The sequence below is a fragment of the Gavia stellata genome, chromosome 6, assembly GCF_030936135.1.
Source record: "Gavia stellata isolate bGavSte3 chromosome 6, bGavSte3.hap2, whole genome shotgun sequence".
In the NCBI taxonomy this organism is placed as follows: Eukaryota; Metazoa; Chordata; class Aves; order Gaviiformes; family Gaviidae; genus Gavia; species Gavia stellata.
In genome coordinates this window covers 42,860,212-43,436,927 of record NC_082599.1, presented here as the reverse complement: position 1 = coordinate 43,436,927, position 576,716 = coordinate 42,860,212, and the positions used below count along the sequence as shown (strand labels likewise).

The window sequence follows — 576,716 nt, the reverse complement described above, 5'->3', positions numbered from 1 at the left end:
CACTGCAGTAGCCCAATGACCACATCTTAGTTTTGTGAAACACTTTTGCAAAGCCTGAAGCCAGCAGTCAGCTGGTTTGAACATCACAGAATTGTCACAACAGAACTGCCTTCCTGAAACACATTATTCAACTCCCATAGGATAGACAGGGATGCTTTGTGATAGCAGTCAGCTCTTTGGAAAGCCTAAAAGACCTAAGACCTAAGTTCTGTCTTGAGTTATGTATTTTCATAAAAACTGCAGTCAAAAGAAGAAAAAATGACTGAATGTGAAAAAGATGGGGTTTTGTCAAGTAGAAATTTCCACAAGAAAATGCTCGGTTTTGAGAATTTAAAAATAAACATAAATCATGAAGCGATCATTCTGAATATATTTATCAAAGCAGAAGCATTAACAGTTTTAAGCCAAACACTTTTGGTTAGCAGTTTTTAAATCAAAACATTCATGTTTTTTGATAAAAACCATTTACTCATTGTTAAAGGGCATTCATCATGAGTAAAAGAAGAATGAGAAACAGTATCAACTATATATGTAAAGTAGAAAAAGAGAATTTGTTCCTGGTGATCCCCTTCCTTCTTGGCTTCCCTGCCTACTTCTCCCCACTCCCCAGTCGAGAGCATAGTGACTGCACAGGCACATTTCCCACCACAGAGGCTGTGTAAAAGAAACTGGTTGATATTTAATAATATCTCCAGACCATAAGATTCTGAAAGAAACATCTTGAGGTTCTTGCCAACTTCTTGTCGGTTTAGATCCATGATTTTTAAAAAATATTTTCTATTATTTATTGGTCTCAGTTCTTAGGAAAAAAGGAGCAAGACGTTTACCACCTCAAATGTGCAATATTCTGATGTAATTCCTACAGATGTAAAGCAATGACCAGGAGGGATCCCTGGGTTTTCCAGCATTCTTGTCATGAACACCTCTTCTCATGCACATATTTAGGACCAAGATCGAGTCAAAATCTGTTTGCAGGCAGTATCCAATATCTATTATTTTGATTCTTTGTGTGAGCAAGGGGAGCTAGCAGGTTTGGTCCAGATATTTCTATCTGTGTTGTGGAGGAACCGAACACTACTAAACACATACAGAAAAGTTTGGAAGAGACTATTTTGTTTGGGGTTTAATAACAGTATACAGTTTTCTAAAGCCTTTCATCTTCATGCAGTTTGATAAACATTGCCTAATTAATCATAGAGATTGCCCTACCTTGTTATCTGGGAGATGAGCTGACAGGGCTGGGGTTAAAGCACTTTGATGAAAAATTATGATCGTTCCGCGTCTACCACCATGATTGTTCCATGGATGCAGGCAAGAGCTGAGTTTGCAATTCAAATACTATATTCACTTTAAAATGGTTTATAAAAGACAGTATGAAAGGCAGCTATCACTACCTATTAATTTTTTTATGAGCTTATGAATTTTAAAAGGCATTTCATGGAAGAAAAAAAATCCACAACAATCATTTATGTGAGATTAAGGCTGAGAAATAAATCAGAAAATCAGAAAATAAAAGTTAGTTTAAAAGCACAGCCCTTTTTCTTGTGCTCATATACTTATTGCTAAAATGGGGGTCTATCAGTATAAACTATTAGTGAGTTGATACAGCACATAATGCAAATTGGATGTGAGTACTGTGCAGAAAACGGCAAATGGAACTGTCTGCAATTTACATGTTTACACAATGATTCACATTTCCTATTTATCTTCCATTTCACATTTAGAGTGCAAAATAACCTAAAAAAAGAAACAAGATTTTGCCCTTTATGAAGGAAACATTTTAACTTATTCTGAAAACACATAGCAGCCACTTAATGGGTTTTATAGAAGCAATTGCCCCAATCCATCAGACATATAATGAAAGCAGCATTAGAAGCCAATATAAGAAAACCAAGACAAAATACAACATTTTTCTATCTTGTGCTGTCTGCATTTTCAGGGTTTTCCAGACCGAGGAGTGCCACAGACGGGACGGCACTGCACCAGTCAGTGTTGGTGCTCAGCAGTGCCCCCTGAGCACCTCTGCTCTCACCCCCTCTGCTCCTCCCTTGGTCGTCATTATCCAGCTGGCCAAGCCACTAGCCCTGGAGTTTGAGGTTCACATTTCCTTAGACAGAAGAGGGGTCCCTCATGACCCAAGCAAATGTGCAAACCACTGTTTACTTTACTAAAAACTAGCTGGTTAATTGGAGCCAAGGATATAGACAGTTTCAAGTCAAGTAAAATTGCATTTTTTGGTGGCAAAATTATACACACAAAGAAAATTTGTCTTGCCCTGTTTTAAGAAGCTAATTTACAGAGACACTGACCATCATCTCCTGCATTTTAGATGCTGTGATCCTTTCATACTCAAAAGCCCATCATCTGAAGTTGAACAATAAAATTAAGATGCACAAAAGTAGAGATCAGTTTCAAAAAAGCAGCCATATCTAAGCTCACAGAGCATAAGAACCAAAATTAGCATAAGATTTTCCCAGTAAAAGCTAATGATGCTATAAATTGGCAATGAGGACAATACTTAAACATGTGTTATCACTTTTGCAAGTGATTAGTGAAGAAACAACAGTAACCAGCAATTTCTTGAAGTTGTCTTTTATTCTATTGTGCATAATTACATGGTCATTATAGGTCTGGACAGCATAGAGTTTTCTTGATCAAATTAAATCATGTAAATCAGACAGAAAGTCTATGACTTTTTTGTGTTAATATTGCAACTAATGATAAGGAAATAGCTTTATGCCTTCTGAGCGATGCCTTAGGTCGGCGCCTGAGATATTCAAGCCACTTAGAAATACATGATAACAAACCTTCATCGTTTCATATTCTTAAGATGGGAAAGTCACCGTGACGATTGAGAACGCAACAACAGGCATGGATAGTACCATCCAAAATAAGAGTGGAAGACCTGAATATAAAGCAATGTTAGAACACTACTGTACTGAGCAACTTAATTTTAAATAATTCAGTCAAAACCACAAGAGGAATGACTAACTCATCAAGAAGGAGTTCTGTTCACCATGCCAATAAAAAGGATGAATAAAATGGATTTATAAAATCAATTATTAAATCATCCAACAGAACAAGTAGGTCCATCTGGATGTATCAGTTACTTGTGGTGGTTTTAAACTAAAGATTAATCTCATTTTTTAAATGACAAAAGGCCCTTTATTATGCATAGATAATACACCTATACTAGGTGAGCTGGCATTCACAAAACTGGATTTAGTTTATGTTCATTCACAATTGACAATAAGCTTGGAAAATGGTGCGTTGCTCCCAGTGAAAACCCATAAGGAATGATTCAGTTCAATAGACTGCCCTCAGGAACAGCACAAATTCCTGCTGTTTGGTAAAGTGCTACAAGGAAAACATAACAGGAAACCAGCGTTATTTGGATACAAATTTCCAAGTAAAAAAGTGATGCAGAGCAGCAAAATCTTTTAAATGAGATACCCTGAAGTCCTTATACTGTTGTGTACCTGAGAAGATGGGAAACGGCCATTACCACAGGGTCACATATACCAGCAAGCTTTAGAGAGAGGTGGGAGGCTTTTAACTGACATTGTTCATGCTTAATGACCCTCCCTTTCCTTGCAAGTGGCTGCAGAAGCAGGCTTGTCAAACATTTTCTCTTGCAGCTTTTGAATACCAAATCTGTTTTCAGTCACTAGAACACAGGTATGTTTCTCAGTATTCACTGGTTTTTCATTTTTGCTCTTATTCTTTCTGTAACATCTTGCAAAGTGGTGCAACTATCCACAAGACAGGAATTTTTTTGCTTGACCTTGGGACTACAGATAGCTGCAGAGGAAAAGACCCTGTCATTTATAAGAAATACCATCATCAAAACAGCAACTTATTGGTAATGGGTATGCCTAGGCCATTGAAATGGCCCCTATGTTCCCAGGACGCAGCATTCCTTCCAGTGCCCCCACCTTGGGGAAATTATTTTTCATTTCTCAGCTAGATACATATCTATGGACAGCAGTGTCTCTGATGACAGAGTTTTTGTGAATATGATCCTGAGCCCGTTCGAGTCAGCACATTGTTTAGTTTTCTACCAGTGTACCCAGCTGCAAAGATGAAGCCCAAAAAGATCTTTGAAATTTTCTGTTACTGAGGCACAATATGATTTCTGTTTTGCCAGCAATAAGTGAGACAATAGTTTTATCTCCAGCCCTTGTCTGCAGTTATTTAATACTTCATTACCATCTGTATATACAGCAAGAGCACTTTTTTTTATCAAGAATCCAGGCCCCACTGTGATAAATGCTGTATAGATGTGGTCAGGAGAAACATAATTTTCACAAGTATTAGGCTTTAATGGGAGCATCTCTTTTTTTTTAATATCAAGGTATTTAAAGAGGTGCCTAAATATGGGTTTAAAAGCCAGACTTCAAGCTTGATAGATAATTTCCTAATAGCTTTCAGCAAAGCTTCAATGTGCCAAATAAAGGCACGTGCGCACACCCGTGCGCACACGCACACACACACTGCACTGTTCCCCCTCTCTTCAAATTAAACTGCCTCTGCAACAAAATTTGGTTTCACTGCCCTGGCCCGGTTTTGCCTACATTGCTAAAAAGCCCTAAGCACAGCCTTCCAAAGGCTCATTGCCATTCTTGCAGCCTCCTTCAGATTTTTCTTGAAAGGACCAGAGATGCAAACTTACACAAACCATCTAAGACACCTAAATACAGACAAACACAGCTTGCAACTTTACCCGCAGAGGCACTAGCAGGGCAGACCTGTTACCCATTTTGGCCTGGAGGGCAAAACCTTTTCCATGCTTAGGCCAGCCGTGTGTTCACAGTCTGTGGGATATTGGCTTGCCCCTGCTGCAGTGTCTAATATCCTGCAAGGATATACAGAAGGAACAGACGTCAAGAAAAAGACATCTCTCTGACAGCTTGGACACAGAACAGAACTGAAATACAAAATCTAATTAAAGGGGTTTCTGCCCACATTTTTCTGCTTATTTTCCCAGTTTTGGTCTTTGGGGGTTTTTTAATGGATTCATCCCCTGATGCTGCCTTTCCAGCTATCTCTTAGCAGGAGCACAGAGATTGCAACGTCCTTATCTCCGCAAGGTGAGGGAGAAGGTGCTCAGCAGGCTCTGTCTATTGAAAGAATTAAAACAAGGTCCCTGAAAGAAGAAGCAAAAGTAAATGAAATATCGAAGTGATGGAAAAGAAATTGAGGGAAAGGCTCTGAACATTTTCAAGAAGCAGTAAAGAACTGGTTTTTCCCCCAAAAGGCTTTTCTGTCTGCTTCATATGTTGCTCAAGGTGTTAAGGAGAACTGAAGACTTGTGCTACCCTCATACCTGATGCACGGGAGTGAATGCGTTTGTCTTTTTCTGCCCTATTTGTCCTTTTCTGCCCTCTTCATGTTCTTGCATGTGTCTTCCTTATAGTTCATATACAGAAAAGTAACTTTAAAAGAAGACTTAGGTGTAAAATCAAGCACTGCAAAGTTAGGATATGCCAGGATTATTGATGCACAAGCAGTCTTAATTCAGGGCATTTTGTGTATACATTGGGATGTGATTTTTAATTGCAAGCTCATGTACTATTTCTTCCACAGGGTGTCTGCCCTGTTCAGTGAAGACTTCCTTTTATCCACAACACTCAGTGTGTGGACTGCAGGTCTTATTTAAATTGCACATCCAAACCCTGTACTGAATACAAAATTATGTCATTTGTTTCTAGTGCTCCACAAAATTTGAATACGTGTATCTTCATGGCAACCATCCAAGGAAACCTGATAGCATCCCCCTTACAGGAGGAGAATTAGAGCATCAAGATTAAGGCCACTGCTTTCTAAGCCTCGCCATTGCCATGCAGTTTCTTGACCACTGTAATTTTATTTTTCTACAGACACCACTTCTCTTTACCTGCATAATTTGAGCAAGAAGGTAGATGTAGAAACGTAGAAAGATGGAGATATCTGTTGTGAAAAAAAGTAGAGGCACAGCTACTGACACAGGCTAGTGCCTGCCCTGCTTGGTTTTCCCCTCCACCAAGCTTTCCAGGTCTCCCACCCTAGCTATGGCATTGCACCCCTGCCACTGCCTCCCAGTTTCCTCTTCCCACACTGCTCTTAGTAGTTTCCAATTTCAAACTCAGTGAAGCATTAGAGTTTCTCATACAATTTTTGTTTTAACATTACAGAACGGCACATCTTCCCCCGAACTCCGTCTCGGAATCAGGCAAACCATTTTGGCTGAAACTTGTCAGACAGGGGAAACATACCAATTCTCTGAGGGACAGAGAAGAGACTTCAGCTGGAACTGTTAGTCTGGCAAAGTTACTACTGATAGACAAGGTAGTCCATAACTACATCATATAAAATAATGTTAAGGGGCCACTGCTGTGGCTGTAAAACCAAATATTCAGAAGTTAGGAAATGCCGGAGTGCAGGAGTTGTGTACAACCTTAAATCAGCCCCAAGGCAAATCTGCTTGGAAAAGCCTTTTTAGCTGCCATAATACTTTCCTCTACCGGGATGTTATAGCTACACGTGCATGAGCAACTAAGCCATTTTGCCTACTGCAGTACAGCAGATTACATGAAGGTTCTCACTTTAAAACAAAGTACTGGGATTTTATCATCATTTACTGCCTGCGCCCGGTTTTAGCTGCCCCTTCGGTGATTCCTACAGGAAGCTGCACTTGCACAGTCTCCTGTGCTTCGCTAATGGGGGAAGCCAGCGGGGAAAGCCACCCCTGGCCTGCCAGGATTCAAGGTCTCTCCACAGCTCAGCAGCCGACTAGGCAGCAGGGAGGTGAAAATGAAATCTAAATGGTTTGTCCCTTTCACATGCTGTAAAAGCATCTTGAAGAGCTTTTCCAGCTCTGCCAAGTTCGAAATGAAATGTTTCATTTTTCAAGCATTGTAAGTATTATCTTTAAAAATAAACACTGGAGGAACTGCAGTAGATTGCCTGCTGTTATTGATTCTGGAAGGACTGCTGACTGAAGCGCTACACACCAACAGAGCAATAGCGATTTAATGTTCATTAGTGTTTAGAGCAGTTTCTCAGGGAGATGATTAAGAGGTCAGGAAATCCACTGAATTTCTTTTCTTTGTTTGAGATTCAAGGTAAGAAAATGCACACAGCATTTTCCTGTTCACATTCTTGAGGAGGTTTGCCCATGGTGGGAGATAAGACGTCCCCTTCAGGACTCACAAATTCTTTTAAAGGACAATTTAAAAATAAGATATTGGGCTGCGAGGGTGAATCTTGATAACACAGCCTTACAGTATCCCTCAGAGCAAACAAAAGGAAAGGTGCAATGCTGCTACAGCTCAGAAATTGCTTTATTATCTGACTCGCACTTGGAGCAGAGCAGTTTCCACTCCTGGCATCTATCACAAAGCATCAGAAGAACAGCACTGAGTTACAATTTTAAAATTACAATGGAAAGAGGCTATTATTTCCACTTTGTAGGACTATGCTAGAAGCCAGTTCTCTGCTATCTAGAACAGCTATTTTCCCCTCAGTTTCAGAATGTGTCTGTTTGGGGCTCATTAGAGCATAATTTCTTTTTGTCCAAATATTTTTGCCTCCTAGAGTCGCAAAGAACAGGCCTGAAAGAAATTCAGAAACTTTTTTTCTGTTGGTTTCCCTACTGATATATTTGCTAATACAATAATTAAAAGCAAATTACACTCCTCTATAGCTACAGAAGTAATTATGGGCCATGTCTAATAACGGTTGCCAAAACAACTAACAACTCTCAAACTATCTCACAGAGCACTTTCTCCCCTGTGGGTCTCTAACAAGCTCAGCAGCTTCTTTCCCAGCCAACCTCTCTCAGCACTAAATGTAAAAATCCAAATACTATCCTCAAAACAGAGCTGGTATCAAATCTTAGCTGATGGCAGAAGGTGAGATGCCCCAGAGCACAGGGACAGGCCTGAATGACAAAGCAGAAGAGTAAAGCCTTGAACTCCATGGCAAACCGCTTTCTCACTGTATTTATCCAGCTCCACGGCTTCACACTCCTGATCTTCTGTAAGTATTGCCTCTCTTTAAAAAGTCCGTCCTCCCACACTACCCCTTGCTTCCCTTGCGTAGTTTTTGAGCATTAACCAGGCAGGCCAACCAGTGCACAGATCTCCATTCTTGAAGAGTTCAGGTGTCTCAAATAATAGCCACATTTGGTAGGAGACACCAAACTGGTAAAAGGGCTATACCGTGATGTTACTGCAATCCTGCTCTATAACAGTAGTGAGGGACAAGAGAGCACCTTCCTAAGCTTCCTCATTCTTTTCCAAGGAAGGCACCATTCTTGTTGGGTCACTTCTAGATTTCTGCTCCTGCAGAGCAAGTGCTGCACGTAGCTACCAGGGAGGATTGCTGCACCTGCAGAGAAGCAAGAGTCATTTGTGGTTATAAGATACGAGCGTGGCCCAGCACATCCACAAACTAAAGGGACTAGCTCACCTCCTGGGATGGGAACACCCTCTCTGGAACAATGGAGATCCTACTTTCTGTTTCTCACGCTCATGACATAAAAACCTGCTTTTATGTTTTCCTTAGTGACTTTTAGCCTAAGCACTAAAGATTATGGTCATTTATTTCCTTATAGCAGACACAAGGTGTTACCCAACACATGCAATAAGAATGTGTCAAAGAGGGAAGCTGTAAAATATTTCTGGTGCTGTACTAACACTGAGAAAAACAAGACAGTAAAAAGCAGACTGAAAGACAAGTACTATAAATTTATTTAATTGGATTTCTGGCTTTTTAAACCAGATTTACTAGATACAGTATCTTAACTTTCTTTTCGGTTGACAATTCAAGAGAAGAAAAAGTTGCATTTGGGCAAGCTCACAGTCTCTTTTTAGTTCCAGCTTGTACCATCTTTCATCTCACATCTGATTAAGCCACTTAATTCAAAGAAGATCAGCTGTTAGGTCACATTTAGTGTCAGTGAAATGTGTCTGAATAACAGCCCCTGAAAGGGATCTAACCCTCTGCACATCCAACCTGCTAAGAGGCCATGCCTCCGGATGAAAGAATTACTAGCTCAGTGCAATGCACTCAGTTTCTGGCTGCTCTCATAGGATATGCTACAAGGCTCTTCACTTGGATGGCAATGGGTGCCAAGAAAGGGCCTGAGTGCTGCGCAGCTCTTGCTAAAGAAAGGACCTCAGGTCTCTCTTCAAATCCCTGCCACACACAGGCATTGTAGGACTGAAGTATTTCCCATTTCTCAAATGAAAATGTTTCTACTTTTGATGCAACCCCATCTATTGGGAAGTAGCCCAAGAATGCTGAGGAAAATTATTAGAAAAAGAAAAGCATTTTTGCATTACTCTTCTGCTATTTTTTAAGAAAAATTGTGTTGAAAAACATCTGCCTGTGTTGTTGGTTGGATTTCCTCTGTAACAATGAGCTGCGCAGACCCATTCTGGTTTGGCTTTTCTCCAACAATGCACTACTTCATTCTAAAGCAGGAAAAATAAAGTTATTTCGCTGCAATATGCCTGGAGTGACACAAAACTGAATCAAATCATCACCTGGGATTTTTATTCTTTTATGGATTAGTTATGTTGGTATAGCTACTGTTACAACATTTGGGACAGTTCTTGTCTCACTGAAGTTCAGGGAACTTTGCCATTGATTGCACGAAAAGGAAGAAATGTTCTTACTCTACCTGTATCGCCATTTTTCTAATTAATATCAACACATACGGTTAAGTACATCTAATATTTCTGCCAAGGGAGCAGAGGTATGTATCTATATGAGGCAGTATGTGTAGTAATTTTCAGACTTGGCTTAGGCTCTACAGTTGGTAACAAGCTTCCTCTGTTCATAAGGATTTCATTTATTTTACATTTTACACTCTGAGTATGCATTATTTGTTGCAGTGGCTTGTTTCATGATCCATCTTCCCTCTTTAGTACAATTTAGTACAAATCCCCAGTTCATTTGCCTCCAGAGTCAAATTTATGTCATCTGTTTTTCCAGACAGCAAATGCACAGTCTCATGCAGGCATTTAAATCAATCAGATCGTAAGATCTTGGTCCTGGGGAGTCACCCTATTAAAAATAATTCATTACCAAAATACAAAAATATGTATCTGTGGAAATAAATCTGTAACTGCAGTACATATATCAGCAAAGGCAGGCAGATCAGGTAGCAATAGTACAGTGTGAACAATTGTTTTGAATTAATGTTTATGCTATCTGAATTAGATTTTACAGCACTTCTGAAAAAAGAATCCAACAAATTCTTCTTAATACTCACCATTATATTTTTGCTTGTTTCCTTCTACCTTACTCTGACTGCAGTCCTCAGGGATATGATGCATCTGTAAGAACCCATCATTACATCCTACCCATGTTGTTTTTCAACCCTAACATTTTAAAAGCCATTAGAGATGGACTAAAAGACTTCTGTGACTCAGGAGTCTGCAAGTCTCACGATTCCCATCAATGACCTTGGTGCTTGTTGAAACTCTCCAAATGCACTCTTTTAAAAATCTACCCTGTCATTGTCAGCCCATCCTTAAATCCCAACACCAGCAGTGGAAGGACTGACATTCCCCTGCCCCAGGCAGAAGGCTCCAGCATCACCCTTGCTTGGGCCTGCAGGGGAGCAGGGAAGAGCCCCCCAGGGCAGACAAGGGCTGCCTTGCACACAGGGACTGAAATCACAGCAGGCAGTTTGGAAACCAGTTGCCCAATGGGCCTCCAACACTGGCACTTGGGATGCTCAAATGCAGATTCACCTAGCACATAATTTTCCGTTTAAGCATGCGTATAGGCTAAGCTCTAGACCACATTTGAGGGAGAATCCCAGCAACACCTAGAAACTTAGCATGACCATATGTTCTGGATGAGCTGAGCAAGAATGAGCACTCTGCCCAAATGCAGATATCCTGAGCTTATGCACAGCATAGTTGTTTTGAATCTAAGCAACTGTAGCGCTAACATCCAGAAATAACCAGCAGAAAAAGAGCTCAGCTTGCTAAAGCCTGTTCTCAAGCCATTCTTAACTTTGCAAGGTAGACAAGCACAATGATTATAGAACTGGACACTACTCGCTTTAATAAAGCTACACACATGAATAGCTGTTGGCAGCAGTATTACCTTTCACTTTGTCTCTCTCATAGCAATAAAAGACTCCACAGAAAACATAAAACTTGATCTGGAAGAGGTGCAGCAAAAAGCTATTAGGACCATTAGAAGATGCTAGAAGAACTTGGCATACATACCAGCAAGAGGCAGGCTGGGCAGGGATACAAGAGATGAATAAACATCAGCGATTATGCATCTAATGAACCTACAAGGCTATATTGGCCCAAGAACAAAAGGATATAAAACAAGCCTGACTAACCCAGGCTGCAAATTAGGAGAAGGTTTCAAACTCTCTCAGCAGTGTAGTTCTGGAAGGGCTTTTAAAAGGAAAAGTGCAAGCAACACACAACACTGGGACTGAGAAATGCTTCACCACCTGTGGCACATGGGGAATGTGGAAGTACTCACTACAGACTGCTCCATGCAGGGGTCTAACTGCTCACAACCGGGAACAGCTATCTGCTTTCCCGTGCCAAACCTGCTGACCAAAATATTGATGGTCAAGGACTGAAGTGATCTCAGTTGTTGATAAAGTCAGTAGCAGGAGCACAAAGGAGTCAAGGTGAAAGCTTTACTAAGAGTGTCTATATCAGGGTTCAATTTCTAGTTTATAACCCTTTTCTATTTTGGACTTACTTAAGACGCATAATTAGCATTCAGCCTGACAATGCGTGTGCCAGCTGAGTGATTTAGCTTCAAAACATAATGACTTTTCTTATACTGTTGAGGAACTAAAACAAGGAATAAATCTGGAACAGTATTTCATTAAAAGAAGGTATGTAACCTATAAAGATGCATTGTTACTGACATTGGACTCAATTCAGTCTTGGCATAAACCAGGAGTACAACCAGGGCTGGACTTGGCCAATTATGTCAACTGTTTAGTGTAATTGGTTTAACCTATGGCACTGAACATGGCAACAATAACACAACTGAATTATGTTTTAAACCTATGGGTTCAGGTCCAGCCTGACCAGATCATCGAGACAGGGAAACAGATGCTTAGTCATCATGTGTCATCTGATAGCAATGGTACATTACAGAAGAAAATTGTTCACCTCCTAACCAACCTCTCAGATCTCCAAACAAAAATTATGGTAGATGCAGAGCAACATGAACATTTTTAATTTTACTACACAATGACAAGGAGCTTTTCTGCTTTAAGCTACCCATCTTTCAGCTGCATACCTATGGATGAGAAACAATGGAGTCCTTCCAGGTTTACATCAGTGTAACTGAGAGCAGAACATGGACACTAAAGTAAGTGCATTCAGCATGTCAGAAATAATAAAGGCATGAGGGCGAAGATGTATTTGAGGCACTCCACAGAAGATGACTTTCTGAATGAAATGTATCTGGAAGAGAAAAGATTTGGATGGAAAAGGAGCAGAAAAAAAAAATTCAGGAAGAGAGTATAAAGCTGCAGTTCTGGGGGGAAAGGATTAAAAAAAAAAAAAGAAAAAAAGACTAGTACAAATGACAGATAAGTGCAGGGTGCAATGCAAAGGAAGAGAGACGGCACAGTAAATAAGGCCCAGAAATCACGGAGGGAGACTAGGACCTAGAAGAAAAAGCAGCCAGCTTAGGAAAGGTTTTGCTGGCATGAGCTCAGCAGAACAGGACTTGGAAGGAAATTGCAGAAGAAGAGGAAAGGGTGAACAGTCCGTGAGCAGAGGGAGATGACACCCTGCCCCAGCTGTGTGGCATTCTGATCTCTCTGTGGGTGAAGAACCGCATGTCAGGAGATACCCCTTCTCTAACCCGTCCCAGGAATTCAAAGTGCTGGACCATACCTCACAAGCAAGTGAGGTTTCCAGGATGCTGGTCACATATCTCACCCCACGCTCATGCCAGTGATTAAAGCAAAGAGGCAGAAACCCTGTCATTCTCTGACTTCAGGTACGGGATCTGATGTTGCAGGAGCTGACTTGGTGTCTGACCCTCTCACATAATCACCCTCATCCGGAGGAACCGGCAAGTGACATGGAAGATCTCAGTCCTTGAGATGGACCCACCAGAGCATGCCTGGGTTTGTGAAGCCTGGAGGTATCACATGGACCTCTTTCGCACTTTTGTGACAGACAGTAAATCATAGTCTCTCACAGTCAGAGCGATACCCAGGTCAAAGAGGAGATTAGATAGTACAGCCTGTTCCTTCGTGATTTATAGGTGATGTGCTCTGCGCCAGTACAGCGAGGAGGCAGCTTTGCACCATGCATTGTGATGCACCGGCATGAACTGGAGCAGAGATTGGTGAGGGGAAAGCAGAAAGCTATTATTTTTGAGATTGTACTGTTCTGGGACTGCAGCTACTCTGCAAATTGAATTCATATTGATAATATGTAGTAAGAAAACTATTTTTCAGAAAGAAAAAAAAAACTTCCAATCTGTTCCCAGCCATGTAGAGAACAGTACCATATCTCAGAACAAACAGTATTAATTTTCCTTCTCCACCCTTAGATTAAAATAGGATTTAATTCCATGACCAGAAAAAATACCATTAATAACTCTGGCTTATTCTTTGACACTGTACCTAATAAAAATATACTGGCTGATTTTTGTGTTTTCATTCTGTCTGTACCACAGGTACATTTGGGAAGCGGAGTTAAAACATCTTCTGACACTGATCAAATAAAGCTATGCTATTTTGCAGTTATTACATGCCATGGGGAAAAAAACCCAAAACCCAAACCTAAAGCTTTACTTGTCACCTGCCTTACCCCCAAGAATTGCATTTTCAAGGGCTGACTTAGGAAACCACTTTCCCAAGTCCCTGGAGACTTTCTGCTGGCCAGAGCAGGAAATTAATACAAAGGAAATTTGTAAAGAGAAGAAATGAAGGTTTTCCTTCCATAATAGGGTGATTGGTATGAATGCAAATATTGCCAGTGACTGTTGTTCCAGGGGCTGGAGGTTGCAAGCTAATGAAGGGCTTGAAACACAGCTCAAAACTACTGATTGTTTAAAAAAGAGAAAAAAGGGTAAAGTAATGACTCGCTATTATTTTATCACAGGTAAATGTTGCTGTAATGATTCTATCTGCTTAGCATTAGTCCCTTTGCGACCACAAACAGTGGCCACAAGCCAATTAAATTCTGCAGGAGATCTGTGACTTCAGGGCAGCAAAATGCAAGCTGGGCTAAATGATGTCCACTAAATCAGTGGAGAGAATTCACTTGGCCCAGAAAGAGGTGAGATTACAAAATGCTAGAAATTTAAATATAGTTTATATTTGTAGATATATACATACATGTTTTGTAAAGAACTCAAACATTATCAGAGTCAAGCTTCCAGGATCTTAATTGAAGCTGTGACATTACACTACATATCCAAGGCTGGATGCTCCAGTTGAACCTATGGCAGTGAAGAGTTGTACTGATAACAGAGCTCAAAAAAAGGTAAATCTGTTCTTTACAGGCACAGGCATTGGCATGTCTGTGGAGAATGAAACGCGTATGAAAAAATGGCCTTTACCTGCTAATTCATTCTTCTGCAAGTGGAAACTCCTACCACTTGTAAGTTTGAAACCATGTGACAAAAAAGAATCTCCCAAGAGTTAAAAAACCATGATTCTTAAGAATAATTACATCAGGTGACACCGAGATATTTAGAGATACTACTGCTCTACTTAGGGGTCATATAGGAGAAAAGGAGGAAGTGTTTTTTGGAACTGTAAACTTCAGTATTAGGAGATTTTAAAAGATCAGAAGCACAGCTTGATCCAATCAAGGACAGCTGTTCTTTTGAGAATTGGTGTCCCTGCTAAATCAGAAAGCAGAAACTGAAGAACTGGACAAAATAAACTTTGGTCCAATTGAACAAAACTTTTCATTACCATCATTTGTAATTATTTTATCTTCATTGTAAAAGGCTAAAATGTTTTGGCTTGGTTTTTTCACTCTGCATTACATTTAAACATAAGTAAAAAGTCATTTCAAGTTGAAAAAAAACTGAAAAAGTAACTTGCATTTAAAATATGACATTATATACTTTGATAATTTGCAAAAAAATACCTAGGACATATGCCAAAAACCAATCCTTTATCAAAACAAGCCTCATTTTGTATAAAATAAAAGACAAATTTAAAACTAAACTAAAATGTTTAGTTTTAATAAAAAATATTGTTTGTAAATATCCAGGTCAGTTTATTTTAAATGAAGAAGCTTTGTTAAAAAAAAAATTTCTTTATCTAAAGTAAACTTTTCCTAAAATTTGTTTTTGAAAGCATTCATATTTCACATTTGGTATACACTACATAGTTATAACTATCATTAGGCTTTTATCAAAAACTAAAGACTTTAAATTTCAGTTGAAAAATATCCCTAAACATTTACCATTATAATGGCAATTATGATTTTTAATTTGGAATACAAATTTTAAACCAAAGTCTTTAGAAATAAATTCTAAAATCTTAGTTATATAAAATGAAATCAGTCTTGAAATTATGAAATTTGTACATACAGTTTTAGTTCAACTGTAACCAAAATTCTTCCACTTAAACTTGCCTACGTAAGATTTCCATTAAACAGACTGGATTATATTTCTTTAACATTCCAAATATATGAAAAGAGTGCTGAACCAAGGATCTTAGACTAAAGATTTAAAGTTAGTAAATGCACATGTTATATTTTCAATCTTTATCTACGTACATCTTATTTTAAGTTTTATGCCAGGTAAATGATTCACCAAAACAAAACCAATTCCCATTTCATTGCCATATTGAAGAAGAAAGTAAATTTAACGTAAGATCATAATTAAAACTTTCATTCTAAAGGAAGAAGTCTTTTTTCAGCGATGCCCTTTTGTCTTAACTGGAATTTCAGGATGATAGCCTATAATCATGGAAGTGACACAGCACAGCAAAGCTGTGCAATTTCTTGTGTAGCTGTCATGTTTGGGTGCCTGAATTTTCACACCACAAAAATAACATGACCTTTTTTACAAAGCCATGGGTGAACATTATAAATGCTGTGGAAACTCACAGCTGGAGCCGTACCACGCCAGGTAGGTCAGATCTCCTGCACCGATGATAAATACATACCCCCGTGTTTCCCCAGCAGAAGGACACATTGTTATGACATTTCTCCCCTAAGGTTCAGGGAGGTTTCTGCATTTACGGCATCCTCTTCTCCTCTCAGATGTGAGGATCAGCAGTTACAGAGTGATTACAGCAGCAGCTGTTTTTTAGCAATATCAGGACAGCAGGCCAAGCTCCTCCTGGTGTAACTCCACTGCCCAGCCTTATTTTGCCTTTTATTTTAAACAGAATTGGCCCTGTCACCATGCTTTCCAAGAAATGCTGCTGCAAGTTCATGTGGAGACCAGAAAAGGATGAGATGACAAGCAAAAATAAGCCGTAAATATACATATCATTGACATGATCATCTCTAAATAAATCCAAGTTGATGAAACAGAAAGACGATGATGCCGAGGAAAGGACAAACGATGTCAGAGCAAGTCAAAAGGCATCCTGATGCTTTGTTTTTATTTCCTTTTGTACAGGGAAAGAATGCTAAATACTTTTGGGTACTCAAAGAATGTATTTTTTAAAAGGAAATTTCTTCTCAGGTGCCCATACAAACTACTAGATCTGCTTGAAAGTGATCCAAGCTAAAAGGGACAATGACTGGAAGGAGTCTTGGCTTTTCTCCTCCTAATCAATAGCCAACATAGTTAAGTAAGGATTTTATTTTTGGTCTCTACCCATATTGCCACAGTGCAATGGGGAACAGCTAATGCACAGTAAATCACGTTAGCTTAGCCACCAGTGAGACTGAAATGCAATGCTTGCCAGGATTACCCTGCCAGCAGGTTACAGGTAACACATGGTATCTGGGAACATGATTAAAGACACAACCAGTGCTGAAACTCATAGAAAAGACAGGGATAAGTACACTCCTGGCAATGTCTTGTCAAGCCTTGAGCCATTTGTGGTGCCATGGGTGGGCACTGTGCGCCTTCCAGCCACCCGGAGACGCAGGCTTGCACCCTGGCATGTGACTGAGTGCTTTACCTGCTCTCACTGTAACTGCAATAAGTAAGAGAATAAGCAGCACTTTCTTCAGAACAGTCAGGGATAAACTGCAAATTGAGTGCTCATTGCCAAAGATTTTTTTCAGGGGAAGGATGTATTCCCCTGAGATTTTCTACTTTTAGATTTCCTAATGCTTTACATTGCTGAAATTTCCTGCTGTTTAAAAGAATTCTTATTTTACCATGTAAAGAGGCATCTCTACATCCTTGTACTCCCTCGGAATTTGTAGGTTGGTTGCACACTCTCCTTTCACCTCTAGCAATCATCACTTAGCCAACAAACCTCTCAGCTCTGAGTTTTCCTCAAAAATCAATCCTGCCAAGCGTCACTCATCATTTTGCTATTCTTCTCTGAACTATCAGCTTCATTCTAGTCATCAGATTCCCCAAACCAAAAACCTGTATTTGACACATGGCCAGCAGCTAATGAGTGCTCCAGGATGTATTTTTTCCTCAATATTAAACAAGCCTTTAGTGAAGCTAGAGAGGGATGTGTGTTTTCTAAACAGAGTGCGTGCTTTCAGAGAAAGCTTGAGAACTAAACATCTGTTTAGAAATCCCGATGTAAAATGTTGCATCATGTCAAGTAAAATTTAGTTTGCAAAATATATAACTTACCTTCTGATCAGTGATAATTTGTGGGATCAGTGTTTAAACAGGTATTGTTTCTTCTGGCATTTCTGAAACCTACAAGGAGCTATCATAAACACCTGTTGTAATAGGAGAATTTTCTACTCATTTTGTGATTATCTTTCCTATTAGTCTGCCAGCTACGATCTACCAAACAAGTAGATCTGACAGAAAACAATGAAGAGGGCATACAGCTCTCTATCCAAGAGATGTGTGCTGATGACGGCACAGTAGTGGCTGACTTTATTAAGCACCTCCAAACAAGGGAGCAGGATGCAGAAAACACAATAGCCTAGAAGGAATGGCATTGCATAGTCCAGTCCACGACAGATGAGCATGGCGTGACACAGGAATGCATGACTCAGGAAGAAAATGATCTGCATTTTCTTACATGGAAACAGGAGAAATGAATCCTAAAGTTTGAGGAATACTCTGGGGAGGACATTCTTAGTCTTCAAAAGCATTAGCATTCTTCCAAAGCTGCTTTTCTTGCCATAGGAGTGGATTTCAAATCTCAGATTGCCCAGACTGTCCACTTCCAAAATGCAATCCCAAATACAGAATGTATGGAAAAAGTGGTAAAATCAGTCTCCAGTAAGAAAGAAAGGGGAAAAAAAATATTAGTCCAGTGTTTTGAATCATCTAAGTCATCTGAAGGAAAATCTCTGATTTTTGACAGATTTGCTCATAAATAGCTATTACAAAAATATATGCTAGATCCAATTTTCACCTATTGGTATGAACTCACTCACAGCAGAAGAGGCTCTGGAAGAGCAACTTTCAGAGCAGCCCTGAGCCCAGCATCTCTCCTTCTTTTCTCTCTCCTGAACACGGCTGCTTCATGGGCAGCTAACTCCGTGACTGAGGGCAGCATCTCCAGGAGTCCCCAGCGGTCCATTAACATGCTGGGAGTGCAAAGACCCCCAGGATTTTGTGAGCTCCATTGGGTATGCATTTGCTGTGATGGAAGCCATTATGTAAGAGTCACTCTGTAGCTGTGCCAGATTTTTAGAGTGGCCATTGAGGGTCTTCAGTAGTCACGTACATATGTCCTTAGAGTCATGCCTCTGTCCCACTACTGCTTATGAAAATGATTGAAAAATGCCTCACAAGTTAACACCGTAATGATATAATAAGTCTGCCTGAAAACTGGCTATGCCACTTTCCAAGAAAATGCCCTGCAAGAAGTTGTAATGAGAAATTTTAGGTGGGAGATACAATAGCCACACAAAACTCAGAGAAAAAAAAAACACTTAGGCTCACTGAAATATTTGTTTTGACAGTTTTTTTTCTGAACACTGTCAATTCAAAATGAAATATCATTTATCGCTAAAGCCCTGAAATGTTTCGTGCCACCTATGTCAACCTCTTCAATAAAATGTCTGTTGTCTTTCTACATGTCACTGAATCCATAATTTTTTTGAATAATTTTGCTTTTATAAAACCCAACATAACATGTTCCAGCTGAAATTTTCCAACCATTTTTTTTCTAGGAGAAGCTGAAAGAACATAATAAAGAAAATTTCAACAAGAAATCAGAGCACTCAGAGTGGAGTCCATACAGGGACTGCAGGCACGAGAAAATCACTGAATGCATGAGCTGGTATCTGCCACAGAGCACTAAATGCCCCTGTCTGGGAAAACAAGAGTTTAGGCACCCTGCAGTATTCATGCTTCTCCGTAGTACAATTAAGCACAAAAGCCATGACAGCCTTAATCAGAGCAAATCTAGGTATGGTCCCACTTAAGGGAAATCCTGTTAGGAATACTTTTTTAACAGAGAAAGATACTAAAGAGACTTGGGGTAATTATCCTTACTGAAATGACAAGAGTTCGCAGCTCAATACAATTGCCAAGCAAAATATCTATTTTGATCTGCCTGCACGACGGAGTCTCTTGTTGAACTGATGTATGCATTGCAATTGCAAGCTGCAGTTGCACTTGTGTTGATTTGGGGCTGGAATCCCGCTACATTCTCAGCTGTGGATGTTGCCCTTCCTTTCTGTACACAGCTTCCCACATCCCTGCTAGGGCATGGCATCAGTAATGCCACCCGAAAGCCCAGAAAAACAGCCCTGGAGCAGCTGCCTTCCTACCCACTGTTTGGAGCAGCATCAGAGCGGCCAGCTCAACTTCCCACTGGTCCCATGTCAGCAGAGCAGGATGTTCTGGCAGGAGAATTGTTTTTCTCCTGCTCAAGGAGAAATTTGGCAAGCCCAGACTCCAGATATTTCGAAGGCATAACCGATTGCTTGGTTTATTTACATAATGTCCTTACCCATTTTCTCTACCCAAAAGTTTCACTTCGTTATCACAGAATCACAGAATCATTAAGGTTGGAAAACACCTGTAAGATCATCAAGTCCAACCATCAACTAACACCACCATGCTCATTAAACCATGTCCCACAATGCCTCGTCCACACATTCCTTGAACACCTCCAGTGATGGTGACAGCACCAGTTCCCTGGGCAGCCTGTTCCAATGCTTCACCACTCTCTCAGTGAAGAATTTTTTCCTAATACCCAGCCTAAACCTCCCCTGGCGCAACTTGAGGCCATTTCCTCTTGTCCTGTTGCTAGTCACTTGGGAGAAGAGACCAACACCCACCTCTCTGCAACCCCCTTTCAGGTAGTTGTAGAGAGCAATGAGGTCTCCCCTCAGCCTCCTCTTCTCCAGACTGAACAACCCCAGTTCCCTCAGCCGCTCCTCATAAGACTTGTGCTCCAGACCCCTCACCAGCTTCATTGCCCTTCTCTGGACACGCTCCAGCACCTCAATGTCCTTCTTGTAGTGAGGGGCCCAAAACTGAACACAGGATTCGAGGTGCGGCCTCACCAGAGCCGAGTACAGGGACACGATCACCTCCCTACTCCTGCTGGCCACACCATTTCTGATACAGGCCAGGATGCCATTGGCCTTCTTGGCCACCTGGGCACACTGCTGGCTCATCTTCAGCCGGCTGTCGACCAACATCCCCAGGTCCTTTTCTGCAGGGCTGCTTTCCAGCCACTCTTCCCCAAGCCTGTAGCATTGCCTGGGGTTGTTGTGACCAAAGTGTAGGACTCAGCACTCAGCCTTGTTGAACCTCATACCATTGGCCTGGGCCCATCGATCCAGCCTGTCCAGACCCCTCTGCAGAGCCTTCCTACCCTTGAGCAGATCAACACTCCCACCCAACTTGGTGTCATCTGCAACCTTGCTGAGGGAGCACTCAATCCCCTCATCCAGATCATTGATAAAGATATTAAACAAGACCGGCCCCAAAACTGAGCCCTGGGGGACACCACTCGTGACCGGCCACCAACTGGATTTAACTCCATTCACCACAAGTCTCTGGGCTCGGCTGTCCAGCCAGTGGGGAAACAACACCAAACCACAGTGCCAGCCTAAGCAAAAGCTGCAGCTTTGCAAGTACATGACAGGAAAGATAATCTTGTCCTAATGTCGCTCACGTCGGTGGACCGTAGTATCCTCTTCTCTCCTGCTGGTTACCAGCTGTGTCCTCTGACAACCCTTTGTACTTCTGTGTTCTTATTAGGATTCAGATGGATGAGCTCAATGATCTCAGTGTATTTAGACATCACCTTTAGCTATAAGCATTTCTGATGGTAACCTCTTTAAAAAAAACCAAAACTTTTTAAAAAAGGGTTTTCAATGCTCCCCATTCCTTCCTACCAGTCACCTGTAGATTCAGAAAAATTTAATTGTTTGCCTCTGTAGCTCAGGCCAAGTTCTTTTTCTAAGTTTTAGATGAAACAGCAACACAACAAGATTAGGAAGGGAAGACAGACTCCCAATATCGATCCATTTTTCTGACGTTTAAGAACTGTGTGAGGACCTGGAAGAAACTTGACAAAGTGTCTGTATTACCAACAGTCTGTGGGTGGGAAATTACACATTTTCAAGCACTCCTTTGGGTGAAAAGTCTCTCACACTTAGATTGGGTACCTCAAACACTGGCGGTTATGCCAGTTGTGAATAAAAATAAACCATTCCTAGGGGAAGAGAAGTACCAGAGGTTGAAGCCAAATTTATCAGCACAGTAAAGTGCCTGGTAAGAGTGGATACAGAGCTGTACTTTCCTCCTGAGAAGAGCCCAGCCTCCTTAGCAAGCTGAATACCTGCACAGGGCAGAGGACAGGCAAGACCACTCTGGTCATGTTTGCTAGGGCAACCAGCATGTAGGAGAAGATGCAGCAAAGATCAAAGGTGGGGACAGCACAGTTTTCAAAGGACAGAACTGCAGTGTTAGCTGCATTTGGTAGGCAAACGGAGCAAGCAAGGGGGTGGGAAGCAGTCCGCAATGTAGAAGAGCATTGCCTGTCACGCAGGGCCACTTCCACCTCCCTACCCTACCCGAAGAGCTGCAGCTGCTGTGCCCAAGCAGCCGTGAGGAGACCAGCAAGCTGCAGAGCCAGATGGAGGAAGGCACAACATCAGGAGGCTGCAAATCCATCAGGCTTAAGGATCTTGCTGCGGGATTAGACATTGTGGCATTCAGGAGCTTAATCCTTCTAGCGGTGTCTAAATATCTTTGCCAACCAATGACAAAGACGCAGTAAAGAAGTTCCAGTACAAAGTTTTCGTTCCTCAGCAGAGACGGAAATATGGTTTAGGCTCAACAGCTGGTAGCAATCTTTACATATTTGTCAGCTACCTCTGTTGTCTCCTGGATTTTCAGTTGCAGCTGTTGTAACCAACAGTGCCATCTGCCTTAGAGAGCCTGGGCAAGAGCCCACTCGTTTTGTTGCCTTTTCGCTTGTAATTTTTTTTCCTCCCTGATTTTTCCCACCCGTTCATCTGGCACAGGCTTGCGGCTCTTCTTCCTCTTCACAATAAGAGCAGCTTCAGCAGCATCCACTCCTCAAGCAGGGACAGATTTGCTGCAGCCACCTGTCCTTTACAGCCTCCCATTTTACCTCCGAAACTAGGTTGTTCTTTCATCTGTCCTGCTTGCCTTCTGGTGACTGTCCCCGTGGCTCCCCTCCAGCACACAGCAACATCAGTTTGGAGGGATTCTGAATTTGCTTTCTTCCCATCTGAGCAGCTCATGCTGGTGAAGTCATTAGCCCAAACTAAAGAATCGCTGTCCCAAACCCACTGTAGGTTTCTGTAATCCCTTCTCTAGGGGGCACTGACCAGTCTCCGGGCAGGATAAAAAGACAAAGGAGTATGGTCTCATGTGGCTGCAACAAAGGTTTGAAAAAGAAGGTATTATCTCATTATTTCAACATGGAGGAAAGCACACAAGACCCTGACTGGGATAGCCGGGATTGCTGTGTAATGCTGTCATTAAATCCTCCCTTTAGAAATAAGGCTAGCTTTAGGCTACACAGATTAGTAGTCACTGTGGCATACACGTAATCACATTGATCCACCGAGTTGTGCAAGCATGAGTTTAACGCTTCTGAAAACCAAGTGTGACATTGCTCAGAACAAAATCATTTCTGCATCGGAGGCAGATATGTGCTGGACACTCAGTGCAAGGTAATCAGAGCTTTCACCCTGACCTCTTTACATCTACTGGGGGAGACAAAACCAGTCTGAGCTCCACACCACTGGAATGTCAGTCCTCATTACCTACAAGAGCTAAATCTCATGGCAGCATTTTTAAGAAAGTCATAAAGAAGTTGTTTATGATTTTACTGAGACATTCAGGTTGAGTTTCAAAACACTAAGAATTGATTTTTAGACACACCACTGGAAAAAAAATTAAAATGGGACCAAATCAACACTCAGGGGGAAAAAAAGTAAAAAAAATCAAACCTCATGAAATCATCTCAAACTCATGCCTCCAAAAATCAAGCATCATATGCAGTAGTCTATCATAAAAACCCCATCAGTGTTAGGAGCCTGGGGCTCCAGTTTTAGTTTCACAGTACTTAAGTAACCTCTGGCTAACCTGAAATGAACATTGCTGAGCACATTCCCAAATTATCAGCTGTGTGTTACGATAAAAGCTACAAGGAAAAATTCAGAATTGATCCTGATAGAGCAGTGGCTAGAGTTGTCAGCAAGCACGCACAACACTATGTTCATTTATCACTAAACAAGCTAATGGAAAAAAGCCTCAAGACCATATGTGGACATGCCTTATAGGAAAGCTAAATTACTAATTCATTCTGGTTAATTTTGATTATGATAGGATGTGTGCACAGTTGACATGCGCACTAAAAGTACTTCAACCTCCAAGACACAAGATGTAGTTCATAGCTTCCAAAGCAAAAGTCATCTACTCACAGCCATGTTCTGGGAGAGGAAGGCAAAGAGCCTCATCACTACCGGTAATACACCTAAAATGCTACAGAGCAAACATACACAGAGCCTTGTGGGACCTAGTGCCTGCACTTCTTTAAGAAGAAGAGGGCAGGTTGCTAATTAGTGACTGCCTTTTAACTTTCCAGCCAACAGGGAGGCAGGCAAGAGACACAGCATCTTCCCTGGAAACCTTTGCCCTGTCATGGTTGTGGGAAGGAATCGCCATTGCTTTGGATGGGGATTGCAAGGTTATTTTTCTCACTGCGTGTAAGATGGCATCTGCTGGAAGAGGGCTGTAGACCAAGAAGTACGTTGATGGGGTGGATTTGTAAAGAAAGACCAATAGGTATTTTGGGAATAATGTTGCTAAATTATATGAGCCTCAGAGACAAAAAAGCATGCAAGCTAAGGAAATCCTCCAGGGGAAGAGTACTGTAACCTTCAAGCCTAGTGTAACCCAGCTGAAGCTGGCAGAAACGCACCAGGGAGTAGTATAACCTGCTTATATAAAAATATAAAAACATAGATTTTTCCAATTACTCCCTTCTCAAGACAGCATTTATAAAATAGCTTATGGATTATTTGTTTTGAACCCTCACTAGAACAAGGCAAACAACTTATCCTACGCAGCTAGAACATCTTTTCTTTTCCAAGGCACTATCTGAATGAGGAAGATATAAAACTCTGGGACTTTATGCATTTTAAAGGTGTTTTTCCAGTTACTAAAAGGACTTGTTGCTGAGTGACACTGAGAATATTGGCTTTTATCTTTATATTCATCCATCCACATTGTGTTGTCACTGATGGTCAGTCAGTCTGCAAGCACAGCTTTCCTCATCACAGCCAGCATTTCATCCCTGCACCAGAAAGACAGTTTCACAGGGCTTGAAACAGATGAGCAAATAGTCCACTCCCCCCTTAAACTGCATGAAACTACATGAAGCTTCAGCCAGTTTGCGTTAGAAAGAAATAAAACCGACCACAATTTTTTCCCCTTTGATTTCCCAAATGGTCCCTTCTCAGCAAAAATCTGCAAGGTGGGAATGAGCAGGAGCTCTTCTGCACAGCTGCTGCTGGGGGGCCCTGGTGAGAGCAGGTATCCAGGCCACAACACAGGCATGGTCCTGCTCCTGCAGGCGCCGCACGCGTAGATCTGCCCTGCCTCACGGTGCTGATGCATGTAAAATGGAACTGAGATCTACGCCTCTGTCCTGCTTCCCCTGTACTTCTGTCCCGTTTCCACCAGTGTTTGGGCACACAATAGGAAAGGAGGTAACAGTGCTGAGGAGTTTTCTTCCACAACCATGAAACAAGGGCCTTGGCTTACAGCCTCACTTACAGATGTTGAATTTTATTCCCATCCCTAGACATAGAGTCATAGAATGGTTTGGGTTGGAAAAGACCTTTAAAGATCATCTAGTCCTACGCCCCTACCATGGGCAGGGACTTTTTTCCCTAGATCAGGTTGCTCAAAGCCTCATCCAACCTGGCTTTGAACATTTCCAGTGATGGTGTGGCACACACGACTTCTAGACATCTCATGTTAATGGTAACTGCAAGCCAATGCTTGCCTCTGCATAATGACTGCTTTAGAAATAGGGCTGCATAGAAGAAGGAAATATGGTTTCACAAAGTATTTTGATGTTTGGTTTCATTCCAAATTGCACTTGCAGTTGCACAGTGAGGAAGCATTTTTAAATTACAAGGAGAGCCCAGTCCCAAAGCAGGCCAGCTTGTCGGGTGCACTAGGGTCCCAAACCATGGGGTTTTCACACCCCCTAACCTCTGAGGCCATTGCCACGCAGCCTCTTCCAGAGTGCTGGATCTGGGAAGCCTGAGGCGGCCAAAAGCAAAACCAGACACAATCAAGCTGGCATAAAGTTAGGCAGGTTTTGCCACCATCCAACTTTGCTTCCCTTTGAATTTTACCCAAATAAAATTACTTCTCTGAAAGGCTTATTTCAACAGAGCAACAGCAGATCTCAGACAACATCTCCCAGGAACTCTTGTGCCCAGCTCCAGCCACGCTTGCTTATAGCCTCTCCCATGTCATAGCATCAAGTCACCAGCTCTCACATCTACTGCTCTCCTGTTAACACTGTCCTCTTCTCATGTAGGGCTGAAGTGGCATTTTCTTTCTGGATGGATCATTTCCACCTACCATATGACATAAAGATGTCAGCATAGAGTCAACTGAGAAAGGCCCTGGGGATTGCTGTTGATTCAGAAACCACAACCCTAAGAAAGTTTGTTTGTATGGGGAGAATCTGATTTATCTCTCTAATACTGTAAGACATCTGCACCTTTTACCATGATTTTACTGACTCAAATATTTTTAAAAGAAAATAAGTAATTAAATAAAAGCAACCTGCTATCAGGAATCAAGTAATAATTTATAAGCATTCACCAAAACTTGAACTGATTCTGACAGTTCTCTCAGATATTTACAGAAGAGAGAGAAATTCATATCAAATATGCTCTGAAATCTATTTACAAGGGCAAGCTGAGAGACAGAGAATTTAAAACAAAGAAACATTTTATGAAAACCCCAAGTGGGAATAAAACTATTTCCACTAATTTCCATCTTGCAGCATTTTACCAACAGTAAATACAATATACCATTTTTCTTAAACCAAGGCAGCTTAACATACATTTCTTCAAAACTAAACAGTGCATTCTTCTTCACTCATGTTCTATTTATATATATTTAGCCATGGACTCAAAATGAAACTCTGTCATAATAGGCAGACAGTTAAAAACTGGTATAGCTTCATTATAGGGGCAATAACGAATAAGACAATTACCTGAATTGCAAACAATTGATTTTTATATTGGACATTTTCTGATGAATTTTTGCTGTTAGTCAGTAATGTTGTAAGTCAGTTACTCTACAAAAGACTTGAATATTAGTTAAGAACTATGAATGACTGCCTAGAGGCAGCTAAGTCACCTTGTCAATTAGGCTTTTCTCTGTCATCCCTGATAATGTTTTAGAATAGTCTGTAAGTAGGACAGAGCACTTATCCAATAAATCCAGTTTTAAACAGAAATTATCCATTTCTAATAGTTAAACAAAAGGTTTTTATAATCCCTCACAAAGTAGGTTTTATAGCATAGTAGTTGTCTTGCTCCCCTTGCTCATGACTGCAAGCAAAAACTACCACTTGACTGCAAAATGTTTTATGTGTTTTATAAGTACACTAGTGTGCCTTATATGATATATATGCATAATGCATCTCAGAAACCTTAATTTATAATCATAAATTTCTTAATAAAAATCATAATAATCCATTGTCATTAATATTAAGGTATAAAAACATCATCTCCTATAATTAACATATGAAAACATAATCTATATTACAAATAACTAATTTTTACAATAAAATCTAGATATAATTCACATACTTAAATTTCATATTAAAAGCTGGTATAAAAAGCTTGTCAATCAGAGAAAGATTTAGCATAATGCCAGTTTTAGAAACCAACTACACAAACAAACAGCCAGGATCACAGCTTCAAAAGAGGAAATCCAAGACCCATATGAAATTACTGGACTTTATCTCCACATATAGCTGCAAGCTATCGCACATGAAAAGCAGGTAAAGACAAAAGAAATATAGAGTTTGGAGTGGTGTTTTTCAAAGGGACTCTTAAGAGTCCTGGCACACACTGGATGGTGTGGCAAACTGCAATGGCTGAGGCTCTCAGCACCCCAAACTTTTGCCTTCCTTCTGCCCCTACAGAGGACAACGCCCCCACAAGGACATCTAAACAGCACATTAGCCTGCTCCCAAACAGGCTCATGTCCCACCCCAGAAAATGTGGTCATCCTTCATCTAGACATTCTTCGTCTCTGCATCCCATTTTCTATGTTAATTCTTTATTATTTGGTTGATCTTTGATTTGCTATCATGGGCTGATCACAAGCAGGCAATGGTAACATCAATGGCCAACAGCAACCTACGTTGGCCTTCCAGAAGGTCTGCATCTCCACCACATCCCAGAAGCAGAACTGAGAAAACACACCTTCAATAGCCTGATTTATACCCATATGAATATTTGTCCTTCTTGTCACACAGGTTTGAGGTTACACAGCCCCTCTTGTGGTGCCTGCACCTCTGGCACACCTCCTCAGGGCAACCATTTGCTGGATTACCTGTTTTGCAGCCAGCTACCACCAGCTATCTCTGCACGTCGCTTTCTTACTGCTGCTTTCGTCCTATCTGGTTTGGTGTGTAGTTTCTGGTCTTCATCCTTTAAGTGTAGGCTGTTGCTCTAGCTTGGTAAAATGCTGCTTTCCATTTCTAGCAAGAGTACACACATTAGAGAAAAGCCCTTTGAGGAGCAGTGGTTAAATGCAAGTCTTTTCTATTTGATGTATTTGATATGATCCCCCTATTTTTAGACATTTCTACTCTCCATAAGACTTAGCTAATTCAAAGTTCAAATGTGCAAGAGAGCCCATAAAATTAAAAGCAATTTTCATGCATCAACAGAAGCAGGGGTTTTTTTATTTATTCTCTCTAACCTTTTGAGCTGAAATCAGCAATATGTAGCCGTATTTTTTAGAATGTAGGAGCCTGGTCAAACGGATGTTAAAAAATAGTCATGAAACCTCTGCTGAGGCGTGGAGAAAGATGAGAACAGAAAACCTCAAAGACTAATAAACAAAAGCTATCTGTGTAGCAGCAGCCATATCTTCCTTTCCTGAGGTCAAATGTCATCTCAGTAGAGTTAATGGAGAAATCAGCATCAACTTCAACGGAATCGGGATTTCTCCCCTCTTGACTTGGTGTACTGTGGGTGTGACATGATATCAAGAAATGATGAGTCTTTTAACACCAGCTCTTCCGTTGGCAGCCCTCAGCATTGCAGGTTGCTGCAGCTACAGGATTTTCAGCTTTTAGACTTTTAGAAATGCAAATGAGGTACAGTCCCACCTCAGAAATTCACATATATGGATTGCATTAGGTTTTGCCTTATTTAATCACCCGTTAGGTATAGTTTAGAAGGAGCTGGAAACCACTAGAAAGCTTTTAGCATACTAACATGGGTTCTCTTTGAAAGCTGACCATGGCGTTTTTCCATTTCACCACTCAACATCAAGATGGTGTCAGAGACTAAGTGTCTTAGGAAGTATTACAGAAGTACTATATTTATTCATGTTCGATCTCATTTTGTATCAGCATCTTTACCATGTAAGCTCTAAAGGAAAACAAATTTTCTAAGAGCCACCTGTGATATAAAACTACAGAAGAAATAATTAAGATTAGTAGCAGCCTCAGTTTCTGAATGAAGATATACAATGTATAACCCATGTTTATGAATCCACTTTATCCAAATAATTAGCAGCTCACTTTTTTTGTTGATGGAGTTTAGGGCGTGAAAAATCATGCTTGTGTGTTAACCATTTGATCAGCAACATGTACGACAAAAAAAAAAAAGAAAGTACTATTCAGTGCTCTGACTCAGACAAAGAATGAAGGCGTGCTATAAATTTCACAGGGTTGACCTCTCAAAATAAATACTTTTGAGAATTTTGACATGAATAATGGGCAGAGCTAAATCTTCACATTCATGCAGCTTATTTAAACCTTGTTCTCTGGAATCTCACAGAGTGTATTTAGCTTTTCATTTTCTTTTCAGAAATTTCATTTCAGAAGTACCTTAGGAATAGCTATTTTAAACCTGCACATATCATTGTGGGGATGCCAGTGCTAACCCACTGACAAAGCCACATAAGGATGCCCTGAAATCAAGTTCAGCAGTTGAGAAAGGCAGGACAGGCTTTCTATTAGATGCTCATCCTTCCGGAGATTTTTAAGCCTGTGCTTTCAGTGAGTGCTTTCAAACAGTTCATACTACCTCCCCCATGTCAAAAATCTTTTACTGTATACAATTTTCCATGTGTATTCAGCCACCTTCTAGTGTTTATCAGTATACTTTCCACATGGCAAGCTGCCAATGAAATTCAATAGATGAGACGGACTTTAAAAAGTGATTAGAGTCTGCAAGTATTTGCTCAAAGATCTCCTCCATTCTTTGAGAAGGTTCAGAAACGCGTTTGCCCTTCGTACGTCCTGTTATCGGACAATAACATCCTCCATAATTTTATGCTCCAAAAACTTTTGGCAGCAATATAGAACAAAGGACCTTGTAATTGGCTTTTAAGAATGATAGAATTACAGCATTGTTTTACATATGAAAAATGAAGGTTATTCTTCAAGGCCATGTATTTCATCTTACACTGTATTAACACACTATAATTAACATTGACACCCCAAAAATAATGGATCAAAATGTTCTTTTCTTGCATATGACAGCTCACTAGAATTTATCAAACATTATAAGCTACATGTGGTTTTCATGCTACTTAAGCTCAATTATTTAAACATCCCCAAATCTAACAGCCTACTAGGAGCCTGAAGCTCCTCATTCATATTTATATTCATTCATATTTAGAGGTGGGATGAAATAGAAATTGTTCAAACCCAGCAAACACATTCCAGAATAACTCCCCTATATTCAAATAATGTTCATCTGAAGGTAACACAAAACTTTCCCCTCCCTTTACTAGGTCTGTGCTTTTTCATAATTTACACTTGTAGCTTGAGTATCTAAAGGTTTTAATTCAGAGCTGCTACTTCTTAATATCAGTTAAGCCAAGAGGCAAAAAAGTTGATTCAGACTCTCTGTAGGCTGGCAGATACATAAATTAAGCTACATTTCAGCAGTTCTAGACTTTGGAAGGATCACCTGCCATGCGAATGAAGTACTGCTGAAAGGAACTTGATAAATCATCCGGCAAATATCTATGCCTAATGAATATGTAGCTTAAGAGAAATATCTAAACCTATAGCTTGGTAGCTAACAGGATTAGCCTGAAAAGCATCTCCTTCAATAAAATAAAATAAATCTTTATCACATCAATTTAAATATTCTGCTATGCCACCAATCAGTATTAGCAACAGAATCTTAAAAAAAAAAAAAAAAGGAATTACAGATTCAGTGGTGCATTTTCTCAGTGAGATCTTTTTTTCCTTATTTAGCAATATTCTAGTGTTCCCACCACCTATCCACTAATCAGTCTCTCTACAGTGGATTCATTTGGATGAATAATATTTGAGTAATGCTCTGAGTTCTCTTTTAGACACGCAGTGTGGTCCAAGTGAAAGTACCCCAGACTGGATCTCAGCAGATCATGGGTTTTACCACTGACCATGTTTATGTTCATTTTTCTCTTTGTATCCCCATTTTCCTCATTTCTGTGCATCTGCTCAGAAGGTCAGATCATTTGGGCAGAAGCTGTCTCATGTTCTGTGCCCTCCTCTCACTTGCACAACAGAATTCTAACATCTAGGCTGCAGTAATACCAATCTATGCAGCAAAGGCTTGTTATTTTCCCTGAATTACTAGTGCCTGAGTGAAACTTTGTGTTTCCAGGGAGCAGCCGATTCAGGATTAAGCTTTTAAGAATAAAATAGGGCTTTTTAGGTCACTGCTATGTCAAGTATGAACCATTGTACTCTACCAAGGTGTAAGTGCAGTACATGGGTTTTTTTTCTTATTTAATCTTTTTCACTCACTTCTAACATGCCCTTACCAACTACACCAAGTTTTATCTTTCGTGGTGTAACAGTTTACGGTTTCTTGCAAGCTAAGAGTTCTTGCCTCACACCTGCCCCAGTAGAGTATTTATACCTGGTTTTTCTAGGATGTATCATAGCACTCTTATTTTTAAATCAATCATCCAAGCTAGTTCTTGCAAAAAAGAAGACTTACTAGACAGAAAAATTCATTATGTGAAAATGCAGTTGCCCAACTCAAATGCAAAACCACTGTGTATTTACACTGAAGCCTGTGGCACCTCTAGGAAGTTTGTCCTCGGCATTAGTCATTCTCATGCTGATCCTTAGAGAAGATCCTCCTTAGGGCCAGCTAACCTGTGTTATCCTTTTTCCTTATCTCCCTGGAAACACGCAGATTGCAGATGAAGGGAAATATCCCAAATGCAGATGAAGGCAGGTTTGGATAATAACACTGCTTCAGTGTTTGTCTATCAACATGTAGCCTGTTTTGAGATACCGGATACCCAGAGCACTCCTTGATTGTGAGCAGAGCCCAGGTGCTCAATAGTTCTCAAGATCATTGCCAAAAATCAGATTTATCTAGCTGGAGCCTTGGAAAAGGTGAGGTATCCAAAAATACTTTTGAAAAGCAGACACTTTGTCTGTTTTAACATCACCTCTGTAAAATCTACGTGCAATCACACAGTGCAAACAAAAGGAGCCTATGTAAAATTTTTCTAGTCCAGGCCTTGTCAAAGTGGAGGCTCACCATTGTGATTGCTCAAGGTGTCATGCATGTCATGCAGCATTTCCAAAACAGCAAAAATCACTCCTGTGAAGTTATTTTCCCTGCTGCAACTTGGACTATATTTTGCACTCCTGTTATTTAAGAAGCAGTTAATGGTTGAATTTGTCTATTCAGTTCATTCACATCTACCTGTTCACTCCCCTTCTCTTAGAGTGTAAATGAAAGTGCGTTTGCCCCAAGTAGTGAAAAACCTACCATGCTCTCTGACGTAATGGCACTGACAAGAACCCCAATGAAAATCACAACTTGGAGCAGCACTTGGTGATTGATTGGTTTCGGATCTGGGATTGAACTCAGTTGTGCCAGTCCATCAACATGATAATTTGCATTTATTCCATCCCACCAATATAAGGTTAAGAGAAATTCAGCATTCATTCTTACAATGCCAGGAGATAGCACCAGATAATACAAATGCACTGAAGTCAAAAGGATTGTGCCTATGGCAGAAGGTCAGGGTTTGGCTTTGTTGAGTTGCATTTCCCATCTCCCCACGGTGTGAATCTGTATCTAGGAGACATGCTTACCCCTTTTTGCAGATCTGCTTCCTCCTTTCTTTTCACACTGGTCAACTGGTGGTTCTTCTTGTGCAACTGAATTTGGCAGGTGCAAGAACATTTGTTTATGCTGTGCACAAGCTGGGCAATGTTATTTTGACAGCTCATAGGTCTGCAGCATCCTTGGAGACTTTTAAAAGCATATTGAAAACGTCATTATTTACAAAGCTTTACAGCTGGGATGCACAAATCACCCATGGCTGATATGTCAAAGGAGTATTTGACCATATTTTTAGGTATCCCCCTTGTATAGGCTTTGCACAAACCTAGAAAGGGCTTTTGTCTCACCTTGCTATTCGTGTTCCTTCATTCTTCCTCTGTGCTTGATTTTCTTTTTTCATTGGGTGGTTTGGGTGTTTTTTTTTGTTTTGATTTGTTTTGTTTGGCCATTTCCCTGCTTTGGTCACTGCAGCAGTTACAAGATGAAATCTGGGTTTTCCTCAGCTCCACACAGCATCAAAAGACAGCCATAGAGTAGCTGTGATCCCCTGAATATGTCTAGGATGTTGTGTCATATTTCAGCCTTTCTTATGTTCGGTGCTTGCAAAACCACGATTTTCCCAAGACTTTAGCAGCGTGATTTGTATTACTTCTAATGTCTATTTCCCCTTGATCATTACCATTTCAGGCCATGCTGCTTCTTGCTCTTCTTCCTCCTCCCCCAGTCAAAAAACTTTTTATGTTCAGATACATGAAGTTGCTAATGTTTTCACTTTCCCTATATCTCCATTCCCCCTACCCCCCTTAGGAGAGGAGGACTGATTTTTGGGGAACACCCACAGTCCATATAGAAATGAGCAGGACCAGCAGGTGTTCAGCATCTCTGAACATCAGGCCCTATCTGCATATTTATGCCATGCTCATTGCCCGAGGAGCTGAACACCTGCACCAGGCTGGTGTTGCCAGCTCTTATAATTTTATTTCCAGCCCGAGGTTATGTGGTAGTCTTAATCAGTGCTTCTGGAATCATCCCATTACTTGGAAATCTCAGCATTCATCACAGAACTCTGGTCCTCATGATTCCAGAGAGAAGCACAAAAATGCCATCCAGGTGCCAAGGTAGGTCAAAAAAGTATTCTGAAATTCTTTGTTTTCTGAAGTATTAATTTAAGCCAATTCTTTGACCAAGGAGGACACAACTCAAGATGCTTAAGACTTCCAGTAGTGCAAAACTTCAAAGCAATTTATATTTTGTTCCCTATGCCAGGAAGTATACAAGGTCTCTACTATAGAGACTGGGAAAATACTCATACTGAGTGGTGACTTGTTTTATTTAATGTTCACTTAAAATAAGCTTACACTTATGTAATCAAAGGTTTCATAAATACTCTAGCAAGCTAAGACACTGACAGGAATGTTCACTGGCTTCTTCTGAAAGGTCTACAATTTATCATTCACATAAATCCTCCCCAAAAGCCTGACTCTCATCCAGCCAGGAAACTGAAGCATGCTGTTTGATGTACAGACCCAAAGAGAACATCTGAGCTCTTGAGTAAGGTATATTCATAACAAGCTGGGCGTGTACAGATATATACACATACACACAGTATAAACCTAATATTATTCATATAAATTACTTGGAAATGAATTTTGGGCAGAGAAGGTGTCAGGTTTGTAATCTGTTTGCAGACAACTTGTAAACAGGAAAAGGTTGGGTTCACCGGGTATTTATTTGCTCAGCTCAGTTTTGTCTTTAATAAATTACTGGATTTTCTTCTCTATAGGGTTCTTAGTGGATATAAACAGATTTCATAAGGCTGATCTAACTGCAAAATAAATAATGGGAGAATGAAGGACCTTCAGCAGTTTCCTTAACAACACGATAATGGCACAAACACAGCAGTGAAGTTTCTGGCACTTACTATTTTGAGAGGTTTACATCTCTGTTGAAACGAAGAACCCAGTGGGTAATAGTTAGGCAAAGGCTTCTTGTGGACAAACATCAGTGCTGCCAGTGGAGAGGAGCCTCACCGTGCCTCGGGTAGGTGTGCATCAGCCTCACGCACTTCACGTTTGCTGATCTGCCTTCCCCTGATCCTTCATTAGGTTTCTCCTGGGGCCACTGCTGCCAAAAGCAGCTACTGGGACTTGCCAAAGCAGTCAAAGCTCAGCCAGCTTTGCTCGCCTCTCATTACTGTGAGTGGGATTGCACTCAGGGAAAAGAAATGAAAGGACGAAGTGCATTATTGCGTCCATCTCCTTCACTGGGAAGGCATGAGATGTGGATAGCTGAGAAGGGCTGCTCTCTTCTGCTATGGCGCTGCAGGGTTGTGCTAAGACCTATCCTGTATCCAGTGTTTGGTTACATCTGTTGTGTTGGTGCCAGGAACAGCCTCGGCCAAATATATGAGATTTAAATGTTTAGACAATGGACCACAAGTCACATTACATGGAAACATTTTTTCCTGGACTTTTATTATTGCTGCTGATCAAAATGTAAAGATTGAGATGGTTTACAGGGGTTTGGGGTTACCTTGCTTTGTGGTACACAAGTCTGTTTTTCTCTAATTCTCTCTGAGCTGCAGATAATTGATTGTATGTAAGACTGTATATATTCTGTTTCAGTTGTGTTTTCCAAATCATATTTCATGTAAATAACAGTTCTTGTCCACATTTAAAAAAAAAAAAAAAGCTATTTTTCTAAAATGGTTTTTTTTTTTTTCAGAGCTTGTGTTTGATATACTTCCAGATGAAGTTCAAGCTATGGTTTTGTGAAACAAGGAACTTGCAAGTCTTTAAAAGCTATTATAAATTACGTAGAGTGCTTAAAGAAATACTTGAGTCCAGTACATTTCCTCACTGCGTCTCATGTAAGGAACAGTCCTGCAGACATAAATGCAGCTTGAGCGGGAGACAAATGTAATCATTTACCAACCATCCCACCGTGAAAGAAGAGTGACCAGGGAAGAGAAGTTATGTGTTAGCAAAAGGTAACATCTTTTTCTCCCCTCTTCTTCTTCCCATTTTTCTAAGTCAGACATATGTTATTCCCCACACATGAATAGTAAGACCAACTTGCCTGTTTCTCTCGGGATGGAGATTCTGCTTTGCAGCTCATCATGCACCTGTGTTATCTCCATCCCACCCACGCTTAGAGGACTCCAGAGCCGGGCAGGGCAGAATTGCAAACTCCTCATCCTGCCTCAGTAATCCTACTCCTTTCTGACTACTGTAAGTAAAGAATAAATAAAAATAAAGACTAAATAAAAGGCATTCCTATGCAAGAAGCAATTATTTTTTCAGTTGATTTTAGCTAAGAAGGACTTCATTGTCAAGACTCCTCCATTTCCATTTCAGTTGCTATTTCTTTTTGTATTGATTTTTTGTAAACATTGTGACTTGTAGCAATTAGTGATACTTGCCTGGCAGCAATGTACATTAAAACAGGTATTTTCTGAAATACAGTGGGTGGAGAGAAATGGTAAGTGTTTTCCATGAAGAACACAGCCTAGGTTTTAACTGAGTATGGAAAGCCTTCTGAAAGACTATAAATGAACTGAGTTTGATCATAGCAATTAATATTTTTTTTTTTCTAATTTCTGTCCCATGACATGAAACACATAAGCAGCCAAGGGCCTCATGGCAGGAAACATTCTCCTCAAGCAGCGTCTCGCCACGTCAGGTCCCCTGAGAGACACCTCTAGGTAAACCTTTCTGCAAACTGGCTGGATGTTGCACTGGGCTGGACATCAAGCTCTGTGGCCTTCAAAACAGGGAAAGGATCCTGGATATGGCTGTAGGAACACTTTTACAGAATCACAGAATCGGCTAAGGTTGGAAAAGACCTGCGAGATCATCATCAACCCGACACCACCATGCCCACTAAACCATGTCCCACAATGCCACGTCCACACATTCCTTGAACACCTCCAGTGATGGTGACTCCACCACTTCCCTGGGCAGCTTGTTCCAGTGCTTCACCACTCTCTCAGTAAAGAAATTTTTTCCTAATATCCAGCCTAAACCTCCCCTGGCGCAACTTGAGGCCATTGCCTCTTGTCCTATCACTTGTCACTTGGGAGAAGAGACAAACATCCCCCTCTCTGCAACCTCCTTTCAGGTAGAGAGTGATAAAGTCTTCCCCTCAGTCTCCTCTTCTCCAGACTGAACAACCCCAGTTCCCTCAGCCGCTCCTCATAAGACTTGTGCTCCAGACCCCTCACCAGCTTCGTCGCCCTTCTCTGGACATGCTCCAGCATGTCAACGTCCTTCTCGTAGTGAAGGGAGCAAAACTGAACACAGGATTTGAGGTGCGGCCTCACCAGCACCAAGTACAGGGGCATGATCACCTCCCTACTCCTGCTGGCCACACTATTTCTGATACAGGCCAGGATGCCGTTGGAGGTACAACAAACCTCATAAATACAACAGGGAGAAAATCCCCTGGAGGCCCAGTGACAAGTGAGCTGGATTTTTTTGAGACCTGGATTTAGAGGTCTACATGTGGCCAAATACCAGTTCAGACTTCTTAAACCATTTACTGGATCAGAATCCTGATTCACCTCCCTTAGCTCTCATCTCCTGAGAGGGACTAACGTTGAGTAGCCAACTCTGTGGAACAGGAGAATAAATTCACTTAATACACTTTAGAGAGCCACAAACGAAATCGACTGCCATGCAGGAGGTTTAGATAAAGTACCCCTTGAAGACATTTCTGGGAATGGATATGTTAATATTCAAGCACATCTTAGACTGTGATCACTTAAGGTATATGGAAAAGTTAGTTTATGCAGAAGAAAGAGGCTTCTGAAGGAAATGGAATATCCAATTGCGATGAGAGCTAGAGAGAGCAGTCTGCAGTGCAGCCAAATGCCACCCTGTGATGCAGTAAACTGTGACCTGATTAGAAAGGCAAGGTAGCCATCAGATGACTTTTGTTACAGTGTGCCAGTAATCGCAAAAGGGAGAACTCAAATAACAAATTGCCTCATGTTGTCATTGAGTACCTATTATTTGCTGTTAAGAGGGTTCGAGTATTATTGTATGCACTGAAAGAAGCGTAAAAACATTAGGTTGACCTGTGTACAGTGCTTTTTCTGCTGGATACGCTTCCCAAGATTTAGCTGTAACCCACCCAATGCGCAGCATTAGGAGACACACATGACCTTTCTGCCTGGCCAAGGTTGATGAAGAGAGATTTACAGATGGCTTACATCTTCTTTTATCACAGCCAAACAAATATGGCCCTTTTGACAAAATCACTCTTGAAATAGTCTCCTCCCTCATTTCCTTGAGGTAGCTATTCAGTGTTTATGATGGAAATTTTGATTCCAACGTAGGAAACCAGGCAGTTTCTTCAGGCTTGCCAGGTGAGGAACCTTTCCTCAACGTCCTGCTGGAGGACAGAGGTGAACTCAGGAGCTCCGTAGGACAGGAGAGCGCAGCAGGACACAGGAGAAGGCAGCAGCGATGCTTGGAGCTTGCAGATAGTGTGCCAGGACATGCTCTGGGCTAGCTTGAATGTTTGGTTGCCTTTCAGCAGCTAGGGTATATGTCTGAGTATACAAAGAAAGACGCAGAAGATCCTTCAGAGCACAGAGGTATAGATATACAGAGGAACTGGACTTTTTATGCTTTTTGGTGGCTTGCAACTATTTTGCAGACTGAAGTAGTTCCACTGAAAGCATTTGATGGTATCCTTTATCCCTAGTTAGGGGGTTTAGAGAAATTCTCAGACCAAAGTGCACCCAGTGATGTCTCTTAAGTCCCCCTAGCCCTAGAGCTTTTGCACTGTGCTCCTGCCCTGGAGACCACTAAACTCTCCAAGGTCAAAGCTTTCTTTCCTGCATCTCAGCTCCTCTCTCCTCATACCTCCCAGCTCCCTCTCCCACAGATTTCAGCTACGGACAGCAGTATAGACTGCTGCATGGGTTGCCATTTGTCAGCTGAGCTGTACTAACCATCCAACTGCTCACTCCTACCTTTGTGCAGAGCCACAAAACCTTGAGACTTAAACCATCCTCAGGGCCAGAACAGGTATCACTTAACATTGTGGTAGGTGAGGCTCAGCCAACAAGCAGTCAAAGCACTTGCAATTGTCTGTCCATACCCATTAGCTGGGTTACATTAGTACTGTCTTTTATTTTGAATGTCATCTTTCATATTATTTTCAAACTAGCAAATAAAAATGAGTAAGTTATAGGAGTGTCAAGGACGCAGGCTCACATGCTTTACAAGTAAGGTCCGGAAGCCCAGCAGAAAACCTCTGTCAGATCTGTCTTGGCAAGGTCAGTCCAGAAATTACTGCTCTGCATTTGACCTCACCTCTGGAGTGAGGGAGGCAGCTATTAGGCAGGTGAGGGTGGGAGGGAGGGTAAGTTCAGTCCAATGAAGTAAGGAATAATTGCCATTTTCACTGGTGCATTGGCTGGAAAAAAAAGGCTGGGAACCTTGTTTGGAGCCAGCTGCGCTTCCCCTGCAAGCACCACCACTCTGCTGTGCAAGAGTCACTGTGAGCCAGCTTTAAAGCATCTTCCACATCAGCAGTCTAATCCCTGAGGGTACAGAAAAACTGACTCAGCATACACATATCTTCCATGATCAGCCAGGAGAGGGAGTTCAGAGAAAAACTCTGGCTTTTAAAACTGTCTCTACAGCAAGTAATCCAAGACAGCTTTCTCAAAAGGATTCCCGGTCGGGAGCACAGAGCAGAAGCAGCAGTGAGTACAACAAAGCAGCAAAGCTGGTCCCTGGTGCTGCAGGTGTGGCGGATGCCTGAGGATGGCAATAATTCTGGGGCACCTGCCCAGTAAAGGTATGTTCTCCAGTGCTGCTCTTCAAGGATTGACAAAATTGCTGCGAAAAAGGAGAAAGAAAAAAAAAAGAAGTAATCTACCTCTAGAAAACACATGTGGTACAAACTGGGCTCATGACACTGGAAGGTGCTCTTTCAGATTAGAAAGATAGATAATAGGCCAATAGAAAACAAATACACACGTATTTCTGCTTGTGTTTGTAAATAAAACACACCATACATAGATGCGTAGACTGTAAATACTAGATAACAACATATTGTAAAGTGAGCCAAATCCTTTATTTCTTTCACTGATTTGTATTCACTAGACCCTATAAAATGGGACTTCAACCTTGCTTATGTGGACCCCTGCAAAACTTGCAGTAGAGCTGCCACCCCCAGAAAATTAGGTTAAGCCTTTCTGAAATAGGTTTGGTTTTCTTCCATACTTTCCATCACTCCCTTAGAAGCAGTTTTTGAACCATCAAAGGTCAGTGGACAACAGGTTAAAACACATTGCCTCAGAAACCCTGATCAAAATCTGAGGCCTGAGCGCTTCCAAACACCAGAGGTAATATCCTACCTCAAAGGCTTTGCAATAAATAGATGAGATGGAGAGAAGAGACACCCGGAGTGAGAAGCACTGAGAAGCAACTCCACTTGCCTGAAGCCATACAGGTCACTAGCAGAGCCTGGCCCCAGTTCGCTTTGATGGTGTGCAACTCTCCTTGGGGTAAAAAGAGCTGTTTCCCATCCTGGTGTGTGGCAGTAGCTGAATTGAAGGAAAGCCGGTGAGATTCAGCATGCAGGGGCAGCACCACGAGTTTCAGTGGACTTGCGTCCCCCTCTGCCTGACCCTGCCAGGTTTCACACACTCACCTCAGGCACTGACCACACCTGGCACATCCATTTAAAAGCACTGTCGCGTCTTCTGGGGGCTCCTGGCAATCGTTGTCACCTCAGCAACCCATCAGGAACAACATCAGGCAATGCGGTCTCCTAATTATTATCCTCTCCTAATATCATCACAGCACCTGCACAGCTGTAAGACATGCCCATGCTGCGGGGTCGCCCAGATGCAGAAAATGAGGTTTCTGCTGTTGTCAGGTCTCTGCTGTTAGACACTGCTAATAAAGGCACTCCAAGCAGCTAGGACCAACTGGACACACTGTCTTTTCTCCAGCCCAACAGCTTGGTGTGAGACAGGAACGCAATCTAGTAGTAACTGAAGTAGATTATGCCATGTCCTGCAGACTTGGCTTTGGGTCCCTTAATGCCACATTTCTGGTTTTAAAATGCTTTCTTTATCTGCCTCAGAATTATGGATATATGCAAGCTATGTAAACATATATACGAGTATTTACGTATGCACATATAAGGCCAAATTATGCACAAATTATGTACAGATGTCACTTGTGCAAATTTGTTTTGGACCACCCCAATGTGAAAAATGCACACACCATCATCAGCTGTGGAGGAGCCCTGTGGAGGGCGGCTTGCTGAGGGTCTGCAGAGTGGGGATCCAGTGGAGCTGCAGGAAGGGTTAGCTCAAGCAGCAAGAAAAAGTACCTGGCAGCAGGCTGTATTCAGGGATGGAGTGATCTTCCTGTGGACATGCGGGGAGGTAGCCATCACTTGAAACAAAATGAACACGAGAAATAAAATTTAGAAAGATTCCTGTAAATGGCAAGCAGAAGAACACAATGAAAGCCAGAAAAAACCTTTCCAATTTCCAGCAACAGGGAGTCAGTTCCCAGGGCTGGTAAAGGCTCGGTGCCATCCCGAGAGTACAGCAGGTGGATGCCCATGGAGCCACACTGCGTCCAAACAGAGAGTACGGGAGAGCCACTGCCTTTCCCCCTTCTCCCCTGTATTTCTCTGACTGCTGAGGAGAGTCAGCAAATGAAGCAAATGATGCCAGAGCAAGAATTTAATCATGGCCTCTGTTCAACCTTTTCTGGTTTTGTTATACAGTCAGAGCTCTTTTTGACTACGAGTCTCAGTACAGCTCAACCGCTCGTATGCTTCATGATATACTCAGTCATTCAGCAGTTACCTGACACAGCTCAGTTCTAGTGGAAATAAAACCGCAATGCATTTGTGTTGCATGATACATTTATTTCAGTGGGACAGGCTGATGCTAAGGACAACTTTCTTTTCTTTTATTTGATGTGTTTATGTATATATATAAATTTTTAAGGAGAGTTTGAAAAACTAGATTATGCTTTTGCAAGGTACTCACAGAAAAAAAATATTTTAGTTGTATTATAAAACATATAGATTCTTTTGTGCATGTTTAAACCTACAGCATTCAAATAATGGAGCAACTTTATTAAAACCTACATGTCAGAAGGAATTCTCCATCTCATTTTTGGTAATAAAATGCAGATTGCTTTAAGGACCTAGAGACTTAGACTTATTTACTGACAATCATGAGAGTTTTAGCAGTTACTTGTTAAGTTAAGCAGCCAAGTTTTAACAGTTACCTGTTTAGCGTGGGCTGTAGATTTCCAAAGATACTGTTTTCCATCTAGTTTTCCGGTGCTTTTCTTTGAATAAAATGTTGGAAACCATGCTTAATTTTATAAAACTAGAGTCACCATGAAAGACATAGTATTAGAGTGGCCCGCATTTTCTGTGTGAACACTAAAGAGTACATCTGACTGGAAATTAATTGTGGAATTACACACAAAATATGACAAAAGTACAAACTGAATGCATGTCAGCTGATGAAGAAGCAATTTGCCATACAATATCCACAAACAGAAACATAATATTTTACTGTAGGAACCCTATCAGAGAATCCACAACATAGTGGGAGTAGCTGAAGGAATCTTACAGGTAGATATCATGGTTATTTTTACAGTTCTTAGTAGTGTTTCACATGCTACTAATAACTCAAACAAAATAAAAATTGCTATAAATTATAAAATGTAATACTAGCTGATAAAGAACGGGAAAGCCTGTGGCAGAAATGTGTCAAATATCTTACAAATAAATGTTAAAGTAAATTAGAACACAGCTCACAGATTGTTATTAATGTAACATTTTGGCATAAGAAAGCAGTAAGAAGGGCTTTGCAGATTAGTTTGTACTGTAAACATATTCTGTTATTTTAGGACACTCCATGAAAAAAATGGTTTATTTTGTGGACTATAATACTGAATGGTCTCTGATTCTATAATTCCTGCATTCAGAAAGCAACTGCAGCCTAGCTGAATAACTGCACACAGCAAACCCAGCAGCACACCCATGTGAGACATCAAATCACAGGAAATCAGAGCATTGTCATGGAATCGTCTGAAGAAAAAGTATGTTGGAGACCTATTAAAGAACAGTTATAAACAAGTTTTCTACTGCAAAGAAATAGTTAAAACTGAAGATGTTGACCATCACATCCACGAGACTGTTTCTTGAATTACCTATGATAGTCAATGTACATGAGCAAAATTAAAAGCAGGTTAATATATCTATGTACCTAGCTTGTTAAATAACAAATACCCTAATAATTAAGCCAAATAAAGTCAGCTGCTCATGGGAATATATTGTCGATTTCTTTTGATCCTGCTATCCATTTTACTAACTCTCACATGTTAAGCTAAATAGATTGTAAGTCTATATATAGATCATTCACATATTATTCATTTTTTTTTTCCTTAGTTGAATTAGTAATCTGCTACCCTGGTAACACATAGAAAAATTGTGAAGTTTTGTCTTTGCATTCTTAAAATAAAAAAGGTGTATTCACACCTAAATGTGAGATAAAAACATTATTTATGTAAATATTCAGTCAGTGTTCGGATATGATAATACAAAAGTTTGCACCCTATACTTTACACAGTTTTAATTTCAAATATTGAATTTTAAATACCTACAGCGAATGGTTATTAGTATTTGATCAAATACTGAACCCCAACAGAAAGCATTCAAACATCAATATTTTTTCTTCTAAATCTGCATTTAAAATGAGAATAAAAAATTTTGCGTAGTCCTCTTGCACTTACATCCGTGCAGCCATATTAAAGATCATCCTCCTGCCTGGATTTTGGAGAATGATTTAATATGGCTATGATCACTGTGTATTACACAGTCAGAAGATATCTCTTTGAGCTCTACTCATATTTCTTTGTGGATACTTGTCTCTTATCCCGTATTTGGGTTTTATATACTTTGAGGCAGGCTTTAAGTCATGGCTAAACACACACACACAGATTAGATTAATTCTGTATTTATAAGTGCATTGTTATATTTAGCAATGTATTTTGATCTGCCTTTTGACCTTTGGACTCTATCCATCCCAGGCATGCATGAGAGACTGTTAGTGCTCGATATTTTCCAAAATTTCACAAAAAAGAGATTCCAAGTTGTTCCAGAATTTCTCACCTCTTCATCCATCTTCCCCATCTGGGACTGATGGTTTTCAACAGTTGCCCTGTGAGCTTCTGGTGTGCTCTTTTCTGTAGAATACAATGAGATTCCAGTCTATGGAATCTTCTGGATTATGTCTGTGCAAAATAATAGTTTAGGCAGAAAACTTAAAATATTACTATTATATTTTGACAGATAAACCAAATGGGAATCTGACTTGCAGCATTGTTTACAGGCAGCTTTGAAACAACTGAAAAGTTAAGATTATATAACTTTTGGTTCTTATAAAGCTAGAAAATACCCAGTCACCTCTGTGTATCATAATAACACGTAGCCAATACAGTTGCTTTAAACTACAAAGATGTTGCCCTGTAGGAAAACAGCAGCGGGCTCACTCAAAGGCAGACAACTGCTGGGATTTACCTCAGTTCCTTGCAGCCCATCCTTCATTTTAAAAATACATAAATTTTGTAGTAGGCAGCAGGAAGGGTCTCATGATACAAGGAAGAGAAGATAGCACTTTACATCTCAGTAATTTCTAGTACTTTCTTAATAAAATGAAAAATGCTGATATAAACATTATCACAGGGTAACTTTGATATGAGGGGTTTGTGGGCCAGATAAACTTCAAAGCCCAATGTATTTCATTGACAGTGGCTGAGAGAGGCTAAAGTCTACCTGAGAATGGAGATTGCCCAACTGACTAACAGGTCTACTTGCAAGGATGTGTCATGATTCAGCAAACAGTAAATTGGGTTTTAAAGCTGCCCATGCAAGATGAGAAGTACACCAGCCACATGAGGCAAAGCACAAATCCACTAAGGACACGTCCTCCAAGTTCAAATGCATTCAAAGACTTTCATGGGCTAAGTTGTTTTATAGGATGCTTTATGGCTGAGCGTGGCTCCAGCAGGCACTATGAGGCAGATATAAAATCCTTAAAGTCGGCACCAACTATCACGTAGCCTGGCTAATTCAAAAGAAATGCAGTCATGTGTCCGCAGTTGACTCAAATGTATCCTGCTGCATCCCAGACGCCAGAGCTGGTATTAATGATCGTGGAGCCTTGGTTTCAGAAGGACTGTACTTTGTAAGGTATGGTATGAAGCGAACATCACACAAATGAAGCACCAGGGTCCCAAAACTCACATTTTCTGTGAAAAGATGGGGAACTACAGACAGATCCCACAGTTACCGGCATGATACTTCTTGCTAGCAAGAGAATTTTTCCTGTAGTTTTAAGAAACTAATTTAGCAAGTAGCTAATAGGAGCAGGTGGTTTGTTAGTATTTCTAGAACTAATTCATTCCTGTGGTAATTTTAAGAAAATCTGTATGGTAAGTTATTAAAAGAGTATATACCAGAGGCATTGCATAATCACAATATTGTTTAAGAGTTGTTTTGTAACACAGTATTTATTTCAGGCATCAGTATTGCACTGAAATGAAGACTGAGAATTCCTGTCTGGTTTGGCTATTATACAGGAAAGTCATTTATGCTCTTTTATAGACAGCAACGTTCCTGACTTCAGCCAACAGACAAAGCAATTGAAGTGTATCACTGAACTTTTACTACAATGGTTGACTTGGCCATCATTGCACTTCTTCCCTGCAAAAAACAATCTTCTGGTAATTCAGAAGGAAAAAAAAAAAATAAAACCATGCAGGTCAGCTCTTCCTTTAAGCTAAAATGAAATTACAAGTTACGAAAGCAGAATGCAAGTGACATGTGAGCCAGATTATCATCTCTTTCCATTAGGGAAGAGAGTAGCATCTTTCTGATGGTACAGAAACTATATTCTAAATTTATTTGTGAATGTGCCTTATTCTCTTCTACTATTTACTTCAGATGGTGGGAATATTGTCACTAAGTTTATGTGATCTTTCTCAGCAGACTTGCAACTCTTAACGTAATATCCAAATACAGCATATTATATATCATATCTAACAATGATCAAAGCTACAGAAGACAAAAAGAAGTGAGCAACCATGAGTGAAAGTTACATCTCTCATTTTATATCTGGAGAACATAAGGAGGACTGAGTACCTGAGGAGTGTATTTCATATCCAATTTATACAGCATTTCAAGGATGATTTCTTGATCTCACCTTACACGACGCTTTTTTTCAGCATACATTCCTGCAAACCCATGTCACTAAGTGAAATCCCTAAGGATTCCCTAAGAGAATCCATGAAAGAAGGTCCAAGCTCTTTGAAATTCCTGGCTGGTAGAAGTCCAACCACTTCAGAACTGGGAGAGCTTCTACCGTTTTATATGCAAAGTTAGGTTGGCCTAGTCTCCAAAAATTGTTATTTCAAGACACCTTGATGAGTCATGATAGAATCCAAGTATAAATTTCTGTGTAACAGGAGGGAAAATTATTACATATCACAGTTCAGAATCAAACAGATACTTCTGCATTTGCTGTAAACTATGCAAACACTGCACTATTCCAAAATGCACGTTAAATTTAACACATTTTTCACTACCATGACATTCTCCCTTCCCACTTTCCAATGCCTGAAAAACTCAAGCCAAATTCCAGCAGTGACCTCTCTTGCTTTCACAGAGAACATAAACAGGTTTTAAATACTCATGGTAAGGACAAAAGGCTTAATGATCTCATCAAGAGTTCTATCAGATATTCTATCACTATTATTTCTCCTCCAGCTGGGAGAAAAAGTGACTTACAAAAAAAGGTGTCAGAACTCCACCAAAAGAGTAATATTCCTTCTAATCAGGGAGGAAGCTTCCTAGCAATAAGCATGGTTGTTCAAAAGCTGTGGCAAAGACAGATATAGAGAATATTGATAAAAAGATACATTAAGCATTTCAAACTCTACTTCTTACCGACCAGTGACCAAAAAACACAAACATGGCTTCAGCCCATACAACATTCAGAAACTGAATGTGTGCCCCACACCTTTGACCGTCGTTCATACATTCTGTTCAGCTCAGTAACTCACCCTCTCTTTTTGCATAAAGCTGAAGTTCCTTCATTTCACATCTACTTGGCATTATTTTTGCTCTCTAGACCTAATCAAAGTAGAGAGATAATCTGAGGCAAGAGTTTGAACTGGTTTCCATCTTACCCTGTTAATGTATTATTGAAATTATAGCACATCAGTTTGCACCTCATATTTTACACAGTTTTAGTCTTCATAATTGCAGAAAAAAAATCGAAAACCCGTGAAGTAAATGCACTTAATTGCGGTAGGCAAAGTGCAACATCCATGTCAGTGGGAAAAGGAATACCAGACAAACCAGTCTTGGTTGCTGCCTTCTACTAAAATGGATAAATGAGAATTTAAATCATCACTGATGGAGGAAGGATTTGGTACTGAGAGATCTGAGCTGCCTAACTAATGGGATATCAGATGAAATGAAGCATTTCCTTTTCAGAAGACCAATCTCTGCACCAAGGAATACTCAGGCTACATAAAGCGCACACACATTTGAAAAGCACTGGGGGCTGGGGGCTCTGCACAACAGTGCAGTTACTCAGTAGTGCTCAGCAGAGCATGAAAACTTGCTTAAAAGTCCTTTTCCTTGGCCATAGAGATTCAGCTAAATACAGGACTGTTTTAACTGCCAGTCACTACTTTGATGTTGGCTGCTACATAAGCAACGAGGTGGTTCCTTGCTCAGAGATTTTTGTTGTTGTGGTTGTCAGATCTGTACCTAGGATCCTGGTCATGGAGAGAACCCAGCTGTGCTGGGAGCTGAACATGATACAGTCCATTTCTCAAAGGGCTCACAGTCCCAGCAGATTTTGGCATCTTTACTTCAATATGTGGAAACTCCATGGAACTATCCTGTAACAATATGTCAATACCACCATAGCTGAGATTATAGGCAAGCTACAGGGTGAAAAAAAAGAAATTCTCTAGGAACCATCTCTTGAATTTGTAATTCACACATTTCTCTCTTTCTAAGCTTAAAATACAGGTCTACTGACTTCTCCAGAGCCCACCTCCTTCAGCAGCAAAGATGCCTTTGGGGAAGCTCAGCACATCTGGGGAAACCAAGGAACTGGCAGTTCTGTCATGTGTCCTTGTGGACTGCTTGTCTGAATCTGAGTGCCACTGCTAGGTTTGTTGCTGTGACTACACACTTTCTTTGCAGTTGATGGGAAAGGAGACTAAAATTGCAGATTAAGAGAAATTCCCTAGGAGTCTGAGTTTGTTCAGATCTGTCTAATGCATTTTTCACTTTAGCAGTTTTATATGTAAATAAAACCAGGGTGCTCTTTAAACACAAATTACGTTGGATTCCTTAAAGCTGATGTGCCAAACCAACATGAAAGTTGGAAATAGAAACTGAATGTCCCTGCTAAGTAGGATCCAAGGGGGGATCCAGCAACAAAGAAACACAGACTTACTTTTTATTTCAACACTGCAAAGGGTACTTTTCAATCCACTGACAGCTGGACCCAGCAGGACTTGGGGCCAGTTACAAAGAGAGTACAGTATTGTCTAGAAGCTCACTTTTGTATTCTTCCGGTACTGGAGACAGCGTAGGCAAACCTGTCTACATAAATTAGAGCAGGCTGCCTCATTCAGGCACTGCCTCACAGGACCAGAACAGCAGCTGGAAATCGATGTGCAGGAAGATTGTAGCAGCACAGGGAGCAAATTAAACTGGCTGTACCGTTTGCTTTTATGAAGACTGGGCACTTCAGTTTTATCTGCTTGTAAACAGGAAACAAATAATAGAAATAAGATACCTGAGATAAATGACTTCTGGAGACACATGTTAAAAAGGCTGGGCTGAGTGATGGGGAACTTCTATGTGCTAGGAGCCATGCAACGGTGCACCGCAAGGGATCAGATTGTCAAAGCCACGGAAATCACAAGCAGCCCAAAAGGATAAAAATAATACAGGAACTAGGAAAGGGAGTATTCTTCAGCTGGAAGAGGCTGGCCAAGATGCAGCAGGGATAAAAGAGCAGCAAACAGCTATCTCTCCCAGCCAAAGATGGCAATAACTCAGCTGAGAGGATATTACTGAGGCATACAATGAAAGACAGATTAAAGTGAGAGGATCTGTGGAGATGCTCCTTCAGGCCCAACCTACTTTTGCTCCATTTTAGCATCTACATCCTCCCATCTCTGCACACCAGGTACCTTTGAGTGAATAATGATTGCTTACTTCTGAAGAAGTCATTTTGATCTCTTTAATCAGCCGCTGTCAGAAACTCCCAGACCAAAGAGTTCGCAGGTGGCAAGCACAGCTGGGCCTGTCATGTTAATGTGATCGGTTTTGCATCTCTCTCTGGATGGAGCCACTTGATCTCCCCACTGCTGGATGATTTGAGCAGCAGCTCCCTAACCACAGTTGACATGGGTCAAAAGCATCCATTTTGTGTTTGAATCACAGCTCACCTTGTAATGGTGATAAATGAAGATGTTCCCTGTGCCAAGAGCAAGAGCTCTGACACAGTAGCATTTATAGTTCCCTTCTACCACTGGAGTCATCCCACTTGAGCAGGAGTCACCCTTCCAGCACCAATGCCTCTGGTTGGACAGCCAGAGCACATCCCCAGAGCAGTGCTCACTCCACACTGGTGATACTGATCCAAGGTCTTCCATGGATGTCTACATAAGAGGGACCTTGAGAGAGTTTCATATTATATCAAATTAAGTTAATATTACCTGCTGAATGCCCTTATACCCTAGCTAATGAGTGTCCTCATTGCAAGGCTTAATTCAGTTTTCACTGTACCTTTAGAGTTCAGCCTGAAAGCCTCTTTTATTAAATTCCTGCTCTGCTAGTTCAATAGCAAGCCAGTGAAACCATGGCAGTGTAAAGTTTTAAGTCAAATTGCATAGAGAGGGCAAGAATTGTTCTTCTGTAAATCCACATAATAAATTCTGGTGGAAACCCAGCATATTAGTCCTTGTCAGGGTAATGGCTGCTGAAGAAATGCTGTGCTGGTCATTTTAAATAGAAGATGAGAGATCTTAAGTAATGCCTCACCACCCCATGCTTCTCTAACATGTTGAGCTGCATTTATGTCCCACTGTTCCCACTCTTCCCTTTTTAAAATGGCATTCTTCAATGAAGTACTATATTCTATGTAAATATCAAAATCTATTTTTACTTCATTACACACAATGTTTCTCTAAAGCAGCAGGCATTTTATAGAAACTCACAAGAGACAAAAAACCAATTACCTTCCCCACAATGCCAGCTGCAATTGGATAGCAGATTTCCAGTGAAACTCAGCTAGCTCACCAGCTCTCAGATACAAACTCACAGCTTTAAGAAACAGGTCATCTTTCCAATTCAGTAACTGTGCTAAGTTCCCACAGGATGCTGAATATTCAGGGATGCCTGAGGTAGTCAGCCAGCTGAGAGCTGACCTTTCATCCTCAGGTGAAACCCTTGATCTGTAGTGGGGTTCTCACTAAGGGAACAAGGACCAAGCACATAAAGAAAAATATATGAGCCTCTGTTTATATACTTTTTTTTTACAGCACGGTTAAACTCTGCCACCATCCACAATAACTTCTCTACTGTTTAGCTCAGTAGAATATTATTTTATTCTCCACTGCATGAAAGGCTGTTTGAAGTCTGAATAGTTAATAAAACTTTTGGCCTTTATCAAGAAACACTAAGTTTTTCCCTCAGGTACATAACTACAGGCAAATATTCACATGTTTTAGGATTGAAATAAAGCTGTCAGGGTACTTACAGCTATCGGCACCCTCTCTTTATCCAGGTTATAGCAATGTGTATGTAGGACAGATAGCAAAATTAAACAGGGCTTAAATCTGCTTGCACCCTTATTTTTTTTACATCAGCAGAATTAAGCAATGGACATTAGTTTGCCGAAACCAAAGGTTAACATGAAAGGAGAGTTTAGATTTTGATCTGTACTCTTAAAGGTAATTTAAGGAAAGGCAGCACTCCATTTCTTGTCCTGCTCCTATTTACTGGCAAAAGGTTATTTATTTGGCCTCATTAGCAAAAACCACTGGTCTACTAGTTTCTCCTTATAGCTCTGGCATCACATAGGGAAAAAAACCAGTACCTTTTAAACCACAAAGATTTTAACTCTGTCAAGAAGTTTTGACTCTGGTATCGAACATCATTGTTTCATAAGAACCAGCACATAAAGATATTTTCACCCAAAGGTGGCTCATTTTCTTCATGGGAAAGACACAGTGTATGATACATAAACACTTTACTTAGGAGAAAGGCGGCCAGAAAGAATACAACTTGCATCCTTGGACATACTGATGTTTTCATCAGAGGGGCGGTGATAGCCTTGTGTGAAATGTGATAAAGAACATGAAGTATTAACTGGGACAGTAACTGAAGACATTCTGTTTCTATCATCTCCTCTGCTCACTGAGCACACCATGCCTCCCTCAAATGGCTAACTTCTGCACACTGAGCCTAAATATTGCCACCCCGTGGTCTGACAGCACTATCTGCCAGCCCTGCAAACAGGGATACAAAACATTTTTCTAGGCTGGGCACTGTATATTCCAGTCCCCACATGCTGTTTCTATTCTACATCCAGCTTTCTTTCACAGATCCCTGCCAGCAAAAGTAATGGTTCCCTGATGACCCCACTTCCCCCTTTGTACCTTTTGATTTTTTTTTCAGGTGCCACAGGCTGCCTCCTCCCTCCTGCAGTGCAGCACAAAGACAAACACATCAAGCACCAGGAGTCAGCAGCAAATACATGATGCTAATAAAACTTCCACTGCAAGATCACACAGCCTGTGCAAATTCCCTTTGGTGTGGATGGACAGCAGGAGCAGGGCAAATCCTTTAACCAAGCCAAGCCTTTTTCCCTGCCATACGAGCAGTATTTCCACTGGACTTTCTGTATAGAGCAGTTTCTACAGCAAACATGTTGAGCTACACCTTTGTTTCCCTGTGATGTAGGAGGGCAGAATTACCCGTAGGCTTAAAGCTCTACGTATCTGTTCTCTCTTTATGGATGAACAAGTAAAATAGCAAGTGCAGGGTGCCTGACCCTGCAAGGGCATGAAGGAAACCTCAGCTAGAGACCTTCCTCTTCCCAGTTTTAAAGTCTTCTGTGTCTGGCCAGCACCACAGGTCAGTGAAACCTGCTTCCTGGACAGAAGAAATTAAAGGGAACTCGGTAAGGTCGGATTTTCCGCCCACCTGAGTTTTACTGAGAAGTCAGAGAGTGAAAGCAGCAGACAGAGGTCCCAGACCTGGAAGGGACAACTGGGATTGCTTAGTCTACACTAAATAAATCAAGATGCTCAGTTAATGGCTGAGTGAATCAAAGTATCTTTTAAAGGGAAAAACTTCCAATCTCTACGCAAGGATGGAGAATCCACCATTTCACAAACTGCTCCAATGACTGGCTGCTGCCGCTTTTAGAGTGTTTTGCCTTTTCAATCTGACTGTGTCTGGCATCACCTCCCAGCTGATGGATTTTTTTTGTACCTCAGTCTGCTAGACTGGGGAGTATTGCCAAGCCTCCATTTCCCATATAGCTGCTTACAGACAGGTTAAGCCTCTTTGTAGCTCTCCCTTTTTTGGCTAAAGTCAGGTGTCCTCCCCAGGCTGGTTCCTATTCCCTCTCCTATCTCAAAGCAACGGGAAACCCTGGCAGAAGGCCCCAGCCAGGCTGCTCTGGCAGACACCATCGGAGCACAGCAGCGGCTGCCGCAAGGAGCCAAACCCGAGTTACCTCCAGAAAGTGCTACCGTGCCCCTTTCAGGGGCTGCTATTATGTGCTTCAAAGAGCGTGGGGTAATCTGCCCATTCTAACATGAGGTGATTTCCCAACCTCTAGTAGATTTTGGCTTAACCACTAAAGTCAAGTATCCTTCTGTATTGCTTGACAACCCCTCCAAAGTTACAGTTGTTATTACTGAAATCTCTAGATAGTCTTGATCTTTATACAGATATCTGACGTCTTCTCTTAAATTTGCTTATTCTTGGCAGTAACAGTATCCTGTGACAGACTAATGTGGCTGTTGTAAAACAATATTTTTTAGCACAGCGATGATATTGCCATATATGCGTATCTCCTAATGGACCATTATTTTTGTAGAGGGACTAGGCTGCACTAACAAAACAATAGTTGTGTTATCCAGAAGTGACATGTTAAAGGCTGCTGAGGAAGACCAGAGAAGGGAGCAGAGACCCCTAAGAGTACAAGATGACAGATGCTGAAGCTACAGGAGCCCCCAAGGGTGTGAACACAAATCACAAGTGGTCAGCTACTGGTCATTAAGCAAATGCACTTTTGAGAGCAGGGTAGAACGAGTTTTAGGACATAACTTGTCCTAAACGTACAGGCTTGTGTAACGACCTGTTGCAGTTGCCCAAGATCAGTAGCCTAGGCAGAGCTGTCTTCAGATTATCTATGACTCCAATGAAAGCAACAGGCTGTGCAGGATGAATCCTTCAGAACAGAGCTATCTGTTATGCTGTATTGATAGGGATGGATTACTTCTTAATTATTAAAGGGAAAATCACCCCTATCGCTTTTGTTTGGTATAGTATTTTACTGCTTGTGTTTGGTCTGGTACCCACCCCCTCCCCTTGATGCTTCATTGTAATTTGAATGGAATAAAACACAAAAAATTATTTTAAATTATTTTTTAACCTCCTCTCTCTAAATTTCAGTGGTTGCCCCTTTGGTGTCCTGATAGTGGGGAGAGAGAACAGATGTGCCCAGTCTTTCTCTTTACTGTGCATTATCATGGCGACCCTTCCCTTTCTTTTGAAAGGAGAAAAACTTTAAGCTCACAACCAGACACAGAGATGCCAGGACTATAAAGGACCATTGAGCTGAACTAAAATCAAAAGAACCTTTAAAATTCAAGCCGTTTGTTCCAAGCTCTGGATCTTTTCCTGAAAACACTGCACTTAAACATCCTGAGGAGGTAGAGTGGCAAAGTGCCATCCAGAACAACCTAGATCTGATCTGGATCTGATCCCTCCACTGATTCCTTTAAGAGCATGGGAATGCATCTTTATTGCTTCCTAAAGTTTTATTCATTGTACTGACACGCTGAGCTCTCGATAGAGATGTCTAGGTCCTTTCTGGGGTGACAGAGTTGATTTACAGCCCATTAAACTGTTTGATAAGGTGGAGTTTCACCACCCAGTGTTTATTCCTTCACCTCACAGGAGGAGCAGCAAAGGCTGAGGCAGGAGGGAAGGCAAGAGCTGAAGTCTGCCATCTTCCCAGTGAGAAGCAGGAAAGCCAAAGCTCAGGAAACAGAGCAGTTTTGACCCAGTATTTCTTGGAGTTACATTGAGCAGGGTGGCTCAAGGCACCTACTCACCATGGAAGAGAAATAGCAACCCAGAAAACAAATAGCAAAAGGACTGCTTCCAGAAAGTTCACTTGTATTCTCTCCAAGATTTCTTATGGATAAACAGCTTTTGAAAAGTCCTCAGGTGGCTGCTCATAAACAGAGCTCATGCTGAAAAGAAATATGGGCTCTTGCCAATTCTGTACTAATTAAGCCTGTTTATGTTCTGCCCGAATGGATGAGAGCATGTCTTCCTGGGAATCTAGCAAATCTGGGAAGGCACTGCAGGTATCTGAATTTTGTTTCAGCCCAGCTGTGCTAGTCTTGCTGCTTGGGTTAAAAGTCTAGTAATGTTGCTATAACCTTCACCTGAAGGATGATCACTCCTGTGGCCCTGTTGAAATTTGGCAGAAGCAGGGTGCATTTTTCAAGGTGGGAATGCACCAGAGTGGTTTCAGTAAGGATGTTCCTTGACAACCCAAACCAGGCCTTGGAGATTCAAAAGTATTTGACAAAATGTATCTGCCCCTTTGGGGAATCTTCTGCTGGAGCCATCAAAATGCAGTGAGGCACCCTGCAGAAATTGATGGGAAAAGCTCTTGACAGCCTTCCTTCCTGTGATTCCTAGCCCACATGTGCTCCCTCAGGAGACTGGGACTCCATAAACAGACATTTGACTTGCAGCTTCAAAGCACATCTCTTTATACATCTTATTATTTCTGTTTAAGAACAGTACAAACTGGAAAGAAAGAAGGTCTAATTTTGTGTTACTGCCTTATAAATACAAATCCTTCAGTTGTTTTTTTACAGTTGCACAAGCTAATCCCCTACTTGGATAGCTCTACAAACATTAACATAAATGTGGAGAGGTGGAGATTTTGAAAGGAGGCTTCCAGATGTTTTTTTGCCCAGGTCTCCAAAATCTAAAGCACCTTTCTGTTTGAACCTCTTAGCCAGATCACATGGATAACCATTCAATTAACCCTTAACCACTAATAGGAAACCTGTTCAGCTTTGCTCTGTTTTTTAAATGAGGGTCCAAATGAAACAGCTGAGCATACACAGACAGGAAAAACACGTCTCTGGGTTAAAACAAACAAACAAAAAAACCACAGAAAAAAGTTGGAGGGGGGAGAGATGAAAAAACTACTAACCCAAATCACCATTTCATACCAAAATGGCAGTGTCAGAGTGAGTGGATAACTAACCAGTCCGCCCATCCACGCACTCTCCATCATTCCCTTCCTTCCTTCTCTCTCCTCCACAGAGCCCAAATGTTGCACAATGTGTGGGTGTTCACGCAAATGACAAGGCTTTCAACCATGGGGAGTTAATATAGAACATATGCATGGCAAATTATGTTACCTGGTCTGGCAAAATCCTGGGTTATGTTACAGCCTGGCCTATACTTCACATGAGTATTCACTTTGGCTTAGCAGGTTTTGGTGCTGGCCTCACATCTTTTCCAATAAGACAGTCTGCAATGTCATAATTAATAGAGGATAAAACACAGAGTCTTAACTTTGAAAGTCCAAAAAACTTCCAGTCCCTGTGCTGCAAAATGAGACCCTCAGGAGTCCAGCTGGTGGTCCACGGGACAATTCCCTTCAACCACCCCCAGCCAAAACCTTCCCAATGCCATAAGCCTAAGATCTAAAGCCTAAATTAAATTGCTCCTGTAAGGAATTTTCAATGAGGAAAGCAAAAGGAGGATAGGGGTAGGAGACATTATTGTCTTCAAAGCCCACCACCTGCACAGGCTTCTGCAGTTAGCCCTGAAGGCATTGGCTTGGCATCACATAGCTGCTGAGAGCAGAGCTGTATGTGGCCTCAGGAGTGACCCAAACTGCCAGTGGCATTCAGCAGACTGGGTTACTCCAATCCAGCTTCAGTCACTGGGTAGGCTGCTTCTTGCCATGGGCAATAGTGCACAGCTGATGACCCAGCAGAGTACTTGAGCTGGGGTGGGACAGGGTGTGCTTTTGGCAAATACTCCTCCTCTCTACAACCTTTATGTCCCACGGTAAAACCTTGTGCACTGGCTTTCCAGTCCTGCAAAGTTTTTCCCAAGCCTTCTTTGCAAAACTAACTGAGGTCTAATGGAAAATGAATACATCTTAGTGTGGGCGGGTGGATCTCTCCCTGCACACAGTCATACCACCCTTATCACTATGGTATCCAAGCTGCAGTCCCAATCCTTTTTAAATTTTTGCACATAAGCCCAAAGCTTCAGATGCACATATTTAAAAATAAAACCAAATAAACAAGCCCCCTGGAAGGGAACAAAATAAATTCAAAATCTTCTGCCATTCAGATTAGCCTGCGATTTCACAGTTTAATTAGCCCAGCTTAAGGTGCTACTGAACCTGCTCTAAAAAACATTCCCAAGGGAATCCCCAGAGTTTAACACACAGGTTCAAATTAACAGCTAGTGCAAAATATTTGACTTGAGATAGCAAAGACAGAAATGAATTTGTGGACAACACATAAGTAAGCTTTCAAACACATTTAAAAATTGGAGGTGAACCTGCTTTAAGTGCCAAAAGACATGGGCAGTATGGTGTGGTCTCACCAGATCTTACTTCTGCAGTAGTCCATGAAGTCAATAAAATTATTTTAAACTAGTGATAGTACTTATTGCAATTCATGTTTTTGTGAAAAAGTACCCCAGGATGAAGATGATTGTTAACATTCATCTTGTGCCAACCCAACAATACTTCCAGACTCCGCTATTGTAAAACCAGAAGCCTGGGAGCTGAAACAGAATAAAGATGAGAGGCAAAATGTGTATTAAGGGCCCTTCAAGCTCATTTTATTTCTATGACTCACAGATGCTTGATTACTGCTTGGTTTCTCTGCCCAGGAGGCAGACAGTTTCACTCTATGTATGACTATACCATGTACGGAAAACTCAGAATGGTATCTTATACACCTGGATTTAAATTCAATAAAAAGATTCCTAAAATATACACTAGCTGGTTACAAACACAGAGCCAAATTCTTTCCATGGGTTCTCAGAAAGTGTCTGGTGCACATAATGAAGATTCTCATACATGTTACATGATTTATTAGAATGGCATCAAATCATGTTTTGTTCCTCCCTTATAAATATTATAATACAGAGTTTTACAAAGCTGCCTTATGACACATTGTTGCAAAAGAAAAGTAATTCTTGTCTTGTGAATTAAAAAACAAACACAGAAATATTACAGACAAAAGCCAGATGCTGCAGCATGAAGCCATGTCCTGGATAAATGGAGCCTCCATCCTCTCAGAAAGAAATTACTATTGCATTAAAAAAAATAAACAAAACTAAGCAATATTAGCCACAGATGAATGCTGCACCCTTTTTGCCAAGCAAAGGTCACAAGTCCAGCCCAGCAGCAGCACTTAACTTTAATGGATACTATTTGTCTCACGCAAGAGTGTGTCATTCCACTGAAGAATGAAACCCAGGCTGGGAAAGTCAGCCCCTGCAGCGGACTCCGCCTAAACCACTTCCATTTAAAAGCACATTGTACTAAGCAGGAGCCTGCTCAGCTGACTGCCCTTAACTGCAGTATCTCTGATGTGCAGAGCTGACATCCAGGATTGCCCCTAGAAGGTAGCTCAGGCAGTGGGATAGTCTCTGCAATGCAGCTGAAATCATTCTCCAACCCAATGGGAATAAAGTTTTCTTTCAGGTTTGTTCTGTTAGAGTGGTTTCTAAGCTACCCATGCCCCATACAAACATCTTTGATTACACTAAAATAACATGTAATATCAAATACTGACACCTCTCTCCAGCAGCCTGAAATACACATATCATACATGAACTTCTAACACTTTTCTGCCTCTCCATTTTTGAACATCAGGGAGCCTCAAGGGCTCAGTTAGCTATGTCTAAAGTAAAGCTTGCTCTTAAGTGTTTGTAGCTGTATGTTCATGCCTCCCACCACAACTCTTAAAAAGACTCACTGTACAGACATGCAAAAGAAAAAAATTAACATTACTTTTCATCATGATTGAAGAGATTGCATGTGGCAACCTATGATCCTGAGAGCTAAACACAGAAAGGATTTAGTTGTAAATATACTAAGCAGCAATATCAAGTAAAAGCTTCTGTCTGGCTTCCAGCAGAGCATTAGGATGAAGCCCTAAAAAAAGGCCTTTTCATCCAAGTTTTCATCAAAGAGAGAATTTTCTCTCTCAAGATTTTTTTTACTATTTCATTTTCACCTCAACAAATTATTTTTGACATGTTCTAGGATTAAATTCTCATCTATAGAACAAGAAAATCCAAGCACCTCTGTCCTAACGTCTTTTCCTTTCTTTCTTGTGATTTCACCTCCTGAGCACACCCACCAGTATCATCACTTAGGAAAAGCCAAACATATTTTGGGCAAATGTTTACTAATATTTTGTTCACAGTTTTTCATTAAAAATAAGTTTTCTAACCAACTCAATCCTTCATTTACATCCTTTCACACAGCTACAAAGAAAACGGCAACTGAAAAAACAGTAGCGACATTTCATCGTAGGGGTTAAAGAAATAGAGCTCCCTCCTGCTCTCTGGTGTATGCAAGCAAGCATTAACTTAGAGATCCAGTTGTGACTATATCACTTTGCACAGGTGCAGGAGCCAGCTGAATACATCTTGTGAGAGGATCATGGTCTTAGATGTTAAAATATCAATTCTGAAGGAAATAAGTTGAAGTTCTGGTGGCATTGTGTCCTGGCAACAGAATTTTGCGCAGCCAATGCAATGCAGTGAATGGGTTCATTTGCACAGGAGGTCTTAGGTCCAAGAGTTCCATTACTGCAAGATATAAAATGTTTTCCAAATAGCGCAGGTTCAACTGTACTCACTAATGAATTGGAATTACCATATATTCACACTGCTTTCAGAGTTGCAGTATCCAGGCTATTCTCAATTAGCTACAGTTCACTGCTTTTCTAATTTATGTTAACATATGTAGTCTTTCTGCAATTTTTTTTGTTTATAGTTTGCACATTTCCTGTTTACTACAGTGAAACTATGAAATGTCTGAGTACTCAGAAGTCCATACACTTCTAAAGCTCCCTGAGTTTGCTGTGTGACTGTAGTTCCTGGCTGTCACAGAGCATGTATGTTATTTTAACTTATAGCTCAGCTGTGGCTTCAAAAACAAAAGTCCATTCCTAACTGTATTTTGAAAGCCAGACAAAAAGAATTCAAGCTAGAATCCTCTAAACCAGAAGACCAAGAAACCACAGAAATAAGGAGTTTGATGCACACTATTCATCTTTGAAAAGTTCAGGACTATGAAGAAAGAAAAGTTCAGAATACAAAAAGAATAGTGTATAGAAAATCCAGCAAAGTGTATCAAAGCAATGTGAATGAATAAAGCATAACTTAAGGTGAGGAAAGTGAGAATGACTCATCTTTATACTGTGAGAGAAAGTTTAAAACACACATCCTTCTCAGGTCAGCCACAAAGAAAGACACTGAGACCTCAGGCACCCAGCCCAGAAGCTGCCTGCCCTTCCTTAGCAATTGCTCTCTACTGGAAGCAAAGGGAATCCCACCCAGCACGAGGGACTAGTCTGCACTGAGATCGAGCATTTTATGCCACAGCACCACACATGCCTCTCCAGAAGACGACTTCAGATACCCATTGTTGCCTGTATTCACTTCACAGAATAAAATACTCCATGCTGATAAAATTTTTTTCAAGAATCAACATGACATGTATATATATAATGCACAGCCCCCAGCGTGTATGTATAGATATATGTATATGAGCTGAAAAAGAACTCAGAAACTCATGTTTCTGTTTAGTGATCCTTTTTCTTTTGAGTGGGTTTGTTTTGAGGGATTTGTTTGATACAATTTAAGGTATCAGAGCAACAAAACTACTTTTCTCCCAGGCTCTTCATCTCACAACAGTAGAAAAGAAAAGGTGAGTTCGCAGATTTCTTTGGAGTTGTTCTGCAGCAGTAAAAGGTTCTCAGTTCTCTAAAAAACCTAGTAATATTTCATCTTTGTTGAAAATGAATTGAATTTAGTTAATTAACTGAATGAATCAATGACCATGCAAGGTCCCTTGTAAGAGGAATTCTGAAAAAATATCTCTTACTAGAAGATTTTTAAGCCATTTTTGCTTAGCCATGCAGAGTTAATGTGCTGCAGACCTGAAAAATATTACATCTAATTATACCAGCTGTACCACAGAAGCAATGGGGAACTTGAGAACATGACTGATAAGCAGCTACGTAGTAGGCTAATGGACACCCATAGATCATCAAAGGTCTAACAAGGGCTAAACAATGTAACTCTGCTACCACAGGATGAAAATAATCAGAGACAGCATTTAAAGTTGCATCGCATCTAAAGAACACCTAATGCTGCCAGCTGCAGGCGTCTGAGTTCATGCTCAGTGGATAAGTTAATTAACCAATTTAAAACATCATGATGGATGCATTAGGGAAAATAATCACTGAGAGGAGGCTGAGGTGACGGTGTCTAAGGGCCTGATCCAATATTTACAAAGAGGAGATGCAGGCTGGATCCCGTATGTCTGGGCTCCTGCCCGGTGAGGCCCAGGGTGGGCTGCTTGGTCCCAGGCTCACAGCTTTGCATCTCTGACCCAGCGCATCACCCAGGTTAGAAATGTTCTGCTGAGTCCCCGACCCCGAACAAGGCACAGTGGGGCTGATCCCAAAACCAGGGGGACTGGAAATAGGCAGGAGCTACCAGTGGAAGTCGTTGCATGAAGGAGATGCCTCAGTGTGGGGTGAGGTCCATGGGAGGCCACAGACCTGGAGCAGCCAGAAGCATCCCACGGAACAGGGTGCCCAGGCAGTTTGCAGGCTCTGCAAGGTGCCGTAAACAATCTGTGTCTGTAACAACCATGCAGAAAGCCCTTCAACACTATCTCCAGTACATCTTGTGAACTTTTTTATTGAACAAGAAAAAGCTACAAAAACTAGATATAAAGGTGGTGGAACAACAGCAAAAAACTCTCCTCTAGGACTCCATGGTTTCTCAGCCCTTACAACCATCATCTGATCCAGTTCAAACCAAATGAAAACCGAGATGCTGACTTGGCTGTAAGGAAAGAAACTAAAAGAGGTGACTGACTTGCAGTCGCTTGGAAACAACAGCTTGAATGCCAACTGAAAGAAGACAAAATAGGTAATGCTGCAAGTATTATTTTCAATACAGAAAATAATAAAGAAGCAGACAATAAGACATTAACGTAGCTAATTTTTTTAAGAAAGGAGAGTAAGAAGCTGCCAAAGGACAGTGGCAAAGGCTAGAATATTTTGAGGAGTTAGAAATTAGCACATTTATAAACATGCCCTATTGCAAAAAACAGATATTGCAGATGTCATGGCTTTTTTGAACCACAGTCAATCTTAAGCAGCATGTGTAAAGAAACTGCAGACATAAATATTCACACATTCACAGTGCCTGAATTTCTTTCTTATCAGGGAGTAACCCTGCCTTGAACTGCACACATTTAGCAGAGGCATATAATAACTGAACAGCACTGCAGATCAGTCAAGGATACAGACAAATCTTTCTTCCATGGTTCTGCAGTTTTAGAAAGAATTCAGAGTCTCCTGGGGTTGCTTAATAAAAAGGCTTTCCAAACTGTTAAGTCTCTGAGACAGAATAAGCTGTAGACTTAAATACGCTCCAGAAAAATAATTAACAGGGTTTTTTAAGATGATTTTGTTTTCTCCTTCCCAGCTTTTGCACCAGACTGTCTGCAGATTTCAAGATTTCTGGTCAAAAGGACAAAATCCCTTGCCAGCTGGAAGATTAAATATATCTTTAAATAGTCAATAACATTAAGCCTACTTCGGAAAAGCAGATATTCTTTCCAAAAAGCACACAACATTCTCTAACTTCATTCAAACAAGAACTCCGAATGGATTACAAAGAGAAAGTGAGTATTTTCCAGAAGAAGCCAGGCATCATCTCTCCTGGAATAGACTAAATATATTTTGATTAAAATCAGCAGGTTGTACAAGTTATTTCTCACTTGTGAGTAAGAGTCTTAACATCCTGCCAATGGAGTGGAATGACAGACCAAAAGAGTCGTGAAAACAAATTCCTGCTAGTGATGGAGAGAGAATTAAAACAATATCAAAACACTGAAATGCAAAAGAGGTATTTAATACTGGAAAACGATTTATTCAAAGCTGTAGCTGAAACTGAAAGTGTACTTACATACACACTGCAAGATCACAGTCACAGTCCACATCTTCTCTATTAACCTACACCGCTAAGCAGCTTGAACTGCTTCATGGTGTTGGTTTTTCTGATATTGATATTCCCCTGAAACAGGCAAAATATAGAAGACAGGGCCTGAGAGCTTTTCCATGTCATTTTTATCCATTTAAAATTCTTATTAAAAACCAAGAGATGTGTAAGGAAAGCTAGGGTCATTATGTCGTATCTGCCATCTCATGAGGAAAAGCCTTTCAAAATGCAAGCACGAAATGAAGCAAGCCCCTTCCAAACTATTAGTCTGTCCATAGCTGCAATTTGATTTGTGCAAAGCAAGCCTGTCTGAGGCCAGGGACGATGTAAGAGCTAAGAAAGTTAATGATGAGGTGTAAACCCTCCATGGAGCCCGGTCTTAAGCTATGTCCAAAATCAGCACTACTACTGGCAGAGAGCAGAGATCTCTCCCCGCACTGTTCAGCTTTTTCCCCTACTGAGAGCGAAGGCTCTGCTCTAAACCAGGCAAAAGTCTGGCCCTTCCTCAACAAGTTTTTCTCAGCTTTTGTTCTCCTTATCAAAAGTTGGAACAAAATGAAGTGAGAAGTAATATTTATTCAGTTCATCTACTGCAAATTGCAATAAAAAGGAACTCTTCTTCATCAGCCTACTCAGTGGCACCTTTCTACCCGTCCACACAGTTTTTGGAACAGAAGCCAGTTAGCAAAATAACAACAAAAAATATTTTTTTTAAATGTGAATATGAATATACATGAATCTGTAAATGTTCCTACTACTGGGATGTAACTGCTACTCTGATGCTTGTATTTCATAGTACATAAAAAGGATGGATGGGAATCAGTTAATAAGATCAAAACTAGCTTAAAATAGAGGCAGAAGGAATTCAAGCAGAAGGAATGCTTTCACCAGCTGCCAAATGTGGCCTGCATGAATCTGTTGTATCACCACATCACCAGTATAGTGCTTGTATTGCCTTCCATGCACTCTAGTTCATCTGAAACAGTATGTCTAAATCTTTCTACATACAGCTAAAATATCAAACTTAAAACCATTATAAACCTAGCAATGATATTATCCTGTGGCTTAGCCTATGAATCAAGGACTATCAAAGTAGATCTAGTCTTAGAGGATTTAAGGTCCACATTACTTACTGAAAGAAATCTGATTTTATTTCTTCGCATGAATGTTATTAAAATCAATAAAACTAAATTACCACCAAAAAAAAAAATCAAGAAAAAATAGGAAAATGCTACCATAGTTTAATTATTAACTTTAACCTAAATTAAGAATATACCAATGCTGCTGCCAAATTTAAAATCAAATCAAGGGTCTAATCTCAGCAAAGAATTAGGCATCAATTACAGAAAGAGTTAAATCAACAAAATTACTTCAACAAATAATCTGTCTAAATTCTAGAAAGTAACAACCAATTTTACTGAAACCCCAGCTGAAGCCAGAGTGATTTAAAGTGTATTCACTCAACAGTGAAACTGAATTATCTATTATCTGAACTGCAATCCCAGGCCAGTTAAGCTTCCTTCTGGGAAGGCTGCTCTTTGGTAGGCACAAGTTTACACCGTACGGTTCTAAGACTTCTAGAAGATCCGTTATAGACCCCAAATGTTAAGGTTTCTAAGGCTATGTTTTCAGAACTATTTTCATTTGGGAAACTTTTCTTTTTTATTCTTTTATCAATGGGTGTTTTATAGGAGCTCACAAAGATCCATATGCATGCAAATGCACTGACAACCTAAAATTAAAGCTGGGATGTCTCTCACCCTAATAAAACATAAGTGATAAACATGAAATTTAGCTGGAAAATTGTGTTTAAGATAATCAGGGATTCATAAATGCGTGGGTTCTTGAAGCCTTCTGGCCTCTCGTGCAGTAAACACTGGGACAGTGTCAGGGAGCCAAGCACTCACGGTGGCAGCACAGAGATGGGAGACCACAAGGTTGGTCACAAGCTGCAGTTGTCTGTTAGCATTTTTACTTTTCTTCTCTGAGATGGCTCGGTTAAGGATTTTAGGAAAACAAGACTGTTTGTTTTCCCACAAACTTCCCTTCCATCTAGTCTTTCCTTTTATATACTTTGAATTTTGTTTGTTGAGCCTTGCAAAGCTTCCCTCCCTTCCTTGCAAAGGTCTTTATACAAACAGGTCAGCTCACAAGCATGCACCATGGTCAAGTCCTATACAGATTATGCCATCAGCTCAATTACAGGGGAAAAAAACATCTGTGCATTTTTAAAGTTCATGTAATTTTACCAATCACAAAGACTGAAAGCTTACAGCTTTTAAAATTTTCTGAATTAGCTTTGGATATAATTCAGGATTGGCATAATTGCATGAATAAATGTTTTCAAGTGACTTTCTCCTACCAATATATGGAAAATGTAATTTATTTTTTTATAAAGACACCCTTAGCAACAAGTAATCAATCAACAAATTTCTAGCTCATGAAAAACACTAAAAGTAAACATGAAAGCTTGTGACAGCAGGAACATTCCTGGTTTAGAACAATATGAGTTTTCATTTGGAACAGGACTGTAGGTCAAGAAACTTATCACCTGAAGTTTCATCTTGAGAGATCAGTCCAAAATATTGTAAACTAAACCTCAGTAAGACTATGAAATCTTTTATTCTTTCCATTGCCCTAAGAAGGATCAGAGGACAATTGTACTTGCTGTTGTATGACACAGGAAAGCACTGTCTTTGCTTGAGACAATTGTCTGTTTCAAAACAAAAACAAGCCAGTGATTTTAGGCAAACTGCAGATATGAATTGTATAGACATGAGGATAACAGCCATAATGTACCATTACGAAAGTGAGTTACATGCTCAGGTTTATTGTTCCCCATCTTGTCAAAGCAATTTAAAAGCAAATCAATAATGATAAGTGATCCCCGACTGCCAATTAACTGCATTGTATATGTCTTTTAGGCACCACAATAAAGATGGTTCAGAGAACAAATTTTGAGAGTGGATAAGGTAGTAGCTCAAAAATCATTTACAGTTAGAAATCTACTTGGGAAGGGAGTTTCTGAAATATGATACAACTACCATGGAAAACTGCAGGTAAGGGAAACGTACATCATCTTAAAGGATTATGCCCAGAGCAGAGGGCAGCTGCTCCCTGCAAGGTATGAGTACATACCTGCCCTGGGCGGGTTCATTTAAAGCTGAGAATGCCTCTGCCTTGTCTGTGAAACCTCTTTGTCCCTCTGTCCTCGTGTCGCTGGGACAGGTGCAAGTCCTCCACAAATCCATGGGCCCCTGTAAAAATTTTATAAGAGAAAATAGAAGTATTTTATGGATCTCCTTTTGTAGGTGTGTAATAAAGAGAACTTTATCGGTCACTGCTGTCCAGCTGGAGAATAAAACTTGATTCTCAGAAAAAAGAGCATTTCTTTTTATTTTTTGTTGATCTGCTCGAGGGTAGGAAGGCTCTGCAGAGGGATCTGGACAGGCTGGATCGATGGGCAGAGGCCAATTGTATGAGGTTCAACAAGGCCAAGTGACAGGTCCTGCACTTGGGTCACAACAACCCCATGCAACGCTACAGGCTTGGGGAAGAGTGGCTGGAAAGCTGCCCTGCAGAAAAGGACCTGGGGGTGTTGATCGACAGCCGGCTGAAGATGAGCCAGCAGTGTGCCCAGGTGGCCAAGAAGGCCAACAGCATCCTGGCCTGTATCAGAAACAGTGTGGCCAGCAGGAGTAGGGAGGTGATAGTGCCTCTGTACTCGGCTCTGGTGAGGCCGCACCTCGAATCCTGTGTTCAGTTTTGGGCCCCTCACTACAAGAAGGACATTGAGGTGCTGGAGCGTGTCCAGAGAAGGGCAATGAAGCTGGTGAGGGGTCTGGAGCACAAGTCTTATGAGGAGCGGCTGAGGGAACTGGGGTTGTTCAGCCTGAAGAAGAGGAGCCTGAGGGGAGACCTCATCGCTCTCTACAATTCCCTGAAAGGGGGTTGCAGAGAGGTGGGTGTTGGTCTCTTCTCCCACGTGACAAGTGATAGGACAAGAGGAAATGGCCTCAAGTTGCGCCAGGGGAGGTTTAGAGTGGATATTAGGAAAAAACTTCTTCACTGAAAGGGTTGTCAAACATTGGAACAGGCTGCCCAGGGAGATGGTTGAGTCACCATCCCTGGAGGTATTTAAAAGACATGTGGATGAGGTGCTTAGGGACATGGTTTAGTGGTGGACTTAGCAGGGTTAGGTTTATGGTTGGACTTGATGATCTTAAAGGTCTCTTCCAACCTAAATGATTCTATGATTCTATTCTATGATTCTATGATTCTATTCTATGATTCTATGAAAAGTCTTCGTGGAAGGAATTGTCACAGAAAGCTCTTCCTTTCAAAAGAGCACTCTCTTTTTTAATAACTCAAGAATAACATCTTTGTAAATGCAGACCAGAAAAAGACGCATGCAGATTTATGATCTCCCAGTCAGGGTCGGGTGTTTTAGGGACTGATCCTGCCACTCCTCCCAGGCCCCCAGTGTTGTCAGGGAAGTGGGACAGAGAGGAAAACCTCTGGTGTTGGAGCTGGTGAACAGTGAGAAGCTCCGAGACGCAGCAGCGCAGGGCAAGTGAGGAGGCACTGACCTAGCTCTCCTCAGACACGGCAAAGCAAAAGAGCTGGACTGTGACTTGGCACCATCATCCAGCGCTATCAGGTTTAAAGCAGTTTTAAGAGGTCAACACATTGGGGCTTGGCTGAGCCTTTAAGTTTGACCACGATGAGCAGTTTAAATAAGGGCTTTGGATTCCCTTCAGAGCTCATTTGGCTATTTCCTGACATTTGGTACTCAAGCCATTTATTTCAAGAGACCAATAAGGGTTTCCCTTTTTTTTTTAATTAAAAACCCATAATTGACTCTAGTCTTCTTTTAAGTAACAGTTCAGCAATTAGAAGACTTCTGACCTAAGTTCAGCTCCAGCCCAGACCCATCCCTCTCCTTGGCCTGACCAGGATTCATCCCACTCTCCCAGGCCCTCCACAAGCACTCTGGGCTCCAAAGCATGGGCCTTGAGAGAAGCAGCCCTCTCCCTCCTCCTTGTTCCCACTGTTCCATTCTGCAGGGGCGGGGGGGAAAAAAAAAGGAAAAAAAAGAAAAAATATTAACTGTGCCAGAGAGAGAGGAAGAAGAAAGTGATCCACAGGATTGCTTTTACCATTGCTGCCATTCAGCGGAAGCAGCAGCTGCTGTGTCTCTGTGGGAATGATGCATCAGGCATCCAGAGAACAGGCATCCAAGGCTCCCGAGAGGAGAAACTCCTGGTTTCTGTAACTCAGTCTGGCTATGGCTTCAGCTGCTCTGAGGTGCCAAGACCAAAATGATGCTGGGCAGGGGGGCAAGAGCAGAACTTTGGCATGAAGAAGTTCATAAAATTTCACTGTGCAATTTTTTTGGGGAGGGGGAGGCTGGAGGGTGGGGATGCAGGGTGGATCTTTGTTCAGAGTGAGCACAGACTGCAGTGCAGGAAGAAAAAAGAACCACCTTTATACTCACATGCAGCAAGACATCATTGTTTTATCCATAAAATGAGTAAATTTTAATCTGAGCTAGAGAGAAAATAATATTATATGTTTATATTTACCACAATTGAATAAAGCCTCTAATATTACCCATTCTAAGTCTGCAGTGAACACTGCTGAGGGCCTTTAAGAAAAATCATATTATGCCATGGACAGCAGTACAATGATCATCTACGCAAGTTATTAGAATATGACCACTGGCTCTACATAATACTATAAATTAACTTTTCTATGTATATCTAATAGGCTTATTCTCAAGAATCTGACATTTCCACTCCTGATGATGTAAACTAGTATGTCATTCTCTCCTGCATGAGGCTAGCTAACAGTGATTTTTTTCCTGCATCATTCTAACATTATAGCATTTTAGATTTATGGAAAGGAGGGGAAAGAGGGTAAAAGAAAAGGACAGTGACTCCACTCAAAATTAATCTCAGCTAACATATGCCCCCAGCACTACTAAACTGTAATAAATTGGTTTACCTAAAACCAGCAGACATTGGTGACACTTTAGGCCAGGGAATTAGCTTTCAAAGTAGCCATGAGAGCATTTATTAAATTCATGAAATGTTAATCTCCTAATAGTAATATATAACCTAATTTCTTTTGTATGAATTAGCCATGAATCACAACAGTAATAGAACACTAAATCAGACAGAAGCTATGTTCTGTACTGCTGGGTAATTTCTCTATTATTTTTCTTGCTCTGGAGAAGTAGCTTAAAGATACAAATGAGATAACAGTCAAGTACTTGAATATCTTCCCTGTGCGCTATTGGTGAAGGAGCTCAAATAAGCCTTGCTTTAGGCTCCACAGCCATGAGAAAGGACAAAACTCAGACATGGAGAGATTACCTTTGAAACAAGATTACTTTCAGTTCAAATTGGTGTAATTTCTAAGTGTTTCAAGACTGTTTATGAATGTTTACCCAAGATGATAACGAAGTACCTTATTAAGCAAGCTCATGTTCCAATTTTGTCCCTGTGATGCATTCATAGACAAGGTAACAAGATGTTATAGAAAGTAAATACAAAACGCAGAAGTCTAAAAAAGTCAATGTTTCTAAACGTACCTTAAACAAGATATAATATGGTAAGAGGATAAGGTCTTGAGCATTGTGCTGAAATTAATGGGCACTGTGTAGCTAAAGCCCCATGGATCCCTTTGCAAATATGCCTATTATATTTTTTACACTAGCCTGCAAGAACACGAATTAGTTGCCAAGTCTTCAAACTAACTGGACCCAGAACGGAAACTTTATTGCTTAATGTAACAGGCTGTCAAAGCCAGCAATAACAGGCATGCCAAATTGTCTTTCCAGTACTGGGAAAAGCTCCATCCCTAATTAGCAAGTAATCCAGGCTGAGGGGTTGAACCTGAAGTGTGAGCTGGGAGCACCCCTCCAGCTGAGGGGACCACGCTGCTCCTGTGGCAGGGACAGGTTGAACAATGGTGGCTTCACAGGCTTATTGCCAAAAGGGGCTTTGTGAGTGTGGCCAGAACGAAGAGCGTGAGGGAATGAAAGAGGTTCTGTTGTCATTTTTGCAAGCCAGCTCCAAACCCTCCCTGCAGGCTACTGAAGAGCCTAGGAACATACTTAGAGAGGATTCAATGCTCAGCTTTGCATTTATAAAACGGGGCTTTTTACTTTATTAATACACCTGGTGCCCCAACTTCCTTCAGGAGTTTGGACAGTTGGCATGTTTTCAAATCAGATATTACATCTACCCCACATCAATTTTTTCTGGATATATCCAGTAGAGCATTCAGAAATATTCTTAGCCTTAAGCACAGGTGTAAAGTGCAATTGCTAAATCAGGAGTCCTGACATTATATGAATTTCCATATGAGCCTTCTGCAAATGTTAGTAAGCACAGGCTATTTTTGAAGGGTAGATTGTTAAGAAAATTACAGTTAAGGAAAATGAAGATAGCATTTATTTTTATGTTTACCTTACATACCCTTTTTTGCATAGAAACGCAAAATCATGAATTTTAACAAACAGCATTTAAGGATGTTTTTGATTCTTTGAGCTATTGACAAAAATGTTGACTGCTGCATCCTTCTAATGTGTCTTTTAGATAATATAGTTCTTAAGGCAGCATTTCAATAAACGGCTCGCTCTGTTATCAGATTCACTCAGTCCCTTCAAGGAAAGTAATCGATACCCCACCTGATTTAAGAAAGTTGCTATGGAATGCTTTTATATAATGGCAGCAATCCATTTAGCTTTGGCAATCCAGCACTGTCTCCTTTGGTGCCATGCACTGGCTGTTGAATTACCTGTCCCTCAGAAAAGGCAAAGAAGGGAGGGAGGAAGGAAGAAGGGAAGGGAGGAGTACAAGCCATACCTGACAGACCTACCTCTGAGTGGCCCTCTAAAAACCCACCAAACATTTCCGATGGAGGCAGCGGTTCTTGCCCCACTCCCTCCTAAGGGTACATCTGTAGGCAGTAGTCACTCACGTTCTCTGCCAATATTCAAAGCGACCACAGGCAGGTCCAGTTGGGAAGCGATGTAACCTCTTGCATGATCTGAGCACAAATGAACAAATCAGGCTGAATAATCACTAAAGTTGAGGATCAAAAAGCAGAAGCACCCAAATTAATTAGGCATTGAAGATTCTGGCCCTAGTCCTGAAGCAGGATATGGATCCTATTACTTGTTCAAATGGTGTCCCATACTAAAGAGCATTTGTTTGATTAGTTAATTTTGGAACTATCACCATGATTTGAGATCTAAAAAGAGCAGCAATAGCCACAATCAAGCAGTTTGTTAATCAAAGAGGGCACACCAGTGTAAACAATACTTCTCTGTAATTTTAGTAGAGAGAATACCATAGATCTGCAACATTGCGTAAATGCTAATCCCCTAAATGGACAGGCAGTAATGCTAAAGCAATCTGTGTACTGAAGTACAATATATTGTCTGAATTAATCCATATGAAGGAAAGGTGACTACATTTGAGTAGGCTAATGCTGGCAGGTTTTTTGGTTGGTGGTTTTTTGGTTTTTTTGTTTGTTTTTTTTTTTTTTTTACAGAAGTTATATGGCAAATGAAGTCTTGAAATCATTAAAATGCAAAATAATGTTAGTATCCAATACTCCATGGCTTTGAAGGAATTTTGAAAAAAAGAAGTCAAAGAGATGCCCTTTACTCAATGGTAATTACAGTGGTCATTTACATAAAGACCAAAATCCAGCCAAAAGTTCTGAATAGCATTACAAGGAAAACTGAAAAGCAAAAATAAGTGACCAGTGCAGTGCAGTTTTTCAAAACATTTTCAGGATTTTTCTTCATTCAGAAATTCATTTGAGAATCCATACAAGATTTAACCACAATATTTAGTGATCTTTGGGCTAAAACCCCAATTATGATATTCAGTAATATGTCAGCAGTAATGATATTAAAGACAACCAAAATATGAGAAATAGGTGCATCATCACTAGGCTGTGTATTATGATAATTGTACAGAGAACGTACAACAGACTGGTCAGTTCAGCACAGTTGCTGACTGAAAAGCCCAAACTGTTTTTTGCAGTGCCAGAGCTTGGCAGGGGAGGCAGTATCAGATAGAAATAGAGAGGTAGTAACTTCTTAAGCCATGCAAGTTCAGTCACAAAAGCACACTGGGTTATGCTCCGAAGTCTAAAACATTTAAGCATCTAAGGTACTATGTTGATTGGTGACCACTGTTTCAAAATCATTATAAAAAAAGGAGACCGATATAACACCGACAAAAGTAACTTATAAAGGAGCAAGATGGAGAGAGGGAAGGACACGTTACAGAAAAGAACTGTGAGAAAAATCAGAGAAGCAGCCGAGTTTGCCTATGGGGATGTCAGGGCAGAGCATGCCTATAGGGAGCTTCAAGAAGGAATGATACCACCCTGTGAGACACCTATAGGAATAAGAGGATTCTTCAAGGAAACATGCTACTATTTCTGCCTAATGATAGTTGGGCTACATGAACAAGTGCTGGTTTTTACCTAAAGTTCTTAAAAAGACAGATAATCCATATACAAAACTATTTGCTTGCGTTTTCTAGACAGAGTTCATCAGAGCAGAGTAGTGCAGAAATATATTCATCAATATTCCACCCACCAGTATATCCATTTCAACAACAATAACCTCCCTCCTTCAGGACATACAGCTCTACCCACTCTGAGAATGGCCAACATTTTCCTATAGCCCGTAAGTATCAACACACAGTATTTTGTCCTTCGATAATGCCTCCAGCATAGCCATTTATCTTCTAATATGATGACACACCACCACTGCTTCAATAACTAGTCCCTTTAGAAATTTCTATCTTTGCACCTGCTGATTGCCAATGTATGTAATTCTGCACTTATTTATTTCTGACAACAGTCAGCTTTTCTAAAGTAAAATTCCTAAAAAAGCATTAGTCTCTTTTCTGACCAGGAGATCTACAAGAATCTTCACCAAATGCACCTCTCAGAAGTCTCAGTTCCTTATCAGTAGTATTAGTTCCCATCATTCACAACCATAACTTGCCATAAAAAACAAAGCTTCCTATAAGTGCAGCCTGAATACATATCAAATTTTCACTCTTTTGCCAAACTTCTCTAATGGTGACGATGAATGGGTCACCCACTCCATGTCTTTTTCCAGTGTCTTTGGAAGAAACTTCTTTGATAAGGTTTATACAAGCCCAGATAAACTCATCTACTGTTTCTGAGGTTGATATTTAACTAAGATCTTCATATACATGTTATTCTTTTTGCAGATCTCCTTGTCAATTTGGAGGATGTTTAAATTCCTCACATGTTTTAAATGATCATAGTATACTTCACATGCAAATGGCAATCTTAGCCATTGTGTCAATATATATTGTGTTAATATACTGGTCCCAAGAATTTCCATGCTATCAAACCTTCCAGGACACTAACTGTATGGTGCTATAAGTAAACCAGTGCAAAAGAAAAAGAAAATATATTTTAAAAATATATTAAGAAATCCTTTCTGACTGGTTTTCTCCAGAGGCATGAATTCCCTTTGAACTTGATCCTAATATATCCCTCAGTGACCATATACCAAATATATATTTCTGTATTGTACAGGTGAGCACCCCCAGACTAATAAAAGTATTGCGGCCGTAATGGATCCATTTTTAATTTATCAGAGCAGCCTGCCCTGCCAGATTCTTCTACATAGCTGGATTCATAGGAATTCAGTTCAACAATAGGTCTTCTACTGTATTTTTCTCTGTTCAATAATATCAAAGTCACAAGAAATGTGCAATCATGATGTTCAGGCTCTAGACATTGTTCATATTGTAAGCACTACCTTAGACAAAAAGTCCATTGGTAGAATTCTGTTTGTCCCAAATCTGGCAGTTGGGATAAGATTTTCGTAATCCCAACACTAATCTGTTACACATAAAACACTGAAGTAAATTAGCGATTTGTTCCACCCATCCTATAGATTTGAACAGTTTCATGGAAAAGGGCAACAGAATTTACAAAGGTAAGGGAAAAGGCACCACTGTCTCACATCACTTTCTCCACAGTTCCCCATTTAAACATGTCCTGAAAAGTTTGGAATAAGCCAAAATCCAATTGTCCTCAAATACTGAATGTGATATACTCCTTTTCTGTCATCTGCATCACCAAACTTACTACATACCCATTTAGGCTCCTTTTGTAAAAGGATGAAACTGGTAATGAAGAAGGAGGGAAAGTGTTTATCCAAAGAATACAGGAGAAATTTTCCCTTTTTTTTTTTAAGCAGAAAACAGCAATGCCCTTCAAGATAGCTGTCCCTTAAGCAAGGTACTGCCTAATTCTCCACCCTCGGTGTCTTAACTACTCCAAAGGAACTAATATTGGCCACCAATCTTCTCTTGAACAGCAATTCCTTATATTATTTCTTTGTATTTTATTTGACAGCTACCATCCAACATAATGCCTATGTTTCTAAATCTAAAAATATCCGTTTTGTAATTTGGTGGAAGATATTTTCAAATACTATGCATTCAAATGTATATAAAATTATGATAAACTAAGCCAGCAGAATTAATGCATATTTAATGCCTGATTATCAGTTCATGTAAAATGGGCATGTAGTAGATCATGGAAAGAAAAATAATGAAAAAGAGTTCTGTCTCTTTACATAAGATAACAATGCTTATTGTTTCGGTTGATTTCCTGTGATAATTATCGAAGTCTTGCAGGCATGCAAACAAGTGACAACACAAATCAGCTGTGACTACGCCAGTCAGAAGTATGAATATCTGGAATGAATTTTGGTGGTGAAAGTGATCAATTTCTCCAAAAATTGTATTCAATTACATACAGACTCTGTCCAGACCTGTTGAGAGAGTGTAAAATTAATGTCTTCACCTCTCATCTTTAAATATACTGCACTTTTTGAAAGATTACTGGTCTTTGTCCTTTGCTTTCTGGTCCATTTTAACCATGACTAAATTCACCTGCCCATTTTATGAACTGTAAACCTCACTATATCTTCCAGAGGCAGGAACAGGTTACACTGCATCCTGGAGGAGGTAGGGACATTATGCCAGTCTGACCTTACTCAGTATCTTCTGTCCACAAGGGAGAAATTATGTGGATTATTATGTGAAGAGAAATGCAGGAGAAAGCAAGCAGCTTCACCAATCCATATCAAAAGTTTAAGTTCAGAGAAAAGTTAGGTGCAAAACTGATTCCTTTTGATGTCCTCCGTGATGGAATCAGCAGCCAGGTTTATACAACCTTATGATACAACACTTTGTAGCCCTTGCTAAGGATTGCTGCCATTATAAAAAAGATACAGGGAAAAAAGATCAATCTTTGTCTGAATTTCAAGACTACTGGGCCATCAGCAATATAGGCTTTCTAGGGATGCTATGAAGATAAACATTTTCACACATGCAGGCACACACAATAACACTTTTAAAGACCGATGATTAATTTTCAGTGTACATTTCTGAAGAAAATATCTGGCTTAGCAGACTTAAAATGAGTTCTTATGTATCATTAATAAGACTTGACCCATTTCCTGACAGTCAAAGGTTGTACAGGTCAATAAATAAATGTTTTTGATTTTTAGAAAGAGTCTTTGCAATCTCATCAAGTAAGATTAAAGATATTAATGATATTTGAATTGCAATGCAGGCATCTTTTTATCATGCAGTTTTTCAGACCTCTTCGCAATTCACAGGATCTCCAATAACGATAGTGCATAATGTTAAATAACACTTTAAAGAGGAAATTCCAAGCCTCAGAGGGTGTGGAAACATCACAGAAGATGTTTTGATCAAGACCAGTGTAATCTAATTACAGATATTCTGGGGACAATTTAGAATCACACATGGAAAATTGAAACCAGAAATTAATGAATGCAAGAAAAGTTCTCTGGATTATTTCAGGAACTTCTCATTCCCTCAAGCACAGTCTGAGACATTCTAAACTCATATCTTGGAAGCAAGAAAATACTTCCTTCATTTTGGAATTGCAAAATATATAATTTAAATAAAGCTAACAGCTGTATGCATCAAATACAAAACAGAGAGAACATTTCCTTCTATAAGAGGAAGGTCTCCCACATAACTTTGTCTTTTGCTTAGAATGACAAGTAGAATAGCATATTGAATGTCATTTTCAAGTATATACTCTACAATCTGTCCCAAAGGTAAAATCCTGACCTCAGCTAGAGTTCTCACAGGACCTTTTCACTGCAACCCAGTGCAACAATAATTTCATTTGGGGAACAAACATGCAGTCAGTGTTAAAACTCTTTACTATGATCATGAGTGCAGCTTTTTTTTTTACATCAAGTGGGAATTCTGAAGAAATGGTGCTATGTATGAGCACCATTTTAGCTTGCATTGTGTGCACTGGAAAACTCTTTTTACATTACAAAGAATTCTTAGTGAACAATCATTGTCACTGCAGGCACTGTCTGACATAACATTTGCCCAGTATTTCCTATTACAAGACCCTCTTTTTGTTGCTTATGGCTTCCACCACTCAGGATAAAGTTCTGCACAGTAACTATCTTCCTCAACATGAATGTTTTCAAGAAATTTTGGACCAGACTTAAAACTTCTTGGAGGAAGATGCCACTGGTTTTCAGCTTAAAGTTATTACTCTTTTCCACTGTGTGAAGCAGGGGCTCAAAGTGTCCCCAATCTCATTGAGAAGCTCACTGCATGTTGGAAAAGACTGCCCATGGTGGAAAGGAATACAGTTCAATCCCCTTATTACCTGTATCCATTAATATAAGTGATTTTAGCTTTCCTAAGTTAGCCAGAATGATCCGTAAGTCTGACAGCATCTTCTTGCTGAAGGAACTGCTTTCTAAGTGCCATGCCCCCCTTCCAGCATCTGCTTCAGGAATGTGTCTGAGTGCGCTCTGGAAAAAGCCAGAACATTAAGTCTCTGCAAAGTGGGTAACTTTTGAGAATACAGAATTTGCAAAATCTTACAGATAGGGGAGAAGGTCCAGTTGTGGCTGTGATTTTATTCTTTCTGAGCAAGAACCATATACTTGTGGAAATCATTCCCATCTAACTTAGTTTGACCCTCACAGGCTGACCAAAGTTGCAGAACAGTAAATCCCCCTAAACTGGCAAGGCAATTGCAGGGTGGCAGCTGAGTCATTCCCTTCACTTCTGTGCTTCAGGACTTCTGTGAGAGGTAGGAAAGTTCAGCATCTTGTGTGCTCCTAACTTTGTTATCAGTACTTAACTCTTTTGCTTACTACAATAATATCTTTTACCCTGAAGTTTGCTGATTAATGATAGAAAACCTGGACAAAATTGAGAAATAAGAGGTGCTATTACTCAGCTTTTCAGGGACATCAGCAACCTGGGCTGTATGAGTCAGGTTATTTCTCGCACCAAACTGCAAGGAACTGTTTCAGGGCTACTATCAGTGGCAGTTTTGAAGAAGTCTTCCCTGCCAAGCAGAGACCCTCTGAAAAGGAGGGGGAAACTAAGGTATGACTGTTTATCACCAGATTGTCATGGCTGGCTTTTTCTTACTTAGTTTGATCTAAAAAACCCCCCAAAATGGACAGTTATATAAGGTACATTATTGAAGTTGCAAAGTCAGATATTCAAAACCCAAGGAAACGCCAAAATAAAGGTTGCCTATAAAATGGGGTAATAGTATCTCCTTATCTCCCAAGGTGGCTATGAGAATAACTCATGTTTGTGAAGCACCCAGATAAAACACTGACAATTGCTGTGGAAAAGGTCAGAGGAAATGAATAATTCTGTCCTCAGAGCTGCGTTTGAGTAGGATGTTACCCAACATGGCAATAAAGACTAGCACTGCATACTGAACACTGAGGCAGCAAAACAACATTGAATAGCTGCCCATTAAAGGCAGGATCTATCTCACCCAAATTTAGCTGTGTAAAAGGCCCACTCTAATGTAGTCATGTAGACTCTTTTCTCACTGAAGAGATGCAGACACCTCCAGGGGCGATTCATCCCATCCCAAGATAGTCTTCTGAGATGAGCAGGAAGAATAACCGTCTGTAGCTCCTTCTATTACTCCTTTGACTTTGGAGGATAATTAGACATCTGGCTAATTGGTAGGCAGCTAAATTGAGGTGAAATGAATCTGTCCTAAACAAGCACCGTCTTTCCTGTGTCCTGAAGGATAGAAAAAGACAGTATGTGTCTTTGTAATTTAACATTATTTTATGATGTATGTGCAAAGGGCACTTCTAAAGCATGGTTTAATTCTGGAGATTTTCCAAATTTTCAAGACTGACTTTGCAGACCCTGCTGCAGGTCTTCTGATATAGTGTGCAAATGCATTTGCATGCTAATTAATTGGAAATATAAAAACAACCGAGTATTTTAAGCTATATAAATCCTGCAGTCAAGGCAAGACCCTGGGAATTACCTTCTAAAAGCCCATAAGTATTTCAGCTCAGCAGTCTAAATTAATGGTGGAAGATACGAAAAACAAGACATTACCAAAATTCAGGCTCATCATCTTCAGTTTATTTGCAAAGAAGCTCTCTAATAAAAATAAAATTAGAAGGAAGTCTCCAGAACATACTTTCAAATATTGATTCTATGCTTTTTGTGTGTTTCACCCACTATGATTCCCTCACACTTCCTACTTCTTGCATATTTTATTTTCTTTCCGACTTCTTCCATGCTACACTAAGATATTCATATTCTAGTGGCCAAATTCTATCGTGCTAAATATTGCACATTCACAGAAGCAAAACCCAGTACCTGATAGATCCTCACCATAGGCTCTGCTAGATGGAAACAGAAGTCATTCTTGCTTTTGCCCAAAGGGACATTCATTTGATTAATGCAAACTAGAACAGCCTCTGTAAGATGGGATGAGAATATTTCCTCACAATACTTTAGAATTGAGTTATAAAACAGGAGAGGGGAGATTCAAGTTCATGAAAGGCTCTGCTCTGAACAACCGTCTCTAACCACTGGGAGAAAGTGGAAAGCCAAATTAGCCCCTTCTCTTTAGCTTTCTGAATGTCTGCGTTTTCCTTAAGAAAGGAGATGTTAGTATCCTACACTAAATCATGTTTCTTCTCAGGCAAATAGGATGATTCATCCACCCTCAGATATTTCAGTTTGCCAGAGAAAACTAAAAGAAGTCATTCCACATAGTATCCAAAAAAAAGTAGATTTTGAGTCAGCAGTTTGGCTGGGAACATGATACTCCAGGTAGGGTTATGCTATACAGTGTCTCCTCTTAACTACAAAGAAATAATTGAGGCAAATCTCTAGACGAGGAGATGTCTCTATCACACTTCCGAGAAAGCATGGCTGCTTTGTAATACAGTGAAATAAATCAGTTTCAGCAGCACTTGAAGCACACAGACTCTGCATAAGAGGTACGGCTCCAGGGAGCAGACTCATACACAGCCGCCAGCATTTCAAACACAACTGCTGCTTTACTCGGTGGCCTACCCACACAGCAGAAACAAGTGGGGATACTCCAGGGGAAAAGGAGCTTGTCTGAAACACCCTATTCCTGTGTTGGTGTTTGTCCTGTATATGAAGTCTCAGCCTTAGCTTCCATCTGAGGTGCTGCTCTTAGCTTTACCCATCAGTGCCAAGGGGCAGCTGGAGGAGAGGAGCGGGTGGTTAACCACGCTCCCATCACCCTTGACCTGGAGCTTGGAGCGTGACTGCAAAGTCATCCCACTGCCCTCCATTTCTTCAAAACAAACCCCCCTAAACAGCAGAGTTATCAGCTGCCACCACTAAGCAGATACCAAAGCCTTCCTTTTAGGAACAGTGGGGAAGGAAGTTTCTCAGACCACCCCTTCTCAGCAGATCCCTACGCTTTCCTCTGGAGAAAAAGAGGGCAGGGGCTTCCCAAACTCATTTGCTTTCTCCCCTTCCCAAGGGATGGAAAGCAGAAGAAACACCAAAAGCAAGTGGAGTTTCCCATTCCCGGGAGGAAGTGTCAGTATATGCTGAGTGAGACTGCTTTTAGGAAAACCCTGCTAGTGCTCATTTCCGGAGAAGCTGCTCAAACTTCACTTTATCTGAGGTAGGGCTCCTGGTTAAATCCACATTTCCCTTCGTACTGCTCTGACTTGGTGTCATCCCACTTGTGGGGCCCTTCAAAGGCGCTCTAGGAGGCTAAGCAAAACATAATCAGACCTGGGCACAGAGTTTACCAGCCAGAAAACAGCTCAAACCCAGGCTCTGATCCAGGTTTAACACCCAGGGAAAGCTGACGTTGGGACAGGAGGAGTTACAAATGCTGCAGACAAAAATAAGTAATGTTAATAATGTTAAAGAAGTCAAAAATAGAGAATAAAATTTCGGTTATCCAATCTCAATTAATTCTTTATACTGAACACATCACTTCAGGGTTTCTGTGATATTGAAAAGGAATAGATTGTGACATTTAATCATCAGTTACCCAGAGAACAAGCAGATGCTTAAAAGCCTGGGATTATGGCACTCTGAGATGCTTCAGTTCCTACATAATCTGCAAATTTTTCTGTTTGGAAATGCTTTAACTGGAAATTACCAAACTTGTGAAAACAGTTGTGTCTACCTCGAGTGAAATGAGCATTAAGATGCAGTAAAGACCCCCACCATCTGAAAATCAAATCCTTAATCTCCAACTCCAGTGGTTCGCAAGACATTGCTACATTCCTATTGGAAATAAAACTAAACAGCGCAGCACAAAGTTGATAAAGCTGATGTGATGTACAAGTCTGATATTTCACAGCTTTCTAAAAATAGAAACAAATTGACAGAGGCAGTACATTTTCCAATCACTTCTCATGAGCCAAAAATTTTCAGTTGCTGGTTATTTAAGATTCACACAGGCATGTACTATATTTCTAGGATATACTCTGGAGAATAACTAACCTTTCCCTGAAAAAAAAACTGATGTACAGCAAAGTTCACCCATCAGATACCAACCGATGGATTTAATTCCATGTTTGTAAGACCACTGCCAAATACACTTCAGATCTACCTGCTGAATTTACACACATTCAAAATAATGCTGTTCAAGGCTAGTAGTTCATCTTTACATTCTGCATGAAAACAGGAGCATGAGAAGCACCCAGCTCCCCTTGCAGCACCTTTCAAGATTTACAAATGTATGTCTGTTCTGCCTGAGTCAAAACCAAACCTCTGAAATCATTTTTTAAAGCATCTGCATAAGTATGTTTTCAGACTGAACCTCAAAATTCATACCAAACTTGTCTGGATTAGGATGAGGAACTTTTGTGAGCATACTGCAGGTGAGGGTCATAGTCTGAGGTATAGGAGATCCAGTCAGGTTTCTGCACTCCCCACTTCAAAGCAGACTTTTGAGGAAGCGAGAGATTCATTCCAATTTAGAGCCGGGAGCTGAACAGCATCTCCAAATCTAAGTGCAATGCCACAAGCACCATACCTTCTAGAAAAATGGAAAATAAGTGACATTTGTTCCTCCACCATTCACCTCTACCCAAAAATACATTGCCAGAGTTGTTACAACTTCATGAAAATTTCCAGGTTCTTTAAAAAAAGCATATTCTTCACCCAGATCCTTAAAAACTCCAAACAGCTCTTTAAAAAGCCTGTAAAACATACCAGCCCATATCAAAGAAGTTAATCTAGCTGACCAAGAAAAGTATGAGTGTGCCAGTGGAGAGGCTGAACTGAAATATTCCATTTTTTCTCTGGAGAAGTGCAGGAAGGCTGCTCGTTTCACCCTAACATAACAGAAGCTAGAGGAATGAGGACAAACAACTAGCAAAGTGTCTGTAAGACTCATAGCTCAAAATTTTGAAAATGCCAGCAACACTAGACATGTAACAGGACCTGCAAGCACCCAGCCAGCACAGAACCATGGGAAATCTTTTATTAAAAATGTTCTGTCATGTTTATTTATGAACCAGAAGGAATATCTCGTAAAAGGACAGAGACCTAGCTAGTGAGTGTTGAGCAAAGTGTGATAAGAGGTTGCTAGGCAAGATAAGACTGAGTGGGATGGCAGTCATGCAACAAGGTCAAAGAAGCATCCATTGAGCAAGAGGTATCTAAAATCAGTTGCAGATATAATATGTTTTTAAGGAATGGCAATCCGAAAGGATGAGTGGACAGATTTTCTTCAATTCTTTGACCAATGCCTAGCCTCAAAAGGCACCACAGTAGTAACACAATGTTACATTCATTTGGCTCACATAAAACCTAACCAGGAATAAACAAATATCGATTCATTAGTATGGGGTACATTTTAGCTCAGACATTATGCCTTAGTTTTATTTCCAAAATAAAGTTATTTTGCTTGAGAACATTGTAAAATACTGACTTGATCAGAAACTGGAATTTCTCTTCCATTAGGAAATTCTGATCCATGAGCATTTGTTTCAATCTCAAGTCAGAATAAGATTTTGAAGTACTTCCAATTTTCTCCAGTTCTCCCCTCCCTCCCTCCAAATCTGGAGGTGTCAAAACATGTTGTCGGAGCTCAAGCCTAAAATGCTTCTATTGCACACAAAGCCTCCAGGGAGATGGAGCTGGCATCCCTCACAGCCTGGACCTTCCGACCCAACTGTATTTCCCATGACTGCTGTGGTCATGACACTCCCTTGATACATATAGCACCTGAACACAGGACAAAGCACTGCCTTGTTTCATACAGAGAAAAAGGCCAGACTATGGCAAAGAGGAGGGACATGCCTTTGCATACTGTACTACAGCACTCGAGGCAGACAGACTGACAAATGGATTAAAAATATTTTCTCAGTGCAAAATTGAGATGTTTCAGCCTACCAACATTTTCCTATTGAATATTTTAGTTTCATAGAAAACAAATGCCAGGCACCCAAATTTACAATCTTTCACCAATATTAGTATATACTTACTGTTTTTAATTAACCAAATGGTTCCAACTAATGCATAATACAGCAAGTGCAATATTATAGGTAACAGTGAGGTAATGCCAGCACATTTGAATGTAGTGCGAATTTTACCAGTTTTACCAGGATTTTATCCACAGTTTGAAAAAAAATCAGATAAAACCCATTAAAAAAATAAGAAGGGGAAAGGCACTACTGGAGATAGGGGTAACAATCCATCTGATTCTGTGTCATTTTTATAACCCCAGCTTTTGAGCTGCTGTGGCCTTATATTGATTTTCTCTGTCCTTTCTCTTCTTTTTAAGATATGGAAAGAGAACACATTTAATATAAAGCAGATTTTGCTTTATTTTTTCAGGTAAGCCTGTTAAAAGTAGAAAATACATCATCTACTGCATGCAGAAAAAGCATAACATTAAGTATTTGACATTAAATCCTGGTAGATAAATATCGTCTCTATTTAATTATCTGTTCAAAATTGATAGAAGGGTAGCATCAGCTTTTGAAAATCTCAGCAGCAAAACTCCCACTGATATCAGTGGGTCTAGGATCTTGCCCAAAAACTTTACAATTAATTTTTTTTTCTTTTTGAACAGGCAACATCTCTTTGTGCAATAATTGGCAGCTATTAGTGTCAGTTTGGCAGATACAAAGCTGCATGGGTCTGTGGGAAATTTATGCCTCCCAACATGCCATGCTAAATTTAAACATGTTGCATAATATGCAGATTCATTCTCATGCATGTAACGCAGCTAAAAATATCTGAAGTTCAAGGGAAGTTAATATGCATGCAGACTAAAAAGGAGGATTTAAATGCATTTTGGGCTTTACCACATGGAATAAAAAGCGTTGATGACTCCCTTTAGTAAAACTGTCCATTCTTGCAATCACTTCAGTGAATGTACATTTCACTCGCACACCACAGTGGTACAAAGCACCACTGACATTAAAAATAGGAAAACAGGAAAAGACAGACTTGCTTTTTGATTCTATTAATCCATCATTTCAGTCCTAGCTCTGGGGGCACACTGTTTTAAAGTGGTTCTGAGGAACTCTGAGTCCTGCTTTTTCCTCCAAAATTAAAAACTGGAAAACTTATCTTTTTTTCATGATACCTAGAAGAAAAGACCTCCTTTCCTGCTTGGTCTTGAAGAGTGTGGAAAACCTTTCATGTAATTTAGCATTTTTACTTCTGGTTTGAACCTCAATGCAAGAAAATACAGCACAGGTAGATATCATGTATATTATCTTCATCTTTTCAGAAACTTAAAATATCAGCTTAATCCTAGATGAGTATTCTAGCCAATTTTTATTGCTAATCATTATGAAGAATACAAATAAGAAGGTTTGGTGAAGTTCCATCTCTTTGGTCTTCATCTCTAGTGCATATTCTGAAGTGAAAACTTCTGGAAACCTTGGTAGATAAGAAAGGAGACTGGCCAAAGAACCATTGCCAGTGTTTGGGGTTTTCTTGGTTTGAGGGTATTTTGTTGGTTTGAGGGGTTTTTTTGTCATCTAACCATTATCAACAAAACATTTCTGCAGTAATTCCCTGGTCATGAGATAGTTCCTAACCTATAGCCTGATTCCCAGGTCATTGTTCTTGTTCCTTTTTCATCTTGAACTTGAGCCATCAAAATGCATTTAATATTAGCAGCCAAGACGTCCTTTTAATTCACACAAAAATATTCTAGGCCCCCCATCCACATATTATGCTTCACAAAAACCATTTTCCACAGAATACATACTTTAAAATTTAGCCTCACGATTTTCACTTTTGGACAAATATGTATTTCCTTTTGCTCTGTCGAGCCACCATATCCACAAGTCCTCTGTGCAGGTTATTTATTCTCACTTTTTATCAGGTATCCCAGCCCTATGGAAACACCTCACTGGAAAGCATCCGTAGTCTGATAATACAAAAGAGCCCCCAGTGATTATGTCAAAGCATTTATTAGCATCACCAGTGTGACATCATCTAAGAAGAGATGAGAAAATTCTTCCCATGCTCTGAACCATTGACCATGTTTCAGTGAAGTGTGATGCTGACGCAAGCCTATAAAGCCCTCTGAACTTCAGATCATATCAGTTTGGGATTATTGCTCTATTACTTGCCTTTTTGGTACTACCTGAGTCTGCCTGGATTAAACATGACACAGAATCACCAAGTAAAATGTTCAAGTTTAATTTTTTTTTTTTAAGGAAAAACAGAACCTGAAAACTTTGAAACAAAATGGATCAAAATAAGTTCAATATTTCAACAGCTGAAAATCAGAGATGAAATATGAGTATTTGGAAAAACATGAAAAAGCACTTTGAAACTTCTGGTGATTGTTCTTATTTGTTGCTGTTATTGTTAATTATTTCAAACCAGAGATAAGGTTGACAGGAAAACCTCAAAGAATTAAGTCAATGGTAACATAGGTGGTGATCAGATCGAGAAGATAAAAATAACCACAGAGGAAGAATAAAAGGCAATCTGAAATATTGTGGATAGTTCTAAGCAAGTACTTAGCACTGGGGGGGCATTTACCTGAAATGGCAGTGTTTGTTCAACATTAAAAATAATGAATAAACAAAAAAGATTAAAAAACATATAATACAAGATAAAATTATTTACTTTTCCTTCCTTAACAGAGAAGCAGTAGGGTTGTTGAAAAGCCTCCTTTTCTGATACTTTTTTCAAGGACAGAATGCTACTTTTAGAACAAATGCACTTGAACTTGCAGTGAAAAAGCCATATTAGAACCCTTGTCTAAAGATATGCTCTTGTTTTATTTTATACACATTACCCTTTCAAATAATTAAAAGCCAGATCTTACAGGCATGATAACAGTATTCCAAATTCCTCATAATTGAATGTCACATTTGTTTTATAATTGAGAACTGGGAGAAATTTGAAAGAAAACAGCAAAGACCCAATTGTATCTACCAAAAGTTTCAAATCATGCTGAAGTTTGAGATAAAGATTAACATATTTTTGAGGAAGTTTAAAATGTTAGCTTTTGAGTATATCTATTTTATAAATGTTTCTAGGCTTTATGTCTTGCATACCATTATCCCCTTGCCATGATTACTGCACCCGTACTACTGAACAAGATGTTCTGACCAAAGGCAATTTCTGCAAGCACATCACAACACGGTCTAGCCATGGGCTGAGTCAGATCCCAAGGAATCAACATCTCCTGCCAGCTGTTTGTGACACAGCTTTGCAGGAGAAGCAGGCAAACCAAGGTGCTTCAGCCCCTTGCTTAACTAATAAGCTGCCAAATGCTGCTTTGACCAACCTCAGAAATAGCTACGCTAGGAAACCTAGAGAAATGGGGCCATGGTCTCATGTAGATAAGACCTGAAAAGGACCACATAGCTGTAGTCTAGGTGTAGAAAATCCACTAAGGCACCCACTGAGGTGGATTAAGCCTAACGCGAGACGTCCAGAGGTGACTGATATACTGCCTACCTTTTTCATAAGAGTAAGGATTCCATAAGCTTCCTGGACAGAAGCAAAATACACTTTTTGCATTTTACAACGTATTTCAGTCCTTGCTTTCATGGCCTGACATGACTCATCATTCAAGTTATTCTCTGCTAATTTTGTTCTTTGCTAACTCCCCTTGCTTTGGCCAAGATACTCGACTTGCCTTTTGGTGTTCTTCCATCTGTCTGACCCACCTTTTAAATGGGTCAGTCAAGAAAAAAAAATCTCTTTCAACAAGTCCCTTGTTAAAACACACCTTCCAGAAGACAACAAAAACTCTGTTTCATGAAGCAAATGCTTATAAAAACAAAACCACAGCAAAATAGTGGAAATCATGTGACAAGACGCAAGTCAAGGAATTCTCTTACTTTGTCATCTGTTGTTCTTGCCTCTGAGTCCTGTCTCCGCTACTCTGCGGAATGAAATAGCTATTACCTCATGCCTACTGTTGAGCTGTATTAATATTACATTGAAACCAGATAACAATAGTGATAAAGTACAAGGGCTATGACCAGACATCAGGAGAGTAAACACTGTGCACTAATCACAGGCATTGAGGTTGGATTATTCTACTAAGTAACTACAGTCTGCTAGTATCTGGTAGATATTTTATATGCCTCTAATTCACTTAATGTTTTTTATAGCACTATCATTAGATAGTTCTACTAGCTTAGGTTCTCTTTCACATGAAATATTTGTGGCTATCACTGCTACAGGAAGAACTGCTCAGGAATACAAGGAAAAATCCTCAGATAAAAAGAGAAGAGCAGAAAGCATTAGCGCTACAGAGTAAGAGTTGTTGCACCAGAGACAGAGTGTGGAGTGCCTTTGTCACAACATACCATGCTCTGAAACAGTGAGTTTGGGCAGTAAACAGATCAGGGCAGGGATATTGCTGGGGATTAACAGCTATTTTGTATATGCTCCTCTTAAATTTGTCAATTTGCATGCACAAGATAACAGAAAACATTAATGCCCCATTGTAACTGATGTTGTTCTTTCCCTCCCTGACACATCCCATCAGAGTTCTTGGAAGTGCTCAACCAAACGAGACCTCCAAAGTTCTACCCCAGGAGAACGTGCTGCTTGGAAATCAACTTATTGGTACCAAATTCAGACAAACTGAGTCTGAGTGAGGCCAGAGACTCAGCGATTCATGTCAAATTTTTTAACCATTCAATATGTAATGTTATGAAGGAAAACATTCCAGGGGCAGGTGTAAAAGGTCTCACTCTTGACCAATATATGCCTCAATTTTCTATGGATTATGTGGCGATTCATCTATTGAAGTATTACTTTCCAAGTGTTGCTATTTTAAAGGAATGTGATTGTTCTGAGAGGAAGGATAAATACAAGAAGTAGCAGTACAGGTTTATACTAAATTAACTGTTGAATTTAGTAGAATTATTTCTTATTTGCACTTGGTAGAGCAGTTTTACAGTTACACTAGAGACAAATTTGGACAAATATGTTTTTAAAATGGGGTAGACCTGTCTGGCTGTTTCATTCTTTAGTTGATTCCATCTTTGTTCTGACTAGGAGTATTACGCCAAGAGATTAATTTTAAGCAAGTTTTAAAAAACACTATTCTGAAAGAGGAGAGAAAGAGCGTTATGTTGCAGTAGTCTCTTACATTCCCTGGAGGGTTGAATAGTATAGACTGGTAGACCCTTCAACACCAGCTTTTAAAGCCTCATTCTACCTGCATCCTTCTGTGATTGTCCCTGCAGCTTCCATCTAAGTTCAGTACCTGCTATTGTGTTTTCTCTCAATAACAGCCTAGCTATCACAAAGCACAGAAATATTTTACTTTAGGAAAATGTATCAAAGAAAAAACCTCATAAAAAAAGCAGCTTAAAGGAATTAAAAATTTCTCAGATCTTACTATTAGGATACTTGTTTAATTAGTACTTTGTTCTGGTCCATGCATCTCAATCTCAATCTCTTTCACCTTCTTATTTGCCTGGCCTCTTGAATCAGAGCAGACAAGTTAACACTGTTTCCTTCAGCAAGTATTTCTGACTTGCGTATCTGGCAAATAATTTATTTAACTGCTCACTAATAAGCAAAGAGAAGAGAATCTATCACTAAAATAATCTTGGAACCCTCCATCTGTTATAGATAGTATGTTTCTGTTCAAACAAATACTGGGAATGAACAATTTATTTTGCTGTTTACTTGCTATCCCAAGCCTTGCACATTTCATGATGATGGAAAAACCTATAGATGAGTAACTGTAATCCCAGAGACTCAATACAATATATACTTCCAAGCTGTCTATAAGTTTAGAGCCTAAGCACCAACAAACACCAAAGGATCAAATATTCTAAAGTGCTCTTGGTGAGGAGCATCCAGTATTTTAAATGTCACCCTAAGCCTTCAAGGTAGCATACAGAAAATTTGAAGGTCTTGCTGCTGTTGCCTTGCTAGGTTGGAAAGTTAATTACTTTGAAAAGAGTCAATAGCACAGTTAGGGTCATCTCTATCTAAGCTTTTGAATAGCTCCTTGATCAGTACAAATTGCTTAGATCTTGGAAAAAAGAATACATGTTCAGCACCTAGCACAGCAATCCTGACCTCATTCTGGGTCCTTTGGCACTACCCCAAAACAAATTACATTCTTAATGAAATGCAGAAACTGATACAACTGTTAACACTTTCCTTAAATGTGGACTACCCATCAAGAACTTGAAGAGAATAACTGAATACAGGTTAGGGCTAAGACCAGCTCTTCTCATATTTACCAGGATTTTTTGAAATTGCATTATTGCAATTGACCTTACCTACCTGTACAGTGAAGCCAACCTCTTCTTAGCCAGAATTTGCTTGTCTCCCTAATAACATCTGCCACTTTTTAGGATCAGCAACAGGTCCCATCAACCCTCTGGTGATCATCAGTCAAAGAACAAGCTGTACAAGATGTACAAACAGCATCTCAGGGAGAGCTGGGGACAGGCACCTACTTAAACCACATAGCTCAAGCCAGGTCTAGCTGCTGGGTCTGAGCTTAAATGGGCTCCTGGGCAGTGGGGAGAGGGTATGTGGGTGGGGGTCCCAGCTGGAGGCTCTCAGGACAATCACAGCCTACAGGTGCCCACAGGGCCCTGACACACACGTATGCATATGCATACATGTTGAAAGGGTTGGTTAGAGCTTAGAGTCAATAAAAAGCCATCCTTGTGTCCTGGATGTATTGTTTCTTGTATTAGCACATAGGGGAGTGGTTTGGGTTATGTGCTCCAGAAAACTGGGAGAAAAAACCTACTTTGCTCTCTCAGCTGATTTTTTTTTTTTCTCTGAGAAAGGCAAGTCATTGGACAAACACTTACACCTGCAGAAACAGGCGGGTTTCTGAGAGCCCTGGAGCTCTTCAGCAGACCAGCAGCCTTATGCACGCTGAAGGCAACAGTAGTTTTGCAATTTAGTGAAGGCAAGGTTTGAGCAAGGCAGTCAGGAAAGGGACTTCCTAGAAAGAAAGCCTTCCTAGGCTGACCTCCCTAACACGCTTAGCGTGCAGGTGTTGAGTGGCACTGGCTGTTCAAACGGCACCATCTTAGACAACTGCGAGGCAACCCAGGGGGTATTCACTCGCTTTGAGTATGCTCCCATGTGATGCATACTTCTTGAATGGGGACCGCCATCGTCTGTGGCCTCTCTGGCAGAAGGACCTCCCCACAGGGTGCTGCAGTGCTTCTGGAGGTGGCATCTCTGGGTCAGGCAATCCAGGCTCTCGTTCGAGAGGGTCTGGTTCAAGACCTGGGTCGAGACCACGGGGGCCATGGCCGGGCCCAGGCCTGGCTGCAACATGGTGGAGCTGCAGCTCTGGTGGGGCCAAGCACTATGACCTCAGCCAAAAGCAGCTCCCTTGGGCAGGGGTTGGTCCAGCCGCCTCTTCCCGCAGCGGGACAGGGCAACCCCCGCTACACCAGCTCTGAGCCAGCCCAGAGCCCCGCAGCTATGAGGGGGTTGCTCTCAGGGGCTGGCACTTGTGTGAAAGAAACTATGGAAGAAAGCGTCTCCCTCTGCCATCAGAGCACCTCTGGGATTCAGCCTCCAACATCTAAGGTATCTTTGGGCCCAAATTCCTGAATTCTTTGAGGTATATTTCACCTGGTCCATTAAAAGCAAGCATGAGGCAGGAGCAATGACTGCTTTTTCTTTTTTTTAAATCTTTCCTTCTCTTTCCTTTTTCCTCTAAACAAATATTATGCAATAAATGTTATAATTTGCCTGTGAATGCAATTTAGGAATGTCTTTCGAAACAGTTCCCAGGAGACTCTTCTTTTCTTTCAGCCTTATAGGCCACTTCACGCAGAATGGCAGTGCAAAGAGATGGAGCCAGAGGAGGAACGAAACAAGAGCAGAAACAAAAGCTGAGTCATATTCAATACCTGGTTAAGTAGAGGGATTCTTAAGTTGCCTCGGTTCCTTTGCAATTTACTGTAGGAAATAAGTAGTCCTAAGACACTTATGAAGAAGGTCCAAAACAGGAAAGCTGATTGACAACAAATATTGAGCTACCCCCCACCATATTTATGTCTTCCAACTTTTTGGTCCCTTCAGGGCTGCAGCCAACAGGGCCCTCCTGCCCTCTCTGTCTCAGCAATGACATCCAGGCACTAAAGCATCTTAACACAATTTTGTTTTCTTTAATCACGTGATTCCTTCCTTTCAGCAATTGTGTCTGGATATGCTGCTCAGGAAACATAGAATAATTTTCCCCCCTTGCTGCTTTGCCCGTGCTTCTCCTGCCTGATGCTGTAACATCATAGCTTTACAGAGCTACTGACCCCTCCGAAGTCTGTGCACTTCAGCAAGTCAGTCCAAACTCGGGTTTTGTTCACAAAAAGGCACTCCGATGAGCTTTATGAAGGTGAAATGAAGGCTCATGAAGGCTCATGAAGTGTGGTTAGAGTCTTTCCTCCCCTCCCTGCTCTGTAAGCAACGGCTGGGTGGTGGTTTGAAGAGGGAAGCGGTGACTATGGGTGGCACTGAGCTCAGACCGTGGGTGCCGCCGCTCCTCAGATAACTGAGATTTTGCTGCCACCGCGTGGTCGTCCTGATTTTGCCCACGATTTTCTCTGCTCGGGGGGAACACCAGGGAAAAGGGTCCCTCTACTGAGGCGGAGAAAAGAGGTCTTCATGCAAAACAACTCACATGGACGTGCCCTCGGTCAAACCCTAATCTTAACCCTAAGGCTAACTGGTCAAGCCCAACTGAGTCTGATGCACGTCTGGAGAGCAGGAGTGGCTCTTCAAGAGCATATACTAGTGGTGGAACGCCTCTGGAGTTTGTTATACTGAGTGTGGCCAGAAAACCAAGCACACGCTCTTTAAGTAAGGGATTTTTAAGGTTTCCTCTGGAGACCTTCTGGAGTTAAGTGGGAGAGACATTAAACTTCTTTCCAGAAATCCTAAAGCACACCTCTTCCTGAAGCTATCCTATAGCATCCCCCATGAGGCATAGACTGATTGGGCCCAGTGCAGGACTGGCATCCGTAACATGCCAGTACAGATCAGCATGCTGGCAAATGAACCTGGCCATCAGCGGGTAAAGCCTAGGCTAACAAATACGGTGTGAACCACAATGCTTTCTTTTTTAGCTGTTTCAGAAGAGGACAGTGTTATTCCACAGTGCCAGCAGACGGGGAACAAATCATTCAGTACAGAAATGACAATGCCTTGGTGACATGGTGACCAGGTATAAGTTCTTCCTAGGAGCCCTGTAAAATTTGTGGATATAAACGATAAATACAGCTAAGGTCTTCAATAAGCATGATTATTTCAGCCAAGGTGACCCATGGGAGTGAGATCTCTTTTGTCAGTCCATTTCCCAACAGATAGACACTCACATTCAAAACACAACCACTGCAATCAGCACCCTCATTGCCAGTCAGAGGAGGAACAAAGACTAATTAATTGAATAAAGGCCAAATTATCTGCTTCCATTATAAGCATGACATTGGAGAGAATCCCAAATGCATCCAGCGGTAACTTCACCTAGTTTGTTCGATATTATGGTTGCTCTGGGGGAGCATGTTCTGTTTATTTTCAAGGGCTTCCGCAATTGTCTTTCTGAACACTCTCTTCCACATGCATTCCAGCTGCCTAGCATGGAACAAAGATGTCCTCTACTCTCATTCCACCTTATATTGCTGAATTACAAAGAGAATGTCTCTAAACTAGATGTGAATAGAAAAACTACTACTCCTTGACTTCATTGCAGTGGTAAACTCCCTGTACAATTTGCTAACAGCCTCAGGAATCTGCTTCTGGCTTTTCAATCTTCTTTTTTTTTTTTTTTAACATCTTCTAAATTCATCTGAATCCTTCAAGTAAAGGTCATTTCCTCTCTCTCTGTTATTGAAAGAAATTCAGTGAGAGCTCTTTCTATAAACTCCATCCCCACGTACTCTGCTAAGAGGGTGTGTGTTATGAGTAATTTGCCCACATTAATATGGAAAAAGCTCTGACAAAAACTGACTTGCAACCATGACAAAGGTTCTCATTCTCCTTCTTTTCCAAATAGGGGGACAGAGGTGATTCCTTCATGTTCTGATACAAAAAGTGAAAACTGGTAACATCCCCCACATAGCAGTTAAATTAAAGTTATGCTTAGAATAAAAACTAAAAAAAAAAATTGAAGGTTGACTTATGGGATGTAGATCAGACTCAGTTTTATCCAAATTAAGAAACATATTGCATACCCTTATAAACCAGTTTCAACTTACAGGTAATGAGCTTCCGCCCAGGAAAACCAGTGGGACAGACAGTGAGATCTAATGGACAGCACATGAGCTAGAAAGCAATACTTCCAGAGTTATATGTCCAGCTCTGACAGATCTTTCAATCTCTTACTGATTCCCAAACCTTTTCTCCATACAATGGAGAGAATAATGTTAAGCTGGGATTGTGAGGAGAAAGCAATATGATTTTAATTCTTTGTTACTTACTAGAATACACCAAAAAAGCATGGAAATACTCCTATAGCTGGCAAACTTGCTGCTTCCAGACATCATCTTGTTCAGATAAACATGTGCTTCCTATCTTTCAATGTACTTTGCATTTAGGTAATAACCCCAGAACAAATTTTCTGATTACACTTGTTCAACTCCTTCTGTCTCTGGAGGTCCTTCCCTACTACAGATCCTCTGGGCTCCATCATCTATCCCTATACCTGATACTGAGTGTCTTTTCCTAGCCCTCTCCCTATCTTTCTGTCTGTGAGAGGCTTTAATGTGTCCCTTCATTCCTCTTCTCTCTCACATGAGGCAATGCTCCCATCTGCCCAAACTTGCTCTCACTTTCCTTTGCATCCCAGATAATCTGTGGGACCCATTTTTTTTGATTCCCTCTCCCACACCCCAACACAAGCTTGACCGTGTGACTACCATGCACTCAGCTGAGTGAAAGACCAGAGACTTCATGGTTACCCAGTGTCCTCCCAGTCCCAGCACAGCTATGGCTTTTTCTTTCCATCCAAAAGAGGAATCATTCTGTCTGTTGATATTTCAATAGTCACAGCTGACACAAGACCTATCATTGGGATGAGTTAATCGATGTAAGTGTCTAGGCATTTTTTAATGTGTAAGCAGCGCTGGGGCAAGCCTGGCTCCAGAGGCTGTTTTCGGTGTAGTGCTGCCTGCAGTATTTCTCTTTATACACTCTGGGCTTGGTGCAGATCAAGGTTTATTAGATCAGGACCAGGAAAGTGCAACCTCAGCTGATTTGGCCTGGCGTTCTGCTCACCTCCAAAGGCCTTAGGTTGGCCACCAAGCTTAGAGAAGTTGGCTGGCCCCTGATAAAAACAATTATGGAGGTGGTTGAACCTGCTGGTTCTGCTATCCAAATGACATTCAGTTTTCCCAAGAGCCAAGAGAATTCCCACCATTGGCTTAAGAAATTACCTGAGCATTCCTAGGTGATTCAAGACAGCATTCAAAAAATTTCACATTAAATACAGATAGATGATACCAAGTTGCATGCAAGCCTCCCTAGGGCAAAGTCACCATTCCTGGAAAAAAGTCCTCAGGAAAAAACAAATTATAATGCTCCTTTTAAAAAAATTTAAATAGCAGATAGAATTATTCTTTCCTGAAACTCTTTCAGAACTTATTGTCTACAAACATTCTGAATCAAGTCCAATGTCAGCAACCCATCTGCTTTTTTTCTTTCTTTCTTCCTTCTAGCAAACTCAAAACATTATGAGAATTAACTCCTAGGATAACTTTTATGTCTTGTTTCAGCCCAAAGCATGCTTGATGGCATTCTGAACTCCAGGAAATAGTCCATTAGTCATGAAACAACAACTGCTCACTGCTTATAGCAATAACATTTAACACCAAAATCCTGATGATGACAAAAAAGGAAAACTACAAAATTATATTAACTAACATATGTATATCCAGCTATTTAACATCTGATCCGCTTTATAGCACTCTAGGAGAACTACAAGACCCACATTAAAAAGTATTCTTCTCTTTTTCAATTATAGTTCCTATTTTGCATTTCTTGTACTCTTTAAGAACATAGGTCTTTTTTCAATCCTTCTTATTACTATTTTATTTCACTTCACTCCTATTAACATATTTTGCCATAGACCTTATGCTGCAATAGCCTTACATACTACCAGTTTGGTATTCCTGTATATTAGCTCTCATACTAAAATTATTGTGCCTCCTACACAGAGGTACTGACTATAAGCAATTGATACTGGCATATTTATTTACAGTTCAATAACTTGGGGTAGAAAAGTGGTTTTCTACCAAGTTAAAATTAACCATCATTGTTACAAAAGTTGGAGTGGTGTCTACCACCCAAGCAGAAACTATTACACATTTTGCTTAGGTTATAAAACTGCCTTCATCCTAGTTTTTTCTGTCACTAATGCTAGCTTTAGAAATCAAATGGGAGCCTGTCTTCTTCTCAAAAAAATGGGAACTAAAGGTATATTCCTAGAATGTGATATATACAGAATTATTTCTAATCTCAGATGAGCCAATCTATGCTGATTAAACTGAAGAGTCTATACGATCTTGATAGAAATAACCAGAAGGAAAGAATATTTTCACTATGGTCTTAGCTGTGGAAAATGCTAATTCCAGCTTCAATTTCCTATTTTGTGAAAACTAGCTAGTGAGTTTGGGCCAACATTACTATAGAATCTAAATCTTGAGGGTAGTTACTCTCCACACATCATAAGAGGTAGGGAGATTTGACTGTGTCCAGATAGTGAACAGAAGCCCTGGAAGACTTGTTCAAACTCCCAAAGGTACTTGAGGATCAAATGTCTTTTTGTTTCAGGTGAAATGTGATTTATATATCACAACCAAAGGAAGATAAGAATATTTATAAGTGCATATTTAAGAACTTGAACCTGAACCTCGGTAACTTGATTGAAGTCGCACAGAGAGCCTCCTACAGAAGGATGTAGTCTAGGTCTTTCAAGTACCATGCAAGCACATTAGTCCATTTTTAGCGCTACTGGAGAAGTTGAAGTTGTATATTTTCACAAGCCATTGAACAAAGACACTCCAGGAAAATCAGTGTGATTAGGACTTCTACATGCCCTTGAAAGTGCCTATTATTTCCATTCTGCAGTATTCTCCACTATTCCAGCTGCATTGGAAACACATAGGGTTTGGCTTCTCTTTAATATCTGCACTATTATAAAGCAAGGTTATATAAATTCCAAAGTTTGGTCTGTTTATTGCTTTAAAATGTTGCACGCCTTTGTGATTCAAACTAAGAATATATAGCCAAAGTTGGTTTTTTTTCTTTTTCAGATAGTAAAATCTAGTGGTAATGTATTATTTACACAAATTAGGAAAAGAGATGAAAGAGTGAAGATAAAAAAAAAAAGAGGGAGGAGAAAAACTTAGCAATTCAGTGTACATTCTTTTCATTCTCTGATACAGCAACATCTATTTTTCATTTCCGAATAAGACAAGCATATACTACTGAAGCACCAAAACCTACACTGTGCAAGAAAAAGGTCTTTGGGAACCTTTCCTCAGAAATTGTCAAAGCTAGAAATGCTCCATATAGTGCTCAAAAACAGGTAAAATGCCTCTTCTGCCAATTATATTCAGATATGGCCCTGGATTGTTTCTAATAGAAGACCAGCACATAGCTTCAAATATAAATATATTTAATTTTTTCCTGACATCAACAATCAATATAAAGCTTTACTAAGTAAAAAAGTCTGTGTTAAACAACAGATAGAAAAATTAATCTTTTTGCAAACTTATACCAGTCATTTTTCACGCTACCTGGAAAGTCATTCACTTCTAATATACTGCCCTGCTTTGCTTTCCAAAAATCCATTTCCTAGAACACTTCCAACCACGTTTTAAAATCAGTAAAGCTTCTTACATCTTTTATCACAACGATTTTTCTCTTTATTTCAATAAACATACTCCACCCTCCAACTGTCCTTCCAGTCTGCTTTTAACTTCATTAAAATGAAAACAGTCTTGAAGACACAAAAGGAAAGACAAATTAGGTGACAAAGAATTGGGCATGAACCTCCTGGAGCCTTTTGTACCAACTAATCTCCCATACCACATCTGGTCCCAAAACTCAAAAGGCTGGTCCCACAAAGATGCCACCCAAACCCTCTGTCAGAGCCAAGGGGTTGGCACAGACCCCAGCATGGCTGTCCCACCGACAGCCCCGGCTGTCAGGCATGGTGGGAAGGGTGACGGCACAAGGCTGATCACCAGCCACCCGTGGTTTTGTAATACACGCTTCACCACAGGCTCACTCATAGCTTGAGAAATACAACCCAAAGTACACTTAGACCTTCCATGCTAGAGAAAGGTAAACTATCATCAGCTGATAAGCAGGAAAACATGCTGACTTGTGACTAAATAGAGTCATTCCATTAGTTAGCTTTTTGCTCAAAAAGATGCTCTATATGCCTTGAAATATTTACAGTTTAGTATACACTTATTCTTAATTTTTATTATCATATTAGAAAACTATGAATCTTATTTTTACTGAAAAGAAAACCTTTTGCTCAGGACTTCTTTCAAGCTTTAACTGGATGTTAATCTGAAATAATTTAGGAACTGGCAAGACATTATTTTATAAATTCTTTAATTAGTAAAAAATGTGCTGTATGTCTATGAAAAAAGCTTATGCACACTGAGCTAAACTAACCTGAGTAAACTGAAATTGAGGAATATGTTCTCTCTACACTTGCAGAACAAGCTATAGAAGTCCAAAATGAGATGACGTTTATCATTTTAACAAACTGTTTCTAGAGACAGACAATAATTAACCCTGAGCAGTGGCTTGTTTTGCAAGATTTCAGCAAACATATACCACTTGCATTTTTTTATAACACAACTTTTTGTTACGTTCCTTTAAATAAATTAGTTCATTCAAGTTGTCATAATTCCGATTTTTGTTTCAAATGCATTTATTTCTAAAAAGATTAAATTAAGTAAAAATCTTTGATTCAAATCAAAACGGTATTTTAAATAATCTATTTTTACCTGGCTTCCACCTCACCAATGAGTAAATACCTGGGACTGAGAGATTTCTCAAACAACATTCACATTCTTAGTCTCAATGCATATTTCAACAAGGAAACCTGATGTGATTGTCAGTAGCAGCCAGGAATCACAGTCTGCATTTTGTTGAGGGGATATGTATATTCAGACAGATGTTTCTTTTAACATAAATTGGATTGCTAAAAAGCATCACAGTTTCAATGCTTTTGATACGGTCTCCCGTAACATCCTTACTAACAAACTGATTAAGTATGGACTAGGCAAGTAGATAGTGAAGTGGACTGAAAACTGACAGAACTGCTGGGCTGAAAGGGTTGTGATCAGTGGCAGCAAGTCCAGCTGGACGCCAGACACTAGTGGAGTACTCCAGAGATGTATTCTGGGACCAGTACTGTTTAACAACTTCATTAATGACCTAGATGATGGGATAGAGTCCTGAGCAAGTTGCCTGATGATACAAAACTGGAAGGAGCACACCAGGTGGGTGTGCTGCCGTCCAGAGGGACCTAGACAGGAGAAATGGGCTGACAGGTTCCTCATGGAGTTCAACAAAGGGAAATGCCAAGTCCTGCACCTAAAAAGGGATAACTCCATGCAGCATTCCCCCTCAGGCTAACCAGCTGGAAAGCAGCTTGGCAGAAAAAGATCTGGTGGTCCTGATGGACTGGCTGCCCTTGCAGCAAAGGCCAAAAGCATCGTGGGCTGCATTAGGAAAAGCATCAGCAGCAGGTCCTGGGAGATGATCCTTCCCCTCTACTCAGCACAGGTAAGACACACCTGCATTGCTGGGTTCAGTCTTGGGCTTCCCAGTACATAAGAAACACGGACATACTGGAGTAAGTCTGATGAAGGGCCACAAAGATGATGAAGGAACTGGAGCATCTGACATACGAGGAGAGGATGAAAGAGCTGGGACTGTTCAGCCTGGAGACGAGAAGGCTCCAGGGGGTCTTAACAATGTGTATAAATACCAGATGGCGAGAATGAAGAAGAGGGAGCCAGACTCTTCTCAGTAGTGTCCAGTGAAAGGATAAGAGGCAATGGGCACAAATTTAAATACAGGAAATTCCATTTAAATGTAAGAAACTTCTTACAGTAAGGGTGACCAAGCACTGGCACATGTTGCCCAGAGAGGTTGTGGAGTCTCCATCCTTGGAGATACTCAAAACCCAGCTGGACACGGCCCTGAGCAACCTGCTCTAGCTGGCCCTGCTTTCGTCAGGGGGGCTGGACTAGGCGATCTCCAGAGCTGCCTTCCAGCCTCAGCCACTCTGTCATCCTGCCTGGAGCATTTGGCTCTCACAAGCATGTTGCACCACTTCAGAAGTAGGCTTCAAAATAAACACTCAACCGGCATTTCCAGGCTTTGCTTATCAGCCTGTATGTAACTCCAAGCTTATGAGTCTAAATATTAAGCTTTTTTAATCCAAACTCTGGACCATTACATCTCTTGATTATTAAGAAGAAGGGAGCATTTTAAGGGAAAGCATTCTGTTTCAATATGTTGGTCAATTTGCCCACTTAACAGTTTAGCAACAGAGAGAGATCTATTTTTCTTTTACGTTTGCAGCTACCATAATAAAGCAGTAATTAGCAGTAAGTAGTCCCTGATCAGCTCAGTGGGGTATGTGATAAAAAGAGACAAACAAGTACATAAAAATGAAACCTATACAAACAGAATTCAAATAGACAGGGGTTAAACTTCAGCTCTATTCATTTTTTAAAAAATCTTAATTCCCTACAGGGCACACTATTTACTACTGCATCTAGGCCTCTTAAAATTATCCATAATCAAAACACCTAAAATAACTCTTGTCACAAAGCTTTCAATGGTTTAAAGGTTACCTGCAGCAGATTATTAAATTGCAATGAGCTGAAGTGAAGAGAAAGTTCTTTTAATCATTTCAGCATCTGTTTTATTTTTCTGTGTGACAGTACAATCTGTCTTTTCATGGTTGGTACGCAAGAGTCTGCATCCCACACTCCGGGGGCCACAATCTCTGGTATCAGAGGGAAAGGAAAGCGTATCTCTCTGTCACAGTATTAATTACAGGTCTGCAGCTATGTAACAAGATTGGGTGAGTTTAGTCAGACTGTACTTCAGGTCCACAATAATGCAGCACTATCCAGTCTTCCCTTATTCCACCCTGGATTACAGCTACCTGAAAAAATATTATCACCAGAAGAAACTTGCCGGAAGATTTCCTCCAAATTCAGAACCCTGCTTCTAGCTTTCTCCTGGAGGCGGAATTCTTTAAATGAATTCCTTTTTGCATATAATTTGCAGAGAGTAATGTTGAATTTTATATTCTGCCTTTTATATTACGTGCAATCCAGATCCTCATTCATTGTACTGCTACTATTAACTATCACAAGTGAAGAGGTTTGTAGGTATTTTTCCCAACAGCAGATTCCCATACTCCCTCTAGTTTGCATGCTCTTACATTTTCCCTTTGGTAATATATTATTTTACTTTCAGGCTTATTATTCATTAATCTATTTTGGACTGCATTGTTCTGTATGAGCTCAGCTTCTGAAGCAGTCTTAATCATTCTCCATTTTTCTCATCGTTCTCCAACTGCATTTTTCTCATCATTCTCTTTAATTTTCTATTAACTAAGACAGCAAATGCAAAAATTATGCTGTTCCATATCATCATTCAGACCATTTGTATAAATAATGAGGTTTTAGGGTACTGCTAAGCCTCATGATAGCCCATTAGTAATCTCTTTCCAGAATGAAATTTACTTATAGTAAGGCTACTTTATATGTCCTTTACTTTAAATTCAGTGAGCTACTTTGCCTCCACTTACACAGGTCAAAGGCTAAGACTGACATTTTCAGAAAGAAAACTGGTGAAAAGTCTTTTAACAAACTAACCCACCAACAGGGATGTCTGACTTCACTCACATCTGCGCTATCGATCGAGGCACTACTTGGCTAAGATGCTGACTGGTGCCAGAAGGAACAGCCAAAGTCCTTTACTTGTTCTTTGCAAGAGACAACCTAAACCACCATCAATATGTCAACTTCAGGTATAATTACATTTTCCTGTTCTCTTTCTTCTCCTTTCTCATCCTCATTACAACACCCAGATTTGTTTCTTGCATATGCTTTTTTTTTTTTTTTTTTTGCTAAAAGATTCCTTGTTTTTCCAAGTTTGGCTAGTTCTATTTTTCCATTTTGGCAGAACAGCCAGGGGTTTCAAGAGTCTTTTTCCTTTCTGTGTAACTATTTTTTAAATCCTCAATACCATACTTGAATATCTACCTTGCTATTCTTGTCTAAAATTTCAGAACAAAACAAGTTATCACCTACTAATTCCATTCCCATGCCACATATAAGATGTATAGGCCATGCTGCGTGCATACTTCACTGTTACCGCTCCACACCATGGCTAATGAAGTACCAAAATATATGGAAATGAATAAAGCTGAAAAGAAAATGAGCCAGTGTCAGAAATCTTACAAACTCCTACATTTTTGTCTCCTGAATGTCATCTTGTGGAAAAATGTGCATAAGTCTATGATATTTGAAATAACTTATGATGAGGAAAAAGGCGTAATTATAAATGGAACGGGTAACAAAGGGGAACTCAGTCATAAACCTTGTATCTTCACGCACTAAGTCATCAAGTCATGACTGTGGGGTCCTAACTTGTTAGCCAGCCTCCCTTTTGCATAAATGTTTCTGAGCAATTTCTGTGACACATGCATATGAAAAACCTATTCTAATGAAGTAAAAACACAGAATGATCAATGTCTCCTCGTCAAGAACAAAAACTTCTTCACCACACAAAGAATAGGTCTCTTATTTATTTTTATTAAAATGAGTACAAGAAGTTCCCTCTTTCTAAAAGAATTGCTGATGTAAATGTTAGGGTGAATAAAGTTCTTGCATATCAAATGAGCAATTCTCAAAGCTGAGAGAAGATCACAGTACACACCAAGGGTGGCAGTATAGAAAATCATGGTCAGTGCCATTTTTCACAACATGCACAGCGTAAGTTAAACACTTGCAAAGCACAAAGTTGCATTAGTACCACCAAAGCCAAATGAATTTGTGAGTGCTATACGCCGTTTTTCAGTTTTCCACTCCTGAGCCGTTAAAGGAACATAATTGAGATCAAACTCTGCCTCTGTTTTCTGTAAGTTTAGAGTAGGTGGTAAAATTCCGTGGTAACAGGACAGTGCAGTAAAAGCTGCTTCAATAGCTCCTGCAGCCCCCAAGAGATGTCCCGTTGCTCCTTTTGTTGAGGAAACTGCAATATTACATGAGTGATCTTTAAAAAGTCTCTTGATCGCTTGATTCTCAGCAGCATCTCCTAGAGGTGTAGAAGTTGCATGTGCATTGACATACGTTATGTCTTCAGGTTTGATCCCAGAATCTTTTATTGCTGCAGACATACATCTAAGGAAAAAAAAGAAGACAGAATGCTGAATTTCCCATTATACTTTTGTCATTAACACACATGTACAAACCAAAGGTATAAGGTGTTTTAAAATATTTCTCAAATATGAAAATCTGCATTTTCACATTTACCAGAGATGTAAATCACAAGAGATGGATTCATCTAACTAAACACAGTAGCATCTACATTTAGCCACCCGAGAAAGACAGTAGTGGTGAGGCCCACTATAAAATCAGACTTGCTGCTAAAAATTCCACAGTTGGGAAAAATTCAAAGAGAAAGAAGATACAACAATCTCTACAAACTACATTAATATATCAAAGACCCTTTTCAATGCAAAATTTCAAAATGTTTGAGAAAGAAATAACTACCTGAAATTATTACAAAAATCTAGGTTCCCTCCACTGAAGTTTCTCTAGTGTAGCAACCCATTAATGTAACATTCAGTACAATGGTCCAAGAAATACCCTTTCCATTGTAAGTAAAAAGAAGATTCCCTGTTTTTCACATTTTATTTCCCCTCCTATTTACAGTATTAGGGAATTAGGAAAAAAAATTGCTCTGTCAAACAAAAATATTGGGAAATGAAAGAAAAATTCTGCAGTCATCCTCCTCGTGAGCTTCTTTTGCATGCTTTCCAGAGGCTAGAAGATGTCAAGGAGATAGCACAAATTCCTATATATAAAATGAAGTTTACTGAAAGTCAGTCTTCTACCCTGACACAGTATGTTCCATTCCGACTGCCAATAACCTGTGGACTGTGACTGCCTCTGTAAAACAGGCTTTTTTATAAAAACCTCAGAAGGATCAATACAGTTCCATACTGTGATTTTCTCATAGATTTCCCACAAAAAGGAGGAGATTAATCTCTCCTTACACACACAGCTTAATGAAGTATCTCCGAGCAAAGGACCACTGACTCTTTTGAAATTTATGAAAAACAAGTAAATAAAAGGAAGCTCAAAAAAAAGATAGCACAGGCTGCTGGACAAATTTAAATGTCTCCAGTACAGCCTTCTTCCCTCAGAAGCATACAGCTTGAAGGCCACTGATGCTCACTATCACTAGACAGTGAGCCAACATTCAGGCAAAAAAGATTACTGATCTACCATGAGGGAAACAGATACATTAATTTAGTTCAATATGTCAGCTGCAAGGAACATAATCACTTAAGGAGATAACAAATTAATTCTGTAGAACACATTTATAGCCACACTTCTGAGTCTGGCTTTGCCTCTCCTTTCCTGTAGGTTTATTCCAACATCTGTATTAGTCTCCAACTGAAGCAGTTATTAGAAGATGGCAAAAAATATATTCCCCTGAAATTTTTTGATGTGGCAAATAAAATTCCTACAGAAAAGTAAGAGAAGCGTATACATTGCAGATTTAATCCATATACCACTGCAGTAGCAAAATATTGGTTTGAAGACTGTATTGAAATGTATTATCTCATCTCAAGGGTGGAAAGGCTCAACGTTTTGGAAAGGCCAAGATTAACTTTCAACTACTTCCCACTGTGAATTTAATTTATATGCTACCGCAATCACAAAATGTACAAAAATTCTGTTACAATATATTGCCATATCATCTCAAGGGTAAACAAGTCTGAAAATCTGAGAGAAGACACTCCTGATTACGCAACTCACACCTAAGTCTGCAGAACAATTAAGCATGAATCAAACAGCACAGAGAGAAACCTGGTATATTAAACTTCTTGAAAAATCTGTTAACCCAATAAAGATTCAAGCACAGCTTTACAATGCCATGCAGAAGTTTGATCTGTTTGTGCAGTGACGTATTGAATTTTGTTATTAAATATTCACTTACATTCAGAATAATGCAAACTAAATCTTTACTAAAGATTCCAGTGTCAGCAATAGTATTCAGCCTACACAAAGCTCACAAACTTACACATGTAATTTAACTGACAATGTAATTAGGCCAATGATAAAGATTAGATGAATATCATCTACTTGTGAACTGGTTTTGATGCGATTAACTATGATGAAGCTTTACCATCTCACTAAATAGTAATAAAGGGTACTCCTGCTATGCCCCTCCACCAACACTCTTAGCTGCATCAGAATGAAGCATTTCAACATGACTGTAGCACTGGCGTATGACCTAAATACTTTCCCCATGAAGAGCTGAAGTCTTTTCTAAACAAGAATAGCCACAATTAATGCTAATTACATGTACGGTAATTATTCTAACAAACTAGATCCTCCAAGTGCTCTTCAGCGTTCATCACTTGGGATTTCTTTAGGAACGCTATTCCCCTTTCAGACCACAACAAATGACGTGACCTGCTTTTGCAGTGGGGTCTCTCTTCTCTATGGACAAAGGGTGAAGGAGAACTTGAAAAGGTTCTATCGTACCACAAAAATCGTAAACAGAGGTTTCCTTTGAGACTTACTTGTGTGAACAGCTGTAGGCACCAAACGCAAAATATTTTTATACAGAGAAAAGTTCTTGTAATGCTATGCAAAAACGCTGATTCTAGCAAGAACTGGCCTTCACCTTGTTACTAAAGAAAGAAAATTGGGGCAAAACCTTACCAGAAGCTCTTTCACTTTTCAGATTAAGTTTTCAGGCTTTTGGAATATTAATTCAAGATTGAACAGCATTTCTCTAGGAAAAGCATACAATAACAGAAACAAATGTACCCACTATAATTATCATATGAAGTAGCCATTATAATCAACATATAGTTCTTACCTGAATGCACCATCTCCCTCTGGATTAGGTGCTGTTATGTGGCAAGCATCACCAGACAGTCCATAACCTAAAACTTCTGCATAGATCCTAGCACCTCTTTGTACAGCATGTTCATACTCTTCCAAGACCAGCACAGCAGCTCCCTCTCCCATTACAAACCCTTCTCTCTGAGAATCAAACGGTCGACAGGCCATTTTAGGGCTTGAGTTAAAACTTGTGCTGAGGGCACGAGCTCTTGCAAATCCAGCCAAGGACAAAGGACTAATGCAAGCCTCAGTCCCTCCAGCCAACATGACATCAGCATCACCAGCGGCAATAAATCTAAAGGAGTCTCCAACAGCATGCGCGCCCGTGGTACAAGCAGTTGACACAGCATGATTCGGCCCTTTCAGTTGGTATTTAATGCTGATCTGGCCTGCTGCCATATTGACTAAAATCTTTGGGACAAAGAATGGGCTGACCTTGTTATAACCCTTTGTTTTAAATAAAGCAGCTGTATCAGAAATCTCTTCCAGCGGAACCATTCCCATTCCAATTGCCACACCAGCACTTAAGCGATCCTGTTCAGACTGGGGAGACCAGCCAGAGTCCTTCATCGCTAGCTCTGCTGCGCCGATGGCCATGACAGTAGCAGAACTCATGGATTTAATCTCAGACTTTGACACAAAGCTTTCTTCACTGAACTGACCCTCCTCGTTTCCCCTTGGCACGCAAGCAGCCACTTTACACGGGACACCTGCATATTCTTCCCCATCTAGCGATGCAATCCCACTGTCTCCTTGGAGAAGGCGCTTCCACACAAACTGAGTCCCCACACCAAGAGGGGACACTAAGCCAATACCTGTAACAACTACTTTCCTTCGACATGCAGGCAGTGACTTGCTGAAAGCTCTTCTGTAGTTTCGTAAACGCAGATTTAAATTCAGACTCCGGAGACTAAGATTTGCAAATTTTAATAGATCCCGCGAGCACTGTGAGATCATGGTGGAAATCAATCACTTCAAGCACATTCCCATAACTGGGGGGGAAAAAAAAACCACACAAACAGAACAATAAAGCAGCCAATGTGAAAATTCTAAGTACGCTAATAACCCACTTTTTACATGAAAGCCTATTTTCAACCCTGCAGAAAGGAATGTAGTTTCTGTGTCTGTAATCAGGAATAGTATGTGCTATGGCAGACAGGGCATAGAGACACATTCACTTTGTGAATGCCTCTAGTGAGCTCTTCTAGCTTAAGCTGCTAATGAATATGACTTTGCAGCACTCTGGGCTGCAAGGCACTCTCTGGTTTTGCTGCAAAACTCCCCTGGGCCTTTAACCACCAGCTGGCTGGAAGCATCAACAATGAGCACTAACAGCTTCATTCTTCCAAGGGAGAAAGCCTGCATTCACCTGAAAGTATATGTCCTACCATTATCATGTTAAGGATGTCGTCATCTCCAGCTTTATGTCAGGCAGGTCTAGAAAACTCCAAACAGAAGGAGTTAAGAAACTCTTCCTGCTTCTGCCACCAAGGTAATTACGTATCTTGGACAAGACTCCACATCTTTCCACCTCCACCTACCCTTTATCAGCCTTGGGGTATTTAGACTGTCAGGGCACAGTACTTCAAGCGCGTTTGAGCGAGATGCACCACAACAGCACCTTCAAAGACTTGTAAAATGAACAAAAAAGCATTTCAGATTACAATTATTTCACACTTACAGGTAGACCAGCACTTACTATGATGTTTAATTTTGTAACCTAATAGAAATAACCACAAAAATAAATAATGTACTAAACAATTTTCTGACAGAAAATGCTTTTCCCAAAAAAGCGTCGTAGCATTTACACCACATCCTGAGATCTGGCTACAAACTGTTCCATTGTTGGCCAGAAGCCATGAAACACAGAGCCTGCAAATTTCTCAGCTCCCTTGAAGGTAACACTACCAGACCCCACGTATAGTGAGACTCATCAAGTGACGGCGGAAGGCCACTACTGAGCACAAGTACTTCAGGCGGGACGAGAGGACCATGCCAAGCAGTCATACTGCTTGCCTCACCTCGCCCCAGCAAACGCCAGGTCGGGAGCGGGTCTGATCGCACCCACCCTGCACGCTGGAGCTGGGCAGAGGCTGCAGCACAGCGCTGTCAACACTTATGATACAGGCTTCAACATGTCGCCTGCTTTTCACCTCGCAGAAAGGGCAACGTGGCATTGCCAGGTCTTTGGTAAAACACAGGGAGCTGTACGTGGACCATGTGGGGCCGGCAGGCTAACACACTCCTGCTAAAACGCACAGACCCGCTCTTTCCTGGGGCAGCACATGGACACAACAAGCGTTACCAAAAAATAAAAAGCTAAAAAGAGCACTTACTAATACAGATGGGTTTTTTAAAGGAGGCTGCTTTAAATCCTGACCCAAATTTGCCATTTTCATTTTTTAAGCCAGTTAGCCTCGATTTTATAAAGAGGCAATATATGTAATATAACTGCAGAGCTCTTTAAAGCAGTGCGTGCCTAACAGCCACGTACAGCTTTTCATAAAATGCCGTCAACTGGCGTAAAACAATTAGGAGGCCCAGCCTGGCCCAAGCAAGGCTACGTTACCCACTGTGCGTGCCGCAGAGAAGAACAACCGGAGGGTAACTTCTCCCCGGGAACAAGAGCTACCGGACGTCGCCGGGTGTTTAAAGGGCATTACCTACTTCTAATGTTTAAACCAGGAGTTAAACCCTGACGGCACGGGACTCCCCCGCCCCACCCCAGGTGTCAGCCGCGGCCGCCGGCACCGCCCCGCCCTGCCCGGCGCCGCCATTGCCGTCCCGCCCAGCTCCGCTAGGGGCAGCCTTTCCCGCGGCCCCGACGGCGCCAGCGCGGGGGAGCCCTCCCGCTCCCGGCAGGGGCCGGCGAGCCCCCGCCTGCCTCCGTCCTAGCCCTCAGCGGTACCTCCGCCGGCCCCGCGAGCCCCCGCTCCGAGGTGGTAGGCTCTGCCTCCCTCTCCCGTTCCGACGGCGCGCGGCCGTACCACCCGGGCCTGACGGGGGGGGGAGAGCACGCGACGGCTTCGTAGCCGATCCCCGATGTCAAGATTGGTGAGGAGCGGCGCGAGCTAATCGGTAACTCGGCGGTGGACTGCGCGGCCCGTCCTGCTCCCGGCGCGTGGAGGAGAGCGGCAGCGGCGCTGTGGGGAGGTGGCGGCGGCCTGGCCCGGCCCCGAGGTCGCCGGTGCAGGCCTAAGTAGTACTGAGAACTGAAAGAGGCAAGGAAATCGCTTCCTCCCCCAAACCACGCGTTTAAAACACGCAAAAGAAGATTTTAAAAAACCTCAAACAAACCCACGGTCTCAGCGGAATAATGTGCAAGAGGGTCACGCTACGGTCGCGAGGGAAACCTCGTCGTTTCCCATCGGTTTCCTTAATGCGGCATGGGTACAGCAACGCATTTCAGCACTGAGGGGGCAGGAGCTGTCAGAACTCCGGTGTGGTAAACAGCACATAACCACGTAACTCAAGGCCACCACACGCACATGCTGCAGGAGCTCTTCAGGACCTTACAGCCTCTTTCAGGCCCATTTTATAGTCCATCTTAACTAATTCTTCGGAAGAGTTTTGCTGCCTGCACGTTGTTCCCTTCCTGTAGTCCCAGTCCCCATCTGATCCCCGTTCTGCTCTCCGCACGCCTCAGATCTCCATCCTTCACCAGCTCCCAACTTTGCTGTCACATTCCTGGATTAAGTGTGCTCCTCCACATGGATGCTGAAATGCTGGTAAAGGAGACAGAGGTAAACAAAAACAAGTTGATCACTGACTTTACAGGAGTATCTTGAAAATACGTGTACAAATATGACAACAGCACCAATACACAGAAGTAAACTATTTGTTGTTGCTGCTTCCAGATGCGGAAACCCTAGTGCACGATCTGAACTGAGACCAAGCTGCTAGCTATGCTTGAGATGACATGTAGGAACAATTAAGTTTTCACTTGAGAAAGACAGTGGCAGTATTCTTAAAATACATGAAGTCCAGAAGCTATCACGGCAGAGCACAAAATGTGTGCCAAAGTCTCATCAACAAAGATTTGAAGCACCTACTGCAGGACAAAGGAAAAAAAAGGTGCCAAAAAGAAGGCAAATGCAATAATTAATAACTAAAAAAAACCTACTTGTGTGCAGTTTTTTTTAATGAATAGTCTGTATTTAATTTCCCTTTAGAAATAATGTTCCCTAGACACTTAAGATGTTAGTAATTTGATGGGAGTTGGCACTTGGTTTTCTAATTTTTTCACACCACTTTGCTACGAGCACTTCCAAAGCATTATTTACAAATGCTGTACTTATATGCATGATGGACTTACATTACACGTATAGCAATATAGTTAATCTTTAAATTTGAGAGGGCAGCCGATATGTAACAGTCATATGTCTATAAGAAAAGCATCAAAAGGAAGCAGGCTGCAGGACGCGTTCCCCGCTCTGGGCCTTTAAGCCCCGCCCCGCCCCGCCCCGCCCCGCCCCGCCCCGCCCCGCCCCGCGCCGGCCGTGGGAGCGGGGTCCGAGGGCAGTGACTGCGCTGCTGCGGCTGCGCATGCGTGCTGCGGCGCGCTCCTGGCGCAACGCGGGGTGCCGGCGGCGCTGCCCGGCTGGGGCGGGAGGCGCGTGCCTGGGCGGCGCGATGGCGGCCGCCGTGAGCCTCTCTTCCTCGCCGGGCTCCCCCGCCGTGAGCGAGCTTTGCCAGAACGGGCGGGAGATCTTCCTAGAGGCCTCGCGGCTGCTCCTCACCTACGCGGACAACATCCTCCGGTGAGCGGGGCGCGGCGGGAGGCGCCCTGGGTCGCCGCCCTGTCGCGGCCGGGCCGAGCTCGGTTCGCGGGCCAGCGGCTGCGCGGCGGGCCTTGCCCGGGGGTGACTGGCCGTCCCGGCCGCCCCCGGCCTCTGCGCGGCGGCTGTCAGGAGCCTGCCGCGTCAGCCTCCGTGGCGGCCGCCCTTCGCCTGCCCCTCTCGTGGGGAGCAGCTGGCAGGGCTTTTCGCCGCCGCCTCCCCAAAGCGGCCCCGAGGGCAGCGGCGGTGGGTGCCCCTCACCCGCCGCGGGCGGTGGGGTCGGGGTCCGAGCGGCTCGGCCGTGCGCCCAGCGCCCGCTTCGCGGCGGTGACTCGCTGGTCTCGGCTGTGCGTGGGTGCCGGAGGGGTCTGCGGGCACCGCGGGCGGAGGGCGGGCGGCAGCGGCGTGGCAAGTCCAGCGCTTTGACTGAGGCGGCTCTAAGAAAACAGAGTCCGCTTGTGAGCTTGGCAATTCCTGTGGGGTTACTAACGCAGCTTCAGAAGCAATTTGTCATAAAGTACTCGCACGCGGCACTTTATTTCTGGGCTTACAGACAGACTGTCTCAAAGATGAGCCATATGGTTCAATTTTGTTGCGTAATATCGAGGTTCAAAAACATCTCGCTTCTTTTTGTCATTATTTAAAAATAAGATTACTTTTCACATAAGTGTGTAGTGGCTTGGATTTTTATTTCTTTAGTTATTGCTGTTTGGTTTGTTTTGGGGGCTTGGTTTTTGTGTTGAACGTAAAAGCCTGCATTGGTCCTGATTCTGCAAGCGTTTAAGCACCTAAAAATTAGTGGATGCATAACAAGTAATGCTAAAATACCAACTTGATTCTGCTGTTGCCTTTCTCTTCTGACTCAGTAAGATTGGTATCAAGAGTTAATTATAGTTGAATTTTTGTGAGGTGGCTCTGTAGGGTATATATACACCAACATGTATGATTGACCTTGATGTCTTCGAGCAACTCAAGATGTACGAGCTGCCTCCCCTGTCTATATCTGGTTTGTCAACCACTTGCAAGAATTGTGCTGTGTGACAGAGAACAGGTCCTGGGCTGACTCCTTGTAAAGAAAGAGGTAAGGGAAGAAGATTTAGAAGAGTTGAAAGAGGAAAGGGGAACTGAGAGGTAGCCCTTCAAGAAGCAGTGACCACAGTAGTTCAACCCATGTACCAGGAAGTTCAGCATAGCATCCATAGTGGGCCTGAAACTATCCAGCATCGAGCTGAGGAGTTCAATTAGAATGCTACCAGGTGAAGGGGGACATGAAGTTTTCTTTAAGTGTCACTGCTGACTAAGCCCTGCTGGCTAGGACTACAAAACACGTATTTATGAACTTAAGTTGCAAGCTAAAATTTAGAACCAATTTTGTAACTTTCCAAGTCAAATGAAGAAGGACATGAATTAAGTCAAAGTTTTAGATAGGTCTAAAAAAAAAAAATTCTGCCAATGGTGTGAATGAAACTAAACTTTTAAAAAATCTATTATGAATGACTAATGCTGCTTAGTACAGTTACCCAGCTTTTAAGTGTTTACTTAATTTGCAAACATAATTAAAACTTTCAATTTCTCCAGGAATCCTTATGAAGAAAAATATAGATTAATTCGGATTGGAAATCCAGCATTTTCCACAAGGCTGTTGCCTGTCAGAGGAGCAGTTGAATGTTTGTTTGAGATGGGGTTTCAAGAGGTGAGTATAATTTAATCATTTCTGATGTCTTCATCAGTTTACACACTAAAATTTAAATTTTTTTTTTTTCTCCTTTCCCAGTTGCAAGGCACTAGATTTTAAGCTAATTGCTATTTTCTTAATTTTTTTTCCAGTCCTTGGTTGGAAATATCTGCAGTTAACCAACAGAAAATGTAGACAAGGCTACTTCAGAAATCTGGTGGAGCTAGGGCTAAGTTGATCTGTGATAAGATTGGTTTTCTGCTGTTCAGGCGCTCTACTAGTTCGCTTAATGGCCAGATATGTATCCGTGCTGGCACAAAAGAAATGGTGGGAAATGGGGTGATAACCCCTTTTCTTAGTAGCAGCTCACTATTAGGTGGACATCAGACTGCATCATCAGATGATAGTTTTCATATTGTAAATCTGTGTGTTGAAACCGTCATTTAGAAGGGGGGAAAAAAAAAGTCCTGTTCTTCTGCTGCTTGTTCCTACCATCCGTAGGGCTTGTGTGGCCCCATAGTGAGTTAGATAAGGGAAGCTGATGTGATTAAAAATAGATCTCCCAAAATGAAAAAAGAAATATTTATCAGCCAATTCACAGTGCAGCTGCAGAAGTACTAGTGTTGTCATGACAGCAGTAGAGGGCAACAGACTATTGAAGTAGTGGGAGAGTGGGACTTTTACCCATTTAAAACGGTTATGAAACTGTATCCTAAAATGGTCTTGAGTGAATCTTGATTCTGCTACAGTCAAAAAGATGTGTTTTGAAGATTGTTTTGTGTCCTGAAATGGTCCCTGTCTTGGTGGAACTTAAACTGCCAAAGCTTGTTAAGCTAGAAGCAGCCTTTGTAATTACAGGAGAGCTGGGGTGAAAACCCAACTCTTGTTTAATGATGCAAAGCTCTTGTTTTAGCTTTGCTTTAATTCGTCTGTTTGATGCCATGCTTCTGTATGGGTACATACATTATGTTATTTAGGTCCAGCTGTCGTGAGACCTCTGCCTTCTCGTTGGGTAAAGTTAATTAGTGTAATTGTCCTAATTGAAAAAAAAAAAAGTATGCTGAAAGAAATGAAATGGTGACTGCAGGGGGAGAAATGGTCTGTGGATTTATTCTCATGCTTGTGCTCAGGAGATGACTTTTAATGAAGTGTTTTAGCTAAAAGGTAGTCAGTACACTAGCTTCACTGCTAGTGAAGCACTCAAGCAGTAATAACATAGTAATTTTAAACGTGTTATACAGTGCTACTCCCGCTTCTGTCAGATCTTTACAAGAATGTTGGCTTGGTCTTGTGGTTATGGTGTCAATTGAGGCTGGAGCTCACAAACTTCTTTTCAACTGCAATAACTAAAATTGTTCCTTCTTTTGTCTCTGCTTGGTAAGCCACCTTTTTCAATTCAAAAATGAGGACTCTTCTGCTGGATTGATACATTCCATTTAGTTTTGTGGTGATTGTAGGTGCTAAAGTGAAGCACTGCATCTGCAATGATAGGTGACCTAAGGTAACTGTGGATAAAAAAACTACTCAGTTTAATAAATAGAAGTGCTGCAGTGGTAGAAACTGAAACTCTTCAAGTGCAAATGCTTCAGGATGTTCATATTTTTAGTAACCTATTTCTTCATGTTAGGTACACTGATATTTGCTTCTGTCATAATTACTAATCTTTTGTTATGCTACCAGTAATCATGTTACAATCAAAAATAGGAACCCAGAAACCAAGCTAGGTACAGGTCTCAATAAGAATAGTATTTCCTATCTGAAAACCTTTAAAATTTAAAAGATAGAGGTATAGAAGAGAATTCCCAGCAGCTGCCATTCTAGAGGCTTCTTCCCCCAACACTGGCTATCCTGTGTTGCCTAGTGTTTCATTGCTGTTCTGTGAGCACTGAGCATTTGTTGTTCGTTTCTATCATTGCTACTTTCTCTGCCAAAACGTGTTGTCCATGTGTGGCTCTGCAAAATAAGTTACTAACAAAACCATGTTGTTCTGAGCCCTTTTTCTCTAGACTCACCGTAGGTTCTTGATCTAATAGCTTCTGCTGTGAGGGACCTACAAGCTTCTTCTATAAGGGACCTAATCTGAAGGCTGAATCCTGCCAAGCCTTAGTGTACTAACTTCCAGTATGTTAGCTATAGATACAAACTGCTGACTGTCTTAGACCTGCATTAACTGCTGCATTAATTTGTCTAAATTTCAGGGAGAAACTCACCTCGTTTTCCCTAAGGAAGCTTCGATTGAGCAGCTACGTAAAATCAGGGACTTAATTGCTGGAGAGAGGAGTAGCAGACTGAATGAGTCAAATCAAATCCACAGATCAGGATGCTCTGAAACTGCGACCGGCACTCAGGCTGATGTGCAACTCTCTTCAAGACCTGCTGACACTGTTCTTGCCCCTGCCCGTCAGCAACCAGAAACATCACTTGTGCAATCTCTTGAAATGGTAATTATAACCTGAAAACTTTGTAGGCGCACTAATCTTGAATTTAAAGATTGAAGAAGAGTTACAGGTTGCTTGGAGAGGCTATGTAGTCTCCAAATACGGGCATTTTCAAGATCTGACTGGATAAAGCCCAGAGCAACTTGGTCTGACCTCATAGCTAACCCTGCTTTGAGCAGGAGGTTGGAGTACAGGAATTTCTTATTTTTCCAATGGTCTCTGAAGTTTTTGAGTGTTTTCTTTGGTCTCCATGCGACTTCAACATGAAACATGCCATAAATAGAATATTAGCAAGAGATTGTGTTGAAGATGTCCATAAATGTTTTATTGATCAGGGTGTCATGAAAAAAGCTGATTTGTATTGAAGGGAACAGCAAGGTGGGGGAACACAGGGAGGGGTGGGAAGCTATGACTAGGGCTGTATACTGTGTTTGGTATTTGAGAACCAGCAAAAGAACAAGAGAACAACCATAATGTTTATAACTGTTGGTGTCTCAGTTCACACATTATGACCTTTATGTGTAGCCTGTGAGGAGGGCTTTTTTTCGCATGTGACTGTTGTGAGAGACAGGAATTTAGCCAGACAAGGACAAATCTATAGTTGTTTAGGCTGTGTTTCCTTTGTCTGAGAGGTTGAGATGAAGTTCCCTATCAAGACAAAGAGACAGAGTCCTTTCGTCTGATGTTACCTGGCCTGATGGGAGAAAACTCTTAACACCTCCTACAACTTTGAAATATGAAGTTATGCCTTTTGATAGAATGTTTGAAGGTTGCTTTGGTTTAACTTTCTTAAGAGTTTTTCCCCCTAGAATCAGTGTCACTTCGGTCTTAAAGTTGTTGTAAGATGAACCCTTCCAAAAGCTCACTTCTCATACATCATTAAACAAAGTTTGTCTCTTAAATGATACTATCGGTATATTGTTGGATACTGAACTATGACATACTATTTCTTCCCAATACCTACCCAACATCAGTGGAAGAGAAATGGCAAAGCATAGACTGAAGTGGTGGCTTTTGGGGACAGAGAGCACTCAGTGACCCATCATCACCTATAACCTTCTTTGGGAAGGGAACTGTTGTAGGCAGTTGAGTATTGAGCCATTTAATCATAATTATGTTAGCATGCTAGTAGTTGCCTCTAAAATATACTGGCTGGATTTATTTGAATTTGTTTGGGGGTTTGGGGTGTCTTTTTTGGTCTGCTTCTTGGTTTTTACTGTTTCAGCCACTTCTGCAATGGTGGTTGGAAGTGATTATGAAACCTCTGGAGTGACTTGCTGCAGTACTGGTTAGTACAGGAAGCTTTAAAGCTGTAAAAGTTGTGTTGATCTTTCAATGAGAAAAACGTTGCAGATTTCAAGTTGACACAATGCATTCTGAGGTTAATCCTTCTCCTTTGTAGTTATTCTGCCCTGACTTACGCTAGCCATCAGAGTTGTGGATCCATTTCTCTGCAACTATTATTTTTCTATACTTCTTGAGAGTCTACATGGGTGGTGGGACCAAACTTATTACAATTTAGTGGTGTTGCTATTACAACGTTGGCGCTTTATTAGAATGCTGTATTCCAGCTGATCTCTTCAGGGAATTTTACCGATAGCTCTCTGAGCCATTGTATTTGGTCTGTATAGTCTGGGTTGATTGGAAGGAAGTCCATAAAATATCTTCTGGCTGTGACTTGGCCATTTTGCTTCCCCAGCAGTAGGTGTTTTGTTTTGCAGTGAGATACAGTTGTATTATTGTTGTATGCGCTCATGTCAGAGAGATTTGGAGTGGTTTTTGTAGTGCAAGCACTTTTATTTCTTGCCTATGCATTACACCTGTGATTCATGGGAGTCCTAGTAAGCATAGGGAAAAGTGGCTTACTTGAGACAGCACAGGGATATTCCTAAGTGGCACGGTTCTTGGGACCTAGTCCATCGTTATTTTGCCTCATCAGTGTCTCTTCTGCATTTCTTACCGTAAGGCGTTCTTGAGACTTGGAGAAAGGAAAGCTCTGGCTAGTCGTTATTCTGGTGGATGGATTCTGATCCCTTCCTTGATGACATAGTGATTATAGGAGGAAAGATGTATCCAAACTTAGATTTGCAGTGAGCTTCACCACACTTCTAGATGTTTGCATAAGACTTCTTTGGTATACAGTGGCTTCCATGAAACCAGTTAAGCACTACTGTGACAGTGATGGTGTTTGCCAGTGGGAAAATCTGAATTGTCATAGAATCTGGGAGACTTTCTGCTGTGCTGAGCAATACCTTTGAACACTTTTTCGGGAAGCTGACAGAAGTGAAGATCTATAAGCCACTGGCAGTCCTTAGCTTCCCTTATTTCTGTTCTTTCAACTTGCATTAAAGTGAATCTGAACACAATTGGCTTTATGATGTTAAAGCAGTTACCTACAGCTGATGAGCTCCAGGAAGAGCAAAACCAGTTCTGTTCTGTTTCGGCAGTTATGAAAAATAAGGACTGGTCCTCTAGTACAGTCCAGCATCAAAATAATCACTCTTAATTTAAATGCTCCTTTGAAAGATACCTTCTGAAGAGTTCTCATACCTGTGTATTATGTTGCATTTGCTACTAGCATCTCAGGAAAGTGTGGGATTTTTGATGAAACAAAGATGGTAGCTAACAAGGCTAAAGGCTGAAGCATGATCTAGCAGTAGAAAAAAGGTAATTTAGCAGTGCCACAGGCTTCCCCCCCAAAAATATGCCAGACTCTTAATTTTAAAATCCCATTTCACTTCCTGTGTGAAGTGAAATGGGATACCTTCCCCCTTTAAATGGGAATAAATAGTTTGTTCAGCTACTAACTCCAATATTATTAACTTTAGCTATTTATTTTAGTAGATGTGGGTGTACCTTGGGTGCAACATGTAGTTACCACTAAGCAACACTTAGGATAACTCACTGAAGAAGCCTATTTCTTACCTTCGATTTCTAGTGAAATACATTGTTCAGTATATGGTCACAGGACTATCTATTTAAATCTGTGTCAGAGTAGATCTGAGAGAGAAGAAGGTCGAAATAGATGATGAGCATTCATGGATAAGAAATAGAAAAGCAGCATTCATCAGTAATAGAGTTCTGCAACCTGGTGCAGCAGTGTCCAGGAAATGGAATGAATTACAGGTTCTTTCGTGGATTTTTCAGGTAAAAGGGTTCGAAAAGAAATGGCGGCGGGTGGGGAGGATAAGTCAAAACCTTTGCCATCAGAGGTGTCATTAAAAACAGTTTTCTCCCTGAATCAGTACACTTTTCACTCAGGACACCATTCAGAATGCTCAAAGATGGTAAGGCTGGCTTTACAGTTTGGGTGGTAGTGTCTGCAATTTTTATTGATATCTTTACAAATAAATATTTCACCTGTAAAGAAATACATAATGTAACTATGAATATAGAGTTATGACTGACTTAAACTAAAATAGGAGAGCTTGGTTATTCTGGCTTAAGGTGGAAGTTCATAAATCATCTTGTGACTGAAAATCCTTTTGCAGGCTGCAAATATCTTGAAAACACTTCAAACAAAATTTGAGCATCTTGTATTGATGTATGAGAATCCTTCTATTCAGCAGAAAGCACTAGCTTCCATTCCCCTCCAGCAATTGAAAGGGAAGGCTCAGAAAAAGCTAGCACAAGCGACAAGACTGGACAAAGGTAATGCATATATCTGCTATGCTTTAGGTGTGTGGATTTGGTCATATGTCTGCAGGTTCCAAGTGCTGTCTCTAAATTAGAATTACCGTCTTTCTAATTTCAAATTTTCTACTCTTCTCTCTCCTTACTTCTGTTATTTTTTTATTTCATTTTTGTCATCCATCCTTTACTGCTTTCATGTAGAAATTTTGAACTCTTAATTTCTGAATTAGTAGTAAACAATGTTGGGAAAACAAATGGGGTGAGCATGTACTGCTATATTCCTTGCATCTAGAGTGAAATAGCTACAAGAGGAGGGGAGCTTCTTGTTTGAGTAGTCATGGTTTTGAAATTGTCAGAGTGCAGTTTTCCTGTATGTACTACAATTCCAAATTCAGAATAAAATTTGAAAATACTGCTTCTGTTTTTAAAGTGATATTATTGGTGAGATTTTGCATAAGACCTTTCCAAGACACACCCTGATACAAAGAATCACCTTTCTTGCTAATGCTTAAATGAATAGGGTTGTTCACATGCCATCCTCTTGGATCTAGAAGTGAAAAATAGGCATAAATATTTGTGGTGTCAGTGGCTAAAATTTATATTTTCTTCATAAATGCAAATTTGTTTTGAATGTACAAAGTCTTTGTCAGTTAAAAATGACATATTTCTGTTTTCAGTGACAGTTTTAGATTTGTTTCGGCAATATAGTGAAATTTTACTTGTACAAGATAAATATTAAAAAAAAAAAATACAATTCCAAGACCGTATTTAAACCAAAAAAATCCTTTTCACCGTGAATCTTTGATAGAAGACTCTGAAGCAATTATCCTAACTTCGCAGGAGTGCTCTTGATTTGCAAACAAAAAATGAGCTCTTCTCATCTTTGTTATAAATGACTTTGATGCCTCATACAGTCACACACTAATATGTAATTGTGCCTTTGGCATTAGGAAACTTTTTGACAATGAATTTTCTCAGTAGTTTTTCTCTTTTTATAAAGCTATACTGGGAAGTAGGAAACCACATAAACAAGTACAAAGCATTGTCATTCAGCAGTGTAGGACAATGCAATGGGGAAAAGAGGCTTTGCAGTAATAAATAAAAACTATTTAAATTCCTTTAAAAAGGAAAATAAAGACAAGCCTACTTCTTAGACTCTGCTCTAATTCTGCTGTGCACATCATTAAAAAAGGGAAGGAAGGAGGAGAGTGGTGTTTCCAGGTGCTTCTTCCCAAGCCATCAAGTTGATCTATTCAAAATGGCTTCCAGACCTTAATTTAGATACAAATAAAGGGGAAGGGATGTTTTGGATTGTGACAGTTTGAAAGCATTTTTAAAGAGCTTTATAAAAACACCCCTTTGGGAATGGACTGTGTGTGAGATGTATCGGCAGTAGTTGGCCCTTTCAGCTTCTTCAGTTTATCTGTATTGCTGTAGTAAGACTGCCACCTGTGGGAATAACTGCTTAGTGCTGGGGGACACTTGTTTTTAGGACTTCCCTTACAACACATAATAGACATTTTTGGCTCATAAAGGCTAGGAAGGTTACGGTCATTTGAACAGAAGTAGAGACTTTTTTTAGTGTTTCTGTTTACCATTTTCCATTAGAAAGATGGATTGTGCAGCAAAAATAGCTGCACATCACAGCCAACTGTTTTCTGTTCAAATAAATGACATACGTCATTCTTCCCATGCAATGTTTTCATGAAGGATTTATTTCACAAACCAAAAGAAGAATATTCGTATGATAGCAGTCATATTTTCATAGATGGGTTCTAGTTTGTATGTTGCATCCAAGAAAAGAGAATATGGCCTGTGCTCAAAATCTTCTCATTCAGTTTTTAGCAGAAAGTTTGAATATGCAAGCATATCCATTTTGTAAGCAATAACTTCACGTATAATAAGTAAAAATGGAAATTTTACTACAATAATGTCAGGTTTTCTTGCTTTGCTTAACGGATGATCTTTTCTCATGTGTTTCATGGTCTTGGAAATGTGTGTTTAATAGAGTTAGGGCCCCCACAGCATCTTTTGTACCAAAGACAAGTTTAGCTTCAGAGAAGATGTGAATTGAGCTTAAATAAGTAAAACGCGTATCTTACCTAGTCTTTCTTCGCCATCCTGAAAAAGGAGCTAGCGCACAAATTTGGTGCAACTTCCTTCAACTTCCTATAAACAGCGTTTTTATAAATTATTTTTGTATCTTCGTATTCATTGGTCAGACCTGTCTGCAGTGTGACTACAAGCAAGCTGTAGTACATGAAATAACCAGGTGTTAATATCTATGATTGCAGTGTGGCCCAGATGATGGAGTTAACAGGAGGACTTATTTGGATGCTTATAAATCCGAGAAGAAGGAGTATCTCTCTGGGCATTGGAGCAGAACGTAGATTTAGAGTCTCTAAGGAGTTAGAAGGGATGGATCTCTTTTGGAAGACTGCATTTTTAAATTTTTTAATTAGGTAAAGTGGGGTTATATCCAGGTGGCAGAATAGTGACAGTGTGAGTAGATTCTAATGCCTGTTGTGAACACAGGAAAATGGGCCAGAAGAGTCTGGTGGTCTACTGTGGTGAAATCCGCAAAAGTAGAAAAATAAAGACATCCTGTGTCTAGCTTGGGTAAGCTGACAAAGGTGTTTATTTGCTGAATTTATAAACAAACTCAACTTTGCTCACATGGTATATGTACATGTTCTACAATAATTAAGCTGTGTTTGTAGAAGGTCTGTTCATATTACACCTGGTTGTCTAGATTGTGCCAGTGTCTGATTCTTTGGGATTATGAAATCAAAGCAATTGTTATTCCTAGTTCAATAGCTAAGAATAAGAAAAGAATATTTAGGAGCAGAAAAAGAATTAACATTCTCTTTTCTGAAGCCCTGGAAGAATATGAGGGGCATGAGGAACTTCATCAGGCTTCACTGTATACCTAACTTGTTTTTCTGAGCAATTTCTTATTCTGACTCTAGCTATAGTGTTTAGGAGTGCAGTGTTTTGTTCTTTAGATATACAGTTTGACATTATTCAGTCTTGAGAATCTAGATTTTCTTTCTTGTGCGTGCTTAAGTAACATATTAAGCTTTTTTTATAATGAGACTTCTAAAATGTAATACAGATGCAGAGATGGTGATTTATGTAGATACTGGAAAGTTCAACTAAATTATTTTTTCATTTGACCTAACTGTGTTGTATAAATTTTACAGGTGCACATGTGAATGAAGATGACTTCTTGTTGTTGGAGCTCTTGGACTGGTTTAAGAATGACTTTTTTCATTGGGTAAATAATCTGCCTTGCAGCAGGTGTGGTGGGCAGACAGAGCCTAAAAGTGACTACCTGTTGCCTACTGATGATGATCTAAGGTGGAACGTCAGTCGAGTGGAAAATCATTACTGCAACCAGTGTCAGTTCTGTAATAGATTCCCAAGGTGAGCATACAAAGATTTGCTTTGTCTTTTTTTCCTTGTCTTTACAGAAACAGATTTGCATTTGTGCATTTTGTGAACAAGTGATAAGTTGTTGGTTGGACAATTAAAGAAGCTGTTTTAAGCAACATGATAGGATGGTTGATGAACCAGCAATTGCTCTATAAGATTAGAGATTTTTTCAAAACAAAATATTGCTTTCTTTTACATGGCCTTGTTCTGAATACTTGTCTGATGTTCTTTTTTTTTTTTACTGTTAATTTGATAAAGTACAACTTCTAAATAAAATACATTAATATTGGCATAGCACATAGGTAGGGTTTTGTTATTTGAAGGAAAACTTACACTTCTATGGGAAGTCACAAAGGGTAATGCACATCTTTTGCTGAGTCTATAGCAAAAGAGCAAATATCCCATTTTTTTTTTATTTTTGCTAACTATCAAAAGGACCAGCATACAAAAATCATATTTTAAGAGGAAGTCTATGTCAGTTTTGAAAACTGAAAAATACAGATTCATTTCAGTGCTGTGATAAACATGTGATGGAGTCATGTCAGTCGAAGTAAAAGTCGCATTCTGCTTGTGCTTGTTTTATGCAGTACAGCAATCATTTCCATTGTCCTCTGTGGTCTGAATGGCACTGAAATTCCAATCATCACAAGGACAGGCATCATGTACAGATTTTGAAAGGTGAAATGTGTTTTCAGTTATTCTGGTTTTGTTTTGTTTTTCTCCTGTAGGTATAATAACCCCGAAAAACTTCTGGAAACCAGATGTGGTCGCTGTGGCGAGTGGGCTAACTGTTTTACACTGTTTTGCAGAGCTGTAGGGTTTGAAGCTAGATATGTCTGGGACTGTACAGGTATCAGTATTCTAGAATATCATAATGTTAATACAAACCTATGAAAAATGAGGTTATATATTTTATGGTTCTTAGATTATATTAGCCATCAGGCAGCATATAAAGTTATGCAGTTCAGCAAACAAAGGCAATGCAAATTCAATTTCCTGTCTCTCCGGATCAGATGAAATAGAGTTCTGCAAGTAAGGTTAGATGATTGACTTCAGAATAATACAATCTTTAGTTGAATCTAAGGGAACATGATCGTAAGATAGAAAGAGAAAGCCCTAGTAACTTTTCTGAATGTAGATGAACAGAAGACACATTCTTTCACCTGTTTCTTCATGTAATAAATCAGGAAAAGTTACAATATTCTGCAATATTAGAAGAGAGGATCTAGCCTTATAATTCATTGTTTATTCTTGGCCTTTGTGTAGATCATGTGTGGACTGAAGTATATTCTTCATCTCAGAAAAGATGGCTTCACTGTGATCCCTGTGAAAATGTCTGTGATAAGCCTCTTCTTTATGAAACTGGGTGGGGAAAGAAGCTCTCCTACATAATTGCATTCTCCAAAGATGAGGTAGGAGTAATGACGTTAATAAAAAACAAACTTGCCCTAAGGCAATTATGTGATGTATTCCATCTTGGTATGATTTCCAGAATTATTATAGAAAAAACATACTTTGAGCTAGCCTCTTTAAATGAAGCAAGATACATGGGAATTTTTGCTTGCTTTATTTTCTTCTTCAACTTGTGCTTGAGGTTGTTGATGTCACCTGGAGATACAGCTGTAAGCATGAAGAAGTACTCTCTAGAAGGACAGCACTCAGTGAAGCTACACTACGTGAAACAATTAATGCATTAAATAAAACGGTATGTAACTTTTCTTAAATGGATTTCTTTAAGTGAAACATAAGTGTCTTTCCAGAATGTGAAGTCCTTGAACAAAGGAATGCATTTGGTAACCTGATAGGAATGTCCATGCACTATGGAATGTAAAGTGCTGCTAACTATACAGACCCCATTTACACTGAACACATAAGAATCAGTCATGGTGCTGAACTTGGTTGAAATAAGATGAACAATGGTATGTAAAAGGATTATCATATTATCTCTCACATAGTCAAATGTGTGGGTATATACAGTGTGTATATATGGAATATATATTGTGTGTATATGTTTTCGTGATGGCTTTGGAGTAGACTTGTGCATCAACAGATGTTGGGGGTAAACAACTGCTTTGTAACTATGTGGACTCCTTGGCAGTGGCTGAGCATTTTCCACATCAATAATGCTATAACTTGAAAACAATAGTATTTATAGTTACAAGAAGTGTAGGCCTAATTTGTTTCCTGTGACTTTTTACAAGCTCTAGGAAGTGGGAGGAATGATTCACAGGCTGTTTTCAAGACTTTCAAGAAGTGTTAATACCATCAGTAGAGCTTTGGCTCAGAGCCGCATATACTGTTCATGCCTAACTTCCCCAAAACCTGTGGAGCCATTTGCACCTGCATGTCATAGTCACAGAACTTGAGTGCACTCGGCACTTCTCTGCTAAGCTTTTTCCACTCCCTGCTTGGGACAAGATGAACTTTTCTTGACTTGATATACTAGAATACCACAAAACCTGTAAGGTTCCATTTTGTACCCACTTTCTTCCAGGGCTAATTCCTGTGCATAAAACTTTAGTTCCTGTGATAGTGTATAGCTGATGGCTTAATAAACAGATTATGCCTTCTTAGAGGCCTGCTGGCTTGAGGGTTATAGCCACACACTAAGAATGTGAAGAATTGAGCTGGACTTATGATTTCAAGGTCTGGTCTCAAATGTTTTATCAGTAATGAAAAATCAGAGTCACATAGCAGAGTGGAGCACTGAGAAGGCTGACCACAGAGTAGCAAAATAAAAGGAGGTAAAGGATCAGAAATTCAAGTTGAGGAATGCATGCGCTTTATGCAGGGTTGCAGGAATTTAATGGTGTCCTCTCTGAGCACTGAACCCTTGCTAACTACAAAACTGATCTGAGGGGCCTTTCTTCTGATCTGGCAATAGAAACTAGTCACCAGACTCTTCTCCTCCACTAGCTGTCCATAGGGAGAGAGAACCTTGGAAATGAAGTGCTAGTAAGTTGAAAAATTACTCTGACAAGATTGATGGAATCAGGAAAGTATAGGCAACTGACTCAGGTCTGGCTTGCCTGACCTCCTTCTCACTTCAGTGATGCCACCATAAGGTCATACTCTGTTTCTCTGTCTAGAGAACTCCAGTAAAAAAGTACAACTTCTAAATAAAATACATTAATATTGGCATAGTATGTAGGTCTCCAACAGATAGCGCTGCACATTGGTTTATTGGCCTGTTTCTTTTTTTTTTCCACCTGCTTCATAGGACTGTGCAGTCATGAGCTGACATAAGCACTTTTCAGACAGAAACAACAGGCATTCTGGTCATGTTTTAAATGCAAATTTCATTAAAAACCGAGTACAGGGAAGAAAGTTATACATGCACTTCCAAGACACTCTTGTATTTCTCCTATCTTCCTTTCTCTACACGTGGAAAATCCCAGCCCTTTCTTCTCTATGCCGCACATTTTTCCTACTGCTTTCCAGTGTCATTGAAGCTGTCTTGTGATTCTGTTAGAACAGCTTTATCAGTCTTTTTGATGGTATCTTATTCTGAGGAACAACTTACTCTCCCTTTCTACAAGCTGAATGATAATTACACTCCCCTCCTCCCACACACACTTCCTTTTGCCCAGTAGCTGTTCAGAATGCTTAATTTAATTTATTAAATTGATAATAAATATAATCCCTGTAAGTAACTGCTCTTACTCCATTTTTCTTCTGTCTGTTATAGTTGGAATTGGATTTCAGGGACTTAGAGGCAGTGTGCCATCGGATTGCTAAAGGAACAGTTTCTTTCTTACATTTGTCCCAGTCAAAGGGCCTTTCCTACAATTCATATTAAGGTAACTATGTAGTGGGAATCAAGGGGCCATTAAGAAGTTGCTGTCTGAGTATCTCCATGCTGTATTCAGCAGCTTCTGCAGTCAGTAGAGGGGTAAGGCAGCTCATCCCTAGAACTTGCAAGACATTTTATAGCATGTTTCCATTACACTGCTCAGTCACAAGTCTCCATTTCAGCTAGTATGCTGTTTCCTTCACTGCAACCTATTCAGCAGATAACTGATGTAGGCAGAGGCCTCCACTAACTTTCCCTTTTCCCATCATCTCCTAGAGACTGGTTCCCCACTAGGTCAGATTATAGTCTTGGTCTCTTTTGATGCAGAGCTCCAACACCGCATCTTTCAAGCTCAATTCTTCTAAGTTACAACTAAAGAGAAGCACAGTATGCAGTATACGTTACGACCTAGACTGCAATGTTAGTAAAAATGGAATCTAAGAGCTCATTATTGTGCTTTCCTGCATAAAAAGCAATGGCTCTGGTCATTAATTCTCTGCGTGTCTGTCTGTTTAGTGGCCATGCAGAGACAACACAACAGTTCAAAGGATGTTGAGCAACTGTCACTGTTAAATGGAAAAGAGGCAAGGATAATTTACTCTGTTCAGTCCACTATTTTACTACTTAGAAATACTGTGTGTGTTTTATTTGGGTCAGACATTCCTAAATGGGTGTGTAGCCTGTGGATTACCAACCATTTGATGTTATTCTATAGTACCATATCACACCCTGACTATGATGTTTTTCTTCACCTACTTTGTATGAGCCCTGCCGTATTCCAGTCCCTTGTATGTTACCCCTATAGAAAGGGGGAGAGGACCCTGAACTTTCACCACCTTTGTTGAAAATTGGATAGTGGGGCAGGGAAGCAATTTATTTTTTATTTGCTCCAGGCCCCATTTTTGGTAACGATTGTGAGTGATTATAGCTACAGCCAGGTCAGCTCTTAAAAGGAAAACTAGTAACTTAAGTTGAATTGTGACCATCTCATGGTGATTGATGTGAGATGAACCAGTACTCCTTGTTTAAATGTTTGAAGTTCAATTTCTACCCTCAAAGCATCTGTTGCTTACCCAGCAGTGGGTCCACTTAAATCACAGGTTATCCATGTCCCAAAACACAGTCACAGAATCACTAAGGTTGGAAAAGACCTGTAAGATCATCAAGTCCAACCATTACAAAAAAAAACCAACCCCCAAAAAAACCCACACCACACACCACCATGCCCATCAAGCCACGTCCCACAATGCCATGTCCACACGCTCCTTCAACACTTCCAGGGAGGGTGACTCCACCACTTCCCTGGGCAGCCTGTTCCAGTGTTTCACCACTCTCTCAGTAAAGAAATTTTTCCTAATATCCAGCCTAAACCTCCCCTGGTGCAACTTGAGACTGTTTCCTCTTGTCCTGTCACTCATCACGTGGGAGAAGAGACCAGCACCCACCTCTCTGCAACCTCGTTTCAGGTAGTTGTAGAGAGCGATGAGGTCTCCCCTCAGCCTCCTCTTCTCCAGAATGACAACCCCAGTTCCCTCAGCTGCTCCTCATAAGACTTGTGCTCCAGACCCCTCACCAGCTTCATCGCCCTTCTCTGGACACGCTCCAGCACCTCAATGTCCTTCTTGTAGTGAGGGGCCCAAAACTGAACACAGGGTTCGAGGTGTGGCCTCACCAGTGCCACGTACAGGGGCACGATCACCTCCCTGCTCCTGCTGGCCACACTGTTTCTGATACAGGCCAGGATGCCATTGGCCTTCTTGGCCACCTGGGCACACTGCTGGCTCATCTTCAGCCGGCTGTCAGTCAACATCCCCAGGTCCTTTTCTGCGGGGGAGCTTTCCAGCCACTCGTCCCCAAGCCTGTAGCGTTGCATGGGGTTGTTGTGGCCAAAGTGCAGAACCCGGCACTTGGCCTTATTGAACTTCATCCAATTGGCCTGAGCCCATCGATCCAGCCTGTCCAGATCTCTCTGCAGAGCCTTCCTACCCTCAAGCAGATCAACACTCCCGCCCAACTTGGTGTCATCTGCAAACTTGCTGAGGGAGCACTCGATTCCCTCATCCAGATCATCGATAAAGATATTAAACAAGACCGGCCCCAAAGCTGAGCCCTGAGGGACTTCGCTTGTGACCGGTCACCAACTGGATTTTGCTCCATTCACCACAACTCTCTGGGCTCGGCCATCCAGCCAGTTTTTAATCCAGCGAAGAGTGCACCTGTCTAAGCCACGAGTCGCCAGCTTCTCCAGGAGAATACGATGGGAGACACTGTCGAAGGCTTTACTAAAGTCCAGGTAGACAGCGTCAACAGCCTTTCCCTCATCCACGAGGCAGGTCACCTGGTCATAGAAGGAGATCAGGTTGGTCAAGCAGGACCTGCCTTTCATGAACCCGTGCTGGCTGGGCCTGATCCCTTGGTTGTCCTGCACGTGCCCCGTGAGCGCCCTCAAGATGAACCTCTCCATAATCTTCCCTGGCACTGAGGTCAGGCTGACAGGCCTGTAGTTCCCCGGATCCTCCTTCCGGCCCTTCTTGTAGATGGGAATCACGTTGGCAAGCCTCCAGTCGTCCGGGACCTCCCCCGTTAACCAGGACTGTTGATAAATGATGGAGAGCAGCTTGGCAAGCTCCTCTGCCAGCTCCCTCAGCACCCTTGGGTGGATGCCTTCAGGCCCCATAGACTTGTGGGTATCCAGGTGGCATAGCAGGTCATTAACTGCTTCCTCCTGGATCATGGGGAGTTTATTCTGCTCTCCATCCTTGTCTTCCAGCTCAGGGAGCTGAATACCCTGAGGATACCTGGTATGGCTGTTAAAGACTGAGGCAAAGAAGACATTAAGTACCTCAGCCTTTTCCTCATCCTTGGTGACAATGTTCCCTCCCGCATCCAGTAAAGGATGGAGATTCTCCTTGTCTCTCTTTTTGTTGTTAATGTATTTATAGAAGCATTTTTTGTTATCCCTTATGACCGTGGCCAGGTTGAACTCTAGCTGGGCTTTTGCCTTTCTAATTCCCTCCCTGCATGACCTAATGAGGTCCTTGTACTCTTCTTCACTTGCCTGCCCCTTCTTCCAAAGGTGATAAATTCTTTTTTTCCCCTGAGTCTCAGCAAAAGCTCCTTGTTCAGCCAGGCCGGTTGTCTTCCCCGCCGCCTCTTCTTATGGCACATGGGGACTGCCTGCTCCTGCGCCTTCAAGATTTCCTTCTTGAAGAAGGCCCAGCCTTCCTGGGCCCCTTTGCCCTTCAGGACCGAATCCCAAGGGACCCTCTCAACCAGTGTCCTTCAGGAAGCATCAACAGCATAACTCGCATGTGATGCAGAACTGATTTTAAAGCTGCAGTTCACAACCCCGCTTCCTTCCTATTCCCTCTGTCTGCCAAAGAAAGGTGGGGCCTGAGCATGTATGTAGAGGGTGGTACCTTAAGAAAAAACAAAAGCAGGAAGTTTTAGCCATGACAGTTGATAATGGAGTTCTTAAAATCCATTTCAGTACATGAATGCTATTGATAACAATGACATTTGTAGAAAATGTAGTTACAGGTTTTCCCAGCACAGGCAGTGTTGGGCTCTGCAGAGTCTGAGCATTATGCATGTCTTACATGCTGCTAGCATTTATATGCAGGAGTCTAGTGGGGGGGTGGGGAGATGACAAGAATTAGCATACTTGTACTGTTTACAGTTGAGGAACTTACTAATTTCTTGTATCATACATAGAAGAGGCCTGTCTTCTGAAGCGCCCTTTTTGTGTTGAAGCACTGTTCTTTACGAGTTTTTTTTCAGATACTGTTGCAACAGCTGTAGAGCAAGGACAACCAATTCTCACTGTGGCATCACTAATTTCAGTGGTGATGACACCTGGCACTGGGTTTCCCTACATCAAAGTGGCTTGAAGAAAATTGTAAATTGGTATTGTTAACTTAGGGTAAGCCATATCAAACTTCCTCTGAGCTGGAGTGAGATCTGTAATACTGCATATGGATATCCAAAGTGCCCAGGCAAGTGTTAGATTCAGGAAGGCCAGTGTTTCATGAGGAGCTGCTTGGAGCCACTGCGTGTCATCCATCAGCACAAGCAGAGGTGTGTTTCCCTCTTGCTGTGTTAGAACTGGTATTTGGCAGCTGGAATTTGTTCAGCTGGAGTTGTTTCTCATCATTCCTTTGTATCTACTTTCCTTTATCCAGTTTCACATTGTTGTCTAGAATAAAAACCCTTCAAATGCCTCTTTTCTGATCCCTAATAGCAAAACTTTCTGGGGTCAGGACTGCTTTTGAGGTAATTGGAGTACTTACTGGCCTGAAGTTTCAGGTCCTAGTGGGCTGAGTGTGCATGCCTTGGGCGATCACCAAAGTAGGAAAAAAAAAAATATTATGTGTAATCATTTGCATACTCAACGTTGAACTTAATTTTCCAACCCTATTTGGGTGTATCCACAGTTAAGGAAAAAGGCTTCACATATCAGCTCTGTGTATTTGATGTGAAAATCATGGAGAAAAAAACCCAGCCTCTCAATGAAATTTTTTAAGTTCTATAACAAAAAAATGCCCATAGTTTTATTCATGTGGGCAAAGAATGCGCATTTTGTAATTCGTTCTCTTTTCCACTAATTTACCTGGAAGTGTAGGTGATACGTTTTTCTCAGTTTTCTGGTATCTGCAAAAATATTAATATCATAGTTTGTTTACGATAGAATCAGTCACTGTGAAATAACTCTTTTCAGAGACCAATTGAATCTTTTGTTTGTACTTAATCACAAAACCAAGACTGTTGGCAACTGAATCACTCCACCTTAGAGAAGAAAAGCTTGACCCGAAAATTATGCTTGCTTTCTCTTTTCCCCAAATAATATTAAGAACACCTATGGTGCAGAATACATATTAGTAGGTATAAAATATGCTATGGAAGTGTTTTATCATCCAAGCAAATGTATTATAGCGCAAACCTTATTTTAAAATAAATCCTCATAGTTAGTGCATGAAAGTTCACAGAAAAAGCACTGCTGTTGAATAACCATGCAGTCATGATTTATTTATATTTGCACATGTGGTATAAGATTAATGTTTCTAACAGTCAGTCTACACTTTAAATGTTAGTCTGGTTTTTTTCAATTCTTTTTTTCCCTGTTGGTGTCACTCTAGAGCGGAATTACAAATGCCATTGTTCTGAATTTTTCACTTTGTTTCTTAAATGTATTTTCAGAGACAACGATCTTTGTCAGAAAATAGAAAAAGAGAGCTCTTGGAAAGAACAATTGTGGAGCTTGTTGAATTTATTTCTCCTAAAACACCCAAACCTGGAGAATATGGTGGAAGGACATCAGGTTCAATGGCTTGGCGAGTAGCCAGAGGTGAAGTTGGTCCAGAGGTATTTAACTTTTGCACTGCTGACCATCTTAGAGGTAGCTAACTAGAGGTTCTATGATTATGGTCTGCAGAGGAATAGCACTTCGTGGTAGGTAGCCTACAGATTTAGTTCAAACAGTGAAACTTGCAAGAACATTAGGTGCAAGTTTGATGTGAATTCAGTAGAGGTCCACAAGTAATTTGTGAGGATTGATGGTGATCTGTTGATTCTAAAAATGTTTGGGAATCCTTGATCTAAAGTGTGTTTTGCTCTTACAGGTTAATAAAAAAATACTTCTTTTCCTTTTAGTTACAGTGTGACAGAACTAGAAGGTTTAAGGCAGTTGAAAGCAGTTGGGAAAACTTTAAAAAATGTTTATTTGTATCATTAGTTGCTATTGATTAAAGCCTGGAAGTAGGTTTTAACCAACTATTTTTGTTAATATGTGAGAGCAATTAGGATTGTGTAAATAGAACAATCTCTTGGATAATAAGCTTGATTGATTTTCATAGCAATGTTTTTGACTGTTTCCAAAAGCAAGATTTTATTTTTAGTTATTTTATGCTGAGATACAGTTTCCCAGAACCATAGCCATATTTAGCTTGAGCCAGCATGCAAAGGTGTGACTTACCCCATCAGTCGTTACATCAATTTTGTAGTGATCCTGTCATGTGGCATGACTGACAATCCTAAATAGAACCAGTTAGGTGAAATTAATGAGTTTCATAGGATTGTTTAAGTTTGAGAAGATAAGAGTTTATTTCAGTTCTCCATGGTTTAGAAGATATAATTTTTGCTTTGCTGAAACTCATAAGAACAATGACAAATTGTTAAAAAAAAAAGTAATACTGTGAAGTTACGAAGTTTGTACCCTAAGTTTTTATGAAGTTGATTTGTAAACTGTCCTGTACAAGCACCTGTATATGATAGTCACAGAATTACATTTCTATTCAAAATAACCATTTACTTATTGATTGTATGAGAAATATACTCAGCATATAAATTTTCTATTCCTAACATGTTAATCTCTTACTTAAATTTGCTAATTGCGTTTGTTTTGTTAATAATTTACTTCTAAAAGTAATTATATGAAAATTTTAAAACGAAAATTACTGCTCTCCTCTAGAAAAGGTACTGGTCTATTGTCAGAAACTGGTTTAAAACTTGTTTTGCAGAAATGCTTTTGTCCATGACCGACCTGTCTTAAAAATGACTTTTTTTTTTTTTCATTTGGAAGCAAAACTGAATTGGGAATTCATGGCATGCTGTTTAAAATTACACAGTCTTACTGAAATGTATTGGGGAATAAAGGTGCTTGTGTTTTTTGCATTTTTCAGAAAAGAAAAGGAGTAATTTTTATTCCCTCTGAAAAAGAGAAGACATCTAAACTCTTCCACCTCATCTACAATATAGCAGAAGATAGTTATACACGGATTTCCAATAATAATGAAAAAATAACTGGCTGGGAAACAGGTGTTTGGAAGGCAGAGTCTATTTGGAGAAAGCTTGAAACAGATTGGAAAATGGTAAGGATAACAATTATTAAAAGCGTAAAATCTACTGTAGAAGTATGATAACTCAAATAAAATAGAAAACCCTTGCCAGTGTTGGGCATCAAAACCTCTTTTGGTGCCCATAAAATTTAGCTGATGTTAGTAACTGTTACTGCTAAGCTTCAGGTAAGATTGCCAGATGATTTAAGAAATTGGAGATAAATTTAGCTTGTCTTTCAGAAAGGATGACCAAATTCTCTGCAGATAGGTAAAATCCTTGCTAAAGCATCAAATTTTGAAAAAATGGCTTGCTACTTATGCTTTTGGGCAAATGCACAATACTGTTCTATTGAAAAGCAGTACTTCTCAAAAAATTTTTTTGTTGTTGTTTTGGAGAATAGCTTCATAGTGTATCATATCTCTTTGATACAGAGCCAAAGGAAGAAATTGTTGTCCTAAATATTATAGTTCCATTTGCAAGAAGGCAAAAACCTGTCAGTTATCCAGATTATTGTATACCCTGCCCAGACTCCTTCTCATCTGTCAGGACACTGAGCAGCAGAAGAGTCATATGCTTTAAATCTAAGAAAAGAACCGATGCCTGTAAGATGGAAAGGGGTCATTTACTAGCAAACAGCTTTTCCTGCAACAGCTACCAGCTGTGGAACTGAGCATTCCTGTCAGGGACTATAGCATGTTATTGCTTTGTTCCCCTGTTATTTCACTAGTCTGAAAGGTCTCTGGCCAAGCGTTCTTCTATCTTAGGCAATGGTTTGCTTTATATTGATGAAAAATGGAGCTAAGCATATAACTGTCTTCTGAGGTTTTCTGTGCTGGGTCTATACAAAACTGACTTGCAAAATGCAGTGGGGGAATAGCTTGGAGAGGTTATTCTACATAAAAGAGAAGGAATAAAGGAAGAAACTGGAGAATAATATGCAAGATGTTACAACAGGGTAGGCTAATAGGAAAAGAGAAGTAACAAAAACTCAGAATGAGGGACTACTGTTCTCTGCTTCCCTAGGATCTGCTAAAAATCTGATAGCACATCTCCAATGATCAGAGCCTTTTGCAAGAAACATACTGTCTTTGCACTGAAACCGATTACGAGTCTGCTGTTCTGCTTGGCTCTACTGATCGGCTAAAACAGGGAGGGACCAGTCTATAAGACCAGGCATAAAGACTTTACCCTTGTATTCAACAGCACCTCATTTTTTCTAGATAAAGGATGAGAGGATGGCCTTGAGAAATTAGGAGCTACAGATCCAGGTATATCTCAGGCTTGTGGATAAGGCATGTTAGCTCTTACAGGAGTGGCATCCTGTAGAATGTCTGTGTATGAATCTAAAATGACTTTTCGTTGGGGGTTGTTTGTATTACGGGAGACAGCAGAGGGAAAGGTTTTTGGGATTTGCATGTTCTTTTTGTAGCGCTTCTAGCAGATCTGCAAGGTATGGATTTGGAGTTTGATTCAGCAGCTGTCCAAGAAACTTAGCAGCCAAAGGAGCCTTCTCAGAAATATTTTGTTTATTATTTAGTATGTGATGAATGGAAAGGAATTTAAATATAAAAGTCACAGTAAAGGTAACTATAGGTATTAGCCCAGGAGTAACAGAAAAGAACCCTCAGTTATGTATTCTGTCTTTACAGTGTTGTTGATCAAAATGATTCAGATAAATGATCATCTTGGCCAATCTGATAGTAGCCATTTCCATCATATTTGTGTATTTTCTTGCTATCCAGTATCACTTTATGGTACAAAACTGAAACAGGTACAAAACACAAATTTAATCAGATTACCCAGAGATAACTTGGCATCCAGGGCTCAAACAAGCAGACCACAGTAGGTGATAAGAAGAATGTAAGAACTTGTAGATCTGAAATCCATGAGTTTCTAAAAGCTTGTTTTCCAGAAGAATTCCTCCAGTGGAAGAGAATTTGAATGAGTCTTTTTTGTTTGTTTGCTTTTCCTGAATTCAGACTTTTTTCAAATAATACTGGAAAAGGAGTAGCCAGGTGTGAAAGTTAGGAGGACAGTCAAAAAGACACAAAAGGAAACTTAAACTTCTGTTTCTCTGATTAAATGCTTGGATATTCTAATGGAGGATGAGACAGGCTAATGTTTTAGGTTTTATCCCTAAAAGGCTATGTTTAGTGCACCTCAACCAAGTAGTAATGAATGGAGTGTTTTGGCTTCTTTACTCAAATATGGCAATGCAACAAGGATCTGATCAAGGGAAATCTCTTGCTAGAACTAGCTGAGGTACTAAAAAAAAAAATTGTGTGCAGATCGGCACTTCCGTGAACATTAAGATTATATTCACATGAAAGCAGGATAAATAGTTACATTTTCATAGGTAATCTTCAGTGTAACACCTCACACCTTTTTAGCTATCTTAAACATGAGTGTAACATTTTCATGCCTCGTGTAGTAGCACTAAAATTCTGTTTTATAGCCTGTCAATGACACTTCTGTATTAGGGTGGGATCTTTAGTAAAACATACTACTGTGTTTTATTATCATTTTATTCAGGCTTGTTCTTTCCAGGTTAAAAACTGAAGAGCTATCTAAGTCCATTCAGTATGACATTAATGAGAAGCCTGGACATGACAGAGTTTGTTCAGTTTTCTTAATGAAGGATTCTGAAGGGATCATGACAGTTTTGATTCTTTAATCTGTAATGTCCGTTATCTTGATTTGCTGGTAATAGATGTTAGGCTTGAAAGGATCATCAGATGTTTATTAAAAAATTCTTACGAGGTTTCATAGTAACTTTAATGAATATTAACATATGAGCTTGACTGTTCAGCCAGGTGAAGTTTAGAACAGCATTCGGACTACACTAAATTACGCAAATCTCTAACACCTCAAATAATGTGAATACAGAATTTATATATGGCTAACATGTATGATTTACTTTAACCAAGACATGTCAAGTCCTAGGAGAAACGGTGTGCAGCCAGCAGCCACATCTGAAGAATCCAGAATACTGATTACACAGTTTTCTGCATCAGCAATACTGCACAACCAAAAGGAAACCCTGTGTGGGCCTGTGCATTTATATGAAAAACAGAAGTCTGTTGTTTTTTTTTTTTAAGTAATAAACTTAGGTATTTTTCTGGCTTAATGTTTACTAAGCATGTTGAAATAGTGTCCCGTAGTGAAGGACTATGAACATGTACAATTGCCTAACTGTGGAATAGACTTAAGGATTCAGAATGGGATTATATATGAAATTGTACTGTGTACCGTTTTAAAGGTTCAGAGGCTTCACAAAGAATGAAAGTGTGTTATCTTAAGGTTTTATGTCCTTGTTACAGCGATTAATTAATGTGTGTTGATCATATCAGTTCTTGACACGCTGACTATGTCTTCTTTCCATTTAGGTTTATTTAGCCCGAAAGGAGGGGTCATCCTCTGCTTCCATCAGCTGGAAGTTTGAGTGTAAGTCAGTCGGTCTAAAAATAGATAACATTTCAGTTAGGACAAGCAGTCAGACATTTCAGAGTGGAAGAATAAAGTGGAGACTTTGCTCTCCAACAGCGGAAATAGCTCTAATAGGAGGTAAGTGTGGAATTTAAATAATGAATTATATCATGCTGCAAAGGTGTAACTGGAAATAAATAGCTTATATGGAGTGAGTGCTGTGCAAATACTAAAAATGAAGTGCAAAAGCATTTTGAATTTTCCAACTCAGTCTTTCTTACCAAGGTCAAGAAAATACTGTGCATTTAATCAAAACTGGTACAAAACCCAGTTTTATTAATATATACACGGCCCTATCTGCAACAGAGCAGGGTTAGCAAGAACACAGTGGACACAAGATATTTGTGTGTTTTGCTAGGAAGTATAGATACTTCTATGTGCAGTGGCTTCAGTCATGACTAGATCCTCTGAGCACGAGCACTAAACAAATAATAACTAAAAATTTGCAGCTGTTTTTTTCTGCCACTGATTGACAGATGCATTTGAGTACTTGCAACTGAGATCCTTAAACATTCGTTACAAGTTACCCTTTTTAACATGCATTCTAGCATTATATGCTGTCTGGAGCACTGACTTGCTGAATTGTTTATCTTTTCCTCCAACAGATAAAAATCTTTGCTCCTATTCAGATTTTTCTGGTGCAACAGAAGTTATGTTGGAAGCGATTCTAAATGGAGGAGATGGTGAAGCTGCATGGCAACACACACAGCTGTTTAGAGACAGCTTAACAGGATGTGGAGAAAATTGTTTGGAGATAATTATAAAACTCAGTGACCTCTGAGAACCTGAACTGAGGAGATGTTCTTTGGATTCCTTGAAGACATTATACCATGGATACAACACGAAGATTTGGTTGGCAGTTCCTGTTCATCCTGCTGGCAGCTTGTTTCCTGTTTCACTGCCTCTGTTTAGCCAACTTGAAACTGCACGTGTATTGAATAGGTAAACATCACAATGAAAACCTCTTCGCTTTAGAAACACAGGAAAATTAAGGGATTGAACCATTAAATACCCTTTTCTTAAACTTTGTGATGAAAAGGAAACAGTTTTTAGGAAGCAAAACATCATAAGAGCAGAGAGCAATTGTAATCAATTTTAATTTGGAGTTCTGGGGTTGGCTTGCTGGGGTTTTTTTTATAATCTGCTCCTTGGAAAAACAGTTTGAATTCCATTTTCCTATTACAACAGATGCTTGTGATGATTTTAAAATATTTTAAAGAATAATTGAAGGCTTAGACATTTCAAGATAAAAATATGATTTTATGTACTAACAAGAGCTGAAATTAAGTTAAATATTGAAGCCATCTTAAAATGATCTTGTTATATATCTAAGTATTAAATTTGCATTTAATACCTAGAAATGTTTTGAAATATGATGGTGTGCTAGGAAAATAAACTAATTTTGAAAGAAGTGTTCCTTATGTACCTAAAGTTGTCATGGCCTATGATATAAAATTGAGACTTAAAACTGAGTAAGAACATCAGATATTTTTTCTATTAAAAGTGTATTATCCACTATAAATACTTTTTAATTACGCAAATTCAAATTTGCTCACTTTTTAAAGGATTTATTAAGTGCATAGGTTGAAATGACTTTTTAAGCTATTGTCTTGAGTTGCTTTGAATGCTTTTGCCAGATTTGGTGTAAAAGTATATACAGCTTTTCTGTTCCTTAATGCCATGTTTAAATTTCTTTGCATTGAGTATAATAAAAACTGCCACCCAGGAGATGTCAGATGCAGCAGTGCTGTGAATAAAGTGAATGTTCAGATTAGATAGTCATTATCAGAGAATTTGAGGTGGGCTATGGCTGGATTGTACAAGAAATTTTCTGTTATAGGACTATAATGCAAAGTTTAAACTATAGTTTTATTTTAAAATAAGTGAAAATTAGGGGTGATGTTATCAAGTTCAGTGTTTTTAAAGGTTCTTGTTCCTTTTTCCTGACCCATTGTATTGATTTGAAATCATTTATTTCAATGTAAATTGTTTTTGACAATGTTTGACTTCTTAACAAATCTAAGCAAATATAAGACTATTCAGATTTTATTAGGAAACTGCATATGCTCAGTGAGCGTAGACATCAAAATTATACCACAGACATGTTAAAAAGCGGTAGATTATGGCAGCTCTGGAGTGACAGAATGATGTATGATGGATTATATACTTTGCTTCAGAATGTAAATTGACAGTTTATGAGGGGGATTAGAAAGAGATAGTCTCAATCCCTTAATACAGAACAACATAGTGACAGGGAACTGTATGGAAGGGTGTTCATCTACACTTGACTAATGCAAAGTGAATTTGCCAGTCTCCATTCAAAACTCCTCCTGTATTTAGTTTCAGCTAAATGCTAGTTCTGAGATTTTGAGTGGGAACCCAACAGAAAAGTATTTTAGATTAATCTGTGTACTATGTTGGAAGAAAATAGGCAAAAAAGACGACTTAGTGACACCAATCAACAAAAATGTTTCCGCTTCATAATTTTGATAGCTCAGAAAGTTTCTGTTTTAAAGCACTATCTATTTCTTACGTTGTGTTACTTAAAATAGAGGACTAGGAGGAACTGCAGAACAGCTTAACTGCATTTGATAATTTGAAAGCAGAAGGCAGAATAAGTGTAACACTAGTAAAATAAAAGTAATTTTCTCACAATTTTGGTCAGAATGTTTGGGGAGAAGAGTAGTAGCTGTAGATAACTTAATAAAATCATCCACTCAAACAGTAGAGTAGTTGAAGTCCATTACTAAAATGTTTGAATGAATTAAAAAGATTGAAAAATGCCTCACCAGTCTAATTAATCAAGAAGTACTTCTGTACTTGTAAGATGCAATGAATAAAAGTGCTTATTTTAGGAAAGAATTAATGAGTAAAAACCTCAGACTGAATAGAACTAATCTGAAAAAGGTAAATGGAACTCCTTCCGGTGTCTTTTGGAGTACCCTATAAACAGTGAACATTTTAAATCTCTTCATGCATAAACTGTTTTAAAGGCACTATTTTTCTCTGTTGAGCTCTATTTCAGTGCAACTCAAATCTTAATAAATTTTTAATTATTTTTTGAAACCAGAGGTAATTTCTCATCAATAGTTGTTTAATAATAACTTACAGTATCCTGCATTTGCAATATTACATGGTGGAAAGATCGGTGCTGCAATGTGCTCTAAAAGTATGGGTATTAAGGTTATGCTGGCCATTATTTGATACTGGTTGAGTTGTAAGAGATGTTGATCAGGGCCTATGCAGCTTAGTGCTTACTCAGCTTCTTAGAAATTTGAGGAGGGGGAGGTTAAATGGGGAAAGAAAAAATACTGTTGCCTAGAAATGTACAGCTTAATGTCAATACAGGTAAAACCAGCAATATTTTCTAGAATTCGGTTTAGTTTGGTGCATTTTAAAGAATTACTAGCTGTCCAGTGTGCCATGGGTGCCTTCCAAAGCTGCACTGAGATGTGACAGTGAAATCTTTTCGATCAAATTTTATATAAATACTACACTATCCACTTAATGCTTGCAAACTGATTTTGGAGTGTATGGTTTCCAACAGAACTGTGTGGGAGCCTGTGCACAGAATTCCTCCTTTCAGAATTCCTCCTTTCAGACAAATATTTGTTGTACTGCACTGTTGTCTCTCTACAGTTGATCATATAGCTGTTCATTTCTTGATATCCTATTTTGACTCTGAATGCTGCATGCAGAATAGCAACCACTAGTGGCAACAGACAAAATTGTAGTAGTAATTTCCTACACCCCAGGAAGTTGCTGGGAAAATGTATCTTCAAAATGTATGAAGGAAGCCCCTTGTAGGCAGTGTAGAGAGAAAGCACAGGTACGCAGGAATCAAGCAAACTTCAATATAAATTACATGCTTGCACTGAGAAGGAGGTAATAAAAATTATCTCATCTGATCCTGTGTGATAATCTGTTGTCTTTACTCATCAGTTGTCCACGGAAGATTTTTCATATATAATGGCTTAGACGTGAGATATAATCCCTATTGTATGCAACATCAGGAAATGTAGAAGACTAAAAATAAAGTATGTTTGTCTCCATAGCACAGTGGAATGAAAACAGATGGTAGGCAGCACATATGGCTGCCAGAAGCTGGGAACACCCATTTGCAGAGTTCTTGCAGCTCAAAACAAAACAAGCCAAAACAAAGGAACTCCAAGGGGGGCAGAGATTGTTCCAGGCAGATATCAGGGTATCTGTCCTCTTCTCCACGCCCACATTCCCCATCTCTTTACCTTTGGTTGCTTAAGGTAGAAATGGAAGTATACTACCAGTTAAGAATTTGATGTACCTTCTTAGTATTTGTCAAAACTTAGCATTTGTTAAGTACAGACATTATTTAAAATAAATCTCAAATTTCCACGATAGGCTCAAACCTCTGGTTTTAAGATTTTGGCAGTGTTCTGTAAGCAATTCAACAACTTAAAAAATGTGTCAGTGTTGAAGGGATTTCTGTTTCCTTGCTTCATATCATATGGAGGGTCAAGAAGCAAATTACAGACAGGTGACTTCCCTAAACACAGTTGGTGGAATAGACCTAGGTCCTATGTATACTTTGAATATTTTTTAAAAGATATTCAACATTATTGGCAGTAGTTCAGCTTACTTTGTGCTAGCTTTTAAGGTTCTTTTGTGGAGTACTGCCGTTGCCAGCAGTGCTTTATACCTTGCAGTTTATGGCTTCTCTAAACAATAATCAGTGATACTATGTTTACTGATTGTTGGTCACATAGTCTTGTCAATGTGGGTAGAATGAAAGAGTAATAGTACTAGTGTCTGGGATAAGATTATGTGCTTTATGCTGATCTTGAAGCATAAAGACAAGCAGAAGGACAGTAAAGAGTCAAAAAAAAAAAGTCTATAGTAGATTGATACAGTTTCTTCTTCCCTAAAGTTATTAATTTCAGTAGCAGAATTTTGAGACCTCCTCTCCTATAATGCAGCATTTAGGAATGGCCAAGTAACAAGCAAAGGTCAAACAGCCTCAAGTATCTGTATTTTAGGTGTATAGATATTGTGAAATATGTAGGGGTCTAAATGTGACTCTCTGCCTGTCTGAATAAGAGAACAAGTCTTTTTCCTTTGTTTAGATTTTTATGCTTATTCTTGGGCTTTGTTTTTTTTTATGGTAAGCTTTGTAATTAGGCTATTAGCTTCCTTTATGATTAGCCTGCTTCAGTTTCTGCAGCCTTATCTTTTTCTACATGTTTCCATCTAATTTAAAATACATTTTAATTTGCTTTTAATTTATATAGAGGATTGCAACTGTATGGTAAATATACTATGACAAAAATTAAGTTAGTTTCTTTACTTCTATTTGGTAAGAGGATACAAAAGGGATAGATTAAAAATATTCAAACGCAGCACAAAAAAAAAAAAAGCTATAGTAATTAAAACTGATGACATCGAGAAACCAACAAAAATACCAGGACTTAATAAAATGTAATGGGGAAAGAAAATGTAATGGACTACATAAGCGAGTGCTGGCAAAAGTAACTTCCATGATTGACCCTGTTGTTGAGATGTTTTTCTATGTGCTTATTTATGTTTCGGTCATTGAAAATTTTCAGTAGAAGAAAAACGCTCAGAATAGTGAACAGCTTTTTTGAAAAGCAGTCTAAGATTTAAGCAATATACATTTTTAAACATCTTTTATTTTTACTAGTCTAAGCTATAGAAATAATTTTAATCTTAAGAACAGGTTCCTACTGCTTGATATAGAGTCATTCCTTTCTTTGTTCCAGTGAATAATCTGGGTCTTTGATTTTGGAAAAAGTATGTGTAGTGACATATTGGAACCAAGAGTTTTAAGAGCCCACTATCTGTAATGATTATGAGATTTCAGCGTGGCATTGAGCACCTACAGAGACTTGAAGGACTGAGTCTAAGTACTGGCTTCTGTTAGAAGTCTTACAAATGGGGGGAAAAGATTATTTCACTATGTATTTTATTGTAATGTTGCAGTGTATGTTCTGTTAATTTGATCCTTATATTATATATTATGTGTTGTTTCATATCCTTGGAACTTCATTAATGTCTCCCATATCCTTGAAGTCCCAGGGGAACATATTTTCCTCCAAGAAAATCATCAGCTAGCAGCTTACCTCTGTCACAATCAGGAGGAAATGCTGGACTTATTTTAGATAAACACTTTGGATAACAATATACAGACTCCCTTGTGAAACAGTCGTAAGGAAACCAGATGACGCAAGAAAATGAAGACATCCAAGAGCAATGTTTAGGCAAACTCTTAGTAAAGTAGGTGGAACAGTTGATCATGCCTCTTAAAGCAGATGGGTACAGCAGCGAAGTACATAATGGAAAGAGGGAGACTTGCTTCTTCCCTCTGCATTACCACTGTGATGAGGATAGAAGGTAATGTAATAGATGCATGTCTGTGCTTGCATTATATCAAAAGTCAAAATAACGTAGTTAAGCTGCAGCAGTTTTTGCTTTTAGTCAAAGCGTAGGGAAATACATGGTATATTAAAAACAAAGTTCACCACTGGCAAAAAGATGTAAAACTTTATTGGCCAAACGGGAAGTGCCTGTTTGTGGACTGCATTAAGAATTCTGGAGCTGTTCTGGCTTGGTTTAGTAAGAAGCATGCCCCAAACTGGTTTTGATTTGGGTGTTTTCTTTTGTTCGGTGGTTCAGGTAGGAGTTTCTGCCTAAGTGTATTTACTGAATTCCATGCTGTTAGCAATGATGGTTTCAAAGAAAACAGGCCAAAAAAAAAGCAGATTGGAATTAAAAAAAAAAAACCAACCTCCACAATGAAGGTAGCAGCGCAAATAGGAAGTGTTAGAGGCTGCGGTTTAATTTTAACACTCGAGGATAGAAGGAAGTAAGGTCAGGTTAATGCTGATAAATGAATGTCAAATTTGCATCATTTGGGGGTTTGTTTAGCGAACTAAGCTAATTGTTCTGGTTTTTTATAAATCAAATGTTTTTTTGAAAGGAAATATTATCATCATGGAGCCTTACAAAGGCAAGCGGTGCCTTAAGCAAGTTCTTTCTCAAGTGTCAGTATGAGCTGCCTTTGTAAGAAGTCATCTCAGCCCCTGATGGTATTGTTAGTGGTATCAGTTATTTCTGTACTTCAAAGTCATTGTTTAATAATGATTTTTTTTTAAATATAAATCCATTTGGGTTTTTTACAAGGGTATGAAAACCCAGGGTTCACATTCAGTGCAACGGACATTGCACTTTTTCTTGACTATGCACTGTGACTAGCTATATTCTGCAACTTTATTTCATAGTTTTGTTTCATATTTTTAAGGCTTGCCAGTAATTCATATTTGTACACTAGTTTATTGCTGAAAAAGAATTAATGAAGGACAGGAAGAGATGAAGAAATGGGCATTCATCCAGTCCCAACATATGAATAACCTTTTGAAGACACAAGAAGATTTACCTCCATTTCTGGCCTGCAGAAACAAAATCCATCATAAGAAACAGACATTAAAGAGAAACAAGCACTTGCTAGAGTACATTTACCTTTTTTAAACTTTTTATTGCATTTACTTCACATACAGGACTGATTACTGGTCATGTGAGGAAATTCGGCCCTTTGCAAATACTCAGTGAAAAATACAAAGTCCATCTGTGAACAGAGTGTGGAGGCAACATGTATGCTAGTGAAAGGGTGGTTGGAAGATTGGGTATGTGGAAAAAGAGAAAAGGAAATAATATAATTAATTTTTAAAGAACAGGAGATTTACTGGTATGTGATAACAAATTCAGTGGAAATTAGCTAGAACCTATTATACTCCAAGAATCGAACATTAAATCCATAACAGGAACACTTTATTGAAAAAGTTGTATGGAAGAGGCACTCCAGTCATGTAGTATTACTTGTGAGTCAAGCAGGAGTCAGCACTAGCAGTACTGATCAGTGGATTTTGTATTTAATACATATTAGAATGAGAAAACCAGCACTGTAACATAGGATTAGTTATATTAGTAATAAGATTGGACGTATTCTACAGTACAGCATAATCAATGCTTTGGCCACCTTTTGGAAGATTCCCTTGATTAACATGGGATATCAGTTACCTCCTGGGATAACCCTCCCTGTTGTTTTCATTGTTAAAAGCCCTTCCAAATTTCCCTTCTTCTGAACTAGTGGTTTTCATCCTTTGAAGCAGTCTCTGCAGTGGAGATCAAGGCAACTTACAAGTGAGTCACAGGTAAGATATGGAGGCATCCACACCATCCCTGGATTCTGTCCTTTTTTTGCTTCCCCTGTGTATCGCAGGCTGATACCCCGGCCCCATACAGCCTCCATGTATTCCCCAGCTCATGATAGCTGCTGTTCCTCCTTCTCTGGTGGGCGGTGGAAAGCAAGCCGTGAGGATGACACTAGCATAGTCTGCTGGGCAAGTTCCTTGAATGTGTCCACTGAATCTGCCGCAGCCTTCATTGTTGGGAGATTTTGTCCACCTCCTTGTATCATTTTAGTTCCTACCTGCTTTTTGTCACCTCATACCCATGGTATACACACAGGACAACTGAATCCTCAGCCGGTATCATTCCAGTATTGCATCCCTCAGTAATCATCCCTCGCTGGTATCCTCCTATGTTCCCAGCATCATTGCAGTTCCCAGCAGGTCTACTGGCCATCAGCCGCAGCCTGCTGCAGGCCTGGGAGCATAGGCCTTTCCTCACATCTTTTTGAGACTCACTGTCATCCAGGAACCTGAGAAGTGAAGGAGGCGGTATAAGGGGTCCACAAAGCAGGGGAGAGAGAAGCAGCAGTCATTCTAAGGGAAGGACATTAGACCAACACTAGAACCTAATGTTTTTGTATGTTTATGCATGTAGTTCAAAAGGGCAAGGAGGCTCCCGACCAAATTAAATCAGCAGGTTTTACTTCTTGGGAAAATTGTTGCTCACACCTCATAGAAACATTACAGAGCAGCTTTAGAAATTGCACTGGAAATTCAAAGAACTGAATGAAGGATTATACATTATGTTTGCATGCTATGATACAGATACCTGCTGTAAGGAGATGAATGCTGTTAAACTTCCAGTTTAGCTCCTGAGGATGACCCAAAAAACTGCTGAATTGAGAAGAATATTTTTATTTCATGTCTTTTTGAAGGATTAACTATTGCTTTTGATAATCTGCAAGACGTGTAGGAGTAAAAATGCAAAGCACAGCATCCAACCCATTAACATGCTAATTCATTTAGAGGGAATTTAAAAAGTAGTTTCACCTACTATTTGCATCTTCATGCTACTCTGTTACAGAACCTGTTAAGCAAGCCATGTCCCTGGCGTAGTTAACAACCCTGAAGGGAGCACCAACGTTATGGATCATGGGATATCCCGTCATGAACAGCATGGGAGTAGCATAGATCAAGGGCAGGATGACAAGCGCTGCAATCCTCGTTCTGCTCATGAAATGCAGTATTTGATAACTGATCATAACCCAGCAGGGAAGATTTAAACATTAAACAGAAGCTGGAGAGAGGCTTGGGAGTGCTATGTTCCGCGTGTACGCTCCGTGGGACTATGTCTATTGTAATGGGCAGCTTGGGAGCACCGTGTGCTGCGCCGCACTGCAGAGATGTTTGGCTTTGTGGCTAAAAGCGGTCATGCTGGTTTGGCGAAGCAACTTAGAGCTGGAGCAGGTGCCTTGGGTTATGTTGGATTGTTGTAGCTTGTGCTGCGTTCCCAAGGGTTTGTTAATGTGCTTGACTATAAGACCTGTGGCTGTGCCCTGTCTTTATGATAATCTGAGAGTTGGCACAGCTCCTGCTTTGCTGTACTTTAACAACAGCTATCAGAAAAGAAAGGGTTGTTGTTTGCTTTGAGTTCAATTCTACAAGCAACTCAAAATTAGTAGCTTTCATTATTTGTGAGAACGGATGTTCTGATTAGAAAGGTGAGGAAAGCTTTACGTTTTATTCTGAGAATTAAATGTCACAGCAAACAATACATATGTAATTGATCTCTTAAAATTTAGGTGTTCTGTGACTTTAAGTAATTTCATTGTGTTTTCAGTCTTTATGCTAGTGTGCTCTTTCATCATCATTGCTCATGTCCCAGAGAACCGAATCCAGAACGTTTTGAGATAAATTCTAGAAAATAATGATCAACTGAAAAACAGGTTAGCAAACCTGAGGAATTCACATGCATGCCTTTGGAATGAACAGGTGCCTTTTCAATAAATTAAGGGTAAGATGTAAAGTAAAAAAGGAGCTTTCATGCTTCCCTATCATGAGTCACAAGAGAGAAGTTAACTCGGCAGGAAAATGTTGTGTTCAGTAGAGTGTCTGATATGTCTCAAATGGTGCGGGAACATAGAAGAACCTGTAAGAATATCTGTGCCTTTGGGTAAAGAGCTAACTTCACTGCTTTTTAGAACTTGTTACAAGGTAAATGGGATTCTGATACTTAGTGTCAAATAAAGTTTCCAAAAATAGAATAGAAAAGATCCTGATACATAAATTGCATTTTCTAAGAGGAAGTAAAATGTTGCATGGGACAGAGACTGATACTGTGTTGCAAATTTCTAGATAATATGTATTGCCTTTTCATTAAAACCTGGCAAATTCCTAGCACTTACGGCCTGGAAATAAAAGAATGCGAGCAGCAGCAACAGCCAAGGTAAAAGAAACCATGCTACTTCCAGATAAATTTAAAGAGCTACTCCCACTCTTCCAAGGCTTTCTGGTATAAAAGTTTCCAGCAGAAGAGCATATGTGGAATAACAAAGCTTGGTAAAAACCAACTAACCAAAAAAAGGTGAGTTGTAATAACGACAGTTAAACAGCAGAACAGTAACAACTTTGGCATGAGCTTACTATGAGACACAGTATAAGAAAATGTATTCTGTCTAGCTGTTACTTAAGAACACAGTGTATCACTAAGTTGTTCTTTGCGAAATTACTTTTAAAAGAATGTAGGGTATGATTATTGTATAACAGTTAATGGATTTGTTGCAAAAATAGATATGCTGGTTTTTCTCATACTTAGGTCTGTCAGTAAGCAGTACTGTGAAACATACAATGCCTTTTCTGAAGGTTCTTGGCTTCATAGTTTGCAAGGAATGTAGGAATATTCTAAAAACTGCATTGATGAAGAACTTCTTTACTATACTATAAGTTAAATGCACTGTAGATTTCAAAAAGAAATGTATAAAATAATGAGGGATACTGCTTCTATATTCTTTGGGTTAAAAAACCACAGGTGTGTATATATATATCAAACCAAGTTACTATTAACACATCATGTAGATGAAAAACTTTTTTGAGAATATTAAAATGAATTCACTAGGTATTAAAGCACATATATTCAAAGCCATTCAAGAGATTGTTTTCCTCCCTCACAGGTGACAGCCAGGAATCCTAAATCTAAGAAAGAAATGGTGTGATCAGGATTCAGCTTTCTGAGGTGCTCAGAAAAGGAGACATGCTCTTGGAAGCCATGTTGGACTGAAGATGACCTAGACTGAGATTCCCAAATTCTAATACACATGTGCTATAGCAAAGTGCTGCCTCAATAATTTCTGAATCGTCAAAGACATTGTCCTGGCCAACACTGAAAGCTGTTGCTACTGCAACTTCTGCTACCTCTACCAATGCCAGCTACAGTCACAGTGAGCAAGATGCATGTAAGAACCACTGATGTGGATGTTTTTACTTCAGCCAAAGACTAAGGTAATGTGTTCTTACTTTTCTTTAAGAAAAACAGGAGGGCACTAAGGAGCATGAAGAATCTACACAGGTAAATGGGAGCAATATAAACTAGGTAGTGGAAAGAGAAGATAAGCATTGTTAGTTGGGTAAAAATAGAACAGGAGACCATAACCTAAACATAAAAACATATTTAATTTGTTGCATTTGGTACTTTATTTACCCATTCTCCTAATAAATACAGCAAGAATAAAATGCTAAGCAGAAACACCACTATTGAAACAAATAATGGAGGACAGCTGCGTGACATCTTGGAAAGAAACACTCAAGACCCAGAAATACCAAAATGTTAAAGGATGTAAAGGGATAACAAAGGATTTTTAATGCATTTCTGATAATCTTTGCTTAATATTAATATCTAATGAAAATAGAAAAGTGCATGAAGCAGCTAGCAGTGACCATTTTTAAACACTGCTAGTCTAATTTTCCAAGCTGTTGAATTACATAACTCCTATTGAAATAAACAGGAACTGCTGCTCCTGAGCTCTGTTAGAAATTAGGCCACCTGAGAAATTGTTGGATAGCTGATCTGAAATAAGTAATTGTTAGGGAGTTGTAAGTTCAGACAATGGTTACATTTAAGACTAAGTAGGTGGCTGAGTTTTGTGTACATTTAACCTGTTCAGCTATACAACCCTCTTTCCTTTTTTTTGAATTTTTTTTTTTTAATTCAAGTATACAACTGATTTTTGTAATCACTTTCTCAAAGACTTCTGAAAAATTTATTCTCAAAAGTGTAAAAATTGTCTACTGACATAGGTAATCTGAAACAATGCATTTGAGCAAACAGAATTTTTTTAGTAAACAGGTTGCTGGAAAGATAAACAACTTAAGTCAGGTAGAAAAGAATATTCACAAATATAATATTATTGTATAAAGTTCCTCTTCTAAACTGCTCTGTAATTGTCAGAAGCACACAGTAAGCACATTCCCTGTGCTGTGGGCTATAAAACAGTAATTCAAATTTTAGGGCATCTAGTACCGAATCAAAAACATCATGGTCTAGTTGTTCAAAGTACTGAGCCAGTATAAACTCAAGCTGCTGGTACAAATTTGCTCAAAGGGGTTGTTCAGTAATTTGTTGGATAGGTAACTTCAAACTGCCTGACTTTCTATGGCTCTGCTATTCTGACTGGGCCCTTCATAGCTAGCCCAGACTTTTCTTTCTGGTAGTTCCTTCTTTTTGTCTTCCCCACATTCTGTGCCTAGGTGTTTTGTTCATTGATGTCCTCATGTGTGCCTGCCCCTAACCCTCTTTCAGCTGGATGTTCACGGGACATTCACTCCACTCTTTTTTTTTGATCTTTGACTCGGATCTTCAGTTATCCAAATATTCCAAAACTTGTGGTCTCCTTCTCTTTTTCCCTTTGACCTCAGCATAAGCTGTGTGGGTGCACTGGCCATGTCTTAATGACATGCTCTAAGTGGAGGCTGTACCATCTGCTTCTCTCAGGTCTTCCCTGAAACTTTCCTTTTCTTGGACTACCACAAAAACCACACAATGGAATTTTGAGAAAGGAAATGCAAACGCACCTCCTGACATAGTCATCATCAATTCCAGTCAAAACTGGTGGTAAAATGAAGTTATGCAGGAAAGCTTGCTCTTTCTATTTCCCCCCAGCAATTACTAATCATATATCAAAACAGAGATAATCTATGAGAGATGATTGAATTTTAGCTCAAGAGAGCAAAGTACAATGTCTTTAGACATTTCCCAGAATAGTGGGCTTCTCTGTTGGCTACATCAGTCATCACTTTTCTCCACAGATTCAACATGTGTACACATGCCTTGTATAGTCACAACTCCTTCACCTTCCTGTCATCCTAGGAATGAGTAGACATGACTTTCTGCTATTTGGAAGCAGTCTTGATACCCACTCTAGATCCATCATGGATTTCTGTCTGGAAGGCTGGAGAAATACAGTGGTAATGGAGACCTTCAATGAGCAAGAAGAGCCTTCCTGGTTAAAAATAAATCACCACTCACATTTTCTTGCCCAAAGAGTCTTGAGTGCACTGCTAGGAACAAAACAACATGGCTTAGCCAGAAAGATATTCCCCTTTGGAAGGAGAGAGCTCCTTTTCAGAGGAGCTGAGATAGAGGGACAGGAAGAAAGGGGATATGTGGTTGACACACAGAAAAGCTACGCCAGTGAGGAAAGCATAGCATGCTTCACTGTGTTCATCACCCTGAGCTCAAGGGAGGCAGGGACTTTCTGAACGGCATGCCATGTCCAAAACCTTGCTGGCTGTTTGCATTCTCCAAACCAATTAACAATTCCATAATGCTGTGGGCAATTTCCAGCCTCCAAATGATTGCAGCAATCTGCCTCTCAGCTCAGTATAACTGCTGATGGCCATTTCTATGCTATGTATGTTCAGCACCGATCTCCAAAAACATTGCCTCCTCTATTCTACGTTTCTTTTCATTGTCTTTACCCCCCGAGCATTTGCCGCTCTTCCCACTGCCACCAACTCTTTTGAAAAACTCAGATGTTAATAGCATGGATGTTCGTTTTATTCATATTGAGAATTCCTCCCAGCAGGGCCAGCTCAACCTCCTTTGCTTCATCTCTGCATGCACCTTCTCTTGCTGTATGCGGTTGCTGCACATGAAAGCTTTCTCCTAGTCAAGGAATTTCAATACAAATGTATCTCATTTCTATGACCAGCTCCTACCTTAGCAAAAACTCTGCTTATGCTGCTCAGCAAAAGTGTGTTTAAGACTGAGTTGACAGTGAGGAGACTAGATGGACTTGGATACTAAAGCACTTCTAGTCACAGGTAAATATTTACGTTAAAAAGTGACACGACTTCCCTGTTCTGCGGGAGAGACAGTGCAGCCCAGGAGAGAGGCCAAGTGAGTCAGTGTGACGTTCTCTAACACAACCGGCCTCTCCTGCAGTGGGGGAGATGGTGTGGTCAGGTGGTCAGTCCAGCAGTCCCAGCCACGCAGTGGGCAGTCCGGGCGTGGGGCCCTGGGGTCCCCACTGCTAACCCTGAGGCTTCTGCTGGACCTCTTCCCCAGCAGTGCCCCGTCAGCAGCACTCACAGCCTGCCCCGCGGGAAAGTTCTCCACACCTCAGCAATGACACAGCAATTAACGGGTTAGTTACAGGGGAGTAATTGGAAGGTAAATGGGGTTTAGCCAGTGCAAACCCTATGCCAAACTGTCACAAAGTGGCACGTTGTTTTTTGAGGATTAAGGTGGAAATGGCAACCTGAGAATGACCTGGTGTTTTTCAAGAGACTGACTGTGGAACAGTCTGACCCCAGGAACAACTACTGACAAACACGCCAAGGATACGTCAGGCAGATGCATAAGTCCTGGACACAGTTCAGATGAGAGTGTCAGGCAGTGCACTGACAGTGTACACCCACAGAGAATCGCTGGCGTGTGCCCTTGCTAGTTCAGCAAGGCTGTTTGAAATACAGTTGTGTAAGTATGCATGACCTGGCTAAATTTATGTTGTTAGATGATCCAGAAATGGGTAGACTTTTCCTAATAGCCTTGCAACTGTGGCCTGAAATTCATGCAGGATCAAGGCAGTACAGGTATGTTGATAACTGTCACATTGTACTACCATAATCCTACTCAATAATTTGATCAGTTATTTCACAATTATGTTAACGAATTATGGTGAAATTTTAAAGTGCAGTAAAATATGGAAATTGCTTTCTTGCAAATGTAAATATTTGATATTAAAATATGCAATGTTTGTTTATACCTTATTACAACTATATACAAAGTGGAATGTATAGTGTAATGGGTATCAACTTAGTTTCATAAATATTTTAGAACAAAATTGCAAATTACACTTTTTCCTGTGCAATTTGCAGAAAACTTAGAGCTGTGATAACTGATTTAGGTAAGTGATTGTATCTGAGTGTGTTCTCAGAGTAGATAAATGTACATAGTTTCACAAATAGGCAAGTTTTATGCCCTTTTAAGTCTGATTCCAGAAAAGCCACAGAGAAAGAGAAGGTTTTATTAAAGCAGCAGGTAAACTAGAATAGAACCAGCAAATAACCTACAATAGATGGGAAGTTTGTACATACTAAGTATAGAAATATTTAAAGATCATACATACAGCTGTATTACTGCTAAAATAATTAAACACAAAGTAACGTTACAGTAAATATTTTGCTTACTAAAACCAATTCAATACTGAAACCAACTGTGAAACTGATTTAAGCGGACAATTGTTTTGAAAATCTGTAGAGTACTTCTACTTATATTATGGTCTTCAATTATGAGAACAAGCAAGTCTCCAAGGAATTGAAATAGGAATTTTGTGTATATCATCTCCAAGGGATTATTAATTTAAAATGTCACACAATAAGTGTAAAGTATTTGACATAAACTGATAGTACATGATTGGGGCAGGTGGCATCCAGCAAAGAAATCCCACTCCTGTCAAGATCTTATGGTGCTTAAATTCGATTCATGCTTAAATCTAATTCTATGTTTGTTTCAGCAAGAATCATTTGAAACGTGATGAACAGTCTAGTTTCACATCCTCACCTATGAACTCCACAGAAGCAGCTGCTTGTGGTCTCATAAGAACTTTGTCATACAATCCTACATGGCTAGGAATGCAACCACTCAACACACATATATATGTATTAAGGATAAACCCAATACAAACAGTAAGCCAGTAACATGCCATGCGGGTACCGTGGTATATGATGAGAATTAAATGAAAAGCAACTTGGACAAAGTAATTTCAAAGAAGGCTAAAGAAAATGCTTGGAGGAATGTCAGCCTTTCCTCCTATATTTACTCCAGCATGACACATAGACTGAACATGTCTGACCATGCACATGCAAAGATCAGCCAAGAAGAAAGAAACTCCCTCTGTCTTTCTGTAATGTATATAGAATTGGCTGTCTTCAAGCTAGATCGCTATCTACTACTTGGCTCAGGATAAATGAGTGCAAAAGGCATACTTCCCACACTAAGAACAGCCTATTTACTAAACAGCTGGAGCTAATGAGAATGTAGTACACTAATGTTTGTGACTTGTTCTCTTTCTGCTGTATGCATTAATGGTTCTCTACCAATGCAAAAAGCTTTGAACAGATGCACTCACACTCTTTTCTCTGGTCCTCCCAATATTCATTGTAGGAGCCCTGGTTCACTATACATGATTCATTTTACAGGTCTTACATATAAATTTGGGAGTTGGAAAAAAACCCCCAAAACATTCTAATCAGCAAGCCCAAAACTCTGAAGCGCTAGGCAGAGCCCTGCAAGTGTTACCTTCTTGTTCTGCAAAAACCACTCTTTCTTATCTTGCTCAAAGTAGGAGAAAACACAGCCTTCAGCTCAGAGGTACATGCAGCTGCAAAAAAACCTGGGCTGGAACAGATAACTTACTGTCCCTTCTAGGCAGATGCCATTATTTTCCATAATCCCTGTGCAGCACTTAGATATTAGTTTAATAGGTTCCTTAGAAACTGGCAGAGTAAAATTATGCTAAATAAGCAATATTTACTAGAAATTCTTCTGATCCTTCCCTGAAGGCATAATTGAACATTACAACTGACTCCTCAAAGGCAGCTGCGCTGTTTCCAATCCCTTTACTTCTTAGGAAAAGCATTTTGCAAAAGGAAAAACCTTTAAATTATTACTATTAAGTTTAAATTATTCTGTTCAGATACCCATTTGTCCACCAACTCAGATGCAGTGCTCCTACTAATCCCTCCTTTTGTGACTTTACATTGGGAATAATTCAAGGGGTGGAACAGGCGGGACTAGGTAGGTCTTTTGCATTTCGCACAGCAAAATGAAAATTGCTAATTGAGAAGCTGCATGTTGTGAAACTGTTTTTTTAAGCATGTAAAAAATCTATGACCATGATATTTATGGTCATATATATTTTACTTGGGGGGGGGGAAAGTATCTTAAACTGTAAGTATTTTTCACGCTCGTACCTTAAATAACATTGTTTTTAGGCTTCATACACACACGATTTAGGCCCAGGAAGTAGATGCTAAGTTATGCCACAGGATTTTTTTCAAAACAGCAAATATTTTACAACGGGGTTGTGTACTGTGGACAGAACTGGGTGCCTTATTTCGTGACTCTAATAAGGCAACGTATCGCTGACCAAGAGAAGACTTAACACAGTGATGCTCAGAACAGTAGCAGAATAAAGTTGTGTGAGATCTCCGCGATGAAGAGCCGCTCGGGCCCATCACCACGGTCCGGAAGAGGGCAGTGGTTTATAAACACTCTCCTGCCCGGAGCACCAGGACTTTAATCCTGTCCAAACTCCTCCGGGTGCAGGGGCAGCAGTGGCGGCGGGGATCAGTTACGGAGCTGGTGGAACGGGGGTAGCCGAGCGCCGTACCCCCAAGCGCCTGTCCTACCTACTGCATCCCCTCTCCTCCGCCCGCATATGGCAGCAGCCGCCTTACGGATAGGGAGAGGGGACAGCCGCGCCCTGCCACCCCCGAGCGCGCCCCTTCCACAGCGTTTCCCTGTGGGGGCACGTTCCTCGCGGGAAGGCGCAGCCTCTCCTTCCCCGCGGGCGCCCAGGGGGAAGGTGGGCCCAGGGAGGGCGCAGTCCCTGCCCCACGGAGCCCGCACCGCGGGCGCTGAGCCGGCAGGTCGGTTATTCCTCCCTTTCGCTTCCTCCCACCGCCGCGGCGCTCCCCTCCCGCCGGGCTCCAACCGTTATGCCGTCCCCCGCGGCGCGCGGCAGCGCCCCCGCGCGGAGGCACGGCCCCCTCCCTGTTGCCACCCGCAGTGACGTCTCACGCGGCCGCAGCCGCTCCTTCCGCTTCTCCGATTGGCCGACGCCCCTTGTAGGCTGCCCGCCTCCGGCGCGTGATTGGCGGGTCGGCTCGGGGACAGGGCGCGGGGGGAGGGGAGGGCAGCGCGGGCCGGTTGCGTTCGGAGGCGGCAGCGACGTTGATGCCGGACGGGGGCAGCGCACGTCTTGTCTGAGCGCGGGGTCCCGGCGGTAGCGGTTCAGGGGGTGGGGAGGAGGTGGGGGAGCGGCGCCGGGCACCGGCACGGGGCGGAAAGAGGAGGGGAAGGAGGGCTGGGCCAGCTCCGGGCGTCGGCGGGCGGTGTGTGCGTGCGTGCGTGCGTGCGTGAGGGGAGTGAGGGGGGCGGGGGCTGCGCGGGCACTCGCGTGCGGGTGCGCGCGCGCGCGGGGAGGGAAGGCGCGGGCGGGGGAGGGGACGAGGGGGAGATTTTATTATTAATCTATTTTCCGGGCCTTTGTGGCTGCGGGGGGGAGGGCCCGGGGGTGAGGAGGAGAAGAAGAAGAAGATAGAAGGAGAAGAAGACGACGACGGCGAGAAGGAGGCGGAGGCGGCAGCGGCAGGCAGGCAGGCAGGCAGGCAGGCAGTGCTGCGGCGGCTGTTGTTGGCGCCGCCGCCGTGAGGTAAAGGGACCGGCAGTCCCTTTAAACTAGCGAGAGCCGCAGGCCCGGCTGGGCCCGCCCGCTCGCTGCCTCCTGGCCTCGAGTTTGAGCGCGGGCGGCGGAAAGGCGCTTTTGTGCGGGCGGCGCGGCCCTTGGCTGCCCTTCCTTCCTCGGCCCTTCTCTGCCGGGCGCTTTCCTTCCCTCGCGAGGCTGCGGGCGGCCACGGGAGCCCTCGCCGCCCCTCGCCCACCCGGGCGGATTATTTTCCTTCGCCTCAGCTGCGCTCCCCAGCATGAACTAGAAGCCGGGCGAAGGGGGTAGAGAGCTCTCGGTGTCGGGGTACCTGTGTGTGCGTGAGGGCGGGCGAGGGGCTGCGGGGGCTCCCGGGCCCGCGCGGCGCCTGAGGGGCCGGGGCGAAGCGCGAAGGGCGGGCGCGCCGTGCTGTGCTGCCAGGCTCGGTGTCGGTGCCGGCCCTCTCGGTTGCCTCCTTGCGCCCTCGCTTCGGCTGAAGAGAAACGGGCAGAAAATGGCAAAGTCTGGAGGAGGCGGCGGCGGCGGTGGCGGCGGCAGCGGGGGACTGACTTGGGTGGTAAGTTGTAGGGCTGTGTTTTGTTTGTGGGTTTTGCTTTTTTTTTTTTTTTAATTATTTCTTTTTGCGTCCCTTGTGTGTGTGTGGAAGGAGCGCGGGTTGGCTTTTAAACGGGGAAGAAACTGACGGCTGGCGTGAAAGGGGAAGCGCTGTAGAGCCCGCTCGGTTCAGGGGTCCGGGGCACAGGGAGAAGGATTAGACAGCCCGGGCTTGGGCTTGGGGCAGGCGTTAGTAAGAGGTGAGCTTGCATCCGTGGGGGGCTCGTCAGGGTGCTCGTGACTGTAGGGAAAAGGTTAGTCTGTGAGCAAACTGGCAGGAAGGAGCCTCCTACCTTGGGGGGAGTGGGTGGGTCAGTAGGGCTGTGTTGAAGTCCCTGTCCTCCAAAGTGAGATGTGGGCTGGCTGTCGTCCCATAGAAGTCTTACTTACTGTCTCTTGATGCTAGAGCAAAGTCTTTGCGGGCTACCAAAGGGGCTATGTGTTGATCCCAGCTTCTTTCCAAACTGTCTAAAAAGACAATACCTGAAGTTCATAAGTTTCAGAGATGGGTGACGAGGAGGCTTTCAGAGACATTCAGGGGGCCGGACCTGTGTGCTTTCTATAGCATCTTGAAATTAAACATCATTATCTTCCGAAAGTTATAACTCTGTAACAGGGCCAAGAAGGTTTTTTTTTTTTTTACTGCTTTTCATGGATTGCTCAGAAGTAGTAAGATTTGAGAGAGCGCAGGTGATAACTGACTCTAGAACTGTTGAATCATTTTGAGTCGTTTTAAAGTACTTTGCGAGCATTAGCCCTGACTCACAGTGCAGAGGGATGCTCTCCTCCTCTGTAGTAATAGTGGATGCTCTCTGGTTTTGGTAAGACCTGAGGAAGGAGGAGCAAAGATGAGCTGAAGGGGTCTGGTTCAGCCAATCAGTAACTTCCCTGCCTTTCTCTTCTTGCTCAGTGTAGGGTTCAAAAGAGGGTAATTTCTTTAATGTTTAAGCAGAAGACAGTATATCTTGACAGATAGATGGTGAGGTAGCCGCATCTTTAATCAGATGCATATGCTTTACAGAGTTAGGAACTTTTAAGAAGTTTTGTTAAAGAGAATAATAGCAAACTTGGTCTTCTGTTGTGTCTTTCTACATTTTTGAGCTGTTGGAAAAGAATGTGAATAGCATTATTGGGGTGAACAAATCCTCTGTATTCTGTGGCTCTAATTATTGCATTTTATGTTGGTAATTCTCTCTTTCATTTTAAGAAGCTGTCAGCATGGAAAGTTGTATAAAAAATGAGCACGTTTCTGGGTGTGCCACTTGAAATTAGACAGTTTAGATATGGGAACAGCCTAAGTAGAGAAGCTAAATTTATTCTCTTTCCTTTCCTGCAATACTGTGTGATCTCTATCAACTGTGGTCTTTGGATAGGTCTTCAGAATTAAGATTTTTACAGGCTAGGTTGGACCAAATAATTGAAAGTTTTACAGCTCGTATAGAAAACTGCAGAATGAAGCGTGAAAATCACTGAGTAGGCATTTTTAATGAAACGTTCTTAAATGTAATGGGGATGAAAGTATGGTCAGTCAACGGTTTCCTACAACTGGAAGTAATCAAACTTTTCCTTCTCTAAAAGCAGTAAAAATTAAAGTGTAGTTTCAGAGTAGTTGTAGGGAAATAATTAGAGTTTAGTTAAAATTGTGTTCACTACTGAAAACAGTAGGATGATGTTTCTTTCTCTCATGTGCATTTTAAATGCTGAAGGTAGGACTTCTGAGCCAGTTCCTAAAGCCAAACCTGTTCAGTGTCATCTGTAGAACACTGGCGTGCAAAAGAGCACCAAAATGGATGGGGCAGTGGCTAGCGAATGGTTTAGTGTGCCAGGCTGAAAAAAATGTTGGTTCAGGCGATGGTTCATGAGTAGATATCATATGCTGGCCTTGAGGATGAGAGGTACAGAGCTAGGGACAGTAATAGTTTCAGCTGTCTGGTTTTAATCTGCTTGCCATATATCTGCTGGATATGCAACTATTTGCTATTTGGTTGTAAATAGTTTTGAAACTACCTCGATTTTTTTAGACTTTTTACTAGTGTGTTGAAACCACTAGGATGCTTACTTTCCGAGTAATGTGTTTTGTATTGTTAGTGGTTTCTTAATAAGACCATGAGTTAAACAATTGAAGGGTAACAGAAGTAAGTCTAGCTCTAAAGATGAGGAAACATTTAAAACTTAGTGGGATGTTAATTTATGTTTCAAACTAGCAAATTCTATATACATAACCTGGTGCTCACATTTCACTAAAGGGTTAGGTGTATAACTTTAGCTTTGGTTGTGATTTAAACAGCAAGCTTGTTCATTGGTTTAACTAACTAGGAAAGAATTAGATGCAGTTATGAAAAAGGAAGGGTACTTCATGTGGTGGAGAAGTTACCTTAGAGTGAATTTCATAATGAGAACATCACACAAGCATAAGGTGATACCTACTTTTGCTTTTAAAAGAAAGATGAATTGTTTATGGAAACAAACAGCAAGTCATCTGTGTTTTCAGCTACCTGTAACTGAACTTAAATGTAACTAGCGATGGTTAGCTGGTAAGTAGGCACAATTGCCACTGATGGGGACACATGAGAGTAGATCAATTGAAAATGTTTATTGGGAAAATCATTTAGCGTATAGAACTGAAAATAAACCAAGATAACGTCTGATTTATCAAATGTACTAGTTATTTTTTGAGGAGCATTTGTTTTGTCTGGTTGCTGATTTTTTTTTTTTTAATCAACTTGCAGCTCCCCACTCTAATGGTTCCTAGAAGGTGGAGTTTTGACTAACAGATTGATATTAATTACTTTTGGTGGATGATTTTGAAGGGTCACCCACAAAAGCGTTAAGTGTATTAAGAGTTAGTTACAAAAGCATGGATTTCTAACTAGAGGGGTTTTCATTGGTGAAACATAATGGCATTTTCTAATACTAGAAAAAACTTACTTTGAAGGAAGGAAGTAATTCTTAAGCATTTCTGTGTTTTTAGGGACTACAGAAAATGAACTGTCATAATAGTACAGTAATAGTACTCTTTAAAAATAAATATGCCTTTTATAGTGAAAGAGAAGTCATTGCAAGTAACACTGTGAAGTGTGTTGGTTCTGATACAAAGGTAATGCCCACAAAGCTATGGAAAGAGTGTTTCAAGCAAGCAATACTTCATTGGTTACTTCTGTCAATGTGTTCAAGGCTTTCTCCTCAACCCAAAGAACTACACAAGCCTGATAAATGAAAGCTAAGACTCCTGATAATAATTTAAGACTTTGACCACCAGTTCCATTTTCCTGCCCTTTGTGAAAGGGATGGATTTCAGTTCTAGGAAATGCTGGCTTAAAGTGAATATATGATGAGTGTTAATGTGACTTTCTTTAAAAAAAAAAAAAAATTCAGATTGGTGTGCTCCTTGAATGGAGCAGAATGGAAATAATCTATATTATTACTAGATGGAAATAATGTATATATTTGGTTTATACTGGTTCATACTTGGTTTGAATAAATACTGTAGCTGTATATTGGTAAGTGAAAAGATACCAGCCTTTCAAATAATCTAAATTCAGCTATCAGCAGTTCTCAGTAGTTTCAAAGTTTACCTTGAAAATAACTTTTAACTTAATGTTCTCATTTTTTTAAATCAAAAAGAATATATATGTAATAGAGAAAATAGGACAGCAGACTCAAAAGAAAACTGAAACAAAAAAACCCCAAAATTAAAGCGCCCCCAATCCTTCTGTTAAAGGAACCTTGTCTTTCTTTTATCATTTTATTTGGAAATACTCTTAACTGTAAGAAAGGGACAGCCTTCAGTTTGATTTGGCTTTTAATAATTTGTTTCAAGAGGATTAAACCAAATCTTTATTTTGAATAAAGTCTGATAATTTCCAGTGATATGCCATAATTCGCTTGTTATAGGTTGTTTCCTAGGTGGTTTCTAACTTTATGGGTAAATGATTTGCATCTGAAATCTGAACTAGGTCTCTCCTGCACCAAGGATCTGCCCACTGTTGCTCTGATTTGGGAGCAGGGGCTTTTGGGCAGGAGCAAGACAGGAGTTCCCTTCTTCTGCCAGTATAGTGCTTGGAGGAGGAGTGTCGGGATATGACAGGGTGCCCAATAATTGTAGTATGGTACTGCACTATCATGAGTCTGTTTCTATAAGCTGGCAGGATTCTGCCTGCCTGAAGTACAAACAGTAAAGCAAATAGGACTAGTGACCAAATCCTAATTAAATCTTTATTTTTTAGAAAGAAGCATACTGTCCTAGGGGTGAACCAAGTGTAAATAGTTCTTTATACTTTTTGTTACTGTTTATTACCGCTTTATTAATTTCAGAAGCAGGAGTAGGTGGTTGAAGTTCCTATACCTGAATCCTCTAGACCTCTTTAGTTGCCTCTCTAGACCCAGGTTAAAAATCAGAATTAGCTTTCTGTTCTTTCCATTTCTTTATCTGGATCAGGCTTTCTGTTTCTTTGCTGGCTGAAGCTAGGCCTAGAATACAGTTGTCATATATGTAACAGTTGTTACATATACTGTTAGTTACTGTCTTATCTTTCCTCTGCTATATTGTGGAGTCTGCAGAGGGGAGGAAAAAAAGTCGTCTTACATTGTTGCCAAGTTTTGTTTCAGTGCTCCTCTCTTGCTTTTTATAAGCATCTATCTTTTCTTTTGCTATTATGTTGACCAGAGAACTGGGGTTTTTTGTGCCCTGTGTTCCCTGCCCCCCCCCCCCCCTTTTTTTTTTTCTGTTATACAATGGAAGGGAGGTCAGACCTGAAATAGGTGCCCTGATATGTTACTATTTACTTTTATTAAACATAATGCATTTTGTAGGCTTTGGAGCTATGTAGTGTATCAATAGTTGAGGGGAAACAGCATTCCCTCTTCCTCTTGTTGAATTCCTGATTCTGGTGCCCTTAAGGAAGCAGTGTTGCAAAGAGTTGTGATGACTTTTCTGAATATTCTAGCACTAGAGGGAAATGTTTGTGGCTCAATTTGGCGAGTCAGACGCAATAGTTCTGAAGAGGGATTTGTTAGATGTTATGGCTTGGCTGCCAAAAGAAGTTGTTACCTCTTATCCTCTATCCTCCACGCCACCATCCAGTGAAATACTTTTGTCGTCGTCTTACTGGTCCAATCGTCTCCTTGTTAGAGAGCTGAATAATGCAGGGTCAAAGTGGTAGAGGTTGTACCAGGTAGAGGCTTGGTGATGGAACAAGATCAATGCTACCTCTTTGACTGCAACTGAGCCAGTCTTGCAGCTTAATAACATGCATCTTCACCCTGTATATTCTGAGCTGGGAGGAAAACTTGTTCTAGTGTAGATGAAAGAATGCTGAATGCATAGAAGTGGGGAACTAACTTGTAATGTAATGAATTCTAGGAAGGAATGTATATCTTGGGGGTGGGGGGGCTAATTGATTTTAAAAAAATACATGGGGGATTACTTTAGGTGTTTGGTGGGGAAGGTGTACATTCAAGCACATATTCTCTGTTAATGTTCTATCTGTCTAAATTTGTGTGTGTATTAATTTCTGAGCTACACATATTGTATTAAAGAGTAAGTAAGGAATTACTTTATTTGGATAGATAAAGTAACCTTTCCAAATAAAAGAGCGTAAAGTAGTCTAAGGTAGGTAGTTTAGGTTTGAAAAAAAATTATCGTTTAGATCTAGTATTTTATTTTCATAACTTTTATTTTCCAGAAGTAGATTTTTACCTTGCATGTAAACTGTCTTGTGTGTTTACGTGCAAAACCAGTCTTCCAATGCATGTTTATATTTCAGTTAATTAAAAGCAGCACATGTGATTCATAGCTGATGGATATGAGTGATTCCATCCCTGGGAGTGGGTTTTATATGTATTATAGATTATATAGAGAGAACTTGGAAATGGAAACTGGTACAGAAAACCTAATTTTCCTCTTTTAAAATAGTAAATTTCTTGCGAGTCACCCACAAAGAAAATATTATTCTGCACTATATAGGTGGTTTGAAAGTTTTCAAAAGCAGATTGAGCAAAAATACGTAGTTGCAAATGTGGATAACTGTTTGAAGAAGCCTGTTTCAAAAATTGTGTGCTTGGAGACCTAGTGGTGTCCTCTCAAGTACATGTAGTGAAAACCAGGTGTTTTGGAAGAATGTATTTTAATGCTAATATCCCAAATTTACAGTGAATATTAAGTCAAGGCATGTAAAATATTTTTACAGAACTTTGAAAATAAATACTTAAAGTATAATTTAAGTTCTAGCAACCAATGAAGGTGTCAAGATTAAGCATACCAAATGTTTATTGTCTTTATAAACATAGGTGAAAAGTGTTCCTCAGAAGCAAAGTGATAGACCAGCACTTAGTAATAGTAATTTTTGTTCAGAAAATGTTTCCTTGCCATTTTCTTCAGGTAGTTCAGTAATGAGTACTCAAAAGGTTGATGTGAAAAGCAGGGGAAGATTCCTCCCTTCCCTGATAAGTGATGATTAGATCTGCTGGTTTTAAAACTTCAGTGTGATTGCAAATGCTTTTACTCTTATGAACTGAGTCCTTTTAAGTTATGTTTTGAAGTGTGTGTTGATAAACTTTTTCTATGATATCAGCTCATCTAGTTTCATTTAATAAAGCTATTTTAAAATGCTGTCTGCATCTTAATGCAATTCTAATTTACATATAAATACATTTTGCTACTGAAAGTAAATTAAAGCACTAGTTTTAATTTTTTTTATTTTGTTAAAATGATAAATCTGTTTATTTGTTACACTGTACACTTCTAAGCAATTCTGGTTTTTTCCTGCAAGTAAGAAAAAAGGGCATTAGCAAAGTTGGTCTAAAGGCTGCTTGAGTTAGAACATGTTTGAAAGGTTCAGATCTAAACATCAGATCTGTATTTTCCTTTGTTGGACATAATTTAAAAAGCTACGTTAAAGGAAAAAAAAAGGTGTAGAAGAATATTAAATTGCTTAATCTACTATGTGTGTTTTTCCTGATTTTTTGAGGTAGACTTTCAGTTGAGATATTAAGCAGTCCTCCTTTCATGGAAGCTGTGTGTCTTGAAGAGGTATTGATTTCTTTTACACTTTTTTTTTTTAGTGTATGAGTGGGCCTGGCTAGACTGAGCCTTCCTGTTCTTTCTTTAGGACATTGAACAGTTGCGAGAAGAACAGGTGTATGAAAAACTGGACAAATGTCTGCCTTAGGTGCCAAAAACTAACACACCAGCTTTCTCAATATGTGAAGGAATCTTCAAGGAGAGAGCAAGGAAACAATATTTTCTTGTCATGACAAAATCACAGGAGCTATAAAATAACATTGAAAAGTTATTTTCTTATAAATCAAAAGAAGACAAGATAAGGTAGGGAAAATAAAAAAAGCTCTTGGAACCAGATAACTTGATATGTAATGTTTCTATAAGAGCAGTTAGACTTCTGGGGTCATCCCCTGAGCAGAGCGTCTTTACCTATGAGAAATTGGTAGTATGAGCTTTACTGGAGATACTGGTAAACAGCTGTCCAATCTCTGGTAGCTCTGGGGTATTTCGACTTTTCAGGGAAGATAGTGTAGTAGTGTATGAACGTTTCAGTCTTGTGTTTATTCCCTTGGTAGTTTTGTACCATGATATAAAGATACAAGAACGGCAAGGTGTCTGGGGAAAAATAACACCATCTTAGACCAGCTGATATGGAGAGAGTTCTAGCACGTGCAGTCATTCAGGCTATTGCCTCCATGCATCAACACAGGGCTCTGTGTTGGCTGAGGTAGTGTTTTTCATCATATACTGTTTAGTGATCCTAACTTAAAATCTTTTCCACCACTGTTGTATTACAGTATTGTTATGAAACCTTTGAAGCATTATGTCACAATCTTGCAGTAAAATGGAGGCAAGTTGCTTGGAGGAGAGCAGTTGGAAGGAGTGAGGCAGTTATTCTATTTTGTTAGTAAGCAGACGTGGGAGAGGATTTTTCTTAAACTCACAAATAAGAGACTAAATAAGTATGTGTGGAATCAGCTGGGGGGGATGTTCCTTACCTGGGTTTGCTGGTGGAGAGGGAGGGAGGTAGTCTAGATACAACTTCAGGTTTGCTTTCTCTCAGGTATCATGTTAACCTGTCCTTCCTGATACTAGTTAAATCTTTCAGAATATGCTATGTAGGCTTTCTTCTTTGCCAGTTGAGTGATAAACATACATGTCAGGTAACAGAAAGATGATGAAAATGCCGAACAACTTAAAAATTAATCTCAAAATATATTTGAAATTATATGGTACCTTTTGTGGACGGGTGCATTCTTCTGCCTGCCAAGATGCAATTCTTAAATTGCAAGTTAAAGGGTAGAGTTTTGATGATCTTCAAGGTTGTCAGCATTTTTAGTGAGCAATCCCAAAAGGCTTTTCGTAATAACTTTTGTAGTAATTCTATTGTGGGAGGATGAATGGCTGAGGAAGGGGGAGTTTTGGAACAGTGCTCAGGCTTTTTTGACTTGTTGCTGCCTCTGTTTTCCTCCTTCTGAATTGCTGTAGATGTCTGGAACACCAAACCCGCGTTCCTTTCTCATGGAGTTCACTACAGCATTGAGACTAGAATATGTAGTATATTTATGAGACTTGTAAAACATTTTGAGATTTGTGAAATCTCCAGAGGAGCAGTAGATGTCGTATAGTAGGAGTTGAGCAATTAAACTCAAGCTACGTTTGTTTTTTTTTTTTTAAGGAGCACTGGATTCATATTTACTTTAACGTGGCAGAAAAGAATGGATTTTGAAAATACAGATTACCAGAAAATTTGTCTGTGTTAGCATAGGCGCTATTAATAATAAAAAAAGTAGATGCTTATGTTATTGTAGAGCAAACTGGTATTTGAGAAGAAGCAATGTGATCATTATTCATAAATTTTTAGAGTTTGTTTGATGTTTGGGACAGTTTTTAAACAGGAAAAAAAACTCATTAATTTCCATTTATGTGGTACCTTGTGTTAAGTAAATATGTTGCTATTGCTTTTCTGTTGAAGATTCTAGGGAGCAGAGTTCTAATGGTTACTACTAATCATACTGTGTTCCTTTTTAGGGCACCATATATGTTAGAAGTACAAAAACCTCAAGGATCACAGTCAAGGTGTTTTAGTATTTCAATGCAAGATAGACATGCAAATAACATGTGCCTGAAGGTTTTTCTACAGTTATCTTCTACAGTTTGTTTATTAATCTGAAGATAGTTCAGCAGCGTAAAAATACCTTGCCGTACAATATGGGTTCAGCTGGCTGTAGAACCCATAGGATCTGGAAGGAAGAATCACAGTGCTGTTCTAGGGATGCGATATTTGACATAAAGCCTGAATGGGTTTCAAAGATTTTGTTCATCTGAAGGTTCCATCAGGTTGTGTTGTTCCCTTTCAAAGCAATCTTTGCAATTGGGAAATGTAAGTGTGCTGAGAGCCCAGAATACTTTCACAGCACTCAAACTGGTGATGCAGTAAAGCATTAAAAAGGGCAAGGATATGGGAAACACTGAGTTATAAAGAGGTGCTGCCAGATGCTGATAACCTAAAGTTCTGATGTCAGTACCTCTAACTTTTTGATTTCTTGGCTAGTGGAGGGCTTGTGTATGAGTTGGGTGATGAAGCAGTGGACCAAACACATTTGGTCATTCAGTGACCAAACCATTTCATTCAGTGGTTCCAAGGACCACTGTTCTAAGAATCTGTAGGAAAACTGGCTTAAGTTGTCTTAAATTTTAACACTAATAAATTCCTTTTCCATGAGAGTAATTTTTTCCCCTTCCTTGTCTCTGAATTTTAGATGGAAAAACAGATTCTTAAAAGATTAATTTGTTACCAAAGCATCCATAGGTGTACTTTTTGATACTGGGTAAACAGTATCAAAATTTAGTATTGGAATATAACTTGTCAGTGGATAGAAAACTAAAAAATTTCAGACCCTTGAAAAATTAACAGTAAAATCAGTTAAACTGTCATCATGCATGGGCAGATGTTAGACATTTGCTTTTAAATAAAATAGTAAAGATTAGGATCTGATTGTACTGCTTATGGTATCCAAACCTGTGCCAAATAAAGCAAAACTGTTGCTGTAGTAACTTAATGTAAGTGTAAATGAATTAATATTTAAAACAATATACATAATTTTCTGGTCAGAAGTAATTATAGTAAGCATACATATTTGCACAAAAGTGGTATTCTTCACTTTTCAAAAAGTCTTGTGGAGAAAGCAGATTCCTAAATTTTCATTTAAATCTAGTGTGCTAGTATATTGTGCATTAATAATCCTAAAATAATAATGACGATGCTTTTGTTTAGCTATTTAATAGGAAGATGAAGCTATGTAATTCTAAGAATGTCATTTCATGGTGCAACTAAGCAATCTAATGATACTTGCTGAAAAGTATGGGGTTTTTTAACCCTATCCTCCTAGCTGTATGTTTCTGCTCTTTTTTGTTGCACCAGTACTTGTCTGATTGTCTAGCAAGTTTGTTCAGGAAAATGAGCCAATGGACAACGGATAGCTTCTAGTTGATGAAAAATGGGGGGAAGGCTCTGTTTGCTCCTTGAACTGGCTTATTGTGAGGTTGGTTTGATGCCACTAATGGAGCAGAGAAGTAGGGGAGGAGGGAAGAAAGAAGGAATTTTTCCCTTTTGGCAGCAATTAACTGTTGTATTTTTCTGTAACGGGGAAATCTGACCATCCTCAAGCTATTCTATAACTGAATCATCATAACAAAACTCTATGTAATGTGATGCTTTCAGAGTCCAGAGCAAATTGTCCAAACAGGAGATAAAAAATTTAGGAATTTAAAATAAATACATTAGTTTCACTGGAGTGAGACTAGTTCTGGGCGAGTTTACTGGAAACTTCTTCATATGATCAGCTTTGGGGAGGATACGATAGAGACATTTAGTTCGTGCCACTAATGGTATGCAGTGGTCTATGGAAATGTGCTGTGGTAACAGGGAACTGTTACTTTTGTGTGTTTTCATTTTGGCAGGAGAGCCAAACCATTTGTTAAACACAGCAGGAGAGTGATTTATTTTGAAACTCCCTCCAGTTTTGTTTTTTCTTTGGGAAAATTGCAAAATGTTTAGGTAACAATGTATTCATCATCTATTTTTCTAAGGCAAAAAGAGGCCATTATGATCCAATATGTAACACCATACTACAGTCAAGTGCATGTTATCCATAGAACTACCTAGCAATTACCATATTGCACCTATAAACTTTTTTGAGGTGTAGCATATCTTCTCCATAAGTGGCAGTTTTGTTTTGAACTGTAAGTGGTAGAAAATCTACCACATCCTGGATTTAATTACTTACTTAACCTCCCTAGGTTTTACAGCTTAATTACACTCAAAATTTACTGTCTTGTCCCACTAAATGTGCTTATCCTACACTTTATTTAAGGGAATGTAGGATTAAGTCTGTGTAAGTGGGAAGAAACATTAACATTTTTCAGGGTTTTTTAACTTCTTGCAACAGTGTGACATTCAGCTCCTTAAATAAAAGTAAAGCTTCTACTTAAAGTGAGGAGTCAAACTGAAAGATGTATATTCCAGTTATGGCAACATTGAAACTTACGATGAAACCTACATTATTCCTTGTAGGTTTACATTTTATTGTCTATTTAAATAGGAATAGCTTTTCTCTGGGGCTGCCAAACTGTCCAGATCAAATGTGTATTAAGATTTAGCATGTTGAAGTACATCTGTTTGCAGCGTAAGTAACCGAACTCAGCATGGTGACTCAACATGATTTTGAAACGCAAAGGAAGATGACTTGACCCAGTTTTCATTAAAAAAAAAAAAAGCCAATAAAAATCTCTGACATAATATGGATGTCACGCATGCTTTGTTATATGCAGAAATTTCAATGGAGGAGACTGTAAGAAGAAAAAAAAATAAAGCAAAATGTGAAGAAAGAAGATGCCAAAACCAAATATGTGAGTTCTTAGGTTGAAGGTAGACAGTAAAAGTCTTGTTGCCAAACTTTCATTTATTAAAGGCTACTTGGGTGTTCTGACTATTGAGATCGCAAAAGGGAAGAATGACTACAGCTTTCACACAGTACTAGATAAATTTATAGCAAAAACAACTCCTAAAGAAAAACTCTGTAGTCATTGCAGTTATACTGGAGAAAGCACTTAGCGTAATAAAACATGGTTGTGATAGCATGCACAATAGTCTTGATGTAGTAAACTGAGCAGCAACTGCCATCAACAGAGAATCAGTATGTTTTTTCCATACAGTTACCACTATGCTGGGTTTGTTAAGAGTGTCTAAGATGCTCATTACATCTGAGGTCACAGTATGAGGTGTAACTGCATGTCTGTAAAGAAGGATGCACAGTGCAATAATTACAGCATTCCAAACTACTTCAGGTTGGTCATCTTGTTGACTTACGTGTATATGGATGTGTATATTTGTCATCAGTCTGGAGGGTTAGAAAGTCTGAAAGACTATCAAGGATCTGTAAAGTCTTGAATGTCACAAGAATGTTAGGAAAGTCAAACACTGTCAAAAAAAAAATTAAAAATTGGCAACAGTAAGATTGCAAACCACACCCTGAAAATTGGGTAACCTGTTAACAAACAAACAGAAAGCAGACTTACTGTGAAACAGAAGACTTAAGCCCTTTGTGACTCTTCGTTAATTCTCTTTAGGGGTTTTCTCATGAAACAACAGCTGGTGCTGTTTTGAGGAGTGTTATTGGAGCTCTAACAATATGAAGATCTTTCATACAAGACAGAATACAAAAGGCATTCTTGAGACAATTCCAAAATATACAGAAGAGATTGTCAGTTTAACAACACTGCAGTTTCATGCTTGCTCAGTTTAAAAGAAAAAAAAAAGGGGGGGGGGGGGGGGGCGGACTTTCCTGCTATATTTACTTGCATTTTAAGTAGTAGAAACTCAGCAGATGAAAGCACTTTTAACTTTATATTTATTTTACGTTATCAAGGAAAACATAATGGAAAGCCTGTGGAGGATGTTTTTGTCCATAGATCTATGTCATGGATTTAGTGATGAAGATTTTCTTTTTTGGGATGAGTTCTAAACATCACTTGAACTCTAAAAAATCTCCACTCAAGACAGAGATGCAAGGATTCAGAGTTGTTCTTCTGTTTCAGAGTACAGCACAGCCCAAAAGGCTTTGTCTGGGAAACTGCAGTTCTGTGGACTTCGGATGCTTGCATGCCTGCATAATAGCATTAGTTTATGTAGTTGAATACTTTCTGACTTTTGTTTTTATGCTTGTGTTTCAATAGTGTGTAAGTTAAAGTTCTGAATGTTTATTACATGAGTATTTTTTGTGTACAGAAGATATACTATACTTGGAGGATTGTACAAATAAAATCTGTCCTGTTCTATGACAATGAAACTTAAACATTTAAGTAGAGCATATTGAAAAGGTGTTTGTGATGTCTTAGTAAAACCTGTAGAATTAAAGTTCTTTAAGACTACTTTTCTCCTTTTTTTTTTTTTTGTAATAATCACTGACCAGGAAGAAAAAATGTTATCCTGATCCTTTGTGTGTTTCCCCCCCCCGCCCTTAAATAATACATAATACTGTTTTAATTAGTGTGTTATAAAAGATAATAGACATAGCTGCCACAGGGAGTAGAGTAACAGAAGATCCTTACTACTGCTGAGTTAAAGCAAACTCACTGTTCCCCAAGAGGTGACACTTCTGCAGGACTAGCTCTTCTTAGGCAGCAAAGTTTGTCTAGGTGTAACCTCTAGTCTCTGTCAACGTGACAACAGTCTGGCAGCAGCATATCAACAGAAGTAGTTTTGATACTATATACGTTCCAACTTACCAGTAAGAAATGTATAGAAGCTTCTCCAAGTTGCCAGTAAGACTTTCACTGGAAAACAGAAATGCATTTCCTAGTGTTGTATTAAAGGCAATGGCTTGTAGGAATCCCTTCCCAATAAGTCTATTCTGTAGTAATTTTTTGTAATCTAGAGGTATGCATTCAGTCACAATAAAATGGACTTTTTCTAATCTACTGACTTCTGCAAACATGTTGTGGGACAACATGCATTGACACAGCTGCAGTTTAACCAGTCATAAGGACTGATTCAAACACTGATAAAAATCAACACACTGGTTGTTGGTTTCTTTTAAGCTGAGCTCTAGTAGAACTATTTGAGATAGGAAAATTGTAGCCTAAATTTATTAGGCTAAGATCTGAGTTCTTATTCTATGTTAACGTGTTACTGAGTTGTGATGCATGCTTAGACCCTAGTCCTCAGATGCTGTACAAGTAGAACTGTTTTAGAGAGCTGTCTCAGAACAATCATAAGAATACAATACTGATGTACATGACAGCTGTAAAATTGGCATGTGATAACTGCCCATCATGTACTTTGCCGACTGTAAAAACCTCTTGAAGCCTAAGAATTGGGAACAAATAGAAGAGAACAAGATTCTGGTGGTCTTTACACCTATAATTCTTTTGCTTTCTATATGAATTGCATTTCCTTTCTTCCCTTCTTTCAACACTTACTTCTACTTCATCTGAGAAACATTTTCTTTTCCTGCTAATCACTGGTCCCTTTAGAACAAGTGAACATAGTAAAACAGTGCTAATAGAACTATGGAACCAGTAAGTGAGCTAAGGGTGACTCCTGTGAGGTATAATGTCAAAGACAATCATAAAGTAAAGCCAGTAAGGTAAGAAAGATGTTAAAAAAAAAATATTTATATACACATGCAGTGAAGCTCATTGGAAGCCTGGACATCCTTCACAGAAATACTTCAATGAAATAAAATTTGTTGCAACTATTAGCAATGCTGCTTTAGTAACAATTCTCATTCCTTTTCTTCCATGTATCAGTTTAATGTATCTGTTTGCAAAGTCCTGTTTCTTTTCTGCTTGCTTAGCTGATCTATAGCTAATCTTTTTAGGGGGGTGGTGGTGGGGTTGTCGCAGTTTAAGACCAAATGACGGTGTGGCAACTAAATTAACTCAGATACCAAAACACTTTAATCACACATGCATGTGATTTTGCAACTTCCCTGTTTATTGGGAGATGTGACATTGTCCAGAAGAAAAGTCATGAGAGTTAGTGTTGTGGTTCCAACTCTGCTGCGTGTAATCCTGGTGCAGGATTGTGGGGTCCTCTGGGTTCTTTCCCCCTCTGTTTTGGATGCTGTCAGTTACAGGACTGCATAGTAGAGAATATTTGCTTCTCATTGGGCCTGTTCAGGTTTACTCAGCACCAAACAATTGGCTGTTGTCATCAATGGTGCACACATTCTGCTTGTCTCAAAGTTTCTCTAAGTATGTGTTTCATAGCATTTCCGTAAATAAACTAGAAAAATGTAATTTAAATGTAATTTAAAAAAAAATTTAAAATGTAATTTAAATCTCTGTCAGGTTTTGTTTATATCTTGAGAGTGACAGATTGGATGAATGAGGTTGATTGTTGTTGGGGTTTTTTTTAGACATTATTTGATAATCAGATCAATGCTTCAAAAAAGGAAGACTCAGAAAGCATTAATAAAAATGACACTTCAAAGAAGATGTCTGTTGAGAGAGTTTATCAGAAAAAGACTCAGCTTGAGCACATTCTCCTCCGTCCAGACACCTACATTGGGTCAGTTGAACCATTAACTCAGGTAAGTGTCACTAAGTTTACAGTCTTAATAGTTTTTGTTGTTTTAATGAGGAAATTACTATTCTGTTTAATAAATAGGCAAATCTCTACTTTTCTGAGTAGTCTGAATTATCATGCTAAAAACTGTGGTCATGTTTATGTATGCATGTGTAGGAAGGGGTCAAGGGAAGACTTTTTTTAAAGCAGTGCTTGGTTCACCTGAAAAAAACATGCTCAGAAAATGTTGAAGTTCAGTCAAAACATAAACACACACCTACGTGTGTAAACACGTAGTTATGTGTGTATATGTGTGTGTTTACAAACATGCCTGTATGCACAAAAATATAGATACGTATTTGTAAGTAGTATTTGCTCTACGTCCAAAAATGCTTTGGTCTGTTTAGGTAGAGAACAGAGAATTTAAGCCTCCTGCTGGTACTTTTTTCAGCTGTTTTTATGAAGTTGCAAATTGCTTTGAACTTCACTGTGTATACTGTTGGAGTTCCTCACCAAGCAGTAAATAATGGATTTTCATTATGGAAATCCTTGTGGGTACAGTTGTAATTTTTGCCAAACTTCTGCTTTTGTCTCATATGACAGCAGGAATCAGATTGGAAGAGTAAAGTTCCTGAAGTAAGTAGATCTTATAGAATCGTAGACTGGTTTACCAAGACAAGTAAATATTTTTATTTTATTTTGCTTACGTGTAGTCAATGTGGGTTTATGATGAAGATGTAGGAATGAATTGCAGAGAAGTTACCTTTGTTCCAGGCTTGTACAAGATCTTTGATGAAATCCTTGGTAAGTATTTTTAACAATAATACTGCTTTAACATTATGGAGTACACACTTTTCTGAGAACTCTCAAAGCACATTAATTTGTATCTAAGTTTAAATCACAGACTTAGAGTCCCACTAAAAGTGCACGAAAATTTTAGTGCATTCTGGCACTACGGAACAGTTTAAAGAGGGAAGAGTGTTTTCAGTTGAACTTGTAAGACAGTGCAAATATTTGTTACTGAATGTCTAAACTAGATCATTTTTTATGATCAATATTGTTACCAGATTTTTAATCTGCAAAGTTGATCAGGGCCACAGTTTTAAGTAACATTTGAAAGAAGATTATTCTTCTGAAAGAAGACAAGTAAAAGTTGTCTAAGTGTTAACTTGGATCATCATCTCATGAATCATTAAAGCTACCTCCTTCTGTACAGAACGATGGTGGCGATGGTGATTCTTACATGGATCGTTTCTAGACTTCAGACAGTTCTAAAATGAATAAGTATTATACTGCCATTTAAAAGCATGGTGACTGAGGCACAAACAAATTATTCTTAGAAAATTCTGTTGTAAGTCCCTGAGTCACTATGACTTACTAGTTTATGATACTCTTTTGGTGACAGGCACACATTGGAGACTAACCAGCAGTAGAGATGTGCAACATCTGAACAGTGTGCTGAACTGATATTTTGGGTTAATTGACAGGAATTCTTGGGCTAATCAGTTTTTATGAAGTTATGTTGTAAGGATTGGTGGGATTACGTGATAAACTAAATTATGGTCTATTGAAGTCAATGGAAATTTTTTCATGACCTTCATTGGGTTCAGCACTTACCCACACCTCTAAAACTGTGCTTTACAGCATTGCTGTCTTGGAGGCAATAAAGACGGTATCTTGGCCAAGTGGAAAAGAAGGATTTTTTATTTTTGTTTTTACTTAATTAATTACTTAATTTGAGAAATATAGGAATGAAAATCTTTTGTCACTTCTTTTTTGAGTGCTGCCTCATAGATGAAATTTACGGGCTTTTCACAGGAGGGAGTCACTTCCATCTTGTCTCATTCCAAAGCAAAATTGTTATCATATCATTATTGTAGTACTGTATGGCTTATTGCTTCTTCATGTAGCATTGAGAAGTGCTCCACAGAGTGTGGTTTGAGAGCTAGGGGGTCAGTGTAATAACATTATGAAAATTGGACATTGTAGCTGTGCATACTTTTTAATGAAACTGTACTTAATGAGTTTAGCAAAAGCACCTTGAAATATCTGATCATATATTGAGATCCTTAAAATCTATTGAGATATTTTAATTTTAATGGATTTATCTTCATGTCACAGAATCACTAGGGTTGGAAAAGACCTGTAAGATCATCAAGTCCAACCATCAACTAACACCACCATGCCCATTAAACCATGTCCCACAATGCCTCGTCCACACGTTCCTTGAACACTTCTAGTGATGGTGACTGCACCACCTCCCTGGGCAGCTTATTCCAGTGTCTCACCACTCTCTCAGTAAAGAAATTTTTCCTAATATCCAGCCTAAACCTCCCCTGGTGCAACTTGAGGCCATTTTCTCATGTCCTGGTGTTTTGGGGTTTTATTTTGATCTGTTTCATGGGTGATGAGACAAATACTGAAAATGATTGTAATGTGTTTTCATGGTTAATGGCCATAGTTGCATTTCTGATATCTGTTGTTTGTAGATAATATACATTGGAGTGCAGTTTAATTAAATTCTGATCAAATGTTAACTTCCAGTTATCCTTCTTTTGATCCTAAACTGTGTAAACTGTGTAGGAACTGGCTTACAACTGTTAGTTATAAGTCTCACAGGCTCTTTAGAGATAAATTTTGCTGCAATCAAAGCACTCCTTTATGGATGTGACTTTTTCAGGATTGGATTTCAGTGGCAAAAGGATGTGTAAACTGATCTGGTGATACATATAATTTCCTAGGGTTTTTAACGTACATAGTGTAATATGTGTAATATCCAAACAAGTGCAGCAACAGAAGAATGAAGTGTTCAGTATGTTAAGAAAAGTTATGAGAACAGGCTCACAAAATACACTTCTATATTTATTTCTAAGATAGTCTAACTGCTAGAAATAGAGTCAGTAATTATAAGAAGGTTGAAAAATATATTTTTGCAGATACTTGGTCATATTTATAGACTTCAGTAATAAGATACAGAATCACACAATGATAGGGGTTGGAAGGGACCTCTGGAGATCATCTAGTCTAACTCCGCACCAGAGCAGGGTCATCTAGAACAGATTGCACAGGAATGCATCCAGGCGAGTTTTGAATATCTCCAGAGAAGACTCCACAACCTCTCTGGGCAGCTTGTTCCAGTGCTCTGCCACCCTCAAAGTAAAGAAGTTCCTCCTCATGTTTAGATGGAACTTCCTATGACCAAGTTTGTGCCCGTTTCCTCTTGTCCTGTCACTGGGCACCACTGAAAAAAGACTGGCCCCATCCTCCTGGCACCCACCGCTTAAGATACCAGATTAAGAAATACCTGGACCATTGTAACTGGAATATGTATATAACCAGTTTTACAGATCAAGTAATTAATTATTTCTCCTAGAAAGTGTTAATTTGTGCTACTTTGTTTCATAGTAAATGCTGCTGACAATAAGCAGAGGGACAAGAATATGACTTGTATTAAAATATCCATTGATCCGTAAGTAAAAGCATGTTTTAATTTACTTTCCCTGCCAGTGCTATTGTAGTTCAGATTTGTACAAATTATTTTACTAAATTAAATTGTATTTTTTTAAAAACAAAATAATATTTTTGGAATTATTTCCATTAGCTTCATATTTTAAGATGAAAAGATGAATTAAAAGTAGTTAACAGTAAGTACTACCATTCTGAATTTATAGTAATTTGCTTTCCTAAATCACTTGTTAATGTTTGATTGAATGAAACTTAAACCCAGAAGATTATAAAATTCATGATTAGGTGAAAGCTTGGCAGTACATAACTATAACCAGCCAGGTTACTTATAAATCATAAATACGAACCTTGAGGTTTTGAAATGTAATTTTGCACCTCTTCAACTTCTGTGTTAACTCTTTTAGCATTAGGATAAGGTTGTGTTTTAATTAGTCAGCTGTATCGCACTGAAACTGCAGATTGCAAATATGTCATTATCACTGTTTTTCCAAATTGAATACTTAAAGAGATATTTCTTAATGAGAAGTACTGTAGTTAAATAGATGTTGATTGGGTTCCTTTAGTAGTACCTTTTCAGTGATGTTTAACTGAATAATAAATGTTTTAGAGACCTAATTTTTGCACCTAATCTTTATCAGTATCTGTAGACCAATGTGTTTTTATCATGGAGTGGGACGGAAATGGTAGTGTAAATCTGCCTGACCTCTCATGATTTTGAACTCTCTCATAGTCCGAAATGAAAATTCTATACGAGAGCTACAAGTATTAACGATACCACATGTTGATGGATTTCGGCATTGATGCATAAAGTAAATTACAAAGTTTATCATAACTGGGAAATAGCAAGTTTTAAGCAGATGATAACTTGGCTGTGTCTGGGTGGATTTCAATGAAACCTAAAAAGCTACGTCTCTGACTTAAGTATAATTCTGTTACTAAACTTCAGGATTCTGTTGCAGGTCATGTTGATAGTGAAAGCTCTTCAAGCAGATTTTTGGGGGTTATTTTTATGAGGCAAAATACTGACATGTATGGGCAATTATGCTCCTTCTTCTAAGACATCTAATAAGCACAAAGAAGTGGGTTTTTATAATTAAAATTGATAGTGCTGTGACTAAACTTGTTAAGAATATGGTCTTCTATTATATTTTTTGTGGTTATTTAAACAGTTAAAATGTATGCAGGAGTCTATTTTCAAGATTACATTAATTGGCTTAATGTCTTCGCTATTTTGTAGGGAATCAAACATTATCAGCATATGGAATAATGGAAAGGGTATACCAGTTGTGGAACACAAAGTAGAAAAAGTATACGTACCTGCTTTAATCTTTGGGCAGCTGCTAACATCCAGCAACTATGATGATGATGAGAAAAAAGTTACAGGCAAGACTACTTACACATTTTGTTTTATTCAATTAAGCCATTGTTTGCTTTTCAGTATGCTTTCTCTTATTACTCTTTCTCTTCCTATTCTGTTTCATAACAGATGATCACTTAGTCACCGTTACTGTAGCTCTGTTAGAGTAAAATGACTTAAAGAAAAAAAAAATCTTACTTTTTCTTTTTTAATATCATTGTTTACAGAAACTTTACATTTACATCTTTAATATCAGTACTCGTTATTCAGTAACAAACAACATATTTTAATTATAATGTATGCAAGCATTTAAACATTTATGCTCTTGAAATAAAAGGAAAAAATAAATTTAATAAATTAGGATATGACCTATTATCCTAAATGTGAAGTAACCCTAATTTAGATCATGAATGAAAGTTAGTTCTGTTCTATCCTACCCTATATATTTTGCCTGTATTATGACATATGGTTGCAGAGTGATTTGGATCTGATCGTGACCTAGTCTTCAGCTGATCAGGGTGTTGAGGTCACTTGCCTTTCAGCAAGCAACTGGTAGAGCAACATAAGGGAAGCAATGGGAGCATCCTGGCCTTGGGGGGAGGAGCAAACTGCTCATTTCTGAGGCAGAAGCAGTTGCACCCGTTTGGAGGTAGTGTGAAACTCCATCTCTGGCATCCTTTGATAGCTGTTGACACATGGCCCAACTTTTGTCTGATATAGGAACATTTTATTTCATTGGCATACTCTCTGCATAGCATAAATATGGTCCTGCTGTAGAAAACTTACTATACATTGTTTTTTCAGGTGGACGCAATGGCTATGGTGCAAAACTTTGTAACATATTTAGTACAAAGTTTACAGTTGAAACTGCTTGCAAGGAATACAAACACAGCTTCAAGCAGGTATAGAAGTGATCTGAACTTTTTTCTTTTCTTTGCTGTAATTATAAATTTAAAATTTAACATGTTTTCTATATTTCATGAAATGACTCATTTAACATTCAAATAGATGTGTAGAGTTTGCAGGCTAGGTAGTTCAGTCAGTAAAATCGGTAATTCTGTGTATTAGAATTTAGGTTTTTTTGGTTAAGTAGTATTTTTCTTGGGAGTGTTAAGTGACTAAAAATGAAAAACAAATTTCTTCTGTTAAAACTGAAGTGTATTCCTGTGCATGTGAAAAGCAATATATTTAAATGAAACATTTTGTAAATGCTGTTATATAATTTGTCAAAAAATCTTTCTACTTCGCTGTGCAATTATCTAGATTTTTTTATAGTCTTAAGAAAAAGATTTTTCAATGTTTATGTCGTGAATGTCATTAGCCTAGCTGGACTTTGGTGCAAACCCCCCTCCCTCCCCATTTGTATCCATTGCTCATTGTTATCATTGTTAGCACACAGGCCAAGGATTGAATGTAATCTGATCTACTGTGTACAGTTTTGAGATGGCCACCTTTCTAAAAGTTTGAAGAACTTTGTTAGAGTATTAACCAAAGTTCCTTGGCTTTGGAGTCAGTTGGTGGCTTCCTTCTCTTTTTCTGGGCAAGTAATTAATTTCTGGTTATGCTGTCATGTCACTACGTTAAAACCATTGAAACATATTTTTCCTATCTCTTTAAAAATGTAATATTTTCTGCTGACTGTCAAAAAGCAAATTAATATTGGTTTGAGTGTACTTTTTGAAAATGACATGCTTTATGACTTAGAAAAATTGCTATGTTTTCCAGTATTTTCAAAAATTGTGAAAATTTAATACAACTGAACTTTGATATATGCTGTGAGTAGGCGTTCTGCTTGGTCTTATAAATGTGCCTGTGTTCTTAAACAGGGAACAATACCAAGACTCCTGAGTCAAGGCTGAGCAAGTTGGTTTGTCAAGAAGCATGCTTTGGTACACTGCACAGCCACTAAGATGCTATCTCAGAGATGACCGAGTCTCTGCACAGGGACTAATAAGCTTCTTTATAGAAGTGTATATAGATTGAAAGCATTAAACTGATGGGCAATAAGGACTGTTTAGCTAGCTCACTTGTATCTAGTTTAGTCAGTTCTGTGGTGGGCTCTATTCGCATTAGAATACGTTCATCGACGTAATGATACCTGCATATTTACAGAAACCACAAACCTACTGTTGCTGATGCTTTTGCAAATCTTGGTAAAGCAATTAATTTTTTATGCATAGTGTTTTACCAGAGGAGGCTTCTAAAAGAAGTCTTTGAGCTTTTCATTGTGTAGCTGTTGCAATCCTAGCATAGCTGGAAAATGGAACAAAGGAAGAGGATAACATATGTTTTAAACTAACATCTAAAATGTTTTGTTTCCAAAGACTTGGATGAACAACATGATGAAGACCTCTGAACCCAAGGTTAAGCATTTTGATGGTGATGACTACACATGCATTACATTCCAGCCAGATCTATCTAAATTTAAAATGGAAAAACTTGATAAGGATATTGTGGCCCTCATGACAAGAAGAGCATATGATTTGGCTGGGTCATGCAAAGGAGTCAAAGTCATGTTGAATGGGAAGAAATTACCTGTAAGAGCCTCATTTAAAATATTTTAAGTGTACTGAGTATTTTATGCAAAGAATGGTAATTGTTATCTGTATCACTCATAGGTAAATGGATTTCGCAGTTATGTTGATCTTTATGTAAAAGACAAACTGGATGAAACTGGAGTTGCGCTCAAAGTTATTCATGAAGTCGTGAATGAACGATGGGACGTGTGCCTCACTTTAAGTGAAAAAGGGTTTCAGCAAATCAGCTTTGTAAATAGTATAGCTACCACAAAGGTGAGTAGTTATATTAAATGACAAAAAATGTAAATGATAAAAATGTGTGCTAAGGTTATGCCCAGTCAGATATTTGATAAAAAATACATCGGGGTTACTAAAAATAAATAGGTAAGATAATCCTTTGCATGAGAGGAGCTGGCAGAGCAATTGAATGCAATCAAAATACATTCATAGCAGTATTTCTGAATATGCACTAGTTTTTAAAACACTAGTAATCATTATCAGTGATACTGATGTCTTATGTGAGCATACATGGTATTGATAAAATATAAAATTAATGGAACTATTTTATTCCTTCCTTTTTAACACATTGTAATAAAATAATTCTGAAATTAAGTTAAAAAAATGTACAAACCCCTTTAAAGCTAGTAGTAGCAAGTTTTGGAGGGCAAAAATGGCTTTTGGTGTTCTTGAAAAATGGCTTTCCATTTATTGCTTTATGATGTATAAAACTGGCCTGAAATGTTGAGATTAATTTTCTTTGTGTTCCTATACAAGGGGATCTAGGTGTTCACTGTACTTATTAGCAACTATAGTAGTAGTGAAATGGTATCATAGCAAATCTTCAGTTATGATGAAGCAGCAATATGCTCAGAATACTAAAGTACAATCTTTGTGCTTTTCAAATTGCTGGTGTGGTCAGGCACCAAGGCAATCACCTGAAATCAACTAGTGTAACTCTCATTTATGCCAGTTTGGTGTGGCCCAGGTTTAGGGATCTGAGATCCACCATGGTGAATGAAAGTCTTTGTCATTTCTACTCTTCACAAATTGCACCAGATGAGTGATCTAACAACAGTTAAGCAATTCTAGTGATTGGTGAGGCTGGTTTTAGGGAATCTTAACGATGAGCTTTCCCAACAGATGAGAAAGATTAGAATATGTAATCAGCACTTAAAATACCCTCCTTGCTCAGATCTTTTAGAAAAGAGTCAAACAGAAGAAATTTCTCGTGGTAGTACAAGTTGTTCATAAGCACCAATGGTTACACTAAGTGGGGTCCCTAGTCTAGGCAGGTGCCCAGAAGTATCAGTGTTAATCTCAGTGGTAGATGATGTGTAGCCAGTGTTTTGGCAGTATATAATTTTTACTACATAACTTCTTCCAGAGTAATTTTCAGTGTAGCTGAACCAGCGTTCAGTGGTATGGGGGATAGTTTATTTCATTGTAGAATATTTACTTTCTAAGTGTGCATTTTAATTAAATGCTTATCTGATACTTGTCAAAACTATGGATAATGAATGTATCTGGTAGTTGAAAGGTTAAAACTTAGTTTTAATTCAGGCCTCTTTATGCAACATAAGGAAGAAAAATAGCATCACCTTAAAGATGTATACAATACCTTTATGAAGAAGCTGACAACGTAGAGAAACTTAGTAATGTTTGATAATCAGGTGAAGAATATGTATTTGAAAAAAATGAATACTTATTGACTGCCAAGTTAAATATATTGCGTACCCTTACTCAAAAGATTTTGAATTTGACTCCTTGGGATCAATTGTCACCCATCATGCAGTTACACATACATTGTTATCATATATTCTTTAAGAAAAGTCATAGAAAAAGTACTGTGTATTCTTCAAAGGTAAGTGTTGTAATTTCTAGTTTTTCCCACTCTCCCGATCCATGCCTTATGTGTGTGACTGGATGTGGAATGTTCGGGCCGGTGAACCACCTCACCAGCAATTGATGTGCAACTACCCACTGATGAGACATAATGGCTAGTAACTAACTGCGTCAACTGCCTGTCCCCTTATCTGCTAACAGGTGAGGAGCTCATTTCAGCTGTTTTTTGGTTATTTATCACTGTTTGCTGAAAGCTTTTCATTTCTGTTTCTGGATAAATTTCACCCAGTCATAACTTCCCTTCCACCTTTTTTAAACTTGCTTTAAATTCCAGACAAGTTTTTTTTAGGTCGATGCGTTTTTTTGAGGGGTGTGTAGAAGGTCAGGCAGTATGTTGAGGCACAACTCCCTTGTTTTGTTTTTGTAAATTTGTTACCTTGGTCAGGTCCCCATTTATTCACAATTTTTCCACAGTAGACCACCACAGAATTCGACTTCAGGCTCTGAGGCAGCATTTGAAAGAATGTTTGTAGCTATTACAGTTGTGCAGATAACCTTTTGGTGAGACTTGTATATAAACTGATTACACATGGTCTTCTCAAGTTCTCAATTTCAAATAGTAGCTGTAGTAGAAATTGTAGTAGAAACTTCAGTTCTTAACATAGCAATCTAATGATATTTTTAATATGGCAGCACTGCTAACTGTAATACCACTAATCATTTTAGCAGAAATGCTCAGCTAATATAGATGCAGTGCCAGATAATAGATGAGAGTGAAGGGAGCATCCCAACCTGTTAAAATTTGCTGGAGCTCAGCAAGAAATTCAGGACCATTCTAGAGCTTGATGTTTTCAGATTTATTCTAATAAAATAAACATAATAGAAAACAAATGCAAAAGAAAATAGGATTTTATTTGCATAGCTAATTCAATGAAAATTTCAAATTTATAATTAGCTTCTGGATTTTTTTGCGATGTGAACCATCTATCTGTCCATAGAATTTAAATATGGCTTACCTCGTAGTTAATTGAGGCTGTTGGCTGCTGCTGCTGATATGACTAGAATGTATATAGGAGCCAGTCTAAGCTTCATTTTTAAGATTTTAGTTGTTACCATTTTGTTAGACGTCTTTACATCCTGAAGTTTGCAAGACTGGGATTCAGTGATAATGGTTACCTTCTGGGAGAAGAAGGTTATGTAGTTTTAGTGCTCTTTCTCATAATATAATAGTCGTAATAATAATTGACAGCCCTCTAGATTTAGAGGGTAATTTTCTTTTTCTGTCTTGTATTAAAATGTACTGACAGTTGGGGCAGTTATAGGCTGTTATGCTTCTATAGTGGGTAAATGTGCCACCTACTGGTGAGATGGTTGAAAGGTTCCCAACTTTGAGCTCTGAACATCCCTCACTCAATGCTACACACTAAGAATGGACACAGGAATGGGGAACTGATATAGTAACTAATATCTTCTAAGAACAAGAATTACTGGTAAGTAGCTAATTTTTGATGTGTCAGTTTCACAAAATACTTGAAGTGCTAAAATTGCCAAAAAAATTTCTAAAGTTGTAAACACAGTAATATACCAAGATATTCCCGTAAGCATAAGTTTTCAGTAATGTGATGAGTAAAAGTAATGCACTTTCAAATTGCCATTCAAATGTAGAATGTTCTTTAAAACATGTTATTTGATATTTTTGTGTACTAGCTTTTCTTTACAGTTTGGAAATGGTTTTATTTTTCTTTAAAGTGTCAGTATGTTGATGTATCAACTTTCACTTGAACTCTGCTATGCTGAAACACTGTCATCCGTATGTGAATAAAAACTGTTGTGTTTTAATTTTGGTGGGTTTTCTTCTTTGTTTGATTGTTTTGTTGTTTTTCTTCAGAAGAAATTCCCTGAAAAAAATACTTGTATGCATGGTGCTTCTAAAACACACTAGTGGTTTGTGTTGCTGTTTAGTAGGTGACTCTAGAGACTGACAGAAACCATAGATGGTTTCTTTGAAGTGCAAGTACTTGTTTTGGTTATGACTAATAATATTTACCATCTTAAGCTATTTTTTTACCTCCTCTCTTTTTTTATTCATCTCTACTTTCTACATGAAGTTGAGAACACAGCTACTATCTCCCGTCAATTCACTCACTTTACATCATCTTCAGTCTTTTCAGATGCATACTCTGCCTTAAAATGTAGAATCCTAACTTTTGGTTTTTGCTTGCTAGTTCTTTTCCTCTGTCTTTTTGGCTGCTGTTTTCTCTTGGTTTTGTTGTTTTCCATTTCTTATTTCTTAGCTATCCTGTACTTCCTCATACCCATCAAAAGCTTTTTTTCCTCCTCAGTTTTGTTTTTAAAATAGCTTTAAAGAAGGAGCCTTTTTTTGTTTGCTACCTGATGATGAATGTCTCCATAAACATGTTTTCTTAATTTTTCTAATTTTCTAATTTTGTACCTTTTTGTCTATAAATTTAAAGGAAGGCATTTGAATAATCAAGAATGTAAACAGCTTTCAGATATCCAGGGCTTTAGGACTGTTTATATTTTTGACATCTTTCTGAAGAAAGCCTGCCATTTTACCTGTAAGGGAAGTTGTGTCACCTTGGACTTTTAAATATTTAAGCATATTTATAACCATTGGTTTAGGCAATTTCTGTACTCATTGTTCCATAGAATTAAAGACTACAGGATACATACCTTCAAATACTAGTTGTTCTTCCTAATCTGGAATGTTTTATCTATGATACAAGCTTCTGCTTTTTTAGTGTGTTCCCTCAAGCTTCTGTTCTAGGGCCAGTCCTGTTCAATATATTTATCAATGATCTGGATGCAGGAGTTGAAGGCACCATTAGCAGGTTTGCTGATGATACCAAACTGGGAGGTGTTATTGACTCTCTTGAGGGACAGGAGGCCTTGCAGAGCGATCTGGATAGATTGGAGCATTGGGCTATGATTAATGGGATGAAATCTAACAAGTCAAAATGCTGGATTCTGCACCTAGGACAGAGTAATGCTGGCCACAAGTATAAATTGGGAGAGGAGTGGCTGGAGAGCAGCCCTACAGAAAGCGATCTGGGGGCGCTGGTCGACAGCAGGCTCAATAGGAGCCAGCAGTGTGTCCTGGCAGCCAAGAGGGCAAACCGCATTTTGGCATGCATCACAGTATAACCAGCCGGTCAAAAGAGGTGATTATCTGGCTGTATACAGCCTTGGTGCAGCCTCACCTTGATTACTGTGTACAGTTCTGGGCCCCACAATTTCAGAAGGATGCCAAGGTCCTTGAGTGCATGCAGAGGAGAGCAACAAAGCTGGTGAAAGGGCTGGAAGGAGTGTCCTATGAGGAGCAGCTAAGGACTCTGGGTTTGTCTAGTTTGGAGAAAAGAAGGCTGAGGGAAGACCTCCTTGCTCTCTACAGCTTCCTGAGGAGGGGAAGTGGAGAGGGAGGTGCTGATCTCTTCTCCCTGGTATCCTGTGATAGAACTCATGAGAATGGTTCAAAGCTGTGCCAGGGGAGGTTTAAACTAGATATCAGGAAGCGTTTCTTTACCGAGAGGGTGGTCAAACACTGGAACAGCCTTCCTAGGGAAGTGGTCGATGCCCCAAGCCTGTCAGTGTTTAAGAGGCAGTTGGACAAATGCTTTAACTTTTGGTCAGCCCTGGAGTGATCAGGCAGTTGGACTAGATGATCGTTGTAGGTCCCTTCCAGCTGAAATATTCTAGTCTAGTCTAGTCTTTACTAGTGATTCTGATTCAGATTACTTCTGCATTGTAGAATATACCCAATAATTGTTAGGTTTCTTTTACATATGTAAATCAGTAGTCATTGTTAGGATGTAATAGATCTATAATAGACCTTTTGTTCCTGGAAAGCTTGTGTTAAAAGCTTTTATTTTCCAAGCAATTTAATCTCAAAATTACTTGTCTTCTAGCAGTATGTTTTGGGTTTTTTTTGTAGCTGGTTTAAAGTTTAAGTCCAAAAGAATTGCAGCTAGAGAAGGTGATAGCAGCTTTGGGGCTCCTTCTGAACGTGTTCAAATGCTTAGTGCTTCCCTATTTAGACTGGATTTCATCAATAGCAAAACCACTATTTAAACACTGAAAATAATATATGTTTTCATCACCCTGCTGCATTGCGAAGCATGAGTTATATATGGCTTCAAAAAGGTAACTTCTGACTTACTACTCCCAACGTTTAAGTACGTAAGTAAGTATTTCTTCCTCAGGGTCTGTTGTGCTAGGGATCGTAGTTAAGAAGTGTATACGTTGCCTCCACCAAAAGTTTTTGTGCAATAATGGCTTCACTTGAAATACCTAGTTGGAAAGGCCTTAAGCAAGGATAACGAGTACTCAGAGTCCCTCTTTTTTCTAGGGTGAAGGGAAGAACTGTGAAAGGCACTGTGAATGTTTCACTTTCAGCTGTTACGGTGCAATGGAGGAAGAAAATCCTATATATTCTTTCCTTTTTTTTTCTTCACTGTGATGATGCAAGAAATTGCTTATAAGCCTTTTTATTTTCTTCTGCATTTGGGCAGTAACTGTAAGGGAGTCCAGCTGACTGCTCTTGTTTGCTACAAGACAGGTGGCAACATGATTATGTAGCTACAAGTTATTGACCTAAGAGGTCAGTTTGCCAGCTTATGGTTAACTTTATGCTTTGTTATGTATCTCTTGTTGCTACATCAGGTATGAATTTGGAGCAGGTTTAGCCTCTGGTGAGTTTTAAGGAGAACTACTCATCTCCTTAAGGTTATCTTGCTCTGTTCTTTTGGAGTTTTCTGGATCTTGTGGTTGGCTATTTACAATTCGCTCTCCATTTGCCCTCGCATAAGCCCAAGGCTAGCAAAGAATGCTAATAGTGTTTATTCAAAGAGTTCTGTAAATACAGCTAAGAAAAGGTGAGATGACTTTTGGGAAGGAATAGGCACGGGTGCTGTATCTCTGAGGATTGCACTCTTGAACATTTTTTTTAATGAACCAAATGGGGAAATTTTAATTTGATGAACGAATGTGTGATGTTTTTAGTCCAAGGTTATTTATGTGCCTGTTAAAAAGATACTTCTTGACAGCTATGTGGTGTTGCAGGTACCATCCCAGTGCTACAGAGTAATTTTCAGATCTGCCATACTCTTAGGTGTAAACAGCTACATTTGAAGTCCACCACTGTACAGTGAATGAAAGGTCTCCTACTTCTGTTCCATGTAACATCCATCATCCTCACTTGTATGAAGACTGAATGACATGAAAGAGAAACTTTAAAACAAATTTTCTGTTATTATGTTGCAACTTAATGTGCATGGATTTTCAAATTTAAGTATGAGTACAAGAACTTTGTTAATACGGCTAAAAGCTATTAGGAAATTCAATGGTTTTGATCTTTTTTTTTTTTTTTTCTCTTCCCTTGTTAAGGGTGGTAGGCATGTTGATTATGTGGTGGATCAGGTTGTGGGAAAACTGATAGAAGTGGTGAAAAAGAAGAATAAAGCTGGAGTTTCAGTGAAACCATTTCAGGCAAGTAACTTTATACAAAAATATTGAAAAAGATGAATGTGGTAATTTTGTTGAGTAAATTGGTTTCTATGTTTTCAACAGGTGAAGAATCATATATGGGTTTTTGTTAATTGCTTGATTGAAAACCCATCATTTGATTCCCAGACAAAGGAAAACATGACATTGCAGCCTAAAAGTTTTGGGTCCAAGTGCCAGCTATCTGAGAAATTTTTTAAAGCGGTAAGTGAAGTATATTTCTTTTTTCCTGTCAAGCAGGAATTGACATAGTGGATCCAGTGTATGTATGTTATGCAGCAGAAGCATAATTAGTGCATTATGGTACTCCAGTGACACTAACATACTATGAAAATGGGATGGAGGAACTTCTGTTCATTCTCTGGCCTTAATAATGGAAGCAATGACTGTGTTTTGACAGTTGCCCTGGATTTAAAAGTGAGCTTCACCTGATCAGCTCATTTATTGGAGATTCTGGTATTTGGCGAAATCAATTTGAGTCTTAAAACCTAAACGTAGGCCTTGACCAATTTTTTGTGTTAAAATATTTTTCTGAAGTCGAGAGTATTGTTTACTTTATTTGATATCAGTATTATTCTCTTTTGCTGAAGTGAAAGGGAGGGAGGGAACATGTCACATTTAATTACTCTTCCAGTAATCAAGGAAATGCAAAATTGTGGCTGTAGTATTCAAAGTGATCATTATTCTCAGGCAACAAGTTTAGAAATTTTGGCTGTAGACAGGCTAAGAATTGCTACTCTAAATGAATGTATTAGTAGAAATACATGGTAGAGGTTTTTCCTCTACTACATTTTTATACAAGGAAGGAAAAGTAGAATTCTCATTATTCTAAGTCCTTTTTAGTGCCAGTAGCATAACTGGAACTCCAGTAGTAAGGAGAATGCTGCCACTGCTAATAATCTTGGCATCAAAACTTAACTTATTGTATAGTGTTTGATTCTTCTAATTTGGTGTTGCTGGTGACATTCTTATAGAACTTACAGGAAAAAATAACACAACACAATCTTGTATTCATTCTTCAGATTTTGTTATATTTGTTGTATTTCTATCAGTAGGTTTGATTTACAGTGTTTCTAATATTCCCAGAAATTAGCATTGATCTCCAGAGATGTTAAATGTGTAGCAGAATCTCTAACCAATGAGTGCTGTGTTATGGGGGATAATGAAAAGCCAAAGTTCACAGAATTTTGTTCCACCTGTATTTTCTTTTGATGCAAAACCAAACCTAAAGGAGTTTTAGTTTAGAAAATATGTTACACGTTATTTTTGCTGCAGATGTGGTTCTTAAAATATTACCAGTTTCTCAAACAGTTGATACAGAGCCTTATTCTTAAATGCTTTTGGTTGTCTTTCAGCCATTTTCAGTCATTTCCAAAGAAACTTTACATGGTCATAAATATCCAATAAGGTTACTCCTTGCTGTCGAAGTCCAGGAAGCATGTGCTTAGTACCTAAAATGTCTCAGCACATCAACCACACAACATAAGACAACCTCTTAATAGATCTCAGTCCTCTTTTCCTCCTTCCACCAATTATACAAGGGGTGGAAAAGAAGCTGTGTGAGTGTTGTATTTTGGTTTTGTGTGCATAAAATGCTAGACGGTAAGGTATGGGTTAATTCCTTGACCGTTTATATGTTGCAGTTTTTAAAATTTAGAGGGTTTTGAGAAGCAGTGTTAGATCAGTGACTTAAAATTGAGAGATAAGAATCTGCTGTTTGAAGCTTTATTTTTCTCATCCGCAATTCTGATCTGTTGCTTATAGGCTTCTAACTGTGGTATCATAGAGAGTATTTTGAATTGGGTCAAATTTAAGGCACAAACTCAGCTGAACAAAAAATGTTCATCGGTGAAGCACAGTAAAATCAAGGGCATTCCAAAACTGGATGATGCTAATGATGCTGGTAAGAGCACTTATATTTAATGTCTTTAATATTTCATAGATTTTTCACAGACATCATCATTTTAAACCTGACTTTATTTCTCATCCTTATGTATATTATTTAATAAAAATCTTTCTAGTTTTCTAAACTTTCTAGAGCTAGAATTAAAGCATGAGGTAAGATTGGTATTAGGAACACCATCCCCTCTAGGGTAGAGAATTAATAACACTGAGCGAAAGCAGCAGCCAAGTTCCATATTGAAAGAGCAATTTCTAATTGTGGTTTCCAGCTAAATAGTGTTACCAATATTCTATTTTGGAGGTGACTAGTCTTCTTGACCTTTCTAGTTTAAAAAGATCAGAATGTTTATAGGGTCACAAGCTATAGGAAGTAGATCACATACTGTGCAGACCTGAGGGAATGGTTCAAGAGACTTTTTTCATGAGATTTTAAATGCCATTAGATTCCTGTCTGGGGATATAGGGCAAACTGGCAATCTCTGCTGGCTTGCTTCCTAGCACATATAGGACTCAGGATCAGCTGGCAATCTTTGTGCCAATAGCAATGGGATGGGAATTGTCCTTGAATTGTTTGAGGGGCACATATGACTAAAGAGCATGAAATGTTGCCAGTCTGTGTTAATGTTAGTTGATTTTTAATACATCCTTACATTAAGCAAAGATAGAGAAATTGCAGTGAAGTAGGTGGAGCTCCACTGTTCAAGTCAAAGATGACCTGATGAGTTGATGAGTTCTGTTTAATTTTCCTCCCTTTCTTCTTGATTCCTTGGGCTCAGGTTATTAATTTTTTTTTATTGAGTTTTCTTCAGTATTTTATTATTTTTCCAGTTATTCAGATGTCATATATTGCCTCAAAAGTTGATAATCATGTTTCCTTTAACTAGTGTTTTGCTTGTGGAATTTGTATTCCTTAGTCAGATGCATGTTCCTGGTATTTTTCTTGCCTAGAAGATCATGTGCTTGGAGAAACGCTGTGTTTTTATGGGTATCAAGCCTAGTGCTCATCAATAACATCATGAATGATTTTGGATACACTTTCTTAATAGGTTTTTTTAGCTCTGCTTTGGAGACCAGGCTTCAAAATCACTTCTGAGTTTTTTTCACTGAGGGTGAGGGGAAGGAAGAACCTCTAACAGGGGAGCTAATAAAATATTACATTGCCTTTCACCCTGAAACTTCCTCAACTAAGAAGGCATGTAGAGACTCATTTGGGCTCAACACTGATGCTTAAAGTTTTTCATGGCTTGGATCCCTGTTACCCAGGTGTTTCTCTGCTGCCTAGTTATTCTTACATGGGGAGCAGGAACTCCGCATCTCCCAAGGAGGCTTACCCAGATACTGGTTTATTGAAGATCTGGAACATACTAGATTTCTCACATTGAAGGCATTGCACATTCGGGGCAGACACACAGGAAGGCAGAGAGGGATTCAGTTTCTGAATACAGCGTGTGTTGTCATAGTCACGCTAGGCCTGACTTTCTGAAGTGTTGTATATACCAGCAGAGATGTTTTAAATTGGAGGATCACAAGTAATACATTTAGTAAAAAGTTCTTTAGTCCCTTCTTTTTAAAGACTGAAGGTACCATGTGGATCATCTGTTTGCTCTTGAAAATCAATAGGAATTTTTTGTTCTTTTTGTGCAAGAACTAGACTAATACTATAATCAGGATCTCTGACCTCAATAAAAAGCTGCTTTCATTGAGAAAGGGAAGGCAGAAGATGATACAGAAGAGAGACTCCTTCAGTGTGGCTGAGTGTGTGTTGGTTGCTCTGCTCTTAAGAACTTGTCTCAATGAACTTTAGTTGGTGGCTGCATCTGACTGAAAGCTTGAGTTTTCTTAACATAAGGGGAAAAGGAAGTCCGGGTGCCATGGAAATTCTTTAATGAGTACACAGACAAAACACTGTAGAACTGTCAATCTTTCTTTCTGTCTTTTGGATCTTAATAGAAAGGATTGGGGATTCGCAGCGTCAGGTGAAGTAAGGACTGTATATGCTGTTTCTGTGCATGAGAGGTGATGATCACTTCTTCTAGGTCCAAAAAATTCAACTCTTTGCTGTATGAGTGTTTGCTATGAATGTGCAATGCTATGAGTGTGTGCTATGAATGGACTGAAGTAGTCCAGTGCAGCTGGGAGAGAGTAGTGTCTAGCCCTCTGGATTTAATTCTTCCTGTGATTTTTAGATTTTATTTTTACTTCAAGAATGAATTTGTAGCTGAGGTCCAGCATCCACAGGTTTCTTGGGTGCCAGGTACCAGCAAATTTTTGAATCAATACTGGTTAATACTTAGGAGACAGATATATCTGTACAGTGATGTACTTGCTGCAGATTTCCTCTCCCACTGAAAAGAATGAGGTATGCAGTCCTACACCTGGTCAGTCTTGCTTTCTTGAGATCTTGATGAGGTATACATAGTTCTATGGCTTGTTGGAGGAGAAGAGGTAGAAATGAAAGGAAAAATAAAGAACCCGGAAGAGGAACATAGGATTGTAAGGGATCAGCTAGATTACTAAATCTGGTGAAGCATAAAAACATTCTTTGAACCTGCCAGTTCATGTAGTTTTCTCTTTGAGTTCTTTAGAGCTGTGTTCAGGAAAATACCTGGCACATTGCATTTCCATGAAATTAATTGCTGATGATTGCATCCATTCCAGAGGAAAGCACACCTGGATGATATTCAGATGTGTTTTCTGCAGTTCATTTAGGGGAAAAAAAATTGTTCCTCATATATTCTAAAACAGCAGACTAGTATTTTTCTTGGTGTTTGGATTCCACTGTGCTGATAGCATTGACACCTTTTGATACAGTGTGAATAGCTGCCAAATTTAGTTAAGCCATATGTCAGATTCAGAAGGCCAAAGATGTTGAATGTAAGTTCTGTGTAATAGGAAGTGCAGCGCTGTTTTTACCTACCAGGTAAAGGCAAATCAAAGTACCTATTTTAAATGCCAATATATTCAAAATAGTCTTATTAACAATAGGTGAGACTCACCCAGCTTGAAGTTTTTTTGCAGTCTTTCCTACCACTTGGCCTTGATAAAATAGCAAAACTGCTTAATGAGCGTTTGCACCCATGGAAAAGGGTGGGTTCCTTTCTTGAGCCTGCTTATTATTTAGAACATCTATTCAACTATTGCAGTTGCAATAAACATCTCATACCAGTTTTGAGCACACTGGATACACGGGCACCAAAATGCAGTGTGTTTTGTAGAATCAAAATTACACTATTAGTAAAGATTTGTTTCTTCTGTTTGAGAAGTTTCTGAGACTGTATGATAACTGCAAATGTTCTGATCTTTTGAGCTTTTCTGTCAAGTTTTTCTTACAGTTGCCTGGCTTCAGCTGATGGACAATAAAAAAAGAAACCCCAAAAAATGTAATATAATAAATTACTTCTGAAAATATACTGTGAGGAGAGGGGAAATGCAGAATGGGAAATAACTCCTGTATATAACTCAGACATGCATAATGTATGTGTGTAAGAAATTTGCAGCTAGAAAAATGAAATGGTAAAGGTACAGAAGCAATCTGGTTTGGTTTTTTTTTTTTTGGTGGTTTTTTTTTTGTGCAGACGTGTGGGGACCATTACATAAGATGCGCCGTCATTGCATCCCATTTTGCTCCTTGTCCATAGCAATCCATAGTGTAGTTTTAGTGGTATGGAGGGCCACCCCTAAAAATAGAAATTCAGCCAATTTAAATTACCTGACATAGAGTTGGAAGAATATTCATGACTGATTCAATTGTATTTCTACTATTTGAGTTTAAAAGTTATGCTTTCTGGTTTTTTTGCCTTGCTTCTGCTTCTTCCTGGACTGCAGGTGGCAAACATTCCTTGGACTGCACGTTAATATTAACAGAAGGAGACTCTGCCAAATCTTTAGCTGTCTCTGGCTTAGGTGTTATCGGTAGAGACAGATATGGAGTATTCCCACTCAGGGGTAAAATTCTCAATGTTCGAGAAGCCTCTCACAAACAGGTAAGTAGTCTTTTCATCTTCTTTTAGCTGACAAATTGGATGTCTCCTGTTTATTTTTGATTTCTAGGGTTACATCTTCATATTTTAACTTTTATTTTTTCATTAAAATTTTGTGGTTGGGCTTTCATAAAGTACCAGCTACTTGAAAGCCTGGGATAAGCCTGGAAATATAAAGTGTAGTAGTACAGTACTGGGATGATAAAGTGAATTTCTTCACAAGTGCAAGGAAATTCTGCTATGACTCATATTAACATTTTACATGAATACTTAAAAACCTAAAATTTTATATTCTCTCCATTGTCATGTGATTTTGTTGACTCCCAGTGTGAGGCAGCAGAAGCAGCATTACGCCATTGCATTACTTCTGCTGCCCTCCATACTTAGTCTATAATAAAAGTTGTGTTGCAGATGCCCATAGAAATAGTGGAAAGAAAAGTCAGCTTTGTGAGATGACTTTTTGTTACATGCACTTTTCTCCCTGCCTTCTGGACCCAAAGTGCTCTGGCTGTAGAGGAGAAAGGGAGTGGTGCAGTCTTGAGAATCTGCAGGTACAGAAGAAATATTTACAAGTGTGAAGGCTGCAAAGGAGCTGGGGATAAAAAGGTTATGAAGTTGAGGTAGGGGTGCGTTGAAAAAGTAGCTATAAAGCCCACCTAAAAAGATTGGGATATTTCTGAATTTCTGCTATTTACACTGACTGCAAAGATAACTTTTTCATACAGATTATGGAAAATGCAGAAATCAACAACATCATCAAAATAGTTGGACTACAATACAAGAAAAGCTATGAAGATCCAGAATCTCTGAAAAGTTTGAGATATGGAAAAATTATGATCATGACAGATCAGGTTAGTCTGAAATTCACAGGTTTTAATATACAGAGCTTCTTAAAATGTGTTTTGCTGCAGTTTGGTAGGTTACATTTTTGTGCATTATAACTGGCCCCTGTGTTATGACAATATGGATGTATTTGGAGGGAATCACTAATGTATGAGGTTTCTTTATGGGAATAATTTATCTATATATTGTTTTGGTTACTCCAAATGAACAACTGAACTTTGCCGCACAGTAGCGGAGATGCCAAAGTAATAATAAAAACATGTATAAACAAGAATGCTTTTGATAACTCAAAAATACATTGAAAGGAAAAAAGGGAACAGTAGATGAGGTAGTAATGCTAGAAAGTCTGGGAGAGACAAGAGTGTAGGCAACTGGTTTTGGATAATGTCATGAAGTGTGTGTCTATTGTTGAGATTTTAGAAGTCTAGGAATCCTATGCTTTGGATATTTGTGCAGCTTTGTTATTTTTTCCCAGAGAGGTTGAACTATCAGGCATCTTAACACTAGTAAGAAGTGTGGGCCAGGCTTGGCTTTCTTCCACAAAGATTCAGATCCATGGTGTCTGGGAGAACTGTCTAGCTCTCAGAGAAAACATGGCACAGGCAAAGAAATCTTTGCGCTGCAACTGTGCACTTGGCTTGAAAGAGCTTATTACTAGCTCGGGGATAGTGTCCTTCACAGGTGGCTATTTTATACCCAGGTGCAGTTTAGAATCCAACTTAAAACTAACTGTTCGCTTCTATGTTTTCTGTCAACTGACATTGTTTTGGTGTACCCAGACCAGTGAGCGGGTTTTTTGGTGGTTTTGGGGGATCTGACGTTTTATAAGGTGGTCTCATGTTTTCATGTTCTGATTTAGGATCAGGATGGATCTCACATAAAAGGCTTGTTGATCAATTTTATTCATCACAATTGGCCGTCACTGTTGAAACATGGTTTTCTTGAAGAATTCATCACTCCTATTGTAAAGGTATGGGTTCTATTAATGAGATTTTATTTATTGCTTACAGTGCAACAGAAAAGCTGAATAGGTTTTTTTGGTTTTTGTTTTTTAAAGGCAAGCAAAAATAAGCAAGAACTTTCATTCTATAGTATTCCTGAATTTGATGAGTGGAAGAAACATATGGAGAATCATAAAGCATGGAAGATAAAATACTACAAAGGTTTGTTTAAAAACAAATAAGTGAACCTCATGGATCTAAAAATACATAATAAATGGGTGCTATGAAGTTTTGTTTGTGGCTGTTTTCATGATAGTATCTTCTGTAATGATTTTATAATATTCCCAGTAAAATAAAATGGGTAAAAATAATAAAACTTAAATTTCAAATATGGAGCAACTATTTATTTTTATTGTACAGGTTTGGGTACCAGCACTGCTAAAGAAGCAAAAGAATATTTTGCTGACATGGAAAGACATAGAATCTTATTTCGATACGCTGGTCCTGAAGATGATGCTGCCATTACACTGGTAAGAACTTTTAAAAGTGCTTCTATAAGATATGTTTTAGTGTCCATTGTTTAGTGAAATGGCACATGAGGAAGTCCTAACAGGGGTGGGGTTTTTTTTGGAGTAACTGAAAAATAAAATACTTTTGGGAGAGAAAAAAGCCTTTGGAAAAGATTTTAAATTTTGGAATAAGAGCTTTATCCATGCTACAAAATCAGCTCTATCTTCTGCTTAGCAGCTTTGATCAATTTTCTGTGGTGTGGATATCAAGAAACATTACATTCAGATTGCTTTTAAAGACAGAACATGCAAAAGAGTATTCTGAGTAAGGCAACAGAGTCCAAACAAATGATGTTTCACATCTACTTAGGGATCTGAATTTTGTTTCTGAGCAAATAAGATCAGATGAATTATTTTTTCATTGACGACATATCGGTGTGGCATATGTGTATTCATGTACGTGTTCTACATATTTGAATTTGAAATCTTTTAGATAGTTGTGTGCAGGAAATTACCTGTGTTTCAAAGAGAGCTTGTGGAAGGACAAAGGATGGAGTGTTTGGAACGAAGCTGTTCTCTCAAAAATGTTTCACCTTTTATGTACTTTAATTTGCTATTTTAATTGTAGGTGATATTAGAGAGAAAAAGGGGTAGGAGAGAAAAAATAAAAAGGGGAAAATACCCATCTTAGACCAAACAACTTTTTCCTTATATATTAACTTTTTCCTTACACTGTGGATCTAGTAAAATGGTGTGGTTCTAACAGAAAGGTATAGTAGATATCTGTTCTGTTGGAGAAAAACAGGCTGATGTGTCAGCAGTTATTTGTACAACTCATTTTACTTCTGCCCAAGATGCACTTAAATATAATCAATGGTTCCCCATCCCAGAAGTGTGTTCGTCTATATAGAAAAGAAGTCTGTATATTTGCATATACTTTAGACCAATTGGTGTAGAGACCCTGAACTCCCTGATTAAAATTCTGAGCTCTATTTCTGCAAATAGACTTCCATATGCAGGCTGATATCTGAGGCCATATAACCTGTTAGGGCTGATCCTCACTGTTGTCTAAAATGATATTCTGTCTATTCGGGGTGAAACTAGTCATCTCTTGTTATACCAGGAACAACTACGGACTAGTACTGAAGCTGTTAACAGAAGCTTCACTTACACTCCTACCCACATTTTCTCTGCTGTTAACTATAATCCCAGCCCCAAATTTACCTCTGGGCATAGGTGGTGTAAGATTATAGGCCCTACTAGGCCTCATGATAGTTGTAATCTAGGAAAAAAAAAATTATTTCACATAGCAAATTCTTCAGCATTCTGAACAACTCTTTTGCTAGTAAATGAAGTCTTAGAATAGCAGTTTTAAGTGGAGAAAGAAAAAAACCCTTTTTATTCTATTCAAGAATAAATATTTGAGAATAATTTTTATTCAGACTTTTTATTCTATTAATTCTATTTTTATTCTATTAAAATAATTTTTATGCTGATCCAGCTGTTGGTCATTTGTCACTTCAGTGGCATAGAAAAGTATAGATACACTGAAAGGAGCCAGAAGAAAATCGTAAGAATTTAGTCACGTTTTTACAAAAGACTAATCTTAAGTCGTCAGGTGTCTGACATTGTGAATTGTCAAGCTTTGTTCACAAAGGGAGTCAACCTGATGCAAAACAAGGTGATGGTGATAATCACTTAGTCCCTTTCTCAGAGAGTAAGTTACTAAGGTTTACTAGTTGTTATGTAATACCATGGTCTCCAAGGAAATGAAACTACTCATTGAGCTCTTTTGGAGTGCTCCAGTTAGAGTCCTTTAAAAAAGATAGTGCTGATGACTGTCGTCTTATGCAGGAGAGTGGTTTGAAATCAGGACATGATGGAGTCTCTATATGTTACTCCCTGAGAAAAAAAGGCAGTACTTCAACAACTCACAAAATTTTCCCAAAGTAGTTGAAATTTTGCTTAAACCACATATTCAGTTTTTATGTATTCTTGTCTTAGTCTTCTGGAGAAGGAACTCACTGGAGGGGAACTCTGTTTCTGTAACAGGACAAAGTCTTTCAGAACATTCTTGTGGTTTTTTTGTAGTGATAAGTGGTTGCTTTAAAGTGACAGCTTGTCATTGTGAAGACTAAGGCCCTCAGTCAGCTGGCCTAAATTCTGGCTTAGTCTTTTCATGAAGTGTCAATTTGTCAAGTTACCAATTTTCTTAAGAGGACTAGGACCAACCACTCAGGAACAGCTACAAATTATTGGCATCCTGTGACTGACGGAACAAACAGGGCTTGGAGAGGACGAGACGACGAGGGTATTTTTTCTAATACCTTCAGTTAATTTTCTTGGTGACAGTTCAGTCTAAATGATGAACCCAACCTTAAAATTATTTGGGGGGAAGGATCCCAACATCTTTAAATGTGTGTATCAAAGGATAACTCTGATGTGAAGAAAAGAATAAGAATGATAAGATTTCTCTAAATGTGTACAGATTTTGGGAAAGTAAGATAAATCTAAATTACGATCAGTGGGATATCTGTCACTTCGAAAAAACCTGTGCAGCAATGTCCGAAAGGTCATGTGCTTGTACTGCTGCTTAAACTTAAATGTTAGTTATATGGATTATCTTGTCCAAATAAGTATTATTGAATACTTGATCAGATAGCGCAGTACACTTAAAATTCTGACTAAAGTAACATACATTTACACAAACATATGTACACTGATAATTGAGTGTGCCTGGAATCTTTTCAGGCCTTCAGTAAGAAGAAGATTGATGACCGAAAAGAGTGGTTAACAAACTTCATGGAGGACAGGCGACAGCGTCGGCTACATGGCCTTCCCGAGGTGAGTCCTGAATGATAGTAATAAATCTGGTGGGTGAGATTTGAATGTAATGTAGTTTTTGTATTGAATGAATAATGTATGCGTGTTTTTCAGCAATTTTTATATGGTACAGCAACAAAACATTTGACTTACAATGACTTCATTAACAAGGAGTTGATCCTTTTCTCAAATTCGGACAACGAGAGATCTATTCCTTCCCTTGTTGACGGTAAGCTGAGAATTCATTATGATTTGTTGGAACATTCCTCTTTATTGTTGGTTTTATAAACCTGTGATTTATATTGGAAATCAATGCATTAAAGTACAGAATATAAGAACTTTTATATTTTTGTTTGTTATCATTCATATGCTAAGGAATTGCCATGTTTCTTCTGTGAGAAAGTTTAAGCTGTTGCTGTGCAGAGTTTTTACTTAACCAGACATATTCCCTAGACCATACAAGTGCTGTGTTTCTAGTCAAACCATCAGAGAAAACAAGTCTTAAGTGCTTATAATAATTAAAATTCAAGTCGGCAGCTGAGTGCAGATGAAGATGCAAATGTTTTCTCCCTTCAGTCTTATACCACAGGCAGTGTTTTAGTGGTTACTAACTTTTCCTGTAATCCTGCTAGGGTTCTGTCAATCAGGTTTGCTAACTGTCCCCTTGCAATAGCATGAACATTAAAAGAAGCAGCTTACTACATTACAGCTTCATTTGTAAAACTGTCTGCAGACAGCGTGAGCAGGAGTTTCTGCTTATATTATTGTCAGTATGCATATGCTTACTAAGATATGGAAAAAAGGCCTTTTGGATTCATAGGGGGAAAAAAAAAGCCCATTTATCTCTACTTTCCAGTACATTTTCTATAGTGGAGGTGGTCAGCCTTCTTGACACTACAGGCCCATACCAAAATAGTCATGCAGCAAGAGCTTTTTATATTTTAGATGAGAAAGCAGGATAGTTCACAAGTAGATAGGGTAGTGGCTTCCTGGTAGGGTGGATCTCCCACTCTGCTGCAGAATGAGGCTGGGTTAGGTATGTAGATACATGTCTAGGGAGTCAAAGAATGTCAATCTCTGTTTCAGCTTCTCCAGACTTACTTCCTCCCATAGTTGGGTACTTGGATTAACTGGTAGGCTCTACACAAGCATTTCATAGTTTTCTGCTCTGGAGGAAGATTCACTATAGAGCTGCTTGTTTCAAGAGGTCATTGTTCCTTGTAACATAGTCTACCCTGACTGCTTTCTCAGAAATAGCAGAATGATTTTGCTGAAACTTAAAATAAAGAATGAACTTGCAGTAGATAACTGTTCATTTGAATTTAAGTTCTCCAAGATTGTTTCTACAGAAGTGTAAGAAAATGAGAAGTGAACATATTTATTTATTGAGATGTGTGTGTTTATATAATATAATGTATTATATTTATATTATACATATTCTATATAATTGCTATCAGTGTTGCACAGATAATATTATGTATATCACTATACCTATATAGTATGTACAGTATTATACATATAATATTTTACATATTTTATATGTAATTACTATCAGTGTTTCTGCCAACTGTGCCTATAATTCTGCATTCTGGGCATGGATATGTGAACTGTTCAGCAGATAGTACTCTAGCAATGGTTTTTGTTTTTCAGTATCATCAGGTGATATATAACAGGCAAATCTCAGAAAAAAATGAAGAGAAAGAACATTCTGACTCTCTTCACAGTTACTAGTTACCACTCCTCCTCCTTGGTATTTCTCCTGTATAAAGGAAATCCTCTAAGTCTGTTACATTCAATAGATCTTTGGTAGGAAAACATGATGCAGGCCCACTGTAAAGAAAATTGGTTGATACATATTTAAATGAAATAGAGATTGGAGTCAGTGTCTTTTTTTTTCAATTTTTGTTCTTACGTTTGAGCCAGCTTAGTAATGGCAACACGTAGCAATAGTTTAGTGCATTTCAGAAATGTATGTGAATTAAAACACTGAATAGATCAATAAGCATGATCTAGAACTGATTATCAGTTCTAGATAACATGCAGAAAAAATGATGCAATTCCTTCCACACAGATGTTGTACTTAAAGGGTGCCTAAACAATGAAAATAAATCAGAAGATCAAAGAGACTGGCTTTTTTCTTAAAACTTTAAAAGATCTAAAAGGGAGACAAATAACATATCTTTTCGTTGAATTTTAGTGAGTCTAATTTTTAGAGTCCTTTAAAATACATGTAAGCTACAGTTACATTTGTCACTGCTGAATTTGTGTTGATATTCGGATATTAGGAAAAAGATTTAGTTGATTAGACTGGAAAGAAACAACTCTTGACCTGTGGAAGCTGTACATTTAAGATAAAGTTGCTATTTATTAGAGTGATGTATTTTTTATTATTTTAAGAAGTAATGAGATATTAATTTGTTATTTGGTTAATATTACAGTGTGAATTTGTTTCCATTTGATGTTTAGGCTTCTTCTGAGAGATTAGAAATTATAATAAGGCAAAACAAGTTTATTACTTAAAAACCTATGCTTGTCTATGTGTTGAAAATGGTATATTCTTCTTAATAGGTTTAAAGCCAGGGCAACGCAAAGTTTTATTCACTTGCTTTAAGAGAAATGATAAACGTGAAGTAAAGGTTGCTCAGCTGGCTGGTTCTGTTGCTGAAATGTCAGCTTATCATCATGGGGAGGTGAGTATGAAGGATGGTGAAGTAGTGAGGATTTTTAACCTATATAAAATATTAGGTAAATGTTTACTGTATTGAAATTGCAAACCTATTGACATAAGTCTACTAATCACAGATTTATTTTCAAAGAAAATGAACCAAACAGTATATAGTTTAATAAGACAGCGTATTTCCATTCTTTCCAAGTCTTTGTGCACAGTGGTATCCCAAACAGTTTGTGGGTTGTGGCAAAATAGTAGATAACTAATTACCTAGGTAACTTCTAGATTCTCAAATCATAGGAATATAGGAACTATGTACTAGGACAATTTTTGTCTTAAACAAGACATATAGTCTTTTAAGGTAAGAAGAAGAGATACTGTTCTTCAAAAACCTGATACAGTGTTAGAACAAAGATTATTTCTATCTCCTGTTTTGTTTGTATTTATATTTATCTGAAATATCAGCAAGAGTTGCCATATTAACAGTCTCTCTCTATCCCTTCTTCTCTCCCTTTAAAAGCAACGAGTAGTAGTTTGTGCAGTAGTAAGTGCAGTCAGTTTGTGCCCCTTTCATTCCTCCAGAGAAGTGCCTTAGAAAAAATGGAGAAGCCTGGGGGTTTTCATAAGCATAGAATGTAAGGACACTTAAATCAGGGAGGCAATGCGACTGTGGAAGAGGAAGCATTATGTTTTGCCAGCAGTTCTTGTAATAGGATTACAACATTCCTTTCTCAGGGAGACTACTTTTTTGAAATGGAATTCAGGTTAGTCACACAATTTTTGGGCATTAAAACTATATTTTATTGGCTGATTAGGAAAGACTATCTCTTCTTATACTTATTACTATGAACATTTATTTTCTTGCAGCAAGCATTAATGATGACTATTGTCAACTTGGCTCAGAACTTTGTTGGCAGTAACAATGTTAATCTGCTACAACCTATTGGTCAGTTTGGTACCAGGCTTCATGGTGGAAAGGATGCTGCCAGCCCTCGCTATATTTTCACCATGTTAAGGTAAACACAAATGAAAAGCCAAACCCATGCTTTTAAAAAGCCTTGTCAGACTAATCCTTTCACAACACTATAGGGTTTTTTTGTGGGAGAGGAATGGGGGAGGATTGGAATATTTTGATAGAAGCTCAAATTCTGCTTTACATCTATAAGTGTTTTTGCACATGGATTTTTTGCATGATTTTCCATGCATAGAAGTGTTGTGGGAATTGTAGCTTTTAAGGAATTGAACTTTGAATCGTAAGGCTGAAGACTGAAAATTTAGATCACTCAGATTAGTTACTGATCTTACATTGTGACTTCTTGCAGAAGTAGCTTTCAGTTTCCTTGTTCAGTGTGAAATCTATTCAGTTTCACAATAGAAAGTGTATTGCTACCTGGTGATAAGTCCTGCAACTCAGCATAGACCTGAAAGTTGAGATGGATTCTTTTCCTTTCAGATGAGCTTCTTCGTATCAAGCTAAATTGCACGTACATAATTAGTAATGAAGACCTAATTTAATGATGCTGACTTTTCACAGCTAATACCTTGAAATTCAATTTGGCATGCAGAGTGTTAGAATGTGTTCCTTCATGTAAATGATAGTATTTTTGTAAGTTATGTTGCTTCTTTTATTTCCTAATTTCAGTGTGATATTTTGCCTAAAATTCCTTGTAGTTTCTTCTTTTCCTCTAATTGTAAGCTTTTTACAAGCAGGTTTTATTCTCTTTCTCATAAATGTTCTTTCTGTAGCAACCTAGTTTTGTACATTGTCCTTTTTTGCATGAGGTGCTGGAAATCGTAGTCACCCAAGACAATACTCTAGATGAGCAAAAGGGGTCACCAATAAAACCTCTCTAGAATTTTCAGAGACTGCTAGGCCTACAATTAAGCAACGAAGTTTTGCAACTATTTATATGCTGTGTTGTTTTATTACTGGGTGACCTACCGTCACATTGAACTGTGTGTTCTGAATGCTTCAAAGAATTATATTTTTGTAGATGTTAAATGTCATCAATTACTAGTGTATCATGTACAAGTGTTATTGTGAAGGAAACAAGCATCATCTGTTATAAATACACTCTTCCATTGGGAAGAACTTCCTTTTCTCAGGAGGTATGTACATTGTACTTTCAGCTTCAGAATGGCAAAGAGAAAGGAAGACATAAGAAGTATCTACAAATAGATCGTATTTGGAGGCATGGACTGTTAAAGCATTATGTATTTTACTTACTGGACTCCAGATAAACAGTCGTCTTCTTTTTCTTTTTTAAAGCCCTTTAGCAAGGCTGCTTTTTCCATCAGTGGATGATAACTTGCTCAAATTCCTTTATGATGACAACCAACGTGTAGAGCCTGAATGGTATATTCCCATCATTCCTATGGTTTTAGTAAATGGAGCTGAAGGAATTGGTACCGGATGGGCTTGCAAACTTCCCAACTACGATACCCGAGAGATTGTAAACAATGTCAGACGAATGCTGGATGGCTTAGATCCCCACCCAATGGTAAAAATAATAGTGTATATACTGGTATTTTATATGTTAGCTAAACAAATCTTATTTTGTACTTAGAAAATTAATTCATATCACTCTAGAAATGCTTGATTATTGGAACATCTCAGTTGGATTATCCCAGTAATTTTGTGTAGAAGCTTTACTTGACTGTTGGGATGATGCTGGGGAAGTGCACCTTGAAGCAAAAACATTGCAATTTGTGTTTTTCCAATTATTTCAGTGGACTTTTTCTTCAGTCTGCTGACTGTAAGCCATCACAGTTGCAAGTCTTACAGGGTAGTTATAACATGACAATAGAGTAAAAAGTTGTACCATTCTTTCCTTTTTGAGGTACTACTACTTCTCTTCAGCCAAACTTAACATTTCCTCTGTCTTGTCTGAATTGTACTCTTTTATCTGTAAGCATAGGAGAAGATATTGTCACTGTTCAAGAAAATAAGCAGCTTCTGAACTGCATCTAGCTTCTGTTCCTTTATTTAAAATTTTACAAGAAGTCTCGGAAGTCATAGAAGCAGAAACATCTTTTCTTCTCTACTTAGATCACAGTTCACTGAGTGTGCAGTATCAGTTTTCATGACATAGTGAATTTCCTTTTGCAAATTCTTGGGAACAATGAATAGATTATTTACTTTTTTTAATTAATGCAATCCATTGCCCTTCCTTTAGGACTCCTAGGCCCTCTGTGTAGTCTCACAGTCAATTGAAGCTTCACTGTGGTTGAAAGAGGCAGTTCTGCCTCCATCTAGCTCCTTTCTGTATGCTGGTATGTGTTTGTGGCTGCATGGTAAGCTGGATAAGGGAATCAATTCAGTTAAAAAAAATCCCCACCCTGTTAGTTACTTTTTAAACTGGATGGGTTCCACTATCTTTGCCAAACAGCACAAGAATGACAAAATGGTTAGCACCACTTCTGTAAAGTTACTGTGAGACTGGGGTGTTAATCTGCTTTCTGTCATGCCTTATCTGTGCTTGCAGTTTTCTTTTTAAAAAAAAAAACACAAACAAACCACCCAACCCGACCCCCAAACAAAACAACCAAAAACCCCACCACTTCACTGTATTCAGATGGATCTACTTAATCATTTATCTACTCTGTAGACGTTAAGATACTTGCTCCTGTCACTTGCATGTGTGTATTCTGTTTTTTGTGTAGTATTTTTCCTATGACTTAAGATTTTCACAGGCATGAGAGGCTGGTTGATGGATTAGTGCAATGTAAAGTGATAGCTGTATGGTATATGGGAAACAAATATTTTTCCAACGTTTTATTGTAAAGATTATTACCACTTTGCTGTTTTTTGCAATTTCAGCTCCCAAACTACAAAAACTTCAAAGGAACCATTCAGGAACTTGGTCAAAACCAGTATGTAGTCAGTGGTGAAATATTTGTGGTGGACAGGAACACAGTAGAAATTACAGAGCTTCCTGTAAGGACATGGACCCAGGTAAGTAACAGTGACATACATTTACATAAAAACCAAAAACAACGAAGAGTTCCTTATTAAATTATTTAATCCTATATCCGGATGAACTTTAACACAAGTTCTGATGGTTATACACACATGGAGGGGAACATTGTTTCATTCTTCTGTGTGCCTTTTTTAGAAGATGGTTTTCTACTTGTGCCATCTACTGTCCATACTACAAAGAATACCTGCTTCTCCTGCTGAATGGGTTCTTTAATCCCCTTTTTCTTTTGAGTAGGCTTTTCTGTCCTTGTTAGATGCCTCTTATGTTTGTGCTAGTCTTGGCCTGCATTTTGCAGGTTATACTGGTTCTGTAAATTATAACTGGTACAGATGTAATGCACAGAGTTTGAAATCTTATGTTGTTCAGTTGGTTTAAAGAATTAGGGATTTTAAGAAGTGTTTCTGTTTTTCGTGACCCTATTTTTAATAGGTGTACAAAGAACAGGTTCTAGAACCTATGTTGAATGGGACTGAAAAAACTCCAGCATTAATTTCTGACTATAAGGAATACCACACTGATACGACTGTGAAATTTGTTGTGAAGATGACAGAAGAAAAACTTGCACAGGCAGAAGCTGCTGGACTGCACAAAGTCTTTAAGCTCCAGACAAGTCTTACTTGTAATTCTATGGTAACTTTTTCATGTTTGGCTATCAGAATTCTTACTTGTTGCTTGTTGTAAACTCCAATGTTTTTATAGTGTACTTTGGTACTTGGTATTGAACAGTGTATTGTGTATTTGAAATTGTTTGAATAGTAGAAAATGGTAGCGATGACAAATATTAAGTCAATATGGATCAGCAAATCCATTTTAGTTCTGATGAATCTTCCAAAACAAATTAGACAGGGCTTGGGGTGGTTAGTTTCCTGTAACTGAAAATTTCCTGTGCAGCTAACCAAAAATGGTTAAAGTAGATCATACAAATAACTTTCTGCCATATTATAATTGGATTTGAGTTTTAAACTTGAGATAAGTTACATTTTCAAAATTGCACTTTATGCAGGACTATTAGTCCTCTAACAGGAGTTAAATGATCCAATGTTTCCACCAACATAAATCCCATTTTAGGTTGTAAGGTATAGAAAACACTATCCTTAAGCAGCTGAAGATGTAATGGTGATGTAAATTACTCATACGGTTTATTCTGCTTGTAGCAAGATGGGAGTAAGAATATGACTAAACATATGTCTGTCTATTACAGGAGGTATTTGAATTGTAAGATGATTTCTGCCAGAATATTTCCAAACAACCTGTCTTTACAGAGACTGAAAAAATGGATTTGGTTTTGGTTTTTTTTCTGGCAGATACTACTTTCAGATATTATTACAAAGCAAAAATACCATTACTGTTGCTATTATAATATAAATCAAAAGCTATGTGAAAATAGGTTAAAAATAAATTAAAGACCATAGAATTCGAAGAGGAAAAAGGTCTTGCTCAACCCATTTTGTAGATTGTGCTTGAAAAGCGAATCTGTCAAATCAAGGAGATAGTATTTCTCACAGGTTTAAACCACCATATGAACTACTGTGAGAATCTGTCTTCAAATTAATGTTTATCAGAGTACAAAATGTTTTGCAGCTTAATCCTGCATTTTCTGCCTACTGAGATAAATAGTAAGCGCTGCTTTCTGTGTATGTGTAGGAATTAATCTGCCCTGGTGTAAGCATGTTTTTAAAAGTTACGTGAGCTAGTCATTGTTCACCCAACTCCCAAACAGATACTTCAGATAGATGAATTGCCTTCTAGAAGGGCTTACGTCTTTCAGTTGACTGTAGAGGGCACCTAGGGTGTCTAGTTCACCTGTAAATGTCTAAACTGGAGGTGTCAGAAGTCAGGCAGTATTGATTCCACCTATGATGTAAAAATGATTTCTTACTTTGTTTGTACTTGAACTTGAAGGATGGCAGTTTTCACAGCTGAAAAGTGGCAGATTTCACAGCTGAACTGAAAGATGCTTTTCAACTGTTATGTTAAATAGTTGTGAATCATTAGGTGCTACTGAACTTGTGCTTTAATGTTTAGATAAAATTAGTCATTCAAGTGAATTCAGGGATATTTCTCTATATAGTTGTCTTCCTATTTGAATGTGTTACCATAAATCTCATCTTAAATCTACTTGTGAATAAAAATAAAATCTATCCAGCTATGAGCTATGTAGTTCCATAGTAAGGTTTGAGTTCAGAGTCTTCAAAATACCGCTTTTTGTATGGTGCATGTATATGTGCAACAGAAATAAACTTGTACACAGGTTTACAAAAATTAACAAAGTTTGAGTTATGCAATCTCTCTCAAGCAGTATCTTATGTATTTTATAGGTGCTATTTGATCATATGGGATGTTTAAAGAAGTATGAAACTGTGCAAGACATCTTGAAGGAGTTCTTTGATTTGCGATTACATTATTATAGTTTACGCAAAGAATGGCTTGTGGGAATGTTGGGTGCAGAATCTACCAAGCTTAACAATCAAGCTCGTTTCATTCTAGAGAAGATACAAGGAAAAATTACCATAGGTGAGTAAATGTAAGTTAGAATTGGTAACAATGGGAGAAAATATGGAAATTATTTAAATATAGTAGAATGTACTTACATGCAAGACATTTATTTTCATGACATTGATTTTTTTTTTTTTTTCTTTTTCTTCCCCACCCTCACCCCCCACCCCTGGTTGTGTGTGTGTGTCTTGTAGAGAACAGATCAAAAAGAGATTTGATTCAGATGTTGGTCCAGAGAGGTTATGAATCTGATCCAGTAAAAGCCTGGAAAGAAGCACAGGAAAAGGTAATAATCTGAAATCTCTGGATATATTTGATGCTGTTATTGTTATAAATGTTATTAATTCATTCAGATGTTTGTTTTCTAGTAGTCTAACTTAATTTATAACACACGTAACACTTTAAAAAGATTATTCATTACTCCTTATTGGCTTCCATTTTTAAAAATACATTAAACTTGTACAAAAATATTGTCATATGATATTGGTATCATGTATGGATAATTCTTAGAAGAAGACTAGATAATACAAGTCTGAAAATGAGAATGCAGAGGATTGAGTTAATGTACCCAAATCAAAACTGTCAACTTGATTTCTGACTGGCTGGTACATAAAATGCTGCGTCAGTTACCCCATACATATAACTGATTTCCCCCTTACTATTTATTTGTTGTATGATTGCAAAATGTAATTGTTTATTTTCTGTAATGAAACATGAATATTATAAAGCTATGACTTTTGAACTTCAATAAATTTGACCTTGACCTATATTTATTTCTGCTTTTTTAAAACCCAAGAGGTTTTTTATTGTTCCAAGAGAGAGATGTGCCAAGTTTAATTTCATGCTTTACAATGGAAAGGTGAAACTAATGATTAAATAATCCAGCTATAGAAGGTCATAGGAACAGGTCCTTTTGGGAAGGTCCAGAAAAATGTTAAGGTTATTGAATCTATGAGGGCACACCTTACTACTCTATGATGGTGCTTTGGAGCAGTGTTACAGTTCATGCATAGAGCTAAGATTATTAATACTTGTAACTGTGAATATTTCACTTCAGGCAGCAGAAGAGGAGGACCCACAGAACCCAAATGATGATGCTTCCTCTGCTTCTGGCTCAACTTCTGGCCCTGACTTTAACTATATCTTAAACATGTCTCTGTGGTCACTCACAAAAGAGAAAGTAGAAGAGCTAATTAAGCAGAGAGATTCAAAGGTTGGTATACCATGGAAGGCTTGTTCTGAAATGATAATTACTGATGTGTCTAATTGTGAATGTTCAGTTTCGATAGTATTTACTTTAGTTCTAACTTAGTAACTTACATTCTATATACTACTTTCATGTTTTAGGAGAGAGAACTAAATGACCTTAAAAGGAAATCATCTTCAGATCTCTGGAAAGAAGATTTAGCGGCCTTTGTTGAAGAGCTTGAAGTATGTTTTATTTTACATATCTTTCTAAAATTATTAAAATTAATTTAATTAAAAGCATCAATTAATTAATTAAAAGTATTAAAATTTAAGCAAAAAATAATTTAAAACACCACATTTTGGATTAAAAGCAGATAGACCCCCAGATAAGTGGGAAACCAATATTGGGTATTTGTGTTCCTAGTTGTGTTCCTCAGGGATTGTCTCTTGTATCTATACAATTTAATGTTTTTTCCAAGTCAGTGATGATAAAAGAAAAATGACCAGGAGAAAATTTGTTTTCAGATGACACAAAAAAACTGGGAGTAGTAACTGGTAACAGTGATAATTACAGTACATGATCTAATTGGTTGTGAGGCAATAAGTATTGTCAAATGCAAAGCTGCAGATGTAGGAACTAAGTGTGTAGACCATAAGTACTGTATGCGGGGCTTTTACTTTGCCTCACCCGTAACTCTGGAAAAAGGTAAAATCCTATTGGTGGATAACTTGCTGAGCCTCAGCTTTCAATGTTGCCTGAAAAGGGCTGATGTAATCTTTTGAAGTGACACAGGATAGGAGAAATAAGACATTTGTTTTATTTCTCTGTGTGTTCGCGGTACAGCTGCAATTGGAAGTGTTCTGTTCAGATGTCTGTATTTCAGCTATATGTTCATACTGTGAAAAAAGCTCATTAAAGGACTGGAAAATGTGCCTTAAAAATTACTCTAGAAACTTGCAGCTTAAATTAAACACTGAAATACTGAAAAGTTACATCAGTACCCAGACACATATATGAAAAATAGAAACTTGATAAAAGATTTTCAGTCTAGCAGTGTCCAAAAGTTCGTATTTATTTAATCTTGAATAAAAGTGTAGTTTTTAACTGTACAGGGTAATGAGGAATTTACCAAGATTAAGTGGTTGCTTTTCCATTACTGGAAAGTGTGTTACAGTTCAAGTGAGAATTAAGGGAAGTCTTATGCTCCATGTTAAATGGAGATGAATGTTAAATAATCACCATGTCCCACTTTGTCCTCAATAAAAAAGAATGTGTTACCCCACCCTGCCCTGCTTGTTTGTTAGAAAGTAGAAGCACAGGAAAGAGAAGATGTTTTGGCTGGCATGGTTGGCAAACCAATAAAAGGCAAAGTTGGTAAACCCAAGATGAAGAAACTTCAGTTGGAAGAGACCATGCCATCACCATTTGGCAGAAGAATAGTTCCACAGATTACATCTGCCATGAAAGCTGATGCCAGTAGGAAATTGCTGAAAAAGAAAAAGGTAAATCAAAACTATTGCTATAGTTAGATTATTTCTTATTTAACTGCTCTGTTTTTCTACTCTGGTAGCATAAATCCAAACCGCTGGACCTCATTAATGCTCTATTTATACTGTTTTGCTGACCTAATGCATGAAGAAGTTAATACCGGATTCCTTTCACATTTGCAAGCCTCTTGTCACTACTTATTGTTCAGGTGTTTTTCTTGAGATTTCTTCTTTCCAAGACTGCTCAACAAATGTCAATACACTAGTCTACTTTCATTTATTATCTTCTACAAAACTATTTCAGTTCTATCTTGAAATATAAAGGTGTAATTTATTTTATTTTGCCCAACTTTTTTATATTTTTAGGGTGAAACTGATTCTCTAGCAATAAAAATGGAATTTGATGAAGAATTTGGTGGTGTGCCAGCTGAGGGTGGTGGGGATGACTCACTGAACGCATCAGCCACAGCAACTAAAATCCCTAAACCTAAGCGAGAGAAGAAGGAGCCTGGTAAGATCCTTACACAGTCATTGTTAACCTTAGTTGTGTGTACTAATTGGACATTAAAAATATTTTTAACGCATAGTGAGAAGGGAAATACACCACAGTAATCACTACTTCATCTGATTTTCTTCCCTAAAGAGATATGTGGAAACACCTGAAAGTACTCTGCTGAAATTTCTGTTATGAAAGCTGCTTTTCTGGGGGTGGTGGATCTTACATTTTCTACATTTTTTTCTTTTTTTGGGGTCTAATTCTTTGAATTTGCAAGTAGAAAAATAGATTATTTTTACATAATTAGACTAATTCTGTGCAAACTGAAATTTCTAAATTGCATGCTCTCAGACGTTGAAGGACATGGCACTCACCTTCAGTCTGAGTAATATAGATTGTAAAACTTGATTGAATAAATATATTTTCCTATTGATATATTCAGTCATACTGACTTGTAAAAAGTTATGCATGTTATAGCTTGGCAGACTAACCAATGTCTATGTTAACTTTCCTTTTTCCTCTGTTAGTAGGAATTTATTATTACTGTTTGAGAAATACATAGTAATGGGGGGCATGTGGTGGGTTGACCCTGGCTGGACACCACGTGCCTACCAAAGCCGCTATATCACTCCCCTTCCTGAGCTGGACAGGGAGAGAAAATACAATGAAAGGTTTGTGGGTCAAAATAAGGACAGGGAGAGATCATTCACCAATTACTGTCATGGGCAAAACAGACTCGACTTGGGGAAATTAGTTTGATTTATTACCAATCAAATCAGAGTAGGGCAATGAAAAATAAAACCTAAATCTTAAAACACCTTCCCCCCACCCTTCCCTTCTTCCCAGGCTTAACTTTACTCCCGAATTCTCTACCTCTTCTCCCCCAGCAGTGCAGGGGGACAGGGAAGGGGGGTTGCGGTCGGTTCATCACATGTTGTCTCTGTCGCGCCTTCCTCCTCAGGGGGAGGATTCCTCAGACTCTTCCCCCGCTCCAGCGTGGGGTCCCTCCCACAGGAGACAGCTCTCCATGAACTTCTTCAACGTGAGTCCTTCCCCCAGGCTGCAGTTCTTCATGAACTGCTCCAGTGTGGGTCCCTTCCATGGGGTGCAGTCCTCCAGGAACAGACTGCTCCAGCGTGGGCTCTTCTTTCCGTGGGTCCACAGGTCCTGCCAGGAACCTGCTCCAGCGTGGGCTTCCCACAGGGTCACAGCCTCCTTTTGGCATCCACCTGCTCCGGTGTGGGGTCCTCCATGGGCTGCAGGTGGATATCTGCTCCATCATGGACCTCCATGGTCTGCAGGGGGACAGCCTGCCACACCATGGTCTTCACCACGGGTTGCAGGGGAATCTCTGCTCTGGTGCCTGGAACACCTCTTCCCCCTCCTTCTTTGCTGACCTTGGTGTCTGCAGAGCTGTTTCTCTCACATTCTTACTCCTCTGTCTGGCTGCAGTTGCTGTTGTGCAGCAACTTTTCCCCCTTCTTAAATATGTTATCCCAGAGGCGCTACCACCATCACTGATGGGCTCAGCCTTGGCCAGCAGCGGGTCTGTCTTGGAGCTGGCTGGCATTGGCTCTATCAGACATAGGAGAAGCTTCTAGCAGCTTCTCACAGAAGGCACCCCTGTAGCCTCCCCGCTACCAAAACTTTGCCATGCAAACCCAATATAGGGCAGCAACAAAAAAGAAAGCTAAAGACAGAAGAGGAGGTTTGAGTATGAGGTTTTTTAAAAGAAAAAAGGAATAAAAAGTGGTTGCTCAAATACTTCTTCTGAGATAAGATCTGTTTTTAATTATTCAGGGAGTTACCCAACCTGAATAGATTAACTGAGTACAGTTATGACTGAGTTGTCTACATGCAGCTCAAATCTACCCTAGCCGATGTTGAGCCAGAGGCAATTAGCCCAGCTTGACCTGAGCTTGCCGTGCAATTGGCTGACTGCATTGTTACCACCCAATAGGGTATCCTCTGCTTCCCATGTTAATTGGATTTTTCCAGTAACTGTTCCTGATCATGTTCCCTGAAAACTGGAAAACTTTTTTCCTGGAAAACCCCAGAAACCTTTAAAAAAAATGGGAGCTTGACTGCAGAGGAGCTAAAACTTTGAATTAGAGACTTGTATGTTTTTCAGTCACAAAACAAATTTGTTTGGCAGCAGCAGGTCAGGTTCTGTGTGAAATCATTTCATCATGTTAAATTTTTCTTCAGGAAGGAGAAGAAAATTTACAAGGTTTAAAGAAAAACTTTTTAAGATAAAAATTTATGCTAAATTTATACATCAAAAATGATTAGAAAAGATGAAAATATATGTTACCCTGACTGTAGTAAATGCTTTAACTTGTGGCAGGTACTAGGGTAAGAAGAACACCATCATCTACGAAGTCCAGTGCAAAAAAAGTGAAGAAACGAAACCCATGGTCAGATGATGAATCCAAGTCTGAAAGTGATTTAGAAGAGAATGAGCCCGTGATTATTCCAAGAGACTCTTTGCTTAGGAGAGCTGCAGGTACCCAAGCTTTTGTGAATTGTGCATTGTGACTGAAAGTTTAAACTACAAACCTTTTCCTTTGACCATAGCCTTCCTTTAGGACTTTATCTCCTATAGATAGCTTGCATTATATTTTCTTCACTGTCCAGTCAGTGAAAAAACTCTTAATGTTGAGACCAGGAACTTAAGAGTTGATACAAAAGATTTTGTAACTTGGTCCAGAAATATTTTCCCTTATTCTAAAGACTAGAATAGAAATTACTCACAAAACTAGTGAATTATAGAAGAAATAGACAAGATAATACCATTACAAACAAAAAAATTACTCTAATGCAATTATTCTGTCAAATAAGAGCCAAAACCACAAATGGCTAGTAAAAATTTATCAAAAAGATTCTGAACAGTCCATGAAAAGCAAAAACATCAGAGACTGACAGTTTGGAAAATATATACATATTTGATAGTTTAAGAAAAACACACAGATTTTTCTGGAAAATTGTTGATCAATTTTTCAAGCGCTTGATTAGGAAGAATGTTCAAATGATAGATTCAAGAAAACCTCAATTGTAAGTGAAGGATCTCTCATTCCTTAAAAGTACTTACACAGTGATGTCTTTATAATGCCGTTAGCTGAAGGTGTCAGAGCAAGCCACAAGTGGTGTTAGATATTTGGTAACACTTTAAATTATGTCCCTTTATTCTTTTAGGCTCAAACAAGTTTCTTTTCCCCCAGTCTTTTTTCTTGTATACTCTGAGCAGGGATTGTTTAGTGACTTCTACTTTGATTTATTTATGTATTAACATAAACAACTATCTTGAAGTGTGTATATATGTGATTTTTTTTTTTTTTAGCTGAAAGGCCCAAGTATACTTTTGACTTCTCAGAAGAAGAAGATGATGCTGATGATGATGATGATGCCAACAATAATAATGATTTGGATGAGCTCAAAGTAAAAGCCTCTCCAGTTACAAATGACAGAGAGGATGAGTTTGTTCCCTCAGACAGTTTAGAAAAAGATGAATATGACTTCTCCCCAGCCAAATCAAAGCCGTCTCCAGAGTGAGTACTGTAACTCAGCAGTATTTCTTTATTAATAATTTTTTGAATGCAGAAGTGTCTGAACAAAACTGAGAAACATCAACCTGTTACTACTCTATATGTACCATGTAAAATAGAATTTATACATTTCTGGGGAGAAATTAAAGCATATGTTATCTCAGCTTTGCATTTGGCCTGTGCAGAGGTAAACACGACTTACCAAATTATGGTACACTGTCAGTAATACCATCTGTTAAGCTGCATTTTGTAAGATTCTCCGTTTTCCATCTTGTGCCAGTCTGGTATACAGAACTATTGAAAAAATGTAATTCTGTTAATCTTAAATGCCTGAAATTCATGACTGCATGGTGATTTTAGGGGTTGACTGCTGTAAGCATATACAAAAACGCTATAAATGCTTTGTAATGCTAAAACAGGAATTTAATCTCATATGGGTATTATAATGTCTACATACTTCAGTATGTAGTTAATGCAACTCATATAATTTCTTTTTCCTGTTTGGAAGTAGAAAAACGTCTCAAGAAAAGAAAAATCAAGATTTTGGGAACATCTTCTCTTTTCCATCTTACTCTCAGAAGACAGATGATGGTGAGCTTGTTTTCACTGATCTATTTAATCTTACAGCAACTGTTATGGTATATATTAGGGAGTTTATGTGCTATACACAAACTTCACATAGTAGTTATAGAAGAAGGATGTCCAGATTTATAAAGGGGAAAGGGAGAGGAGGTTCTGATCCTTAGAGGAACAAAAGCTTGTATCACAGATGAGAAAGTCACAGTACATCCATAGCCGCCTAGCTGTAGTATCAGAAGCACTTCTTTGAAATTGTTTGACTGTAATTAATACAATTTAAAATATGCAGTGAACAAATCTTATTCTAAACAAACTCTGTGATTGTAGATGCAACGAAATTGGACAGTGATGAAGAGGATTCTGCTCCTGTTTTCTCATCATCTTTTGCCCCAAAACAAACAGAGAAAATTCCAAGTAAAACAGTAGCTGCTAAAAAGGGTATGTATAGGATTGTCCTGTAAGCCAATCCATTTATTTAAAACTCATCCTTTCCGCCTTCACATTGTCTCTTCACATCTTCAAAGTGGGAACTGCATTTGTTTGTTTTGAACTCAGTGAAATTTAGCATAGGGTGTGAACTTCTTCCAGCTCCGTAGTGATATTAATTTATTTCTTTCCACTGGCTACTGTAGTGTCAAAACTTAATACTTTCCACATATGGAGTTGGTGTTCAGTCTTAGACTAGTTTAACTAATGGGAGGCTTTTACCCGTCCATGAAACATGATGACCTTGGGGTTGAAGATAGTCTTCTATAATGGATCTAACTTACTTACTTTAAAAGGAAGGAGAGCAAGTCAAAGGAGGAATCCCCAAGAAATATTTATGTCCTAAGTAGGCTATCACAGTAAGTTCCACTTGGCATAGTTGTTTTTCTTCTTGAAACAGAGGATGAAGGGGTCTCCTCAGACTTCAGAGGTATAAATTCTTTCAATTATTAGTCAGGCCTTGAGAACTGGCATTTTGCAGGATCTTACATTGCAGAATTCAGGACAATTCCAAGAAGACCGTGTTTATTATTTGGATTTGTTTCTGTGGTTGTGCTTGGATATTTGTAGGAATAAGGCTTTTTTTGCTTTGTCTACCTTGGAGAATATTGGTTTATCAGTTGTTAGTGCTACTTTTAAGAGAAAGACTTGCACTTCTTTCAAAATGTGTTTTAAAGATTATGCTAGACTCTTGCCATAATTAATGGTGAAAATTATGTTTTTTCTTGCATAATAGTAGTTTAAATAGATTATAAAATATGGTTCTTAGGACATGATAGACTGGGGATTTTGTTGCTTTCAGATCTTTGCCTTTCTTCCTGTATGTCTTTCAGCTAATTTCCTTTTTTCTTGCTGCTCAATCTTCTGTCCTCCAAAAGCATTTTTTTCTTGTGATACTGTGGCCTTTGTTTTTTAAAACTTCTTTTGACCTACTTGGAGCTGAACTTAATGTATTAATTCTTCCAAAAAAAGATACCTCAAGGAAATCTGCAAGAAAGCAGCTAGTTACAATAGTTAACTTACTCTCTTAAAAATGAGGAAAAAAAAAATCCTGTGTTATATATTAGGTACCAGTGAACTGCATCATCTTTTCATCCTCTCCCCCATTGCTTCACTATTTCTAATCTCTTTTCTTGCTGCATTGTGTCTAATCTAATTTGTAAACTGTTTGAATCAGTGAATGTCTGAATGCTTCTCAAACACTTTCAGCTAGTAAAGTTTTATAATACAATAAATTAAGATTGTTTACAGAAATAGCTGATCTCTAATAGAATAGTCTTTTATGTTAAACTTCTGTACTGCAGTAAATACAGGGGAGAACTGTATATGCAGTAGCTAGGCATGGGTGCAATTTAACACTCAATCTCTTTCTCCCTCTCTGTTTTTTGAAGGCCTGGATGTGATGAACCTAACTTGAAATCTTAAAATACAGCTGTCATCTGTTTCTGAGTTTCTAATTAACCTTTATGCTCACAAAATAAGTATAAACAGGCTCTCTTTAAAGCAAAAGTTAAATTTTTGCCTTCAGAGTAGCCTTAGGGACACAGTCTCCATCTCGGTGCATGACAATATGACAGGTTGCTTTCACCAGTTTTCGTCTCTTCTCCTTTGCCCAGAGTAGACATGACCACAGTTTCATGGTCACAGTTTGACAGTGCAGTGATGACCTAACATGCTTAGTTCATTGGTCATCTGGTATCCTGTTAGTAGTCTCCTTGATTCTAATCTTCATGCCCTGTATCAGCAGCCCCTTCAAAACCCATATTCTGGTATTATAATATTCCATCCGCTCACCCTCACACTGGGAATGCCTGTTGTGTGGCTGAAACAATTGTTCCAGAGTTGTCTGATTTTCTGTGACTTCAGAGCTTGGATTTGTAGAAAGCTGAAACTGAAGAGCCATTTGTTGTGCCTTGCTATCTGTACAGCCACATTCCCTTCTCAATGAGAAGAAATAAAGAAATAGGTATGAGTTCAGCTTCTTTTCAGACTTCAGTCAATTTGAGATGAGATCTCTTGACCTCTGGCGTTCACTACAGAGAATCCAGAGGCTGCTGAGCTTGCTTTCCATGCACTGTTTGAGATGTCTGTGGTTCTAGTGCTTTATAGTAAGCCTAAGCGAAATGTGAAAGCAGTCTTACTCCTTTATTATAAGCAGCTGCTCACCTTGAATAGCCCAGCCAGCTGTTGAGATTCTAGCAGTGAGACATATCCTTTGCATCAGCTGTAGGTCTGATACCATTCCTGAACTTTGTCAAAAACTTGGGCTTTTTGAGAGCCTGTGTACATTGACCCCACTGCAGACTTCCATTTCATGTCATGACACCTAGTGGAGAGCTTGGCTGAGCTGATTGCGGTCTAGTTGCTGTCAGAGATCCTTCCCACTTGTGCATAATCTTCCCACTTGTATATAATCTAAGGTAGCAGTTCAGAATCCCACTAGAATTAGTACAGAAGGAGATGCATGGACACTATATACTTTAGCCACTCGATAACAATTAAAAGGTTTGCTGTCCTTTGGACTTGGTGTTCTGCAGGCAGACTTCACAGGAGTTGACCGGTGATGACAGGCTCTGTTTCAAGGGAAGAGCAAGTCTAGCGTTTGTGGCAGTGTGTCATACCTCTCTTTCATTCCCCAGTTATTTCCTTCTCCCCAATTCCTTGTTTGTCAGTGAGAAGTCTGCCCCTTTTCTAACATTAGTCAACAAACTAACTCGAGGACTCGGGGCCAGCTGAAGATAGTTACATCTCATGGTATATGTGCTGGGCAGTACTTGTCAATGGAGCGTACTTGGCTTCTGTCTGGTATGCAGATTTCACATTAACAGCATGAGGAACTGTGCAAGGCACAATTACCTGGCCAAAACATACACAATGCTGTAGAAAGACATCTAAACCTCAGCTCCTGATGTTGAATGTCACCTAGATCTAAAATGGATCCCTTCTACTAAGATTCTCTTGGTCACAATTTCTGCTTGTCAAGTTGATGAAGCTTCTGAATCTTTCCCTTCCCTGCCCCCTAGTCTACGTTTCTTACGCTGGAAAAGCTATTATTTCCTTTATGAAGGACTTTGATGTCTTATGGGACCTAAAATCATGTACCTTCAGGTAACACTGCCCCCTCCTTTACTGATAACTAGCTACTTACTTTTGGTGATGCTTATAGAAAGTATTCCTTCTGCTTTCAGTTGCTGTGTACTTTTTCCGGGTTTACTGGTAGGTCTTCGTGGCTTACTTAGTTTTACTTTTTGCTAATACAGCTGGGTTTTCCCAGTTGAGATACCTAGAGAGACCTATTTCAAGTTGCTTTCAAATACGATTCCTGACTTCCATCCTAGGCATTGTTGCTTCCCTCCCCAAGCCTTGGCTGAAATGCTGCCACATCCAACACTATTTTTTTGCCATCCATGATGCCAAAGAAGGCTTTATTCTTCTGTGTTGTCAGGACCCAATACTTGGACTATCCAGTAGGTATTATCACAAAAAGCTGGAAAGGCATAACTGTCTTTGTGCAGTGACTCTCCAGTGGGTGGCAGTTTAAAGCATGATAGCCAAATAGTTTGTGGAGACACTCTTGTTGCCTGAACACTTCTCCTACCATAAATGAAAGCTTGAGTTCTCATAAATGTCCACATTCCTGGTAGCTGGAGTGTTTTTACATGTGTCCCATCATCTTTGAGGTATTTGTGGCTGATTGATTGATAAGCGTGTAGGTCAGTAGTGTATCTATCTGAGGGGTCTGCAAAAGACTGACTCGTCTGTAAGCATATAGAACACATTATCTGATGATCTTAAGGGTCTTTTCCAACCTAAATGATCCTGTGATTCTATCCCTTGTCATCCGTTATGTGAACATACCAATGAATGACTGTCTTTTAAAGATGGCAAGACCAGTTGTGTGGCAGTAATTAGAATTCTTTAAGAAATCCACAGATATGTTCCCTTCCTGCCCTTTCTGCATTTTTGGAAGTTCCTTTTCACCAAGAAAGATTGACATAAAACAATGTCACAGAGTCAGATGCACTGTCTCTCATACTCCTGCAGTAATCATGGGGAAGGTTGTCCTGCAGTTGTACCACTGTGAAGGCAAAAATGTCACAAGCAGCAAGCTGTATCTAAAACCTGTAATGGATACTTTAAATACATTTGGATACAACTTGGAGAACTTCTGTTGCTGCTTTAGTTACTGGTAACCTGTTTTGTGTGCAAACAAACAGATGAAAAAAAAGTATTTAATCAAAAACACTGGAACTTCCTGAATGCACTGATACATCTCAGAGTATGACAAAGAAAACCTCCTGTTTATTCCATGCATTTTTAGCATAAAAGCTGAAGTATGTGTTCCCCAAGCACAGAAGCTTCTCCTCGTGTTTTAATATCTGCCATTTATGCTGTAATTGGAGTATCTAATAAAATTTAATACTTCTAACCAATATGTGAATTTAACATATTTAGTATCTCTAACTTCCAACAGCAAAACTAGATATGCCCCCTAAACCTAAAAGAGCTCCCAAGGCCAAGAAGGTGGAAACTGTAAACTCTGACTCAGATTCAGAATTCGGCATTCCAAAGAAGACTGCAGCACCCAAAGGTAAGAGAGATTTTTGGTACTGTGCTGCTCAACAGTCACATCTGTGCTTTCTGCAACACAGGTTCACAATTATTTTTAGAAGGAAGCAGAACTACTGTCTAAAAATAGAACCACATTGATTTATTAGTAAATTAATCACTAGTAGATTACTCAGCCATGAGCCTTTTCTGTGACAAATATAGTGTACTGACTTTTCTTGACAAACAGTGCGTGAACTTTTTATCTGACCTGCACTGTTGGGAATGTATTTATTTAATACCTCCACCACCACCCCACACCACTTCTTTTTTTTTTTTTTTTGTTCATCTGTTCTACTGGATACTGCTTATTTTCTTTGATCTCAGCTTTTTACAAGTCTCTAAAGTTCTGGTAGTAATTCTAGTAAGTCAGTCATGTTTTCTGTTTTTTTTATACTAATTCTTTGGTATCCCTGTTCTCAGTTGTCAAGAGCCCTCACAACACAGCACACCAAGTGGCGTAATCAGAGGAGTCTGTAAAGGATGTGCCAGAGTTGATAGCTGAGGTTAACAGCAAATTAATAAATAGTAAAGGTGAATTAATGCTGTGTAATCAGTACAGAAGGTGACTGAGGACTTGTAGTACTTCAGAAGTCTAGAAGTCATTGATCTAATGAAGTTTGTCCCTGTCTTGAACCAACAGCTTGAACTGCTAGGGTGAATGGTAACTTTGGAAGAAGTAGTATAAACAAAGATTTAAAAATGAGACAAGAAAATATATTGTATTTTACTGCTGTTGTGAAAAAGCTTGAGTTGTAAACTAAATTTGAACTTTAACATGTAGACATACTAAAGTAATTTCACTAGGTTTTTTTTTCAGTTTGCTGAACTCTGGAGTTTTATTTAAAAAAAAAAAAAAAAGAAAAAACCAAAGCTAAACCATATTCTCTCACCTAGGAAAAGGTAGAGGGGCAAAGAAAAGGAAAGCATCCAGTTCAGAAAATGAAGGTGAATACAATCCTGGGAAGAAAACACCTAAGTCAACACCCAGCAAGGTCAGTTCCATCTATGCGCTTTTTGCCTTGTAAAAAGAACCTAATGGATTACTTTACAAAAAAGGTAGATGTTCTTACTATAGGTTGCTAATATGATAATGGGGTTTAGGTGTGTTTAGAAATTAGGTGTTAGAGAAGGCTTCCTTCAATTCTGAATATTAAAAGGGAAAACATACACAGCATCACAACTGATTTTTCTTTTCTTTTCTAAAGAAATCCAAGAAGGCTGCTTTTGACCAGGATTCTGATGTGGAAATCTTTCAGTCAGGCTTTGCCTCCGAAACTGCCCCAAAGCCACGGACAGGCCGGGCTAGAAAAGAAGTTAAATATTTTGCAGAGTCTGATGAAGATGATGATTTTGATATGTTTAATTAAGTGCCCAAAGAGCACACAAATGTTTTCCAACAAATACCTTGTGTTGTCCTTTTGTCCCTTCTGTCGCAAACTTTTGTACATTTGACTTATTTTATGTGATAATGTAATTGATGGTTTTTATTATTGTGTGTAGGCATTTTAACATTTTGTTCTTACACCTACAGTTTTATGCTCTTTTTTACTCATTGAAATGTCATGTATTTGTCTGACTGGCTTGTAGAGATGTTCTAGACAGCTGTGCTAAAGCACATTTTAATTGTCATGGTTGCAAACAGCAAACCTGCTTTTTGAAATGAAGTTTAAACATTAAAAAATGGAAAACTACCGTGTGTGTGTGTAAAATTTGGTCTAGAGGGACTACTTCTACACAGTTGTTTTTTTTAAAATAAATATATTTTATTCTTTGCCAGGAGACTCCATGGAAAAAGGTAAACAGTATATGAACATAGAAAGCATTGTTAAACAATCTCAATGTACAAACAGAGCCAGTGAAAGTACATCACAGACTTGCTAGAATATATAAAAAAAAAAAATCCACTAGTGCTTTAAATGAAACCTAAGAAACTGACACTTTAAATCTGTTAACCATTCTACCACAGTTTTCACTCTGCTTCATGGTGATTTAACAAGGCCAAGAAGGCAGATTCTCTCCTTGTGTTTCTGGAAGTCCTAGCTGTACTTCCCTAGCACCTGGAAGGCTGGATAACCCAGCTAATTCCTGGCAGTTGATTCTTAAGGAAATACCCTAGACTCACCGATTCAAAAGCTGTAAATGAGTCTGCTGGTTATCATCCCATGAAGTTTCCCTAATGGCTTGTGAACAAGTAAACAAAAACATGGTAACACTGAAAAGTGTTTCTGCCTTGGAGGCTATCATTACTGTAGAGATGTAGTTGGTTGATTGTGTAGCTAGGTCACCAGCCAGGTAAGAAAGAAACCATGTCTTTAAATTTTAAAGTGACATTAACAGTGGAACAAATGATGTCTGAAAAACTGATCTGGCAGTTAATGCTGATACGGATGTCTTTTCTGCTAGTGCAGTGAATTTTTGTATACTTTTTACAAGGAAGGAAATGCAAACTGAAGGCATCAAAGACAAGTTTTCATATTAAACTAAATCAGACGGTCCTTTAAACTTCCTTTTCTGGCTGTGTACAGTAGTCCATTTCATATGGTTGGTGTCTTGATCGGTTTAGGTATGAGAGACAAAAGGAAAGCACCAAACATCCAGTATAGAAAGTACAGCCATACATTTGTATGTACAAAGTCATCAGAAATGCAACCAGAATTTAAAGTTTGAGATCTGTCTTGTCACCATGCAATCTTGAATGTTCAGAGGAGAAAACAGAAGCTTAACTATTTTTTTTGCATGAAATGGCTGATTTAGAGTTTCAAAAGTTTGCATTTTCTAGTTTTAAGAGTTTAAACAGCAAGGAGTATATATCGATACATATGAAAATTTCTTGGTCCTTGTTGAGTTTTTATCTATATCTATATACATATATAGATATATATTAAGTCCAGAAACTAAGCAGCAGTAAAAATGTTTTTCTTGCTTTTCATCCCTGTACATAAGGTATTAGGAATGTCTGAAGTAGCTGGAAAGTGTCTTATTGCACCATAGGGGATTGACTGACATTGCTGTTATCCACTGAACTAGGTGAGATACTAGGACTGTGTTCTGCAGTATTTCCATTTGAGGTTGGTGTCAGTGGTTCATGTCCTTCAGAGTTCTCCAACATTTCCTGAATAAGAGGTGGCATGGATCCAGGAATTTCCATCTTCAATGTAATGACACGTTCTGCACCTATAAAAAGAAAACAAAAAGGCCTTTCCCTTAGTATGGTTTGTACAATTTCCTTTTTGTTAGCATCATCACTAGTAATTTCAGGGTACGTTATTTTAATGGATTTGGTGTCTTGTCCTATACTTCTTGCACACAAAATTACGTAAGTGAACTACTTCATTCGTTACCAGAAAAAGGAATTAGATGAGCCCTCCTTAACAAATTAATTTGAAATTATGACATAGCAACTGCTATTACAACACAGGTAAATTGGATGAACTGCTTCTTTTCATAGAAGGAACCAAAATGACATTAAATGATACCAAAAAAATAAATTCAACTGTGATCACAAAGATGTCTTTATAAATTGGAATATACTGGACAGTTTTTAATCTGTACTGGATCTCCAAAGACTACAGAATGACAAAAATTCTGGCTGATTTGTGTTAAATATGTGAGGCAAATCCTGTAAGAGAACTGCAGCAATGTAAGTCAGAACATTTCTTTCCCATGTAGAAGTGACATAAGAATCGGAATTTAACAAACCATTGTTTTATAAAAGAACAAATTCAGGCAAATGGATACTTCTTTTGTGAGGCTGCCTTCTGTAGTTTTCAGGCAACTTCTCTTGTGCTGATTATCCACAAAAGTACACAGAAACACTAATACTGTTTACATCTGACTTAACTGAAGCCAACTGTTCAGTGTTTCGCCTTGTCAAGCATAACAATGGGTATTTTTATACAGAGATGGCTTTTGCAGACTAGTGTGCATAAGATGATTAAACAAAATTACTGCATAAATCCTGACTACTCAGACTGTGAGCCAACAACTAATACTAGTTTAGGGGAAAAAAAACCAAACCGCAAAGCCACACAATCGTGCCTGGTGCTCCTAAGCTGTGTTAGTGTTAAGGCTGCTTGAACATGGCAGGCACGCAGGGAAGATTGTATGAACGAACAGGCAGACATCGCACAGTTCACTCCCAACTTGCACACGACAGCAGCTCCGTGCTCACAGGAAGCACTGTGCTTCCGTAGCATGCAGTGGTACAGCATGAGTGGAAGCCTGCATTTAAAAAATGGCAAAGACCCCGCCTGACACTGGGGGAACTGCTTAGGGATTAGTAAGTTACTACAAACATAGGAACCCTTAAAATGCTGGGTGCACAAAACTTCTCAGGGAAAAGAAAGGCTGTTAACTGGGAGAAGCCTGATCAGTAAAGCAGCAGGGTTCAGCTGCTGGAGTTCCTCTGCACTGCTGGTGCTTATCACGATAAGCAAGCCATGTTCAGAAAGCCCTAAGCCAGTCAGCAGTAACACTAATAGAGCTTAAGTAAGTAAGCACAACATTCTGTTGTAAACAAGCGATACAGCTGAAGGACTGAAAGTAAGTTAATAAACATTCAGCTACTGAGTGGCGAGGACCATAAAGAGACAGGAGTATTTTGGAATTACACCTCAAATAAAGTGAGGCTATACAGTGAAGATTCTGTTCCACACTGAGGCATGGATGCGCTTTACATATTTTGCTGCTGACGGGAAAAAGATTTTTCTTATCAGGATAAAGTCAGACAATTTATAGCCATAAACCTCCAAGTTCAAATATCTGGTCTAAAGTGTTGCATAGGATTCCTGATCATCTTAACATTTGAGTCTAACAGAATAGGAATCTGTGCTTTTTAAAAGTGAAGGAAGGCAAGAAGAGCCAACAAAACTGAAGAGAAAATAGCCTGGTTATTGAAGAAACATTCCAGAGGAGAGAACTTTTGGATATATTCTGCTTATCTGTGCCGCTGCGATGTCCATGCTGGCGAGAGCTCGCTGTCAGTCACAGTGGTAACCCCAGAGTGGAAGGGGGTGCTTATGTTCATGCCTTAACTGAGGAGCTTCAAAAATCATCTACGCAGGCAATGACCAACTTTGCAAGTGAATGCTGATTAAAAAGACTCTTAAATAACTGTTAGGAACAAAGGGGCAAGCACTATAATTGGAAAGAAATTAATGCAGAATTATTCTGAAAGTTCCTCTGAAAACCATCTGTAGTCAGAGCAGTGTTGAACTGAATTTGGCCACGTTAAATGTCTGCTTTCTGCTGTCACAGAGTAGGTCAGTTCAGTACCAAGTGTTTGTGTGGTTATTCCAGTGTAGAGCCACAGTATTTTTTCAGGTCGTGCAAACTTCCAATTTAACACTGGGATAAGAGAACTCAGAAGATGGTCTCTTGCTGCAGTCCTATGAACGCTTAACTCTTGTGTTACAATACTTCTAATGCCACAGAAGAACGTAGCGGTATCAGGAACTTTAGCATAAGGGGACATTCTCAGTCTTTTCAGTTCATGCTTACTTTGGTAATTGCTTTCAGGGATCATGTACCATCAAGAGTCATTATCCTCTAACATATATCTTTTCAAATGAAACTCAAGACACATCCACCCCTCCAGGACATCACCAGTCCTTTGGCATGATTTAGTTTTACTATAAAACATTAATGATATAATTAAATACTTATGTCAGAATGGAAAGAAGAATCCTTTCTTGTGCATTGAACATAAAGAGAGAGAGCAGTGTTCTTGAGGAGCTGGAGGGCTCTGGCAAAAAAGCAGGAAAGTGGAAATAGATTTCCCACAAGCAAGAACAGTAGAACGAAAGGCCTCCCCTAAATATTTTTATAGCTCAGTACTGCTGTAAGTTTATTTTGTAGCTGCAGTTGGATGGAGCATGCTTTACTTGAGGATAACTGGCAAGCTTTAGATAACCTGGTAAGTGGTTCCTTTTTAGGATACTTTTGCTTCCAGCTCTGGTGTTTCCCTTCTAAATTATTCTTTTGGTACTAATCAATTCAATTAAATTGCTCACTTCTTTTTATAAATATAGCTTAGTCTTTTTAACCTAGATATATATTGTTTAAAGTATAACAGTTCAGGTTTTAATGTAAAACAAGGGTATTTATTTGAGTGATTTAACTGCTGTTTTTTTTCCCTCAAGTCTTCTCAAAAACCATGTCAAATGAAATTGGTAATTTTTTCAAAAGCATAAATCCAATCTATAGCTACCTAGGTACCCATACATACAGGCTCATGTGCTTGCTTATCTATCGGGGCAGCAAATCTGTAGCTGAGTAAGCACAGTAAGAAAATGGAACTGCATGAACCACTGCAAAAAATAAGAATTGTAGCACTTTAGACTCTCTGTATGCAGGCTGGTACGTCTCCCATACAGCTCCCCAGAAGTCTGGAGGTGAACACATATGAAACAGCTGGACACGTCTGAAATTGGGTCTTGGGGAGATACAGGGGTATGCAAATGGAAGGAGTACAGTCCCCTTCAAAGCCAGAGCACAGGGCAGAACGGGCCTGCACAGAGGCTGCTACAGCGCTGACGGTCCCGGCGAGCTGGAGAACAGCCCCCCCGCTCCGGCTGTACACACCGAGGGACAAAGCACTAAACGGGGAACCTCTCTCACAAAATTACAGTATTCAACTATACCCCTGCGTTAGAGAATTTATGGGATGGCGCTTAGACTGTGTGTGTTTCACACGATCAATCAATCACATACACGACTACACAAAATGTTAAAATTGATCCCTGTGTAAGCATGGTTAGTTTGGATTAGAGGCGCTGAATCTCCAAAATCCTGGATCAAATCAGTTCTAAATCTTCACTACGTCAGACCACAGTTGAGGGGAATTTTGGATGCACAAGTGTGTTCTGCTGCCTGTAAACAGCCTTTGGTTTTTTTGAAAGCCATTAGTGATACAAAGTACATGTTGACCCGCACCCCCTTGTAAACATTAACAAAGGTTTAACTCAGGGTTTTATCTTGTCTTAAAATGACTAACAAAAAGTTCTTGCTAATGATTTGCTAACCCACTTATACCCAAGACATCCTTTTCACTGTAAGTTGCATGAAGAATGTAGCACCACGTATGTTTAAAGCAGAACCAATTTAAACATGGGAGTCACATAAAGAAGAAGGGAAGAGAAAGGTCACAAGGACCTTTCTTAGATATGTTAAAAAATAACAACCCAGGACTCTAGGCCAGTTTCCTCTGAAATGTAGCACTGACACTATTGCTGAATTATTGGCAGACACTGTACCTTTTGCACTGATGCTACGAAGATCTGTGATTTTCATTAAGATCTTTGGGAACATATGAGGCTTGTTGGGTCGTCTCTTTCGGATATAAATTTTCAGTGCTTCAAGCAATGGTTCCTGAAGCTTATCCACTTTCACTGGTTCTTCAAGGTCCTGGCGATCTGTAGAAAAGTATCATATCACTTGTATGATTTTAAATTATTTTTTTTTTAAACTCCAAATCACAGAAGCCTCCAGGAGCTTCCAAATCTCAGAAGCTCCCCCATGTTCTTGATTAGAACTCCATGAATTTCATCTTTCTCTCCACTTATGACCCACACTCTGTAGTGAGTATTCCACAGGAAGAGGATAAACCATGGTGTTCTGAAACTTAGATTCATTTTTCCTTGGTAACTGGAAAGGTTTGTCATTTGAATGGCCCAGAATTACCAGTTCGCATCACTGATAAGCTACCTACGTATACAAAGAGATTACAGCCAATTTATTTTTTGTATCAATACTGAACTAAAGTGAGTTACCATCAGGTATCAGCAGATGGCAGTGCTAGCTTGAGTGACAACAAACGTCACCCATAAACCAGGATGCACCAGTCACATACTAATGGCATCTCAGAACCCATCAATGCTTTTGATGGGTTATGGTTAGAGACACATAAAATCAGAACGGTTTTGAATTAAAGGGCCACTGTCAACACAGACTGACTCTAGTAGCATTCTCTAGTAGCACCCAGTTTGTATTTCAACAAAATGGCCCAACTAAACAAGGAGTGTTTCTATTGCTAGTCCAGATTTTGCCAAGGAGGAGAGAGACTAGGTGATTAAAATAACAAATTTACAGAGGATTTTGGAAATGATCTGAGACTTTTTTTTTTGTATTTTAAAACCACGATTTTACCTGATTTTACTTGACAATGTCCCTTTCAAGTTGTCATCAGCACCCTCCAAATCATGTCATCAGTGCCCCTATGTTAATGTTTTAGTATAATTTATTTTTTCTAAAGAAATTTATCACCAATGACTTCTGTATGAATGTAACTATATGCATACGCATGCAATTGTATTTATGAGTAAAAGCTGCGTAATGGGCATCTTGCCGTAACAAAGGTCATTCATACAGGAACCCATATACCACTTATAAAAACATGCAGCAGGATATACCCTTTAGTCCTTTATCAGGCAAATAATAGGACCAGTTGCTTGACAGAATGATTTGATTCATTTAAAAAGATATCAGTAGTAACACCAATAACTATCGCCAGTGGAAAACAAACCGTTAGTGTTAAGTGGTTTATAGAGCATATATAATAATATTACATATATATTTTTTTATATATTTTAGTACAGGAAAGCAAAACAAGTAAAACATAAATGAAGATCTTATCGTGTCTGTCCTTTTCAAATGCATCCGAGTTCATGATGTACGATACCTCCACAGATTAAGCAGATGGCACTAAGGAGACCTGTTTCTGTATCATCCATTTCCAAAGGCAGGAGCTGGTTGGCAAACGTGAACACGAGATCAGTCAGTGGGCCAAATCCGGCATTGTGCATCTGAGTTCGGTTTAGGGTAAGGCCATCTGAAAACGTCATGGTGTCTTGTTCTGGTGTATATCTTGTGCAAATTCTAAGGATCTGTGGAAGGACAAAAAAAAAAGAAATCTGAAGAATTCAATCCATGAAGAGGTTTGTTGCATTTTTGCGATGTGGCAAACGACCCACGGAGCTGTGGTACATGGTCATGTCAAAACAATCTGAAATCAAACTCCAGTTTGTTCAGTTCTAGTAGCACAAAAATTCTCTGGTACAACATAAATATACGCAATTGACTATGGGTATTTTTTATAACAGACATTGAAAAACAGAAATTTTCCCCCTAGTTAGGAAATAATCAAAACTGCTATGCAATTCTCACCACTTAGCTCACCAGCATTACCATAATATTCATGTAAACCACTCTTTAATTAGTATGCTACATGCACCCAACTATAAAACACCATTGCACTGCTGATCTGATCCAGCAAGATCATAAAAATACCTCGCCTCTTCGAACATACATGTATTTCATTGATTTTGGGGATCAGTTTTGCATGACAGTGCTTCTCTGCGTTGTGTCTTTGGTAGGGACAAAGTGTCTCTGCGTTACCTTGTGGGAGTGTGGACAGCTGTGAGTCGGTGAAAGAGGCAGAACGTAAGGTGTGCTTTAGGGTGCCGCCCTTCCTTCTGTGGCAGCAGATAGGAAAACGCCACTATGTGAGCACAACCCCGGTGTGAGCTCCCCAGAGAGCAGTGCAAAGCCCTCCATCTCCCGAGCAGTTACAGTCTCCATGGAGCGCTGCTTGCCTTGCCAGCCTCGGAGCTCACACCTCAGCGGATTATCAAACTTTGAACCTCCACACAGCAGTACGCGGGGCTGCCGGCAGCCCGGCCAGCAGCTGAGGAGTTGGCCCACCTTTTCTTCTTTTACGGTTGTTGCTACTTCCTTGGGCTGTAATGCCAAACCTCCTTGCCAGCTGGTTGCCCTCCAGACTTCCCTGAGGCTCTGGCGCTTCCCCCATCCCCGGCCCTGGGCAGTGCTGGTAGGGGTGCACACCCCGCCTGCCTGCTGCAAAGCATAACTTCCCGCTGCTGACGGTGTCACTCACTTCTTCGCAAGCCCAGGCAGTGTTGGTTTTGGCAAGTTAACTTGTGTGCAGGCAGCCACCCAGCACTGACCCCAGATGAAAGAGTGTTCGAGGGGAGGATGGGGATTCACACCTCTGGACACGGAGCAATTCAAGACGCGTGAATAAAACACTGAGGATGCTCTGCATTTTGTTAGTAACCGCCTCTGGGGTAACTGCAGCATCAAGAGTGCTGTCACAGCAGAGGTGCAGCGGCAGCCCGGCCGGAGAGACTGCATGCCTGAATGCTTTCGCGTCTCAGAGCAAACCCAGGATGTGTCCACGACAGGCTCCGTACGGCACAGGCTCATTTGTACAGCTGCTATTAACGAACACTGCCTTCAAACAAAAGCTCAAATAAAAGATATGTCCATCATGTTGACATATTTCTGTTATATGTATCAATGCTTAATGCTTAAAATAATCAGAGGTGGGAGAAGGCTTATCCCTAAACTAAACTAAAATAAAATCTCCCAGAAGTTCAGCTAATTAGCTGGGCTAAGACTACAGGCATATTTTTTCAGGGCTTGACTGTATTTATTTCCCATACAGCCATCCTACTTTGTTTTAAAGATTCAACAAAAAAGATTTACAGCAATGTAAGTGAGCACAGGGAGAATTTTAATTATTCCTATAGCTGCCGAAGCTCTGAGTCAGAGGCCCTAGCATTTGGCAGCTGACCAGTCTGGGCTTGGTTCTCCCACTTTCATCTTTCCCTGGCAACACTGCTCCAAATAAGCAGGGAGGAGAATGAGGAGGACATGGCATGTAAGAGACCTACAGGGAAGCTAGGGAAGCTTTTATTTCTCTTCCTAAATTCCTCAGTAAGAGACTTAATAGGGTGCATTTCTGCAGAAGGCTCTCCAACCATTTTCTATCTCACCAATAATCTTATCTCACATTGTGGTATACACTGAAGCACTGAGACTCTATGTGGTTGGACAGGCATGTTTCACATCGTACCCCTGTCCCTGAATTAGAAAAAGCTCTTGAAATCACTTGAATCAATGACCAAGAGAGGCACAAATACAAATGCACAGCACTCAAATTCTTCACTGACCACAAATTCCCCACTAATATAAGTGATCTTAAAAGGCTGCTTGTAACTCTAAAGGTTTTGTGTAATAGCCAAAGTGTATTTCAGGATTATTAGCAGAAATTAACATTATAAAGCATGGCACTGTCAATAAGAGACAGCATGTTTACCATATTCTGCACTGCCAGTAACCATTGGCAGTTCTCTCCCCTAAAGTTCGCTGTTGGTTATCCTTTTACATCATCAAAAGGATTGTACAGAAAGGAGAAGAAACATGCAGGGTTTGGTGTTTTCAAGAAAAGCAAGGTTTGAAAACTTTGCGTATTTATTGAGAAACCCAAGAGCTACTTGGTTCACTTCTCTCATGGCATGCAAGAGAAACAGGCAGTCCCTTTTATTCCGGTGCTATTTTAATTGCTAAGCCTTAGCAGTGAGAGCTCCCTCCTCCACACCCTCAGGACTCTCAGCCCAACAAATTAGCGGAGCAGGACTTGGAACTAATTTGGGCAACTCAGTGGTGACTCCCGAAGGCTGCCTGCAGCCTCCCCAGCAGCTGCCCAAGCAGGGCTGGCAGAAATGGTTCCTCTGTATCCTCCCTCCCAGGGCAAGTCTGGATATTGGCTGCCAGTGCCCCACCGCCCAGGGACTCCTGGCCCAGAGGGACTGGGGTGCCCCGGAGCGGTCCCCCCAAACAACCCGGAGGCTGAACGTGCACCTCCCGCCATACAACAGGCTGCTGGGCCCCTCGCTGCGAAGCTCCCTGTGCTCACCCCCCGGTGCCGAAAGCCCCACTCCATTTGGGGGTGTGTGCTGGGGGTGCTCAGCAAAGACCTACCAGATCACCGCCCCCCAGGGCTAACACAGAGGAAGACTTCCAGGCTGGATCCTCATCGGGAATGAATTTGGGGTTAGGTTACTTGGCCTAGAGCCCCTGTGGGCATGCACAGAAAAAGACTTCCAGGGGCCTTGCAAAATTTGTAATTAAAACATAAAGTTCCCGTGGAATTTAACTACTTCCAGGCTTAGGCAGCAAGCAGGATGGCTTTTTGCAAAAGGCAGACTTCAGGCTTCCATGCCTAAATGCTGCGCCAGCCGTCAGCTGAAGGAGCCTGCAGCAGCTCTGCTGGGCACTGGCACAGCTGAAGCTCAACTATGTGTTTTCTGCAATGCACTCAGCTTGACTGCAGTAATCGGGTCTCAGGTTCCTCCTGCATTCCTCTGACATTATCCCACAACACGCTGCTATTAAACGCCGAGACAGATAATTTGACATGTTTTTTTTTTTTAAATTTGTGTCCTTCATCAAGATCTGCGAAACGCCATGGATATTGCTAAACCTTTCTTGGGCAAACTTCCAGTGTCAAAGTGAAGCTGATTTCAAGCTCATAGTCACTGAAGAACATATGGGAAATGTCAGCACTTCAAAATAAGAAATCGTGGTATCTTTCTCCATTTTAAACTGAACTGCTGTCTAGAAGACATCCTCCTAATGTCCTCAATGTTGTTTAGATTTTGTAACCAAGCCAAGTATTTTAGTTGTCACTCTGATCTTAAATGCCACTTGCAGCCATAAATAAGGTTCTTGCCCATGATTAAAGGACCCTTTGTTTTAAGCAATATTTATATCTTAAAGTATCTGGGGTTCCTACGAGCCAGTTACAAATCGCAAAGCAAAAACCCTACGGGTCACACAAAACCATCCAGAAAGTCGCATTTACAAAATTGTTGCTACCATTGAATTGTTACTCATTTTAAACAGATTTGTTAAGGCAAGCTGGGCTTTTTTTAAGAAATGCTGTTGTTACACGCTAGCTGCCTTAGCTGGCTGGGACAGCTTCCCGAGAGGAGAAACCCAAGCAGGTGACTCTTAAACAATGAAAAAGCCTCCACGGCGCTGCCATACCCCACCAGCACGGGTTATTCCGCACACACCAAAGCCTTCCTAGCACTAACACGCAGGGTTTTACAACAGAAAGCAAAAATGACGTTATTAAGGATTAGTGTTCACGGACTTCTCAGGTTTTTATCCATCAGATTTAAGACAGGCTGGACTCTGGACTCTTTCCACCTTCATTTTGCTGAAGCTCGGCAAGTCTGGGGATGCTCGACCGCTGCCGGGCCAGAAGCGCTCGCTTTTACGAGGGTTACTGACTGAATTTTAGTAGTATTTATCCCTGAAACTTTTGGCACCAGAGCAGATATAAATTCCACCATCCTCAGTCGGCGCCTTCAGCTGCCTTGCGAGGCTTGATGTTACTTTCCTTCCAGTGATTTTGTTTGTTTGTATATAAAACAATTCTCTGGCCTATACACAGCGGAGTTTACCGAGTTCCTGGCACCATTTCCTTTGTCAGCCTGTTTAAGGGGGGTTTAAGCATCCACGGCCACAGGAACCAACTGAGCAGAGCCCTTAGCAGGGTCTAGAGATGCTTAAGACTCCCCACAGCCCAGAGACAGCGCTGTTGGGTGGGCAGTGAACTGGGGTCCTGCTGTGGGGGGAGCCTGGCCACCCTACCTGGCTGGGCTGGCAGCCCCATGCTGATCCTCCCGCGTGCCACAGCTCCGGCGACGCATCCAGGAGATCGCGCAGCAGCGGGATGGTGAGTGTGCACCGGCGAGGCTCACGCCCATGCCGGGCAGTGCTCACATAGCAGACCACAGGCAGGCACCGGCAGCGGGTGCTCATGCAGCAGGAGGGGGAACAGTGTTCACTCCGTGTCTCAATGCACAAAATAAAACATTCGAAACACACCTCATAATTAGGAGAATTAGCTTGCTGGGGGGGGAAATATGCACTATTAAAACACTCCTCCAAGTACTGAAATTCAGCTTAAATAAAGATACAGAGCTGCAATCGGCAATTCCGATTATGTGCAGGTGATGTTGGTTTAATGGATGTGGGCATTTCCCAGACAGCATGCACACTATGCATTACTGTGCTCATGCTAATTATCCCTTTTTCTTTTTAAGCAGCACATAAAATAGTCGCATAAAGCTTGTGTAAATGTCGCGCAGGAAAGTTAGGACTCTTCATGGCAACCATGTCTTATCTGCTCCTGATTTTTGAAAATCCTCAGCTCCTCCCTGCTATGGGTAGCTATGGCACTTGTTACACCCTGCTCGCTCACATGTGTCACCTTCTCCGGCTTCGTGAAAAATAAAAAAGACAATGCGCAGGCGGTCGGGAATGACAGGTCTCAATAAAGTTTGTAACTAGAGCTTGAAGGTTGCCACATGGCCACAAAGTAAAAGTGGTGAATTGTATTAAAGAATCAAGCCTTTCTATCTGTTAATTAGTTGAAATAAAGTCACAATTTACCACCTGCTTCATTATTCTTTTTCTCATCTGGCAACTAGGCTTTTATTTAGTCACTTTGATCAAAGGCTGTCAAGTGCCTTTATCTATGCACTTCAGATAAAACCCCTAGCAGAAAGGCTACCCCTAAATACCTGATATTGTCCAGCCAGTGTTGGCGATGCAAGCGGCGAGCAGAGCTCCCGGGGAGGCTCTGTGCCACAGGGGCTGTGCATGCTCCTGGGGTAAGCTGCCACTACCCACCCCAACAAAGAGCGCCAGGGGCTCACGGGATCCTGAGCGATTACAGAATTAGGGTATGTTTTTTTCCAGCAGCTATGGAGGTAGGGCACAGCAGCAACAAATAGCAGGTGGCAGCTTAAGGGCTGAAGTTTTAGGGGTAAAGAGTTTGGACGCACAGATTCTTGCTATATCCTGACTTGTCCCCACCATTTTTGAATAGTTTCTGTATTAACTATTTGTTACTGGTTACAACAGCAAAGCATAAAGCAGTTCCCATCCCATACCTCTGGCAGAATACACTTGAGGCAACGCCACAGTTTATCGATCGCTGTATGCCTTTTGGTGTAAGGGGAACGTAACTGTGTCTTATCAGGACAGAGCTGGTAACGACAGGCGTGCAATTGGTAATGAACAGCCCTGCCCCTCACAGGGACCATGCACAGTAATGATGAGGTGGCCAAGTCTGAATGAGTGCCTGGATGAAGGGGACGAGAGGTGAACCTTGAGCACAACAGGGTGACCTCAACCTTCCTTTTCTTTTTTTTACAAGCCGGAGAACGATATCCCTGCCCCTCTCCCACCCCTCTTCCTCCTTCATCAATCGCATCCTCTAGATGCGATTCTTCAAAATAGCTTTTGACAAAACAAGAGGAAAAGGTCACAGCAGTTAACGTCCTCCTCAATATGATCCTGTTTGAAGCAATGCACTTTTAGAAATTCCAAGATTAATTACTTCAAATTCCCTAGCTTAAACTCCTGTGTCATGCCAAAAAATATACCTACAGTAGCCATCCTACAACGGGCTTCTTGGCCATGCTAGGCTCAGTGAAGACCTGAGGTTTGTGCTCAGAAGAAAACATTTAAAATATGTTTAAAACATGTTGAAAACACTAACTGTTTTACTGAAAGTTACTGCTACGACCAAGAATAAGAAGCGCATTTGCAACTAAAAGCCTGAAGACCTCTAAGGTCTTGATAAAGAAATGCTGAGATCCCAGAGGGTTCCTCTGAAGGTCAGTGTGACAGAAACAACCAAAGACAAAGGGAGGGAAGACAGCTTGCCTTGACATAGTGGCAAGGTCTGGAGAAAAAACTCCAAGCCCATCTGCGCAGTTCCCTGCTGCAGGTTGTATGCTTGCCTATTTAAAATGAAATGACATTTAGCTAAAATCCGTACGGCGTCCACTACAGCATCCACTTCCAGAGGTGCCTGCAGCACTGGTGAAAGCAGGGGTTCTGCACGCCAGAGGCTTGCGCCTGCTGGGCTCCAGGCGCACCAGGTTCCCCTCCACAACCTGCAAAATCCTTGCTTTGAAGATTTGTGTCTTGTTCCTCAAATTACCTCATGACCACAGGAACAGCACGTTCCTAAAACATTACACAGCGGACTGTCTTTCTAGGTATCCTTTATACAGAGCGTTATGTTTTGGAGGGAGGAGGAAGGAGGAAGAAAAGAGAATCGGATCTCTCTTCAGTGTTAACAATAAGGAAATTTTTCCAAAGTTGCACGTATTTCAAGTTACTGCCACAATACCAAAATGTGCCCTTCTTGCAACTATACTGAAATCCACAAACTTTAACCACTTACTACATATTTTGAAAAGTATGCTAATCCCATATAACACGCGTCTGTAGACGTGCTAGACTCCACTCGTGACCATACTGGACTACCCGTTAAGTTCAATTTTGCAACCATAAGACCAGGGTAGTATTTGACCCCCTCTCCCTGTCAATTACAGTAAAAACAGCAATAGAAAATACATTACTAGTATAACAATATGTTAAAAATACATACCAGTATATCCAGGCAGGCTGCCTTAAGTAGAGTTATCTGGTCTGCAATGGTCAAACTTGTAAAGCCTGGCAATCGCTTTGCAAATTCCACTATTTTAATAATGCACTTTGTTGCAAGTTCACTGAATTTGTCCCAAAGCCCGAGATCCAGTCGAACCCGATGATCTGCGCTGGAGTTCTGGAAAGACAGACAGAAGGCACCATAAATCAACAACGTCCCTTTCAGTAAATGGTTTTCAAGGGAAAGAAACAATAACCGAGCATTCCTTCCAGAAGCACTTTCTATTAACATTCCAGGCATTTTCTGCAGCTTGCTGTTGGGATGATGCTGGTTTCAAACTTGGATTAATCGCCTGAAAATTCCTTGGATATTTCTCTGCTACTTATGATTGCAGAGGCCATCTGTACAAGGAATACAAATGAACTTAAACATTTCCAAATGCCACTATCATTATTCTTCCTTGCCATTATATAATAAGTGCATTGAGAGAGACAATTTACAGTTGTACCCCAGAAAATATAAATGAACAGTGGAACAAGAATATCGGGTCCTCTTCTGGAAAAAGCAGCACAATATTTGGAACATAGTTTCACATATTTAAGGTCTTAGCAAATTAGTTCTACTTAATTTATCTGCTCTGTGGCTCTGCAAGAGTTTTACAGCTTTCTCAAGCTACAGCCTCTCATGAATTAAAGAGCATTTCTTTACACGACGTTAGGAAAAACACCATGTACGCTGATGAATGCTATATGCCCATTTGACGATGCATCCAACATATACCCTACTGTTTGGAGTGTTACAAGGACATTCCAGCTGCATCTTTCAGAGGCTGTTTCCATATATTCATGTCTCTTAATCCAAAAGTCCGTAATTTGCTAGGATGCATAGCAAATCTCTGTTAAGTTTGTGAACAAACTCATGCTTTCATACACTCAGAAGAACCACTTAACCCTTGAAAAAGTTAAACACGTCACCCAAGAACCAGCTGACTCAAAAGTTACTGTGATCTATTTGATGCTAGTCCAACAAAAGATGGGGGCATGGGGAGACCTGGTGAGTTGTGTCCAACCCACCCGCGATTCCCACGGGGTGACAAGAAACAGATAACGATGGTGCTCTGAAATACCCAAGGACCCTCTCCTCCTTCCCCAGAATGCAGCATATTCCCATTTTGCCGGCATTTCATCCAATGCTGTTTGGGATGCAGCCAGCGCAATGGTCCCCGCCACTATCTCAAGAACCACCAGGTTGAGTGTGCATTGCAGCTGCCTTCAGCGTCTGGGGTATCCTCTTCATTGCAAGAGGAATTTTACCTGTAAAAATATGCTGGTAATGAATTTGCAAAAGGTGCTGAGCTGCAACCACAGAAAAACAAAGGCAGAGTTTCTCTCTTCCACGTCTCATCTGAGCTTGTTGACAAATCAAGAAAGAGAGAGGCATCTCCAAAAAAAAGCCCACCCACTCCAGATAAGTACTTAAGGCAGGTAAGAGAAAATCCCCTCAGATGGCAGCTTTCCCCCCAGCTGCAGAGGAAGCTGATGTGATTAGCTGCCTTAGTCTTAGCTGGTTGAAAATTTTAAATTAACTTTAAAATTGAAGTCAAATGAGAGGAGACTCAACCTAAAAGTCTAACAGACACGGCAGATAAATAGCCACCAAAAAGCATTCCGTTTACACAGATCACACTTTCTTGGAGGAAACATCTCTAGAGACCCTGCCACCATCGCTGCTGATGGTGAGGCCATCCACCTCCTTGGAAACCTTTGAAGCCATCAGGTTTCTTTGGTTCATGGGAAGGACACAGGGCCCGAAGAGGTTGATGAGGGGATGTGGCGCGAGCTCAGCCTGGCTGTGATGCTCTGTCACCCGCTCCCGGGGCTGCCTTAGCAGTCGCCACAATCACCGTCAGTCACAAAGGGGAAAGTCCTGACGGGTCCCAAGGGTGTCACCAGTCCGACACTCACTTGTGACAGGGTGGAGGTATGAGCTGGTAATATTTACATTAGGCCCTTATTGCAAAAAATAAATGCTAACCATGCTGAAGACTGAAGATGTACACATGCTCTGCCTTGCTCCCCCTCTTTTTAAGGGATAAGAAATTAACTTCAGCATTTCTATTTGAATTTTTATTCTGGGAACTTCCTCTATTTTGTTTTGGTTTTTTTTAAATGACAGAAGAAAAGATAGGAGAAAATGTCTTTATAATCCTCAGACCTATAGAATTGCCTTCAAAATGGTCCAAAACTAATGGGTTAACAGTCATTGTAATGCCCTTTGAAACATTTCTTTTGGCTACTGGTGTATGCATCCTTCAGATTTATTTTATTTCATCCTCAAGGACCTTGGTGAAATACAGTACATTGGAGGAAAAATAAGATCAAGATGTGCAGTCATTCAGGCTGTAATTAAATTTAATAGGCAGTTTATCCAGTTCATAGAAAGATGGCATAGTGGAGAGCTACACAAAGCAGAGCCTAAAGCAGGAAATCATTTCACAATAGGGTATCCATCTGGAAAAAAAGACGTTGCATGAAACCAGCAAGTGTGAACGAAATCTTCATCAGTATCATATGAGGTTACTTTATCATGCTGCAGTACTGGCAACGGGAAGTTTGACATGTCTTCTATTAAGAGTAATGCACGGCCGTCTTAACAAATGTAAATCTAACTCACTATTATGCAAACTGAAGAGAAGGGGCAGTTAATAAAATAAAAAATAACTGGGTGTTTTATTACACCGGGTGCCAGATTCCTCAGCGTTGGAGCTAATGTGGTTTACACATTATCTTTGAGATGCTACAAATGGAAAGACTTTTAACATTTTATTTGGTAATGAATGTAGTTGCAAGCGTCATGGAGAATAGCTAGATTTTTAGCAGCTTTTCTGAATATGTAAAACCAAAACTGACTCAATATCAATGTCTAGGTTGAACAGTAAAATATGGGGTTAATAAAATGCATGACAGAAACAGAAACTCTTCTGATTAAATTTGCCTGGGGATCTCCTCTAACCATGCTGTGAAAAAGATGCAGACACTATGACTTTTCCTGAATATTTTACTGAAGCAGTTTTTTGGGTGTCTTTTCCAAGAGCAGCCTTGCATGTTTTTCAGGCCTTTGCACCAGCGTACATATGGTGGAACAATACTGTAATACACCCTAGTGGCATCTTTATCAGTAGAAAAGCCCAACCTTGCTATGAAATCCAATTAAACAGCCATTTTTGCCACATAAATTGATCCCATTTTTTCCATCATTTTTGTTTTTTCATTGCAGGCTGCTCTATCTCCATATTAATGATACAGGATGAGGTACTCACAGAAACATACACAGTAGCAGAATCCCTACTGTCTTTAAAATCCACTTTACAAAGGAAACAAGGCTCACAGGGGCACTCTGCCCTAATCAGGAACACTTGCTATGCCTCTTTAGTAAAAGCAGCAATGCACTCCAGCTCCAGCGAGTACACCGAGGACCACAGCGCACTTCTCTGCTCAGTCCGAGCATCAGGAGATAGATATATACATACATACATACAGATAGATAGATAGATTCCTCTGCAATGGCACAAAACAATAGCTGTGTAACTTCTAAGCCCAGCACTTACAAAGGACAAAATGTCGCTGAGATGCAAAACCTCTTCGCTTCCAGCCAGCCAAGAGCAACCCAGGAGAACCCACAGCAAGGGTCTGCAGAGTCAAAACTATTTTCTGTTTTATCCTCCCTTTATCATGAGGCTGGATGTAACACAGCTGTAGACTTACAAATAACACCAGTCTCGAGGGACAAGCAGTATAGTTACACTCAATTATACCATAAAGTATGACATCTCCAGAGAAATTACTAAGGCACTCTCTCTTACCTGGATGACAGTAATAAAACAGATCTATTTATGATGGACTTTTGAAATCCATTACGTTTAAACAGCTTGCTGATTCTCATCATCGGCAGAACTATACTTGCCACTGCACACCAAATGTAACTGTTAAGTCAAATGACCCAGGGAATTTAATACGAGTGCTGTTCTCCCATTATTTTAAGTAGACTTTTATTAACTATGCAAAGTATGGTAATTATTACAGATAGGGACACTTTTTCTTTTTAAAGAGCAGATGGATATAAAAAAACATAATTGAAAATGCTTCTCCAAAACTGTTTTTGAACAGGTAAAAATGCACAATGGGGGAAAAAAAATCACCATGTAACCTCTCCCTCTGGGAAATGCGGGCTGCAGTGCTTGAGAGCTAGAGGAGGCAGATATGCAAGCCAAATGTCTGAACATGTTTTTTTATGACCGTATCTCTGCAAGGTCTTTTTTACTCCACTCTCTTACACTTAAAATTCTTTGCTCTTTTTAGCAACAAACAAAATCATGTTTAAAATCAGTCTGAACAATCACGTAACCGAAGGCGAACAGGGGCTATGCTTGCAGAACGGTTTCTTCCATCCACCATCTCTATCAGTACGCAAGTGCAAAGCTCATGAAAGTCAAGTGAATCCACATCGATTCAATGCATTCACTTCTCACCTCCCGCTTAAAGAATTAAATAAAAAACTCGAAGGTTACAAAAGCAATCTGTATGCTCTGCAGTGTGAGCGCACCATGCTTCACTGACTGCTAGCCTGCAGAACCGGGCATAAAAGCAGGACTGGTGGCAATCTTCTATCTGTACTAGCTTGTTACTACCAAGAAAAGTAGAGCGGCCTAGGCTTCTAGCTCTGCTTGGATCCAGAATTTAGAAAAAGGGCTGTGTGCTCCTTATTTTTTGACTTCTGGTCTCTATTTCAAGTGTCTCAAAAGGAAAGATTATTGCCCGAGTCCTGCTGTTTGATCAGCAGCTGGTGGTGTTGCCCAAGCACCGAAGCTGCGCTCCTCCAACCAGCACACACACCTTCCACCTCCCGGATCCTCCTGGATCCTCTGCCGCTGCAGAAAGGCTTCTCCCCTGCTCCTGGGCTGACAGGCAGCTGGAGATGAAGATCACCCTTACTCCAGCCCCAGCGGTACTCTGTCCCTTCCACAGCTGGGCAGAGACAGTGTTCATAAAAATGAGCTCTTAACACTGAATTATTCCTACTTACAAAGCTGGAGTGGTCGCTAGACCTTAGCTAGGTGAGAGATTTAAACACTCAGCATTTCATATAGAGACCATGAAAATGCAGCAAGAAGACAGTTGGTATTTAGCACCGCCACTATTAGTTTTGACACAGCTGTTGAAAGAAGCTGTATCTCTCTCAAAGATTCAAGGAAAGCCAAAAATAACTCTTTCAGTATAATTTTGCTATTGCAACTTGTATAGTACCAAACCATGACAAAGCGGCAGGGACTTCAGCCACATGCAGCTAACTGCTGTGGTCTTCCAACAGACCAATGATAAAACCAAGAAATCTCTTTGCCCAAGCTATCCGATCTTGTCCGAGATACAAACGACCAATATCCAGCCTCAGAGAGCATGGTCAGCTCACGGTTACTCAGGACCCATAGACAGACAAGATTCATCCGTTTGTTACTTAGATCGAGGTGAGCTCAGTAAGAGCTCTGAAATTGCTACAGGACATAAACTCGCCATGGGGGTCAGCAGGAACCCAAGGAGCAAGGCACCAGTGGTGGGTGTGATATGCAACAAGACCCTCTCCAATATCATCCACTTGTATCATTTCAAGAGCTAAAATATGAATAATATTTAAGCATCCAATACATGATGCAAGCGTATAGGTGCCCAGGTTATCTTTCAACCCCTCAGGATCGTTGGCAATTACCAGTATGAAGTACCATCCCACCAGCTGCAGTGCACTCTTCTAACTCAGAGGTAACACAAAAGTACATACCGACACATTCACGTTGGGAGGTATACCGACAGATTATTATTCTGGGATAGCCAGGCAATTTGCAAGGCAGCCTGTGAGGAATAAACTCCAGCACGCATGCCAGTCTGGCTACGCATCCCAGCTGCAGACATCTGATCACCTCTTCTGCAAGGTATAAACTCATTGTCTTTGAACGAGGAAGATTTTTTCACACTTGTTCAGAAGTGCTCTCATGTTTGCAGAAGTGCGAGAGCCTGGTTGGAAGATTTGATTCACTCTAAGTTGAGAATGCAACTGCACGTGCTGCGGGGAGGAGTGGAGGGCATTAACCCAGGAACTTCCTTGAAAAGACACACTATGGATCCCACCGTCTCCTGCTTTGCCTTCGGTTATGTCACCGGCTGGCTTGTTTCGAGCTTCCAGCCTCACACACTGCGCTAGTCCTTTGGGGTCTGCTTGTGCTTGCCTGCTACAGCAATATTTACCAGCACACCCACACTGACTGTTCTGACTACATCTCACTGGAGCAGGGATAGCACCAGAGAATTGTGCAGAGGACAGCCACCTTCTCCAGTACTAACGATTTTATGCGGGTCTCAAAATTAAATGTGAAAAAGGTTTGTGAAAATACCTTCAGCAACATGAAAACCATGCTTTTTTTCTAACATCACACCATGTATGCTTGCTTTTTTTGCACTTTGTATACAAAGTCTTACACCTAGACCTGAGAGTTTTGAACCTTGCACTTTGTAAATAGACAAGTACGCCGTAAAACAGTGAATATTGATGCCACACAGGGATTTCCCTAGATTACTCTTTGAGAAATTTAATGTTTGTTTCAGTAGCAGAGCATTTACAGAAAACGAAGAGCAATCCAGTGAGAGGGGTATTTCACCTGGCCTCTGGGGCTTGGTCCCAGCTCTCCAACTGGGGAACCATGGAGGACAAGGACTGTGGAAGCAGATGTCTCCTTGCCCCAGCCATGCCGCTCCTGAAGTCCCAGCTTCAGCAGTGAGAGCGCACACTTGACTACTTCAGGACCTTCTGCACATCCCTCTGCTACAACTGACAGCAAGACCAGACCAGCAAAGTCATTCCTCTACCAACAGGACTCTAAATGTTACCTAACATTTATTTTTAAGCATCTGTTTTATTACTGCATTTGCAAACTTGACATTGAATTTTCTCTCTGAGATCAGTCTATATCACTGACCTTCCCTGTATTTAGCAACATATATATGTATAGAAAAGATTTATTTCCCTGACTCATCCTCTCAAGAAATTCCCACAGTACTGAACTTCTTGATAGGGGGCCGATTTTTCATTTCTAAAAGCAGCAAAAGTGTTTGCTGCTTTGTGATATTTTGGTAGACTGGGAGAGGAATAAACTACAAATGAACATTTTGGAAACCAGTTTATTTAGACATTTCATATTTTCCTTGACCTTGGTAGCTTTGGGACCGTCACCAGTAATCCAGCAGCATTTAAGAACCCTCTACACCTGCGAAGTTGTAATCCGCTGACGCACAAGCAGAGATCACATCTTTGGGAGCCAACAAATTTCTAATGAATGAGGCATGTAATTGACTCACGGACTCTTGGCTGGATTAATCCTTCCGACAGTCTCTCACAATATCGCTAAGTAGTGCAATTTCTCTTCCTCAGCATGTATTTGCACGCATACCTGCATTTTTTCATGAGTAAGGAGGTGCAAGGAGTGCACCTACGGCTGCAGCTATTTAAAATGTCTGAAGCCTCCAACGCAAAACCCACATCATCCAGGCATATCCAGAATGTATGTGTCACAAACCATACTTACTGTAGTGTATTTTCCCAGCTGGCAGAGTGAGGGGAAGGTTTCCTGGTGAGCTTTTCGGATCTTCTCAGTGAGATCATCCAACTCTGCTGTCATTTCATAGTTTTCTGTGGACTCCTGCTTTGAAGGTTCCTTCTTCTTTTTGTTCCTATCATTTCTGACAGCTATAGAAAAAGCAGAGACACAGATCACATGTGGTTATTCAGATCACCCCATGTTGCTCTTGCCGCTCTACTTCAAAACACTGCAAAATGCTTTTATTTTAAACATAAATTATTTTAAGTGGAGATAAAAATGTTACATGAACAGAGAAAACTAATGCAAGCTTGATTACTCAACTGTAAGAATTAAATTTAGTGGGATAATGATGAAACCAAACTTCCAAAGGTGCTTGCTGTGGATGTGCCATCACACTCCTGTAGTAGCCACCTTCCAAGAAAGTCTACTGCAAGTTCACATGCATTGTAAGTGTCTCAGCAACTTTGTGAGGGGGGATTTTTTCATTGTATCATTACCGCTGTGTATGGTGAATGGTGAAGTCCTCTGCAGTAATGCAGTCGGTATTTTATTGGATGTGAACAACTTTAAAGAAAGATAGCAACTGTCTCTCCTAAATTTCACAGTATGGAAGATAACAAAACCCATACTAATACAAACTCCACCAAGGAAAAGTTATTTAAAGAGAAAGTTAAATCTGAAAACAGTAAATGAAAGAAGATGAAACACATTAAACCCAAGATCTGAAGATCAAAGGAGAAGCACAAACACTTGAAAGAGTAAAAATGGCAGTGAAGCTATCTAAAGTTGCTTGCCATCTGCTCCTGCGCTCAGATCAGCCTTCTACCTTCCCCCGGCCATGAGGGATTACTGGAAATATGCATTGTGCGGCACTCGTGCTGTAATTGATTTCCCACATATTTACGTTTTGTAATAAAATATGACAGCTGCTCCATCACCATAGTACTCTTTGTTCTTTTAATGAAAATAGCTTAATTTTACAAAATGTGCCCAGGAGATAAGTCTATGTCCGCAGTATTGCCAGTACTTGTGAATTTTATCAAGAGGCTTGTTGTTTGCTAAAGCTAACGTCTTAAGCGTAACCAGATGCGTAAGGCTTTACAACAAAGCCAAACAAAATCAAGCCCTCTCCCCAAAGACCCTGTGTCAAATTAAACACCCCAAAGACTAAACGCTGCTGGACGAATAAAAACCATTCCTAACATTCAACGGTGCTCCAAACCTCATGATATTTAAACCAGTGGCCTGAACTCTGAGGGTGCGGCTGGTGGGTTTGGCACACGTGAAGGTAGCTGGGGATTTTGGATGGCCAAAGACCTGCCGGTTCTCATTTGTACTGCCCTGCCCCAGAAAGCACATCTATCTGTGCCATAGGGAGGGAAACACAGCAAAATGGGCAGATGCCCAGAGCCACCTCCACGCTAGCTATTTTCCCCCATGGGTTCCCCAGGCGCATCTCCATGTCTTCTGTGGTTGCTTCCTATGTGCTTGTGAACCACAAGTGATCGCAAAGAGCAGACAAACCGTGAATGTTTCAGGAGGAAGAGGAGCTTTTGGTCCAGTCTCACCTACAGCATCTGTTCAAGAACAAATGACACGCAGTTGGATTAATTTTCCTCTGGGTGTCATTTTTGAGAGAAAATTAAGAGTGACATGGGAAAATGGTGGGGTGGGAAAGCAGCAGAGTCAGGGGCATCTGCAGAAATAATGTAATATGTGTAACAGAAAACAAGGGGTAGATGCAGCAAATATTGTTGCTCCTTTACGAGGTGGTCAGGCACATACTCCATGCAACGAACGGTTCTGGTTTTCTCACCAAAGGTTTGACTTTGCAACTGAGAAAACTCTGACCCCGATCCAGCACACATTTTAAGGATGAACTTGACTTTAACTGTGTGAACAGACCTGCACTGAAGTCAGTCAGGGCTGGGATGCTGAGCACCCCACCAGATTAAAGCCTAACCTCAAACACCATCAATTCTGGTGTCTGGAGTAACAGAGACTCAAAGAAGGCCAAGAAAGGGTGGACAGAAAAGGTACCTTTTGTGAAGATTCAGTGTTACCCGTGTAGCTAGGTTTAGGAGGGGTTTGGATCCCCTCACCTTCCTTTTACAAGTATTCCCCTAAAGCCAATGTCCCGATTTGCTCGCTGGACCCCAGGGCAGAGCACAAGTACGGTCTCTTGCATTGAAAAAATATCTAGGACCGACAGGTACGTCTCGAGTGCTCCAAACTGCCACTGCACTCCAGAAGTACTTGGGTGATAAAAGAGCTCCTTAGAAAATTATGTAAACTCCTACACAACCGCAAAGAGCAATAAGCCTTTGTAATAAAGCCCCATTTACTTATAGCTCTACGAGCTGATTGACAAATTTGCCAAACAGGCCGCCTCAGCAACTACTTATCTCAATAGCTTTGAACTCCTCGTGGAAGACAAACACGTTATTTAGGCCAGGCTTCGCAGCAGCTGCCAAGAGCTCGCAGAGACCAGGAGATAACTCCAGCAGGAACCACACCACCGCTCCCGTGCTACCCTGGCACAGCTCCCTCTCCAGCTGCACCTGAAGTCCCTTCCCCTCCAAAGGCCACCAGAGACACAGCTCCTGGTCAATCCACATCACCAAACTGGCCCAGCTCTGTCCTCTTTCTTTTCGGGCGCAAATCACTAAAGGGTAGGAAGGGGAGAATTAACACATCCTGAAAACTAAGAACAGCTTCTGTTCATCGTTACCTTTTTTCTATGATTCCAATAGCCTTTGTAATAACGATAAAACCTGAATAACATTTATCTTCTTGCTTTATGTATACTTTTTATATTTCCTACATTTGTCTTCGCTAAGGCTGCATCAGACATGGCAGTCTTTCTATATTCCCTGTAAGATAACACAATAAAGTGCTGACATATAACACCAAGGCTCCAAAATTAAAAAGAATTTCAATAATGTTGAACTATTATGCAGATTCAACTACAACTGTAATTCAACGCAAAAAAAGGAGAGAAAAAGATTAAGACAACGCTACGTTTAAGAGTTAAATAAAAACATATAAACACACACATTTACCCAGTAAATTTAAAAGCCATCACTGCTCTGGAAACAGGAACTGTCACACTGCATGTGGGAAGGGTTTTGGATTACAGCTTATGCTTATATTACATAAATCACACCTTTTTGTATCTTGATCTTTACATGCATATGATCACATCAATCCCCGATGCAATTCCACTGCCTTTTAATGATGATAACGCCAGTGATGAATCTGTGTCACAGTTAATGCTACCATAGGAAACTCAGGTTATGAATTTCATTACTTGTGCACTAAATTCTGACTCGATGGCTGCATTATTTAAGAGCTCCCGACAGGGGACAGTATGGAAGCTCTCTTGCCCTCTGAGAAATACTGGAAGTTTAAAAAAACAAATAAGGTGTTGGTGGTGGAGAAAGAGGATGAAAAGAGGTGTATCTCACTACATGAGGAAGCCACGTCTGTGCGAGTCTTGGCGCTGCTTGGACGGCTGAGCAATGCATGCCCACGCCTAAGCACGTCTGCTCTGATCCATCTTCCTGTGACAGCTTCCCTGTCCCCTTGACAGACACGCCAGGACTTGCACTTCCACACCCAGAAACCTCCAGGCAGCTGCGGCAGGGTTCGTAAGCTGGCGAAGGCACCTTCTGCTGCCTTTAGCTTCAAGGACCAGCCCCCACCCTCAAACGTTCACCCCCCTACCTGATGGAAGAAGGGGCTGAACATCACCTCTTGTCCCACGCCCTACCTGCCCCTGCCAGTCTGTTCTCCTCACCCCAGGTTTGCCACTGCTTTCCTCAGCCTCGGACATATTCTTCCTCTTTTGCTTGAAGCAATGGGCAGGGCACAAAAGCTGCCGGAGGGAAGGATGCATTTTTCAAGAAAATCAGGGCCTGCTGTAGACAAAACTAAGCATAGGCAAGCCACAAACAGCTTCTCTCAGAGGACACCAGCGCTCTCATTTAGCAACCACGCAGCAATTCTCCTGCTTGAGCAGGATCATTTCAAGCATGTCGTAATGCTGGGAATCATCCAGTCTTAAATGCAAGTCCCTCAGGTCCACCAAACTTAGTCACCGCTTGGCCTAAGAAGAGTCTGGGATCCAGCCCAAGAGATTTAGGCAGTTTCTAGATAATCAGGTAAAATGATGGAATAGCGAGTGTTCATACTCCCCTTTGTGAAAGGTGGCACAAACACGTCCAGGGTAGAAGAACCTGCAGCTCACAACGCAATTTTTTCTATTACTAGCATAACCTTTGTTTCCCCAGGTGCCCAGAAGATAGTTTGACAGCACCTTTCATATATTATAATGATTAATCAGTTATATATTCATGACTTGAAACGCTATCATTGCAATTTTGCCTCTCAGAGATCCCCACGACCTTTGAAGAGCTTTCTGTACTAGTTAACTGGTTTTGTTCCTGTAGCGACAACTACTAGTGTTTCCAGTTAGTTTGCATTCCTGTAAAACCACACTTCTCTTGTCCTTAAATATTTTGGAAGTTACTCGTTAAGCTAACAAATCTCAAAAGCACCACAAAGCACACAAAGCAAGTCAGTAATCGCACAGCGCTGGGCGCAAGGTAGGCTTTCAAAAAGACTCCTTTTGTTTGCGAGTGCTGACGAGAAGAGAAATCAGAGGTGAGCTGAGGCAGGACTGCCGCAGACCTGTCAGCTCTTCCCTCCGGGCAGGGCCTCGCTGTCCCGCCTGCTCTCCTGCACCTCGGGAAGCCATCTACCCCTTGCCAAACGCCAGGCAGCCGGCGCTGCCTGACACCACAGCCAAATGGTGCCACACGTGGGTGGTGGGGTCGATGCTCAGCACTGCACCCAGCGCTTCCAGGAGCACCAAGCTGCTTGCCAGGGCAGAAACCCGCAAGTCTTGCACAGCTCCTTTACACTCTGACTTCTCCAATTCCAGCAGCAGCTGCTGAAAATTTCTAATTCTGGCAGAAGTTAGCAGCTGTGGACAATTTCAGTCAAATAAGCAGAACGCTTACCTATTGCCACTGCCAAGTTTGATCCAACAGGATAAATGCCCAACACGTACCATGCGTCACCCTTCTCCCCATCACCCTTCAATAAACTGTGCTCATGGTAATGAATGGCAGTCCATAAGGATGTCTTTCACAACAGTCACCTTGGAAAACCTCAAACCAAGGGAGACTTGGCACCTCTGATGCTGCTGCTGCACCACCAGGCTCTCTGACCCCATGGACAAAGCCAGCTCCCAGCTGCACATCACCCAGGAGCAGGTGGAAGCAGGCACAGAGATGAGGGACCTCAAGGAAGTTGGTTTTCTCATCTCCAGCATAAGAAAAGGAAGAAAACAACCATCTTGAAAGTAACACGATCACGGTTGACCAACTGACACACCATCGATTCAGAATGGTAAGGCTCCTGTTCACATTTTAACAGCAATGCAACTGCAAGCCAAACATAGCATTAAAATATGCAGAACACCAGGTAGCTATAAATAGATTCGTTTTCTTGGGTCGTGATTTCCAGATGAAATAATGTTTTCTTTTAGGCAAAACTGCTCAGTCCTTAAAAACAACAAGAAACTATCTTAAAACAAATTCCCATGCTAAAACTGAGCTTTGACATATGGAGAACGATTGGAGGCAAAGCACATTTCAAATACAAAACTCTCGTTTCTACTGGACAAGGCAATAACAAATACACAGTCATGTAAGCGGCTTATAGTACAAAACCGAAACACATTGAAAACTGCATATTTTGTAGCTGATTCAGAGAAATCAACCATGTCAGCTGTCGGGTACAACTGCCACAAGAAAACATCTTTAATTAACTGAGATAGTATCTCTTTACAGACACGTATCAAAATTAACAGGGAGCACAGAGAAACAATCATGGAAGAAATTTCATAAGCACCTGGCATACTATCATTTTTCCCCAGGCACAGACTGAGCATATGTATTACAGAATTCAAGTCCGCCCCTGGTTTCCTATTGAGAAATAACGTTCAGCTATGGCAAACGCGCCCCACCAACGCTCCAGGAACCTCAGTTCAACATTGGGGAAGACACCACAAATCCAGAAGACATAGTCCCGTAGGCTGCCTTCACCTACGTTGGCTCTTCCAGCCACTGGTGGTATTTTTTTTTTTTTTCGAGAAAGGTGAGTTAGAACTCTGCCTTGCAGCTTTGTATTATTCATTACATAATTGCTATGTTTTATTAGAAATATGATCTATTATAACCTTGAATATGGTAACTTAAATGACATTGAAAATTAGATTATTCTGATTATTAGAGAAGTGAGAAAGGTACTAAACATTTGTAAGGCTGAATAATCAATCAGTGTATCCATCTGAGTGCAATAAAAATCAATCAGGAGCTAGTGCGTTTAAATCTAATTTTTTAAGCATGACATTTTCTTCTAAGTTTCTTTTGTAAATGTCACCCTCTTCTACAACAGTGATTGATTCTATCCCCAGGGACAGTTAACTCCAACTGTTTTATTCATTGCACTGAGATCCTGTAGCCACAGTCTTTTCTAAATATCAAATTAATGACAACAATAATATTTTCATCAAAACGTGAAATTCAGAAATACACATTTGTGGAATCAAACCAGCAAGAAGCACGATAGTAATTTAAATTGATTCAAATACCAGGGGCCTTTTAACTAGCAAGCAGTGTATTTTAACGCAGAAAATGGTGGAATTTTGTGTCCCTCCAGTTCTCTTTTTTCCCCCCATAAAAGAGAAGGCCAAGGATTTGCTTGTTTAAAACATAATTCATTTAGAAATGTTTCAGTAGTGAACAATGAATCACTAGCTATAGGGAGTCCATGAGTAATTACCTATGCCTCCAAAATAACCTTATTAGGCTATTGTAAGTATAGGGGAGACCTTTGATACCTATAGCCTAAGGGCCTCTATTTTTCCATTCATGCACAGGGGATTTATATGGTTATATCCTATTACAAACGACAAAAGCAACACATCTCCCATTTATGTATGAGGATAACTGCGGGGTTAATATATCAAGAACTGAGTTATAAGAACAGGTTTCATTATATGAATGAATGATACAAATGGATGCTCTACAGCTTTATTTAAATGGCCTGAAACTTGATCTGTGGTTTCAAGGATTCCATCAGCCTGAAAATTTTATTTTTGACAAGAAATTTGGCACCTGCTATTGTCACATCCCTGAAATATTAGTAGATGGAATGAGCGAAAAAGGAGTTTCTAGTCCCTTGAAGAAAAACAATACTAACTGAACTCGGACATAGGACCAAAATTGGCAAGCCAATGCAGAACAACACACTGAGAAAAATACTCCTTGAAAACAGCTGAAAGGTATGGTTTTGGTATTCTTTTTTTAAATTTATTTTAAATTATTGTTTTTATTATTTCATTTCACTGTCATTTAAGAGAAAAAAATTTTTTCTCTTTTTGATTTTAAGACATCCAGAAGCAAAAGCAACGGCTATCATACTTTGGATATCTAGAACTCCCAAACCAAGACCCAAAACCACAGCCAGAGGAAAAAAAAAGTGGTTCTAAAGGTGGATTTGGCTTGAATGCTGCAGAAGGCTCCATGAAGTGCTTCGGCAGGAAAAAAAAACCCAAAAGCCCATAAGCTCTTTCCAGGTCTATGAATATACCTCTAACGCCTACCTTTGTATTGACTATAGTATTTCAGGACTGGTTCAAGTCCTGCAGAACATGGCAAACACAATAGCATCTGCCCAAAGAATAAAAATCAGGACTCCACAAATACAAATAAAAACAATCTGCCCGAAAACAGGTCCTAATAACGAATGAGAAATTAAGGGGTTGTAAAAACAGAAAGACAGCAAACAAGCGGAACAAAACTAGAAGAGAAAGTGTTTTGCAGCATGCAGGTGTGGGCAGGCAGGACAGACAGCAAGAGGAGCAGCTGAGGCAGAGCCAGGATGTACAGGGCACAGTATCTATACCAGGGGCTGAACTGAAAGCAGACTCCTTGGTCTCCCTTACCATCTCCCTACATATTGCAATCAAAGTAGGTGGAGAGATGCGATTATACAGTTAATGATAAACTGTTTAAATAGCATTTGCCCTGCGATTTCCATTTTCAAAGTGCTCTAATATCATCAACTAATTGCCAGTGTGAAATAGGATAATCCACATACTCTTAGCAGCTGACGCTTAAAGAGCTACTGAAGGTCGTTAGCATTAACAATTACAGGCAGAATAAATCACTAATATTTCCCACGAAGGCCCACCAACATATCTGCAATGGAAATAGCATAGCCATACCCATTGGCTAAGACAAAATTTACTCACTGATATGTTTCCATCTGTATTTCACATACGTATCACCTCAAGTTACTTAATATAGACAGAAATTCCCATCTGCGAGATGGAGCATCTCCATAGGCAGGTCCCACAATGTCCCTGGGCATCTTGTGCTGCTGGTGAATTCATCTACACATCTGTCATTCCCTCCTTGTTGATGCCCTGCCCTATCTCTCTCAGTATTCTGCATGAAATCAGTCACTTCCTTACTCTAAATGTAAACCCCACGATTTTTATTAAGATCTACCATGCCACCTGCAACAGGTTTGCAGAGTAATAGCATCACCCGCTGGATATTGCCAGTCATCCCTTTCCCTGCTCAGCGCAGGAATGGGAAGGACCTTTGGGAATCATTCACCCCATTCGGGGAGATTTCCCAAACTCACAGAGCTTCTGCGGGTAACCCACTGTGAAGTGCCAGCCTACGGCAGAATCCCCATGAAACTAAAATCCTCAGGGAAACGAAGTATTGTGCTTACTGTCTACTGCTTTGGCTGCCAAAATCCCAGTGGATTTTCTAGTAACTTCTGTGGCATTCTAGATAAAATTCTGCATACAGCTGCTTAAACTTAAATACTCCCGGGAGCAGGAGGACGGCTTTTCTGGAATTGCAGTGTCTTAACACATTAGCTAAAAACATACAAGACCACAAACATAATGTGATATTCTTTCTGCTCCTTACAGCTGAAGTGACCAAGTGCATATACAGCAGTTGAAAAACACTTCTAAACACTCAGCCTGAAATTAAATTCTATTAAGCTATAGTGCACTTGTTTTACCATAGGCTGGGTAAAGAAAAAATCCCTGAATTTCAAACTCTGAACTTTCAGTCAGAAATCACTAAGAGGCCATTAAATCTGTCTCATCCAATTCCAGTTGTTCAAGTGCCCTTTCAAGCTACCTTCTCAAAGCAACTGCCCTTTTGAGCTACAATCGTGAAGCCTGGTACACTAACTCTTTATGGATAACCGATTACAGGTAAAAATATCCCGAACCTGACCTTTCTCCCCAGGGTCACCAAAAGGTAAATCAGTCTACTCATCTACAGATATTACATTAATTTCTCTCAGGAGACGGTCATGGTAGTATGATGCCTCACAACGGGGAGAAGCTGGGATTATCCAAAGTCATCAATTCAATTTGTTGGGCATTACCCAGGACCGCTGATAGCCAGGGACGCGCACGGCTGTAAACTAAGACCAGACACTGCACTCTATTCCTGCCTGCTGCCTGGCCTGACTGTAGTACTTCGTACACTTCAACCTGCTGCGGCTATTTTATTTCTCATCCTAACACGCAGAGAGGAAAAGAACATGACTTGCTTTTTACTTAACTGGAAAGCTACCTACCATGACAAATTGCAACCTCGTTCCTGACAATGCCATTAACAGACTCCTTCAACAAAACAACTCTCCATAATAAGCACATTCATTCAATGTAATGAATGACTCTCAGCTATGGGACAAATTCTGATTACGTATGATAAAACTGACTTTATGGGACAGCAAATGGAAAGGCTACAAAAAAAAAGGAGGTGAGCTGGAAGACCCCTTCCCTTTGCTCACACATGGCCGCTCAGTACCCAGGGCAACGGCTCCCCAGAAGGAAGAGCACAAGTTCAGGAGCAATACCAAGATGGCATGCCACGTGCATTTCTCCCTTTTATTATGGCTGGTTTCATGCAGTGAATGCAGTTTGGCTTTCCCCAAACAGGGTTCAATCCTATGTTATTTACCAGAATTAAAAATAACAGCCCCAACTTATCACCACTGCTGGTTTTGTCTTGCAGTGGTGCTACTCCACCAATCGCAGGAGAGTCCTATTAGTGTAAAACTACAGTAGCATAGTGGGAGATCAGATCTAATATCTGTATCTGCAGATGGGTAACACAGCATTCATACCTAAGTTCCATTTCTTTGTTTTGCCCCCAAGGCTAAATTTCACATTTGTACCTCCTGGTGCCTTGTGCAATTGTGTAAAGGTGCATCTAGCGAGAGAGCTGCCAACTGACAACCCATCTGAAGAGGCTTGCATGCATGGTGTACTTCATCAAGCACAAAGAACACATTGCCTCCTGCAACCGTAAATTGAGCTCATGAAGGCGGAGGAACAGTTGTTCCTGGTGCATTTTAAGAAAGGGAGCCGTAGTCTTGAATCGCAGTGTTAGCCTGCGTTACAGCCTCGGCAGCTTGCAGCCCTGGCCTCCCACTACGCCAGGGATAATAAAAGCAAAGAAATAGCTCAGCTACTATTTACCTATTCCTCTGAAGCTAACGTGGAAAACATACCATTATGAACTTCCTTCCTAAGGACAAAGGCTTGTTGATACTCCTATTACTAAAAAGAAAAAAAAAAAAATTAAGATCAGGAGGTTATTTCCAGCTCTCAAGGTGCCAGGGCTGGCCCCCGAAGAAGAGGGAAGGGGGGACACAGAGTGTGTGGCTCCACAGCCGCGCTCAACCTCCCCGCCTGCGCTCCCCTCCCGGCCGACTGGAGCTGCCGCCAAACGACCTGCTCCGCCAGGAGAGGCAGCCCGGGAGCAAGAGAAGAGAAGAACTGCATTACTTAACCAGGTGGACCTAAAAGTGCCAGAAGATCAGCCAAAAAATTTACTGTTTAAGCCTCGCATCGATGTGCGGTCCAACGCAGCTGGTGGGCATGCACCTGCACCTGCCGGCAGGCTTGGTCTGCAACTGGGTCAGATGTTTTAATTAACAGTGCCTGTCATTAAAACTTTTGCCATAATACGAAAAGAAAGGTTTCATCAAACGGTAAAATAACATGCTCAAACAATACTATTGCATCTCACTGCATTTTAGGGTGTTGTTTACTTCCTCTCCCTTCCCAAAAGCTGAGCAATCAGAATAAACAATCTGCAAATTTGTTGTTGGGGTGGGGTACTTTTTTCTTTGTTCTTTAAGATTACATCGTCTCTTTTTCACAAACTGTAACCTAAGGAGAAAGAAAGGAATGAGGTCAGGGGACTTCTTTTTCTTTCCATCCACAGGATTTTGGGAAGGTGAAGCCGAGCCAGCCAGCAGGCTCCAGGAGCACTGGGGCTGGCAACGTCACCAGATTCCTGTAAAAGTCCCGCTGAAGCTGGCTGCTGGCACAGACAGACAAGTTTATTCACACTTTCAGCTTTAGCGTCTCACTGCCCACCCCGAAACACTGCACCAGTGAGCTAAGGCACTTGAAATGCCTCTTCCTCCAAGGTTTTTCTTTGGGCAGGACATCCCTTTCCACCCATGCACAGCGTAACTCGGTGCTGAGCCCCAGCGGGGCTTAACCTGCAGCAGCCGAAGCCCCAGCTTGCGCCCAGGATCTCTGCGCCTGGGACAGCAGCAGGCTTTAACGTGACTCTTCAAAGCAAAAAGTGCCTGGGAGACAAAGGCTGTTGCTTGTGTGTTTAATAAATACTGCTCCATCCATAATTCACATGCAGAAATACTGCTTTTCATCTATTAATGCAGGCTTTCCGGACAGCTGTACTCCTGCTTTATGTAGCGGCAGAAGCATCATGGCATTACGGGGTCGAATTCCCTTAACACACCTGCAGCAACCTCAGCTGTTTCAGCACTCACGTTATGACATGAATCACTCCACAAGCCTGCACCTAATTATCAGACTGTCTATTTTGATATATTTTATCTTTTATGTACAATGCCAAAGAAGTTCTTTAAAATATGTTCCAACAACTCTTTCATTTAAAAAAAAAAAAAAAGCTTTCTTGTCTGGGACTTAACTTCTGAAATAGCAGGAGTAAGCGGACCAGATTATTTAAAAAAGGTGTGCTAGTAACTACAGGACCGGCTTAAGGAGCTTAATCCTGCCAGACAGGGTCAAGCAGCATCAAATTCTGATTTCTCCATAAGATCTTTTAAATACCCCCAGTAAAGCCAGCACATAACCTTTTTACATTAAGCGGTTTCACAGTACAACAGACCAGCCTGATGTAGTGATCACACAAGGAGCAAAGCAGACAGACACTTGTTTCCAGGAAACAGCAAGCCACAAAAAAAAAGCAGCCTTTTTATTGTTGATTTGAAACCAAAGTGATTACTGAGGCCTCTGCAACTTCCAGCGCAAGACTTACTGCACACAAGGGAGTTCATTTTGAGAAGGCAAACAGGCAGCAGGTCATCACAGAGTTAACTCAATAAAATAATAATTTCTACTTGGATAAACTGACCTAGTTTTCCCAGACTTCTCTACGAAAACAAAGGATGCAACTTGGACACGAAATGACGTCTGAAAGGGAAGCCAAGGGCTGGGCAAGGAGTCTGAATTCAATACACAACTGGTCCTTAACTAAATGAGGGTGGTAGTCCCCAGCTGACGTTACAAATGACTACCCAGCATGGGATTAAGTGGCATTACTAGTGGTTTCTACTCCCATCTTATCTCATTGATGCCGATGATAAATCTTTCATGCCCTTCAACAACGTGGGATTGGGCTCTGAACTCGTCACACACAGGTTCCTTCCAGCTAGGATGGTCTTCTCCAAGACTGTGGCAAGTGCCTGATGCAAGACATGCTTACAGAAGGCTTTTTATGAGGTCCTCAGGATATTGTTCCTGGGCTACAACCCCCATAGGAAGCACTGGCTGAAAACTCAGACTTCCAGAAGCAGAGCTTTATTCAGTTCTGGAAAGAGCCGACGAACATCTACCTCCCCAGCCAGCTGCAGGACTGCCCCAGAGCCCCAGGCCGCACGGCAGGCATGGCGCAGGCAAGGCCTAGGGCGCACAGCGTGGAGGACAGGAACAATAAGGATCCTTCCCGGCCCCCCTCTTAACTCATCCCAAGATTTTGCAAACCTGAACGCAACATGATGCTGACAACTCTGCATTTTGGGATTCAACCCAATGTTACTTTTCAGCGAAGCTCTGTTGTGCTGGAACACCTCCAACCAGCTCAAGTTAAACAATTTGCCCAGAGAAAATGTTCAATGAAGGGGAAACATAAAAGTATGCACAGAAAGAGGCCTGACTCCCCCTCTTCTCTAATCCATCACACAGCATTACAGATTAAATACTCATTAAAAATATATAAAATAAACTGTTAAGACAGCGTATCTAGTGATTCCTCTTAATTGCCTTATTCTTCCCACACCCTGGTTTCTAGGCAATTTTTAAATGCTCCTCCTCCATTACTGCAAGGCCCATTTACCAGAAGGTTATCTCCCCACCTTGTTCCCCCAGGCAAGAAAGATGACCCCAAAAATCATGGGGCTTAATACTGCACACCCTATGGGAGGCAGCTGATGTGACCGTATGGTTTTATATACGTTCATACCTTGCCATGCTTAAATTCTAGTAGGAAAAATGTTCCTAATAAACATGTGAAATAGCTGTAACTGACTTAGAGAACAACAGAAAAAGTTGCCAAGAAAAGGCTTTGACTCTCTCTTTAGGACAAGCAGGATTTAAGCATTCTGCAGAATTAAAGGAATAAAATATTTCTGCTTATTCTCTTCTCTCCCTGTGTACTTTTCACTTTGTTATGGGAGAGGGTTAAACATAATGGGGTTTCTTTTCCTCAGTAACTACTATCCTCTTATTTGTTCTCTTTTTTTGTTATTTGCACTCCTTTTCAATTTAGAATTATTTTCTGGGTGTTCCGATTTAGTAGCCGTGTCCACCTGAAGAGGCATCCAAAGAGGGGAAAAAAAAAAAAGTATGCATTAAGGTTCTCTTCCAAATTACAGAAAGGGGCAAATCGAGCACCCTTCTTGTAGAAAAATGCTGTCAAAAGGCTCTTATGAACTAACAGTTCTCCACATCACTTGTTACAGGGGTCTGGACTGTACGGGTTTGATCCCTGAGCTCCTCAATGGGATAACCAGACGACGTGGCACTGTACGAAATGGACTATGAGACCAAACACACACTGAGCTCTGGACTTCCACACCCATCTTCATGAGACATCTTATTTGAAACACAAGAGCCCCAGGTTGCTCCCTGCCCAACAGGAGCAGACCAATATTGTCAGAGAGCACCTCAAGCTTCACTAAATCTAATACTCCATCTTCCAATATCAGTGATTCTTCTGTATCAGAAAAAACCCACCTTGATGAAATTTCAGAAGTGACCCTTTTTTTGAGTGGCTCTTCCCCACTGTCTCTCTACTAGAATCAAAACAAACCATGTCACAGGTCACTATGCGCTATGACAAGAAAAAGAGGGAAGAAAGTCCTTGTATGTAAAGAGCAGCTCACACAGCTACGGTGCCATCAGGGATGCTGAACATGCAAGGTGCAGCAGCTCATCATTTAAGGATGTCCATTTACTGTTGATTTGCCTTCCTGGGCTGATGCCTCCTCTACTGATGCCTCTAGGTTACAAAATGGCTAAAATCTGTGCAATGCCAATTTCAGTCTTCTTGAGATACAGAAAAACTCTCATGTATTAGCCAAAATAAACACCTTATACTTAATTTTTAAAATTATGAAAAAAAAATTTCAATCTTTGCCACTGGGACATCCTCTAAAAGTACACAACGTATGAAAGCAAGTAAAAGCACTGCGCTTCGTAAGAGCACATGTAACTTGTAGATTCTCTGAAATGTAATACTACTCCCCATAAACTCCTGTAAGTCCTGGCAATTTCCACTTTTTCCACCTCTCTTACATTGTGTTACTATTTCCATAATGCCAACTGCAATCAGCTAGCTGGGAGTTAAAATAAAAACAAAGAAACCAGAACTTTTTTTCAGGAGAGGTGGGAAGAAGCAAAGGATTTGCAGCAGCACCCATTGCACCAGGGATGACTGACAGCGGGAAATCTGCTAATGATGGAAATAGGAGGAGACAGAGCAGGTGAAAACCGTGCCTCTGGATCGGCCGGTGAGTCAAGGAATGATGACCTCTTCCGCTCCTTCAACCATGTGGTGATCTCTTCACCAAAACTATCTGTTGCTGCCAAGGGAATAAAGCACGTCTCTGTGCCAGAGAGGCAGTAACCTGGCACCCCTGAGCCATTTGATGAATTGCACGTGTGCCCGCTGCTAAAGGAGAGAGTGCAGTGACACCTGCAGCGTTTTTACAAAGCTTTCCCTTATCTTCCAGTATCATTCCATTTAGCGTTTCTGTTTGTGATATTTTAATCCACCCTCACTGCTACTTTTTCCTATTTAATTTAATGCTTTCTCTTCAGGCTCTCACGCTTTATGGTAAGAGTTACCCAAGTTTAAATACACTGAGTTCTGCCTCCAAGAAAACACTGACGGTGGAGTATCGACCTACTTAACATGGGAAAAAACAATCCCAAATGCAAATGCATGACGCTATCTGCCAGTAATTCTTCTTCTCACAACTTTAAAGATGAAAAATGTTTAAAAATATAATGCACTGAAAATGATACAAATGTAATACGCTTTGTTAGTCTGTCATTTTAAATGGTTTGTAAAGTCTTCCCTCAGAGGATTGGACTTAAATCATTCATTAACTTGAAGCTGATTGCTTTGTCCTGGAAAGGGGGAAGAACATGGATTTCTCAGATGTAACCCAATTTCCTAACAGAAACAAAAACAACCTGATGAAATTCAGTTACCAAAACCATCTATCATACCCCAAGCAGAAGCGTAACTAAATTAATTACAGAATGAGCTCTGTTAGCAAAATCTAACTTTATGGGGAGTTTTAAAATGAACATTTCACTTGCTTAAAAGTTTAAAGAAAGAAAGAAAGAAAGAAAGAAAAGTAGGTCAGCGTGTTTCCCCAGCATGTCTTTCTGACTCCATTAAAACTGTCTGTCAGATGACTAACCATGCCTGTAATCCAACTAAAAGCATGTTTGCTTTCTGTTGCACTTTTTGCCAGGGGAAAGGAAGAATTCCACTTAGCTTTAACTCTGAAATTCAGGTAAATGCCTCCAGAAGTCAGATAATTTCCTCACATTTACTTAACAAATCCATTTATAGCGACAATAAGCAACTGGTTATGGATGCACGGCACTGAGAAACAATCCCACAGCTGATTAATGCCTATCAGCCGCAGGCACTGCCTGTAGAGCTTTAAGCTACAACTTGTTAAAGTCGGTTTTCAGAGCTGTTGTCTGATTGACAGACTTTTCATAAGACCTAGATTTAAAAATTTAAGAGCTTTCAGAAACATGCAAGCATGGGAACAAGTACTGGAGTAAGGTGAGATGGGGCAAAACCGTTTCTGTTCACTTTGGGTCAAAGGAAATGAAAAATCCCAATGCCCTACGATCTTTCTTTTTCCTTTCGTTAGTATTAACAGCAGAGTGTTATTTAAGTTAGGATAGAAAGTGTGTTATTTCTACTGCTTGTATGCCATCTAACTTTAAAAAATCCTGTACACTTTCCATGCAAGAGCTGAAGAACTGGAGATTAACTGTTCCAATGTATTTTAAATTGAGCATGTGATACCAAGTCAAACTAAAAACAAATCGAGGCTATTTTTAGAGCACAGTCCTAGGGCCAGCATCCCAGCAGGAGGAGTTGCAATGTGTCAGCCCGCTTATCGCAGGCACGGCAATGGAAAACTCCCTCTGCTATAACAATTCATACAGTGGATGAAAGCAAGCTGTAAGAGCCTGACAGCAGCAGAGGGAAATCCACGGCCTCATCTACTTATGTAGAGATCTTCCTAAACCGTCTTTGAGAGCTTACTGGTTTCCGAGCGCCTGCTTTATGTCTTCCACATCATCCGCACAGGAGTTGCTCTCCACGGAGAGGCCAGCATGAGCTTCGTTTTTTTGCCTTTTGCGGAGGCACCTATGCTATGCAAGACCATCTCCAGTAAAGTGATCATCAGGATAACGAAGACGTAAGTTTGCAGATATAAACCATCAGGAAAACGTACGCATTCTCACATATGTTTCTTCCAAGGGGAAGGACCAAATACGTGTCTCCTCTGATAGCGAGTCCTTCAGGCACAGTTGGGTTGCTGCAGTTCAAACTTCCCAGAACTCTTGGGAACAATTTACTGCATTTCTCATGAACCTTGGCTACTGTAGATAACATTTTCAGGTTGGCCTGACAACCAAATAAGCCATGTTTAGCTTCAAGGCTCAGGACACTGGCAATTTGCTCGTTCCCAGACTGATATTTATCTCATCGACATTTCTCCATCCTTCAGATTCAACATCCCAAAATAAAAAAAAACTTTCAAAGGGAGAAAAAAGATAGCAGAGAAACTACAAGGTGCCAGTATAGAAAGCACAACCCACATGGTGCAACGGCAATTAGGAGAAAGAGATGCCTCAAAGATGCCCCATGCCCCCAAACAAGAAAATGATCCGAATGAGGAATACGAAGCAGTGAACTGAGTGCATAAAGGAAGAATGGAAGCTCTGAAACAAAGCTTTTGAGGTCACGGGATTGTGGTCTCAGCAGTTATGTCTGCGTGACCAAGCAAGCGTGGCCTCATCCCTGTGCTTCAGAGTGCATGGACCAGGCAGGGACAGGCTACCTCCAGATTTCCCATCTGCTCTTACAGCAGCATTGCCCAGCACAGCACAAGGCAGAAAAGATAACCCAAGGGTTTTGCCTGCTGTGAAAGCAGTTGGGATGCTAAACTCAAGAAGAGGCAAAGGCTACCTGCAATGGCAACACCAGTGCATGGAGCCAGTGTCTTTATATGTACGATCTGGAATAATGCTGTAACTCCCCCATGCATGCCCCAAAACCAAAGCAAGGGACAAGAAATAACAGAAAAAGGCCACAGAAACAATCAGATCTATGTTAAGAAGCAGCTTTGTAAGAGACATCTGCCCAAAACACTTTTTGCTGGGAAACTCATTGAAGAAAGCATGTGATGATCCTTAAAAGAACCCCAAAGGTATGAAATGAAAAAATGGGAAATTCCGCATGTGTCAGTGCCACTAACTGTCTTCATGGAAGAGCTGGACCTCCGGAAGAGGTGGCATGTGGCTGGTCTGCCATGGAAACCTGAGCTGCTAGCATCAACAGACAGGTATTAGCCACTCCACGGCCTCTGATAAAACGTGCTCCCTTAAAATAAGAAAGGGTTCAATCAAGTCTGGGGACTTCGCTAGAGCCACTGATCAGTAACACGTACTCCTCTGGAGTGTGCTGCAGGTATAAGCAGAAATTAGACTATGCGCGTTACACTTTTCATTGGCTCTAGTTATCTCCGAGTTTCACCTATAACGAAAGAAACGTTAGTCATACAAGGGCTCTGTGCCATTCAGCTGAATTTCTTCCACAGGAAGAAAGAGGCGCTCAGAAAGTCCACTAATACCTAATCGACACTTTTTCCTGTCTTAAAGCACATCTCTTTCAGAGCATGATCAGGTACCACAGTACAAATTATTAGCATAGTAACTTTAGAAGTGTCACAACTTTAATAAAATACCTTGTTAAGCAAAACGTAAGAAAGGCATACATTTACAGTCGCCGAGGACTAGGATTGATGAATGCAGACAAAGGCTGCAGAGAGCACACGAGCCCTGGTAACTTCTGCCAGGATCCGTGTTGTCATAGAGACAGCAGAGAGCGATGAAAAGTTCACCACGGTAGCTATACCTTAGTGAATAAGTCTTAATGTAACTTCCAGCTGAGGACATGTAATCAATCTCTGTATGAGCTTATTGAAGGAATTCCCTTTATGCTTACTCAGTCCTCAAGAGCCCAAAATAAGGGAAAAGGTTTTAAAATATATATATATATATTTTACTACTTTTAAAGACAAGCCAAGGCCTAGTGCTTCTTTTAGATTGGGGGGTGGGTGGGATATAACTTTCTTTTGAAAAAGAAATTATGTGAAACATGAATAACTTGACAAAGATGTTCTATTGGGAAAAAAAAAAAAAAGCATGGAAAGAGGAATTCTAGGGCAGCCTGGCAAGACTGGCCATGTGCAATGGTGTCTCCCCCCTTCCCCAGACACTTCCCCCACGGAGGTGGCCGCAGCCCTGGCAACTCACTGCTGGTCTTCTCCCTTCAGGTTCAATCACCTCATTCCCTTTTATGTTGCAAAACACACGACTTCCCCTGCTCTCTCTTCCCTCTCCATGCCTTTCTCCCGGCACCTCCCTCCCCAGTGGCATTCAACCCCTGGTTTATCTTCCCGTGGGGCAGCAGCACCTCCTGACCCTCCCTGGGTCCCTGCTCTGGGACCACTCTATCCCACCACTTGGGAGGTACGGGATGCTGGAGCCGACAACAAGCAGTGCCAGGAGTTGTTTATTGGCCGGGGTCTTCAATTCTTAGCTTACACAATTATGGGTTTTCTACGCAAGAAACAGGAAAAAAAAAAAATTTGCAGCACTAGCGTGTTACGGTTTAAAGTTACAGCTATTTGCGTAACGCCTGAAAGGCAATAAACAGAAGAAAAAGAGAACCTTAGGATGCTATTCATACTTTTCCCTAACATTTTAGGATATAAAGATCAGACTAATTACCAAATAGTCTTGAGTTGAGCAGGGTTCACTAATCATGCTCTGCTTGAGGAATTAGGAGAGAATTTACTTAGCCGCATCATGGAAGGTGCCAATAAATTGTTCAGCTGGAGAGTTAACATAATAAAAAAAATCATTTTTTATGTTATTTTCTTTAGCAGCTTATTAATTGCTGCCTGAAATACTTTTCTGAAACACAACGAGCTGCAAATGAATTCATGGACTATTAATCTGCTGTACATGGCACTGGAGGGAAAGCTCATTAGGTGAGTTGATGCAATTACTGCTATTACATAACCATCTTCACAGAACATAGAGTAAATTATGAATAATAACATTCAATCTAAGTTGCTCCTTTAAACATTAAAGCTGGCTAGTGAAAGCTATGCAAAATCAGGAGGAAACACAGAAAAGGCAGACCCCAAAAGGAGAAAAGAAAAAGAGATCTGCTTCTTTGAAGACACCAAACCAATGCAAAAAGCAAGAGAGGTTTGTTTAACCATGGGAAACAATGAGCAACAAGTAGAACCCAGTTGTCTACAAGAGAATTTTAATTGTATATAAACAATTTTCAACCACCCAGCATAACAAAGTGTGCGTTATCTCTGGCAGAGGACAGACACACTAGAGCACTGTGGTTTTTGTAGCGGGAAGAACCTTCACATCAGCTTTGCTCTCATCTTAAAAAAACTCCCTATCAGTGATATTGAGCATTTGGCATTAACTTTTAAAAGTTCCCAATTCCTCAGCCTGAAAAAATAAATACAAGCATTCCTATCTGATCAGCAACTGAAAAAAACACCAATCCAACCTTAATGAACAAAATGAAAAAACTGATCTGTATGGCTTGGGCACGGTTTCCCCACTATCTACATCCCCAAATTCTTAATTTCAGTAGTATTTTCACACTTTACATCTTTCACCTTCAAAGCACTTACGATACAAGGTCTCCCAGCCCCTGTAAAAAGACCCATCATTTTCACTTCTCAAGATAGGAAAGCTAGTCTAATCAGCTTGTAGTGTTTAGAGAGAAGAATTAGTCCCAAAACAGAATTCAGAGTTTTGTGATTTCCACTCTGATATTTAGCTCGTGCCTCTCGAGAAAGCAAGGCGAGTCAACAGGTAAGGCAACTACGCTAGAATTTTTGAAAAAGCCCCCAGCCACTGTGTGGTATTTAGGCATCTAGTTAAAAATCTAGCCTGTAGCAAAGCAGAAACCATTCTTAAATCCAGGGCTTTCTGACGGCTAAAAAGAAAAAAAAATAGTTCAGTTCTGAGTAAAAGCATCTAAACAAAGATTTCATGCATTCTAATTAATTCACTTTAAAATTACATCCGTGGAACCTGCATGAACTTCTCAAACGCAGCTATGGAGACTAGCCCTCCACTTAGCCACTCACTGGAGATGGAATCACACTTCACTAAGGAGTCTGAAAGAAAATGAATCAGAAATATAAAGTCAAAAATAACAAACATGACAGTTGTTCAAGTTGATGTTTCCTGGTTGCCAATTTAAACCAGAATTAAAATAAGTAAATCAATTCATTCTATTGTTCAGTAGCAGATGTAATCATATGTTCTGAGAAGCATTAAATATTACAAGACTTTGAAGTCTGTGACAAAGAGTAACAGACATTTCTGTGCAATTTTGAAAAAAAACAAATACAGAGCACAAAAACTGGATTCTCTTCACTTCATGGTAATTCCCCTGCATTCCCTTCCCTTCAGAGAGGTTAATTGTAAGCAGATTTACAAATCCGAACATTGCTTCACTGCACTGAAGCAATCTGGAACAATAATTCTGTGCCTTTATAAACATAATTTTGCTCCATTAGAGCTCACTGCAGATGAGGTTTATGCCAGTACGGAGGGCTTCTCTGCATCACAACCCGGTACGTGGGCTGGGTGCATGTCTGAGGGGGACCCCAAAGATCATCAAGCACAGTGACAGTCCTTGCAGCCTGCAGATTTTATAAAACAGGATGGAAGTGGAAGAGCTGCTGGGCTAAGTTGAGCAGTTGTGGCAGAAGGAAGCTCCATTTTCTTCCCCCTTGAACCCTGCAATAAATCCAGTTTAGGTTTTCTGTAAGGGCAGGCTTCACCTTACAAAGTGTACGTTCCAGCATCCTGCTTGAAAGAGTCCATTATTGTTCGAGAGTTTTGCCCAGCTTCCCGCGTGCTCCTTTAATTGTGGGAGGCAGCACCGTACGTGTGACCCCTCGCCAGCTCGGAGGACCGAGGCCCGTGCATCCAGGCAACATTGTGCTTCTTGCTGACACCTGGGGTCAGGCCAAGGATGGTGCTTCAACATCAGCTTAGAGATCACGTAATAGAAGGGCAAAGGTTAGTTTCCTAAGGCTCTCCATCACATAATGAGCCACTGTCAGCCTTAGGAGCCTTCTCACTTCAGCAACAGCAAAAAAAAAAAAAAAAAAAGAATCTCTACATGATAATTAAAAAAATTAAGAGGCTGGAAGGGTAAGAAGGATAGAAATGGTTTGGAGTGGGGATCAGAGCCTCAGCTGCACCTACACACTCCTGAGCACCCATGCATTAACTGACATGGGACATCCATACAATAAACCCAAAACCTGATGCAGCGCTGGTGTTGGAGCTGGCTCCAGGCTGCTACACTGAGAGCTGCAGCTCAGGTTGCAGGGACACAAGCTCAGGAGTTTCTGAAGGAGGGGGATCTGATGACAGACAGCAGGGCTTTATTTCAAGCTGTGTTTTGCCCTGTTGTAGGTTGATAAGACAGTCATCACTAAGTTGTTTCCCCTCACACCCTTTGTCTTGTCTATTTGAAGCACAAACTTTTTGCAACAGCAATGGCACAATGAAAGACAGTCCCTACACTAGTGGGATCCAGTTTCAACAGGTCCTGCAGATATCATCACAAGGCAAATAACTCCAACTCCTGCCCTGGAGGCAGTCTTGTTATTGACCTCTCTTGATCAGATCTGGGGACTAACATGGGGTTGAAGATAACTTTTTTCCCCTACTAGAACAAAACAACCTATAAAGAAATGCAAATTTGGTGCATTCCTTCGTCATCTCACTTCATTCTCTAAAACACGATAAAAGCATAGAAGAAATGCTCAGTACCTCTTCTCTTCCAAAATACTATACCTCCATTCTTAAAACCTTACTTTATCACCCTGACTGGGCAGCCAGTTCTCATCTCTGATGTTTGTGTGCAACTGCTCCTTAAGCTCAAAAGGAGTCGCATATGCAAGTACTTTTGCATGCCCTTTAAAGGCAGAACAAATAAACACAAGACTGTAGTGTTTAACCACAGATTATTCTGTGTACTGAAATTCTGCATTTACTCCTCTTTAGCTCCTGGCAACAGACCTTGGGGTTCCTGTTTGCAGCTGCCCAGCACGATTACTTTCCCCATTTGGGACTGCTTTGAGCATTGTAGGCTTGTTTCCCTATGAGAATTCTCTGATACTTTTTTCTGTCCTTTGTTCATGGCTTTCACGTTACAAGGTAACAGAACTGTAAGAAGACAGAAAAACAAAATGTGAATAAGGTACTGAGGGAAAAGGAAAAACCTCTATCTGCCAAGAAAAAGCCCACTGACAAATGTGCCTTTGTTTACATAAACTGGTAAAGAAATTTCCAGTTGAAGTTAAAGTTGAAACCTGGAGACGTGTATGAAAGAAGGTCAGATAAGAAAATAGTTTTTCAAATCTCTGAAGAGATGAAAAGCTCCTGCTTATGAAGGGGTAGCATGGAATCACTTCAGACTTCGTTCTTAAACCCGGAAGACAAGACACACTGCATTCAAACTGATGACATTTAAAATAATTTCTCTATTCCTTTGCAAATGCCTTCTACAGAAATGCAGCCAGAGGACATCCCTCACTTCTCCCCAGTATCCTCTGTTCCCCCTCCAATCTGCTATCCCCCCCTTTCAGTGCCTGTAGTGATTTGAGATAAAGGCAACTGCCAAAGGGCAATTTCACTCAGTTCACCCAAGGAAATAGGCAGAGCAAAATCTTAATTCTTGCTGGCAAAGCTCAAGCTACCCTATGGGAGGAAACAAACCATCAACTAAAAGGCAGTAAGTCTTTACACTTTACCCTAAGTAACTTTGGTTAACACGTTAGAAATACTGCTGATATTTCCAAAACTTACTCTGATGTGACGTTACAGCATTTAATAAGATTACTACTCACGTCAGCAATAAAGTCGTTAAGAATTTAAGACCAACAAGCCCTCAGGTGAGAAAAGTGTTTTGCCTTCTCTTCCAAACTACATCATACTGGTTTTATCAAAGAAAAAAGCTTCATGTGCACAGATATATAGGCAGTCAAATACCTATCAATAAAATCATCCTCATTCAATCTTACATCTGTGCATCTTTGTATTTAGCCTTTACTCCCATCATGCTCTCCACTCCAGTAAATCTAAATATATGTATAGATAAGTGCACTTCAGGCACACAAGAAAACTTGAAAACCCAACAAGGACAGTGAAATCATGGAAATCCTAAGACCTCCTAGCTCCCACAGTTGCTTGAAACTTGACATCAGCCCTTTTCAATAGCCACAATTTCAGATTTCCATGAAAAGAAGTTGGAAACACTGCAAAGTGGTCCTGAAGATGTATCTGGTTCTTTCTCTGCTCCTCAGCACTTTTCCTCCAAGAGGAGAGAAAGGAGAGGGTGGGGGAGGAAAAAAAAATGCCGTCAGGAGGGACCAGTGTGACTTTCGGACCTCTTCGGCTCCTGCCCAAGTATGGAGAAGGGAACTACTGAAAAGTCCCATGCAATTCAGGAAGAAGAAATGCAGAGGATGAAAAATGATTTAAGTCAAAGTTCAGTCATAAATGTCTCATTGGTGTTAATTTTTTTTCCGCTGGTCTTAAAGTCTCTCTGAGGAACTCCTGTAGGTGAATTAAAGTAAAGAAGGGGCATTGGGCAATTTTTTTCCCCTCTCTTATGCACACACTGCAAATTTCTGTGGTGTTTATTATTGGAATTGACCTACTGAAACTGGGAACATCACTGACAGAGGTAAAAACCCTCAACAATCAAACAAATCACTACACCAAAGACTTTTTTGTTACTGCAATCACTCCAATAAAAAATGAGAATGTTTCAGAAGCATTACCCTTCACAGATTTGAGAATGACTTTTTTAGCTATATTTTTATGCTTGACAGGGATACCAATAAACTGAAAAAAAGAGAAAAATCACAGATTTTTGTCCATACTCTTTAAAACATTAATTTAAAAGGCAAACCAGAGATTTCTATAGAAGAAGGGAGAGGAAAGTCCTTTGGGTTTTTTGTGCACTTGGCAGCGTTTGTACATAGTCAGGTTTACTGGCTTTGCGGGTTTAGAAGAGAATTTGCCAGCTTGTTTCACCTTTTGGAGAGGCTCCAACCAGTAAGAACAGAAGACTCAAGGCCGTTGTACCATCAGTTCTGTAAATGGCACAAACTGGTGCTACTGCTAAAAGAAGGACCTCTGGCACAAGCACCTGCACTGGTGCGAGGGAGAAGGTGCAAGGCTGAAGAAGGCTGCTGCCTGCTGCATGAGAGCCAGAGGAGAGCCCTTGTGAAACGATATCCTGGGTTGACACCAAGCCCAGCAAAGCCATGAGCCAGTCTGCAGGGCAGAAGGACTGCAACCAAGTTTAAGAAGCCAGCGCTGTTCCTCTTATGCCCTTGCCCCAAGAAGCCATTTCTAGAGCAGATGTGAGATAATCCAATGTTAAAGCAAGTAGCTGTGGGTTTGTTCTTTTAGAAAACCTGGTGAAGTTACCCCCTTGGGATTTCTCACACCCACACAGGGTGGCCACGTCGCGCAAGCAGTGTGTTGCACTGAAAGTTCTTAACTGACGGCATTTAGGCTGAAAGTTAAGGACTCCGAAGTTCGTTAAGTACAGGTCTGAAGTTGTGTACAAAAACCATACTCCTTTCTCTGCATATAAATACAGATATTGGCTTCAATCACATAACTGCATAATATTTTTCTCCCTTGAGATTGCCTCATATACATAGGATATGACAAACAATAAATTGTTTCTGAAGACAACTTACATTCTTTGGACATTCCCACTTCAAAGCACTTCTGTAGTCTGCAGTACTGGCAGCGATTTCTGGTAACTTTATTGATAACACAGTTTTTATCTCTGTGACATGTGTAAACCATGTTCTTCTGGATACTCCTGCGGAAAAAGCCCTGAAATCAAGAAAAAAAGAAATCAAATAAACTTTTCAGCTTCCCATAACCCTTAGAGACAGGCACTAAGATTGCTTTAAAATAACAAAATAAATTCAAAGTTACGGCTGGAGTATGACATCTTTAAGGACTCAGTCTTACTATAATTTAGCATTGTTTCTTGCAACGTTAAGACTCATCTCTTAAATAAAAACTAATTAAATAATGCAACTCAAGGCCAAAATAAACAAAACTAGAACTAGTAACAGCATTCAGGAAATGAAGTCCTAGATTTTACAAAAAAAGCTCAAATAAAAATGGTTTGGGCTTATGGTTGTAGTAATGAGTTGGATAAACAACAGCCTTCCTAACAGATCCGCGTGGAAGTCAAACACTCATCCAACAATCAACAGCCTCTCTCAGCCTAAAGGTCCCGTCTATTTTTATTACTGCAGAGATTCTTTAGTTCGAAGGCAGCACGTAAAAAGAGAAATAATTTGAAACCCAGGTCTTGTAGCTGCTGGAACTTCTACAGCAATTAATGAGGCTTCTGCAGGTGGAAGAGTTCCAGCATCACGTTATTGAGCTGTGAACTTGTAAGAGTTGCCAATTACAGCATTTTTTTCTTATTCAGATACAGCTGTGAAAATAATCAAGTAATTACAATGATCTTGAACAAAAATTAAAGAGAACTAGAGGTCTGGTTTGTACTTAAGGAACACCATTTGACTGGATTCCTCCTTTGGCAAGTAAAAGAGAGAAAAACAGCCATAAATGGCAAGGTTAGCTGGCACAGAAAAAAGGCAAAAACCAAGTTGATTTCTTTATCTGTACTAAAAAACAAGCTTTAGATAATATCATATAATAATGAAGAAAAAAAAAAAGATGATTACTTTAAGCATTTTAGAGCTCAACCCACAGATACTCAGTGAAAGTGTTTCTGCAACAGACATTTGGAAATTTGACAGCACTGTTTAACCTTCTCACTCAGATTTTGAAAATAATTTCAGCAAGCACCAGGGTCAAATTTCAGTCAACATCATAGCATTATGGAAGAACAGTTAGCAATTTAGTATTTGTTGGAGGGCTTGTGAGGTTAAAGCTCTTCAACCAGCCACATATTTACACCCTACAGGGAAGCGGTAAACTTGATGCTGCAGACGATAGCTCTGTGCCCATAATGCATTTGTCTAAAGATGCGATCACGGTAAGCTATGAAATTGGCTCTCCTAGAAGCACTCATCGAGATATGCGAGTAGTTCAAAAGCCAAAAACCCCTATCGTTCAGAGGGAACTGGGAGAGTTTCTGGCCGTATGATCAGGGAGTGGTAGGGCAGGCACAGTCAGTAAGGGCTGGTCATAAATTCCTTGCACACCCAACATGCTATAGATGCTAATGTTATGAAAATACCTCAAATTCACTCAGAACTGAAAAATGCCTCCTTAATCACATAACCCCTGGCAATACTCTTCTGCAGCTCTTGCACAGGCAAGCCTCATCCTGAGGTTAGCTCCTCTGATTTAGAAGATACTTAATACTACCATCAAAGAAGTAAATAAAAACTCTTCACTTCTTTCTCTTCCTTAAGCTACTGGACACAGAAGAAGAATTTAAAGCCATTAGTTTAGAGAATTAAAACCTTTTAAGTTATTGATAACACTGCTGTTTTATATTCCACACTTTTGATCATTAACACTGCTTGAATCTTTGCAATGGAAAGTATGGCAAGCGTGTGTACATTTCTCTACCTGCTGGGAAGAACATTTATGGTAATATTTACTTACTACTTTCTTGCTTTGATATTCCCCTAATTGCGATGGCCAGCTCTGGGGTAATTGCTGAGGATGCTAACTAGAACTGTGAGAAGTCTATGGCATCTATTTCGGTTTAATTCAACAGACAGAAAGTGTGAGCTGTGCTGGTTCAAGGGTCTCTGTACGGCTCATTTGGTCATGACTTTTTAGCTGGGAAGAGGTAGGGGAAGCCAAGACTGGGAGCTTCCCCTGCAACCACCCCAGCTTAATCCAGTGCTGCATGTAAATCAACACCTACAGCCACCGATGGAAGAACTCTCCTACCACCAGACTGACAGGGCAGGAAACAGAATGGCCCAAATGAACAAAAATGACCCTCTCGTGCAGCGACTGTCTCACCACACTGAACAATTAAGAGTAATTTAAAAAAAAACAACCCCAAAGCCTCCTCTTTGCCTGCACATGCTTTGGGGCAGAGGCTGCTGTGCATCCATGCTCAAGAGACTTCTGGTTTACTGACACAGGCACGACTTGAAATATGAGCTTCAGAAGTGTCACCCAATACAGAGAAAAGAGGAAACAGCCTCCTCCAAATATACCTGTACTTCACCAAAACAAAACCGGCAGCCAATGGCGCCCAGTGATTGATCAGTTCTGATATTTAGATGCAGCTTCTGCATCCTTTTAACCTCGGGTTTAATTACAGCCCATCAGTAAGGAAAGCCGAGGAGGCTGTCTCAGTCCTTACCATACAAAGTTGACCACACAGCCCAACAGAAAAAGGTGATCCAACTTCTGCAGACAGCAAGTATAAAGCATTCATGAACTGATTACTGATATAAAAGGCTTAAGAAGAACAAACTCGGAAAAACCAGATCTCTCCAGGTGGAAATGTAGACAGTTTCTTCAACAGCCTAACCTCCCCAGGCACCATCCTACACAGAGTGAACGATACAGACGAGGATATTTATTGTGGAAGCTTAGACTGTTTTACAAATTACTTTTTAACACCTGTATTTGATTTTCTTCCTGGAGTTAACTCACAAAACAGAAAGAAAAATGAACTTATTTCCGTAAAATATTCAGGTGAAAAAAGGTATAACGTGGTCCTGCTCACAACTAAGGACCTGTTTCTCAACAGCATGTTAGGGCCCACTCCCCAAGCACTCTTCCCCAAGACACCATTGGGATACTACTTCTACTAACATTTGTGGCAGGCTCATTTTAAAACCTCAGCAATACGTCACTGAAAAGATTTGATCTTTAAAATTTCCTCTGGACAGGCACTAATAAAAATGCCCAGATTATAAATATTATTTCATTTCTTTGCATACAGACCCCAGCCCAAAGCCACCATAGGAGGAGGGACAGGACTTCAAGCACTGGCGGGCGAGGAACACTTGCTGGGCACCGGGGCTCGGTTTCCCCACCCGCCTCCACAAGCCTGGTGCCGTGCAGCCGCAAGTTTAGGTGGCACTGCAAATAGGGTCATGCCCAGAAACATTTCCCGAATCTGACACTGGGCTAAAAAAACCAGACAGCGTCCTGTCTCTCCCTCTGCAGGGGATGGCACCTCACCTGCTTTGGTTACCAGCAGCTCTGCAGCGAGAGAAAACCCTGCAGGACACGGGGATGGGCAGAGCGGGCCCTTGCTGCCCAGTTAAACAGAAAAGCACATTTAAACCATTTCAAGGCTGGGTTCCAGATAGCACAGGTATAATACACTGGCCTGTTCACTAAAAATAGCTAAGTTAGAAGCAAGCCTAAGTTTTCCTCCAAGTGCTTTTCGTCAAATGACTTCCATCTCATCTCACAACCCCAACAGTTTCTTCAAAAACCAAGAAAATCCAAATGCAACCTATCCTTAAGAAGTTGTCAGAAACTTCAGAGATAGCAAATGCCACTGCCTATACATTAATCAACTTCAAGTGCCTACTGGCTCTTGGAAAACAAAGCTACTACTTACCGTAATACATTCACCTCAAGAGGAGTCTGTTTGGCTGAATATTTACACGAGCAATTTTTTATGCAAATATTTTAGCATCCCATCCAAATTAACAACCTGTGATGGGACATGAGACACTCCTGTGCCAAAAACAAGCACAAACAATTCTTTGTAATTTAAAATACCTTATGAATATAAAAAAAACCCCATTCTGTGAGACATAAAGCATTACTGTCATACATAATTGTTTTCAATAGCACCTACAAAGTACTTGAATTTGAAGTAGAGGAAGCTACTGAAGACCTATCAGGAATAGTGATTTGCTCTAACATTCCTTTTATCCACAACTTTTCAAAGGAACACAGACCTTGTGTTTTTATTTTAGCGAAGACAAAGCTTTGCAGAAATCACACTTATGAATTAATTCCATCCTTCTGAGCTGCTTTTATTGGCATCCTTTACACAAAGCATTTCGGACAAACGTTTCAATTTTTAATCTCATCTTTTCTGTGCATCATGCCACACTCCTCCCAGGCCCACCAATCTTGTTATCTTAATGGATGACAGATAGAGTATCACTCTGACCATGCCACATCAGGCGTCCTCATTTACCGAGCGCGAGGAAAAAATGCTGAGTATAAATTATTCAGAAATCTATTGTATCAGCGTGTGTTCTCTGAGCATCCACCACTGGCTGAGCAGACAGATTATTTTTCACTTTTAATTGTGTTGATATCTTATCTGCTGCACTGAAAGCAGAGAGTGATACGTGAAACCGCACGTATCAAGCAGCAAATAAACCCAGTTTACTAGGTCTATTGCTTAGAACTAAATAACCCATTTAGTCAATCTAACTTCAACACAATGCCAAAAAAATCCTACCTCATCCCATTCACCACTTACTTTTGTAGTATTTGCCTGGTAGCGTGTCAAAATTAGAGAGCTCAGTACAGAGCAGCGGTGCCTACAGAGAATGTTAACTATCCCCGTAATATTTTGAATGCCATTATGCCACTGGTTATCTGAACACAAAGCAGGTCATTAAGGATGAGCTATCAAGATTATGTTAGGTGTTTAAGCTTATTAAGTCTTACAGAATTGTTAGCATGAACTGCTACCCTTACATATCTGATAGGGAATCTATACAACTCGCTCTCCTTCACTGTCCAGTTGATTTTGGCAAGTCAAATGATTTAGAGCTCAAGTTATGCACATTGCACGGAGAGATGGAGCATTTGATCCCAACAACGTCTTAAAAATATTTTGCCAGCGTAGGGCATGCCAAATCTTATTCGCAGATGTAGCGGGCTTACAAGTTGAAAACTTGCACTGCAAGCCAGGGACCGGGTAATCAGCAGACAAGGGCTATCGCGAGCTCAATCTGTTTGAACAGCCTGCTTGGTTCATCTGGTTCAGCTTTGATTACCCCCAAATACAGGCAGCCAGCTATGACTCCTGCAGATTAAGAGGCCATTCTTTGGTAAATTTGCAAAATAAGCTTCTGAGTAAAGTGCATTGCTACTTTATCGTAAAAGAAACAAAGGAGTAGGAAGGACTTTTCTATGGTACAGTTTATCAGTCATTTATAAACTCGGACTGACTGAGCTCTGAAGGGAAAGATAAAAACTAGCAACAACTGAAAGAAAACCCAGCCCACAACATACCTGAAACCTCTGCCATTGGCTTTATTCTGAAATAGAGGCTGTACAAATATGTACCTTTTTTACAAAACAAATCTGTTTGTGGTGCATAGCCTCTTTTCAAGCTATTTATTTTAGTCATTCAAGTTACACTCTACCTTTGCTAGCCCTGTAAAACGTATGTAGGCAAGGTAAGGACCCTATTCCTGCTCCCTCTGGAGCATCAGAGGCATTTAAGGTATCTCTCAGTGATGAGATCTGCACAAAACTACTTTGCTCTGTGTCCAGGGAACTGCTCAGGTACATTCATGAACTGAATGTGGTTTGCAGTATTTTTATTGCAGGTGGCAGCAGTCAAGGAACAAAAAACCCCTTCCTCACAAACTCCTGGTAGGATCCGCAGACAGGTTAGGGCAGAGAGACACGATTTTTAGTTATGAGCCAGGAATATTTGCTCTGAAAGGCCTTGATAACATGCAATCCCACAACTGGAGTTGCATAGAAAGGCTTATAAAAGAACTAAAAGCCCCAGCATATGCTGTTAAGGGATTCCGTATAGTACAAAAGACACTGTAAAATGGCTGCAGCCAGAACACAAGACTCCACAAGTAACGAAAGCTGCCAAAGCAGCTATCTAAAAGGAAGCTAAAATGAGCGTATTCCCAGTTGCTCAGCACTTTTCCGGGATGTCTGCGCTGTCTATCATGCTTTGGAAGTCACGGCTTACAGAATAAACAAATTAATTGTCTGACATTGTGGCTGGAAACCACCGCCGGCACAAAATGGAAGCAGCTACAACAATAAGTAGAGGAAGGTTGGCTGCCAGGAAGCAGGGAATTGCGCTGATGATGTATGTCAGGGCAAGACAGGCAGATCTTTGCAAAAACAAATTAATAAACACTGTTAAATGTCAATAGCTTGTAGCAAGCACCTAGAGATGCCAGGTGCCTGGCAGCAGAGGGGCTGGGCACCAGCCCACCCTGGGAAGTGCTCTGGGTTTGTCCGTCGTTGCTGTTATTGCCAGCAGAAATTCTGCTTGCCATCCACTTTTCTCCTCTAGCCATTTATTCTGCAGATGAAGAGTAGCCGTAACCTTCCACGGGCAAAGAAAACCAAATTTGCTATTGAAACCAGGGTGGTTTGTTTTTTTAAAAAAAATCAACAGAACTCAAAAGACTTCATAAAAAATAAGCAGGTGTTATCCCACATCTCTCATATGGGAATACAGACCTGTGGACCTAAGAGCAACCCACTAAGGGGAAAAAAAGGCTTATTCTCTTTTCATTATTTTTACACAAATGGAAAAGCTTCAGTGTTTCAGGGTTTTCTCATTTCTTAAAAAGAGAAAAAGGCCCAGAGGACAGGGACAGGCAGATGAAGAAGCTGTCACCCCTCCCTAAGCTACCAAAATGGGGACACTCATCCACAACGGCAAGAAATTCTCCAGCAAAGACAGGGCAGACCACACTTGATAAATACTAATAGTTTCTAAGGTGAAAAAAGTCTTATGGGCCTCAGAGGGCAAGGAAAAAATGCCAATTTCGACCACAGAGCTTGAAGGAAATTATTCATGGGTTTACTAATGCCAATTAGCCGTTAGCCACTGGTGAGGCTGGAAACAAACACCATTTTTCATGGTGCCCCATGCCAGCACATCATCTTATTTCACAAACCTTGGCCTAATGTTAAAAACATGCCCCAAACTGTCAAAACGTTAATTTTTTTTTTTCCAGGGAGTTTAAAATGCTTCCTCTGGCCAGCTGACAGAAAGGCAGCTACAGACGAAACGGGGGAGTTGCATTCATTTGGCTGCAAATCTGCAGCAACCGGATTTCTCCAGCAAGGGTACCACAGCATCCCTGAGACTACGCATGGATTTCCCCACAATTTCGATTTTCACTGAACTCCTGACCTTTTTAGCAAACATGTCAGTCTCCAGACAGAACAGTCATCACCTTGAAACAATATGTGAGGGGAAAGAACGGCTGAGATTTTCTGCTTCTCCACTTCAGTAATTTAAACAGAGAGGAAGGCACTGGTATGCACTTCCATCTGCTTTCTTCAAATTAAAAAAAAAAAAAAATCAGGAGATGAAATGTATACAATTAAAAAGTTACAGTTAACTTCCTTTCAGTAATGTCTGTAGGATGATTTTTGGCCTGCTAGGACACTCCAGATGGGAAGAGTAATGAATATAATTTAATATGAATAACAGGAGATCAAAGAAACGCTTTTCTGAGTTGCAGCACACTGAGTTATTTCACACAGTTTAATGGAGAACTCAGAAATGAATTATTGCATTTTGCAATTTTTTTCTATTTTTCTTTATGCAAATCAATTCCCTTTAACCTAATTTGTGGAGGACCAGACCTATAACCCAGTAGAACCATAAAATGTCACTAGGATGGTCGTACAACTGGCTAGCACTTATCCAAAAGGCTCTATGTTGTTAACTGCTCATCGTTTTTTTCCTCTCTTCCCCTCCAGTGCCTCAGGATTTATACCACCAATTAAGACAATAATGAGTGCCCCAGGTTGACCTCCCAGGAGCAAGAATTAATTAAGTGCAGTATTTCTTCGTAAAGAATGACACTTTTCCAAACCACTTACGTAGCTGCTGTCTTGCATGGAAGCACAGTATCAGGAAAGACCTGCCAAATTGTTATCCCCCAAATGTATGACTGATTTTGGTTTACACTCTTAAACTGGATCTCTGTTTTTATCCCTTGGGTTTGCGGGTGGCTGGAGCAGGAGGACCATCTTCCAAGGAAAATGTCACAATTTTACTAGACATATATGGGACTTTTTTGCACAGAGCTACAAAGGAAAGATACAAAGCAACAGCTACTCTAGCAAAGTAGTAGACCTCCTAGTAAAAACAAGTAAAAAATCACCGCCAAGCTATACCCATGCAGGGACATGCAGATTCCTGCAGCAGGCAGGACAAGGAAAAGACTCATGTTAGCTATGCAGTTACTATGCTGCAATTACTTGTAGGAGTCTCTTGAATTAGCCTCTCCATTTAGCTGCTGGCAGAGATGGAAACATGTGAAGAGGAAAGGGCAAGCTCAAACAAAAACCTACATGGGAGAAAGAAGGTATGTGCATGCTCCAAGGAAATACCCTGCGCGGGTAGGCTTTGCATCCTCCTCCTCCTTCCCTCCCAGCCTTCACCACAAAGGCTTGCAGAGTTCCCGCACATATTTGGCACCACAGTTATTTAGAGGAAGAGGCACGGGGACTTTCATTAATTGTCAGCCAATAAAAACATCCCTGCAACTTCTGCACCACCTGAAATTTATAGAGGCGCTAGTTTCTAACCCACTATCAGCAACCGAATGCTTACAGCTCAGCTGAAATAATAATGCAAACTTTGCCACAAATATTCATATTTGCCTGCAAGCTGGCTGAAGCGCAATTCCCCTTGCTCTAGCAGAGAGAATCGCACAGTTTGCGTGCACAGCCAGCCGTTCCCTGCTCTCTCCCCAACCCACCCAAAGCCAACGCAGAGCCCCAGCCTCTGCCCAGCCAGCTGGGTGGGTGCCTGTGGGTGCTGGCCCAGCACCCACCTGCCAGGCTGGCCAGCAAAGAGCTTGCTGTGTTGTTTCCAAGACCCAGCATGTTTCTGTTCTCTTTGTCTGACCTGAGAGGAGTTTTAAGATGTGCCTGATCTGCAGCAGAGAAGTTTCTGAGGAGGGATGAAGTGACGTACGAAAACAATGCAGAAAGCAACCCAAAAACATTCAGAAGAAATAACACGGACATAAACATGCCAAAATAAACCAGATGTCTTGAGCATGATGCTCCCTGGTATGTTTTTCAGGCATCCATCTGAATGGCTCATCAACACACGTTCATTATCTTCTCACAATTGTTTTTTTGCTCTTAATTTTGACAATTGATCTCTAAACAAATATGTTGCATCATATCTCTTGAAATCTGGCAAGTAGCATCTTGTACTTACTACTTTATGCTATATTCTCATTCCCCTGCATTCATCAACAAAGGAACTCTGCTAATACAGAACTACCCACTAAAACCTCATAAAACGTAGAGTTTAGTGAACCTCAGATGCCTGGAGACTAGAAAACAGAGTTCAAGTAAACATCCAGAAATATGCTAGTCTGGCTCTCTAGTACTGGCAGCAGTCAAGGAAAATTACCTTTCCACACTGCAGCTGAAACTCATTACCGAAGGCGACAGCAGAGGGATCAGCTGGAGCTGGACCAGCTTGGCAAAACCACCATTTTTAAGAGTGAGATGGTGGCCATACCCCTCTGCCCGGTTCCTCTACACAGTCGAAGTACACGCAGCCAAAATGGTCTCGAAAACATGGAAAAACAGGCTGAGGAAGGTGGATGAAACGCAGTCTGTGCCAGTGCAGGGGATTAGCAACTGCACAACCAGAGCCAGAGAAAACAACTGACTAGTTCCTCCAAGAAATAAGGACTCTTAAGGTAACACTAATCTGAGATATGTTTCTTGTTGCAAAACCTGACACAAATCATGCTGAGATGCTGAAAAAGCAGTGTAGCTTACAGGACAAACGCAGCACTGCCTCCACCTTGCCTGGTGTTGGGCACCACTGTTCATTCAGGCAAGCCATAGGGAAAGGGAGAGTCTGGGACTGGGCAACTTTGACAACGAGAAAACATGACCTTTCAGAGAAGAGCGAATGAACTGGGGCTGATTAATCTAACACAGGAAAATCTTAGCAACATGTTTTCCTGTTTTCTCCCTCCCCTGCCAGACTTTAATCAATGGCCAGATTCAAGCACAGAGCTCGTATAATCACAAGACGATCATTCTTTCAGTTTACAGAAATCACATGGACTTGGGGTAAGATAAAAGGTCTTTTTAGTTAGCTCATCCATTTGGCTCCTGGATGCTGTGCTTGCATTTCTTCTGTTCACCTAACACTCCCTTTCGTCTTTCCTTTAAAAAAAAATACATAGTTTTCACCTCTGTTTCTGTACACATAGCAGTCCCATGCATCTCCTAAGGATAAATGTGGACTGGTTAAGACCATTTGCAGCAGCATCTGAGCAATGCCTTGATCCCTCGATCAAAAAAAAAAAAAGTAGTTAAAAAAGTGGTAGTGCCCATTCATTTAAAAAACAATGGGCTGCAGTGCTTTCTCTGAAATGCTCCGCTTAAATCTTCCTAAATGTGGAGCACTGTCACTCTTTTGGACCAGCAGAAAGCACACAAGGATCACAGCGCACTCGGAAGCGAGGACCTAATAATTTCCACATATTTATCATAGATGCACAGGGCTCCAAAGCAAGCCAAGCACCCCGGAAATGGGGAAGACCTCTCCCCGCTGCTGGGAAGATTAACCTGGAGAGCATCCAGCCTGGACTCTCACAGGAGGAGCGAACTCCCATTGGGAGTCGCTGCACCATGGCTATAAATCTCTGCTTTCCCTGGTAAGCACCTAGGAGGAGGGAGAGGGAACTGGCCATAGCTGACAGTAATGGGTCCCATTAAATTGTCACTTTTAAAGAGACTCTGGAACAGGAACAAACTTGCTCCGTAAGCATTTGATCAGTCTCCTTGCCACCAGGTGACGGCAGACCCTGCTCACATGCGGGGGGCTGCTGGCTCTCCCCTCCGGCACTGGAAGGGTCCCCAGCAGTCGCTGAGGTTCGCTATAGTTGGAGTCAAATCGCTGACTGCATTTACAGCCAACCAAATCTACGTTTTTTGGCACTACTTGTGACTGCCATCTCACCTTGTAATTTATGTATCTGTTATTCCAGACAGGGGATCCAGAAACAATATACCTTTTCCCCTTTAAACGTAGGTATTATGATACAGTTTTTTACTGCATAGTAACTTTTCCCACTAAAATATATTAAATGAGAAATTTTAAGCAGGGCCATGTGAAATCATAAGGGACTTTATACACAAAAATGTCTTTCTACTTCTCGGCTGTCTCCGGAATTGAGCTGTCGAAATCGTGGGGACTCCTGCAATATTATCAAAGGGAAGAACAATTTATGAGTAGGGACCCTGAATATTTGGCAGGCCAGCTGCAGTAGTATACCAATTAAACAGTTGCTGTACCAATATACCAAAACTACCAATTACAGAATTGGATGCGTGACTTCTTTAACACTACAAGAAGTTTTTATAACTGGAGTACTGAGCTGCACAGATGTCACACCTAGAGGTGTCTCCTCTATATGGAAAGTTCATCTGAAACAATCAGAATAACATAAAATAGGAAGAAGGACACAACATGTATGTCCTTTACACGGAACTCATGAAAAACGTATCTATATTTAAAGACTATAGCAAAATCCAGATACAAAGACGAAAAGATAGGCACATGGGTATAATATTAACTTCGGCGGTTTCTGACTTTTGGAACGGCTACTCAAAAATGGAAGTTTTTTTAGTAAGATATTTGTTTTGTTTTACAGGGGGAAGAAAAAGAAGTATACAGTAAACAAATGGAAGAGAGAATCTGTAAAGCTGACTTTGTTGGAAATAATGAATCTTGGAAAATTACATCCAATTGTCTTTCCTGCTATAGCACAAGACTGAAATTTCACAAAAAGCAGCTCTGCAAAGCTGAACAGCTCTGGGATCCATGCTGCAAATTCAACTGCAGTCCATTTCCAGAAGAAGCTAAAGAAAATACCCCTTTAGGAAATTTCCTGAAAGGGACACTTCATTCGAGATTAGAAAGAACCTCTGTTTCCATCAGCAGGTTGGTCAGTAAGCGCAGAGAGCAATGGAAGGTCACTGTCCGAGGCCATTCAGAGTATTTCTGCAAACTGCGAAGCTGACCACTTACGGACTGGGTGATGGCTTACAATAACCAGAAAATACAGATAGGTGTATCTTTCAAAATAAATTCAAAATAAGTAGCAAACAAAGATCATCTGAATATGTACTTAACAAGTAAGCGAACAGAATTACGTAACGGATAACTCCATTTTGTACACTTATGAAACCCCTTAATTTTGGATTTACTTCTCTAAGATGTGCCAAACAGAAAATCTTTACGTTCTTGTTAAGAAAAATGCAAACTACAATTTAAAAAGATACCTAAAGCAAGCAGAACAGCAACCCCAACCATCTCAGCAGCACCAAAGTCAACATTCAGACAGAACCACACTCAGTAAACTATTCTACTCTCCCCCTTTCTTGCAGGGAAAACGGTGTACTTCGTTGTGGGGTCCAGCAAGCTATCCTAAATTTAAATGCAACAGATCAATTGCTTGTATATCCTTCTCTATCAATGTCTCATTACCTAGTTTCTTTGTAAAAAGTTCCAAAGTTAGAAAATGAAAGCTAGTTCATTGTAATTTTACATGTCTGTAATTGCTGTTCAGTAAGCATAAATAACTATAGCATAGTGTAAAAAAAGGTGGGCTACTACTGTTAATAGAAAATCTCAGATTATTTAATTTCTGAGATGTTTGGTCAGACACCCATGTTTCCTCATCTGCTGAATTACCTCTGCAAAAAATACTTTTAAAGATCATATTATAAAATGTTGTATTAAACATGGTAGAAAGCTGAATTTTTTCCTACACTGTAACAACTTTCTGGGTGTGCAAAGGATAGCCTGTACTCCACATCTATGATTAAAGGCCAAATGTGGTCCCTAAACTAATGGAGAGCTATGAAATAGATAGACAAGATGAGAACAAAATAAAAAGTTTTTCCCCTTCTCTAGTGAAGAAAACTGAAAAAGTAAAATCCATTAGAACCTACTTACAGGAAAATAAAACCACACTCCACACCCCCCACATCCATTGCATGCAAACCAGGGCACCTCTCAGCAGGCAAGTGTACCAGCCTGAATCGCAGCCCACCTGCTTCTGCCATCTCTTGTCGGTACGTCACGATGTGATTCACATAGACAGTGCTTTTCCACGTACATATAATTTACTTAATTCTGTTGAAGCTGTTGCAAACCATGCACATGATACTGCTCTGGTGTGAACCTCAGCTCTCAGCCATCTGCTAATAAGCCACAACAGCTATGGGCAGGTGAAAGTTGGATAGAAATGTGACAAACACATCTACAAGGACTCTTCAGTACCTACCTTGGTGCAAGAAACCATGATTCAACTCCAATAACAACAGGTACACACACATGTAAATTTGAAGTTTCTTCTTTTTACGGTGTATATTCTCAGGTATAGAAAGGAATAGACACTGCCAAAAGAGTAAGACTCAACAACTTTAGTTTAATTATAATAATGAACAAACTGTAGCTGTTATGGACTGGTTATTGGCCAAAGACCCTGAAAAGATACGCCAGGGTCAGCAGGCATGAAGCCTACATCTATATTAGGAAATGCTCTTGGGGACAGTCATGGGTACTATGATGGGAAAGTCCACATCTACGTTAGTTAACTCCTTCAGCCTCTGAAACAGAACGGCTGCATCCAAACTGGTCACAGGAGATGGCCGCATGCAGGAGGAGTGCTAGCTGGGACAGCCAGAAACCTTCCACGTACACAGCATGGCAAAGCAGTGCCCCAAAACGTGGCTGGTCACCAATATGCCATAGTTCAAGAGTCTGATGCTGCTGTTCTTTTTTGAGAACGCCTTCACTGACAGTAACAGGAATTTTGCACGAGAAGGGAGTGCAAGATTTAAGCCAAAGAAATGTATGTTGTTATTTGACAGTTTATGCAAAATAAGAGAGTAGTTTCCAGTTCCCGTTTCTACAGGACATTAGCCCTTGTGCTCACAAATAACTGGAGCAGCGTGGTTAGCACGGTTAGAAAGTAATTTGGGATAATCTCTGCGCTCCTATAGCACCGGCATCACTGCCAGAAAAAAAATAAAGTAATTAGTAAAAACAACTATTCTCACAGCTTAAGACGAACCCCTGGTCTATGATTGAGGGCAACAGGCAGGATAAGAGGAAGATTAGCTGTGGATGTATGTGCTGTATATATACAGACACTGCTGCCCTTTGTCTGTCCCTCTCTGCTCCAGAAGCACAGTGCAGGGGAGCGGCAGAGGTATAATCCATAACTTGAGCCCAAAGCACTGGAAATCAAATATGACATTCGAACACACAACACAATTTTCATTTTTGTTATCTGTCATGGCTGGCAATTTTTTTTTTCTTCTTCATTCCATGTCATTCACACAGCCCAGAAAGAGATTTTAAAATACATGGTAACACAAAATTTTTGTTCCTGATCCCATCTATTTCATCATGTTTCCTTGCTTTCAGTGGGCTTCCAATAAATATATGCTTCCCCTTCCTTCAAAAATTTGAAATAAGTTCAGTACCTGGTAAAAGTTTCATCTTCCAAACAAAGAGAAAAATTAATTAAAAACTTACTGAAAGACAGACACCAGCTTTTCAAAGGACACCTGGCTTTCCTGGTTTTGTTATTTTAAAAACTAAAATCTCAAAGACAGCATTAAAACAATCAGGCCTCTGATAGTAAAAAATATATAAAAAATCCAGGTTTTCAGTACTACATTTAAAACAGTTGCAACTCATTTAGTGTCTTTCCGCATATGGCACTGCTTTCTGCAAACGAATGGCTTTGAACATTGCTATACTGCGAAGTTTAAGATCAGATTGTATTAATAGTATGCAGAAATGTATCTCAAAATACATTTTTCACCTTCTAAAAAATGATTGTTGATTTAGCTAAAACTAGGAGCAATTCTTTATGATTTGAGGAATTTTTCATAGCCATGCATGAACGACAGCATGCATCTCTACTGCTGGCACTGTCACTTACTAACACAGCTTAAATGGAGACGAATACAGCTTGATCATTCAAGCTGATCTGTATTTTTCTTTCAACTGATAGAAGCTTTTACAATTGCATTGCTGCAAACAATATTACTTCTTTCCCTGATATAAATCATACTGTAACCAAATATTTAAAGCTCAGAAAAAAAGCATTCTCAACTTCACATTTCTTACTTTTTGTTTCAGTTGTAGGTGATTAAAACATGCCTGAAAAACAAAGCCAAACAAATATACAGAATATTAATTAGCTGGTTTTATGAGGTTTGCTTTTATTTTTTAGTGTTAAGTAACTTTAAGAAAATTCTATGTCTGGATCCTTAATTCCCAGTAAAGGGGCATAAATACAGGCTTAAATATAATTAACTCATAGCTAGAAGCTAACATGTGCAAGAGTAGTGTTATCAAAAAGAACTGCTGCTTAAGATCCCTCTACAATCACAGAACTGCCTAAGAAAATGTAAATCTTTCCTCACATGATGTAAAAGGCATTATTAAAAGGCATCTGTCCTGAAGGACACTGTTCCATAAAGGGAACTTTGCTATGACAATCCCTAAAATATTTTAGGCCACTCATCAACATTTCTTGCAGACCAAAGCATAATATCCTTGCCATCAAACTTTAAATAAATAAGTAAAATCAAACCCAGTTCCACTCTCCGTCAGTAGCATTTTGTGAATTCATTGTTGACCAATGCTGATCATGGATTCACGTCCCGCAACGGGGCAACTCCAACCCTCTGAGTGTCCAGAGGGACATAACCATGGGGGACATCATAGAGAATATTAACCCAGCTGAGCTTTGGGCACCTAACCCAATGGCTCGTGGGGACAGGCTGCTCAGGAGGGTGACCCAGAGCAGATCTAGATTAGATGCTCTGAATCAGCCATCCATCAGAGAGCTCCTCTCTCTTCACTGACTGTAGAGACAGCCCAGTCTTCAAAGTTAGGCAACTGATTTTGGGCCTCAAGTTGAGTGGTAGGACTGCCTCCCACTGCATCTGTAAGCAAATAAGGTAAAGCTGTAACAAAACAACAGCTTTTCTCCCAAGCTAAACATCCATGAGGATCAGCACATCTGGACAAAGCAAAAACTGTTTCATTTTCTCTCTTTTTTTTCTTTTCTTCTCCTACATGTATCTTACAAATTTTTGTCAGAGTCGGTCCTACAGAATTATAGACCTAAATTGCAAGGTTTATATCGATGGCTATTTTCCATACTGCTTACAGTCTTTGCAATAAACCAACCCCAAATATATAGTTGAGTCAGGAATGTGTCAAACAAATAGACATACTTTCATAGCTGAAGACCTTTGAAAATACAGTAAATGTGGCTACCCTTTTAATTTAATGATCCTACATTAGATGTGAGTTTATATGAAAACTCTGATGGAAGGAAAGCTATTCTTCTTTCATGATAAAAGCCAACCTGGGATCACTTGGTATTGAAGTAGATTTATCTACATTTTTGTCCATTAGCATCAACAACAGGCACAGAGGCACCTTGATCATTCAGACAAAACTGCTGGACTGTAAACCCACCCTGTTATATGCTGTGCTGTCTTCTCTGCTGAAACTGCTCTAGGCATCTTTGCTGCCCACCAAATTCAAGCCAGGAATCCGGGCAGGATTGCCAGCAGAGGAATGCCATCTTTTAAATGCCCAGAACAAGGGACAAGGCTTTCAGAGACAGCTGAAGCTGCCAGAACACCAGCTTCTCCTCGCTCACACAATGATGGCTTTGTGTGAGGAATCCAGCCCACTACACTCAGTCTCCCCTTCTGCAAACCCGGCTACAATGATGAGGCAAGTCAGGACCAAAAAGCTGGGCTTGTGGTGACAGCCAGCCCTATAACCACTTGTACCAGCTGGATAAATCCAAGTTGCTCATTCTGTATGGAATTTGTTTGTGTGCTATCTAGCAACACCCAGAGACTAGGGAAGGAAAAAAAAAAAAAAAAATGTTTTAGAAGTCTAACTGATGTCATGAAACACACGAGTAGATTCCAAAACTCGCCTCTGAAATGCCACACAGTTTACAAAATGGAAAAGCTGTAAATAAGCTGAATATTGTCAATGTATTGTATTTTACATATAAAAAGATGCACTGGCTCTGGAATTTTTTCTTACAAAATACAAGTGCATTGTGAAGATCAGTTTGGTTTTGAGATTCTAATACACACACAAAGCCATCAACAGCCTTTTGCAGCATAACACCCAGAAATAAACACAATGCCAAGATATTTTTTTTAAAAAACAGTTTAAAACACCAAAAAAAATCCTGACTGCTGAATTTGACTGACCAAATTGAGAAAAAGCTGGGGATATCAACCTTCTGAAAGCTCCCAAATTTCAAATTTGGAAGGCAAGAAGTCAGGTACTCTAAATCCATAACCACAAATAAAATTTTCAGCATGAACACGCTAAAATTAGAAAGCAAGATAGCTTAGAATTATTTAGACAGCTCCTAAACTTTAACTGTGGTTCATAAGTGCATATTATGAAATACTCCAGCCCCTAAAAACCTTAAAAGACTAGTATAACAAAACAAGTGACGGAACAGTCTTTCTAGAGTGACACAGTACTGAAGACTCTGGTAATGAATAAGACAGAAGGATCAGTTAAATAAGGGGCACTTAGAATACCGAGAAAGTGTTTGGCAAAGGAGGTTAGGAGGTTGTTCCCAGGTACCTGAAAGAATAAGGTCCAAGGATGACAGTGAAGGGGAAAAGGGGAAGGAAGGATAGGAGAAGGGACCAATCTAATCACTATGCGAGACCACCACAGCAATGGTTGGACAATGAAGGCAGCTGAAAGCAGATTCTGGAGGAAAAAGGACAACAAATTGTGTGAATTACAATGCTGCGGATCACAAATGATGTCATCGTGGCATGATGTCTGAAAAAACTGCACACCATGAGATTACAGTTGGTGATGTCACAAAAAGAGAGGATGGAAAGTTCTGTCTTCATGAACTCTGTGTCCAAGGTAGAAGTGAGGGGAGCAAGAGGACACACCAGGGAAAGATGGCAGGGGAGAAGTCGGAGTTGGGGGTAACTTTGGAAATCAACCATGAACCCGTGGTGACAATTTAGGGAAGATAAGATTTCCAGTGCAGTGTTTCCCAAACTAAGCATCAGAAAGTCATAATCACCATCTGCAGCTCTCCAAGGGCTCCTGGCTGGAAGGGTCCCCATTAAAAATACACCCTTTATGAGCAGAATATTGCCATGACCTCCTGCATTGGTCTACCATAAAACAGTTCAGTAGGTGATGCTTTTGAGACAGAAAACCAAAGAACTGAATCTCAGGGAACTGCATCAGGAAGTGGATAAAGAGCCATTTAAGGAAACATTGAATAAAAAGCAAGCAAAGCAGGAGGAGAATCTAAAGAGCCCTGAAAGGCAGGAAAAAGAAAGCCTGCTGAATCAAAGGCAGCCATCAACTCAAAACCTTGAGGACAGAAAGCTGTCCCTTTGCACTAGACGGAAACTGCTAATGATCACTGTGACGGCAGCTTCACTGGAGCTCGAAGCAGAAAGGCAAAGGAGAAGGGAACAGAGAGAGAACTAGAAGAAAACCATGGGAGAGCCAGCACAGAAAAACAAATGGAATGGGGCCCTCATGAGATAAATATGATATAAGCACAGTTTTCCATTTGTGTTTCTCAAGGGAAACAAGACTGGCCAGAGTTCAAAGGGAAAGGTAAATGAGTCAGAAAGCAAAAAGGAAAAGTCTTGAGAAAAGGACCTCAGAGCAGAGGGAGGTGCAACGCAGGAGGAAAAAAGAGTGAATTTAAGGTTTAACACTATGGAACAGAGATTGCAAATCAGGTGAAGAAAGAAATGGTGGAAATAAGAGTGAAGAAAGCGAAAAAGGCAACAAGGTCAGAGGAAAAAAGATAATTAGTACTTGATTCAGCTGATATTTTAGCCTAGCTTCTGGTGGAATGAGCTTTGTGTAATCCAGCTGTCCATAAGCGAGGTTGCCTCCCCATCCCAACAGCTTTTGAACATGCTGGTCAGCTTTAGCAAAACTGCAAATCTCAAAGAAAACAAAGTTCTTTGAAAGTGCATGGAGATGTGTGTTGAGGTAAAGGAGAAATAAATTTGTGTTTCCTAACTAGGCAAAAGGCTGTAACATGAATTCTTCCTTATTATTGCTCCCCGATTCACCAGAGAATAGCATGAAACTCCAGCTCCATACCGAGCAGAAGCCTTCAATGAAACACACGCTCTCTAATAAACCTAGGTTAACCAACTAAAAGGCAGAGATCCACAGAAGACAAGGTTTCCCTAGCAGCAGTGCTCAATACTCAGTGCTTATTTAAAGTCACAAAGCAACTGGCTAAATTTTTGTATGAAGGAGGCTTGAGAGAAAGAGAAGCATGAAGAACTGATACTAGGAACCGAGGACGAAGGTAGACTTGAGTACGGGCAGAAGCCTGGATGGTTAGAAATAAGAAGTACAAGGTGGCAGCTTTCTTATGGTACAGGACCAAGAAATGAATGTGTGAAAGCAAGTATAGAGCAAAGATGAAGGAAAAGAAAAAATACACCAAACAGTCCAAAAGGGCTCAAGAGAAAAGGGTAACATTCTTCAGAGTGGTGTTGTGGTCATGTACCACTGTCTGCTGTTATCCAGCACATCACTTCTGTTGACCTGAAAGCTCAGACAACTTTCAACAGCAAATGTAGTAAATGACAGTCCACCACAGGGACCACTAGTTGGCTCAGTGATCTCATCATGTTCTTTGCCAGTTCCTGGCACTCACTAAAGAAGTTGATTCAATCAGTGGAAGAGATTCATAAAATCCTAGCCCAACCTGTTGAAGAGCTAGTGTCAACTAAACCAAATATTCCCAGTCTCAAGCAACCAAGTGACTGATTTGGAACCTTTTTATTTCTCATAGACTGACAGGTTTTGTATGTAACTAATCTTTTTTTTTTTTCTTTTAACAGCAGCTATTGCTAAGTGCTGAATTACCCCATCTTGCAAATTAGCAAATAAGTGAACATGATTTTTTGTTGTTCTTGAATAATGGCTAACACATGACAAGATGGATTTCTTCATGTATTTTGACAAGTGTGGTCTTGCTTTAATTATTTACAAAAATGCTTTGCACTATGCCAATAAAAGCCCTACAGTATATTTTTGCATATTTTTCAAAAATAATGACGTCTTTGGGACATGTGACCTTTCTGCCACAGTCTGCAATTACATCTGTGCTTAGGGGGAACATGTGGGTGAGCAAACGACACCACCATTTGTGTGTTAGCATCCGAGTATGATGAGATTTCCTATTTAATGAAATCAACTACAGCATATTCTTACCATAGTTATTCCTAACAAACACTTAAATTTTGATAGTTTTGTAGCATCTAAAGAAAAAAATAGAGACATGATATCCAAGGCAAACCTCAACACCAGAAAGAGATTCTAAAATTGAGGTGAGTAATTGATAGTTACTTTCACTACTTCAGTATCCACAGTTATAAAATAGGGGGAAACCAGACTCCAATCCTATAGTTTTTTGCCTAATGACTCAAACCCAGGACTATGATATGTCACTACAAAAGGCCAGTAGTGGAAAAAGTTGCAGGTTCAAAGGATAAAATAAAAATGGCTAACTGTACAGTATCTGAAAAATATTATAACATTTCACAAAAATAAACCAGCAAAATACCTTTTATTAATGTATTCTAATAACTTTATTTATATGGATATAGCACCTGTCACATTTTCAGCATGCATTAGTATCTTCACTGTACTAAGCACTACACAACTATTTTAACCTGAAGGATGAAAATCATAGGTCTTTTCTTTATTTGTTAAAAAAGAACATTGCACTAGGTTACCATAACTAATAAAGTTAACTAGGAGACCATCTGTCCTATGATATCTTTTCTTTAGCATCTTTTGCACTACCTTCTTTCCTTGCATGCATGACATTCACTGTATGTACACTTCTAATTATTGCCATACACACATGGTTTAGCTGACATTGCTTCTCTGATATATCTCTCGTCTTTAGACATTCTCTACTTTATAAGGGTATATCATATTACCGCATCCTATGGATAGTCAATTCATGCTCTGACAATCACAGCACTGGAAACTAGCAGACGTACAAGCACTGTAGTCTGCCAGATTAAATTTTGTGAATACCAACCTGCTAATCCTTAAATTCCCAATTTGATTTGAGATTTGTTAGATAGATAGAGACTATGCCAAAAATTTCCAGATGATCAGATCCTTTTCCCGAATTCCACCCCCTGGATACACAGAGGTAACAGCTCACAGAAAAAGCCAGGCTGAGAGCAGACAATGGCCATATGAGTTCTCAGTGTATACCTGACCTACAGATGGACAGTGAAGAGTCTTAATGTGTTTTCACTTTATTCTTTGATTATCTCTGCATCTACAATCACATTCTCATGTTAGTCAATACTTACGGAAGTCTCTTAAAGACATACTTTGGCAGAAGCTATGAAAGGAAATAATTCCAGACATGATGGTCATTTAATTGGCTTTACTCATGAATCAGAATTAATTCACACAAGAAAGGCACAGGCATCTTTGGAGACAATCAGCTCACACTGAATTTTATTGCTTTGCCCCTCTCTAAAATGAAATGCGGTCCTATAAAAGGAAAGGGAGATGATGGCACTCACCTTACATCCCTCACAAGCACTGACACCATAGTGATATCCGGATGACTTGTCTTGACAGACAAAACAGGGCTTGTAAACACGAGGGGGTGGAAGTGGTGAAGGAGGGCTCGGAACAAGTTCCTCAGAACTGGTGCTCTGAGTTTCAACTGCTACAAAAGAAAAAAGAAATATAATTGAATGATTCATGAATTAATTTTAAATTACTAATTATTTACTGTATTATAACTATCAAACTGACCTGTATCTATCTTTGTATAATAAACATTCATTTGTCTTTCCTAGCCCCTCACTACAAGAAGGGCATTGAGGTGCTGGAGCGTGTCCAGAGAAGGGCGACGAAGCTGGTGAGGGGTCTGGAACACAAGTCTGATGAGGAGCGGCTGAGGGAACTGGGGTTGTTCAGCCTGGAGAAGAGGAGGCTGAGGGGAGACCTTATCGCTCTCTACAACTCCCTGAAAGGGGGTTGCAGAGAGGTGGGTGTTGGTCTCTTCTCCCAAGTGACAAGTGATAGGACAAGAGGAAATGGCCTCAAGTTGCACCAGGGGAGGTTCAGGCTGGATATTAGGAAAAATTTCTTTACTGAGAGAGTAGTGAAACATTGGAATAGGCTGCCCAGGGAAGTGGTGGAGTCACCCTCCCTGGAGGTATTCAAGGAGCGTGTAGATGTGGCATTGTGGGATGTGGCTTGATGGGCATGGTGCTGTGTGGTGTGGGTGGGTTGTTTTGGTGTGGGTTGTGGTGTGTTTTGTGGTTTGTAGGTGATTTTGGTTTTTTGTGGTTGGTGTGGGTTTTTTTTTTGTGTGGGTTTTTTTTTTTTTTATGGTTGGACTTGATGATCTTACAGGTCTTTTCCAACCTTAGTGATTCTGTGAAAATTTAAGGGGAACTAAAGTAAGGCAAGTAGTGACAGGACTACACGCTATAGCCTCAAAAGCTTATTTTTAAGTACCTGATCATTTTTCATGATCCAGCTACTCAACACCACAAAAGCTTCAGCTCACATCAGATATATGGCTTGAATCTCTCCAAAAATGGACAACCTTGGGCTCGTGTTCTGGTTTTAGCCTATTGGACCCCATGCAATTCATGTGTGCATGCTGGATATCAGCCTTCAAAGGGAAACTGTTAGTGACATGTAGCCTTCCAATCAGTACCTACTTTCGGGATAGGTCTTGTATCTCTTGCCTTTGTCTACAAAAGGTAACACTTCCAATATGCAATTGTGCCACAACAGGATAAGGGCATGCGTCAGGACATACGTAAAGAGACATATGACTAAGTGTAAGACCTGAAGTGAAAATTACCTGAACAAGTAGTCTTTTTTTCATCTGTAAAACTAGCACAACCCAGCAACACCTCCTTACCTACCTTCCAATTTGTAACGTGAGGAAACCTCTCTGAGAAAAAGCTACTTAGACGTTATGACCCCACATCCCTTTATTGCCTTAATATTTCTAGCTGGTCATTTGTTTTGAACCTGCTGAAAAGCCAGTTATCCCTTTTAGGGAAAGGACATGAAAGCTCTATGATGAGAGATAAGACATGCGAACTACATCTTTCCAAAACATCTGCATTAGTTTTCTGTGATATGCTGTCATCATTCCTCACATTTATTGTGGATGTACAATACATTTTCATGTTTCACCTAGCTGTTCTGCTGCTTCTCAGATAAATCCCTCTAACTTTTCAACCCATATACAGAAATGACAGGATCTGTGAACTCAGATCTACCCAGAAATATTAGGCACTATCAGCAGAGCTAAATCTCAAGAGTACTAACAGCAGGCCCTAAAGAATATTACTCAATGGAAAATCTTACACAAGATTTACTGTACATGATATTTTTCAGATTACGAAGATGATACATTTGTATTAAACTCATGATTCATTGTCAACCCGTGTTCTGCAGAATTCACAGAGGGCATCATGGAGCACGATGCAACTTCTGATTACTTGGGAGAAGGGACCCTTTCGCCCATTTTTACTTGGGTTAAGCTACTATCAACTTCAAGGACAGACATTTCTTCAGAAGAAAATAAATGCTAGAGAGACGTGTTAAAGGCTCTGATTCTAAGCAAAGAAATATCTTTCCGACGGGAACAATTTATTTATATATCTAACAATAATGAGGCTGTGAAAAAATAGAAAACAGAAAAGTAAAATAGTAAAATAACATGTGGCTCCATAAATTGTGACGTTAAGACAATGTCCAGAACTATACTTATTTTTTTCAGCATCAAATACACTGAACCTTGGCAAACCAAAAATATACAGGTTGCTACTCAACCAAGCAAATTTTACAGAAGTTTTTTCTTAATGAAAACAGAGATGAGAATAATAATTTCTTTTCAACAGTAATTTTTGGTATTTAAGAGAGACAGAGAGTGCTCTGTTATTGATCTCTGCACAGCCATCCTGCTTGAATCAATAATCTATTAGTACTTTTAAATTAAAGTTAGATTCATCAAATGCCCTTGAGAGGCCTCAAACATTCTGTGCCTTATTTCATGCTCATACATGAATTATGGTGGCTTCCAATCAGTCTGTGGAATGACAAAATTTTAGCTTTAAAACTCTAATACCAGCAGACAATGTGTTTCGTATTAGCTCATTCAACTCTCCCAGTCCATCTAAAAGGCAGTTTTTAGGCTCCCCATGGGAGAACAAGGTTGTGTCATTCAATAAAACAACTGCACTCCTGCAATCCTTCCGTGATTTCAGTTTGGGGAAAACAGTCTTTGAGGAATAATACCGATACACTTCTGCTTTTTTGATGATTTCATCCTAAACAAGCACCAGCATCCAATAGTAGTGTTCAAACCACGAACCATATGTACAACAGAGGTCTGTCAGGCACTGGCCAAGCACCAGGAACTTGTGATAGCCAGAAGACATTAAGCAACCAGCTCAGTTTATAAATACACAACATAGTCAGCAACTGAGGAGCTGAAGGTGCTGCTAGAGAATTTTTTTTCTGGACAATCTGAAAAGAGCCAATGTAAACCAGAAGACCCTCCCTAAAACACCTATACATACATGCCACTAAAAGGCCTTATCTACTTAATATAATACTTGCATCAGCTCAGCAACTGTCTAGAAAGTTTGATTTTGTTTTGTAAGAAAACCCAGGTTGGGAACGTTCACTTTTGATCGCAGGCAAGATATACAGCTTTCTGGAGAAGGCTTGAACTCTGGTTACACATGTTCGACTCTTACTCTGGCTTCTGACTTACTATTCTTGCCTGGATTTAGCCTTTTTAACTCTTTATTTGAAAATGTACGTACTGCCAGCATGGAAGTGCAGAAATCCAATGCAGGCATCTGTAGCAATTCATGCTCAGCAGGTATAAAGCGTTCTTTCTGTATCATGTCGGTGGCTGGTGGACGCACGACAGCAGAACCTGCTGCCTTCTATGCATGTCTGCACATGCAAGGTGGAAAAAAGGAAAGGATGGGGGGCAGACAGTTGACATTTCTAAAAGAGGCATTTTTAAAGCAGTCTTACAATTTTAGGAAGAATTAAAAAAAAATAAAAAATGGTACTTCTTTCCATGCCCTGCTGTCTTGTCCTGCGGGATGTGACACTCCAGGGTCCCTACTCACCTGAGAAAACAGAGCTTCAGTGCCGTCACCCAACACCTGAATGCCGCTTAAGCACACAGGGACTCTCAAACAATCGGTCACTTCACAATTCCTAAGATGTCTGAAATATTTCTAAAGGTTAGATAAAGCAGCAGATAAGATCTTTAAAAGCACAGTGTGCTTTGTGAGAGCTAATTTACTGCCAGCTAAACCATGTTGACAGATGGAAGAGGTATTTTACTTTGTGACCAACTAGGAGCAGGCAGGCATTATGAAATGCCCTGTGTTTCGCTAGAAACCTAGATTATTAAGCGTGTATGTTAATGCACACTTTGGACAGTTGAGTCTTAAAAGAATAAGAAGTTGTAAAGCAAATGGCATTTCCTGGATAGCCTCAAGGGAATTTTGAATACTGAGCTAAGGGTCCCTGGTGGGAAGCAGCAATTTCAGCTAATTAGGGTGAATAGCAAAGTGTTGCATTTGGTCAAAACATTCTGTTAACCCTCATTTTTGTTGGCACCAACAAGAGTCTGGATTTTTTGCCCCCCCCCCCCCCCTTTTTTTTTTGTGAATTCACTGCAGGAGTGCAAGGCACACAGCACACATACATTAGGCAGAAAGTCAAAGGAAACGCCAAAGTTCAACTAAAGTACAAGTAATTAGAACCAGATTCTCTGCTGCTTGTATGTGTGCATTTGATTGTAGAAGTTATTTATAAGCCTCCAAACATTTGAAAAAATAACTATATACTGTAGATCATTTAATTTTTATGTCTCGTCTGGAAAAAAAAGTCTGCTTTTAATCATCTTCCAGGAAAGAGCCAGGAACTGGGAAAGTGGGTCTCGATTGTTTCAATACAAATTTCTCTCTTTCATGTGCCACATAAAACTATACTATAAAATTAAATCCAAAATATCATTGACTCAACCCCCCCCCTCCGATTTTTTTTTAATAAAATACTTCTTTGAATTTGTCATGCTTAAATAGTTTGCATTGTTACGAGGGTTTTTATTTTTTTTTAAACTGTTGTTTGGAAGACAGACAAGGGGAGAAGAAAAAAAAAAAAGAGTGAGAGAGAAAGAAAACATTATCATGGAGACTTGCCAGCCTTGACTTAGTAACCTGGCCATGACCCTCCAGCGAGTGTGTGTTTGACCCGGTCACACATGACTCTGGCTGCGTACTGTTGCTGGGTTATAAGTCCCAGATATTTTTACCATATATACAACAGGTGGGGATCACAGACAACAGAAAAGAGGAAAACAAAGTCTTCCCTTGTGTGAAGACTCCCATTTTCTCCCTTGCAAAGAAAACAACACAAAGCAAAGAAGTCGTCCCACTATTTCACGTATTGGCACTCGCTATCCTGGATCCTTGTTTTACCTGGGGGTTGATGGCACGGAGGTGGAGTGGGCTGATGGCAGGACAGAGGAAAAGGCTCAGCGGAAGCCATGTGCAAATGTTAATCAACGCAAAATGAATTACCAAACTGTAACATCGGAACCACAATCAAAAATCCTTCCTCACAGGGCTGGGTATGCATCGAGGTTCAGGAGGGAATGCTTTTTATTATGAGTGAACACAACACACCTGGATTAAAACATAGGCTGCCACAATAACTCCAGATCGAGATAATACTATCAGGATTTTCAGTACTTAAGAAAGTATGTCTTCCACATTCGAGGGTTTCTTTTTTATTATTTGTGTCTTGCTAGCTGCACATATCTGCCTTAAAGCCATGATGTTGAATGTAAGTTATTCTATTTTAATTCTTCATTACCATTTTCCCAGCATTAATTCTAATCAAGTCATAGTTCACCTCTACAGGACTGTCTAGGTCTTAAAAAAAGGCATGATTTAGGCTGAAAGCCAAAAAACCCCTCTAAGTCTCAAGGTTTGCTTTTAGACTGAAAAGGGGCATTCCACTTTCAACAGGGACATCAGAAGATGAAACTTTATGACCTGCTTTCTGCTTGAGGGTGCCCAATCCAAAGTGGTCCCTGTCTGTTATTTGAAAAGCTAAAAGCGTATCCTACAAACAGATTTTCACAACGAGCTGCTCAGGATTCCTACAGTATGATGAAAATAACAACAAACCTAGCAAGAAGTAGAGGTTATGGAGCTCAGAAGCCCAATCTGGAAGGTCTTACTAACGGACAAACTGCACACAAGGTCACCTAAAAGATGCCTTGGACCAGGTCATTTTAAGAGCCATGCCTAGGGCACAGGCTGCTGCTGCCAACAGCTATCTCAGACAAGGTGCAAGCCCTGATAGGCGCAGCTGAGTTGGCAGAAGTCTCTAGAGCCGAAGTGCTTTTGCTGTTACGACTCTTGTCAGTGAAAGAGCGATACGGACAGCTGGCTTCTGTCCCGTCGCATGTGGGAGAAGAGGGGTCCTGCTGAACTCTGCCCTCCGCCTTGTGAGTACAAGAAGCAGTTCAGCACACTCTCTGCTCCGATATCCTTACCCTAATGAAGTTCCAAGTACAAATTTGGCCATTGCTCCACTGCAGGCAGACATACCATCAGGACAGTATTTTCTTCCCTCACCCTTTTGCATCTTGTGTATTTAGACAGTACACTATTTTGGGCAGGGTCTCAGAATATGCTGTACAGTAACCGGCAACGCAGGACCTTCAAGCGCTATTCCAATGCAAATAACAGTAATGATTGTGATCCTGCCAAGTCAAAAGGTGTTTGAAAGAATGAACCTTGAAAGGCCTCCATAACCTTGAGGGGAGCCATTACTTGCAAAGCAGATCCTTGGAGCGCTTTCATTTTAACTATTTTAGCATTTCAGTGCTGAAACGCAGACTAACTTCAAAGGATGAGTCAAAAAAAAACCATGGCTTCCTCATAGTCAGCAAATGCCTTTGCTGCCTGTATACCAAGTTGTATTTGCCAACTGGAATGGCAGAAAATAAGTATTTACACTCATCTGCTGCATCTGCCCCAGTTTAGAACTGGGAGAGAGCGAGCTGCATCATATTCCTTCGTGCCTTTCATCAACAAAATTGCCAAGTTTCAATTGCAAATCTATAATGTTAACCAGCAGTCACGTAACGTAAGTCAGCGGAGTCAATGGATACCAATCTTGGCCATAGGACAGAAGTACAGCCCTTTGAAACCTTTATTCGCATCAGGTGATTAGGGCCAGGAAATAAAGTTCAGCATCCTACTACCAGCATAGCAGACCTATCCAGATTCGTCTGCAGTAAAGCAGAGGACAACAGCATCTATCTTTTGGTTATCCTTCTGTTCTAGTCTCATAATACAATTTCTGTTCCTTAGCAGCTAACTTCTTCATTTGTAGCATAGATTTTATTATTCCCAAAAATATCCTCTATCGGCTGCCCAGTGAAGGGTGGGGATTTTTTTGTAACACACTTTTCCATTATGCCACAATCTGGCCTCGTAATTAATCCATTTGTTAAGCATGCAAATTCAGTTACCTGCCTTTACAGTGCCATTTATTAAGGTACTGCAGGGGCCCCACCTGCCAGCCCATCCTCCCAGGTGACATTCCTGCACAGATCACAGACACCCTGAGTGACCCACCTCGGGCCGCTGTCCCTGCCATGCAGCACAGCCTGCAGCACTTCTGGTCCTGCCATATTTAGCAGCATGAAAGATCCTGCTCTCTTCTACCTATCTGATCTACAAGCATGGTTCCTGCCACGCCACTATGTGAATATCCCGTGAGCATTCATATTTTTACCTTTGTAACAGTTAAGTGAGATAAGGGAAGAGCTATTCTTCGTGCTTTACGGATGGGAAACAGAAGCACTGACAGCCTAAGAGCTTGATTTGCTTGGGTCTTAAATTCCTAGAAAAATGCAAGCAGTAGCCAACTGGGATTTTCAACAGCAACCGACAACGTAGCTGTAGCTCTAGCAATATAGCCTTACGTGCCTTGCCCCAAGTTACACATGAGATACATGACAGAGCAGGGAACTCAATTAAGAGTGTGCTCAGTCCCTCTAATGTGAGGGCTCCAAAGCACCCCCAAGTCTGCATGTGCACCCCTCTCACCTGCTGACTGCCAGGCAGGACAGGGCTGGGTACCTTCTGCCCCCGAGAGCCACCACTACTGCTGGCAGGGAAGTCAGGAGAGATGATGGAAGGCTCGTCTTCATTTTCTGATCTCCATGGCCAGCTAAGAATCGACTTTCTGTAAGACTACCCCACCGTATATACAATTACACAGGAATGTACCATCAGACAACAGACTTGCCCCGAGAGAAGTCCCGAATCCTCTCCTGAAGGCAACTCAGCAGTACCCATGCACGTGGGCGCTGTCTTCCACACAGGCATGAGCAACATCAGAAACTGCCACAGAAACCTCTACTCTTGACTATCCTGTCCAAGCCAACATCAGCCTCACACACCGCCAAGACATAAGCCTGAATATACCCGGCTAGTCTTATATATTGAGCACACATGAGCTGGAAATCACCAATATACCTTGACCATGTATTTCTGAACACAAACGCCCTGAACCCTTTTTCTGAAGCTGCTGCATCATTTTGTTGTGTCCCACAGGTATTCTGGAGAGGAGCCGTCACTGCAGCCACCTCCAGTGCTTCTCCCAGTAAAGCCAGGACTTCTGGCAACTACATACTCTACACACATATTCACTACAACTAGCAGTAAAGGACAACGAGGAGGCTGCAGCCGCTCTGTAAGAGCACATTCATATACTGTAGGTTTGCTCAGGAGGGTATTTTCAAACAGGAGTAAGGTTTACCCCAGTCTGCAATGCCTGGTTCTCAAGCACCAGCTCCACTAAACCCAGGGATGGTATGTATAACTAGCATAGGAGATTTGTGTTCACATCACCTTTTCAAAGAAAATGATACTGTTTTTCAGGCTGGTGCTTTTTTATTTTTTTACAGTTATATCAACAAAGCAGTTCTACATTTGGGTTTACGTATCTGTGTAGCCAGAGTGATGCATTTACACCTAGGCAAACATAGAAGGCAGAAAGCTTGTCAGGATTAATTATATCAGGGACAAGAACTGAGTCTGGTTATACCTGAGTTACTCTCAGGACAGCAAGACTTAATGACGTGCTAGTAACTGAGAAAGAGGAGCGTCTTTCACTAAATAAATGGCCAGGCAGACACCATGAGGGAGTCAGGGTGAAAGCAACAGACAGGATGGCCGGAGGGTTTGGCAGGCAGGGCAGAGTTTACAGGGCAGCAGCTCATCACTTTGTATTAGGAGCCTACCTTCAAAATGAAAAAGAAAACATGTTAAATGAAAAAAATAAATCGTACGGAAAACTGAAGAAAAACATCCGAAAGATGCTAGCTCTGTAGTTTTTTCAGGTCGGTGGTTTTCTGCCTGGCCACTACCATGCAAAATTGCATCAGTCTCACATGAAAATTCCGCATTATTGCAAAACTGAAAAATAGGATCTTCTTAAAAAACGTATATATAATTGTGCTATCATCTGCGTGAAGTTAGATTTTCCTTTGAAAATGAACTTTTCTTACAATTCAGGCCCTGTTTGCTTTACCAGTGAATTCCCAAGGTCAGATCCTCATCTGGAGTAAAGTGGCATCGGCAAAGAAGTGACACAAATGTAGAGAGGATGAGAACTCTGGCTTCTTTATTCTTTATTTATGAAAATGGAGCCTATTTCTGTGGCCTATTGATACAACTGTGGTGTCACAGATTCAGCATGTTTTCCCTGCAGGATCAAAAATAAGAAAAAAGGCACATTGTGAGGGACAAAACACTTAAAAATAAAAGGCATCTGATTCTTCTTTCAGATCTGTTTTACAGTGTTGTCACCCCACCAGTTCCAAGAAAGACTCTTGACTTGTAAACATAAATGGGAGAAAACTCAGATCCAGTGTCTTCAATAACAAGTAAAAATTGCAAGGGAAATTAAATAGTTACTACAATCTCTACACACATCCAGATATTTTACTAAGTCATAAAGTCTCCATTTATAGTTATTAAATGTTTTATAGTGTTTTGAGGACTTTTCTTTTATCTTCAAATCTTTTCAAGCATCCAAACAGAATAATTCATGAGTATTATACTGAAGGAAAGATTTTATTCTTCAAAACTCGCCTCCTATCCAAGTTGGTATTAGTTTTCGGTATTACTATGTCTGCCAAATAAATTTTTTATTTTCTATATATTCAACATGTTCTTATGACACCATTCATCATGACTTTTTGCTGTGGCTTGAATCCAGCAAGAAAATGAGTGTTTTAATATCTTGAATCATGTAATACTATTACACTGTTGTTCAGTACCACATGGACAGAATAACACTGTTGTGCTCTATTTGGAAACACAGTAGAACTGACTTGCTGTGTCATATTTTACGTATAATTCTATTTCTCAAACTTTAGGACCATTAATTCAGAACATTTTGATCTTTACGTGTTTTTAAATCTTAAAATTAAAAGTGACTCAACAAGAGCCAATTCAGTGATCAAAACTACTTCAAGTAAGTATAGCAGCAGTTAAAATGCTTATCATCCCAATTAATTTGTATTACAGCCACACTGCTGGATATCACTAATTGATTTATATACCCTCCTTTCTATAGCCATTTACAAGGGCAATTATGAACTCCATCACATACGTTTAAATGGGTTACATTAGAATAATATCTAGAAACTAGACTGCTGAACTTAAAATCTTTAAGAACAGGTAAATTCTTCATTAATTGGTATGCTATCCATCCACTACAAATGGCCTATAACCTTTCAGGCAGTACACGGTGCTAATATTTCACTTTTCATGGGCAGTTTGGGGTTGACTCCAATGATGAGCTCCACCGCTATTTTTAATTGTTTTTAAAATTGCGTATTATAGGCAGCAGTAAACACTTACAAATTAGTATTATACCATCCACAGCTTTCTGCAAAGCGTGGTTTCTATAAACAAGTTAAAACGCATACATCTGTAAATAATAAGTATAAGTATGCTGAATTTAATGAATAAGGGCACTAAAAGAAATTGAACGGTAGGGGTTCAGCAATTAGAGTAACTGCCCATTTTATTAAAAATGTATTGTTTCCAGCTTTCGCTTTAGAAGACTTTTATTGCTCTGCTAATTCTAAGTTTTGATTTCCTTAGAAAAGAAGGTCTAACTCCTTATTTTCTTTGACAGTGCCCTGTCACACAGCCACTCGCTTTTTTTACAAGGCAACGGACAACTGTGAAGCTTTGTATCTCATTGCTCGGGATCTCACTCTCAGGCCCTCGCTGCAGACCTTTTTTTGGCTCTATGCCACCCAGAGGTACGATTCTTTATTGAGTAAGGTTTCATCCCACAACAGGGACGGGGATGAAACCTGCTGAACCAGCAAACCCCAGGCAGCCACCCCCTGGCCCTTTCCCAGAGGTTACCAACCCTCCAGCGGAGCAGGCGGAAAAGCACACATCCAGCTTCCCAGCCGTGCCGCCGCGAAACAGGGCCATTTGCTGAAGCTGGCAAGGCTCGGGGCCGTGAAATGGAGCCATGCGTTTCCTCCTGCTGTGCAGCAGCAGCCTCCCGCAGAGGACAGGGCAGTGCGTAGACTGGGAGAAGCAAAACGTAGCTTCTTAAACTAAGCAGATATCCCACTACACACCTCCCATGCCCCTAATGTTACTGCAGTGAACCTCTGGGGTACCTCTGCTTGTATATAGATGTTTTACATCCACGTAGCTTACTTCCCGAGTAAGCGTTAAGACTATTCTTTACACTAGCCTAATTGCACCCACATTGCTGCACTGCTGCAACTGTGGGGGTATAATTAAAACAATACGTTATTTCCATTTAGGCTTGAAATAATAACAGGAAAAAATGGCTTTCATCACTTGAGCTTATCTGCAACTAGAAGGGCAGTCAGACCAAAACTTAACCTTTCTGACATCCTCCAGCACACATACCTTTGCAACACCTGAGACCAAAACAGGGCCAAACTCTGTCCTCCTTCATCCCCTCAGCATGCCAGACCAGGACAATGTATTACTAAAAGCAGCTCACCTCAACATTTCTGATGCTAATTTAAGAAATTCAAGTTTATGGAATAGTTAAGAAATGAGCACTGCCAGTATCTTTTGAAGGGGCAAATAAAATATACAGTCTATCAAGCCGTAATGCTTGCCTGAGTGAAATTTCAATATTTCTGAATTGAATACCTGCCAGACAAAAGATGATAACACAGTGGGGAAGGCACCATGAAAAACTAAGACACTACCAGATTTCCTCTGCTTGTAATTCAGAGTCCTTGCCATTGAGTTTACATAATATTTTATATCTTTTTTTTATTATTTTTATAGGTGCACTTTACTTTCTGCCAGTGCGGTTAACCTGGCAAACATCCCTCTGCCCCTTTCACAGTAGGTGCAGCAGAAGCTGAAAGCTGGGAAGGAGCTCGGTGTCCTAGAGCCAAGAGGTAGCGGCACTGCAACCGTGGCTCAGAGCACACCTTACTCTCTGCCTAGAAGACCAAAGATCAATAAAATAAGTCATTCACAAGAGACTGGAGACAAGATGAGTACCACGACTGGAAAGAATGTTTTCCAATATTCTGTTCTCCTATTCTCTACCCCCAATGGATTTTCCTATTAAATCCTTGGAGTGAGGAATGCTATAATTTTACCTGTATGTCATCTGTCAGTACCATTCTCACTTGGAAGAGAAAAAATATGCACACACTGTACTGTAGGCAAGCACACATGTGCTAGCAGTATTCCCCAGTCACCTGGTCTTTCTTATTTAATACCTACCTTCAACAGTGACATGGAGGTTTTTTGCCCAGCTAAGCTGCTCACAATCGACTGCAATATCCCAGCCTTATGAACAGGGAAAATGTCAAGCATACTTTATAGAGAATATGGCAAAAAGGAAATCCTTCTTTTCCAAAGAGCTGGACAAGCAACATTCAGTCCTCACACCTGTTGTCCCAAGAAACTTAAGGCGAAGCTTATGCTTTGAAAAAGGGAAGTTACTTTTTCAAGTGAGATAAAACTTCAGAAGATCTCTGGCTACTGTGCTTTAAGAATTTTGAAATGTCTATATTGTGATTATCCAATAGTACACATATGCATGTAAGTAAGTTTCACAAAACATATACTTTTAGGGGAAAAAAAACCCCTTTTCCTGCCATGTTTGAGAGATTTGGGCCATCTTTTTTCTGTAGAAATTAAGCTCATTTTTACAAATGCTTCTCCAGTTGTCGCGGTTGGAAAAAATACGTAATTAAATGTAAATTCATTCAGTGCCATCTTCCCGAATTTGCTGAGGGACAGCTTTAGTGCCTCCGCTGATACCGAAAGGATTCTGAAGCCACAGCAAAGTATTATTGACAACACACCGAGGCTATTAAAAAAAATGTGGATAGTAGTGGAATTGCCTATAAGACTACCCGTTTCACTTCAAGGTCCAGGAAACCTCCAACCTGTGGCACTAGTACTTCATGGAGTGACTGTGACAAGGCAGAGCACCCATTTTAAGGAATTAGTAAAATACAATGGCATGGGGTTGTTAGTAAGAAGTAATTTTTTTTAATTTCTTAGTATTTGCACAAGTCTGACAACTGTACAGCAGCATATAATTGCCCAAAACTGTAACATACCTAGGTAAGCTTTCCACAGAGTAAGTTTAATATGCTTTCCTTTACTTCCCTTTGTAAGGTCTGATCCCATTTTGTACCTCATTACATGGACCTCTTGGAAATTTAAGGAAATCTTATTAGTTCTTTTTCCACATTTTAACCCACCAGATATCCAAAAGATTGCTATAAAAAGAATAATGAAAAAAAAAAAAAAGAGTAACCTGTGGACCCAAGAGATGCTCTCTGAGAAAACACCTCTGACCAGTTCACCCTGGCATCAACCCCTATGGGCAACCCCAGTGCACGGGCAATCCCAGTGGGACAGCTCTCACACCACCCAGGCACAGGGGAGACCCCGCTGTTCCACGGCACCCCCGGCATTTGCAAACCAGTTTGCCTGATCACTGCCTTCTATTGTTTCCTGAGATAAGCAGGGCCCCAGTGAACAATTAAAGCTTTCAATAAATAATCTGTAAGCACATTCATTTGATTTACTGTTATTTGATACAGCAGTTAGTTTCAATGGGGCAGTTACTATTGATCACATAAAGTACTACAGACAAACATGAAACACTTCCAGAACTCCATGGATTATTACTCTTTATCTGCCACTCATCTGGGTTACTTGTAATGGTTGCAAAATTTAAAATCAATAACAACAATTAGCTTTCTGTATACTCTCAGGAATGAATCACATGAAATATGGTTTGTTACAAAAATGAAAGGCTGGAGAGCTTGCAAACATGAAAGACTCTTGCAAGTAGCAAAGCTCTAAACTCATTTCTCTTGGTATTATAAAGCATCCAATAAAGGGGGTAAAGAAAAGAAAAAATACAGTATTTTAAATGCACCTGTAAGCATACACGCAATTATAAAAGGGCATTGGTAAGATTTTCAAAGTAAGTTAAAGAGATTTAGAAATACAACTTTCAAGTAAGCTGGTGAGGAAGAGGCACCAAATCTTTCCTTAGAAAATGCTGCTACAAGCCCTACAATGTCATACTCACTCCTTGACCCCTAAAGGAGTTTTGGGTTGTTAACAACGACAGGACTTGCTCGTATGTAGGGAATTGAAGACATAAGAAAAGGTCTGACTCTTCCCACTAGCTTTTACTGGAGAGTCTATCACACACACACAAAAAGGTATCTAAGTGTAAGAAATGAAAGCAAATGAAATTAATAAAACTGGAAACTGACTGTAAGGAGGGATATACATTGAAAAACACCTTTTCTCTTAGCTTCAGATTCATATAAATTAGTTGTGAATCTAATGAAATGCATGGACATAACAGTATTTTGAGATCTCTGCTAGAGTAGTAATTCCAGATAATTAAAATGCAAAGCAATAAGAGAAATGTTTTATCATTAAACTGTAACCAGAGCTCTGTGTGAAATCATCCATTCAGAAGACTTGTTTTTCATCAATTATTTGTTATTTATCTGATGTAAATATAAGAAGGTCTAATTAAAATGTATGACTCCTTATGCAGCTTCTTGTCATTAAGACCAATGAAAGCATTCTGAAGACCATAATGAAATAATTATGTTTGCCTTTAAGAATCCTCTTCAACAACACATGGCAGTGCTACACTAAATTAAAACATCAGGAACTAAATTTCTCTTGCATCTATTTCCATTTTCACTAATTATACCCCCAAGCTTTCCAATAGACCAGGCCCTAAAATTCTTTTGAAGCTGAAACAGCCTAAAGAACAGCAGCCTTTTCATAGTAATGGACTTTGATGAAGAAACAAAGGTAATGCATCCCTGGAAGCATTAATATTTCAAATAGAGTTATCATGTGAAAATATGTGTTTATTTGAAAAATGGGGAAAAGATTGTTGGTAAAGAGCCAAATACCTGTTCCAGGGAAACTGATACTCTGATTTAATCTCATTTAATTGCGTCATTCCTTCCTCGCCTTTTTTCGTCAGAGTATTTTCTTGTTCTGCACAGAAATTAAGGTTAGCGAACATGGTATTACTGGGCAGTGTCAGTGTATCATACTGTAACTAAGCTCTGCTTTCACATTTTAGTAAAGGTGGAAACAGCCCCTGTGAACAATTGCAGCGTTCATACTGGACTCCATTTCAGGGAGAGGGAAAGAGTTATTTTCCCAAACCATGTCCAGACATGCAGTGCTTCCCAACACATAGCTCGTGCTTCAACCATGAAGTCTTGCAGCGCCTCTCCAAAACACAGAGAAAGGAAAGGATTCGGATAAGGAAAAAAAAACCACAGAAGGATGTGAGTCAGCTCTGACTTCTTGCAGGCAGCCAAAGGATTCATTTCAAAACTTCGGAGAGATAATGGATCCTTATTGGCATGAGAGAAGAAGTGAATGTGGCAATACACGCAAAGCATAGAAAGACGAGCGGTTCACATACCTAACCTGCATAGCATGCGACGATATGCGCAACTAGAAAAACACAGCTGGAATGTGCTCTCTGAACTGAGAGAGGAAGGCTGAGGTTCACCGGGGGACGAGGACTTGGGAAAAGTATATTCTTCTGTTAGCCCCGCTCATCAAAGACACTTTGCACAAATATCTGAAAGACACAGGTGATTAGCCATTTGTCCTGCATTTTACATCTTGGTGTTCAAAGCTTGGGGTGAAAACAGAAGGATCTTTAAGAAAGACAGGTCTCCAAGACTTTCCAGCCAGCCGCTAAGGAAGATCTGACATATACCCTGATCCAGTAACTAGTAACATTTCTTCCTTGAATGAAAAGAACAACCCAAACAACAAAGCAATGCAAAGGAATACTCTGAAAGATGGCGGAGAAAAAAGAAAAAACCTCCTCAGACCAAAAGTTGAGAGGCAGAAGTATCAACAACTGCTTAAAACAAACACCCCCCACCCCCCCAGGACCTAATCTTAACAATAAAAAACCCTCACACACGTGACTTTTTTAGCCAGTCCTTTGACTTGTGCCCCAAGCCAAAAACGCAGATTGGTGGATCAGTGCTCTCTGCTGGGAAGGGAAGGTTTGTAGAGAAGATAGGATCTTTGATTAGAGCAACCCAGAGAGTTGTGCAAAAAACTCCAGAGGTTTGGGGCCCACAGGCATTTCCCTGCACCTGAACCAGGGTCCCAGGGAAAGCATCCGCCTGCGGATCAACCACCCCGGCGGCCACAACCCGTGCCAACGGGGAGGTTTGGGCAGGTATCGCCAGATGGCACTGTGACACAGTTTTCCAAGTCCTTTTTCTTCATGTGCGAGTGAACGTTCAGTCTTGGAACGACAGGCAGTGCTGGTCTTCCTTGTGGCTTTTGGGGTACAAGATGAGGAATAAATCAGGCACTTGGGAGATGGAGAGAGGTGAGCGGCAGAGGAGCCTGCTCCCTGCCCTGCCCTCTGCCCGCTGCCCGTCCCTGAGCAACAGTGCCGGGGGCAGGAGGCTCTGAGACCCCCGAAAGGCAGCGTACGGCTGCGCCGTGCCTCAGCACCTCTACCCCAGATTTGTATTTGTGAGCAAGTGAAATATTTAAATCAACTCAGATGCTGTTACATCCACTTATCATGCAGGAACCTGGGAATCCCTTTGGTATCAGTCACCAGCTGGCAGAGGAGTGATTCTGGTACAAGGCTGGAAGATGACAAGGAAGCCTCATAGGAAAAGAGGTACACATCTCTATATGATGTGCTGCTGCGCCACCAGCCAGCTTAGTGGAGAAGACCACTGGAGTGGTGTAATGGCCATTTCAGGAACTCACACAAGCTGCATTCAGATAAAAAAAAAAAAAAACTAAAAAAATCACAGGATGCGAGATATTTTTTGTGTTATTTGACTGCCTTTTTTTTTTTTTTTTTAATTGAACCATTCCTTCCCCTGTTTGTATCTTATGGGCACAAATGGCCTTCTAGAATTGAAGGACCAACTGAAAGAAATCTGAGTTAAATCAAACTGTGGCAGTTATCTCTGATTGGTGCAACACTGGGCAACTTGTTTAATTGCGCTGCACTTCTGATATACAAAAGGAGAACAATCTTTCTTTCTAAGAAGAAGAAAAGAAATGCTGGATGTTCATTATGCTGAACATCCAGTGCAGTGGCATGAGCTTCTACTGGTATTTCGTAAAAGTAGTGGTACATAAATACATTGAAGGCTCACTTACACAACCACTCTGTGTCTGAAACTCTTGTTAAAATCACGGGTGGAGGGTTGAGTGCATTTAAGCGCTTCATTAGATAAGGCTCTAGAAGACAGAAATACACTTAATTTGTCATTTGATTGTTGAAAGATCCTTGCTAAAAATATAGTGTTAGCCTAGAGAAAAATATTATGGTTCAATGGAAAGAGATACTCCAAACGATTAAAAGAAACTAAACGGTGCTAAAAACACTCTTTGTAGTGAGACATTTCTCTGCTCTTTTTCTTAGGGGATGCACTTAGAGGGTGAAATGTAAGTCACCAAAAGTGCATAAAACGGAAATCCATCCAAACTATGGATGGACTTTAACATCATGTCCTTAGTGGTGAAGATCCAGAGCACTCTGAGAATTTATAAATACTCATTCAAGCTTTAACCTATTAAACCTATACAAGTGTCGCTTGCATGTGTATATTTAACTTACATAGTTTTATAATATTCGGTTTATATATGGCATAAGCAGGGGAAAGAAAAATCACCTTGTCCAAGGGGAACAGAAGGTATATTATATACTCTGTGTCTAGGATTCTTTACACAGACTTGCTGGATTTTATTTCCATCTCTCTCAACAGAAGTATTTGAAGAAGCTGTAAGGCTCAAACAGAATGCTCAAAGAAAGTGGGGTCAGTTATATAAAGGCTGGCATTAGTTTGTTAAAAGTTTTTTCCTACCCACTCCCAAATAAAGGGACAAAGACGTGAACATTGTGGGAATGTGTTTCTAAACCACATGATATCCTTATCAGATTGTCATGTACAAGGGAGGTTCTCACACAGGGACCCCATGCTGGTGAGCTGCCGTGAGCTGCCCCATCACATGATGCAAGTTCTCCGCTCCTATTCAGATTACTAAAATGAGCTGAAGGAGGCTAGATTTTCCCCTCCTCCCCCCCAAAATAAGCAAAACGCACAGTGACCACAGTCATATTAATTCGCTGCCACTGAGAAAACAATCCAGAGCAGCTGCTAATGATGAGTTAGTATATGAAGAAGATAATCTAGCTATTAAAATCCATACCACAAGTTTGAAACTGTCTCAGATTAACATCTGATGAGCAGACTTTAATGCAAGGAAGCAGAGTCAGACAAAAAACAGGGAAAAACCCCTCAGTTTGTGGTTTAAATGTGGAATTCTGCAAACTTGACTTGTAAATTCATAGAGAGTAATATGCTCTTATAAACAAGTCCTACTTTGTTTTATAAGTGTCTCTTTTTCCACTGTTGATGTTGTGAACTCTGTCATTGAATTACTTTTTCATATGGTTTGGGGGAAAGTCCTTTAAAATTTTTTAATATTAAATTAAGGTTCTAAATAGTATGCGGTCATTTAAATACGTGGCCTGATTTTAAAAGTGCTGAGGGAGCTCCTAGATGCTCAGCATATTTGGAAATGAAGCCATGAAATGTGGATTAAGGATGCTAACTTTAGGCTACTGTTTCTGACATTCTTAACTTTTGAAACACATTTGCTCACGCAACGACGGATTAATAAAATCCCAGACCTTAGATTATTTTTTAAAAGCCAGTTTAAAATCCACATTTTTGGATGAAAGTTGTTTACTGATTACAATTAGGAGGAACAGCTAAAATTACTGTGACCGAAAGACTGCACAGAAGAATCATTCCCACATGATACCAGTTTGTTTATTTTGTACCTAGAATATGGTTCTCATAAAAAGGCAGCAACAGACTAAAGACATTACTCTTGGTTTGCCTCCTAGAAAATCCAGCTTTGCTACCCTCCTGCCTATACTTTTTCTTGCAGTACAGAGAGAACGCTTATTCTGTTATTTTAGAATAGTTTTGAGCATTTCATGGCTTGTATTTTTGTGCTTCCATTTGGTTTGAAAGGGCTTGGATTTCAGCAAGAAGTGGCATGGGTCACACTGCATGGGGACAGACTTCATGCACGTGAGCAAAGGTCAAAATCAATCATAGCTTTGTATTTCCAGGCCTATTACTTTTGGCAGTTTACCCTGCCAGAAGGGGCTAAAATATCTGCTTCCCAAAAGGAGTAAACATCAATAGAGGGCAGGAATATAATCAGCTTCCCAACCACGCAGCCATGAGAAATGAGGGAAAAGGATCTCCTCCTCGCCGCAGCCAGTAAGCCATCTAAACGTTAGATGCAGCATTTTCAGCAAAAAGTTGAAAGATTTCACAGCACAGTGACTTGAAAAGGACAATAGGCCTATTTAGGCAATTATATTATGCAGGCTTTGTTATGAGGCAGCCCTGCTCAGTCCCAGAAAGTCTGGATAATCAAAAGTGTCCAAGTACAGGAAGGGGAAAAGTACAACCCCACCCTCCTGCACAGCCGCTGCCAGGACCTCTGGATCTGAAGGGTAAAGTCTATTTACCGAAGCTCCTTGGCCATTTTATACATCAACTGATATCCTTCCTCACGGGGCTGCGCGCTACAGCCCAGCGAAGCTCTGGAAAGCCCTCTGAAACCACAACTCCTTTGGCCCCGGCCGCCCGCCCCTGTAAACTCGCTGCTCGGAGGCCTCTGCCAGCCCCCCAGGCAGAAAGGGCGAGGGGAGAGGGGCGCTCCCCCCGCTCGCACGCATACCAGCGCCGCTCCCCACGGCCAAACAGATCTGGAAACTCATCGCAGCTGTGCTCTGCGTTTGAGGTCTCAATAGGATGGGGCACGGCGCGGCCGACCACAGCAGACAGCAGTCCTGCTGAGCACAATGTCCCTTTCACAACCCCGCTCCCAAACCTAAATGCTGGCTGGCTAACACAGCCGCAGTTCATCAGCTGCGTAAAGGGCGGTGTATAAATTAGACCTGAGCAAAAACAGTCACTTGGGGCGTTTAGGGGAGGTGGAAGCGTAACCCGCTGACCGGGGCGCCTCGCGCCCCCCGCGCCCCTGAGCGGAGCCCCTTAGCTCGGCCGGCCTGCGGTGCAGGCGCAACGCGCACACGGTTAACGAAGATGGCTCAGCGGTAAGCCAGGATTTAACTGGATGCGAGGACGACTAACTTCGCTGTCTGAAACATTATCTCTCTCTCTCAACTCCTTAACTTCGCCGTAACCCTCTTCCAGGCAGCGCCGCGCCAGCCTGGCTTTGTTCTGACAAGTTGCACCTTTGCTGCACAGGCTCATTAGGCAAGCGGGGAGTCCCCCCAAGATACATTGCTTTTCCACCAAGCTTATCCCACCCTGACTTCACCAGCGAACGCCTCTCATCATTTTTGTCTGCAGGAGTTTTTGACAGAGGTGGTGTCCATTAGAGTTTTCCTGTGCCAGCAGCTGAATCAGGCTAACTGTATCAGAATCTACATAGAGAATAGTTGTTCTCGTTTCAATTAATCTGAAAGAAAAATATCCCTGTGCAATTTTTTTTTTTTTTTTGAATGAAGGGGATCAGAAACAAACACTTTTCATCACGTATTTCAGGGCATTAAGCTACAAGTATAAAAATTTAAACAAAGACTGTGTCCCTAAGCAAATCAGTCCTAGTGATTTAGCTGTAAAGTTTATAAATGAACTTTAAAGAAAATAACCTGGTTCAAACAGATCTTGCCTTCTGGGCACTAGCAAACACACCTGCAGCAATTTGATACTTGGGAATGCAGATTACAAGTCCTTCACTTCAAAATGTTTGTTTTTAAATTCAGAAAGATGAAAGAAAATAAAGTACTGAGCTTTTTTTCTGTTGAGCACAGATGTTTCCAGTATTTCCAGGGCTTGCAGGGAATGAGAACCTGACCCAAACATCGCAATAATCCAGAATTCAGAAGGAAAACACATGCCTTCTGGAGTCCCATCTTCACGAACTTTCTGGAAATTAATACCTGCTAGATCCTCTCCGGACAAACACTTCCCACCAAACCGAAATCAGAACTGTACGCTACAAGAGCCTCGACATCCTATTACGTTCTGCTGCCATATCCATAACTTTTGCCTTCACCAAATTTCTTATTCTTCTAAACCTAACAAAATGTGGTAGGCACTGGTCTTCTACTTGATATGATTAGCTGAAACACTACATACTGCCAAACAAACTTACTCTTGTTTTGGGCCTGCTCATTTGGTTTTTTTGCCTGTTCAAATAATGAAGGCTAATGAAGACTTTTTTTAAAAGGCTTTTCCAAGTCCAAAGAAAAATCGCCATTCCTTGCAGCTCTTTCTCTCTCAGGGCCCGTCCCGTTCCCACTTCCGCAGTATTTAGTTAGCTCACGTTTCACCAAAAGTTACTCGTTCTCTCCCAGTATTTGTTTTTGCTGCACTACGAGGGGGCAGAAAATTCTACCTTACTTAAAGAAGTATAAATTACTCATTCTTGCAATCTTAACTCTTTTGTCCTCTTAAGAACTATTCTCGCCTAATTTGATTATGCTGACCTGATTTTTATCTTACGAGAAAAGGAGCAAGAATGACTTACGATTAAAAGTGCAGTCAGTTTTACTCTCAGTTCTGAGTCCATAATTTTCTTTGCAAATAAGTAATTTCTTTTTAAGTCTAGAACAATATACCTAATATCACATAAAACATAAACATGTATGAGTGCAAAATTAGGTATTGGTTTGTGTGCTCGTAACACATCTTGCAATACACAGTGGCTAATGTTTGCGTTGCAAACCCATAGCAAGTTTTTCCTCCCACAGGAGGGAGGAAGAAAATACCACACAAGTTAAGGTCATGTTTGGGTTGCGCCTTACCCTCTATTTTTACTTTGCAGACCCTCGTGGACTAGAAGATTCGTGGTGCTGCAGGAGTGCGCTTACTTAGTGAATCGTAACGGGATTAACATACTGAAGACGTGCTGAAGTTGGAGACCTACAGCATTCTTCCCTAACCCCTGCAATGGCCAATTTTGCCAGTGTTTCAGTTGAAACCCTGATGCTGTCTGGGATTGATTGCGGCCTGTTCAGAGTCTGCACTATCCATGTATTAGTCCCTCAACAACCATTTACCTTTTACTCTACAATCACGTCTCTATCAAAGCAATATTTCTAAGGCCTAAAGCAATGGCTGCAGGTGTACTGCTTTTATGGCAAAGACAAAAATAAAACAACAAACTAGACCAAAAAACCTATCTATTACACGTGTAATAATTTCAAAATTTGGCTACAGTTACATTCCATTAAATCACAGAGGTCTTCTTAAAAACAGAGAATCAGGAAACACTTGAGTTAGAATTAAACATTGCTATCTTTGTATTTATAAGCACTGGAGCAACATTTAAACCATTAAAAGCTTTCTGGACCACAAAAATTCCAGTTTTGTCATTATTTTCATGAGATGCAAGATAAAAATCTTACATGCTGAGAGAACTTTAGTATTTTATAATCCATTTACGTATATTTACCCACACACATGAAGTGCTTACACTTTCTTCAAAATGAAAAACAAAAGTTGCTCTAGAAATCAAACAGAATTCTTAATTTGCACCCTCACTAAATTGCTTTTCCACATTTCTGTACCATTAACTTACACAGTTCAAATTACAGCCACTGTAATGATTCAGGTTTCGGCCTGATTTTAAATTCCCATGCAGTGAAGATTAATCCTATTGCTTACAAAGTTACGAGACTGGATTCCTGAATGCATTTTCCTGTATTTTTTATTTACTCTTGTTAATATGAGTTTCTTTGATTAGCTAAACTTTGCTGTTATCAACACTTCCCTCTTATCACAGGCCCTAGGCAAATGACATATTTACCACTCATTCCATTCTGATAAGGGTAATCCTGTGTTTAACTTGCCCAAGAACAAACACCATATATTTTGTTTTTAAGAATCTTGCTTCTAGGTATTAACAACATACAAGAGAATGAGCAGGACATTTTTAAACCAGAAGTTATTTAAAGAATATTTTGCAAATGTAAGCTTTTAACGACAGCATACGCCCCCTACTCCAGGAAAGTTTATTTAATTCCAAGTTTCTGCAATATCACTGCTAAACTAAAGTTCAAAACATGGAAGGAGAAAAACACATTTTTAGTAAAACATCTGGTTTGGGGTTTTTTTTTCCACCCTAACTGAAGCCTTCCCATAGCTAGTAACATTATTTTGAAGTAAAAGCTTTGTTTCCTATCTTGTTTGAAGCACTTTTAAAACAGTGCGGAAAAAATAAACATCCCATGCTGAACTTCACAGTCTAATTTTAATTGTAAAGACATCAAAACATTTGCAGTGTTGTAGGCTGGAAGTCACTGATTTTTACAATTCTGTTTTCACTACTCAACCCACACAAATGTCACGCGGTGACTAAAAACTTCTGAGCAGAGTGAAAAACACACTATTTCATCAAACATTTCTTTATTTATTTTTCAATTCCCCCCCCCCCCCCCCCCCCCTTCGAGATAAACTGTATCGAAGGGAGAACTGGTCTAAATCTTAGGGAACTTTTTAACATACTGCAAAACAAAGATTTCAAACAGAATTATACGGTTAATGGTGTACTGAAGTGCCTGAGAGCGTGCTAAAAACATTTTGATAGATAGCCAAGTCATTTGTCTAAATCACCGTCAGAGCAGTGAAGCATCCTGCAAGCTTTTATGCAGAGTGTAAGGTGATGCTTTCTGGCACTTTTTGTCATTGCTCAAACTTGAAACTGTGGTGTTAAAATACTGCCATTGTTTACCATCTACGTATTTCAGCAACAAATCAAGACCCTGTAACATAATAATACATTTGCAGAAGTGTCCTACCACTAACTCTCCCTCCTGTGTTACCAGTGCAACACCGCCTGAATCTCAAGGTATAGAAATAATTGATGGTTAAACTCAAAGGGTGTTCACAGTAAGTAGTTTTCTAGCAAAACAGCAACTTCTTAGAGCAACAAAGTGAAGAAGAAAGGTGGCAGCAAGGTCAGTACAAAGAAATATTGGCTTTTCTTAGGAAACTTAAAACTACTGTCTGATTTTTGGGATGGCACCTACCCACTGCAATTCCACGTCTTTGCAAGAACTGTACAGAGCAGCATTTTAATTGCTTGGCTGCTCTGCTAAAATGCACTTCGAGACAACATGCATCCACATTATCAAATGTGCTACAAAATTAGATTAAGGAGGAAAAAAAAACCAAAACTACCACAGAGGTGATATGTAAATCCTTCGCTGGTTGAAGTTTTGCAAGTATTTGCAGTATTCTATTACAATTTCATGTGTTCCTGCTTGGCTCCACAACTGTTGTTAGGATCAATATGCTACATGAGAAGGGATAAACAGAAAACAACCCAGTTGTTCTTTCCTTTTTCCTTTCTTGCCCAAAGGAGAAAAAAGGCTTGCAAACCACATCTTGCACAAAAACTCCCCCCACCCCTCATTATCCCCGCGCTTAATTACAAGTATTTCTTTTTTAAATACATGCACATAATAGTAATAGTAGTAGTCGTAGTAGTAATAATAATAACGACAATAATAGCAGCAGCGTTAAAGTGGAAAAATAAGTCGGGACCTACATTGAGCACTGTGCCGGTGTTGCCACTCTGTTTGTGCCAATCCACTGAAGCATGCTTTGAGAGCCTTCTCCTGGAGCATGCAGGAAGACGGACTCGCAGTGTAGAAATCCAGCATCTGAGCAGGGCTCACTGCTAGAACATCCATACAGTCAAACATGATTCCCCCTGCACAGAATGCCTGCAAAAGTGCTTTCCTCTAGGTGTGGAGGAAAATGGCACATAAAAGTACACCCAACTCCATCAAACTCTGCCCCTTTTTTGGCACGTAGGCTGTTGGTCTTTTTCCCAGACCAGAATCATGAATTATGACAGACAACACAGCTAAAAGCCTGTAATTGATCCAAATGATCATTTACCATTTTCCAGGCTGCCCAGCCAATCCAGCAAGATGGGGGGAAGCGAGCCGCATTCCAAGTTTTAGCTCCCAGCAATTTCCCCCCAAATTTCTTTAGAGTCAGTCCCGCTCCTTGGGCGCTCGCCGGGTGCGTGCCGCGTCCCGCGCCGTGCCGCTCGCCCGCCTCCCCGGGATAAAACGGCTCCGGTAGGGACTCGGGATCCCCCTCGGCCCTGAATAGATCCTTCTGCCTCTGAACAGCTCACTTCCTACTACTTGTGTCACAGGGAATGAAAGATTGAATTGCCTAATATATGCGAGTGAACTTTCCGTGAACCCTTCCCAGGCTGCTAACCTTCAAATGACCCAAGCGGTCTGACATCACCAGCTCCCAGGATTCTCACACGCCTTCACAACTCCCAGCAGCCCTGCAAAAAAGCAGGCGGGCGGGCGGGCAGGCAGGCAAGCGCTAGCCCCAGCCCCAGCCCCAGCCCCAGCCCCAGCCCCAGCCCTGCCCGAGTCGCCCCGCTGCCGCGGAGCGGGCGGCCACGGCCGCTGCGGACGGGGAAGCCAACTTGCAAAAAGACCCAAAATAAGAAAGTTAAAAGAAAAAAAAAAAAAAAAAAAAAGAGGAGGAGGGGAAAGGGGGCGGGAATTGAGACAGTGATGGTTTTGGCTGTTGCAGAGAATGGAGTATTTTTAAATTCCAGCTCAATTTGCTAAAACTTCTGTGTCCCCCTGCCCGCCCTGCCCCGTTCCCTTCCTCTCGGGAGAGGCCACGGGCGAAGCGCAGGCGTCAGCCGCCATACCAGAGCCCTGGACACGGGCTTCGCCCTAACTTCTGGAGCGGCAGGGCTGGGTGCAGAGCAGCCTCACCCTAACCCAGCCCTGTGCGCGCCAGCGGGGACCCCTGGTTGATGCCACCAGCAGAGACGATGGACTGCTGGCGTGGGGGGGTCAGGTTCCGTCTCTCCCCCCCACCCTCTACTCTCGCTCCTAAATCACACAGAGGTGTGGTAGAGCTGCAGCGGAGCCCATCCACACCGCCCAGTGCTCCCAGGCCTCCCCGCTGGGCTGGATTGGGCAGGCACCAGCGCCCAGGAGGGCCCATCCATGCCACCCAGCCCAGGGCAGGAGGCAGCCACATGACCCCTCTTCTCCCCAGCCCGAGGGCCGCCGGGTCCTGCCTGTCTCTTATTAGCAGAGAGGGGCCAGGGCTGCTCACATGGCCCCATAGGGGCTGTATCAGCTTTCAGGGGGCTAATGAGCCCCAGCTCCTTGGGAGGGAGAAAGGCAACGAGCAGGTCCGTGAGGAACGGGACCCAGCCCAGGGTGCCGGGAGAGGAGTCTGCGACCACCCCCTTCCTGGGGCCGGCAGCCCCGGCTGCCCCCTCATAGACATTCTGAAGGCATGGGGCTGCTCCCACCCAAACGCCCGCAGAGGTCTGGGAGAAACCACACTCCCAGCAGCCCTCTCTCATGGCAGAAGTAGGTGTCAAGGCCTTCCCAGCTCTGTGGCCAGGATGCCACAGCCATCACCGTGCTGGCCCACCATTTGCATCAAGCTAGCAAGGAGCCCTGTGCTTTTTAGGTAAATAGCCACCTTCTGCAAGGTCTGGCTCACAGAGAGAGACTCCATATCAAGGCCTCAGCCAGTCCTTATTCCTACGGACACTTTAAAAATGAAAACCAACAGCCTGGAAACACTCCCTCTGCCCCACTGGAAAGGACATGAGCTCAACGACCATGTGCACGCTTTCATTTTAAGCAAGTGAGCCAAGTCACCTCAGCCCTGGCGGACTGAGCACCAGCCTGGAGCGAGGTTTCCTGAGGCACGGAGGAGTCCCGCTTCCCGCCCCAAAGCTAGCTCGGGTTCAGAAACTGGAAAATTAAACTCTTGATTATTGCCCGTTTCTTGAAAAGCCCAAGATGGGAGTCGGATGGAGCGGCGGACGCTGTGCGCAGACATGGCACGCAACTGGCGACCGTAGAGAAACCCCGGGGAGAGACTCACTCTGGGACCTGCACAGCCACTTTAATGGATGCGGTGTCCCGTCTCCACAAAAAGTCCTTTGATGAACCGAAAGCTCTCTGACAATGCCTGCAGATTGTATTAACAAAACTTTTCACACAGGTTCAAGAATTTTTAAAAAAAAAAAAAAAAACAACCCACAAAACAAAACCCCCCACACAGCGCACACACTTGTTCCCTGAAACCGATATACCCACGTTGAAAACCAGCGGCCAGCAAAAAGACCTGCTGCAATTTGGAAGTGAATCCATTTGAAGAGATAAAAACAAAAGCTTTTCTTAGCCTCCTTCCCCTCCAACCGGAGAGCTCTGGCTGTCTCTGCAGCAGGCAGCCTCTCTTCCCATCTTCCCTCCAGGCAGAAGAGTTACAAATGCTGGAGTTTAACAGTGTCTTTTTAAGGACTTTTTAAGGACCTTCTTGGTCTGTCAGGGTGTCCTCCCCCCGCCCAGACTCCTCCAGCTGAAGCAGCCCCTGACACTCTTTCATCAAAAAATTATGCACAGGGCACATTTATCGAAAAAGCCATCCTTCAGGGAAGGCTTGTTTAAACCACGTCAGCACAGCAAGCACCGTTCACTGTATTAAAAAGGCAAGTAGAAAAGTGGCTAATTTTTTGTTAAAATCTCAGCTGGCTACGTTGCTACAATTCTGTTTTGAGTAGCAAAGCTAAATTAAAAGGCAGTACTTTCTAACGAGATGACAGAATGCACGAGAAGTTTGGAATATGTAACGCGTCACCACAAAAATAACTGGAAAGGATGATACAAAACACAGTATGGTTTGTCAGTCTCCAATTTAGGGAGAAAATGGCATTTTGTGTCGACCAAGGCTCTCGGAACAAGTTTAAGCTTCTGCCAAGAAAAAAATATTGCCCATGTAAGTTAAAATAAACAAAATCACACAAACAGAAATACAGTTATGTTTAGTCCATTAGCAGCCTTATAATACCATATTTAAAAATAAAACCTGTCCATTGTACCTCAAAGTGTAGACTGGCAACTTCTAAAAGTAAATGTCAGGAAGTCACGCTTAACCACGTATGAATTGAAAAAGACTGCATTTTCTCACTGTATCTAAATGAGCCAGGTAGCTCATCATGTTTTATTACGAATAATAGTTGTGCTAATGCTTATACTTATTACTAAAACCACAGGTAATTAACAAATTCTTCAAATAGCCTAATGGTTTGCTTGCATACTATTTCTACAATGCAGTAATTTATGTATCTCATCATTCACTCTGAAACAGCATGATACTTGTTTTTCTTAAACAGAGCATCAGGAAAAGATACATTCATAAAATGGTGGGTATTTTCTAATTTAGATCAGGACTAACCATAATTATTGTGATAACTAATAGGCCTCTAATTCAAATGTAATGAAACTTCAAGTATTGCCACATATTTTAAATGCCTACCCAGCTCCCACAGAGGTGCAAGGAGGCAACAACTTTCCAATAACTTTGTCTTTATTCGTGCAAAGAAATTGTGATTTCACATCACTGCTTTGATCTGTTTTCTCTCAGACTGTGATGGCAGAAACTTTACAATAAACATATTCTTAGCCACAAGTGAAATAAAAAGCAAAAGTTCAAGTCAGAAATCTATTTCCTTTGGTGTTACTGTATATTTGTCAGTGTGACATAGCACATTTGAAACCCATAATCATAAAACAAAAATTTACAGCCAAGGTTTAGGGTCTACATCTGTTTCTCTGGTTTTTGTACCACAATTACCCACTGGACAATTCAGAAAGCAGCACTATGAATCATGTACTGCACACATGTTTGTGCTGGTCACTTTTTCGTTAGTACAAGAGGCTGAGGATGCCATAATATGCTTCACCGAGAGAGAGAGCATTAACTAGAATTAGGATGAGTGCACTGGGTGCTCTAATAAAAATGACTTTACTAGAAGCAACAGAGTACTCCTGGAATATTACAGGCATATTTATAGGATGGAAAAATTAAGAAGTACATGCAAAAATTCTCCAAAACATACCTCAGGGGAAGTGGACTTTTTTTTTTTGCATGCATGGATTTTGCTATTAATCAAATGTAGCACTCTCTTGAAACCGTTCTGACAGCAGAGTAAATGGTTACTAGTGAATGATGTGTGTGTTTAAGCAGTGAAAGCAGAGACAAAGTGATGTTTTCTTCTACTCCCTAGGCAAGAGCTGACACTAAGCTTGCTGCCTCAGCTTTGATACTCACAGATTCCTTTGTGTCAGTTGCTGGGAGAATCACTGGCAGTTCACTAACCCTGCCTCACACACAGGGGCTTTGATTTTTACCTCTTCATTGAGAATAGATGTTAATATGAAACAGTACTTGTCTGCCTTGGCGCTTCCCCCCCCCCCCCCCCCCCAACTAGTGATACAGGGTTTCAAATCTGAAAACCTGAATCCCCCTTCACGACATGTATTTTTTAGTGTTGTAGGGCATTCTCCTAGTGTGTCTCAAGGATAAGAACAATGTCAAAAGATTATGGAGAACAAAATCAGTGGGTCACAAGAGAATGGCCGAATGTTTAAAACTCCAAGGTAGTCCTGAGGAAATAGGTATGAATCCTGAGCAAGAATGGCCCTGACGAAAATAAAACAGTAAAATTACTGGCACAAAATGGCACAAATGGCATGTAAAAACATGAAGTACAGTGAAATTAAGTCAAAAAAGCATTTCTTGTGACTGCTATATGCTACTATGCACAACTCGCAATGACCAAAATAGGAATTTGCACGTAAGAAGAAGCATTACTTCAGACCTGAAAAATAGCAGCAACTGGCAAAAGACTACTTCAGTGCAGCGCAGTATTTTATTTTAGATGGGAAAAGCAGAGTTAGTCAGCTCCAGACCCAGAACTTGGGCATGCAACCAGTCTGCAAGTCACTTACCAATAAAGGTTTTTTTGTCTGTTTTAATCAGTGGATATGTATTTGTAAATATGCCTTTAAAGCTGATTGCTTAACTTAAAGGCTATAAAAATAATTCATCTCCACAAACTTGAGCACATGACCATGTTTCTGAGAATCCATACTGTGTTTTACACCCGTTTGGCCCGGAGCCAGGGGAAGAGAACTGCCCTATATGATAAAACTGGAAGTGTATCTGGTTCAGCAGCCCATTTCTAAGAAAAGTCACTCTAAGGAAAATATAGGAATCCCTAGTGACTGGCAAAGTATAACTCACCCATAGGTCCTCTAATAGCCTGTTCTCTAACAGCAAATCACTTAAGCATTAAAGCATGAGATTTAATATCCTTCCCAAATTTGTTTTTGGTAATAGCCCTGATATTCTAGATATTCATATATAGCCAATGTCTTTTTGGATTGTGATAAATTTGTAGCTCTGTGACACAGGAGATACTAAGTTATTGGGCTTTGAGACAAAGAAGGATAAATGTTTTCTTAGAAACACCGTAAAACTCCTCCACGTTGCAAATAAAGGAAAACACAGACCAAACCACACCTCTCTGAGGCCCCAAAGGCTGACTGCTGTAGGCTCCAGAAAGGTTGGCAAAGAGGCAATGACGTCATGTGCCCAAAGAGGGGATGACATGCGTTTTTGAAGGATATAAAAAGAAAAAGCATTATTACATTAAAAATTGGCTACATACTGAATCTGCACTTGCTGCTTAGGAGGATCCTGCAGTGCAAACACCACTGCTAAATGGTTGCCAGAAAAAAATAGAAGTGAGGGGAAAAAAAAAGTTTGTTTCATTTTGTTTTCTTTTTAAATGACCAGAAACTGCTGTTTCAAGGTTTAGCCAAGAAATAGATTTTTATTGGTAGCCTATAAATCCCTCAAAACACAGAGTTATAATGGAAATGCTGAGGTAACTGGAGTGCCATGCATGGCACTGACACATTGCATTATATAATCCAGGGAGAATGAGGCTGGGAGATCTATAAAACCTAAGTAGAAGCAACATGTAGGAAAAAGCAGAAGAGCAAGTAGAAATATTGAACATTAAACTGCAGAGAATACTTGTCTAACAATAAAGTTTCCTATATGCTGAATATGCTCATGGTTGGCTGAAAGCGAAAGAGCACAGAGCTCCATTAAAAATAAAATAGAGATTCCAAAAGGCTATTCGAGTAACTGTTTTGTTTCTACCTTTTTTGCAGGGAGAGAAAGATAAACAAAGTTACCTAACAAAAGGATAGTATTTTCTGATGTTCTGATATCCTGAAATGTCTCTCACAATGTGTATGTAAATAATGTTAGAAAATGCAGAATAAATGGAGTTCCAAACACAGACAACCCACAACCCTAGTTGTAACCAGAATCAGAATAGAAATTGGGACAACAGTATTTCTAGAGGTTCACTAGTGGCATCTTAAACTCTTAGTGAAAAGTTAGCCCTAGTGACAAAAGAGCAAAGTTACTGAGCAGTGGGTGCTGGTCTCTTCTCCCACGTGACAAGTGATAGGACATGAGGAAATGGCCTCAAGTTGCGCCAGGGGAAGTTTAGATCGGATATTAGGAACAACTTCTTCACTGAAAGGGTTGTCAGACATTGGAACGGGCTGCCCAGGGAGGTGGTGGAGTCACCATCCCTGGAGGTATTTAAAAGACATGTGGATGAGGCGCTTCAGAACATGGTTTAGTGGTGGACTTAGCAGTGTTAGGTTTACAGTTGGACTTGATGATCTGGAAGGTCTTTTCCAACCTAAATGATTCTATGATTCTATGAATAACTGGAACTACAGCTCAGTCCAGACATATATCCTAACAAAGATGAAACCTTACTTAAGCCCTATTTAACTTAAGACAGACTTAAGCAACACTTGGGGCTTGTGCTCCTGCACTGCTGCAGGGACAACCCACATAGAGGGATCCCAGAGGCCCGCGATAGCCGAAACACACTTGCGCAGAGCTCTGGTCACATAAAGCCTGATGCAGATTAGATTGGATTATGCCATTAGTGTAAAACGCAATAGATCCACAGCTCAGCAGCTTGACACATGTAATCATGATAATTCAATTTCCGCTTAGCTAGTTCCCAAACCTACATCAAACACTGAAAGAACAGTCCAATATCCTATCTGTGGGCATATTAAAAAGCCAAATGAAGGAGTGACTGGAAAATGTGCTGGCATACCTACCTGGCTAGCAGAAGTAATGACAGCAATGACAATGTGGTGACACCAGCTGAAATCCACTGGTAATGATGGTCATCATGCCAACACCTCTACTCCACCTGTTGCCCTAACGCACTGTACAATCACACCTTCCTTTTATCATGCAGATAGCTTCTGTTTGGGCACAGTTTGGGGAATTTTTGCTGTAAATGAGGTAGGATTACTCAGAAACTGAGGTACGTATTTGGCAAAATGGCATCCCTTTTCTTTTGTGGAACATGTGCCATCAATGCTGCGTGAATTAACTGAGGGCACACGTCCTCTCAGGAACATTGTTATCACTGTAACTTTATTGATGTAACCTGAAAAGTAAATTTTGCTAACAAGGTCAGTTTTACAAGCATACAGGTTGCCATATTGTAACTATTGCTGAGCAGGTAAGGGATTCTGTATATCCCTTTCATGCTACAACAACTGTCCACAATTGGGCTGTTGCAGGTACAACTCTTTCAAAAAGGAAAGATCGCTTTCTCACCCTACATTGTTATATCAATGTGGCATTCAAACGTAGATAAGATTTCAGCAAAAATCAGGCGGGGCTGGACTCCACTTGCATTCAGAACAAGCAGTGGCAGCATGAATGATGTCCAATCTAAAACGCTTGCAAGATGTTTTCTGGTTTTCAAACTCTACTAGAATACACCCATCAAATTGTTCTTTGGTGTATTCCTCAAATTCTACTGGACTTCTGCAATTTAAGTCTACAAAGAAAAATCTGCATGGTCTCAACCTGTTTGATTAAGCTAGTCCCATGTGACTAAACAGATCTGCAAATTCCCACACCCTTGGTCTGCAAGACTCCTGTGTCGGGCCACAAAAGAGACTGAATGTCCAGTCATCATATGACCATGCCCAGGGAATCCTGACTGACACACATGCTTTAACTGAAGAGAACTTACAGAGCTGGCTTGCAGCTGGAGCCTATGGTGGTCAACAACATATTGCCTCAGGCATTGTGCAGTATGATGAATTTTTTGCCCTCCTGGGACCTTTTGTGCCACACGTAGTGGAGGACGTGCAAGGTGGTCTCTAACCACATAATGCAGCGTATCAGGCTTGACAGGTCTATAAAACTATGAAATTTGTTTTGCATAAACCAGACCAAACCTCTTCATTTTGATATCTTGAGCCTTCTTCTGACTGAACAATTCTGCATAGACCTTGCCATGACACTGAAAAAAACCATTCCTTTTAATCCATCCACAGTTTTGGGCAAACGTCTTCAAGAACAGGCTTCTCATTCATGGGCCGCTAATCTCCCATGTATTCTTATCAGGTTATCAGAAGAAAAGACTTCTCCTGTCTTTATATGGAGACATGCAAAGAAGAATGTGTGGAAGGAACCTCTTTCCTTCGCAAAAACGGCTCCGAGATTTCGCCCTTGCTGCATCCATCCATTCTGTCTTTGGCATGAAGTATCCCAAAGAATGTGTCAGAAAACAAGGTTGTGGCCCAACTTCTTCAAGGCATTATTGAGGTTGATGGATGGAGACAGTAAGCCTCAACCCAAAGGAGGTTTAGTAACAAGAATGAGGCATGTACACACTCTCAATTCTGAGAAACATGTTGGAATTCTCCTGAAAAGGTACAGCATCATGTTATCTTCAACCAGATCCTAAATGACTAAACTAAACGCCAAGTTAGTGAATTCATGTTATCTAAAGACTTTAAAAAGTTAAAGTTCACCTGCTGAATTCCTAAATTTGTCTAAAACTTGTTAATTTATTTTATTTTTTAAAAAACAGATTTGCTAAGAGTACAAGCGCACACCACTGATACTGAAGCCTATTCTGCTAGCTGAACAATGCAGGAACATTATGTCACTCCGAGGCAAGACTACGCAAGCATGTAAGAAAAGCTAAGAGCTTTGCCAACACAAATTATCAGGCAGAACCTCACTGGAAAAAATGAGGTACAAAGATCTAAGCGAAGTGCAAAACTGACTGAGAATTGAACGACATGTTGACAAATACCACTCCACTCTCTTGCTTCCTATCAGAACCCAACAGCCGAAGCAGAGATTCCTAAGTAGTGTTTTTACAGGCCAAGCTTAGTCTCTCCCTCATCTTATCAGTAGCCTTCAAAGGGACTGTGGGTGGACCTCCTCCAGGAAAACAGAAAAAAACAACAAAAAAACCCTCATAAGTGCCACCTCTTCTATACAAAGATATTGGCGCAACCACAGAGGCTTTGCTTGAGCTGCGAGACTTTGAGAAAACACACCTGGCTCTTCTAAAGGAGAAATTAAAGAATTCATGCTTCAGCCCTCAGTCTTGAGTGGCCTTGAGAAGAAGAATAGCTGAAGAGAGAGTCTAATCAGGACACAGGGAAAATCAATACTGGCTTCTTGAAATATCTTAGGCAGGAAGGAACAGCTTAAGGTTGAGATGTTTAGCCACTCTTTCTGCACAAGCAAATGGGCTGAAGGCTACATGTACAGGTGAGAACAGAAAGGCAGAATAAGGCTTTCTGGAGGACTGAAAGTGAACCAAAGCATGTGCTACTCTGAAGTTCTTCGGGAAATCTCATCTTTTAAAAGTGTTCTAGTTTTGGTGCAAGACAGATCTTTCTACATACTAGTCAAAGTTGTCAAAAGTAACATTTTCGGGGATAAATGCATGCCATTGTACTGTTATTTTCTGAGTTTGGTGTGGAATACAATTATTTAAGACTCGGCAGGAGAGTATGAAAGGAGCAGGAGTGTAATTCCAGTTCAGAAAAACACCAATAACTGACAACACATAAGAAACACAAGATAGATGCATTGTATTGTTGGGCTGAGTCTCATTGGCTGGAAACCCTGACTCTCCCAGCAGGACTCAGTTACATAGCAACTCCTGAGGGCAGATTAACCCTTTCCCAGTTAACGTATCTGGCATGACTTAAAAGACCTTCTCCTCCTCCTGCTTCAGAATAATTTCGTAGGTTTGCAAAAAATGTTTGGAAAAAACAAGTCGAGTGCTACTAAGGTAAAACCAAAGCTATCTGACTCACCATGGGATGCTGATGGTACAATGAACAGAGAATGCAGGGAGTTCAGGTCGGTCTAAATTAGATTTTACATCATCAGGTGCTGTGACATACACAAAACGTACAACGTATTTTCCATTAAATGGTTCATGCTCAGTCTGTGGGGATCCTATCTGGATGTCATTTATCAAGTACCAATGGTCTCTTTCACCCAAATTCTGCCCACCCATTGACTTCTGTCTAGATAATTACTGAAGTCCTCAGCTGGTAGAGATAGTACTTAGTTAATCCATAAGAGAATTTTTCAGCATCAGAGAATGTGTTTGCTTTCATCCAAAACTGTACAGGCTGACTACTGTAAACTGTTAAAAAATTCCTGCAAATCTTATGATACTAGTTTTTTTCTGATAGTCCTTTCTAACTACTGGCATCAAGTAATTACATGAGAATCTCAAATTATTTCATTACAGCAATTTCCCTATTTTGTTTTTAGACCTGCATTACATTTATGTGTATATAAATTATAAGCACAAATATATATATACACAATTAGGATAATAATATTCCTGCTCTCCTGGTTATCAGGAATAACAAAGTTTGAATTTAAAATGTCAAAATCTAGGACAAATACTCCTAAAGCTCTCTATTTTAAAAAATGTTATAATTCAGCGCTGTTAGTTTCCCCCCTTATGAAAGAGCGAGGCAGACCCTAGGGACCACGAAGAGCACATGTCCTCCCTCACTCAGGGCGTACCCTCATGCGGTCACACTTCACTGCTGTGAGCCACAGCTGTGCGCTATGAGGAAAAAGGAGCTACTAGGTTTCCAGTGGAGAAAATAAGAGATCAGACTGATGTGATACACACTTATTTCTGACTGTCTTCTTGTGACAGTGAGAACTGTGTATCTCGTTTCGTCTCTTCCTTCTCTTTACACCCAAAACTGGATTCATGGTACCGCAGGCACTAACCAAGCCTAGGAAGGGCAGGCACCACTGACACTGCCCCGTTTCAGAGAAGCAGGGTAAGACTATACCTGTCCTTTCCTCTGTAAGACCCAGGGACACTCTCAGCTGGAAGTTCAGAGGTGAAAAGCCTTGAACCAAGTCTTCTGTTCCTCATCCCTCACCCACTACTCTCACACACAGACACAGCAGGTCCTGTAGTGTACATCTCCTACCAACATCTCTTCATGAAGGATATTCACTGCTCAGTAGCAGATCCTGACCCCCCATTTAGGCCAGGAGCAATCAGAAGAAACCAGAAATTAATTTCCTCTAATAACACAGAGAATCTCGTTAAAGTTTCTTTTTTTCTTAATTGCTTTAAAAAAATAGGTAACCTTTGTATGTTACTAAAAGGACTACCTACATGTTTAAGATATGCCTCGCTTTTCTAAACATTTCACACTCTAAAAGTTCATCTGTATTTTCTTTGTATGGTTCTCATAGACCGCTTGTAAATCCAGATGGGATAGAAAGATACCATTTTAAATTATATTTATTATTTAATTTGGCTTCTTGCATGATACCTTGAAAGCTCTTCTTGAATAACTTAGCTGCTGACTCTATAAAACTAAGAGTATCAATATAGTGGATGAGAAATTAGTCCAAAAAGAAGTACTTCAAAAATACTTTGTAGTCTGAAAATTAATTAGCAAGAATCAAGTTAATTTCTTATTGTGGATTTTTTTAAAAGAGTTCATATTTTGCTATCATTATTCATCTGAAACTATCACTGACACCATTGGAAATGTAGCCTCTAAAAGGGTAAAACCTGAAGGACTAGGTTCAATAGATGCTTATGCTCTGCTGAAAGTACCTTTTCATATAAATGCCAACATGCACCTATCAAATATTTGTGTTCTTCATTACACTAATGCCTTCCTGCATAAAAAACAAGATAGTACAAAATATAGGTGTATTCCCACGTCCTGCTACTAAGGTAGGCGATATCAAAATAAATTTGCAACCATATCATTATATCAATCTCCAGTATTACTGCATCAGTACTATAACCATAATTAATTAGCTGCAGGTCAAATTTCTAATAAATCTTTAGAAATTAAATGTATAATTTGTCAAAACCATATGCTTTCATAAATTGATTATTCAGAATTTAGAAGCTTTTTAATTAGGAAGAAATTTATGCAATACCATGTGTAATAATTACGAATCAGCTCTTCTGTGATATTTTTGTACATCAGCAAAAATTAAAACATTGGAAAACATTACCAGGTCATTGCAGTATTTCAATGTCAAAAGAAACACAGAGTTTAAATGTAGAGGTTAAAGATATTTTCCCGTATCTTTTACATCTTACATAGCTTTGTGATCTCAGGACTGGAATCATTAACCAAATAAAAAATCAATGAGAAAAAGATCTAATCTGACCATTTTCAAGAGCAGAGTCACTAAAAATGATTTATGCCACTGTAAAACTTTTTACCATGGTTCTATAGTTTTACTAAACAGCATATATTCCAAGTCAAACTTCCATTTTATGCCACACTAAACAGTATTTTGCTTCCCTCATCTCTTCCAGCTAAAATTCTGAAAGCCTTTAACACTTTAAAAACGTCGCCTTTGTAACGAACATCAGGATGAGGTGTACGACCCTGGTTACCAAATGGAAAACTAGAGGAAAAGAAAGTTAAGCGATATTTGTTCAGAGCAGGCAAGAAGCAAAAATTGTACCCCAGCTCCCCTGCTCTCCCCTCCCGTGCTTTCACCATGGGCCTGTTCAGACTCTGCACCCCCACAAAGGCTCTGGGTACTTCTATCAACATTTCATAGGAGAAGATTTTTTTTGACAGAGAACACAAAAGCTGCTTTGTTGGAAGTCTGGACACTTTTTTTCTACCTAATAAAAACATGAATAGAAGTGGGACCTCAGCAAGCATATGGCAGAAAGTCTGGACTAACTGAAAAAAGGGGCCTAGAAGAGTTTGCTCTCTGTCATTCCCCAATGTGTTTACTGCCGAATGTATATGGTGTAAATAAGGGGTATGCAGAGCGGGCCATAATGGAACATTGTTTATGTGCACATCCTGGCAAACGCATATACAGCATGGAGACTATTTCCAAGCAGAACATAAACACAAAGGGGGAGTGATGACAAACAAGTATTCCAAGGCAAGAAAAATGTTATTCCATATACAAACCAAACAAACTAAAGTGGTTTCTCCCCTGCTAGGATCCAACTGGCAGCCCTCAGCTGCACACACTATGTAGCTGTTAAAGAAATGAGAGACGTCCCAGGCTTACTGGTTGGCTTTCTTTTTCTTAAGCGACCTTATTATGCTCCCAATATTAAAAAGAAAAACACAGTTAAGATTTTATTTTACTCTCTTGCAAAAACACAACAAAACAAAACAGCTCTTTCTTTCAGCCTGAATAAGAGCTGGGCAGACAGAGCTGATGCCAAGAAAACACCGTAAGGAATTAAGCCACAGCTTTCCTATTCCAAGTTCCCACTGAAAGATGCAGGGACGGTTCGTTCTTCTGAAGGTCTCTCCCACAAACCTATTACACGGCTTTAGCAAGTGACACCACTGTGACAATAACTTAGAGGTTTTGTGCTCCTGGCAGAATTTTTTTCCTTTTAATCATTACTCATAAAAAGGAGAGGGGTTTAGAAAGCCCAAGTCCCTGCAATTTCGAGATAGCAAACAAGGGGATGAACTCTTTTTTGTGTGCTTACTTCTGGAGAACAGAGTATCATGCTTTGACAGCTGCTATGTATATAAATGGTTGTCATTTTATTCCTTTAAAACTAACTTCAAACACATACCCAACTAAAGGAGGAGAAAAGATGACAAGTAGGAAAACAGACAGTAGAGTGACAAGAACCATAGAAAGTCAACTGATAAAGCAGAGCTTTTTATGTAATTAATAGGCCTCTTTAGGATATTGGACACTGGAAGCAAGAGGCTTTAGTAAAAGATCATATGGGGTCCTGAGCAAAAATACTTTGTGACGTCCTTCACAGAAATGCAGAGCTAGCCTGTGATTTTAAACTATTTTAAAATACGCAGAGCGTGCCTCACTTTCGCCAAAGCTCTACATCCAGCCTCAACAAAGCATGAAATATAAGTTCAGAACTGGGACCTGCACCAGCACGTAAGATTTCTGCCAGTCTGTCAAAACCTGGATCCAAATGTCCCATGCTCAGACTTTATGAAGTCTTGGGGCTTGGGTGCATCACTCAGTGGGAAGAGATAAAGCCCACATCAGGAATATTTGTAGCACCTTTACAATATATACACAGTTCTTTAATGGAACTGCATTGCTGTGTTCTTTGATTTTCCTTTTGTCCAAAAATGTATCAGTTCCATTATACAAGACCAAAACAACTCTCACAAAGCCTCTCACCGGCCACTGGTTTAACATCAATACTTTTGAGTTAACATCATGCTTTAGAATCCAAAGGAGGCTTATTTAATTATTTTTTTAAAATTCCCCTTGAACGCACAAACACCCACCTCATCCCAACATGACCTTACGCATGCCTGCTGCTTGGGTTTATATTCAGCCATTTGCAGAGCTGTACACAGTCTGCACTGTGCTTCAGGAAACAACACATGTCTAATAATTACGCTTGGCTACATGGACCACTTACAGCACAGTGACAGTGAGGGTGCAGACAAATGCCAAGTACAAGCTGACGTGCTCTTTCCTCATTACAGAAGGTGTTTTTGGTGGCTGAATGCCTTCTGCATATTAGCACTGATGACCGTATAAAGAGAAGTTTTGTAATGCGTGCTACACTGGGCAGTGAAGCAGGACTCCACCTCCATCATGGAAAGGTCTTCAGCTTCACAGCGGCTCCTGCCATGGGCAACCGTATGGCAAAGAGGAGGATCTGTGATGACTGTTGCAAAGCCGAGTCACAGTGGATGTAGTGATGATTTTAAATAAAAGGGTTTTTATTAAGACTCCACATGTTATCTCTCACCCTTAAAGAAAGGTATTAAAGTATGGGAAGAATCTTAAATAATTTTACTAAATCTCTAAACTTCATAGCAAGATTAAAAAAACCCTTTTCTTCTCTTTATCTAAGTTTCAGTAGTCAAGTGAGCAACTCAGTTTTCATTTAAGAAGTCTTCAGCTTTAAGGACTCAGAAGAACAGCCTACAAACAATACCAGACTGGCATGTCAAAAGGCTAGGAAACTAAAGGACAAGGAAGATATGCTCTAAATTACTATTACTAAGCCTTTTAATTTGTATGTCAGTATTATGATTTATTTTACATTTGGGGCTGGCAACACTGAATAATTCAGAAATACAGGAGTGAATTCAGGACCTGCAAAAGAGGCAACAGAAAGGTACTGAAAAGACTCTGAGACAAGCTTTGTATTCCTTAGTAATTGTTGTCCAAGCTGTGCAATCTTGCATGTTGTTGTTTACTAGATAACTACATAAAAAATAGCATTCTTCATATACTCCCCCTATCTCCCCTTTAAATTAAAATTGAGTTGTTATTTTAACCCTACTCAAGTATGTAATATAGCGATGATTGTAAATCTTGATGATCACAAAATCCCTTTGATTTATCCTCAGTTTACTATCCTTAACAAACATAATCCTAAAAACAATACAGGGGAAGATCTTACAGGGCTTCAAATGGTGGAGGGGGAGCAGGGAATGACTATATATGTAAAGCTACAGCTTCAGGGCTCATGACTTTCCTGTTCGGAAGCTTTCTGAATGCTGCTAGTAAGGTCCTGCCAATGGGACCAGACGCATATCTTCATAAAAAAGGCCTTCAGTGTGGGAAGATAAAATTTTCCAGAAAATTTTTAATAAAAAGCTTATAGATGTGGGATCTGAATCTAACAACAGACGTAAGTATCTCTAAATACTTAGGAAAACATGAATATTATTAAGGGTGGCATATCCATCCTGCCTGCCCCCCACCTCAAGATCTGTAGTCACGATGAGGAGTGGCTGAGGGAACTGGGGTTGTTCAGTCTGGAGAAGAGGAGGCTGAGGGGAGACCTTATCGCTCTCTACAACTACCTGAGAGGGGGTTGCAGAGAGGTGGGTGTTGGTCTCTTCTCCCAAGTGACTAGTGACAGGACAAGAGGAAACAGTCTCAAGCTGCGCCAGGGGAGGTTTAAGCTAGATATTATGAAAAATTTCTTTACTGTGAGAGTGGTGAAACACTGGAATAAGCTGCCCAGGGAGGTGGTGGATTCACCCTCACTGGAGGTGTTCAAGGAACGTGTGGACAAGGCATTGTGGGGCGTGGTTTGGCGGGCACGGTGGTGTTGGGTTGATGGGTGGACTTGATGATCTTACAGGTCTTTTCCAACCTTAGTGATTCTGTGATCAGGACAGCAAGCTCAAAGCTTATGTGAAGATACCAGACGTAGCTCTCAGCTTTTAGCGACTAAATGGCAACAGGCAGTTGAGCACAGGAAAACAAAAGTTGTTGTTTTTTTCTGCTCAGTATTCCACACTGTCACAGCCAAAAGAAAATACCTGGATATTTATGTCTGCATTTTAGCAAAGTACACCTGCCTTGTCTATCAGTCTTGGCCTTAGCCAAGATGCAGCCACCACCCTGCATCACAACTGACCCTCCAACCATTTTGGGAATCTGGATCCAAACAACATCTTAGCACAATCTCCCCCCATGAATTCCAGAGGGTCTATGCACAGACACGGCAATTCCTCTTGACTATACCTACATTCATGAATACAATGGGCCAGAGCTCATTTCCAGCCCTGAGACACAGCTTGCATTCAAAACATCTCCTACTGCATTACAGCATTGGCTTGGGGATACCTATGGGGATAGTTCCTTGCTCAGCTGACTCCTGAACTACACCTGACACGACCGGGGAGAGGATGCCTGTGTGCTAACTGTCAGTATGGACAACTCACAGGATACCACCTTGGCCCATGCCCTGATGCTGCTTGTTTTTCTGAGAGCCTTTGAACCCCTGCAGCATCCAAACTCTAACTAGCAACACAGGTAGGAACCATGTAAGCCAAAGAGCTTCCTATGGCTTTTGCTGACTCTCAGGACCATTCATCACACTGTAGCGGAGAAAGAGCCTGCATGACTAGATGTGAAACTTCAAGCCCTTGAGAAGTTCTGAAAGCAGGAACTGCAACAGGCACTGTCTTTCCAAGCAGCATTGCTAGCAGAGGGCTGGAGCCCTCGCAAGAGTGCTCTTTGCTGTCCCTGGAACTGCCCAGTTTCAGGAAGAACTCGCTCCACTTGGCTAGCAACACTTATGCAACATTTTGATCTCCCCATTGGACCCACCCAAGGAATCTGATCAAGTACCTTCAGGATCTATCCAAAATTTTTGGAAGTTTCCAGTTGTCTCACTTACTTGCCCATCCTTGGGTACTCACACATCTTACATAAAATCACATAAAATCACATAAAATCACATAAAATCACATAAAATCACATAAAATCACATAAAATCACATCTTACTAAAATCACAGAATTTTTGTGTTGTTTTGTACTGCCTAATATTTAAGCATATATGCAAAAAGCCAGTGCCTTCAGTGACATCATCCTCTTCTTGAGTCAAGATACGGAGAGGTATCTGATGAAAGGTGGGAAAAGAGATTGTTTTGCTTGTCTTTCCTGCCTGTATCTTCCAAATGGGCTTGGCTTAGGTAGCAGTGATACAATGCCTCTTTTGATGACATTCTTAAAGAGTCAAAAGTTAGGAAAATATCCTTTGAGCACACCAAGAGGACAGTGCATCACACGGGAATTCTGGTCACCTATTTGGAGTTTAACTGCAACCACAGGATCTCTTAAGGTCCCCATCGGCACATTAAACTGGAGCTGAGCTTCTTACACTTCACCAACTTTATTAAAAAGGGTGCAGTAGTATCACGAGTACAGTGAAGCTTTTGCTGGTTTCTCATGAGGGAGAAGAAAAAGTGCCATCCTGGTTAGTAAAAATTGCTAGATTTCCCCTAAGAGTAAAGTTTGGTGTTGAGACAAGATGCCCAAGCTTATCACAACAATAACACATTCCCTTCTGGGAAGGTCCTAGCCCATTTTCTCTCATTAGCTTGGTCCCAATTCTGTCTAATCGTTAGTTAGTCATCTTAATCATCATTAACCTTGTCCCTATCTAGCTAAAAGGAGAACTTCAGCCAAAAAGGCAACCTTTTTAATGTGTCTAGTATGCACTCTTTACGCTCTCCTGGACGTCTTCTGTCAAGATGGAGACAGGACTTCTTCCAGGATGAGGCTGTTTGTCACCTAGCCAAGATGCCGGAAGGGAAGGGATACGCTCCTTAGCAGGTGTCATGGAGGCCTACCTCCCAGCACCGGCAGAGAGAGCCAAGGAGCCAAGGCCAGCCTGTCCTCACGCTTACCCTTTATCCCCCAGGGACACTGGGGGTGGGTACGGCACAGCACAACGGACTGGGGTAGAGCTGAGCACTACAGCCAAGGGAAAGAAATCCTTTCAGTGGTCTCATCCAAAAGTAGGAACCACTGGGAAGTTGACTTCAGCGCATACCTGATACTCAGAGAGGAAAAAGCTGGCATAATGAGGCACGACTGTGTAGCTTTCAGTAAAGGGAACCTTTGACAGTAAAATCTCTAGACCTAAACCTGTCAGAAGTACCATACTATTGTAGCTTTCTTATCTTCAACAGGATTTGCCCATGTTCAGCACATTAAAATGAGACGACCTGTTAGTGAACAGAACTGATGGCAAATACTTCATCACTAAATACAACCATTCAAAATAAGATAGCTCTGGAGGTTGACAATCTAGGCTTAAACACCCTCCTGAGCTAATCACGCTGCTCCTAGGGCAAAAACTATGAAAGAAATATGAAACTTAAGCACAAAAATGTCATATTTTGCAGAGGAATAAGATGGAGTTATTGAGCAGAGCTTTTCTCAAATAAAGTTTTTTAACCCTTTTTGTGAACTTGATTCTGATCTCCAAATATATAATCTGTCAGGTCTATGTGACATTTCCATTGCTGATAAATTATGTTCAAATATATCGGGTAGAAGATGGCCTGCTTGTTTAAAGTACTAATTGTCAATTTTAATGGACAGCTAGTAAGAAAATTTGCACTCCTGTGTTAGTGGCAAATAGCATAAACAGAATTATATGAGCAAAATGTCTTCATTTTTTAAAAGCATTTTCCATTGCTATTTATATTTTAAATTCATATGGTTTCAAAGCCAAGTGCATTCCACAGGAGTGAAGGATTTAAGAGTTGTAGGGGTTTTGTGGCAGTTGTTTTTAAGAGTGAGGGATACTGGGATTGCTCAGTCTATAGGGAAGTCAGTGTAGTTTGGAAAGGGGATGGATAAACATCTTTATTACAACAGCAAATAAAACCTGATACTGATTTTTCTTATCCATACTGTAGATGTCAAGTTACACAGATGTAAATCCACTGGAAATAATAGTTACTCTGAAGTAGTGATGATCAATTATAGCAGAATTTGGCCTGACATCAAGGCAGAAAAACAGCTATGCAACTACATATATGAAAGAAAATAGTAACATAATATATTCTTTACTTAAGAACCCTATAGAATATTTAAACAGTGACATAAACTAGTTTTCCTATGAAAAATTTGCTGCCGAATTCCCAGGGCCACAAGCTTTCCGAGAGTAGGTTTTCAGATGGTATGATGTAGCATTAGTATGAATTTAGGCCAGCGTTTTCCAACCAGGCATTTAAAGCTAAGATAAACACCTATTTAGGTGCCAAGTATTCATAGCTCATAGACACATTGATAACCACCAAGTTGGGCAGGACAGATGACACTCCAGCAGTGGGTTCTAGGGCTGCAACCCCTGCCTGTGTCAAATTAAGACAACTGTGCTGCTGATCCACAATCACAAGAAGCAACCAGAAAAACTGGTGGTGTCTGGAAATACTCAGCCTCATAAATGTAGAAATAGAATAGCAAAGTTTGGTTAGTAACTTGAGCTATATTGTTCAATAACATATAATTGGCATAATTTTTCCATGAGACCTAAACAATAAAAAAGTTACGTCAACTCACAAAATACACGGGAGCCCTAAAAATTAAGAAAAAGTAGTACAGCAATCCCATTTGAGCCAGCAGAGAATAAGCACTGTAAGAAGTAATGCTGTTTTGTTGTTTTAGTTTTTCTTTTTGGACAGCTTCATTTATACACAGGATGAAAATATACCGCAGCAAGTTTTACCACAAATGGTTTTTTAAGGTGATCTCTGTCTACTACAAAAGTAATTTACCTTTCCATTATCAGTCTTTAATCTTTCGGGAGAGTTTGAAGGACCAAATAAGTTTCTAATCTCGGCCACTGTCTAAGCGACGCATTCAAAAAGAAACCCTCAAAGCTCAGACTCCTTAAATCAATCACATTCAGTGCAAGGCTGGATTTCCTGCTTGTTTGCTTTTGGCCTTGCTGCATATTGGTTCAGGACTTAGGGCCGAACTCAGCTGCAAAGATAATGCCAAACCAGAACATTTCTTTTCCTCTGGCTGCCAAGGAAATCCCTGCTTTAGATTAGAAAATAACTAATGATTGCATGTCCCTGTATGCTTTGGAGTAGGGCCCCTTATTTTATCTACATGGCAGCTACCTGTCAACGTGTGGTGCTTGGAGTAGCGCACTGGGAGTTCATACACACCAAGACTATCTAAACAGACCATTAAGTGCTAGTAAAGTAACACATGTGAACGACAGGTCAATAAATTTTAAACAACTTATGTTCACTGCAAAGACCTGGCTGTTTTAGAACAAGCTGCGTTTACATAAAATCAATTTTTACACACATCTAAATAATCAGGGAATATACCGCAATAATATTATATTCTAAGTTCAATATAATAGTTCCAAAGGAATTCAATGAATCCCTTGCTTGTTAATGCATTTTTCTTTCTCTTCCACAGGTCTGGCTTCCTTAATAACACCTCCTCTTTACAGAAAATGTTCAAATTCTAACTTCTGTCCAAATGAGAAGGAATTGTTACTTTTTATACTAATGTGCCCTGATGCTCATCCCACTGCATATGTATGTACAAAATGACTGAGAGGTCACTAATTTGTGCTTCTAATCTATGTTGTTATTTTACCCCTTCTAACAATATTTGTCAATATTTGTTTAAAATCAATCGATTTACCCAGAGCAATCTATGTATGCACAGAAAATTGGAATTATCTGAATTCAATTTCAGATCAAAAATTCAAAAGCTTTGGGTTAAATGATGGTTGAGATCTCAACTTCCTGGTCTTTACACAAAGTCAGACTTAATTTAAAAGTTGCATATGTGTACTCAAATAAACATACACACATGCCGCATGCACTCGCACGCAATTGCAAGTAGATGGCAAATAAAAGAACCCAAATTTCACAATAAAGACTGTACTAGATGTTTTCCATAGCTTCAATGGCAAAGGCACTGGCAAACTGATTTACAGGGCTGAGTTTCCGCTTCAATTTTGTTGCTTTTCAGCTACAGGCAAAAGACTTTAGCATGTTGTGAGCACTATAAATTCACATTTGCCACAAGAACCCATGATGCCATCTGTTCCCTAGAGCGTTTACATCAAGTATGCCAATGCAAACCATCTGCAAACTGTTCTTGCATGCGAATTCTTGTGATAATGCAATGTGGTACATTTGCAATTTCAAGCAAAGACCACTTGAGCTTCTTTGTAATTGCCATGCTTAACTCAGATGTTCTATAGAAACCTCTTCAGAGCAGGATTGTGGGGTATTTTGTCGGTGGTTTTGCTGAAGTCCTTGATGTTAACCCTTTACCCTTGTTTTCAGGTTTCATTACTGCAAGATAATGGTGTATCTTTAGGTAAGGGTGAGAGGAGGGAACACAGAAGCAGGACATCTTCCATTCCCTTGAGCTAAGGGCTTTAAAAAAGACCCTCAGCCTTTTGGAAACAAAAAGAGAGCAAGACCGTGGCTACTTATGTAAAGCACTGGACTGTATGAACTGTAGCAGACAACCATACGGTTGCAAACCACTGTAATTCTTCCTATCCATTGCAGAATTACATCTCTGTTTTTCCTTTCCTCTTCATGACTAACATTTTTTCTTCTTGTTATTTTAAAAAGTTGACGTGAAACAAATTGCTTAGGAACTACGTGCTGATATGCACTGATATTCTGAGTAGCAGTGAAAAGTTTCAGAAATAGTAATGGTGGAAAAGGTGTACACACACCCCCCCATGCCCCCCCCCAACAGCAGAAATCCCTGCAGATCTTACAGCAGTTGGGTCCCTGGTTAACTCTGTGTTAGAAAGATAAATTATTGAGCCTTTAGACCATTTTCTAAGTTTCTCTAGTTGGTATCTAAATTTTCAATAACCATCTCTCTCCCCACCCAGTGAATTTAAATGCAGAATTTCCTATCATGGGTCAAACCAGCTACTATGAGTAATCTGCGTCATGGGTGTTCTGCTTCCTTTGCTGAGTTACTGTAAAAAAGAGTGGCCAGCATCACCACTTAATCGTATGTCCTTATGTAGCAAAATTTCAAGCTTCTGCTGCTACCAAATATAATATAACCTTGCTCTTCCCTACTACTCAAACCTGCCTGTAGTAAAAACCACTCAGGAAAACAAAGATCTGGCAGAGTGCTTGGGTGACACTCTCAATTAGCCAGTGTGACACATGCCAGCACTCAGTGCCACACACCACAGCTGCCTGCTCTCTGCAGCTATGAGCCCAGCTGACTCCCATGCGTTAGCTGATGTTTGAAGTGCGTATTATAGACTGATTGTAGAAACGATTAGTAATTCTTAAAAGACTCAATCAGTTTGTAATTTGGTTCAGTGTGCCCTCGTGCCTTATGAAAACGACTGTCAGTTTGAATCTTCCCCACTCTGTAAGCGTTACTATTGGGAATTTCTCTTGCCAGCTATCCCCATACACCAGCCTCCTAACTAAATCCTAATAAAACTAGCTCTGAGATTTTAATTTCCATCACTCACTCGCTCCAGACAATGTTAAACATTGTGAAGGGTGACATGCGTGATATAATTAACTGTGACTGAGAGTTTTTGTTTGTTTAAGTGCAGAAGCCTTATTTTCCATTATCCCCTTTTTAGTAGAGAAGAAAGCAAGCACTGACATACATGGTGCACGTCACATACCTCCTGCCATTTCTACTGCCAGGAAATGCTAATTTTTAGTGCTAACTCTGCCTTTCTTCAGCAAACCTGCTTCCTAGCTCCCTCCTGAGCCTCCCGGACTGGTACTCACCCCAGGCTGTTTTCCAGAGTGAGTTATGTCATGCTTTGTTGGGAGTTTTCAGCATGCTCAAAATTCACGCAAAAGAAAAAAGAGATGATCAAAGTAGCAGGAATACCTGAGCTTCTCTCCCTGCGATAGCTCCCTTTCACTGAGCAAGCCTCAACAGCATCTGTCATTAACGCAATGGATTGCTTTGCTCAGACATCTGTGGGTCACATTATTTCACAACAAGGCTGCAGCAAGGGGGGAAAGTAAAACTGAGGCAGGTTATTAATCACTTACTCACCGTTTCCTGTACAACATAGAGGAAATAATCAAGCAGTATAGTGGGTTATAAAGGGAGATTCCTGAGAAACAAAAATATGCAGTTCATTTAAGGCATTGCAGGAGGCCATGTGATAGAGGCGGATTCAGTTTGTGGAAATTCGGTTTATTTTATTTATGAGATTAAGTAACTGACAACAGCTGCCACATCTAAATGAGGGTATGATGGCATTTGCCCAGCCTCTGAGAAGAGCAGCGCTTCAGATTTAAAAGTCTTCTCCATTCACATCCAAAAAGCACATGGTTTGATCCAGAGCAGGTGGAATGAGCCCAAAACTACACTCAGTGATATTACACTACCAGGAATGAAGATCTGGAGGGAATTCGGCACATATAAATTAATGCCAGCCTTAACTGGAGTAACTTTGTCTCATCGATATATGCAGCTGTGTCCTCACTAGGGAGTTTTCTGGCTACATATGATTTTACACATCTGTCAGCTTTAAATCAGGGATCCAAATACAGACTGCAGCGTGCCAGAACACTCGGTCAATTTGCCCCTTTCCCTTGGGCCTATAAAGCATTAAATGGGCAGAGACTCATGAGTGAGGAATCAAGTCCTGATCCTACCTGCACCCCATAATCCTGCCAACCTCAGCAGTGCAGAATGGGAGTCAATTAACAAAGCTGCACATGAGTTTTTAAACCTTCCCCCCCTCATTGTCAGTCTTGAGCAGACTGAATTTTTATCCTTTTTTTCCCCTGCCATGAAAATTGAAAACTGTAGGCAGTTTCCTGCCAGCTAGCAGTGTGGAAAGTCAAAGGGTACAGAGCATCAGTGACAATGAATATCGAACTAAACAAGAGTGTTTTCTGAACCGTCGTTTCTGTAATGAACAATGGAAATAAAACTCCCCTTGAAGAATATTCTAAAGCTACACTGAAGCAGTCACCCAAAACACAACAGAGGTGGCTTACACAGAAGGAGGGATATGGGGACAGGATTTTGCGGTTTTACGTGGTTTTTAGCTACACTAAGAGAACAAGGCTTAGGACTGCTATCTTTGGTAATTTATATGAGGTATTTCTAATACCAACCTACTCTTCTGTTAGGTTTACAGGACAACAAAGGCTCGTCCCTGTTTTTCTGCTCCTCCCATGAATTTCCGAGGGAAGGAGACAGTACTCAAAAACAGGGACAGGACTGGAGGTGCCAGCACATGAAAAGGCTGTTACAGCTGCTTTGCACTTCAATAGCAAGTTAGTTAAAAAAAATAAAAATAAAAAAAGTGGCCAATTTAAGCAGTATCAACCTACAGGTAATGGTGATTATCACAGAAAAAAAGCCTCACATTTCACTAATATTATTATCATTAGTATTGATGGAAGAAACTTCTAGTAGATGCTAAACACTCTAGCAAGAAACACGGCGATGCACAAAAAAAATCAGATTGGGGCTTGCTTTTTTTTGGATATTACTGAACTTTTTATTTCAGTCTTTAGAAATAGCCCAGTCATCAAAGACTGCGGCCCCGGCGAGGGCACTAATTGAGGAATGGATAGAGTTTCCCAAAGACTAACAGCCCAGGGTAGCAAGGCTGCACTGCCCTGCTACAGCACTGCTGCAAGGAATATGTATATGACAAGACCTTTGGTCTGTGACTGTGATGGATACCAAGTTGCTACAGCAAATATTGCCCTGGATGACTGCCAAGGATTAATCTTTTGACAATTAGGAACTTGTTTCATTTTCCAGCATAAGCGAGGGTATGCCTTCACTAACCTAATCTCAGTTTGAAAGATTTCAAGCATATTCTTCAATACAAAATTAAAAGACAGGCTGTTTTATCTTCAAAAGAAGTGACTGGAACATAGAAAAATCACACTTAAATCTATCCTTAGATAAAGGATTAGACAAAGACTGGCTGTGTTTTACTGATGTATACAGCTTTCAATACCCTCTTAAAAATTACAGTTCCGAAAAAAATCAAATGACAGAATCTGGTAGAAATCGTATTACTTTGTAGCGATCAAATTCTGTCCTTAGCTGTATACACATAGGACTCCATTTGACAGCAAGCCTGTGTAACCAGAAAGCCTTCATCTGAGTGCAGAATCTGACCCACAGATGCAGAAAAACATGTATGTTTGATGTAGCAGATTTCTATCCTTTCAGAAAAGTAGCATCTGGTCCTGAAAGTATTTTAACACACTGAGACTGATGCATTTGACATATTGTAGTCTTGCTGAGTTCCTTCCTTTATTCGGAGATGATGAACTTGATAGCAGTCCACATTACCAAGTGATTAATCAGTTACTTTTGTAAAGGTTACCTGTTAAAAATACATCTGATTAATTTGGTCCAGTGACAGAAGAGGAGCTACAGATCCCTTATGGCTGACCCGGAAGCCACCACTGTATAACAATGGACAGGTTTCATTTATAACGTGGTGAACACACCTGGAAATCTGCTTGTAATTAGAAAGTGATAATGAATCCATCTATCAAAAGGAGGCTGGTTTGTCAGCAGTTCTGGATGCAAACCCTGATATTTACTGTAAATCCTCTGGCTTTCCCTGGAGGGTGTAAATGTAAATATGAGTCTTCAGCACCTCAAACTAGGGCCTTTCCAAGGCTCCGGTTTTAAGGAAGATGTTTTTCTTTTTGGTGAATTCATGGTCTTGCTCTAACAGTGAATAAAAGGGGCAAGTGATGAGTTACAGACATGAATCTTTTCCTTCAAACATTACTGTGTTGGTTTCAGCAGAGGGGAAAGATGCTTAGAGACTCTCATGATCTGAAAGACAAATGAGACCTGTACAAACAGAAAATGCTTGATGAAGCAGAAGTAAGGGAGCCTGTAGATAACAGATGACAATTAAAGAGAGTTGTGCATCTACCGTAAGTTCCTGACAAAGGGTATTGGTCATTCAATACCTATAAAGATTATTGGTGTGATACTAAGGCCGTTTCACAAATAATCTGATTAACACGAGCTTCTGAAGAAGGCTCAGACTCAAAGAGGGCTTTGAGATTATGAGCTTTGGGAACTGGAAAAATAGAATTACCATCAAAGAAAAGAGTCAGGAAGGATGAAAGGGAATGGAAGGAGTTTGGAAGAGGCCTGACAACAGCTGCGAGTCTTTTCCTTTTTTATCAGCATTCAGGTGGAGATATCTGCAAATACCAGAACTCCAGTTCCAAAAAGTAACTGTAACAGGAACAGAGCCATTACTCAAGGCACCTGAACACCTCCATCACCCTGGGCAACTGGCACTGATGATCAAATATAAGTAATGTCCCTGAAGGAAAGCCACAGCAAAAGAGTTCAATACATTTCTGAATATTGATTCTATCCAGAAACCAAAGCAATCCAGATAGGACTGAAAGACAACTGGACATCAGTCTTTAGTGTAAAATCAGTTACAATCCAATTAAGCATCTACCAGAAAGACAACATAAACACTCCCATGCGGCAACAAAAGAGAAAACAAAACCACGTAAGATCAGTCCTCTAAAATCTAACAGCATAAGGTGAAGAGACCTGGCCTGTTTCACAGCCACAGACAGATGATTAAAGCATAAAACACGCATGTCAGAATAAAACTGTTAAATAAATCATTTTACAAGGAGGAATTTTAAAGTTTATTTCCACTTTCTTCTTGGCAACTAGCTAATTACCTGCTTACATCTTCTTAAGATGAGGAGGAAGCTGAAAAGAGACCATTAATAAATCAGATGTTCCCCAGCAGCCCCAAGCCTTTAAACACAGTGGACAGCAGTTTTTACTACGGGAGAGTATAGCCAAGCTCATAACAACATTACTCAAAAAGTCCAAACAGCCCTTCAGCGGCCAGTCTTCTCAAGTGTTTGTGGGGAAAAGGTCCATTAAGGAAACTCTAGAATATACACACATGGAAGAAAGTGAAGAAATGAAGCACAATGGAGTGCAAACGTTCGTCTCGGGCAACCACAGCAAGGATGCTGCGGCTGTGGCAGAGACTTGCACTTCAGAGCAGCAGGACGATCCGGGACAGTTTTTGATTGTGAAGAGAAAGAAAATGTTCCTCATGACCCTACAGATACCGTTGACCATTCCCAGGGGCATCATCACGGCTTTGCCGTGAGCACTGAATACCTGCAGGGTACAGCCAGGCTGGGATGGTTGGAGTCAAAGCTGTGTGAGATCTTCCTGGGAATCCTCCCACAGCTGGGCGTGCCAACATGGAGAAGGGCCAGCGTAGCAAGGAGGGGCAAGGACTGGGAACAGTCTTCAAACAATATGCTAAAATGGGAGGATTCATATAGGTAAAAAGATTTGAGAAGAAAAAAAACAGTCAGAAGAATCACCTGGTCAAAGCAATGGATCTGAAGTAAAAATTCAGCTTTCAACCATAATGTCTAATTAAAATTAAGATGAAGAAGCCAGAAAAACAAACACAATCACAGCCCCCCCCAATCTATTAAGAACAAGCAACAAACTATTAACACCAAATCCAGCAAGAACGTAGACTATGTGTCACCCAATCAGCCATAGGCAAATGAACTGATTAAGAAAATTTGATGAGTTTTTCTGCAGTTGGTAAATGCTCAGGAGAGCATTTGCAGAAAAGGATGACCAGGGAAAAGAAGGTGGCAGAAGAAACACAAAGAAGCCCAGCTATCTCCAGCCAATGGAGAAGACGAGCACCGCCATGCCCTTTTCAGCACCCCAGAGGAATTGCCCAGAACAGCTGAGGATGGAAAGACAGCAAAGCGCCCTAACAGTCATCCCCTGATAGGACTCATATGCCCAAAGCCCTTGGGATTACCATCAGCAAGGTTTCAAAAGGGGGTTTATTTCAGGGAGACCACCAGGAAGAACTGGAGCATTACAAGACACCGCTTGTCCTCCGTAATTCCAGCTGTTACTACAGAAATAGAAGTTGTTTTTTTTTTCTCTGGCACTTGCCAAACACAGCCAAGAGCTGCTGCAAAGGCAGCTGTGTGGCTATACTGACGTAAGGCGGATAGACCCAACCACCAGTGCCAGTGGAGCTGTCACTGGAAGGCAGAAGTCCTGGAAAAAGAGAATAAGGTTATTGAAAGCAGTGCTGTAGGAAAGATCAAGCAACAGAAAGGCTTGAACAGGTAAAGGACCACAGAGTGGAGAAGCATAGGGAAGGGGGGGACAGTGGAAAGCACGACAGAAGAACAGATAGAAGAGAACGATGACACGGGAAGAGGCACAGCAGCATGTGTCACCGAGAAAGGTCCAGAACTCAATGACTGATACAGCAAATGCTACCCGACCAGTAATGCCAGCCCCCTCCCAGCATACTCTCAGTACAGCATCTAGCAACCTACAGAAGGCAGCCTTCGTCTTAACATTTTGGTGCCAAGGAGATGAGTGCAAACCAGTTGTTTGGCAAGCACTGAGGCTTCAAATTCCACATTGCTGAATGTGTTTCCCCTCATAAAAAGTATTTATTAACACAGTGCTATTTTTAAATGTGATTTTTAGAAACTGTGTCATCCAAGAGGTACGTTGTGGGGTGGAAGGATGGAGAGGCAGAGAGTGGGAATAGAGGCCCTCTGAGAGTTGCTCATGTAGATGAAGCTATTGGGAAGGCAGCACTAGGAGAGGGGTAGATACAGAGCAGACACCAAAATCATGGGTGATAATGTTAGTGAGGATGCTGTTACACAGGCGTGTGCAGCAGGACCATATGGTTCTATCAGATACCAAGAGGTCCTGAAATACAGCTTGACCAAGCCTGAGTTAAGTGCCAGGTGAAGGCAAAACCCAACGCTAAAATTACTGCAAAGCTGGGCATGGTCAGTGAGTTAATGTTTGTGAAGTGCCACAGAAGCTCTACATTTTTCAGACACCTAATGATATTGTGGCACAAAAAGAAAGCTAAACAGCGAGCCACATTCACTTCAGCTCCATTAAAAACATGGAGAACAAAATCAGTTCCAGACGTGTGGGAAAGAACCAACAATTGCTAACAACAGTAATGCCAGCATTAGTTTTCCAAGAGAAAGAAAAATTCACGATGGAATAAAAAAAAAAAAGTCACATGAATCATAAAAGCAGATGTTTTCAACAATCTGAGTACCATTTAAAAAGAATTATTAGAAGAAATCAAAACTAGTTTGATTTTGAGTGAATTTAAGATTTACATGTCTGGAAGACTGACACTGTTTCGAAGATATTCTTGTATAAATGGTCAGTAATAACAGCGTACCTAATGAGTACACGGTAATTAGGAAATATAGATAGCAATAACTTAATGAGTACATCATATTTTCCCCTAAGGAAGGACATTAGCACTGACAGATCCATCTGTGTTCTTCACACCTAGAGTCTTGTCCTGGTGGCACACTCCTCACACGCCTCCCCCCATACTATTTTGCGAGAAGCATTGGTCAAATGCAAGTAAATGTCCTTACACTTTTATGTTGACTTAGAAATACAAAAGTATTAGTTCATTGACATCTGATCTAGTAAAGAGAGATTTGTACCTAGTCATCTGCTTATTTCATCCTTGTCTGGCAAAGCTAGCTGGGAATGTCTTCTCTGCTATTGAGTGATCTTACTGCCCTGTCAAACTGCTCACTCCCCACTCTCCCCCACACTCAGGAAAACAGTCTTGTTCATAGCCAGAAAAAGCAGTAATAATCCATCATCATATACACAGAGCAGCTCCTTAATTCCCCGTTTTCTTTTATTTTACCTTCTTGGCAACCACTCACTTTCCCTTCTTAGAGAAACCTGTCTCTCATTCCTCTTAGAGAAATGGCATCCTGAACTTCAAACACAACTGCTTGTACTGCCAACGCTCTTCTGGCATCCCCTAAAGCGATCAGAGCTTTTGAGGGCAGAGCACTTCCCAAATCAGCATCTTGCACAGATTTGATGGATCAAGTATGCCCAATACTTGTTCCTGTCAAATACATCATACAAATACCGCTCTGACAGTGTTTTTATGAGTAGCACAGGAACAGATTTGGAAACAAACAAATCTTATCCTCGAGACCAGAGACAAGGATATTAAGGAAGGAACATTTTGGTGGATGTGAGTGTATGTTTTCCTACTTACTGCCCAGTAGGGAGGATGGTGAATTGCTATTTACTTTCGCAGACTGCAGCAAGATTTCTGATTCACACTGCCAGGCTCAGACAGTATTATCACCTGCATCAATTAAGGTACCTCAGCAAGGGTATTTGCAAAAAATTTACAATAATGGCTTTATCAAAGCATGAAAACAAATGTGCCCCAATTTATAAGGAGGAAACAAATGAACACATCCTTTAGGGTCATCTGCAAAACAAGAGGATATGTACTGTAGGCATTTTTGTTGGTAGGTGAAAAATTGTTATTCAAAAGAGAAAAAAAAAAAAAGCACCACTGGATTTCCTCCCCTTCTGGACATTGTCCTCCCTCCCTTTTTTATTTGACATTTAACCAATAGCACTTTGCTATTTTATTTTTTCTAAAATGAAATTCTGGACACTACTTCTAGGAATGTCTAGGGTTTGTATAAGGTCTTATAGCAGCTGCAACCTTAATCTGGGTTATTCCCAGCTTGTCCTCTGAATTACTTCAAACCAGCTCCACCCAGACTGTCTACAAAACCTCTCAAATAAGCACAACTGCAATAAGGATTTTCATAAGAGCAGTCCTTTCTCTAGATAACTCTTTCTGCTGCAGTGCAATTTTGCCCATGATCTTCCCAGCTCAAAGCCAGAGTCAGGACATTATAACCTGCATAAATACACCTGGTCAGCCTGCTTTTTCCTACTGCTAAAGAAAGAATAAGTTACATACTTTTGTAATTGTTTTTTGAAGTTTTTCACCTGTTTCTACTTTTCCAAAGCTTCCAGACCAACCAGCCCCTGAGACTTCCCCCCCTGGCCTTTATTCTCCATTACTGAAGACCCTGAAACAGCAATGCTGATCTCTCCAACTGCAGAGGGAGCAAAGTCTGACTATGAATTTCTAGCTGAGGGTACTATTCGACATGGTGTGTGTCCCCAGAAAGCAGACATCGGAACAGTATTACAGACTATTTCTAGGGAATAGTACAGAAAGTGATTTCAGAGGGAGGTAGGATGCTGCAAGGAAAGCATTTTCACCCCATATAAGAGAGATCCCATGCACTAGTTGAGCCTCTTCAAATTCTGGGGTGTTTCTTCAGAATGAGGAGCAGCAGGTGCTTCCTCGTATTTCTGAAGCAGCTAAGAAGTGAGGTCTGACTGCCAAAGTCTCCACGGAAATAAATTTCTGACAATGGCTAAAGAAGAGGACTGGATATAATGTAAATGGATGGAGTGACTATGATGATCCTCCATAGCACTCATTTCTTTGATCTCAAGGTAAACCCCATCCCACAGGAGAAAGTAAGGAACTCTGCAATAGTTTCTCCATACAGAATCAAAGCCTCATGGAGTTTGCACAGTACAGAAGGAGATTGTAAAAATTTTTTGATTGTAAAAGAGACAATCAAAAGAAATCTTTAGGATCATATCCTTTGTACAAAGGATTCACGTACTTCTTGATTTTCCATTTTCAGTTGTCCAAGTGAAGAACTGGATGGATAGGGGGAATTTGTTCTGGTAGACATTAGTTTCCTGCTGCATGTACATATGGGTTTCCAGCTATGGAAGTAGGACCACAGTGACATCCACTATGTATGGGTGGCTCCTGTGTTGCTCAGTCGACCTGGACAATCTCAGCACTCAAGACTGCGCTCTGTGGAAGTTCAAGGGTTTCTTGGTTGCATCTTTCACAGATCTCAGAGTCAATGACCGCTGTGAGACAATGGGGAAAAGGTGAGATCTGAAGAATATAAATGAGAGCAGACAACTTCCAGCAACGGGTTGAACACATAATGTGCTTTCAGCAGTGAGGTTGGACTACTGTTGGGAAGCACCCGGTTCTGTCCAGGTCTCTTCTCTCAAGGCCAGCACCAATGCCAATAGTCTCTGGAAATGATAGTGTTTAAGCCAGCAGAGCGTGTCACAGTCTATTTGCAGGTCTTTCTCACTGACATATAGAAGCTATCAGTTTTCTTTCTTAATGTCTGCCTGAGCCTCACCTCACCAGAGCCCTTATGGGAGGACTGTGACAGTCCTTCTGAGCTTCCACCTTGAAACTGAGAAAACACCTCTTTTGTATTCAAAAGCACAAAAGTGAAGTGAAGTGCTGGCACTGCCTTTGACATCGGAGGTGATATTGGCTTTGGTTCTGCTAACAATGCTGATATCAAAGCCAAAGGGGATATTGGGTTGATCCTCTGTGCCAACTTTTGTGGTAAGGTTGTTTCAGAAGCCAATTGCCTATTTCTTTCCTTTGGGCACCGAAAGACATTATAAAATTATTCCCATTTTGGTACCATGAATTGAGAGTTTCAGAAAACTGCGGAGTATCTACTTGGTACATGGGATTTCCTGAAGCAGAAGAGACATAAGTTCCTTTTTCCCTCTAGGGCTATTACTGCAGAGCAGGATGGGTGAGGCTTAAAGACAGGGTATTTTGTGTCCCCATTTCACAAGGGCACTTTGCCAGTCTGTCTAGCTAGCTGTTTGTTAATTCAATAGTTAATGGCATTCAAACCAGAAGAACAGAAGATTGTAAATGAATCTACAGATTGTACAGTTCTTGAAGATTTCAAAGGAGTTTAGCCTGAGCTAAAAGCTAGCAAGTTGGAAACCATTTAGACATCTTACTGTGACAGTCAGTAAGAGGAAACCGAAGTTTCAGCCTCCCTCCTGCCTTAAGTAAACAAGATACATATGTGTAGCCCTGTCAGAATCAACTAGTGAAGAACAAGTCTCAAGCACATTTAAAACTGAATCTAGACTGACACTGACTTGAAAGAGAAGCGTATTTTTGGTGACCATATATAAAACTCACTTCTCATTTACAGGAAGGGAAAAGACAGACCAGTTCTGATACAAGCTTGCAAGTCGTCTTAGTACTTGAGCCTTCTAGATGTAGAAAAGGGTTTGCTAAGAAAGGAAAACATGCTGGGGATTTGATCTATATTCCAAAAGGTCTTTGCAGTCATATAAAATGACCCAGACTTATTACAGCTTCAAAAGACACACATAGTTAATACTGATTTTATCAAATATCATAATACTACACAGGCTAGCATTGCTTTTGAAACTATTTGCATAATGAATAACATGTCAAGCTGCGTAAACCTTTACATATTTGGTTTCTCATCTAGATAGCTTTTAAACAAGGTAAAAACAAAGCTATATGTTTGTTTTGTTTTATTTTTTTACTTTTAAGCAGAAATAAGACTTGTTATCTTTCAAGCATTCATGGCCCCTCCTTCATTTTAAGCAAGGAGAAATGGTCCTGATATATGACATAATGGATTTTTGGAAGAATCCTTTGCTGATTAACCATGCAGTGAAATGAAATGTTTAATAGAAAACACTTGGCACAAGCTCCCTGATCAAAATGTCACCTTGAAAATGGCTCTAAGTCATTTGTCACTGTAGAGTTTACCCACGTTGCACAATACTGGCATCCCATACTAACCCACTGCAACTGTGACAAGACAGCCTGGGGTGATAGGGAAATTACAGGTATTACCTTTCTGGCTATCCACAGATAATTAGCAGCTCCCATAGGCTGCAATGACCTAGGAAATACCATGTCAAAGGCAATCCTTGTGCAAGTACCGACTCTGACAGCGCTTTACTGTCTTTGGCCAAGGTTAAATTTGGGTCACCGTACATGTAAATGTATGGAATCACGCATATGATGCCAAACAAGCTTCATTCAGCGTTTGACCTTTACAGGGTATGTTTTTCTTATAGTATCTAGAAATTATCTGTAAAAACTAGCATCTGAAGTGTGAATACAGTTGAGAGGTTATAAATGGTACTAGGTATTTTCACTTCCTCTGCTGCTATAAAGATGTCTGGGCCCTGATATTTTAGATAGAACAAGCTTCAGCCGAGAAATGATATCAACATTAGTCTGCACAGTGCCCCTTCTGATTGCAGGCAAAATGAAGATTCCTCAGACAGGCGACTCAATGCCCTCGTAAAAGGGTAAAAGTCAAATTCTGCCCTTTTGAAGAAAAATGTTGGTAGCTGTCTGCCTGCTTTGAAAATTGCCATACACTCTCCATAGATATGGCTGAGAACAAACACGGTTAGTGTTTTACCCCTACACGTCTTTGCTTATTATTTTTATGTCATTCAGATTGCCTCAGTGTTATTATGCATTTAAAAAGCTATTTACTACCCCTGCCTTTTAGGAAACGATACAAATACCTGGAATGTAGGAAACTTTTGGGTAGAAATGCCACGGTCTAAATTTTTTATCTAGTATTCATGGCATATGTAACAGAAATCAATACATCACAACGTCCCCTAATTTCCATATTCTCATCACACACACAGTAAATGCAGCCCCACAGTAAAACATGGCACAGCAAGTGCAGTGGTACCTGGCATGGTGCATCCCCTTTGTTCTGCAGGATTTCATACCTCCTTCCTTTCTGTAGCCCATCTCTAGATGCCCACCCTACATCTGAAAGAAATAGTTCCAGTTCCCTCTAAAAACTCAGCGTTATTTGTCTGGCCAAGGGAATGGAGACACTTCTTAGCCCACGGTGACAAAGCCAAATGCCCTGCAGCACTTTCTGCTGACAGAAACATGCACCAAAAGTGGGATTTACTGCATAGCCTGAACATTACAACACAGCGCAACACAGAAGGATCCTTGATGGCTTTGTTAGTAAAAACAAAGACCATTATTTCTACTTGCATGAGTGGCCTGGTTCCATAACCAATGTTATTGATCATACTTTTTATTTTTTAAAGTGAAATTTTTATACCTAAAAACTGAGAACCTCTGGTGCTACGACATCTGTCAAAATGCTTCTTTCCATTTTCCATGCGTCCCTGCATTTGCAGTTTGAGTCAGACCATTTGGACGGTACTTTATGGTGGTTTCTCATACCTACGGCCCTGGGAATGCTGCAGTACACAGGGGGGCTCTTGGCGAGACATGCTAACACCAGGTCCATGAGTGATTTAAAAAGGCCTGAGCAGTCTTTTTCTCTCTCCCTGAACAGCCTGTGGTACAGAGGGGAAAAAACCAAATACTCCTATCATCACAGTACTAACATTAACCTTTAGGTAATGGGTACCATAATTCAAGCTGTTCAGTTTAGTTCAGTTCAGAAAAATCACATGGAGACGTGAAGAGGAGGATACGAAATAGTACGCCTGGATGTGCCCACATGTCACTGGGAAACATGGGTGTTTTGTGAGCAGAGGGCATCTCCCCACACCGTCTGCACCTCCTCCTCCCAAAAGGCTAAAACTACTTGTGGAGGAAAGACTAGCATATTCTTCAAAAATAGCACATGCCAATGACTTGGCTCCTTTCCCTGAACTTTAAGTCTTAAAAGAAGATAACCAACACCTTTGTGTGTGCCATAATCCAATAAATCTGCAAAGGATGCATGGATTTGCAGGATAATAGAGGACATGCCAGACTATATACTCCAATCACATCTTCGCAAGAAAATCGTGTTATTAAAGCCTGTTCACAAAACACAAGGGACTGTGTTTGTCCCTGCAACTGATTTTGGGAGGCTGTTCTGGAACCTCCCTCCTCTGCTGGCCAGGAAAGCTTCCCTTTCTTTCCTCTACAAACTGCATTCGTTTTGTGACCTTTGCATTCCCAGTTGCTCCTGTGCAAACACCGTCCTCTAGGTTTAACTAATTCCTTTTGCCTCCAGCAGCCTTCCCCTCTGGTGCACTTAGCGCACACTGTATCACTGCTCAGCCTGCGCTTTGCTAGACTAAACACGCCAAGCTCTTTCACTCGCCCCTCTCCATGTCTGCTTCTAGCTGACACTCATTCTCCTAGTGCACAACACACTTCCAGCCCTGTACCACAGAAAATTTCGATTGGTCCATTTTTAACATGTGGAAAGTGCTGAGCACTCATAACTTCTCTTTTTTGTTTTAAAAAAAATTGCTACCCCTGGATCGTGCATTTACAAAACAGCCTGCTACCAAGTTATACACATAAAATAACCTAACCCAGTGAAGATCCAGTATACATATATATATGATACATATATAAAAATACTTGCTTCTATGGACAATCTGCTTCTATGGTGAAATATAAAGCATTTGCTATTCTGGAATAGGAGCTAATATTCACCACAAGCTTTTTGATTAAGGCTTCTGATTAAGACTGTGTTTTACTGTATAATACAGCAAAATCAAATGTTCATATTACATTGCCTCTGTACATCAAAGCTTGTCTCACACATCTTGTGCAATTCAGTAATTTTATTTTTGTGTATCTACAATAGTTCATGTCACTATCAGGTTGTACAAAACTAAAAAAAGACAGAGGGTGTAGCTTACAACTCCACTTTTTCTGCCATTGCCTTGAAATCCATATTAAGTTTGGTGTGGAAGAGATGATCGTACCAAATATAACTCACTTTTTCTGTCAGTGTAAGCAGTGTATTGGTCCGGTTAAAGAGACAGCATAGACAGCCCTTAGCTGCAGAACAGCAGTGAAATACAAGGAATAACACTACACGTGATACACAAATCCCCGAAGAAAGACTTCCTGCATTCCTTTTTAAGTTTATTTAAGCTTACTTCCTTCAAAGAGTTTACTTCTTTCAGGAGAAGGTCAAGGCAACTCTCCTATACTTATCTCTCAGCAGAAAAGGAGATGAAACATCTACAAAGCGCCTGTCTTGCCTAGATGAGCTTGGAAATTGGCCCCACGGCCCAGAGCTGTTGTCATCTTTGCCACCCCTGGCGAGGACAGCATACAATTTCTTACACGTATTGCTGCTGTCTTTGTCCCTTCCTACCCTTCTCATCTCCCACTTGTCCGGCAATCCTGTCCAAAAGGAGAAAGTCCTGCTACGGGTGATCCAAGCCACATGAACTGGAGCTGGTGCTACTAACAAGTTTCCAGTTTCTTTCACCAAGGGAGCCAAGATCTTTCCGAGGGACCACCCAGCCCCTGATGTCAGTGGCACGGATCAGATTAATACACTCTCTGAGCACATGTGGACCCAAGCGGTACCTCAACACAACTACATGAACCATTTACCTGGGAGAAAAGGTTACCCCCTATCAGCTGCTCTTTAGCATCTATCTGTGTGAACATGGTTGTACAGATGAGGCTGATTTCTCCTCTGATGTAATGACTGCAAAAGGTGCTGTGAGATAAAGCCAGTCCCTGCAGCTTGAGTGATGCACAGCAACCAGGGGGACCTCACAGAAGCGTGTCTGTGTGTTGAAGCCCAGGAGCTGTGATTTCTGCCCAAGGACGAGCACATGAACCTCCCGCTGGGACCCACAGGGAGCCTGGAGAACTCGTCTGGGGGCAAAACTAGATCCTACCCATACAGCTCAAATGAAAAGATAATAAAAGTCTCCTCTGTGTTCAGCCACGTGACACGCAGCTAATGTTGCATGATGGAATAGTACAATTCACTCTGTCTCCTTGGCCTGGTTGCCAGAAAAGCAACAAAATTAGTATTTAGCTTTATGTAGTGCTTTTTGTCCTATTTCTAAATCCCCAATATACCTTGTTTGGAAAAAGCATTTCAGGAACCTCAGTGACACAGAGTCTCTTCACTGGCAGAGCCCCAGTAACAGCAGCATTTGGTCAGAGACATGCCCTAGGCTCCTCTTCTGGCAGGCAGTCTAATTGGTTTTGTCCCCAATATACATACATACATACATGTTCATAAGACCCCAGAAGCAAGGCTAATACAGGGAAAAATGGTTAACCAAGGTCGGAATTATTCTACCTCAACTGCTAGTTGCAGGACACAACGTAAAATCTGCCCTGCAACCCCTGAAGGGAAAAGCAGCACACTCCCTGGTCTGCCTTGCTGCGTAGCCGCTCGCCCCACGCAGCATCATCTCTCCCTGCTCCTCTGCTCCGCATTCACCAGGAAATACCTACAGTAAATGCCTGACAGCAACTGGCACATGGCACAACTGTGTGGCCTTACCATAGCTAACCCTATGCACAGAAATGAGGAGAAAATATCGCAAGGTGTTTGTTACTGTCCCTCCTCAATAGCTTACAGACTTTTTAACCTGAATTTTTCCAATTGAGCTGTAATAACAACACCATTAGTGACTACAGTAGATATTTTCATGGCATATCATCTCCTTTTTAAAAAAACAAGCAAACAAAAAAAAACTGTCCAAGGAGTTCATCCTGAAAAAATAAACTCCTGTAATTCACACAGAGCAGATTCCACTGTGAAAACATTCCTGTTCTCTTCAGGAATGTGAAACTGTTTAACTCCATCTACACACTGGGCTCCACAGCCTGGAAGAGACCCAGGCTGGTTTTGCATTCGTAAACCGAGGTGAACAACCACCATCCTCAAATAAGGCCAGACAGAAAAGGGAAGTACTAAAGAGTGACGAAGCTCTCATTTGCACTGTGAACCTGTGAGGGATTTTTAACTATGCATGCTACGTTACGCTATTTTACTTGCCTCATCTGAACACAGTGGGAAATGCATTGGTCTGAGAGAAAACCTCTGCAGAGGCGAAAAGCATAGCAAATACCGAGTGGGAGGATTTGGGAAATTGCTGTATGTAACTCACAAAATCTTGTTGACACTGTGAAGTTGTCACTTAAATAGTTACAGTATCAGCAAGTGCCTCTATTGATAGCAGAAAGCAGGGAGGGGTCCGACTTTGGCAAGCTGAGCTTGGGTCAGCAATGTGGCCGTATGGCTCCCTGCCAGTCTGTCCCTCCACAGCTGACGGAGCAGGAGCAGCAGCTCCATGCTGGAGCAGGAGTGCTACCGGGACAAGGTACTGGGACAGGTGTTATCCCTTACCATAGAAATTAGAGAGGGAAGATGTTTCTTGGCAGTGCGTGGCTGGTGCTGGGGGAGAGGGGAGGCCGGGGCAGTTTTTGGCAGCAGCCCACATACCTGCAGCACCAGCTGTGGCCAGAAAAGACAAACCACGAGGTGTCCGAGGGGCACTGCACTCCAGGTGTTTTACAAATCACCTTTGACAATGCCTTCAGTAGGAAGATGCTGGCAACTGAGTTATAGGTGCACATGGAAAGGGGCACAAATGAAAAACCCAAGCATGTGCACAGACGCCAAGACAGGACCCTCCCTGGGCTGTGTTCAGACCTGACCAGAGCCAGGAGCCCCTCTCTGAGGGCATGTGGGTGAGCGGGCAGGAGCCCTGCTGCACCCGATCCGCTGCAGCAATTGCACTGCTCAGCACCTGTAATGCAGGCAGCACCGTGCCTGCTGAACATCCCCGCACCCACTCAGTGACACTACTCCATTTTGCAAAGAAAGATGGTTTCTACATGTTGAAAGGAACAAAACCAACCTGAAAATAAGACAATCATCGTCACATTTATATATGTTGTGCACATACAGATAGCTGTGCACATGTATATACATGGGTTTAGATAATAAAGCGCATAAAACTCACACATATCATTGCACACACACACAATAAACCATGCAGGTATGTTAGGAAAAACTGGGCATTTGGCTGGAATATTCTGTGTCATCGCAGGCAGTCAAATGCATATTTTCTAACAGAAAGTTTCTGTAAAATACCATGGAAATCTGTGGATAAATCTTTCTCAGTTTCAGAGAGTTTGGCTGTACACACCACTGTTTCACAAGGATCTATCATCTTAAAAAAAGAACTTATATTTAATGCAAGCACTAAGACACTACATTTATTTTCATTATTTTATGCTGATTCAACACAGTATAAAAGTCTTTCTGTTATGGGGAATTCTAAATCTAAGTACTGTATCCACGTTCAGATACAGGAGGATGTTCCTTATCCTTTGGCAAATCTTGGGGCCCTAAAACTTATCTTGCATCAGAAAAGAAAATGTCTATTTTATTTCCTTATGCACATTTTCTTCATCATACTCATCCAGAAGAACAAATGTCAAATGCATTCAACAAATCATGCTAACAGGAAAATTTTATTAAAAGTATGTAAAGACATGATATTTTTTATAGATAGATAGATAAGCGTGTATATATATGTATGTGTATATATATGCTTAGGCTGCCACCGATCTTCACTAAGCAGGGATTTAAGACAATTTCCCTATGGCAGGATCTCATTACAGTTTTAAAATCATAAATACGTGCAGAGGCAGTTACAGACCTTTTAATTTATTCTGCATGCATTTACCAAGATTTGTAAGATACACACAAATAAGCACAAAGAGAGCTAAAAGGAGAGAAGTTATGTAGCCTAACCTGAGCATCTAGAAGTTAGATGTCTAGTTCTGAGCTATCAATCAAAGCTCTTTTTACATCAAGAAGGTATTTGTAAGGGTACCTTGGTACCATCCTGCCTAGACGGGCACCTAAGGTAGATCAAGCACACTGTAAGTGCTTGTTCACTGCCTGTAAAGGGGGCTTACAGTAACGAGTTAGTGTGTAAGTTTTAGAGATGTCTAAAACTGGGTGAGATAAAACCAGACATCCACATGCACCTTTGCAGAGGTGTGGCAAAGGCTCTTTTTGATCCACCAAGACCTGCACGCCATGCCTGAGGGTCACCCCCACCTTCCTGTGGCATCACTTGGCCCATCTCCTACTCCTGCAATGCTACAGCCAAGGCCTGAATATACATCAGATGCGCACCATTAGCAATGACGTTTTCTGCATTTGCAGCACATAAACTTGCTCTTGTAACAGCTCTTGCTATTCTCCGTCATTTGGCTGGCGCTCAGTGATGTAACCCAGTGAGAATGAAAGAAACCCCTTCTTCTCCGGCCTCAACAATGTGCCCATTTGTGAGGCAAAGCCATTGCTTTCCCCTGCGGAGCTGGTTAGTAGTGATATTTTATGTAAAATTCTTGTGGAAGCTTATGGGCTGAAGTAACCGTGATGTGAAAACCAGATGTCCAAGGCAGAGGAAAGATTCAAAGGGCTTTCAGGAATAGGGAGAGTAATATTTCGGCTTCAGTGCCCGAGATATTCCTCTCCACGATGGGGCCTGGCAACGGGCAGGGTGCTGTGGGGTTGCGTGTGGGGGTACGCGATAAAGCACGTCTGCACTCTTGCCACGAGACGGGCCTGTGCTCAAACACCGGGGAGAAAAGGGGATGAACCAGAGCTTGCAGTCGGGCCCCTCTTTCCCTGCTGTCAGTCATGTTCCAGCACCGCCACTTTGCTCGTGCTCACAAGCCTCATCCCAGGAACGAGTAGGGGCACAGCCAGTGTGGCAGCAGCTCTGGGCAGCATCCTGCGTCCAGCTGACATGGCCTCAGTCACCACGTTGTGGATGCCACCGTGCGGTAACAGCAGCTGTAACAGACCGTGAGGCCAGCGAGCCAGGTGCCTTGTCACCTCATTGGGGTCTGAGCCACAACACAACTACGCATGAACAGGCAGTGGGATGCTGCTCCAATATGCTTAGTCTTAAGAGCTGTTAGGTACCTCTACTCAAGCCTACCTAGGGCACTAAAATAGAGCCCCCACACATTATGATACTGCTCTGGTACTGAGGAGACCTTAAGCTTGGAGTCAACATGTCTCCAGCTACTTTTCTCACTTGAAACAAATAACTTACAATCTGTAAGTTTAAGGCACCAAGGAAACTTCGATGGTGGGCTTCAGTAAAAAGTATCATGCCTTCTAACTGTGCTACCACCAAAACCAGAAGAATAATTAAAAGCCCAAAAGACAGAGGGAGCCAGGTCCTTCAAACCCTCCTGCACCGAAGCAGGAGAGCAGCCCACTGCAGCTATCGATGCAATTTGTGCTTCCATTAGAAGCACAACTGCAGCTGGTTTAGGATTTTCTGAGTGTGCTGGTATGACTGACCTACTTATAAAACTGACCGAGATGTAAGAAATGAGAAACTTGAAATGGCTCAGCTATAAAACAGTATCCAATTACATGTCAAAGCCAGCCTGAACTTTTTTGGATACATAAAAATTTTGAATACGTGTTTTTGCAACTGTAGATGTTTCAGTATTTGCCAAAATAATTTTGATTTGTTTTAAAAGTCTCCCTGCATGTCTGCCAAAGGATGCGCTCGCTGACAGGAGAAGCTAGTAATTGATGGCAAAATAGCATCAAACTCCTTCCCACTCAAAATGCGGGTGAGGTCTTGTTTAAATGGGGAGGTGATTTGTCTATGGAGTACTGTAACAGAACTGTTGTACTTTGATCATGTTTATTTTAATAATTTAAGCTGTAAATATATCAAGAGGAGTTCTTCATTCACTTTTACCATGGGTATAATGAATGCAAATATGCCTTTTTAATAGTTTCTGTCTTTCAGCTTTATCCAAGCACTATTAAGAAAATGGATGCAGAGTTATTCCAGGATAACATCCACAAAATGTATTATCTTTTTCCTCTCTCCGATACATAACACAATGTGATTTTTACTACAAATTATTATAAGCAAACCGCTGGAAGCTAGTCTTTTATAACCTGCTGTCCTATTTTGATTGTAGGAAAATGTGTTGTCATCCCTGTGAAAATAATTAGATATACAGTCATCTATGTTCCTTTAACAGTTTCCTTTGAATACATATTTTAAAACAGCATCTTCATTCTTTGTATTTTCTTTTTTTCATATTTTTAGCTTTGTTTCCTTATTTTTAGAGACATGCTTTAATCAGATAAAATTTCCAGTATTCTGTCCACGTTATGACTTCCATTAATTTCCCCTCTTGACTAATAAAAACTTCTTCCTTTTTGAGGTCAAAGAGTTAAAGAGTTGAGGCTAAACTCCAGGAAGTCAAGGGTTTAAGTCAGGACACTGCTGGCTGTGACTGTCCAAAAGGGAGCATTGCTGGTGACACCGAGGCAAGCCAAACACCCACTCACAGTATCACCCCAGCGGTATTACCCCTTATGACGTGCATCAATCTTCTTGATGTTTAGTAGGATATGACACTACTAAACCCGGATGTAAACAGAAGCAAGGTGCATGTAAAGGTGTAATTTATATTGGCCTTCAAATGAGATAAAAATGAAGAGCTGAAAAACGTATCTTATAGGCACATGAAGTAATAAGGACCAGCAAAGATGCACTTCAGTATGAGCCTATGCAAACCACAGCTTAGTGACATTGCTTTCCATCTTTAAAACCACCCTATAACCCCCACCCCAAAATTATCTTCAAATATATAGATACTTTTAAATTCAACGACACTAAATACTGCTTTAACTGCTGTAACAAAACCAGAAACACACACACAGAGCCTCCCGCAGGCAGGGAAGTGCTCTGTATTTCCCTGTAAGGAGGGCCCTTCTTTAATAAGAGCTTCATCCGATCACTGTCATTGTGCTAGATAATGGATTACCTACACATACATTTTCAAGTGTAATGACACTCTTGCTTATTAAAGACCTCTCAGCTGAAGGGGCAGAATATTATGAACTGGCCAATCCATTCATTTCCTTGAATATGTTATTCAGTATTTTATGCTAAACCAGCAATACACCATCCATTTTAGTACAATGATCCTTATGTTCAATAAAACTGAAGTGCTGGATCATAAATCATTATAGTCATTTATTTTACATTAGACACATTAGCCACTATATTCCATAATCTATTACAATAAGGTGGATTTAAATGTACCCCAAGGAACTGCAATAATAACTTGAGAACCAAATATAGCAATTATGGATAAAATATGCTTAACCTAAAATTGCACTAGCTGCATAGACTGCTGTGAACTTTAAATAAAATTTAGGGAGGATAACTGTCCTGGAATAAACAAGCAACAGAGGAAATTCAGAACCTCCTCGCTATACTTCAGATAGCTTAACAGGCCCTATGTATGGGGGCGGGGATGTTATGCTTATAACATTATGTCTATTAAAACATTATTATTCCATTATTTCTGGTTATGTTATCTTCCCATCACGTGAAAGTTTCCTCTATTTTCCTGGTGTGTTACATCCTACTTAAGTTTTTAAATAGCGCTCTCCCTTGCTAGCTGTCTCGTTAACCTGTTTGGAACCCTTGAATGCTCTTCAGACTCTTTCCAACCATTTTTAACAGTTTTGGTAAATTTTCCGTAACGTGTCCAGACCTTTCTGGTGCCCTTTCAGCTTCAGGCTCAGTGAAAGAGGGCTATAAAGATGATTAGGGGACTGGAACACCTTTCTTATGAGGAAAGGCTGAGGTACTTGGGTCTTTTTAGTCTGGAGAAGAGAAGACTGAGGGAGGAATCTAATTAATGCTTACAAATACTTAAGCAGTGGGTGCCAGGAGGATGGGGCCAGTCTTTTTTCAGTGGTACCCAGTGACAGGACAAGAGGAAACGGGCACAAACATGGTCGTAGGAAGTTCCATCTGAACATGAGGAGGAACTTCTTTACATTGAGGGTGGCAGAGCACTGGAACAAGCTGCCCAGAGAGGTTGTGGAGTCTTCTCTGGAGATACTCAAAACTCACCTGGACACATTCCTGTACAATCTGTTCTAGGTGAACCTGCTCTGGCTGGGGGGTCGGACTGGATGATCTCCAGAGGTCCCTTCCAACCCCTGTCATTCTGTGATTCTGTGATGACAAAGGGGAAAGCCTGTTTGTCTCCTCCAGATGCAATGTCTCCACACAGTCTTAAAGGCCATTGGTAACTTTTTGGCCGCAGACCAAGAAGCACTCTCAAACGTTTGTGAACGCAGTTTAGCATTTTTCAGAATTAGTGCTCTGCCAAGGATTAAAAACAACCACATGCTAAAGCAAGCGATTATTTTATTTATTTATTTATTTATTTTCCAGGGAGGACCCAGCATTTCAGGCCATTGGGATTCCTGACGATGCCTGCCATGAGTGTGGTGCAGAGGAGAAAGGGCACAGAGGGCCATCAGGCACTATCTGCATGAAGAGCTGATGTGTGTCATGCCCAACCTTCACATGTGCTGCTTTGTATTTATAAAACCATGTTGCTTCCTGCATAAAATCCTTTATTCCTGAGATATTTTCCTGGTTTTATTGCCTGGGTTTTTTTCTTCCCAGAAACAGAAATTACACTTAAGAACTAAATCCTCACTGCCACCAGAGTAGCTGCTCTTACCTATTACTATTAATTCTCTATTACCCCTGATTTTTCTGTGATGTTTCTAAAATAAATACTATTAATTTACATTTCTTAATTAACTTCCTAAGAGGTGTATTAGCTGGCTCTGCAGATACGTACACTGGATGTTCCCTTTTCCAATTGTTCTATTGTATGAGCTTTATCTAGAGGTCTATTTACATCACTTTCTTTACTTCCTTAGTGCCCTTCCCCCCCCGTGGAGGCCATATATATTAAGGCTGGACATTGAGTGTAGCTCCTTGAGCAGTTTCTAAAAGTAATCGCACAGGTTTGGCTGGAGGCTGACAGGCAAACCAACGCTGCCCAAGATGCACTACTGCTGCCTGCCCTGCACCTAAACAGACTTCAATCTCCAGCTGCTATCCTAGCACCTTTCACGAGACTTTATATAAGCAAGAGAAAATGTCCAGATTATTCATGACAAATTCAAAATAAAATTTTGCTTTGGCTCAAAATCATTAAATATATTCAGGCAAATAAGGGTATCTGAACCAAGGTAAGGCAGAAGCTTGCTTTTCCAATGACGTGTCTGTATTTTACTTTATATCACAAGAGCTGTAGCGGTGAATGGCATGCTGAATGCAAGAAACCTCAGCTCTGGTTTAAATGTTCTTCCTAATTCCTATCGGACAAGAGATGTTCCACATGACCTTTTTGTTTTTATTCCGGAGTCTCTGACCGAGGAGAGCTACTGTGGTGCCACAGAGGAGGGAACAATGCACCCAGTTCTGTGTGTTTTGGAAGAGAAAGTAAATGTTTTGTACAACATCCATTGTTGAACAAATAACTTTCTTTATGATAAACAAGCACTGGAAATCTGTATATATCATGAGAAGAATTCAAACCCCTGCGATAACCTTACACTTCGTGCGTCCGGCTCTGTAACAAGCAGCTGAGAAAGGCAGATGCTCTCCCAGCCCGCTTTGGCCCTGCATTGCTCCCTATGACTCTCTCACATTCACCTATACATGTGATATAGGAACAGAAAGGAGAAACGTGAGGTGTGGATCTAATCAAGTCACTGTAAATTTTTGTCTGAAGCAGGACGGAGCCTCAGAGGCAAGCTGCAGATGAACATGAACTCCTGCTCACTTCATGACCTGGGCTGTGCTCTGCCCCTCCGCCAGCACTGCAGCCAGTGGCCCACAGCACCCAGTAACCTGCATCTGACATCTCCAGAGGGGAATCTTTTTTCTGAAGTACGGTATCAAAATGGAGAGCGGTGCACAGCGAGAACCTCTGATCATTTGGGCGTTACGGCAGCCACCGACAGTCCTGCCAAGAAAAACCTTGCTCTGTTACCAGGTATGTTCACAGAGCGCAAGGTGATCGTGTGGGGCTCTCCCTCCCGTCGGGCCTCCCCGAGAGAAAAAATGGAAGAGGGAGAAGCAAGCAACAGTGACAAAATGAGGTCGTATGGCATGCATTGACCAAAGGCAGACAAAGTGCGTGTTGTACTCAGGGGCGAGCACTGCCCACGCTAACCGGGGACAGGATGAGATGGAAGTGTGCCGCTGAGGCACACCTTTGCCCCTCCGGTAAGGGCCAGCCTGATGCTCCACCAGCCATACCTCGTGCCATGTAAGCACCATCCCAGCTGCTGCCGCAGGTCTCCAGCATAACGCTGATTGCAAACCGGAGAGGAGCCTGCCCACGGCAAGGCATGCGAAGGCAGCCATAGAATCACAGAATCACAGAATAACTACGGTTGGAAAAGACCTGTAAGATCATCAAGTCCAACCTGAAAAAAAAAAAAAACCAAAAAAAAACCCAAAAAAACCCAAAAACAAAAAAAACCCCACAAACAACCCACGCAAGCCAACCACCACACAAAACCCACGCCACACAACAACAATAACAAGCCACAACCCACCCAACACCACACAGCACCATGTCCATCAAGCTACATCCCACAATGCCACATCCACACGCTCCTTGAATACCTCCAGGGAGGGTGACTCTACCACCTCCCTGGGCAGCCTATTCCAATGTTTCACTACTCTCTCACTGCCTCTCCCTGAGGCAGTATGGCGCAGGTGGTACCTGGAAAAAGTTCCCAGTCTCAACTACGTAAAAACATATCAAACTGTTTAATGAGAGAGCGCGCTCACTAACGGCAAGTACTGATCTTGTTTATGCGCAAGGTGTTATGTAATTTAAAAAAAAAAGGCCAAAGCTTTTGGGGTATCAAGCTCTCTTGAAAGCCAGGCCTGGAAGTTGTGACACCTGAACAGCCCTGCCTACGCCCAGGGCACCCGGGTGCTGCCCCTTCCCCGCACGAGGAGGCTTCCCCGCTAGAGCGAATTGCCCACAGCAAACAGGCCAGCCTTCCCTTCCCCGAGGGCCCCGCGGGGACTCTCACCGCCCTGCCAGCCTGCGGAGGAGGGTGGGGCGAGGCGGCGAGCGCGGAGGCTCTCCCAGAGGACGCCTGTCGCAGGGCTGAGGCCCTCCCTGAAGCCTCCCCAGCGAAGCCGCCAGCCGCTTGAATTCCAGCGGCCGCTTCCTGCCAGCCCGCCTGGCAAACAAAGCTGTGGAAAAGTAAATACGTTTATCACACAGATTTCCTCTGCCCCTTTTTAAATAAGTAAGGGCTCAATGGCCTTCCCGAGTCAGACCTATACTGCGCTGAAGCCATGATAATAAACACGTGCTCCCATGCTCGTTGCAGTGACTACAGCCACAGGCGATACAGGTCTGCGTGGTTTCAGGATAAAAATGCAAAAGAAAGAGCCCCTCTGCGAAGGAGCATTCCCGCCCAGAAGCAAACACTAGGTATAACACGAACCAGCCGGCGCGAGCCAAAATACCAGGGCGGTGCAGCAAGATGAACGTGTCCCTCATGCAGTCTTGTTGAAGCCAGCAGATATGCAGCAGCTTCCTATTGCCATGTCTCCCCCTTGCCAAATATGAAGGTCCTCTCAAAAGAAACTGAAGTGAAATTTAGCCCTATTAGCAGCAGAAAATAACCAGTGGCTTGAAAAACCTAGGCCAGGAATTTGGCCTTAAGTTTTCCAATCTGATGCTAGCACGGCATCAGTACCTTTAAAGCCTCTATTAAGAAGGGGTAAAAACAGTTGGAGAAGTCATGGTCATCTCTGGGAATTTATACGAGAAATGTTTGCTGTACTGCAGATCAAAACAGCATTTTGACTCATTGATCCCCTGAATGCCATAAAATCTGAAGCAAGATCCTTGTGCTTAGCGGTGGGAAAAATGAGTTTCTTTGGCTGCCTATCGTAACATAAAGAATGAATAAAATAAAGAAAAGCAAAGGAAAAGGAAGGAGATGTAAAGCTTGAGATGAGGGTAAAGACAAGCAAGTAATTAAAAAAGATAAATGGACTTCAATCTACAAAAAAAAAAAACCAAACCCTAAACCTCTGCCTCGGTAGCATGTTTAGCTCTTAATCAAGTCTTATTACAATCGCATGCAAATGCCAGGATGGCAGGACATTCCTTCAAACTATGTTTTCATTAAAGATTCTGCTTTTTCCAGAATAATAGTAAATGACACGTGAACTTCATATGAACTATAGGTCATGAAAGGATTTAGTATTGGCATTTTTAATCTAAAAAGTCTGTGCCAGAAAATCAATATGTTTCAGTCGCAGCATTCGAATGCAATTTTCTTCACGTAACAGGGTTCTTTCTTTCACTCCTCCTTCCTCTCCCTCTCTCTTTCTCTCTCCCTCTTCTTTAAAAATAATGAATAATTCCCAGTTTTTCTATGAAACAAGCAGGCGCATTAGAAGGCAACGACATCAATAACGTGTTACATGTAAACAGAAAATGAACAAAAAAATCATTCAAGCCCCCTTTCAAACCCGGCGTGCTTTTCATCAGCGCTATTACAGGTTCCATTCACATTATCGGATTGAACCACGCTGCATAACCAAGGTGCTGACAAGCCTTGATTACCCAATAACTCCTGTATTCCTTTCAGGCAGGTTCACCGAGAGGACAGGAATGCGCGGCCTTCCTGTGGGGCAGGCTGCTTTCCAGCCAGACCAAGTCAATGAAACCCAACGCCCTCCCGCTCCTGCGCGCTGAAACAGCCCCTGCATTTCCTGAGAGGCAATTATGACTTTTCCCTTCTTTATTCTCAATTGTTTCGGATAACAATTTATTGTACATCGGAGGGGCCAATATAAACATTTTAAACTCTTTTCATAACACTTAGAGGGGGCTGCTAAGTCATCTCCGTAGTAAATCTGTTGTCGGCTCTTTCCCATGCTGCAGAGTCAACAAATCTGCCTCTCACCCAGGGCAGGCCCAGCCAGGCACTGCAAAAACAGGGGAAAATGAACGCAGTGCCTCGTACGGCGCGTCTCTACTTGCTCCGACTTTCCCTGCACACTTGTTAGCCGCCCACCTTTCAGTTTTCCCTTTGCACAGCACACCTCTCAAAAGACAGATTGCTCAGGAAAAAAAAAAGGGGGGGGGGGCAGATTCAGGCAGCTGTAAGTGTTTTTTGTGTTTGGATTAAACCCTGCTCCAGCCTGAGGAAGGGCAGAGGATGCATTATGCACTCACTCTTTCTAGCAACTTAGGCTGGAGCACTAATGAAAAGCAGGAGACGGAGTTGGTGGCCAGATGTGGGGCGAGAGCTTCTACCAAAAGGGAGCTGGAGCCATTAGGGCTGGGATCTAATAGAGGCTAATTCCCTCACCATGTCACTTGCCTAATTCCTTGCAGACAACTCTTTCTCCCTTCCCTTACAAGTATGCACGTATCAAAGGCAATCAAGCAAAATAAACATTTGCAACAAATTTATTTTTGGTAGCAATTTATACTAAACTTACTATTATTCCTCCTTAACTAATCAGTTCTTAGTCCTCTTCTATGCGTCCCCCGAGTGAAACAGCTGCTTTAGTACCACTTAGCATCCAGAGCTGTGGGTGTAATATTACCCACATTTCTCTAATTAACTTCTAATGACACGATTTATCTGCAAATTTTTCTTATTATTTTTATTATTTTAAAGTCAGAGCAGAATTCAACTTTTACCCATGTCTGCTGCACACGCGGCAAGACTTGTAGCACTGTGTACAAAGCTCTGGCCCAGCTCCAGCTCCGAGCAGCCCCAGCCACCCACCAGCTGTAGGACCGTGGGGATCTCCTGCATGGGGCTGCACCCTGGCATGAGCTCAGTTTTCTGCCCAAGCCCTATGGGATCAGAGGAAGGACTATGTGTGGTCCTCCCACCTCTGCTCAACACACCAAGCCCGTACCTCCTCCCAACAGGGACTTTAGAGGGACAAGAAGGAAGAGGTGGCTTCTGCAAGCCCTGGAGATACCAGAGCAGTGGGAGAAGGAAGGGAGAGCTGCTAGATGGGGTAGGGCCAGAGGAGCAAATCCTTGCTGAAGGTATGAGGCTTGGCCAGGCTGCTCGTGGCAGAGACCTCTGACAAGCCACTGCCATGTAAGCCAACCACATGTATTATATTCTGCTTTAAGGCCTTAATATTCTGTTCCCCTAGACAAACAAATGCATGGGTGCATGGAGCCCAAGAAGCCGTACTCCAGAAATGGCGTCCAAATACCAGGTCTCTGAAGCGGCTAATGCTGCAACCATCTTGCACCATAGGCGTGAAGAGAAAAACGCGCACGCAAGTCTGCAAATACACACAGAGATATGCTGGGAGCATTCCTGCTGTAAATATCCACTGCCTATTTTCTTTAATATTTTGTCTTTTTCCTCACCCACACACGGCTGTTACGTTCAGCTCATCACTATGCTCTATTTATTATCACAACCCTTTTAAATGGCAAATATTTTGAGCTATCTGTGGTTGTGCCAGTTTACTTTTCAACACAGCGAATGAAGGGCTGTCCCCTTGGTATCTCCTAAAACTGGCACAAAAAGTGATTTCCTACTGAAGTACAAACAAACCAAAGCTTGACCACTTTCCTTCCAAGCAGAGGAGTTACTCTTGCCCAAAGAAGCATGCTTGATACTTTTCAGCAGAAAACATGCTGTTTTGGGGATTTTCTCACACACTTGTGATAGCAAGCTTTACTTTAAACTTCTCTGTATCCACCATTAAGAAAATGGTGTCACACATGAACAATTAAAAAACTGTACAAATCTGACCTCACTTTTTCCTTAGATGACCATGGCTTTAACAATGCAACCACTAGAAATACTAGAAATATGTATTTTAAAGTCAGTTGCAGTAACACAGATTATAGAAATAATTCTTGAGATTATAAACACAATAAAAAAGAAAGATGAACAAGATTTATACACAACCTTCAAAAAAATAATCCTCAAACATATATTCCAGGATAGAAACCTTTTTTTATAAATGCCCTATTTTACCTGTATCTACAGTAATTTGTTACATTAAAAAAAAAAAAAGGTGATTAACTGAACTACTGGAAAACATAATAGCAATGGCAATGGATTACTCGCCTGTTGGGTACAGAACAGACTTGAAATCTGTGTTATGGATTTGCTGGTATTTGGCTGAATGAATAACCTCTGGGAACCTTAGGGCCAAAATGCAGTAAGTACATAAGTCTTCACTTCATTGTTAATTTAGTCATGAATTTTTATTTTAGTTACTCCTAGATTATATAAAGAAATCAAAATTGCACCTTGTCATATTTGTCTGGTATCACACTCCCAGCTTAACAGTAATTGTTACCGAGGAAATGCTCCAAGGAATGTTTACTAAACATGACTCTGAATTGCAGTCTGTCTCCGAACAAAATCACAGTTGCAAACTGCAGCTTTACAAAATCTCAGCATATGACAAAAAGAGACCAAAAGTGAACCGCCAGATTTTTGCAGTTCAGTCTCATTCTCTCGGGCTGGGACATAACTATCACATCTTTAGCTTACATGCGTTTTAAAATCTCAACTTCAAAATTACCTGCATTCTGCAGCTCTACAGCAGCCCCTGTTCCAATGCCTACCAGAATGGAGACTTTATATAGCAATTTTCTTCAATCAATCTATATGAAAAGACATGCTGTCATCCCCCTCCATCCATCATTTTGTTTGTTGCATGTTAAACTGTAACTGCTGTGGCCTTACAATCACTGAACAGTACATTTTTTTTAATTTTCTGAGAAAGCTTCTTCCTTAATTGTGCTGAACAAATCGTAATGACATTTTTTAATATACGCTCGGGGACAGTTCATAAAAACTCTATGTACCATTCAAATAAAGGTTTTATAGAACTTAACCAGATAAAGGTGAAATTAATCTTTTTTCAAAAAGCTATTATCCTATACACCGAGATATCCTTTCTGCAGTCTGACTAAACATCACTAATCTGTTATATCACCTCCTGGGATGATAAACCACGGAGAAAGGAGAAAAAGCAAGCTGGAGTGTGAAGTCAGCCCTGTACCACTAAGCATAAACCATCATCAGCCCATATTCAAACTTCTGAATAAAGTCCATGCAATCCCAGGAACCTTAATGGGACAGGTTGCGGTGCTGAATTTTTTTTGCAATTTATGTGTTATTGTTATTGCCACTGTTTGATAATAAGTCTTTACATCAGGAAAGTCTTTCATCAGAAGATTTTATTAAGAAGTATTGTTGCTTCATTAGGTCTTGAGCAGCCTTTCAGTCAATGCAATGCCTTTGTCACTCTCTGCCATTCAAGCAGTAGATATAACGTCAGACAGACAACCTGCTGTCTTTTCAATAAATATTGGCATCAGACATTAGTGATACCAATCACTGTGCCCTCGAAAATGAAGATTACTTCCCTCCATCAGCAATAAAAGGTGACTAAACTGTATCGCAACATGGTCAAAACACCTGGAAGTCTCCCCGGAAAAAAAGGGGGTGGCACAACAGCTCTCTGCATCCAGGGACTTGACGCACCACCCTGCAAAAGCTCTTGTGACACACAAACTCAAGTCCCTCAAATCCCTATTACTCAAAAAAACCCCAAACCCAAAACAAGCAAACTGCCTGCAGAAACCCAGTCCAAAACAAGTTTCAAAGGGAAAAAAAGTTTCAAAGCAAAAAGTTCAACATCCACCCTGGACAGAAGAGGGAATTTGGGTCTGAGCCACCAAAGAGACTCCACATTAAACTAGCGCAGGACCACTGTCGAGAGCAGAGTGTGACAGCTCTCTCTAAGCATTCTCCACATCCATTCAAATGGATTCAGACCAATTTTGCTAGGCAAACGTTCCTAAATCTGTATCTCTTTCTAATATGCCACTGCAGGTCCAGCGATGTTGAGCAACATTACTAGCCAGACAGAGAGCCTTTTCCCAAATGCAAAAGGCAGCCATCAAGGTCAGCATTGCCTTTTGAAGCAACAGCAACGCATACAACGTGCAGCTGTCCGCAGGACCAAACAGGGCTGCAAAAGGCTTTTTTTTCATTAATTAGTCCCTTAGGAAAGTGTTTACCCCAAAGCAAACTGCTGGCAGCATGAGATGGATGAAAACAGTAATATTCACTGTGCAACAACACGCGGAGGGCAGCAGCACTGGAACCGTGCGCTGAAATTCTTTGTCACTGCACAGCAAAACTTTTCTTTTTAAACATGGGAATAAAAGATCTAGTAGACTGTGTGACAAACAAAATTGGGCGAGTGTTTACATAGGAAAACCAGCCCTCTTATAGCTGCACAAATAAATAATATTCTTTTTTCTTTGAAGAAAGAGCATATGCTCAACACTCCTTTGTCCTGTATCACAATAGAAAAACCCTTTGCACTGGAATATCTGAATCACTTCTTGGCAGTCTCTCAAGGTAAACAGAGTAAATTAAAAATGAATGTTTATCGTAGGCGCACACATACACACACACTAGCAAAGTGGAGTGCTGTATTTGCCTATCAAACATAAGAAGCGATTGAGTCCATCAGTCATTCAAACAAGCAACTGAAAAGTGGAAATAATGGGATGACAACATCAGAAAATAACCTCCCAGAAAGAGATGAGTTTCCTTGTAGCCATTTGTCTTGTCTAATTAGTCCCACATGTGGGACTAGACTGGAACATTAAAAAAAAAAAATCAGGTACAAAATATTACTTTCACTGGGAAGCTTCCGAAGTACAAAAGAAACAGAAATGCTTTATGGTTGTACTTTGCTTTCAAATCCACTTTTTCACATCATCTTCTTAATCTGGGACTCTGCCCCTGTGCCTAGATGAGACTAAGATAATGTTAGCAGCGCAGAAGAAAGTAGTTGGAAAAGCTGGGGAAAATTATGTCGTTACCACTAATAAAACAAGATGTCCGTTCCTAATAGATTAAAAACCTGTGTATTAGGTTGCAGACTATTCCTGGGCACCCATGGAGCGGTCATGCCCAAGAGCACTTCCCTCTGCTCAAGACCGGTGAAAAGGGCATGACCTATTCCCTTCCACGCAAACCTTGTCACAGTTTATCCGCATTTTTGTCAACTTGGAATTAGACTGCTGTAACACACTCTCCACAGGGCAAAACAAAATACAGAAACAAATGCAGAATGTGTCAACTACTGACTTAATGGAGTTTCATGCCAGGAGCTTGTTACCCTAACGCGTGTGGGTCTGCGATATCTGTCCTCACAGGAGTCTGTGTAGGTATAGCAAGGTGGTGGGTTTAATATTTAAAATGCTAAACCCAACAATTTTTGAAAGGGATTTCTAATCCTGAGCATGGGGACAGACACACTTGACCAGGTTCTCAAAACCGTGGCCATTTCTGAAAAATGTGGTTTTGGTTTTGTTGGGTTTTTTTGAAGCACACAGCAGACACCTCCTCCACCACAGTGTGCACCAACCAGGGAGGCTACCAGAGCTGAAATGAAAGCAGAGGTGAACTGAAAGCTCTCTCAACATGCCATGAAACATCCTCCATATGCCTACTACTCTGAAGCAGACTACATACGTTCCCATTTTGAACACAACACAACATGAGCAGTGTTCCTCTATTTCTACAGGAGGAGAAAGCACTGCAGGTTGCAGCATTTCACTGACTGCAGTCTGAGGGGTGTGTGACAGTGTCTGCTATGATATTACTGATGAAGTTAATAACATAAAGACATCTAGGGCATATACTGCATAACATTCTTTTAATGCAATGAAGTAAATGTATATCATCTTTTTGCACATCAACAAGAGGGACGAAAACTATTCTGGCACTTCTTGGCATAGTGAAAAGGACGTGCCTGCTTGGCATCATTTGCCCAAGAAACCCCCAAATAACATCCTGCACTAACTCCCAAAGGGAAAGATGTGCTAAACAAACACTGACAAGCTAACAGCTTCACACACAACTTTGCATGCACTGGCAAACTTCTTAGAGGAAAAGTAGAATGAGGATTCAAATTCTGTGTTGGGCCTCCATCTGAAGCAGGCAGCAGTGAGCTTGTTTTGGGCACGCAAACACACATCTGTGTGCTGTGCATATGCATACACATCTGTATATGTATGTACATACACAGATTCCCTGGCACCCATATGCAAATCGTTGGGATATTTTTGTGGCGAAGAAAATGTAAAAATCTTTTTCTCAGGAGAATCTTAAGGGGCACTTTGAGGATTGTGCTGAAGTTTCCAGTTTGCTCTCGCAGAGTAGTTCTCACAGCCCCCCCAGCTCTCTTCAGTTTGCATTCAGAAGAAAGAGGCGCCACTTGATCCCCCCCACTTCGGCCAGGACTGAGGTGCCTGAAGTGCTCTGCTCCATTCCCCTCTTTGCCTCCATCCAGGGAAGGTGCCCTCTGCACTCGGGAACATGCACCACGCTGCTGGGACGTTGCTCTGCAGGAGCATCCCGCTGCAACGCTTCTGCTGTAATTGCCCACGCCAAGCTGAATGTGTTTAATTTATCTGCTCCCTGAAAACCGCTTCAACTGACTTCTCCCACGCTTGCTGTCTTAGCTGAAAGAAAATGGGTTAATTCCCGTTGCAATATATCTGAACCAGATGTACTGTTATTTTTTTTTTTCACAGCCAGAAAAAAAGGGGGAATTGCAAAGTTTTCCTTCTCCTTTGAAGGAAAATGTACCTTTCGGTTATTGAGTCATCTCCAGCCCTCACATAAAAACGCCTTGGTGTCTAATTCCTTCTCTACAGAAGTTCCTACAGAACTTGCATGTTTTCCTTTGTCATTTATAGGGGTCTAAATGTGATATGTCTGTTACAAATATTCCCAGCACATAGCTGCCCTAAAACGAAGTAGGGAGAAGATTACTAGAACCCCCTGGTTAAGACACAAAAACTTTACGTCAGAAACGTTAGCAGCCATAACGCCTGCCTTTGCCATCAGAAACCTCTTCAGGAGAAGAGTCAGCTCGCAGAACCGTCGGAAGAGCCTGAGGAATGTATCAATACACACCAAGATTTAGCAAAAACAACAGCAGAAAGATCTGTTCTCCCACCACCGCTAATAAATAAGGTATTAAATCGTTAAGATTTCAATTACAAGGGAAGAATGTGGCTAACCAAATAAAAGCAGGGGGAGTTGAAATAAGTAGTAGGTTAAAGATTAATATTCTGGGTTCAGAACAAAAGGATGCTCTTTTGTGGCACTGTGCTTATGCCTCTGAATGTAAACATTGTTCCGAGAACCATTTTTTCTTTGCCCAATCTTTAAAGGGTAATAAATTAGACCTTGGACAGCCATACAAGCTGCTACTAGATGTGAATGTGAATGTGTCTGTAGAAAAGGCTGACTTTCAATCAAAGTCTATTGAAAGAATAGTTGGATTTTCTAAAGAAGCATGTTGTGCCTATTAACCAACTTACAAAAGGGGCCATTTTCTTGATTTATGTTTGGTTGCTATAGAGATCTTGCAGTACAGACTGGCAGGTGAAGCTCCCATTTAACAATCTCACAGGTTTTTCTCAGCTGTACTCAGAGGACATGGAGCTACAGTAGGTAAAATCCACCACACAAACATACCACATCTGTCAAACTTAAAGACCAGATTTAAGGCTTTCCAAGAAATTATCGTGAATACGGTAGAGTTATTATACAATCTTTGTTCACGAACATTTTATACCCTGGCAAACCTTATTGCAGCGAGCTGCTTCACTCTGTTAGGTTTTGTCACTGATCCACTTCTAATTCAGCAGGTAATTACTTGTGAGCAGGATTCCAGCACATCACAGCACCACAGGGTCATTGTCTATTCAGGTTTTTTTTGCAAAGCATACAACGTATTGATGAGGAAGAACCTTTGCTCTGCAACAACACCACTGACGCTAACGTGTGCAGGGGGGTGTCAATTAAAAAAAAAAACCAAAAACCCTTGGCATGAACCACAAAAAAACCCAGAGAACATGCAACTGAGAAACAACATGTCATGTTGGAGTCAGAAGGAAAACTTTGTGCGTGTCAGTAGGTCACAGGCAATTCAAGACCTGGACTGAGAAATGCTATTTTATAAGACCAGGTCTTCTGCATAAACTCTGATGAAAGGTAGCTATATGGAAATTAGAGTTCTGGAAGAGGAAAAGGTAACACAATTACCAACCTATGCGATGCTCCAAACAGCAACTCAGGGGGGGAGAACACCAAATATGCATGGGAGTATATGCTTCAAGTGAAAACCAAACCAAACCAAGACAGTATCTAGGATGACAGCCTTTCCTTAGTTGGTTCCTTGCATTAGCAGATACAGTATCAAATATACAAAACAGAAAAAGATTTAAAAAAAGAATATCAAACCCAGAAATACAATTCTTACTATATTTAACATGAGAAAAAAATTCAATTATTCCTATGCGACTCTCTGATTCAACAAGAAATTTCCACTGGCCTACCTTATCAGAAAGGAATCTGTATTTCATAAACCAGTGAAGTTGTGTAAAGTAACAAAATTTAACAGAAGGCAGTGCCTTATAGCTGCCTTACTTATCAATATTTTCTACATTACTAGCACCGTACTATTAAAAGTTTTATGTAAATAGACAGTGGGGGGGCCAAGTAAAACAAGAAATTAAAGCATTACGGCTCCCCCTCTATTTTAAAGAAGCAGTAAGAGGGGGTGGGGTGCTTGGGAAGGGCCAGACCCACAGTCCCCTCAAGGGGTACACCCTACGGACCCATCTTACTAGGATCTCTCCATGCACAGCCCATGCTCCTTCACAAGCAACTCCCACCTCTGACCAGGAGGAGCAACCAGCTTGGCTGCTCTGCCTTGCACAAACTCATCATGTTCACCATGCTCACCTGGACAAAATCAAACTGCACTCAACAACAATGAGAAATTAAAAAAAACACACATTTTTTTGAATTACTGCACAGAGTTGCTACCAACAAGGTCTGATTTCAGTTCCTGACATGTATTTAGTGTCTGCAGAAGGAAGAGGTTATTGAGGGGAGATAAACGGCCACCACAGGGAAGGCACCAGCATGGCACGAGACGGCTACAGGCAGAGTAACTTCCAAGTGCAAAGGCAGCTTAATCCAATGCTTACCAACACACAGAGGTGAGAGTCATATAAGGCATTTTAAAAGGTGTAAGAGAATAAAAACTTATCTCTTGCTAAGGCCAATACAGATGTCTCTCCAGAAGCAGATGGCTTTGCGTTGAGGTTGGTTTGATCCTGTACAGCTGAAATTAATGAGGAGGAGCTTTGCCACTGAGTTCAAGGGGGCAGGACTGAGGCATGGGCAGGAGGAGGTCTGAAGTCAGGCACCCAGAATTCAGCCTCTCCAGAAATGATCTTCCCCGTCTGCCCCTCTCTCGGAGGAGAAAGCTGCAAAAACTTGCTTACGTTTAAAAGGGGGAGGAGGAGGATAATTGCAGTAATCTTCAAAGGATTTGTTTTAATTTCTGCTGAAAGGACAGCAAGTCTTTCATTGTTTGAACATATGGCTTTTGGGGAGAGGGCTCCGAGTTATTTCATTACTGGTCTTTTGGAATTTTGCTGATTATCGGGAACAAATACAGCCCTAACACCAGAGCTGTGATGAAGAGAGATGACTTCCTTGTAAAGCTCTCCATTGTTTGGATCCTAGTAATTATTTGGCAAATGGATTCCACCTGTTGTACATCACCCAGCACATACAGACAGGACTGAAATATATCCTGGATTTATATTTTATTTGGACTAACAAAGCCAGGATTTGAATTCAAGAGGCAGCGAAGAAACTAAGAATGTTCTGCATCAGAGACTTGGAAAAAGAAATACAGGGCTTTGGCCCTTCTCCTCAGATTATCTTCAAATACTTTACATGCAGTGACTCCTGCTAAGGAAAGCAGGAGCGATCAAATCCATTACGCTCTGCTGCTGAATCCTGTCTCAGGTCTCCTCTTGACACATTTCTTTTACTTCCTGTTATTTATTTTTTACATTAAAATCACTGGCAATATTTTGACCATCTCCTGCTTTAACTCCAAATCATGATGAAGGCAGATTTGACTGTTAAAACAATATTACACAATATCTGTCATCCAGATTGGACAGTAACTTATTAAACCCCGTTTTATTGAAAGTCTGCATGTCGGCATTTTGTTTTTATACCTTGCATGTGTTTTTAGTGTTGAACTTGGCTTTTCCATGAATCTTATAAACATAAAAAGCACAAAGGCTGAAATCCTGTCCCCGCTGAAGTAATAGGATTTTTGTCGCTGATGTCCACAGGGTAGGATTTCAACCCAGATTACTAACAGATTTTGTAAAAAAATCCTCAATTTCTGCCTCTCCAATGTACACCTTTTGACTGGAGAGATCAATAGGGAGGAAGAAAATTCAGGCAGAAACGCTACTATTAAAAACACGTTCTAGACAACACCCCTGTGCACGTGCATGCGCACCCACATCTTCTGGAAGAGCTGCTGAGATCATGAGGGGTTACACGAGGTCTGACACCACCAGTATTAGACCTGCAGTCTCTAAATCCCTGACGATATGTCCAATAACAGAAAGATCCTAAATAGTGCAGACAAATAACACTTAATGCAGATCCCTTAACTATATAAAAAGATACAGCATCTGCCTTCTGTCATTCTACAGGATGTAGCATCTTAGATTTTGGTCTTCAATATGCATACACATGGTATGTGTGTATGCAAACACAACAGGGTGGTAATATCCATGGGGAAAGCTGCTGCATCATATAGTAAATGAGTTTACTGTACACATCCCCTCCCTTTTGCCTGGTAGCTTTGGGTCATTTTCAGTTTCAAGGCAGTTAAGACCCTTTCAGCAGCTGCGCAATGTATTCCATAAAAAGCAATGAGCGTGGGGAAAGAGGCCATCTTCTCCCTGCTGTGTGCAGAAAGGGCCAACTTTGGGAATCTAGATTCTTTGTTGCCCTGAAAGTTTAACAACTGACTTCAGCTCCACAAATGAGCACTAAGGGCTCAGTGCACCCACCAGTTAAAAGTTGCAAGTGTTAACATCAAACCTTGCAAGAGAAAAGTTCTTAGGTAATATCTAAAGGTGTTTCGCTGTTTAATAAGCATACCTCCTCACTTTGCAGGAGGAGGATCTTGAAAAAAAGTTACAATAAAACTTAAAACCCTCCAAAATATTCTTAAATAGCTTTCCTATAACCCATATGGCATATAAATGAATATAGGATAGTGTTGTATAACAAGTTTATTGGCATACAGTTGGTATGGCCAGATTAGTTGTCCTTTTAGTGAGTAACCTTAGACTGTAGCCCTCTTAAATGCACGCTGATAAAACTTAACCATACCAGTCCACTGTGCATTATTTGTTCTTCATACATACGCTTCTCTTTAAGTCTGGAAGTAGATATTTGCATATAAAATTCTGATGGCGCACAAAGGATTAGATTTATGAATTCCTTTGTAAACCCACCAAAAACATTGTGCTTCCATCATTGATAAAACCTCTAGGCTTTTAAACTCACAAATGTATTTTTACAATTGTTAAGCTGCTGTTATGGCCTGTGAAAGTTCCTGGTCTGGTAACAATGGAAACGGGAGTCTTAAGTTTATCTTCAGGCCAGGACGGATGGAGGCAGCAATAGTATATGCTTTCCTAAACTGACCTGCTAATGACCTGAATCCTGCCCTGAGGGGATAGAGTAAGAGGATATTTAGCTCTGATGCCAGTTCAACCTACTACTCATTTAAAAGAAATTGCCTCATCCAAGTTAAGGGGTTTAGATCCTATTCTCCAAAATTAATCATTCATACAGCATCTGTTTTTTCAGATATATTAGCTTAGAAACACAGATGTTAGTTATGAAAATTATCTGTATTAAAACCTGAGTGGTCTTGTACTGCAAAAATTAGTATGGCCAATGCCAAATGTAGAAGAAAACTTCAGTACCACAAAGATTTAAGAATGGGTTTGATTGCTTATTACTTTCAGTAGTCTACCTTCAGTACATCTGTTTTCACAGGATCATAGAATTATTTAGGTTAGAAAAAACCTTTAAGATCATCAAGTCCAACCGTAAACCTAACACTGCCAAGTCCACCAATAAACCATGTCCCTAAGAGCCTCATCCACATGTCTTTTAAATACCTCCAGGGATGGTGACTCAACCACTTCCCTGGGCAGCCTGTTCCAATGCCTGACAAACTCTTTCGGTGAAGAAATTTTTCCTAATATCCAGCCTAAACCTCCCCTGGCGCAACATGAGGCCATTTCCTCTTGTCCTGTCACTAGTCACTTGGGAGAAGAGACCAACACCCACCTCTCTGCAACCCCCTTTCAGGTAGTTGTAGAGAGCGATGAGGTCTCCCCTCAGCCTCCTCTTCTCCAGACTGAACAACCCCAGTTCCCTCAGCCGCTCCTCATCAGACTTGTGCTCCAGACCCCTCACCAGCTTCATTGCCCTTCTCTGGTCATGCTCCAGCACCTCAATGTCCTTCTTGTAGTGAGGGGCCCAAAACTGAACACAGGATTCGAGGTGCGGCCTCACCAGCACCGAGTACAGGGGCACTATCACCTCCCTACTCCTGCTGGCCACACCATTTCTGATACAGGCCAGGATGCCGTTGGCCTTCTTGGCCACCTGGGCACACTGCTGGCTCATATTCAGCCGGCTGTCAATCAACACCCCCAGGCTCTTTTCTGTGGAGGAGCTTTCCAGCCACTCGTCCCCAAGCCCGTAGAGTTGCATGGGGTTGGTGTGACCCAAGTGCAGGACCCGGCACTTGGCCTTGTTGAACCTCATACCATTGGCCTGGGCCCATCGATCCAGCCTGTCCAGATCCCTCTGCAGAGCCTTCCTACCCTCAAGCAGATCAACACTCCCGCCCAACTTGGTGTCGTCTGCAAACTTACTGAGGGTGCACTCGATGTACATCAAGTCAGCCATCTTCTTGCATCCCTGCCAAACCAAGGCCTTCCAGTGATACCAAGTTCTTTACTGACTAGGTTCCTCCCTTAAAAGGATGGAGCAAGCGGTTCAGATTAAATAGAGTGACTTCACCCACTCTTTGGATAAAACTGATCTGTCCTGAGCTGTAAATACAGCTACATTAAATAACTATTTTGCTTTATCATGAGCATGTGCATTTTACATGTTTCTGATCAAGATCAGAGATGGAAAATGGCACAGGATGGCTATTTCCATGATATGCTCTCGCACATCTGGAGATTAATGACACGGTGTTCCAAAAGGGTTGTATAGTTTGGAAAACACCCAGAGGTTTGAGTGCTTGCTTACAAACCCAAACGTGCAGCCTTGCCAAGCACTACCAAAATACCACTCTTTCTAATTTTCTTCATTATCACAGGGTAATGATATAACCAGAATTCATATTTCCTGCAGACTACACTCTCTTCTTTATATCTGTGTACATTTTCCACTCAGTGTTGTCCAAATTCAGAGCAGCACTTGCTATTATTCTATTACAGGTTTTCTTCGCGTGCTAATCCCCTGGGAATCTGGCATCCCAGTTCACAGCAAACCCTAACTCATGCACACATGCAAAACAAGAACCCAATTTACCATTTTGCAGCAACATCAACAACAAGAATTAAAGCTACAATAAAATTGCATGTTTATTTAAGTTGCTCAGCGCAATTCCCATCCAGATAACAATCACCATTTATGCCAGCCTGAAAAAGTCTGCAAAAAAGTTTGCTGAAATTTTGCTCCTAAGTCACTTCGATGCCTTAGAAAAACGTTCTCCCTTTCCAATTCCCCCCCAAAATAGAACAAAATAGGTTTGGTGTAAAGCTGATGTATTTTAATCATTAACTTTTAGGCACATTCTGCTCTGCACATCCAAATGTTACCGCGTTGGGAGATTCCACACCTCTAGAAGCAACACTTGCATTCTACAGCATATGATAATAAAAATAAATTTAGTACCACACACGGCAACCTGTAAATCTATCTACCACCACATTTATCACATATATGTATTTAAAAGTATTTAGTAGGCAAGCCTTTCTTGAAGATTTTACAGTAATTTCCTTGCCCCTCAAAAACTTTTCAAACCTAGAGCCTTAAATGCCTTTGAAACCAAATTAAATGACTCCTAGAAAGTTCATTTAAAAAAATCGTTTACTACTGCAAATGAAATGCATGCTACATACCAACTGCCCTATGCCAGTACGCACGACGAGTACTAATAAATCATAATATTCAAGGATATCAATGCTAGTTCTTTTACAACTTTGATCACTTGCACATACACCGTGCACGCAGCTAGGTTATCCCAGCAGGCAGGATGAAGGTTAGACCAGAGCGCTCCAGGCTTTCCAACTGGATGCAACTAATGCTCCTGCACGAACTGAGGAAACACCTTCTCATCTCTCAGCAGACGAACAATGCTTCTGCCCACTGCCCTGCTGGCTCCTACCAACCACTACATCTACTCCTGCTGATGCAGGAGCGGGTGCAGCCTGGGGTCACGAGGGCTGCCCGGCACTGTGACACGGAGCTTCGGGTGCTGAGCAGGGATGGGAACAAGCCTGGGCACCCCAACAGCACTGCAGGCGACAAAAACTCGCAACCTGTTACTCAAAGCCCCCATCAGCCACAGACCTACAGGCAGCACTGCCAAAAACACGCCCAGGCAGGCGGCCCGTGCCCCTTGGTGCGAGACTGGAGGTCTCCAAGGCGGTTGGTGACCTTTATGCCGGCAGCTCCAGCCTGGGTAGGTGGCAGGGCACAACCCACGCCAGTACGTACACTCCCCTGGATCCAGGTGCACTGTTAATAAAACTGTCTTTCCCACAGAGCCTGCAGAATAATACATTTTATATTCTAATGAAGTAATTATTAAAATAGGTAATTATTGAAATAACCACATCAACTCCCAGTCATTAAAATCCTCCTAAACAGAACGGCATGATGGCTTAGGCTATTAGAAAGCTTGGCAGCCACCCAACGCCTACAATAGCTTCTAATTAATTGATCTCACCTCTAATCTGCTATTGTTAGCCTAGTGCTGATCATTTGTTTGGCCTACAGATCCTATTGCCCCTTTCATTTGATTGTATTTGTTACTGTACCCTCTCTATCTCTTTCAATTAAGCACAGGTTAAGTGGTTCAACCGCAAGAGAATAGGAGATAATGGCACCAATCAAAGTAATCTCTTTAATTTGCTAAATGGATTACAGGGAAACCCCAGCCAAAGTGAAGTCATAGCTGGTGGCCTTCACTTGAACTATACACAAAGAGTATCTAATTATTAACCCACCACGTGCCAAACTTTACAGATATCCAATAAAACAACACAGCATTCGGGTCTAGCAGGCTTGCTCTCATTACAGAGTTTTCCACTGTAAAATTACTTTGACTGCAAAATCTCTGTATCGGTGTCTTTCCAAGTACACCATACGCCGTACTTTCAAGTGCAACATATCTAGATATAACAATCAACACACTGCACTGCATACCAGTCAAGAGAGTGGATTTATAATCTCTTTAAGGACATGCTCGTGGCAGAGTTCATTTTTCATATTTGTACTATAAATGCAAATTCAGCTTTGCAGTCAGTATTGCTTTTGCTGACTGTAGAAGTTTTAATAGTAAACAAGCTCTGTCCTTAAACTGGCAAGTGGGTTTCTTCCCCCTCTCCTCTTTCTTCTGAAGTGTTTTTGAGCAAGCTGTCTGGCAAGGGAGCTTCACGACCAGTACTTTGGCCGAGCGTGTCCTTGGCTAATCAGTCAGGCAGTGAATTCAAGAATGTGAGCTACATGAGACGGAGGGTCTTTCCTTGCAATGACAGAGAGAGCAGGGCATTAGAAAGAAAAAAGGTAGGAGGGGACAACAGGATTTCATGCAGAAGGAAACTCAGCTTGTTGAAGAGGCAGAACCTCTTAGGAGAGGTTGGATCTCTCTGCCTTTTCAGAGTAAGATGTTCTTATTAGTGGCAAAACGGAGATTACCAAGTATAAATCTATTGTTCCTGGCAGAATTCAACTTGCAACAGATGACAGGATGGTAACACAGAGTATGGTATCATTTTGCACTTCCATTTTGCCTTTGGTCAGTTGATTTCAAACAGAATGATTACATTAGCCTCAAGTAGAACACCTAAGAAGTGAAATCTCCATTTTAATTTATAGAAAAGTGAGGTATATGGAGAAAGAATAATCTATATTCCAGGCTGGATGACTTCAGATGCTACATTAAAAATGGAACAGGACTCCTACTTTCCAGACCTGACACCAAGCCCACAAGACAGCACTTAATTCTAACGTTAGCTAAAGTTGTCTTGCAAGGTCAAGAGCTACAGTTTTGATTTCTGACTTAGCTTTTTGCATCCTCACTTGTTTGGGCATCAAAGCTTTTGCACTGGGATTGTCAACTTTTCACAGTCACTTTTGCGATGCTTGTGGTTCCAGGTTGTTTCCATGAAATACAGGCATGAACAAAGGAATTATATATACATCTCCACATTTCCAGTAATGCTGCTAACACATCCTGCCTCTGGTTCCAATGAGATGTCAGCTTTAGATTTCATAATATGTTTTTGTTCGCATGGTAACTGGCCAGTAACTTGGCATTCTTCTGCCGTTCTGCGTTTCGACACCAGTTCAGCACTAACTGCTTAAAGCCAAGCACATGCTTACTACATTATTGAATCAGCAACTACATATAGACACTATAACCTTCAGCAAAGCCTGTCCAACAGCTGCTTGTATAGCAGGTATGGTTCCACAGGAAAATCACAACCAAGCCCAGGTTTGTCACCCATAGTCTCACACGGAGGTACATGCAATCTTCCCATCAAACTAGTTCCACAAGGAAATTGCTTACTCTAAACATATCATGCATCTTGTAAAAAAAGTACTTTATGGTTGCAGTTTGGGGAACAGGGCGAGATGCTCTTATTTTCCACCCACCAGACCTTCATCTCACTATACACAGTCCCGCTTACTATGTCCCATCCTGACACACCCGGGACATCTCCATGGGCTGATTCCGTTCATCCATACAGTGAAACCAGGGGCTGTTCTCCAGGGGCTGAGCGACCTGGACTGGCTCACGGGAGGGGCCCTGCAGCACCAGCAGCTGCAACCAGCAGGGACTGGGAACAGGGCTCCGGGAAGGGATCCCTCAGCCACCCCATCACCTGCTGGGTATACTTGTCCTCCTCCTCTTTTACATACAGCATGCAAACACTTCAGTAAGATCTGAAGTGTGACCTGCAGTCCATTCCCATTTTTACCTCCAGCAAGCTCTCTTATGGAGACGCACTTTCTGCCCACAGCGAATCACTGTGCCTGCGTATGCACACCTGACTTAAAAATACATGACTACTGATACCTTCTAGTACGGAGGAAATCAAATGTCTACATTTCCAAACTCCTTTGCCATTTGAGAGCGCACACGAGGCTATATTCTGCTTTCCAGCTGTCGCAGCTCTAACAGCCTTAACGGATTTAACAGCACAGATGGAAATAGCCTTCCAGACTACTCCGAAAAAAGATATTTTGGTATTTTAAATTATTCTGGTTTTCAGGTAATTCATAAAGATTAAACTGGGCAAAAGGGAAGGTGGAAGCTTACCCAGTAGTATCAGCGGGTTGGACGTTATTCAGAAAGCACAAGCTTTGGGGATCTGCAGTGCTGATTCAGCCCGTTCACAGAGCCAGGGGTCAACCCACAGCTCTACTTCTCTGGAATGCAGAAATATTTATTCACATCTGGAAACGGCTCATGTGCACTGGAAACGGCTCATGTGCACTGGAAACTTTTCTAGTATTTTCTCCTCTATTATGATACAAAAGCTACTAAGCAATCCTTTTTTTCCATTGTTGTTCTATTTATCCAGCGGTCTTCCCCTCCATTTATACACCTACCTTAAATGAGCAAGCCATGCCTGTTACAAAGTAAATCAAAATGCTTTGAAATCTGCCAGGGTCGGCACCAGTAATACAAATTGGCCCATAAATATTGAGGCCCTAGTAATCCTCCCTCAACAAGTGAGCCAAATAAGAAACCAGGCAAAACCCTCTCATTTTAATTCTGCTGAACTATTGCTATTAGCATGCAGACACCCCAGCATAGACGAGTCCCTGGCTCGAGTGACAGTTTTCAACACCACCTTAATTAAACCTGCTCCAAGCAAATTTAATCAGCATGGTGAACAAAATGGCTTCTGAAAGCAGGGAGCAGTTTACATTAGCGTTTCCAGCACGACTGTCAACAGTGCTGTGAAAACATTTTGCTAAGCATCAATGGAGATTTCTGGTTAAAGAAAAATAAAATCCTATTGCAACTATTCAAGAAAACCACTTTAGAAAGATCCTGAGGAGACTGAACACAGGGAAGACACCTGCCCTGCACCCTGTCCCTTCCAGTCCCGAGAGGGACTTCTCCGAGCATCTGAAATCCTCCCCTATGTTTAATGTCAGTGGTAATTTTCCAGGGCTTAAATTCAGATCACAGACAAACCTATTCCTCTTTTCCCTGTTCTTTCCTAGGTGTCTGCTTGCAGTCTGGTGGAAGACAGATTGCCAGGCCAGATGGACCCTCGGTCTGAGCCGGCACAGCCTTTCTTACACTCTCATATTGCAATATGTTTCCCACACTACCCTGTCACAGGCAGTGCAGAAAGTATTTGCTCTTTCTTTCTTCTGGCTGTATGAAGTCTATTATTTAGGTAATTACACTAGGAACTGTACCAAGTAAATGTTTTCCTCCTCTCTCTATTGATGCGAGACAAGGCTCAAGACTGACAATAATTCTATAGCCTTGCTATACAAGTAATGTAAATCTCACTGATGGATATTTTGCATGATCTCCGATTCAAAACAGGCCTGAAGAAGACAACTCTTTTTAAGCCCTTTCTTCCGTAAACCCCAGCTACTGCAGAAGCAAATGAGAAGCAATTGCTTCATTGAGCAAACTTCCATGCCACCAACCATAAGGTGTGCTAGGCAAAAGGAGCAGGATTCCCCTTAGTAGCCCCTCTGCCGTGTAAACGTAGCTGGTCGTGGCAACAAGGACAGGAGGATGAAGAGCAGGAGATGTAGGGCAGTGGTACAAACTCTGATGTCCTGCTCCCGGAGACCACAAGGAGAACAGGGACACCAACCTCTTACAGGGCTGGAGTAAAAGCACGCTCTTCATGCACCACATTGTTGGAGCTGATACGCATTTCCATCGTATCGCTGTAGGACTTTGCTGCCACATACCCTATTAAAATGGATGTTCTTAGGGACTAGAGCCCTGTTGCCTTTTCTCAGTAGGGACATGTCTTCTGCAGTCACTACAGATAGAGATCTTTTTGAATGCACAGTGTTAGAGAGAGCATCAAAGGTACAGTTACATCCAGATATTAAAGTTTCATCTTGTACTGTGTAGTTCACCTACAAAGACGAACATACATGAAAATCATTGTAGGAAAGGCCCTCTACAGGGACTACTTTCAACAGCCAGGTGTAAAACAACAGGAAATTTATAAAAAATAATTTTAAAAAATTTTAATTTCTGTGGGTAAGTCAAAGATCCCATCTCTCTGTCAGTTAGCACAGACTTCTTAGGCTCCATACCAATTCCTATGCTTTTTAGCCAATGAATATTTAAAAGTTTAATACAACTTCAGTAGGAGTTAAACACAAATGAAAATACCTTATGCCTAGAGCACTGTGCCAGAAATCATCTGCTAAAAATACCCGATTTAAACTTAGGCCTATGACATGCCAGGTTACTACTGCAATCACAAAGTAATGGGGAATGCAGGAGAAAACGGCAAGCTTTGGTGCCTTTCCTACTAACCCTCCAATAAATCTGTGAAAAATACCTCCATCTTGAGGGGTGTAGCCTTCCCTCCTAACATTCAATTTTAATTTCCAGAGGAAAACAATTTTCCTAGCTCAGGAAAAACAAGCTCTTTTTATTTCTCCAAGTGAAAGTATTCTCTAAACATGACCAAATTACAAAGTAAATTTGCTTCAACCAAACCTCAATTTTTCAGCAAATCAACCCTTTGCAATTTGCAGTTATCTTAATGCCACGATGCTGTCTGAAGGATCAGCTTGCACATATAGATGTATATGCTGGACAACACAGTAGCAAATACAATGCAGTTAAAACCTGGTCAGCGTTTTTAGACTCAGGATTTATAGAAAAGCATTGCCGCCGCACAGTCCCATACGGCTCTCCAGGCTGCCTGGTTTGGCTTGAAGTGAAGCAGCTCCTAGTGCTAGCCCAGGAAATACTATCACTCAAAAGACACTGAAATAGCCATGGAAAGACGACACCATGCAACAACACAGCCCTCCTATAATTGTACTGTAGAATAGTATCTATCTTTGAAACTGTCAAAGAAAAATCAGAATTGCTCAATCAAATACTTGGCACTACTAATCATAGAGAAAACCAAACAAACACTAAATCTTTTACAACTTCAGGAGAGCATGTAATATAATTTAAAAAAAAAAAAAGCCAATCAATTTCAATCCTCAGGCTTTAAACACACTATTCACATGATTTCCTATACAAAATTTAAAACCATCAGTATTTCAACATTTCCCTAAATTAATAAGCTATACTATTCTAGCAAAGTCTGTTCAAACAATAGAAAAACAGAAAGCAAGTGGTGTCAATTAGATACTAGCTGAAAGTACGGATGAGTATTAAAATCTAAAAAGTATCTAGAAGTTAAGACTTCAGAAAAATATTCATATAAAATACCTATGACTACAATCTTTGAGGGAAAATAATGTGTTAAGCCAAGTACATATGGAAGCATCTAAAATTACAAGCTCTTATTCCAACTCCTGGTTATTCAGTAGCTAATCTGCACTGGAAGAAGGTAACTAAATACAAATGAATTGTTAAGAAAAACACCCAGTATTTGCTTGAATATTTAACAGCTGGAACAGCTGGACTGCATTACTGAACAATGAAATTCAGTGTGCAGTCAGGTAGTGAGGAGAGAAAGCTCCCTGAACAAAGCCGTAACAGAAGGAAATAAAATAATAAGTATTTATAACAGTAATTTTTTCTCTTATTCTTAACCGGCTATTAAATCTCACACTGAATGTCCCATTTCACAAATACAAATGAATCAAATCCATGTTCCTTGAAGCCAGATCTTTAAGCCTGCTTTTTAAAGGTGAACAGCTTCTTAATTTCATTTTATAGTGACAAGATAAAATGGGATTTTATTTTATTTTTTTTAAATTGTAATTGAATATGTTAGATTTCAAGTGCTGGAAGGATGCTACAGTTTCTGTATGCCTCTATTTATTTATTTAAAAGTATCTGAAATCTCAGGAACTTTTTCAATCACCCCTTATCTATACTGGCTGCCGTTGCTGTAAGCGAGAGGCTTATCTTGGATATTGACCCAGCACACTTTTACTGAAATGGTGCAAACCTGCTCTGACGCTCTCTGAAATATATGAAAGTGCTGTATAAGCACAGAGGGCTGGACAAACTCTCGAGGGACGCAGGACTGCAATATGCAAAGGTGTCTCTGGATGAGGAGTTGTTGGCTCAGCAGTGGAGAGCAGTGGGAGCAAGGCAAACCATTTTTCATCTTTCTGTTTCCGGTCTCCACAAGCTCATGGATCATCTCCCCATCAGATAACAGCAAGTGAGATCCAATCCACCTAATTTAGATGGACTCTCTTGCATGGGAATATTACACACAAGTATTATCCTTTAACTCTTGCAATGGCAATTCCATTTGCAAACTTTCAAAAGCACCTTCTTCTTTCCGGCACAGAGAAACTGAGTGCTTATTTTACAAGGGCTGTACCACTGATATCTAAAATATAGGTAAAAGTTAGGTGCTCTGGGTCCCATCTATTCTCTTCTCTTGGCTTGACTCGGGTTCTCTTCTGATCTGCAGTGCTATTTTTCCCTGAGACTCCTGCTCCTGGGAGATGGCCTGAACAGTCCTTCCACCTCCAACTTCTGCCTCCAGCTGCTACAATTCTCCGATTCACTGAAATTTTTGCTGTGTCAAATGGCTCTTCTGGTATTGATATCATCACGATGGCCAGGCGCTCCAACACTAGGGTGATGAACACAGGGAAAATATCCCAACAGACTGATCTCCAACCAAACAATCAGACCGGCCAGGTACAACCCCAACAAACATTTCTTAGAAGGAGCCAACATTTCATCCGGATGAATGAAACCTTGGAAAACACAGCGATATGGAAGGCACTGTCGAGTTCAGGTGGCTGATGCCGTGCCAAAACAGCCATCAGAGCTGCTCTAGCTCCTCAGGTAGAATTCCTTTATGTTCAGGCACTGACTTGCCTTGCCAAATATTTCTAATGTGATTTACATACCTCAGAAAAGATCCCAAACTTTCTAAGTTAAGCCAAACCACAAGCCCAGCCAAAGCCTCCACCTGCGCAAAATGTTTATTTTTAGCAGCTGTAGACTTGGGGGAGCCCAGCAACAAATTTGACCTGCAGCTGCTCATCATGCCAATGCTGTGTCAAGAAATGGCAAGGTGGCAGCGAAAACATTAAACATAGTGCTATCTGATTTATTCAATGCGTTCCTAATCAGAAAGGAAACAAACACTGGCACACTTGGGAGACCCAGATTTGGAGGATACTCCTGTTCACCCCTTTGAGAAAGACCTGGCTCACACAGCCCTAGCTGCAGTGGCGATTTTCTTGTTGGCTGACTCCATCCGTGCCCATTATTGGATTAAGTTGTTTGTTTACTGTTTTTCAAAGGAAGCAGGTGCTTAACAACACTTTTTTCACTGGAGTTCACAGGGGGCGAGGGAAAATCAAGCAAAACACTGCAAAAGTGTGGATGCAACTCACACCCACAAACCTCTGTCCTTACTCCAGCCTCAGATGCAGTAAAACACCCTGGGTGTACTAGTGAGATGCCGTAATGGAGCAGCACATGCAGCTGAACAGCTGGGCAAGGTCCAAGCTTGTGTGGCTTTCTGGTCCTGCTAACAATGCTGAAGGAGGAGGTGAGGAGCAAGCATGGTGGGGAGTTGAGGGACAGCCAGCATCCCTCCCCTACCCTCCTTGGCCATACAATGGCCCAGGGAGATCTCTGCTGTGGCAGGGCAAGGCAGGAGGGAGGCAATGGCATTTCTCAGTGGGAACGCAGCAGTGACATGCGAGGAAGGAAAACATGAGGAACAGGAGAGTCCCTGTGCTCAGGTCAGGGCAAATGGCTCGTTTCTGCATAGCTAAGACACCCTGAGCCAGCACTAGTCTCGTCTTTTCTTGGGCCAGAGGAAAAATCTGCATGGAAAACAAGACCTTGGGTCAAGCCCACCTTGCACGCAAGACCTTGTGCTACATCTAACCCAAATGCAGCAGTACTGACCTAGCCCAAACCCCAGTAACGTCTGGAAAGCCTCCCATCGATCCCATGGGCTGAGTCAGCTGTCGCAGTGCTCCCACCGGCTCAGCTCTTGGAGCAGCTCAGGGACCATCACCTCCCCTTCCTGGAGCAAAAGTGTGATGGAAAGGTGAAATATTTGATTTCAGGTAATGGAGAGCTTGTCAGATGCTCTCTTCTTTTTTTCCCAACATCCTTGCCAGATTATTCACAGCTAAATTTAAACGGCGAACTGTTTCACAGGTCAAACAAATACGAGGCCAGGCTGCATGCCACCTTGTTACCTTTGCTGTGTTGGCTAAGTGAGGTTTTTTTAATTCTGCTGTGCTGAGTGATGATAAATGTGCAACCCTGGCAGCATGCAACTGGCAGGGAGGCACCACGTGTGGCACTCGTGTCAGATGCGTGCTTGCCCAAATGCCAAGAGGACTCGCGGTCTGAGGGTTAAATGCCAGCTTTTCTCCTGGCTGAGAAAAAACCCACTGCACAGAGAGCAGGGATGACACTCAACCTCCACATAACTCGACCCTTCTGGGCACGTACCTTCAACAGACAGCTCAAAAAAAAAAAAAAAAATAATTTTAAAGCTCTTTATCTGATAGAAAAGCTTTTATATACCGAAAGAAGGGAAACATCAGAGACAAAATCCTGAACAGTGCTGACTACCCACAAATCCCATTAAGAAAAAAAAAAAAAAGAGCCAAGAGAACAATGAAACTCTTCACCCTTAATCCTGGATTTATACACGTGTTGTAATAAAAGATAAATTGAATTTCAAAGCCATTTGGAATAAAAGGGCAGCTCAAAAAGCAGAGTGATATAGAGATCTATATATAAAGCCAGAGCTATATATAAACGCCAGTTATATTAATACCTAGTCTGCTTAATGTGAGCATAACATAACCACCAACAGGTGAATAGTATGTTACACAATACTGACCAAGTTTTTGTAAATTTGGCAAAAAAATGGTACTTCAGAGGAAACATAAGATAACAGTGCCCTGTCAGGGGGAAAAGGCATCTATCCTCCAACCATTAACTCCAAAAAGGAACAGGGAAGAGCCTTCCCTGGAAAACAAGAGAGCTCTTTCAAATCCACTGTTACGTTTTGTTTTCCAAACACCTGGTGAAGGTATTTTTAGCCACCAGACCGCAGGTCTGATTTTGGCCACCCACTGTTAGAAGCCTATGAAATAATCAATACGTTTTATCATCCTTTCTTCGCAGGATTAGAGAAGGGAGAAGTGGCAAGAAGAGAGGCTCTGGCCGATCACGGGGAAGAGGATTTCAGCAGGAGGCGAGGCCGGCAGCGGAGCAGGTCACCCGACAGAGGCCATGCAAACCTGCCTCCTGTCCAGGGCCGAACTGGAAAAATCTGGGACCAGCCTGGGCTGACCTTGGAGCTGGTCCTGCTGCCAACAGGGCACCCAACCAGAGCCCTCCTGGAGTCCTGTCCCACCTAAGATACGGGGTGATGCCAAGTCCTGCGTGGGGGGTTGGCGGCCCCAGAGCAGAGCTCGGGATGCCTGGGTTTAGTTTCCAGCTCTGCCACAAATTCCACACGTTACCCTGGGCAGGGAAACTTAATCCCCATGCTTCCCTTCTCCATTACCTCCGCACTTCCTGTTTGTCCGTCTCCTCCGATTAAATGTTGAACTCTAAAAGCAGGGGCTGTGTGTTCACGTGGTATTTCAAGCAGTGTGGCTTGATAGGATTTGGCACATTCATGTGCAGTGAAATCAATCAATCAATAGTCAGAAGAGTTATGTTACAGCATAGCGTGGGCAGAGACATCTACTACAGGGTCTACCTTTAGTTTCTTGATTTGCCTCCAAGAACCTTAAGGATAATTTTGTTTAAGTACACAATGAAAGAATAGGGCTAAATCCGTAATAAACATGAAAATGAAGTTATGCTACACAATGAATAGTCGTTATTGTACCCCTCCTAGTAAAAGTTTATTACGCACAAAAGCCTTCTGGAGGCATGGGTAGCTGTTAAAATGCCTACGCACCTAATTCTGGTTTCACTGCTGCACTAAGCAGTGGGCTTGGGAATTCCTCTGCGAGACCGCAAAGATAAATGTCAATTGTTTACTGGAAAAAAAAAAAGAAATGGGAAACGTAGGAATTTATTTATGCACCAAAACAACTGCTCCCATTTGTTTCAGTGGAGCTACTGTACAGCGAGAATGAACTGCGCTTGCTGCCTTTTTCGGCTGTCAGTGGCTCACTGACACCACACTGCGCCTTACTCAACTGCCTACCACTGAACCCTACCATTGGGTCCTTCCAAATAACGAGAGGCATTGTTTTGGTGTAAACCCTCTGCCGCCCCATCAGTGGGGGACAGCAGCGTGGCAGGAAACCTGCTGGAATAGACAGTGAAAAACGTTCCAGCACTGAATAGCAAAAGCCATGGACTCTCTTAAACTATCTGTTACAGCATCTATATTTTAATTTTAATGGCAAATCTTATGGAACAGACATGTTGGAAGAGCAATAAATAATAAGTTATTGTACCCGATCTTTCATCTCTGAATAGTTAAGGAGATTAATGTACTTGTCTGCATTACTACTCTGAGCTATTCTGCTATTCTGAAACAAAACCCCAGGCAGAGTACCTTCTCCATTACCCTTGACGTACCAAACCATGGGCATGCTTTGCCACATGCCTCCACAATACATGCTGCAGCTTCTTGTTTGGATTGTCTTCTCTAAATAAAAGGTAGATCAATAAATAAATTTAATTAGCACATTATAATAGTCATTATTGGGTCTTACACGTAATGGGGGAAATCAAACAACTTCAAAAGAGATTTGCTCAATTAACACAAGTCTTTATAACGGCACTGGAATAAGATCGTATCACAGATCTAAATAGCCTAGACTGCAATTTCTCTCCAGATCGTACTGGCATGCTCCTGACAGCCATACTATGATTAGAGGGATCTTTCTGCACTTCCACGATATCCCTAATCCCCTGTTTTGAATATTTAATAACTACAGCGACTGGAAACCAGTGCACCATACTTCAGAGATAATTCCTGTAACAAGGATGGAGCGGCTGTATTGCTGCAGCCTATCGTAGTTCCTGTTCTCACTCAAACTTCTCAGCATCTTCCCTGTGGACACCAGGCTTTGTCATGGAGAGACCTGGCTTTGTCATGGAGTTACCCATAGCTGCAGACCCTGAAATGCAATTCATCAGCACAGAGCAAACGTAAGGCTGGGTTATGCACTTCCCCTTTGTGCCTACAGCTGAACTAGCAGCCCTGCCTGACGAGATGGTACATATATGTACAGCATGGAGAACAACTCTCAAATTAAGGAAATTCAGCACAAAAAAAGAATAACCTCTTCAGTGTAATTTTTGGGGTTTTTTTTGTTGTTGTTGTTGTTTTGGTTTGGTTTTTTACACAAAAATCTCTAATAAAATATTTTACAATAGAAAATCAACAAAGTTGTTCTTTAGAGCAGTCACCTCCACTGGGTCTCAAACCAAATCCCAGAAAAAAAAATTTCAACAAAACCACAAACCGGAGTTTTACTTCTGGCAAAAACACTGAGGTTTTCCTTCAAAAGACAAGCAAAATTACCTCAATGTGACCAAGATGCTGCAAGCCTTTCTCATTAGGACACTAGCTGAAAAACAGTCAATAAAGAATTCTCACATCTTCGATTTGTCTTGTCTTTTTTGAGAAAGAAAACCTTTCTAGCAAAAAGGAGGAAAAAAACCCAACAACAGCATTTTCCCAGGCTTGCAACAAAGTACAATTTTAAAATCGCTGGGGAAAAAAAAAAAAAAAGCTTTATTGGAGTTTTCAACACCCATGACCTCATCCATAAGCAAAGGCAGAAGTCTGCAACGACAGCAATTCTGTGCAACACACTGGTTCTTCTTTTAATATATGAATCAAATGCCTAATGCCAGCGCTCACCAGGGGTTGTGTTCAGCAAAAAAAGGCAGCTCTACTAGCTGTTACTTTTCAACATACATGGATACCCATGAAAAAAGTGGTTTAACTGTAAGAGACAAACAACAGGCACCTTTCATCTTAACTTACTGTTAATTAAGTCGCTCATATAATTTATTTCTTGGTAATTTTACAAAAGACCTAAGCAACTGTGAACTCAGTTCAAACGTGAAAAAAACTGCTTTCTTTGAAGGTTTCTGCGAAATTCTACCACACGTGCACAGAAAAAAATAACCTTGTCAGTACAAAATGCCTTAAAGGAATCTCCCATCAAAACCCCAACAAGGATGTAGACTGTTGACTGAAAAGAAGAGATCAGTGCAGCCTCTGGAGACAGTATCAAAGGCAGAGACTCTAAGCAACAGCAGATTTAGCAGATCTCTCACTTCCATCTCTTCACTCCAGGACGCCAGCCACCTCAAGAGACTAGCTCACATCAAACAGAGGGAACGATCAGCAATAGGCTTGAAATTAAGCTTACATGATTTCACAAAAGACCAGGGTGTTTCTGAGAGATAAATGCACAGCTGAATTTTGAACAAGGAGCATGCTGAACGCTGACGGCATCCTGCTCGTCTCCATCAGCAGCTTCAACGGGAGCGACGGCAGAGCTCCACGCACACAGCACTGAGGATGCTCACCGGTGCCGACTGACTCCTGCGTACACAAACACCCTTGCTTAGTATTTCTCCAGGTAAATATGCAAACCAAGAGGGTTTGACATCATTTATATAAAGAATGAGGAAAATACAAATTCAAGAGACATGGCTGAGAAAGACCTGGATGGCTGGACAGAAAGCACTACGGAGTTTGGGGCAGTGAAGGAAGAGATGCCAAGAGATTATACGAATGCTAAAAGAGGGAGCTGCAGTTCCTTCTGAAGACGGACCATGCCCTAACAGCAACTCTGGCCTCACTGGGGATGTAGATTCTTGATAACATTAAAGAATATCTTCTACAAGACAGTCTGCGTGCCATCGTTTGGCAGACTTTAAACTTCAATCCTTAAAGTTTCAAATAAGTGGCTTTAAACACTTAGCAGCATTACTCAAAATACAGCTTGTTTTAAGGCAAAACCTGCTCTCACACAGTGCAGAGGTGCTGTGCTCCAGCTACTGAAAATTTGTTGGCTTTTTTTTTTCCTCTGTAGGACTAGCAGCATTGATCTAGCTCTAGGTAATAACCAGCAATTTGTATTTTCTAAGATAAAAATGCTAGCTTTCCTTTTCCATGATTCCATGATGCACACTGATTAAACATTTGTTCTCTAAAACTAGAAATGTTATTTTTGCATCAGGAAATCATAGAGGTTTCGATTTGTTTTAGCTTTCATTTGCAGTTTGCCTTCTGAAAAATGATACAGGAGAACCAAAACATACTGTACTTACACTGTACGTGAAGATAAGGTCTATCAAAAAATCTCTTCACTTGTGATAGATAACCTTACGGAGCAGGAACAAATACATAAATAGCAATACTCTGAAACTGCCTCCTATTCACATATTCAAATTCCTGTAACTTAGACATGTTTATGCCATCTGGAACAGCACAGAACGAAAATGGCAACAGAACCCCAACCCCACTGGGAAATTCTGGGTCAGCTGCTGGAGAACCACCCTGTGCCACTGGACAGTGCTTGGCAATGCTTCCTCCCATGCAGGGAGTGCTACCTTACTGAACTGGGGGATGGAGGGAGGAAAAGAAAAAGAAAGAAAAAAGGAAAAAAAGAAAGAAAAAATAAAGAAAGAAAAAGAGAAAGTCTGTTCCTTCACAAGACTGGAAATCTCAGTGTTGCTGGCAGACCCTCATGAAGCTCCCAACTTCTCTCCTGATGAGAAGCTCCACACGAGTGGGAATGCCTGCCAAACACAAGATGAATGGCGATGTTTTTTAAACATAAGCCTCTCTGTGCCTCAGTTCCCCAGCTATAACATGGAGACAATTATAGGCCTCGCTACACTGAAGCGTTCTGAAAATAAAAACATATGTATTTGAGGCTACCAGATAAGATATGCTAAGATTGACTGTCCCACAAAGGTCTCAGGAAAATTGGTATTATCTCAGAGAAAGTTTCCAGTAACATGCAATAAATACTCCTCATCTATGACACAGTGAGTTAATTCCTAATTATTCACTGTGCTCAGAAGTGTCTTTTATCACTCCTTTGACTCCTGGCTTTTCAAATACGCCTCTTTTCTCAATTGTTTCCTCCAGGCAAAAATAGTCCCCAGGTAAAGTAAAAACATGACATCAAATAGAAACCAAAATAGCAGGGAATGCTGGTGTACAGACTCGTTATTGTGCTAGCTGTAATAGCCTGATGCAAGAACTGCACAAAAGTCCTGTGATAATATAAATATAAAATCCTAGCGCAGACAAAGATACACGCCGAGGCATGATATAAATTAATGCCTGCTACTGAGTTACATCAAGGCTGAATTTTCCCCTGGAGTCCATGACTGATTAATTCCTGTAACTTTGGTACCTGAAAGACAGGAGATTTTTCTCGGTAGTAAAGAGCCTTATAAGATATACTTAAATGGATTATGTTGATACCTTTCATGATGTAACCCTAATGATAATTTAATTGAAAAAGTGCTTTAAGCCATAATAGCAGAGATGACAGGATTTCCTTTTTTCACTTTGACAATTATGGGCCAGTTCAGAATTGCTCTCAAAATAAGGAGGAGGACAAATTTCCAATGAACTTAAAAAGAATGTGTCAAATTCTGCATTAGTTTTCCTCAAGCCAAATACAGAACTATACTGGCATCAAAGTCTACATATTGTCTCGTCTCTATTCCCCGATCTTTCCTTTTCCATCATGGAAAACACTCTACTTTTTTCTATGTGCAAAGGTGCTCATTACTGTATTGCCTTACACATACTAGTTTTGCTATCTGCTCCTTGGAGCGCATAGCTCCCCAGCAATTGAGAAGCCAGTGGGGAAGGCTACGTGACTCTTAACCTGTGGTCCTCTAGACTTTCTCCAATCCCATCTTTTAGTGCATAACATACATTTTTTTGAGATGCCATTGGGTTTATAAGATTGAGAGCATCATGCCACTAACGAACATGGATCATTATCATCACATGTATTGTTACCACCACTTCACAGACATACTGCTACTAGAGACAGAGTAAAATGATTTTTTTTTTTTAATATGACCATTTTGCTTTCCATAGCTGTCCTGCTGATTTATATACTTCTCACAGCCAGGCTGCAAGGTGTGCATGAACCAGGACACATGCCAAAACTGCCTCTGCAGGGATGGTGCTGTCGGGAGGGTGTAGCAGGATGCGGTAAGAGTTTGTCCATAATCCCATTCTGTTTCCCAGTCTTGGTGGGGAAGTTGCAGTGAGCTGAAAAAGCTGATTTTCTGCCAATATTTTAAGAGGGCAAGAAGGATGAGCTAGGTATTTATGGATCAGCTAACCTGGTATTGATTTCAGGCAAAATAATGTAAAAGCTGTTACAAATGCAATCAGTAAAGAATTAAGGGATGGTAGCATAACTAATGGAAATCAACACAGTATTATGGAAAAGAAGTCTTATCACATCTCCATAATCAATGGAGAATAAAATATATTAAAAGCTGGCTGATCTATCCCAAAAAGTAATTGTAAATGGGAAACTATCAGAAATTACAGACATTTCTAAGGTAATTTTATATGGATTTGGTCTCAATCCAATGTTGTTCAAATTCTGTCAGTAACTGGGGGATAAAGTGAGTAATACAGTGTTATACAATATTGTATTATTATACAATAATAATACACTAACTAACAATATCCCTGACAAAGATTTCTAAAAGAACAATACTACATAAGTAAACACCAGACTAGATCAGTTCCAGAGAGTAAACCACAATAATTGATAAAGTAGGCTCAACTTCAAATAACCAGCCTCCCAGTATCACCTCAAGTTCACACATGTGAAAATAAAAATACAGGTCACCCACAAAGGACACAGGATGCACTTGAAAAGCTGTGACTTAAAGGAATTTACGGTTACTGTGGCTGACCAGTTCAACATACAATTACCAGGCAATCCAGTCACAGAGAAAACCATCTTTCAACATATGGAAACTGGAGTAGAAAGTTGATACTATGGACTGTAAATAATGCTACTGAAGCATTCATTGCATACGGAAACTTCTGGCACCAGCTTTTTCAAAAGGAGGTTGACCAGTCAGAAATGTCTCAGAAAAGAGCAAACACAATGATCGATGCCCTGGGTGCTCTGCTGTATTCTGAAACAAGAAAAACAGAAAACAAACAAACAAACAAAACACAAACAACCAACCAACAAAACCTGAGACCTGAGTCTAGGTCTCAGTTTGTTGAGGAGAAGGAGAAATTGGAAACACCTTGCATCATCTAAAGGAAGAATCCCGGATGTGCACAGCGTTGAAAGCTCAAATGGATGAACTCACCAAAGAAGAAAAAGGAAACACAGATAGATAAACTGTACTTCTTACCCCTTCTCCTCTAATATTGGTCTTTTTATCCAATCACTTTCCATGGCCTAGAACCTGAAGAATAGAAGGAATAAAGAGGAGGAGGAGGAGAAGGCACTGGGAAGTACAAAGCAACATGTACTATGATATGATGCAGCTGACCAGGCATAAGCGCTGATCTTACAAACAGCAGGGCATTGACGGTGCCCCTCCGATAAGTGGGAAAGCTTTCTTTCCCAGCTATTCAACAATCCTTTGCCTGAGGCATCAACATACTATTCAGCCAGAGAATTCAATCCCTATCCATAATGAAGACAAAACCTATGTACATGCGTGCGCTGACTGGTGAGGAAGCTCAGAGCAGTTTGTACCCTCAACTTTCTTTTCCAGAAAATTTATACATACTATTAAGCAATCCTTTTGATGAAAATCCTGTAATTTTATTTTGCCTTCCAAGGCAGAGATGTCAGGCAGGAAGGGTCCAGAGATTCAGAGGAGTTATCATCCAGCCACAGCCATACAGTCAGGTTTTGGTCATCCAGTAAAGGTGCTCTTCACACCTGATTCAACCATAAGGACCTTGATCTTGACGACCTTTCACTATATTGCTCCAAACCCATGACTGATCATCTACTACCCTCAACCACCATGGTAGTAGCGCTTCTCCCTTTGCTTCACAAATATTCTGTGAAACAAAATACGTAGCAAAAATAATACAAAGTATTATTTAGTCCCTTAATAACTAGATAGTTCCAAAGGATATCCAAAAGGATAGATATCCTTTTCAGCCTACCACCTAAACATTTAATGGGTATCATTGACTTGCTCAGATAATTGTTCAATCTTTCCTTGTAGTCCTTTGCAGATCTCCACATCTGATTTTGTAAGACGAGGAAGGAAAGGATGAGGTTAAGCCCAAGAGAATCACAACTGGCATTACAATCACAACCGGCCATAATGGGTCAGCCCTGATTTCAGCTTTCCAAACAGTTCTACATTCCTAAAGCCATCCTGAAGATGTGACCATTGTATGACTCTTCTTTTTATGCACCCAGAAGGTCTTCCTACGGCATGAATTTAATTGGCAAATACTTGCATTCTCAGGCCTTTTCATTCACTGGCCTTTCATGCACTCCTCCTGTATCTTCTCATTTTCATTGCTGCACATCCCCTTTGTGGATATTCAGCACTCTTCCACAGATACGGAAAAACAACTTAATCTCTTAACGTACTGCTGATCTGCTTATCACCCATGCTTTGGACAGTGAAATCATGGAGACACAGAAAATAAGCATGAAGAGTAGCATATTGGGGGATGAAAGAGAAGCATTTAGAAAAACTTACACAAGAAAAGGGGACAGAAAAAGACAAGGTTAGAGCTAGACATGATGTGAACAGAATGAATATTCCCACAGGGCATCTGAGGATGCAAGCAGTAGGTGATCTTGTCTTCATTCCCAACAAACTAGAGGTGGCAGCTGAAGAATGCAGAAAGCCTACAGATAACCACACCACCGTTAACTTTGCTGCTGGTGTGTCCCACCACCACAGTCTGGAACTCAGCTTGCAGATCTACTGGCCATTTGCCACCGAACAACATGTCCCACCTCCCTCCTCCCTGAGCTTGTGGCTGCAAGATCCCATCCTTTCATGCCAACCTTGGTGTTCATCTAACATCAGCAATTGATACAGGAATTCAGGGTTCTAAACTGGCAGAAAACACTTCACTTTTAATCTTTCTTGGTTTTGGTAGCTTAGCTTCCCAGTTTGGTTCTCTGAACTGGCTCCCCAAGGACGAGAGGAGCACCAAAGGAAGGGACGGGGCTGGAGCAGCACCAGCGATCCCAGCAGCCACCAGCCCAGCCACAAGTACAGCCACAGCACGACACCTCACCCTTGCTTAGCACAAGACCCGGTTTTCTAACAGTATCATGTTCATTACCTTACAGAGTATCTTCTGAATGAGGACACGCTACGTTTTTGAGTGATCAGTCAAACCCAAACAATCAATTACATCTTTTGTCAAAACTGTTTACTCTTTCACACTGTGCTGGAGTCATTAAGAACGAACACCGAGCAGGACTGGTTATTTATCCTCTTCCTCTTGCCCTGAAAGGGAATTAATCTTAAACTTTCCATTTAATGATCTCAATAAAGGCTCACTGTAAATGACAGCAGGCTGCACTGACAAATACTTAAAAACAGAAGGGCCTCTGAACAACAGAGTTCAGCAAGACACAACCGTTCCTCAACACGCACGTCACGCGATGCCAAACCTCTGTAGAAGGCAAGGTTAAAAATGTGCTGCCCACCACTCGAGCGCTACAGAAAACATGCTGCAATTAGCAACCTCTAGAGATTTATTCAAGCTGAGAAAGAAAGATAAAAGTGAAAAGACTGGATTCAAAAGCGATTCTTAAAACTGCTGGCCAACCCACTTTACATTCTCTCAGTGTCTACAAAGAAAATTCAATCCTTCCATCAAAGAAAGGTAATTAATGAACGCATTGTAAATAACCTGCCCTACCCATCCATAGCCCCTCTCCAAAAGCCGGCCAGCAGCACGCCCCAGCCCGCACAGCGAGGTGGGAGACCTTGCCGCAGCCCCGCGCGGCTGTACATGCGTTAGACGAAGCTGCGTACTGCCCCACACAATCGTGTACAGCACCCTCACGGTGAGGAACGACACTTCAGCTTAGGGGACACAATTTATTAAAACGTGTGGTCCGGGGTGGGACAAGCACATCCCTTGGCTCAGCCTGGCCATGGTCCTCAGCAAATCCCTCCCTCTCACTACCCGGTACCACGTTGACCTTTCCACGTGTGCCAAAACAAGCAAACAGGTTTTGCCAGAGCAGAATAAACCAGGATGTTTCGAACTCTGTTGAGGGTGATTTTTACCAAAACACAAGCGGGAGTTGGGGCTTAGGCATTCAGAGAGGCCTCTATGCATGGCGACTCCCCCAGCTATTCAGTAGACTTTAATCTGCGCTGCTTGCCTATGCAGGGTGTTTCTCCCCTTCCCCTCCAGAGAAAAGCAGACTCTCTTTTTCACGTACTTTAAGAATTTTTAAATCCCATTTTAAAACCGATGCAATTTTTCTCATTATTTTCCCTTCCTTTCCACTGCTCCCCTCCATGGATGTCCTTCCACCCGAGCAAAGCTGACAGTTCCCCACAGCAGCAAGCCATGTTGACGGCCATCATCTCATTCATATGCACACTCAGAGCACTATAAATCTGCTCAAATATCATCCCTCCCCCGGGGCAATGTTTTTTTTCTCCAGAATATCTACATTGCTAGCTGCAGAAATTTCTCCTTCTAATTAACTCACAGGTTCCAAATACCACCAGCTGGAACCACAGTGCACAGCCCGGGTGCTGAATGCAGGGGAACCCAGCTGAAGGGCGAGAGTCTTAATTATTGTTTCTCTGCTTTGGTGCTTTTTTTGTTTTTCCCTTTCATTTAACAGCCAGCAAGTTGAGAACTACTGGACCTTTTATCAACACATGAATGGACAGCGAATAATCTATGAATTGAATGAATTGAAGCTGTCCGCACACCTCTTAACTGATATTTTTGTTGGCCATGTCACATCATGTTACAGTTCTGACATGTCTTGTTTGTGCCTGAGTCACGGTGTAACCTGATGGAAGAACAAAGCCCAATGCAATGCAACAGGACATACCAGTAAGGTCAAAAAACCCTATATGACTGTTGATTGACAGCCCACCACTGATTTGGATTTAGTTAATTCCTTCTAAAAGACAAGAACAAAGTTCAGATAAGGTTAAAGTGCATATGCAGAGTTTAATAATCTGTTAAAACAATAACCTGCCATATATGACTATGCAATAAGTCGAGGGAATTTGCCAGAAACACTTCACTTTGCAAACAATATTTACAGCAATGCTTGATTCATTACACACTCTGTATACACAGAGAAGGGCAGTGTTGCTCTAACAAGAAGGCTCCAAGGCATGAGCTGAGCAGTTCTACGGTAAAAAAAAAACCCCTAAGCAGCAACCAAATCAGAAAATTAAGGTTATCATCTTTTTAATTTTTGTTCATGAAAACGATGGGGGCTGAGTTCAGGCAGGCTGGGAAAGAGAACCTGATTTCAAAGTAGTGTCAAACAACAGCAGGGAAATGAAGTGGCGATTTTAATCTTAAAACTTTAAAAACTGTAAAGATCAACTCATTAAATGATCTCTGCCTTTAAACTCTTGCTTTTTCGATGGATAGTTTTTGGTTTTATTTATTGGATTTTGCTTATTTAATAATACAGACAACAAGGCTGATCTTCATTTTAATTTAAAACCAAAGGCAATTGTCAGACAGCCGTGGTGTGCTGTCACTGGGAAGAGAGTCACCAGGCTTCACTCTTCTGCCCGACGTGCAGGCGAAGGTTTGCTCCTTCAGCTGCTTCTGCATTAGCACAAAGGAGCTGTGCTGCGCCAGCAGCCTCGCCATCCTCCTGGAGAGCAAGCTGGGACCTCCGAGAGCCTAAACCAGTCTCAAGGAGGAACTTTAAAAGAACGGGTCTGCATTACTTACAGCAGTAAGGGAGAACGTTGAAGACGGTGTGATTTGTGATGATGATCTTAACCCAGCACCACTTCAAGAAATAAATTAGTCACTGTCTTTTAAGGCCATTCATACTTTGCCCAAATAAGGCTTCAAGAAAGTTACAACCAAAGTTCTTTTGGCTTGGGGTACTGCTTTTGCTGCCTAAATAAGCCCATAGAGCACTTAACCAGTAAAAGAATAATGACGCCATCAAAGTGCTCCTTGTGTTATACCAATGTGTGCATGCTTTGGATCAGGACAGTAAAAACATCGTGAATGAATGAAACAAGCCATAGCAGTAAAAAAATCTCCACTTTGCTGCAGTAACAGAGGGCTCAGTAGGTGCTCCTGCGAATACAGCAGTGTTGTCATACTTCGTTATGTTACTGACATAGGTACACCGGCAGAAGCATTTGGTAAAGACCTTACAGGAAAAAAAGGGGTGACTGACAAATCACAAGAGGGCCACCATCATGCTGCTCAGTCCAGTCATATGGTAATACAAGAGAACAAGAAGCAAAGCAAAGGAAGGCCAAATTTTGCACGACCTACTCAAGAAGTGTCCCTTGGTTTTGCTGAGGTTTTTCTGTGACTGGGAAGGTATTTTTTTTAAAAATCCCAACTTGTGTGCAGCCTGCTAGCACAGAAAATACGCAACACAGACTCAGAAGCACGCTGAAGTTCTGACTCCCTTTAAGTTTCCATGTCTTGCACCTGTAAACTGGATGCATCCAAAAATCACGCTAGAAAACACTGGCCATGTATAATATCACATTGCAGAACTGTCTATTTTACAGCCAATATTCCCTTCAATCCTACTATGGATGTGTCCTATGGAGTAGTGCAGTCCTCGTATTATATCACGTGGACCACTGACAACTACATTTCTCCACCTGGCAGTCCCTGCAACTGATGCAATCCCATGCCGAGCACCTCACAGTATCACCACTGTGATTCAAAAGTGTAAGCCAAGTCATCTGATTGCCTTGCCCACTGAAGTAAATCTTGCCTTCGAGACAACTCCTTTGGGAAGGATTGTTTTGCTCTAGGATCTTGCAGACCAAAGAAAATCAATGGGTTGATACAGGAAACAGAGGGGTTTAATTTTTGAGAGACAGTGCTTTTTAAATGTATTTATCTTATCATACATGACTGAAACCTTAAGATGTATCACAGTGACACTGGAAAAATCCTTAAAATGGCAAATTTTGGCACCAAGTTTTCATAAACCGCTTTCTCCATCCCCAAGAATTATATAACAGGCACTCTGGCAGAAGATTTATGGCTTCCTATTCAAGCCCCCCAGCCATCAATCTAAAGAATCAATTCCTGCTCCTTCCAAACAGAAATGCAACCAAAGACAGACCAAATACACCTCTTTGAAAATACAACGGCAAAGTCAGAGCATACAGAAAGTACCCCCACCATTAACATAGTTATGAAATTGGGAAGCTGCATCAATCTTTAGCAACATATTCTGCCTTCGCTGATGCTGTTCTGAAACAACACGAGGACTGTGAGATTATTTTCTTACTGAGTAGCACCATACTCGGAGTAATACATTACTGGTGGGACTCCCCTGATGATGTATTACACTAATGCATCATTAGGATGATGTTTCACACTGATGATATATTGCAGTGCAACATAATGAGAGCAATAGCTCATGGGGTGCATAATCCTGCCAGGAGCTGTGTGCCTGCAGCTCTCTGACTTCATCTGCAGTTCTGGGTGTCCAAGGCTTAGATGGATTAGATCCTCAGATACACGCAGCTTAAAAGATGGCAGAGTCAGAGAAATGCCAACGTACAGGTGGGTGCAGTTAATTACAGGATACAATGTACAGTATGCTAATATCAAGACGCACTTTGGCATCGCATTTTTACACCTGTGCAAAGCATCTTCAAACTAAGAAGCTGCTGTAGGCAGGGCTGCCGAAGCTCCTTCTTCTTATGCTTGCCTGCAGCAGCCATCGTAGCAGACTCTGGTTGCTTATAGCCTTGATAAAAATACTTAGCTTAAATTTTCCATGCCAGATGTCTGTTAGAAGAAGGGGGAAGGTTGGGGAAAGGGGGTGGTTGATTGTTTTTAATCAATAACTTCAGTGAAATCAGTTCTGTTCAGCTGTTTCTATGACCCAGACTAAGAAAAAAATAGGTAGTTTTGCCAACAATGAAAGATCCTGGTGACCTTTTTTCTGACCTTTTTTTAACAAACAGAGCTATTTGATCTGTATGAAATTTTAAAAAGACCTTTGTACTATGATCAGTGTCACTGACAAGAAGGCAACATTTTAAGATTCGTGAACTCTTCACCATGAAACCATATACAATGTTCAAAGGGAGGGCAAACTGATAGATAAACAAGGAAGGAACAAGCCAGTTTGAATAATAAAAGAACTTCTCCTCCAGTCTCTCACAAAAGCATTAACATTTACAATTGAACCACAACTTCATTACTTATTTAGTTTCGCTTCAATACCTTCAGGGTTCTTGACTAAGTCTAAATGTGCACACACACAAAAAAATATAACAAGGATCCTGCATGCGATTTCCAACTTTGTGGATTTATTCAGTTCTAAAAAAAATAACAGTATTTTAGACAACTACCTAACGTGCTCTGCATGTTCATCTTCCAGGTTCTCCGAAATAACAGTCGTCCACGATGGACAGACCAGACTCCTCTCCGGGGAACATCAGCTTCTCTGGTCACACATTCAAAAAAAGCCTGGCTTTCATACCTTCCTCCTGACAACCATAATTGAGAAACCACAGGCTATCTAATGAATCAGAACAGAGTACAGCCACCTCAACTAGCTAAATGATGAGTTAATATCTGATTATTTTGTTTCTTCATGTGTAGCCTTTCAGACTGCCTGAGCGATGCTATCTCCAGCCAGTATAGCAAACAGGTTGGGAATACAGAGGACAGAGCTGATTGTTCCCATTCTAGTCTTTCAGCCAGTTTGCAGGTGCCTCTGCACCAGAAGAAGAAAAAAGCCAACAGTTTTAGGAGACCACTTCTGATCAGTCCCCCCGCACATCCTGGGATAAATTAATTTCTAAGAAGAAGATTATGCCAGTTGACCATCACGCTGACCTAGAGAGAAGCCTTAATCCACCTGCCAGGGTAGCAGGTGTTTTCCAAGCAGGGCTGTTACCTCCCATCGCCCAGGGAGAGAACAAGGACCACAGCAGAGACAAGAAGAGGCGAGCACAACCCCCATCCTTAGCTCGAGGCATACACAGAATAAAACAGCTATGCTGTCCCCAAGCCTGGGGATGGCAACAGAAACTCACCCCTTAAACAGGCCGCAGGAAAAAAAAGAAGAAAAAGACCAGAATGGCTTCATACGTTTCCTCCGCCAGGCGCCCATGCAAGGGCCAACCGTGTCCTGGCCATAAATTCTCTGGCACGGGAGCATTATACCAAGGGAAAGGAATGCCTTTCCATCTGTGTATTTCCCCTCAGGCACTCACTTGATAATGAAACCAGTTAAGGTCTTCAGGTTCACAATGTTATTATAGTCGGACAATATTTTGTTTGCAGCCGAGCCTGAAGAACTCCTAAGCAGCACATTACAGGCACCATACACCTGTTAAGTCACAGCGTTTCTTCTCTAAGTGGACAAATCTGTTTTAGCCATCTCCAGAGATTTTCCGCTCACAGTTAATTATGAAGCGCTGACTGTACTCATTTCCTGATCTTAGAAGGAATCTGTAACAAATGTATGCCACAGGTGAAGCCCGTTCACTCTGCCCATCAGAAATATCAGCAATCCTTCTAGCAGCCCCGGCTGCCCTCCTTCACCCCCTTCCCCTAGCCATCCTGGACCTTCTGCTCTGACACAAACGCTACGCAGAAAATAATAACCTATTATTAGGAAAGAAAGTACATGGGCTGACTGAGCCTAACATTTTAGAAAATACTTTATTACAAACACACCTCTTGAACACAAAAACAACAGCACAGGCAGCCAGTCTAAGGTCATTCTGTAGAGCCCTACGGTGAACATCAACATGGACAGATCCAATTCCAGAAGTTTTGCTGTCAGTGATGTCCACGTAGAGAACCGCCCGGCACGGCAGCAGGATTTTATTCACTCTCTGCATAGGCATGCATGGCTACAGAGATGATTACGTGTTTCCCAACGATTTGGGGAGTAATTTTGTTTAAAGTGATTAACAGGCTCAGGAAGAAATTTGCCCCTTGTTTGATTTGAAACTTGTTGGAGCCACTTTCGCCCTATGATACATATCCTAGTATTCAGTTTTGATTCAAAATATCATTGTGCCTTGTACGTACACGATATTCTGAAATCAGGTCAGGCAAGATAAGCATTCTGGGGAAAAAGAGAAGGGAAAAATAGTCCATCCTAAGAAAAAGTGATACTTCGTTGTGACAGCAACCTTTCTTCATGCTCCTCCTAGCAGGCTGATGTCTGATCCCAGGCACAAATCCTTGGAAAAAAGTCTCCCTGACCTTAGAGACACGTTAGGTCAATGGTTCCCAACTTTCCGGACCGATAGACAATTGACAATGATCAACATCTTTCTCAAATCATCACACACACCTACCATCAACCTTGTGACTGGAAATACGATCAAGGTGAGGTGACTCAGCAGCATGGCTCTAACGCCTTCTCTGTTACTCTTGAGGGATGACCAATGTTCTGTGGACACAGGCGAAGAGACACCCCTTGGCTGGTGTAATCTCTGAGAAACTTAGAAATTGAGTTTGTTCACTGGCTCCCACATTTTTACAAGTTGTTTAACACACCAAATCCCAGGAGCCAGCTGCCTCCTGTGTCATTGTACAGGCATGAGCCCCCTTCCCAGACTGTGCTCTCCCCTTTTCTTGGCTGCGAGAACCACCCTAACCTTCCTAAAAACACTTCCGCAACCCTCCCATCCCAAAGACAACATCTCACTGAAGATACCACCCTTCTGCTTCGAGGATAAACGCAAAGCAATTCCTCCAGTAAGGAGAGAGGGAGGAGAAATATTTTCTGTAATTATACATACATTTGTATGCCTTCATATGGGATAAAAGCACAGAAGCACACAACAACCACAGAAATCAATTAAAAAAACCCCAGACACAACCAGACAACTTGTAGGGACAAGAAAGTATAGAAAAAGGTTAAAGGGAGAGCTCCTGGGTGATGGGCAGGCAGAGTGGGGCAGGTGGACTGCAACTTGAAGCTACAAGTAAGGAAAGGGACTTTGGGTGCTGGATTCCTTTTGTGACTGTACATTACTGAATAGCTCTTTGCCCGCCTCAAACAACAGATCTGACCCCCAAAGTACATTTTTCCTCCAAAGAAACGAAACCTGCTAGACCTCAAAATGCGCTCAGCGCATCTGATGACAAAGGAGAGGCATCAGCCCCAGAGAGCCCTTGCAGCAGTAGGACCTCAGGAGAGCAGCTTTAACAACTTTGTTTAGACCTCCTGAAACTTTTTTTTTTTCCCTAAAAGACCAATTTTACCAAACAGGGACACACATTTCTTATCACTTCATTGCTTTCTTACTGGGACTATAACCGTGGAGACTTCTGGGCAGCCAAAGCAGTTTCATGGGCCCAGAACTGACTAAAAAAATGGATTATCAAGGAACATCTAAGGAGGAAAAATGCACATATCTCACTCTGGTTTTTAATGCTAATGCTCTTCCTATGTATACTTTGTGAGGTTTGTAAATTCTGGGCTGTACAGTGTATAATATTCTCAGCACTGAAACCCACCAGCACACACACAGAGCGCTTCACAACGGTGACAAAGGTTTGGCAGAAACCCTGTTTTAGTGACTTTCCAAATACTTGCACTAGTGATAGACTGCCTCACTGAAGCTTTACCTTGGTTATGGAATGCTCCAGCTGTGTCTTGGACAACAAGGTAAAAATTCTTTGGTTATTGAAAAGAAGTGAAATGGGGAGTATTTCCAGTATAATACTTCAGCACTTGCACAGCTGAATAAAACCAAGTAGTTTTTGTGACTTGTGCTATATGTTTTAATTCACCTTCCCAAATAATTTATAGCAATGATTCACATTTTTTACTGCAAGTAAATACAATTACCTATTCTTAAAAATCAAAGATATTGCAATATGTTTTCATCGAGCTTGTGCAAGTAACTACATATTAAAATGGCAAACATCCCTTCCAATAACATCCTGGCAGAGTTCGCTACTTCTGCGAGTAATAAAAGTGGAGGAGAGCAAACCATGCTCCAAGATGTTTGGCTGCAGCGCCATGAGATAGCTGATGTGTTCCAAATGTCTGTCAGGTCACTTTGCAAAACCAACCACTGCTAATCAATAGTGAAATCTTTCTCTCTGTGCCTTAACTATATTTCTGGTTTTGTTAAACAGAAGAACATTGCCAATTAGTTGGACTCTGTCGGACCACGCAGCTAGGGGAGACACACTGTCAACCTGACCAGTTCAGCTGAGAGTTAAGACGACGTAGTTCAATTGCAGTTCAATTACGATACTTAATAGACCACCGACTGTGCACACAGGTTTTGTGAAATAAGCTGCAGCATCTTACCGTTAGTCTTTTTTTTTTTTTTTTTTTTTAGAAGCCCCAAACTCAGTTTTGCCTCGCTAGGATGTGAGCCTTTCTTCACCTCCATCACTTGGCCCAGAAGTCACATCCTTTTCTCTTACTCTTCATACGTCTTCCTTTTCTTGATTCCTAGTTACTTGGAACAGAGATCGTATCTCCCTCTTTGTTTGGAAACTCTATAGCAGTTTGTGCATTGCAGAAGTATAATAAATAAAAAGTAATAAAAATGTTAGGAAAGTCCTTAGAAAAGTCCATGTTATTTTTACAATTACTCATGCTGCTGCTATTTAAGAAACAATGCCAGGAAGATCTAGGACTTGAAGGGGACTTACAACAATTTTTGTAAGAATGTGCCATTGAAACAATGATGTTACCGACAGCAAAGTGTTTTGTAAGGTGTACAGCTTCTCCTGCTGCTTTTTCGAGTGCTTCTAACAGATGTTCAATTTCAAATGGTCTGCAGATACCAATAGATGGACGGTTCTGCAGGAATCGGAGCAGCAGATGTGCCCCGCATTATGCTTTGCTATTCCCTTTATGAATTGATATGTCACCCCGTAGGTTTAGAGATAGTTAATTCTGCAATGACATAATTATTTCTGTACTTTTAATGATTCTCACAGGATTTAGTTTCTCAAATAACAGAACTCTTGATTCTAGAATTGCTATGCAAAAATAATATATAATAAACAGATTTGTTTACATGATACAGTTCTATTTCCCACCAAATGCCTTCACCATAGCTTTTAGGTAATGCTGGTATGCAGGTGAATTCTTCCAAAGACTGCAGATTTACAGCATGGTCTAGTTTCAGGGCTCTAGACTTAAGGTCTGTACATCTCTCTACAGGATCGTTACCCTCAAAGAAGTATTGCTCAGTGGCTGGAAGGAATGAGGATAATAAGGGAATAAGGATAGAAATAATAGGGGCTACAGCGGAGCCAATGGAAACCCCTAAGAGTTGCCCCTGTCACATACTGTGCTCCACAGTGGTGTAACTTTACTACTTGCATGGTACCCAAATAAAATCACAATGCACAGGAAATTGCGCCGCATTTTCCTCTGACGGTGACCTGACTGTGACAGGGCAGTGCTCCGGTTTCGGCTCGGGCACTTTCAATCTTAAAAGGGAGCCAAGTTTTTTTCTCCCTCAAATACAGTCGCAGGGATTGTTAGAGCCCAGAGGTTTTGCAAGCCCTTGCAGAGAACCTCTGATAACAGCTGCGGGCTGCGCAGAGTGGGCACCAGGACACCGCCTTTCTCCCCTGGAGTATTCAGTACTGTTAAAGAAAATCTTTCGTTTTGTTTTTATGTACGGGAGGGGAAACCTGATGCTATTACAGCTATATTTAAAGGATTTTTAGCATTTCCTTTATAAAAAACTAATTTTCAGGTTTTTAAAATCTGACTGGTGAAAAAACATTATGGGTTGTAAAAGGTTCTAGTGAGGTATGTTATGAAGCCTTGAAACATACCCGAAAACTTTTAACTTTGAAAAGAAGTGAAAACTCCATAAACATACATTTTTCTCCCCATGATATGTCAGAAATTATATTCCCACATTACTGCAAGTACCAAAATACATCTTTAGTAAAAGCCAGCGTTTGAAAAGCATCTAAGTCTTAAATTTACAGAATGAACACTATCTGCTCTTACACACCCTTACCAATGGAGTTGAAAGATCAAGGCTTTAATTTCTAAGAAGCAACTAGGTAATTTTTGCATACATATAGAAGAGAATGATCTCCAGTTGTGACCGCAGGCAGAGTCTCCACAGCCCTTGTAGGAGCTGCATGCCCTTGCTGGGGTTTGAATCCATCCCTAGGAAGGTAAAAGGATGAGGAAAGTATTTTTGTGAATTTTCCATAGCATTTCTCCTTTTTTTTTTTTTTAAAAAAAAAGTGTTCCGTCTTTATTTCTTGCAGTTCAGATTTCTTTTAAAAAGTGAGTATGAGCCTTAGTGCAAGTCTCAGATTTAAACATATGAAACTCAGGAAAGCTAATGCTGAGGTTAAATCAAATTTGACTGGCCTTCAGCACTGAAAAAGATCAAAGACCAAGCTCCACCTGGAGGTCCACACCTATTGCTTGCATACATTAGCTGACTTCCATAGAAATTTAAGCTATAAGCAAGCATGTTGTGCAACAGCGGGCAGCACACCAAGCCCATGAATGTCTCAGACTACTCGAAAAGCAGAAGTGCACTCCCCAGAGACACGGCGCACCACGAGCCCTCCAGACCCACCTCTCATGCTCTGCTCTGGGCTCCCAAGAAATGCTGAACCAAACTCTTTCATTGCCTGAACTCAGAATTTCTCCCCCAAAAGCTCCCAGCCGGGACTTTCAGCCCCTGTCCCAAACACCTTGAACTATTGGATGAAAATCATGCTCAAAACCTTTGCTCCTCCAGCATAACTAAACTACTTGTACTGGTGAAGCTCCTTTGTGCAGGTGGCTGGACTTCCTCAGGGGCTTTCCTGAGAAACAAGGACCACCATAAACCTGCAGGTCTAAGCCCAGGGCGCAGTGCCTTGGTCCAGCCTTCTCCAGCATGGAGGCATGGCCACACAGAGACTTCCACTGCATCGCCAGCGCTTCCCCTCCTTCCAAACCTGAACTCCCCACCAAAACATGCACCCTGCTGCCCATATGTTTCCCCCTACGGGGACTATAAAGGAATGAACACACACCCGTGGCAGATGTTGGGCACGTTGCTCAGTGAACAACTTCAGGGTGCTCAGATACATCACTTGGGAGCTCAGCGGCCCAACCCAGATGAGACCCACTATATTTAGGGCACAACTACTTTCTAAAAATGCATTATCTAGACAAAACAGTTGAGTATCTTAGGGATGCAGGTTCTGGTTTTCCAAATATTTCTGATATTTACTCTGACGTTTCCTCTGAGTGCGCGTGGTGTTTTGAAAGGAAAGGAGTTTTCTGTTACTTAAGGCCAGTCCTTCCTGTTTGTTAGTTTATCCCAAACCTAAGTTTGCACGTGAATAAATCTGTTGCTTTAAGTCTGATTTCAAACATGTGGTAAAGGAGAATCTAACAATTTTATGAGATATAGTTACTTTTGTAGAGGGTGAGTTTGCCCTGGGGAATTTTCTCTGACTAGATTTATCACAAGTTTTTTGAACCAGATAATTTTGTTTGATAGCACATCTGGCAGCATCATAAAATCTTGACGTCCCAAGCTATTACACAGGAATTACTTTTGTAAATCATTTATGAATATTACTGATATAGGCCTATTCTGGGCAGTAAGAAAGGAAACAGAGCGCTAAAGGACAAAGGAAGGGAAAAAGGATTCCCTGCCCTTTCAGGGCTCATCAGATAGGGTGGGTATTTATCATTTTAAATGGGAAACATGCTGTCATTGATACAGCTGAAAAGTCCATGTAACACTACTTGTTCCCCATATTCCCTAAATAGGCAAAAGGGGAAGAAATTCTAGCTGAGGAAAACCATAAAATTGATCTCTCCTGATAAAAATTTTCCCCATCCAAATCTTAAATAAGGCTTCCCAATTACATGCCACATATTGCTAAAAGCATAGTAAACACTAACAACCCAAGAAGGGTAAAGAAGGAAAGTTTTACCAAATGCCAGCACTGAGGAGGGAAAAAAAAAAATTTTTTTTAAAAAAATCACATTTTAGCTCAAAAAAAAAGGTATTTACAAAAACCCCATGGTGACATGCCTTTTGAACACAGCAACATTACTAAATGGAAACTCTCCATGTAATTAAGATAACATGATTAGGTTTTCTTAAAACTGTAGCTGCTAAACATATGCCTTCAGACAGAAACCTGGCAAAACGAAAGCTTATGTTCATTTTGAATACCATGAACTATCACATGATTAACAATTTTGGAAGATCACACCTATCAGTTTGGATTAGGAACATCATACATGGAGAAAACTTTGGGTGCCACTACCCTGCCAAACCCAAAGTCTCTCATTGTGCTCCTTTTGAATGATACACTGTGTGTTTCATTTGCAATGGATGAACTAACACCAAACACACCATCACCGGGCAGAGGGGCAACAGAGGGGTCACCCAGTAGGACCCAGTAGCGGGCTACTGGAGCCAGCCCTTCGTTCTTCATTCCTGATGTCCCCAACACTGGGAGCTACTGGGTGTTATTTTTTGTTAGGCCACAGCAAAGGAAAAGGTCGTTCGCAATACTCCGCAGAAACGTATTTCCAGCCTTAGGTAAGAAGGCATTTTGTTGGGGAATTTCCTTGCTGCAGGGTCCATAAGCAGGGAAGGAGCAATTCTCTGACAGCTCCTATTAGACTTCCAAACACCAGGCTCCTTCAGACTACAGCACATCTACCAGGGATGCAGAGAGCAATTACGGACCACGTGCCAGAATTACGCCACGCGCTCCCCCTGCCAGAGTAGACAATTTCTAAATTCATCTTCCTCCCAGGAAGCAAATTCCTGTCTATACACACCCAGAACTGATTTCTTGCAGATGAGCCTGCTGCCCGCTAAAATCCGATGCGGACTGCATCCGCAGGGTGCCAAGGAGTCACCTTGGCAAAGCAGAGCTACAGCAAGAGCCACCAGCTGTGCTGAGTGAAGAAGCGCTCCTGTTTTTTTAGAAAGTGGCAGTACTGAAAAAAGAAGCTCTAACATGAAAAAATAAGTTTAAATTTTTGATAGTTTCAGATTAACTGGAGTCAGAAAATGACAACGTAACGTAGTTTTATTAATTGAAGCATGGGTGCTTTCAAGCTGCACAAAAAGCCCCACCAGGAAAAACCCCACAACATAAACGAAAGGAAGAACTGAAAAGAAATAGTGGTTTCAAGGTCATGAGTGATATCTGCAGGGTATCATCTGGACATTGTTCCTCAGGCTTGCCAGCATGAGGCAACACTGGCTGTAGCTAAGACATCCGATATTCATATTCTGTTTATCCCCCCCTTTCTGAATGCAAACATATGTTCTGTCCTTTCAATAAAGATATGCAACATGTGCACTGAATAGGTACAGAAGTCTTAAAAGTCATCTGTTAATTGCAGAGACGTGTAAATGACTACATAGCAAGCCTTCCTTGGGAGACAGAACTGGAAAAAAAGGGAGACAGCCACACTAAAATTAGAAGGCATGAAAAAGCTCAACAACATAATCAAGCAAGGTTGATTCATATATTTTTTCCTAATTCAATACAACTATTATAGTATTATTTTAGACAATTCCAGAGTGCTGAGGTTTTTGTTGTTTTGATTTTTTTTTTCTTTTTTAGTCCATTACAGACAGCACTTGCCTCAGTAACTATGCCAAGGGAAGAAAATCCATCATGTACTAACCATACTCCAACCTCCAACAGAAATATTCCCCATTTTGTGAAGTAAAGTGAGATGTGGGAGTCCTTGACCTTCTAAGTAATTAAGGGAAACAGAGACATTCTTGTTTTTATTAGAGAGACACTAAACTATTTGAAAATAATTTGAATAGCTGGAGAATTAGTGTATTGGCCTGTTCATAAGTAGTGCAGATAGTTTACAGTTCTCTTGGGGGCAACACATCGTAATGAATATCTGCTATTCATATTTAATGCAATCTGCCAAAGAGTGCTTTTGGGAGGACTTTCTGTGTCAATATAATGATTAACAACAGGACTGGAAAAGTAAATGAATTCCTGCAACGGGTGGGGCTGGCAAAAATATCTTGCAGTACTACACCAGTAACACTGGATTTAACTGTACTCTTTTAATGATAGCAGTGGAAAATCCATTTCCCAGCGAAAAAAAAAAAAGCAAGCAATCTTTAAGTTGGAGTTAAAGCAGTAAATAACCAGCAGTAATGGAAGGAAAACCAATTCCAGCAGAAAACAACGCTTAAACCAACAATCTGTCTGGCCTGAGTATGTCTGAAAAGCCTGAGATGCAATAATACTGGCTGTTAAATATAATAATTATTATTTACATAGCACTATCCAGAAGTAAAGTCTTAGTTAGTTCCTTGTCTACCTCTTCCAGTTCCTCAGATGATCTTACTTTCCATACGTTTTCTCATACCTAAAAGATTTGCATAAAACAGAATATAAAGTCCTTTATTCTTTACAATGCACTTTTAAAACACCCCAGACAGAAAAGTATGGAACAGCTTGGCTAAAATACAACAAATGACCTTAGCATGGATTTTTCTCCTTGACATCCCAACAGCCCTCTAAATTACACATTCAGATTTTTTTTTTTTTTTTTTTTTTTTTTTAAACTATCTGGATGAAGCAGTCTTACTAAGTTTATATCAATTCCAGGACATTCTTATATCAGGCTCACTGCTCTCTCCTGCCCCCTTACCAATCTCCTTTACCCTTGCAACAAATGAAGGCAGAATAAAGGCTCATGTCAGCAGCCTAAGGACCAAAACATGGTGGGGGGGCTAGAGGGAGAATATGGCATTGCTCCCACTGAATGCCATGGGCTATGTGCATCGCCCCATTCAAGCAGGATGCCTGAAGCAGGATGCTCAATCCAAGCAGAAAGGGAACAATTCCAACTGAAGTGTTTTATTATTTAATGGCTCCCACAGTGGCTACCGTCCAGACCCAGTTTTTTCTAGGATACACTCAGGGACTACTTTCATCACAGCATTAGCTCAGATTAAGTTTTTTCCTCCCCATGCCACAGTCTCCAGCTCATACCAACTGGCTTTGTTATGCAGTGGTCTTCACCCACGTCAAACTAATAAAATCTGACTATTCTGGTGAAGTAACATTACAGAAACCAGTCTTACAAAGATGCTCTACCAATGAGCAGCATGGCTTCATCTTCCCCTGCTGAGATTCGCTTGTGAAACACAACACTCCGGTGTGCCTTGTGGTTCCATCAGCCATAACATAAAGACAGTACTTTCCTCATCAGTTTTCAACTCAGTGGATATACTACAATGATCTGCGTGGCTTTTACATACCTTCCTTCTCAAATGTCAGGTGGTGCTTCACTTGGTTAGGGTTTTTTTGTAGTTTTTGGGGGGGGGTTTAAGACTAATTTTTATATTTAGCCTTTTTCTAGACAGAAAGTTGCAGTTACATCCACAACAGATGCTTTATAAAGAAGGTAAACTCTTCTTAAGCTGGTATTCTCACATTGGGACAGTTACCTACTGGTCTCTAGCAACAGCATTACCAGCGTTAGGTCTCATGATGGCAAGATGGGCCCCTTATTCCAGCAATAATGAAGAGCAATGCCACCCAGACACCAGAACTGCCTGTGTGCGCCCACATGACTGCTACTCTCCTCAAGCTAAGATACCTTTACTTTAATAAGACGACGTGTAACAATCTTTGTCCATATTTATTTATTCCTCCCCCAAATATTTCACTAAAGTTTTGTGATTTTCCTACTGTAAATGCGTCAGGCTCTGCAGGACTTTTGTTAAGCATCCATTTCCCGCAGCTGCTCCCAGTCCAGCAGAGAGATGAACCCTGTTGGTCTGGGACAGGCTGGCACACGACCCAAAAAGCACAGGAATGCCTCCAGTTTGGCCTTCCCTTACCACTTCTAAATCAACTAAGCAGTAATCTCCTGAAACAATCTTTGTGATTGTTTGGGTTTTTTTAAATATAGAAGCAATTCCTCATTATTAATGCATACAGGGAAGCCTGCATGCCATCTGATCTCAGGAGTGAAGACATCTGCTCTGTGCTGTATGGGGTAATATAGCGGTAGGTAAATCAATCGGACTTATAAAAGTAATGATCTTCTTGACCGTGGTCTCGTTCGGTGCTAATGCGTAGTTCACGTATGCATAAAAGTGATATTTTTTTCATCTTCTGACCTCTTTAGCACTGTGACCAGCCCTCTAATTATTAAGTATTTTGCACTATGTCTCTCAGTATAAAAACAGAAGCCAAGTCACAGGTCATGGAGGCAACACCGTTATTAACATCAGTGAAACTAAATCACTCCATCCTGCCGTCTTATTGTAAGCCCACTGTGCTCACAAAATTAGTATGTCTAGAATACTGTTGTCTGTTTAACGGGCTGGAGATACCTACCCCAACTGTAGATTAATGCAACTTGATATAAGGTTACCTGCCATCATGGGAAGTCTAAAACCAAGACAGAACATAATAAAACAGGACAATAATATGAAGGCTTAAATGACTGCAACTTTGAACAAAAGCTGTTGAACTGCATTGTTTTAAAAAGATTAAAGAGATCTTTATAGCATTCCTATTGCATGAAATCACAGGATTTTGCATGAATGGAAAGAATCTAGAAGATAAATAGTACAATAGCTTCAAGCATATAGAGAGCAGTGGTTTGGCCAAACTTTGATTTCTTCAGGTCTTTGCAAGAGAGATCTATATTCTTCCACCACTCACTATAAGTTCTAATTTTAAAAGAGACCATAAATTGTACTGACCTCAGCCCATGGGTTGGCTTCACTGTAAATGATTTAAAAAAAAAAATTTTTTTCAAAAAAAATCCACAATGAAAAACAAAAACCTGAAATATAACACAAACCTCAACTTGCTTGCTTCCAAGAACTTGTCTCGGTAACTCTAGTGATACTAACCTCAAGCTCCAGAATCAGAAGTCTAAGTTTTTGAAACAAGACAGACTGTCACACCAAAGGTAAGAAAACAGAGTAGTACAAACCAGAAGAGTCATCCTGCAGGGACTGTGTCGAGGGTCTCCCTATCTTGCCATTTTAGCTGGTTTTGTCAAACACTATTGCCTCGAGCTATGCACAACAGCTGCCAGGCTTTCATGCTCAGTCAAGGTGAGACAGTGCTGCAAAGAACCTCAACAAAAACACTGCCCTGAAAATGCTGGGACCAGGGCATAAAGACGCAAACCCAAAGATTCAGTAGCCACCACTTATTTGCATATCCACAGAAATTCATACTTAGCACTACTTTTTTCAAAGGCTGAACACTGACCAGTTTACTAATTATTAATAATGCAACTGCAACACAGTCTTAATTCCACAGGAACAACACATGGAAAAGAAAAACTCTGGGTATCTGATCATATATACATTTGGTATTTACCAGTGTATGCCTCAAAAAAAGTTCCCATTAACTAATAACACTCCGTATCTTCAACACATAAGCGTTCTTGCAATATTGGGGGATAAATTCAGTACAGTATTCTGATAATTAACCAGGATAATTTCTGACAGGATTGGGAAGTCAAACAGTTACTTGTAGACCTTCTGGCTGAAAGTGATCCATTTTTCACCTCTGATAAACAGCCTGCAATAAAACAGGGCAAATAAAAGCCTGACCCGATTATACCTCTCCCACATGTGACTGGATGAAAACTGTCCACATTACTTGGGGGGGGGGAGGCGGGGAATAAAAATCGCTTTACTTCAAGACTGCCCAGCCTTCAAATACGCATATGTGAGACATGAAGCCACAATTAGTATTAGGCAGCACAAACCCCACAACTTTACTCTTCAGAAGTTCTGTCTTCACAGTGGTTTCCCGTTTGTGTTTGGAGCTCTAACTTTGTGTATTTTCCATTGAAAGATGTATGAGGGGCACTGCTGTAACAAGCCTCCTTTTCCTTTAGTAGAAAGTGTAGTTGTTCTGCAAACGTGCTGGTCAGTCAAGACCTTTCCATATTGAACAATCACAGTAATGTATTTAGACAAGCACCTTCACAACAAACTGACCTGCAAAGCTGTACACATTCTGGTTTTCCTCACATGGGTGATAAATACATCAGTCACCCACTGCAAAGACCTCCGGAGATCTATCTTGTCCGTGTGATGCTACTTAAAGAGTTTATACCTAGGACAGCTTTGTTTGGAGCCACTTAAACATAAATAAAACTTAAGACAAAGCAGAAAACGCACCTTCGTCGTAAAGTGATAAAACAAACTTGCCCAGCTAATACACTCAGCAGTGCTGAAAAGATTAAGCGTGCTGCATGCAGAACCCAACTGTAGACTCATGGGCTAATTCTGCAGCCACAGGCGGCTTACAGCTACTAGCTGTCCACTGGGCTGCTCTTCGCAAGCTGCCCAGGAAGAAAGCAGTTAAGGACTACAGAAGACAAAAGCAGTATTAACTACAGCACAACTTAAGAGAATTCTGTACTGAAGAAACACCGCTGTTCACGAACAGACTGATTTTGTAAAGTTTCTTTAAACACAGCATTGGATTCTGCAGCTAACATGATAATGCAGGATATGCCAAAATCCATAGCAGGTTTTATCACCCCTGGTTTGGTATGTCATCTAGTTGCATGTTTATTTTTATAAAAACAAGATTAAGTGAAAATGATATTTCAAAACAAATGCATGCTCTTTGCCCAAGGAAAATACATCACAGATGAACAACTGCAATTACTCTTAAAATAATTTCAGAATGAACACGATCAGTCTTTGTTAGAGGAAAACTGGTCAATAAAAGCTATTAATACCAAGCACTTACTTGCAGGTGACGGGGTGCTGCATCCACTAGTTGGTGGGTGACTCTGGAGTCCATGGAGGGAAGGTAGCGACAGTCCACCGATGACTGGAGGAAAAAGCAATGGATATGGTGCTGCTGGATAGTGAGTCATATGTCCATTCACGGCGGGTACTGGACATGTACGGCTGCTGGTTGTCATGTTAACACCTCACAGCATATAAATATTATGTTGCATCACTCCCGGGCGGCAAATAGATACCTCAACTTGTGAATGAAGAGGGCTGTCAAGCCTGCAGGTATGGCTTGAGCTGGATTGCGTGATGATGAAAAGGTAATTCACTAGATCAGGTCCGTCCTGTATTTCATCACTGCTTCCTACTGTTCTCTTTTCCAGGACATTCTTGCTCTGCAGACCACGAACAGAGAGTCTTCTTACTCTGGGTATTCGGGGGTAGTTCAGTTGCTTATGCAAATGTTTTTCTGGAAGGACAGTTGCTCTCTACACATGCATGCTGATACAGTCTGTGGGAAGAAGAAAATGATATACTGATTATAATATTCATATTTTTAATACATACACATAGACAACTCTTTTACCCATTTGCTACTTTTGTTAAGTGATTACTTATTTATCAGTGTCTTACAAGATCAGCTTGACGGTTACCTAGGGGTAAAATTCTCACTCTACTGAAGCTAACAGTAGAACACGCATTAACTTGATTTCCCTGCCCGATGTGTTACATCAAAAGCAATTTCTGGTCAGACGCAATCTTGTTTTGGAAACCGCCAGTTTTAAAACCGATACATCAATAATTACCTGAAATATTGATACTGGGGTAGGAAAAAAAAAAAAAAAAAATCAACTTCTGAAAAATTTCCATGTACATGAAATCTTTCAGTTTCCCAAAGAAGCTACAGAATGAATGACATTGAGGAGGGTCTCTGCTCACTTTGATGCCATGGCTCAGGCAGGGCACTGGGGAACTGTGTCTGAGGGTGATTTTGTATTGGGCTGTTAAAACACTAATTGGTTTACCAATTATTGTTCTCACAAGGGATAGTTAGTTTATCTTATTATCACTTAAGAGATACCTTACTGATTGTTCTCTTTCTTTATTTTTCTTTTTTTGGGGGGAAGGGGCAACTGCCTCTATCACCAAATAAACAAGCACCCGTTATTTCATAAGGTGGGTGAGTGAGTGACATGACGGTGATACACTGCTCCAGTGCTCTGCTGGGGAGCTCGCTTGCTCTCAGGACCACCATCTTCAAAGTCATCCAGAGCTACACATGCCTTCCTCAATGTTTCACCCAAATGGCTGGAGCCTACCGAGGGGTCCTCGTTTTCTCAGTCTCTGTACCGAAAGCCTCAGGCTGAGGACAGGGCGCTTCTTGTGCTATTCTCAGCAGTGAAATTTGCTCCTGTGATAGTTGTTTAAGTCTATGTACAGCGAATGGCTGGTCTTTTCAGAAACAACCTGCTTGTGCAACACTAGTAAGTGCTACTGGAGTCTTGAGAGCTGCTGGGAAGGCTGCAACCACTCCATATTGCCAACACTGCTCCTGCAGTTATTTGTGCAGTGCTCCAGGCAAAAACCAGCAAGCGCTGCAGCCAGCCGCTGAGCATCACCCTGCACAAGGAGTTACCCATCTCCTCCAACACACACTGTTGGGGGAAGACAGTAGGAGCCACAGAGCAAACTCAACCACCCAAAAGTCAGGCAGTCCAGGGCTGCCTAAAGGCTTTGTTTCCCGAGACAACGTGCTACACCCTTGCACCTGCTACTGTCAGCGATCAGTAACAACATCCACCACCTATATAGCATTTTTGTTCGTAATTCTTTGAAATTATAGCCTGAATTTAAAGGGAAGAAGATCTTTTGGATGGGAAAATAAACGCAGCGCTGAAATGATTTGTCAAGGTCACAAAGCAAAATCTATGCCAGAGGAGGGAAACTGCAACAATGCAACGTTGACTATCACTACTGCTACTCAGTCTACTAGGTGTCAGTAAGAATTCAAATGAGCAAGGAAAAAAAAATGAAAAAACCTAACCCCAAATGGATACGTTTGCCTGTCAGAGAGCAGCAGAGTATTTCTGCTCTGTGTGGAATACCAGCAAAGGTTACCAGCTGTGCATGTTTTCAGACAGCAATTTCTGCTGAGTGCAGCCTGCTTGGGGATAACAGAAATGTAGCTTCTAAGTATTTGGTAACTGTGTAAATTATGCACAAAATACTTTTAATGCTAATGGAGACAGACGTACACAGAGATGGGACTGTAAGAGGGAGCATAGCGAGCTAACGCACAGCTGTTGGCCACGCCAAGCTCGAGGACCGTCTGCCTGGAGACCAGTGAAAGCAGGCAGATCTTTTGAGGAAGCCTCAACAGCCAAAATATATTGACTTATTAACAACACAAAATGACATGAACCAGCGCAGGTGACTGGTTTACCTAGCTAAAGCTTTACGAAGCTTAAGAGACAGGGAAAGCCAAGTATCAAAAGAATACGCAAAGAACTAATGTTTTCTAAAACAATTCCACAAGAGCCGGCAAAAATACCACATTTCAAAATGTTTGCAAAAAAACCAAAGAGGGGAGAGATGTTGATAAAAACCAGCCCCAAAAATCTATGCATTAAATTAATGCAAGGTCACCTATTTTTAAATGATGTAGGGCTTTGGAAATAAAATTAATCCTGTAAAACTATGTAATATTGTCAATTATGTTTCTATTAGCCAGAAAAAAGCAGAGCTCAGCATAAATTATAAAAATTCCCAGAACCACAACATCAGATATATTTGTATATTTGAGTGACAAGTTTTCAGAAAAGCAGCAAGTCGTCCAGGACGGAGGGGAAAAAAGGGCACTCGGGAAACTCTTTGGTCACTTCCTCACCACTGAAGGAACATGTTCTGTGATGGACCTGGTGATGACAAAATGCAGCAATAGTATAGATCCTTAGTATGCAACTCCATATGAAATACCTAACAGTGCCAAAACTAGATTATAATCCTATAGTTCTGCATGCTTATAATTTGATGTGAGGTGTAACTATACACTGAAATTACTACCAGAAAGCAAATTTCTCTCGCCTTAATCAAAAATCACCCTTGTCTTACCCTTCATGGCAGGAAATATCCTGCAGATCAGCGTGCTGGAGATAAGCCTTCAGAATTTGTTCCTCTGCTTTTCTCTCCCATTAATGGCAGAGAGGGAAGACAGTGTAGAAGGTATGATATTCTAAACAGTGTATCACTCAACCCTAAATAGTGTCCCTCAGGAGCAGCAGGACGTTATAAAAGTTCACGTGGTTGAACATCTATATGATGGCTGAGGAGGAAATCGTAGGCAGATGCCTACGTGCCGGGAACTCTACCCATGTAAAGAAGCAAATGCCACCCATGCTCTGTGCTCACCGAGGGACAAGTCACCAGAGCTCTGCTAACAGAGATTACAGCCCCATCATCTCCATCACTGCACAGCAGATGACACCATGAAGTAGAAACTGCTGCAGCATAGGAAACCCAAAAATCAGTTGTCCCCATTCATGCCAGTTCTATAGCACTAATGACAACTCCCAAGGCAAGACTTCACTTGTGTGTCGCCAGACTGACACGTTCACATCCCTCAACTCACTGATGAAGATCCCAGCATTGGACACCAGCTGCAGATGGTTTCAAGGCGAAAACATCTCTTTTCCTCAGCTAAACCTGCACCACAGTGCAAAAGACTGCAAGACGCTGGATGGGTGCCAGCTTTGAGAAGGAGACTTTCCTTTGCTGTCACTTGCTATGGTAAACGTCCCACAGCTGAAGGGGCACGTCCTCTCTGGACTGTGACACTTGCCCAGAAGCAAGCCCCATCCTTTCCGTGCCATGTGGGCCTTCAATCTACTCTCCTCTGGCCTACACCTGGACTCCCTTGAGGAGGGAGCTAACGAGCTTACCCTAAACAGGATGGGAAGAGCCAGCCACCACAGCTGAGGAGCAAGCCAAACTGACCGCAGAGTCACCTTGGCAGTGGTTGAACACCCATTCATGTGAGGCAACGGCATGGATTTCTGCCCTGTACGTACGAGGCAACATTTCCAGAAAATGGCTGTCACTGACCCACTTCAGAGGATCTACCCAGTATATACTGAAAATCCTCTTCCATTAGACCTGCCCTTAGGGACTGTTCATGAGTACAAGGCCCTTAGTATGAACAGTATGGAAAAGGATCATACAGAAAAGTTTCTTTGAAGGCTCACCAAGAGATGATCACACTGTGCACTACATCACATTGAACAGCGGCCAATGACTCTTCTTTGACAGAACATATGCCTCCTTTTTGGTTTTTACAGGCCTTTTATTGACTCTACTTCAGTGATAAAGCAGATGGCCACAGGGGAAGGAGACTACAGTAGCTCCAGCGCAGAGCAGACAGCATATTTATCAGCTGCAGTTAATGCAGAAGGTGTACCTGTCTCGTCCACATTTCTTCTGAGTGTTCGTGTAGCTGAGCAGAAGTTTAAAACCACAAATTTTCACATATAAGCTCTAAATTTCACCAGATAAACACTTTTCTTGTTTTCCTCTTCATTTCCCATGCATTTTGCAGTCTTTACTATAGAAAAGTTTTGCTTTCCACACATCTGTCAGTTCTCCTAGAATGTATTAAATTAATTGACTCCCATTCATTATATCACTATTTAGCTTACATTTGGTAACAATATTTGGTATTGTTATTGTAACACAATTCATCCTTCTGAATTTTGCACTTGCGTAAGTTTTTATTTTAATTCATAAAATCCCTTTGCTGTTACAGGTGACTTTGATGCACATCAACAGCTGGATAGGCAAGAAGCCAAGCCAGGAAGCTTGGCAGATAGTCCTGTGCCAGTTGGAAGGTTATGTTCTGTCCTCCCTTCTGCCAACACCATCCCCACTCCACATTCCTCTTCCTCCCCTCTCGCTGTCCGTAGCAGGGAATTAAGTTGTCAGCATTGCAAGTAAAGCATGACTTTTTGCCTTTTTTTTTTTATTCGCCCTGTTCTGAAAAGGTCAGTGGGGAGTTCTGCCCTACCTGCGGCAATGTTTGAAATTCGTCAGTCGTTTTAAGATATCCCCGACTGTGGCACCAAGCAAACTTCTAAGCTAAATCCACCGTCCCTACACCCTTCTACCATAGCAAACTACTGTTTCTCTTCCTTTATAACTGGGGACAAAACTACAAACACAGGAGAGGCACACCAACATGAGGACATGCTCTGCACGGGGCTGGGTGCTGGAGAGCTTGCTGCTCCAAGCTCAGCAGTCTGCAGCATAGTTGTCCCCAAAGTTTCCAGGGTCATGGAGGAAGTCTCTTCCAAGTTCATTTCCCATTTTCTTGACAATGCCAAAAATCCCCCCTCTCTTAAATCTTAGGCTAACTCCTAAAACAGACACCTCTGGACTGTGAGGGCAGCAAGACGAGAGAGGCAAGTTGCTCCTCTCCCAGCAACAAAAACAATTGCAGAGAACTTTTGCATGCAAAACCTTTCAAAAATATATTACATCTTTTTCCCAAGGGACAGAGTTGACGGAGTCCTTATTTATTTGGCAGCTTAGAGACATATTCTAATGCTGTTTTCAAAACAAGTCAAGACCTAGTATTTTCGCAAACCCTCACTGTATTTAATGTATAGTTTTCATTGAAATCCCTGATTATGCATATGCTTTCTGTTATGCTAGCTGATGGTGTTGCATTGAGGAGTACTGAATAATTCAGCAGATTTAGCATGAGTCAAGTGTAAATCAGTCAGATGCAGTAACAGGACAACCATGCTGCCTTTAAACTCTTAAAAATGCATGGAAACTTTATTTCAAAAAGGGGCGTACTCTGTTTTCTACCAGTCCTCATTGACTGCGAGATGTTGCATTTTTGTTTTCTTGGCTATGCAACGAGATTTAATTAAACAATAAACTAGTTACCGTGGCAGAAGTAAAAAAAAAAAAAGCCTTTGGAGTGTTATGTTTCCTTTATTAGCATAGTGATGTGAAACTAAACAGAAAAAGCAATCTAATAACAAACATTCCTTTGAGAAGGGCTCTGGGAGCAAAAGGACATCCACTTATTGTTCAGCCCATCCCATTGGTCCATATACGGCAATAAAGGTACAATAGAAGGAAACAGGAAACAGACTGGCACATCTGCATTATCTTATTAGAGGCTAATGGATATCTGAGAGGAACATGCATCTGATGCTGAATAGTCTGTACCAATCTCCGAAGCAATTACTCTTAATTAGCGGATTCTGTTTATAGATGGAACTTAGTGTACCCTTCTGTATCAAAGAGATGCAGGCATCTGGAGAGAGATATGGTTTTCTTAAAGGGAAAGCACTACAGCACAATGAGAGGGTTGGGTGGGGTTTTTTTTTTTGGCAAATAAAAGCTCTCTGAAGCATAACATATTCTACTGTATTATTAATCAAAAGAGCATGCTGGTTTAAAAAAAGGAAAGAAAAAAAAGACCATACTGTTAATCTCAAACTCTGAAAGTAAACATAGAAAGCTAATACTTGCATATGAATTATATGACAAAACCCACTTTGATGATAAGCAAATAAACAACCGAGCCTAAAATTTTCAACCGCTGGCCAAAAAGCTTAAAATAGCAGCTTAAGTCAGAAGAACAACATCTGCATTTTGTATCTGCCAAGTCTGCAGCCAAAAAAAGTAAACCACTCTATATGACCAGATGCATGAATAAAAAAAGAAAATGCATGAAACAGAACTTCAAAGTCAGTTTATTGAAAAGCAGATCTGTAGCTCTCACATCCCATAACCACAATTGTCATATATTTTCAACTATAGGTGCAAGAATTATGAAAAGAGGGAACATAAATTGGTGTAACAGAATTAAGACACTATTACTATGACACTTTCCTACATCTTGGTATGTAAGATAGCTGTCTACTGGGTGACTGCAAATTCCTTTTTGTCATAACGTTGACACTTGCAAAATGGGTTTCTGTTTTATTTGTTTTTTCCTGACTGAGATTGTTAAGAGATAATTAATATAATTAATGCAATTGTTTATTTGAAAGTCCCATTGGGAAGTATAAAGGGGGAAAAAAAGCTTCTTTTTCCCTAAGCAGCTATGCTTCCTATTGCCTGCATTGCAAACACACACTGATATATGCCTGAAAAAAACCAAATCTAAATCTGAAAGGAGAAAAGAAAAAAAAAAAAAAAGTGAGACACAACGACACCCATTTATTTACACACCATACAACAGTACCCTGCTGTGCCAGCTATTGATTTTAGTAGAACTGAGAGTCCATGTTGGAGAGTAGCAGCTGTGAGTACATAGCCTGAATCCTCATATGGGAACAATACTCTATAAGCAGGATAACCTATTTCAGCCAACCCTTATGTATAACATATAACATTAAAAACACACACAGCTTACATTTTGAAATCTGAAAGGCGCTATGGTTATTTTTTCCACAAAGGGTCAGGGGAGTTATTAATTTATTTGTGCACAATGCTAGCAAAATGAAGAGATGTGAAGGATTGAAAATCCATGCTTCACATGTCTGTTATTCTACAGAGATGCTAATTCTATTCTATACTAACCATATTTAAAATCTTCCCACTGCATCAGGCAATTTCTCATTTTTTCCTGTGGTTTGCTGTTTTAAAGGACTGTTTGTAACCGAGGGGTGGGGTGGGGTTGTGTTGGTTTTTTTTTTTGGGGGGGGGGGTGGTGGTGTAGCAGGTTGGGGTTGGTTTTTTGGGGTTTTTTTTTTTTTGGTGGTTTTTTTTTTTTTTTTTTTTTACAGCTATCTGCATTCCATGTTTCCTTCATTACTCAGCAGTTGCCAAAACTATACTGAGAAGTAAAGATAAATGGTTAGGTCAGGTGATGGGCTTAACAATTTACTGTGTCTACTGCCCTGACAGCCAAATATAGCAGAGCTGGCTCATGTTTATGTACAGGATAAGAAGTTGATTTCCTGTGCAGTGACTTTCAATCACCTCTATAAGGGACTCTCTCGCAGTTTTCTGCGGAGAATTCAAGGGGCTCTGAATACATTTTGTGCTGGTATATGGGATACTCTGCTTTGTAACCAAATGCATTCCTTACTTATTCTGCCACATTCAAAAATCCCAACAGACTGTCAAGAAAATAAGTTCTCTCTCATTTACAGAAACCAAAAGGAGGGTAACTGCTCCCTGTGTTTAAGTGAACTTTCACACTGATTTCCCTGCCCAACTTTAAAGCTATTTCTTAGCACGTAAAATTGCTCTTTCAGTGAAATCAAAACTTCTGTTCCTGCACTGTCATTTCTGTTGGTCCTTATTAATGTTTCTAAGGATGTAAAAAGGTAACTCCATACTGAGAATATCCTAAATGAGAGACTATCCCACCCCATGGGCTACAGAGGTTTAGGAGATCAGAGGTTTTTCCAGACCAAACCTGTGAGGTTTTTTTTCAGACCAAGACCCTGTTTCTGCCCATCCCCAAACTCGAAGGGAAAAATACATCATTTCTCTCAAACACAATTCAGATGATCCACAATTTAAGCAGCATAGGGTAGCCAGCAAAAACACCTCTTGCAAAGCAGTCTGGTCACTCAAGTCACATATAACCAGAAACTCCATGAAGCTACGAAGCTTTTCTCACCCAAGGTGCTATGCTTACTGCTTTAGCCTTGTTCTCTGACTACATTTTTTCAGTGGGTTTCCTTTGTTCCTCCACAGTTTCTCCCTACAGTTCAGAAAAAAATAGACTGGACTTTGCAACCCAAATTGACCATTACAGTCCTATGTGTCCAACAAGATTGTTTTGATCCTACCTGCTTCTGTGTGAGGTGGCAACCAACGAAGAGGAAAAATTATCATTGATGGGACTAAGGAACCTGCCCCTTGGGCTTCCCTCTCATCACCCAGTCAAGGCAGAGAAAAAGAACCACAGATAACAAAGGTGAGCTGGAACTAGTGCCAACAGACTGCTAAGATCTGGGAAGATTTACAGAGGTCAACAGGTAGTACCTTAAACTGACAGCATACTCAAGTATCTATAAAGGAAAGGTAGCATCGCTGATCTCTGATTAAGTTCAGAATGGGACACACTTCCTGTCCAGCAAAAAAAAAATCTTCTATTGAATGTCTTCCCCTTAACTGGCAATTAATTGGTCTTTAACTCTGGCTACAAGGCACATTGATAGCATTCAATTCCCACTCAAAGCAAGTTTTTGTGAGAAGGGCTCTTGGAAAGAGATGGGAGGCCAGGGGAAGGGAGACTCAGTAAGCAAGGAAAATCACATCCTGCTGTCTACGTTCAGTTATGTCATCCAATATTATGGGACACGCAGATGTTTACAAGTATGCCAATCTCTTCCCAAGTGGTGTTACAGCTAGGAGGATGTGGGGGATCTATCCGAAGACTCCCAAGCATGCTCTCAGAGTGCTCATCCTTAACCTTCTAGCTGATGGGAAACATGTCATGGTGACCAATGACAAATACAGCACTTACCATCACGGCAACTACTAAAAAGGCCTTATACTGACTGTTTATAACCTTTAAGAGGCCTCTGAGATCAGTGAGAGAGGTCAAGTGATGTTATTGTTTTGTTGACAGACAGAAGATCCTTAGTAAATGATGGTGGCCTGAGAATCATTAAAAGAACGGAGTACTTCATCTGCTCAGAAGCTGAAGAGGGAAACAGCTTTGGAGGGCAGCTCCTTGACAGGGAAGTACATCTCTTTGGGAAGCCAACACTCTATGGTCATGACGAGCACTGCAGGTGAACCACTGAAACAGGATGACAAGATACTGCATTAAAGGACAGCACAAAAGACATGCAAGACCAGTGGTAACTTTTACTGGTGACAAATAAGTGGATGCTGGTCTCAAAACCCCGAACAGTGAAGCCACAAGTTAGGACAGAGACTCATCAAATGCTCTACGAGTGGCATGTGCTGAAGACATTAGTGTTGATGGCTACACTTCATCCATACATCAACTATGTAAAGTAACTGTAGGCTAATACTGGGAAGGATCAGGGCAATTTAGATTTGCAACATTTGCTATTAGCCTTTATTGAATAAGACATTGCTAGAGATGACTGTCCCAGTACAGAAGCAAGTCTCATCTGTCTGTTCAGGCTTAGAGGTATCTTCCTGAGAAGTCTTGGTCTTAGCAGAACCATCACAATAAAGCAAAGCAACACACCATCTCCCTCCCCGAGATCAGTTAGGTAGTCTTTCTCTGCATGGACCCATACAGGGTATCTTTAGTGGCATAAAGGATGGAACCTAGTAGTCAAATTTAGCCAACCTGGATGTCTAGCCATAACTGCAAATCATGGCATTAAACTTGCCTTCGTTGCCAACTTAAGGAAGAAAAAGCTCTAGAGCTTCAGTTTCCACTTATGCTTTGTTCACTACCTGGACAACTGGTAAATACAGATCTTTTTGTGCCCCACTAGGGCACAGATGTGCTGCCTGGAAATGCACAGGGTCAGTGCAGTATGTGATCTTCACACACTATGCAAAGAAAAAGACTTCAACAGTCACCGAGATAGAAAAAGAGGAGAATAAAATTCTGTTTAATATGGAAAACATGCACCGCAGTGGATGGCTCTGCCTCAATTCAGCACACTTTGCTTTATACACACCACACAGAGAAGGATCCTGCAAGAGTCCACTTTACTGCAAAGAAAAATTCTACTATCTGGAGTAATCTAAACCCATTGTTAGGCTAAGCATGTGGATTCACTCAAAAAATGAATAATGTTTATTCAGGAGGCTGTCTGAGAAACCTGAAAGATTTTGTTAAGGATATGCCTGAATCGCAAACTGATGATCTAGGCTTCTCAATCCCCCAGACAGAGATAGGAGGCAAGACACTATGTTCAGGAGGCAGGTTCAATCTGTTAGCAGTCCAATTTTTTGCACTACAAGGCTGGAAATTCTGCTTCCTTGGAGCTAGAGGAGTTTGTATCCTTGCTGCACCCCTCTAAGTGAGGAGGGTGATCCAAGTGGAACAGGGGAAAAATAGGGTTCAAGCACTGGTTGTGAACTTCATTTCTGAATACTAGTCTGTTGGAATAGAGGTGCATCTATCATCTTAATATCACGGAGGTGTGGACACTGTGCTAACACAAAATAACTTAACACACATAATTTATCATCTTTTGTTATATATGGCAAGTCTAATAGCATGTCTGCTGAAAGGTTCTGTAATTCCTCTGAGTTATTAGAGTCTTCAGTCCTACTTTACCCAGAAGACGACATTTCTGCTGTCTACTTCAGGCTCCTGAACCTTCACTTATTACATATCACAAGTTCCAATATATTCCCAGTAAGACTCCCCTAGGGTCAGCAGAATATGCCAGAGGGCTGGTGGAGATTATGAACATTTATTTTAAAACCTCTGTTCTCTGTAGCTCCCTGTCACAGGAACAATAGGGTAGCAAAATTAGGAACAAGTGCAGCCATTAACTAGGAGGGGACAAAGCCATAGAGTGGATTGCAGAACAAAAATAGCATTTTTATTGTCAATATTTTGCTTAACAGGGAGCCAATAAAGCAATTGCAAAATGCTAATAATATGCTGAGATAACATTGCACATGTAAGCACCTTCAGAGTCGTCCTCTGAATCATCTGAAAATGTTGCAAAACCTTATCAGTCGGGTCATAAGGACAGAGGTGCAATAATCAATCATGGTAGCCACAAAACCAGCACATCTTTTCCACATCCCAACACATTCAGAAGATCTATGTCCCGGAATTATTCTGCAAGAGGTGCTGGACAGATGGATTACATTATCAGAAAGACTGAAGTGAACTGTGACCTTACATTTCACTTCCAAAAAGCAACCTAACAGGAGCCTAAGCACCAACAAAATTCAAGGAGACTTGTGTCGTACATGTCAGTCTGCAAAGTAGGCCTTCTGATACAATATAAAGGTATTCTTGCAGAATAAGCAAGTCTGTGAATTAATCACAGCAATCGTCCCCAACAAGTTTGTTTCTGAAAGCACCTTTCCACTGGTAAATGCAAGACAACTTTTCCACTTCTGCGGACAGGGAAACTAGCCTGAATTACTTCACATTTGCTGTGCAGAAAGAAGTTGCATGCAGACTCTTAGGGACGGAGACAGGTAATACAAAGAAGAACCTTGACCTGGATCAAACACTCAACAGGGCAGTATTTAGCCTCTGAATGCATTGAGATCACTAATCTTTCAGCTTCACTGGCTAAGAAATGCATTAAAATTATTAATTTTGAAAGCATTCAACAAAGTAAGTGAGCATAATTATGTCATGAGATATGAGTTAATTGTAAAGCTCTCAATAGCATCTGGAATCCCATAGGAGCTGCTACATACACTTGGCTGACTAACAATCCCCAAGAAGACTGCAGAAAGGCATGGTGCAGTCAGGCAGTGCTTCCTCCAACAAGCCTCCCACCGATTCTGAACCACCACAAGCAGAACAGCAGCAAGGATATTCAGCCTCGGGAACACGATGCCCAGTTCTGCAACCTCCAACCCACACACGCCAATAAAGGCAAACCAGTATGGGAAGTAATGTTCTCAAAGCTCCCAGCAGCACTTTCCTCCCACATGCCAGGAGTCAAGGACGGTATGCTGCTGAGCATAAGCCACCACAGACACATCTCTTCGTACTGACAATACTATCTCTGCTGCAGTGGCCCGTCCCTCCTTTGTGCTTACCAGGCGGTGCAGTCTGAGTCGCTCTGCTAGGTACTCTGCTTTTATTGTGTAATAGTAACGTGTCCAGAGACAGACAGCGGGGCAGGTACGCTTTCCACACCGCCTTTGTTCCGTGCCAGGTAACTGCCCTTCCCCACTGCAGCAGAATGACCTCAGCAAGGCTCTTCCCGCATGATTTTCAGGCCAGCGGCACTTCACGAGTGAGGACCCAGCAGCCCAATGAGTGAGAAGCTAGAAGCCGGGAAGCCTAGCTGGGTGCCCAAGGCTCTTAAGACAATCTGATTTAACCATGCAAATACCAGCGGCCAAGTAGAGCATATCTTTGAATTGGGAATGTCAAAGCAGACATGTCACAACAGCGAGCGCTTTTCTAACAGCACCTGAAGTTCCTTCAACAGATGCATATGTTGGCTGAGCAACTGAATTAATCCCCAAAGAAAAAAAAAAGGGGGTTGGGGGGAGAGGATCTTAGCTAGTAAGACAGAGCCATTCAAAATCCACTCATGACTTTCGTAACTATAATCAGGCCAAAAAAACACTAAGCAGAGTAGTCCAGTCAGAGATGGCTGAAAGGTACGTGTTGGTTCAAGCACATCCCTCAGTATTACACTGACTGCATCCTCTTCCCAGCTAGCGCTGTCTGTGCCAGCTGGGTCTCAGGCAGTTGTCCATTATATGGGGTATCACAGAGTACCATATGCGAAAGCAAATCAGAAGTAAGCAGAAAAAAGCAATTTAAGTGTCCTCAAAATGATGTATAAGTAAGAGAATGCAATAAAGATGCCAGCTAATGGAAATAATCTCTCAAAATAAGTGAATTCTGTAAAGGCTGTCACTTCCTTTATACAAGCCGTGGCTCTTGAAGATATTCTGCCCATATGGATTGTAAGACGAAGTTTTGTAATTCCCAATGTGGAGTCCATCACTGCAGGGCTTGTGAGCCAGGGAGGGCCATGGTCGCTCCACATCGTGTATCCGAGTTTATGAGGGAGAGGGGAAGAGAGCAGAACTGGGAGGAAAAACAAACATGTTGGGTACAGTCACTGTTGCTTAATTTGATGGCGGATGTGAAGATCCCCGTTTCATAGATGTGAAGCTTGTGTGTGCTGTCAGAGATTCACAATGACAAGAGTCTGAAAAAACCACCCCAGCCTACTTAAAATAATTATTTAAAGTGAAAAGTGACTAAATTGTGTGGAATACTAAGAAATTCAAGGATGTATTACAAGCAACATATCTGACTGAATGACACATGAAAGGAATAGTCCAAGAAAAGTGATGCAGAGCTCTAATATAGCAAGAGATGGACGAGATACTGAAGATTATTGAGAAAAAGCACACTCTAGATCATTCCTCTGTATAAACAGCTGCATTTATGACATGGACTAGGTCTCATATTCACGTAACCACTCTGACCCTGGTTTTGCCAGACAAAAATGTGTGCTTTAATTTTTAATGTGTATTATCCAAAAAAAGAGATATACTCCTAAAATAATAATGGGAGCCCATGTGTTAAAGAAAACCATAGGCTCTCCTCCCTTTTAACACATTTTATAATCACAGTAATATGCTTATACTAAGGTTTTATCATGTGTGAGCTAAGACAAGTTTTTCCTGCATGTGTTTGAACAGTAATGATGGGCCTTAATAAAAAAAAAGAATCAGGTGTATTGTCTTTATTATGAGAGTATAAGGGTTTTGCAACAGAAAGAAATATTTATTCTCCTGTACAAAGTGGAATGTAAAAACATAGCCTCTGAACGTCAGATCTAAGCATCAAAGACCAAATGGCCTAAAAGTAGCATAGTAAGAAAACTGGAGAAATGCTATAGTAAGAGCTTAAATTCCAGTCTAGCATTTGATTTAGTGATAATCCTCCAAAAACAGTTCTGCATCTGATAAACACAGGTTTAGGATCCAGTTGTTGACACATGGTAAGGAAATGAAACACGTTCTCCCTATATGAAGTTCACATTTTTCTGGGTGAAACAAAGCACACTTGTATCCCATGTCTCTAATGTACCTTTTAAAGCAGTAAAGAGAACTGAAAGTCATCTACATGAAGCAATACTGTCTGGCATGCTAGAAAGATCTGAATTAAATAGCTTGACTGTCTCATCCACTCTTAAGCCTTAGAAAAATAAAGGAAATCCAATTTAAGATTTACACAGCAAACCGAAGGCACACAATTCCTTGACATTACAACTCTGCTTCACATACCTCAATGCAAAGGTAAGTTATTCACTGAACCTCTTAGGTCAAGCAAAATAGAAAACCCTCTATTAAAAATGAGTGAAGGTAGAAAGTTGAGTTCACTGGAACACAGTGAACAGCGCTGCTAATAATAATAAGAACCACCACAACAACATGTTTTTGTTTAAGAAATTCTCCACTTTCAAATAAGAAGCAGAAATGTTCGCAGGTCTGGCAAGTGGTGACAAAGGCACCCGGTTCACACCCTTCTGAACAGAATCCATCATTTAGCCATAGAGCAGCCAACCAAGATTACTTTGTCCCTCAATTTTTAAAAGCATATAATTCTGAATAATTATGTTACTCAATGGTCCTGAATATTACTGAATCCATCAAACAGGAAGCTAAATTTTATAATTTAAAACATGCATACACATAAAAGGGGAGAAAGAAAAAAAGGATACACTTTTTGAAAACAACATACAAAATTACATAGCAACAGTGTAAAAGCTTCTGGACAATTTCCTTTCCCTAGCCTCCAATGGAGGGTTTATTCCAGAGAGACAACCCTCAGCAGACAAAGCCCGCTTGTAAACATAGGAACACAGGAATTGCTGTACTGGGTCAGATTAATAGTCCATTTAGTTCAGTAACCTCTCATTTGACAGCAGCCAGCATCAGATGCTTCAGGGAACGGATGAAGAAATCTCTAGGAGAGCAATTACAGAAAAACTGTCCCATAAAATTTCTTTCCAACTCCCATCGTCTACTGGATGGCTTATGCCCCGTAACAGGAGATTTTCTCTTGGTCTCTTTGTTTTTGCTAGCCTGATTAATACAAATAATGCTAAATAACACCCCAAGCATTGTGGATATCTTCTACAGCTATATTCCATATGTTTTTAATCCTCAAAATTGTTGGCCCTAGCAGAATTGAGAGGCACCGAGTTTCAACATCACAGTGTGCTGCTTAAAATAATATTCTGCTATGCTTTTAAATAACTCTCGTTTTCCCTGGATGATGCTGTGTAGTTATAGGACCTAGTGTAGCATAGTAAAAGAAAATTTAAGTGGATGTAACTCACCTTCTTCAGGAGTCCCTGCTGCTCTGTTTTTCTCAACACAGTATACTGCAGTGACTCTTCAGAAAGAGGCCTGGAGAAGGCAGAAATGCCTCCAAATTCCCTCCCCCCACCTCAAATGTTTCAGGTTTCCTTCAGGACAAATATTAGTTTCTTTGTCAAATTTACTTGTCCATCTTAATTGCTAGTATACACTTCTTCAAATGTCACCCATCTAGTTAAAAACTTCCTCAGATTTCAGGGAAAACACTTTTCAGGGCAGGAAAAAAAAAATCAATTTGTGAATCACAACTCAAGAGTAACAAGTCATTTCTCTAATGAAGGCATTGACTTTCTTCTAAGATTGAACTAGAATTATCTGTATAGTCACTTCCATGTTAAAACTCCAGGTAAATATTAGTAAAGAAACAATTACATCAATTAGTAATAGCAGCTGACAGACTAACACTATGAGAGGACTCCATTCGCTCCCCAGACAAACACAATAGCGCTTTCCAAATGAAGGCAGAAGGGGAGTAACAAGGACCCAAGCTGCCCAAAAAACTGTGTTTGCATCTGCATGTGAACACTTAGGCTCTGTAAATACCAAGCCATTACCAGTCTGCTTGCCATCCTCTCAACTGGTCCACAGCAAGCAGCTAAGGGGGAAGCTCCAGGCAAGCAAGGCCAGCAGCTCTTGGGCAGTCTGCCCCATCGTTTGACCTCTGGTTGGCTTTAGGGTCACTTGTGATTAATCCGTGCTGGCTGAAGTCTGGGGGCTGAAGCAGGAGTTTTGGAGAAGGCTGAACATTTGCAATTCTTGTTAATTTATTCACACTGTCCATGTCCATATGTCTTCATTTGGAAGTCAGCTCAAGCACGGAAACGAATAGAGCACGGGCAAGTATTAGACTAAATTATTTCAGCAATCACATTACTTTTGGTAAACTGCCTTTTGCCAAACCAAAGCATCTGCAGCTCAGAAATGTAACTTCCAAATTCAAAAACTTTTCAAACAAGAGTATCAGTTCAAATAGATTTGGATGATGGCAATCCTCCAAACAATATTACTGCAAATAAGACTACCGTAAGCAAATCATCCCTTTGAAATGAGCTGTGACAGAACACCTGAGCAAGGAACAGCTACATGGGAGAATTTTTTAATTTTCATTTTTAAGCAACACAGTGTGAATATCATACTTCAAGTTTCCCCAATCTCTTTTAAAATTACATTCTCCTATTCAGTTCCATCTATATAGAGTCAAAAGGCATAGCAGAAACAGTAAGAGTCTGGTCATCGCTTGGGATTCAGGCTGAAGGAGGAATTAAATGAACAGAAACAGCTGCTGATGGAGAGCCAGGAAGCCTCAGCAGTATCCTCTTCATCTCTTACTGCATGTCCTTCCAAATAATTTCAATGCAAAGATTATGTCAGATGGGCAGACAAGAAGTGGAACCAGGTCTGTATTCAAGGCCCAGCTCACGCTCACATGTGATCAGCCCCTCACAAATGTCAAAGGGATACCACGGAGCTGACAGCATCTGGCAAAACATGGCAGAAGGAACCCTTAGCCCAGGACTCCGGGTGCTTTCAGGGACTGGTGGCTCAGATAAGCACTGCTGAACATCTGCATGATCTCCTCATGGGTACAAAAAGCGAACACCATCACCTATCAGACAGAACAGTGGGGAAGGATGTTCCCCATCTCAACAGAGCTTTTCAACGCGGGCAGCGTGGTCTTGTCCTATGTAGTAGGCGAGATGGAGTAAAATGGACGCGTTCAGGTTTTTACAAATGTCACTATAACCTTTTTCTTTATTATTCACAGGATTAGGAGACACTTACCCCACCATCAATGGAGTCAGAGGCTCAAAACGACAGTGTTGCACTATCAGCAAAGGGAAAGTGAGAAAAAGAAACCATAACTCAACCAATTTAACTAGGATGGCTCAAAAAGGGACAACATGTAAGAAGCAAGTTCAAAAATACTAGAAACCACTTCTAAGCAACATCAAGCTGACTGAAATCTTAAAGAGTTTGAAAAAAAATTGGAAGTGTTGTGACAAGTAATCTAAACAAATGTTAAAAGTGAAGTTTGACAAAGATAAAATATCTGCCAAACACCCAAAACATAAACAAAACTGCCATTCAGCGAGGGCCAAATAAAACAAGATGTAGCCAGGCAGTTTCTGACAGAACAGTAAGGGCATTGTTAGGTCCTCTTATAGACCTCCTTTCTTTGTGGGGGAAAAAAAAAAGAAGAAAGAAAAAAAAAAAAGGCACACCAGTATGTGGAAAAGTGTGCCTCCATTTCAGTACACACCTCAGACTTTCTGCATTTCTGTGTGAAAGAAAGGGGATGGGGGGTTTGCCCCATGGTTTCTGCTGAGCACTGTGATGGTTGCACATGCTGGAGGGCTCTGAGGACCAGAGCAGGAGGAGATGTTAAGAGATGACAGAGAAAGTCCAATGGGAGGAAGAAGAGGGTTTGGGGGAGTGGTAAGCTCATCTTAAAACTTTTGGAAAGATTTTTGTTTTGGTTAAAGCCTATTTCATTTCAAAGGCTAATTAGCATTTTAAATAAAGGACCTCTTCATTAAACATTAACCACCTCATCCTTCCAGCGACCCTGCTGAAAGTCAAAGGTTACAAAACTAACAGACGCAAGGTCTTTATACTTCTAATGAACAATAAAACAACTTTTTCCATAAATTTCCTAATAAAGAAGCAAAATACAGCACAGCGAGTATGGTGCCAAAAAAACCCCCAACCAACCAACAATCCACAAACTCCGCAGGTTTTCTGAACAGTATTTTGATCTTTTCAGAAGCGAACAGTAAAACCAGCATATTTCCCACTACAATTTTAGGATCAAAAAGATAGAGAAGTACATACATTTAATTAGCAGGGAGAATACAAAAGCCCATTAATGGAAACCAAAACATATTTTGGAAACAAAAATACACTTTAAACATTAGAGAGACACTGACGTGTGTTCCCCTGTTTGTGGCAACAGTTCAAAAGGAGTAACTTCTGGAAGTAGCACGCTTAAATCCAACTCACAGCTTTTCAGGGTATTCACCCTTCTGTGACTGCTTAACATAATCTCCTGTATTTATAACAACTTTTTTTGCAACTGTTATCGTACGGATATTAAAATGAACAGGCAATCACAGAAACACAGCCGCGACCAACACCTGCGACTGCATAAAAGACACTACTTCAGCACACACTTTTGCTTGTAATTTCGGCAGCCTTGAGTTTTTTGTTGTCAGCATTTGCTGCAGAGGTTAGGAGAGCCTAGGAGTAATGCTGGCAGTGTGGACTGTGACTGATGCAGGGGTGTAAGCCACAGTGTGACCCCTACTTAAAACGGCAGCTAATGTTAGTGGAGAGCACCCACGTCCATGCCTGGCCTCCTGACCATCCAAACCAGCGCAGTCCGTGGGGCAGAGGGCTAACACCCCAACCCAGGGTTGCTCCTGGGAATGATGGCGATTCTCCCCCCATCCAGCTGTAGCTTTCAAGCAATAGGATCCCTACGGACAGGAGACACCTACGATACATAGCACCCTCCCTTCCCTAAAGTACCCAACCAGTTAGGGGAACTCTGCTGAGAAGCAGATCTGTCATTGCCACCTCTCTGATGCACAGTATGAACCACACAGTCATTTGCTGCTGGTGTATACCTACAGCAAACTACAACGCGCTGTGGTGCTGCAGACAGGGCTCACTGGCCCCGCAGAGCCCCCATGCCACGGAGATGAGGGGTAGACCTGTGAAAACCCACCTGAAGCTGTAGGTCCCATGATGGGCAAGGCCAAAAATCTGTCCTGCAAAAGGCTCAGCAGATAGGTAACTCCAAATTATCTCACAGGTACCTGGATCAAGCCCCTTCAGATACGCAAAAACACCTTCTGTGGACTACAGGTTCAGGGCGAAGCATCTCCTCCCATGCAGCAGGCTCACCGCTTCTGCTGAGGGTGTCCCAGGTCCCACCCTCTGGCAGGTGAGTCCTCCAGAGCATCATCAGGCTCACCTGCGTGAGCAGCCCTGCTAACCCGCTCCACCTGGCTGCGTTAATTAGGCTGCAGCTCACGGCGAAGAAACAGCACCCAAACTTCCAAGGTATATCTGAATGCACATATATACATCCTCAAAAGACATGCTGTTTTGCAAGAGAGAGTTTACGTCCTCAGACACAAAGAATCCATCATCTTAGCCTCAGCTTAAATCACAGTTATTTCCTCACAAGTGTCCCATGTGTTTCTTCACAGGCTGGTCATAGTTGCATTGCATTTTAATTAATTGTACACATGAGAACTGGATTTTATACAAATCCACTTTAGCAGTCTTTCAGCCCAGAACAGCCTTTAAAAGAAGCCCAGCTTTCTCCTATTACAAATAGGGGTCGCAACAAATTGAGAAAAGCCTAAATGTGTTCTGATTTGCTTACAGGATGGAAATACTTTACATTTCAGTATGACAAACACGGTTATGTGTAAAAACACTATTTATTTTAAAATCTAATTGTTGTTTTAATACTTATTTTAAACTTACTAACCAAAAAACTTTATTTGAATCCATTAATTACACGATTAACATTTAAACCCATCGTATGTCAACTATCGCTGTTTTTACTAATTTTAAAACGTGAGCCCATCGGGAACGCCAGGGTCCGGAGTCCCGGGCAGGAGGGGATGCCCAGTGCTGGTCCATGGGGCAAGCATGTGCTCCTGCTGATGCAACCCCCATTCTGGTATCAAGCAGCTGGTATGAAGCTGGTTTGAGCCAGGGCTGTAAACACCAAGTGAAGTAATCCCTACATCTGCAGCTTCTAAAAGCTCAGGAAAGCAATCCTAAGAAAAACTGAAATAAAAAAATTGTGTTTACAATTCACAACCATAAGTTTTCCACACCTACGAGCAGTTCTCGCTAGAGGGCTATATTCTACTTGCATCTAACAGTTTCCAAAATCCAAGGGACAGAAATCCCAGCTATGGACCATGCAATTCTTCATGTAGCTCCTTTCTTACCCTCAGAGCCAGAAAATGCCAACTATTAGAGGCACACATAGGGCTGGCAGCTGGAGGCTGGAAGGAAGCCTCGCTAAGCAGCAAGGCACAGGCAAGAATGAGAGAGCCAGGCACAACAAGACCACCACGGCTCATGGGGTCCGTCAGCTGGAAAAACTGACTCACAGAGCCAGAAGTGGGAGGGTGACAAACTATGACTTCTCCATAGGTGAAGAACATTTCAGAAAGACCAGCAAACAACTCTGATTTTTTTTTTTCAGGTGTTAGTGAGGAAGGAGATGACTATACCACATGAGGGGAACCCAAGGCTGCATCTAACCTCAGTGGGACTTGAAAAGAAACACTGCCAAGCTAATAAACTTCAAGGCTTACTATTCCCAGCAGGATTTAAGGACTACCTGCAGGAGGTATTCCCAGCTGGGGTTAGGCAGACACAAAGCTCTCAACATCTTAAAGTTGGACCTGGATTACATCCGTCTCGGAGAAGCAGCAGCTCCAAGCTCAAGATAAGAAGGTACAAGTGTACTTTTTCATTCTGCAATTTCAGCTTATTGCTTATAGACTACATGGGAAAAATAAATTCAGAGACCATATTGCCTGTTTTGTATTTTAATTAAGTAAGTGCCTGGAAATAAATAATAGGGTTTTTCCACTGCCTTCTCTTGCTAGCTGCCCAAACACAGGCCTTTCTATACCCACCTCACGGATCAAGATATTCATTAAAAACAAACAAAAACCCCACTGGCGCATAAGCTAATTAAAATGTCTCTACCACTTTCACCTTTGCTTTTCTTCTTAAAAATGAATACATTCTCATTTGACACAAAACCCCGTATTCTGTAATCCCAATCTCTCTCCAGCCACCCGCGGTTCTTTTGCCATTACAGCATAAGACATTTCAGAGAGGCTCTGATATTGCCATTTTCTTACTCAACTCCCAGAGACACCCAGACTGTATTCCATTCATTGTGAGCAATTCGTTAATGTCCAATTTACCCAATGCTCTCTGCATCATTTTAGCATTATGAACGGCTATGGGTAGCCTGCTACCATTTGCTCCCTAGAAAAGGTGGGTTTTGGGGGTTTGCTTTTTTGGTGGGGTTGTTTTCAATACTCTAAAAAGTAAAATACTTGTTCAGCCCTCTAGAGCTGTGGACCTACTTTTAGTTGCTGTACTGGGTCTGGTTGGGATGGAGTTAATTTTCTCCATAGCAACCCATACAGTGCTGTGCTTTGGATCTGTGGCTGAAACAGAGTTGATAACCCACCAATGTTCTAGCTGTTGCTGAGCGGGGCTTGCACAGCAGCAAGACCTTCTCTTGTGCCCACTCTGCCCTGCAGCACCCATGCCCAATGAATAGGCTGGGGGTGAGCATGAGACTGGGAGGTGACATAGCTGGGACAGCTGACCTGCACTGACCAAAGGGATATTCCAGACCATATGATGTTATGCTCAGCAATAAATGCTCAGGGAACGGAGGAGGAAGGGGGGACGTTCATGGTTATGGTGTCTGTCTTCCCAAGCAAGTGCCATGAGTGCTTAAGCCCTGCTTTCCAGGCAGAAGCTGGATATCTGCCTGCTGATGGGAATTAGTGAATGAATTCCTTTTTTTGCTTTGCTTGCATGCGCAGCTCTCGCTTTTCCAATTAAATTGTCATTATCTTGATCCACGAATCTTCTCACCTTCCTTCTATTTTCTCCCCGCCGCATGGGAGAGGGGAGTGAGCAAGCAGCTGGGTGGGCACTTAGCTGTTAGCCAAGGCAAACCCAACACAAAGCTAAAACTGCCAACAATTTTCTTCTTGACCTCCTTCTTCATCTCTAGTTATCTTCCATTTAATTAATCTGATTAATCCGTATTGATTTAACAGAGCCAAGAAAAGTCTTGACATAACAGCTGACTCCATCAGCATCACCCCATGCTTGGAATCACAACAGATCTATGCAAAGTCACTGGCTGAAGTTGGATGTCCTCCTTAGGCCAACCTCACTCTCTCTAATCCATACGATAAATTTAATGTTGCAGTTTGTAAGAATTATTTCAGGGAATCCTTAGGAAAAGGGAAGACAGTACAGATGTGACATAATCACCTGCACTTGTATATACCTACCTCCACTTCCACTCACAACAATAGAAATGGTATCAGAACTGCAAGACCCCTGATTGATCCAGGTGGTAGTAACACAATCCAGTTGTTCAGTGATGGACAGGGTACTGGCAGATGCCAGAGAAATGACCCTGGAAGATGTGAAGTTGCTCACATCTTTGTAAAATGAGCATAAAAGCAGTAATAAACCAAAATGACTTAGTTAGGCACTTCAGAGTTGTACATAACCATGTAGGGCATGGGGGAGAGGGCTGCTGGATTTTATCTTCAGATCTGACAGTGATTTGCTAGTGACTTCAGGAAAGTCATTTGAACTCCATCTGACTCAATTTTCCCATTTGTGAAATGGAGATCAACATGCACTTCCATTTTAAGATAAGTGAAATACTCAAGGCTGGCAACATCATTAACTATAAGTAACTAATATCTATTAGTACTTGCTGTATGCGATTGCCCCTTTAAGCCGTTTTCCTGGGGGTATGGGGAAACATGACTTACAGTTTAGTACAGATAACAACTTCATTTCAATAGACATTCAGAAAAGGGCAATGTACATTCTCCTAAATGAATTCTACACCCCAAATCAATTCAATGCCTAAGAAGAAAAAAATAAGGCAACATATTCCAAGGAGGCTGTTTTATCTATCTGAGATGTTTCCTGCATCTCTTGGTGATTTACAGTAATAGGTAACAACTAGTGTACATTATATCTAGTTTTTAATAACCACACTTCCATTATATTTCATTTCCCAAAGGGACTATTTATGTTTTTTCATATCTTTAACTGTAAAACTGTAAACTGTTATAATCAAGCATTGCTTTCTCTTGTATTCTGGACATCCTCAGTTGATTATAATCACTGCCTGCTGAACTTATCTTCAACATGTTAATCATGAAATGAAATAAAAATTTCTATTATTACATTAGGTACTGCCCCATTCATTCACTCTTCTCTTCTTAACCCAGAAGACCCAGAGTACGAAAAATTGTAAAAAAGGAAAACAAGAAAAAAGAAAAAGAAAAAAAATCAAGTGGGGGGGGGGGGGGGGAAGAAGAAAAGCCAAAAACTGTCTTTGAAGATGACAGAGCTGGAGAAGACAGTTGAAGAAAGTCAAAGCACATGGTGTTCTCCCTCGCATCTGTAAAAGAGATGTAGGCTGTAGGCTCTACAAGTATGATTTGAGGTACTTGTACAACATTCACTGTAACTTTGGATAAAATAATTAAAAACACTGGCACATGTGTACATGGTACATTGCTTTTTTGGGAACTAGGGACTTGCTCCCACAACCATCTACCAGCAGAAGGACTACATGAGGGGAATATATTTCAGAAGGTGTCAACAAAAATGAGTGCATAAGTGTGTAAATCAAGCTGCAAGGTCAGCTGCACTTTTCAAACTGAACCCACATTGAGGGGAACTGATAGGTTCAGGAGGATGCTGTGACTGAAAAGTGACTAAAAGGGTCACTGGATGGGGGTGTACTACCTGATAACGTCTACAGGGTCATTTTCAGCAGCCTCATACACAGCATTTCAGAGATTTCCAGGTTTCCAGCAACAAAACAATGCCATGTTGGGAAGACCTAAAATCCTTGGTTTAACTTAACACCTAGCACAAAGGACACACGCATACACACACAGAGGAGGTCTTAGTTTTCTCTGCTTTAATATGGAAAGCTAATACTACAAACTAACAAAAAACAAACCCCAGTGTGGTCCATCACTTTAGCTTCATGAGTACAACCAATAGGCTGGCCATAACTGCATCCAGAAGAGCAAGACACAACCACAGCCTACTTGAAAGTAAGGATCTCCTTAGGAAAGAGAGTTTCAGTGGAACACATAGAACTTAACTCTCTCAAAAATCTCTCTGTCCTTTAACTGGACACTGTTGTCAGAGATAACTAAAATTCCTTAAGCTTCCTCTCAGAAGAAGAAAGGGATGAGTATTTAGAAGGAAGATTTAGTAAAACTGCACAAAGGAAAAGTTGGCCAGCTCAAGTTCAGCCAGCTGGAAAGTAAAATCAATGAAGTAAAAGCATTATTAATTGAGACAACTGAATATGGATAGAGGCAAAACTACTGACAGAGCAAAGGAGATAAAGCAGACAAACCATTATCACCAATAGTAAATAACACTGAACCAAACAGATATGATCAAAGTACCATGTACATAAGTACCAGTGATATTACTTCTGAATTTGATTTATTTTATCTTAAGTTACAGTGTATATCATTTAAGCAAGCTAGTTCCTTCCAGGTATCTTGCTAATATCCCCTTAACAGGAACAGGACTGGATGCCCAGACAGTAACAGATTAAATGAAAAGGCAAGAAAACCCTAACTAGATAGAAAGGCACTATAAACTCAGGATAGCTAACAATTTCCTATATATAGCAAAGCAAGACACCACTATCACCATACAGCCTGGCCTACTGTAAACATGGGGCACGTATTTTTCCCCAGAACCTGTATTAACGCAATTCTCTACATACTTAAATGAAAAGAATTAAAATGATGGCAAGTTCCTCACTTCTCCCATTAAACTGCGTTCCCTTTTCCTCTCTTGCTTATGGTTGTAGTGTGCATACTTCAGGAACAGCTGTAGACCTGATGCCCATGGACCAGAGACCAGCCCCAAGAAGTGCCTGCCTGTGTAGCAGCGTTGCCTTTCTCTTGGTCTGATGCGTCTAATACACCTGGTTTAGATCCCTACTTCAGAAAGAGAGGTCTGTAAGAACATTTTTTCTAATGGAAACAGTGGTATCCATGATGTGGTAGGTAGCATCCTTCACCCTAAGTAAGCATCAATCCAGAGAGATGTCAGATAGGATGATGGTTCTGACTTCAGGATCACATGAGTACCTAACAACTCTTGAGGATTAATACTCAATACTATTTATCATCTGAAAATTGGTATCACGCCCAAGGCTTTAGCCAAATTTCTCTTCTGGCAAAAACAGCCTCCAAATTCCCCCTGCAGTTGCAACTGCATGTCCTACTTGCATCTGTTTTTACATCCCAGGCCATGGTCTACTTTGATAACTGTAACTATGTAGAGCATATACAAACACGATAAGGAGAATATACATCATGGGAACAACTATACATTGCAAGTGTTTTTTGGGTATGAAATGGAAAACATGGGGAAACATACTAAATGCACTTTTAATTGCAACTGATTTAATCACAGCTGAATCCAGCTCAGCCTTTATGGACTGCACTCACAGTTACTCAGTGTTCAGTAGCTGTCATGGAAAAACTCACACATGTCAAGAAGGCAGAATGTATTCTCATCCGGTCTGTGTCAGTTAATATCTAATACCCCCAAACAGTACAGCTACCTAATACTCCTAAGTTATCATTGTACTATAAAGTCATTTCTGGCACTTCACTGAAACTCACTAAAAACATGCGTTGTTACACGAATGTAACACATTTAGTGGGGCACTGGAAGAAGCTCATTCACTGTCATCTTAATAGCTCAGTATAACCTACGAGACCTGTGGCTGTGTGTTCCCCACCTGGGAGGTGGATGCACTCTACTGTAACACAATCATTTGCCATTTATTTCTTTGATTATGGATGCTAAAACCCTAAATACAAAAAAGGTAGAATTCCCATAAAGTACCCTACAGAAGCAAAAGCACTGATAATAAGGTATTTAGTGGATATGGTTAATTATCTCATTTTATTTTTACTACACAATAATGTTTTCACGGAAATTATGAAGGATACGTATTCCTGTCAGACCTGAAATAATTTGTAACATATACAGTATTCTGCTAACATTTCTGCAAGTCTGAGACTACAACTGGCAAACAATCTGTCCTAGCTTTGTGGCTTTCCTAACCAAAGAAGACCATTAAAAAATGAGTGCTGTGAACTTCATAACTATGCTGTGTTTCTTGTCATGCTGGGATTAGTAATAGCAGTGCTATCAAATATTACTGTGCAATAAAACCTGTGGTTTGCATTTAGATTACATTTGATTTCTTCATGTGGAAAATGCATGCTCTAATTTTCCTCTTCCAGTAAAATTGATAATACATAGAATACAACATCACAGCAGATGACAGTCTACAAGGTAGGCATGACTTGTTTTATAGTCATAAAGCTTGTACTTCTAGCTGTGATTTTATGAGGCAGGCATACAAAAAGAGTACAAAAAAAATATTTATAAATAAAGGCATACTACAGTAAATAGGAAAGGAGACCAAGTTACAGAACAGATTGAACTGGATATAATCAGAACCAAACAGCTTTCACAGAAACTGCAAACTTAGCACTTGGATACCTCACCAGTCAATAACACAGGTACAGTAGCCTTCTTCAACAAAAGAAAGCAATTCTAGGCAGGAAGAAAAAGAATGTAAATAGGACAGGCAGCATCCTCACCAGGCCGAACAAAAAAAAGAAGTATTTCTTTGAATATATGCTGTTAAAGCTCACAATATCATAAACAGGCCCCTCACCTCTCACCCTTCTTCCACAAAGTAGAAATCATCTATCGCTATTTTTTTTAATACTAGGTAATCTAGCAAAGTATTTATTTCAGTGGTATCTTTTACAATATGTCTCAGAGAAGCTTCTATAAGCATCTAGGATCTTATTAGCTGGGAAAAAAAAAAAAAGGAGGTGCACACCACACATGGTCTCCATGGGGACATTGCACATGGTAGGAGCTGTGAATAGAGCACTTCCATCACAGAAAGGCAATCGGGAAGAATTATACAATAAGGAATGGAGCGGAGAGCTCATTAGCATGTACGAACCATAGCCCTATATATACTGTTATATTTTTGTATGTCATCACATTAACAAATTGCTGTTTATTAGCCATGATTTACTGACTCGAGCGCAGCAGAACCACGCACTAGCTGAAGCAAAGCAGCTGGATATAAAACTGATGCAAACAGCTAAGAGGAGAGCGATGTCTTAACTGCTTCTTCTATGCTAATGTAGCTTGATCCACCAGCCAACAGATGAACTGATTACACATCATAGCAAAAATTTCACCTTTTCCTACACTGTAATAATTCCTGAATAAATACAAAACATGGTCAAGCTTGACAAACTGATATATGAAGAGCTGCAAAATGATTCCTCGCTTCCACCGAGGATGGTGCTGCCAGCGTTAAAAGAAATTACCATTGTACAGTGCACTAGTGTTCTTACATTCAGGCCAGCCATAAAAAATCATGAACTGCAAATGCATTAATTTGTAACTGTTTATGTTCGCTTCAAAGTCAGCTTCTTACTACTACCACAGTGTTATCACCACATTATCTTCCTCATCTGAACTTACATGGCTTTCCACTGCAGTCTCACCATGGATGCACACCTCAATCCAAAGAAACAAAATCCTGACTTCACAGCCATCACTGTGCTCAAAGCCTAAAATTTCAGCAGAAGCGTAAATTCCCAAGAGACACCATTACAAGTTAGTCTCCCCACAATGCTCAAGCCCTGACTTGCGTCCACTTGCTTGCACGGGCTTTGTATCTGGCTTAAGAAGAGCGCTGATATGAGGAGAAAGGCACTTTAACTATGTATCATAAACAACACGTGTTAATAGCTTATGGACTGTTAGGCTTCTTTGCTTTTTCCTTTTTATCCTAAAGGTATTTTGCTCAGGAAGAAAAGAAAAAGAAGGATCGAAACTTTGGACTTTATTTTTTTTTTCTTGGAAGAGCAAAAAAAAAACCCCAGACAAAAGTTGTGCAAAATGCAGCAGTTCCCATAGACAGCGGCAGATGAAGCTTCTTTACCATTTTAGTATAGCCCTGACTCCCTAAATTTGAAGTTCACATTAACCAAAATTAAAACTCACTGCAGATTACCAAGTTTCATGTGTTTTTTTTCATAGCCCTTCTGTAAAATTTACTTTGGCACAATACAGGAGTGCATTATTAATCAGCACAGGTTTGTTTGAAAAGTAGGCTCTATTTATTCAGAGGTAGAATTGAATCCAAATCCAGGCTTTCTTTTCCACATGGAATGCAAGCATATCAGATTTGGTATTTGATTTTTCAGCTCAGCTGTGAGGGATGAAATGAACTTTGGAAAAAAAAGGAGGTAGAGTCTACATGGTAACAGGAAAAGAAATCACTTTTTTTTTTTTGTGGTTTCAGGTATCAAAGTGAAAATGTCAAATCTCTCTAACCACACCTATAACAGCAAAATCTCAGACTAGCTGAAGACAATGACACTTTGCTATTGGCATTAAATGAATCGGTCTCACCCATCCATAACCAAAAAAGACACAGCGTCATTCCAAAATCACAGTCACTTTTCTCTCAACTTTTGCAGTATTTTCAGATTTATATCTCCCTTGTTTATTCTCACACTGCAGTCAATGAGCATCTATGACATAGCTAGCTGAGCAGATCTGTGCAGTTTTAGCATGAAGAAGTCTTTAAAATCACTGTTCTTCACAAGTTATTTTGATGAAAAGAAAGAGTATTTACCAGCATCTATTAAGCATGAAGTTTAAGGAAACAGAAGCAGCTTGTAGGAGGATTTGCTAATGCAGGTTATTGCTGTTACTTCTCACATCTGAAAAGATGATGCCTCTGAAGTCTCCAATGAAAATGCAAATAGATATTCTTGGGAGACAGTACAAAGCCAAAGGCAAGTCACAAAGTCAGATAACTCAGTCTTAAGGATTTCATCACAGGTAAATCCACTGATGTCCCAACAGTGTCACACTAATATACGTGTAAAATCAGCATCTAATTGTCCAGTGCTGCTGGAAAGAGATGGTGGGGACACACAAAGATTTTTATGACATGAGTCTTCTCCACAAATGTGTGCATGAAATCAAAAGATGAAATCCCCTATGAGAAGTCACAATACTACCTACCAGGCAGTGGTAACTTCTCACTGGTCACAATAGATACAATTGTTGCAACAACTAGACAGAAAGAAAAGGCATCCACGCTTGAGTGATTCTGCAGAGAAATATGCTTACATCTAACACAACTGGAAAACTGTTCAAGAATAGCTAATTTGTGTGAAACTGTGACTGCAGTAATGATGTTAGAAGCAGTGAAAACTGTGAAAATCCTCTGAATTACCTGTTGACTGAGCAAGTTAAAGCTTTAGGTAGGCACCTCTCAACCCACCCACCCACCCACATACCTGGGGATGGTATCCATGTGATAAATTGCATTTAACACACACCTGCACTCTGCCTACTAATCCATCCTCACCTTGGCTACTTCTAGCATTACAAATCTCCAAGGCACTTCAAAAAGCCGCCTTCTGTGAGGAAGAATTTCTCCTCAAAAGTGTATTGGCGAGAAGCCAGGAAAGGTTTATGTTCAAGTATACTGCAGTTCAACCTGGTTGGAAATAGGATTTTTAAATTCTTAAAAAACTACTTTTCTACAGATTTTCAGGATTATTACTATTTCGAGGAGATGGAAATCCAGGATTTCTAACAGTAAAAATCATAGGTTAAGTCACTAAGCAGTAAGCAACTCGGAGACCCGTAGACATATACACCGTTGAGGATGGGGTTAGATGGTGAAGCCCTATAGCTACTGGCAAAGAGACAACACGCACAGCTACTCTTGGCTCACCTACAGGCAAGACCACCGTTTCCTCAAGCTGGATTGACCCATCACATGACTGTCCTCCTGACAGCTAAGGGTCCATTACAAAGCACCTTGCCAACCACCACGTGCATGGAAAATTCAGGCCTCAACAGGGGGGAACAGACCCTTCAGTTGTTGAGCATCAAGAAAACTCAGAGCGTTTTAAAGGTGCAAATTAAAGATGCAATAAATATATGGAGGAAATGCTAAGTTTTTCCTCAAAATACTGCAGGTACTCTGTATTTCACGACACAAGAACTTATAGAGAAGCCAATACGTATTTCTTGTCTCCAAACTACACGCTCCGTGGCAGCACGGAGAAGTGCCTGGAGCAGTACCAGATGTCCACAGAGACCTTCACCCAGGCCCGAAGTGCTCAGGATGCACCTCCTCCAGCAGGCAGGAAAAATTTCTGCTTCAAAATGAGAGAAAGAAGGATTTTGTGCGAAGGCCAGTTTATTATTATATTTGAACTCCAGCTGGGCACCAGGACTGGACCTTGAATAAATTGTGCCAGGATATATGCTCAAAGTTAGCTTCCCTAGCAGCTCTGCACAAACAGAAATCAGCAGGAGTCCGGCATGTAGAACGGCTTCCGAATCGGGTCATTAATCTGTACAAGCAGAAAAACCTACCCAACAAACACATTAGCAGTCACAGCACTCCAAGTTACGAGGCTGAAATATCATGCAAATTGATGCACATCTCATGCCTCCTTGAGTCATGGAGAAAGGCACAAGCAACCTACGAGGGAGAGCACAGACAGCTACGGATGTGCACTCTTGGTAAGGAACAACAGAACAGGGCAGATTTATTTAGTCACTATGATGACGACGTGGTATTATTTCTTCTGTGACAGCATGCAAAGTCTTCAGCGATGGTCAACGCCTGAAACAGCTTGGCTTTAAAAATACGGTTGTTGCCACAGAAATCTTTGCCTTGAAACAAGCACACAAAACCGTAAGGGCAGAAGACAATTCAAGGTTTTAAGTACACAGAGACACATAGATTAGCCACAAGCATCTTCTTTCCATCCAGATGTCTGATGATTTATCAGTAAACTAAGCAATCTCCACCTGCTGCCCAGTCAATAGCTGATTAGTTGGATGATTCCCTCCAAGTCTTTTGGGAGGACTGAGTCTTGAGGTCTGGATTTCAAGGACACAGCAATAGTTTTTTCAGAGTTATACAGGATGCGATTCCTTAGTACAAGGGTAAATAAAGCAGAGTAAAGAGACCTTTCCATTTTGATGCTACTGTAAAATGTAGAAGAGACTTTACTTTGGGCTCAAAGCCCATTGGTTCCTTTTTCTTTTCTTTTTTTAAATACTGATAAAACTGCAGGCATGAAAGTATTTCACTTTTGTAGTCCCTAGATAAAACCTAACGCTCTCTTTAAAGCAACCACAACAGGACAGACCTAAGTGAGACAAAAAGACATATCTCTCGGACACTGTTTGTATCATGAAAACACCCATTATTTACACCAACCCAGAAAAGAACCACCTGGGGCAAGTTATGAAAGCCAGAACAGCCCTACATTAATCATCCAAATGCATGACTATATAAACAACAAACATGAACTGAGTTAACGCTGGCTGTCAGATCTTCAGGATGATGCAGAAAGTAATGGGGACTAAGAAAAGTGAGAGGGAAGGAGGACTGGCTGAGCTATGCACTTGCTCGCTTGTTTCCCTTTCCCATTTTGCATAGAGAAATTTGCTCAGCTACAACTCTTAAGTACACATTATACTTACGCCCTTTTACATTGACATTACTCTAAAGATCTGGTGAATGTAAAATACTACACTACTACTTAGAAGCATTTCTCCACTACCAGCTGGTGTAAAAGGGCCCTTGTACAGGTGGCAATTTGACTTTCTATCTCTAGCTTTAGAAGTTACTTTGCTGTGGTTTGTGTTTTCCCTCTGTATGACAAAAACACAATGAAAAGGCTTGTTAGGAAAGTGGGTTTAAGTTAAAAAAACACTGATACATTTATATTGAAATATACAAATTATATAAATTTATAAACACAAATACATATAAACATATATATATTATATACATAGCCATATATTTTACTTCTGGAGAACATGAATTGCCATGTGTGTGTACTTGGACTACTCTTACTCTCACCAGAATCCCAGGGACCAAGACTTTAAGTAATGGTCATGTTCAAGTTGTGCTTTGCACTGGAGAACAGTCAGTGAACAAAAGTTTGGACTATTTCAAGTGAGCCTGAAAGATGCTTATTCACCAGAGTTTGCATCTGTTGCAAACGGCTCATTTAATTCAACCTCAGAGGCATTCACTCTCCACTTTTCAACCTTAGAAAAAGGTAACTTAGCTAAAGAGGTTAGACACAGTATCATCAGTTCAGATCAAAAAGATGCCAAGGAACAGCTGAGACTTAAATTTATGCCCAGCACGCTTACAGAGACATGAAAACGAATAGTAGAGGTAATCGGTTTCAGCTATGTTACATATTTTTGCTTGTTCTTAAAGAATTTCTAGAAGACATATATTAAAAAAAAAAGCTTGAAATTAAAATCAACCGGGGAAAAATTAGTCTAGCTGCCAAGAAAAACAGACTCGGGTTCCATGACAAACACAGATACATATTCAAAATTGACTTTAAAAATGCTTCTAAATTCAACCAACGTGCTATAAAATGACAAATGTATATATTATACGGACCAATTATAAAACATTGCAGCAAGGATTAACTACATGCACAGATCTTATGAGCACCCTGGGAGCAGGATAGTGGACCAAATAAAGTCAAGCAATCTTGAAATCCACAGACATTACATTTTCCCTATGTTAAAAGGGGAAGGGAAGTGTTCAAGGTTTTTTGGATTTTTTTTTCTGACAGACAGAGAAAAAACAAAGGCAGCTACTTGGAGTATCAGTAGGTTTAGTCTAGATGCAGAATAGTTACCAGAAAATTAAACCTACCTAAATCCTGCAACATCTGCTTTTATCAGAGACTCACCTATTTCCAGAAATATGACAACTGCTTATAAATCCATTTTCACAAGAAAATTATAAAAATCCTTTAGATGTGCAATACTCAGTATTCAATATTTGCCACCAGCAGACACTGTAGTTAAGCAAAATGGGAAGCAGCCTTCAAAAGCATTCAGATAGCAAAGTGAATCCTAGTCTCCCTGTAAATCCTGCAAAAATATATCTCGTTCACTTGTGTGGATCTCTTTATTGCAGTTGACATGGGCTTGCCCAGGGGACTAACTTGTTGTTCCATAAAGATCCTTAAATAGGCACTACTGATGAAACATTTAATCCAAGCCCTGGTATCAAATGGCTGCTATTGCCAGTGACAGTGATAGAAAAATCTATTTGCCAATTAAATAACTGCATGCAAAGCTATGACTGTTTCTTATGCCTTTTAACATAGTTCAGCTGGTCTGGATCATATCCAGTGAGCTTCATATTTTACAGAAACTGCATTCCATGTAACTTAGAAGTAACAAGCTTTAAGCCTTTGTTTTTTAAATACACCTTTTCACTCATGTTGTTATGAAGTGTTTGCTTGGGCAAGGGAATACATTTTACACACAGATGCCATTTATTTCATTCAACTATACATATATATTGCTTTGGACCTCTCTCTGTTGATAATGAAATTATGATTTATACTTAGAATATAAGACCGTATTTTAGTTGTTGAAAAAAAACACTTTAAAAACTCTGTGTTTACTTTAAATGCGAAGGATGTACAAAGGCTATTCACTTTTTGTAAAACTAAGGGAATACATTTTGATCCCATGAGCCTAATAAAACTCTGCATAAACATAACAATAAGGAAAGCTAAGATGAATAGTTGAGATGAACACTTAAGTTTGGACTTCATTTCACTTGGACTTCCACCATGCCAGGAAACAAGAAAACAAGTGAAGGGGCAGTAATTAAAAGGGATTTAAGATTAGAGGCAGCACTACATCCACGTGTGGACACCATTACAACAGGATGCGGCACTCCGTTTGACAAGGCTGTAATTTAACAAAGTACGTAAGGGGGTAAGTTGCAGCTCAGAGAAGCCACCTCCACTGAGAGCAACTTCAGCATATGCTTAACTTGAAATAATCAGATCTTAACATGTGCTTTATGTCAAGCATGAACATATTTCTTTGGGACATGGACTGTATTTTTGTTTCACTATAGTATGTCAAAAAAACCCCGAATTCATGCTAATATGTGTAACAGTATTGAATTAAAACAGGATAAAAATACTGGCAATTGCAGAACATACAGCTGAAATTAATCCCTTTACATAAATAGTGAAAAAGACAAACCAAGGTGGTTTTTTTTTTCTTTTAATCACAGGGAAATGTTTTTTTCCCTTGATCTTAAAAAAATAGCAAATGTAAGTTAGTGTCTTACTCTTATTCCCCCATTACCATAAATTTAGTATACATTAATAAGAAATATATTTAATGTTTCAGAATGAACATTGATTCTTCTGCATTCTTTAGTAAGATTTACGTTACTGCTTACAATGCCATTTTTAACTTTGTAACTACCTTGTCAGGATGAGTTGTAGTTTTTACTGTACTGATTTCTGGAGAAAATGTTTCCATCTTAATTTATCAGGTTATCAAAACAGCAGATTATAATTTATGGAAAGCGCTATTTTCATTTTTAAGCATTATTCATGGAAATTATTTATGAAATTTAGTAACCCTTTTAAAGTACATAGGCTGAAGTCGTTGGGTAGGAAGCTTCACTTGAAGAGTTTTTGTGAGGTAAAATAACTGATTTTAGTACGCTGCTGTACCACAGGTTCATGAGAAAACTAACTGTAGCATTACCTTTGACTGCATTAAATTTAGCCTCGGAAGTAAAAAAAAAAAAAACAGTTTCTCTAGTAAATAAAGTTAATGTTGTGATGTCTTATTACAATATCCCGATTCCTATACTATAGGAATATAAATATGGCTATTTATATGGGAAAAGGTCCAGACTCTCAGTGCTTAAAAAGTGCATTCGAGCCTCTTTACTTTGTTTATTTCTCCCTGCTGGGCAGAAATTTTTGATCACAAAAATACCTCCTGTAAGTCCATCTTGTATCCAACTTTGTTACACTCAAATCGTAGCACAATCACTTCGTTGTAAAATTACCTTCTGCCCAGTCACAACTGTAACCCATTAGATTTGCATTTGAACAGCAGGTTTTTGTGAAGGATGCAAGAAGATAGCAGGAGCTGCAGAAACACTGAGATCCCCAGTCATGAAAACATGTTTTTGGGGGGTTGACAGTAAGCCGGCGAATGCCACCTCCGAGAGCTTGCAGGTGCTCTCGGGTAAGCACGTGCTGCCTCACCTGCACTGGGTTGCAACCAGGCGGCTAGGTGCCATGAGCTGCAGGAAAAAACTATTTGCTAACTTTCCTAAAAATGTTCCATTTTTTAAAAATATTTTTGAATGAGACATTTTTGTGATAAATATTCATCAAAATCTCACTAAACAGTTTAGATTTTTCAGCACATTTCTTTTAACTGGCTCTGCTCTGACACACATTCAGCAAACACTTTTGGCATTTCTTATCTGTTGCTTTAGAAGTTTCTCCTACAAATCAAGAGCAGCAATTAAATCTTTTATTTATTTCTCCTAGCATTCTGATCTCTGACATCTACAATTATACTCATTTATTAGTGTATACAGTATCTTTTCAAGTGCCAAATCTATCCAAATACATATACTTCAATGCAATTAGCAATGCATAAACTATTCTTTTTCTTTTTTTTTGATGTATCACAATGAATACATTGGCTTTAACATCTATTCTCTTGATCAGTCATTTTGAGGTGGTCCACTTTTGTTTTCCTGACTTTCACAAACATGCTTGCAGCCAGTAAGAGACTCTTCACTATGATTAATGGCCTCCCATTGGGTATACAGAAAATTTCCCAGCCTGGTTCCCTTGAGAATGCTCCACTACATGGATTTCTACGCAAAGCTAGATTAAAAGAGGAGGAGCAATAGCTATAGTCCACCTACCCCACAGCCATCAATTATATACAGTTATAAATCAAAGTTTTCAGCCAGAACAAAGCCTAGTGTGGCAAACAAACAAGGGCGTTCACAGCAAATTGTTTTGAAGCAGAATAAAACTCTTGATAGAAACAATGGGGCTAGCAAAGCCACTGTCAATATCCCTATAAAGTTCTGTTGATTTATTAAGAATTAGACACAGTGTATCCAATTACTGCTGAATTAACTTAAACAGAAAGCAGCAAGTAGAAAAATAAGCAAGGAGATGGATTTCTCTTTATAAAGGAAAAAAATCATGCAATTCTGTATCATGGTTAATTGAAGACAGTATTACGAATCATAAAGTATCTGTACTTTAACTCCCTATATTTGTGTTTCTTGGCTTTTGGTTTTAAGCTCTCTCTTTCATGAAACACTGGTATGTCTATCTCATCCATATTTCATCTCCAGTCTGTTTGTTTTCCCAGCTATTTCTGCCTCTGTGCCATAGATGATTTTGATCGGTTTGGATATTTTTAAATACCCTTCACACACAATCTGCTTTCAAACAAGATAGATAGAAAAAACCATTACAGGACACAGAGACAAAAGACTGTTAGCATCTCTCCTCACGCGTCTCTTCCCTTCTGGACAATGTGAATTATCTGCAAGGGCTTGGGTCCCCCTTTTTCAGACATTTAAAATTCCACTTTTTGATATAGAGCAATTTCTGGAAAGCCAAAGAATATAATACCAGTCAAAGGCAAGTAAGCTCCACCCAAAAAATTCAGTTGGTATTTGCTACTGCACCCAGTCCTCACTGCAGAACATATTTCACATAGACTCTATCTCTCTCTGAAGAAACAGATGCTAGAGGAAAGTGCTCAGCAACTTTCAGCAAGACTTTGAATTCTTCAGATGTTTGTGAAAAATTAACTTTTGACAACTCTGACTAAAGCTACACAGCCAAAGGCAAGTGTCTTCAGGACAAGTCTACCTTCCCTCGAGACAAACCTTGTCCTACACCGCGTTTTCACCAGTCCTTCCTTGTGCTACCGTCCTCCAGCTTGCAACAAGCGTCAGTACCCCGAATTCAAAGGAAGATGGAGTTTCTGTGCCAGATACTGCACCTCTGACCAAGAACGATTGCACGTGAAATATGTCCAGGCCTACATTAATGCATACACAAGCTCCTGTTTTCTCTGCAAAGCTCTCCTGAAAGAGGCCCGATGCATTCAGTGGTGTAAAGCCACCATCCATTATGGGTTGAAGGATTCCTAGGGGCTGTAAAGAAACAAAGACTCCCAGGACACCAAACCCCACCACGGACAGACAACAAGCAGTGCCAGAGCCTGTCTGCCAAACCACTCCTTCTTCACAGGAAAAGAGCTTTCCAAGGAAGAATTCCTGAAAAACCCAGAAAAGCACTATGGTGGGATCCTTACTCTATGTGTTATCTTGCAAGATGGCGAGGCCTGATGACTAACACGAGGCAGCTGTTGGAGGTTACTAATGCAACACAAAACATACCAGGGAGCTTAACACACAACACCATGCAGTAGGGTGAGAGGCCATCTCATCCCAGGACAGCATAAACTATACCAGCATCGTTCCTGATAGACATATTCTTAATACTTCTAGTGATGGGAAGTTCATAATCTCTGACAGCAGCCTTCTCCAGAATACCTGTACCACTGGGAAGGTTTTCTAACCTTTCTGTTATTACTTTCTTCTGTCTTCAAATTATTCCTGTTCAAATTATGCCTGCCTTTGCAGCACTTTCACGTAGAATCCATAACGCTGGTACCTCTCTCAAAAGAAACTCAAAGGCATGATGCACAGAACAGTAACTATAGTAGAGTATGTAAATATCCTGCCTAAGTAAAGCTGTGGTGAGAGACGTGGACCACCACCTCAAGGGCTGCTGAGCAGTTCCCAGTAAAAATCCAAAACAGTTAAGTGTGCTTAGTGTCTTGCAGGTTTGTAACATACATATAAACAGTATTGGTTATTAACAAAACAGGCTTTTTTTTCTTCCTTTTTTTTTTTTCTTTATGGGGATAAATGACTGGCAAACAGAGTATAGAAGTGACAATGATGTCGTGAGCTCTTACCCCAGCTCTGCTGCTGGCTCTGTACCACCTAATTCAAAACACCTAATATTGAAAGTCTACATCCTTCAGCAACCAAATAAAACTGCAGATGATCAGTTTCTACAAAAATGGGACGAATTAGCATGTACTTGAATTTTCTTTTATTTCTCCTAGCTGTGTTCATTCCAGATAAACCTTCTCAGTTTTCTTAACTGATCATAATTTTTCTATCAGCTTCACAGGGACTTGCAGGTATGCATTGCTTAATGTTTGTGAACATGAAAAAAAATAAATTCACCAGATTTTGTGAATCTGGAGAAGATGAAATAAAGATTTTAATACAAGAGTTTTTTCAAAGATACTCTCCCAGTGTTAAACAAATTACCCTTCCAGGAACCTACATGATTTTCTTGACAGGACTATCTTCAAACAAGAATAACAAAATTTGGTATCCACAGGTTCATGATCCATACATCCACATTAGTGGACCTCTCTTCCTATGTATTTCCACACTAATAAAAAAAGATATTTGCCAAAATACGTAAAAACACACAGGAAAGGGGTATTGTTCTTTCTCAGTTTCTGATGTTAAAATTAAATCCTGTCTTTTCTCAAACAGTACCATAGGTTTAAGAAAAACGTTCATTCCTGAATAATTTTAATACTTACAATAAATAATAGTCTCTCACACCAAGTAAGTGCACTGCAATTTCATCTTCCTTGTGGCCTGTACAGTAAGCAGCACATTCAGGGCGCCATTGTTTCTACTTTCCACTTTGTGCAGGAATGACGCATGTCTTACATGGTCCTCAAAATAATGGAATTACTAACCCATGGCCCTCAGACATGAAGAGGATCCACGAGCCCTACCGCACTAGCCCTTGCTGAGAGGGGACTCTACAGCTGGTGCCCTCCCTGTGAAATTTTGCTGGAATAAATGTTCACTTCACGACATATGAAAACACCACATTAGCAGTTTTAACCAGATTACACCGATACTGTTGAGTCTGAAGTTTCACCTACAATACATTACCAACTTCCCCCATGTCGCTTTCATAAAGCATCCCCTAAGCATCCCATATGTAGTCCTGTACAATCCCAAAATGCTCTTCTCCTGAACCCCCTAAAGCATCCCGTACCCCTAGGCAGGAGCTCCCCTCAGTCCCACAGGTGCTCTAGCATTGACTTATCTTGATGTATGTCACACCTGGATCACAGGGCTGAGGCTGTCCTGGGACCCAAGGAGGTGCCCAGACAGGGTGTCCCTTCCTCCAAGTCCATAATTTGGGTTCTCACCTCCCCTTGTGCCCCTGAGCTCCTCTGGGCTTGTGCAGATGGGTCTCTGATGGGCTAAGGGCTCCCAGGATGGCTTGGGAGCAGCTGGGGCAGGGTAGTATTTGGGATCTACTCTTGCCATTGTCTCTCAGTGCTCCCTTGTGGGCATGCAGACCCGCTTTTATCACATAAGCTCATGTGTGGTATCCAGAGTCGTGCTTACCCTTTTCAGGAACATACTCCAATGAACACTGCCCAATGAGATTAATTTTACTTTGTTGCCCTGCTAAATCCGGAGAGAGTACCTAGCAATAAATTTACTCACATACCTAAGAGTTTGCAAAATCAGGGTCTTCTTCTTCTTCAAAAATATTTTTCCATTAAGAAATTCCACAATCAAGAGTCACAGCCACTCACAAAAGACCTCTACAATGACAATTTAAGAGGTGCACACATACATACTCCATTTAAGTAAAAAATACCCAATGAGTATGTAGATTTCAGTTTCAAACTTCCACGGGATTGTGAGATACAAAGTGAAAAACACGACTGAAAAATGCTAATGTGCGAACTTCTAAGATGTATATTATGCATATCCAACTCCCTTTAAATCAATTTTACGTCTAAATTACATGAAGTTGTTGGTAGAGGTAAAATACTGTCATTAATATTGAAGAAGACATCAGTAACAGGTAAGATTTAACATACTTCAAAGTAGTTTAAGAACTACCTGTACTACTGCTTTATTTCTCCCTTTTTCCCAAACTTCTCCCTCCTTCCCTGCATCATTTGACACACACACCTATTGCATCTTGTACTTTGGACAGTATGTTCCTTAAGAACAATGATAATATAGCATTTTGCTTATAGAAAACCCAATCCAACCCAAACAAGGTCCAAGCTGGGGGAAGCTTGTAGCTGCTTCTGATAAGTGTTAAATATTAAGAATAGAAACTAACATTGCTTTCACAGCTCAATGGTATCTGTGTGTTTAAAAAGAAATGCAAAGTCTATCGGACTACAGCTAGTTTTCCGTGTCGGGCGAATGCAGTCAAAGCGTTCTCAGGGAAGAAGAGAAGTGGTGACCTGGACACAAATGTGATTTGAAAAAAGGACTGAGTGGAGGAAAAGGTTGTGCTTTTTCAAAAAGCTGATTGTGTAACCCTCCAGACAGGCTTGCACCTAGGTGCAAGAAAATGGCAAAAAAGCACAGCATCAATTGAAGTGTGACAGCAGCCAATTATGTCATTTCTTTAAGGCTCTTCCTGAAGCTCCTCCACAGGAGGGTACCCCTGGTTAGATGTTTAGTGCAGGAGCTCCAGGAAGAAGCCTGAGACAGCAGATACAGATAGATCAAGACATACGTCCCTTTCATTGAGTAGATACAACAAGAAGATTTGACTTTCAAGGACAGAAAGTGGACAGACACAATTGTCACTGAAAATTATAGTCATATTTTGATTATTTTTATTTACAAACTATTGTGGAAAAGAAACAAAAGCACATACATAATTCTAACAACAACAGGCTCAAGGTCACGCAGAAGAATATGATTATCTTCATAAAAAGTGGAGGCAACATTAAACACACAGTTCTCTGTATGAACTTTGTGAATGGATGAGTACATCTAAAAAGAGCAGATGGAGAGAAACCGTGCTTTCACTCACTATATGAAGTTTGCCTGAACCATATAATTTTAAGATAAACATTATTTGTAGTTGCAAAATGACTTTTTGAAGGGGACACAAATTCAAGCACAGCACCTCATCAAGAGAGCAAATCAAAAAGCCTAGCCTAAAAGCTTTCTTTCTTTTTATTACTCATTTTTAAATGTTTATTTCATACACATTTACCACAGTTCATTTCAGCTGAACAGAACCCCCATGTTCGTGATTTTTGCCTACAAGAATATTAAATTTCTGTGCATCTGTCTTCTCTCTAGGGGTTTCTCCAGGGAATGTAATAGTCTATTTGTTTTTCTATTGATCTTGTATCTAAATACTGTTTTCTCCCTTTCAGAAAAAAGAGAGCTGCCAAAGAATCAGTAGTGTCACCGTAAAAATGTTTTTCTTAGCTGGATGAAATGATGGCAGAGCAAGATTGGAAAAAATATTTTTCAAATCTGTTTTAATAAGCGTACTTCCAGATAGGGATATGCTAGATATTGGTCTAGGCATGCCCCAGGCCTATGATCCATCTTTCATCCTTTTTACCAATTTCAGACTGACAGCTAAATTAGCTCATGGAAAAAGCTCCCGTAGGCAGTAACCAATAACCTGCCATCCAAGGTAAGTTGCAACACCAAGAGGCATAGGGGAAAAAAAATGGAGATAGAAAGCTGAATTTACATCAGTTTGTAAAGAAAAAATTGGGGATACAAAAAAATCAAATTCTTAAAAAATTAAATAAAATTAAGCCACACTGGAAAGAGAAATATAAATTGTGATTTAATGTTATGTTAAGCAATAGGCATAAACTGACCTCTTAAGACACGACTAGTCAGTCTGGAGTTTCTGTAGTTAGTAAATCCAGTAAGTTTACAAATATACGACTGCAAATGGAATAGCTTTCTCAGACTCAGTTTAGAGTCAGTACCATCTAGTTACCGAGATGTGTTCATTGGAAAAGGAAGACAATAGCTGGTCACAAAAGGCAAGATATCAACAACCTTTTGAATCACAATGCTCATTTTCTTCTCAGGCAAAATAAAATCCTCAGCATGGGAGTGTTCACATTACAGTGCTAATAGTGCACATGTGCTGAATTATTTAAAAAATAATAAAGATAGGAGGAATGACATATCCGTCAGTTCACTGACAAAGCAGTCAGTTTAATATTTGGACACTATCTATCTGACGGAGTAACTTGAGCTTATTGAAGCTGATGTTTAACGTATATCTCTCCATGAAAATAACTGCTTCAAACATTTAGAAAAAATTCTTTCTGGAATGGGCTTAGTTATATCTGAACTTGCATTTTACTTGCATTTTTGTCATTTTTTCCATCACACTCGATAATAGGTAAATTGCAGTTTAAAACCGATGACTTCGATACAGTTAGTGACGTTTTTCATGGTGGCAATTTCCCATAATGTTATTTATGGTACCATACAACATTAGCAATGATATTTACAATTATGGTTCAAAATATTGTGCAGTACTCTGTTAAGCACTGTTATAAATTTTTCTTCTGTTTTATTGGTCTATATATATTAGAATTTCAACAGATAATACAACAAACCCAAAAAGTTAACACAGTTATTTGCTATAACTCCTTTTTCATTTAGCGGGACACCACAAAACATAACAAACCCATCAACCTGTGTGATGGTGAGACAGGTATTTTGTTGCTCACTGCAGCTGGGCATCTGCGTTTGAAAAGCATTCTCAAATTAAAGATGCAAAGAAATGCCTGGGGTTTCATTGCATTGCAAATGTAAAGAAAGACTGATTTTCTTCAAAGGAGGTTGATAATAACCTACAAACAGCAGGTATTTTCTGCTACCAGCATGTAGCTGGCATGTCATGGCTAGTACATCTTTAATCACAATAATGAGTTCTGTGGTAATCATGATAAAATATGTTTTAACTGACAATGTTTTTACCTGCCATTGCTACCCTCTACAGAGAATTAGCCGACTTTCCTTCTTTTTGAGCTCCTCTAGCCTTAGCAGCACCTCTCATTGGGGTAGCTGTATCACTAGCTGGGTTGCTACTTTAAAAGGTTTGGTTGTTGTCAGCATTTAACTCTTAAGTATCAGTTTAGTACTATGAAATTCAGCTGACTGCTTGGGACAAGGAACACGCTTACAAATAACTGAATAGTCTGGAAAAGTAAAGGAAATTGCCTTTCTTTTCCTGTAACAGGCAAGCAGTTCTCTAACTTCTTCTTTCATCAAATTCGTTTTTCTTCTGCCACAGTTAATTCTCCCCTAAGTTCCTGTTTTCTTTTATCTGCATTTTCTCTAGGAGTTTTCCATGTAAAAATAGCATATTTCTCTTGTCTGTTGGAAAAAGAAAAAAAAAAAAAACAGTCCCATAGCAGGACTCCCCCTTGTCCTTCAGCATTAACATTGCAAAAGGGCCAGTCACGGTGCCTTCCAGCAAGCATCCTGTCCCTCTTTACCCCAACAACCCGGACTACTGAACATTTTCCGTTCCCAACTGCGAGTAGGAACACAGTAGTTTACTACGAGGTGACACCAGCTTCCAACCTCCTCCAGGAAAACTGATTCTCCTTGAAATGTCACCTTCTTCTTTTATTTTTAGACAAAAATCAACATATTAGAGAAACTTTTTGCCTTTTTTAGATAAAAAAAATAAATTAATAGCCTAATCAGAGAAACATCATCGAAATTCCACACAAAAACTGGTGGAAGGGAAGCTGGAGAGAAGTAATTAAAGCTTTTTTAAAGCACAACAAAAACTGCACAGTGAAGCATCCGAACTGTGGTACACCCAGCATTAAAAGCTAAAAACAAAGATAAACCTGATGTCCAATAAACTTCTCTCAGCTCCATGACAAACAAATAAACAGGCAGCTATGAATCAATGCCACCTCTTCCACTAGGCTTGCAGTGGATTACTTGGAAGGGAGGTCAGTAGAGCTCCCCTGTACAAACCCAAACTGGCTTCGAGTGCTGGGAATGAACCCAGTACGGGCACTGAACCCCGTGCAACACAAGTACCTGCTCCACAGCCAGCTTCAAACACCTCTGGCCAGACCTCATGTACTGGGTTTGGCTGGGACAAAGTTAATTTCCTGGGATAGAGTTAATTTTCTGGGATAAAGTTAATATTTTAAACGTAACACCTCATCACAGAAGAGCTCCTGATGTGTGGTTTTATTCCCCCTTCTGCCACCATCCTCACAGTGGTGCCCCTGAGACCGTTCCTGCCACTAGACCAAAGAAGTTTACCTAATGGAGTTGCACCTTTGGCCACGACACTTCCAGGGACCTGGGCTTCCACCCCAAACCTTTCACAGCTGGAAACCTCCCTGAGCAGTAACGGTGAAGGGTGAGGTTGCGGGGACTATCTAAGGCTATGGCTTGGGCTCAGTCCCCTACTCCGTCACCAGCACTTTACATGAGCTTTTACGAGCCTCAGTGCGCTGCACAACATTAATAATGCTTTCTAACGCACAATGACGTTATGACTACAGATAACACTGTTGAGCGGTCCAGATTCAGTGGTAGCACAGCTTTGTTCAACACTTCAGGTATTTTGTAAAATGCGAGCAATATAAATGAACGCTATCAGGTAAAGACCTCCACAGGAAAAGAGTGTTTAAAGACTAAAATATGAAGAAATAAGCATTCTAAATGAGAGCCCATTTCAAAAGCATTTTTCTTTCGCCACTTATTAAGGTTTGCAGAAACACACTGAAAGGATGTTTCTCTGTTACAACCTTTAACTCCAAGTTCTTAACTGTACCATAGATCACAATATTGTCATTCTTCACTGTCACCACTGCGTCAGCAGCTGTTTTTGGTCTCACAAAAAAGGATTTGACCTTTGGGATGGACAGGAAGCTGAAGGAGCAACTTTCTGAAAAAATAGCCTCCTGTTTACATTTGCCTTGTTTAGCGAACAATTATCTTGGGAGACATAAGTAATAAGCATGTAAGTTTACATAAGCAGAAGTGTCATTTTGATAGCACTAGATATGAGTGCATGTCAAGCTGTCGCTGAGTAACTGTTCTAACTATAAAATGCTGATCTGTATTTTACCAATAAAACCCACAAAAATGCTAACGACAAGACCAACAGCACAGTCCATCAGAATCCAATCCCCATCTATCGCAATGAAGCTCATCCCCAATCACAGAGAAAACAGCAGCTGCCATTATTTTGTGGGACACAATTTTTAGTGATATTTGTTTACAATGACATCTATAATGCTGGTCAATCTAGGCCATCGCTTTGCTTCTATTCTATATTCTCAGATCTACAGCAAGAGCAACAGCAGGCCTCAAACTACCCCATATATACGTCCTAAATATTCTCAAATACTTTCATTCTACTATAGCCAGCACTAAGTTCTCTCTATATATTTGTATGCTGAAAATAGATAAACATTATTTCATATCAATCTGAGAAAGAGTAGGGTGAATTATACGTAAGCAAATGTAACATCTTATGAGTGTTTAAAGTATTTACAGATAACTCATAACGGCAGAGACAAAGCAACTCAGTCTTTCTCTAAAATCCTGATAAGTTAAAATGCTATTTAAACACACTGCAAATATTTACACCTAATGTCTAGGTAATCTGACTTAATTTTAATGAAGCGTCACTTCATTTTCTGAGGATGGAAAATATGCAACAATCAAACATGAAATATAATAATTTTTTCCAACTTCATATTATAAACTGTCTTCACAGTGATATTTAAATATAAATTTAAATTAAATTTAAATATTTTAAGGAAACAGCACTGTTAAGGTACAATGTACACTATCCAATCAGAAAACCAACTTCAAGAGCATCCCTGAGAGTTTGCTTTAATAGTACAACAGAATTTAATTTCATTTGCTTGGAAAAAAACACTACTGAAAAGTCCTTACATTCACAGTTTTACATGAGATCTTGAGAAAAACTACATAAATTATGGAACAGATTTACTGCTATATGCATGCACAGCTCTATTAATTTTACATCTGCGTGTATTTAATATTCAGCAGATTCTGTAGACCACCTCTACGCTGCTACTGAGTTCACTACAGGATAGTAATGATACTGACAACAAACTCATCCCCCGAGTGTACCCGGGCAACTTCTCCTCTTAGTTACAGCAACAGTCCCTTGAAATCCTATCCCGGCTCAAAGGAAAATTTAGCTCTTTTTACTTATTATTTACTGGAAGAAAGTCCTCCACAGATTACTACTAGCCAATTTTGCAGAAAGATGTGACTGTACAACTCACAGATTTTGGAGAAAACTAAAAGCAGAAGCCGCCCCACACTGCAGTACCCTAAAGACGACAATGTCAAATAACCATGACCATCAGCACACCTTCTCCCGGGGCAGTATGATCTCTTCTATTTCATCGCTAACATTAACAAATGTAAATGGAAGAAAACATCCAAAAACTCAGTGGACTATTTCACGATACTGAAATACAGGAAGAATAATTTTTGGCTTGCCATCTAAGGCAGTGAGAATACCTCATCAATGTTTTTTTCCCCAACACACTCAAGTGCTACAGAACACCACCATATTTAGTGTTCAGAATAAGTAGCACACAAGAAAAGAATATGCACCTATACCTTTTAAACAGCTACTGATGACTCAAATTGCAGAAAGCTCTGTCTGAAGAAAGACGTGCAAGCCATCGGTCCACAGCTCAGCAGAATCCTGCTTGCAGGCTCTGTGGTCAGCATGTTTTTTTTTCTTTGATCCATTTAGAGCGAAAGATCAATTATGAAATATAGCTCCTACATTCAAAAGTCCAATGGGATGGCTGTGATAACGCTACCTGTCTTACTGCTTAACACAGACCATTGCGCTTTGGTTTCCTCTGCTTGGGTTTCTTTTTGCAGTACAAGTGCCAGGAATATTTCTATTGAACATTTGGCAAGCTTTTTTCACTTACGAAATTAAAAGCCTCCACAGAGTTAACCAACGTACGCTTCTTTACGTATAGAACTTGACTTCAACTTTCCATCTGCCTCAAGTTCATCACCAATCAGTGTGCTGAGGCAGCAAAAGACTATGGATTAACCATCCCTCTGAAGAAAGCTAGTGAGATAATGTGCCATCCTACACTTGGGAGAGGATAAAGATCTAGCGTGACAATCAATGCAGATGTACTCTCATAATGGATTTCACTTACTGGGATGAGTTTTGTCTAAGCACTAGTTTTAGTGATCAGTAAATCATTATTTAAATGTAAAAAGTTGTACCTTGCATTCAGCGAAGTACCCCACGGAACCTGAAACCAGCACAGCCTGAGAACAGTCCATCCCCGCTCCACTTCTACTCAAGTCTCAACCCTCTCAACCCTCTTTCTCTCTTCCTTCCTCTCCCCCACGGCCCCCAAGCCCTCACGGTCCCACACGTTCAGACCACCTCAGTGCGTCCGGCTCACCCAGAGCCCAGGCCTCCTTCGTCTCTTCACCCTGAGATGGTCACCACTGTCACTTCAGCCATGCCCGCTGCCTTCCTCAACACCTTCCTCTCCCTCTGCTCCTGCCCTCTGTCCTCTCCAAACTTCTCGGCACGTTGCCCCTGGATTTGCTCCTTGTGCCAAGAAGCCATGTGCTCACAGCTGCTTCTCCAAGTTTCACCGACTCTTGTTTCTCTTCCTTGAGCTCACTTGGGTCCTCTTGTCATGTAACTGACTTCCATCACAAAACAGACCAAAAAAACCCAAACAAAGCAAAAAATAACCCTGGCCCTAGCAAGGTACTTGCTGCCATCACATGTTTATTCGGCCTGAGCTCCTTCTCCCAATGCATGCCTTGTCTATTGACGCCACAAACTCTCTGGGCGCAAGGACTATTTGCTATGAGGTGTTTGCACACTGCCTAGCACAAAAAGGCCCTCCTGTAATAGCGTAATTTCTTTATTCCAAAGAGTCAGTGTCAGGACACTGTACTATTTTTAATGCAGCTTATCCAAGGGAAACCTACATCCTCTCTTTTTTTTTTTTCTGCTTTCTAAACAATAAAACAAGTTGCTGTAAACATTTGCAGTCACAACCCAGCAGGCTGCTGGATGTAAGGAGTATTATTTAGTGTATCAACAGACTAGCTGAGTACAGGCATCTTGTACCATTCCCAACATCATTCCAAGAGAGGTGAAGTGGAAAGCCAGCTTGTGTTTTCAGCCTTAGGTAACAGACATCCAAGACTTTTAACTGCCAGTCACAGGTTTGTTTGTCTGATCATATGAAAATGTGAGCCCAATTCATTCCAGATGGGTGCATACATGGGTGCCCAAATTTACACATGCAAAAGTGTGTAAAAGGAGTGTAAAAACATGCTCCTGCACAGACCCACACCACTTGCCCAGCAAGGTGCAGAGCAGACCCTTAAAGGATCCTTGCCATTTCTGTCCCTCCCTACACAGTTAAAAACTCCAACCTAATTTTCACTTGCGCATATTGTTGTACAGAGTAGCTTGCGGCAAATGACAACTGCCAGACAAAAACATTTCTCCTGCATTGCTTTCCAGCAAGCTCTTATTCGTATTCATCTTTCCTGTCCAGATGAAATGACGTGGCAAGGCAGCCTCCTGTTCAGCAAGAAGTGAGGTCATCTAGGACAGGAATTTGTCCTCTTACATAAGGAAAGGCCTGTACAATTCATAAAGTAAATAATAAGAAAATAAAAATAATAATACAGATTCATAAAGCAGTAGGAAAGCAGAATTGTGCGAGAGTGGCGGTCACTTGTCCCCCAGAGAAAATATGATACAGTGAATATTTAAAAAAAAAAAAAAAAAAAAACACAAAAAAAAGCTTGAAGGGCAAAGGAAGACAGACAGATGAAGGAAAGAAAACATCCTGGCCACTATGACACCAGCCTCAACATCTGCAGTTGGTGAGGAACAGAATTTATTAAGGCAAAGTGAATCCTCAGGGTGAAAACAAGTTCGAAACATACTTCAACCTAAAGAAAACAGGATGCTTCTCAGGCAAGGAAAGCAGTTTATACTTCAGTGAAGAAAAACAAGTGTATCCATTTGTCTTAGTTGCCAAATGCCATAAATTGAGACCCTCAAACTTTAATTACCAGTTAAAAATATTTGCATGAAAAATAGTTTTATGTCTACTTAATTAATTGTCACCTATAGCCCTTTGTTTTCTCCCTTGTGAACCTGAAACAAGCACTAATCTGTTTCTCTTTGCTTAATAGAGCATAAAGAGAAATAGATGCTCAGAAGGTAGGTGTTTCCCTATCCTCTCAGGCTTATCATTCAGACCCACTAGGAAAGGATTCTCTTCTATGGCTGAACGCTTGGCTCAAAAGGCATTAGAAGCTGTATTGTCGCATCTTTATAAAATATATGTACTATAGCTAGCTAGCCAGAAAAAAAATCATGGTAATACTTCTAACAGACGCACACTACATCTGCTTGAGGACTGGCTGATGACAGATATGGATCAAACAAGACAGAGACAAATTTTGGCTGGGGAGAAGAACCCCTCCGGCACCACCCCTTTGTAGCCATTTCATGCATGGCTACAACGTTCAGGTGGGATGACGGTTCTCCAACATCCAAGAAGCACCACCACCACTTTTTTTCCACATGCCCATCTCTGTAATGCTCTCTGTCCCACACAAACTTTGCTGAAGCTGTTCCTCACCAGCAAGGTCCCAGATTGCTGCAACACACCTGCATAGAGGCAGCAACCCCAAGAGCAGCAACTCTACCTGCTTCGAGAGTAGGTGGCTCATGTGAAATGCCGGCAGCGTTGATGCTCAAGCTGTGCTGCCTGCCAGCAAGTTTCCAAACAAAATGTCACGCTATTGGTCTACCTCGTGTGGTGCTGAACGTCTGCAGCACTAGTTTTCTCTGTTGCCTTTCCTTCTCCTCTACCCTCCGGTATACCACCCCCACTGCCCTCCCCTGCAATCAATCAGTAGTCCCAACCTGGAAGCCCCTCGCTGTGAATCTGATGGAGCTGCTGGCCGGGTGTGCTCCCATCCAGAGTCTCAACTTTGTGATTCCTTGGATGCTTTGGCTACCAAACTCTCCATTTGTGAGTACTCAAAGCATGCTGCAAGGCCAGTCTCACTTTCCACCCCGAAGACTGGGAACATTTTGTGCTCATTGCGTTGCCACTGAAGGTTTGTCATGGTGAGATGAGCAGCCCTTCATATTCCACTGCTCTCTGTATTATGTATTAATTACAGGAAGGGCATCCAGAACATAGCTTAGGTCTCTTTAATGGCTTTTAGAAATCTAAACACATGAAAACAAACATCGGTTTTTGTTCTGCACATAATCCTTACCAGCTGTGACTGAGCTTTATATAAACTGGGTTATTTGATCGACTTCCTAATGAGAATTGCCTTGTAGTGTAAATCATCTGAGGAGGTAGGACAAAAAGCAAATTTTACTTAGCCCTATGCTGTAATGTCATCACTTAGAAAAGGAATCAACAGAGCAATTAATTATTTTTACACAGACACACACTCCCATCTGAAATATTGGCATGATCTGGAACCGGACAGGTAGCTGTTAAGAGTCTGGTAATTCACAGATGTGCAGCATATTTATGGAATTAATCCAAAGACATTTGGCTTGGTGGGGGGGTGGGAGGGTGAAGAACACCACAATACTTTGGTCTTCTTTCTGAAGATTTGCTCTTTGCCAGCCAGACCACATGTTAGTTCATCATTTCTTTAATAAAAACAGAATCTTACTTCTGGAAAATTACAAGAGTTGATATAGAAAGCATCAGCTACAAAAGTTGCAGCTATGGACACTACTAGCGAACTATGAATCAAGGAGCAAAACACTTGCCATGCCAGGGAACAAGCAATCTGTGTGAGATGTCTGAAGAGTGGAGAGCGGACACCCTCTCAGTGATATCAAAGCATTATTTACTACATCCTGATTCAATTTCAAAACCAAACACGGGGTGCCATACTTTAGCCATGCACAGGAGTTTCGTTCTACAATCGTGAAGAATTGACTATAGCATCCATATCACTTCACTGCCAAAGTCAGGAACACGGCCTCTTGACCTAGTGGGTGGCAAGAGGTGGGTGCCGCGGACAATCCACATTAACTGTAAGGGTACCTGCTCCTTGAGCGAGCAGGAACATGGCTCCAACTTCAGCCACTTCACGTCTGATACCATGGGTGTCACACATGAGACCGAGCAAGCCTCCAGAGGGGTTGGATCTGCAAGCAGTGGCAACATGATGGGAGCATACTGAGAAAAATACATGTTTATATGGGACAGCAACACCAGTAAATGAGGGGGCAATGCTGACTTTGAATGAAGTGTGAGGGAGCTCCATTGTCTTAACTGTGCCTAGGTGGGGGAGAAAACAAAAACCAAAAACCAAAACCTCCCACATACCTTCCAGTCCTAAGAAGTCAGGTGAGAAAGAGCTGCTGAAGAGGAAGCAAAATCAGTTTCTAGAAAATACAAGTGTCTTCTTTCAGGTTAAAGAAAAAAAATGCATCTGATAATCACGATTACTGAATGAGAATGGTGGAAACCTTGGAAGATTGTGTGTCTCTCTTGTCTACTTAATAAAGAAACAGGTGTTTTTAATGATGTCTTTTACTTGAACTTATTTCAAATAGAGATCTAAAATCCCAAAGTTAAAATAAGCCATTTTACGTAGCAGTGGCATCATATGACTCCTCCTTCCATTACTAATGCCAACTACAACATGGAGCGCAAAAATGGCCAAGCAGCGAAGAACAACTTGTTTTTCCAACTTCCCAATGACTTTTGTGCCTTTTCCCATTGTACAAAGACTTGAATAGAGAAGAATCATTCTCAAAGTCCTTCTTGGCCGTGCTATGGAAGAAAAAAGATTTTCCAGTAGGTTATTTAATCCATGGCCCACCTATAATTACTTGTGCACAGGAAGAGAAACTTCTCATTTCAGGCTTCTAAAAGCAGATTAATGCAAGTGCTTTTGTTTATGGGGAAAGAGGGAGCAGGGTAACTTGCTTAAAACGATACATTTTTGCCATATGTGGGCAGAAAATAAACCCATCCATCAAGGATATATTAATAATAGATGAAAACTGGCTCCAGACACAAGATTACTTGGTGAAAATGCCAGAATAATGGACACAGAATTTTTATTCGATCAACTCCAAACGACAGGGAAGATTAGTTTATGCAAACTCCACAGAACAAGGCTTTATTTCAGAAAGTAATCCTTTAATTTAGCCAAGATTTTGTTTGCTCAGAGATACAATGGAACAGAACAAAAAAAAAAAAAATTATCTGGCATATAGAAAGACAAGCCTGGGTACTGCACTTAAAAACAATTAAATAAGCGGTTTGCACCAGAGTAAAGCTTTTAACTATTGGAATAGGCAGAGCCAAATCTCATATTTTGTGCATACAGTTTAAACTGCCAAACAGGGTTTATGTACCGATTAGTGGAGATTATGTAGAGTGGTACAGCCATTTTTTAAAAATACAATATTATTACAAAGAACCCCCAGAGGTTCATATGAAGATGGTCTCTATTTCATAGACAGTAAAATCACTGAGGCACATCATCACAGCAATGACTTACTACTCCTGAAGGAGCCAGGGGAGTTGAGCTCAGGACTGTTAATGCAGGGAACAGCCCTTCCCTGCAACTGAGTATGCAAAAGCCAGTTTACAACTCGTATCAGGTTTTTGCTGGACTTTGAATGAGGTCTCAACACATCTGCATCACTTGTCAGCTTCGCCAGCCTTTCTAAGAAATTAGGACAAATTAAAAGCACCTAAAATATTTAAGAATTTCTACTTCTGACACTCTAATAACACCATTGGTGGCTATAAATCTTCGCCAGGCTTTCGGGAAAAGTCACTTTCACAACCCTGCTACATGCATGGGAGAATATTACACATTGGATCATGCCATTGCAAGGTTCAAGTTGCGATGTCTCATGCCTTGCTTAAGTATATGTCCAGTGTTTTAATCAGCATAAGGCTATTTATCTTCACTACAAACACAAATTTTAACATTACTTAATAGCTCTAAAAATGCTTTTTTTATAATTTTTTTTTTGTAAAACACATTTAACATGATTAATAGTCTCTAGCAGCACAAGAACAGTATAATATAAATATCACATCGCTGGATTTTAGCAGTAACACAGCTTGCTTAGGAGAAAACTAACATATTTTTCAGTAACAGCCCTTCTCTACAGTTTGACTGAAATAGGGGACAGCGGAGGTATTTAGTGGACACCAATAGCAACACTGGCATTACCCATTACTTAGCCAAATACTGTCATACTTGGCTGCCATCTGAATCATGTCCCATTTCACCTAAACGAGGCAGTACGTTGCTATGTGTACTGCAAGAGTCCTGTGTACATTACTCTGTGTAATATACGGGCACAGGTACATGTACTATATAACCCTGTGTTGCACATGCAGCACACTCATCATCGTCCCATTTTCTACCACCCCTCCAGGCACTCCGGGAATATCCTCCCTAAGGTAACACAGAGCCCTGCTCTCCTGCTTCTCACATCATCTTATTATCATCCACAAATGGCCCAGGCAAACCTGCGACAGAACCAATAGCAAACGGTGCTTTATGAAAATATACACCAAAGGCAGTTTCCCATCACCATTTCATAATTCCTTTTGGGTGCCAACTCTGCAGGTTCTCCAACGACCCTGCTCACACCCACAACAGGGCGACTCAGCTCTGTGTCAGTAGGATCAAGACTCTGGCGCGGGAAGTCCTTGGCACAGAAGATGTGGTTGGACTTGATGATCTTACAGGTCTTTTCCAACCTTAGTGATTCTGTGATTCTGTGAAGGCCTTCAGTTGGCGTAACAGCTTAGCTACATCAGTCAGAGTTACGCTATGTTTACGGAGGTCAAAAATGTGCCTGTGTGTCTATGCTCTACCTCAAAGATGGCGAGAAAGAAGAGAGAAATTTACAACCAAGGAAAGCCCACATGATTTATGTGGCTGATGGCACACTACACACCAAAATCTTCACACATGTTATTGAGGCAAACATCTTCTTTGGCCAGGAGATTGCACAGCTTGCAAATTAAAATCACAGCTGCAGCTCTTCCACTTCTCACTGCCACCAAAACAAGAGAGAAAGAAAAGATTTGGTTGGGAGGGGACAACACGCCCACAAGAGGAGTCTAGATCTTGGGGTCATGCCACAGGAGAGCAGTGATGGATTGCAGAGACTTCTGTGGTAGACCAATGGCTGATGTGAAAGCCTCCTGGAGAAGAACAGCACTAGGGAAAAAAGCATTCCCAAGCAAAGAGGCAACAGGCAGAAGTGAGACATGCAACAAACCAACAACAAAGACAAAATTAGGAAAAAATTTGCCAGTTACTACAGGTTTTTTTAGGGCTGGCTGACAGGGGAGGTGGCCCAAGCCAACCACACTGTCTTGAAGAGACCTCTTCCCAGCCTAGGTAACAAATGTTATAATACGATTTTCAGTAACTCCCTATTTCTTTGGTGCATCCAAAGGAGGCCAAACAGGAAAATGCTTTTTGTTTTGTCCTCCTTCCTTCTCTGAAGCAGCAATAAACACAGGTGCACCTTAGCACTTCTGCACCCTGAAGATGAGGGCTGCTCCCGTCCTAGGAAGAGCAGAAACGTTGAGGGGAGAAAGGAAGAGGGGAAGAGCCGGGATGGGATGAAGCCTTTGTGCTTTGGGCTTGCTGCTCTGGTGCCTGCTAGCAGCGCGGGCAGCAGCTGCTGCCATTTCAGGAGCTACGTGTCCTCCAAGCAGTGCCCATTGCTTCGCAGACCCAGACCCGATGTCGGCACCAGCCAGCCTCACTTCCCTGGCTACTGGGAAAGCGGGACTATTGTGGGTTTTTCTGTTCCTAGCAGTCTGCTTGCACTAGGCAGCTGGCTACCTTCCTAGCTGGTGAAGGGTCTGGAGAACAAGTCTTATGAGGAGTGGCTGAGGGAACTGGGGTTGTTTAGTCCAGAGAAAAGGAGACCTTACCGCTCCCTACAACTACCTGAAAGGAGGTTGTGGCAAGGTGGGTGTTGGTCTCTTTTCTCAAGTAGCAAGTGACAGGACAAGAGGAAACGGCCTTAAATTGTGCCAAGGGAGGTTTAGATTGGATATTACGAAAAATTTCTTCACCAAAAGGGTTATCAAGCATTGGGACAGGCTGCCCAGGGAAATGTTTGAGTCACCATCCCTGGGGGTATTTAAAAGATGTGTAGATGTGGCGCTTAGGGACATGGTTTAGTGGTGGACTTGGCAGTGTTAGGCTTATGGTTGGACTCAATGATCTTAAAGGTCTTTTCCAACCTAAATGATTCTGTGATTCTCTGCCTGCTTCCAAAACACTGCCCATGATCAGGCAGGAGTCATAACCAGGCCACATCCAGATGTACTATGTTTTGAATCATGTTTCCAAGGACAAAACACAACGAGAGGGTTTGGGAATTTGCTCCTCACACCGCTTTGCGGATCTAGGCCCACGCTTTGAAGGGTGTTCAGGGTCCTCGACACATGAACAGGTGCCTCAAGATATTCTCAAAACTCCTTGCATTATAACCACCTTCATAAGATGAACCCTGAGGAACCCAAGCATCATAAATATCATTCTAATGCAGAAGACCTGGTGTCGCTTTCAAAAACAAAAATTCAATTATGTCCATTATTCTCATGATAGAAAAATATTGTGCTGAAGTTGCCAAGAAATAAAGCACAGGGTAAAATCACGTTGAAGATAAGCACGTGTTTGAGCCCAGCCCTGTTCCAGAAGGGACAAGCAGGACACCCCTGGAGAGCGGCTGTCGTCCCCCCTCTCCTGGCTGGCAGGACCACCGTCCCATGCGCCACGGCACTCGGCGCCGAGAGAGCTGGCCTTCCTCTAGCCACAAAAGCTTACAACGCAGAAATATTTTCAAGCAAGATTTTAACTCAAAATTTTAGGAAAACAATTCCCCAACCTGAGGCAGCTCTCCCTTTCAAGCACACCTTTAGTCCCGTACTCTTTCTATGATAACGAGTTCAGAAGGAATTAAAGCTCAAGCAACACAAGAGAAGAGACACTGGAGTACTTTAGACAGTGGAAAATGAAGAAAAATAGACATCACATGAAAGAAACTGCTGGGCTCTGTGTTGTACTAGACTATAAGGCAATGAAAAGAAATGCTGTCAGACTAGAAGGGAAAAGCACATCAGGCAGGTAATAGTTCTATTTATAGAAAAAACCCATTTATAGCGATGCTACCACGAAGGGGAGAAAGTGCCTAAAACAAACAGCCCTTTATCGGTCTGATGAAAAGCACGCTCACGTCAGTGTCAGCCTCCAAACTGACTGGCAAATACTTTGTGTCAGGCCTATTTAAAACTCCACTGTAGGAGGGACAAGGAAAGAGGCTACTATCCCACTTCAGCTCAAGTCAGCTGGAGCTTTCTTCCCGATTACAGCAACACCAAGCTTTATCCAGTCTACACATAAAATGTTCCCAAAATAAAGTTAATTGAAAAATGAAAATATGCAAATACATAGCCCAGAAGACTTACAGGAAAAATACTTGGGTAATGCAACACATGAATAACAAATTTCCATATAAATGAAGGAAGAGGAACAGAAGAAGGTTCAAATTTCCAGGAGTTCTCCATATGTGTTTAAGAAAATGTCTAGAAAATAAAATGTAAATATGTTATGTATTATTAGAGAATTCTTAGAAAATCTAATGTAAATCCCTCAAAAACAAATCTATTGACATTAAAAGGAAAATAAGATAGAAAGGCCAGTTGTGACAGGCGTTACAACTGCTTAGCTTCTTATCCTGTGAAATTTCTGAAATATTACTTACCATCAAGTCACTGACCTACGGAAATATCGGAAGGAAGTAAGAAAGGCAATGTGTTAAGCTACAATTCAGAATTCGGATGACGAAATAAGAAATAAGTGAGACACCTTTTAAAAGTGAATTATATAGATTTATAACTATTTCATAAGCCTGTTCGTAAGAACTCTTCAATAGTTTGTCTCCTGCTGCTTCTCTTTCTTTTCCTTTCTAGTCTGATTTTCAGTGATGACATCTGCTTCTCACATCAAGGTTTCAGTGAAAAAATTTCCCAACTGACAAACCTGCTATGGGTAAAACAGTGGCGAGACAATTCCAGATTTCCCTCTGAGCAAAGCGGTTTCAGGGCAACATTCCCGTTAAACGATGATGAATTACAGTGAAAAGTTGTGTACGAACACTCAGATGAATATGAAATGAGATCAGCTTTGTTAAAGCCATCACAACAAATATGAGATGAATCAGTGAATACCAGGCAATTATTGCAGAGCTCTTCAAAGCCACCCCACTGCAGTCACCAGAAGGATACCCTTATAGCAGGTGTGGGGTTTATACTGCAAACAGGCAGTGCCAATACTGACTGGAGAGAAGAATGCTTTACCAATCACTTAAACATGGAATGGGAAACAAGTAATGGTCACAAAAACACCTAGGGTAAAGAAAAGCACAGCCACCACTGTGTCACAGCAGACTCAGCCATCCAGGCTGCGGAAAGGGCACGAATCCTGATTCCTCAGAAAAATGAACTTGAGGGCAATTTACTACAGAGCTTATGGCTACAGCTCAAGCCTATGCACAGCTTAAAGACAGAGGGACCAACCCCTGGATAGCACACAGGTCACTAAAGAGAACATAAACCACCACCACCATCTTTCTGGAAGTTCAACCACGGAGGGAGTTACCTATGCTACTCTCATCCCAAAGGCGTACCTGCTCTCCTCTTCGCCTTTTTGGTACGGCTAAAAACGGGTTTCCTTTACCCCAAAAGACCCCTCTTGCCACCTAAGTTGCTGAACACTTTCAACTCGGCAAAGAAAGGTTGTTTAGGAGATTATGATCCCTATAAAACTCGACCATGCAGCAGTTCAGTGCCATGCCACAACATGAGAGGCATGCACTGATAAGCCCATTCTGCTGACACTACTGCTGTAACATGACAACCGGGCAGAAACAGAGAGCTACAAAATACCTACGTGATATTTGGCTGCTAACGGGGGGGGGGGGAAGAAAGGGCTGGGGAAAACCAGATGAAAATCAACACTGCGAGCCATCAGTTTGAAAAACAAACAAGCTTTCCACCCGCCAGCAGCAGCGTACTCGCAAGTCACCAAGATCTCACTAAGGCTGAAGATTTGTTCCTTGCGGTGCTATGACCCATCATCCCATAGTTCACCGAGGAACCAAGTAGCTGGGTCATGCGATGGGCAGATGCATGTGGGAGAGAAACCCTCCGGCTGCTGGAGCTGCTCCGGCTCCCAGAGTCCCCTCTGTGACCAGTGAAGCACACCAGCTCCCCCGCCCTGGGCTTCTGCAGCCCGGGGAGCAGGGACAGGCTGAAACCTGGACTTGTAACCTCGTCTGGATGGATACCTGACACACTGAAAAAGTCAGGGCAGAGAACCTTCCTTCTTCAAAAAAAAAACCAAAACACTTTAAAAAATGTTAAACATACACGCACACCACACAAACAACGTAGAGAGACAGAACCACATTCTTTCTCCGTTTGAACTGAAGAAGTCATATAACATGGTTTTCTTAAAACCATGCTCTAATTTGATAGAAAGTAAACTGACTCCCGCTGCCCTGTAAAAAATGAAAAAGACAAAAAAGAAAAAGAAATTAATACTAATAATCCAGAGGATTAGGGATCAGAGGTCAGTGCACAACCTTTTAATGAGCTAGGTATTTAAAGACTGATGACACAGTATATTTTTATTCTTCAGTAATTTAGTACAGAAGTTTACATTGATTGCTTAAAAGGCCATTCGATTTTATTTCCCATACTTAATTGTTCTTCGCGCCCAATAAATGGTTGACGGGAGAAAGTAAAGGATTATTTTATTCTTTTTGTATCATTAAAAATACTGTCAGCCCAATTCACTCATTCACACGCCCTCTACATGCCCTTCGTGTTTTCACAAAACCGTGTGGATTATCTGTTTTTCATTACCACCAAACCTGAAACCCCCACAGTGCTCGGCTCTCTAACCTGAACTCAACCTCTCACAGGTGCATGAACAAAAAGGAGGTATTTTACCATTCCCAAGGAGAACTTTATAAATATGACGAAGAAAAACCATAGGCTTGCACGGTGGAATTTTGTTTTACCTTAAAATTTACATCTTCTGTGAAAAAGGACTGCCTGTTAAGTCCTTCTGTCTTATCACGGCTTGTATCTCTTTAGATCCTGCTCATTGAGCAAGAGCTGCAGGCCCTCAGATCAGGAAAACATGTATTTAAACACATGGCTTAGTTATATGCTTAAAGTTCAGCATGGGCTTAAATTAGCTCATCATCTGCTCATCTTTCTCCTTGTCAACAGAGAACAAATGTGAAAAACACAGGAAAGGTTCTTTCACCTATCAAGTATTTGTTGTATCTCACGACACAGTTAAATTATGCCACTCTGTGAACATCGTGACAACTTCCTAAGTGATTTTTGTGTTTGCCGAGAATTATCTAGTTATCTGGACGACACGTACAATTCCTAGGTTGCTATTTATACAACATCCAGACATTGTGGGTACTTGTTGAACCCATCTATGTACTTGCATGATTCCAAATTCACCAGAACCTGAAAAAAAATTGTCAGATTTTAGTTCCTCTCCTCAGCATTTCTATGATTTAAGAAATTATTACTACCGTTCTACATTCAGGGAGCTGAAGCACAAAGAAATATGGTTTGGATTTGCAGAAGGTTCTGAGGAAGTTTAATGCCCAGATTGCCTTATCTTAATTCCTAACACGTTACCCTGACTTTCAGCAAACTCAGAAGGTGAAACTGCTAATGCCATTGAACTCAACAGGATATTTTACAATGATTTCAACAGTGTCCGGATTTCATCTTCTAACAACAGTAGGATTTTTATCTAAATAAAACCTGGGACCTTTCCTTTATAGCAATTCATAGTATTTTACGACATACCACTGAATCACTGAGAAGTTAACTGGTTTCATTACTACATTTAAAGGGAATCTCATTCCGTGGAAAACACAGATTCCTAACAAAAAAAGAAATACATAGCATACAAGAAGTTTCATCAAAATACATACGTGCGTAAAAAAGGCATTTTTTTAAATTACTTTTCATGTATCATTTAATACTCATGATCTCAAAAAACATCACTGTAGAAAGGAATAGTGAAACATTAAGAAAAAGTGGAAATGGCATAAAAAATTCTTTTGAAAGATAACCACGTAGAGTTTTTGAAATGTAATCACATAGTTGAACTAGTACAATAATATTGGATCTGTAATCTACTTAAGTATTTATTGATTGACACCCGTGACAAAATAACTGTTGCCCTAATAGGATTCACATCCAACATTTTTTAAGTTTCCCAAATAGTTCACATGGTACACTTACATATAAATCAATTAATATTGACTGATTGATCAATATATGCACAATATGAAAAACAGTTTTGGCGGCTTTATGTTCTCCGCAGAACAGCTTTACCTACTGATGATTAATTTTAATTTACTTTAAAGGATTCTATTGCACTGAAACTTTAATTAAAAACAAAATGAGAAAGTCTATAGAGTCTGCATAGCATCAATTACCTAGACTTGATATCCTGCACTTCGCCTACCCTCCATACATATGGTTTCTGTTAAAATAATTGGAAAGCACTTCTGAACAATGTCACCCACACATCCATTCTAAGAGCGAGAGGATATATTACCATTAAACGTCACTGATATTAATAAAGAAACAATTAATTCTTCATTACCTATTTCTAAAATACACTATCAGACTCCTTCAGTTCAAACACAAATAAAACATTACACATGTCTGTCAGTGAAATGGGTAATCATCATCATTGTTATAATTTATACTGCTTTCTGTTGTAAGTCTAATGCCTCATTTATTTATAAAGCTTTTTGGCTGACATTATAAATAGCCTCTTTGAAATATTAAAAAAAAATAATCTAGCTCTTATTAAGCAAACTTCCATACTTCTTGTCAACTCTTTCCTTATAAAATGTTGCTTCTAATTTGCATTACACTTTCTTTTGGTGAACAGACAACATTTACATTTATAAATGTTACTGTTTCAGTAAGACACACTAAATAATACTTTCCATTGACCTACATATGTACATAAAAAATATATATATATATTCAGCAGACTAATCTCAATCCCAAAGAAGACTACTACTAAGAAAACCCTCACCGAAAATTATTTGGAAACTGCTGGTGAGTTTACACTAGGAGTAAGCCAGCTCAGCAGCCGTGTAGTAGTATCTGATTTAAAGATCAACCCTACCAACGCTGGTTTGGATCAGGTACAAGAACAGTTTGATGTTTTAATTATTAAAAAAGCAAGGAATTGTCACAGTCCTCATCCGTTCCAGCCAGCATCAGGTTACAAGCCTCCAAGGTGTCTCTGGCATGCTGCCTGGACTATTTATTGCTATTTGTAAATTAGACACTTGTGTAAGAATGTCAATTTTAAATATCTTTGTTTAAATGAGCCTGATAAGAGATGACCAGATATACATTTTATGAGACTGATAAATAATTGCATCACGCAAAGTCAGCTTGTGAATTTTACAGGACAGATAATAAGGACACAGCACACTCTCAAGGTAGCTTGTGAGTTCAGAATTAAAAGAATAAAGCTATCTGAAACAATAAAAAGTGTGTGCTCTAAACCTATAACAACAGAAATACCAAGAAAGTCAACTATCATCCATAAGGAGAATAATCCCTGAGCTCTCCATATCCAAAAGTAATGGAGAGTCTAAGGTGCCCCTATCAATCCTGCTAATACACTTCCAGCAATTATTTTCTGTACTCTACATCAGTAAGTTAAAATATGTTTCCAAAGCCTAACGCAGAAGTCATTAAAGTTTCCCCTGCCTCAATCAGCATAACTAATGAGGCCATATAATAACAGACTGCAATCTCTAATGAAAAGCTGAACAAAATCTCCCTGCAACAATACTGCTCATGATTTAGTATTCTCAACTTGTCCATCCTCCATCTTTTACTCTGTGGATATTATCACCACTCAGAAAATTACAATTCAATGAACTTGTCAGGAAATAAGTAATAAATTAATCAGGCAGCATAAACCAATTAGAGTCATTTTCTGTGTGTTTTCTTTCAGGGCCCACGCATGAATGCGGTACTGGCTGCACTGGTTATTCCTGCAGACTGCTGAGAAGGGCTGCGAGGGGTGCGCAGTAACGCTGCTGGAAGGAGGGGTGAAAGCATCTCTGCTCTGCTGAAGCCATCGCAAGTACTGTTGATGCCAGTGGAGCTCCAGCACCAAAACACTGCTGGTTTTTTAATTATTTTTTTTTAAAATGTATATACAAATCTAGATACAAAACCAAACCCATTTGGGCACTTTGAGAAGCGTCACAAGATACCTAACATGAAAACTTCAAGCACCTAAATAGGTTTGTGAGTGTAGCCCAGTCTCTTTCCAGTTGTCAGGAGTGACAAAGGAAGGTGCCTACAGGACTAAGTTGTTGTTACGAGTACCTAAATGTTAAATTTGGGAGTACACATGGCAAATTATGGCAATGGCTATGGCTAAACTGGGATGGTATTTGGTGGCATCCCAACTCTGTTAGGCAGCGCCCAGCTGTAACACGATTCCCTTCTTCCCTCCGACTGCTAGGAAAACCTTTAATATTGATGATGTTTCTTCTAAACACATGCAATGAGCAACGGTACCATCTGAATTACCAGTCGAGAGCTCCCACGCTAACAGGGACCGAGAGGTTCACATTGGACACCTCTCGCTCCAGGCTGTGTGAAAATTCGTGAAGAGCGGCGCGCTGGTTTAGCACCTCTAGTTTAAGGCATTGTGCTCGTCTTCACAAGCAAGAGAGACAGAAAGACTTTTTTTTTAACAAATAAAGCTCAGATGCTGAAGCACAAGGCACACTCTGTCATGGCACAGAATTTCACAGCAAATTATTCGGATGCAAAATCTGAAGCAATACAGGCTTCTGACCCTAAATATAAGGTGAGCCAAGGTAATGCACAAAATGATATAGAAACTCCTTGCTTAATAAGGAAAGCAAGTCCACATGTTCGGTGCCTTCAAAAGCATCTAAATGGACTCTAAAAAGACGTACCTCCAAATAAAAACTTTTCTACTGGCTGCTTTGTCGATATATAATGAAGACTTTATGCATGCAAGCACACTCTTTACATACATGCAATATTTCAATGAACTCTTAAACTTAGTCCTGCAAGCGTAATTATACAAGCATCATGCACCTGTCAGACTCCAGACCCTCATACAGCACCGGAATCACTTTTCATGAATTTTGTCTGTGTCCTGTCTTGGCTGGGAAAAGATCCAAGTGGGTTAAGCTCCAGGAGCTCATTTTCATTGCCACTTTTTGAAGGCTGAATATTGTTTCACCTTTCCCCTGCAGTCTGCATAAAATTCCTAGAGGGCAGTTCAAGCCTCATATGCACTAATTAAAAGTGGGATTTATTAAGACTGGAATAAAATAAATTAAAACAAAATAAAATTTGTCATAATATATGTAACCTCATATTCGGCATGAGGTAGGCCAGAAGTGCAGTAAAAAATTAAGTTTCAGCATTTAAAAAAAAATTATCTACCAAGCACTTTTGCCACCGAGCCAGCTGCCAAAGTAATATCCCACCTTCATGACTTTTACAATTCTTTTCTTTTCTTGATTTATCCTCACACCAGACAGCTCCTACCAAGAAGTCACGTGCTCTCATACTCTTCCCTATATTCATTTAAAACTGCATTTAATCTACTTAATGGTTTCAGACCCTATTTTCTTGCTTCCCCATTTTATGTTATCCTACTAAATACTTCTTTGAAGGTAGAATCAAAGAAGCTCATACTTTCATACCACCGGTCAAGGATGTGAGGGACTGAACCAGACGGAGTACTTTTCTCCTCCACCTCCAAGAGCAAGGCAATAAGGTCTAAAGTGCTAACGCCCATGGAATATCTATAAAGCAACCAGAGGTGAGACATGCTTCCAAAACAGGTTTAGTTGAGCTAGTTCAGGTACTGATAGCAGTGAAAACGGAGCAAAACGAGCACTGGCTGGCCTGGAGATAGGTTATCCTGTGCTCAAGTCTATGCCACTGCACCTTCTCTGTAGCTCAGGCTGAACCAGACAGGCTAAAGTTCATTCTCTGTCCACTTGTGTTGAAGCCACATCTCTGACCGCAGTACAGGTATATCTTTAGACAGCGTGTTTGGCGTGAGTATTGCGTTGTCAGAAAAACACCACGAAGAAACTGAAACAATTAGTCCCATCCTGTTAGTAAAAACGAAAATGGACCAGCAGCACCCACACATCCCGGCAGCGCCTGGGAAAATTCCTCTGAAGCACAAAGACCCGAGGAGCCAGTGTCACCAGCCAAACCCGATATGCCATGGTGACAGTAACCAGTAGCAGAGTTTCCAGCTTTTTGCTACTTCTCAGTAGGCTTCTCCCAACAACACATCTTAACAGCAGCCAGCCCTCCAGCGGCAGCACTTTGAGAAACCGTGCAACTCAAACCTTTACCCCAGTTCACCATAACCACAAGCAGGAAAGCTCTAGCAAGCCAGCAGGTCTACTGCAGAGACAGACATTTACTAACCAGCTGGTACACTCTGCAGCACAAGTTCATTTACTATCCCCGGTTCATCTCTGTGCCACAGTGCAACAGTGCTTTTAGGTAAACCTCTTCATCCAGCTTCAAATTTCATGTGTTTAATTTCCCTGTATTATCCTAATTACTTCACAATGGGTCACGCTAAATGATTTCTCTTCCTTCTTTTTTGTGATTCTATATGTTTTTATATACTTCAAAACCAGCGAGGTGGTTCTTGTGCCCCATCATTTCAGTCCCCGTTAGCAAACATTTAAGTCTTTCAGATGTGTTCTCATGAGTCAGTACTTCCAGCACCTCAAGTTTGTTTAGTTCGCTGGCTTTCAGTGTGTGAGCTCCTGGTGTCAAATGTCATATCTTACCTTCCAAAGGAGAATATAGCTCCAGTTACACTCCAGGGTTTTTCTATTCTGGGAAACAAAGCAAAACAAACAAAAACAAACGAATGCACCATTTTCCCCGATTGCCCTTAATTTGACTTCACTATGGTCCACATTAACAGAAACAGCAGCTAAACTGTCTTTGAAACTTTATTCACCATAGCCAGAAAAAAAGAAGAAAAAAAAGACTGGTGAAATGCCTTTAAAACATGCTTTAATCTAGCTGGAATGCCATAAATTGCTTCCAGATGTGCTCCATACAAAAGTCAATCATAGCTATTTATACTGACACTCTGCAGTCCAAACAATCTGAATCCAAATGCCATGTCTCTGCTACAATAAAGCTATAAATGTCAGTTTTGTTGAATTTGGAGAGGTGTTGAAGAGTTCATGCTAGTTTGCTTTCTGGGCTATTTGTTAGCCAGCAATTATTTAAAAAAAAAGAAAAAAAAATGAAAAGAAACTTTTAAAATAGGTCCTTTCCTTGCTGAGCTATTCTTAAAGCACACCTGACACCTTCCAATCATGACCTTGAAAGTGCCACAGGTTACAAGTTGAAATTCATTTCATAAGTTAGAAAAATGTAGTGCTTAGGCTGTGAGCCAAGAATAACTGAAGGGCTTGGCAAGGCTCCCATGCCCTCCCCTAGACCGAACACACACATAGTACACCTGGGACTAAATGAACTGAAGTACAGTAAAATGACACACTGACTGCAATAATACCTCTATTCAATAATCTTCCAGGGTATTGGGGGGGAAAAAAATAGTCTCACTGAAGGGAAAAAAAAGAAGTTTGGAAACCATACCCTAATCAGTTGTTTTGCACGCGACACATGGCCATCAGAATCACAGTGTTCTTCCCTTGGGAAAACTGAATAACCAGCATTTAGATGAAAAGATGACCTATGGAATTATCCCATACTATTTCAGGAAAATACATTGGTTTTGTGTAGTCTCCACCGAATTTTCTGGTTGATTTTTTATACAATTCATTAAGATCTTCCCCTCCCCGTCCCCCCACAAAAGTGCACCTGCAGTTCAATTTACGTGTAAATGTGCAGAGTTTTAATTCTGGGTTTTTGTCAGTGAAAGACAAGAGGGAATTTTCTTATCATTGCTTGCAGTTTGGGGAATTAAAAATGTTTCAGAAAATCGTAACATCTAATGACCTTCCTCTTCACTTCCCTGCCTTTTTATTTCCCTTGATGTTTGCCTTCTACTCCAAAGATTTCCTCTGCCTTCCCTCAGTTCCTTACCTTCTCCCAAGCCGAGAAGACCATCCCTACAATGGAGCTGAAGAACATTCCTCCCTCTCAGGCTAAGCCATAGCACTGACTGTCATTTGTCACCACACAGCTTGAGGAAAAAATGGCAGAAAATGCACATTGACATGATTAAATCTTGGTCTAAAAATCCTTCCTGTACTTTCAGAGAAGGGAAGCAAACTGTACAATTCGCAGTATTTTAAGGTTCAAATTGTACATACATGCAGAAAAAATGAGAGACTTTACAAACAAGATTTGTGCTCTCAGTTCAACTTACTGGAAAACTTAGGTTTTAATAAATCTCTTCAGTCAGAGGTTATACAAATGACTACAGAAGCAGCAAACATAATACCTGTATTTAAGAATGGGGGAGGATCCTATCCAGTGAACTACCAAGCCATCGGTCTGGCCCAAATGTTATGCAAGGTTTTATAACCTATTTTGAAGGAATGTAATTTCTGTGTAATTGCAGGGGGTTGGAGAAGAGATAAGCAACAGAGAGGCAGAGAAGCTATTAAAGTTAAAAGACAATTTTGGCATAAGAACAAATGATTAAGACTTGGCCGTGAATACGTTGAGACTGGAATTCACAAGCGCATGTCTACCATCAGGAGGGCGAGGTGCTCCAACCACCATCCCACGGGAATGGGATGGAGGAAAATCCTTCCACAGGGGAGGCTAAGAAATTTATATGCCTTAAGTATCCTGCAACAGCAGGGGATAAAACTTGGTGATGTACAAGCTGCCTTCCACTCCTGTATCAGCCTACATTCATGTGTCTCTACTCCTAGCTCCTACCAGACAGCGAGATGTTTTCATTGCATTGGTTCTCCAGATAACAGCATCTAACTCTTCCAGGAAAAGCTTAAGGGCCTGCTAAAGCCATAAATAGAGGGCAACAAATACTGTTGTTCAGTAATATCTCTCTATTAGTGTATTTCTTCTTTTCCTTCCACCCAAGTGGTGACACTAACCTTCAGAAACCTTCTTCCTCCATGAATTTTACTACACCTCAATCCGTGTTATTTTACATCCTCAGACTACCAAAATTTATACAGAAAGTCCGCCTCACATCCTACCTCACTGTAGAGACCTACCAAACTGCCTCCTAATATGCTTTCACACTCTCTTGCAAGCCTGCCCATATATTTTTAACATTAAGACAAACATACACCCAAAGGAAGTAACTAATTTACTCTGTGTCCTTAATCCTTACTGTCTTCTCTCCACCAAAGCTCTTTCTCCGGCACAACGTTCTTGCCTCATCTGTGCATCACTTTCCACTTAGAATCCAAACTTTCTGAATCTAGGACTTAGAATCTTCTAATGAGGTGGGACACAGGAAATGTGAAATAATTGTGACAATAATAATAACTAATGCTAATCACTATCACTGGCCTTAAACTCTACGAATCTGTTCTGCTTTTGCAGCTGTGCTGTGATTCTTCTGAAGCACCAAGGGTGCTGCCAGCAGCCTACATATTAGATTATTAATTCAATGCATCCTCCCCATCCAACAAAAAGTACTGTATCTCCAGATCTGCATAGCTTCTGCATTTGTGATGGCTGACCCCCAAAAAGAGACAGGAAAGCAAAAGTCAGTAAAATTACCAAAATATACAAGTCTCTTACAGCTACTGTTTCAAACAAACAGGTTTGGAGCCAATATAATAATTTCTACCAATATCATGCAATGTTTTATACGCTTTAGATTTGTCATCATTTATTGGAAACAATGAGCCTTCCAGAAAACAACAAAAATCCCCTCACTTTGTGTTTAAAATTATTTACTATAGCTTTAAAAGTAACAAATGAAGCACTTGAGTCTCAGATGTGTAACCAGTAGGGAGTTGGCTCGATGCATCAGTTTTTACACCTCTTGCAGTTAAATCAGAGATCCAAATGCAAAATCTAGCACTCAGTGGTGAACTTATAACACTCCCTGGAGGAGTGTGTCCATAAACCATTCACTGGATTACACTCATCCATACAATACTTTATTTTACATATCCCGTCCCCACCAAAAAAAAAAGAAAAAGCTTAACTAAGGTGAAATTAAGGTTGCATAAACTATAAATCATTTTTGTGATCATATTTCTAAGCCTCTGCTTTCGTTTTTGAGACTTCATTAGAACAATTTTCCGCTGTCTTTATCTCAAATGGATTTGTTTCTCCAAATTTGCGTCTTGGCCAGGAAAGGGATCCAAAGAACACCCAAGGACATATGTGGCATAGCCACACATGGCTCAGGAGCACTCTCAGGCCTTTGGAGTATGCTCAGCATAGCTAATATGCTTTCAAAAACTGCTGCACTGACTTTTCTGTAGAATGCCCTTAATGACAGTATTTTGGGAGTTTCACATTACACCTCATGTACTTATGAGTCTTCCGGACATTAAGGCTTTCGCAATATATTTCTATTTACATATATAAATGTGTGCACACACTCTGTGTGTGCACTCACATGCATGTACACATGCACACACATATGCATGCACAAACATACACACAGTTTGGGGCCAAAACTAGAACGGATAAAGATCAGTGTAACTTCACTGAATGCAATGGAAGCTACATCAGATGAGAAAACCTGAGGACAGTGAACCTGCCTGAATGGCCTACTGACTCTTTCAAAGTTCACAGAACATAATAAATGTGAATAATTCCAAGGTCCTTCACAATTAAAAAAAGAGAAAGCACATAAAATAATAACAGGAAGAGTGTTTTTTCTGTTCCAGTGAAAACCATTCTCCAACCCAGTGAAAAAGTGCTCTTGTCATGCAAACCTGCTGGAAAAACCATGACAGTATAGTGTCAATGCCAAGTTCCTTGTAGGCCAGCTGGTCTCTTACTTCATCTTGATGTGGTCAGTCCTCCCGAGTTTAAGAGCAAAACACCAATATCTTCCGACAACCAAGGGCGCCCCACGTAACTCACAGCTAGGTGGAGATACTTGCCCAAGACAACCCGTATCAGCAAAGCCTCCCTGCTAATCATAACATATAGCCCCAGGATGAGAAGCCATAAACCTCGTTTTTGAGCTGCACAAAGCTCAGGGACCAGAAAGCTGCTGCCCTATCTAGAGTGCACTGCGATTCATGCTAATGCAAGTTGGACAAAAGGCAAGAGTCACATCAAAGATGAGGGCTGGGTGACCTCCCAAACACCAAAGAGCTAGTTGAGGTACAGTCTGTGGTAGGAAAGGCAGATCTCAAAAACTAAACAAGAGATCCAAAATTTCTGCATCTGACATTGTCCGTCAGCCATTATACCTCTCTCTTTTGCTATAGCAGTCCCTAAGCAAAAAGACAGGGTTTAATCTTCCCGTACCAATGGCTTCTACCAAACCCTCTTTTAAAAAGGCTATTTATTCAAAAAGAAAGGCCTTTTGAATCGGAGAGAGGGGAAAAATACATAAAAATTCACAATTGATCAACACTTCATAGTCATTTGTGGTATGTTTTCAACCATTTAAGAAGTGTAGCTAACCAACCTAGCATTTGTTGTTCGTTGGTTTTTTTTTTTTTCCTTTAATGATTGTATAAAAAACTTTCTCTTAAGAACAGTAAGTGGCATTAAATGCCAACAGCAAGAGAAAACATAGGTCTAATGCGGGAAGTGGAGTCTGAATAACATTTCCACTTACCATACAGCAATAATTACCAGCCTTTCTATGGGGCAAAACACCTTCCCTTCCCACCAGGCCCCCAAAGCCCCAGCCAGCTCAGTTTAACAGGCTGTTTAGCCATGGAGAGGAGGATGATGGTGTTTCCTGTGATAGGCAACTGCACTGACTATCTAGCACATGGCTCCCACTATGAGCTTCCTTCCATGTCTCTTCTTTTATTAAAATTGTGGAATAGGTGGCTCCCGTGGCCTAACAGTAGTGTTTGATTAGGCAGCCTCCACTGACTGTAATTTATTTATCTTTTAGAATAGGATCCAAATTTCTACACTCAACATAATTTCTCAATTATGCCGGCACTGATTTACTAAGTTCCAGAAAAGCTTGCACTGATTCTCTACTGGTTTTGTACCACAGGAATATTTGAAAACCCACTGTTCTTAAAATGTGCATTAAGTTCTCAAGAATTTTTTTTTTTAGTTGACTTAAAGTGACATTACTGAAAGAAATATTTCAAACTGGTAATTTTGAAAACTTGCCCTAATGCCCCCCCCAATCCAATACAACCCAAAAACCCCGAAGTCTTACTAATTTTTAAATGGATGTCCTCTTCCAGTGGCTTAAGTTCATGGCAACATAAATTTAAATAAACAAAAAACTCACATTCTACTATGGGTTCATGAAACTTTGATCAACAGAGAGATCATTTTTCACACCATTATCTAACACTGCACATGCAGTTTACCCTCAGCCCCCTTACTTGCAGCCATAAAGATCCATACGTATAACACAGTGGATTTGCCATTGAAAATTTCTAGCTGCAGGAAACCCCCAGCTATCACAGATCAGTTTCTTGCTGCTATGGGGATGGGAACAGCAGCAAGGGCAGCTCATCTGCAGCTTTGCCTTCTCCTCCAGCTACGACAAACAGCAAGTGGAGTGGGTCAGGTTAACAGTACTATCAATGTCACATTGATCCATTGCATGACCCCACGCTAAGGAAAAAAGAGCACTGAGAATATGCAAAAGTGGCCATCAACTCAATTAGTCAGTTGAAGTAATTATGCCCTCAAGTGTTAGGAAACTGAAAAGCCATTTTGGCTATAAAATAGGGAATCTTAATGTTACGATCAGTAAGACAACAGCACACACATTACTCATGCCGCAATTTATCTAGTCCTTGAATGCAGTTCTCACCGCTCCTGATGTAAGATTTTCATTAGGCATTATACGGCCAAATGCGAAAGCCGATCCAGAGAATCAAACCCATTCAAACACACAGCCACATTAAGAAGTTGACAGCACATGTCAAAATACAACTGTGGGCCTCTTACACGAGTCACAAAGTAGTAACTTTTGCAGCATGCTAGTCAATAAAGAATAACCATCTCCCCAAAAAATTAAGAGGGGCTTGGTGAGCAATAACAGATAACAGTTTGTTCATCTGCTTATCAGCCAAGCTCCAGAGACTAATCCCCTCCAATTACATAGTTCTCACTCATCATGCCATACTTCAGTGACCACATCTCTGTGTCAATGTTTTTTAATTCTTCTATCTCCCCCAATCTTCTGCTTTAAAAAGCTATCCTAAGTATTTGCTTACATCATTCTGCTGAATTTCCATTACCTTGAAAAAATACCCACTGCTATTCATTTTTTCAGTGTATTTTGTGGTTTGTTGTTGTTGGGTTTTTTTAAATCAACTAATAAAATCATATCAGAAAGCTTCTTAGCGCAGCCTAAGCAAACACTGGAGTGTGAGTACAATGAGGTATAGTACAATATGCAAGAGAAGTCAGAGGCTGAAATGAGAATACAATTTCCCATGAGAGAGTTCTATGTTCAAGCCATTTAACTTTAAAACTAGTTCAATATTTGAACAAGACACTATTTAATTCCCATTCAAAGTTTAAACACAGATCACTTCGAAATCAATCATAAATTCAAACCTCTCTACTTCAGAAACTGTTTCAATATTTAAAGGCTTTTTTTTTCCTCTAATGTAACAGCAGCTCCAAGGCTGCAGAAGCAGAACTGACTTTGAGATCCTTAAGAGCAATGCTACTTTCCTGCCAATACATACAAAAGGCAGTTCTAGGAAAAAGAAAAAACCCACAAAGGCGAGGCTGTGCTTTGCTTCAGAGTTTAAGAACAAAGTTTGGACAAAGAACACACAGCTTAGTCTTCAGCCCAAGCTAAAGTAAATTAATTTGGTGTGGGTGCTTTTCAGGGCACAAGATCATAACTCCACACTATTCCACTACTTTTGTCCTCACCTGGGTGCCAGGGAAAACCAGATGACCAGGGGATCTGTGTAGATAAAAAACAACCCTCCTTTAGGGATGTGATTACAAACAGAGTGAGAGATCTGCAATTCAGAAGAAGAACGTAGACCCCCCTCTGCCAACCACCTGTAATTTGGTCCCCTTCTCCACCCGTGAAACAGTGCTTGCCCTGGTGCCTCAGGAGCCTCATGCCCCGGCTGGCACTGCAGAAACGTACAGCTCGAGCTCTGTGATGCAGAAAAAATAATTCCTGTTGGTGAAGTAGCAACAATTCACACCTGTATTTCATTTTCAGACAATGATCTCAAAGTTAGTAAGGGTTTTTACATTTGTTTGTTTTTAAACCTTAAAACCCATTTTACAGATGGGCAACTTATAACAGCGAGTCAGTGATGGAGAGGTGAACCCAGGTGAACTCCTAAACTGTGCCACTGCCAGCACTTTGGCACATGCCACTTTAATCCAACTAATTTCAAAGCCAATTTGTTTCTAAAAATTATCTTTTGTGCTTTTGATCTTTAAATAAAGTTCTTATCGACAAGGGCAGAGCACATAGCTCAATGTAAGTGTTATACTACAAAAATATTCATATCAAGTAGGAAAGACAAACGGACTGTTATAAAGCAAACAATCTTATTAACCTCAGGGCTGCCCTATTCTGGTTTCTGGTCAACTAGGGTCTTTACAATCAAGTTAAAAGACACCTTAAAATGAATTAAGCATCTGTATTATCAAGAGGTCAGAGGATAACAGCAAGAATTAGGCTCTGCCTTTGTGATAACAATGCACTTAACTACCTATGGCTTTGCATGAACCCAGGAATTATTATTTGGCTGTATATATAATGTTTTACATGCAAAATGATAAACCCATCTGCATGGGTAGTCACGATACCTCCCCAGGAAAGGGCAGCTGTCATTCATAACCATCTTACCTTGATCGAACAATGAGGGATCCCTATTTTCAGGAAGCCATAGGCCACTCGCATTAGGCAATAAATGAGCTTTATTTTTCCCTCCACCTTTTTATGTACCTCCAAATAAAAAAAAAAAAATCAGTTGTAATCAACACAGTATTAACATGCCATCTTCTAATATTTCACATATAACATGTCACTGAAAACTCAGTATTGAGCAGGAAGGTATTTGATGAATCAAGTAGATGAAGCCAAGATGTAGTTATTAGATGCATTACATCTTTAGCACATCATCTGTAAAAATGTCCAGGGTAAACTAACGCTCCAGGGGAAACCTGACCTTTAAGAGGCTCCCTAATACTACATCTAAATTAATGTCAGTGACAGGCACTTCAATCTAAAATAGCAGGGTTCTTTCGTTCTATCTACACTATCTATTCATCCATTTATTTGTGTTTAAATGTGTGTGTGCATAAATGAATTTCTGTCACTCTGGCACTGGGGAAGTGCGTGGGGAACAAAAAGAGCTCCTAGATTTTTGGATTTCTATTCCTTACTACTCCTATGCATATTACTCATTTTGGAAGATCCGTTCAGAATCTCTTCAGCATAAAAAATGTTTCAAAAATTATTTTTTATAGTAACTAAACCTACTTTTCCAACATATCACCCTTGAACTGCAAAATAAACATGCTTGAACTAGAACAGGATGGAACTCTTGCAGCAATCAATATAACAAGCAATGCTGAATTTGTTTTAAAGAGCTGGGCTGGGCTCTGACATGACTGGTGGCCAAGATAAAAATCGTAATTGAGATCAGTTTTGCCGTTTCAAAACAAAACATTGCAAATAAATTCAGTAGAAGACGCATTTCTGCCTTGGGGGAAAAGAAACAAACAAACAATACACTGCAAAATTCTGATAATGGAATAATTTCAAAGCAGTTAGTCAAATCAGCACTAACTATTATGGCCAAATCTTCACTTACTTCTATTTTTCATTCTATTTCAGAGGTTTTATGATCAAGGGGGTAAAGGTTTATGATCAAGGGGTGAGGCAACTGCAAAGCAGCCACTCTGCTGCCCATCTTCCAGGCTTCTTAGGGTGCTCTTCCTCCCTTCCCAACACCTCAGAGAGGACCAAGCCCACTAAGACCTGCTCTCCTCTGCCCCTCTGCTCCTCACAGACAACTACCTAATTACGTTTCTAAGAGATATATCTTTGTGCAATAGAAGCTGAAGTCTGTGCCTTGATGCAAAGGATTTACGCCTTGCTCTGAAATGAGGACAATCACATTAGCTAAATCCTAGTGAACTAAAATTGCAAAGTCCTTTCACATTTTGTTGATCAAGAACCTTTTTATCAGAACATTTTTCTTTTCAAACCTCAGGTGGGTAATAAACTATCCTCTAATTGGTCTTTATGCAATGAAGAGCTACCTTGCATTTTAGCTATTTTATGCACGGTTATATTTTCTTACAAAGACACAATTGATCAGGAATTACCATAATCCCACACAGAGAAGCAGTCCTAGAAGCACTGAGTGCATAAAACATTAATGTCAGTAATGCAGACATGACAAGTTTCAACTCTCCTTTCAGCTAAACAATCTGCCTCTTTCATACTAACATCACCGTTCAGCCCATGGGCTACATAAACATTGTCAAACCTGGTTTCAATATAAAGAGAGCACATTAATGTTCCCACTAATATACATTTCCCAGTAACCACCCTATTAGATTGCTTAGTCCAAGCTCCATGACATATCCCGTAACACATCAGACAGTTCGGATCCACAAGCTCAGAAGATACAGATATTGTAAGTAAAAAAAAAAATACTTTTTTGTGTGTGTACTCAAGAGCTCAACTCCCATAAGGCTCTCAAGAAAATATGCCTGTGTGAAACACAGCCCTTCTCTGTTTGGTGGGGTTTTTTTTTGGTGATGGTCTTTCACTCACTTCTTCACATAGCCTAAGTAAATGGGTAGAAAAATAAATAGATGCTGTTCAGAAGGAATAATCCTTTCCATAACATCAGACAGTGCATCTGAGACCACTGAATCCAGTGATGACTCCCCTAACTTTTCCCAAAAGCATGCCAGTGAGTAGCTACTAAGTTTAACGTACGTGATGTAGAAATGCCCTGACTTTGTCCACTACAGACCCTCTGTTATAAAGCAAGACCCTATTCCAGACACGTGAACTTTGCCTTTTGCCTGGTACTTAGTAACAGCGCAGCAGCGTCAGTCCTAGGGTAAATGGATGTGTGATGCCCCCGCACTGCAAGGTAACCTCATGCGAGCCTCCTTCACAAGCCTATGGTCCCACAAAGCACAGTGCACATACTGTACAAGTGTGCTACAGACAACATTACTGTGGTCTCCCTTGTCAGCCTGGGTTATAGGGTGGTTTACTATGGGTCGGGGACCAATATACTAGGAGCTCACACTTCCAATTTTCACGTTCAGCAGCTGGAAAGAAAATATCCACAGCCAGAAAGTTCATTAACCTGGAGATTTTCCATGGCCAGGCTTCTTCAGTATTGCAGTAAGATGCAATTTTACATTTGGGTTATGATATTTTGAAGTACTTAATGTAGCTGGAAGCCAACAAATACCAGCTCACCTTACCACTGGTAGTGTGTTGTGCAAAACATATCCACTTTGAAATAACATGACTTTAAAATTGTTTATGCTGATGCTTAACACAGGGAAATTAAACACACAGAGTCAGACACGCTAACTTCTACGTTACTGAGTAGCACTTAATACCTTAAAGAAATGAGAAGCAGGAAAGAGATTTAGGGATTTAGAGAGCAGCAGGGAATTGCCATAAAGCCATCCGATTTCTTAGAAGGAAAAGAATCAAAGTTGAAAGTGAAATTGAATTAATCCCAGAAATATGTAATGCATGCCTCTCACTAATCAGACTATGGGGAGCACTCAACATAGATAGAGGAAGGTCCAATCAACCTTTAAAAGAAACAATATCCACTCTGAAGTCCTCTGACTCTTCCAGGTTCACTAAATTTGACCCAGAATACATAAGTCTGGACAGGCACTGATCTCATAGGGCAGATCCTCAGAAGGTGTAAATCAGAACAACTCCACTGACTTCAAAAGTCTGACGAGTCTCTGGCTCCAGATGTCTGTGTGCAGTCATGAATTCCTGATTTCCACTTTAACACAGCTAGAAGAGCAGTAGAGGCTAAAGAAGTTGTTGCAGTTGTTGTTAGGTAAAAAAATAATTAAAACGTTAATTAAAATTAATAGCTGAAAATATTCTATATATTCTGATTAGCAGTTGAGATTTATCCCTTGCTTTCAGGTTCAAAGTAATTTTGCTTTGGGCTTCAACGCTCACTTTTAACTTCAGCCAGCTTCCACTGTCAAGTTTCCAGGATAAAGTTTAATAAGGTTTACTATTAGGAGTTAGGCCATTAATGTATACTGCACACTTTTTCATGTACAGTGTGGCTGCTGAAACGCAAGTCTTCAAAAGCAATGATCTGAATATTGCATTATGTCAGTCAAAAGAAGGTCTGGCCCAAATATCCCGGTTAAAGCAATTTCAACCATTCAACAATCCAATTACTTATACTACATTAGACCTTCCAACTCCATGAATGTAAACTGTTTACACTCAGGCAGCTAGGGTTGTATTGTTAGCGTTGTACATCATGAATAATTTTGTCAAAATATAGTGTTTGAAATGTAATTGCCAGAAGAGTTGTAACATGTAGGCTTGCAGCCTGAAGTGCAATTGCTAGGCACATACGATGGTGCAAGCTACACATTAACATGTACAATTCTGATTAAAAGTGATGCAAGAAAACAACATTAGGACTGAGTATTATCCCCTCATACACAGGAGACTCCTCTAAAATTTGAAATAATCCAGAACAAATTCACATGGAATAAATACATGCTAAATGATGCAAGTGTAAGTGATTTCTGAAGATGCTACTATTAGCTAGTCTGTATAATTCATTTTGGAAGATGACAACTACTTTTTCTTTCTCAGATCACGTAAATGAGCACATCCTGCAAGGCCTTCTAAATATGCCTGAGAAGTATTTACTCTAACAGATCCCCAGAAATAGGCTTCCAAGATCCCTACTGTGGCTCTGCTATTTCTGAAGAGTTTGGGGAAGAGAACACCAGCCTGAAAAACAGGACTGGAAAGTGTTGTTCCTACAAATTACTCCATCCCAACAGAAGTAACATTGCAGGTACTTTCTGCCTGTATTAATGAAGAATGAGTTCAACCTTGCCATCATGAATTGATCTTTCTGAAATTTGGGTTCAATTCACCTTACATCATACTGTCCTATTCTTCCAAGAATTGCAGCAGAATCCTGTGATAAAAATACAAAAAGAATTATACATGCATGCCCCAACAACAGCCCAGCACACCTTGAGTCTAGCTGGTGAATCACGCTGAGTTCTCACATAACCATCTCCAAAGTTTTGGTTCTCCTACTAACCATGTGCATAGTAAGCTGGGGAGGCCTCACATCATTATGAACTTTGATGAAAAGATGAAGCAATGTGCTGGACATACTATTTTTGACAAGGTCAGGAAATAAGACTTATGCAAGAGAACAAAAAAGAAGATAGTGTATCTTCACACCTGCCTGGGTGGGATACAGAGCCAAACATCGGGGAGGTGGGGAGGTTTTGCCCAAAACCTTTTGTCCCACCTAGCAGGAATCTGCTACTTTTTAGATTCTCCAGGAACAGAAGCAAACTGAGACGTGTAAGTACAAGCAAGTAAGAATCAAACCCTATTACTGAATTAGGATCCACTAATAACTGATCAATGCTATTGCCTTATTTCTTATTATTTTATTGGAGACCATTTCCTTTAAAAGATAGTGTAACAACCCAGCAATTCATCAGCTCAATATAATAGCCCATTTTTAAAAGATACCTACTGTCATCATCTTTTCTCCTGTATTTGACCATTTAAATCCAGCATTGGGGGTTTTCCTCCCGTGCTTAGTACAAGCATACTGTTCTAAGCAGTGTCATACAATCTCCTTCTGCTGCACCGCTTGGAGACCTGGAGGGTCCGCAAGCAGGAGTAATCTGGGTTACCTAATCCATAGTGCAATTGATTCCATTTGGGTGGCTGAGAGAGAGCTCACTTTCAATTTACGTCACGACTTTGCCTCACGCAATTTCTTTCCTGCCAAAATGCCACTTCTGAGGTGCCAACAGCAGCGCCTGTTGAGTAATGGAGACCACCGTGCTTAGGGCAGGCAGAGAACTGAATGCTCCTCTGTGCCGTGCAAACGTGCCTCTTGGCACAGATCACACACTTGGAGAGGCAAAGCTGACTGTAAGCTGCTGAGCCACTTCCCTGTGAATCATTTTTATTTCTGCGGCTTGACTCTTAAGTTCCCTTTCAAATTGATGCTGTAATATGGTCACATTGTAGGAATCTGTATCTCGGTAGGTGCAATATTCTGTGGAGCCATATAGCCCTCTGATATTTAGGAGACTGCTCCTGATTCATCAAGGCTTCCGCGATGACTTGCAATGGCTTGCTCGGGTCACAGGGTGCAGGCTGCAATTTCCTTCGCCTTTTTCTTTGCATTAATCAGGAGTTTGGGGACTGCGTACCTCTGGGTTTCCCCGCCGGCGCCAGGCAGCTCTGCATCACAGCGGCACCTGGTGGGACGGCTCAGGCCTGGGAAACCCCACCGCCCGCGCCCCGCCGCGCGGGTCTGCCGTTCAGACAGCGCCCGGACATCGGTACGAAAGCGAATTTAGCATCGTTTTGTTCCTGCAGGTCTTTGTAACATCTGTTGATGCGAAAAGGTCAACGTTAGTATCGCTGAACTCTACCCTGGTATTCACTAGAGAGATGGAAAATGCTGGACGGGGAACAGACGGAACCGCAAGCCGCATCTCGGAAACGGCCTGCAAACGGAGGGATCCAGGAGATGCGCCACACAGCACCAAAAGGAAAAAAACCAGTCTGATAAGTAACTCATCTCCAAGGCCTCTCAACTTTTGATTCATTAGCTATCATTAAAAACTTATAAAAGTATATTAGAAGTAAAGCTCGGTTCAACCGGCCACATGTATTCCGGCAACAGTGACACATTGAGCCCTTTTCTTTTGATTACTGCCTTCAATCTCATCATTTTTATTTTATGGGACGCAAAGCATCACATTCAGCTTCAGAAATACAATGTTCAAAATATAGTGGCCAATAAATGTTTCATCTTTTTCACAAACTAGACCTTAAAGAGCTTCAGTTATTTATTTTTATAGCAGCAGCATACATATGTGTATGACACAGTAAAGGATACTGATCTCTGAAGACCTCAGATTATCTTAAACTCCAGAAAATCAATATCAAATCCTGTGTTTACGGTAGTTTTCATTATTTATTTTAGAGCCTAAGAAAGTGGACAGCGGAGGCTGCCAGTTTTGTAGAAAAAGAACCTAGCAAAGTTGCGGTCAGGTTTATAGGTCAAACACTGCATTACAAAAGAAACCATTTACCCCCAACAGCCGAAATCATTGCGGTTCATCATAAGCAAAACGTTTTTCTTAGAAATCCGCACACTGTTACCAGGCCTAATCTAATTACTTTAGTCCTTATGCTACAGCCAACGCTGAGCGTGTGCAAGGAGTTTAAGGGCTCCCACACAGGTACAGCTGCCTTCAAGGGGCACTACCAGCAATTCACAGATTGAAGCTGGAGCAGAGGGGGTAGCTGCAATCTCCAGATGCATTTCAGCATACGTGCAAATGAATACCAGCCATGTTAGACTGTTCTGGCTGCTTTAAAGACTACCAGTTCTTGATTAATTTTTAAAAAGTTTAAGTCCATGACACACACGAGAAGAGGGGGAAGAAGAAGGAAAGAGGAATAAAAGAAAAATTTAGAGAGCTTTATTCCTTGAAAACACTTGGATGGAGGAAACATCAAAAGATAAAAGTAAGGATTTCTATCTCTTAAAAAGCCCCACCTTTTGAATTATGGTTGCTGAGCTAACTGAAGAAGCAAACTACTAAGTTAGGTCTACATTAAGTATAATTTTAAATCTCATATGAACTTAAATGGGTTGATTAAGAACAAGAAGAAATAAAGTCTTAAGGAGCGCACAAACTAAACTACAGCTTAAAAAGCAAAAAAGGCGATTAAAGTGAAAGGGGCTCTTACTATCGCTGTCTGTGCTCAACGTACATTGTAGGACTAATCTCTCACTGCTGTAATGATTCTGGCACCATTTTCACGTATCTGAAATAAAACTTTTAAAAGATAATTCCAACTGTAAGCATCTCTCTTTTCCCCCTAATTCTTCATACCAACATTAAAATGTTATAGAAAAACAGTGTTGCTACTATATGAAATGACAGTATACTCTTTATATGAAATATTCTTGTGACAAGCGCAAGGTATAGATACGAAGAATTATTACAATGATTACAGGCCCTGGAAGAGTCCTGCAGGGTAGGGACTGAAAAGACTGATGGGAATCCTTTTAGCTTAAAGATGAGATATCTAATAGAAGCCATGTTTGAGGTTTGAGAAACAAGAGAAGATACATTAGACATTCCTATTTATAACATATAATTAATTTGTGGAATGCACTGCTACCACACCGCACTGACATCAAAAGCACAGCAGGATTCAGATAAGGTTTAGATAGATAACATGAAAATGAAGTGTTACATCAGAGGGGATTTAGGAAACACAAGGGATTTAAGCCCTTATGTTACACAGCACAGCCCGAAGTCTAATTGACAGGATTAAAAAGAAAATAGCATAACGTGAAAGACATCTCAAAGTTTATTGTAGGGTTTTCTACACTTTTGTCTGAAATAGCCAGCTCCAACCTGTTTCGAGAGAAAGGACAGTGACTTACATGGACCACTGGTTTGATCTGGTATGGCAACTCCTATATTCTTATGTTCCTATCAGATAATCTGCAGTAACTAGAGTGACAATGGATGGGTACCCATCCTAGGAAAAAAAATATTCTATCATTCTACTTCTCAGTGCACTGAACTGAATTATGTTAGGTTAAGTGTTGTCACACTGAATAATCTCAGGCTGTATCACATCTCCAAAGACACAACTCAGTATAACGTGTAAGACAGCGCACTCCAATTTGCTACGGATCTGAACCGAGAGCGAGGAAAAAAAAATAAAGATAAACTTGATGTCTAGTGAAACCTGCAGCACCTACAACAGTAGTAAAAACTATGTTAGAATATTTTAATTTAAAATGCTGTCCAATTCCAGAAATAGAAATTGCTCAAAGATATAAAACACCTGCCTCTCCCCGTCCTGTCTCTCCTCGCCCTATCTAACTTCATATAATCACAAACTATGTTTGATGTCAAAGAAATTCAAGGGCATCTCATGAAAACAGTTATGAGGGTAGCAGAAAGCCAAAGACCCCCTAGCTTCTTGGAAAAAGTAATCATAAATGGTAAATGTTAAAAATTAATTATGTTGAATTAAAGCATATAATTTCTTTTTTGTCTGTAAGATGTGAGAAGAAGCTACCACAAGAGTCAGGAGTGGGAGACTCAAGATTTCCCCACTCCTTGGAAGCTCAGGGTTGGTTTCTCTGACTTGGCTCTTCCCACAGAAGAGAAGGCACAATCTGCCTCAGCTTTTTCTAAGATCACTATGATTTTTCACTGAATGTAAAACACGTAGGAAAAGAGAAGACCCGTGTGCCTACAACCCACATCACAGTCTTCAAATGTTCATCCCTGATTCTGTTTGCTATTCTTATTCCTCCTTCTTATTTGTGGCTACTAAATGCAATTTTGAGTAAGTTTGTAAAGGTTGCTTTACAAAACAGTCACCTTTGCAGAGCTTACAATTTAAGTATGACAACAACCATGGGCATACTTCAGGAGGAAGAGACGGGGAAACAGAACATTGGGTAAAAGGCAAAACTCACAGCAACAAGATTACACAGCATCTCAGAACTGATGGAGGTGAACGTATGCATTTCTGTAGCTAACTAAAGGTGGTTTGTCTTTTTTTAAACAATTTAATTGATTCCATATACAACACCAAAGCAGTGATACATAAATGAAAACAAGGCAGTGAGTCAGCAGACAGCTTTCATTGTAATTACCATAGATTTAGTGACCTTGCACAAAAACAATACATTGCACTCAAAAGCCCGATAAAAGAATGGTTACTTATCAGCCTCTGCTTCCCATCATACATAGTATGAAAAACACCCCAAGAAGTCATGACTTTCAGCTACTAGTTCCTTACCATCAACGATTTCATGGTGCTGTGAGGGGATGACCAGAGCCACCGCAGACCAAGCCTGGGCTTAGCCTGCTCGTCCCCTGAGGCTGGTGAGTCAGTTGGTCTGCGGTCCTACCCAGATCCCGTTACTTCTGTATCCCACTCACTTCCCAAAGATTCCCAAAAACTTATTCTGGGCATTTGCCAAGCTGGCTACCTAAGACAGCGCAGCCACGTTACGCCAGATACTCTCCAAATCCTACTCAGTACTTCTGAAACCTAGTTACTTTGTAAAGAGTTAATTCTGAATTAGCCAGCCATGGATAACAAAATTAAAACTATTAGTACTATTCCCTTAGTCTCTGGGTCCAAATTCCTGCCCCCCCCCCCCCAGCAAAAACACCAAACCCCCCCAAACCCCATCTTCTGTTCACCCATGTTACATGTTTAGATGAACCTTTTCATGGCCAACTACCCAAAATCCTTGGATATCCTTAGTGACCCTGAATGGACGTATTTCCAAACAGAAGCTGAGCAGGGCACGAGCAGAGGACAGCACAGACATCCTAACCGCTGTCCCCCAGGTTTCTGAAGGTAGAGAAGAGAGCCCTGATGACAGGCTGTCCCCAAGATGCTGGTTAAGTAGGTGTGGATGACAGTGAGGAGGAGCCCTGCATGAGCCACCGCCTGCCTTCCACCTCCCTCCTTCTGAGTACCCCATGGTCTTCTACCTGGGCAACCCTGTCTTCCCAAAGGTACAAACACAATGTCTAATTACGTGCAGATAGCTACACACATGTCTGGGAGGCTGCAGAATTGAGACCTGGGTCGTTATTTTAGTGTTTGCTTTTTAAATTACAAAATTAAAACAGGAATTTGGGGACTTCATAAAATAAAAGGCAATGTTTTTTGCCAGCCCATGCAGTCCCATAGCTAACAAGTCTCAGCAATCAGATTTCTAATTTGGCTTTTCGTATGTTTATACAGAGATTCTCCAAAAGTATCTGGAGATCTGATGTTTGACAGCTCCACATGCTTCAAGAATCCTCATATCATGCACAATAGAGTTTGATTGTAAAATAATAGTTCCGTATTATTATACAATTCTGAATGATTTATTGCAGAATTAATGATGTTTATACAGCTCTTTCATTACCTTCTAAGACAAACAGGTCAATACTAGTTCCCACAGCAAGTGCCAAGAATTATTTTCAAGGTGTAATTTAGCAGCCGCCACTCTCAAGTGGCCACGACTCTTCCATTTTCTGCCATGGCAGTACTGCCATTTTGACCAGCCCCGCACTGCCTTCACTCTGCGATGCTGCAAGTAGTTCACAAACAAACAACAAAATGTTGCTGGCACCATCTGCTCCTTGGAAACTTGCCAGTCAGCCTCCAAATCACAGAAAGGAGCTTGTGTTGGGGTTTACTCTGTATCCACCCTTTCTGGAAGTTCGGCTTTTGCTGCTGTCCTCAGTAGCCCTTCCAGCAGCTGTAGATAGAGCTTTGATCCTTTTATGGGAAAAAATCTGCAATCTATTAACAATTTCCATCATACCCATGGAGATGACCTCATCTCCTCAGTTACAGCACATCTAAGTCAATGGGTCTGCAAAGAGCCTAAGTCACAGAAGATCATTTTGTCGTCAGTAGTTACAGCTAACATGAACCTTGTGAAAACAAGTAACACATATAAAAGGAATATTTTGGCAGTCACTGAAATACAGCCACTTTTGAGAAGAAGATCTTAAGCACATAGCGGCATACATCAGCGTTTCAGAGATGGAGTAGCGGCTACAGCATATAACTTTCATAATGGACAGTAAATAGACAGGAAGCTCACAAGGGTGATGTCTCCAAATTTCATCCAGACACTAGAGATAACAACAAACTTCCTTATGAAAATGTTAAAGGATTTTTGACCACATGTTAAGACATCTCAATATTGGAGGGGGTGGGGAAGGAGAAGAAAAAAGCAGGGGACCGTGCTGTAGGGCTACAGAGAAAGAAAATCTTTCATAAATTCCATACTGAGACTGCCAACGTTTGTCTGAAATGCAGTTTATTGATTTATCATAATCAATAATAACTGTTTTATGATATCATGAATGCACATTTCACCTCTTTTATACTTACTTGCAATTAATGCACAGGAAGCATCATTTTTTGTCCTACTATTATTCATACCATAGCTTTTTTTTTTTTTTTTTTTTTTTTTTTTTTACAACAATTGGTACTGCATTGCTAATGCTTCTGCAAGGCTCTATTTGCTGCAGCTCTTGGCTGCCTGTGTACAATGGCAGCAGGCATTGCTTCAGTGCTGTGACATATCTATTTAATTAACCCAGCTGTTGTATCTACAGTGTGAAGTACCTAGCGATGGTGCCATACTGGAAAGCAGGACTCACAAAAACCAAAAAAATTACAGTGCCACTTTAAAAGAGAAACACAAATAAAGTCTGCTTTAAAAAAAAATACAGATAAACACATTCCTGTCTGTTTTAACAGGTCTCTACTACTCCGTTAGATACCATACAATATCATAGAATACTTTTAAAAGTACTGTTTTATATTTTAAATTCTCTCCTTTATCTTGAATAAAATCAGCAATTCATCTGCATGTGAACAAAACCAGACCATCTACTTGAAATAAAATACAAAAATTCAACAGCAATCATTTCCTAGTGGCAGTGTGCTTTTACCTATGTTTCTACAGTGTCCATTCTTACAAGTGCTTCTGCATATCTTGGCATAAGACATAAAGCAGGAACATCCCCCAGTGCAAGCGGATACTGCCATTTCCTTGAAGAATACCAAAAACAACCAAACAAATTAGTCTGTTTATCGAGCTGTCATTTTGCAGCACTCTGAAGGGAAGGAGAAAAAAATAAAGGATTCACTGAAGTTGAAGATTACTCACCTGTTGCACATGAACACTACATTAAATATCATTTAGAAAATCTCTCCTGCCCATCATGAGTTGGGCCACAAAATGAGTCAGTTGTACCAATGAAAAGAACACAAAGAAGAACAGCACCATATCCAGTTTCTTTGAGATGTGCTGTCCATACAAATGTACTGGTTGGTAAATATGGGTGAAAATTAGTTGATTGCTTCAGAAGAACAGCATCTGCTGGAACTACATCCATCTTTAAGGAGCCCTCCTGACCACGGCAGCTGGGACAAATGGGACACGGCAGCTTGAATAGCCCCTCCGCTCCTTCACCAACCTAGAGAACCTCTGCTCACGCTCCAGATGGAAATTAACTCAGTTACGTCAAGTAAGCAATTGCTCGCTTTTCTTAAGTGGCTGTCAGATTCCTCCTACATTTTCCCCAGAGAGCTGAGGGGGCTGTCAAAGGTTCATGGACTGAGGGCATTTGAGTTACTGGTGTCAAGGTACTCAGTGCTTGCCATCCAGGGTTTTCTCCACACCATTGGTGATGAATGCAGAAGAAAGTCCTGTTTAATGATGTGCCTACTTTGTGAAGCTACCACCAAGACCATTTCTGAGGCTCTGCCTCATGGTCTTAGGGTGTCCAAGCACTGGAAGACAATTAGTCAGAAAACTCTTTTGACTGCGAAGGAGACCCATCTTTACTCACTGTACAGTTGTTCCAGGACTGCCGGTCCATAACTGAATCACCAAAGCTTGTGATTATCCCCTGAGCTCAGGGTAACCTCAGCTCTCCGTAAGGAACTAGAAAAATAAGGGAGATTCCAGCAACAGTTTGCGCAGAAGTGGCCAACGCCTGCTGTACCACTCCTAAAGCACTCAGCTTTGCTCTGCCTCACCTTGTGACTCGGAGCACACACTGAAAAGCAGTTCCACACTAACTGCTTAGAAATGCATGGTTTTCCTAGGCAAAAATGCACTAAATGGGCACAACTATGCCACAAAATGAAACCTGAAGATTTCATTTCAAAAGCACATCTAGCCATTGTACCACGGTAAGGTTACTACAAAAAAACTCCCCGAATGCTCTAGGATATAGGTAACGGAAACAGCTACCAGTACGGTAATAGTCTGAATACAATTTACTGAAGTTTTAAAAAAATAATAATAATGTTTTATTTGTTCATGAAAAGATCTGAACCTTGTGAAGTTGCTGTTCGCACAGCAATGACCCGTAAAAACATAAGGGAAAGCTGTCTAATATCACTTGGCCTCTTACGCTCTTCGCTACCGCAGCTACAAGAGTTCCCAGGGCTTAGGTATAGCTGTAGTGTCTACTGTCATTAAAAACTATGTAACACAAATATATATTTAGTCTAGCTTTATATACACTCTTACTCACATCTATAACTAGACAGACAGATAGATATAAGGTAACTTGCCTACAAACTTAGAGTGGCACCAAAACAGCAAACTTTGACCTACCACGCAATCTTGTTTCATCTGTTACAGTCAAGATCTAGGTGAAGAAATCCTATGCTAGTATTTTGTTTTCAAAAGTGTCTGAGCAATGGAAGTTACTTGCAATACTTCACCTAGGGTGAAGAGATGCACCTAAATCTATATCTGGTATAAGATGGAACACCAACCCAGAAGCCAATTAACTGCAAAGAGAAACATTTTGATTGAAGCCAATTTTCAAGGCACTCAAGAGACTGCATCCCCTGCAAGTAAGAGCCGAGAGAAAGATAGAAACAGAAAAATTCTCTATGACAAGACCATCCTACAAATGCAGACCTAGAAATGCACTGACCTTTTCTGTGACCCTTTTAGAAGAGTGACTTTTGTGAAGTCTTTGGTTTTGTGAGCACAGCATTTTAGCACACTTCCCAAACCCACAATATGCTTTGTAGCTCTTCCCTGAAACAAACACAATCTAGACAAATATTTGAAGACTATTTTTTTCATTCTCACAGTTTGAATTCACTACAGTTCACCTTCAGCGGCACCTTCTTATAAGATGATGCTGAAAGGAAAGTTCTGATGTTTCGCTCAACTTCTTTCAGACTACCGCTACACATCACATCAGTCCACTAAATAACATAATTCAGAAATCTCCAGGAGAAGACATTTTTTTAACCAAACTGACTGACTGAAGTTCTGTAAATAAGGGGTAAACTCTCACTCAGCTATTCAGATTGGCACATCTGCTAACAACGGATCTCCCAACTGTTAAATCCCCAAGCTACATTTTCAGTTTGATCCAGTGGGAAAAATCCTTCTCATTAGGATCATGTTCAACAATGGTACTAACTGGTCTCATTACTCTTACTAGTTTGTAGGAAGATACAATAGTGATCCCAAAAACCAAGAAACAGGGGAAGTATGAGCTCCTTAGGGCGTGCTCCTTTGTTTCCACTGGCTATCATTTAGCATTCTTCACCACTTGAGGACTTTCTCTTCTCAATAGCAAAAATACTACCTTACCCAAGAACCCAACCTAGCTGCAAATAACTAGTCAGCATCAAGAAACTGGAATGCTTGATTTATCTCATCATCTGATTTGTGCCTGCAATATTTTTTTGCCATTGCTGTGCTGGGGTGGGGGGGAAGAGAAGATGGTTATAGATTTTATAGAGGACATTGTGTGATATATACTTCAGAATCATTAAGAGCAAAGATGAAAACAAAAATGAAAACGAAGTTCGCGAAACATTTTGATTTCTGTGACTGAAGAGTTTGAATCGTTACTTTTTTCTAAACCAATTCACCCACTTTAGCTGAAACTGGCAGAATAAGAAGTAAAAAAATGACTGCTGTGAATGCCAGTAAAAATTAATGAAATATTAGAAAGTAAATAAATGAGAAGAGGTATAATGAAGATTCTTGCATACATTCAGAAATCTTCCAGGACAAACAAACACTAGAATTAAACTGAACTACTCTACCTTTCTCATTAAGGTATCCTTAACAAGGTGGCAACTGGTGGTTAATTCAAGATAAGCAACAACACTGATGTAGAGTTAATTTCACCTTAATTTTAGGTTTTCATCCCACCATTTTCTTGCCTAGATATTTCAAACAGATTTCCCTTCTGCAGAATTGCAAGGAGGTATTCCTTCCTTTTCTTGTTAGTTTTTGTATTTATCCCACTTTGTTGCAAACTAAGCACTTCAGGCTCAACTCTACAGCAAACTCACATTACTCTTAGCTGCCTGACCCCAATTCAAGCTGATGCCAGGCACTGTAGACCCTCATTTTCTCCTTGTCTGCTCCATATTTCACCACACTGGCAGAATCAGTACCAAAACAGGGAAACTACCAGAGCAACACACTCCTGTATACTCTTCTCCAGTACTTCTTAAAATAACGTATAGATAATCCAGCCTATCACAATAATTGCTAAGGTCACTGCGTTTCAGAAGTGCACGCGGTTCTGCAAAACACAAGGCCTTTGCATTTGTTAGTGGTAGGAAAAGGTACCTTCCTGACCCCCAGCACGGTCCGACTGGTTCATCCCATTATTGCCACATTGTCATGCGATAACCTACCGCCATTTCACTAGGGCACCATAAATCAGGCCCCACATTCAGAGAGGCTGTAAAACCATCACTGGCAGATAGCCTGCGTCCAGCTAAGGTCTAGTGAGAGTGATCTGAAAAAACTAACAGCAGGAAACTTTACTGCTATCATCTGCTATACACAAGGCGAGCCCAACATTTCCGATACAAGGGGCTGACGTCTACCGGGCACCCGCGAGGAAGCTCAGGTGCAACCTTTCCACTTCAGAGGCCTCTCTCGGCATTCACTTTTATCAGCTCCAGTGCAATATTTTCAAAACCTCCCCCTGGGTGATGTCCTTCAAGCCTTTTCTAGGTACCCAGTCTCAAATTTGATTTTCCTTCTTTTATTCTCCTGATTCTTCAAAGATCATTCCAGAAACCTGATTTGATTAGAAGTCTCTTTTAACGTAAGCAATTCATCCTCACACACACGGAGCTGTTGATTCACCTTTTCTTTAATTTCATTTCGCCTGGCTTTCATTTGAGCTATCTCAATTTTAACCTCTGTAAAAGCTCCATCTACCTTGTTTACTGTTTCTTTGATTTGAAAGATCTCCTCCATTAAGTCCTTAAGCGACAACTCCGTGGCCATTTTTGGCTCCAGCTGTTTGTCAGGAGAGGTCAGCCACCGCCTCAGTCTTTTATTTGTCTGAAGCAACATTCAAATTGTTTTCAGAGCAATTGTTTTCTTCCCATTTCCTGCCATCACTGCTCGAAAATAATAACAAATTACCTCATTTCTAAGGAGGGTTTCATCTCTTTACTCCATTATCAAGGGCAGGGAGCAAGACCATTTCAGAGCTTGGTACCCTGCACAAATTTCCTCGAGTCTTGCTTGAGGTTTAGTAGTGCAGTAACAGTTAAAAGTTATTTTCTACGTGCATACAGCATCCTCCAGGAGAGCACTTGAGGCTGGTCAGAAAATCCACCTTCCTAAAAATCCTGCTAGGCAGGTAAGTATTAGATCTTACGAACAAGAAAAGCGGTAGCAAAAATACTGCATTAAAAACTTACACACGAAAACAAGCTGCTTTTTTTTTTTTTCAGGTCCGGTTAGCAGGATCAGTTCCTCAGCCGGACAGGAAACCTGGGGCAGATCTGGAAATAGGTTTCCTGCCTTATACATAGTTGCCAGACTATCTTCTCTCCTCTAAATGCACACAAAATGTGCTCAAAAGGAAACCAGCCAACACACGGAACTGATGAAAGAGTAGTTTTAGATTGGAAAAGGGCCTTTCTCAAACAAACCTTTATACTTCGGTCTGTTATTTCATGTATGAGTCAGTCGATAAGGAAGATACAGAGACTTAAGACGTGCAGTTGGGTGGAGTTTTTGTTTATTTGTTTTTTAAAAGAATCTTTATTTTAAATCATACCCCAGTTGTACAAAACCCACCTGAAAAGTAGTGTATTGTAGATTAATTTTTTAAAAAATTATAAGCACGCTGTTCTCTTCCCTCCACACGCACGAAAAATACCACATTGAGATTTATGCACTGCCATACACACTCAAAAGATACAGACCACTGAAGCTCGTATCATTTAGGATAGGTTTCACCCAATTCAGCGCTAGCTAACTGCCAAGTTAGTCAAAAAGTGCAGACTGCCTCCCCAGTCAACACAGCTAGCCTACTCTCCCAGGGGAAATGTATCCCACCTTCACCGGACACTTTTCTTCAGATGAGACAATTTCTTCCCTATAGGGCCCCTTCCATCACTGAGCTGAAAGGCTGGACAACCAGCTTATATGTGATGCCTCATTTTTAGACAGCTGATTTGAAGTGAAATTGAATCCTACTCTTGCACACTTTTTTACAAGTGGATTAATCTGTAGTTTTAACATTAAATTTCTGCTACATTAAGGGGTGAAGTGTTTTTATTAGAAGCTATTTTTCTACCACTAAAAAATCTCTACCACATCAAAAAACTGTTTCAGTACTACCTATAAATTACTTTCTTTGACTTGCAATACACTAATAAAATTATTGGAACTTTCTTACACCACAAACCTGTGATTCTTACAAAACAGAAATCCAAAGTTAGATTTCTAACCCACTAAAGGACACCTAACTATACAGATTTAAAAATACTTAAATGATTTACAAAGCTCCACAGAAGTACCCTGACAGACATTTTAGATTTTTGACCTTTCACTTACCAGAGGCAAATATTTGCAGAGAGAAGATGGGTTATCAGATTGTTTCATATATAAACTCAGGCCAGTTTCTTTGTAAGAATGCTCATGAAAACCCAAATTTGTCTTTTTCCCCATCACAAATGAGCATTTTAAGAGTAAAACCTCTCACCAGAAAGAATATTTTGATGTAAAGTCTTAACATATACCCTTAATCAGAGGACTGTAAGTTCTTCCAATAGTAATTACAAATCTCTAAACTGGGAAGGGGGGCGGGGGGACGGGACACGACTGTACATAAAGACTCACAAGTTTTACTTTAGAGATTTAATCTATAAACAAACAAGCAAACAAGGAAATTTTAATACTTTCTTCTTGCATAAAAAATAAACAAACACATTTTATCTATCTTGGTGCAACCTATTTGGTAAGTCATAAAAAATAAGACAAGCCAGCTGGGTCTTGAGTCCCATTCTCACTGGGGCCCCTTTTCATTGCCAGAACAGTGTAAAGCAGCCTCTGTGTAAAAGAAACGAAGCCCAGATGAACGTACGGCAGAGCACAGTGATTCTATAGTCGTAGCTATTAGGAGAAATCCAGAACAGGATGTAGGAAAATCGTACAAGCTGAATCTAAAGAGACAGAGGCCACATCTGGATAGAAGATTAAATGCAAGTGTGCTATACATATACAGGATAGAAAAATAAAATTACTTGGACCTAAACTGAGACGTATCACACTGATGACACAAAGAATAAACAGCAGCAGTATGAGCTATGTTTGCTTACCAAGCAAGGAATGAAACTTTATGAAAAATTATTATTTAAAATTATCATAATGCTGGGATACAAAATGAGTACATTTACAGACTGATATTTCTAATCTTTACTTACTGTCTGCAGCAGTGGTTGTATAAAATAAACCACTAAAAATTCCTAGCCAAGCAAAAAGCCTGATAATTTAACTTCCTGGCTTGGCTTCCAAAGACTAATGCAAAGTTTAGTAGCTGCACAGTCAAATAAATCTTTTGAGTACAGCTTTCTTTTTTTGAGAAAATGGTAAATACGGTATTTTCTATATTATATACCAGAACTACAGTCACAACCCAAGAATGTAGATCTTTCACCCATTCATTACAGAAAATATTGCTTGAGGGATACTGCTTTAAACTGATTTATGTGGTAGACACAGAAAGACAACCCAGTCAAATTGGACAATGTGGCAGATGGTAATGGATTTATGCATATTTATGTAGCATGTATTTACTTGTCGACTTTGTTATCCATCTTTTGCCTCTTCCAAAAGTAGATGGCAATTTATAACAACTGTGATGCTGTGACTGGCTGACACTCCCTTCACAGCCCTTTCCTCTGGACAGGCTAAAAAGCAGCATGCTTTGTGCAGCTATTTTAATTGTTTTACAGTTTTATTACAAAACATCCTGTCTGTTACACTTGCTTCCTGAGGCTATCATAACAACATTAGTTGTTACTGCTTAAATCTGCCTCAGGGTATCTGTTTTTACAGTTACAATTAAAGTCAGTAAGTAGTTCACCAACATGTTAACATTAATTTGTCTTTTAATTTATTTGACCTTTTAAACTAAGCAAGTAACTCACTGAGGTAAGGGATGCACAAAGTTCAATCATTATCATACCTTTCTTTACAATAACGTGCTTGCTGGTTCTTCTCCACCAAAACATTCAAGTGTTCAGTTGCAAGTGCTTTTATTTATGCTAAATTACTTCAGAGAAGGCAAAATATATTCACATTGCATTTAATATGCATATGCTTTACGTAACACTAATGCATATACCACCAATATAATCTTTAAAATTCGTAACAGACTAACAGAGCAACCTGAGAACAGTTTCTAAAACCTTGATGCACTGAAACTGCTATACATGTACATATCCTTACATTACTATGGAGTGTTTACAGAACGCATCAAAACTGATGCCAAAGCAAAGACCATGAGGATCCAAATAAGCAGAAAACAACAAACTGCTTCAGTTTTAATACCATTTTCTTATGCAGACACAGTAAATGTATAAAAAAAAGGGGTTAAAAAAAAAAAAACTTCCGACACTCTTGGTTCTGATTTAAAAACACAGCCCTGTATCTGCTGTGTGCCTTACACTGAGCTGTAGAAACTAACGCACAAATACCGACACACATTTCAGTATTTAGGATAACATAAATATGTTAGTACATAAACAAATAAATTAAATGTTATAAATAAATGCAGTTTTATATTGATCACTTATCAATCTCTAGTATATTTAAATAAGCCTCCCAAGCTGCAGGGAGAATCTCCAGGCAGGTTTTAGGACTACTTTGACAAAGTCCCTTTTAAGCTAACTCTAAGCTAAGCTGGCACAGCTTCCCCATGTTCTTGATAAACACGTCCTTTGTCTATGGACATTGTGAGCTGCCGAGTCTATCTACAACCCTGCTAAGAGGAGCGGGGTACTATGCACCTCAAGAGCACTCCCTGGTAAATTAGATATGCGGGGGGCTGGTGAGGAAGGACTCATCAAATGGTCATTTACTGTTAGAGCCATTCAGGCTCAAGCGAGAGGCAGTAGACAGGAGGGAGAGAGCGAGGGAAGCTTGGAGGAAAAAGCTAAAAAGGGGAAAAGATTAAGTGAAACAGCCACTACCATCTAATAAAAAATAAAGCCTCATTAAAAAAAAGGAGAAAAGTATTCATTCACTCCCTCCTGGGTGATTGAAGTGTTTGACTCCTTTTCTTGCAAACCTCCCCCATGATGACCAAAGCCTTAAACTGTTACTGCCATCTTCCTCCCAAGTTCCCAAACCTCTCTCAGCTGCAAAAGCCCTTATTTCGCTGTGCTCCTGAGCATCTACAACCTCCAGCCTTCATCCTTCTGCAGTGCAGTCGTCAACAATTAACACAAATATCTGCACCAAAAAGACAACTTTGCAGGAAAAAAACAGCTTATTTCTGGATGAGGAAAAAAAAATAATCAAAAAAGGAGATACTAAAATATATGGGATTTTCAAGAAATTTAGTTTTTGTATCGGCAATAAAAATCAATTTTGCGCCTATTTGCTTTGATTTTAGCATCTGATAGTGCATACCATCCTTACAGACACACAATGCAATTAAAACAAAACCAAACAAACAAACAAAAACAAATAACCCTCCCCCCAGTCCAGACCAGTTGCATATCTTTATTTCCCCTGTGCTGCTGGCAGAACATCCAAGCCGCCATGGGATTTAGTGCAGCGAGCTGTGGAAATAAGAAATCAAGCTGTGCCTCACCTTAGCACTGAGGCCACACAATATGAAGAAAAATGCTGCGGCTGGAAGTGGTCGTCGGTCAATTACTCACCCTTTAAAATCCTATTATCTTCCAATTCTGCCGAGGAAAAAAAGGCGCTGCTGAACACAGAAAGGCAGAACAAACACTATCTTTTTAACCAAATGTGTCCAAAAGAGGTTGTCTTTCCATATGCTGCCAGTCACCCAGGTGAAAGGCTTGGTTCTGACTGGGTGGCTCACAGCACCACGCGAAGTTAATGGTGTTTTAAGAAGAGAGGTGTATGTGGCAGTATTTGACTTAAGGCTGTTTAGCACATCGTGGCTACAGAATAAGCAACAGAGACGAGTTCTAGATAAAGCTGATAAAAGGAATGCAAAACCTAGCCAAAAGACAGACTAATGCCTGCCAGGTAAAATGCAAAACTATGTGTCAAGAATAATATTCAGTAATGAGGCAGCAAGACAGATTCAAAATATATTTCTAGCAGAGCATTAAGATCAGTGCTCTTGCCATTACAGAAACCTCCTTGAGTGCACCCACATTGGTATACACCTTTCACACTGCTAAGGACATAAATTATAATAGAGTGAGACTTTATCAGATGCCATTCTGCACCAGAACAGCATGAAAAGAATAAAGCGTAGCTCCAGTACAAAATGAGGTAAGACTTTTTTCATAAGTTGGCCACCAATACTACATTTATCCCACAGTCTGAACTCCAAAGACCTTTGAAACCTCCATCCTCATCCTCACATTCACATCTCGACAACAAAACGATTTTAGCATAATTAAAATGGGGCCACTGCAGAAGGACTGCATTTTCCCCTGCCCTAAGGAGATGAGACTGCATCACGTACAACCTGAAGGCCAGCAAAGGAGGCTACGGGGTCCTGCACAGCTCCCCAGAGCTCCCTGGTCCACAGGACCAGAAGAGAAGGAAAACCACAGTGCAAAGGTGGGTGGTTAAAGCTCCTCTTCCCTGGCAATAAGGGCGTGAGGGATTATTTCCCAGGGACAGAAGCCCTCTGCTGGTCAAGACTTTTTATAAGCTGATTTACAGCGACTAAATGCACACGGGTTTTAACTTATCACTGGGTTTCCTACATCAAAGTGGAGCCGTGAATGAGAAATGCAAGAACGCATTTCACATTCCTTATGAGGAAAAATCAGCTAACCAGATTACAGCCATCTAATCTCCTTTTTTATTCTTATTAACTGGGTAACTTCTGTTTTGTTATATCAAAAAATGCCGTCCACCCCATAGTTAAATATATAATCACTTTTAAAAAGTGTTCATGACTTAAACAGTCCTGACCTCACACACACACGCGACACCTCTTTCAATGTTCACACAAGGGTGACAACAACCATGCAAACAAACCATGTTACTGACGTAAGTACTCAACCCGGCAATTTGTTCTCCAGCACAGGGATTTAATATTTAAATGTATTAAATTTTTCAAAAATTTTAATATTTAGTATTGTTATTAGACATTTGAATTGTATTTAGGTTTCCAAAATTATGTTTAAGCATAAAATAATGCATTACCTCACCTTCCCATGAAAACAGAGTATCAGTCTTTAAAGCAAATCAAATCTATTTTTGGCTTTGACTGTAAGCAGCCTTGGTAGCTGTGGTATTGAGATTGGTTAATTTTATTTTTGGTACCTGTTCATAAAAGAAATTATTTTCCTGCAGGACATAGGTAAGTAACCATCTTTTTAGATCCACCCCTCAAGTTCAACAGAAAGGGCTGAATTAACTCAATTTCTGTAAGAAATCAAAGGCTTGTTCTGGCCAAAAAAAGAGCCTCTACAGACAAGTCAATCTTTGGATACACAGATTTTATCATGCACACAAATACACAAACACAGACATGATTCCTTGTCTCCACGCCACCCTACAGCTGTTATTATTTATTTATTGTTATTACTAAGATGCCAAGGGACTTTAGTCAAGAATCAGACTTTACAGTCTAGTGCTTCACTCATGCACCAACAGGAAAGGTTGATCCTGCATCCATATCGTTTTCACTGCAAATTCAGCATCTAGGATATAGTAAAACTCTGAAAAAAAATAATTATCATTTTCACACACCTTAGTCCAAAGTTCTTAGTCCACAGTTTTGCAGCTCAGTGTGTTTATGCTTGGCATCTTTAAATCCATCCAGAATAAAGAAATCAATGAAAGATATATAAGACATCCAATCAGGTACAGTCCTACATATGGGAATTCTGCTGTGTGGTGGAAGCAGTGTATTTCTAAATCTATACCAACAGCCAAACAGTAAATCAATGCAATACAGCAAGTCCACCAAAAAAATCTAGCTATTAAGATATCCCTAAAAATTATTTTAAAATCTACCATGGCAGGATCCTTAAAAATTAAGCTAATGTCATTATGAATTAATTACTGATGAATCCTTCTGTCAAAACAGGGGGTGACCAGCATGGCAGAGCGCACCTCTTCTGTACATGCGTAACCCTAAGCAGCTGGTCAATATCAGAGAAGTCACTGCTTGACTGTCAATGTAAATTTTGCATGTCAGTCTAGAAACTACATTTATCTACTACCAGTCAGCAAGACTGAATGTTTATACGTCCAACTCAAAAATCCAGGCTCACAGGTACCAAAATTTGCACATGTATCCGAGTTTAGCTAGCAGCTGAAGCCTTTCCCATGGAAGAAATATATGAATGTGAACACAGCGGCGTTCTCTGAGAGGAGATGCAGTAGGCTGGCCTGAAGATCTGAATGAGCTACGATGAGACTCCCAGTCCATCGCTCTTTTTAACAAATTATTACAGCAGCAACCAATAGCCTCATTCATATGCACTGAATTCAAGTTGTTGATACCTTAAATCCATTATTTTCTTATTTCTTAGCATCTAACTTTATAACCCCAGGTGACAATGCCCTCCTGATGTTGTGTTTCCTGAGTGTAGAATTTTTAAAAGTTATAACCAGAATTTCTATTAAATTATGTCACACTGATAACTACTTGGGTCAACAGGAGGACTGATTCTTCAGGCTCAACACACAGCCTTCTGTTACGTGATTGCAGGGAGTAACTACCACATTGTTGTCCTCCAGACCATAACCAGACGAGGAGGCGGCACCTCCCAAGGAGGCTGTACATATGCATCTCCTCAGAGGACAGAAACAAAAGTTATGGGTGCCAGCCTAAGGTCCAGGCAGGAATTTGCTCCAGTGGACACAAACTCTTCTGCCTGTTCAGTCCAAGCTTCCCGCTCCTCCTTTCCGCCAATCCCTTTGAGTGCTATTGTCCTCCATGTTCTAGAGAAGGAAATGGGAGTAAAATGCATCGCACCCAGGCAGGGTGCAGTTTTACAGAAAAGGGAATTCTCAGCCAGTCTGTAAAAAGGCATCATTTTAAAACACCATTTTTGAAGGGGGGGGGAATCATCATATGACAAATCACATCCTGTGGAAACTAACTTGCACCATGTTATATTCTGTCAAGAATACTCCACATAGCTAACAAAGGAGCTTAAAACTGTAATTGCAATTACAACAACATGTTAAAAGTCTTCTAACATAGCTCATCATTTGATAGTTCTGACAAAGTACTTTCTGGATATATTACAAATGTTTTGTACTGGCTTATAAAAGCAAAGCACCATCTTAAAGGTTCAAGTTCTATGAAAACCCACAGATAAATCTTAAAAATTATGTATAAATTTTAAGACAAGACTGATGTTCCCACTTACATGAAAACCACTACTATGGAAAAAAAATGTAGGTTTTGCAGCTTGGAGAAGACTGAGCAGCAGTGAGCCAAGCTCTTTGCAGGACAGTTATGAAGGGTGGAAGTTATTTTTAATAAATTGCCACAAGTCTTAGTCCTAAATGTATTAGGAAGAAAGTGTACAGTATTTAACCCATACTCCAGCAAAAGCAAGCTTTCTGGGAAACTGAGAGCAGCATGCCAAACCTGTAGTATTAAGACAACCCTAGAACTGGTTCTTCAGCGAAACCTGCTCCTCATGCAGTCGCATTAACTTCAAGAAGACTTTTAAAAGGAGTGAGATGTTCGTCTAAGTCAGTACGGGTGGCACGATCTGACCCTGCAAAGCGCAGGCTACCCAAAGCCCCACAATGTTAAAGAACGCATGATGTATTAACAGTATTAAATCGTTACTGTATTAACATTTAACTATGTTTAAGCAGTAGATGTCAAAGAGCGTGCATTAGCCTCAGGCGCTGGGGAACCTGGAGGAAGGCGTGATTTGTGGTGACCCCGTAGAGCTGCAGTGAGAGCATTAAACCGCAGGGACCAAGATCAACCTCAATGAGTTTCACAACAGGCACTTAGGGTAAGGCTGGGGAAAGCCGACACACATACATGCACAGATACAGAAGGAAATAAAGGATTTCATTCAACAGAGTGAATCACATTTAATTTTGTCTTCAAACGGACTGAAGACAAAAGAAGGAACGATACACAGATCCAATCCGAAACAAATCAATGTAATTGAACAAATTATTCTTCATAATGTTGAACATGTTCTGCCTGAATAACACAACAAAATATAAATACCTATTAGCAAAAAGGGAATTTTAGTCAAAAAGAAAGCCACACCAAATATCATAAAAAAGAAGTGCAATCGACAGGGTAAGACAATTATCTCTAATTGCAGTAATTAACTCAATGATAATTGGAGGAGCATAGGCACACCATAGCACCTTGCCAGCGCTGGAGCGGCACAGGTCAGGCAGAGCGCCTTGCTCAGAGTTGCAGCAAAACACAGCCTAGCCCAGTCCTACACACCAGCACCGATGCCACCCATGCGAGCACCTCTCAAACACATACCTACGGTTCAGGTTACAATTGCTCCCATTTAAAGGCTCATTTATACTGCCAAGAAGTATAAAAAGTCTTTACATTAAATAGGAATCAAAGCCACAAATATTTATAAGGCTAGCAGGACTTAACAGTGCCGGAGCAACGCAGGTTTCTTATCGTTCCAGCAAAGTCATTAAGGAATGCGAATTTTTGATCACTTTAAGGCTCCCTTATATCTGATAGAGCATTATACAGTGTGAGAGTATCTTGAAATCCGTAGTACTGCACCCAGAGTAACTGGAGGGAAAGTCATGTGGATAAAAAAAAGAAACTAACTGCAATTTTAAAATTAACAAATGAGACCTCAGAGATCTTGCTTGTATCTCAAATGCAGCACTGGGAAATGGTGTTTTTATTTGTAGCAAAGCTAATGATAAACAAACATATGAATACTGACAATATTTTATTGTCTCTTATTTTGAGCCATAATTCAGCAATGTGCTGCACTGTATTTATCCCTCTGGAGTCTGGCTCCCATGCCCACAAAATTCAGTTTAGCTCAGGTGGCAAAGGTTGATGCTTCCACATGCTAACGTTTCAAAACCTGACATCCATTAGGCAGGAATGGTGAAAAGGTTTTAAAAAAAAGTGAAGAAAGAATGGTGTGTGACAACCCAATTATGGGGCTATCATGCATCAGGCTTCTCTAGACATACCCTATTTTCCCACCCGGGTATTTCATGCAGGTAAAAAAAGGAGGAGTGCTCTGTTGAGGCTCCGATGATGCTTTTACTCAGCATAAAGTTGAAAGATGGTAATGAAATAACTAAATGCATGTGAGCATATCTCCTTGGTAACCTAAGTAAATGTACGTAAGGCAGTCAACATAAAGATGTTAAGACACCTCTGAGCTGCAATGCTTCGTCCCCTCATGGTCTCATTCTAGCAAACTATTTTTCAGTATAGGTGATGGGAGAAGAGGGGAAAAAGAAAAAAGTCAAGACAAGCAGGCCAGTGTTAACAGAGCAGTATGTTTGGGTGCCTGATTTGACAGTTTGCAACTCACTTTGTTCTGTATTCTGACAACTCTCCCTTCTTTCCTTCAATCTCCTTTAGGACCATATGAATTTTTTTTTTCTTCTTCCTCAATTTCTTTGCCTGACAATCCACCAATATCTCTTTTACTTCTCCACTTAGGTTTCTCTCCTATTCCCTCCCTTGTGAATCTTTCTAAGTCAGTGTCTTTTTTTTTTTTTTTTTAAATTGCTAGTACAAGCCTACAAAATCCTCATTTCACAACTGCTCATCTCCCCCTGCAAAAACCCAGAACACATTTAATAAATGGCTGTACTAAACCCAGTATTTCCCTCGTGCAAGAAGCAGCTTTGGGGTACCAGCAATCCTGCTAAGAGACAGGACGGTGCTATTACAGCACAGCTAATTAAGTACCTTTTCCTTCAAATTCCATATGGAGTCCCTTTTCACCATGCTTCTTAAGTAAGACTCATCACTGCAGTTATCTTCTGGACTATGAACAATATTGAAGTGTAGCACATAATATTTATATAAAAGCACGTTACAAATTGATCCTGAAGGCGGGAACAGTAATTTTGCTGTCTACACAAACTATCTTTAAGTGCAGTTAAGAAATCATTTCACAGGCTCAAAGTATATAATAAAATGAAGGTAATAAGCATGACTGAGACACAGAGGGAACAAATTATCTTCTGGCAATATACCCTACCATTGTGACTGGATAAAACTGTTAATCTGCAGCTGAGCAGAAAATGTATAATCTGAAGGGATTTCTTCATTTAAAATGAAACAATCAGCTATCCTTTGATAAAACCATAAGAACTTAGACTATTATACAAATTACAGAAAACAGCACAACAGGACACAAGTCCAATAGAAAAATAAAGTTATTTGGTATCTCCAGCATTAAAAAGTTGCTTTAGTTGACTAGAAAATACAAGCTAATAGAACAGCCAGTATCACAAAGCTAGATTCCTCCTCTGCTCACGCATACCCCTCTCTGATAAGCGAATCTGAAGGTTTTTTCCTGTTGCTCCCTCCTGTCTTACTGGTACTAACCATCTAAGCTGTTACATTGAATTAATGTAAAACCAGAAAAAGATTTCCCATGAAACAGCTACTCAAACTCCACTTAGAAACCATGGGTGCTTTTCCATTTGAAATTAAAAGATACTCATCTTTCACAGACAAAGCATCTGAGATTTAACTATGCAGAGTAATCTTTCAGCACAATTATTACTAATCGCTTCTTGTGATTCCATTTTCCAAACATGTTCTAACAAGAAATAAAGAATGTGGTGTAGGTCAGGTCTTAGAAGTGAATGCCAAAAGTACAATTACAATTAAGAAACAATTCAATACATTAAATTAGAAATACCTTTCTATGCTTGTTTAAGTAGACAAGCAACATAAACCAATTTATTTTGTGATGAAAAAGGTGTCTGCACGCAAGAAAAAAATACAGTATATCCCTGTTTCCAGCATAGAAATTACAGCCACAGCCACTAAAACTGTGAATTGATCCATTTACAGTCCCACCGAGAACCCCTCCACAGAAACACCCCTCTAAAAGCAGAGTGGATTTTTTTGGTTTTCCCCCAGACTAAATTAACCTGCTACTTGCAGATGTGGACGTTGCACTTCACAGGCAAAGTACAAACATCAAACTGGGCTGCTGCAGACTTCAGGTGCTGACTTCAGTGGAAGACAGCCACGTCTTGCTGTGGGGAAAACAGGCCAAGCAATTAAATATGCATCAGTATTAAAGCTAAATGTACAAAAATAGCTTACAGACATAAGTTTGGCTTACCACCTCTGCATGCATAGCCTGCATACATATTTCATTTTTAAATACGGAGACAAAAACTTTTGTGCAATATACCTTCTGTGACACTATCTTCACCGTTGTATGCATCACTGAGTCTTGGAGCAATAAAAAAAGTGACAGCACTAGCAGAACCTAGGTTTTTGTGGGTTTTTTTTTTTACTAGAAACTTGTTCAAAATATAATCGACTTCACAGATAATACCCAGCACACTGTCCCATTAACATTAATGAAAAGTATCTTATAAAATCCCTTCCTTGCTGCTTAAGCCTTCAGTTTACAGCTCTGACCTTCCTACTATTTCTCTTTTCCCTCTTTTTTAGTTAATTCCTTCATTAACTGACAAAAATAAAATGTCTGTGAGCCACTCCACCTTACAGCAACATCCACAACACAAAGAAAGAGCAGAAACACTCAGCTACAGCCACACATTTAATGTTTACTTCCAACAGTGAAATGAGGCTATTAGCGTTCAACATTTCATGTGCTCTAATATATAATGAATCTCTGGCATATCCATAGGTGCAAAAAGTAAATTCTTTTTCCTGCACTATGGCAGCATAAAATAGTCTGACAAACCCTTCAAACTGTCAGCAACTTCCTCCAGAGAGATAAAGGCAATCGATAGCCCTACCAAGCCACTAACATCTGCTGAAAACCTGCATCTCCTCTTCTTCTTCCAGCTCTTACCCAAGCTAGCATGCACTGAACATTTAAGCATGTCACAATTCTATGATGTCTCATTTATATAATTAGTACTAACATATGGCCCACAATCAGTGTGGGAAATCTAAAATATTCTTTGGGAAGCTGTCAAACCTAAAGGGATATATTTTTCAGTAAGTTAAAAGAATTAAATATGCAAATCCTGCTTACAATAAGGATAGCAAGGAAATGGAAATTTAGCCCAAAAGATGTGCTTGCTCATTGTATCAAACACAGGGTTATTCTGCTCTATACCTGTTAGTGCCAGTACAAATCAGAATATACAATGACACGCAGAGAAGTTCTGCAGCCACCACTTTGGCTGGGTTTTAGCAGTGCTGTGGAAAACCATACAGCAGATAGACCCACTGCGAAAATGCCAGCTATAGTTAACTAACACATTGGTCTGAATGTAGCTTCATAGTAGACTGTATTAATCCACATTCTTTTCAAAACTTCAGCTGTCCCCTGGACAGGGACACCTCTGTAACATCTCCAGCAAGTAACACACCATGTGTTTAGCACAGACCACTTGTATGCATGCTCACCCCAATTCTTTTTTCAGACATAAAAGCCCAACATCCCTAAAAATCTCTGGGCTAAGTTTTCATTCTTCTTCACTGGTTTCTGACTAGGAAAGCTGTATCTGAGTCAAGCGTGGCACCACCGTGACCACTGGCAGTAGGCAGCCCCACCGTGGGGAATGACCAGCTCCAGAGGACAGCAGAAGCAAGCAAGGAGAGAGTCAGAGCGGCTGTCTACATACCAGCAATAAGTTATCTCACTCCCCTGAGACAAGCCTTCAGGATCAGCAGCTGCGCTTGTTACTTATTAATGAATTGGTAATTAATCAGTTGTACAGATCTAGATGAAACACCATCAGAAATGCACAGATTTCCCAGTGACAACAGTGAACTGAACACCAGGAGAGTTTCCACAGCATCCAAGCGCTCACAATTTCCCTGGGAAGTTTGACTGGCTTTCCCACAGATCAAAGGAACTGGAATAGACTGGCACATGCGTAGCAGCAAGAATTCTTAGTACAGTAGACAGCTTGTATGTACAGCTACTCTTCGGTACAGCATTATTTAGTGAGGAAAAAGAAAAATTTGAAACCATTGATGATCCCACATTAAGGCAATAATATGCTCCAAAACTATTTGATCATCATTAGGTTTCAGAATAACCACCGAAATATGGAACCAGCTCTACGTTTCTCAAAACAGTTGTTAGTGAAGTCAAATCTGTTCAGTAAAACCATTTCTTAAAGGCAACTTCAGCAATATGAAAACTCACTAATTTGTCTGAATAAAATCCCGCACCCTGTGGTTAAGAATCTGCCAAGCAAGCCAAATAAACTAAACAAGCAGAGTTAGCATTTGACATGTCTCTTAAGAGTGAGCTGTGACAAGTTACTAATGATCTCAGTCAGAAAGCAGCTAATAGTGTGCTGTGAAAGGTATAAAGACATGAAGAGATCTGGAGATAAGGACCAAATGCTGAGTTGGGATAAACAGGTAAAACCGTTTTCAGTGACTGACAGCTGCTCAGATCAGCTCTAAACCTGTCCCTCCAAATGTTTTGCACCTTTTATTGTTAGGTGGATTCATCCCTAACAACACTACAGCCTAAAATGTGCTCTAAATGTGTGAACAGCAGTATGTTGACATAAAATCTATTTTGAAACTTAGAGTGAGCCCCAAATGTGCAACATTTGCCTACAGTAAGAGCTTCACAAAGCTGGAAAACTGGCAGTTGTGAAAAGGAGTTAGAAGTGTTAACAGGCATGGAAGAAAAACCTTAACTATTGCACTCCATGTATGTCAAAAAAAGCATGTGGGAAGGGAGATTAGAGAGGGACGAACCACTTGGACTGAGCTAGTAGCTGCAGAGAGACAAGTTCACAATGCCATCATCAGTGATTTTCATAACAGGCATTTCCAGTGAATGGGGGGGGGGGGGGGGGGGGAAACCAAAACCCACACAGAAATAAACCAGCTAGAGATAAGGAAAAAAGATCCATGCAATGCAAAGAGTTTTCTTCCTTACAGCAACAAAGTATATGGGCCCTTCCTTATTCTTTTAACTATATTCAAGTTACTAATTTTATTCAAATCCTCCTTGCAGCTTGCTAGCTGTTGAAAGCTCTGTCTGATCCGTCTCTCACAAGTTTCAAAGGTGGAAGGATAAATGTGTTAAGATGATGTCTTGACTTGTCCAGATAACTCAAATTTTTCTAAAATGACTACAACTGTTTTATCCAAGTGCTATACAACAATCAAAGATGGAAGTTGGTTTGTCATGACAAGAAATGAAACAGACCTGAGATGTTCATATTTGCACTTAATTACTGAATAAATGAGAGCAATTGCGTGGTAAGGTGACATAACTTGACACAGTTACTTTCAACCATGCATTCTCCTGGTGTATGCATGTCAGAAAAGTTTGTTGTTTCTCCTTCCTCAGCCCCTTCCCTCCCTCAATTTCAATTCTTGACTTTCACCTCTCAGGTTGCATGGCATTAATTAGAATTATTAAAACAAACAGTACAAGAGGAGCCAAACATATAAGGTATCATATTTTTGAAACCTGTTTCAATTTTATCAGGCATTCTTCCTAGTATCCATGCAGCAAAGATTGCCTCTGCTTGAAGATGAGAGTCAATGGACAATTGGGAAGGCATGGTGAACCGAGGTCACAGAATTAAATATTATTTAAAAGCACAATATCAGTGACACAAATGACATTTTTGCAGGGAAACAGTGATATTAGCCTCAGAGCAAATGAATGATGTGCATCCTTTCCACAGTTAAACTCTTCTTTAAGAGAGGCAAAGCATGAGAAAGGATGCAAAGACTTTTAAACGCAAGGCGGATTACAACCTAAAACCTTAAGCCAAATTTTTACTTGTATTAATAAGGTTACTTTACACCACTACAGTAAAAGAAAGGGATCATTAAGACCTTTACACTGTCAAGACATCAAGAGTAGACCAAAACACCTTTAATATAAACGAGAGAATCAGACCTAGCAAGATTCAAATCTAGGGAAAAGATATTATATGTACTATTTATATAATATTATCTATTACTATATTATACAATATGTCATATATATTTTGTTTAGGAGCAGGGCATTCAGGATGTGTATAGCCAATGACTCTCTTGGTTCCTCTCCTAAAACATGAAGAGGAAACAATACTTTTTTCAGATTTCACTCTGAGGACCAGAACTACCAGTAGCCATGGATACTGATGCCTTAAATTACTTAAGATAAACACATAAAATTAAATTCTTATGTTTTCAAATATAGCACTAAACGCTAAAGGAGCTTATTCAGTTGAGTTTGCTTGCTTCTTCTGGTATTAACAGCCTTTCAATTCTTTTTATTCACCATTATTTCCCAGCTAGAGAGCATTCATATATTTGACATGCAAATGTCGAGGCATTTTGGCATGGCCCAGCCTACAAGACGATCATTATTTAATTAGCTGTGTTACTGTTTATTTCAGAATGCACGAGGTCACTCCTATGATTATATAAATCATTACACAAATTCCTTCCATTTAGAGAAGCACAAACCATCTCAAAAAATCTTAAATTTTAACTAAAAAATACTGAATACAAAAGTAACAGGTTTCATTAATAATTAGAAAGAAATAATACAGGTAATTGTAGTCAGAGTATAATAATTCAAAGATACCGGTCAGTATAATAGGAATGTAACTTTAATATTCACAATAGCAACAACAAAAAAAGGGATTTTTTAATGGCAAACATTAATATTGACATTCTCAGGAAATTTGGGGCATTCTTTGTTACCGAAAATAATTTTGAATCCTCATTTACAGAATGTGCTTCACCCATAGCATGTTACAAAGCCCTACAAACCTGATTTTACACTGATGACTTCACCTATCTGGACAAGAAAGTAAAGCCAACTGAAAACATGCAAGAAAATAACCAAATGGTTTTTGCAGGCCAAAATCAAATGAAGTTTTGTAATGTTTTCCATTTCCAATAACGTAAGTTATTAGTAATAGGAAAGAAAAAAAATCTATGTATATTTTATGCAACACAAAGTTTCCAATGAGTGGAAGCACATCTTTAAAGTAATGGCAGTAAAATAACATGCGACACAAAAGATGTTTATTCACCTTCCACTTTCTCATTGCCTGCCCTGATAGCACATACAAGAAGTAAGGAGAGCACAAGCAGCCCTTCGCAGCAGCAATGCAATCCAGGAGATGCAGCGAGGCGGCACAGGGCATGCAGATGTGATCTTTCATACCATCCTCACGTCGCAGTTTGGTTCTAAAGCAATTCGGTCCTTTCCCAGAGCTCACAAACACTGCCCGAGAGCACAAAGACTAAATTAGGCTCTTCTGACGTGGAATGAAGTCTTGTCATTACAAGTGACACCACCCTTCCTAAAGGAATTTAGGCAGCACTGAGCCAATGGATTTGTAGAGGAAACAAAAACTGCTTGGGGAACATCAGCTTCTTTATTCCCTTTCTCTTTTCCCCTCTTTTGGTGAGTCTGATGCCTCACCTACCTAATCTATGAGTTTCTAAAGCTTGCCCAAGCAAGACTCCTATCCTCAGTAGGTCCTGTTCCATGTCAGCCTGGTAAAAACCTGCATCGCATTTTGTCTTGGCTTTCTCTGTTGGAAGCCACAGGCTGAAAAGCATTGCCCTGTAACCACGCAGGGTACCACAGTGCAAGGCTGGACTGCGACCTCCACCCAGGACTGAAGTGCTCACCTGGCACAACTAGCATTTCATGTTCAGATAAGCTTTTTACTCCCCTTCCTCCCCCATGCATTGTGCTGTAGTCAAAGAAGTTGTATTAAGGAGACTGACTTTTTTGGCTTGTAGTACTCTATCATGAAAAATCACTTTACTATGGCCACAATCAGTAGAGCACTTAAACGCAGGCTTAGCTAAGTCCTTGATTAGTTCTGTTAAAACCAATAAGGAATGCATGAGCTTAAAATTAATTTCATATGTAAATGCTCTGGAGTAGGATCTATATCCCTACTGTAACATCACCCCTACAACTTCCTTTCTTTCCAGTTCATCAGGCAGCTCCTGTTTCTCACATAATATACCCAATTCTTTCACCAAACAGTGTAAGTAGTTACAGTGTCTTTCGCTGAAACGTCCTAAAAAAAATAAAAAAAAGAAGAAAAAAGCACCCTCACAAACTGCCTCTCCCCACCCCCCCCCCAGTATTTTCATGATTAAGAAAAATTTAAGTTGTTGAAGGGGAAATCCTCAGCGACATGCCTGAGTTTCTTTAAAATAAAATTATATGCCAATAAAACCCAGTTATTTAAGATTAATTTCTTCCTATTCACAAAGAGCAGTATTTTCAAGACACTTTAAATACATTGGACTTTAAAAAAAAAATTTGTAGGGAAAACACACTTATAATTCAAAGTAAAACAGAATCTCACCAATCTGCTACAGCACTTTCAATAAATGCACAGTAAGCCAAAGAAATTTTAATCCTTATGTACAGTCTGTAAGATGAGGTAGGAATTATTGCACTTATCAGGAAGATGCTCCCTGTTATATGCACACTCCCTGTGAAGCCCAGCCCTTGCTACTCTTCCTGCTTGGCAGCTGGAGGGGCAGGTCAGAGCGACATACGCTGGAAAACTACCTGGCTAAAGCATCTGAGGCTCGAGTCTGTAAAGAACCAGCCCAGCACATCGCCTTTTGCAGTGTTACTGGCCCATCTAATCAAACAGAGCTGAATTTCATGAGTATCACTGAATACAACGGCACAAAACAACATCCCTTAGTAACACAATGACCGAAGAAGTAAGATTATTTAAATCATTGTGCTTTGCAAAGGGAACTTCTTTGGAAGCAGCAGGAGGTTTTCTATATATTAAAAAAAAAAATCTTCCTTGATTGGCTTTTTGATATTAACAAAAGGCTCTATTCTATCCTCAGTGTGAGCACATAGTTTCCCTTAATGCTAAAGGAAGTTACGCATGCACATGGGAGGATTTTCACCATAATCTTTTGTGATAGCATCCTTCAGTTTCCACAGCTCTCCACCTACAGTCACATTCTGAAGGGAAAAACAGCCGAGGCGTTTAAAAGTTAAAGGCAGACAGTGTATCTAACGGATGGAAGTTCACAAAACACACCGCTCCCAGCATCTGGGTCCAGCCAAATCCCCTCTGCAGTAAGTCACATTCTGTATTTATATATGAACACATGGACAGGAAACAAAAGTTTACAACCGGAGTCAGACTTGGATTTCATACACTAGTTGAAGACCCAGTTCTTGCACTGAAAAAGCAGTAGAATGAAGTATCAGCTAATTTCTACTTATTTTCAAGGTGGAAGTGGTACATGTGTTTAAGGTGGGCTGGCTGCACAGCGATTAGTTTCACCTTGTATAAATGTAAGATCCTCCAACACACAAAAAGCTACAACCCTGCTACACTGATGAAAAGCTATGAAGGAATACTGGGGAGACACTATGTTAAGGGAGGACATACACCTCCACTTCCATCCTGCACAAACTTCCTAATCAGTTTTAATGCAATCGTTTGTTTGTGACTCCACTGCTTTTTCCTCATAAAAAAAAAAAAATCACATTTTTCTCCACGAGGATTGCATTTTCCAAATAAAGGGAGTTGTGGCTGAAATGCTGATTACCCAGAAGAAACCCTAACAAAAGCATATGTCAAACTGTAACTATACACTACACAATATATGCAGTTTCACTGCAAATGCAGCCCTAGCCATGAGAACAGCAATGTCTTTTGAGTCTCATTATATATAGGAGGAATAAGGACATTTATGAATGAGCAGTAGCTGCTTGTGCTCACTGCCCTGGGAGAAGCATATATATTCATAACATCTAGTGGACTTGAGTTCCACATGTTTACTTTGTTTCAGAATAATACACAAGCTACACCACAGTCCAGGATTTAAGGCTCCTCTAAATTAGTGTCAGTTTCCATTGGAAGGAAAAAAAAAATAAAAAAAATCCATAGTCAGCTAATAGGTGAATACATTTAAGTACTCACTCCATCCTGGCATACACTTTTGACAGCTATGCAGTGAATCCTTGACTGAACATACTATTCGGTAGGTCTCAAATTCTGCTTTTCTTGAGGGCATTTCCATGAATACACTCTGAATTAGATAAATAGGTAACACTAGATATTTATCAATGACTTCCTTTATTCAGAAAAATCTTCTCTTCTGTGAATAAGCAATCAAAAAAAAGTCTTTTTTTTTTGGCTATTTCTTCCCTTTTGAATTACTAGAAGCTTGAGACTTCAGTATTCACAGAAGAATTACATACTTTCTGCTGCACTGTAGATGCATAAAAATGTAAGAATCCTGAAAAAAGCAACAATCAAAATGGACAGCCAGACTACAGAGATCTGTGGTATGTCTAATGTAACCTCCGGCCCATCTGTGACCAGTACCACAGAGAAGAAAAGGTATATTAAAATGCCTAAGTAGAGAATAACCTGCCCATAGTAAACTTGCGTTTTTCCTATAACTATGCCTTAAATCTCTGGGATAAAAGGGGGTGTTTATCCCAACTTCTGTTAATGCACAAATTCTAATCATCCATGTAAATGTCAGTTTTTCTTTTTGAATTCATGCATTTAGACTGTGCTATCTATTTTGCCACAAGTTCCTCAAATTAATTATGCATTGTATAAAAAAAGTTTCAATCAGTTATCTCCTTTTATTGCCTTTCAATGTAGTTCATTCTTGCAGTAAGTTAAAGTGCCTGATTTATTTATACAGCCCCACACACTGACTGCTCATCCTCTAACCTAAGCTGGTTCTATTTCTTTCAGTACCTCGTCACAAGGAATTCCTTCCAATGCCACAAATCACTTCTGCCCATCCTGCAGTCTTTCTCTATTTTATTGTATTTTCTTAAGAGTGATGCAGAACAAAACACAGCATTCTATTATAAAGCATCATGATGTAAACCTGTGGTACTAACCAGGAATTACTGCCATTCTGTTTTATAAAATGATTATTTTTTTCTTTTTCCTTTTTAAGAGCCAGATAAAAGCCTAACTTGGTAGCTTTTTTCCTGCAGCAAATGTAGTTAATTTAATATTCAGCAACATACAATTAGGTCAAATTATGTACTCTGAAGATTTTACTTGGATTTGTCAGCTGCAAAATTTTATCTGCCATCACAGTGCCTATTCCCTAAGCTTTGCTAGACACTCCCTGAAGTTCCTCAGCCTTCCTCCAATTAATTTTGTATCACCCACAAATTCTACCATCTCTTTACTAATTTTTTGGGATCGCTATACAACCGTAATGTTAGTAACATTCACCCTACTACTCATATTCCTACATCTTCCTGTTAATCTTCTATGATGTCCAAGTTGCCAAGTGTCCAAGCAGCTCTGAGCATGACACACACCCTAGAAGACAGTATGAGCCTGAGTTACACTATGCTGCAATGCCTGCAGAAGGAACGATTCCAGTAAGTCTGCCTCGTGCTTCTCCATTTGATATTCTTAAACGTTTCTTATAGGATACTGGTTTGGAATGAGAACTTTTTGAAAGTCTAGGAAAAAAATTATATCCATCAATGTCTCCTAACACAAAATAATAGTCCGGTTTAGTTTTAGTTGTACCCGTACCTTCATCGGACCTAGTTGTCGAAACACTCATAACAAGACAAAATCTATTATAGTCTATCATCTTGCATACCTTTCTTTGCCTCTTCTTCCTAGGAAGATTCTACTTTGAACAGAGAAAAGGGCCACAGACATCTTGTGATCCAACAAACCCCTTCAACTGCAAGAGATTTTATACAAAAGATAGTGGACTATTACAATAGGCAGCAATACAACCAAGAAAAGGAGAGGTTATACTTTGATGTGAATTGTCAAACTCTCACAAACTCTCACAATATTTCACTATTTTCTCTCTTCTCAGTCCTTAGTTAGGCAATCCAAATGTGGGGCAACAATCCAGCTTGAAATACTACATACTAGCGAAATTCACTCCTATTGTTGAAAAAGCGTTTGTCCCAAAAGGCACTCTTCTAACCTCAAAAGCCTGCAAACAGCAATGCTTCTAAGAGCTCACATGCATCCCACACAAAACCTGTATCCATTTAAATGTCAGCTCACAAATGTATCTAAGACGTATAAAGAAAGCACTTCCATTTCTGGGATTTTAGAAAGTTCTTTGGTACACGAAGTTGCAGTCAGTCTTCAGTAAGAAATTGCTCCAATGGGTCAGACATGATTTTATAGCAGCAAGTGCTATATTTAGACTCCATTCACACTGCTTTTTTTGTCTCTTTTTGAGGGGGGAATTTCCTCCATGTTTTTAAAAACAGGTCGTCCTTGTTTATTCCAGCTGTTGTGTCTTCATCTAAAATTGTCAGAATCAATGATTTAGAAGTACTCCTATAGGAATCTTTTTTTCTAAAAGCACAGTATCAGATGGTCATTTCTATCTTTGTCAACAGCTTTCTAAAGCAAAAACAGCATTGATCTCCATAGCTATAAACACAGCATCTGAATACATCCAAAGGAGGCAATACATTCTACCTTCCTAGTACTTACTATCAGCAAAAGCTTTAAAGTATCAGAACAAGAGCAGGTAACAAACTACAAACATTACTGAAACTGGGAAGCAAAGCAATCCAGTAACTTAAGATGCAGACCATGCCATCATAAAATGCTTAAGAGAAGCAATTCTGAATTGAATATTTTAGAAAAATAATGGTAGGTTATTTCTTTTCTACAGTGGATCAATATAGTAAATGCCGGATGTAAAAGTGAGATGGTCCGCAGGCACGTAGCTTCCTTTCTCCATTGGACTACCACCTCACAACGATAGATCATTCCTTCAGACTTCATTTAATGAATTGCCAACTCTCTGCCAATTTCATACTCTGCAGATTTTGTTGTACTGCTACAACTTAACCATCACATCTTTCACTTAAAAATTAAGCAAGTTTCTCAGCCCTGTGACTGCGAAGTAAAAAAAAACAACTTGAAAATGTATGATCCTTATGAACTCAGAAAATCAGAAAACAAATAATAAAACAAATATAGCCTTTTAATTTAATCTCAACTTAAAATTTTCAGAGACCAAAAGAACTGTATTTTTAATTGGCTGGAGAGTGAAAAGATGATTAATAGATAATTGAGAATAAGGAAGCCTTTGTGCATTTAACTCTCGAACATGGTTGTTAATGTATCTGCAGAAAAATAACGGTTCCTTTTTCCTGCTACCTACTTAATACAAAATTGAAATTATCTAAGCACACATGAATCTTCTGAAAGATGGACCTTAACCAAAAGCCTCCATAAGTCTGCTTAATAACGCTAGATAACAAATCACTCACCAGGACATGGATCAGGCTTTCCGGCTGCCCTCCCAGCAAGCTGTCCTCTCACGGGTCTGAAGATGCTCAGAACAGAGATACTGATCATTTACAGCCTGTTTTGTGAGGACCTACTGTAATACAGTTCTGATCAGATGGAGACAAGCAAACAGTTCACTTTTCTTCATTACTAACACAGGTTAAAAAAAATGATCCTTAAGTCCTCTGAAGAGTGTACAATGTGATATTGAACAGACCATTTCATTCTTCATTACTCAAAGGCATTTCAACATGAACCCATTCCTATTCACGGAAGGCCTCAAATAAATGTGCATTCAATCCCACTGACATCAGCTGGGGCTTTGGTCTAATAATCAAGCACACACAAAAGTATCCCCACTGAATATATGCTTTCTGAATGGAGCCTCAGTCACTTCGTACATGGGAGATGCAGAGCCCCTGCTGAAAACAGACGGGTATGTATGCTACAGGAATCATGAGAGAATGATGACGCTGAAACGTTACAGAAATACCACCAGCAGAGTTTACATCCCAAAGCAGGCGACTGTCAGTGTACTAGCACAGGTTCTCCTACGTGCATTCAGTGAGTCAGGCTTCCTGGGACACCGCCAAGCAAAGCCACGTTGTGTACGACCAAGCTCTTTGTTTGGCAGAAGTCTCACTCCTGTGTAAGCAAGTCAACCACAGAAAAAAAGAACTGGCAATAAACTGGATGGATTAAATTGATCGTATTTTCAACCATCCTGGCCACAATTTCCCAGGTAACAAAAATGGCAATCTGTTAGCATGTTTTTTCTTTTTCACATTTAAAAACCAAAACACTCCCACCCCTGCAATTGTCAGTTTTCAGCTGAACCCTAATATTACAGATGAACTCCCGACCACAATGAAACATCCTGACAGCACACTGCAGGTTCCTTTCATGAAACAAACAACAACAAGAAGGATACAGTGTTTCCAAATAAGTTTTCCATTAAAAAAGGAAAAAGCTGATTCCACCTGCATGGAGTCAGCTACACTAATCCAAACTAAAGAAACTGCTAAAAACTAACAAGATCCATCGTCCTACAGAGCAGATTAAGGGAGAAGGACAAAGTGAAAAAGCAATCACTAACATGTTTGCTACAAATACAATTTGGATCATACCGCTCAAGAACAGAAGTTTCAAAAGTGAAAGATATGATTTAAGAAGAAGAGTGAGTGTTACATTTGCAAAGATGTTTTTTCTTCCAAAGTAATAAAAAAATTGTAATATGCCTAATGTGATTCAAAACTTGAGGGTTTTTTTCCATCTTATGTTTTATAAACTTAACCTTATTTTTACTTAGTTCATATCTCTGGTCCTGAGCTACAGTTCATGACCAGAACAGGTCTGCTGTTCAAGGCAATTTTCACACTTTAGGACACTGACTTTGGCCTAATCTAAAGGAAACGCTGCTTTCTGACATGATGAATTATCTTTTTGACATAACAGACAGGACTGTTGCTTCTCTCCAAGCTCAATCTTTATTTCATGGTCGTTTTTATCAAATCAGTGCTGGTGGTGATACACCAAATGCTTAGAATTTCAATGAAATTGCCATTACAAAGGTTTTCAGGCTTCTGCAAATTTTCTCTGGTTTATTCTGCTTGTGGTTTAGTCTCAACATTTTTCCGTAAGTTTTGTCAACTCTCCTGGGCAGTTCCCAGTGAGGCTCAGCCTTCTTGGCAGCTCTGTGACTAGAGTGAGACTGGGGTACAAGGGAATCCATCCCACATTCCCTGCTCTCCTGATTTCCCAGCGGTGAGCACAGGGAGCTCTGTGCTTATAGTCTGATCCTGGGTACCATCCAGGTTGTTCTGTGTTTGTGAGTATCACCCAGTGGGTGGCTTCGTATTTTGTAGCAAGTTGAAAAGGTCAACAAGCAGTTAGCAGCTATGGGTTGATAATGAAACTATATAGATATACACATATGTATTTAAACCACCTATAAATAGTTTTATATTGGTTATGGTTATATACAATGCATATTAGTTTATAGTTATATAAACAAGCTATATTTATATTAAAAATAAATCAAAAAATACACAGACGTACATATATATAAAACATGTAACATAATAATTAACAGTATTCTCTTATTACATCTAATCACATTGACAGCCAAAAGAAGCCAATAGATACAGAAGTCACATACTAGGTATTTGATCCTTTAAAAATTACATCTTCAAAATGATGGTACCTCCAGTAATTCTCTACATAACTTTAAACATTCTTCTTCTCAAAGATCCCTTCCCTCTCTTCCTTTAACATAATGTTACAGTTTATTCAATTTCAGTACCTGAAAACAGAGCACTGACTTTGTAAGAGCACCTTTCTGATAGCTCATTTCCTACACATATGTACTGTTCTGCAAAGAAATAAAGCCAGATGATGTTGAACCAGTTTTCTGAAGCTACCATTTTAGAAAAACTACGAACAACTAAGAAAAATATAGTTGCATAATTTTTAACAAAACAATATGGAACCTGATGTGATGCATTAACGGTCCATAATGTTATTGAACAAGACTACAAGAGAGACACTTTACTTGCATTTGCTTGTCACACAATTACTCTTTGCTACTGTAATACTTCATGTGCATACTTCCAAGGAAGACTCATGAACGCACAGGTTCATTAAGGGAATGAGAGAATCGATTGTAAAATGGAAAAGGCCGGGTGAGGTCATATTTCAAAGAGATGAATATGGTACACTCCATTATGTTGTAATCAGCCTCTCTCCTTCATCCTAAGAACTGTAATAGTCTATCCTAATTTAAAAAAAAAAATTCTCACTGCCTGCATCGTACCTTCACCCCAAATACAGTGAGGAATTCAAGTGTGCTGCAGGCAGTTTCCATTTACCGTGGTCTTTGGAGCAGACGGTATTGATGTTGCTGACCATTTTTCTCCTTAATAAGAAAAACATTCAAATGCTACTAATATTGCTGCCTTGGCAAACCACATTTAATAGATGGGACTTGCCCTGTACATGACACATAGAACATCAATCAAGGCTGAATTTTATTTCAATTTATTATGGTTGCTGTCTAAATGAAAAAATGCTTATATCGTTAAAATGTCTTGCAATATAAATGTGCAAATGATGTAATCACCCATTTTGTGAGAAAATTCTGATTTTCATTAAAAATACGTACAGTGGAACTTCTAAATATTTAATAAATGCAAAACCAAAAAACACAAGCACATTAAGAAACCACAGTAATTGGTACCTGGTGTGATATCATGGGTTTGTGCTTGATAGCTTTTATCTTTAGAAGATGAGTTTATATGGTATTCTTTTAAAATGATAAGAGCTGCCTTTTTGTTCAAATCATCCAGAATAAATTACTTTAATCTTGACTTCATTCAGGACTCTAACACGTGTGGTTTTTTTCAAGTTATAATTTACCACAGTTCTTTGCTTGCTACAGCCAGCTGTCTCCAGGCTCTGAACCCAGTGGCCTGCAAAAGCCCTGTAAGTTTTCCCAGCTAAGCAACTCTGGACACCACGCAATTACCGTGGGGTAGAAAGCAGCACCTTAAAAGAAAACAGACAATACTCAATTTCATAATTGATTGGAGTGCACAAACCTGTCCTAGTTACAGAGGCAGAATTTAATGCTTGGCACAGTCCCACTGGCACACACAGCAACCGACTTCCCCAAGAGCTCGCTGCAATGATGGCTCTCCTAGCTGCTGCCTCCAGAACTGCACAAAACCATGCGTGCAAGGTAACAGCCACACTGTGCTGAGCGATATAGATTGTCAGGTCAACCCAATGGTATTTAAACCTCATTAAACTGTCATATACTCTCTCAATATTATTAGCATACAATTATTATATAAATACAATAATCCCCCCTTATAAACAGCTGGCTCTTTCTGCTGTGTTCATTTGATAATGCTCAAAAGTCCAGAACCTAAATGTACTCTAACACATCACAGAACAATAAATGCTCACAAAATTTCCTAAGCACACAGCAGGCCAGAAAAAACACCCAAAAAAACCCAGTTTCTACTAGAAAATGAGAGTTTAGCATAAATGTCTACAATTACCTGAAAGGGGGTTGTGGTAATGTGGGTCTTGGTCTCTTCTCCCATGTAACTAGTGACAGAACGAGAGGAAATGGCCTCAAGTTGCTCCAGGGATGGTTTAGACTGGATATTAGGAAAAATTTCTTTACTGAGAGAGTGGTCAAACATTGGAACAGGCTGCCCAGGGAGGTGGTGGAATCACCATCACTGGAGGTGTTCAAAAACTGTGTAGACATGGCACTGCGGGACATGGTTTAGTGGGCATGGTGGTGTTGGGTTGATGGTTGAACTTGATGATCTTACAGGTCTTTTCCAACCTCAGTGATTCTGTGATCTGTAGGCAACCTCCTCATGTTCTCCTTCTTGGACAAAAGTATTTGAAACAGAGTTTGGATGCAACCAGCAAAAGACTGAACTGCAAAAAACAGTTTCTCAGCACGTATAGGAAACCACGATAAGATGTGATGAACAGACGAGTAGTATAGTTATACACTGCATCACTTAGTGCTGCAGTTTGTCAGATAACCACCGCTGATGCCCAAGTCCCAGCATCTTTGATGAGAGGGAAAGCAGCACGCAAGGTTTTTGCCTTGCATTGCATTTTATCATAACCAAGAACTGAGGAGCAATTTGAACTTGGCCTTAAAAAAAAAAGGGATAAATAACTGGAAATGAAGGAAGTGCAGGAGAGCTACAAGACAGATAAATGGGACTTTATAACATTGCATATTCTAAAGTTTGCCAGAATGTGTTGAAAGAAGAGCCAGCTAAATCACATCCTGCTGCAGCTGTCCAACTTTATAGTGAAAATGTTCATATTAATTCCATTAAAAAATTAGAGAAGGAAATCCAAAATATTATTACAAGTATGTTGGCTTGTCAGTCTTTTTTCCAGATTTAATAACAGATACAGTACTCTCAACTTCAAAGGGTGACGAATTTCTACAAACTGTGGGCATTTATACAAATTGTGGCCACAAAGCACTTGTCCTATGGAAATCCTACAAAATCTAAACTTCACCATACATTTCTGACAGACATTTTAGAAAAGAAAGGAAGGATAGTCTAGTAGTTACGGAGCTGGCCTGACATTTAGGGGATCTCAGTTCAATTTTCCTTGTCTGCCAAACTTCTCTTCATAATCCCAGACAAAGGAAATAATTTTCCTTACTGCAGTTTCCCCATCTTCAAAATGGAGACGACCATTTAAATACCTGAATCAAGTAAGTTTTAAACAAAGGAAAAAAATATATATATCCTTTTCTTCTGTATCTTTACTTTCTCCTCAGATGGAAAGTCACCTGAAAGCTCAAACTTCCAAAGGCTTCGACTGAATGCTGTTGCGTATCTTGAAATCAACAAAAGACACTATTTGTAAGTAACATGCCGTATATGTTGCAGATCTTAATGTCATTGGAGAGCCTTCCATTTCAAAACTACTGCTCTGTGATAAAAAAGATATAGAAGAATGAACACTAGTGAAGTTAATAAACAAAATGCATTCATGGCCCATTACTTCAAATAACTTTACTATATAAATAGTCCACTCATAAAATAATGGCCTCAATTAACATTTAATTCTCACACAATGCATTTCTAATGTACTGCAGGGATTAGAAGTTCTGCATGAATATCACTATTCTAGAAGTGCCACAACTTACAAGAGAAGTACTGACATATTTTCCACTTGATTAAAAACGGTTCCTAGTCTCCCCCCCCTTCTCTACTAGGCCTCCTTGTCCTAGAAGAATTACAAGAAAAGATAGTGTACCATGTGTTGAAGCTCTCAATCTGCTAGCTGATGATGATCCTCGGCCTTGCTTTGAAAATTTGTAAGCACACTAGTGCAGCACTACTATAGAGGAGTAAGCTAAGATGTCCCACCAGCCTGGTAGCTCCGCGACTTTCTTTGGGAAGCAAGCGATGAGAATTCACTGTGTAAGTGCATGCTTCAATCATTTTTAAAACAAGGTGGAATGAAGCAAGATTTCTGAGACATCCCCGCCCCCATCAGCTAAAAAAATGCCAGCACTGCCACTGCAGGGAACAGACACTTGAGGACAAGACCAAGGCAACAGCGGAAGAGTCTTTCTGACATTATGTGGACATTCTGACAGTGGCATGTGATACAAGGGCAGCTGCGATGCTTGTAACTTGATAGATCTAAATGTCATGTGAAAGACCTCCCCTCACTCAGCAATCTTAGTGTTTTCCAAGCTAATCCATTCTCTTTTAGCACAGAAAATTAAGAAGTTAACTGGGAAAGAGAGTATCTTTGTAATATGTGGTTGCTTTTATCCTGCAACACAATGACTGTGCATTGACAAGATGATAACTCAGTCAATTAATCAAACACCAACAAAACACATTCTAACAATGACTGCCGCATTCATGGTGTCATTTTAGGAACTGAGTCTAGTACACACAGATATTTTTTTGTCCCATGGGTTTGACCTGAATCCTAATGAAATTAACTGCTAGAAGAAGCCAAGCCAGTACAAGCTACCAGCTTTCAGGGCATGCTGCAAAACCTGCTGAAAAAGCCAACAAATGCTTCCCCTAGAAGCCAGAAAGGAGGAGGGCCAGAAAGCTCCTGGAAATCTGAGATGGACCTTACTGTGCTTTGATGGTGAAGCAATGGATTAAAAAAATATTAAGACAGGGATCTAAATATAAAAACCTGCCAACGCCCATTATCCTCAAAACGTGTTAAGGGTTATGTCAGAATGTCCACTCTGGGTTCATCTAAGGCATAAAAAAACCTAATTCCAGGAAAATGAAATATACAAAAAATAAAACTGCTTTTCAACTATTATTTTGCTCATAAGTATTGTCTTATTTTAAATTTATTGCTACTACAGTATGTTTGTAGTTGTCCCTAATAAGCCCTGCATACATCCAAGAAAACTGCATACACTGAGAAAGATGCTTCTAGTTTTGCACAACACATGGCTTTTTTATATGATATGTTCTCTCTTGAAAACTACTCCCTCACGAAATGAAAATTCAGCAGAATCTCTAATAGCTTTCATATTTCAGTCTAATAGGTAGCGTGGCATTGCACTGCCACCCACCTTTGCTACGATATTGCACAGCACATTTAACAGACATTTGCTTCCTTCACACAGTCCTTATGTGCAGCTTCTGCAGGACCTTAGTATTAACATTTAACAGAGTCTATGAGCATAAAGCACATTTATGAACACCTGCTAGAACATTTTATTTGCCTTAAGAGTTTTATTATAACTGTTAAATTTTCTTGCTATGCTTTATGGGCCAAATCCTGGTCCAGTTTTAGCCTAAACTCTGATTGACTTCAACAGGAAGCAGATTTGATTGTATGTGGTTTTCCATACAAATTCAATACAGTTTAAAACAAAATGGGATCGCTGGTAAGCACAATACTGGACAGAAAAAGCCAGTGCCTAGCAGCTCTAAACAAAAACAGTGAATTCAGCCTTCAAATAGAATTAAAAAAAAGCCCCACACCCACAAATCTGTAACCTTCACACTGTACTACAAAAATTCACTGACTCCAAGGCCAAAAGTGCAAGTCAAACAGGTATCCCATCCAGAAAAGCCTGTGGCTTCCCATGCCTTGGTGGGATGTTCTACCATCAACTACTCCCTCTCAGATCACTCGCTGATGCTCCCATTACCAAAACCTTTGCACTCTGTATTAAAGCCACCAAAGGCCAGAATCCGGCCATGTCAGCATGAATTTCCTCCTCTGACACACCCAGACAGTCACGGCCCTCCACAACAACACAAGACAGCCTGGAACAAAGCGCACAGAGCCAGAAGGTGTAGCTGGGGTACAAGCCAAGGAAGATGTTGCAGAGGAAGCCATGCCAGGACCCTGACTGTTCTGAAGATGTTCTCTACAACTGTTTCTCTTTCAGAGTTTTACCATCATTACTGGAGATGTTCTTAACACCCCTGTGAGACTGAACGTCACTACATACAAGTGAGCAACACAGCTCCTCACAGCTTAGAAAGAGATAATAACGGAGGACTCCACGAAGTCTGCTTGGAACCCCTCTAAGAAGATTTAACCTCATCTGAAAATACATAGACATTACTTTGACCATCGCTATAGAAAGCCCTAAAATAGTAAGACAGACAGCTAGTGAACAGTAGACAATATGGCAACGCCACTTCTGTTTCACAAAAGCTTGACGGTAAATGCTTGATTCAATGCATACTATTAAGCCCCCCAAAATCAAAGCAATTATAAAAATGAAATTATAGACACAATGATGAATGGCAACAGATGAAATGTTAACAGATCTAGCACCATACACAAAAATCATTGATTTTCCCTGATTACTACTTAGGTGATCAGAGTGTATGAGGTCCTAGTTGCCTGCTTGCTCTAGATTTTATTAATGCTCCAATATCAGACATCCAATTTGGAAATCAATGCTTACTTCATCATTTTTCTCTGAAGGATTCTATTATTCACAATTGATTTAACAGAAATGAAAGGCTTACCATTAACAAGACCCAGCTGCTGACACTTCTTAGATGAATTATTGAACTTCTAGAAGTGAATTAACTTAACCATCACCAAGACTTATTGTCTGATGTTTCTCATACCAAAGTCAGTGTATTTATAATTACAGAACCAAGTAGTAGAAAGTAGCTTCTTTGCCACCTCTTTAAACACCCACTATATACACCAAGTAAAAAATTAAGATTTGCAAAGATACAAATAGGACTTATGCACCAAATACAGTCAGTGGGAGCTTAGTGTCTAACTGCCTTTTTACACCCTTAATCTTCATCTTTTTTCTAGAACTCAAAGATACAGGTCATTTCAGGCTTCAGAAAAAGGAAATCCAATTTATGGCAAGTTATATCTTTTGCCAATGAGATTAGTACAGTCAAAGACCCCTAGAGCTGACCATGCCCTGCCAAAAAGCCTACAGAAGATGATTATTAATTCCCTTTAGGTACAAAGTGAGGATCCATCTTATAAATTGAGATAAAAGTAGCAAATATTAGACAATTGCAAGTAGTAGTACTACAACTCCACCCCCAAAAGCAGTGTAAACATACAAAGCAGGAGGCCTATGCATAAAATCTGTCACCTGAGCTAAGGGGCTACCTGCTCAGAACATAAATCCATCACACCCATTTTCCAGTCTAAAAAAACCTATGCATCGCCCAAGATGAATTCAGTTCCTCATATAAGAGCTTTTGTTCTGCATATTACAACCTGATCAAAAGTCCAATACCAAGAAGGAACAGGGTTGGAAGGGCAGTTCATCAGACCAGCCTCTGTGTTTTAATCCTATGAATTAACAACTTCAGCCTCAAATACTATGCATTCCCTAGTAGGTACACTGCTAATAATGCTATTCATGAATCATCACTGAGAAGGGGTGATAAAAATCTTGAGTGTCAACAGCGTAACACCACCCAGCTGCACCGGTCTACAGACAACTTACTGTCAAACACACGAGGAGCTGTGCTAAGCAATATGCTATCCTTAAGCCACGGGTTAGCAGGACGACAGCTGACCAGTGGCATATCAAGAACAACCGTTCAGCTATCAAAACTAGTGAACATTTCAGGTCTTACTAGACTTCTGGCTAATCTGTACTACCCAGATGAATATGCTTTCAAAATGCTATAATGGCAACTGCTGTCCCCTTTAGCATTCATCATACTCACAGAGCTCAGCTTGATTATACTTACCTCTGTAAGTGCTCTGAAAACTTCAGCTCAAGACCAAGTTGAGACTCAGGTGCAACCCTCTCAGAAAATCTTCTGGATTAATAATGCAAATTTCTGCTTTCCTTTTATGGTAGAATGATGAGATGACATACCTGTTCTACCCTTTTCACACAAGCTGAAAGTCAACGACTGCCCAAAAATCACTAGAGCCTCTTCTCAAAGCCCTCTATGGATTTGACTGCTTGCACACTGCTGGAGGCAAAACATCTGGGCCTTTTTCACCAGGGTTAGCATCTGAGTAAGATACTCTTAGAGAAAACCAATCTTTTCTTGAGTACTGTATTTCTCCTTCCCAAACCCCTCCATCTGTTTTAACGCCTATCTTACTGGAATTAACTTTTTAAAATTCTGCTTACATTGGACAAAAAGTTTAAAAATTAAGGAAAAAGGGAAGGAAAGAAGCCTGACAGGCAGAGCCTCCAAGCTTATAGGTCTTACTATCTTAGGAAAACATTTAAGTATATTAGGAAAATATTTAAGTACCCAAATTTTTTGATCTGTCTCTTCTCTATAGAGTAGCACTTTTGAAATGGAGGCTGGCTGGCCATAACTGAAGTCTGGTTAAATTTGATATCTGCATAAAACACATCTCAGCAAGTAGGTTACAATAACTTTTTTAAAAAGACATTGGCAGATTTCCTGCCTTTCTTGTACTCATTTTTTCCAGTATTTCCCACATTGCAAAATACCTCTTAATGCTATAAAGACAGAGCAGATTGCAAAAGTGGTCCTAGTGGTTCCAATGGGAATAATGTGGTCAGAATCTGGCATTCAATAAAGTTTCCATTTCTACATAGGTTTCATTTATTTTTCAGTTTAAAAATAAGACCATATTTTGGCATGTAACTAGAGCTGCTCCTACAACGCAAAAGAAATAACACTGCTGGCAAGCCTCAAAGCTGTTCCAAGACAAAACTGTGTTGGCAGAACTTTTAGAAAACTTTTTGACTAGAGGCAGAATTCAACACCAGCATAAATGGGAGAAACTTCACTGAAATCAGTCATGTTACACATGCTTACTTATTGCAGGTCTGAATTGGCATGAAGTTTATATAATGCAAATGTATTTAGCTGACATGGAATTTAAATTCTATTGAACCAATTCTGTTTATCTTCTACACGCATATAATAATTTAGCATCGAATTCTATGGTCATTCTTCAGTGAACACTGTTTTTCCTCATACACAAATGCCACCCTGCTGTTTACTAAATACCATGACCATGCCACACTCATGTCTTTTAACGTAACAGTTATCCAATTCAGGTGCCCGATGGTTGGGATATGATGAAATTACAGTTGCAAGATCTATATTGCTGCATCAATTACAGACACTGAAGAAAATAACATACATCTGACATTTCACAACTTCTGAGGATTTGATTTTGCAACCTACTTCTAAAATACCTTTTTTGCACGTCATACCCATGGTTTTTTAGAGCATGAGTAAGTTAACCAGCAGTGGTGCTCCTTCAACACAGATCACAGCAAGATTTGATTCTCAACTTCACTATAGCACAGACAACCATGAAAGTATTCAGGTACCTGAACATAGGTTCCCATGCCCTTGGATATCCAGGATATAGCTGGATGATGGATGCAACAAAGAACTTACAAGGAAACCTGCACCACTTTAGATCAGCTGTTGAAAGCAACTGAATTGAGTCCTTCTTGCCAGAGGGAGAGAAAGCTATGTGACAGTGATCTCAGGCTGCTGAGGTAAGCTTATGGGTTTGAGGAAAGAGCCACAGTAAGGCCCTCCTTTTTACCTTCTGCCTGGGAAAAGCAGATCGTTCTTTTTTACTGTGAAAGCAGAGTGGGCAATAGGAGCATTAAATCAGCTATCGCAAGCAGGCTTCAACAGATACGTGGAAGCATGGTAACCAAAATCCTAGCATTTTCCAATGGGTACTGTTCCTCCCCTTCTTTAAGGGTTGTGTGATCCCAACTTTAGGAAAGCCTGCAATTTTGGCAAGGTGATAACTTTTTCCTAATGAACACAGGTTAGAGAAGACATACTGATTTTTAAACTTCCATATCTTATTGGATCTCAACAGAATTTCATTGGTTTAGAAAAGAAAAAGGCATTGGAATTGTTTGAGAGTTACCGTCTTGCCAAATATAAAGATCTGCTGCAAACAAAGGAGGTGTAAGATCATCTCAAAGAAAAAGCAATACAGAGCTTAAATACATAAATATTTCTAAAGCCAAGTTCTAAGCACAGGTTACTTACCCTACGGTTGACTTGACCTTAAATGCAGTTGTTCAAGTATTGAATTGAATTGAAAAGCTTCAGTGTTTTGTTTAGCTTTTTTTTTTTTTTAATTGTGCTGTTACTGAAGATAAAAATGACAAAGAAATGTAGACTGGATTTATTTACCTTCAGATTCTTAAGAATTTGTATCCAATGTACCACAACGCACAAACTGCTTCAAATAATTCAGCTAAGCACATTTGCAACACTCGATTGTAAAAGTCAGGCTGCTTACACATAAGGTATCTTTTCAATAAAATACAACACTTATTTTCAATGTTTATTGACTTAAAACAATTCAACACATAAGAAGAAATACAGGAGGTGACGATTATATGTTCGGACTGCAAATTAATGTGATTAATTTGACCACCAAAGTAATTAATACATTGACCAGATAGGCAGAGTAAGAGCTTCAAATAAACTTAATATGCAGCTACGTTAGGACTGAAATTCGACCCAGAGCTCTCACTGAGAATAAATTACACAATTTTTTCAGTGTAGTATGCCTAAGAATTGGTGTCACAAAAATTAACAAATCTTCAGGAATTTATGGCCAACTTGCTACTGAGTATAGGAAGACATGATAATAATATTTTTATTTCCACAGTGGAAATAATGTACTACAGGTGTTTCAGAAAGACTTTGATTTTTTAAAACAAGCAGTCTCTTTCTTTCCATATGTTACCAAGTCTAACATTTTTATTTAGGCTAAATCATGCCTTACAGAACACACTTACGAGGAAGAAAGGAGGACATGCAACTGGCATTTGAGACATATTGCCAGTGCAAAGCTGCCAAAAGCACACAGCAGGGAGCATGTTTTGGCTACCATGAGCACAATAAGCATGCACTCCTTAACCATTGCCAGCTGGCATTTGTTTCCAAATACAGAATGCTCACTAGGCAGTTTGGAGAGTGGACATACTCCTAACCTTAAACTATACACCCGTAAAAATGCGCTCCTGAGATACCTCATTAACCATGCCTGTCTCCTAGCTTACTGCCAAATGAGAAAGACTGACACAGAAAAATCATACATTTCTCCCTATGCACAAAAAAGTACTTAAAGTATATCCTAACATACTCTAGTGCTTACAGCAAGAGAGAGATTTTAAGAGTGTTGGAAGAAGCTTCTGCCAATATCTCAAGAAGCAGGAACACTGTCACTACTCCATTATACACAGATAGAAAAAGTGAAATCCAGAGACACAGAATAGCAAGAAAACACAGCAATGAACAGCAAGAGTGGCTGGCACTGTGATTATAAACTATACCATCATGTTTAATACAACCTCTAGCAATCCTCACAACAGAGACGCTCCCTGCTTTATGTGCTGGGGCAGATTTGTGGGTAGAAGATTAATGTCCCCCTCCATCTGCTAATGACTATATAGGTCCCCTGGGCTTTGCACCAAGGGTACTTTGCCCTTAGGATGAAACAAGAAATAGGAATTTGTGTTCATTTCTACACGCACCTACTATTTCCAGCAACACTCCCAATTGTTAAATGTGTATTATTTCAACTTTATCTACCAAAAACATATTTTATCACGGTAGTTCAACTGTGATTCCAATTAGATTTTCAAAGAGATCAGTTAAAAGGAGAACAAACCAACAGGGGGGCACTTTTCACTTTTAAAGTGCTTACCTGACACAGCCTGCATTGGTATTTTCCCTGTAAGTGCTCTATTCATTAACTTTTCACTACATTTTCAAAGTGACTCCATTCTTTTGGATTTCCCTTTCTCTATCACTGATAGCCTGCTGTCATGGACCAAGCAACTCTAAAGGAAGAAATGTAGCAGACTGCCATGCAAAGGAGAGGGCACTAATTAAAGTCTTCGTTTCCTTCAGGGGATTCTGTGAGTGGATTTTAACTTACCCCGGTAACTGTACCTTTGCTCCTGAGAACTGGAGGCAAGTCAGAGGGAGCTTGACACCAGGGTAGTCTTCATGGACCTAAGTCAGTTCGACATCCTGGAAGAATAAGGGGAAAGAGCAGTTACAAAGTGAAGTTTTGAAGGAACAAGGCAAACATGCTCATCAGAACAATGATACTCAGGGCAAAATCAGGGAAGATCTTAATGCTATCTCCAATATCCACAAATGAGAAATCAAATCCAGAGCATTGCTTCACTAAAGTCTCTGAATAGGGGTATCGCAGGTTCATGACATGCTTCCTTTCTTCCTCTTCCCACTGAACACATCTATCAGTTGCAACACGGACCCTCTCCTCAGTTCCAGCTGAAGGAAGAAGTAGGTGTCCATGCCAAAATTCCCTGTAAGCACACAAGGGAATTCCAAGGCCAGTCAGCTGTGTTTGCACCAACACTGAGCACACGCAATTAACTCTCCTCACTTTACTCAACTTAACTTTGGAAAAAGGAAAAAAAAAAGCTGAAATACCTTTGCAGCTGAACCATCAACACAAGAAAAATTCTACCCTCTTTTTAAAACAGAAATGTGATTTCAATAACGTGACCTCTACCAATCCTTTTGATCCAACTAGACACTGTTTCTGTCAACCCACTCCTGCCCAACAAGAAAAGCAGGACAAGAGAGAAAGAAGTCAAGAGAGAAAAGGAAAGAAAAAAAAAGAAAAAGAAAAAAAAGGAATTCCTCTGTACTGCCCTTTTTCACCTTCCACAGAGAATTGCCTGGTCTCAGGCAGACTCTACCAGAGTGCAGAAACTGCAGTCACAAAAGACAATTTGTATTTCTCTCTCACATCAGCAGCACTACAAAACAATGAGTGTTGAACTAACAAAGTGCCCTGCCTGTCCAGCCCTTAGTACTCATAATATTACTTTGAAAACACTTCTCTACTGGCTTCCTAAGTCAGGAAATACTCCAAATCAACGATATACACTTAACATTGTTAAAATTGGTTGTAAAATCCAACCAAAAACCCCAGACTGATTTTGTATAAAACAGCAGATCTATCAGCAAAGCTATTTCCGTATAGCAATCTTGTTAGAACCAGCAGAGCTGCTCCCATATTTCTGATCTGAATCTAGTAATATTTGGTCTTTTTCTTATGCTTTCTCAACAACAAATCATGTATTTTAGTTTTCATTTAAAACTTAAAGAAATCGTATTTCCCTTTTATATGTGTACAATGCTGGAAAACACATCCAGACTATGATTTAAATACACAGAGCAGCTAAAAAGGATTCAAAATTGCTAATATCTCCTGATTACTAAGTCACTTTCAGGTCCTTTTGGAAGACTGACTTAGCACTAAGATTCAAGCTTTTCCATTCTATAATATTCTTTTTATATGTGTAAATATATATAAGACAAAAGCAGGACTCAAGGAAGGTAAGGGCCAGAGCAAAAAGCTGCAGCTTCCCTTCCCTGTTAGGAGAACAAGAGAGCCTATCTTCTGCCTGACACCCTTTTGAGCAACAGCCTGCTCTCCTTAACGTGCCTCCTCGATTCCCACCCTGTGGTCTGTACAGGTAGGCACTACCTACAGAGAAAAGCCACTGAAGCCTATGCATCCTACAGAGCGCCGACAGCAATCATTCAAGCTTTTATACAAGCCCATTGTACCTCTGCAGAAAGGCCACGCTCAATCTGGCCCACAGAGAAAATACAGCAGCCTAGATTGATAGTATCTGCTTACACTGCTGCAGGTTATACATATATATGTGTGTGTGTGTATATACATGTGTGTGTGTATATATACATGTATATACACACACCCCCCTACATATATATATACACACACACACCCCTACCTACATATACACTGTCTCCAACAGTCTTTCTGACAAGCAGAACAAGAGTCTTAACTTTTAAGCCTGAATCACAGCTAGCATATTTAACTAAAGTACTGGTAAAAGGCATTTAATGTCATTTGCAAAAAAAAAAACCAAACCACGCAGTTGTTTCTGGGGGGAGCAGGGGGGTTACTGTGGATACATTCCTCTCTCCTTCTCCCACAAGTAACCATGTATACACACAGGCATATAGGATAACAAATAAACTTGTTCTCTGCTACTGAATTTTTGAATTTGAACATATAGGCATCAATATATAAAGTTCATGTTATTTCAGTGAGATACTGCTTGAATGAATAATGCTGGAGGAATTACAATTCACGTAACATAGATTATTTAGTCATCACTAACTGAAAGAAAAACTGAAGTCTTAAGGTCAAATCTATGGGGATTTCTGGTGATGTCATTACGACCTCACACAGATGCCCAAGACAAGAAGTGCTGATATTTTGTCTGCCTTTGCACAAAGCTAGTTCTGAGAAATATGAAACAACTCTTTGAGAAAAACAGCACCTCTTATATTCAAGCTGTATATTACAAAACACAAATGATCAAACATGATGCCACAACTAACAATGGTGAGCCACTCCTTCAACGAAGAGTACTGTCACCACATCAGGCCCAAAGGACGTGTCAACAATCAATCGTAGAGAGCTTCATTAGTCACTCCATCAAAAAAAAAAAAGCAGCACTTTTTTTATTACACCAAACTATAGCAGCCATTTCAAATTTAGTATGTGTTACATACCTTTCCAGACTTGTGAGGAACTCACCTACACTAACCACAGCCAATCCAGCAAACACTACCACTTGAAATGCCTTACATTTATTTGTCAGAGCTATTCTCAACACATGGCAGTAAGACTGGTGCAGCATGGTGCAGAAGCACTTTGCCCCACAGACAGCTTAAACATGTGGCTTTTGCACGTTCTCTTTACAAAATCATTTTTATTCTAAATTATGTTGGCCATGAGTGCTACACAAAGGGCTCTTCTGATCCTGCAAACAAATAGCTCTTCCCTTCCAAGAATATAATTTAAAAGAATATTTAGCATAACTCTTACGATACTTATTTTCTCTGTGGGAGATCTTCTTAGAGAATCAGAACAATTTAGGCTGGAAAAGACCTCCAGAGGCCATGTCCTCCAATTCCCAGTCAAAGCAGTGCTGATTTCAACGTTAGATCAAGTTGTTCAGAGTCTTGTCCAGTCACCTTTTTAAATCTCCAAGGGCAAATTCCGCAACCTCCGCGGACCCCTGGTCAGAGCTTAACCATTTTTATTGTTAATTTTTTTCCTTATGCCCAGTCCAAATTTACCCATTTCAATGTGTGATGACTGCACCTCATCCTTTCTCTGTACCGCCCAGAGAAGAGCATCTCTCTCTGTTCCATAACAGCCCATCAGGATATGGAAGGCAGCAATTCACCTTCATCTTCTATTCTCCAGGCTGGGCAAACCCAGATCCCTCAGCATCTCCTTGTATGCCACATGCTCCAGCCCCCAACCACCTGAGCAGCCCTCCTGTGCTCTCTCCAGTTTGTCCCTACCTTTCTTGCACTGGGGGCTGAAGGCTGGACACAGCATTATTCCAGGAAGAGCCATCAAGAGCAACAGTCATCCCGCTCAGCCAGGTGGCCACACTCTTGCTAATACAGCTCAGCATGCCATTAGTCTCCATCGCTGCAAGAGCACGCTGCTGACTCCGATTCAACGTTGCTTTTTAATCACTATATACTTTTTATTCCTATAATACCCCTACCCTAAGAATAAGGGGTTAGAAGAAAGCAAGTGATGTGGGTGGACACCAAATATCCCTTGGGCAATACTATAATATAAACAAGAAGCCAATGCTGTAGCTAATATTCTTTGTGAAAAACTTACACAGAAAAGAAGTGGGGCATGATCTTACAGCCATGGAGGTCAACCCAAATTTTGCATGAGAAAGGATGGCAATACCCCATAACTTGCAAATCAGTACAGTAAAGCTGAAAAGTACTCTGTTTCTTTTTCCAACAAATTTTTAAAGGGAAATATTTTAGCTAAAATATTAACATCTACTGATGGCTGAAACAAGGTGGCTGCTCTGAGTTAAAATTCTTTAAAATATTTATGAAAATGCAACAAAGCCTTTCACATATTTCACCTAGATCATACAGCATTGCTTTACAGGTCCCTTGACATACACAGCAGCATTGGCTACCTTACTTTCTCATCTCAAAGCAAGTTCTTCTGAGGATGACCCCAGAGGAGACGCACAAAGGATACAACAGGAGAATGCCCTGCTTCATGACTGGCATCTCAGATCACCTAAACACTCTGGAACAGCATTTTTTACACTGACCAAACAAAGAAATATCTACACTTAAAGAAAACTGAATGTGGTTTAGAATGTAACTATACAACTTCCTGCAGTTGACCCCAGAAAAAATAAAAGACATATGATCTGCAACTTCCTTTGACTTTTCTTTGAACTCTAGATGGAAAGCTTTAAAGAGCAGGATTTATTTATTAGTTACTTCTAAGATTTTTGCTAAATTAAATTTCCAAATAGTACCTAATGCCAAAATATTTGCATTTACCAATACCATGGGGTAAAACACCCTCTCTCAAAGAAAAAAATTTCTAATCATTATTTTGAGACAGGGTGTACCGCATTACTTTGATGAAATGAGCAGTACATGCCACTCACTTGACAGCGTTAATTCCAAAGCACCTGCAGTGAATCTAGACATAGGTGAAAACAGATAGAAGAGGAAGCAGATGTGAGAAAAGGAAGATGTGTTACCTGTACTGAGAGCAATCTTCCTTGCCCGGCAGTGCAAAGCATGCCCTCGCAGGGGGTGAATCAGGTTTCATTCAGAGGCCCAAGGAAGGCAGCTTTCTATACAACTTCATAGGATGCTCCCCATATGCAAGAATGGGTTTAATAAAGATTTGATTTATCATGTAAAGTTTGTCTTCTATTACTTTGGTACATATTGCTGCCGCAGGGAGCAGCTTTTTCATATCTGCCTAGATAAGAGTTAAAACCTCCAGAATCATGACTGCCAAATACTCAACGACAGTCAGCAGCCCTGGACGTTAAGATTATGCTGTGCAAGTTCAAAACCTGCCCCCTTAGCAGCTGCAGAAGTTCTACCCAAGAGCACGAAATATGTTTTAACATAGAGAAATAGACATGGAAATATTTATACACACACGGTATACTCATTTCTGTACGCTGCATAGGAAATGTAAGTAGAATTCTGCATACTACAAACACATCCAAAGTAAATAAGCCTTCAGCAATTTAACAACAGCAACAGACATAGGTGTCTGTAATATTCTGCATCCAAGAAAGAAATGCCATAGCAAACACACCGGAGCTGTTGTATGGTGGTAGAGTCAATGACACCTCTCCAGTGAACCTGCTGCAACTCTGGAAACGCACGTGCTCCCAGCCCCACGCTGCCGTCTATCAACTTCCCGTTCCAGCCTACCAAAAGGGAGACAAGCTGTAGCACTGCACAAGAAGTAAGGGAGAGCACGGACAGCCTCTCCCAAGAGAGGCCCCTCTGCCCGAACCCAGCACGAATGCACACATCGGCACAGGATTCAACTGGGGTCTGAAGTTTTACGCGTGACCTGGAAAGGTTTTGCCATCACTTGTCTAGTAAGAAGGACAAAACCCACTCTATGTGCAAAACTTTTAAACACCTCCAAGACTGGCACTCTCCAGGTTTGTTTAGGTTTTTTTCCCCTTCATCCTACCCTCTCCATTTAGCTTAGAGACCACCTCCAGAGTGCCATGCTAACTAGCAAGAGCTTGCACTCACAAAAAATAGCCAAAAAAATCTAGTGAAAAGGGAAACTGAATGAGCTTATATGCATTTCATCATTTCATTAATATTGGCGTATTTTAATTATATCAAAATAATTTTAATTCTGATCTGATCAGCAGACTTGCCATAATTGCTGAAAAATAAAGTAATAAATCAGTCATATGATATGGTAGGGTCTACTGCCCTACAGACTTGCTATACAGCACTACAAAAATATATATGGCTGTCATCAAAGCTGACAATAATAAGCTCCCTGTGTCAGGATATAAGAAAGTGGTGAACAGTAAAGAAATGTTAGGCTGGTGTAGAAAAATAAATCCAAAAGCTCAAAAGTATTACTTCAACAAACTAAACACATATTTAATAAGATGAAGTTCTTTTTGTTTTCAGTAACATGAGTAGCTCCTAAAAAAAAAAAGTATTCCTTATAGGTAAATGTCTATTCTACAAATTCTGTACACTTTCCTGTATTTCATAACCGTTTGGCTTTTTCCCAGTGGGCCTAATTCTGGGGTTTTTTTATGTCTGTACTTCCTACATGTTCAGCATTTTCCAATCTATCTACCTTGAATATGAAGTAAACCATAGATTACAGAGAATAAAAAGTTAAATGACTATTCAGCTCTTAAAGACTTCCCAGTATTGTAGCAAATGGAATACTGCACATCGTATTTCCCTCCTTCAAAGCAATTTAACTGGTATTTCATCAGTATCTTGGGACTCAAAGATCGTCTCCTGTAATACTGAATATTTAATCAGAACACAACCTACGAAGACGCAAAATTTGACATCATTTTTTCCCAATGTCTTGCCTAAGCTTTAACAACAGTTTGCACTTACAATATGCATTGTAATTGACTCCATTATTATAATTAAGATCAGCTAAGCTACATTAGAGAATTTCAATAACTCCTGTCTTCTCCTAATACATAAACAAGGAGAGAGTAAATGATATTGAAAGACAACAGATTTAATGCAGATAACTTACAGAGTTCAATGCTACAAGATACTATTGAAACAACAGGTTATTAAACAGGCAAGAACACACTAACGCATCATGCATAAAATAACTGTTAGCTGAGAAGGGTTAGAAGAAACTTCCACCATGACAAAAAGCACACTGTAACTGCTCACAACAGTTGGATGGCACTGGCCGGACCTTGTATTGCATCCCACGGAGAAGTGGCAGCTTTTTAAATCGTTGCTGATAACACGCACTAGGAGAATCATGCCCTGGGGTGCAAAGTAGTGGAAAATTAGATCATCTTCTTGAAAATACTGGTGTTTCACACAAGAAATATAAGTATTAGCACACATCTGGCTGAACCTGCTTGCAACTCTGATTTTACACATTTGTAAATCCACAGAAGTCAACCTCTCCCACCATATCCATATGGACAGAAGTGTGAAAATGGATGATCCGTTTCAGGCACATCTGGCTCAAGCTCCTACTGTACACACCTGTGGGCACCTCATAACTGGGAATTTGCTAGAGTAACTAATTTCATTCTACAGAAACATGCATATGTGAGAATATTGAGCCTTCTACACCTTGCCCACTCTAGAGACCCATTACCCCTGAAACAAGCTAGTATCTTTGCATCAATAAAGCACTTTTACTACAGATGCAGACAAAACTACTTCAGCAGAAAACCAAAAAGGCATAATGGTGAAGCAGCCCTTGGTGGTGTCAATCCTACCTGGAGAGAACCTGATTTTCAGGTGCAACAGAGATGCTTTATCATACTGCTGTTTGGGTGAATTAGCCTGAAAATGCAAGTGGACTGCAAGATCCCTCAGCTCTGGAAGAGAGTGCAGAAGAGAATCAGATAGGATACAAGGTACCCCAAAGTGCAGCCATCTGCTTTGGAGCCAGCTTTTGCATTCTTAACAAGCATGATTAGTCATAGAACAATGACAACCCAAATTGAGGCAGATCCTACACTGGTAACCACTTGCATTTACTAACACTATAACACTCCTATACAAGGACAAATCCTGCAACCCTTCATCTAGCAAAATGTATTTTGCTGGAAGCTTACCCACATAAAAAGCTGAGGATCAACCTTCTCTGATCATTAAACCAGACGCAGACAGATGCTGACACATCAAGCTCTAACCCATGGCTTGGTTCATAAAGGAAAGACTTAATTAATATTTTAAATCAAACCAGCTTTCTTGGTTAAAAACAAAACAAAACACACACCAACTCTCAATGGTCTTATTTTAAGAATAATGTTTTTTTCAGTTTTGCTTCCAAGTCTTCCCAAATGACATAACCAGAACTGCAAACAAGTGATGGCCACATAGCAACTTCTACCACAATGACACAATTGGTCTAAATTTACATTGACACCACTTTACCTTAATTCTGCTTCTCCCACATGCGCAGGCTCTTGCACTAGGTATTCAATTCCTTCAGTTAACTGTAGTATCATATATAACTAACCTATACTTGCTAAACTTCCTCATGAGAACTCGTTCAAAGGTAAGAGCCAAACAGCAGTCTCAGTGAATTTCGTCTCTTTCGGATGTTGCTGTACTATCCTGGCGGGCATTCTTTGGATCCAGCACAGTCCTTGGACAATAATATTTTGTGTTGCTCCATTAAATATTTTCTTTTCAGAATCCAGGCTGCTATTTCCTGCCTCTCTTCAAAGTGTGAAGCAAGACTGCTTTATGGATTAAATATATTGCCAATGATTGAGCCCTCCATATTTCATGTTACACATAGCTTGCTAAAATGCTATTAAGCACGTCTCAGCCAAAGGCAAAATATCAACGCTATCAAAAACAGCAAAATTCTGCCACAGATTCGAACGACCAAACTGTCACTCTAAATACAAACAACATACCACTAGAAAACACCAGAATTGCATAAACAGCATTCATATTACCTCCTTGTATCAGAGCCTGCAATACACACACACACTGCTCAGTCCTCACACTGCATTTGTTAAACATATACTATTCCCTCGCAGACAGCAGAAGGGATCCCGTAGAGCCTCACACAGCCAGCCTCGCTCACCCAGAAGTAATCCCTGCTCCAGCCCAGAGCTCACTGCCACCAAGTCCGAACAATATCCCTCGGCAAGGCAAGAAGGTGCGGTAGCTGTGAAACTGAATTTCACTTCCAAAGGAGCAGAAGAGCCGCCCCTGCACGCCTTCCCGGCCATTCACCGGGTTATTTAAGAAAATAACTACTCAACACGCACAAAGATGAAGTAAGTAGCCGGCTAAAAGACATCTACGCACCTTCGTTGGGATTCTGCTTCCACACTCTGAATCACTTTTTACAGCAAGCGCTGCCAAGAGCCATTCGCTTTTTTTAAGCAAACCTGTAACCATCAAGAATTTTTCTCCGCCAAAGTAACTACTCATTTATGCAAACAGCGGTGAACAGGACAGCAAACCGCAGCTCAGCAGAGGGGGTTATTTCGCCCCGGCTCCCGGCTGTCAGGGTCCCGAGCACAGTTCAGCGCTTCCCACGCACGACCTTATATTACCAAATCTCTCCCTGACGACGTCTCGGGTGCGCTTTTGTCTGCACAGGAGCAGGAATGAAGCTCCCAGGCACGAACGCGACATCACAGCCGCTAACGGGGTAAAGACGAAAATAATTACCGCGCCGCCGGCCCGCGTCCCAGAGCCGCGGCCGCCCGGGCACCCCGCGCTGACAGCGCGGCCGCGCCGCTCCGCGCCCGCCCGGAGTTGGACCGGGGCAGCGCGGCCCCGCACGGGCACAGACACGCGCGGAAGGGGCCGCGGGGAGGCGCCGCGCCAGCCGGGGCTGTGAGGGGACAGCCGGGGCTGTGAGGGGACAGCCGGCAGCGCGCCCCGCTCCCGCCTCGCCCCCGCCGGACGCGGCGCAGCAGGAGGGGAGCCCTCCCCAGAGCCGCCGCCGGCCCCGCTTTACCTCCGCAGCCTCCCGCTCCCGCGGCCGCCCCGCCAGTGCAGCCGGCAGCAGCGGCGGCGGCAGCCCCGGACCCCCCGCCCCGCCCCGCCCCCTGGCGGGGCCGCCGGGGGCGCGCGCGCCCCCTTGCCGCGCGCGGATGGGGTGGGGGGGCGCGGGGCCCTTCCCGCTCGCGCGGGGTGGGGGCAGCGCGGGGAAGCGTCCCCTCCGCCATTTTGCCCCCTCCGAAGCCCGGCGAGGGCTCTGCGGCGTGGGCAGGTGCGGGGCAGGGAGGGGGGGCACGGCAGCCCCCTGGGCGCTGTCAGCCGCCTCCCAAATCGAGTAGGAACACGGTCCCGCCGGGTCAGAGGAGTCGTCGTCCCGTCCCCTACTCTGCCTGGCGCCCGGCGGCAGGGGCACGGGACGGGCTTCACCCTCACCCGCCGCCCTCTCACCCTGCAAACTGTAGCCGCCGCCACAGAAGTACTCTTTATTTTTGCCCGCCGCCTTTGGACAAAGTTTTTCTCTCAGTGAACTCCCAGCCTGGCCTTGTGAGCACCCCCTCGGAGCACCTTTGGGGCCGGTGTGCCTCCTCTTCCCTTGATGCCAGGGCTGGAGCACCTCTCCCATGCCTTTCACGGGCGTTTGGGCCGACAGGCAGCTCCAGGAGTGCGCAGTGTGAAGTGTTAGATTTCCTGCTAGGGAAGAAATCCCAAAAGAGGGAGAAAAGGCGTGATGATGCTTAGGTCGGGATGGGCAATCGGCTGCAAGCTTTCTATCCTGGCCGCTCGCGGCCAGTGGGGCCTTCAGCCTCGTCTGGGCGGCCCTTCATCTCAGCTTAGTGACTGCAAAGTCTTTCAGAGATAAAACAGGGGCAAAAATACACTCTCTTCAGATTTTTGACAGCTGTAATGAGCTCAAGGAAGAATTATGTAAACATCACTAAGTGTAATAAACACATGTCAGCATTAGGCAGTCTTGTGTAGAAATGTTGGTAAAAGCCACGGTGGACGTTTTTTTCGTAATGTCTTTTTAACTTTATGTAGCTGGTGTAATAGGCCCTGTGCTTTGCTGTTGCCTTGACGGAAAATCATTACCCGGTAATAGATAAGCCAGTTCAGAAGGAGAGCCACTGGGATACTGCACACTTTCATTCATAGACGCTATGTATTAGAGGAAGTAGCAGGAGGCCTGCCAACTTTCCCAATTTAATTATTAAGCTGTCAGTTCCTGACTCCTTGTTTCAACTTCCTGAGGCAACATCTGGCTGTAATAACAAAAATAAATAAATAAAATAAAATTTGATCATTCACTCAGCAGCATTCTATTTGCAATGTCCTTTTTTACTGCAACTTTTATGAAAAACTCAATACGGGGGATCTGGACCCAGCATCTCTCTGAACTACCCAAAAGTAAAGACGAGAATAGTTTCGGCTGTGATCCTCACGGCAAAGCTGTGCAGAAGGCTGTATCAATATTTGAGCCTTTTTTCAACAACTCCGGTGGTGTGCTTTTTAATCTTCCTAATCCTTCTTTTATTCAGAAGAACATCAGCGTTTTTTTCACTGCATGAAGCTGAATGATATGACTTTGGGAGATAAAAAAATAAAATCTTTTGCTAGCCAAGAATTTTTGCATTTTCATCAAACATTGCTTCAAAAGGGTAATGGTGGTTTCAGAAAAAAAAAAAGCCATAAAGATACCAGATTTAAATGCTACCAAATGTGAGCGAAACACTGAAGAGAAGTTTTCAAATAGCTATGACTGCGTCTTCATGTGTTCTCTGGGTCTGTTTCATATGATGTGACAGCTTCAGCTCGCAAGTCGTTATTGCAGTGGCTTTTGGAACTGTACGCCTCTTTTTTTTCATATCCTCACTCAAATACATGCACAGGCTTACAAAAATATGTATCTATATATGCACACATGCACACAGAGAGACAAATACAGAGTGACTCAGCTCTGCGTTCTACTTGCTTAATCAGTTTTCAAAGCTCCAGCACTGTTCTCTTTTCTTATTTAAAATGCCTAAAGCCACCTTTCCCGCATTGCTTATTTCACTGCCGGGTGCGGAGCCTTTGACAAAGCTAGGCCATCTATGCTGCCTCAGCCGGGCTCCTCCGCCTTGGGTCACACTCTCCTAAATGCCTATCTGCAGGTCAGGAGGTCTGCCCTTCCATTAATCACGCAGCAGCTTGGACTTCAGTGCTGACTCTGCACACTAGTCCTAGGGAATCGTAGGAGACCTTTCTTCCTGGTGGTCATTTGGAGCTAAGGAAGGAGACTGAGATCTGCAATCCCAAGCTGCGATGAGATGGTATCAGGAATGCTGTGGGGTGACCATCAGCGGCATTCTGTACAGCACGGCACTTTGATCTCTCCTGTGCTGTGGATGCATGAGAGGTGTAGCAACCGTGGTGGTAAGTACGATTTGGGCATGTACGGCAGCAGTGCCTTATTCAGTACCTCCAAGTGTGAGTCTTTCCCTTAGTGCTCCCAGAGAAAGCACTCCTGGTTTTCCCATTCCATTAATTCTCTCTCCCATTAAGAAGTTAGCTGTGGAGATCAGAAGAGTCTGAAGTCAACGTTGCTGTCTTTTGGGCTCCTGTCAGAGGTTTGACATTAGGTCCTTTTTTTTTTTCCCCTCAGAAGTTCCTTCCCCTCGTAGCTTGGAGGAACTTGTGGAACATTTTATTGATTCCTTAGCTGCTCTCCACTGGAACTCCTCATAATTCCTAGCTTCCTGAGGCTCACTGGGTACTTTTTCTTTTATATCCTCCAGTTCAAGCATCAGAAAGGCTAACTATCCTGTTAAGTAGGGCAGACTTTCTTAAATCATCGAAAGAACTCTGGATAATCCTTTCATACTTATCTCCCATCTTCAAGTGAAATGACTATTCTTCTTAAGTTCTCATAGGAGGGGATTGAATACTTTATATAAATTCTATTCATGATTCTCCTGTTGTCCCTACAGTTTATGAAAGATCAGTCAGACTCTTCCTTTAGACTGTAAAGAAGAAAGAAAATAGAGTGAGGGGAGAGTGTTGAAAGTAGATTTTCTGGTCAAATTCTATTTATCATTTTTTCTACCATTAGCCAATTTCCAGGCATACGGCCCAGATTTATTTTTAGAAGTCACCTGGGATTAAAAAAAAAAAAAAGTCAAAACAAAACATTTCAAAATGCTCTGGACCAAAGCAATGTTTCTGAGACAGCAGCAAAGACTACGCTGAGTCCTCTGACCAGATGCAGCTTTGAAAACTATTGCATAGTCTCTTGCTGTAGGAAGTAGAGTTTGTACTACAGGAAGAAGAATTTGTACTTGTGTACATTAAGGAGTCTATCATCAATTTCCCTACTGTTTGCTCAGGAGATCCCTTGACAACTTCTGTACCATATATGAATTCAGTAGTGAAGAGGAAACTATGCAAAAAATGAGCAAATCCTTTACGAAAAGAAGGTTGAAGAACAATTTAACACAGAGAATTTCACAATCTGCTGGTGAAGGTCGATAACATGATGGATAAGACTACAACAGATGTATTTATATATTTACAAATGTGAAAGCAGAAATTAGGGTCTTCTTAAAAGTAGCAGCTGTTAATTGCCAGCCTCACATTCAGACACACACTTGGAGAGACTGCTAATTAACGGAATGAAAAACTAGAGGAGTTTCAGCTCTGAACTACTTGCCATAGACCTAAGAGGTCAGGTGAGAGACTCTGATTCCCAGGCAGACCCCAAGCTGGATAACGTTTGTTGGCTATATGGAGGCAATAATGTCTATCTATCTGAAAAAGAATTGCCTATGCAGAAGGAAGCTTTAGCAGGGAAAGTACGATGTGCTGATCCACTAGGGCCAGCATCAGCAGCTATTAAAACAAACTGACGTAAAGAGCCTCCCAGATATCTGTTATTGTATGGTCTGGAAACATCAGCTCATATAAAACTGCAAAATGCTTGAGACTCGAAAGCTAAAATTACTTTCCTTGATGAAAAGTATCATGTGCTGAAAGGAAGAAAAAACATCCTGCAGAACTTGAAACATCAGCCACCAGACAAGAGAAATCCATAATCCCACTGAGCTTGGGGGGATTTCTGCATGCTTAAATGTCTCACGACAGCCAGCACTCCACACCTAAGGACATGATATAAATCCCAAGGTACTAATAGTAACAACTCAATCCCTAGCAATATTTGGGGTTTTTTTCTACAAGGTACTGGTAAGAAGGAATATGGAGTCTGTGGACAGGGTTTAGAGCACGAATTTTATCTCTGCCATGCTTACTAGGTAACAGAGATGATATTTTACCTGTGGAGATGAGAAATAAAGCTGTGGTGCAATCAGACCATCATGCAATAATAACTGATGGTGGCAGCTGAGATTACAGGAGCATCTGCAGCTACAAATATTCAGCTGGGACTCCTTTAGGCTTCTGTGCATCAGCTGGTCTTCTATTATCTCCTTGGGAATTGAACTAAGCAACACATGGGTGCCATGTCTTCTGAATGCTTGATAAAGGAAGGAAAAAATAAAGCTAATGAAAAACCCAACCAGTATAACAGATATTGTAAAACCTCCTCTACCGAGCTAGGTAATGGCTTAACAAGGGTATGCATAACAAAAAAAAAAAGGAGGAAGGCATTAGAAGAGATAACCCCTTTGTTACCTGAGAGTTTTCTTCAATGATAATGAGAAGATTGGGAGAGATAATTAGGTGCATTGTGTTTAAAGAACTGCTCCACGAGGTTGTCCCCAGGATGGATTGGCAGGGAGTATCAGGTAGCAACTGTACTGATAAGACAATATGAAGAACATGGGAGGACCATTTGATGGGAGTGAAAAAGGTTGTAAAAGTCTTTAAGGAGTTAGGATGTAAAATTGCAGAAAGCAAGGTCAATGTGAACTGAAACCTTAATTACAGAAAAAAATTATACAGGGCAGAAAAATTCTTACAAACATGGCGGTAACTTAAAAAAAGAGATCTGGCTAAAGAACTATGGACTTAGCTAATAAAGAAAAACTTTATTTGGATGGAGAAAGAACAAAAATGTAAGTTATGGAAAGACAGTTGTCTAAATCAAGCTGTGTTTGTATTTCTGGATTTGCCTCATACATTTATAATAATACGTAATTCCTCCAAGATTTCTGCTAGGTCTTCTCTTGAAGGAATTGATGCATCTAGTAGGCACAGATCAGTGTTATTTGGTGGTCACAAATTAAACAACAATTAAACAACTGGGAACCTTGATTCTTATAGAGGTCCATAAGGCTGATCATGGCAGGTATGGAATTCACAGAGTACATGGATTACACTGCGTACTGCTTTACAAAGCACCTCCAGAAAGGTGTTTCCAGAAATAATGAGTAGAAATAAGTTTTGCTAATAGTACGCAACAGCAAAGTATGCTTCTCACATGGATTTGGTAGCCCAGCCACTAAGGGATGAAAGACTGGGGACAGTTGCACATACACTGATGAAACATAGTGTTGCAGTTTGGCCCCGCAAGCTGCGTGTTCTAGCAGAGGAATCCGAACGGCTGTTATAAGTCAAAGCTTTAGACATCTTCAGACAAGTATGAACTAGTGTCTATCCTGCAAGTAATGTGAGGGAGGTACTGTGTAAATCACATCGGTGATCCATGCTTAGAGTTCTGATCAGAGAAGAACAAATCTGCGCTACAAAGGTCCCTGTGTCATTTTTTTATGTAATACCACTCAGCTCTCAACAGTCCAATACTGTTCTGATAAAATTATTTTTGGATTCATGTTTCCTGAGAAACTTTCATGTTTATCGAAAACTGGCAAGGGCCTTTGCACCTGCACAGGTGCCAGATGCAAAAGACTTTTATGTCAGTGACCTGGGACAATATTTCAAAAGATGGACCAATATACAAGTCAGATGTGAGCATGTCAAACACAGGATAACCAAAAAAAAAAAAAAAAGAAAGAAAGAAAATAATAATCTGTCCATCTAAGAAAAAAACAGAAAGTTGCAACTATGCAACTAAATAGTAGAAGACTGAATCTAGACAAGGACTTAAAATCTGAAGTTTTCAGCATAGTATGTGACCAGCTAATGGGCCTGGCCTCTATTCCTCCATAATTTTAGTCCATCTAAAAGCAGAGCCCTGGGAATGACTACAGCATTCAAAATCTTTGTAGATGGTGGATTCCCTGGTTTTCTAGGAGTTTCTATGATATTGAAACTTGTGTCACTGGTTAGAATTCTTGTAAACCTCAACAGAGAAAAAGTCATAATAATCAGTGCAAGCAGCCATAGGGATATATGTGTCTTTATAAATGTGTCTTAATAAATGTGTCATTTTTTAACATACATACATTTTTAATATACATATATGTAATACAGAAAAGTTAAGTCCTACCAGCACATGTAGAAGTTCTTATTTGCAGTGTCTCAACATACTTCTCCCTGGCTTTACTTCCTGAATTCAGCCTCTAGGGCAGATGTTCAGTCCTGCAATTACTTTTGAAAGGACATTCCTGTAACCTAACTCCTTAAGTGAATAGTGTGGAGTACAGTATGGAAGGATATTTTTAGGTGACTTATTTTAACAGTTACTTTTTACAGTCTTTTACAAGTTGATTGCTACATGGTGCACCTACCTTTCCCAGAACCTTATGGGTTAGCAACATCTATTTCATGTAATAGACACTCAAGAGTGGTAATTGAACCTATATTCTATTGTCCTCCAGTATATCCTTGGATATGCTGTAAGCGGGTGGCATTGGTTGCAGAAAAGATTAAGCAGATGCTCGACTAGTAAACATACTGTAGATGCATTGCTGCTGCAAGTTACTGTTTCATCGGAGAGTTGGCTCTAGGTTTGTAAGCAGTCCTGCAGACACTGCTGAGTGACGGGGCACAATTCATGGGCTGAAACATAGGCTTCTAGTCTCTTTCTGGAGAGGTGTCTGGTATTAGGAAAGATACCCTAGGGCATCTCATAATGGCAGTCAACACCTATGTCACTGCAAGCCTTTAACGTCCCTAACTTGGAGTCAATTTTACACTGAGCATCTAGATGCTTTCTGGGCATCTTTTCAGAGGATCACATTGAATCTTAAGTATTTAATTATTTTATGTTTATTTGGAAATAATTATCTCCAAAACAATACAACCAAGGAAGCAAACAAACAAGAATACCACTAGGGTGTCTGTAATTGAGACCTTAGGCGTAATTGTTTATCTATGGAGGGTAAAACATAGCTATTTATCTATGTTAACCTTTGACTACTTTCTTAGTCACATGGAGCAGCTTATTAAAAAAAGAAAGGGTGATGTATAGGGGTAACAGCTACTCCAAGGAGGTTTGCAAAATCACACTGTCACTCTTTCATTCAACCCAATGAGGTCACAGTCTTCTAATTAAATTCAGTGAGTTGTACATCGAGCCTTCAGTCTGCATTCTTGGTTATCATAAACCCGGTTGATATTTGTTATTATTTATGCTGTAGTACTTTTCTGAGCATGTTTGGGTTTTGTGCAAATACAGGAAGAAACAGACTTATTGCTATGGGGATAAAATATGCCTTCCTAACTCAGGAAAATAGTCCTCTGACATCTGGACTTGGTAAGTGTTACCGAGTTTCATCCATTGCTCATATCTGAGTGTAATTTGCTGCAGAGTTCTGCTATAGCTTTCTATAAGGAGTAATATGAAAATTGTGTTGAATCATATTCAGGAGTGAAAATAAAGGGGGAGGGAACGGACTCTACCACTTCCACAGCCTCAGCTGGAAGAGGCAACCAACCCACCTCTCCCGGCTGGCAGGGGCCGGTGCAGTGAGAGCTCCCTCTTCCGTTGCAGATAGCTTTCATCACCGGGCGTATTCTCGCTTTAGCCCAAACATCTGGTTCCCTGCTAGATTTTGTCATTGCCCTACTTAACTCACATTTCCATTTTAAATGAACATTATTCCGTTGTGTTCTTTTACTGTTTGTTATTGTTTTGTACTGTGGCATTGCTTGGACTTTCCATTGACTAATACAAAAATCAATACCCCTTCTACAGAAAAAAACCTGAATAAGCTGAATGCAAATAATACAATCATCAAGGCACCATTTAAATTAAACTGGAAAAAAACCAGGAATGCAAAACATACTGAGACCAGCTTTCTCTATTTATGGCCAGTTGTAAGGTAGTATCATTGGCATTTATGAACTGAGTGAAGTTTTGTTTAAAATGTCATCAGTTTTTGTGAACATGGAAAATACTTCTTGGAATGATTTATAGACAGGAGACTATTTTTTAGTTAAAGAATTTATTTACTACTTTCATTTCAATATGCTCACAAGGTGAGTCTGAAACTTGTTTATCTGACACGGGCCAAGCACAAGCATGAACTTGTAACACTTGGCTTTCAAATACAACAAAGAATAATTTCAGTAAGAATTATTTACTTTTGAAGTCGTGTTACTATCTCCCATTAATCTGCCTCCTCTATAGCATTATGTCCTTCTCCTTTTCCCCCAACTGACTGGTTCATCTATTTAAGTCTTTGGGGAAAGAACAGTCATTTGCTAAATGCTTTTATAGTCCATAGCACAGGAGGGTCCTGACCTGACTGGTCTTTGGCCTTACAATATTTTAAAGGCATTTATAACTTATTATTCTTGTGTGTAATATATCATGGAAGATTTCCATTGCTCTCATGTTTTATCAAAGGTTATTTTTTATCCCACTTAAATATGTCTTAGTTGCCCTCAGAGTGTCAGGTTTACAGTACGGCAGCTTCTGCAATACAATCATGATATGGATTGCATAGAATAATGGTTGTGTTACAGTAAGACACGAGGAAATAGTGTAACATTTTGAAGCCTTGCAGTGGCAGCACAAATGACACACCATGAGGACATTTTCCTTTTGTTTGGACTCTGCCAGGTAGCAAACATCTGAAACAAAAATTCTGTATTTGTCTATAGGCAGTTACAGTACTACCAGCAGTGCACGCTGCTCTGAGTTTGCCTTCTTTCAACCCTGACCAAGGATGAATGAGCACCATTTTGAATACAAAGGCACTTCAATTCTCATGCTTATTCAATCCTTATTCAATCCTGAGCCTCTGCTGAGAGTATGCTAGTGAAAGTGCCACATATAAAAATGGCTTTATGGTATGCATTTGTCCTCAAAAAGTCCAGCTGTAACAGTAACTGATGTGTCTGCATAAAGCATATTTGTGTGTGTGAGAGAGAGGGAGTGTGTGTATGTATTTTCAGGGAGATTCAAACAAAATAATGTGTATAGACAAGTTTTTTGAATATTTTTCCCTTTGTATTTTAAAATTCTGGACTGTGCAACCAGCAATTTCTCTGCCTTCCCACAGTGTGTTTTAGTCTAAGCAGCCACAAAATTCTCTGAACACTCAGCTGACCAAATCACTTCAGGACTGTAGGAGCTCAAGGCAGCTCCACTGTCTTGTATTTTTAAATCCACAAATGAATGACAAATGCTATCTTTTTCATTTAGTAGTATTGTCTTCTCCATTTGGATTTATTCTACACCAGAGAGAAGATGTCTTTGGAATTTCTTACTGGCCATGTGCCAAGAAAAAAAAAAGTAAGATTTCAGAAGTTTATATCCTAAATTTCCAGGTAGGAAGGCAGGCAATATAGCAGTCATGAGTCTTTCAGGGAACAGATCTGGATCACACTGGATATTTCAGGTTTCATTGCATCTAAAAAAAAAAAAGAATTACTAAGAAGAACTTCTCCTCCTTTTCAAGTGTCACATCTTAATTTACAACTGTGAAAGGCTAAAGCTTAGTTTTCTCCACATGTAAAGCTGACGTGGCTGCGCTATCTTTTTTGCCAGTCCTCCTTCCACATTAATTTTTTAATCCAGTGACCATCTTGAATTAAATTTGTCAGAAGTCTCGAAGATATAAGCTGTTAAAAGTCTTATGAACTTCATGCCTAGGTGGAGGACAGAGACCTTATCGGTGCTGCTGCTGAGGGAAGGAAAGTCAGCCCATGTGGGATCTGGTGTTTGATAGTACATGTGCCCACTATCATGCCAACCAGCCAGCAAATGCCAGCCCATCCTTGCAGACTTTTCTTCACCTGGCAGCATAAATAAAGTGTAGATGGGGGGCACAGGAGGGAGCCGATGGTCTGGTGGGTACATGAGGGACATTTTGTAGAAGGTGAGCTAATGATCTGAAAAGAATAAAGGATGTTATGGTGGAAGACAGTAAGATCAGGGAGAGGCCGCTACAGGTACAACAGCAGAGAGACTTGTGTAAGAGGAAATGTAGCTAGCGGGGGTATTTTGGAGAAGATGTAGGACACAAGTTTATAGGAAGCAAGGCTGCCTTAGTACTGTTGTTACAACCTGCTTACTGTAAATGTAATTGCTTGTAGACAATACAAGACAATAATTGTAAATTATGAAATGTAATGCATAAACTATATATACTATGAGACATAGCATAAACTATATATACTATGAGACAACATCCTCCCTGTTAACAGGCTTGAAGTTTAATGTCTTACTAGATTATCATGCCAGTAATGAAGTTTAGTTATTTAAAAGAGTTACATTATGGGAAAACAATCATAGCAGCAGTATTCAATTAGTTATCCACTCTGCAGTTTTCCCATATTTCCAAGCTGTTAGTTGTTTTAAAAGAAGCTATAATTACATTAAATACTTCCCAGTGTTCAAAAGCTGGAATTACTTGGCTTTCCACTAGGTTATTATCTTGCAGTAAACATGGGTGAGGTGTTCAGTATAATCACAAATAAAAAAGAAAATGGCCTAATGAACACTATCTCATTAAAATGATGACTGCACAGCAGAAAACACTGAAAAACAATTCACTTTTATATTAACTATTGAAGAATATTAATTTACCCATAACTCTACACCAATGGTATAAATTTAGGCAGTGCACCTAGATTTTCCTTTCTCTAGCTCAACACTTCATCTCATAAAAAGTTACTATTTTTACCAATGGGACTAGATCCCTTTACCAGTAAAATACTGTCAGCTCTAAGGAAGAAGACATTATATTCAGACCTATGAGACCCTGTATAGATACAGTATTGTCACAGAAGAATGTTTGACTCTACATTCCCCCCACCCCATCTTGCTTGTTGGTTCGCTTATCTAAGTAACATCATATTTGGCAAAGGAATCAAAAAGAAGAAAGTAACCTCAAAGGTAGGAAAGCTATGGTCAACAGCAACTAAATGTTGCAACCCCTGGAAATCCAAGATGCACAGGTCCAGAATAGAATGGACAATTTCCATCTCCAGTGTAATTTCTGTGGGAATATGCTCCAGCCAGTGCTGGCGATTCACCAGAATGTTAGGAAGAAAAGTTAGATGAGTGAGTGAGCACCTGACAAGGAATCTAGGTATATGACAGAAAGTTTTCCCCATCAACAGGGATCCAAGAAGTTACAACAAAGAAGTTAATCTCTTTCTTACTCAGAAGACAGTGGTGAATATTTAGGGATATTCCTGCTGGATGCCAGCCCACAGACTTCCTCTGGAAACCAGCTGCTGTAAGAAAACGAGGGTATTCATAAAAATAGCTAAGGAGAGAGCAGGAAGATCAGGGCAGTCAATCTCAACAACAGATAGAAACAGAAACAAATGTCATGGAGGCATGGAAAAGACTCTTTTCCTCCTTGTGCAATGGTGCTAGCATGAGAAAAGTGAACAAATCATATATGTAAGACAGTGGTAAAAGCAAACATATTTGGGAGAAAGAGCCACTGCCTTTAAACCCCGTGCTTATTTTTTCTTCTGTAGTCTTAATATGAGAGCAATAAAAATTACATTGCACAGACAATGCAGGTAATATTTTCATAGAATACATTAGTGAGGAGAGGAATTTTGTGTTCATACCTGCATAAGTGATTACAAAGCTTTGTTTTGTCTGTGTTAAGAAAAGGCTGTTATAAGTTAGGGAACTTGCTGGATCATAAAGAAATATACTTTATGGTTAGACAGAAAATACCATCTTGTAGAGGGACATCTCATACTATATACAACACTTTGGTTCTCAAAATACAGCCTTGCACTGGGCCTTGTGCAAAGCAATAAATTCAAAATGTTTTCTAGCCACCAAGATACAGATGTATTAGAATTGGAGGTACAAATTCATGCATTTCGGTGTATGTCTGTGGAGCCACAGTGAGGTAGGCTTACAGCAATATTCAGCAAAGCTCATGTTAAAACCCCCTTTTTATCAGTGACCTTTCCTTTAGAATTTCTGTGATAACACTTGGGGATATCACATTAAGTTTCTTAGTATGAAATTGAGCACTGAACAGACTTTTAGAAAGATTATGGTGCTAGAGGGATATTTAATGGTGAAATCACTTGCTGTAGTACTCATTTCTGAGAGCAAAGGTCTGAAGTGAAATGAATTTGGTGATCCTAGATTAGTCCTCGGTGGGCAGAGGTCCATGTCTGAAGTCAGCTACATGTATAATTAGGTATAATTTCTACATCTGTTCAATAGAGGTTAATTGAACTATCATAATAATTGAATTCCAGTACTTCTGATTTTTCTATTCGAAGTGTTCCTGGGAGATCAGAGCCAAGTATTCATCATCTAACACATTTGTAGGAAATTCCTGTTGCATTCGGTATTTGGTTTGTGGGTTAAGGCAGGGCATTGGCATTTTTCAAATGTCTGAGCACAAATACACATCCAATCTTCCAAAATAAACAGGCAAAAGAAAGAGCAAAATACATGCTACACATACATAGATTCTATACTGAGAGTTCCTCATAACTTAGAGAAACAGTCAAAAGCAAGTAGGTTACCAACTGACCAGCTAGGAAAGATCTAATAATTTTACCTATGTATTCTGCAAGAATTTCACTCTTCTTCTGGTATTATTTTAGATTCAGATTGTATTATGAGTATTCAGTAAGTAAACACTGCACATTAATTTTGAGCCTGGAATAATACAGCTTTATTTTCTTTCTACAGTCACAGGTGTGCAAACATATGACAAAAGCATATGCATGAATGCTGTGTATATTTACTCTTCTGTGTATGCAAGCAGTTACACACATTTTACAAGGCTACTGCTCACTCATTCAGAAAACTAACAGGTTTTCTTTTACCGCTTCCTTATGAGACAAAAAGTAGACAGGCAATGTGATGAACTGCATCCAATTATACATTCACCTGGGATCCAACATTATTGGATTATCCTTGGCTCACTACACTTGTCAGACCCACTCTTTAAATTTTTAAGGAAACAACATTTGCTTTTCATTTACTGAGTTTAGTGTTTATGAAGAATACAGACTTTTGATGTTGAAGTTCTCTGTGCTTTGAAATAGGCAAGCTACTGAGTAAGGGTTTTTTTTCAGAATAGGTAGGAAAGGCATTCTCCATTCCCGTATAACCATAGGCTTCTCAGCTAGGACTGCCCACAGAGGTGTCAGAGATGGTCAGGGAGTGGAATTTCACCAGAACTCCTTCAGAAGTTTAGACAGCTTATTAAAAAATAATAAAAAATAAAAAAAATCCATCTGAAAAAAAAATTATTGGAAATACTGCCATATAGTCTCGAGAGCTTTATGAACATTAAGCTTGAGTAAGCCTGATCTGTCAGCTTGCTGGACTACTTCTCTCATGGTATACAGGTTTGATATTAGCAATGTCTTGCTTTGACATAGCATGGGAGTTATGGGAGTTACTGTCTCTCTGGGGAGTCCAGCTCATAGTGGGAAATAGAGGCAAGGCACAAACATACCACAATTACTAAATTACGGTTTTAATTTTTTATTTCATTAATCCTCTCCAACTATTGAACTTTTTGCTTATAAATGATCTCTTTTTTAACTAAAAGTGCAAATTTCTGAAGAAAGTTTAGTTATCAATCCATTTTACTTTTAACTACAAAATAATTTTCTGAAGAAAGTCTCGTTAACAATCTATTAGAAACAGGACTGGTGTTACTAACTGATTTAACACGGATCTGTAACTAGTGATCTCACAAACTTTTAGACTCAGGCTTGTGGGACTGAATCCAGTGGTGTTCCTGTTTGAACAGAGTCAATAGTAGTGCAAAGTTCCAACAGTGCAGAGAATGCAGGACTGATCCCTATGAACACACTTAACATTTTTAGCAACTCAATCCCATAAACGAATTTTAGTGATGCAATGAAGTTCACTGTCTGCTAAGTCATTGAGAATCATAAAGTCCCCATTTGTGTGGTATAAATCAACATAACTATTCAACAATTAAATCTACAATGAATATATTTTTTAAATTACCAAGCATTATGTTTCATTTTACAAGCTTGCACATGCATTCTTTATAGCTTACTGTCATGTAATGCTTTATAAATGATACTTGATAAACAACAGCTGTATAATCTTAGAAATATTCATCAAGAGGCATATGTATCCATGGTAAATCACTTTTGACTTGTACAATGCCGGTGGCTGGCTTATAATCTTCTAACTGCTTGCATGTGGAACATAACAGGACATGGCACTAGTTTCTGTGAGACCAAAATACATTCAGAAAACATACTTGGGTATCAATTGCAAGCAAGAATGAAAAACGTTTGCCAAGTGCACAGTTCCAAAGTGTAAATCTCATAGTACAGGCTATATTTATGGGACACCACTATGCGTATTTTGCATACTGTTTATTTTTAAATTGGACTTCATTATACTAATTTTCACAGTTTATTGGCACTGAAAACTAAAGCTTAGTGAAGATGTGGTATTAGGGATTGGGTTTGCTCTCCCATAAGCTAAAACAAGCTGCAAGTGCTGTATTTCTCTCAGCTGTTAAGAGTTCTACTAATTCCCTAGATTATGTCATAGTTTATTTCCTATCTGTTACAGGCGTTTCAGCTTTCAGAATAGTTCTTGTGAGGCAGAATGTAGAATAAGAGGGTTCGGCTATTATTTCAGACGCTTCTGTACAACTTCTGCAGAGCCAGATACCGTAGTTCCTATGTCACAGTGAGTTTTGGGGAGGAAGAGATAGGGAGAGAAGGGCATCATTCACATGCTGATGGCAACCCGGTACTGTTGCTGTTACATAGCAGTTGGACTAAAGGATTGAAGTGCACTGTTATTGCTACCTTTGGGCTCTTGGCTGAATTGAATTGCTCGTTATAGCAGCCTCACCTCTGTTTTATTGAGACTGTGCAGTTTATATTTAACATTGACACTATACAGTTACAAATACTGTTCAAGAAGCATCACTATTTATCCTTTATTTAGGATCTTCTGAGAAAGCCAAAGTCTGAGGTACAAACAGTAGCTACTCCACTCACACAGTAATTTCCATGACACAGGTTATGCTGTTTTTTTTAAACTGTGGATAGGATTCCCCTCACCTAATCATGTAAAAGATACCAAACATAAACCTCTCAGCTAGGCTTCCTCTAATACCCAATGGAGAGAAACTGACCAATTAATTAAGAGTCCAATTAATCCCATCCTAAATAGTATCTAAGACAAGTGGATGAACTTCCCTGTGAAGGGGTCTATCCCTCTCTGTAGACCCTAGAGGCAGCCTAAAAGGCTTCCTAAGATTAGAAACATACTTGTTATGGGGTAGCGTGAAGTGAGATGAGTGCAGACAGCTGTGCCCCTCTTAGTGTCTGTGCAGTACCCCTGCCACAGCTGCCCTTAACTACAGAGCACATCCTTTTTGTGTGCACATTGCAAAATTAACCCCAACTGTGCAAATCAGATGTAGTTCAGAAAAGCAGCCTACTTTACCTGGTCTGTTGCACCCACCTAAAATTAAGAACTTGATCTGTGAGTGGGTAAATAGCTTTCATACAAGTTACACGAAGTGGTAGGAGACTTTTGTTTTCAGGATAACCCTACAAGATCTGGAGCTGTCTGAGGAAGATGCTGCTTGAACAGGCTTTCTGCTAGTTGTTTGCATCCACAATATGCACTTAGAGGAATTTGCTGACTCTGCAGTTCTACATTTGTGTCCATGTTATGTCAAAACATCTCAGGTTTTTAACAGAAGTTAAAGGATTCTCTTTATATCCTCTTATCTCCACCCTGAATAGACAAAAAGCTGGAACATATCTTTCATTCTCTTACAGAGGCAGAACTTAAGTAGGAACTCTCAAGAACAGAGGTACTGCAAGACAAAGCCTCCTGGTAGTCAACTTAAGAAAGGAACTTTGGGCTGAGGGGAAAACTGCATACCTCTGAGACAAATGGTGGAAAATTAAGCAGTTTTTCTCACTTATCAAATCTGAATTTGGAAATATGGCTCACAGAAGAAAACAAATTTGGTAGCTTTTTTTCTTCCTCATTAGAATTTATTATTAGGAAGTGTAGAAGATACATTTTCTTAGCCATTTTTTCAGACTTGAGGAATTTCAGTAAATTCATTGGCACCCTATCTGTTGTGTTGGTATCTCTGGTTTTATCTGTGCATTGTGTCCATGTCTGTTTGTGAACAGACACAGCTCATGCCAGGTATTTACCCCTGTTACCAGTTTTAGGCCTTTTTAAACCTATATGATGTGCTCTTCAACAATTTTACTTCTTTTAAGCATTTCTATGACCTGTAGAAATACTCGATCTGCTAAATGCAATCGAAGAGCAGAAGCATTATTATCACTCAACACTTCAGCAGAAATGAGAGCAAGTAGTAAAAGTAAAAACACAAAGTTAAAATGTTTCTTCAGTTAAGAACATACTAAATTTATATTTTGAAAGCAGCAGAGAAAAAGGCAAGTATTCATGACTTAAAGTTACATCTCTGTTCACTATTAATGTCACCCTGCTAACAACATAGGGCAAAAAAAGCTTTACAATGTATATTACTGCCAATTAATTCTTAACTGTAGAAGACTTTCCGTTCTAGGAGACGTGAAGGTTTCCAACAGAAGGCAGCAACAGGTACTTAAAGAACAAAGCATGTACAGAGGCATCTTTTTCCCTTCTGTACTATTCCAGCTTTTGTCAGTGGTTTGGATTTACTGAAACAGAGGCAGCATCTGTAGAATTGTGTTTAAAATTCATTAATGAACCTCTCCTCCAGGGACTCATCCAATCATTTTCTTGATTCATTTTAAGTTTGGTCTCCACCCTGAAGCAGTTTCACAATTATATGGTGTATAAAAGCATTTTCTTTTGTTTGTTTTAAAACTACTGCAATCTAAATGTTCTCTAGTGAAAAACAGTGAATAACAATTCACTACTGACACCCTCTGTAGCTTTTTTGCCAAGATTATTACCATCTTTGCTTCTGTTTAGTTCTACTGGAAGGTTTTTGAAACAGGGTCACCAGAGCTGCATGCAGCGTTAAACCTGTTACACATCCGAGTTTTATTAAGATGTTTTCTGTTTTGTTCTCATTTCCTTTATTAAGAAGTCCTAACACTCTTGCTGCCATCAGTGATGGCATCATCTGGCGGATGATCTTGTAGAATGAACCCCAGTAACCCTCAAATCTCTGTCCAGGATGGAGATAGTTCATTGAGTCCATTCTTTTTATAATCAGGACTGATTTACTCCAAATGCATTACCCTGCACTTGCTGATACTGAACTTCATTTGCCGTTTTATTCTACTGTCTCTTCCAGTGAGCTCTGGAAGTCCCTGCTGTCTTACATCCCAGGAAGTCCCTCTGCCAGGTAGCGCAGGAGAACAATGAACAGTACAGATCCAACTACCTGTTGGTTAAGAAAGTTGACCACTTACAGCTATTCTTTGTCATCTGCCTTTAAGTCATTACTAATCCAGGGCACCAGCTTCCCATTAATCCCATGGTAATTTATTTTGTAGAAGCCTTTAATGAGGGAATGTGTCAAAAGCCTTTTAAAAATCCAAATAAGTTATAGCATTAGGATCACCGTAATCTACATGCTTGTTGACAGTTTTAAAAAAATTCAAATACATTTGTAAGGAACATCTTCCCTCAGTAGCAACTGTGTATTATGCAGTATATTGTGTTTGTCCAGGTGTCTATTAATCTCATCCTTTATTACAGTTTTACCATTTTGCCTGTACAGAAACCAGACTTGCAGTCTATAAATCCAAGATCTCTCTGGAGTCCTTCATAAAGATTGGTGTCACTTTTCCCACCTTCTGTTCCTCTGGCAATAGGTTAGACACCACTGTTAGTAGTTTAGCGATTTTATATTTGGGTTGTGTTGTAAATCTTCAGTGAATACCATCTGTTCCTGGAGATTTCTTACTGTTCAGTGTGTCAATTTGCTCTAAAGCCTTTTCTATTGACACTTGAATTTGAGCCAGTTCCTCAGCCTTATCTCCCATAAAGAACGACTGATATCAGGAGCTCATTCTCTTCTGTAATGAACACTGATGCAATAAATTAATTTAGCTTTCCTGCAATAGCCTCATCTTCCTTGAATGTTCCTTTCATACCTTGATTGCCTATTGGTCCCATCTGACTGTCAGGCTTTCTGGTAATGGTATGTTTGAAAAAAGTTTTATTAATAGGATACCTGTCCTTACTGTTACTCCTTCAAATCCCTTCTGGCCTGTCATATGGTGTGTCTGCATTTAACTTGCTACCATTTATACTCCATTCTATTCTGTTTGTTTGGATGTAGCTCCTAATCTTCGCTTCTGATAGCTTTCTCTGGTCCACTATTTAACATAGGTCAGGTGCTTTTTTCCCCTAATTTATATTTTAAATGATAGCATATAATTTGTATCTCAAATATGGAAACTCTCTAAATGTTCTCCCTGCAAGTATTCTACCCCACTGATTGCTCCTCCTAATTTTTGTTTCACTAGTTCATCATTTTATATTGCTCCTATTTTTAAAGATTTTGTTATTGTGGCAAATTTGGGGCCTTTTCCCTTCCTATAAGGATAATGAATGTGGTCACTATTAGGGTACTCTGTATGGGTATGTATTTGTTCCCTGGGTAGCTGCTCCACAAAATAGTCATTTCTGATACATAAAAAGCTTCTCACAGAAAAGAATGTGCCCAGGAGTAACTTTTTTTAGGTAAATTAGTATATTTTCAAAAAGTCTACTTACTTTCATTTGCAATAGAAAAAAGTTAGTAAAAAAAAAAGCTACCTGGATTTTGACCCTTTCTACCTAAAATTACAAAAACTTTATATGATGTTGACTGTACTGTCTACTATGTAAGTATCAACATTCAAATTCTAAGCTTGAGTTTACTCTGGAAATTTTTTTTTTCTCTTAACCCAGTGTAACTTTGATAAGTTCAATGGATCTGCTTTTCTGATTTATACTGAAGTAGAAGTAAGATCAGAATCAGATCCTAAATCTGCAGATATACCTAAAAAAGATACTATATTTTGTTGTAGTTGTAGACATATGTACTGTGTGGTCATTTGCAAACAGCCTTTTATTCCACCTGCTTTCCTTCTTCACCGTTGTTTTAAATTTATGGCTTACATGATTTATTTTTCGATGGAATTACCACTGAGAATCAAGATCTCCACAAATCTTCTGACTAGCTAACTTTCACCTTCCCTGCTAATTTGTGTACTTATGAAGAAATTTAGCCATAAATCACCGATAACTCAGCTATCTTAGCAAAACCAAATGTCATGCATTCATTTGACTTCCGGTCTCAACACAGTCAAAATGCCAAGGGGTGAGCAGGAGATGAATGTAAGTGCTACACAGCGGTGCATTTAATTCTTCCATTTGTCATATCATGTCAACTCATACTCTTCAACTTCTTGCCACTTAAGATGTAAGCAGGAAGAGCTGTCAATATAATCTTCAGGACATCTACAAACAAATTTAATCAGCTGAACACAAGGGTGACTAACAAACTCCAAAGAGAATCAAGAGTCTTCTCTGGGAACAGAAGAGATCTCAGTGCTTTGCTCAGGAGTTTATCTGTGTCATTGCCCTGCAGTCTTGTACTAAGTGCTTTCTTCTGATGTTTTGCACCAGTGGACATGAATCTCCACCTGCATATTTTACCAGGAATCCCATTCAATCATCACAGGCATCACAGTACCATGGATTTCTGCACAGAAAGTGTTCTGAACCTTATGGAGTTACCAGAGAAATTTCAAATTAGAGCAGTTTTAAGGACTAGTTATAATAATAAAAGAAAATCTATAGACTGAAAAGGTGGGAATGGTAGTAGCAGATCATGGAACTTTTCTCCAAATTAAATGCATATTTAATTCTGGTACAATTTCTGTCATTTGGTCACTTGTGTAACGTGAACAGCTTATACAGCTAAGTATATTTAGTAGCTTATATCTAAAAATCTAAAAGGAGGTTACTGTGGAACCTTCTTCTTGTACTAGAATTGGTCTTGTTCAGAGTCAGGGGGGCAACTCATGTTTCTGTGCCAAGTCAGCTTCTCTCTTTATGCCAGTCTTAAATGCTCAGGAGTTGGAAAGCAAGAAGGCACTTTTCTTGCTGAATATTTTGTTGCAATAGAGAGAAATCTAAACTCTTATTTCTGATCTGTGACAACTACTGGCACAAAGTTCTGGCAAGCCAAAGATGATAAAAGCCAGCTCTGCTTATGCCTGTTTCTTGCCATCAAGTCTTGTGTGCTTCTGTCATTCTAAGTATATCCATCCAACTCACGAATCATGATCTATCAGAGGTTGCTTTTATCTTTCAGATTCCAGTGTTACCTATTCTGTACCTCTGCTTCCTGCACTTACACCTAGTATAACTCTTACATGCAGTTATTACTTAACTATTCAACTACTCGACTTGTTTTTTACATATGTAATTACATTTAAATGGCTAACAAATAAAAGTGTTTCTGAAGTTTCATTTTATGACTGTAAGGAAGAGTTAGTTACTGTGTTATCTCTATCTATAGTTATAACTATTTTTGCTTCTTTGTTTAATGAGGGTACATTTCTTGGATGGTATTGTGTCCCATTTCTATTTTTTTTTCTACTTTTTCTAATGAAGAAGGGTTTCACATTCAGTTTAGATCAGTGCTACTGTAATGTAGCCCTGGCAGCTAGCAGAATTAGACAAAAGAAAGATAAAAATATTGTATTGCTTCTTTTTAATCTTCCATACCCACTATTACTGCTGTTTCTCTTTTGAAGAGAGGTGACTTCAAGACTTTGGCTCCATTTAGTGCCTATTCATTTGTTTATGCTCCTTATCATGAACAGCTATGTTTCCTAACTGAGTGCGACATCCCTGCTTTATGGGTGTCATCTCTGTGTGCTGCTGAGAAGAAATTCTTGAATTTCGTACCTTCGTTACAGCTTTCCTTTCCTCAGCCCACTATGAGTAACACAGTTTCTCTCTAGTGATGCATTCTTCTCTAGTTCTAAAATCTTGGGTTTGTGCACAGCAGTTTTAACAGTATGTACAAGTATTATGATTGTTGTATTTTATCAGAGGTGGGACATTATGTGAGGAAGGGGCTGCTTGTAAAAGAAATTATAGTGCATAGTGCTTTGGCTCTATATCCTGCAGGTAAACTGACTGATATTTTAATTTCCTTGGACTCTTTTGAAAGCTCTCTAAATGAAGGTTCTGGAGAAAATATATAACTTTGGTTATCATACTTTATGGTTATTACTGTGTACACATTAAATGTGAATTAATGCAATAAAACAGTACATTTCACATAAAAAATACTGTGAATTTCACTGCTGTTGCTGACATGGCACATGTATCAATGTAATTATGGGTTACAAATCCTTGGTAAGAGAGGCAGCATTACAGGTTTTGAAATTCGCCCATTAGGTGAATTGAGAAAGAATGCTGCAGCTTGTGTTTAATTTATCTTGTCTGGTAGGCCTTTCAAAAAAGCAATATTGATGCTGGATTTATCTTTAGTTTGATGACAGTCAGAGTAAATAAGCATGTGGAATGTACTACTGCCAATGAAAATATTGGGGCTTGCTCCTCCCTGGATTAGTCTGATGGTGTGAAACCGTCACAGACAACTGAGCAGAAGAGCTCTGAAGCATTTTGCCTCTCCAGGGCAGTTACAGGCCTAACACATCAGGGAGCTCTCTGTTTAGTACTCATTACATTTGCTTCCACTCCACATATTTGTCTCAGGATGCCTGTAGTATGTTGGTTTTTATAAATCATTGATCTAAAATGTTTGTTTTTAAGCAGCTACGCAGAAGAACATGAATCTGCAAAACCCCATATTCTGAAAATAGCAAATAGCAGAACACTAGAAGTGCCCAGAATAGGTGTGCCCATCTCTGTGTATCTTAGGTCCTGGAAAAACAACTGAGTTATGATGACTTAAAGAACTGCTGAGTATGTGAC

General features: G+C 40.4%; 4 protein-coding genes across 9 annotated transcripts; 2 read left to right on the top strand and 2 right to left on the bottom strand.

Annotated features, from left to right (window-relative positions):
* Nucleotides 1-101,205: 101,205 nt before the first annotated feature.
* On the bottom strand, nucleotides 101,206-105,637 carry OXSM (3-oxoacyl-ACP synthase, mitochondrial). Of its 2 annotated transcripts, XM_059818790.1 has the most exons (3): nucleotides 104,832-105,637; nucleotides 104,534-104,576; nucleotides 101,206-101,814 (listed from the first exon to the last, which is right to left on the bottom strand). In XM_059818790.1, the coding sequence occupies exons 1-3, from the start codon at nucleotides 105,514-105,516 to the stop codon at nucleotides 101,412-101,414; spliced, it is 1,131 nt and encodes a 376-aa protein (XP_059674773.1). In that variant the 5' UTR covers nucleotides 105,517-105,637; the 3' UTR covers nucleotides 101,206-101,411. The 2 variants fall into 2 exon arrangements, with proteins under 2 accessions (XP_059674773.1, XP_009807654.1); XM_009809352.2 differs by having other exon boundaries at nucleotides 104,534-105,637.
* A 3,554-nt stretch (nucleotides 105,638-109,191) lies between these two features.
* Nucleotides 109,192-137,730, top strand: NGLY1 (N-glycanase 1). 2 transcript variants are annotated; one of them, XM_059818940.1, is made up of 12 exons: nucleotides 109,192-109,319; nucleotides 110,916-111,030; nucleotides 113,211-113,453; nucleotides 116,942-117,101; nucleotides 120,287-120,509; nucleotides 121,247-121,368; nucleotides 121,785-121,930; nucleotides 122,113-122,223; nucleotides 129,508-129,672; nucleotides 130,989-131,177; nucleotides 134,532-134,709; nucleotides 135,237-137,730. In XM_059818940.1, the coding sequence occupies exons 1-12, from the start codon at nucleotides 109,192-109,194 to the stop codon at nucleotides 135,410-135,412; spliced, it is 1,956 nt and encodes a 651-aa protein (XP_059674923.1). In that variant the 3' UTR covers nucleotides 135,413-137,730. The 2 variants fall into 2 exon arrangements, with proteins under 2 accessions (XP_059674923.1, XP_059674926.1); XM_059818943.1 differs by having other exon boundaries at nucleotides 116,930-117,101.
* A 31,196-nt stretch (nucleotides 137,731-168,926) lies between these two features.
* On the top strand, nucleotides 168,927-218,856 carry TOP2B (DNA topoisomerase II beta). The gene is made up of 36 exons (XM_059819070.1): nucleotides 168,927-168,935; nucleotides 169,778-169,951; nucleotides 170,640-170,730; nucleotides 173,332-173,395; nucleotides 174,629-174,774; nucleotides 175,553-175,650; nucleotides 177,073-177,285; nucleotides 177,367-177,540; nucleotides 184,513-184,614; nucleotides 184,696-184,833; nucleotides 186,394-186,532; nucleotides 190,357-190,514; nucleotides 191,237-191,362; nucleotides 192,214-192,324; nucleotides 192,412-192,517; nucleotides 192,716-192,825; nucleotides 195,556-195,648; nucleotides 195,742-195,856; nucleotides 198,196-198,317; nucleotides 199,163-199,311; nucleotides 200,565-200,796; nucleotides 202,116-202,250; nucleotides 202,705-202,905; nucleotides 204,594-204,789; nucleotides 204,966-205,057; nucleotides 205,829-205,984; nucleotides 206,119-206,202; nucleotides 207,265-207,462; nucleotides 207,814-207,958; nucleotides 210,291-210,449; nucleotides 211,284-211,491; nucleotides 212,000-212,079; nucleotides 212,395-212,505; nucleotides 217,028-217,144; nucleotides 218,059-218,156; nucleotides 218,370-218,856. Exons 1-36 carry the CDS (start codon nucleotides 168,927-168,929, stop codon nucleotides 218,529-218,531), a joined length of 4,812 nt encoding a protein of 1,603 aa, XP_059675053.1. The 3' UTR covers nucleotides 218,532-218,856.
* A 1,285-nt stretch (nucleotides 218,857-220,141) lies between these two features.
* On the bottom strand, nucleotides 220,142-417,374 carry RARB (retinoic acid receptor beta). 4 transcript variants are annotated; one of them, XM_059818272.1, is made up of 9 exons: nucleotides 417,197-417,374; nucleotides 315,825-315,911; nucleotides 288,751-288,899; nucleotides 266,868-267,009; nucleotides 241,071-241,231; nucleotides 233,444-233,620; nucleotides 225,842-226,046; nucleotides 224,418-224,576; nucleotides 220,142-220,338 (listed from the first exon to the last, which is right to left on the bottom strand). In XM_059818272.1, exons 1-9 carry the CDS (start codon nucleotides 417,372-417,374, stop codon nucleotides 220,142-220,144), a joined length of 1,455 nt encoding a protein of 484 aa, XP_059674255.1. The 4 variants fall into 4 exon arrangements, with proteins under 4 accessions (XP_059674255.1, XP_059674256.1, XP_009820649.1 ...); XM_059818273.1 differs by lacking the exon at nucleotides 315,825-315,911; XM_009822347.2 differs by lacking the exons at nucleotides 315,825-315,911; nucleotides 417,197-417,374 and adding an exon at nucleotides 313,477-313,793.
* Nucleotides 417,375-576,716: the final 159,342 nt, after the last annotated feature.

Coding starts and splice junctions, on each gene's coding strand:
- OXSM (XM_009809352.2), bottom strand. CDS start 105,516: ATGATCTCACAGTGCTCGCGGGATCTATTAAAATTTGCAAATCTTAGT. Junction 101,815..104,533: donor GAGGGAGATGGTGCATTCAG/GTAAGAACTATA, acceptor TTTTTTCCTTAG/ATGTATGTCTGCAGCAATAA.
- NGLY1 (XM_059818943.1), top strand. CDS start 109,192: ATGGCGGCCGCCGTGAGCCTCTCTTCCTCGCCGGGCTCCCCCGCCGTG. Junction 121,369..121,784: donor ATATGTCTGGGACTGTACAG/GTATCAGTATTC, acceptor GCCTTTGTGTAG/ATCATGTGTGGACTGAAGTA. Junction 121,931..122,112: donor TTGCATTCTCCAAAGATGAG/GTAGGAGTAATG, acceptor CTTGTGCTTGAG/GTTGTTGATGTCACCTGGAG.
- TOP2B (XM_059819070.1), top strand. Junction 210,450..211,283: donor TTTGCTTAGGAGAGCTGCAG/GTACCCAAGCTT, acceptor TTTTTTTTTTAG/CTGAAAGGCCCAAGTATACT. Junction 218,157..218,369: donor CTAAGTCAACACCCAGCAAG/GTCAGTTCCATC, acceptor TCTTTTCTAAAG/AAATCCAAGAAGGCTGCTTT.
- RARB (XM_059818272.1), bottom strand. CDS start 417,374: ATGACAACCAGCAGCCGTACATGTCCAGTACCCGCCGTGAATGGACAT. Junction 315,912..417,196: donor CAGCACCCCGTCACCTGCAA/GTAAGTGCTTGG, acceptor TACAATCTGCAG/GCATTGTCAGAGAGCTTTCG. Junction 241,232..266,867: donor AGTGGGAATGTCCAAAGAAT/GTAAGTTGTCTT, acceptor CTTTTTCTATAG/CTGTCAGAAATGATAGGAAC.